General features: G+C 45.1%; 3 protein-coding genes across 4 annotated transcripts; 1 reads left to right on the forward strand and 2 right to left on the reverse strand.

The window, feature by feature from the left end:
- Window positions 1-72,010: 72,010 nt before the first annotated feature.
- On the reverse strand, window positions 72,011-73,737 carry FHIT (fragile histidine triad diadenosine triphosphatase). The gene has a single exon (XM_069231145.1). It carries the CDS (start codon window positions 73,322-73,324, stop codon window positions 72,872-72,874), a length of 453 nt encoding a protein of 150 aa, XP_069087246.1. The 5' UTR covers window positions 73,325-73,737; the 3' UTR covers window positions 72,011-72,871.
- A 162-nt stretch (window positions 73,738-73,899) lies between these two features.
- SLC25A17 (solute carrier family 25 member 17) lies at window positions 73,900-403,123 on the forward strand. Its single transcript, XM_069231144.1, has 10 exons — window positions 73,900-74,076; window positions 145,388-145,555; window positions 188,253-188,313; window positions 226,268-226,334; window positions 261,465-261,616; window positions 276,604-276,720; window positions 276,992-277,137; window positions 280,820-280,915; window positions 363,291-363,373; window positions 402,557-403,123. Exons 2-10 carry the CDS (start codon window positions 145,454-145,456, stop codon window positions 402,702-402,704), a joined length of 972 nt encoding a protein of 323 aa, XP_069087245.1. The 5' UTR covers window positions 73,900-74,076; window positions 145,388-145,453; the 3' UTR covers window positions 402,705-403,123.
- Window positions 403,124-520,769: 117,646 nt separating this feature from the next.
- MCHR1 (melanin concentrating hormone receptor 1) lies at window positions 520,770-555,621 on the reverse strand. Of its 2 annotated transcripts, XM_069231146.1 has the most exons (3): window positions 554,411-555,621; window positions 544,543-544,627; window positions 520,770-522,582 (listed from the first exon to the last, which is right to left on the reverse strand). In XM_069231146.1, the coding sequence occupies exons 1-3, from the start codon at window positions 554,615-554,617 to the stop codon at window positions 521,633-521,635; spliced, it is 1,242 nt and encodes a 413-aa protein (XP_069087247.1). In that variant the 5' UTR covers window positions 554,618-555,621; the 3' UTR covers window positions 520,770-521,632. The 2 variants fall into 2 exon arrangements, with proteins under 2 accessions (XP_069087247.1, XP_069087248.1); XM_069231147.1 differs by lacking the exon at window positions 544,543-544,627 and having other exon boundaries at window positions 554,411-554,623.
- Window positions 555,622-576,716: the final 21,095 nt, after the last annotated feature.

Raw genomic sequence — 576,716 nt, forward strand, 5'->3', positions numbered from 1 at the left:
GACCAAGTTACACCTTCGGCACCGAAAAAAGCCAAAATCGTACCAAAGTCTTCGGACTCGAGCCGAGAACCCGACATCAAAAAACCTCGACACTGAATTGTCGAGCCGAGGCCTTCCATAAGCATGGGCATTTCGGTGCTGAGAACCGGCTTTGGAGCCGAAAAAATCCTCGTACACAGAGGAGCATGGGCTCTCTAAGCAGCTCAAAGAGAGGCACAGATTTGAGGAGGAACTTCAACTGGAGGAGTTTGACCAAACGCAGACTAGGATACAGATCCATAAGGATACTGGGAAGATCCAAACTGCCCCTCCCCTCAAAGTTAAAAGAAAACTGGCCTTCCAAAAACAATCGGAGACTGAACAGCCAAGAGCTAAAGTGGCCAGGGAAAAATCGCCAACTTGCCATTTTTCACCAGAACTTTCTCCTCCACATTCACCACAAAGGACAGTGTCACCTACTGCCACGCCCACTGTACGGTCACCCACGCAGACTGTGCAGTCTCAAGACGATGCAGACCCTTGGGACCTCTACAATCCCCCTGTGTCGGACAATAGCCCTGAGTGCTACCCTTCAAAACCCTCTCCACCTGAGGATAGCACCTCATACACCCAAGTTTTGGCCAGGGCTGCTGCATTCCAAAATGTAAGCATGCACTCAGAGCCATTGGAGGACGATTTTCTCTTTAATACCTTGGCCTCCACCCATGCTTCCTACCAAAGCCTGCCAATGTCCCAGGCATGCTTAAACACGCCCAACACGTTTTTCAAGAACCTTTCAAAGGCAGAGCCATCACACCGTGGGTGGAAAAGAAGTACAAGCCACCACCGTCGGACCCAGTGTTCATCACACAAAAGTTGCCCCCAGACTCTGTAGTGTATGGAGCGGCAAGAAAAAGATCCAACTCAGTCATCGGGAGATGCACCACCTACAGATAAGGAGAGTCGTAAGTTTGACGCAGCAGGAAAGAGGGTATCGTCACAGGCTGCCAACCAGTGGCATATTGCAAATTCTCAAGCCCTCCTCGCACGTTATGACTGAGCTCATTGGGACGAGATGAGCGATATCATCCAATATCTCCCCAAGGAATACCAAAAACGGGCTCAGCAAGTGGTGGAGGAGGGACAGGCAATCTCGAACAATCAGATACGTTCGGCATTGGACTCGGCTGACACTGCCGCAAGAACAGTGTAAGGAAATGTCTTCTTGGCATGGTTACCCCCTGACTTTTTGCCTTTGCTGATGCTAAGTTTTGATTTGAAAGTGTGCTGAGGCCTGCTAACCAGGCCCCAGCACCAGTGTTCTTTCCCTAACCTTTACTTTTGTTTCCACATTTGGCACACCCTGGCATCCAGGTAAGTCCCTTGTAACTGGTACCCCTGGTACCAAGGGCCCTGATGCCAGGGAAGGTCTCTAAGGGCTGCAGCATATCTTATGCCACCCTGGGGACCCCTCACTCAGCACAGACACTGCTTGTCAGTCTTGTTATCCCCACCAGCACACACAAGCTAAGTCGACATGGCACTCCCCTCAGGGTGCCATGCCAACCTCACACTGCCTATGTAGTATAGATAAGTCACCCCTCTAGCAGGCCTTACAGCCCTAAGGCAGGGTGCACTATACCATAGGTGAGGGCATAAGTGCATGAGCACTATGCCCCTACAGTGTCTAAGCAAAGTTTGGTATCAAACTTCTCAGCACAATAAATGCACACTGATGCCAGTGTACATTTTATTGTAACATACACCCCAGAGGGCACCTTAGAGGTGCCCCCTGAAACCTTAACCCACTATCCGTGTAGGCTGACTAGTTTTAGCAGCCTGCCACACACCAGACCTGTTGCTGGCCACATGGGGACAGTGCCTTTGTCACTCTGGCTAGTAACAAAGCCTGTACTGGGTGGAAGTGCATCAAAAAATAAGGGGATTCGGAGGATTAGAGGTCCAGTGTATACCCTCCAGTAACAGTTACTAATAATGAAATACACTGTTCCTAAGGAGCAAGAAGAGAACAGGGTGAGTACTAGGGGGTCCTATTTAGTAGGAGCAAGAGTCCTCACACACCCGAGTGGGTGTCATGCTTCATCATCGGACAAGCTCCTCGTCAGACTGGCGCTGCAATGTCTGACGGGCACCACCCATTGGGGGGCTCTTTGCCGGGAGGGTGAAATCGAAGTAATGTTCGACCACTCTCTAACTGTATCACACATAACAGGGTGGTCAAGAAACTACAAGACCCACCTCAAGATCGGGTCGACATGTTTCGCGTCTGTGTGGTCCATAAGGATCCAATGACGCTTCTTCAGGACCTAGTGAAAAAACGCTTCGCCAACGGCTTGTGATCTATTTCCGCATGTGCGGGTATTTAACATGCTAATAATTTAATTGCATCCCCTGCTCATTTTGCTTCTACCCAACCCTGTCCCTCAATAGCACCTTTACGCCAGAATGACTGAACCGAGCTGTTAGGGATTCCGGTGAATTGCTGGAGCTGTGGAGATGTTTTGTATTCCGAGGCCAGGCATTTCTGTGAAGTAATCAGCCAGGGACCGACCTGTGAGCACAGAATTGTTATCTCTCGCAGCACTGGCATAAAAGGCACCAACTTCTGTTCCTTCTGGGACACTATCAGATCACAGGCCGGGCCAGGCTAGATACATTAGTGCTCATATTGATGCCAAAAACAGACTTGGACCGTGATATTGTGAGCGCGCTGTAGAATCAAGATGAATTTCTTTCAACCCACATTTAGAAGGGGACAGCGCGGAGCTATTTCATGCTTTATCTGACTAGTCAGCTTGAAGCCGAAGGGGACAGCAAAATAGCCAGTCCATGCTTAAGGGACTCTGCCTGGAAGCTGAAAGCGTTGAAGGAAGTGAAGGAGGGTTCAAGAATGTGATCAGCTTGATGAGTGGGGGCAGGGAACTCTCAATCTCAGTTTTGTTTTTAACAAATTGTATACTTAAAGGTGAAAAGCTACACCAACTTCACAGTGCATCAACATATTCGTGTAAATACTTGTTTTACTGATAAAGATAATTAAAGTACAGAAATACCTTTAAGCTCACAGAAAATGCACGAGAAGCTTGAATGTGGCTTTCACAAGCAGTTTAAGATTGCTTAAAACTCAATGGCCCCATTTCTGAGGAGGTTGAGAAAGGGCAAGATATATTTACCACTCTTCTCTCCGACCCAGCCTCTTACCTTTTCTCGTTGGTTCTACTCTCATAAACCCCCTTCCTTTTTCACTCTTACGTCAGGCTCTATGTTCTGTTGGTTTCATCCCTTATACAGCTACCACCCCTTCCCAACGCTGCCCCTGCTTCTTACCTTCTCTCGCTTGGTTTGCGCCTCTTAAGTCCACCTCCCAATTTTCCCTGGACCTCTTATCTTCACCTGGTGGTTCTCCCCTGGGGTGGCAAGCTTTCTCTCATCACTTTGCGCATGTGGATACACATAGTGTCGGGGTGAGCAGGGCTGCGAGTGGCATAACGCTTTGGGGCTTTGTGAGTTTCATTCTAAATCCTGTCTGCTAAATTAGGCTATCTTAAAAGATATAACTCGGCCAGAGCTCGAGTATTGTGTATTATTATTTTGTCATACATATTTGACTTCTGATACCTTTATCACCTCTTGAGGTAATCCTTGACTGTATGCTATAGCCTCTTATGAGAGACCAGTTTAGAAAATGAACAACCCTGGTATTCAAATGGAATGAAATAGTCTTAAACTTTGAAGCACCAAAGGTAAATATTGGAATCGACCAGATATACTGTCCACTAACCACCTCCTGCCACAGGGTCCAAGGAAATATGCTGAAAATAAACACTATAGTCTAAAGCTGAGCAGGGCCCATAACCCAGTGACATTTCCTCAGGAAGTGCACCCACTTGGCCTTGCCATCAGAATCATTCCACTTTTGGGCTAGTTTAGAAGTGTAATGAGTAGAGACACTCTCCTATTTGGTCAAATTATGTGCTCTTGGGCGTTACATTTTTGGAATATTCCTCTGCTCTTTTTTTTTTTTTAGCAGAGATTGGGAGCATTAGGCATCATTATAAAAAAGCTGCTAGTAAGCGTATGCTTACAAAACTAAACAGAAGTGGAGAAGCGCCCAGTTCTACATTATAGTCACCAAAATGCAATATGGTGGTAAATGGATAGCCCCTGCAGCAAGGAGCCCTGTGCTACAATCTCAGGACTCCTGCGTTAACAAACTGATCCAGGGCAGATCATACGCTCCCTGAGTCCCTGTTCAAAGATTAGAAAATAAGTCAGCACATTGATAATGGCTTAATGGAGGAAATAAACACCAAAGGCGTAGTCGCAGGACAGGCCCATAATGCTTTTCATTCACACATTCAGGACTTTTTATCGGTATTTGGCTGGATTTGCATCGGTATATCGAAACGTGCTCCTGAAATTGAATTGTGTGTGGCTGCTCCTGTGCTGCGGCTCCTCCGCCCTAAGGATCGAAAGGTACCAATTTTACAGCGTTTTAGGTCTGAAAGAGTGAGAGTCGCTTGTTCTCTCAGAGGGTTAAACGTTGTCTTCTCTACTCTCATGCTCTTACCTTCTGTGCTTTTACATCCACAACTCCCCTCTGTTCTCAACTTCCTGCCTCTAACCCTGTCTGGCTGGTTCTGCTCTTCTTACTCCCAGCTCTCGCTCACTCTCTCTCCAAGTCTCTTACATGTTCTCACTGGTGATGCCGCACTTGCCTCCTTCTCTCCGCCAAACTGGTGGACTCCTCCCTCACGATTGCCACCTGGCCAGTATTTTGTTATGCTGTGCTTTATTATTTGTACTGATAGAGCATACTTATGCCCTTAGTGACATAGCTGGTATTTTCAACTAAAGGCTTTTAATCAAACAAAACTCGGAAAGCATCAACTGTTTATTTTTGTAATAAAACGATAAAATGGAACCATAAATCACTTAATTACTTTGAAAGCTGTGATTATTAAAATTAACAAGAAGTACAGTGGATTTTGAGTTTACCCAAATTCGTGTTAGAATACAATTTCTAAGCCTATCCATGATCTCAGAACTGAAGAAATGTCTGTTTGTTTTTTTATCTGAAAAAGATGGCAATCCTACCTTCACCGAACACCTCTCTTCTTTATATTCATCTCTTCCTTGTGTCGTAGTTGGATTCTTGTTCTAGGCAAGACTGATGGTTTAGGGATGACAGCACTTTTTTTTTGTAGGTGACTAAGCCATTCCTACCACAAGTTGCAACTGTTGGCGCAACCCTCCCGGCTCACAAGTAGTACCTCCCAAAAGTCAATCAGTAAAAGGTGATTTCTGGCAGCCTTTACGCATGGACTCAAGAGTGCGACATCTCAGGGAAGTCGTGGTTAAATGGAGCAACAATTCTCGGTCACAAACAGGCAATGAAGGAGATGCAGTGAAGGTTTTATTAAAATGACTGCCATCTACTGTGAAATGTATGAGCTGCAATGATCAGGATAATGAACACTGCAAGAAGCAGAAATGTAAAAACGAGAGTCGTGAATACAAAGACCTACACTATCTTACAATAACATGAAATGTAAAACAAGCCCAAAAACCCTAGCATGGAGAACCTAATGTCTAACCTAAAGAGAGCTAGGTGTGGTAAATCTAATCTGCCGGCACTAGGTCCATGAGAAGAGCCCCCCAACCCTCGTTACCTTGGAATGAGGTCTCTAGATCAGACTCCGTAGGGACACGAAGGCTGGGTCTACATCAAGGAGACGTGTGGCATAGATAGCGTTGATGGCATCTGGTAGCAATCCCTCTGATAATCATGTCTGTGTGAGATGTATTTACACAGATCATATAAGACCCCACACAGGTATGTTCCCAAACAATAGATAAGGAGGCATGCTTTGGGTGGCAATTATATAAACAATTCGTTCCAGAAGTACATTATGTTCCTGTCATAAGTGGAAAAGGGACATGATGTGAATACCAACGTATCTTAATTAACCTTGACGCTGATAGTGATGACTTCAGAGTGGCACTGATAACGTGAAATCAAAACACCTTCCTAACTATAAACACCGCAGCCAGCTTGAAAGAAATAATTAAATAAATGCGCTAAAACAGAACAGGCTAAGTAGGTTAAAAGTCACTAGGTGTCGGAGCACAGGCCTGCAAGCCAGAAGACTAAGCTAAACTCCTGGTTCACATTAAAACTAAATAGGGTCCACTACACTTGTATGTTCTTCTCGTCTTTCCTCCAATCATAACCAATATCAATTGTGATGGGAGGTCATTCCACGAGTGCTGCAGTATTCCCTGCTATTTATTGCTCTATTGGCGGGAGTGATATCACACCTATGGACTCAGTACCCAGGTAAGTTACTGTTATCGTGCAAATGCAGTGATGAGGCATGGAAGGTCAGGGAGTGGGAAGCTGCTGTGCAACTTAGCTTGAAGTACAAACAAATGCACTATGATGCAGCCAGAATTGACTAGTACTTAGTACTTTTTATTTTTTACATCTAAGCCATGTTGCATAGTAGCCCGCACTTCTCTGCAACATGGACAGCATGGTGGGGGTAAGGTAAGACACCAAAGAAACAATGAAAAAAGTGAACGATCCAGCTGAATGCGGGAGCGTTAAATATGATAAAGGCAGCTTTGCGTTAAGTATACATTATTTGAAAGCCATGGTGCACTGATCTACAGTGGGCACAGACTGCGTCCTTGGCTCCTGAATGTACCAGGCCTAGCATCCTCAATGGCCTAACAGTGCACCTGCTTTGGGAAAGCTGCTAGTCCGATGGAAAATCATCAGCCAGCTCAGCAGAACCCAGGGGATCCAGCCGTCTGAGAAGGCCCATCCTGTAGATGACCATAAAGCCTTGTAAATCATCAAACCAAGCATGAAAAACAAGCATTGGCAAAGCCAATAGGTCTCGCCTATACAAGAGCTACTGGCTTTGGCAATGTGTTTTTGCCATGCTGTACACTAGTATGGCGGCTGTTCAGCATGGCTAAAAGTTAGTGGCGTGGAGTGTCAGAGTTGAGTGGAGATGTAGGGTATCATAGATTGGATTTGTTGGAGTGTTGTAGAGTGGACTGGAGGAGTAGAGTTTTGTAGAGGGGAGTAGAGTTCAGTTGTTCAGTGACAGAGAGTGTTGTGGAGGGGGGTGGAATATGGTGGAGTGCGTTGAGGTAAAGTGATGTGTATATGATTGGGATAGAGTGAGTGGATTGAGTGGAGTGGATTGGAGTGGGGTTAATTCAAATGGGGTGGATTGGATTGGGGTTAGTTGGAGTGAAGTGGATTAGGTTGGTGGATTACATTGAGTGACTGGACAGGGTTGGGGTGGATTGGGGTGGGGTGGATTGGAATGGGTGTATTTGATTGAACTGGAGTAGGGGGGAACGGACTGGAGCGGGGTGGATTGGATTCACTGGATTGGAGAGGATTGGATTGGAGTGGGATGGGCTGGATGGATTGGATTGGATTGAAGTAGGTGGAGTGAACTGGGATGGGTGTGGTGGATTGCAGTTGAGTGAGGTGGAGTGGATTGGAGTAGGGTGGTTAAAATGGGGTGGATTGGATTGGAGTGTGGTGGGCTGGAGTGGGATGGATTGGGGTGGATTGGAGTGGGTTGGATTGGGGCGGATTGGAGTGGGTTGGATTGGGGCCAGGTGGACAGTATTGAGGTAGTGTGGATTGCATTGAGGTCGGGTGGATTGTAGTGGGGTGGGCTGAATTGGATTGAGTGGGGTGGATTCAACTGAGATGTGGTGGATTGGATTAGAGTAGGGTGGCTTGCATTGAGGTGGGGTAGACTGGAAAGGCATAGGGTGGGTGGATTGTAGTGGGGTAGGCTGGATGGATTGGATTGGACTGTGGTGGACTGAACAGGGATGGGGTGGATGGGAGTCAGGTGGGGTGTACTGGAGTGGGGAGGATTGTTTTGGAGTGGGTCGGGTGGACTGTATTGGGGAGGGTTGGATTGGGGTAGATTTGAGTGTGGTGGATTGCATTGAGGTGAGGTGGGGTGGACTGGATTGGTATGGAGTGAATTGAATTAAGTGGGGTGGATCGGAGTGGAATGCATTGGGGTGGGTTAGGGTAGACCAGAGTGGATTGAAGTGAGGTGGATTGGATTGATGGCCCGGATTGGACTGGGTGGGGGTGAATTGGACTACAGTGGGGTGGGTTGGATTAGAGTGGGTGAATTGGATCGGTGTTGGATGGACTGGATTGGAGTGGGGTGGATTGGATTGGAGTAGTGTGGAATAAGGTGGAGTGAATTACACTGGAGTAAGGTGGATTGAATTGTGTGATGGATTGGAGTATGTTGGGTGGATTGGACTGGACTGAGATGGATTGGGTTGCAGTGGACTTGGTTGAGTGGGATGGAATTAATTTGAGTGGGTGGATTGGGTTGGAGGGGGTGGTTTGGATTGGAGTGGGGTGGATTGGACTACAGTGGGGTGGTTTGGGGTAGAGTGTATTGGATTGAGTTGGGGTGGACTGGGTTGGGGTGAGGTGTATTGGTTTAGGCTGGGGTAGATTGGAATGCAGCAGATTGAAGTGGATTGGAGTGGAGCAGATTGTTTTAGATTGGAGTGGGGAAGTTTGTTGTGGATTGGAGTGATGCTGGTTGGAGAAGAGCAGATTATTTGGATTGAGTATGACAGGTTGTTTTGGATTGAAGTAGGGCAGACTGCATTTGATTGGAGTGGGGCAGATTGTTTTGGATTGGAGTAGGACAAACTGTTTTGGATTGAGTGGGGCAGGTTGTTTTGGATTGAGTGGAGCAGATTGTTTTGGAGTGGGGTGGATTAGGGAGGGTGGGGTGGGTGGATTGGGGTGGGGTAGATTTAATTAAGATAGATTGGGGTGGATTGGAATGGGGTGAATTGAATTAGAGTGTTTTGGATTGGAGTTTGGATTGGAGTGGGGTGGGTGGATTGCAGTGATGTGGGGTTGATTGGAGTGGGGTGAATTGAGGTACAGTGGGTTGGATTGGTTTGGGGTGAGGTGGACTGGATTGAAGTAGGGTGGATTGTTTTGGATTGGAGTGGGGCATACTGTGATGGGGCAGATTGTTTTGGGGTCGGGCAGACTGGGATGAGGCAGATTGGAGTGGGGCAGATTGCTTTAGATTAGAGTGGGGCATATTGGAGAGGGGCATATTGTTTTGGATTGGAGTGGGGCAGTCTGGAGTGGGGCGGACTGTTTTGGATTGGAGTGGGTATATTGTTTTGGATTGGAGTGGGGCAGATTGGAGTGGGGCACTCTGTTTTCGATTGGAGTGGGGTATATTGTTTTGGATTAGAGTGGGGCAGATTGGAGTAGGGCACATTGTTTTGGATTGGATTGGAGTGGGACAGGTTGTTTTGGACTGGACTGGGGTGAATTGGAGTGGGCAAGATTAGATTAGGTTGGGGTGGTTGGGAGGGGTGGGTTGGAGTGGAGTGGGGTGGGGTGGATTGGATTAGAGTGTGGTGGAATGGAGTGGGGGTTGATTGGAGTGGGGTGAATGAGATACAGTGGGGTGGATTGGTTTGGGGTAAGGTGGACTGGATTAGAGTGGGGTGGATTGTTTTAGATTGGAGTGTGGTGGATTGGAATGGGGCAGATTGGTTTGGATTGGGGTGGGGCAGACTGGGATGAGGCAGGTTGGAGTGGGGCAGATTGCTTTAGATTAGAGTGGGGCCCTTTGAAGAGGGGCAGATTGTTTTGGATTGGAGTTGGCCAGACTGTTGTGGATTGCAGTGGGACAGATTGGTGTGGGGCAGATTGTTTTGTATAGAGTGGGGCAGAGTGGAATGAGGCAGGTCGGAGTGGGGTAAATTGCTTTAGACTACAATGGGGCAGACTGTTTTGGATTGGAGTGGGGCAGTTTGAGGTGGATTGTTTCGGATTGGAGTGGGGTATATTGTTTTGGATTAGAGTGGGGCACATTGTTTTGGACTGGACTGGGGTGAATTGGAGCCGGGCAGATTATATTGGCGTGGGTGGGAGTACCTGAGTGGGTTGAGTTGGAGTGCATTGGATTGGGGTGAGTGGATTGGATTGGGTGGGTTGGATTGGTGTGGGGTGAGGTGGGGTGGATTGACATAGATTGGACTGGAGCGGATTGGAGAGTGGTGGATTGGGGTGTACTGCACAATTATGTGTTAAAGCATCATTTCAGAAAGTATACATTAGAAAATAACAATGTTGCTTTGCAATATTTAGATCAAAATAATTGTCATCTTTTGAGAACAGCACCCACAAGCAAAAACAAAATAAAACACAAATGCAAAGTGAGAAAAGATGACTTGGCAAAATAAAAGAAAGTTAGCTATAGAAAATAAAACTTTGCAATGTTTTTGTCCTGCTGGGAAGGTATTTGCCAGTCACAATCCTTCCGTGTGCAGGGCACTAGAAGTAAAAAAAAAATATATATATAGTACCTCACTCATGTCGGGAGCAGCGGATGGGCACTGATTAAGTGAGTCAATCAGTGCTTGGTCCCGGCTCCACAGAGAGGAGCAGAAATTATGCTTGGCCTGCAGTGATGAATTGCGAGGCTGTAAAGAAAAGTGCTATGCAAGCCAACAAATGGTAAGTATTGGCAGGCTTCAAGCCCTTTACTGTAAACAACAGTCTCTTGCAAGCGAGACGCACAGGCTAGCACATGCTCTTGCAGGCCTAACCCTAAAAAAACAGATCTTGGGACAAGGACTCTGTTTATGGGCTCAGAAACCTCAAACTGTAACAGGAAACTTGAAACACCACTGAAGTAGCCACATGTTTGTGTTTTTACGGTCTGAATAATAATGGATTGTAAGTGTACAAACACCCCCCAAGCATTTTTAAAACAAAATACATAACATTTATGCTCTTAACAGTATTTATTTTCAATACCACAGTATTCCAGATGTACAATCATTTGAAAACAACAACGAGCAGGGAAATGGTGGAGTGGCAGGATTCAAAACAAATGCAAGCTAGGGTGTCAGAAAACAACGGTGGGCATGGGGAATACTGGAAAACAACGGCAAGCAGGAGAAAGATAGGGAGATTGACAAAATAAGCAGGCGGGAGGAGGGCAAGGGTGAAGGGCAGGGACTGCAGAGAGATGCACTCAATTGGAGTGCATGTCAAAAAGTAACAAAAGAGTACCTGCAGAAGGCATGGAAGGATACTGGCTACAAACAGGAATTTGTTTTTGGTTCATACTCTTCAGCAGGGATAAAGACTCAAAGCCCAAGAAGAAGCCAGAGCCAAGGAGGAAACGCTGACCACTAGGAAACAAGAGTGCCATGGAAGCCAACCATGGAAAGTAAAGGTAAGTAATGGGCGGGCTCTTAGCCTATTTTAATATATATTTTTTTTTTACAAGAGGTTTTGCAAGTGCAGGTGAAACCTAAAATAAAGAAAATAAAACAGGCTTTGGTGAACGTATAAGATTGTGTTATGCTGCCCCTGGCTTTAGTAGGGTCAGTGCAATACTCTAAATAGGAGTGGATTAAAGACCAGGAGCCCTATCCCATTATGCTGCAGAGGGTGGGGACCTAAAGCCCTTTCAGACTAACAGTTGTTGCATGCCTGGATATAGTCAACCATCAGATGCTTCTTCAGCTTTTTTTCTTTTATTTTGTTAATTTACTTCCCGGTTTGCTATGGTGTGAGGAAGGAATACACTACGGTCATGTGGCGAATACACAGATGCACTGAGACATGTGGCAACAGGGCATGGTGTGGAGTGTGTCTGAATGATGGGAAACACCCAACCGGAAGAATGGCAAATCGATTTTTATAAAAACTTATGGTCTTGGGGGAAAAGGAGTGAGACGCAGCCCGCATTAGGAAAAATTTAGAAACATATACCAATTACTATTGGGAAAAACAAGAAGGAGGAGTGAAGAGGTTTTATCACCTTCATTTAAATGTTGCACAAGAAAGGGAGGCTGACATTAGGGCCAAAAAATTATTGATTATAATAGAGGAAGATGATGTGGCTTACTTCCAAGGCCTAGTATAAACTCCAATGGATTAAGCAAAAGAAGTAAAAAAGTCTGAGCTGCTATCAGAGAGTGTAGAAATATCACCAAAGATAACAAGTGTTAAAAATACACCAGAGAGAGAGAGATGTAGAATACTTCTCAATGAGAGACTACTGATAATAATTTCCAGAGATGCATACACAAAGTGTACAGACCAATGCATTTGACAATCAGAACATGAACATCTCGAAAGTATGGAGGACAGTGGAGAGTGTTTAGTTGGGCAATACAGAACGACCCAATGAGCAAGGGGGCAGTCTAACTAGAAAAGTAAATAGTATGGGGCAACACATAAGAGCTCTATGGAGAAACGTTGCATATTCACCTGGCAGGAGAAACTGCGAATCTGTACATAAATCTTCAATTGTCCCGACCAGCACCCTGTAAAATTGTTGCACACGCCCTTGTCACTAGCAGGCTTGACTGAGGGAACACCCTCTATTCTGGGTTCAGCAAACCACCACCAGGCAACTTCAAACCATTCAGAATTTGGCATCCAGAATCATAATGAACCTACCATGCCGGACGCACATCACACTTCACCTTAAAGAGCTCTATTGGTTCCCAATACACAAAAAAGCACATTTCAAACTCCTGACACTTAAAAGCATTACATAACACAGGACCATCTCATTTCACAAACCATCCAGACACATCCTCTCTGCTGAATTCCAACTGGCACACAACCAAGGCATACACACAGCTACCAGCAGGCCTTCTCCTGGAACTACCTGATGCTACCTAACAGAGCCGCTTCTTCTATTTTGAGTTCCCTCAAAGCAAAAGTCTTGGCTCTACAACAAAAAAAAAACACCCACTTGCCTGCCATATGCCAGGCTAGAATTATACCTGTTTCAGTAACAGGATACCTTCCTAGTTACTAGTGAGCTTTACAGATAAACATAACATAACAACAATACCTAAAGAGGTGATAAAAAAATGTAAGTCTGTCAAAGCAAAGGACTCAGGCAAAGGGTTGGAGCTCATACGAAAACACCTGAAATAACCACTCAAAAAACAAACAAGGGAAAAGGAAGCAAACCAGATAATAATTTAGCTGAATGTGCCACTCAATTAAATAACAGTAAAGGAGTTGTTATATTGCTTCATTGGGATGTGGAAGAAATTGTAAAAAGAACAGGTAATAAAGGGCGATGGTTGAAAATTGTCCTGATTATGATGCAAAATCAATATTTTTTATATACAAACTATGGCCCAAATATTGACGATCCTTTGATTTACAATAAATTGGTAGTAGAACTTCCATCATGGTCAGGAATTTTAATAATCTGTAAAGGTTTTAATTGTATACTTTCATCAAAATAGATACTACTAAAAGATCATCCTGTAAACAGAATGATAACAGTACATAGTGAGATAGTTAGATTAATGAAAGTGTGGATTTAAATGATGTGTGGAGAAACAGACACATGGATAAAGTTAGTTTTACCTATTACGCTTAAATACATAAAACACGAGAAACTATTTGTTTAGGCTCAGTCACAAATCATACCTAAAACACTAATTGATATTATTCCCAAAGCACTGTTAGATCATAATCCCTTAAATTTAACAGTTGAACTAACACCAATGCAAAATCAAATACACAGATGACAAATTAAAAGGGGTTTATCTGAAGACATTTAGTATATCAAATTTATGCGAGTACAAATAATAGAATTTTTGAGTCTAACAAAAGGTCAACAAATATTAATATTGTATGGACACCTGTAATGCATTTATCAGGTGCCAAACCATTAGATATGCTATTTCGAAAACAAAAAAACAAACCGGAGAGAAAATTAACAATTGAATAATTATTATTGATTTAGAAAGCAAGCGTGCAGCTGTATGACAGTTTTATAATAATGAGAAGGAAATATATATGTAACTTATGAAAGTCAAGGCAAAAGTACTGAAATATATATGTATGTTAAAGCAGTTGTCATGTATGAAATAAAGAGGCATGGGTCATATGAATATAGTGAATATATCAGTAAAATGTGTGTATATAAGTCTCTGAAAATAAATTTAGGATCAAGATATTGGCTGTAATGGATGAGCAAAAATAAGAGGTTACTCAGCCTACCCAGATCTTTAAGCAATTGCAGATTCATTATGCTCAGTTATATACAGAATCATACAAAGGGTGTATTGAGGAAATTAATTCATATTGTATAACTGCACAAATGAAAAAGTCATCATCAGAAAAAATGAATGAACTTAAAAAACAATCCTTAAATGCTGCAACATTAGGACATGAGAAAGCAACAGGAGAAGGTACCTTACAGGTCGAATTTAAAAAAAACATTAAAAATATGTTCCAGCACCGAATTTGCTGGAATTATGTAGAAGGTTAATGGAAAGTGACCTAGCTCCCCTCCATCTTATAAAAAAAGGAAAATCTAAATTAAAGAGAGGAGCTTATTGCCTTATTTCATTAATACATGTAGATGTAAAGGTGTATTTAAAGATCTTACCCAATTGTCTTGCCAAAGTGACATGTAGTTTGTTTTCTAAACAGCAGTATTGGTTTACTTGTGGTAGATTTCATATTTTAACATGTCCATTACCCTGACTGATGCTGCTGAAGCACTTGAAAGGTATATAGGTGTGATATTAATAGACACTGAAAAATAATTTGACAGTTTACCCTGGTGATACCTGTAGGTGGTAATAATTCAAATATGATTTGATCCACAATTCATAATGTGGATTCAGGTCTGGTGTATTGATCCACAGGCAAGAATACCTATAGATGGTAGGAAATCTGAGATAATGAGGAAAACCATGGGACTCACCAGGGATGCCTTATCCTCCTCCTCATTTATTATTTGCACTCTACTTAACACCTAATTTAAGAAATAGAATAAGAAATCCATCCATTTAAAGTATCTGAATACGTGATGGCGTTGCAGTATATTTGTCAAAGAGGTCTTTGAATGAAATAGAGCAAGAAGCAATGTGATTTGACAGAATACCAGGATATGGAGTGAACAGAACCTAGACCCAGATACTTGTTAATCATAAATTAGAGTTGCATGATCACCAGTCTATTAAAGAAGCCAAAAAGTTAAACATTAAGATATAATGTGACATAAAACTGATAGTAGTTAAAAAGGTACTAGAAAGGTGTATTGAATGAGTAAGATTGATACTTGGCATTAGCTGCCAATCAGCCCGGTAGGGTTTTGTAATTAATCAAAATGACAATATCGCTATATTTTTATATCTGTTTCATTTTATTAACCCCTTCGCTGCTATGCCGTACCCCCCACCCGCCACACACTCCAAGGCTAAGCCTTTTCGTGGCAATTTGGGGTAGGTCATGTTTAGGCCTCTCTAACGTTTTGTCCACATAAGCTATCCACGCTAAATGTGTGTCCTTTTTTTCGAACATCCTGAGGATTCTAAAGGTACACAAGGCTGGTGGATTCCCTAGAGGGGGACTGAGAAATTAGTCAAAATATAGCTAAATTGTGTTTTAGGGGAAAATGGGAAAAAACTGCTGCAGAAGAAAGTGTCTGTTTTTTCCCTGCAAACGACATCAACAAAAGGCTTGCAGTGCTAAAATCACTAGCTTCTAGGAACAGGCAGATAGCCCACTTTTGAATTCAGCAAGGGGTCATTTGTATAGATCCTTCAAGGTTTTCCCAAAGAAGCCAAGTGTTGGAAAAAAAAATATACTGAAAATTAGTAGGAATAAATGGGCCTATTTGACGTTTTCATGTGTAACTTCTCATCACGATGGCCGATGTACAAAACTTATATACCATTACATCTGCTAGTCCCTTCTGGTTGGGGGGATATATATAGGGTTTGTGGGTTTTTCAAGAACTCGAGGTACCCAGAGCCAATAACTGAGCCCCACCTTGCAATGGTTTTTCATTGTGTACCGGGTATAGAGCAATTTATATGGTAAAATATAAATAGTGAAAAATAGGTATCAAAAACCTATGTATTTCCGAAACGGGCACAAGATATGGAGTTTAGAATTAGGGGTTATTTGCACATCTCTGAATTTGTGAGTAGCTAATACTAGCATGTGAATTATAGGGTATGCTCAAAATGAATTATTTCTTATACATTGTCTTACATTTGGAATGTGCAAATGCAGAGAAATACAACTGGTAATGAATGACACGTGTTCTACTATTCTGTGTCACCTAAGTCTCCCAATAAAGATGTTACCTCACTTGTGTGGGTAGGCCTAGTGCCCACGACAGGAAATTGCCCAAAATGCAACACGGGTACATCACATTTTTCCACAAAAACTGACCTGTTTTTTTGCAAAGTGGGTAGCTGGGCCATAGCTCAGCCAGCACGAGGGAAACCAAGCAAACCTGTACAGTTTTGAAAACTAGGCACCTAGAGTAATATTGGATGGGGTGACGTGGATTGTTCTCACCAGGTTGTGTTAACCCAAATCCCTTGCAAACCTCAAACTTTGACTAGAAAAAAACAAAAACATTTTCCTTACATTTCTGTGATGGAAAGTTCTAGAATTTGTGGGGAGCCACAAACTTCCTCCCACCCAGCATTCCCTAAGTCTACTGATAAAAATGGTACCTCACTTGTGTGGGTAGGCTTAGTGGCCATGACAGGAAACGGGCCAAAATGCAACACGGATACATACATTTTTTTCCACACAAAACTGAGCTGTTTTTCGCCAAGTCGGAAGCTGTGGTTTTTGGGCCCTAGCTCAACCGGCATCTAAGGAAATCTAGCAAACCGGAAGATTTAAAAAAACTAGACACCTACGGGAATCAAGGAAGGGATTATTTGCATGGCTCTCACCAGGTTGTTACCCAGAATCCCCTGCAAACCTCAAACTTTGACTAAAAACAACACATTTTCTCCACATTTTTGTGATGAAAGGTTCTGGGATCTGCAGGGAGCCACAAGCTTCCATCCACCCATTGATACTGGGAGTTAGCCAAACTCTTCTGGCCAATTTGTAAAAAACAACACAGAAAATAATCAAATGTCCTCTTGCATGCCACTGGGATGAGATGCTTTAGTCCGCAGGGGAGTAGAAAGACTGTTGTGATTTTAGGGGTGAGGGTGGGGCCTGATGTTAGACTGGGAACGATCCACACCATTAGTTTGTTAAAGATATGTACTGCTGCCATACAATTCGATTTGTGCCCCATGTGGGGCATATCGTGGGTAATTATCTCATCTGCCCCAAGGGGGAGGTGGGGCAGAAAGATTGTTTCCCCATTTTATGGTGGTGGGAGAATGACGATGCTCATGCTGGGCAGCCCCTACCCCTATAATTAAACAAAAGTAATTGCTGGTGTTTAGTACGCGGTGTAATTGCCCCATCTAGCCCCCAAGGAGAGGGGGAAGACTGTATCACTGTTTTTAAGGGGGTGTGGACATGCCCATGCTGAGCAGCCCTACAATTAAGGGGAAAAAAGTCATCCCTGATATCTAGTAGGCTTTCCCCCTCCAACCTCCCTTCCGGAAAGCAGATGGGTATAATTGCCCCCATCTTCCCTCTGGGGGGTGGGGACAGAAAGACTGTTTCCCTTCTTGTGAGGGTGGGGGCATGGCCATGCCCATGCTGGGAAGCCCCCACCAATACAATTTCTTTTTTTTAAAGTAATCCCTGGTGTCTAGTGGGCTTTCTGTCCCCTATACTTGGGGGGCTGATGGGGGTTAATGTCTCCATCTGCCAGGAGGGGGGGGAGGGGAGAGAAAAAGGAAGATGGGTGTGATTGCGCCCATCTCCCCCTGCAATCCCCAAGCAGGGATCCACTAGGAAAAGGACCTTTGGAAAGGGGAGATAATGATACCTCCCCCGTCTGAATCAGTGTTTATGGGGCTGAGATAGCCCACGGATCACCAATGCCGTGAAAGTGAAATGAGCTGATCGTCTCATTTCACTTAAATGTTCATTGAAATGACGTCAGCGCATTATGCATGTTGTTCGTCATTTCAATGAAAAAACTGAAATAGCCTCACGAACTGGGGAAGCTCTTCCCCAGCTCCCATAGCTATTTTCTGTTTGGATTTCCTGCCTCATGTGCCAAGACAGATCTCAGCCGTCCTGCTCACACAGGGGGTTAAAGTAACAGTCCCCAATATGTTTTTAGAAAATTAGAACTGCAAATAATAATTTCACTTGAGGATATGGAAAGGTTATAAAATTAGTGAGAATGCCATTTTCGGTGCAACGGGGGCATGGCGTTGGCTCTCCCAGGCTTACGGGCATATTATTGGACAGCCAGCAGGAAAAGATTATTAACACTTTGTACTAGGATTATAGATGAGGAAGAAACAACCATTTGCCAAGGTTGCTAAGGGACGGAAGTCAAAGGATGTCATCGGAACAATGTGATCTTAACTACTTAGATTTAGGATTGTCAAATCTGAATGTGAAAGGTGTCAGACATAAAAGAAATGTTTTCATATAACTAATAATGCACAATATACCACTTTATGAGGAGAAAAAATCCAGTTAGAAAGGCTTCGGAACAATTCTCACGAAAATAGGTAGAACATGGTATTGAGGCAGTTGAAGAATTGTTTAATTATTTAAACACAATGATATAAAACCATATTAAGAATTACAGGTTGGCTATAGAATATCAAAGATGTTTTTTTTAAATATTTAAAAATATTATATTTTTCAAGTAGCAAGGAACTGTATAATATAAGTGTAAGTCCAAATTGCAGAAACGGAAAAGATGTGAGAACTCTAACTGCCCAGAAGTCACTTAGAAGAAGCAGATGATATACTTGTTGGCTAATTGTCGGAATTTAAATATTTTGGTATGTGGGTACTACAGAGCCATAATTAACAGAAATAAAATTAAACTTCCTATGCAAGATATATTAGACCATATGAAAACATTTAAACTACAAGTAACGGAATATGTTGCACTGCAGTACAGGTTGCATGGATATGTATTGCCAAGCAATGGGTAAACCAGGAATCACCCTAGAATGATCAATGGCTGCCCTCATTTTGTTTGGAAAATATATGAATTTGAAAAGGATATGTACAAAACTAAGAGGGAAAAGGGAAACCTACAATTCAAGAATATTTTCAGGCAATCTATACCTAGAACTATTGGGACTGATGATACAAGCCATGTGAATAACATTTGTTCTCTCGTAGGGGATTTCCATGTATAGTCATAAGCACTGAATAGTTCCGCGCGCCTGCGGGGACCCCGGAGCACTGATGTGAAGTATATTCTTAAGTGCAAACACCAGCCGTTTGAAGAAAAGGTCTGTCAAAAAACACTTAAGAATAACATTGTGCAGCCTATGTGAACAGCTACACAGGCCAAATTGTTGAAAAGAAAATCAATAGTAGTGTAAATTCATGTTCAAACACCTATTTATTCTAGAAATGTAATAACAAATACATTCTCATACTTTATTTACACCTCTGATGAGAATAAACCAATGCAGGGCAGTGTAGCCCATAGGCTGCCATTATACAGAATGTAAATAGAGCTGTGCCTTTAAGAAAGCAAAGTCTTCCTGTATCCCATCATGCACAGCAACAGGCAGTTGCCTCAGTTCTTTTTTCCGGCTCCTGCTGACAGGACCCTGAAGCATTGAGCTCTACCTCACAAAGCTTTTTGTGACAGAAATTCATTGAAATATCTTTTGAATTTCATTTTCACTCGACGTTTTTACCTTTGAGTGATCATTTTCTACTGATTTCTGTTAAATTCTGACAGAATTTTGAGGTTTTTCAAGTTAGAAATGCCTTCACTTTTTGATAAATGTCCTTCTTGTGGCAGAAAGAAGGCTAAAACAGATCCACATAGGGTCTGTATAATTTGTCTTCCATCCAGCCACAAACCGGAGTCGTGTGACATTTGTAAAACCTTCTCTAGAAGAACCCTTCGTGATAGAGAGAAGATCCGACTTCAGGCGAGAGAGGACAGGAGAAAAAGTGGCCATTCCACTACAGAGCGAGGAGAAGGTCAGGCTTCTACCAGGGCTCAACCTGTTTCCTCCATGACTCCTTCCAGACCTGCTGAAAAACGACATAGATCTCCGACGACGTCGAGAGCGTCGACGTCGAAGCAGGGAACGGCGCCAACATGTTCGCCGTCGAGGAGTGGTTCGCCGGAGAGAAAAAGACATCGTTCGCCGTCGACAGCTATTTCACCGTCGAGGCGGCGAAGACACCTGACGTCGAGAGGATCTGGGTCGCCGTCGACACGGCGAACACAGTCCACGCCAAGGAGATCCGAGTCGGGCTCGCCGTCGACACGGCGAGGGAGATCGCCGTCGAGAGAGAGTGTTCGCCGTCGAGAGAGAGTGTTCGCCGTCGGAGGCGTTCACCGTCACTGCACCGACGTCGAGGGTCGTCGTCGAGAGGTTCTCAGTGGCGAGACGAGTCGACGTCTAGAGGCACTCGCCGTCACCGCAGTTCGACGTCGAGGAGTGCTTCGACGTCGAGAAGACCATCTAAGAGGCCTAGAAGGGTTTATACAACCTCGGAATCCTCGGCCTCGCTTATCCTACTTCCAGCATCGCCACAGCTCTCGCAAAGGCAGTCGCCGTTACCACAGACGCCAGTAACACCTATGGCTCCTCTTCCGGCGCCTCCTCCAGAGTCTGTTCCGAGGACTCCAACGCGATCTGCAGGGCGTTCTGGATATTCGTCGAGGCGTACATCTACCTTTAGGCACCGTCGTCAGGAATCACATCATGGACATTCTTCATCGTCCACACGGGACTACTCTCCAACCTTATCGGACTCACCGTCCCCAAGAGTGTCCCCCATAGATGATGTCAACACATTTCAGGAGGTCTTAGTGAGAGGGGCAACCAAGCTGAATATCCCGCTAGCAGCTCCGGCCCCATCGACATCAGTAATCTTTGAGACCTTGCATCAAAAGACATCTTCACGACCTTTACTTCCACTGGTTCCGGGTCTTATTGAGCCAGCAATGGACATTTTTCTCACGCCGGCTACAACAAAGTCTACTCCTTCCAGACTCATTAAAAAGTACCGTCCACCAGAGCAAGATCCTCTATTCTTGAGGTCGGACCCAGTACCAGACTCGGTAGTTATAGTGGCAGCGAAGAAATCGCATTCGACGTCACCGTCTTCCTCTGCTCCTCCAGACAAAGAGAGCAGAAAGATCGATGCTGCAGGAAGAAAAGTATGCTCGACGGCATCCATCACCATGAAAGCAGCCAGTGCCACTGCTTTATTAGGGAGATATGATCGATCCCTCTGGGACTCTATACTGCAGTTCGCGGAGCATCTCCCTAGGGACAAAAGGGAAGATTTCCTAGAGGTCGTGAGCGAGGGAGCTATGGTTTCTAACCAGATTATAAGTGCTGCGGCGGATTCTTCAACACTATCCGCACATAACTATGCTCATGGTATAGCGCTCAGGAGACATGCATGGCTGCGGCTTACATCGCTTAAACCCGAAGCACAGCAGAGGATACAGAACCTACCTGTAAAGAAATGGCTCCCTGTTGCAGTTACCCCCCACTTTTTGCCTGATACTGATGCTGACTTGACTGAGAAGAGTGCTGGGACCCTGCTAACCAGGCCCCAGCACCAGTGTTCCTTCACCTAAAATGTACCATTGTATCCACAATTGGCACACCCTGGCATTCAGATAAGTCCCTTGTAACTGGTACTTCTAGTACCAAGGGCTCTGATGCCAAGGAAGGTCTCTAAGGGCTGCAGCATGTCTTATGCCACCCTAGAGACCCCTCACTCAGCACAGACACACTGCTTACAAGCCTGTGTGTGCTAGTGAGAACAAAATGAGTAAGTCGACATGGCACTCCCCTCAGGGTGCCATGCCAGCCTCTCACTGCCTATGCAGTATAGGTAAGACACCCCTCTAGCAGGCCTTACAGCCCTAAGGCAGGGTGCACTATACCATAGGTGAGGGTACCAGTGCATGAGCATGGTACCCCTACAGTGTCTAAACAAAACCTTAGACATTGTAAGTGCAGGGTAGCCATAAGAGTATATGGTCTGGGAGTCTGTTTTACACGAACTCCACAGCACCATAATGGCTACACTGAAAACTGGGAAGTTTGGTATCAAACTTCTCAGCACAATAAATGCACACTGATGCCAGTGTACATTTTATTGCAAAACACACCCCAGAGGGCACCTTAGAGGTGCCCCCTGAAACTTAACCGACTGTCTGTGTAGGCTGACTAGTTCCAGCAGCCTGCCACACCAGAGACATGTTGCTGGCCCCCTGGGGAGAGTGCCTTTGTCACTCTGAGGCCAGTAACAAAGCCTGCACTGGGTGGAGATGCTAACACCTCCCCCAGGCAGGAGCTGTGACACCTGGCGGTGAGCCTCAAAGGCTCACCCCTTTGTCACAGCCCAGCAGGGCACTCCAGCTTAGTGGAGTGGCCCGCCCCCTCCGGCCACGGCCCCCACTTTTGGCGGCAAGGCTGGAGGGAACAAAGAAAGCAACAAGGAGGAGTCACTGGCCAGTCAGGACAGCCCCTAAGGTGTCCTGAGCTGAGGTGACTCTGACTTTTAGAAATCCTCCATCTTGCAGATGGAGGATTCCCCCAATAGGGTTAGGATTGTGACCCCCCTCCCCTTGGGAGGAGGCACAAAGAGGGTGTACCCACCCTCAGGGCTAGTAGCCATTGGCTACTAACCCCCCAGACCTAAACACGCCCTTAAATTTAGTATTTAAGGGCTACCCTGAACCCTAGAAAATTAGATTCCTGCAACTACAAGAAGAAGGACTGCCTAGCTGAAAACCCCTGCAGAGGAAGACCAGAAGACGACAACTGCCTTGGCTCCAGAAACTCACCGGCATGTCTCCTGCCTTCCAAAGATCCTGCTCCAGCGACGCCTTCCAAAGGGACCAGCGACCTCGACATCCTCTGAGGACTGCCCCTGCTTCGAAAAGACAAGAAACTCCCGAGGACAGCGGACCTGCTCCAAGAAAGGCTGCAACTTTGTTTCCAGCAGCCTTGAAAGAACCCTGCAAACTCCCCGCAAGAAGCGTGAGACTTGCAACCCTGCACCCGGCGACCCCGACTCGGCTGGTGGAGATCCGACACCTCAGGAGGGACCCCAGGACTACTCTGATACTGTGAGTACCAAAACCTGTCCCCCCTGAGCCCCCACAGCGCCGCCTGCAGAGGGAATCCCGAGGCTTCCCCTGACCGCGACTCTTTGAATCCAAAGTCCCGACGCCTGGGAGAGACCCTGCACCCGCAGCCCCCAGGACCTGAAGGACCGGACTTTCACTGGAGAAGTGACCCCCAGGAGTCCCTCTCCCTTGTCCAAGTGGAGGTTTCCCCGAGGAACCCCCCCCTTGCCTGCCTGCAGCGCTGAAGAGATCCCGAGATCTCTCCTAGACTAACATTGCGAACCCGACGCCTGTTTCTACACTGCACCCGGCCGCCCCCGCGCCGCTGAGGGTGAAATTTCTGTGTGGGCTTGTGTCCCCCCCGGTGCCCTACAAAACCCCTCTGGTCTGCCCTCCGAAGACGCGGGTACTTGCCTGCAAGCAGACCGGAACCGGGGCACCCCCTTCTCTCCATTCTAGCCTATGTGTTTTGGGCACCACTTTGAACTCTGCACCTGACCGGCCCTGAGCTGCTGGTGTGGTGACTTTGGGGTTGCTCTGAACCCCCAACGGTGGGCTACCTTGGACCCAGAACTGAACCCTGTAAGTGTGCTACTTACCTGGTAAAACTAACAAAACCTTACCTCCCCTAGGAACTGTGAAAATTGCACTAAGTGTCCACTTTTAAAACAGCTATTTGTGAATAACTTGAAAAGTATACATGCAATTTTGATGATTTGAAGTTCCTAAAGTACTTACCTGCAATACCTTTCGAATGAGATATTACATGTAGAATTTGAACCTGTGGTTCTTAAAATAAACTAAGAAAAGATATTTTTCTATATAAAAACCTATTGGCTGGATTTGTCTCTGAGTGTGTGTACCTCATTTATTGTCTATGTGTATGTACAACAAATGCTTAACACTACTCCTTGGATAAGCCTACTGCTCGACCACACTACCACAAAATAGAGCATTAGTATTATCTCTTTTACCACTATTTTACCTCTAAGGGGAACCCTTGGACTCTGTGCATGCTATTCCTTACTTTGAAATAGCACATACAGAGCCAACTTCCTACACTACCTTTCTCAGGCTCCACTTTGTTCGGCTCTCATGCCGATGACGAGATGGCCAGAATGAAGTCGGAGCTGGATACCCTGAAAGCGGTAGGCATGGAGCGACCTAAAGAACAGCGAAAAGGATTCCGCCCATATCAAAGAAGACTGTTCACCCACAGGTATCAGACTCCACATTGGACGTCTTCACGCCCTCAGCAACAGCAGCAGCATCAGAGGGGCTTCTCCAGAAGGTCGACAAGGGGTCGTTCAACACCTCAGACCCAGACACCTCGACAGGCGCCAGCGTCTAAGCCCTGAATCTTCGCTTCCCCCTCCTCCGTTATCCACTCCGGTAGGGGGAAGTATCTCAAATCATCTGGACGAGTGGCTACGCATCACATCAGACGCCTGGGTTTTGAATATTGTGAGACATGGTTACGTTCTCAGATTCACCAGTCCTCCACCATCTGTTCCACCCAAAACAACCAATCGACACCTCGAAGCTCTTCAGTTAGAAGTCACCATCCTATTGCAAAAAAGAGCCATAGAACCCGTCCCGATCAGCCAGCAAGGGAAGGGGATTTATTCGAGGTATTTCCTTGTGCCAAAAAAAGACAAGCAAGAGTTTCGTCCCATTTTAGACCTAAGGACAGCAAACAAGTGGATTCGCAAAGAGAAATTCAGGATGCTATCCTTGCACCAAATTTACCCACATCTTCGTGAGGGCGACTGGCTCTGTGCAGTAGACCTTTGCAACGCTTATTTTCATATTCCGGTGGCCAAGAAACATCGAAAATTCTTAAGGTTCACCGTCGGAAAACATCATTACCAATTTGCGGTTCTGCCCTTCGGCCTAAAATCAGCGCCGAGGACTTTTTCCAAATGCATGGCGGTGGTAGCCGCCCATTTGAGGAAGCATCGAATTTTTGTCTACCCCTATCTAGACGATTGGCTCATAAAGGCCTCCAGTTATCTAGAGACGCAACAACATTTCAAATGGACTCTACAGCTGTTACAGAAACTCGGTCTTCAAGTAAATCTCCTGAAATCCACAGCAACACCGGTTCAGAGGTTGCATTACTTAGGAGCCATTATAGATACAAATCTAGGAAAGGTGTTTCCTTCGGAGGAACGACGATTATCGATTCTCCAAAAGTGCAAACAACTGCAAGAGGCTCCACAGACCACTGCAAGAGTAATAGCTTCCCTACTGGGCTCGATGGCGTCTTGTATCCATCTCGTTCCCAATGCTCGCCTCCATATGAGACCATTACAGGAAAACCTGGAGGATCAATGGAGTCAACTAATGAACGAATGGGAGAACAAAGTCCTCCTTTCTCCCCACGCCTTACAGTCCCTCAAGTGGTGGTGTCTACCCGACAATCTCTTGGTGGGGATTCCGTTCCAACGACAGCCTCCAGCTCAAACCATAGTAACAGATGCGTCACTGCTCGGATGGGGAGCGCACATGGAACATCTTCGAGTCCAAGGCAAGTGGTCACAGAAAGAGAGTCTCTATCACATCAACCTGCTGGAACTTCGAGTGGTCCACCTTGCGCTCAAAGCTTTCCTTCCCTCTCTGAGAGCGGAAACTCTCCTTCTTCAGACGGACAACGTGGCAACCATGTACTATGTAAACAAACAAGGAGGCACCAGGTCCAGGATTTTATCCAGGGAGGCTCAGACAATCTGGCATTGGCTTCTAGCCAGGAACATGTCGCTAGTAGCAACTCACCTGCCGGGCATCCAGAATGTGCAAGCGGATGCTCTCAGCCGAGTAATGGACGAGAACCACGAGTGGGTTCTACACGACGACGTCGTTCATTCCATTTTCGCACTATGGGGTTCCCCCTCTATAGACCTGTTCGCAACTCCAGAAAACAAAAAATGCCAAAACTTCGCCTCCAGATATTACCATCCAGGGACACTGGGGAATGCCCTGTGGATAAGCTGGTCAGGAGCATTTCTTTACGCCTTTCCACCGCTTCCCCTGATTCCGGCGGTCCTCCAGAAGTTATCCAATGCTCAGTCCAAAATGATCCTGATTGCTCCGGAATGGCCACGACAATGGTGGTTCCCAGACCTTCTTCACCGGTCACTCAAACCACACATCAGGCTCCCTTATCGTCCGGACCTGCTCACGAAGTTCGGAGGGCAGATATCTCATCCCAACCTCTCATCACTGAGTTTGGCAGCATGGCTCCTGAGCTAGTGCAATATGGACACTTGAACTTACCTCAGGACTGTATGGAAATCCTGAGAGAAGCTAAGCGCCCTTCCACACGATCCACTTATGCAAGCAAGTGGAAGAGATTTTGTGTGTGGTGTTTAGACAACAACATTGACCCGATATCCTGTGGAGAAGAGTCTATTCTGCCATACCTCCTAACATTGGCAAAATCGGGCTTACAATTATCATCAAAAAAGGTTCATTTGGCGGCTCTAACAGCATACAGGAAGAGCCCATCACAACCTTCCTTTTTTCGAATCCCAATTATTAAAGACTTCCTGGAGGGTTTAAAAAAGGTTTTTCCCCCCATTAGAAGGCCGTCTCCTCCATGGGAATTGAATGTTGTCCTATCACGCCTGATGCTACCTCCATTCGAGCCAATACATAAGGCATCGCTTCAACATCTCACATGGAAAACTGCTTTTCTGGTGGCAATCACTTCAGCGCGTAGGGTCAGTGAAATCCAAGCCCTTTGCTCTCAGGAACCCTACACGGTTTTTCATTCTGCGAAAGTGGTAATTTTTACCGAAAGTCGTCTCCGATTTTCATGTGAATCAAACCATTTCACTTCCAACTTTCTTTCAAAATCCAGCTACTCCTGCTGAGAGAACGCTGCACTCTCTGGATGTAAAGAGGGTTTTGAAATTTTACTTGGACAGGACAAAATGCTTACGTAAATCACAACAGCTTTTTGTTAACTATGGCCCACTTAGAACAGGGTTGGGCACGTCTAAGCAATCACTATCCAGGTGGATTGTTTCATGTATAATGTTATGTTATCAGTTAGCGAACAAGTCCCTCGGTGGTAGGCCAAAAGCCCACTCTACTAGAGGGAAGGCAGCTACTACAGCCTTAATGAGAAATATACCTTTGGCAGAAATATGCAAGGCTGCCACTTGGAAGTCTGTCCATACCTTTACTCAGCATTACTGCCTTGATACAGACGCTAGGGCGGATGCACAGGTTGGACAGGCCTTGCTTAAGAACTTATTTGCATAACTTTAGTGTTTTGGCACTATTTTTTTTTTTCTGTCTGCTCCACCGCGGTTATGGGGATGGGCTTGCTACTCTATTCAGTGCTTATGACTATACATGGAAATCCCCTACGAGAGAAGGAATGGTTTCTTACCTGTAACTCCAGTTCTCTCGTAGGGGTATTTCCATGATAGTCATAAGCAACCCTCCCTCCTCCCCGGTGGAGTTCACATAGAAAAAGTTGCCATAAATATGGTTGATGTTGGTACTCCAACAAAGCTTGTTCCAGGTTAAAAGCCTTCAAAAAGAACTGAGGCAACTGCCTGTTGCTGTGCATGATGGGATACAGGAAGACTTTGCTTTCTTAAAGGCACAGCTCTATTTACATTCTATATAATGGCAGCCTATGGGCTACACTGCCCTGCATTGTTTTATTCTCATCAGAGGTGTAAATAAAGTATGAGAATGTATTTGTTATTACATTTCTAGAATAAATAGGTGTTTGAACATGAATTTACACTACTATTGATTTTCTTTTCAACAATTTGGCCTGTGTAGCTGTTCACATAGGCTGCACAATGTTATTCTTAAGTGTTTTTTGACAGACCTTTTCTTCAAACGGCTGGTGTTTGCACTTAAGAATATACTTCACATCAGTGCTCCGGGGTCCCCGCAGGCGCGCGGAACTATTCAGTGCTTATGACTATCATGGAAATACCCCTACGAGAGAACTGGAGTTACAGGTAAGAAACCATTCCTTATTAAAATTATAGTGGATAATGATATAACTTTGATGTTAATTCTTGAAAACGTGCCCTTTCTGCAGGTCAACCCAACGTTTTTCCCTCATTGTTGAATCCTATTTTGCTGGCTGTAAAATTCTGTTCACTGTAGCTAACCAGTGGTAAAGTGCTTGCACCCCTCCTTTCAACAAGGTAATATAGGTATATTTAACTTACCTATAAGTTCCTGGTACATGGCACCTAAAGTGTACCCGTGCCTGTAAGTTAAATGTCACTAGTGGGCTGGAGCACACATTGTGCCACAAAATACAGTGACAGGACATACTTGACTGCGGGCCTGCCATGCTTAACACAGTGGTGCAGGTTTTAACTGTAAGTTCAACCTGCAAATATAACCCGCTCTAACTGGCACAAATCCACTTATGAATAAGTGGGAAGCATGGAATTTAAGAGTAGGGCATGTAAACGTTTATTGTTAAACATGTCCTTACAGTAAAAAGGCTCAAAAGACAATTTACACTGTACCTTGGTTAGCTGCTCTCTAGGAAAGCATTGGGATACAATATTAAGTTTAATAAAGAGTACATCCACCTAGGGAACAGAAAAATATTTAAAGGACTCTTTTTAATAATTAAACAAAATCTAATTTAACTGTAAATTCGATGTATGTCTGTGTGTCTATTACAGAAGAGGTATTTTAGAAAATAAATTTTTTGCCTGCCTAAAGCCTCTGGAGGCCTTTCAATAAGTATTCAACTTATTATTGCCCGCTTGATGGCTCACCTGTAGTAAGGTGTGAACTTCTTCCAGGAACAAAAGTAGACTGACCACAATGGACAGCAATGACCTATCTGAAACGGATAGAATATGCAGGGGAGGCTGAGAGAATCCTGTAAGGAAATGCCTCCTTGGCATGGTTACCCCCTGACTTTTTGCCTTTGCTGATGCTATGTTTTGATTTGAAAGTGTGCTGAGGCCTGCTAACCAGGCCCCAGCACCAGTGTTCTTTCCCTAACCTGTACTTTTGTTTTCACAATTGGCACACCCTGGCATCCAGGTAAGTCCCTTGTAACTGGTACCCCTGGTACCAAGGGCCCTGATGCCAGGGAAGGTCTCTAAGGGCTGCAGCATATCTTATGCCACCCTGGGGACCCCTCACTCAGCACAGACACACTGCTTGCCAGCTTGTGTGTGCTGGTAAGGACAAAAACGAGTAAGTCGACATGGCACTCCCCTCAGGGTGCCATGCCAACCTCACACTGCCTATGCAGTATAGATAAGTCACCCCTCTAGCAGGCCTTACAGCCCTAAGGCTGGGTGCACTATACCATAGGTGAGGGCACCAGTGCATGAGCACTGTGCCCCTACAGTGTCTAAGCAAAACCTTAGACATTGTAAGTGCAGGGTAGCCATAAGAGTATATGGTCTGGGAGTCTGTCAAACACGAACTCCACAGCACCATAATGGCTACACTGAAAACTGGGAAGTTTGGTATCAAACTTCTCAGTACAATAAATGCACACTGATGCCAGTGTACATTTTATTGTAAAATACACCCCAGAGGGCACCTTAGAGGTGCCCCCTGAAACTTTAGCCAACTACCCGTGTAGGCTGACTGGTTTTAGCAGCCTGCCACACTCGAGATATGTTGCTGGCCACATGGGGAGAGTGCCTTTGTCACTCTGTGGCTAGTAACAAAGCCTGCCCTGAGTGGAGATGCTATCACCTCCCCCAGGCAGGAGCTGTAACACCTGGCGGTGAGCCTCAAAGGCTCACTCCCTTTGTTCCAGCACCACAGAGCACTCCAGCTAGTGGAGTTGCCCGCCCCCTCCGGCCACGGCCCCACTTTTGGCGGCAAGGCCGGAGGAAATAATGAGAATAACAAGGAGGAGTCACTGGCCAGTCAGGACAGCCCCTAAGGTGTCCTGAGCTGAGGTGACTCTAACTTTTCGAAATCCTCCATCTTGCAGATGGAGGATTCCCCCAATAGGGATAGGAATGTGACCCCCTCCCCTTGGGAGGAGGCACAAAGAGGGTGTACCCACCCTCAGGGCTAGTAGCCATTGGCTACTAACCCCCCAGACCTAAACACGCCCTTAAATTTAGTATTTAAGGGCTCCCCTGAACCTAGGAACAGAGATTCCTGCAACCTAAGAAGAAGAGGACTGCTGAGCTGAAAAACCCTGCAGAGAAGATGGAGACACCAACTGCCTTGGCCCCAGCTCTACCGGCCTGTCTCCCCCCTTCGGACGAAAACTGCTCCAGCGACGCTTTCCCCAGGACCAGCGACCTCTGAATCCTCAGAGGACTGCCCTGCTCTAAAAGGACCAAGAAACTCCCGAGAACAGCAGCCCTGTTCAACAAAGACTGCAACTTTGTTTCCAGAGGAGCAACTTTAAAGACCCCTGCAATTCCCGCCAGAAGCGTGAGACTTGCAACACTGCACCCGGTGACCCCGACTCGACTGGTGAAGAAACAATGCTACAGGGAGGACCCCAGGCGACTCCAAGACTGTGAGTAACCAAAGTTGTCCCCCCTGAGCCCCCACAGCGACGCCTGCAGAGGGAATCCCGAGGCTCCCCCTGACCGCGACTGCCTGACTCTAAGATCCCGACACCTGGAAAAGACCCTGCACCCGCAGCCCCCAAGACCTGAAGGATCGGAATTCCAGTGCAGGAGTGACCCCCAGGAGGCCCTCTCCCTTGCCCAGGTGGTGGCTACCCCGAGGAGCCCCCCCCTTGCCTGCCTGCACCGCTGAAGAGACCCCTTGGTCTCCCATTGGTTCCTATCACAAACCCGACGCTTGTTTGCACACTGCACCCGGCCGCCCCCGTGCTGCTGAGGGTGTACTTTCTGTGTGGACTTGTGTCCCCCCGGTGCCCTACAAAACCCCCCTGGTCTGCCCTCCGAAGACGCGGGTACTTACCTGCTGGCAGACTGGAACCGGGGCACCCCCTTCTCCATTGAAGCCTATGTGTTTTGGGCACCACTTTGAACTCTGCACCTGACCGGCCCTGAGCTGCTGGTGTGGTAACTTTGGGGTTGCTCTGAACCCCCAACGGTGGGCTACCTTGGACCCCAATTTGAACCCCGTAGGTGGTTTACTTACCTGCAAGAACTAACCTTAACTTACCTCCCCTAGGAACTGTGAAAATTGCACTGTGTCCACTTTTAAAATAGCTATATGTGTTTTATGTAAAAAGTATATATGCTATTGTGATTATTCAAAGTTCCTAAAGTACTTACCTGCAATACCTTTCAAATGAGATATTACATGTAGAATTTGAACCTGTGGTTCTTAAAATAAACTAAGAAAATATATTTTTCTATACAAAAACCTATTGGCCTGGAATTGTCTCTGAGTGTGTGTTCCTCATTTATTGCCTGTGTCTATGTACAACAAATGCTTAACACTACTCCTTTGATAAGCCTACTGCTCGACCACACTACCACAAAATAGAGCATTAGTATTATCTCTTTTTGCCACTATCTTACCTCTAAGGGGAACCCTTGGACTCTGTGCATACTATTCCTTACTTTGAAATAGTGCATACAGAGCCAACTTCCTACATTGGTGGATCAGCGGTGGGGTACAAGACTTTGCATTTGCTGGACTACTCAGCCAATACCTGATCACACGACAAATTCTTGTGTTAGACCCTGTTTAGCATTTCTTTTAGAGTTTAAAAGTTTTTTGAAAGTTTGAATTAGATTCTAGAACTAGTTTTAGATTCTCAAAAGTATTCCAACTTTTAGAAGCATAATGTCTAGTGCAGAGATGAATGTGGAGGAACTCGACCTCACACCTTACCTCCATCTTAAGATGAGGGAGCTAAGGTCACTCTGCAAAATAAAGAAAATCACAATTGGCTTAAGACCATCCAAACAACAGCTCCAGGAGCTTTTGGCAGAGTTTGAAAAAGCCAACCCCTCTGAGGATGACAACCCAGAGGATAATGTTAGTGACATGGAGGAGAATTCCCACCTTCCAGTCCTAACTAGGGAACCCAGGGACCCTCAATCCCTGATTCCAACTGTGATAGTCAGAGATGCTGCTTCCCTCACAGGAGGGGCCAGCACCTCTGAAATCACTGAGGATAGCCTCAGTGAAGAGGACATCCAGTTAGCCAGGATGGCCAAAAGATTGGCTTTGGAAAGACAGATCCTAGCCATAGAAAGGGAAAGACAAGAGATGGGCCTAGGTCCCATCAATGGTGGCAGCAACATAAATAGGGTCAGAGATTCTCCTGACATGTTGAAAATCCCTAAAGGGATTGTAACTGAATATGAAGATGGTGATGACATCACCAAATGGTTCACAGCTTTTGAGAGGGCTTGTGTAACCAGAAAAGTTAACAGATCTCACTGGGGTGCTCTCCTTTGGGAAATGTTCACTGGAAAGTGTAGGGATAGACTCCTCACACTCTCAGGAAAAGATGCAGAATCTTATGACCTCATGAAGGGAACCCTGATTGAGGGCTTTGGATTCTCCACTGAGGAGTATAGAATTAGATTCAGGGGGGCTCAAAAAACCTCGAGCCAGACCTGGGTTGATTTTGTGGACTACTCAGTGAAAACACTGGATGGTTGAATTCAAGGCAGTGGTGTAAATGATTATGATGGGCTGTACAATTTATTTGTGAAAGAACACCTATTAAGTAATTGTTCAAATGATAAACTGCATCAGCATCTGGTAGACCTAGGACCAATTTCTCCCCAAGAATTGGGAAAGAAGGCGGACCATTGGGTCAAGACTAGGGTGACCAAGACTTCCACAGGGGGTGACCAAAAGAAAGGGGTCACAAAGCCTCCCCAGGGGAAAGGTGTTGAGACATCCAAAAACAAAAATAGTAAAGAGTCTTCTTCAAGCCCCCAAAAACCTGCACAGGAGGGTGGGCCCAGAGCCTCTTCACAAAACAATTTTGGGTACAAGGGTAAAAACTTTGATCCCAAAAAGGCCTGGTGTCGTAGCTGTAATCAGCCTGGACACCAAACTGGAGACAAGGCCTGTCCCAAGAAAAGTACCACTTCTAACTCCACTCCAGCTAACACTGGAATGGCTAGTCTCCAAGTGGGATCAACAGTGTGCCCAGAGCAAATCAGGTGTCACACTGAAGCTACATTAGTCTCTGAGGGTGGGGTGGATTTAGCCACACTGGCTGCCTGGCCTGCTAATATGCAAAAATACAGGCAGCAGCTCTTAATTAATGGGACAAGTGTAGAAGGCCTGAGGGATACAGGTGCCAGTGTCACCATGGTGACAGAGAAACTGGTTTCCCCTGGCCAATACCTGGCTGGACAAACTTATCCAGTCACCAATGCTGACAATCAAACTAAAGTACATCCCATGGCTATGGTAACTTTAGAGTGGGGAGGGGTCAATGACCTGAAACAGGTGGTGGTCTCCTCAAATATCCCAGTAGACTGTTTGCTTGGAAATGACCTGGAGTCCTCCGCATGGGCTGAGGTAGAACTGAAAACCCATGCAGCCATGCTGGGTATCCCTGAACTGGTGTGTGTCAAGACAAGGGCACAGTGCAAGGCTCAGGGTGAAAAAGTAGAGCTGGAGCCTGGAAAAAGGGCCCAGCCTACCAAGAGGAAAGGAAAGACAACTGGGAAACCAGCTGCAACACAACAACAAAAAGAGAACCTCTCTTCTCAGGAAGAAGTTCTGCCCTCTGAGGGAACTGAGCCTATGGAGTTAGAACCTTATCAGGTTGAGCTCTTAGGCCCAGGGGGACCCTCAAGGGAGCAGTTGTGTAAGGGGCAAGAAACCTGTCCCTCTCTTGAAGGTCTTAGGCAGCAAGCTGCTGAAGAGTCCAATGGCAAGAAAACTGGAACACATAGGGTCTATTGGGAAGATGGACTCCTATACACTGAGGCAAGAGATCCTAAACCTGGTGCCACTAGGAGAGTGGTAGTGCCTCAGGAGTTCAGAGAGTTCATACTGACCTTAGCCCATGATATTCCCCTTGCTGGGCATTTGGGACAAACCAAGACGTGGGAGAGACTAGTCAACCACTTCTACTGGGCCAACATGTCCCAGAAAGTTAAGGAGTTTTGTGTCTCCTATACCACCTGTCAAGCCAGTGGTAAGACAGGTGGACATCCAAAGGCCCCCCTCATTCCACCTCCAGTGGTGGGGGTCCCCTTTGAAAGAGTGGGTGTGGACATAGTGGGTCCACTTGAACCTCCCACAGCCTCAGGAAATATGTACATACTAGTAGTAGTGGATCATTGTCATGACCACACAAACTTGCCAAGTCAAATCAAAGAAGTGCATGAGAAAAGCAAAGAGATATCCTCAGTAGAGACAGCAAAGCCCAAACTGGAAGAATGTTTGCAGAGTAATCTTGCGCTTATTTCAAAGGAAGAATCAAGAAGAGAAGATCCAAGATGGCCGCTGTGAGTCCTGAAGGTTAGTTACAGTTCTAGTCTTGCAATCGGTTGGTTGCTAGGTTACGAGTTCTCCAGCTGGAAGCCTTGCACTTCAACTGAGGTCTGACAGGAATCAGCTGTGTGGAGAGAGAGCGCGCTTCAGAACAGAAACTCCTGTGAGGTAAAATTACATTTGAAGATTATATTACAGAAAACGGATAAATATTGTCAAGGTTTATTCGAAGAGTTTGATAGTAGACCGTTCCCGTGGAAGTCGGCAAGGCTACAGAGTTAATGTATGAATTAACCTTATGTTTACAAGGTTCTTGTTTAAGATATTAAAGTCAAAGAAAAAACAAACTTTAAAAGAGCAAGTATCTACAAATGTCAAGGTTATAAACAAAGGCCAAGTTTAAAGGAGAAACGAACTGTTAACAAATAAGCATTTACAAATTCAATGGTAATAAACCAAAATAGAGTTTAAAAGAGAAACAAACTTAAATAAACAAGCATTTACAACTACAAGTTATCGACAGATGTCGAAGTAAGGAAGGAGAAACTAACTGTAATAAACAAGCATTTACAAATACAAGTATTGACAGAAGTCACAATAAGACAGGAGAAATTAAATAACATCAGCTGATTTGAAGAACGCATTATCACTAACTATATATATATATATATATAGCAACATAAAACCAATCTCTAACAAAGGTTGAGAAGTTCTTCCAGAATCAGTAATAAGCATATTTTTAAGAAGAGCTATCATTTATAGAGAGAAGCAAGGCTACAGAGAACTCAGGGTGAGTGACGAAATAATAGAATTAAAGAGAATTAAGTGTTGAGAGTAGAAAGTGAAAAACTGATGTTGTATGTCCCTAGTAATTGCGACTGTGACTCTTGCAGGTGCTGTATCCAATCTTAGATGTGAAGAGGCAGACTGAGTACTGGCGTTCATCATCTCTGTGGCAGTCTCTCTACCATCCCATTCCCCTTTCCCCCTCCGGGGTACTCAGCACGAAGGATTAATATTCGTTGTGAGTAGCTCGGGTCGGGACTGAGGAGTTATCTTCTGCTTCTGAGGAAATCGAATTGAAGTATCCTGACAGATTGAAGTGCCATCACCCTAATTTTAGGGAAAAAACAGATTTCCTCCTGAGCAGAATGGCAGAAGGAATTGATATAAAAGCATTAGCCACCGTTTTGGAAGGGTTACAGAAACAATTAAATAACACCATAGAAGAAACAGTCCAAATAAAACAGCGAATAAATGAGTTAGGGAACACCGCTAAATCAAATGAATCTGTGTTTTCACAAATCCTTAGCCCTTCACAGTCTGCAGGTATATCAACTCAAGTAATTCATGCGGTTTCCCCTATTATTCCTTTGGCTCAACCCGAGCGCTTCGGTGGGGATCCAAATAAGGCGCAGATTTTTCTGACCCAGTGCTCATTGCATTTTTTATGTAGACCAGTCATTTTTTCCGAAGACCAGTCCAAAGTGGCATTTATATTGTCTTATCTGACAGGAGATGCGGCCGCATGGTCCATGCCAATAATTTCCAGAAATGATCCTGTTTTATATAATTTCCCAAATTTCAAGGAAGAGTTCTTAAGAATATTTGATCGGCGAACTGCAGCTCAAGCCACTGACAATGAACTACTGGAAATCAGGCAAGGTAATAAAGATCTAGTAGCCTATCTGGCTCATTTCAATAAACTCATTGTAGAGACTGCCTGGCCGGAGTCAAAAAGAGCCGCCATATTTTATCGTGGACTGAGAGATGAATTGAAAGATGCCTTAGCACAAGTTCCAAATAGACCCACCGAAATTTCGGAGTTAATTGATCTTGTGTTACAGATTTACCACCGGTTAACTGAACGAAGAGCAGAAAAGAGAAGAGAGTATCGACCATTTCCCCTGAGAATTGATTGTGTAAGAAATGATCATACGAGAGCCGGAGAAGGGATAACGATAGAAGAACCAATGCAAATTGGTTCCATCCGAGGTCCTTTATCTAAGGAAGAAAAGGAGAAAAGAAGAGTGAATCAACTATGTTGATATTGCGGTGCATCTGGGCATTTTGTTAAAAACTGTCCCAAGAAACCCAAAGCTCTTCAGTCGGGAAAAGGCCAGCTTCATCAGTAGAGGGAGTTGCCCTGATGAAAGCAGAACCCAAGACAACTCCTTTAGATCAACGAGTGGCGAATACCTTACAAACTGCACCGCCACATTTGGTACAAACAGTATCAGTTAAGACCCTTGAGAAGGAAATTCAAGGGATCTCAGTTATGATAGACTCTGGAGCTACAGGCAACTTCTGTGATATGAAATACGCTCGTAAAATGGGTATTCGATTTATCAAGAAATCTACTTTGGAAGTAGTAAGAGCTGTGGATGGAACCAATCTTTCTTCAGGACCCATTTCCCATGAGACCGAACCAATTCAGATGCAAGGTTTTGGTGGACATCAGGAGCAGATAATCTTTAATTTGATAGATGCTCCACAATTTCAACTCATTTTGGGTCTGCCCTGGCTTACAGAACATAATCCACAAATTGATTGGAGCAAAAGAACGATCAAGATGAATTCCTCTTACTGCAAAGAGAATTGCTTTCATGATGGAGTGGAAGTGTCCACCAAGTCCCAAGCGGCCTGTTTATCATCACACTCTTCAATGATCTGTGCACTAAAGACAGCAGAAATCCCAAAAGAATATGAGGATTTAGTCGCCGTTTTTGATGAAAAGGAGGCTGAGAAATTGCCACCACATCGACCCTACGACTGCAAAATTGAACTGGAGCCAGGTGCGATATTGCCATGTAGCAGAATATACGCATTGACCGGATCAGAGAATCAACATTTAAAGGAGTATTTGGATCAATATCTTGCTAATGGTTTTATTCGTCCTTCTGATTCTCCAGTGTCATCCCCACCATTTTTCATACCAAAGAAGGATGGGAGTCTTCGAACTTGCATTGATTATCGAGCCCTCAATCAGGTTACCATCAAGAATCGATACCCACTGCCTTTAGTGTCAGTTTTATTAGATCAAGTAAAGAATGCTAGAATCTACACCAAATTGGACCTGCGAGGAGCATATCATTTGATTCGAGTGGCTTCAGGGGATGAATGGAAAACCGCTTTTCGGACTCAATACGGATTATTTGAATATCAAGTGATGCCTTATGGGTTATGCAATGCTCCCGCTGCCTTCCAGCATTTCGTTAATGATATATTACGAGAATTCCTCGACCGGATTGCCGTGGTTTATATAGATGACATTTTAATCTTTTCCGACAATCTACAGGAGCACATTTCCCATGTTCGATCCATCCTCACAAGGTTGCAAGAAAACCATCTCTATGTAAAATTGGAGAAGTGTGCATTTCATGTGGAACGAGTTGAGTTCTTAGGATTCATTTTGTCACCAGAAGGAGTTAGTATGGATCCTGCCAAGATAAAGACAGTGCAACATTGGCCTTCTCCTTGCAATGTCAAAGAGATCCAGAGTTTCTTGGGGTTCGCTAATTTTTATCAAAGATTCATATCCAATTTTTCTCAAACAGTTACACCCATTACTCGATTGTTGAAGAAAGGAGTGAAGTTTGAGTGGACAAAAGAAGCTGAAAATGGTTTTAATTTTTTGAAGAATTCCTTCGTCTCAGCTCCAGTCTTGCTCCACACCAATCCAGATGAGCCATATTATGTGGAGGCAGATGCTTCAGATGTTGCCATAGGAGGTATCCTTTCCCAGCGTCATAAAGATACAGGTCAATTACATCCAGTGGCCTATTTCTCTCGAAAATTAACACCACCAGAGATAAATTATTCAATTGCGGATAAGGAGCTATTGGCAGTCAAAGAAACTTTTCGTGAGTGGAGGCATTACATTTTGGGAGCTAAGCATAAAGTGACCGTTTACACGGACCACCGAAATTTACAGTTTTTAAAATCAGCTCGAACTCTAACAGCTAGACAACTGCGTTGGTCCCTATATTTTGCAGACTTTGATTTTGTTATCACTTTCAGACCAGGAAAAGTAAATGGGAAGGCAGATGCTCTATCTCAAATTGATACCGGTGCAGTTAACGATCCTCCAGAAAAATAATTGATTATTCCACAAGAGAAGTTCATATCTGCCATATTGTATGAAAATTTTACCAGAGAAATACAAGAAAACTTAACATTCGAAGGAATGCTGAAGTGGTCCAAAGAAGGCCAAGGAAGAGAAATCAAAAAAGGTTTGCCATACTTTAAAGGTGCACTGTATGTTTCGACTGTGGAGCTGCAAGAAAAAATTCTTCAGGCTTATCATGACGATCAATTGGTTGGACACAAAGGAATTCAAAAGACTCAAAATCTAATACAACGAGAATTTTGGTGGCCAAAAATGAAAACTCAGATAAGACAATATGTGTCAACTTGTGACAAATGTCAAAGAGGGAAATCAAATAGAACAGCTTCACAAGGTCTGTTAAGACATTTGCCCACTGCACCCCCCCCATGTCTGGCATACTGTTACTATGGATCTTATAGTGGACCTCCCTAGTAGCCAAGGTTTTAACACTATCCTAGTTTTTGTAGACACTTTCACTAAAATGGCGCATTTCATTCCTTTGAAAGAAATCCCTCAAGCCACACAGGTTGCACAGTTGTTTACACAACACATAGTACGCGCCCATGGTATCCCAAAAATTCTAGTTTCAGACAGGGGGTCCCAATTTGTTTCTCGCTTTTGGAAGGCCTTTAGTAAAAGATTAGGAATTGATTCTCGTTACTCTACCAGTTACCATCCTGAAACCGATGGGCAAACAGAGAGAGTGAATCAAGAGTTAGAACAGTATTTAAGACTCAATTTATTTGATAAAGAGAAGGAATGGCCCGAGTTGATGTGGGCAGCTGAATTTGCTTACAATAATGCTGTTCATTCCACCACTGGGTTCACCCCCTTTTATCTGAACCATGGTAGACATCCTAATGTAATGTTGGGTAAAGAAGATGATTCAGTGCCTGCAGTATAAGAGATAGTGAGGGATTTGCAGACCACGTTAGTTAGGGCTAGAAAAAACATCATTCAAGCAAAAGACTCATATAAGACTCAGGCTGGTAGAAAAAGAAGAGAGAGCCCCATTTATTCGAAAGGAGACAAAGGCGGTCATTCTGACCGCGGCGGGCGGCGACCATGCGGTTACCGCCGAATGGCCGCCCGCGGTCAAAAGACCGCGGCGGCCATTCCAACTTTCCCGCTGGGCTGGCGGGCGACCGCCAAAAGGCCGCCCGCCGACCCAGCGGGAAAGCCCCTGCAACGAGGAAGCCGGCTCCGAATGGAGCCGGCGGAGTTGCAGGGGTGCGACGGGTGCAGTGGCACCCGTCGCGATTTTCACTGTCTGCTAAGCAGACAGTGAAAATCTGTATGGGGCCCTGTGAGGGGGCCCCTGCACTGCCCATCCCACTGGCATGGGCAGTGCAGGGGCCCCCAGGGGCCCCACAACACCCGTTCCCGCCATCCTGGTTCTGGCGGTGACAACTGCCAGAAACAGGCTGGCTGGAAGGGGGTCGGAATCCCCGTGGCGGTGCTGCAAGCAGCGCCGCCATGGAGGATTCCCTGGGCGAGGGGAAAACCGCCGGGAAACCGCCGGTTCCCCATTTCTGACCGCGGCTTTACCGCCGCGGTCAGAATAACCCAGGAAGCACCGCCAGCCTGTTGGCGGCGCTTCCGCTGCCCTCCGTCCTGGCGGTCATGGACCGCCAGGGTCGGAATGACCCCCAAAGTTTGGTTATCCACTCGTCATTTACGTCTCAAAGGAAATCGCAAATTTCAGCCACGATTTATAGGCCCATTCAAAGTTGACAAGATGATCAATCCAGTGGCAGTTAAATTGCAGTTGCCAGCTCATCTAAAGATACATCCTGTTTTCCATGTCTCCTTGTTAAAGAACAGTCCTCCAAATTTACGTCAAAACTCCCCTCCAATTCCTATCCAGATTAGCTCTGCAGAAGAGTATGAGGTCAATCAAATCTTAGATTCCAAAATCCGTAATGGCCAGCTTTATTATCTAATTGATTGGTGTCAGGATACTTCAATTCGATTTCCTCAGAAGCAGAAGATAACTCCTCAGTCCCGACCCGAGCTACTCACAACGAATATTAATCCTTTGTGCTGAGTACCCCGGAGGGGAAAGGGGAATGGGATGGTAGAGAGACTGCCACAGAGATGATGAACGCCAGTACTCGGTCTGCCTCTTCACATCTAAGATTGGATACAGCACCTGCAAGAGTCACAGTCGCAATTACTAGGGACATACAACATCAGTTTTTCACTTTCTACTCTCAACACTTAATTCTCTTTCATTCTATTATTTCTTCACTCACCCTGAGTTCTCTGTAGCCTTGCTTCTCTCTATAAATGTTAGCTCTTCTTAAAAAAAAAATGCTTATTACTAATTCTGGAAGAACTTCTCAACCTTTGTTAGAGATTGGTTTTATGTTGCTATATATATATATAGTTGGTGATAATGCGTTCTTCAAATCAGCTGATGTTATTTAATTTCTCCTGTCTTATTGTGACTTCTGTCAATACTTGTATTTGTAAATGCTTGTTTATTAAAGTTCGTTTCTCCTTTCTTACTTCGACATTTGTTGATAACTTGTATTTGTAAATGCTTGTTTATTACACTTAGTTTCTCCTTCCTTACTTCGACATCTGTCGATAACTTGTAGTTGTAAATGCTTGTTTATTTAAGTTCGTGTCTCTTTTAAACTCTATTTTGGTTTATTACCATTGAATTTGTAAATGCTTATTTGTTAACAGTTCGTTTCTCCTATAAACTTGGCCTTTGTTTATAACCTTGACATTTGTAGATACTTGCTCTTTTAAAGTTCTTTTTTTCTTTGACTTTAATATCTTAAACAAGAACCTTGTAAACATAAGGTTAATTCATACATTAACTCTGTAGCCTTGCCGACTTCCACGGGAACGGCCTACTATCAAACTCTTCGAATAAACCTTGACAATATTTATCTGTTTTCTGTAATATAATCTTCAAATGTAATTTTACCTCACAGGAGTTTCTGTTCTGAAGCGCGCTCTCTCTCCACACAGCTGATTCCTGTCAGACCTCAGTTGAAGTGCAAGGCTTCCAGCTGGAGAGCTCGTAACCTAGCAACCAACCGATTGCAAGACTAGAACTGTAACTAACCTTCAGGACTCACAGTGGCCATCTTGGATCTTCTCTTCTTGATTCTTCCTTTGAAATAAGCGCAAGATTACTCTGCAAACCTTCTTCCAGTTTGGGCTTTGCTGTCTCCACTGAGGATATCTCTTTGCTTTTCTCATGCACTTCTTTGATTTGACTTGGCAAGTTTGTGTGGTCATGACAGTACTCCCCCTCAAGGAACAGTTCTCCAATTTAGGTTTGCTTGGGTAGGTTCTATGAAGGTTTCTCACTAATCTTGAAGCATGTACATACTCGTGCGGCTCCCAGGATCGTTCCTCTGGACCATAACCTTTCCAATCAATTAGATAATAAAGCTGGCCATTACGGATTTTGGAATCTAAGATTTGATTGACCTCATACTCTTCTGCAGAGCTAATCTGGATAAGAATTGGAGGGGAGTTTTGACGTAAATTTGGAGGACTGTTCTTTAACAAGGAGACATGGAAAACAGGATTTATCTTTAGATGAGCTGGCAACTGCAATTTAACTGCCACTGGATTGATCATCTTGTCAACTTTCAATGGGCCTATAAATCGTGGCTGAAATTTGCGATTTCCTTTGAGACGTAAATGACGAGTGGATAACCAAACTTTGTCTCCTTTCGAATAAATGGGGCTCTCTCTTCTTTTTCTACCAGCCTGAGTCTTATATGAGTCTTTTGCTTGAATGATGTTTTTTCTAGCCCTAACTAACGTGGTCTGCAAATCCCTCACCATCTCTTCTACTGCAGGCACTGAATCATCTTCTTTACCCAACATTACATTAGGATGTCTACCATGGTTCAGATAAAAGGGGGTGAACCCAGTGGTGGAATAAACAGCATTATTGTAAGCAAATTCAGCTGCCCACATCAACTCGGGCCATTCCTTCTCTTTATCAAATAAATTGAGTCTTAAATACTGTTCTAACTCTTGATTCACTCTCTCTGTTTGCCCATCGGTTTCAGGATGGTAACTGGTAGAGTAACGAGAATCAATTCCTAATCTTTTACTAAAGGCCTTCCAAAAGCGAGAAACAAATTGGGACCCCCTGTCTGAAACTAGAATTTTTGGGATACCATGGGTGCGTACTATGTGTTGTGTAAACAACTGTGCAACCTGTGAGGCTTGAGGGATTTCTTTCAAAGGAATGAAATGCGCCATTTTAGTGAAAGTGTCTACAAAAACTAGGATAGTGTTAAAACCTTGGCTACTAGGGAGGTCCACTATAAGATCCATAGTAACAGTATGCCAGGCATGGGGTGCAGTGGCCAAAGGTCTTAACAGACCTTGTGAAGCTGTTCTATTTGATTTCCCTCTTTGACATTTGTCACAAGTTGACACATATTGTCTTATCTGAGTTTTCATTTTTGGCCACCAAAATTCTCATTGTATTAGATTTTGAGTCTTTTGAATTCCTTTGTGTCCAGCCAATTGATCATCATGATAAGCCTGAAGAATTTTTTCTTGCAGCTCCACAGTCGGAACATACAGTGCACCTTTAAAGTATGGCAAACCTTTTTTGATTTCTCTTCCTTGGCCTTCTTTGGACCACTTCAGCATTCCTTCGAATGTTAAGTTTTCTTGAATTTATTTGGTTAAATTTTCATACAATATGGCAGATATGAACTTCTCTTGTGGAATAATCAATTCTTTTTCTGGAGACTCTTTAACTGCACCGGTATCAATTTGAGATAGAGCATCTGCCTTCCCATTTACTTTTCCTGGTCTGAAAGTCATAACAAAATCAAAGTCTGCAAAATATAGGGACCAACGCAGTTGTCTAGCTGTTAGAGTTCGAGCTGATTTTAAAAACTGTAAATTTCGGTGGTCCGTGTAAACGGTCACTTTATGCTTAGCTCCCAAAATGTAATGCCTCCACTCACGAAAAGTTTCTTTGACTGCCAATAGCTCCTTATCCGGAATTGAATAATTTATCTCTGGTGTTGTTAATTTTCGAGAGAAATAGGCCACTGGATGTAATTGACCTGTATCTTTATGACGCTGGGAAAGGATACCTCCTATGGCAACATCTGAAGCATCTGCCTCCACATAATATGGCTCATCTGGATTGGTGTGGAGCAAGACTGGAGCTGAGACGAAGGAATTCTTCAAAAAATTAAAACCATTTTCAGCTTCTTTTGTCCACTCAAACTTCACTCCTTTCTTCAACAATCGAGTAATGGGTGTAACTGTTTGAGAAAAATTGGATATGAATCTTCGATAAAAATTAGCAAACCCCAAGAAACTCTGAATCTCTTTGACATTGCAAGGAGAAGGCCAATGTTGCACTGTCTTTATCTTGGAAGGATCCATACTAACTCCTTCTGGTGACAAAATGAATCCTAAGAACTCAACTCGTTCCACATGAAATGCACACTTCTCCAATTTTACATAGAGATGGTTTTCTTGCAACCTTGTGAGGATGGATCGAACATGGGAAATGTGCTCCTGTAGATTGTCGGAAAAGATTAAAATGTCATCTATATAAACCACGGCAATCCGGTCGAGGAATTCTCGTAATATATCATTAACGAAATGCTGGAAGGCAGCGGGAGCATTGCATAACCCATAAGGCATCACTTGATATTCAAATAATCCGTATTGAGTCCGAAAAGCGGTTTTCCATTCATCCCCTGAAGCCACTCGAATCAAATGATATGCTCCTCGCAGGTCCAATTTGGTGTAGATTCTAGCATTCTTTACTTGATCTAATAAAACTGGCACTAAAGGCAGTGGGTATCGATTCTTGATGGTAACCTGATTGAGGGCTCGATAATCAATGCAAGTTCGAAGACTCCCATCCTTCTTTGGTATGAAAAATAGTGGGGATGACACTGGAGATTCAGAAGGACGAATAAAACCATTAGCAAGATATTGATCCAAATACTCCTTTAAATGTTGATTCTCTGCTTCGGTCAATGCGTATATTCTGCTACATGGCAATATCGCACCTGGCTCCAGTTCAATTTTGCAGTCGTAGGGTCGATGTGGTGTCAATTTCTCAGCCTCCTTTTCATCAAAAACAGTGACTAAATCCTCATATTCTTTTGGGATTTCTGCTGTCTTTAGTGCACAGATCATTGAAGAGTGTGATTATAAACAGGCCGCTTGGGACTTGGTGGACACTTCCACTCCATCATGAAAGCAATTCTCTTTGCAGTAAGAGGAATTCATCTTGATCGTTCTTTTGCTCCAATCAATTTGTGGATTATGTTCTGTAAGCCAGGGCAGACCCAAAATGAGTTGAAATTGTGGAGCATCTATCAAATTAAAGATTATCTGCTCCTGATGTCCACCAAAACCTTGCATCTGAATTGGTTCGGTCTCATGGGAAATGGGTCCTGAAGAAAGATTGGTTCCATCCACAGCTCTTACTGCTTCCAAAGTAGATTTCTTGATAAATCGAATACCCATTTTACGAGCGTATTTGATATCACAGAAGTTGCCCGTAGCTCCAGAGTCTATCATAACTGAGATCCCTTGAATTTCATTCTCAAGGGTCTTAACTGATACTGTTTGTACCAAACGTGGCGCTGCGGTTTGTAAGGTATTCGCCACTCGTTGATCTAAAGGAGTTGTCTTGGGTTCTGCTTTCATCAGGGCAACTCCCTCTACTGATGAAGCTGGCCTTTTCCCGACTGAAGAGCTTTGGGTTTCTTGGGACAGTTTTTAACAAAATGCCCAGATGCACCGCAATATAAACATAGTTGATTCACTCTTCTTTTCTCTTTTTCTTCCTTAGATAAAGGACCTTGGATGGAACCAATTTGCATTGGTTCTTCTATCGTTATCCCTTCTCCGGCTCTCGTATGATCATTTCTTACACGATCAATTCTCAGGGGAAATGGTCGATACTCTCTTCTCTTTTCTGCTCTTCGTTCAGTTAACCGGTGGTCAATCTGTAACACAAGATCAATCAACTCCGAAATTTCGGTGGGTCTAATTGGAACTTGTGCTAAGGCATCTTTCAATTCATCTCTCAGTCCACGATAAAATATGGCGGCTCTTTTTGGCTCCGGCAAGGCAGTCTCTACAATGAGTTTATTGAAATGAGCCAGATTGGCTACTAGATCTTTATTACCTTGCCTGATTTCCAGTAGTTCATTGTCAGTGGCTTGAGCTGCAGTTCGCCGATCAAATATTCTTAAGAACTCTTCCTTGAAATTTGGGAAATTATATAAAACAGGATCATTTCTGGAAATTATTGGCATGGACCATGCGGCCGCATCTCCTGTCAGATAAGACAATATAAATGCCACTTTGGACTGGTCTTCGGAAAAAAATGACTGGTCTACATAAAAAATGCAATGAGCATTAGGTCAGAAAAATCTGCGCCTTATTTGGATCCCCACCGAAGCGCTCGGGTTGAGCCAAAGGAATAATAGGGGAAACCGCATGAATTACTTGAGTGGATATACCTGCAGACTGTGAAGGGCTAGGGATTTGTGAAAACACAGATTCATTTGATTTAGCAGTGTTCCCTAACTCATTTATTCGCTGTTTCATTTGGACTGTTTCTTCTATGGTGTTATTTAATTGTTTCTGTAACCCTTCCAAAACGGTGGCTAATGCTTTTATATCAATTCCTTCTGCCATTCTGCTCAGGAGGAAATCTGTTTTTTCCCTAAAATTAGGGTGATGGGCACTTCAATCTGTCAGGATACTTCAATTCGATTTTCTCAGAAGCAGAAGATAACTCCTCAGTCCCGACCCGAGCTACTCACAACGAATATTAATCCTTTGTGCTGAGTACCCCGGAGGGGGAAAGGGGAATGGGATGGTAGAGAGACTGCCACAGAGATGATGAACGCCAGTACTCAGTCTGCCTCTTCACATCCAAGATTGGATACAGCACCTGCAAGAGTCACAGTCGCAATTACTAGGGACATACAACATCAGTTTTTCACTTTCTACTCTCAACACTTAATTCTCTTTAATTCTATTATTTCTTCACTCACTCTGAGTTCTCTGTAGCCTTGCTTCTCTCTATAAATGATAGCTCTTCTTAAAAAAAAAATGCTTATTACTGATTCTGGAAAAACTTCTCAACCTTTGTTAGAGATTGGTTTTATGTTGCTATATATATATATATATATATATATATATATATATATATATATATAGTTGGTGATGATGCGTTCTTCAAATCAGCTGATGTTATTTAATTTCTCCTGTCTTATTGTGACTTCTGTCAATACTTGTATTTGTAAATGCTTGTTTATTAAAGTTCGTTTCTCCTTTCTTACTTCGACATTTGTTGATAACTTGTATTTGTAAATGCTTGTTTATTACAGTTAGTTTCTCCTTCCTTACTTCGACATCTGTCGATAACTTGTAGTTGTAAATGCTTGTTTATTTAAGTTTGTTTCTCTTTTAAACTCTATTTTGGTTTATTACCATTGAATTTGTAAATGCTTATTTGTTATCAGTTCGTTTCTCCTTTAAACTTGGCCTTTGTTTATAACCTTGACATTTGTAGATACTTGCTCTTTTAAAGTTTGTTTTTTCTTTGACTTTAATATCTTAAACAAGAACCTTGTAAACATAAGGTTAATTCATACATTAACTCTGTAGCCTTGCCGACTTCCACGGGAACGGTCTACTATCAAACTCTTCGAATAAACCTTGACAATATTTATCAGTTTTCTGTAATACAATCTTCAAATGTAATTTTACCTCACAGGAGTTTCTGTTCTGAAGCGCGCTCTCTCTCCACACAGCTGATTCCTGTCAGACCTCAGTTGAAGTGCAAGGCTTCCAGCTGGAGAGCTCGTAACCTAGCAACCAACCGATTGCAAGACTAGAACTGTAACTAACCTTCAGGACTCACAGCGGCCATCTTGGATCTTCTCTTCTTGATTCTTCCTTTGAAATAAGCGCAAGATTACTCTGCAAACCTTCTTCCAGTTTGGGCTTTGCTGTCTCCACTGAGGATATCTCTTTGCTTTTCTCATGCACTTCTTTGATTTGACTTGGCAAGTTTGTGTGGAACAGAAACTCCTGTGAGGTAAAATTACATTTGAAGATTATATTACAGAAAACGGATAAATATTGTCAAGGTTTATTAGAAGAGTTTGATAGTAGACCGTTCCCGTGGAAGTCGGCAAGGCTATAGAGTTAATGTATGAATTAACCTTATGTTTACAAGGTTCTTGTTTAAGATATTAAAGTCAAAGAAAAAACGAACTTTAAAAGAGCAAGTATCTACAAATGTCAAGGTTATAAACAAAGGCCAAGTTTAAAGGAGAAACGAACTGTTAACAAATAAGCATTTACAAATTCAATGGTAATAAACCAAAATAGAGTTTAAAAGAGAAATGAACTTAAATAAACAAGCATTTACAACTACAAGTTATCGACAGATGTCGAAGTAAGGAAGGAGAAACTAACTGAAATAAACAAGCATTTACAAATACAAGTTATCAACAAATGTCGAAGTAAGAAAGGAGAAACAAACTTTAATAAACAAGCATTTACAAATACAAGTATTGACAGAAGTCACAATAAGACAGGAGAAATTAAATAACATCAGCTGATTTGAAGAACGCATTATCACCAACTATATATATATATATATATATATATATAGCAACATAAAACCAATCTCTAACAAAGGTTGAGAAGTTCTTCCAGAATCAGTAATAAGCATTTTTTTAAGAAGAGCTATCATTTATAGAGAGAAGCAAGGCTACAGAGAACTCAGGGTGAGTGAAGAAATAATAGAATTAAAGAGAATTAAGTGTTGAGAGTAGAAAGTGAAAAACTGATGTTGTATGTCCCTAGTAATTGCGACTGTGACGCTTGCAGGTGCTGTATCCAATCTTAGATGTGAAGAGGCAGACTGAGTACTGGCGTTCATCATCTCTGTGGCAGTCTCTCTACCATCCCATTCCCCTTTCCCCCTCCGGGGTACTCAGCACGAAGGATTAATATTTGTTGTGAGTAGCTCGGGTCGGGACTGAGGAGTTATCTTCTGCTTCTGAGGAAATCGAATTGAAGTATCCTGACAATCCTGCTACTAGGTATCCTGAAGCTATTCCCCTTAAGTCGACTACTGCCCCTGCAGTAGCCAAGGCCCTCATTGGTATCTTTACCAGAGTGGGCTTCCCTAAGGAGGTGGTGTGTGACAGAGGTACCAACTTCATGTCAGCATACCTGAAACAAATGTGGAATGAGTGTGGAGTGACTTATAAATTCACTACACCCTATCATCCACAAACTAATGGCCTTGTTGAGAGATTCAACAAGACATTAAAAGGCATGATCATGGGGCTCCCAGAAAAACTCAAAAGGAGATGGGATGTCCTCTTGCCATGCCTGCTTTTCGCTTACAGAGAGGTGCCTCAGAAGGGAGTAGGGTTCTCACCCTTTGAACTTCTGTTTGGCCACCCTGTAAGGGGACCACTAGCTCTTGTGAAAGAAGGCTGGGAGAGACCTCTTCATGAGCCTAAACAAGACATAGTGGACTATGTACTTGGCCTTCGTTCAAGGATGGCAGAGTACATGGAAAAGGCAAGTAAAAACCTTGAGGCCAGCCAACAGCTCCAGAAGTTTTGGTATGACCAAAAGGCTGCACTGGTTGAATTTCAACCAGGGCAGAAAGTCTGGGTTTTGGAGCCTGTGGCTCCCAGGGCACTTCAGGACAGATGGAGTGGCCCTTACCCAGTGCTAGAGAAGAAGAGTCAGGTCACCTACCTGGTGGACCTGGGCACTAGCAGGAGCCCCAAGAGGATGATCCATGTGAACCGCCTTAAGCTTTTCCATGACAGGGCTGATGTGAATCTGTTGATGGTAACAGATGAGGACCAGGAAGCTGAGAGTGTCCCTGATCTCCTCTCATCAAACCCTAAAGATGGTTCAGTAGATGGAGTGATCTATTCAGACACCCTCTCTGGCCAACAGCAATCTGACTGCAGGAAGGTCCTGCAACAGTTTGCTGAGCTCTTTTCCCTAACCCCTGGTCAGACACACCTGTGTACCCATGATGTGGACACAGGAGACAGCATGCCTGTCAAAAACAAAATTTTCAGACAGTGTGACCAAGTTAAGGAAAGCATCAAGGTGGAGGTCCACAAGATGCTGGAATTGGGAGTCATTGAGCACTGTGAGAGCCCCTGGGCTAGCCCAGTGGTCTTAGTCCCCAAACCTCACACCAAAGATGGAAAGAAAGAGATGAGATTTTGTGTGGACTACAGAGGACTTAATTCTGTCACCAAGACAGATGCCCATCCCATTCCTAGGGCTGATGAACTAATTGATAAATTAGGTGCTGCCAAATTCTTAAGTACCTTTGACTAAACAGCAGGGTACTGGCAAATAAAAATGGCACCTGGAGCAAAAGAAAAGACCGCATTCTCCACACCTGATGGGCATTATCAGTTTACTGTTATGCCCTTTGGTTTAAAGAATGCCCCTGCCACCTTCCAAAGGTTGGTGAATCAAGTCCTTGCTGGTTTGGAGTCCTTTAGTGCAGCTTATCTTGATGATATTGCTGTCTTTAGCTCCAGCTGGCAGGATCACCTGGTCCACCTGAAGAAGGTTTTGAAGGCTCTGCAATCAGCAGGCCTCTCTATCAAGGCATCCAAATGCCAGATAGGGCAGGGAACTGTGGTTTACTTGGGACACCTTGTAGGTGGAGGCCAAGTTCAGCCACTCCAGCCCAAGATCCAGACTATTCTGGACTGGGCAGCTCCAAAAACCCAGACTCAAGTCAGGGCATTCCTTGGCTTGACTGGGTATTACAGGAGGTTTGTGAAGGGATATGGATCCATAGTGACAGCCCTCACAGAACTCACCTCCAAGAAAATGCCCAAGAAGGTAAACTGGACTGTAGAATGCCAACAGGCCTTTGACACCCTGAAACAAGCAATGTGCACAGCACCAGTTCTAAAAGCTCCAGATTACTCCAAGCAGTTCATTGTGCAGACAGATGCCTCTGAACATGGGATAGGGGCAGTTTTGTCCCAAACAAATGATGATGGCCTTGACCAGCCTGTTGCTTTCATTAGCAGGAGGTTACTCCCCAGGGAGCAGCGTTGGAGTGCCATTGAGAGGGAGGCCTTTGCTGTGGTTTAGTCCCTGAAGAAGCTGAGACCATACCTCTTTGGTACTCACTTTGTAGTTCAAACTGACCACAGACCTCTCAGATGGCTGATGCAAATAAAAGGTGAAAAGCCAAAACTGTTGAGGTGGTCCATCTCCCTACAGGGAATGGACTTTATAGTGGAACACAGACCTGGGACTGCCCATGCCAATGCAGATGGCCTTTCCAGGTTCTTCCACTTAGAAAATGAAGACTCTCTTGCGAAAGGTTAGTCTCATCCTCTTTCGTTTGGGGGGGGGGTTGTGTAAGGAAATGCCTCCTTGGCATGGTTACCCCCTGACTTTTTGCCTTTGCTGATGCTATGTTTTGATTTGAAAGTGTGCTGAGGCCTGCTAACCAGGCCCCAGCACCAGTGTTCTTTCCCTAACCTGTACTTTTGTTTTCACAATTGGCACACCCTGGCATCCAGGTAAGTCCCTTGTAACTGGTACCCCTGGTACCAAGGGCCCTGATGCCAGGGAAGGTCTCTAAGGGCTGCAGCATATCTTATGCCACCCTGGGGACGCCTCATTCAGCACAGACACACTGCTTGCCAGCTTGTGTGTGCTGGTAAGGACAAAAACGAGTAAGTCGACATGGCACTCCCCTCAGGGTGCCATGCCAACTTCACACTGCCTATGCAGTATAGATAAGTCACCCCTCTGGCAGGCCTTACAGCCCTAAGGCAGGGTGCACTATACCATAGGTGAGGGCACCAGTGCATGAGCACTGTGCCCCTACAGTGTCTAAGCAAACCCTTAGACATTGTAAGTGCAGGGTAGCCATAAGAGTATATGGTCTGGGAGTCTGTCAAACACGAACTCCACAGCACCATAATGGCTACACTGAAAACTGGGAAGTTTGGTATCAAACTTCTCAGTACAATAAATGCACACTGATGCCAGTGTACATTTTATTGTAAAATACACCCCAGAGGGCACCTTAGAGGTGCCCCCTGAAACTTTAGCCAACTACCCGTGTAGGCTGACTGGTTTTAGCAGCCTGCCACACTCAAGACATGTTGCTGGCCACATGGGGAAGAGTGCCTTTGTCACTCTGTGGCTAGTAACAAAGCCTGCCCTGGGTGGAGATGCTATCACCTCCCCCAGGCAGGAGCTGTAACACCTGGCGGTGAGCCTCAAAGGCTCACCCCCTTTGTTCCAGCACCACAGGGCACTCCAGCTAGTGGAGTTGCCCGCCCCCTCCGGCCACGGCCCCACTTTTGGCGGCAAGGCCGTTGGAAATAATGAGAATAACAAGGAGGAGTCACTGGCCAGTCAGGACAGCCCCTAAGGTGTCCTGAGCTGAGGTGACTCTAACTTTTAGAAATCCTCCATCTTGCAGATGGAGGATTCCCCCAATAGGGATAGGGATAGGAATGTGACCCCCTCCCCTTGGGAGGAGGCACAAAGAGGGTGTACCCACCCTCAGGGCTAGTAGCCATTGGCTACTAACCCCCCAGACCTAAAAACGCCCTTAAATTTAGTATTTAAGGGCTCCCCTGAACCTAGGAACAGAGATTCCTGCAACCTACGAAGAAGAGGACTGCTGAGCTGAAAAACCCTGCAGAGAAGACGGAGACACCAACTGCCTTGGCCCCAGCTCTACCGGCCTGTCTCCCGCCTTTGGAAGAAAACTGCTCCAGCGACGCTTTCACCAGGACCAGCGACCTCTGAATCCTCAGAGGACTGCCCTGCTCTAAAAGGACCAAGAAACTCCCGAGAATAGCGGCCCTGTTCAACAAAGACTGCAACTTTGTTTCCAGAGGAGCAACTTTAAAGACCCCTGCAATTCCCGCCAGAAGCGTGAGACTTGCAACACTGCACCCGGCGACCCCGACTCGACTTGTGAAGAAACAACGCTACAGGGAGGACCCCCAGGCGACTCCAAGACTGTGAGTAACCAAAGTTGTCCCCCCTGAGCCCCCACAGCGACGCCTGCAGAGGGAATCCCGAGGCTCCCCCTGACCGCGACTGCCTGACTCTAAGATCCCGACGCCTGGAAAAGACCCTGCACCCGCAGCCCCCAGGACCTGAAGGATCGGAACTCCAGTGCAGGAGTGACCCCCAGGAGGCCCTCTCCCTTGCCCAGGTGGTGGCTACCCCGAGGAGCCCCCCCCTTGCCTGCCTGCACCACTGAAGAGACCCCTTGGTCTCCCATTGATTCCTATTACAAACCTGACGCTTGTTTGCACACTGCACTCGGCCGCCCCAGCGCTGCTGAGGGTGTACTTTCTGTGTGGACTTGTGTCCCCCCCGGTGCCCTACAAAACCCCCCTGGTCTGCCCTCCGAAGACACGGGTACTTACCTGCTGGCAGACTGGAACCGGGGCACCCCCTCCTCCATTGAAGCCTATGTGTTTTGGGCACCACTTTGAACTCTGCACCTGACCGGCCCTGAGCTGCTGGTGTGGTAACTTTGCGGTTGCTCTGAACCCCCAACGGTGGGCTACCTTGGACCCCAATTTGAACCCCGTAGGTGGTTTACTTACCTGCAAGAACTAACCTTAACTTACCTCCCCTAGGAACTGTGAAAATTGTGTCCACTTTTAAAATAGCTATATGTGTTTTATGTAAAAAGTATATATGCTATTGTGATTATTCAAAGTTCGTAAAGTACTTACCTGCAATACCTTTCAAATGAGATATTACATGTAGAATTTGAACCTGTGGTTCTTAAAATAAACTAAGAAAATATATTTTTCTATACAAAAACCTATTGGCCTGGAATTGTCTCTGAGTGTGTGTTCCTCATTTATTGCCTGTGTGTATGTACAACAAATGCTTAACTACTCCTTTGATAAGCCTACTGCTCGACCACACTACCACAAAATAGAGCATTAGTATTATCTCTTTTTGCCACTATCTTACCTCTAAGGGGAACCCTTGGACTCTGTTCATACTATTCCTTACTTTGAAATAGTCCATACAGAGCCAACTTACTACAAATCCTCTTTGACATTAATATGTCAAGCCCTGTTTGAATGTCATATCAAGCTTGACAGGTCTGCTGTGACTTTTCATGCGACACTTGGAGCACACTTCAAGGAGGCTTCCCCTGTCATAAGTAAGTGTTAACTGACACTTGTACAGAGACTTTCCAGCCAGTCAAGCACCAAACCCCTGGTTTGACTAGTTATACGGGTTCCTATCATATCTCATGTTGGGAAGCTCTTTACTCCCACGGATGAAAGAGTAGAATTAAATAATGTGCTATATTTTGCAGTGTGTGACTTCAGAGCCCGCCCTCCTTCTAAGATCTTATGGAGCCTTGATTACTAACTGGGCAGTGTAGATCTAGCTACTTATTTGATTTGCATGCAAGCAGGTTTACACCTTACAAAGCAAATTTGTGTGATGTGTCCCAGCACAGTATGTTATTTTCCACTAGAGTGTGTTTACGACAATGAGGGATGGAGTGCTGAAAAGTCATGACTGGAAACATATGGTTAGAGATGTGACTTTGCAAATTATGGAAGAAATACTTATTAACATTTTGCTTTTCTTCTCTCCAAAAATGTACTGTAAACATAGTGGGTAAACTTATTATTTCAAAGGGATTAAGCCAACAGTGGTCCTGAAGAAAGACCAATTACCTAGATGGGCAGAATAGGGCTGAAACATGTCAACCTGTGGCTTTTGGGTCATAATACACCCTAAAAAGCCACCAATCTATTTTGTATTTAACCCTGCCAAAGGTAATCATAACAAAGAAGGGCATAGAGGAACTAGCAGGCAATTGTTATCATTTAGTATAAATCCATTAGAACATAAATGCTCTGCTAACAAACTGCGCCAAGCATTCCCAATCACAATAGGTGTAGTGGGTGAGGATCTGATGATGAAGCATGCCACGGGTGGTACCTGTGGGTGAGGATCCTACAAAATAATCTAAGAGATTTCCAAGATCTTCTAATAATCACCTGGCAGGGTAAAGAGAAGGTAAGAGAAGGTAAGAGCACCCTCTCATTGTAGTAGGATTGCAGTACATAGAGAAGCTGAGAGTATGTTTGGGTAATTGCTTCTCATTCCTTCTCAATGTATATGATAAATGTGGCATCACCAGGCCCATATTACAGAAAGCTCCCGGACCTGTGGAAGATCAGAGGAGGATTGAGCTTGCTGCCTTCTAAGAGCCTAGAAGACTGGATCTGCACCCCCTCTTGTGCCCAGAACAAAGACATGGACTCCAAGGGTCATAAGACTGACCTGTTCAACCTAGGTCCTGGGGGATTTATAAGTGTACTCCTGTGGTGGCTTAAGATTCAATCAACCAAAGTTAGAAGGTAATTTTTTTTTTTTATATATACCAGAACATACCTGGTTAATGTACCCAACGCGGGCAGTGTCAAACTGCTCCTAGGTCCTGTTCCATCATGACCACTAATGATCATTGAGAGTTTGTGCTTCTTGTAGCTATTTCTACCAGACATTAAAAACTCAAATGTTTGGTTCCCCTTTTTGGATTTGTGTCATTTTTGCGTCATTTTGTTTGTTTAATTCTAAACTAATTTTCTTATTTGCTTTGGAATTTTTATTGTTTTGCATTTCGACTATATTACTGTTTTAGTACCGCATATTTACACATTGCCTCCAAGTTAAGCCTGCTTGCTCTGTCCACTGGTACCAGGAGGTTGAGGCTCAGGTTTGTTTAGTGACTCTAGTGGTTCACCCTGACGAGGTCTGTGATTATTACTAAAGGTGGGCATTTACCTCTTCAACAAAAATCCCAATTTCTTACATTAATGTAACACAATTTTTTTCTCTAACAAAAAATAAAAAGAGACACCTGGCATAAGGCTCAGGGGGAGCATGACGCCCTGGTTCAAATGCAAGAGATGCCTTGGGGGGAAATTAGAACCAGGCCCAAGGGGAAAGTGAAACTGAAAGACCATAAAGCCAAAAAATAATGATAATCCCGGGAGGTCAACATGAGAAAAGAAACACACAGGGGTAAAGTGAGGGTCCTGGGGGACAGTTAGGCTCAGTGGAGAGTGAGAGCGATTATGAGAATAAGGTCAAAGCATGCAAATGAGTGTGTTCTTTGAGCTCCTAAGCTTCCCGAACCAATGTGTGAAGAACTCATTGAGTCAAGATAAGTTATTGGTTTTCTGTTATTTGCAATTCTGACTTCACACTGGGATAAGCAGACTACAAGTACCAGAAAGGCAAGAAAACCACAAACTGCATGAGATATTTAGTCAGGAACCTGGGTAACTCAAGTGCTCTAAGGTTCAACAAAGAGGGTGTAACCCATTGGATAAGAGTAAGACCCATGATTAACGTTTTGTCCATGGGAGAGAGAGGCTTGGAGGGTTAGTGGAAGTCCTGGGAGGAAGGTGAGATTCAATGGGTGGGGGCACTGGTTGAGCCACAGGGATAGGTATCTAAGGGGGGCCCTGATCCAATAATAATAAATTGCTTTCATACGGTTCTTCATAATAAGCTTTGGCAATTTGTAAGCTGTTAGAAATGGGGTCTCTAGTAGGCAGGCAGTTTTACACCCTGTCCAAGTAAGGACCCTCACTCTAGCCAGGGTAAGGGAGATACCCAGCTAAGATAACCTCTGCTCACCCCCTTGGTAGCTTGGCACGAGCAGTCAGGCTTATTTCAGAAGCAGCATGTAAAGCATTTGCACATAACACACAGTGAAAACACTACAAAAGGACATCACACCAGGTTTAGAAAAATAGCCAATATTTATCTGTGTAAAACAAGACCAAAACAAGAAACATCCAACATTCAGTAATAAAGATATTAATTTTGCAAGAATTAACTTAAAAATACAGTTCTTTGAAGTCAGTAGCTCTGTCTGGGGATATCCCTGCGTCGTGAACAACAAATCCAACAGTTCAGGCTGGCCGCAGCATCGCAGGTAGGCTACTTGGTCAGGAAGACCTACAAACAGTACCTTGGAAATGCGGGGGTCGTGACCCTCACAATGATATCTGGAGTGCAGCGTTGCTGGCATTGGGTCCGGAGGTATTGCAGGGGTCGTCGGGCCCTTGAAGTCATACGTGTGCAAATCGAACTCCGGGCTGATGACGAGGTCAGGAGTACTGGCGTTGATGGCATCGGGGTGAAGAGGGACGATGCGACGTGCGGTGCCCACAGGTCACAGTGCAGGCACCAGCTAGGTGATGGCATCCTGCAGCATTGGTGAGACCAGGGCTCCAGTGAGACACTATGCGGTGTGATATGCGGTGTCTCCCGGCAAACGTGTTGTTGTTGCTGAAGCGCTGTTGTTGGTAGGCCCAAGGTGGTGCATGCTCCGTGTGGCACTCATGGGTCGTGGTGCAGACAGGGGCGTCTCTTGACGATGCTGGAGTCGATGGCGTCGGTGGACCGGGGCTATGTTGTGTTGTGTGCATCACGAGCAGTGTCCTCAGGCCACGGTGCAGGCAGCGACATCGTTTCAGCGTGGAGCAATGTTGTCAGGGATACCAAGGCTGCAGTGTCAGCAAGGCGATGCGGAGTGCAGGGCCCAAAAGTCACGGTGCAAGCAACAGGTCCCGGACTGTGTTGGTGAGACCAGGGTTGTGTTGTGACGTGGGGCACGGCTCCATGTAGCGTCATCAGGTCACGGGGCAGGCATCTGCATTGTTATCGGCACTGCTGTGGTTTTTCTTTTGTTGCAGTACAAAACACATAGCTCCCAGTGCTGTAGGCAGAGGAAGCTGAAGTCTTTGATATCCCTGAGACTTCTAACAGAAGGCAAGCTCTACTCCAAGCCCTTGGAGAAACTTCACAAGCAGGATACATAGCAAAGTCAAGTCTGCCCTCTTTAAGGCGGAAGCAGCAACTGCAGGCTAACCCAGCAAAGCATATACAGCAAAGGGGCAGTACTCCTCCTCTAGCTCTTCTCCATGGTGGAGGTTCCCCCTGATCCAGAAGTGTTCTAAAAGTTTGGGCTTTTGGGTCCACTACTTATACCCCTTTCTGACTTCGAAGTAGGAAAACTTCAAAGGAAAGTCTATATTGTCGACAAGATCCTACCTTGCCCAGGCCTGGCCCCAGACACACACCAGGGGGTTGGGGCCTGCACTGAAGACAGTCACAGCCCTTTCAGGTGTGTCAGCTCCTCCCTCCCTACTCTAGCCCAGGAGGCTCATCAGGATATGCAGGCTACACCCCAGTTCCCTTTGTGTCACTGTCTACAGGGAACTCACAACAGCCTGACTGTCAGTCTGACCCAGACGTGGAATACACAAACAGGCAGAGGCACAGAATGGTTAAGAAAAAAGTGGCATATTAAAACTGACCATCTAAAAACCAACTTTACCAAATTTTTTATTTTTAAATCTGCTCCCAATGGGGAACTGCACTAAAAGATATTTAAAGGCAGTCCCCATGTTAACCTATGCGAGAGATACGTCTTGCAATAGTGAAAAACGAATTTAGCAGTATTTCACTATCAGGACATGTAAAACACACCATTACATGTCCTACCTTTTACATACACTGCACCCTGCCCATTGGGCTACCTAGGACCTAACTTAGGGTTGCCTTACATGTAGCAAAAAGGAAGGCTTGGGTCTGGAAAGCGGTATACTTGCCAGGTTAAATTGTTAGTGCAAGACTGCAAACAAAGACACTGCAGTGGCAGGTCTGAGACATGTTTACAGGGCTACTTATGTGGGTGGCACGTGCTGAAGGCCACATAGTAGCATTTGATTTACAGGACCTGGGTACACATAGTGCACTTTACTAGGGACTTATTATTAAATCATATATGCCAATCAGGGATAAACCAATCACCAATACAATTTACACAGGGAGCACTTGCACTTTAGCACTGATCTGCAGTGGTAAAGTGCGCAGACACAATAAAAACCAGAAAAAAACAAATTCCATCATACCAGGAGGTACGAAGGCAAAAAGACAGGGGGAAACACGTCAAAATACGCGAGGTCTAACATAAGCACTAAAAATAACAAGTGTTACAATAACCCAGTTTAAAGGTTCTCCATTCATTTATTTTGTGACGACAAGAGGCTAAATGATCTTTGCCAGTATTCAAACACTTGGAGCACAAGTCACAAAGAAGTCAGTTGCCAGTGCTGAAATGTCTTGCTAGCTTGTTACCAGAACAAGGCTTTTGGCCTCATAGCCTCTACTCCCAGGGTGCATGCTTCTCTACTCTGCGGGTGCAAGGTGTATATACTCTCTACTTTCTCCATCTCCAAGGTGAATTAATTATAGTAATGGAAGAAGCATGGTGCGCTTTTCATTTTATGACAAGACCGGAGGCTCTATTATGCGTTCTTTTCTTACTTTAATTTCAATAGCAGCAGTCAAGAAACTACAACTCCCAAGAGGATTAGCTGTTGGCTAACCAATGGGAGTAAAACAGGAACTAGAAGTGAACCAATCGGAAGAGGACATAAACCATAGAGAGTACCCTTGACTGCAAGCAGCCCTCTTTTCTTGCTGCTCGCAGTCAAGATAAGTACTCTCCTTCGTCCTTCTACGCATTTACTGTTTCTTTAGATGTTATATTACATGTTTTTTATCTATTGGCATCGCTCTAACTGTTATTTAATTTACAGCTGTTATTATTACTGCCGTTGCCGCTCTGCGGCTTTTATTATTATTCTCACCCCCCCCCCACTTTTGCTAAGCCGCCGTATGCTGCTCGCGCTCTTCCGAGCGTTCTATTGCGCACTTCGTCTTTCCCCGTTCTTCAGCGCGCGCTGTATGGTATGCGCGTCTGACGGGGAATCGCTTACCGGCCTTTGGGACTGCCACATTTCTCTTTTTCTCTCAGCCTGACAGCTTTCCGCATCTACACGGAGGACAGCGCTTGCGTTGCTGCCTCCTCCTACGTCTCCTCGTCCCGAACTGTCTCCAGGACTCCGCCTCGGGGAGGAGCTCTTTTACTGTTTTGGGAGCGTGTTGCTCCAGTTAACCCTTCACTCTCCACAATTGAAATTTCTCATTACAGCACATTTCCAGTGCTTATTTCTTGTTTTTTCGTCTCTCCTTAATATATATTTTTTATTACTATGGAATTGGGGAGTTCTCCCTAAAGGTCTGCCTCTGAAGAGGAGGACGAATTTTTCAGACAAGATTTAAATACATTTATCCAGTCCTCAGTGAAACATGCTATGAAAGCATCAATGGACAAAATGTCGAAAAATATAGAAAATTCAGTTATGTCCATGGTGCCCAAGTCTATGGCCCATTCTGCGGGGGAAAGCAGAAAACGGAAATTACTTTCCTTTAAGACACGTAAAGGCGCTCAGGCAGAAAGTGAGCTTGCCTCACACCAGACTGAGGATTTGGTTCCTCCCAGGCCTCCTGCTAAGGAGGGGAATTTCACCAAAAATACGGCATCTCAATCAAAATGTAAATCAAAATCAAAACATATAAATGCGCCAAAAAAGATTGTAATTTCAAAAATATTGGACACGGATGACGAGGACATGGACGATTTATCTCAATCCGACACTCCTGACGATACGTTTTCCCCATCCTCTCCTTCTCCCAAACGTATCAAACTGGCGTCAGGTGGCCCCTCTACCAGCGTGGTCGATTCTGAGGGTGTTCCCATGTTCGACCCATTCCTAATCCATCATCCTAATTCTACAGAGTGGCTTCCCCTAGAGCACGTAGGCGATTATATTGCTTCCCGCTTACGCCTTCCTTTAGACAAACAGACGAGATCCAAATTAAAATCGGAATGTCCCAGGCCGTTGTTGGACTCCAATATTACAGTAACGCCAACTATTGATGACTCGCTAATCACTTTCTTTACCAAGTTTGGTAAGGATCCCCGCAAGGGAGTTGACAAAGCCTGGACCACATGTCAGGATAAACTCCTGGATGTGGTAGGTCCTCTGGCAAGGGTTTTTGATATAGCCGAATCAGCCAGACTAGATGAATCGCCTACTGACCCCTTAGATCTTTCCCTTTGGACCCAGAGAGCCTTTTGTCTATTGGGCAACGCGAACTCTGCTATTATCCACGAGAGACGCAAGGGCCTTCTTCTCAGAATGGACCCTAAGTTGGCTAACTTGGCCACTCGGGACCCCGCCATCCAGGCCGACGGCAAACTCTTTGGCGACAATTTTATCAAAGACCTTAGCCGATTTGTCTCAACATTTTCGTCTCTAGACAAGGCCCAGCAAAACCTGAAGAAAGTCTTCAACCAACGTGTTTTTTCCAGGGCCGGTAGAGGTAGGAGCCGCTTTACCGGCCGCACATACAGAAATCAAGGCTCAAGAGGTTACTCCAACTCCTTCAATGCCTATTCCCAAGAATTCAAACCCCACTTCTATCCACAAAGAGCAAGGGGTTTCCGCAACCGTGGCCAGCGTTTCCCCAGACCGCCCAATAATCAAGGTAAGCCAACTTTCTGGCCCTCCCGTGGGAGGTCGCCTTTGTTTCTTTCTACAAAAATGGAAGTCAATCTCAACAGACCCTTGGGTCCTCTCCACTGTTCAGGGATATCATATCGAACTTCTTTCTGCTCCCCACCAATACTGTCTTCCTCCTCTTCCAAAGTTTTCCCTCGAAATGTCCTCTCTAATTTCTTTAGAGGTTCAATCCCTCTTAGAAAAAAAATGCCATCCATCTTTGCACTCCAGACCCTTCCGGATTCATCAGCTCTATCTTCCTCGTCCACAAAAAGAACAAAAAGCTCAGACCGGTAATCAACCTGAAATCTTTCAACCAATTTGTCATCTATCGCCATTTCAAGATGGAAACCATCATCCATCTCAGGGATATTTTGTTCCAATTCGATTGGCTAGTCAGACTAGACTTACAGGACGCATACCTGACCGTTCCCATTCATCAGGCTCACAGAAAGTTTTTACAATTTTATTGGGACTCAAAAACGTATCACTTTTCTTCCCTTCCCTTCGGCTTATCCTCCGCACCCTAGTGCTTCACAAAACTGTTGAGACCAGTCGTCACCTACCTTCGATCATTAGGCATCAGACTAATTATCTACCTCGACGACATTCTGATCATGCACCAGAACAAAACCTCCTTGCTGTCTCACCTACACATAACATCCTCTCTCCTCTCAGATCTCGGTTTCCTGATAAATCACGAAAAGTCTGCTCTTTTGCCCTCTCAACAAATAGAATTTCTAGGTTTCCAAATAGATTCCGTTTCGGCCGCTTTATTTCTTCCCCGTTCCAAGGTTTCCGCAATCAAAAAGGAACTAATCCAAACCCTTCAAAAAGACACTATCTCCCTCAGAAGGCTCGCAAGGGGGGTCGGCCTTCTCTCCTCCTCTATTCAGGCCATCTTCCCAGGACCCCTTCACTACCGCGCCCTCCAACGACTCAAGATCCTTCATCTTCGTCGGGGGTTAGCTTTTACCGACCTCGTCTCCTTGGACCAGGAATCCCTAATGGAAATCCAATGGTGGATATCCCATTTAGAGGCCTGGAACGGCAGATCCATCTTCCCCTCTGTGCCCGATCTTGTGTTAGAATCAGATGCAAGTCTCACGGGCTGGGGCGCCCGCTGTGGTTCGATATCGACTGGCGGTACATGGTCCGCAGAGGAGTCCAGATTGCACATAAATTGTTTAGAGCTTCTTGCAGGCTCCTTTGCGATCAGAAGCTTCACAAAAAACAGAGCACGATGCTCCATTCTGCTTCGTATGGACAATATTTCAGCGGTGCGTTACATCAACCATTTAGGAGGCACCAGATCCAGACCTCTAGCCCTGCTGGACAAGAGTCTTGGGACTTTTGCCTATCCCACAAATTCTCCCTCATAGCCAAATATCTACCAGGATCATTGAACTCCAATGCAGACTGGTATTCACGCCACCTCTCGGACTCCAGCGATTGGAAATTACACCAGTCAGTCTTTTGTCAGATAGAAAGGAAGTGGGGTCCGTTTCAAATAGACCTTTTTGCGTCCAGGCTCAACACTCAGCTTCCCAATTTCTTCAGCTGGTGTCCGGATCCGCTAGCCCTAGCTACAGACGCTTTCCTACAAGATTGGTCCAAATCCCTCAATTATGCCTTCCCTCCCTTTATCCTAATCAACAGGGTTCTAAACCAAGTCAGACGTCAGAAGGCGTCTCTCGTCCTATTGACTCCCTTCTGGCAATCTCAAGTTTGGCTTCCACCCCTCCTCGAGCTAGCAGTGGATTTCCCTATCTTACTCCCGACCTTTCCATCGCTCATTCTGGATCCCCTGGGTCGCCCCCACAATCTGATTCTCGACCAATCTTTAACCCTCTCAGCCTGGCTCATTTCCGGTCTTCCCAACAGCCCTTCGCCATTTCGTCAGAAGCTTCAGAACTCATTAATAACGCTTGGGCACCCGGCACAAGGTGAGCCTACAAATCAGCTTGGGCTCTTTGGTCAAGCTGGTGTCTGGGAAAATGTTCCAATCCCTTTTCAGCAGATCTAAATTTAATTATTAATTTCCTAGCCGCCCAGGCGGGCTTGGGTAAGTCTTATCGCACAATAAATCTTTACAGATCCGCTATATCCATGAATCACTCAAACGTTGATGGCAATCCTATTGGGTCCCATCCCTTGATTTGCCGTCTCCTGAAAGGCGTCAAGCTTTCCAGACCCCCTGCCGCCAAATATTCACATATCTGGGACGTTTCTCTTGTTCTGAATCTATTCCTTTCCTGGCCAGATAATTCATGTCTTTCCTTCAAAATGCTTTCTGCCAAGCTCACTATGTTACTATGCTTAATTTCTATTAAAAGGACTTCGGACGTTAAGTCCTTAGATGTCTCTGCACGGCAGTTCTTACCTTCATGTGTTTTATTCCACATTTCCAAACGCACCAAAACTAACTTACATTCCGTTTTCTACCCTTTCTTTCCTGACAGGCCAAAGCTATGTGTGGGTCTTTGTTTAAAAGAATATGAAAAGAGAACTGTTAACCTGAGAACGTCCTCTTCCAATCAATTGTTGATCTCGTTTCGCAAACCCACAAGCCAGTGACTTCAGCAACTCTGGCCCGCTGGATTAAATGGATTATGTCCCTAGCGGGAATAGATACTTCTGTTTTTGGAGCACATTCTTCCAGGGGGGCCATGGCCTCTAAGGCTTTTGCCCTTGGGTCCAGTTTAGAGGACATTCTCAGGTCGGCAGATTGGTCAAACGACAATGTTTTTAAAACCTTTTATTGTAAACCTGTTAGAACTGCTTCTTCTTTAGTTATTGACAAGCTTTGAACGCGCATAATAGAGCCTCCGGTCTTGTCATAAAATGTAGATTTTCCTAGTAATTTATGACGGAAAGTCTTAATTTTATTAAAGACACGGAGGCGAATATTATCCCACCTCAGTACTTTTATTAATATGTACTTTCTCTTTCCCTCCCAGCGACTCCAGCACTGCCTCCAGCTTCCGGATAACGCCGTTGGCTCAATCAGTTCCTTCTTCAAGAAGAGTCCTTTGGAAGCGTCATCACAACCCGTTCCGGATCACCTTTCGCAGCCATCGCCATCTCGGCTCTTCGCTGTTGTTCAAGAATTGTGTGCCATTTCTTTGTCTTTGGCAATTGTTGGACTTATTTACCCTTTGTTTTATGACTCTATTTGACTGGCTCGTTCAAGAAAAGAGGGCTGCTTGCAGTCAAGGGTACTCTCTATGGTTTATGTCCTCTTCCGATTGGTTCACTTCTAGTTCCTGTTTTACTCCCATTGGTTAGCCAACAGCTAATCCTCTTGGGAGTTGTAGTTTCTTGACTGCTGCTATTGAAATTAAAGTAAGAAAAGAACGCATAATATTCGCCTCCGTGTCTTTAATAAAATTAAGACTTTCCGTCATAAATTACTAGGAAAATCTACATTATCAGCAACAACTGTGACAGTACGGTACAGCTTAGTATAGAAAGGACATAAAATGTGGTCATCAGTTTGCATTGCCCTGCACATTATTCAACTGTAGGAAGCTCAATGACCTGAAAATGAAAGGGGGAGAAGAGCCACTACAGGGCATCTTTTTTATAAGTGTGAAGAGTATTATTTGTGGCAGGCCTACAGAACTCTCACTCTGTGCCTCTGCTTCGATTGTCTGCTTCAGAAAAGAACAATGGAAATAAATATAGCCCTCACCTTCACAACATTCTCTTCCCATTTTTATTGATGCATTAAATGTATATGGGGAGGTTCTTAAGTGTTTACTGAGACTCAGCTGTGACTCGTGTGCCAGTGCTAGTTACAAATGGCAAACAGAGCACTGTAAAGTGGATACATTCATGGAAAAGGGGATGTGGACATGTTACTATTCTGCAACGTTTTCTGCATAGATATGGTATTGCCTCACTTGGCACATAATCCATCATTTGCTGCATTACCTGCAGATTTTAACAAAAAAATGTGTTTCTAGCTCAAACAGATCAAAAGTTAATTAAAATGGGTCAACATTCTTCTGCACGGTGGAAGGTCCTTCGCAAATGATGAGTGGTCATCTTTCAGTTGTTTGTTGCTGTACTTGGGTATTAAACTGGTACTAAGGGGAGTTTTCACAATAAACCAAAGCAATACCAAAGGAACCCACTAGTTTGTTGATATATTTGTCTCAAGCCATTAACCTCATCCCCAATCGTTACAGAAGGGAATCCTTTCTATTTGCTAAAAGGACTCTAACCCATAAAAGCATCTAGTGGCATGCTTCATCACCGAGTCCTCAACCAAGCACCTACTGTGTCTGGGCAGGCTCACCCTTTGGTGAAGTGAGCTATTATCTAAGGTAGTTGGTGGTGGCGGTATAACATCCTATTTTCTATTGTACGGAGTTTGGGCGAATTCACAAAACAACGTGGGCCGGTTACAACTGAGGCAGCCAGCCATAAAATGACATGGGGAAAGGGGCAGGATGATGCGTAAGGCTGCATGCAAAGGGGCTGGGCCACACGCACACCTCAATGGACCACATAGTTTACTACATCAGTATTCCATGCTCCAAACTAACATGATGGTGTTTGGAGGATCAAACCAGTTCATGGATGAGCGTGGACCCTTGATGAAATAAGTGGTACTGGAGGGGGGACTCCTGCTTCTATAATGGGCATGTAAACAAAGACTTTATGCTATATGTTGCAATTTGAATTGCACATAATCTAATGTGATTACAGGGTCAGTCTGCCTCTAAACACCCTAAGGCAGTGTTTCCCAACCTTTTGACTCCTGAGGACCCCCACTAAATCATTACTGGAAGCCGGGGACCACCAAGCAATTTGTATGGTTTAAATTTCAAACATTAATTTAATAAGAAAAATATACACAAACAAACAAGTACACACCAAACAAATACTCAAATTACTAAAGATATTATTATTTTATATTGAGAGAGAAAAAAAAAAAGTCAATCAATCAATTCAACATTTGTAAAGTGCGCTACTCACCCGAAAGGGTCTCCAGGCGCTGGAGGGGGGAGGGAAGGACTGCTACTTCTCGAATAACCAGGTCTTTAGGCGTTTCCTGAAGGTCAGGAGGTCCTGGGTCTAGCGTGGGTGGGCGGGGAGGGTGTTCCAGGTCTTGGCGGTGAGGTGGGAGAAGGATCTGCCTCCGGCTGTAGTGCGATGGATGCGAGGGACGGCGGCGAGGGCAAGGTTGGCGGAGCAGAGTTGGCAGGTGGGAGTGTGGAAGGTGAGTCGCTCGTTGAGGTAGGCCGGGCCCCTGTTGTGAAGAGCTTGAAGGTAATCCTTTTGGTGACGGGAAGCCAGTGAAGCTCTGAGGTGGGCTGAGATGTGGTTGTGGCGTGGAATGTTAAGGATGAGGTGTGCGGAGGCGTTCTGTAAGTTTCTTCTGGAGCTTGTCTGTGGTTCCTGCGTAGAGCACGTTGCCATAGTCCAGTCTGCTGCTGACAAGGGCGTGGGTGACCGTCCTTCTTGTTTCAGTGGGGATCCATCTGAATATCTTGTGAAGCATGGGGAAGGTGTTGAAGCAGGAAGATGAGACGCCGTTGACTTGCTGCTATTAAGGTCAGAGCTCACTCCACACGCTGCGCAGCTCCACAAGAATGTGCCCGTGCCATTCACCCCGCAGTCGCTGCTGCCGCAAGTTCGAAGCCCTCCACCACCCGGAGGCACCCGCCTGCGCCTCATCCCTGTCTAGTGGGTTGCCGTAAGTTTTGTGTGTTTGTTTTTTGTATCTGTCTTTGTTTTGTGCCATTTGCTCTTTCTTTTGTGCCATTTCTCTGCTTCTGTGCAAATTTCTGTGCCTTTTACTCGCTGCTTCCTTTTTCGCGCTTCCGCTAGTTTTTGGCTTTTCCTAGCCGTTTCTTCCCATTGCTGCGTCCCTGCATCCCCACCTCCATCCGCCCCCGGGTCCCAACTGCTCCTCCCTCCCACCTCCCCTTCTTAATGGCAGCTCCACCACTGGCACCCAGGAGGCGTGCCAGAGGCAAGCCCGACTGCGCCTGGATCTCACCCAGCGCCAGACCCCCTGGCCCACGCACTCCCCACGCCATCAGACGCTGTTACAGTGCCAACTAACTCCATTCCCTCAACTAAGGCCGCTCCACCGCCTGCGTCCAAGCCACCCCGAGACACACCCTTCTCCTGTCAGACCTGCAGATTCACCTGCCACCAAGCCGCCAATCACCACGCCAGAACCACACACAACCACCTCAGCTGCATCCTCCTCAACACCCGCTCCGTCCACAAGCACACCGTCTAACTCTGGGACCTACTCACCTCATTGTCGCCTACCTCACCGAAACCTGGATGAATCCCTCCTCGGAACCAGACATCGCCATAGCCATCCCGAAGCCTATAAGATCACCCACAGAGACCGCACCAACAGACCAGGAGGAGGAGGAGGAATCGCCATAGTCCACAAGAACACCATCAGAATCTCAACTAACACCAATGACACCCTCGATGCCGCCGAACACCTACACTTCCAGATTCACATCAACTTCAACACCACCCTCAGAGGAACCCTGGTCTACAGGCCCCCAGACCCCCGACCACAGTTCAGTGACTCCATAGCCGACATAATTAACACCCAGGCCCTTGCCTCTACAGACTACATTCTCCTCAGTGACTTGAATTTTCACCTTGAGAACGCCAACAACAGCAACTCCACCGCTCTGATCGACAACCTCGGTCTCAAACAACTGGTCACGTCGCCCACCCTCTCCGCCGGCCACACGCTCGACCCCGTTTTCTCCACCAGCAGCCACGTCACCATCAGCCATTCCACCGAACTCCACTGGACCGACCACCGCTGCGTCCACTTCACCTTCCAGAAACCCGCCACTCACCACCGCCCACAACAGATCCCCGCCGCAGCTGGAACAAGATCTCAGAAGACCAGCTGATCTCAACCCTCGTCCGGACCCTGCCACCCAGCACCACCGACCCCAACACAGCCGCCCTCAACCTCAGACATTGGCTAGACGACTGCGCCAACACCCTTGCTCCGCTCAGGAAATCCTCCAACAACCACACCAGCACCAAGGCCATTTGGTTCACCGTCGTCCTTCAGGCCTCCAAGCGGGAGTGCCAGAAAATCGAGAAGTGGCACCACGAACCAACAGAGAGCAACCACGCAGCCCTCAAGACAGCCATCCGCACGCACCACCAGCTCATTCGGACCACCAAAAGATCCTTCTACAAAGATCGCATTGACAACAATGCCCACAACAGCAAAGAGCTCTTCAGCATCGTCAAAGAACTCACCAACCGCAGGTCATGCTCCATTGACCCCCCTCCATCGCAAGACCTCTCTGGCTACCTCGCCACCTTTTTCCATCGCAAGATCACGGAAATCCACAAAAACTTCAACTCATTGCCCCCCACTACCACCACGGCCACCACCAACCCTGACGCACCCAGCCACACCAACCTCTTGTTCTCCTGGACCCACATCAACGACAAGGACACCATCAAAACCATGAGCACCATCCAGTCCGGATCTCCCCCCGACCCCTGCCCCCACCCTGTCTTCAATCAAGCGAGCACCATCATCGCCCCCCAACTCCGTATGATTATCAATATCTCCTCCAAGACTGCCACCTTCCCAGAGAGCTGGAAGCACGCCGAAGTCAACGTCCTGCTGAAGAAACCCAAAGCGGACCCCGAAGACCTCAAGAATTACTGACCCATCTCCCTCCTTCCCTTCCCTGCGAAGGTCATTGAGAAGATCGTCAACTGTCAACTGACCCGCTTCCTGGAGGACACCACCACACTGGACATCTCCCAATCCGGATTCTGTAGGAACCACAGCACCGTGACCACCCTCATCGCCGCAACCGACGACATCAAGACCATGCTCAATGAAGGCGAAACCGCAGCCCTCATCCTCCTGGACCTCTCGGCTGCCTTTGACACCGTCTGCCACCACACCCTCTCCACTTGCCTCTACGACGCCGGGATCCACCACAAGGCTCCGGACTGGATCACATCCTTCCTCTCCGGCAGAACTCAGAGTCCGCCTCCCTCCCTTCCTGTCGGGAGCCACCAAAACCATCTGCTGCATTCCCCAAGGCTCTTCTCTCAGCCCAACTCTTTTCAACATCTACATGGCACCGCTCGCCAACGTCGTCCGATCCCACAACCTCAACATAGTCTCCTACGCTGACGGCACCCAGCTGATCCTCTCACTCACAAAGGACCCCGCCACCGCCAAAACCAACCTCCACGACAGACTGCATGCCATCGCCAACTGGATGGAGAAGAGCCACCTCAAACTTAACTCGGACAAGACACAGATCCTCATCCTTGGCTCCAACTGCTCCACATGGGACGACACCTGCTGGCCAGCCACCCTAGGAACCGCACCAACACCCACCCACGCAACCTAGGTTTCATCCTAGACTCATCACCACCACTCATCACTCACAATGGGAAGGTTGGCACTGCATCTTGCTGACTAACTTTTCAATGTTTGGTTTTATTTACGAAAGTTGAATCCTCCGGTCAGATTCATTTCCCACGTGTTTTCTGTTTTCATTTTTTAGGTACATAAGATCTGAGAAAACTTTTTCACACAAACATGTGGTGGGAAAAGGAAGTTAAACTATAAGAGCCTCTCTCCATAACTTCTCTGTCACATGTAATTCATTTGTTTTATAGCACCTCTCATACCAGTGTAGAGTGTCAGAGCACTTTACAGGGACTACAAGGGGTAGGATTCACATGTCATTTACACTGGTAGGCATTTTCTAAGAGTGCTTGGGCTGGAGGAGCACAAACTTGGGATTCATAACGTAACACAGTGGTCAGCATTGTCTTTAATAATACAAAATGTATTTCTACAATAGCAAACCTTTTTTAGCAGCATATGGAAAATGAAAGACTGGGGAAAAAAAATACAATAACTTTCTAATAAGTACCATGCAGTTTGCATGCAGCTCTGTGATGGCAGTTTGTAGCTCACTGTGCTAGATTAAGATTGTAATTTATGAACTGCTCAGTAACAAAAGAATCTCTGTAACAAAAGCAGTAACCTACTGTGATTTGCACATAAAATATTTTTCTTTGCATTATACACATTCTTTGCGGCAGGCATATTGAACCTCTGTGCTAACTTAAGATGAGTCAAAACTGCCACTAAACAAAACTCCCATCTCTCCCTAGCAGGTACATTAATCATCAGAGTTATCTTGATATTTTTATTTTTTCCTGAACATGGCATTGCAGTGCTTTTAAAACTGCTGCACAAAGGAAGTCATAAATATAAAAACACACAGATTTTTTGTCAGGGGCCCCAGCTGGAGGAGGGCCTTCCTGCTGGCCCAGGCCTGTGGACCCCTTGGGAATGTGTCACAGACCCCTGGTGGACCGCAGACCCCAGGCTGGGAACCGCTGCTCTAAGGGGCAAATACGGCTAGGGATTAGGTTTGGCAATTGTTTTGAACACGGATACAAGCACCTTGCCATGTCTGAGCACATTGTATTTGATACTACATTAGCCCTCGCAGCCACTAACTGCACTTCAGACTAGACCACTAGTAGATGTAAGGGATACATGTTGTTTTATGTTAGGGAACAATTCACTAGCTCTCTTTTTTCATATAGCTTGGGGTGCTCACAAATGGTGAGATAACAAGAGTTGCTAATTATGAGTATGACTAATATTGTCCTTTTTTCTACCCAAAACCAGAGAAAATTAATGGACCAATGAACACTATTGGACTGTACGTTCGTCATGCATGCATGTATGTATATGTTGTTCAACTCACTGTAGTTACTAAGGAAGGAGAAATAACCCAAAAACCTAGGGGATCTGAAATTAAGGTCCTGAGGAAAGCCATGTGACCCACTGGTCTGAGTTTGTGGCTATGACGTGTAGACAAGACTTTTGATGCAAAGGAGCACCATGTTTCCCTACGAGCATCACCCGTGTTTTTTATTGTGCCTGGGAACCCAATAATATATTAAACTGGGGAAAGGGAGCACAAGGCAATTTTAATCAGAGTTCTTCAGATACCACCACCAACAACCATAGATAGGTGTGCCCTTGACTACAAGGGTGAGCCCAACCAGACACAGTTGGTGCTTGAGGGCGTAATGATAAAGCATGCCACTAAATACTTCTAGCGGGAGAGAGAGTCCTTTTAACAGAAAGGATTCTCCGCTGGAAGGTTTGGGGGCGAGGTTAATGACTTAAGATAAACACCTCAACCAAGCAGCGGATTCCCTTGGTATTGACTTTGTCTCAAAAAACACTCCTATCTGCCTTTATTTGCTGGATAATGAAATATTTTAAAGACACTGTTACCATGTGTAAAAATAATGAAGTAATGCCATCACAAAAACGTGCTGCATGATTTTCATTTTTTTGAAGCATAATTTAGTCGATCCTGCAGCATTATTTGGTCCTCCTCGGCTGCTTAATTCCAGTAGTCCTGCCTATAATCCCTCTGAATCCAAACCACAGCAACCATTGTCAAAGGATACAGAAACTAATGGGTTGAGGCTAAATTCTAACACTGTATTGCAGCATTTGTATTGTGCTTGCATACATACCGCTGACGAAACTGTGAAGTGTTCGATTTTCATCAGTATATGGGTGACCTTTCAGAGTGCATGAAAAATGTTGAAATGTACTGTCGTAGGTTAGCGCAGCCTGCAAAATATGCATGAACAAAGTAGAGAGACTGTATTCCATTTCTTCGTCACGCTAAAAACCCATTTACGATTAGAAGGTGATAGTGGATTTATTGGGTACAAACGTGTTCGTCAGTACCGCAACAAAGCCATCTTCAGGATGGCACGGTGCTCAGCTGCCTCCCACCCGCGGAGTACTAGTTCTCAGAGATAATTTGGGGAGGCGAAAGCACAACACTCTCTGAGCACCAATAAAAAAAAACGAGGAGACAATGATGTTGAAATAAATATATATTTATCAGCACTTCGAGTTATTTGCATGTAGTTAATTATGACCCCTTCATGTTAGCTACCGTAATTTGCTTATGAGACCAACCACCAGGGTAATGGCATATTCCGTTTGAATGGGTTTAGCCTTCACATCTTCAGGAAGTGTGTTTTTCGCTCGCCGTAGTTTTCTGCGATTGACACTTGTTCAGTCATTGTAATTGTGGACAACTCAAGCTGGTCCACTGAGTAGGAAAGTCAGCTTTCGACCTTGATTAAATCCCAAATGTTGCCAGCCACCCCTATCTCAATCAGCAACTACAAACCGAATTTATAGGCTGCCACTGCACAAGTAGCAAGAAGGGCGCCGGTCTCTAGGCTTACAAATGTCTTGCTTTAAGCATGGTTGAGCATCTCCACAGATCAAAGGTGGTTACCGGGGCCCACGTTCTGGCACTTTCTCACCTGAGGAAGTATTCAGGAGACTTCGCAACTTTGGCAGTACTGATTTCTACATGAGTAAATAGGCTGGCCATTGAGAGAGCCCTGCAGCGGTGCATTCTACGACGTGTAAAAACGAAAGCAGTGTTTAGGTGGAGGTGCCAATATAATTTCAGGTGAGTCCGCTCCAGGCAAAATTTCGGAATAATCACAAAAAAACACAGTTTAGGTAGCGAATCTAATCGGACTTTATTTGCATTGTGGTTAGCCTGAAAATCTGGCATATATGTCGCACTCAATAATGGAAAGCCCTGGTTTAGAAGTTACTGAAATAATTCCCAGCGCCTTTATAGATATGTCGATTCATATGAATAAAATAAAAACTCATTTTCTCCCTTGGTATCACAGAAGGAACCGAAGAACAGTAATCTTTAATTCTTGTCAAAGTAGTTTCGAAGTTCTGCAGCTTCAATGGCCATCTCCTCCTCTGACCGCCATTTGTTACAGGAGGCTCCCTCCCCCTTGTGATTCTGCAGCTCCTCGTAGATGAGGTCGTTGCGAGCAAAATCACCGGTTCTGCGGGGAAGCACGTGCACGTGGACGTGCGGTACTGTCTGTCCGGCCTCGGGCCCGTCCTGCACAGAGATGGTGAGGGAGGTGCCGTGAAAATGAGTCTCCACAATGCTGGCTACCCGTTGAGTCGTGTTGAAGAGGTCGCTGACTTCTTCAGGCCTCAGGTCACGGAAGCGTTCTGCCGGGCGCAGGGGGCACACCAGAACGTGGCCCGGCACCACCGGCTTCCGGTTCACAAGGGCAAAGGAGAGCTCAGTTCTCAGAAATACAACAGACGAACTGATGAGGTGCTGCCCGAAACGTAGCGTCATGGCGAGAACTACAGTGGAGTCGTTCTTTAAGCGTGCTGCCTTCTCCTCAGCATGCGGCCCTGTCCAGAGGGATTGCTCTTCAGGCACCACACTCGCTTCGGAATTTATTATTATGGTCTCTTTAAGGCTTTATAAGCATCTCGTCAAATTAAACTCGAAATGTTCCTACGATCTTTCTGTATCACGCTGGTTCTACTTTAAGTGTTTTCAGGGTTCCGGTGTCTCGTCAGTTCCTTACTTTCCAGGTGCGGTTCTCCTTGGGCTCTATAACATGGTTTTATTCAGGGCGTTCTCGAAGTGCTTCCTCATTACCCAGCCCTCCCCTGCGGGGAGAGCCTATCCTGAATTTCTCAGAACAATCCGTCTGTTTATACTGAACAGCAGGTTTTCTTTCAAAAGCCGCACACTTGAACACGGTTAAAATGGCACGGGGTGAGCCAATCCCGGAAGAGAAAAGATCCCACGCAGTGTTCGGAGAGGACTCGTATTGGTTTAAGAGTCTCAATGTGTGATTGGTCAACGAAGTTCTCGTTGGTCTTGAGAGACTGTATCGTGTTTAGGATTGGCTGGGGCTCAACATTGATTGGGTTTATGGTCTGACAGCATGACTATATCGTGAAATGCGATTCATTTTTGAAGAACGTACGCGCTGTCACATCTTTGGTGCGGCTTCCTGATTTTAATGGTGTCCGTCAGTGGTTGGTGGTGGCCGAAGCCAGCTGAGACCTCTGACTTTTTGTGTGTTTGAACTGGTGAGTGAAGTCATCGTGGTTACTTCCGACTAGCAGCTGCGCCTGTTTTAGTAGCGCTACTTTCTCATCAGTGAATTTTCTATTGTGCGCTTGTCTCTGCCCTCGGGCAACCTCACGCTACTCCTCGCTACCCCTGCAGCGTCCCTGACTATGGTTTGGTTGCCCCTGGCTCCAGAAGACTGGGCTGTAACCTAGCTCGTTTGACGGTGGAGAGTTTAAAGTACTCCTGTGCTTGGTAGATTTGGAAAGTGATCAATTAATTTAATCTTAAAATGGACCTGTTTTCGGTCCTAGCGCCAAGAGGCTAGTAGGCGTCATATTAAGTTATCATCCCATAAACTAGAATATCTAGATTGCAGAGGTTTGGTCATTCTGATACCCTACATTAATTTAAAAACCCAGTGTAAGGAAATGCCTCCTTGGCATGGTTGCCCCCTGACTTTTTGCCTTTGCTGATGCTATGTTTACAATTGAAAGTGTGCTGAGGCCTGCTAACCAGGCCCCAGCACCAGTGTTCTTTCCCTAACCTGTACTTTTGTATCCACAATTGGCAGACCCTGGCATCCAGATAAGTCCCTTGTAACTGGTACTTCTAGTACCAAGGGCCCTGATGCCAAGGAAGGTCTCTAAGGGCTGCAGCATGTCTTATGCCACCCTGGAGACCTCTCACTCAGCACAGACACACTGCTTGCCAGCTTGTGTGTGCTAGGGAGGACAAAACGAGTAAGTCGACATGGCACTCCCCTCAGGGTGCCATGCCAGCCTCTCACTGCCTATGCAGTATAGGTAAGACACCCCTCTAGCAGGCCTTACAGCCCTAAGGCAGGGTGCACTATACCATAGGTGAGGGTACCAGTGCATGAGCCTGGTACCCCTACAGTGTCTAAATAAAACCTTAGACATTGTAAGTGCAGGGTAGCCATAAGAGTATATGGTCTGGGAGTCTGTCAAACACGAACTCCACAGCACCATAATGGCTACACTGAAAACTGGGAAGTTTGGTATCAAACTTCTCAGCACAATAAATGCACACTGATGCCAGTGTACATTTTATTGTAAAATACACCACAGAGGGCACCTTAGAGGTGCCCCCTGAAACTTAACCGACTATCTGTGTAGGCTGACTAGTTTTAGCAGCCTGCCACAAACCGAGACATGTTGCTGGCCCCATGGGGAGAGTGCCTTTGTCACTCTGAGGCCAGTAACAAAGCCTGCACTGGGTGGAGATGCTAACACCTCTCCCAGGCAGGAATTGTCACACCTGGCGGTGAGCCTCAAAGGCTCGCCTCCTTTGTGCCAACCCAGCAGGACACTCCAGCTAGTGGAGTTGCCCGCCCCCTCCGGCCAGGCCCCACTTTTGGCGGCAAGGCCGGAGAAAATAATGAGAATAACAAGGAGGAGTCACTGGCCAGTCAGGACAGCCCCTAAGGTGTCCTGAGCTGAGGTGACTCTAACTTTTAGAAATCCTCCATCTTGCAGATGGAGGATTCCCCCAATAGGGTTAGGATTGTGACCCCCTCCCCTTGGGAGGAGGCACAAAGAGGGTGTACCCACCCTCAGGGCTAGTAGCCATTGGCTACTAACCCCCCAGACCTAAACCCGCCCTTAAATTTAGTATTTAAGGGCTACCCTGAACCCTAGAAAATTAGATTCCTGCAACTACAAGAAGAAGGACTGCCCAGCTGAAAACCCCTGCAGCGGAAGACCAGAAGACGACAACTGCCTTGGCTCCAGAAACTCACCGGCCTGTCTCCTGCCTTCCAAAGATCCTGCTCCAGCGACGCCTTCCAAAGGGACCAGCGACCTCGACATCCTCTGAGGACTGCCCCTGCTTCGAAAAGACAAGAAACTCCCGAGGACAGCGGACCTGCTCCAAGAAAAGCTGCAACTTTGTTTCCAGCAGCTTTAAAGAACCCTGCAAGCTCCCCGCAAGAAGCGTGAGACTTGCAACACTGCACCCGGCGACCCCGACTCGGCTGGTGGCGATCCAACACCTCAGGAGGGACCCCAGGACTACTCTGATACTGTGAGTACCAAAACCTGTCCCCCCTGAGCCCCCACAGCGCCGCCTGCAGAGGGAATCCCGAGGCTTCCCCTGACCGCGACTCTTTGAACCTAAAGTCCCGACGCCTGGGAGAGACCCTGCACCCGCAGCCCCCAGGACCCGAAGGACCGGACTTTCACTGGAGGAGTGACCCCCAGGAGTCCCTCTCCCTCGCCCAAGTGGAGGTTTCCCCGAGGAATCCCCCCCTTGCCTGCCTGCAGCGCTGAAGAGATCCCGAGATCTCTCATAGACTAACATTGCAAACCCGACGCCTGTTCCCACACTGCACCCGGCCGCCCCCGCGCTGCTGAGGGTGAAATTTCTGTGTGGACTTGTGTCCCCCCCGGTGCCCTACAAAACCCCCCCCTTGGTCTGCCCTCCGAAGACGCGGGTACTTACCTGCAAGCAGACCGGAACCGGGGCACCCCCTTCTCTCCATTCTAGCCTATGCGTTTTGGGCGCCACTTTGAACTCTGCACCTGACCGGCCCTGAGCTGCTGGTGTGGTGACTTTGGGGTTGCTCTGAACCCCCAACGGTGGGCTACCTTGGACCAAGAACTAAGCCCTGTAAGTGTCTTACTTACCTGGTTAACCTAACAAATACTTACCTCCCCTAGGAACTGTGAAAATTGCACTAAGTGTCCACTTTTAAAACAGCTATTTGTGAATAACTTGAAAAGTATACATGCAATTTTGATGATTTGAAGTTCCTAAAGTACTTACCTGCAATACCTTTCGAATGAGATGTTACATGTAGAATTTGAACCTGTGGTTCTTAAAATAAACTAAGAAAAGATATTTTTCTATATAAAAACCTATTGGCTGGATTTGTCTCTGAGTGTGTGTACCTCATTTATTGTCTATGTGTATGTACAACAAATGCTTAACACTACTCCTTGGATAAGCCTACTGCTCGACCACACTACCACAAAATAGAGCATTAGTATTATCTATTTTTACCACTATTTTACCTCTAAGGGGAACCCTTGGACTCTGTGCATGCTATTCCTTACTTTGAAATAGCACATACAGAGCCAACTTCCTACATTGGTGGATCAGCGGTGGGGTACAAGACTTTGCATTTGCTGGACTACTCAGCCAATACCTGATCACACGACAAATTCCAAAATTGTCATTAGAAATTGATTTTTGCAATTTGAAAAGTTTTCTAAATTCTTAAAAGACCTGCTAGGGCCTTGTGTTAGATCCTGTTTAGCATTTCTTTTAGAGTTTAAAAGTTTGTAAAAGTTTGAATTAGATTCTAGAACCAGTTGTAGATTCTTAAAAAGTATTCCAACTTTTAGAAGCAAAATGTCTAGCACAGATGTGACTGTGGTGGAACTCGACACCACACCTTACCTCCATCTTAAGATGAGGGAGCTAAGGTCACTCTGTAAAATAAAGAAAATAACAATGGGCCCCAAACCTACCAAAATACAGCTCCAGGAGCTTTTGGCAGAGTTTGAAAAGGCCAACCCCTCTGAGGGTGGCAACTCAGAGGAAGAGGATAGTGACTTGGAGGACAATTCCCCCCTACCAGTCCTATCTAGGGAGAACAGGGTCCCTCAAACCCTGACTCCAAAAATAATAGTCAGAGATGCTGGTTCCCTCACAGGAGAGACCAACACCTCTGAAATCACTGAGGATAGCCCCAGTGAAGAGGACATCCAGTTAGCCAGGATGGCCAAAAGATTGGCTTTGGAAAGACAGATCCTAGCCATAGAGAGGGAAAGACAAGAGATGGGCCTAGGACCCATCAATGGTGGCAGCAACATAAATAGGGTCAGAGATTCTCCTGACATGTTGAAAATCCCTAAAGGGATTGTAACTAAATATGAAGATGGTGATGACATCACCAAATGGTTCACAGCTTTTGAGAGGGCTTGTGTAACCAGAAAAGTGAACAGATCTCACTGGGGTGCTCTCCTTTGGGAAATGTTCACAGGAAAGTGTAGGGATAGACTCCTCACACTCTCTGGACAAGATGCAGAATCTTATGACCTCATGAAGGGTACCCTGATTGAGGGCTTTGGATTCTCCACTGAGGAGTACAGGATTAGGTTCAGGGGGGCTCAAAAATCCTCGAGCCAGACCTGGGTTGACTTTGTTGACTACTCAGTGAAAACACTAGATGGTTGGATTCAAGGCAGTGGTGTAAGTAATTATGATGGGCTGTACAATTTATTTGTGAAAGAACACCTGTTAAGTAATTGTTTCAATGATAAACTGCATCAGCATCTGGTAGACCTAGGACCAATTTCTCCCCAAGAATTGGGAAAGAAGGCGGACCATTGGGTCAAGACAAGGGTGTCCAAGACTTCAACAGGGGGTGACCAAAAGAAAGGGGTCACAAAGACTCCCCAGGGGAAGGGTGATGAGACAACCAAAACTAAAAATAGTCAAGAGTCTTCTACAGGCCCCCAAAAACCTGCACAGGAGGGTGGGCCCAGAGCCTCTTCACAAAACAATGGGTACAAGGGTAAAAACTTTGATCCTAAAAAGGCCTGGTGTCACAGCTGTAAACAGCATGGACACCAAACTGGAGACAAGGCCTGTCCCAAGAAAGGTTCCACTCCAAACTCCCATCCAGGTAACACTGGTATGGCTAGTCTCCAAGTGGGATCAACAGTGTGCCCAGAGCAAATCAGGGTCCACACTGAAGCTACTCTAGTTTCTGAGGGTGGGGTGGATTTAGCCACACTAGCTGTCTGGCCGCCTAACATGCAAAAATACAGACAGCAACTCTTAATTAATGGGACTAGAATAGAGGGCCTGAGGGATACAGGTGCCAGTGTCACCATGGTGACAGAGAAACTGGTTTCCCCTGGCCAATACCTGACTGGAAAAACTTACACAGTCACCAACGCTGACAATCAGAGAAAAGTACATCCCATGGCAATGGTTACTTTAGAATGGGGAGGGGTCAATGGCCTGAAACAGGTGGTGGTCTCCTCAAATATCCCAGTGGACTGTCTGCTTGGAAATGACCTGGAGTCCTCAGCATGGGCTGAGGTAGAACTAAAAACCCATGCAGCAATGCTGGGTATCCCTGAACTGGTGTGTGTGAAAACAAGAGCACAGTGCAAGGCACAGGGTGAAAAAGTAGAGCTGGAGTCTGGAAAAATGGCCCAGCCTACCAAGAGAACAGGAAAGTCAGTTGGGAAACCAACTGCAACACAGCAAAAGAAAGGGAACCTCTCTTCTCAGGAAGAAGTTCTGCCCTCTGAGGGAACTGAGCCTTTGGAGCTTGAACCTTACCAGGTTGAGCTCTTAGGCCCAGGGGGACCCTCCAGGGAGGAGCTGTGTAAGGGACAAGAAACCTGTCCCTCTCTTGAAGGCCTTAGGCAGCAAGCTGCTGAAGAGTCCAAAGGCAAGAAAAATGGAACGCATAGGGTCTATTGGGAAGATGGACTCCTGTACACTGAGGCCAGAGACCCCAAACCTGGTGCCACTAGGAGAGTGGTAGTGCCTCAGCTGTTCAGAGAGTTCATCCTAACATTGGCCCATGACATTCCCCTTGCTGGACATTTGGGACAAACCAAGACGTGGGAGAGGTTAGTCAACCACTTCTACTGGCCCAATATGTCCAACATGGTTAAGGAGTTTTGCCTCTCCTGCCCCACCTGTCAAGCCAGTGGTAAGACAGGTGGGCATCCAAAGGCCCCCCTCATTCCACTTCCAGTGGTGGGGGTTCCCTTTGAAAGAGTGGGTGTGGACATAGTTGGTCCACTAGAACCTCCCACAGCCTCAGGAAATATGTATATCCTGGTAGTAGTGGATCATGCTACCAGGTATCCTGAAGCTATTCCCCTTAGGTCGACTACTGCCCCTGCAGTAGCCAAGGCCCTCATTGGTATCTTTACCAGAGTGGGTTTCCCTAAGGAGGTGGTGTCTGACAGAGGTACCAACTTCATGTCAGCATACCTAAAGCACATGTGGAATGAGTGTGGAGTGACTTATAAATTCACTACACCATACCATCCACAAACTAATGGCTTGGTTGAGAGATTCAACAAGACATTAAAAGGCATGATCATGGGGCTCCCAGAAAAGCTCAAAAGGAGATGGGATGTCCTCTTGCCATGTCTGCTTTTCGCTTACAGAGAGGTGCCACAGAAGGGAGTAGGATTCTCACCCTTTGAACTTCTGTTTGGTCATCCTGTAAGGGGACCACTTGCCCTTGTTAAAGAAGGCTGGGAGAGACCTCTCCATGAGCCTAAACAGGACATAGTGGACTATGTACTTGGCCTTCGCTCTAGAATGGCAGAGTACATGGAAAAGGCAACCAAAAACCTTGAGGCCAGCCAACAGCTCCAGAAGTTTTGGTATGACCAAAAGGCTGCACTGGTTGAGTTCCAACCAGGGCAGAAAGTCTGGGTTCTGGAGCCTGTGGCTCCCAGGGCACTCCAGGACAAATGGAGTGGCCCTTACCCAGTACTAGAGAGGAAGAGTCAGGTCACCTACTTGGTGGACCTGGGCACAAGCAGGAGCCCCAAGAGGGTGATCCATGTAAACCGCCTTAAGCTCTTCCACGACAGGGCTGATGTCAATCTGTTGATGGTAACAGATGAGGATCAGGAGGCAGAGAGTGAACCTCTCCCTGATCTTCTGTCATCAGACCCAAAAGATGGTACAGTAGATGGAGTGATCTACTCAGACACCCTCTCTGGCCAACAGCAAGCTGATTGTAGGAGAGTCCTACAACAGTTTCCTGAACTCTTCTCCTTAACCCCTGGTCAGACACACCTGTGTACCCATGATGTGGACACAGGAGACAGCATGCCTGTCAAGAACAAAATCTTTAGACAGTCTGACCATGTTAAGGAAAGCATCAAGGTGGAAGTCCACAAGATGCTGGAATTGGGAGTAATTGAGCGCTCTGACAGCCCCTGGGCTAGCCCAGTGGTCTTAGTCCCCAAACCTCACACCAAAGATGGAAAGAAAGAGATGAGGTTTTGTGTGGACTACAGAGGGCTCAATTCTGTCACCAAGACAGATGCCCATCCAATTCCAAGAGCTGATGAGCTCATTGATAAGTTAGGTGCTGCCAAATTTCTAAGTACCTTTGACTTGACAGCAGGGTACTGGCAAATAAAAATGGCACCTGGAGCAAAAGAAAAGACAGCATTCTCCACACCTGATGGGCATTATCAGTTTACTGTTATGCCCTTTGGTTTAAAGAATGCCCCTGCCACCTTCCAAAGGTTGGTGAATCAAGTCCTTGCTGGCTTGGAGTCCTTTAGCACAGCTTATCTTGATGATATTGCTGTCTTTAGCTCCACCTGGCAGGATCACCTGGTCCACCTGAGGAAGGTTTTGAAGGCTCTGCAATCTGCAGGCCTCTCTATCAAGGCATCCAAATGCCAGATAGGGCAGGGAACTGTGGTTTACTTGGGACACCTTGTAGGTGGAGGCCAAGTTCAGCCACTCCAACCCAAGATCCAGACTATTCTGGACTGGGTAGCTCCAAAAACCCAGACTCAAGTCAGGGCATTCCTTGGCTTGACTGGGTATTACAGGAGGTTTGTGAAGGGATATGGATCCATTGTGACAGCCCTCACTGAACTCACCTCCAAGAAAATGCCCAAGAAAGTAAACTGGACTGTGGAATGCCAACAGGCCTTTGACACCCTGAAACAGGCAATGTGCTCAGCACCAGTTCTAAAAGCTCCAGATTATTCTAAGCAGTTCATTGTGCAGACTGATGCCTCTGAACATGGGATAGGGGCAGTTTTGTCCCAAACAAATGATGATGGCCTTGACCAGCCTGTTGCTTTCATTAGCAGGAGGTTACTCCCCAGGGAGCAGCGTTGGAGTGCCATTGAGAGGGAGGCCTTTGCTGTGGTTTGGTCCCTGAAGAAGCTGAGACCATACCTCTTTGGGACTCACTTCCTAGTTCAAACTGACCACAGACCTCTCAAATGGCTGATGCAAATGAAAGGTGAAAATCCTAAACTGTTGAGGTGGTCCATCTCCCTACAGGGAATGGACTTTATAGTGGAACACAGACCTGGGACTGCCCATGCCAATGCAGATGGCCTTTCCAGGTTCTTCCACTTAGAAAATGAAGACTCTCTTGGGAAAGGTTAGTCTCATCCTCTTTCGTTTGGGGGGGGGTTGTGTAAGGAAATGCCTCCTTGGCATGGTTGCCCCCTGACTTTTTGCCTTTGCTGATGCTATGTTTACAATTGAAAGTGTGCTGAGGCCTGCTAACCAGGCCCCAGCACCAGTGTTCTTTCCCTAACCTGTACTTTTGTATCCACAATTGGCAGACCCTGGCATCCAGATAAGTCCCTTGTAACTGGTACTTCTAGTACCAAGGGCCCTGATGCCAAGGAAGGTCTCTAAGGGCTGCAGCATGTCTTATGCCACCCTGGAGACCTCTCACTCAGCACAGACACACTGCTTGCCAGCTTGTGTGTGCTAGGGAGGACAAAACGAGTAAGTCGACATGGCACTCCCCTCAGGGTGCCATGCCAGCCTCTCACTGCCTATGCAGTATAGGTAAGACACCCCTCTAGCAGGCCTTACAGCCCTAAGGCAGGGTGCACTATACCATAGGTGAGGGTACCAGTGCATGAGCCTGGTACCCCTACAGTGTCTAAATAAAACCTTAGACATTGTAAGTGCAGGGTAGCCATAAGAGTATATGGTCTGGGAGTCTGTCAAACACGAACTCCACAGCACCATAATGGCTACACTGAAAACTGGGAAGTTTGGTATCAAACTTCTCAGCACAATAAATGCACACTGATGCCAGTGTACATTTTATTGTAAAATACACCACAGAGGGCACCTTAGAGGTGCCCCCTGAAACTTAACCGACTATCTGTGTAGGCTGACTAGTTTTAGCAGCCTGCCACAAACCGAGACATGTTGCTGGCCCCATGGGGAGAGTGCCTTTGTCACTCTGAGGCCAGTAACAAAGCCTGCACTGGGTGGAGATGCTAACACCTCTCCCAGGCAGGAATTGTCACACCTGGCGGTGAGCCTCAAAGGCTCGCCTCCTTTGTGCCAACCCAGCAGGACACTCCAGCTAGTGGAGTTGCCCGCCCCCTCCGGCCAGGCCCCACTTTTGGCGGCAAGGCCGGAGAAAATAATGAGAATAACAAGGAGGAGTCACTGGCCAGTCAGGACAGCCCCTAAGGTGTCCTGAGCTGAGGTGACTCTAACTTTTAGAAATCCTCCATCTTGCAGATGGAGGATTCCCCCAATAGGGTTAGGATTGTGACCCCCTCCCCTTGGGAGGAGGCACAAAGAGGGTGTACCCACCCTCAGGGCTAGTAGCCATTGGCTACTAACCCCCCAGACCTAAACCCGCCCTTAAATTTAGTATTTAAGGGCTACCCTGAACCCTAGAAAATTAGATTCCTGCAACTACAAGAAGAAGGACTGCCCAGCTGAAAACCCCTGCAGCGGAAGACCAGAAGACGACAACTGCCTTGGCTCCAGAAACTCACCGGCCTGTCTCCTGCCTTCCAAAGATCCTGCTCCAGCGACGCCTTCCAAAGGGACCAGCGACCTCGACATCCTCTGAGGACTGCCCCTGCTTCGAAAAGACAAGAAACTCCCGAGGACAGCGGACCTGCTCCAAGAAAAGCTGCAACTTTGTTTCCAGCAGCTTTAAAGAACCCTGCAAGCTCCCCGCAAGAAGCGTGAGACTTGCAACACTGCACCCGGCGACCCCGACTCGGCTGGTGGCGATCCAACACCTCAGGAGGGACCCCAGGACTACTCTGATACTGTGAGTACCAAAACCTGTCCCCCCTGAGCCCCCACAGCGCCGCCTGCAGAGGGAATCCCGAGGCTTCCCCTGACCGCGACTCTTTGAACCTAAAGTCCCGACGCCTGGGAGAGACTCTGCACCCGCAGCCCCCAGGACCCGAAGGACCGGACTTTCACTGGAGGAGTGACCCCCAGGAGTCCCTCTCCCTCGCCCAAGTGGAGGTTTCCCCGAGGAATCCCCCCCTTGCCTGCCTGCAGCGCTGAAGAGATCCCGAGATCTCTCATAGACTAACATTGCAAACCCGACGCCTGTTCCCACACTGCACCCGGCCGCCCCCGCGCTGCTGAGGGTGAAATTTCTGTGTGGACTTGTGTCCCCCCCCGGTGCCCTACAAAACCCCCCCCTGGTCTGCCCTCCGAAGACGCGGGTACTTACCTGCAAGCAGACCGGAACCGGGGCACCCCCTTCTCTCCATTCTAGCCTATGCGTTTTGGGCGCCACTTTGAACTCTGCACCTGACCGGCCCTGAGCTGCTGGTGTGGTGACTTTGGGGTTGCTCTGAACCCCCAACGGTGGGCTACCTTGGACCAAGAACTAAGCCCTGTAAGTGTCTTACTTACCTGGTTAACCTAACAAATACTTACCTCCCCTAGGAACTGTGAAAATTGCACTAAGTGTCCACTTTTAAAACAGCTATTTGTGAATAACTTGAAAAGTATACATGCAATTTTGATGATTTGAAGTTCCTAAAGTACTTACCTGCAATACCTTTCGAATGAGATGTTACATGTAGAATTTGAACCTGTGGTTCTTAAAATAAACTAAGAAAAGATATTTTTCTATATAAAAACCTATTGGCTGGATTTGTCTCTGAGTGTGTGTACCTCATTTATTGTCTATGTGTATGTACAACAAATGCTTAACACTACTCCTTGGATAAGCCTACTGCTCGACCACACTACCACAAAATAGAGCATTAGTATTATCTATTTTTACCACTATTTTACCTCTAAGGGGAACCCTTGGACTCTGTGCATGCTATTCCTTACTTTGAAATAGCACATACAGAGCCAACTTCCTACATTGGTGGATCAGCGGTGGGGTACAAGACTTTGCATTTGCTGGACTACTCAGCCAATACCTGATCACACGACAAATTCCAAAATTGTCATTAGAAATTGATTTTTGCAATTTGAAAAGTTTTCTAAATTCTTAAAAGACCTGCTAGGGCCTTGTGTTAGATCCTGTTTAGCATTTCTTTTAGAGTTTAAAAGTTTGTAAAAGTTTGAATTAGATTCTAGAACCAGTTGTAGATTCTTAAAAAGTATTCCAACTTTTAGAAGCAAAATGTCTAGCACAGATGTGACTGTGGTGGAACTCGACACCACACCTTACCTCCATCTTAAGATGAGGGAGCTAAGGTCACTCTGTAAAATAAAGAAAATAACAATGGGCCCCAAACCTACCAAAATACAGCTCCAGGAGCTTTTGGCAGAGTTTGAAAAGGCCAACCCCTCTGAGGGTGGCAACTCAGAGGAAGAGGATAGTGACTTGGAGGACAATTCCCCCCTACCAGTCCTATCTAGGGAGAACAGGGTCCCTCAAACCCTGACTCCAAAAATAATAGTCAGAGATGCTGGTTCCCTCACAGGAGAGACCAACACCTCTGAAATCACTGAGGATAGCCCCAGTGAAGAGGACATCCAGTTAGCCAGGATGGCCAAAAGATTGGCTTTGGAAAGACAGATCCTAGCCATAGAGAGGGAAAGACAAGAGATGGGCCTAGGACCCATCAATGGTGGCAGCAACATAAATAGGGTCAGAGATTCTCCTGACATGTTGAAAATCCCTAAAGGGATTGTAACTAAATATGAAGATGGTGATGACATCACCAAATGGTTCACAGCTTTTGAGAGGGCTTGTGTAACCAGAAAAGTGAACAGATCTCACTGGGGTGCTCTCCTTTGGGAAATGTTCACAGGAAAGTGTAGGGATAGACTCCTCACACTCTCTGGACAAGATGCAGAATCTTATGACCTCATGAAGGGTACCCTGATTGAGGGCTTTGGATTCTCCACTGAGGAGTACAGGATTAGGTTCAGGGGGGCTCAAAAATCCTCGAGCCAGACCTGGGTTGACTTTGTTGACTACTCAGTGAAAACACTAGATGGTTGGATTCAAGGCAGTGGTGTAAGTAATTATGATGGGCTGTACAATTTATTTGTGAAAGAACACCTGTTAAGTAATTGTTTCAATGATAAACTGCATCAGCATCTGGTAGACCTAGGACCAATTTCTCCCCAAGAATTGGGAAAGAAGGCGGACCATTGGGTCAAGACAAGGGTGTCCAAGACTTCAACAGGGGGTGACCAAAAGAAAGGGGTCACAAAGACTCCCCAGGGGAAGGGTGATGAGACAACCAAAACTAAAAATAGTCAAGAGTCTTCTACAGGCCCCCAAAAACCTGCACAGGAGGGTGGGCCCAGAGCCTCTTCACAAAACAATGGGTACAAGGGTAAAAACTTTGATCCTAAAAAGGCCTGGTGTCACAGCTGTAAACAGCATGGACACCAAACTGGAGACAAGGCCTGTCCCAAGAAAGGTTCCACTCCAAACTCCCATCCAGGTAACACTGGTATGGCTAGTCTCCAAGTGGGATCAACAGTGTGCCCAGAGCAAATCAGGGTCCACACTGAAGCTACTCTAGTTTCTGAGGGTGGGGTGGATTTAGCCACACTAGCTGTCTGGCCGCCTAACATGCAAAAATACAGACAGCAACTCTTAATTAATGGGACTAGAATAGAGGGCCTGAGGGATACAGGTGCCAGTGTCACCATGGTGACAGAGAAACTGGTTTCCCCTGGCCAATACCTGACTGGAAAAACTTACACAGTCACCAACGCTGACAATCAGAGAAAAGTACATCCCATGGCAATGGTTACTTTAGAATGGGGAGGGGTCAATGGCCTGAAACAGGTGGTGGTCTCCTCAAATATCCCAGTGGACTGTCTGCTTGGAAATGACCTGGAGTCCTCAGCATGGGCTGAGGTAGAACTAAAAACCCATGCAGCAATGCTGGGTATCCCTGAACTGGTGTGTGTGAAAACAAGAGCACAGTGCAAGGCACAGGGTGAAAAAGTAGAGCTGGAGTCTGGAAAAATGGCCCAGCCTACCAAGAGAACAGGAAAGTCAGTTGGGAAACCAACTGCAACACAGCAAAAGAAAGGGAACCTCTCTTCTCAGGAAGAAGTTCTGCCCTCTGAGGGAACTGAGCCTTTGGAGCTTGAACCTTACCAGGTTGAGCTCTTAGGCCCAGGGGGACCCTCCAGGGAGGAGCTGTGTAAGGGACAAGAAACCTGTCCCTCTCTTGAAGGCCTTAGGCAGCAAGCTGCTGAAGAGTCCAAAGGCAAGAAAAATGGAACGCATAGGGTCTATTGGGAAGATGGACTCCTGTACACTGAGGCCAGAGACCCCAAACCTGGTGCCACTAGGAGAGTGGTAGTGCCTCAGCTGTTCAGAGAGTTCATCCTAACATTGGCCCATGACATTCCCCTTGCTGGACATTTGGGACAAACCAAGACGTGGGAGAGGTTAGTCAACCACTTCTACTGGCCCAATATGTCCAACATGGTTAAGGAGTTTTGCCTCTCCTGCCCCACCTGTCAAGCCAGTGGTAAGACAGGTGGGCATCCAAAGGCCCCCCTCATTCCACTTCCAGTGGTGGGGGTTCCCTTTGAAAGAGTGGGTGTGGACATAGTTGGTCCACTAGAACCTCCCACAGCCTCAGGAAATATGTATATCCTGGTAGTAGTGGATCATGCTACCAGGTATCCTGAAGCTATTCCCCTTAGGTCGACTACTGCCCCTGCAGTAGCCAAGGCCCTCATTGGTATCTTTACCAGAGTGGGTTTCCCTAAGGAGGTGGTGTCTGACAGAGGTACCAACTTCATGTCAGCATACCTAAAGCACATGTGGAATGAGTGTGGAGTGACTTATAAATTCACTACACCATACCATCCACAAACTAATGGCTTGGTTGAGAGATTCAACAAGACATTAAAAGGCATGATCATGGGGCTCCCAGAAAAGCTCAAAAGGAGATGGGATGTCCTCTTGCCATGTCTGCTTTTCGCTTACAGAGAGGTGCCACAGAAGGGAGTAGGATTCTCACCCTTTGAACTTCTGTTTGGTCATCCTGTAAGGGGACCACTTGCCCTTGTTAAAGAAGGCTGGGAGAGACCTCTCCATGAGCCTAAACAGGACATAGTGGACTATGTACTTGGCCTTCGCTCTAGAATGGCAGAGTACATGGAAAAGGCAACCAAAAACCTTGAGGCCAGCCAACAGCTCCAGAAGTTTTGGTATGACCAAAAGGCTGCACTGGTTGAGTTCCAACCAGGGCAGAAAGTCTGGGTTCTGGAGCCTGTGGCTCCCAGGGCACTCCAGGACAAATGGAGTGGCCCTTACCCAGTACTAGAGAGGAAGAGTCAGGTCACCTACTTGGTGGACCTGGGCACAAGCAGGAGCCCCAAGAGGGTGATCCATGTAAACCGCCTTAAGCTCTTCCACGACAGGGCTGATGTCAATCTGTTGATGGTAACAGATGAGGATCAGGAGGCAGAGAGTGAACCTCTCCCTGATCTTCTGTCATCAGACCCAAAAGATGGTACAGTAGATGGAGTGATCTACTCAGACACCCTCTCTGGCCAACAGCAAGCTGATTGTAGGAGAGTCCTACAACAGTTTCCTGAACTCTTCTCCTTAACCCCTGGTCAGACACACCTGTGTACCCATGATGTGGACACAGGAGACAGCATGCCTGTCAAGAACAAAATCTTTAGACAGTCTGACCATGTTAAGGAAAGCATCAAGGTGGAAGTCCACAAGATGCTGGAATTGGGAGTAATTGAGCGCTCTGACAGCCCCTGGGCTAGCCCAGTGGTCTTAGTCCCCAAACCTCACACCAAAGATGGAAAGAAAGAGATGAGGTTTTGTGTGGACTACAGAGGGCTCAATTCTGTCACCAAGACAGATGCCCATCCAATTCCAAGAGCTGATGAGCTCATTGATAAGTTAGGTGCTGCCAAATTTCTAAGTACCTTTGACTTGACAGCAGGGTACTGGCAAATAAAAATGGCACCTGGAGCAAAAGAAAAGACAGCATTCTCCACACCTGATGGGCATTATCAGTTTACTGTTATGCCCTTTGGTTTAAAGAATGCCCCTGCCACCTTCCAAAGGTTGGTGAATCAAGTCCTTGCTGGCTTGGAGTCCTTTAGCACAGCTTATCTTGATGATATTGCTGTCTTTAGCTCCACCTGGCAGGATCACCTGGTCCACCTGAGGAAGGTTTTGAAGGCTCTGCAATCTGCAGGCCTCTCTATCAAGGCATCCAAATGCCAGATAGGGCAGGGAACTGTGGTTTACTTGGGACACCTTGTAGGTGGAGGCCAAGTTCAGCCACTCCAACCCAAGATCCAGACTATTCTGGACTGGGTAGCTCCAAAAACCCAGACTCAAGTCAGGGCATTCCTTGGCTTGACTGGGTATTACAGGAGGTTTGTGAAGGGATATGGATCCATTGTGACAGCCCTCACTGAACTCACCTCCAAGAAAATGCCCAAGAAAGTAAACTGGACTGTGGAATGCCAACAGGCCTTTGACACCCTGAAACAGGCAATGTGCTCAGCACCAGTTCTAAAAGCTCCAGATTATTCTAAGCAGTTCATTGTGCAGACTGATGCCTCTGAACATGGGATAGGGGCAGTTTTGTCCCAAACAAATGATGATGGCCTTGACCAGCCTGTTGCTTTCATTAGCAGGAGGTTACTCCCCAGGGAGCAGCGTTGGAGTGCCATTGAGAGGGAGGCCTTTGCTGTGGTTTGGTCCCTGAAGAAGCTGAGACCATACCTCTTTGGGACTCACTTCCTAGTTCAAACTGACCACAGACCTCTCAAATGGCTGATGCAAATGAAAGGTGAAAATCCTAAACTGTTGAGGTGGTCCATCTCCCTACAGGGAATGGACTTTATAGTGGAACACAGACCTGGGACTGCCCATGCCAATGCAGATGGCCTTTCCAGGTTCTTCCACTTAGAAAATGAAGACTCTCTTGGGAAAGGTTAGTCTCATCCTCTTTCGTTTGGGGGGGGGTTGTGTAAGGAAATGCCTCCTTGGCATGGTTGCCCCCTGACTTTTTGCCTTTGCTGATGCTATGTTTACAATTGAAAGTGTGCTGAGGCCTGCTAACCAGGCCCCAGCACCAGTGTTCTTTCCCTAACCTGTACTTTTGTATCCACAATTGGCAGACCCTGGCATCCAGATAAGTCCCTTGTAACTGGTACTTCTAGTACCAAGGGCCCTGATGCCAAGGAAGGTCTCTAAGGGCTGCAGCATGTCTTATGCCACCCTGGAGACCTCTCACTCAGCACAGACACACTGCTTGCCAGCTTGTGTGTGCTAGGGAGGACAAAACGAGTAAGTCGACATGGCACTCCCCTCAGGGTGCCATGCCAGCCTCTCACTGCCTATGCAGTATAGGTAAGACACCCCTCTAGCAGGCCTTACAGCCCTAAGGCAGGGTGCACTATACCATAGGTGAGGGTACCAGTGCATGAGCCTGGTACCCCTACAGTGTCTAAATAAAACCTTAGACATTGTAAGTGCAGGGTAGCCATAAGAGTATATGGTCTGGGAGTCTGTCAAACACGAACTCCACAGCACCATAATGGCTACACTGAAAACTGGGAAGTTTGGTATCAAACTTCTCAGCACAATAAATGCACACTGATGCCAGTGTACATTTTATTGTAAAATACACCACAGAGGGCACCTTAGAGGTGCCCCCTGAAACTTAACCGACTATCTGTGTAGGCTGACTAGTTTTAGCAGCCTGCCACAAACCGAGACATGTTGCTGGCCCCATGGGGAGAGTGCCTTTGTCACTCTGAGGCCAGTAACAAAGCCTGCACTGGGTGGAGATGCTAACACCTCTCCCAGGCAGGAATTGTCACACCTGGCGGTGAGCCTCAAAGGCTCGCCTCCTTTGTGCCAACCCAGCAGGACACTCCAGCTAGTGGAGTTGCCCGCCCCCTCCGGCCAGGCCCCACTTTTGGCGGCAAGGCCGGAGAAAATAATGAGAATAACAAGGAGGAGTCACTGGCCAGTCAGGACAGCCCCTAAGGTGTCCTGAGCTGAGGTGACTCTAACTTTTAGAAATCCTCCATCTTGCAGATGGAGGATTCCCCCAATAGGGTTAGGATTGTGACCCCCTCCCCTTGGGAGGAGGCACAAAGAGGGTGTACCCACCCTCAGGGCTAGTAGCCATTGGCTACTAACCCCCCAGACCTAAACCCGCCCTTAAATTTAGTATTTAAGGGCTACCCTGAACCCTAGAAAATTAGATTCCTGCAACTACAAGAAGAAGGACTGCCCAGCTGAAAACCCCTGCAGCGGAAGACCAGAAGACGACAACTGCCTTGGCTCCAGAAACTCACCGGCCTGTCTCCTGCCTTCCAAAGATCCTGCTCCAGCGACGCCTTCCAAAGGGACCAGCGACCTCGACATCCTCTGAGGACTGCCCCTGCTTCGAAAAGACAAGAAACTCCCGAGGACAGCGGACCTGCTCCAAGAAAAGCTGCAACTTTGTTTCCAGCAGCTTTAAAGAACCCTGCAAGCTCCCCGCAAGAAGCGTGAGACTTGCAACACTGCACCCGGCGACCCCGACTCGGCTGGTGGCGATCCAACACCTCAGGAGGGACCCCAGGACTACTCTGATACTGTGAGTACCAAAACCTGTCCCCCCTGAGCCCCCACAGCGCCGCCTGCAGAGGGAATCCCGAGGCTTCCCCTGACCGCGACTCTTTGAACCTAAAGTCCCGACGCCTGGGAGAGACCCTGCACCCGCAGCCCCCAGGACCCGAAGGACCGGACTTTCACTGGAGGAGTGACCCCCAGGAGTCCCTCTCCCTCGCCCAAGTGGAGGTTTCCCCGAGGAATCCCCCCCTTGCCTGCCTGCAGCGCTGAAGAGATCCCGAGATCTCTCATAGACTAACATTGCAAACCCGACGCCTGTTCCCACACTGCACCCGGCCGCCCCCGCGCTGCTGAGGGTGAAATTTCTGTGTGGACTTGTGTCCCCCCCGGTGCCCTACAAAACCCCCCCCTGGTCTGCCCTCCGAAGACGCGGGTACTTACCTGCAAGCAGACCGGAACCGGGGCACCCCCTTCTCTCCATTCTAGCCTATGCGTTTTGGGCGCCACTTTGAACTCTGCACCTGACCGGCCCTGAGCTGCTGGTGTGGTGACTTTGGGGTTGCTCTGAACCCCCAACGGTGGGCTACCTTGGACCAAGAACTAAGCCCTGTAAGTGTCTTACTTACCTGGTTAACCTAACAAATACTTACCTCCCCTAGGAACTGTGAAAATTGCACTAAGTGTCCACTTTTAAAACAGCTATTTGTGAATAACTTGAAAAGTATACATGCAATTTTGATGATTTGAAGTTCCTAAAGTACTTACCTGCAATACCTTTCGAATGAGATGTTACATGTAGAATTTGAACCTGTGGTTCTTAAAATAAACTAAGAAAAGATATTTTTCTATATAAAAACCTATTGGCTGGATTTGTCTCTGAGTGTGTGTACCTCATTTATTGTCTATGTGTATGTACAACAAATGCTTAACACTACTCCTTGGATAAGCCTACTGCTCGACCACACTACCACAAAATAGAGCATTAGTATTATCTATTTTTACCACTATTTTACCTCTAAGGGGAACCCTTGGACTCTGTGCATGCTATTCCTTACTTTGAAATAGCACATACAGAGCCAACTTCCTACACCCAGGGATCCTCTCTCAAAGGGCATTGTTGATCGTTGGATGCCCCGTTCAGGACATCTGTAATGTGGGCCCCCACAGGATCAAAATGTCTCGCCACACACCAACAAACCAATCTGCCCCCTGCCGATTTATATCGTCTGGTTGTTTCCTGGAGCCCATGCTTGATGAACGAGTTGTTCAGCCTCTGACAAAAGTTGGTTGTCTTTCCATCTTCGCCTGAAATCCTCCTCATCACCAGTTGGAGATGTCCTTGTAATACCAGTGAATGTGGATAGCCTAAGGGATCCTGCAAGATGAGATGGAACAAGGGCAGTCTGACCAGAGATTCCCCTGAAATTTCCAATAGTGTTGGAAACCACGCCTGAGATTTTCTGAACGCTGTTGTCAGGACTAACCAAGCCTTTTTGCATCGAAGAACATGGGCTGTCATCTTGGGAATCAGAAGGAATGGTGGGAACACATAGTCCTGAGGGAACGCATCCTCTGCTAAGGCCCTGGGGTCCGGCTGCCAGCTGAAATAATGCAGAAGTTGAGCATTCAGTCTGGAAGCAAACAGATCCACATTGCAAGGACCCCACCAGTCCCGGAGGGCTTGAACAGTTGAACAATCCAGTCACTGGAATCCCTTATGTATCTGGAAGTCCAATCCGCCACAATGTTCTTGGAGTCCTGTAGATACTCCGCTGTCACCCAGATTGGTCATTGAAGGCAATAATGCCATAAATCCTCCAATTCCGCTAGCGCTCTGGATCGTGTGCATCCCAGGCGATTGATGTAATGTAGCATTGACATATTGTCCATCCTCAATAGAGTGCAGCATGATACACTGTCTCGTGTCATCAGTCAGATTGCAAATGACCGCAAGAAGTTATAAACGGTTGAAGTAAAGGTTCCGTTCCTCCCCTGTTCATCTGCCTCCCATGGTGGTACCTCAGCATCGGCCTTCCCATCCTGGAAAGCTCGCAGCTAATTCTGTGATCAGATCGGAGAGGATCTGAAGATCGCTCTGCCGTTTCATGCCTCAATGTGGTCTGTCCACCACTCCGTCCTTGTTTCCAGATTCAGAGAAACCAGTTCCGAATAAGTGAGTCCTCTCCGAACAGGTGTGCCCATCAGGAGTTGCAGTGCTCTGTAGTGCAGAGGGCCTGGGAAGATGGCCTGGATAGAAGAAGATAGCAGCCCCACTATTCTGGCCAACTGGCGTAGAGACACCCTCCCTTCAAAGAACTTTGTTCAAGCTTTTTTTTTTTATCTTGGTAATCTTCCCCGGAAGGCTCATGGTGGCCACCCTGTAGTCTATCTGGAATCCAGAAAGGTCATAACCTAGGTTGGAATTAGTTCTGACTTCAGACTTTCGATGACAAAGCCCAGGTCTTGCAGCAACGCAATAGTCATGGTCAAGTGAGTCAAAAGTTGCGAGCGGGACTGGGGTCGTCTAAGTAGATGTTCAGTCTTACTCCCTTTGCCCTGAGTTATTCTACCACAGGCTTCATGAGTTTTGTGCAAGCACCACAGTGCTGACAACAGGCCAACGCAAGAGACTAGAACTCGAACATCTGATCCTTCCACTCGAATCAAAGGCAGCATATATGTGGAGGAAAAATAGGGACTGTAAGATACGAATCCTTTATGTCCAGCTCGACCATCCAGTTTCCCTGCAAGAGAAGATGTCCGTGTAGATGAATCACCTCCATTTTGAAGTGGCAGTAAATCAGCTTCTCGTTGAAGCTTCTCAGATGGATGATGGGGCGGAAGCCCTTGTGTGCCTTGTCCACTAAAGAAATTGCTTTTGCACCTCTGAATCTGTCAGGGCCAACTCCTGTTCTGAGAAAAACAACTGAGACGGTATTGCCCTTTGCCTTGGGGATCCGTAGAAACCATTTACTGTCTCCAGAGAGCCTGTTGTGATCTGCGCTCACTTGTCGGTGAAAAACATCAGTCTCGCACCGCCCTTTCTGGGCCAAGCCCACTACGATCTCAGAAGGTAAGGGAGTGCCTGATTGTTTTGACTGTTCTGCCTATGATCTTTGTTAGGTGACCCAAGACATCTAATAACTTGTCCTAACATGCCCTCCAAGAGCAGTCAATGCCTTTCTTGGGATCCCTCATGTACTTGGCAAAACATGTGCACATTTTAGGATCAGTGTCTGGAGTGGCCACATCTTTACATACTAAGGAGGCTCCCTTAGGTAGGTGGACACCTCCTTGTCCAGAGGTTGGCGTATTTCACTGGCCACGTACTCTGCAACCATGCTGCCTGGAAGCCATTCTGAATACCAATGGTGGTATATGCCCTCTGGCTCGAACATGTCAGTGGAAGCTAAATCCCCTTCTAAGGATTCTGAGGCGGCGAGTCCGGGCGCCATTGTCTCCCAGAATCTTGCCCCTCACCAGAGGATCCGTCCTCTTCCAAACCACCCACCCCTTGTTTGGGTGACCCATCCACCGGGTCAGTATCAAGGGCGACACTGTCACCAGTATCTCTGGTTGAGAATTTTTCTCAGTAGGGGGCGTTTTTAAGTGTGCATGCACTCTTACGGAAGGCTTCTCTCAAGCGATTGAAGCCCTCCAGGTGCCCGTGTCACTTTTCTGGGCCTTAGTGGATGAAGCGTTAGGAATATGGCTAGGCCCTGCCCCTATCCTCAAAAAAATCCCAGCTCCACAAGAGACTTTGGTCATGAGCTTGTCGACCTGTTTCTGCAGGGGTGCAAGCGTCCGGGAGGTAGCCTGTGACAGGAGCTTATCCACCCCTGCAGGGAAACATCGTTTGGGTGGTGGGGTGGGTTGGGGGCATTCCTCTTCCCAGGTCACATCAGGGGTGTATTGGGGGTCTCTAAAAGAATCAACTTTAAAGGTTGTGAGCATCTATCAGAAAACGTGCCCAGTGAATTTATATATATATATATATATATATATATATATATATATATATATATATATATATATGTGTGTTTTCACAGGTAGTCCCCACGCAAATGCTCCAATAGTGTGTCTGAGAGGCAAGGCGGCCTCTAAATGTAGGAGAAACCCCGCCTGTGAAGGTGCCTTAGTCTTACCGCTATTGCAGTGTCAGCGAGGGTTCGGAGGGCAGTCTGTGAGGGAGGAAGGCAACTGGGTTTCCTCACACAACACAGAGAAGCCCTGTGTGCACCCTGGATCTGATCCGGCGCACACATGCTGCCCCGACAGGCCGGGGTCACTGGAGCGTTCGGTTGCGCAAAAGAGGGCCACCAAGTGGGCAGACCTAGATTATGAAACTAGCTGAAGCCTCCTGCGTTTGCGATACACGTACAGGAAAAATCAAGTCAATGCACACACAGAATTACTAGAAGCAGAAACTTTCCCCAATAAATCAAATAAAGTCCACAGGCGATATCCCACAAAAGCGAGAAACTTAAATGACAGCAGTGAAGAAAGAGGAAAGAGTGCAGACGTCATGATTATATATAGACCTTTGGACTGTGTTGGGATTGGTTATTGGTTGTCATGGACACGTTCCCCTATGGTCCATGGGATATGTAGCTTTTAAGTTTTTTCTTTAACCTTTGAACCTGCTATGTAATAATGAATGAAGGAAGTAATGCATAATCCTCGGTTCCAGTGCTGACATAGAATCATGAAGTAGAAAATCAGTAGTCAGATAGTAAACCAGCCCATACTATTGAGTGTCTTTAACCATACCAGCTATCGATAATTCTTCCTATTAAGTTTTCCTGTCTCTTTATTAAGACAAAGGGGTATTATAGGGTCTCCAGTGTTGCACCCTTATTTTCCATGCTGGATACGGGCAGTTTGTGGTGCAGTTCAAGAAAGCAACATTAAGTCTCTGGGAGGTGAATGCATGGATCAGATATCTGGAGTAATGTAGAATGAACTTGCCTACCCCCCCTCCCTTAGAGGCATTTCTGTACAGATTATTATTTCAAACACCATTTTTTTGTCTTCTTTAAAGGTTACATTCATAGTATGTAATCTGCTGTGACTGTGAATCAAAGTCACATTCAGCCAACAGGTGTTTTGTAGCAAAACAGGCTGCTGCTTCTAGGCTGAAATAAAGAACAATTACTGCTCTCTCACTGTATTATCCACATCTTCTTGATGTTACAACTTATCATAATTGCTCACAACATTGTTTCTCCTGATTGTAGTTACAACTGGTTCTTAAATCATAAGAAACTTAATTGATTACAAAGTTTGTGGCAAACCCAATGCCAAATTGTTAACAGCAACCATATTCAGTTATACTGCATGTTTTATTTCCATTGAATAGAAATTAATCAACACTACAGGAGGAGTCCAGGAGAGAATTGTTTGACCTTCAAAAGTATAGCGTGCATTTTTTCAGCCTGCACCTAGTCCCTACAAAACAGCTGGTTTTGAGGTGCTAAATGCATGATAGTTATATAGTCACCTAGCTCCAGTCCAATTACTGTACATGTTATCTGTTACAAAGACGACACAAAGTGATGGAAAGTAAAGGTCTTTATTATGCGTCTCCTCTCTCCACTTCCATCCAGCTCTGTCATCTGCTTGTCAGATTAGAATTTCAAGAATCACAATGTTCTAAGGCAGACTGCATTCTTCAACAGAAGGAATATTCCAACATGTGACTACAGGAATAAACTATTTCGTACAAAAGTGAATAGTAATAGTAAATGATAAAACTGAATAATACATTCTCTCTCTATATATATATATGTATATATATATATATAATTAACAAAAAGACGGTGCAACTCGATTCGACACCAAAAGGCTGCACAATATCCAAACAAGCTCGTGGAATATAAAGAGTGAATACGAAAAATTCGAAATCACTCATATGTGCAAAATCTTCGGCTCGGTTTTATTAAATAAGTTCATATAAAGGCAAAAATGGTAATAAACAGAATAAACAGAATAAATGAATAAATAATGAGTACTTTCAAAAGTAGTTCCTCAATACAAAAATTTGTAAAGTGCCTAAAGCAAACAAACAAACACACGCTGTCCCAGCCAAATGTCGACGCGTTTCGGTAACAGCCTTCAACTGGACATTGAGAGACATTTTTACACCAGACTATTTAAATCCTATAGTCCTTCTTTGCTTTTAACATCATAGCTAAGAAGAAATGTGCAAAAGGGGCGGCCATTTTGTAACGTAATCTTAGATTTGAGATCTCAATTTATATGCCCACATGTTTGGATAGAATTAAAGAATCTGAGTAAAGCATAGGTTATATCTTATATAGTTCCCTAAAGCATCATATTATAACATTTTCACCTATAGATGGATAAATACATTTTCAATTATCAATTAAAAATTCTATAGAAGAAAATAACCCACATATAGATATTATTTTACTTAAATATACTATCAGTTTTGGTTTTGCTATTCCAAAAACATAATATATAGATAACTATGAAGTATTATGATATAAACATCTTCAATTAGTAGATATAATTAATACATTCAAACTATGAATAAATTAATTCGTAAATAGATTGACCAACCTGTAGATACAGGAGGAGATGATAAAAACGATGTTTTTAAAAGAGACAATTGCTGAATTAATATATATGAATAACCAAAAATCTTATCTTAATTGATAACAACATTTAAATGTCTCAATTCATCTTAATAGTGATGCTGAATTCATATACCGATAGATAATTAAATAATTCTATCACAGGGGTTAAGATCATATGAATACAAGTATTATATCAATTCTAAAAATCGTTATATTTATGATACAAGTAGGGGATCTTAGCCAATGCAAGGATTTTAGCAAGAAAATCAATCTGATCCAAGGACAGGGACATACATATAAAGGATGCTAAATATACCCCCCCAAAAAGTTGCTAGTTAGGTGCAAAACTGTAAATAAGGTGTAAAAATATAAAAAATACTATATATAGTATATATGTTTCACAAAGAAACGGTGTCCTAGCCCGGAAATCTTGCAGAATCCCATTAAACATTCTCATTACAGTTCAAATTGTTGCTTATATCTAAGGAATTTCATTGATTCTAATAAGAGACTACAGTAATATGAATATTTACAAATGTACATGAAGTTCTGCATCCAAGTTATGACCCCAAGGGTTTTCAGTGCCTAATAATAGGATCATTCTCGATTCAGTTTGTCTTAGATGGGCAGTTCGATTACCCCTCCCCCCGGGGATGAGCAGCAATGGTTTTTATGCCATAAAATGTTAAAGAGCTGCAATTGCCTTCATGTACATCCCAAAAATGGTTGGCTAAAGGGTAGGAAGGATCATGGTTTTTGATAGCTCTAAGATGTTGTAAAAACCTCACTTTTAGTTTATGAATGGTGCTGCCTACATATTTTTTATGGCAGCCGCATTCAATAACATATACAACATATTCAGTTTCACAGGTAATTCGGTCAGTTATCTCGCAAATTTTACCCTCAAATGTCGTATAAGAATGGGTATTTTGTGCATATAGACAAGATTTACAATGACCACATTTCCAAAAGCTAAGACTTTTCTTCGATAGCCAGGATGAGTTAGCTTTAGAGCTAAATAGGCTTCTGGTGAGATGATCACCCAATGACTGAGTTTTACGATATGTTATTTGAGGATGTAAACCTATGTTATCTCTAATAGATGAATCATGTCTGAGAACATGCCAATTTTTTTGTATGATGTTATTCAATTGGGAATGTTGAGAATTAAATTCAAGAAAAAGTCTAGTCTGAGATCTATCATCTTGACCATGATAATTGATGTCTCCAGATTTGAAAATACCTTTTTCTCTGGACATGTTAGACACCCTCAACTGTGCATCCTTTAAAATCTTTAAGGGATAACCTCTTTCAAGAAATCTTTGTGTCATGATGGCAATTTCAATTGTAGGAAGTTGGCTCTGTATGTGCTATTTCAAAGTAAGGAATAGCATGCACAGAGTCCAAGGGTTCCCCTTAGAGGTAAAATAGTGGTAAAAATAGATAATACTAATGCTCTATTTTGTGGTAGTGTGGTCGAGCAGTAGGCTTATCCAAGGAGTAGTGTTAAGCATTTGTTGTACATACACATAGACAATAAATGAGGTACACACTCAGAGACAAATCCAGCCAATAGGTTTTGTTATAGAAAAATATATTTTCTTAGTTTATTTTAAGAACCACAGGTTCAAATTTAACATGTAATATCTTGTTTGAAAGGTATTGCAGGTAAGTACATTAGGAACTTTGAATCATTTCAATTGCATGTATACTTTTCAAGTTATTGACAAATAGCTACTTTAAAAGTGGACACAGTGCAATTTTCACAGTTCCTGGGGGAGGTAAGTTTTTGTTAGTTTTACCAGGTAAGTAAGACACTTACAGGGTTCAGTTCTTGGTCCAAGGTAGCCCACCGTTGGGGGTTCAGAGCAACCCCAAAGTCACCACACCAGCAGCTCAGGGCCGGTCAGGTGCAGAGTTCAAAGTGGTGCCCAAAACGCATAGGCTAGAATGGAGAGAAGGGGGTGCCCCGGTTCCGGTCTGCTTGCAGGTAAGTACCCGCGTCTTCGGAGGGCAGACCAGGGGGGTTTTGTAGGGCACCGGGGGGGACACAAGCCCACACAGAAATTTCACCCTCAGCGGCGCGGGGGCGGCCGGGTGCAGTGTAGAGACAAGCGTCGGGTTCGCAATGTTAGTCTATGAGAGATCTCGGGATCTCTTCAGCGCTGCAGGCAGGCAAGGGGGGGGTTCCTCGGGGAAACCTCCACTTGGGCAAGGGAGAGGGACTCCTGGGGGTCACTTCTCCAGTGAAAGTTCGGTCCTTCAGGTCCTGGGGGCTGCGGGTGCAGGGTCTCTCCCAGGCGTCGGGACTTAGGATTCAAAGAGTCGCGGTCAGGGGAAGCCTCGGGATTCCCTCTGCAGGCGGCGCTGTGGGAGCTCAGGGGGGACAGGTTTTGGTACTCACAGTCTTAGAGTAGTCCTGGGGTCCCTCCTGAGGTGTTGGATCTTCACCAGCCGAGTCGGGGTCGCCGGGTGCAGTGTTGCAAGTCTCACGCTTCTTGCGGGGAGCTTGCAGGGTTCTTTCAAAGCTGCTGGAAACAAAGTTGCAGCCTTTCTTGGAGCAGGTCCGCTGTCCTCGGGAGTTTCTTGTCTTTTCGAAGCAGGGGCAGTCCTCAGAGGATGTCGAGGTCGCTGGTCCCTTTGGAAGGCGTCGCTGGAGCAGGATCTTTGGAAGGCAGGAGACAGGCCGGTGAGTTTCTGGGGCCAAGGCAGTTGTCGTCTTCTGGTCTTCCTCTGCAGGGGTTTTCAGCTAGGCAGTCCTTCTTCTTGTAGTTGCAGGAATCTAATTTTCTAGGGTTCAGGGTAGCCCTTAAATACTAAATTTAAGGGCGTGTTTTAGGTCTGGGGGGTTAGTAGCCAATGGCTACTAGCCCTGAGGGTGGGTACACCCTCTTTGTGCCTCCTCCCAAGGGGAGGGGGTCACAATCCTAACCCTATTGGGGGAATCCTCCATCTGCAAGATGGAGGATTTCTAAAAGTCAGAGTCACCTCAGCTCAGGACACCTTAGGGGCTGTCCTGACTGGCCAGTGACTCCTCCTTGTTGCTTTCTTTGTTCCCTCCAGCCTTGCCGCCAAAAGTGGGGGCCGTGGCCGGAGGGGGCGGGCAACTCCACTAAGCTGGAGTGCCCTGCTGGGCTGTGACAAAGGGGTGAGCCTTTGAGGCTCACCGCCAGGTGTTACAGCTCCTGCCTGGGGGAGGTGTTAGCATCTCCACCCAGTGCAGGCTTTGTTACTGGCCTCAGAGTGACAAAGGCACTCTCCCCATGGGGCCAGCAACATGTCTCTGGTGTGGCAGGCTGCTGGAACTAGTCAGCCTACACAGACAGTCGGTTAAGTTTCAGGGGGCACCTCTAAGGTGCCCTCTGTGGTGTGTATTTTACAATAAAATGTACACTGGCATCAGTGTGCATTTATTGTGCTGAGAAGTTTGATACCAAACTTCCCAGTTTTCAGTGTAGCCATTATGGTGCTGTGGAGTTCGTGTTTGACAGACTCCCAGACCATATACTCTTATGGCTACCCTGCACTTACAATGTCTAAGGTTTTGTTTAGACACTGTAGGGGTACCATGCTCATGCACTGGTACCCTCACCTATGGTATAGTGCACCCTGCCTTAGGGCTGTAAGGCCTGCTAGAGGGGTGTCTTACCTATACTGCATAGGCAGTGAGAGGCTGGCATGGCACCCTGAGGGGAGTGCCATGTCGACTTACTCGTTTTGTCCTCACTAGCACACACAAGCTGGCAAGCAGTGTGTCTGTGCTGAGTGAGAGGTCTCCAGGGTGGCATAAGACATGCTGCAGCCCTTAGAGACCTTCCTTGGCATCAGGGCCCTTGGTACTAGAAGTACCAGTTACAAGGGACTTATCTGGATGCCAGGGTCTGCCAATTGTGGATACAAAAGTACAGGTTAGGGAAAGAACACTGGTGCTGGGGCCTGGTTAGCAGGCCTCAGCACACTTTCAATTGTAAACATAGCATCAGCAAAGGCAAAAAGTCAGGGGGCAACCATGCCAAGGAGGCTCCCATTGCTGTCCCTTGTTTTTGTAAATAGTACTGGTTATCAAATAAAAAGGCATTGTGGGTAAGACAGAATCTAAGCATGCTCACAAACATATTGGTATGTTAAAAAAATTCAATTTTACGGGTACTTAAAAAATGACTACAGGCTTGAATACCATATTCATGCATGATAGAGGTGTATAGAGCGGTCACATCCATGGTCACCAATAAAAAATTGGATTGCCATTGAATGTTATGAATCTTGGCTAAAAAGTCATTGGTGTCTCGTAAATACGAAGGCAGTTCAGTTACATAAGGATACAAAAAGAGGTCCAATTAACGGGAAGTATTTTCCAGGACAGAGATGTTCATACTGACAATTGGTCGACAGGGGGGATGTTTTTTGTTTTTATGAATTTTTGGTAAAAAGTAAATGCAAGGAGTTTTTGGAGATGTGACTTTCAAATAAAGATACTCATTTTAATCTATAAGACCGTTCATGTGCCAAGTATCAAGCATCTCCCAATAGATAGTTTGGTATTCAATTGTGGGATTAGTGCTCAATTTTTTATAATGATGCTTATTGGATAGTTGATGATTGGCCTCCTTCATATAACTGTCTGTATCCATAATAACAATATTACCTCCTTTATCGGAGGGTTTGATGACAATAGTACTGTTTGATTTGAGTTTGTTTAGATCTTTCCAATCTACAGCTGAAAAATTGGTTCTCTTAGATTTTTTCACTTTAGTACTCTTCCGATTAGTGCGAAAAAGATCAATATCATCAACCACCAGTTCATAAAACATGTCAGTCAAGTTACCCGTAGGTAACTGTGGATTAAATCTGCTAGAAGGTTTTAATGCACTTGAAATGGTCTGATCAGTTACAAATCCCATATCTTTCAAGGCTTCATTGTCCGTGCCAGTATTATCGCTCGTGTTGACTGAACAGCTCAAGTTGCCAATTTCTACTAAGTTAGGGACATCATTGATATGAAACCCTGAGGGCATATCCACATTGGTGTTGGACTTTGGTATAATGGCCCGAGTTTTATTAGAAAAATGTTTCATTAGCCGCAACTTGCGTGTAAATTTATATAGTTCTATTCTAGTGTCAACATAATCCCAATAAATATCTGGACAAAAACTTAGCCCTAAATTGAGAATACGTTTTGAATTCGGAGTTAATTGGACTTTAGAGATATTTACAATAATATTGAAATTGTCAAATTGAGAATCCCCCTCTAACCTTGATGTTTGTAATTTCTTACTCTTCCCCTCCGCGTCTTGTGCCTCTTCGACTTCGTCCTCTGCTCCTGTTGGATTGTGGCGTAACTGATTGTAGTAATCTCATTTCCCTGTGAAAATCCAATTTATTTGCAGGGGCTTCATCCGCTGATGAACTTAAATCAGAACTATCATCCACCGAATTGGCTGTCAACTTGGAGCTATCTGTTGTTACAATTTTGTCTTGTGCTCTAAGTGTGTTATATTTACGAGCAAATGTGTAAATTCTTCCTACTTCATAGTCTTTTTTGTCTCTGTTGAATTTTAAAGCCTTACGAGTTTTGATTTCATCCTCTTTTCTAGTGATACGTTCTTCCATTTTCACTAGTAGTTGTTGTATTTCTTGTGAATTACCCATTTTTTCTAATTCTTTCGTTAGCTGTTCAATCTTATGAGTTTGTTCTTCCATACGACGTATTATAATAATTTGCACATTATAACATTATCATTTTATTTTATTACAGACTGGCAGGCTCCTGCTTGAGTATCTGTGTTATGATGTAAGCTCATCATGAGGAGGGAGTTCTAAATAGAATGTGTAAGGTGGAGAGAAACTCCAAGGAAGGCAGTTCTCCTGGCTCCTTGGAGTGGATTGACGCCAGGTTGTGTACTCCAATAAAAGTGGGAAACCAAGCTCCAACTGTGACCTGTATTATTCCGGGAAGCTCACAACAATTTGCTGACGATTTAGCACGAGCTGCAGGAGGCCGTACACGACCTAGGTGATCTCGGTGTGGCAGTGCTTATAAATGATCTACGTCAAAGGTGCATTTTAGTGCAGCTCTACACGGGGTGGACACATTGAGGTTCTGCTCTATTCTGGATCAACATACTGTATTTTGGAAATCTTACAGAGTGCTAGCACCTAGGTGAGGAGCTCGGGCACTGGATATAACGTGTTGGCCACCTTCGGTGCGAGCGCAGCCACCTTCTGTGAAGCTGTTTCTAGAGAAGCAATGGAGTCTGCCACAAACCAGTGAGGGCTTTGTATTTTTAACGATCAAGGTGGAGCGTCATAGACATGCGTCGTGCACGTCACACGTCATTGAAACACAGTGCACCGGAGGTATAGGTGATGCCATCTTTAAAGTAGCAGATCTAGTTTGGTGATCTGCACACCGCAGCAGAATGTATAGTGTCCCCGTGCACCCTTACAAGTGGAGCGCCTTACGTGCAAGCAGTATCATTCTATTAGTATTGTGCAGGTCGCCCTCGGTGACCTGCACACCGCATCCTGGTGAGCATTCTTTGTGGTGAAGCTCGGCTGACTCTTAAGTAACGTATGTTGTGGGTAATGCAGATTCTATTCGGTGATGTGCACACCTCTATTATTTATTGGATATTGAGCCATCATTACATCCACATCATATGTGCAACTGTCATTGTGGGCAAAGTATAGTGGTCACCGTCATCTATTAGTGAGGATATAGTTAATTTTGTTCTTTAATTACACATTGTGAAAGCACTATAAACATATAACCGTTTTGTTTAATCTTATATTAGAGACTGTATGAAGCATGGTTTTTCAGAGCAACATTATTCCTCCACCGTTGTTTTTATATCAACTGGGACCACCAACAATATGTTTGGAAGATTGGGTAGAGATGTTGGAAAATTACATTATAGTATTGGATCGTCAGAATTTTTCATCAGCATGTTTAAACACTGTGTTGTTGAGTGCATTGGGTTGTGAGGGTCAGCGTGTTTTTAAATATTTAGCTTTTGCCTTAAGACCTAATGGTCAGCAAATGGATGATGTTTATAAAGAAGCAATTAAAAGGTTGGAGAATAGGTTTGCAAATGAAGTGAATATGGTAATGGCAAGATACAATTTTACACATAACCTCAAAATGACAATGAAACAATTGATGGGTTTGTGGCAAGATTAAAATGTCCCTTTGGAGCCATGACAGATGTGTTGTTACATGATCAACTTATTGTGCAGTGCAGAAAAAAGAAGATTTAGGAGAGGTTGTGGACAGCAAAAGACCCCACATTGAAAGAAGCAATTGATATGGCAAAAATGATTGAAGAGTCACAGCATTGTATGAGAGAACTAAAAAGCAGAGACAAGACAAATGTGTCATCAACAGTTAGTTATAGTCGGTATATAGAACCAGAAGTCAACCGGGTGTCCAGAAAGGTGGGGGGCATGTCTACAATAGCAAAGAACAAAGTGAAGGGACGTAATCATTGTGGAAGCACGTACCAGATGTCAGAGTCAAAAAAATGTTTTGCTGTAAATAAAGATTGTAGGAAGTGTAGCCGCAAAGGTCACAAATGTGTTGGGAAAGTAGCAAAAGTGGGAAAGAAACTAAATCTAGAGTGAGTGTAGTGGAGGTAATGGATGACGCTAGTTACATTGATAGAATTTTAGTGATAGATCATGGGAAAAGCATAGCAAATAAAAGAAAAGAAAGGGAGGCAGGAGACCAGGGAAAGCTATTCAGACCTACAGCTAGCTTCAAGGAGGGTGGTTGTGAAATAGATCTTATGATTGATTCTGGATTGTTATATTCCATTATCCCTGAAAAGTTGTTCAGAGCTCATTGGAATGGTGTAGCTTTATTACCTAAGGATATTAATCTAGGTGGGTATCAGGGAGAAACTATTGATCTCTTGGGATAAATGGTGACAGACATACAAAATGGTACAAGGTGTGTTGAAGTGTATGTATCAGCGGAGGGGCCCACTATTTTAGGGTGGATGCACCAATTTGACCTCGATATTATAATCAATCCCAGGGCACAGAATACGATAATGGTAGTGGAAGAGGTTCAATTAGAGTATATACTGAATGGTGCCCAGAAAGGTTTTGGGAAAACTTTAGTATGCTTAAAGGGTTATGTGCACAAAATCATACTGAAAGATGATGCTGCATCAAGACAACACAAATTCCAAAGGGTACCTCTAGTTGTGAGACAGGAGGGTAAAAAGGTACTTAATGATATGTTGAGTGAAGGCATAATTGAAGTGGTTGAGACATATCCCTGGATATCTCCAGTAGTGCTCACTCAAATCTGATGGTCATGTAAGATTTTGTGTTGACGTAAGAACTCTGAGTCAAAACATTGTGATTGACACATATTCTCTTCCCAATATTAATGAATTGTCGGAATCTGTGAAAGTTAGGAAGTACTTTTCAAAACTTGATCTGAAAAGTGTATATCACCATATTAAGTTGCATGACGGCACTAAAGCACTGACTGTGTTTGTAACCTCTGAGGGAACATTGAAATTTACTTGTATGCCATTTGGACTTGCATCATCTACAAGTGTATTTCAACGCTTGATGACAAAGATGTTTGGAGAGGTAGAAAATGTTGTCTTTTTCCAAGATTACATTTTGGTCATGGGTGAAGCAATTGAAAGACAAAATGTCATTTTAAAAAAAGGATTGAAAAATTTGAGGGAGGCCTGTTTGTGTTTAAACCGTGAACAATGCACATTTCTTACCAAACAAATTAAATATTTGGGTTATACCATATAAAAATGGGGGTATAAAACCTAAGAGATGTTTATTGGAGGCTATAAGATGGGCACCCCCCGTCGACAAAGATCAATTAAGGGCATTCTTATGTTTAATAGAATACTATTCTAAATTTGTGGAGAGCTTTGCTGACAAAACAGAAACATTAAGGAAAATATTATGTAAAGGAAACAAGTTTGTGTGGGAGGAAGAACAACAGAAATGCTTTGTTGATATTAAAAATACAATTTGTGATGTAGAGATGCTCCCTGCTCCTGATATAAGATTGAAGTCAGTTCTAACTGTGGATTCCAGTGCTACTGGGTTAAGTGCAGTACTATCTCAAGTACATGGAAACAAGGAGAATACAGTGGCATTTGCTTCCTGTACCCTTACACAGGCTGAAATAAACTACCTTGTTCTAGAGCGCAGAGCTTTATCTACGGTTTGGGATGCTGAGTATTTCAGGGTATATTTGTGGGGGCTAATCCGTCTTACACAGTGATCACAAACCTTTGCTTGAAATGTTGTCCTCTGGTGATGCAGGCAAAGGGTCAGCGAGACTGGCTAGGCTGGCTGGAAGACTACAAGAATGTCAATATAAGGTAGAATTTGTTCAAGGATAGAAAATGTGCAAGCAGATTACTTATCTAGGTTATCCCTTGACTGGGAAATAATGGATGGGCCGTCTGTGAAGAGTTTTGATGCAGAAGGAGCTGTGGCTTCAGTCCAGGATGGTAGTTTGGTTGCTTTTGTGGAATGGGAGTGGGAATAAGAAATGGAATCAGATTACCTCCTCAATGAGTTTATCAAGATGATTTGTAAAGGGTCTAGGAAGGAGATTTTATCTGAATCTGTTGGATGAAGTGACAGTTTGGGGCAAGAATGTAGTGATGAGAGGAGATCAATATGTATCTCCTAGTGGCTTGAGGATTAGATTGTTCAATCTTGCGCATGAAGGGCATTTGGGCCAAGGACTGACCAATAGAAGATTCAAAGAGGAGTTTTGGTGGCCAGGTCTAGATGGTCAAATGAAGGTTTGGGTGGAGAAATTCAGCATATGCAAGGGAAGTGAAAAGCGGTTGAAAGTGGGTGACAAAAGGGAAGGTGGACACATTGAGGATCCAGGCAAACCGTGGCACACCATTTGTCTTGATTTTATAAGGCCTATTTCAGAATTGCCATGTAAGTTAAGATTTGCGGCAGTAGTTGTAGATGTGCATTTGAAATGGCTTATTCAGGCCTAGAAAAACTTGCTATGGAGAGTCATTTTTTTATCAGATCGAGCTATTTTTAGGATCTCCTTGCCCCTTCTTACGAGTTGACAATAAACAGGTGTTCTGTTCAGTCAGAAAGTAAAGGAGCAATAAAGACCCCTTTAAATTTGGTTATGTTGTCACATTTGCTCTGTGGTGAGAGACAGAGGTCAAAAGTAAGTACGTCTTCCAATTAATTTTCCTTCTCATTGCAGAGTTCCAGGATTTTGTAAGATGAACTTTTCTGACCTCCTGTAAAAAGGGTTATTTAAATGTTTATTAGGAAGAACCTGACACAATAGTCTTTAATTTCACAGTAAGTCAGCTGTACAAACATTTCAAAATACATTTCAGTAGTTGTGAAAGCCAGTTTTTTTGTATTTGTGTGATGAAAAAAATAATTTAAAAGGACGAAAACAAATCATAACTCCTTTACTTAGAGATGTGCAAAAGATAAAAAAAAATGTAACTAAATTTTCACAGATTATTGTTAATACTCTATATAGTTTTATCAGTAAAGCTGCAGGTTAGTGAGAAGGTTTTTAGACATTTCTTGGAAATATACTTTCTGTAAATGACAGTATGCTACCACATCATGCTTTAGTAATTTATTTTTCAAACGTGAGTGTTTAAACTTAAACTGAGAAACATTCCTGCCTTGATGGCACTCCTATTAGTAAACTAAGAGGCAAGTCATGGATCATTTGTCCCTTATTTGTGGGCTACATTCTTATACATGGACCAACCATTTTGTCTGTTTAATCAAACAAAAGATTTTTTGTGAAGGTGCACCCATGTGAGAATGTAGAAAAAAGGGGCCTCTATAAACTAATTGCCTCGGATCACACAATTAGAGACCAGTTTACGGGTCAAGTACATTACATTTGGATTGAGCAGACTAATCAAGCTACTCGATTTGCAGGTCTAGTAACATTTTTATAATTTTCCGAGGCCTCCTCTTTGTAAAGTTCATGAAAGATATTACCATGAAGGCAAAAATAGAAATTCTGGAGGGAATTTTTGAGGAGGAAGGAGTACCTTCTGTACTCCTTACAGATAACGGGACGCAGTTAACCTCTTATGAATGGTTAACTTTCTGGAATTGTGTGGTGTGAGACATTTTCGAACTTCTTTATACAATCCTAAAGGTAATGGTATGACAGAAAGGGCTAACAAAGTAGTCAAAAGTGCCATTCAGATGGCTGTAACCAATCAATGCATTGTAACAAAAAAAAGATGGCTGAGATGATGTGGGCACATTGCACCACTATCCACACTATCTGTCGTGTGTCCATTTCAACTGATGAGCGGGCGTTTATAAGGTACTTAACTGGTTCCTCTGGGGCTTACAGAGTGAGTTTTGTCAGGAGGAGAGAGTTCAGCAAGACTGGTGAAAGGTTAGGTGACTGGGTTAAAATCAAAATCAGGAAGGACACGAGGAGGACTTTCTAAATTCAAGGAGCTGGTTCGAGTAGTGAAGGTTGGGAGGTTTTTTGTAGTGGTAGAAGGAGGGGAAAGATGGAATTTCAGGAGTGTTGTATTGTATCAGGCGGGTGGAAAGTATAAAGGGAAGGAAGATGAAGGATACTCTGGTACAATGTTGTGTGAGAATGTAAGATATAAGGAGAGCCATGGAACCAAGAAAGAGGGAGGTTATTCAAGGAACTTCTAATGGACATTTGAGCATGTGTGATGAGGCCACTGAAGGAGGGATAGGAAGACCCAAGGTTGTCAGAGGAATGAGAGTTCGTAGACCACCATCCTACTTGGATGACTATGTGAGATCATATATGCTCAGTAATATCTTAGTTCTTAGTAACGTACTTAGGTGGTTGTTTTTATTTTAAGTGGCTTTAGTCAGTGAAGTATACTAATCATCTTTAGTTCTAGTTTAATTTGAGTTTCTTTATATTTTCAATTTATAACAACATGTGGAAGAGAGGGGAATGCGTTAGGATGTAAACTCATCACATGGGGGAGTTCTAAATATAATGTAAGGTGGAAAGAAACACCAGTGAAGGCAGTTGCTCCTGGCTGTTTGGAGTGGATTGACGCAAGGTTGTGTACTCCAATAAAACTTGGAAACCAAGCTCCAACTGTGACCTGTATTATTCCAGGACTCTCACAGTAATCTGTAAGACTAGACCTTCCCATCGGTCAGATATTTAATGGCTTGCCGTATTTCTTCCTTGGTTGGTCTGCTGCAGTTGATTGGCAAGTCTTTGGCAGCTGGCTGTATGTTTTGTGGAGACTGCGGCACAGGCTGGTTCAGCAGTTCTTCAAAGTGCGCGATTTATCATCTTTGTTGGCCTTCATTACCCATGATTGTCTTTGTATTTAACAGGTCTTTCGGGCTCGTTGTACCTTCTGGAGAATTTTCCTGTTCTGTCGCAGAGTTCTTTCAGGTTTCCATGGCTTGCCGCTTCCTGGGCTTCTGTGGCAAGACCATTGATGAATCTTTGCTTTTCTGCTCTTACGCTTCTCTTTGCTTCCTTGTTGGTTTCGGTTTAATTGCCTTGAGCTTTCACCTTTTTCTCCTTTTCTTTTCCCTTCTCTCTGGGATTTTGCTGAGAGTCTCAGTGGAGATCCATTCTTTATGCTGGTGTTTCTTGGGACCCAGTACCTCCTGGCAGGTTGATGTCACAGTTTCTTTAATCTTCTCCCATTGACTTTCTACTGGGTTTCTGTCATCCTCTAGTTCTTGCAGGACTTGAAACTTGTTACTTAGGGTGAATGGGTATTCACTCCATTTCTGTGCATTCTTGAGCATAATGACATTCAATTGCTGGATTTGGTTTGTCTGTTCCATCCATGCTTTCTTCAGCTATTGCTTTAGCCTGGCCTCGATAAGGTGATGGTCTGACAGCACGTTTGCTCCACTTATCACTTTCACATCCTGCAGGGACCTCTGGAACTTCTTGGCAATGCAGACATGGTCTGTCTGATTCTCTGGTGAATGATCTGGTGACACCCATGTTGCCTTGTGTATTCATTTGCGTGGGAATACACTACCACCTATCACTGACTGTTTAGGACACAAAGATCTGAAACCTCTAACCATTTTTTGTGTATGTAGCAAAGTTAATTGTTGCCCATTACTTCTTCGTACCCAGTGTTGACACTTCCAGTCTTGACACTGAGGTCCCCCATTGGTTTGGTGATGTCTCTCTCAAGGCATTTTTCCAGGATGGACTAGAATTTGTTGGAGAACTGTTCTTTTAATTCGTCTTTTCTATCATGTGTAGTTGCATAGCACTGGATAACATTCATGTTGATCCTCTTTTTCTTTGTGCCGAAGGTTGCTGTGATGATTCTGGGACCGTGGGCTTCCCTTTCAGTCAGAGCTCTGTTGGCTGCTGGCATTTGCATCAGTGCTATTCCATGAGTGTGTGGGGCGTTCTCTTCCTTGTGTCCGGATTACAGTAGTAATCCACCTAGAGCCAGTCTTTTCTGTCTGGACTGTGTCCATCTGGCCTTGCTTATGCCAAGGAGGGCTAGGTTGGATTTTACATCTCTGCTGCTACTTGGGCTGTCTTGTCTGTCTCATACATGGTCCTCATGTTCATGTCCTGATGGTGATGGTCTTGATCGAAAGCATGTGGATCTACTTTGTGGCTTCCAGGGATTTCTGGCTTTCACACAATGGTCATAGCTCTCTGAAAAGGAGATTTCCCTGTTCCCCCAAAGTGGGGATGTCTTTTGGTTGATATTTCTGTAGCTAGGATTTTTTTTTTACATGATGGGGTAGCTTGCCCATGCATAACCATCCTCCTTTCGCAGCTGGGCTTGAGTTTATATTTCCTGTACCTCTGAAGAAAAGCGTTGCCATTTGACAGTAGTTAATTCTTCTACTTTCCTTGTTCACATCACATCAAATATTTTTGAAATTTTCACCTCAAGAAAAAAACTGTAAATTGTTTTTACTATAAGATGAATAAAAATACTGCTAAATGTAAAACGATTCTCTGCATCACATAAGAGTAATCCGGGCCTTTCTTTATTCCTGGCCTGTTCTGTTTGAGATGGAAGAGGAGGGGGTGTGTATAGATGTTTGTCAAAGTTTCATAGAGGTGTGTGTCTCTCCTGTGAGGGCTGCTAATCATAATGGAAACCCAACCACAGACCTGCTATCCCGACTGGAAGCCCTGAACCCAATTACCCAAATCAGAATCTATTTATTAGGGGAGTGTCGCACCCCAAACAGCCCCACTTGGAGCTATGCCCCTGGCTGTTGGGGTTGGAAGAAAAAGTTAATGACAGCCGAATAAACCAATGGCTGACTGAAAGCCATATATACATATACATATATATATAGTTACAGGGACGTTCTAGTTAGGAAAGGATAAAAATGTAAAAAAAAAGCTTAAAGATTCACAAAAAACCCAACGGTTAGGATACATTATAGTTAGGTTCAAATTGTATATGCACACAACCATAGAAACGTAATAGTTATAGTTATCTCAAGAAACTAAAAACTCGTGCCCCGCCATTCAAATGTTGCAGGTCCATTATAAATTATGTCATATAACAAGTAATTACTGATGTAATATGTGGGGTAAGTAGCAGTGCATAGCAAGGGTGTGGGTTATGGTTACCTTAGGGCATGAGGTATAGTTTCTCGAGATAAGTTTAACTATAACTGTTGAATTTCTATGGTTTTGTGTGTGTAAAATCTGAACCCAGACCTTGAAAAAACATAAAAATGTTACTAGACCTGCATGTCAAGTAACTTGAATAATCTACTTGCCCTAACTGTAATGTACTTGACCCGTAAACAGGTCTCAAATTGTGTGATCCTAGGCAGAAACATATCTTTTGCACATCAACACGTAAAGTATTCTGATTTGCTTTCATCCTATTGAAATATTTTTTTCTTTCATCACACACATACAAAAAATGGGCTTTCACAGCTACTACAATACATTTTTAAATGCTTTTACAGTTGTCTTAGTCATTTAAATGTGTGTTAGGAAAAACCTGGCACCCTACCCCTTTTATTTCACACTCTGAACACCAGGTCAGACAGTTCACCTAACAAAATCCTGGAACTCTGCAGTCAGAAAGAAAATTAATTGTAATACAAGCTGACTTTTGACATCTATCTGAGAACAAAGAGCAAATGTGACATACAAGAACAAGATGTAAGGGCATCTTTTATTGCTCTTCCACTTTCTGACTGAACTGAACCCCTGTTCTTTGTTAACTTGCCAGAAGGGTAAGTTCTAAAAATAGCTCAACCTGATAAAAAAATTACTGTCCATGGCGAATGGTCGAGTAGATTTTTTGAACCCTGTTAACCTAACTATAATGTCTCTGTGACATTTGTGTTTGGCCAACACCTCATAGGCACCCATTGTAATGCACGCAGCCCCTCTCCCTGGGCCAAAATCGGCCCTGGGGACCCCATTCTCCGAGTCAGGTCCCGCCCATTACTAAAAGGGAATAGGGGTGCATACACCCCCACCCACCAATTTTTGCCCTGGGGACCACATTCTCTGGGCCCAGACAATTGGTAAAAGAGGAGGGGCCCACATGGTCCCTGGGCCGATGTTGGCTCTGAGGACTCCATCCCTTGGGGCCTGGCGAGTTATTGGAAGAGGAGGGGGATTGCGTAAGCCCCTCCCTGGGCAGATTGTGGCACTGAGGCGCTAATCCCTTGGGCCTGGCCACTTGTTCCTGGGTGCCCTGGAACCACCAATGGCACCCAGTATGCTCCTTTTGTGGACCACAGGGGGAACCTCCATTCCTCTACAGTCCCTGATGCCCCCCCTGCCTCCAGTGGGAGCCAGCATCAAGCCAGCATCGCTCCAGCACACAGGGAGCATGAAGAAATACTTATCTCTGCGTGTGGGAGCAATTGTTTCATCTGTTTTCCTGCCCACTTGACAGCGGGCAGGAAAAAAAAGAGGAAAAGTCCTTTCCAAGTGAGTGGGAGTAGTTTTATGCTGCCATCTGCTGGGAGTGGACTTACTGTTTGCTCTTGCTTGGCAGGAGCTGTCCAAGCTCCCGCCAAGCAACAGCAAACATCTATGTTCTGAGGGTTGGCACCTTGTGACATGGGGAGCTGGAGCCAGACCCAGGGAGGTTGTGGTCCCTGCGGCCCAGGAGTGGGGCTGAGTACCCCCCTCCTAGTTATGAATTTGGCCAAGCCCCAGGAAGGTGGTGGTCCCCGGGGCTGCATATGGATCGGGAATGGGGGCAGCGAGGCCCTTCCTCCTCCTTAGAAATATTTCAGTACCCCTAGAGAAGTAGTGGTTCCTGGGGCCCTATTGGGCCAATAAGGGGGGTGGGGGTCCACAAGGCCCTCCTTTTATTTTCAGGCATAGCCCTGGGGAGGTGGTAGTCCCTGGGTCCATAAATGGCCTTTGGAAGGGGGACTGCCCCCCCCCCCCCAACCACATATACATTTTGGCCTGCCCCAGGGAGGTAGCGGTACCCGGTCTGAGTTCGCCCCAACTTATTTATTTGAATTCAAAATTGCCCTTGGTTGAATAGTGGGCCTAGTTTAAACAAGTGCCGGAGACCATGCTTGTTTAAAAACAGAAAAAAAACAAAAACCTTTTTGCTGGGGTTCGAGAATCCTCAGTGAATTTCACAGTGAAAATTAAAAAATGCTCTTTAGCCCCAGTGGGGTCCCTTAGCTACCCCACCACCAGGCCTAGGGGGTAAGGGTATTACTACCCTGATCCATCCTTGTCTTTTTTTTTTTTACTTTTGTTTTGGGACTCAGCTAACTTTGAGTCCCAAAATGGCTGCCAACAATTCCTTGGTGAAGTATTGGCAGCCAATCAAATCTGTCAGATCCGCGGAGGATCCCAGTCCATGGATATCTATATATTTTATTTCTTTAATATCTCCAAAACTACTGAATGGACTTGCACCAAATTACAAAAAGCATGCTTTTTGGACCAAGCTCTATCTTTCTGTCAAATTTACTGTAATTACGTCCAGTAGTTCAGCTGCGGGGGATTTGTCTGAGGCCAGGCTACGTGACACAGCTTTTTCAGTAACTGATATATTGTGAAATAAAAATGATTTGGCTTATGATTTCTTTTTTCAAACTTATAAAATTTGTTTGTGCCCAATCTGCCAAATATATAATTCACATTATTTGTTGGTAACAGCGGTATGAAGGAATATCTAGGTTTAAGCCCACTCTCAAGAATAACATAATTTATCACATTCAGATCCTGCAATAGTTGTTGGCTGTCATCAGGTTCTACTTCCATGTTGCTGAGGGACAATAACATTTGAATATCCTGTATGTCTTTGATAGTATGCATGCTGAGAGGTAAGCAAGTCCCCTCCATGGGTCGTAAATCTTGTCTTTTAAAGTTTTAGTTGGTGCATAAATCTGAACAAATCAACATGTATCTGTGTCGTATCAGTTACTCAATGGACAGATACCTAAGTCCTCTGCTAAGTATATTTATTTCCTGTTTGGCAAGTACATGATTCAACAGGTTTACAAAAGTAATGGCTTGAGTTTTTTTCTACCATGTTTGTAGCTGCACTCCCTTAATAAATAGACACTGTCCCTAATTGTTCTGAGTCTTGGCTCAGGCCCTCGTTTGAAGACCTTTTCTTCCTCGGGGTTCTGTTCCTCCTCCTCCTGTCTCCTGCTGTTGTTTGGATTTTTGTTTGGTAAGTTTTCTCTGTTTCTCCAATATATATCTTTTTGCTTCCTGTAAAAAACATGATGAGGCAGATTCTTTGTCTCGTAGCTAGTACTAGTTGAGTCACTCATGTCCCTATTATCAACAGTTTCCCCAGAGGTAATGCATGCTACTGATTTATTTTCTGAAATTTGTTGATCAATCTCTATACTAGTAGGCTTTATGGAGATGGCATCATTTTTTCTGGAGAAAATGTAGATCCTCCCTTTTTTGTAATCACTGTTGTCCCTGTGTATTTTAGTTAGTTTCTTGTGTTTTATGTAGGTTTGGTGTTTCTCAAGTTACATTCTTAAGCACCTTGTAATTTTTCTCTTTGACCGCTGGAATGTTTTATGCCAATATTTCTTGCTCTAGGATCCTGATTTCTTTGAGAAGACTCTTCCCCCTTTTCCTCAGCAGGATCTATCAAAATAAGCATCATACATTTTGATGCTTGAAAGAGAACCTCTTCCCAATCTGACAAATGTTTTGGTGAGAGGTTGTCAAAAGAGTGAAAAATAACAACCCTTAGCCCTCTTGGTACTTTCCTGTCTGCTATGTATTTCTTGAGCTCAGTCGAATCCCAATTGCCGGATAGCTCTTGTTTTCTTAGTTTTTCCAATTGGATGTACTTATGTTTCATCCCTTCAGGTAATTATTAGTCTGTTCTGTACCGAATCCGAATCCCATGACCCCATGATCAGAAACGTTTCCTAAAACACTTTGTCCCCGCCATCCCAAACGGGTCCATTTTGAATATGTCAGTAATAGATGATTGAAACAGTGCATTCTTCGCTGTTGAAATGCAACTACCATTTTAATAATAACTTCACATAAACAGTGGCAACAGTGGTTATGAATGTCGTATGTCCCTTATGTGTAGCAGTAGTGTTGCTATCAACGAAATGTGCTCAATCACTACTACACACCCGTGGCCACAGTGTGTTTTAAGCCAGATACCTAAATCTAACATCCATAAGAACAAATAATTAGGTAACAAAGCAGCAAGCTATGTGAAATAACTTAAGATAAAAAAGATGTAAGATATATTGACAACATACTCTTCATCTGGACGGGGTCAGAAACCTTACTTTTTGAGTTTTAGAGATATCTTAACAACAACGATTACAATATACAGATGGCTTATGAATTTGACAAACACTATTTTTGTCTCTTGGATATTGAGTTACATACTAGGACTAGGGAAAGTAAAGTGCATATGAGAATCTACTGTAAACCAACTGCATTTTGCGTTGCCCACTCTAAATCTCAGTTGACAGCTGTTAGAAATGGGGTTTTTGGTTGGCAGTCAGGTTGGCCTCTGTCCAAGCAAGAACCCTCACTCTAGTCAGGGTAAGTCACACACAATCCAAAATCAGCCTGTGCTCATCCTCCGGTAGCTTGGCACGAGCAGTCAGGCTTAACTTAGAAGGCAATGTGTAAAGCATTTGTGCAATAAATCATACAACACCATAGCATAACACCACAAAAATACACCACACAGTGTTTTAGAAAAATATATAATATTTATCTGGGTATCTTCAGGTCAAAACGATCAAAGTTGCAATACGAATTTGTAAAGTTATCACTGAAAAGTGATAGAGAGTGTCTTAAGTCTTTAGAAAGTAAACAAAGTCTCTTTCAAACACAAAGTACCTGGTTTCTGGTGGAAAATCTCCTCAGAGGGCCACAGGAGAAGAGGTGCGTGGAAAACTGGTGTGTGCGTCAATTTCTCCTCAGCACACACAGACTTGCGTCGTTATTTTCCACGCGGGGAGTCGGGCGTCGTCTTCCGGCGCGCGGACAGTCTCTTACTGTGGTTTGCGGGGAGTACCAGAAGTCCCGGGTCTGTGCGTGGATTTTCCTGCTTGTTCTCCGGCTGCGCGTCGTTCTGCGGGGCTGCGTGTCGAAGTTTCGATCTCACGGCAGGCGTCGCGTCGATTTCTCCAGCGGAGTCAGGTGGCGTTGGCCGTGCGTCAAAGTTTTGATCTCACGGCAGGCGTCGCGTCGAATTCTCCTGGAAAGTCGGGCGGCGTTGTCCTTGCAAGGCCGTGCGTCAAAGTTTCGATCTCACGGCAGGCGTCGCGTCGATTTCTCCTGCGGAGTCGGGCGGCGTTGTCCTTGCGAGGCCGTGCGTCAAAGTTTTGATCTCACGGCAGGCGTCGCGTCGATTTCTCCCGGGAAGTCGGGCGGCGTTGTCCTTGCGAGGCCGTGCGTCAAAGTTTCAGTCGTCCCGAAGGCGTCGCGTTGATCAGCGTCGGTGTGCGGCGTTTTTCTTGCCGCGGAACAAGCTGTGCGTCGAAAAGTTCGGCGCACGGAGCGTCCAAGAGGAAGAGAGAAGTCTTTTTGGTCCTGAGACTTCAGGGAACAGGAGGCAAGCTCTATCCAAGCCCTTGGAGAGCACTTTTACAGCCAGACAAGAGTTCAGCAAGGCAGCAGGCCACCAGCAAGGCAGCAGTCCTTTGTAGAAAAGCAGACAGGTGAGTCCTTTGAGCAGCCAGGCAGTTCTTCTTGGCAGGATGTAGTTTCTGGTTCAGGTTTCTTCTCCAGCAAGTGTCTGATGAGGTAGGGCAGAGGCCCTGTTTTATACTAAGTTGTGCCTTTGAAGTGGGGGTGACTTCAAAGAGTCTCTAAGAAATGCACCAAGCCCCCTTTCAGTTCAATCCTGTCTGCCAGAGTCCCAGTAGGGGGTGTGGCAGTCCTTTGTGTGAGGGCAGGCCCTCTACCCTCCCAGCCCAGGAAGACCCATTCAAAATGCAGATGTATGCAAGTGAGGCTGAGTACCCTGTGTTTGGGGTGTGTCTGAGTGAATGCACAAGGAGCTGTCAACTAAACCTAGCCAGACGTGGATTGAAGGGCACAACAAGATTTTAGTGCAAAGAAATGCTCACTTTCTAAAAGTGGCATTTCTAGAATAGTAATATTAAATCCGACTTCACCAGTCAGCAGGATTTTGTATTACCATTCTGGCCATACTAAATATGACCTTCCTGCTCCTTTCAGATCAGCAGCTGCCACTTCAACAGTGTATGAGGGCAGCCCCAATGTTAGCCTATGAAAGGAGCAGGCCTCACAGTAGTGTAAAAACGAATTTAGGAGTTTTACACTACCAGGACATATAACTACACAGGTACATGTCCTGCCTTTTACCTACACAGCACCCTGCTCTAGGGGTTACCTAGGGCACACATTAGGGATGACTTATATGTAGAAAAAGGGGAGTTCTAGGCTTGGCAAGTATTTTTAAATGCCAAGTCGAAGTGGCAGTGAAACTGCACACACAGGCCTTGCAATGGCAGGCCTGAGACAGGGTTAAGGGGCTACTGAGGTGGGTGGCACAACCAGTGCTGCAGGCCCACTAGTAGCATTTAATCTACCTGCCTTAGGCACATGTAGTGCACTCTACCAGGGACTTACAAGTAAATTAAATAGTCAATCATGGATAAACCAATCAGTAGTACAATTTACCCAGAGAGCATATGCACTTCAGCACTGGTTAGCAGTGGTAAAGTGCCCAGAGGTCAAAAGCCAACAACAACAGGTCAGAAAAAATAGGAGGAAGGAGGCAAAAAGTTTGGGGATGTCCCTGTCAAAAAGCCAGGTCCAACAACAGCCATACCCTATGAGGAAATGTTCAAGGTTAAAAGAAATTATAGTGAACCTGAGGCCTGCAGTAGGGAATTGGACAATACAGTGGGTAGATTTTTACTGAGAAGCTACTCAAAAACTACAATACTCGAAGCAAGAAAAAAGATATCTACCACCACCAGGTAAACTTTATGAAGGTAAAACATCAATCGACACCTGGAGAGAGAGGGGACAATGATACTGTTTTGCATGTCATACAGTCATTATAGTGTTACAGTCTGGAGGATTCTATTGAAATATTGGCATATATTGGGGACGGACCAAACACTTCATACCTCCTAAACCTAGAATGATCCAGATGAGAGGAACTACCATTAGAAATATGATTTGCAGGAGTTTCTTGCCACCATTGATCTTGAATACCAGCACATGGCTGCCCTCCTCGCCCAAGTTTTTTTTCTTCCAGATGTAGTGCTTGTAATATGTAGTTTAGCGATACACAAAACACGCTTTCTCAGTTTAAATGACAGTCAAAAATTAAAATTAACACCTTCAATAACTGCAATATGAAAATGTGGTGTATTTACTAATAAGCACATGTAAGGCAGTTTATGTGGGCAGTGCAGCGCGAACCCATAAGGAACGTATATAAGAACAAATGTAGGCTTGGAGAACCCATGATATGACATCTCTATTCGTTAAACTCATACAAGAGGCACATAGAACCACTGAAATTCCAGTAGTTACATTTTTGGGAATCAACAACATAAAAGTTAACCTAAGGGGAGGCAATCAAGAAGTTGCACTAAGGAGGGAGGAGACACATTGGATTAGCAGATTTAAATCAATAACATTTGGAATGAATCAGGACAACAAATTATACCATTGTTTCATAATACTACTGGGGTCTACTTGAATTTTTTTTTGTTCTTGATTAACAAACAAAATAGATTTAATTTATTTGTGTGAAATTGCACAATAATCACAATATTGTAATACATACAAAGTACAATTATGTCTCTTGAAACAACGTAATAAGATAACTTGCTCATGTCCTGGATGACATCAATTATTGGGCTTTTCCACTGCAATCTGGGTTTTTGTTGATCTCTGTTTTAAATGTTGTATACATTACTTTACAGCCAACATATTGACATTTCTTTTCCGTTGCTCCTGTTTGAGTCTTATGATCGGAATGTTTACTGGCCTCTCATTCCTCTCATGGGAGATCTCCGCTTCTGGGGACATTGAAGGTTATACCGATAACTCTGGTGAAATACTGTAATGGCGCGATCTTCCTTCACCTCTTTTCTAACATTTTCTATACTCTTCATACTTACCACTAAAGTGCGTTAATAGCCTTTTGGACGTTAAAGTTTTCACAATGCTTCAGCTATATCGCAAGAAGTCTAGTATGTGGAGTGTTATGATGCTAGTAATGAGGATAGCAACATATAGACCATTAATAGACTTCTATAATTGTGGTGTTGGTAACAGTATTCAATCTGGTAATACTATATTTTGTTTGCTGTTTATATATTACTGTTGTCTCTAGGTTATACTTCTTTCATTTCTGTTACATGATCTTACACGGTGCCGCCATTTACATGAATGGGGTGGTAGTGCACGGTTTGAACAGACATGTTTTTGTTTGCAGTCCATTGGACCTGTTACCACACCAGCAAGTGAAATTTTGGGCAAGTTTATGATTAATGGCAATGTGATTAGTCGTGCCTTTTGGTTTAATTTAAGCAGGTAGCTGTGGCCTCCCCATTTTGATAACATTACCTCACATTGTTACTTTCCAGAAGTACATTAGGCTGCCATTATAATGGATCGGGCTAAAGAGTTTGTTGACAGGAGAACCATTACTTCATTCAGTTTATTTTGCACTTAAAAAATGTGCAATGTATTGTGAGGTTTTGGTTGTTGAGTTCTTTTTGTTCAATTACTGTTAATGTGTCTTCAAAGTTGAAGCTATAGGCAGGATTTATTGACCACCCAAATATCATACTCCTCATTAAAGTTTCCACGCAGACATGTTTCTTGAAGAACACTAGTTCTAACGGTATGCTATTGATATCTGTGTCAACAGACTTCACAGATGTATCATGATCCTCAGATAAGTGACTACTTTGACTCCTTATCAGCGCTGTATAGATACTGGGGATTTGTAACTTTTCGGTTATCTCTTCTATCAACGTATACAAATGATCCGGCTGTGTTATCAAGGTTGGCACTTTCTTGCCCTGTGCAGTTAGTTTGATGGTCTATATGGGGCCTGTTAGCTACTGATTAAGATAAGATTTCTTATGACAACTTTTATTTACACATCTTTGTGACATATGTCATTTGTTTGCTAATCTAGTGATGACTGCTGGAATCTGTGCGAATGTTCTTTCTGTGTATTGCAACAAGTTCAGTGCACAGTTAGACATAGGTAATCTATATATTCTCACATCCCAGGCGAGCATGTTCACTCGATTTAGCTTTGTTTTTTATGTAGTACATTAAGATTCCTTTGTGGCAAACACATTATTCTTTGGCACTTCTTCCTTTCTTTTTTAACTTAATATGAATTCTTCTTTTTTATGGTCTATTTTTTAGGTAATTGTAGGAGCCGGTGGCAATTATCAACATCTGGTCAAAGTACTTGATCTATCTTGGGTGCACATTACTTTGGTATCTTTTGTACCAACAGATTTTTCTGTCTTTTTAACTTTCACCTCTAGGTGGGTAGTTTCCACTTAGGGTATTTTTATTGAGTTTTCTAGGCATATTAAATCGTAACATTTTTTTCTTTCCTTTGTTCTCTTCATTTGACTTTATATCAGCCTTAAGAAAGTCTCATATCTGAATGAAACACGTGTCGGCTGAAAGATAGGGTTACAAACATCCTCTTGTCATATGGTTGGAATTCTGATGTGTACATTATATCTTTTTATGGGACTTATTTCTAAAATGACATAGGTCAAGGACACTTGTAAGGATGTCAGTTTTGTAACCTTTGGCTTCCATTAAACCGCAATTGGATTGAACAAGAAGTAAAAGACACTTGATTTTACTATAAGAAGACTCCAACGAACTTTGTGACGGAATTCTTACTTATTGAAATTGTTCCATCTTTACTGAATACATTCAAAATAGGAGGCATTTAGCCTACTTCAACTTTTCTTTTTTAAATTGTTTTTATTAGCACTTTCATGTTGTCGGAGGCACAAGTAGCTCTTCAGTACAGTAATACACAAGCAGTTTCTTTAATCACAAATACAGGTACGTAATCACTTTGTGTTACCAGTCACTATGGACAACAGGACAAATCACATATGCAGCTATAACACTTTGTCCATTCCGCCTATCTGAGAAAGTATCAGCTTCTTGGGATATAGTGATTCGTTTGGGCAAGTCTCTGCTTCACAGTTCACAAACATGAATTAGCCAAATTGTACAAATGTTTCTAGTGCAGTTTCTAATGAAGGTTAGCAACTAGGTAACTAAAACAACTCTAGCCATGGCTTGTCTGGGTATCACCCAAGCAGATCCTGTGCCAATTAATACGTCACGCAGCGGCATGTCTTATCGATGTGGGGGAGATATGCAGGACTTGTCTATTGGAATGAAAGGTCACCCACAGTATCAATGTTTGTTTTCATGCAGAGAGGGTGCACAACTACAGTGTGGGTTCAGTAGATAACCCTGTGTCCCTGCTTTCTCCAGATCCTCGTCTTCTCATCGCTGAGTTCAGCGGGTCCGTCCTGGGACTCTTCCAGGTCAGTGGTCACCGGGAACTTCCGGTCACGTAGGTCCTCGAGCTTGTTGCCCCAAAGTTCTATAGATTCCCCTCAGCCTGCTTGTCTGTGCAGACCATCTTTAGCCATCTGTCCTCAGCGATTTCCCATTCTCTACTGTCTGCCCTCCAGTGTTTTGGTGGTGGTGGGGGGTTTGGTCTGGGTCCAGTGTATTGCAATAAGGCGTTTAGCTAACTCTAGTCCCAAGAACGCAAATCGGTAGTGCATTTTCTTCCCTCTTTTGGGAGTGGGAGTATGTTTAAGAGGCAGTGTTTGTGTGGCAGTTCAATCTGTAGTGTTGTGATTTCTCTTGGGGTGTCTACGGCGGCAGTCCAGGACCCACATAATTGCATGTAGTCCCAGGTCATGTGTAGGAATGTAGCTGGTGTGTGCCTGCAATGTGGACGTCCGGGCGTATGTGTAGAATAAATTCTGTGTAGCCTTTGGGGTGTGAGTTATGTTCAGTGGAGGTAATGGAATTGAGTCAACTTAAAGCAAGCATTATTCGCCACTTCTCAAACCTGTGCAAAGGCTCTCCGCCACTCTGAGTTGCTAAGGGGTGTATCCAGGTCCAGCACCCATCTGTTCTATACTATCGCTGTGTCTACCCTGCGATCAGTCTTGAGGGCTTTATAAATCCGGCATGTCAGTCCTTTGTCGGTCTCGGGGTCCAAAAGCATATGCAGAGTTTGAGACTCTGCCGGTTCCTCTGAGAAGGAGGGCTACAGGCACATATTCATTTATGAAATCTTAGTGAACTGCAAATGCTGTCCAGGGGATAACTCAAAGATGTCCTATGCCTCGTTAAGTGTCAGGAATGTTCCCCGCTTGTACAGATCACCCTCAGTCCAGGAGCCTCCATTGTACCATTTTCTGAGGTCCACGATTTGTTTGTGCCTGTCTAAAGCTCAGTAACCATCATAGGGGGAGCAGTCTAGCATAAGGGGCATATTTTAGTACCACAGTGACAACCCATTCCCAGATCTCTGTGACCTGGTGGACCAGGAAGGGGGCCTCACCGGGACTCCGTTTCCCTTTATTAGGTATCCTGGGAGGTAATTGAATCCTGCCCAATCCCCCAGCAACTCCTTCTCGGTTGTCATTTCATCTGCACACAAATGTACAGCATATTGTAGGAGGCCGGAATAGTAATACAATTGCAGGTCTGGAACCCTTAGTCCGCCTACCTCAGGGTCTAGTTTTAATATGTCCAGTTTCACTCTACTCCGCTTTTCGTCCCCATATATGGGAAATCAGGAGTTGGTCAAGTTTTTTTTTTTAAATGTGGAGGAGAACCATTCTGTTCAGGTCGACTCCACCCATGATGCAGAGTGAAAGCTTGTTCTACAAACCAATGGTTCCCATGTTTAGGTCATAGCGGGCAGGTTTCTTGAGTATAATTTGGATGCCTAGGTATCTTTGGTGGTCACACTCCCAAACGAGTGGTGTCTGCGGGAGGTCTGCATTGGCCCAACCAGCAAGTCCCGCTAGCGGGAAGAGTGGTGACTTGCACTGGTTAAGGTGCAGTCCTGACATGGTGCCGAACTTTGCTAAAATATCTAATAATATTGGCACCAGTAGTTCATGGTTCGTCGGGTAAACCAAAGTATTGTCTGCATAGAGGGAAATGATGTGTGTTACGCCTCCTACTACCACTACCCATCTCCCTCCTTAATTTTTGTGCCAGAGGCTCCAGCGCGATCGCAAAGCATAGTGGCTATAGCGGCAGCCTTGCCTGGACCCTCTTCAGATCGAAAGGAATCGGAGACCTCCATGCCCATGCTTACATGTGCAAGTGGGTGAGTGTACAGGAGGCGAACCCAGGTGAGAAAATCGAGTCCAAACCCCGTCTCTTCCAGGACCGTCCACACATACTCCCACTCAACAGTATCCAATGCTTTTCCTATGTCAAGCATGGCCACGGTAGCCAGAGTGACGTCCTCTGTCATTGAGTGAAGCACATGTGACAGCTGCCTGAGGATGATACGGGTCCCCCTAGCCGGCATGAAACCACACTGGTCTTTGTGTACCAAGCCGTGAGACAAGGACCTTGGCTAGGATCTTAGTATCTACACAGAACATGGATAAGGGTCTATGGGCCAGATGTACAAAACTTTTTGCACGTCGCAAACAGCGAATTTTGCTGTTTGCGACGTGCAAAAAGCACATTGCAATGCCCAATCCCTGCTTTGCGATTCGGTAACCTGGTTACCGATTCGCAAAACGGGACTGCGAGTCGCAATTAGGAAGGGGTGTTCCCCTTCCTAATTGCCAGTCGCAGCGCGATGCTGTATTGTTTTGTGAACGCGATGGCAAAACAATCGCAGTTAGCACCCATTTCAAATGGATGCTAACCCATTCGCAAAAGGGAAGGAGTCCCCATGGGACCCCTTCCCCTTTGTGAATGGCATTAAAAAAAAAAATTCAGAGCAGGCAGTGTGCCTGTGGACCACTGCCTGCTCTGAAAAAATTAAACTAAAATGTTTCATTTTTTAGTTTTGTAATGCATATCGTTTTCCTGTGAGTGCCGCGAATCTCAAGGGGGTCGCAAATTGCAAACCACCTCATTAATATTAATGAGGTGGGCCTTTGCGACACCCTTGCGTGTCGCAGATGGTGTCAGGGACACCATCCTACATTCTGAATTGTGACTTGCAAATTGCGGGTCGCAATTCAGAATCTTACTACTTCTGATGGATACAACTACCTGTTCCTCACATATTGAATACTCCCATTGCGCCAGCATTCGACGGAAATCTTCTTCCCAGCTTCTGCACGTCGACGAGGACGTCACCATTGCCCACGCAACGCCATCTGACGTCATACAGGCAATAAGAGGTCTTCGCCGACGTGCCGACGTCCGTTCCCTTTTTTCCGTGCCATTCGAAACGGTTATGTTCGAGGGAGCTACTGTTACTGCTCAACGTAGTTACAGTGTTTTTTGGCTGTTTTTTGCTTTGAGACATTACAATGTCGCAAAGAAAATCAGGCTTCAAGCCCTGCCGAGAGTGCGGAGGCAAAATGTTGGTTACGGACCCACATTCTGACTGTTTGTGGTGTCTTAGTTCCGACCACGACGTTGACAAGTGCGATTCTTGTCAACGTATGAATCCAAAGGCCTTAAAAGAACGTGAGGCCAAACTTTTTCTTGCAAAATCAAAGAAGAAGGAGAAAAGACATCACCGAAAGTTGTCTTCACCGAAGTCGCATCGGCGTCATTGGGACTCCTGCCGTCATCGAGAATCTCGACGCCGGTCGAGTAAGGAGAGGTCTCGATCGAGGTCACCTTCGACTCGACGTCGAAAGACTTGGGAAGTTAGTCCCACTGTCTCTCCCCAGCCGCCGACGCCGTTAGCATCTCCGACTTCCCCGATGTCACCGGTTAATCCTCCTTCGATGTTCGAGGTTCCACAGCCTCAGGTGTTTTCTCCGTCCATGCAGACGTCGGGACCGGCGTCGATGTCGCCTTCGAACCAGGCACCTCAGTACCCGGCTTTCCCGGCCCCTGGAGCCGATATTACCGCATTCTTAAATGCGATGTTCTCCATCTTCCAACAGATGGCTCCAGGTGGTGGACCGGCTGGTCCGTCAGGCCCTTTGGCCTTCAACATGAGTGCTCCAGCTCCACTACGACCGGCACCCTTTATGCCCTTTCTTCCCTTGGGAAACGTGGGCTCGACGCCGGTGTCGGCGCCTGTGGCTTCGGCTCCTGTGGCGTCAGTGTCTCAGCCAGCGACGCCGACTAGACCTCCACCGGCCCCAGAACAGTCTTCAGTCCGTCCTGCTCCACGTTCGGCGCTGAAGAAATCCATGGCGCCGTTAGATCCGACATCTGACGGATCCGAGGATCGGCGTCAAGCTTCGACATCTGCGGACGCCATGTCGACGCCGAGGATAGAGGAGAGACTGCATTCGAGGAGGCTTGCTCTTCACCTCCTTGAAGAGCAAGAATACCAGAGACAGGCTTTGGAGGAAGGGGAGATTGAGGACTCTCGTGAAAGTCTCCATGGCTTGGACACTGCTTGTGGTCTGGACACCTCTCCAGAATGGGACTTGTCATCACCTGGGGAGTATACAGAGGAGGCAGCGACTTTTCATTCAGTCATTAGAAAGGCGGCTGACTTTTTGGACCTTCCTTTGCCGGTGTCTGAGACCAGGCCAAACATCTTGACAGAAGTGTTGCACCCTGCCTCAACAACTGCAGAGCCACTTCTGCCTTTTAATGAGGCACTATTGGACCTCATTATGGAAATCTGGAAGAAGCTGGTGTCATCTTCGGCGGTGAATAGATCTGTGGCTCGGAGATATCGGGTTGCACCGGCTGACCCAGGCTTTCTTTCCAGGCATCCAACACCTGAAAGCCTAGTGGTTCAGGCTTCTTGCTCAGCCCGATCTGCTCCTGGATCCTTTCCAGCTGTGCCCTCAGATAGAGACTCTAAAAAAATGGACATGTCATCAAGAAGGCTTTCTCGTCACGTAGCATGGCTTTGAAATCCACCAATGCTACGTGCATCTTAGGGAGATACATTTACGCCCTGATGGACGAGATTAAGTCAACGCACACTGAGGTTCCTCAAGAATTATTGAGCCTGGTTTCTGATGCTTAAGCAGCGGCAACCCAGGTTATTCAATCTGGGTTGGATACGACCGACTCTGTTGCTAGAGCTATGGGTACTGCTGTGGCTACGAGGCCCGGCTTCGTAGCTCTGGATTTTCCTCTGATGTACAGTCGACCCTCTTGGACCTTCCTTTTGATGGCGATAAGCTTTTCGGCGCCAAGGCGGATTCGGCTCTAGAAAGGTTCAAGGAGAGTAGGGCCACTGCCAAGTCGTTGGGCTTGCAAGCCTCTGCTTCTGCTTCCTCCAGGTTTTTTAGGAGGTTTCGAGGATTTGGTTGTGGTTCCTCCTCCTCCTTTCGAGGAAAATTCCAGCAACCCACCTCTGCTCTCTCCTATAGATCTTTCAGAGGGAGGGGTAGGGTCTGCACCAGGGGAGCCACTCAGCAGCACTCTGCCTCTTCCTCTTCCTCTGGAGGGGTGCAGCATGGGAAGCAGCCTTAGGCTTCCGCCAATTCCTTCTCACTCCACTCCTGTAGGGGGGAGGTTACTGAATTTTCTCCACAAGTGGGAGGTCATAACATCAGACTCCTGGGTTACCAGCATTGTGGGGAAAGGCTATGCCCTACCCTTTCGGGAGTTTCCGCCCCCCATCCCGCCCTGTCTTTCCCACTGTTCAGAAGAACACCTCCTGTTGCTAGAACAAGAGGTTCAAGTCCTCCTTTCAAAGGGTGCAGTGGAGTTGGTTCCAGAGCAGGAAAGGGGTCAGGGTTGTTACTCGAGATACTTCCTGATCCCCAAGAAGGATGGTCGATTGAGGCCAATCCTGGACCTGAGGATCTTGAATTGGTTCCTCAAACAGGAGAAGTTCAAGATGCTGACCCTAGCTCAGGTGCTTTTGGCGCTGAACGATGGAGATTGGATGGTGTCTGTCGACTTGCAGGATGCTTACTTTCATATCCCGATACTCAAGTCTCACAGGAGGTATCTCCGGTTTGTGGTGGGGTCGCAGCACTATCAGTTTGCGGTCCTCCCATTTGGTATTACTTCAGCACCCCGAGTCTTCACAAAGGTGATGTCGGTGGTTGCAGCAGAGCTCAGAAGAAAGGGGATAGCAGTATTTCCTTACCTGGACGACTGGTTGATCAAAGCCAAGTCTCCGGAGCTCGTGCTGCATCACCTTCAGTCGACAACCCAGTTGTTGTTCGACCTGGCTTTTTCAGTGAATGTACCCAAATCTCACCTAGAGCCCTCTCAGCGCCTCCTGTTCATAGGGGCAGTACTGGATACAACATTGAGTCGCGCCCTTCCTCCGCCTCAGCGGATTCGGGATATTCAGGCGTTGGTTCCAATGTTTCAAAGTGGGGCGGTCATTCCGGTCCTCAAGGTCCTACGCCTGCTTGGTCTGTTTGCTTCTTGCATTCTGTTGGTCACTCATGCTCGCTGGCACATGAGGGCTCTTCAGTGGTGCCTCCGGAAGCAGTGGTCTCAGCACAAAGGGGATCTCGAAGGATCAGTAAGGATCTCTGGGGACGCTGCGGCGGATTTGAAATGATGGATTGCGGACGGCAATCTTTCCCAAGGAAGGCTGTTCTCGCAACCTCCGCCGGTGACCACAGTAATAACGGATGCTTCCACTCTAGGGTGGGGAGCTCATCTGGGGGACCTGGAGATCAAAGGTCTTTGGTCTCCAGTAGAAAGGATGTTTCATATAAATCTGTTGGAGTTGCGGGCGATACGTCTTGCACTCAAGGCCTTCCTCCCTTCCCTTCGCGGTCAGTTGGTTCAGGTCCTGACGGACAATACTACCGCGATGTGGATATAAACAAGCAGGGAGGAGTAGGGTCTTACCTTCTCTGCAGAGAAGCTCTACGGCTTTGGTCCTGGGCAAAGGGCCATCAGATTTGTTTGGTAGCAAATCATCTGGCCGGAGTCTTGAACGTGCATACGGATTCTCTCAGTCGCCATTTCTCGACCGATCACGAGTGGCGACTCCATCCGGATCAAGTCCGTCTAATCTTCCAGATGTGGGGGTTTCCTCTGATAGATCTGTTTGCCACCCGGGAGAATTCGAACTGCCCGTTATTCTGCAGCCTCCAGTATCCGGTACAAGGAGCGTTGGGGGACGCGTTTCGGATGACCTGGTGCGACCAGTTGCTTTACGCGTTTCCCCCCATACCCTTAATTCCTCGAGTTCTGAGGAAAATTCGTCAAGACCAGGCCCAAGTCATCTTAATAGCTCCGGATTGGCCAAGGAGTGTGTGGTATTCGGACCTTCTCCAACTCTCACTGTGCCCTCCGCTCCATCTCCCTCTCAGGGCAGACCTCCTCTCGCAATCTCAGGGGCAGGTTTTACACCCCCACCTCCACAGCCTGCACCTTCATGCCTGGAGATTGAACGGGGCAACCTGAGTTCCTTTTCTCTCCCGCCTGATGTAGTGGATGTTATCTTATCGGCCAGGCGACACTCCACTAAATCTATCTACGCTAATAGGTGGGCTAAATTTGGGATTTGGTGTGGAGAGAGGCAAATTGATCCCTTACGTGCTCACTTATCAGATATCTTGTCTTTTGCATTGTCTCTGGCACAGAGGGGTTGTGCAGTGGCTACGGTTAAGGGATACTTATCTGCCCTGTCAGCCTTTCTATGTCTTCCAGACCAGCCTTCTCTATTCAAATCCCCTATAGTACTTAGATTTTTAAAAGGTCTTATTAACAAATTTCCTCCCTCTCCTTTCATTATGCCTCAGTGGGATTTAAACCTGGGTCTGACTTTTCCTATGGGTTCCCCGTTTGAGCCTATGCATTCTTGCCCCTTAAGGTTATTGGTCCTAAAGACAGGTTTCCTGGTTGCAATTACTTCCGCAAGGAGAGTGAGTGAGCTGGAGGCTCTATCTGTAAAAACCCCTTACACATCTTTTTATGGGGATAAGGTGGTGTTGAGGACCAAGGCTGCTTTCCTACCGAAGGTTGTTTCACCCTTTCATATGGCCCAAATGATTACTCTTTCCACGTTTCATCCTCCGCCTCATCCTTCAAAAGAAGAAGAGAGACTACACCGCTTAGACCCAAGGGGAGCGCTAAGCTTTTATGTGGACAGAACGAAGGATTTCAGGCTGGAGGATCAGCTCTTCATCGGGTACGTGGGAAAGAGGAGCGGAAAGGCAGTCCACAAGAGAACACTCTCCAGGTGGGTCATTCTTGGCATTAAAATGTGTTACTCTTTAGCAAAGAAAGAACCCCCTGATGGTATAAGAGCTCATTCCACAAGAGCTAAGTCGGCCTCTTCGGCCTTGGCTAAGGGTGTTCCTGTGGTGGACATCTGCAAGGCCGCAACTTGGTCATCCCTCCACACTTTTGCGAAGCATTACTGCTTGGACTCTGAGGTTAGGAGGGATGGCCATTTTGCACGGTCCGTGCTGCAGGATTTCTTGGTTTGACCATTCAGGCACCCACCACCGAGTGCGGTACTGCTTTGGGACTCTATTCAATATGTGAAGAATCCACAGGTAGTTGTATCCATCAGAAGAACGAGTTACTTACCTTCGGTAACGACTTTTCTGGTGGATACATTAGCTACCTGTGGATTCCTCACGGTCCCACCCGCCTCCCCGTTGCTTGTCTGGTCTAACCAAGTTTTTCTTGGGTGTGCTCCTCTTGGTTTTTGAGGACTTGTACATGTACTGTATATATGTATATATATATATAATTATTTGTGTATTCATTTATTTATTTTTTGAAAATAAAATAATTAAGTTCTTGAAATGATGTATTTATCTTGAATGTCATTAAATATTGCTATTTGCTCATTTATCTCAATGGCCTATTATTCTCAGGCACGTAAAAAATGTTGGTACTGACGTCGGCACGTCGGCGAGGACCTCTTATTGCCTGTATGACGTCAGACGGCGTAGCGTGGGCAATTGTGACGTCCTCGTCGACGTGCAGAAGCTGGGAAGAAGATTTCCGTTGAATGCTGGCGCAGTATTCAATATGTGAGGAATCCACAGGTAGCTAATGTATCCACCAGAAAAGTCGTTACCGAAGGTAAGTAACTCGTTCATCTAGCCCTATTTGAGCTCGGATTCTCTGGTTCCCTGCCAGGCTTATGGAGCATTATGATCTTGGGCTCTTGCATAGATTATGGTAAGGAGTCCAGTTCTTTACATTCCCAGAGGGTATCAAGTAGTTTGAGCAACATTAGGTTTCCGCAGGTCTGGTAATATTCTGTGGGCCACATGTCCGGGCCCGGGGCCCTTTGGCAAGCCATGGCCCCAAGTACCCCTTTAAGCTCTTCCAGTGGGAGTTCCTCATCTAATCCTTCACGTTGTGCCTCTTTGAGGCGAGGGAGAGTTACATTTGCCCGATAGGTATGTCCGTTATTTGGGGGCTCCTCCCCCTAGTGCAAGCAGATGTCAGGTGATCTGTCTGAAGTATGTTAATGTCATTTTGAGCGGTCACTCGCACCATCTGGTATTTTCACGGACAATCTGAGGGATGGACAACCTCTCCTGGTGCAACAGCATAGCCAACAGTCAATCCAACTTGTCTTCCTCTCTATGTAGTAGTTGTTGCTAATCATACGTGATCATCTTGTCAAGTCTGTCCCATAAGTCTGCAGTGCAGAGACTGGCATGTAATTTGGTTTCCCCGAATTTCACCAGTAGTTGAGTGCTCCTGCTGTATGGTAGACAGGGTGTTCTCAGCCTCCTTGAGGTTTACTTCTAATTGGCAGAGTGTGCTCCAAATCCGGAACAGACACTCCCCTCTTGTGGCAACGTTTAGGGCAACCCACTCCAGACCCCTGGATGCAGCGGATAACCAGATTGTGGTAAAATGTCCCTCTATTACTTTGCTAAGTTCCTCTCGTAACATGGAGTCCTTTAGGGTCTCTGGCCTTAGGCTCCACCCCAGGGTGCCGGGCCTCCGCCCCCTCCAAGCTGCAACTCCATCGACCCTGGAGCATTATCGGACAGGAACCTGATCATGATCTGAGCATTAGTAATTGGTGGAGCAATGTTGCGTGACACAAGGAGTCTGTCAAGGCGGCTATATGTAGAGTGGATGGCAGTATAAGGTGTATTCTCGTGTGTCCAGGTGCGAGGCCCGCCATATGTCAGTGTATTGTAGCCTGTCTGGAGAGAACAGGTCATGCTTGGTTTGATTGAGTCTTCAGGGGGAGGAGGTGAGGGGGGTACCTTTCCATATCTCCATTAGGAACACAATTAAAATCCACGCCCACACCAGGGGTGTCCCCAAATAGGGGGTCAATTTGTTTTTTATTGCAGGAAAAAAAAATCACCATCATCTGCGTTCAGGACGTATAGGTTTAACAGGCACATGTCTAATCCGTTTAGTTTGCCATGTATCAGTAGGTATCGGCCATTGACATATGCCTGGTGTCCCCAGAGTAGGAAAGGCACCTGTGAGGTGATCCATACTAGTACTCCGCAAGCATAATTAGAATAAGCAACGTTGTTTATTTGCTACTTCCATTTCTGGTGTAATTTGTTGACCTCTGTGTCTGTTAAGTGTATCTCCTGATGCACTGCAATGTGTATTCCGTGACGGCGTAAATAAGTTATTACCCTTTTGACATATGAATTCAATCCCCTAACATTCCACGTCAAGAGTCTATATTGAGTACCCATCGTGGTGCATGTAGTCATATAGTACCCAGCAGTTCTGTTGTGGGTGTTGTTGTCCTAATCAATACATGTTTGGCTGGACTAGCCATGTCTACCCTACTATCCCTGGGTAGACACATAGACACAAACTGTGCATCCCCATATCTAGATTCACCCCCCCCACTTCATGAACCAAACAGTTTAAGGTTGTACTGTCATAGAACAAAAAATGAACTGTAGCGTTAGAATACACAGTACACATTCCAGATTCTATCTGCATCCCATTCACACTTAACATTCCACTAACATACCCCCAACCAAAACAGCCAAAATTCTGTGCAAAAGTGGGTCAGCCTGCAGGTCCCCTCAATCTGTGGGGTCCGCACTCCTTTCCCACCGAGAGTGCCAACGCATTCACTCCATTCCAGCCGCACTATTAACATTCAATTCATTCGTCATTTCATGTCACACACTGCTTAGCATGTGCACTCAGTCAGTAATCACATCAGTGTTATTACTGTAAATGATATGGGGTGAGCAGCCAGTTATCATGTGGTTTGCATCCTTAGTCTACGCCCTCGGAGCAGTGATTTTGTCGTATCATGGAGTGCACCCCTTCAGTGACCTGTTGTGGAGTGGGTCAGTTCGTTGAATTTGTGAGAGGAGTGGTATCTTTGCAGGCTGTCCTGACCACCTATAATTTCCCAGTCTCATCCAGGAGTGTAAATGAAGGTCCTCCGTCATCAGCACTCAAGGTTGTAACTTCTTCAACCAGAGACTTGTCCCTTTCTCTAGCCTAAATTCTTCAGGTCCAGGCTGGGCCTCTGCTGCTCCCATGTTTGAGTGCCAGAGGCCTCGAAGGCTAGTATTCTTTCATGGCATACTATTAACCTCTGTAAAGGCCAAGGGACCCCGATTCTCTTTTGTTTTTCGCTCCTGGAGTCTGGGCAAATCCCTGGTCCTTGTCCCATTAATTGCGTGAGTGCAGTGTAGGGATGTGGCCATCACCGTGTACTTCAAGCCAATCCCAAGCTGCCTCCGGAGTGGCGAAGAAATGAGCTTGGTCCGCTTGTGTTACCTTTAATTTTGCAGGGAATACCAACATGTAATGCAACCCCATCGCTCTGAGCTTATGTTTTACGCCCCCAAAGGAGGCACATAGTTGTTGAACTTGCTGTGTGTACTCTGGGAGTGTCCGTAAGGCATGATTGTCAAACTTGGGGTCTCCTGTTTGCTGAACAGCTTGTAGAATGGCGTTGCGGTCCTTATAGTCAAGGATTTTTGCAATGAGGGTGCAGGATGTGCCACCTACCGGCAGCTTGGGGGCCAAGGCCCTGTGTGCTCTTTCCACAATGAAGACTGGGAATAGTTATGCTTTAGGACATATCTCATCTATCTATCTTTCAAGGAACCGTTCCAGGTTCCTGCCCTCTGTGTCCTCCGGGAACCCCATGAAGAGGAGGTTTCATCTCCACATCCTCCACCCTCCGGTCCAAGTTGTCTGTTTTTGAGGTGAGTGCTGCAAGTGCAGTCTTGAGAGCTGTCACCTCACTTTGCAATGCGGTTACATGTTGTTCTGTGGCAAGGGACTGTTCCTAGGCTGCATAAAGGTCAGCCCTAAGTAGTCAAACATCAAGGGATACAGCATCTATTTCGGCCTCGACCTTGGCACTGGAGTGTTTAATAGCTGGTAGTATCTGCACTCCCAATGGGTTTTCTTGTGGGTGCGAGCCCAGCTCACAGGTGTTAGGGGTATCCGCTCTCCCTCGGATGGTCCCCAGCCAGGCCCGCGTGATCCCCAAGACCAGAAAGGAGAGTGCGACCTACCCCATGCAATCCCGGTAAACCACTCTCCTAGCGGGGCTTTGCCGGGCCTATAGTTGTGCCCGAACAGGACTTCCACTGTGTTTAGGCCTCACACAGATCTACCCTGGGTGAAGCATCCGGCAGGCCCCGAGGACCCACTGGGCATTCGCTGTACCGCCCCGTCTTGGGGTTCCGTCCCCTGCGCCTCCTCACCTCAAATATGACAGTGAGTTCTTGCCAGGACACACTTGCTGTCCTGTCGGCACATGGTTTGGGGCTGCGTTTCTTCCTTGACAGTCTCAGGGCTGCAATCGCTTGACCTGTCAGTCCCATTGAAGGGCTGTCTTGGGTGGTTCTTCTGGCCCAGTAGTGCCACTGCTGGTAATCTCGCCATGGGTTTCTCCGTGATCCTTAACTATCTATATTTCTTTTTCCTTTAAAAATTCCAAAACTACTCAACAGATTTGACCAAATTACAAAAAGCAAACTTTCTTGACCAAGATCTAGCTTTCTGACAAATTTGGAGTATTTCCGTTCAGCGGTTCGGGCTGTAGTTGTCTAAACTCCCTTTGGGAAATTTCATGGGGAAAACTTGTTTGCCCCCCCCCCCTTTTCTCAACCCCTGCTTGACTAATCACCCCGAAACATTCAAGTCGGCAGCTGAACTGACTGTCGTTTAAGTTTTCGTAAAGATTCTTCTAGCGGTGCCAAAGATATTGGCAAAACAAAAAATGCTTCTCCTATGGAAACTGGGTCCTAACTTATAACTACCTACTGGCGACCGCCAATAGGAGATATATATTCTCATATTCTCTTTCCCTTTCCTTAATATGAATTAATCACAATGATCATCAACATTATACACCTCCTGTTAGAAATGGCGTCTCTAGTTGTCAGTGGTTTGCACCCTGTCCAAGTAGGGACTCTCACTCTGGGCAAAGTAAGGCCGTGACACAGCCAAGGTAACCCCTGCCCACCCCCTAAGTAGCTTGGAACAAGCAGTCAGGCTTATCTCAGAGGCAATGTGTAAATGATTTGTGCGTGTGTGTGTATATATGTGTGTATGTGTATGTGTATATGTGTGTGTATATATATATATATATATATATATATATATATACACACACACCACTGCAAAAGGACTCCACACCACTTTAGAAAAAAAAATTGCCAATATTTATTTGAATACAACAAGACCAAAACAACAAAAATTCAACATACACAACTAAAGATATAACTTTTTAAAGGTTTCAATGAGTCTTAATCTATAGGAATCAATGATTGTATCTTTTTAGCACAAAGTACCTGGTATGCATCTAAAACAAAGACGATGTGGGCCACAAGGGAGGTGAAGCACCAAAAACAAAGCAATTCATTGGTTCCCTACTGTGCAGGGAAGGTGATGCAACGATTCTTTTCTTGCAGGAGAGGTGATGGGTCAGTTCCTTACTGGCAAGGGAGGTGATGCGTTAATTCTTTCCTTGCAGGGAAGGTGATGTGTTGATTTCCGGTCATGCAGCCTCAGTTCCTTACTGCGGTGCACGGTTGATGAGAAATTGATGCCCGAGGAACAATGCGTGGAAAATCCAGACACGCTGTGTTAATGGAGCTGTGGGGTAACGGGCAGTACGTTGATTCTCTAGCTGCGGGACGGGCACTGCGTTGTTTTTTCTGCTGCGGTGCATGGATCTTCTCATTCAGGTCACCAGCTTACACTTCGAAGATCACAGTGACTGGAGTTTGCACCACTTGGCAAATCAGGGCTCTCAGCAGAAGAGCCCAGGCACTGGCACATGAAGTCTTTGATGTCCCCGAGAATTCTTAACAGGAGGCAAGCTCAGTTCAAGCACCTTGGGGACCCTTGGAAAGCCAGATGTAGAAAATAAAGTCCAGTCTTTTCACTCCCAGGACAGAAGCAGCAAGCCAGCTCAACAAAGCAACAGGCAGAGTGACAGTCCCTCCTACGGCATCCAGATTTTCTGCCTGGCAGAAAGTCCTCAGACCAGAAGTGTTCTCATTTTGTGGTGTCAGAAGTCTAGTAATTATACCTATTTCTATCTTTTGAAGTAAGCAAACTTCAAAGAGCACTCTTTGTTGTGCACAGGACCCTCCCTCTCCCTGCCCTGCCTCCAAACACACACTCCAGGGGGTTGGAGACTGCGTTGTTTGAGGACAGGCACAGCCCTATTCAGGTGCAATTGTCATCTCCTCCCACCACTCTAGCTCAGGAAGACCCATCAGCCTAGTGTTTGGCCATCAGGACATGCACGACACACCTTAGCTCCCTTTGTGTGACTGTCTAGAGTGAATACACTAACAGCCCAACTGTCATCCTGACCCAGATGTGTATTCAGCAGTCAGGCAGAGGCGCAAAATGGATAAGCAGGAAAATGCCCACTTTCTAAAAGTGGCATTTTCAAACTTACAATTAAAAAAACAACTTCACCAAAAGATGTATTTTTTAATTGTGAGTTCTATCTGCTCCCAATGGGAAATTACAGTTAAAATATAATTCAAGGCAATCCCCATGTTACCCTATGGGAGAGATAGGCCTTGCAATAGTGAAAACAAATTTAGCAGTATTTCACTATCGGAACATGTAAAGCACACCTGTACATTGCCTACCTTTCAAATACACTGCACCCTTCCCATGGGGCTGACTTGGGCCTGCTTTAGGGGTGACTTACATGTAGTAAAAGGGAAGATTTGGGCCTGGCAAGTTGGTGCACCTGCCAGGTCGACATGGCAGAGTAAAAGTGCACACACAGGTACTTCAATGGCAGGCCTGAGGCATGTTTTCAGGGCTACTCATGTGGGTGGCGCAATCAATGCTGTATACCCACTAGTAGTATTTGATTTACAGGCCCTGGGTACATCCTGGCGCACTATGCTAGGGACTTACTAGCAACTCATAGATGCCAATCATGGAGAAACCAATCACCAATACATTTTCGACAGAGAGCATATGAATAAAAACTGGTCAGAAAAAATAGAAGGAAGAAGGCAAAACGTTTGGGGATAACCCTGCAAAAATGGTCAGGTACAACACTTCATTAATAATGCTATTGCACCTAATCAACAGCCATCTATTACTTGTGCACATTCTTCTTCTTCACCTAGATAAGGTTATTACTATAAACCAATAAGAGTCCAAACAGGCTAAAAATTTTTTTTTTTAAATTGCGCTCTAATTACTGTCCTTTCCACCATCTTAAAATGTGCATGTTGTGATAACTAAGATCAGATAATCAAAATGCGCATTAATCAAATCATCATAATAAATGCAACACCTTAAATGAAAATAAATGTTTTCCTTAATAAATATGGTCATGCATTACCATTTACTATAGTGTCCATTTTGGTCTAAGACTCAATGGCTCTACTGCTATAAATCAATAAAGCACAAAAACACATCCAATATGTTCACTGCATTCCAAAACCACTGTGTAACGAATCAGTCCATCCTGTCTAATATTCTCAAGCACCACTCCCAGGTGGAGGCTCTATAAAAACATTATTAAAAGAAAATTAATACAAAAGCAACTGCAAATTAAACAATACAAACAGCAAAAACATGACATTCAAATATGTTGCAGATACAGATTACAGAAATCACAAATGAATATACATTTCTTCATTGATACTCGAACTAAAAAGTTCCTTGCAATCCACCTCCAGGAAATACATAGTTTCAAACTTCCTAAACTCTTTTTTCCTGTTCTCCCTCCACCCCCGAAAGGTTCTGCAGTACATTGTCTTTAACATTATAATTCAAATGGTACTGGTCCCCCTCAAAATGGCAGGCTATGGATAATTAGCATCATTGTGTTTTTATGACCCTCACGTGTTGGGAGAACACACTTCTGCTCAGGAAGTATTGTGCTAACCACATACGTCTTTGGATATGGGCAAAACAAAACATACACTGCAAATGCAGTCTTACAGTTTAATTACCTTCTTGGTCTTCTTTTTAAAGGGTGTGACTGTTTCTGTACTGTTCATTCCATTCACACATGCCTTTCATTTCCTTTCTTAAAAAACATTGGTCGGTTGTAACCAATGTTCCCTTCTTGTGTGAACCTCGCTTTTCTCTAATAGATCTTTCATGGATGGGGCTTTTCTGAAAGTAATCTGTGGCCACCTTTTCATATATGCACCAGTACCTGTGTAAAAACTAATAAGACACCAGTATTTATTCAAAGCCCTCCTCAGTTTACATGCTGGCCATTGTAGGTAGTAATAAACCTTACTTATTGATCAGAATGCTTGTCCCTCTTCTGGGTCCTGTAAAGTACATTTTCCCTTCTACAGTTTGCTGTTCTATCCTTTGCTGAAGACTTTCTTTGAATACGTTCTAGCTGCCAATCTCTTAAGCATATCCTGCTGTGTGTCTTCAAACTTATGTCGACTGCAGATTCTCCTTGCTGTCATTAACTCACCATACAGAATTCTACAGTGCCAAAGGATGAAAACTCCTAGCATGCAGTATTCTGTTACTCACTGAGTTTCCTGTAGACTGTAGTTATTAGTTTAGAATCTTTCACTGTAATTCTCACATCGAGAAAATATTGGGATAAGTTATTATTTTTTGTTTTTGCCCACTTGTGCTTCATTGATTATTTCAGTAGATACATTGAGTCTTAGAGTGAAATGGACATTGTAGTACATAGTAATGCATGGCTATATTTATTATGGAAACATTTTATTTTACCTTAAGGTGTTGAAATAATTTTGTTATGATCATTTGATTAATGCACATTATGATTATCTAGTCTTGAGTTATCACGAAATGCACATTTCAAGATGGTGGAAATTATTGTAATTCTAGCGAACTGCGTGTTGTTAGCCCATTTGGGCTCTATTGGTTTATAGTAATAATCTTCTCTAGGTGAGGAATAATAATGTGCACAAGTAGTGAATGACTGTTGATTACATGCAATAGCATTGTTAACCTCTTAGCTGAGCTAATGCTCGCGACAGGAAACGCAACATGGACACATCACATTTTTACATTGAAATCTGACGTGTTTTTTGCAAAGTGCCTAGCTGTAGATTTTGCCCTCTAGCTCAGCCGGCACCTAGAGAAACCTAGCAAACCTTGGCATTTTTGAAAACTAGACACCTAGGGGAATCCAAGATGAGGTGACTTGTGGTGATCTGACCAGGTTCTGTTACCCAGAATCATTTGCAAACCTCAATATTTGGCAAAAAAAACACATTTTCCTCACATTTCGGTGACAGAAAGTTCTGGAATCTGAGAGGAGGCACCAATTTCCTTCCACGCAGCGGTCCCCCAAGTCTCCCGATAAAAATGGTACCTCACTTGCGTGGGTAGGCCTAGCGCCCACGAATGGAAATGGCCCAACACACAACGTGGACACATCACATTTTTTCACAGAAAACAGAGGTGTTTTTTGCAAAGTGCCTACCTGTAGATTTTGGGCTCTAGCTCAGCCGGCACCTAGGGAAACCTACCAAACCTGTGCATTTTTGAAAACTAGAGACCTAGGGGAATCCAAGATGGGGTGACTTGTGGGGCTCTGACCAGGTTCTGTTACCCAGAATCCTTTGCAAACCTCTAAATTTGGCTAAAACAACACATTTTCCTCACATTTTGGTGACAGAAAGTTCTGGAATCTGAGAGGAGACACAAATTTCCACCCAGCGTTCCCCCAAGTCTCCCGATAAAAATGGTACCTCACTTGTGTCGGTAGGCCTGGTGCCCGCGACAGGAATAGATCACACAACGGTCAATGTTGGTCCTTACATGAGGCAGCTGCTAACCCTGGTGTGATCCATTCCTGATGCAGGCACTAGGTGTAGGTACTCAAGTGGGGTAGTGTTTTTATCAGGACAGGTGAGGAATCACTGGGTGGTAGGAATTTTGTGGATCCCAGCATATTCCTGTAGTTTGTGTGACAGAAATGCGAAAATATAAATAGAGTTTTTATTCAACATTTTAGCTTTGCAGGGTATTCTGGGTAAGAAAACTTTGGGGAATCCACACAAGTCACACCTCTGTGGACTCCCCTGAATGTCTACTTTCCAGAAATGTGTGGGTTTAGTGTGCTTCTCTATATGGCCGCCGAACCCAGGACCAAAAACACAGGTGCCTCCCTTACAAAACCAGTTTGTTTTGCAATAGATCATTTTGATGTCTCCACAATACGATTTGGGTGGTGGAATTTGGGGCTGAACTAAATTGGGGTGCTCCCAAGAGAGCACTCTCTCTCTCTCTGCTTGCCGCCGCATTCACCTGCTCTCTGGGTTGGGCTAACCCACTATTACCCAGTTGCACAGACTGCTTGCGAAGGGACAGCAGGACTGTCCTCATCACCTCCCTCATAATTTACTGGAAGAGGAGTTATCGAATGGGACTCCTCCGACTGAAAAATCACTCCCAGAGTCTGCGCCATTGTCCTATCTCCCTCAGATGCTGTCTCAGTATCTGATGTCTCAGTCTCTGATCCTATGTCAGAGCTGTCCTCTATAACCCGAGTGACGGCAGCAGTCATCCATCAAGATGCCATCTCTGCTATTGGCTAAACTGTTGCTCTAAAACACTAGCCTACGTAGACAGTCACAAAATCGATGGGGTGTGTGAGATACGTGCAACAGTAGAGGCCACCTTACCTGCGCTTCTTCCCTCAATTAGCACGTTCTTTCAAGACACTCAAAAAACACCTTGTCACATACCATTCGTCACAGTCTTTAGCACCTCCTGCGCCCAGTCCAACAATCATTATTGGTGCTCCCACTCCCTCCTCCTCGGATTCCCTCATTACCAACCAGCAAAAGTGCCCCTCATCTCCATAGCTGCCCTCCACTCCGCACATACATTTCATTTGTATTATAGCGCAGGTAATGGCTGACTTTACTAATGTACTCAGCTATTTACATAAAATACAGATTTGCTCTTTACAGTAGGCATTTAAACCTTCTGCGCTTCTTTATGGCACTAAAACGACCCCCCCACCAAGTGAAATCCCTGGTGTCTAGTGGTGTTTCCTGGCCAGGAAACACTTTCAGGAAGGCCTCGTAAGAAAGGGGAGACTCTCCCCTTTCTTACGAGGCCTTCCCGAACGTGGGGAAGGCCGTTTGTGGCCGTTTTCCCCATTGGAGAAGGAAGCGGCCGCTAGGCCGACGCCCGCATTTAAAGGGTTAATAAGGAGGTGTATAATGTTGATTATTATTGTGATTGATTAATTTCATGGATACTTTATTCACAGTTCTGTAATTGTGAAATGCGCATAAGAAGGTCAAAACGAAAAGTCTGTATCTGATGTTTTTTTGGGAGCATACAAAGCATAAATAAGTGCATTTAGAGGCCGACGTTGTGACCAAGGTGTTGTACGCCGAAACGTATTGACATGCCATACCTCTACTGTGCAAACAAACAATTGAAGATGTAATAGCTATTCTGGAGTGTTGTTCTCTTTTTTCTGTCTTTCAAAAGAGAGGACTTTGGTTATTTAGTTCTGTGGCATGGAAACCACGAGGCTGGCAAGACAGCTAAAGTTTTCTCTAGACCATAAACAAGTCATATGCTTTCTTTTTAAGAGTAGGTCAAAGCAGCAAAGGTGACTTGTAGGTAAAAAGCTAGTCACAATCACCTCCAGCACCAAGGTTTCAAGCTAACCAAAATAATGGCCACCAACTCATCAATTTCAATGAAGACATAAAGTATCACCAAAAATGTGCTTGCATCTCCATCAGTCAATCAGGTATATGACCATGTTTAACAAGGATATCTAGATCTTGATAGAAATGCCTTTGTCAATGAAGATGTTGAGTAAAATAATGACACTTGCTGTTGGTGAGACATGCCTGTTTCAACTTTGGTGCGAAGTGTATTTCAGTTGTTTTTATGACTGAGACTGCTTTTGCAATGGCAGAACAGATTAATATAGTAGAACTTGTTTTCTTTCACACTTCTATTATTTTCTTTATAACAGTCCGTACAATCCATTTCAGATCTGAACACATTGGATAGGTACATACACCACAGCATGTAACCCCTACCTACATGCTTGTCATCTATTGTTTCCTAGTCCGTAAAATGCTCATAACTTGCCCTAGATCTTAGTGTGCTTTAGTGGACACCCCCAGTTTGATTAATACACTGTTCCATTTTAGTGCAACAGTCTACCCTCTTGCGCCATTCCACTTGGGTAAGAGGGGGGTCTCCATCTGTGTAGACTATCTCGCTTGGAAACTGCCATTGCCACCCCACCTGTGTCCATTCACAGCAAGGGCCACCCAGCTCTTCTAGGTCACCCAGGTCTTCTAGGATCTCTAGCAGCACCACTCTTGGAGCCAGGATCACCAATCTATCTAGGATTCAAGACAGTATTTTCAATTTCCTTCCAGAAGTTCATTATTCAGGAGCAAGACCATACCATGAGGAAAAAGTCTGCTTGTACCTGAATAAAGCGGAAGCAGGTAGGTTGAGGAAGTTTCCCGGAATGTCATAAGTATCTCGCTGTAAAGTTGGGGTATGTAGATTTTGTATTTGGATTAGTCACAATTTGGAAGAAATGGCAATTGTTCGGGGAGCCCTCTGAATATCCCGCAAGTCAGTTTCTTCAAGAGTGACTCTCCGTTCCTCTCCTTTCTGCTTAAGGTTGTAAACCCTTCTGATGCATTGAGTATTAGTGTGCAGAAAATGCAGGATATTGGTTCTCTTCCCAAGTGGCCCATGAGAAGCTTGGCCTCGAGCGCTGTGCTCATGCAGTGTAGTGGAATCTCACAGATGACACAGTATGTCAGAGTTGCAGTTATTTGTGAAATTGCATATATGATAGGGAGAACTGGTATTGTAGGTCCTGGAATGTTTCCTTGCCAGATATCTCCTAGCGCTGCGATTCCAGTTCTATCCCATTTGTTAAAGCCCTCCAATCCAGCTTTGTGAGAGCTATTGTTCCCCCGATGAGATATTCGGGATGAGTGCCTTGTCCCTTCTCGAGAACTTCGCTTTAAGGATGAGAGAAATATGTATGAAATACGTATTTCATTGCACATGTGAATTATGGGCAATAAATGTTGGTTCCCTAGGTGTGAAGAGGTTGGTGAGTGTTACCTAGCATTCATAACTTTTCCATAAGCCGTTGATGGGCTTGCTTTTTATGTGCAGTGAGACAAGCCTTGAAATATAAATATTTATCATTTGTAAATTTGGTATTCTGATGCTGGGTCCCAGTCCCTGACTCATGTTATTCCAGACATCGACACAATCATATAGTAAAATGTATTCAGACATGAACTTCAAAACTGGATTTTTTTAAACCTTGGAAGTTGGGAGGACAATGGGTAGAGTGAAGCAGAACAAAAGTCGATATGTTTTTTGTTGTGCAAATGTTTAATGATTCTATCATCCATCTTCAAAATGATGAGTTTTTTGTTTCTGGGTTTTACAGCGGTTATAAAGTCTCAGTAAAAATCGAGTGCACAGATTACGAAATGGGTCAAAATGATTTTTTTGGAGGTTATGTGGGTGGAAATATGCAAGGGTATGGGTAGTGTTAAAGCTGACACATAGAACAGTTGCACAACCATGTGAACTCCCGTGGTGGGTGCTGGATCTCCCTCTACTGGTGTGCCATAACACAACAAAAGAGATTTCGATATTGTTGTGTGTTAGAAATGCTCTCAGTAGAGCCCCTTCCCCTCTCCACTTGTGAACTGAGCACTTTCGCTCGTGGCTCCTGGTATGTGAACGTTTTTCACATTAATTGCATTATCACTTTCTGTGGATTTTTGCTCATCATACGAAAGAACTACAGGACACTGACCATGATCACTCACCCACCAATATTAACCATTAGCATCATAAAAACTGACTGCATGATGTTGGACCAATGAGCTGCACACCTACCCAGTTCCCCAGCATAACACGAACATCTTAGATCCAGACATCCTTTATGTCCCAGGTAACCATGGGTTTGGGGGCGGGAGGAGGGCCGAGGCTAGGGTACATCATTGGAGGTGAGCTCACACTGCATGGCAGGGTCTAAGAATTTAAACAGAGATATGAACTTGTGAGTGAGTGTTTGCTGTTGGTTCAGTGGCGGGCCGTTTCTATACATTGTCAGATAATTTGTTTATTTGACAAATGTCCATATTATCGTTACAAACCGCCCCTTTCTTTTACAGATCTGCACCTCCGTGGCCGTTCCACCACTTGCATAAGTAGCCACCTCCTGGTGCCTCGGTGCCACCATGGAAGAGACAATGGTGCTGGAGCCAGAGTCCCGGTTATCTGCTGTGTCCCAAGCAATGTTTTCCTATGAAAGTCTTGTACATGCTGTGTCTGGCGCAGTGGTGAGTAGGGTGGTGGGCATTGGTATTTGTTATTATCACACAGACAGTTAAAGGTTGCAGCTGTAAACATATTTTTTCTATTTTATATGTAGAATATTTACAATTGATTTCTTAGTTTTATTTGTCCGGTTCCCTTTATTTTTGTGTTTGTATGCCGCTGCAGTGCCCTTTAGCTCTTGTGGTGCCTTAGGAATCTCTTAAAGGAAAAAAAAGTACCATTTGCTGTATCAAAAGGTTGATCAGATAAGTACTGACTTGTCCCAGAGCCTAGTAGTACAGGCAAATGTTGCTAAAGGGGCTAAACTAAGGGACCCTCTTCTCTGACTTCTAAACTACCCAGTCAAGCTTGGGTGAAAGTTGAAAGATGGTTAACCCTAGTTTAACAACACCTATAGAGGTCCTTGGATTCACACTGTCTTCTGCTCAAGTAAACCTGCACACGGACTAAGAAAATATATTTAATCATTAATTATATAATAGATACAAATATGGCAGCTGGGTTTTGCTGCCCTGCATTGCTATTTGCATGGCTGCAGGAAGCTTAAAATATTTTAAGAGGTAAGGAAATATCCTGCCTTTTAATTGTGGCCGTAAGTACGGTGTTTGGCGATCTTTTGCCCTTGATACATGAAACCTGTGTACCAAATTAGAGGGACCACCGAATGACTAAGGTTCAGTTGCTCCTCTTAAGTTTTGTTTTTAATCTTTGCATGAATCCTCACAGAATAAAGCATGTGCATGTGGCATTTCTGCATCAATTTTAATGGACAACCAATATGTTTTGTATCTCACAAAACCACCCACCAAATGACAGACGCACACAATACAAATATGGGCAGTGAAAAGATCTCCCATCACAAGCGCCCACCCCCTTTTATCGGGCTGAAGTAGCCTGCTAGGCTTTGAGCGACAGCCTAATGGAAGCTGAATCCGATGATGAAGCATGCCACCTTAGGTGTGCGAGTGTTCAAAGTCCTCAATTAGGGATGTCCATAACCACACTTAAGGACACCTCTTATAGGGCACCTCCTATTTGACCCCCTGCCAACAGTTGGAATGAGGGCACTACTTGTGGAAAGGGCAATTTTTTTCTTTTTGAGTATTGATAGGGAGGGTATGTGACATACAAATTCAATTCTCCCAACAACCTCCGACCCCCCCCACTTGTTTGTTGGTATGCTATACTGTAGATTGCAGTGCTGTTGGTGTTATGTTGGTTATAAAACAATACACAGAATATCTTGTGTAAAAGCAGTGAAACTATTGGCCCTTGAAAAAAACACTATTGAGGGGTGATTTGATCTTGAATGTGAAGTAACAAAGTTTAGCAAGTCAAAAAAGAGCTTATTTTTGATGGAGACTTCGTGGAAGTATATGAAATTAATAGGGGGGAGCTTTCCTGGAGGTCACATATGTCCAGGATCATTGAGCAGGTGGTTTCCAAATCCTTTTTGGAAACTAGATGACAAAAGTTGTGAAGCAAGTAGATGTGGAGTTTTTTAAATTATTTTTTTATAAAAAAAGGATTTTTTAAATATTAAAACCGTGTTTATTCACCCAGATACCCTATAGTAAGGTAGAAAGGCTGTCCTATGCAAACAAGGGTGAGTCCCTGCACTCCGACAACCTATTCAGACCATCATAAGTTTGGTAAGTGTCATGGCAGAGCATTCAACAATCTAAGGAGCTCTCAACATTAGGTCCTGAAACACATTCTCTCCCAGAAATCACAGAACTCATGAAGATCAAGAGGAGTATACTATTAAGTCCAGCTCTACCTTCCATCATTTTCCTTTTTTTCTTATAGTCCCTACCTGTAAATATATAAATCGGGAGGAGGGGGGCAGCTGATAGTGGACTGTTGCTGGCACTACTAAAGTGAGTGGCATATGAATGAATGAAACTTTATTTGCATGATTATTTGAAACCTTTGGAAAGATCACAGTAGTAGAAAGTATAAATAAAACAGCGACCCAACTAAAATTACATAGTGAAACGCTGTATCCTTCACGACATCTATCGATATGCTGTTAACTGAAGTTCTCTTGGACTAGAGTGGACTTAAATCACCGAACTTGGTTGTAATTATAGAATACTAAATGGCATGAAGATAATCTATTAAAAATATAACATAGCACATCTTGCGATACATGTTAGTTACTTATTACACATGAATGATTCCCTGCACCGATTAAAATTGTAATATCTGGGTACGCTGATGCAAGCTTTTTAGAGGAAATTATGTAGAAGTCGCCACAATGGGTATCGAGTGTGTAAGCCTACACAATATCAATACAACAAAATTATTATAAGCATACAAATAAAATTATAGCCTGAAAAAAGTGTCATGAAAATATCAAAAAAGTGAAATAAAGCAAATCTATAACAGTGTGTATAACATTCACTAGAAGACTGCTGAAACGGAAATACAGATCTCCTACAATGCATAATCCACGTCCGTACGGGTCCTACCCCCTGTGCTGGAGTACTAAAGTTCAGGGTCTGTTGTGGGTCTCATATGTAAGTGCCGATGGTGTGCACAAGTGCCCTTTTTAAGGCTACCCATAGTCAACATTTGGGGGGGTGCGTCAGCCACTTGGTTAGCAACGTGGCTTTTGGTGCTGCCTCCCGCTTTTTAGGGTCGAGCCTGCGTCGCATGCGCTCGCGCATGCGTATCGCTAGCGAGACGCTTTAGGTATTAGAAAAGGGCTCGGAGCCCCCTCGACATCACGTTAGTGTCTTTCATTGGCAAGTTGGCTTGCCTGTTAGAATCCGCTTCTTTTGATTAGTGGAAGGCACGCATATGTCGTAAACATGCGAAGCTTGCTGGGTTTATGGACTACTTTTTCTCTATTTTCGCAGCACGATCTCGCTGGGCAGAAGTCGAGCGCTTCGCATACTATTGACCTTGTTACACAGTTAATTGCACTTTTGCCAGTTACGTTCATAATTGCACTTTTGCCGATAGGTATTATTACGTGTGAACTGTAGCAGTGCGATCATGCTATTTTTTTTTTTTAATGCAAGAAAAATCCGGTTGGGAGTTTACAACTGTGAACAGCTGTAACTCTGACAAATGCGAGACCTTAGTGCCTTGCAAATGCTTGTTAATTTCTGTAATTTGATGGGCATGTGCTTGCAATAGGTTTTTCCTCATGATGATGAAGAATTTCCCGAAGCAGGCCAGCTCCATTGGAGTCTCTGCAGTAAATACATATTTAACGGCTTCTTTACATGTCCTTAGACCACATTTCAGAAAAAGAGGTTTTAAAAGTCGATGTCTCTCTGAGGTCAAACCTGGGCAACAGCATATTAAATGACAAATGGATTCAGTGTGATAATTACATAGAATACATTCCTGAGAATGCCCCCACATTGTTTTCCAACTGTGTCTAAGTTCCTAAGCCGGTAATGTTAGGAGTCGCATATGTAGAATACTTTGGAAAGTTTGAGCTCCCAGGTCTGCTGTGATATACGGCTGAGGGTTAGTGACACTATACCATTCGGCTAAACCCTCTGCCCCCCTGATTTCCCTGATTATGGCACTATACTTTTTTCTGGAGATTAGCTGTGATCTTTCAGTATCTTTTTCAAGCAGGCCTTCGAAATTAGGGGATCCGATGAATACTGGGGGACTAGATTAAAAAAAAAAAAAAACTCGATCTGCCTGAGATAGGTGGCCCAGCTGCTGGAATTGTCTTCAAAGATTACTTTCAGCGAGCCCCTCAAACTGTCAGTATTGGCCCTGCAGACAGCTTGAAATAGCTAAATTATGTGCATTTTGCAATTTGTACCCTTGCTTGTATGTTAAATTTTAAGCGTTTCCCCGCATGTCTAGTGGATTTAGGGATTTGAAAGATTCTTTTGTATGCTCTCTTTTGACATTTCTCCAGGGTTTTTGTTATCCTGCCTGGGTATGCTAAATGGCCATAAGTAATAGTGGGTAGACGTTTTGCTTTTATAACTCTCCTAGTTGATTCAGGCGTAGGTACTTAGAGCCGACGGTAGTGCTGTTGCCTGGTGTACTATTTTACCGGCACTAGATAGAAATACTCTGAGGTACTGGTATTTAAATTCCATATCTATTCGTAGAGCACCAAGCTTCCATTTTCTTGGATGTTTCCGGGACTGGCGTCCGAACACCAGTACCTTGGTTTTCTCTGCAGTAACCTTCAGGATGTTTTTTTGTTTTTTTTTGTCATCGTGCAGAATAGCAAGCCCCTTTTCAAGCCGAGTTGAGTCTGGGCAAGCAGGACTAGATCATCAGCATATTGGATTATAGGTAGCACTATATTTCCCAATTTCCGGTGAAATGTGTTTCCACTGAGTAAATCCTTACCAAGGTCGGCCGTTTGGAGATTGAAAAGGGTGGTAGCAATGACACAACCTTGCTTTAGACCTTTGTTAGTATATATCCTTTTGGTCACATGCGTGTTCGAAATCTTTACTCTCACCCATGTGTCAGAGTAGAGTGCCATTATTGCCGCCAGTAAATTCCCTGGTATCCCTCAGGAGGCCAACTTCTTCCAGAGTATATGGCGTACTATGCCATCGAAAGCCGCACTGTAATCGATGAAGCACGCAAAGAGAGGTTGAGCAGCTGGTTACAAGGTTTTCTGTCCTAAATATGCGAGAGCCAGCACATTGTCTAGGGTGGATGCGCATAGCCTAAATCCTGTTTGGTACATTGGTATAATGTTGTTTTCTGTAATCCAATGTTCCAGTTCCCGGAGCAGGACCCTTGCATAGGCCTTGCTGTCCACATCCAATAGGGCTATTAACCTATAGTTACCCGGGAGGGTAGAGTCACCCTTTTTGAAAATAGGATGCAATAATGAGCTTTTCCAGGCACCAGGAACGTCTGATTGATTGACATAGGCAGTTGTTGAAGAGGGTGGTCAAGGGGGCTGCCCAGAATTCTTGGTCATCCTTAAATATGCTCCCGGTTAGACCATTTGGGCCTGGAGCTCCATCCCGCCTAATACTATTTAGGATCGTTTAAGTCGATTTGGCTGTAACCGTTAATATAGTGTTTTCTCAGCCTTCAAAATCGAGTTGCCTCCCCATGGGTTTCAATGCGTCCTGGGTCCACATAAAGGGAGCCCACATGTTTTTCCCAGACACTGGCTGCTATTGCATTGGCCTTACTTGATGGCCCCTGTTCTAGGGCATTGATTTAATTCCAGAACTCTCTACTTTTGTTAGGGGGCAGCAATGCTTGTAAGATCTTTCCTCTCCTGTCTCCTGAGAGTTTTTACTGCTGAGGATTTGTTCCATCTGTACTTTTTTTTTCTAGCTGCCTGCAATTTTGTTTACTCCGAACATATTCCCTTGTTGAGTTGGACAGCCATACCTTTAGTCTATTGGTATCTGTGCGCCCATGTTGGGCTGGGACACTTAATGAGGAATGTAAGGTTTTTATCATATGTGCCCACTGTTTACCAATATTACTAATCTCTCCTTCTAAGGTTGCAGGTCCTTACGCCTTCTTCCAAAGTTCGTATTTTACCTTATCCTTCTTACTCCATTTAATTCTCTTTATTGATGGACATAGGTTAGTTACAAGTTGGTGGCCGCTAGCTACGTAGGACGGTAGACTTGTTGCTGCCATGGTGATTTCTATTGTAATGGGGTTTTGATCACTCTCAGATCTTTGGATTACCTCATAATTTAGGCATCTATGCCATAAGGCTGGACACGGGAAGATATAATCTAATATAGAGATATTTTTAAATGTTGGAATAGGTGGGCCCTGCCTCTTTGTCTTAACATATGAAGATCTCAGTTGGTGTTCTGCAAAAAAGGTCTCTAGTGCAGATCTCAGAGAATCTCCAGGGAGACTCGCGCCCTGCCCGAGTTGTCGAGTGTTGAATCACCCGCGATTAAAAGTTCATGTTCCGGGTACTCATATGCATTTTCCTTTAGTGTGGACAGGATTGACTTGAGCTTTGTCTGTTTAGTTTCTCGGTTAGGATTTAAGTATAAATTTATGATTGTAATTGGTGTTGCTTTTTTTGTCAGGGCAAAGCCGCATATGGTTATTACATAAACCTCATTGGTTGATTTCTCCTAAGGAATTTTTTTCACTGCTCGTTCTAAATTAACATATGTTGCGAGGCTGCCCATGTGTCTTCCAAACAAATGTTTCTCTTTTGCAGGGGTATGAGTGGTTGCGAAGCCAGCAATGGTTTGTGGTTCCTTTGTCCCGGTTTCCTGGAAGCAGAGTACATCTGCGTTTTTTAAGAAGTCCTCAATGGTGGGGCTAACAATGAGAGGCTAGCCCAGCCACATTCCAACTGTTGACCTTAATCGTATTATCTATATTACTTTGTGGTGGACCAAGATAGTTAAAGGCACCTTTTCTCGTTGATGTTAAAAGCTGTAGGGATTATTTAGGTGTACAGAGATCTTCTTGTCAATTCTCAATGGTTCTACCACCGGGGTCCCTCTCAAGGCGCTGAATGTTTTTTTAATCTGGCATGTGGCTTGAATTTCCCTGGTCGGCACTCGCAGATAGTGCTCCTTTCTTGGTTTGCTAATTTTTATGCCCCAGTCTTCCAGGAGTCCCTCAAATTCAAAGATTTTATCAACCAGGGCCTGGTTAACCCTAGATGTTAATGTAGATTCTCCTGGGTAGATCCATGGGTATTTGTTAAAATTTACTGTTAGTATGTCCCTTGATGTGAGAGTCAATAGTGATGGTATGTGGTGCAATAATCTCAAGATGTTTGACCTGTTTAGTATATCCTAGGAGCCCTGTGATGCATATAGGGGGGGGAATATTATTGACGGCTGTTCGACAATTTCCTTCCAATTTATGCTATTTGTATTTGAAGATCCCTGGTAAACATGATCTTTCTCTGGCTTATTTATGTTGGAATGTTCTGATTGGACAGTGTGTGCAAATGTTTGCTGTCTATGGTCTCTACTCCAGGCTTCCCCCTGAGCGAACTCCATTTCATCTGTGCATGCAGGAAATTCTTCAATGAACTTTCAATTGTCTCTTTTTTCGCTCAGGTTAAATTCCCGGAGATAATCCTCCAGTATCCCTTCCTGTTCCATTCCATTCGGTTGGTTACTATGGCCTTGTGTAAGTAGTTCCTGGTATTGATGTCGAGTTACGGGACTAGTCATGACCTTTCTATTGTATGTTTCATGCCATTTGGGAGCGTCATTGTTGGTATATGAGGGAATTTCTGTTTCCTTATCCCATGCAAAATTCCTTCTATCAACTGGGACCAGCAGACCGGTTGAATGGGCTGCTTCTTGTTGACAGCCCCATCTATGATGGCCTTGCCTCCCACTACCATGGGCAGTTGTTCTGGGGCCGTCAAAACCTCAGTCTCATCAGTCAATATGGCTGCTTGCTCTCTTATTGGAGTTGAATTATCCTTTACTATTTCGTACTCATTGTCATTGGAGGGTGTAGGATCCGTGGCTGCTTTGTGTACAGTCGGCCCTATGGTAGAGCATGCTTCCATTTTTATGGCCTTGTAAGACTTTACCTTCCCTGTTCCAGCCTGGTTGATTGCTCTACGAGTATGTTCCTGGACACAGGTTTCATGTGTTACATTTGATTGTGATCTCTGCTGGAAAATTGGATAGGACTCGATCTGTCCTGATGGCTGCTGGGGGTCCCCAAATCCTCTATATCTGTGATTTTCATTTTTTTGCTTTGCTACGTTAAGGTTTTTTTTCAGCTTCTTTTTCTTCCGTTTTGTTAATTGTGGTTGCTGCTCGGCCCTAAGATCATGTTCACACAATGGCTTGTAGTTTATGTCAGAAACTTGCTCTTCTCTACTGTTTAATAACATATTGGATGCTACTGAAAGCTGCAGTTCTAGGAATTCGGCTTTTTGTTGCATATTGTCTCATTCTGGCTCCCCACTTCTGTCTACCCCTTTTATGGGCACTGTTGAGCCTTCTTTGGAGGGTAACTCAAAGGACACAGTCTCTTGCTGGATGTCCACTGCTCCCATACCAGGATTTTGTTTGCAATTTCCTACAGCTATTTTGCAGTGATGGCTAATACTGGTTAGTAGATGTGGGAGGGTCATCGGTTTATCTATCATTTCATCATTTCGTGCCCCCATATCCTTCTTGTCCTCTCTCCCACTATGGTCCGAGTTGTCAAGTTTCCCACACAGTGAGTTCAGTTTACTGTCAATAGTTAGTATGCTTAGAGCTAGCATGTGGGTTAGTTCTAGGTGGATCTCCATTTTGTGTGACGGCCAAGTCAAGGCTTTTACAGTGGCTAAAAGGGAGGCATTGATGGTCTCTATGATGTACTCTGGTTTAACCACATCTCCCCTGTCCTTATGGGGGTCGTTTTGGAGTGGCTTTTTATCTGGGGGACTCTTGGTCCCTTCCCCCGTACTTGGTGCTCCCATTTTTATTTCTCGCAGTGGCCAATCATCTTGCTCTAGAATGGTTGGCCATTCCTGTGAGGCTTTCATTAGCCATATAACGGGGTGGAGCAAGCTCGTCCCTTGTCTGTAGATTTATTTGCTTGCACCACCTTGGTTTGTGGTTGAGACTGCTGGTGGATCTCGACCACTGTTGCCCGGTTGTTCCCACCTGGAGATTCCGTCTTCATTTTCCCTGGTTCCAAATTGGCTATCCCTCCAGTGGGTGCTGGACCTGATGCCTCCAGCTCATACTCTGGACTCACCGGGTACAAATTACTTCTTTTGGCTCCCCCACAAGGCACGTTTTTATCGTTATCTTTGTCATTCTTTTTACTGATGGGGCTCCGCCAGTACTCATCCAAGGCAGTGTCTGCCAGTACCACCAGTTCTTCAATTATTGAAGAGCTCATTCCAAAGCTTGTCACTCGTCTTATGGAGTCCGACTCTTGCTCCTGTCTGTATTCACATTTGTGCTGGGCTCGTGTTGGCCTTGGCGCTGTGACGTACTCCAGTATCGGAGACAGAAGGGTAGCTGGGGCCTGTGGAGCCTTTGGAGCAGGATTATCCGGGGGAATGATGGAGTCACCCTCCTCGTCTCCTTCGCCTGCCCCACATCTTGGTCTTGTGAAGTAGTTGTGAATGTAAAAAAAATTAGAGCTAGAGGCCTTCCGCTTGAGGAAGGTCTTGTAGTCCGTTGAAGTTTTGCTCTCGTCTACTAATTGCTGGCCTGCCATAGCGCTTGTTTCAGGGACCTCCCCTTCTTGGTGCTTCATTCTGATTGATATTGCAGTACTCGCAGTGCGCCTGGTAGACACAGGACCAGGAAGAAGCCACTTGATCAAATTGTGGTACCCAAAATTAAGCTATTTTGGGCATTTAAAGTCAGCCAAACTGTGTGGGCTGTGCCGGACGCGTGCTGGAGCGGATTGAGCGCAGCCACATCCGCCCTTGGAGGAAGTGGAAGGGGGCACGAGCATGCTACACACTGCTACTCGTTGCTACTGTGGCTTGCAGTTCTTCTCAATTTTGTGCCCTGTTGCCTAGTGTCGAGGCCAGGCCACGATTTCAGCCAGTCTCGGCAACTAGGTCGGCAAGATCATTGATGTTGGACGTTGGGCACGGGTGCTGGACTTACAGCTGTCCCAAGTAGTGGTGGTGGTGGTGCTGATGGTGCTCGCCTGCGCCAGCGCCTGCAGGACCTTGGGGTGCCAAGTTGGAAAATGCAGGGAGCAGGGGTTGGGGGCTTGTACAGGAACCCTTCCCCTGGACTGTGGGTCCGAACAGACAAGTTCAGCCCTCGTAGGATTGTACTCACCGACAGACGAGCTGGTGACAGTCTATAGGGAATCCAACGTTTTTTTTTCTGGGACTGTCTTGTGAGAGGCACTGGCAACTAAAGTAGAATATTGGTTGGGAAAAAGATCTCTCCTACACCAGCTTCTAGGGTTGCCTTCTGACAACAACAGATTTCAGCAGATTACATCAGCCGCCTCGCACTCTGTGAAAATATGAAAATGATCCTCCAACAGATATGAGTTCCAGATACGAGTTCCAGAAACTTACAATGCCGCCTACGTGACCCCCAAGCTGTCTCCCCAAAGGCTGGGAGTCACAGTGCTGCGGGCCGCAGGAATGGGCAGGGTCACGTGGCTGGAAGCTGGAGGCCGCGGACCACACCGCACGGAGCCGCAGGGCCGTGGCAAGCTGTGGCCGCGTCTACGAGCTGCCGTCAGAGGAACCAGCAGTCTGCACCGGCTGCGACGATGATGCAGTGAGGCAGGAGCAGAGACACAGGAAGGCAGGTCGGCTGCACACTGAAGCAGTGAGGCAGCGGCGATAGCAGCAGTACCGGCGGCACAAGCAGGCCGGCTTGCAGCGTGAGTACAAGCGTGGAGCATAGAGGCATAGAAGCGAGGCATGGCTTCAGATCCTCTGTTCAATCTCAGCTGATGACTGGCTATATGGGGAGAGGGCATTGCACATTACCACACTAGATTTTCCTGGACTTCGGATCCTCCTAATCAACTATTGTTGCAATCTCACCTACAAATGATCATACTCAAACAACACATACTCAACAGAGCTCTTACCCATCAGGTGCACAGCATGGCACCGTAGCACTGTCATACTCCTCCTTCATGCACACTAGAGACACACATACTACGTTAGAATGAAATTTAAAACAAAAACCATCACACACATAGCTGACCAGAACTGTTAGGCATGTATAAATAACACTGCCCTTGTCGGACAAGGGACACTTTATTCCCCCAACCCAATCAAAAAAGATGAAAAGTCCTTTGGCAGACCCCCCCATGCTCCTAAACACCACCAAGATCTTCCTAGATTTAACTCCTTTTACTTTCACACTAGCTCAAACCAACCATGTCTAATCACAACACTACAAACCTTTTATTAATCAGACTAAAGTATGAAACAGAGGTTTCTCCAGGCTGATTTATTGTCCTTCCTGGATGTGCACAAAAGCGCCTCTACATAGAGAGTGCCCTAAAATGTTATAACATTGATGTTTGGCGCTATCAAAATAGATGTAACAGAAAAATAATTGAACTATGCCATGGGTTGAAAGAGGAAAGTGCCTTTACTTTGTTTACATTATCACTGCAGAAGAAGAAGAATGAAATACTGACAGGATGTGCTTTTTTGGAGTGGTACTCTGCCCAAGAGAAAGCAATGTAATTCTCACCTAAATAGAAATCCATCTATTTGCCAAGGACTACAAGCAAACAAAAGTCCATACCTGGCTTAATGACATGAACCTTGAATGATTATAACATATTGTCATACGAAGGGCAACAAAGGTAACAAGTAATGCACATCCCGTTTGTCTAGACAGAATCTTTATCATCTTATTGTATTTATTGGTGCTCTCACGCTACAACACACCTGTTGCCCTGATGTGAGACATTTAACCGGAAAATCTGTTTAGGCTCCTAATATCAACATGAAGTAACAGAGCACTCCATGAACCATATCACATAGTTAAACAGGAATATTTTAAAGTGCTTTAATTAAATGTTAGTATTGAATCAGAAAGAACACAATCATGTAATTCAGAAAGAGAGCATCATATTGCTTGGAACCCAATTATACATTTGATATGATTAGTGAAGTGAACAATGATTTGTTATCATGCTATAAACAAAGATTGTAGTTTCTTAAACCACGTTCTTGGTTGAATTTGAAGCATCAGCCGACACATGTTTCGTCCCCAAAAATGAGACTTCTTCAGGGCTGATCACAGAAAAACAGACAGTGTGTCTTCAAACACTAATGTTCATAAGTTAACAGAATTATTTTGTCATAAGCTATGTTTGTTTACATATAATGTTATCATCTGATCACCATACCAAAATTTACAGAATTTGGACTTATAATCCAAAAAGTGTAAACCTTTTGATTGCAAGAATCACCCTTGGTGGATTCCAAGGAGTTTAGGAATCATAGACCCCTAAGTGAAAATACATACAGCACCGAAATAAAGTGTGGTAATGTGTGCCAATAGTAACCTTTACAAATCTTCACAAAATGCAGAAATAAAGAAGGCCAAGTGGCCGGAGGCACTTAACTCAGCTGCTGAGCAGCGAAGAAAGAAGAGGCAGCAACGTTGTCGCAGGACTATGGAGGGGTCTTGGCGTAATCAGATTGGATGTTGACTTTTGTTGAACTGTGACTTTTTCCCCTGGGTTTATGGGAATTAAGTCTGTTAATGTTTTAAGTATGGCTGCCGTTAATAAAACACCAAAAGATAAAGCTTAAGCCTCTCCTCCGGTCCTGCCATTGAATGGTACATCTCAGAATGCTAAACAGTGTTCTGTGTATTAAAGAAAACATTACATTTCCAATTTCTCATTCATGCCTTTTGATTGTAAAATATCTGCTTGATGCAAACGATCTCTTTTTGTCTTTTGTGATTATCTATATCTGATTGTTTGACAGTTTCCAGAATTTGAAACTGAACTTGGCTAATATTGTGAACTTGTTTCATCCAATGTTCGGCCTTACTAGAATTCTTGTTCTGATTGCTGATGTTACTTTTTTCCTCTGTAATTCTGGTTTTTATTTTTCTTTCTGTTTTCCCAACACATAAAATGCTACACAGGCACTCCAGACTATAAATTACACTTTTTTATTGTTGCAATCTCCAGAATTTCGAAGTGGAATCTTGCATCCTTTCCAGGGATGTGTAACAGTATTGTAGGGTGTGGCATTGTTTCAACGAATACAGTTGTGTCATTTCCTTGCAACAGAACATTTCCTAAGAAAAAAGTTCTTGATGGCAGTGAGAATCTCTTTGGTGATGTTTGAACGATTTTATGCAAATAAGGGGTTCCCATAGAAATCCGGTTCAGTTTGTAACAGTTACCAACGTTTATTAATAATTTGTTTTAATGGCAAAGGATTTGGTAGAATGTTTTGAGACAAAAATCATTGTGGAAGTTTTACCTAATGCACCTTTTGCAGCAAAGTTTTCCTTTCAATTGTGTTTATCTTGCTGAATGCAATTCTCCAAAATCGGTTCAGGATATCCTCTTTTCTGAAATCTCCCCCTTGTATACATCTAGGATAGTTGTGAGATCTTCTGGGTCTGATGTAATACGTTTTAACCGCATGAACTGGGGGGGAAGGCAAATGTTGTTTGAGAAATTCAGGGTGGAAAGTCTGACAATGTTAATTATTTCTGTCTGTTAGTTTTCTGTATACCTTGGTTTCAACACATTAGCTGCTGGCCCCGCACCCTCCCCTCCTCCTCCAAGTGCTGATCCCTTTTTTGGCTATTTGGGGTAGTTTGAACTTAGGACTCCATAACTTTTTTTTCCAGTTAAGGCATTCGCACCAAATTGGCATTCTTTTACCCTAACATCCTGGGGATTCTAAAGGTACTCCGGTTTTGCAGGTTCCCCTGGAACAGACTGAGGAAATAGGCAAAATATAGCAACATTTTTAGTTTTAAAAAGAAAAATAGGGAAAAGGTGCTTCAGATAAAAATTTCTTTTTTTTTTTTTTTCCCCTCCCTATAAATGGTGTCTACAAACGGTGTTCTGTATTAAAGTCACCATCGTCCCAGCTTTCAGGAATATGCAGAGTTGAATCATAAAACCTAATATTGTATCACAGTTTTGCCATTTCGTAGGGGTACCCTATGTTCGCTATTTTTTTGTGCTCTCAACCTGCTTCCAGTTTGTGGTGAAAACCAGTGTAAAATCCATGGATGATCCAGAAAAGCTACAGATTTCTGAAAAGTAGAAAAAATTCCGAATTCAGCAAGGTTCCTATGTATAGATCCCTCAAGGTTTCCCCAAGGAAAATAACTGTTGAAATAAAGAAATATTCAAAATGAGTAGGAAAAAACGGGCATGTGTGAGAACATTTTAATCTGTAAATTTTTGTCACTCTGGCTGTTTTACTAAAGCAATATACCATTACATTGACTAGACTCTTATGGTTGTGAGAGTATATAGGGTTTGTAGGCTGTCTTAAGAACCCAAATTACCCAGAACCAACAACTGAGCTCAACTGTACAATGTTTTTTCATTGAGTACTGCGTATAGACTAGTTCATAAATCGAAATAGGCAGAGTGAAAAAGGGGTATCAAGGAAACCTATGTATTTCTGTGACAGGCACAAGATATGGAGTTTAGGAGCAGTGGTTATTTGTACATCTACGAATTTGTGGTACACGTACTAGCATATGATTTAAGGGTATTTTTCAAAATGTCACCTTTCTTATGCAATGGCTTAAATTTGAAAGTCAAAAATGCACCAACATCTATTTGGTAATTCCGATAAAAATGGCACCTCACTTGTGTGAGCAGGCCTAGTGGCAGCAATAGGAAACGGCCCAATACACAATATTGGTGCATCACATTTTTCCATGGAAAACTTTTTTATTTTTTTATTAGCTTTTTTTTTAACACTGGGTAGCTCTAGATTTTGGACTCTAGCTCAGCCTGCACCTAGGGGAACCTAGCCAACCTGTACATTTTTTTTAGAACTAGTCACCTAGCGGTATCTAGGGTGGGCTGATTTACCTGGTACTCACCCCGTTGTTTTACCCTGAATCCCTTGCTAACCTTAAAATTTGACTAAACAAAACATAGTTTCCTCCCATTCCTGTGATGGAAAGTTCTGGAAACTTCAGGGAACAACAGACTTGTGTCCATCCGGCATTCCTCCAAGTCTCCCTTTGAAAATGGTCCCTCACTTGTTTGAGTAGGCCTAGTGCCAGTGACAGAAACGGATCAAACCAAGGTCAGTGGGAGTCCCCTTGTGAAGACTCCAGTTGATCTTGGCTTGAGCCATTCCTGTAGCGGGCCCAGCCTCACAAGTGGGGCAGCATTTTTATTGGTACAAGTGGGGTAATGCAGAGTGGCAAGAATTTTGTGTTTTCCAGCCGATTTCAGCACTTTCCATCACAGAAATGGAAGATAAATGAGTGATTTTAGTCAGAGTTTGAGGTTTGTAGAGCATTGTGGGTAAGACAACTTTCTGGGATCCACACAAGGCACACCACCCTCGACTCCCTTGTTTGTCTAATTTTCCAAAATGTCTGTGGTTCGTAAATTTGCATAGGTGGCGCCACAGCACGACCCCGAAATACTGCACCTACCCCCATTGCTTATCTCTCAACATAGCGATTAAGGGCCTTTTGTGTCCTTTTCTCTTTGGCCATCCACACAAGTGGGGTACCATTCCTATCCGGAGATGTGTGGGAACTCAGGGTGGTAGGAAGCCTGTGGCTCCACGCAGATTCCATGTCTTTTCGTCACAGAAATGTGATACAAATGCATGTTTCTTACCAAAGTTTGACATTTTTAAGGGATTCTAATAATAAAACCTGGTGAGAGACATGCAAGTCATGCTCCCATGGACCGCTCTGTTTTTCTAGTTTTCCAAAATGTGCAGCTTTGCCAGGTGCCAGCTGAGCTAGGGCCCAAAATCCACAGCTACCCATAATGAGAAAAAAGAATTCTCAGTAAGAGCCATATTACTGCCACAGATATAAATCTGGTACTTTTTTTTTTTTTTTTTTAAGTAAATCCATCAATTACAGTGGTTGATTTTTGCACCTTCCAAAATGATGTCTTAAAAGAATAAATACAAGTATTAAAATATTGAAACCAAGTTTTCTGAAGGTGAGCCACATCAAGGCAGCAACCAATTTATGGTCCATTCACATGCAATTCAACCACCACATTACAGAACGTGTGCCTAGTGAACATTTACTAATGGCTTCCATGATAGCAACATGAGGCTTGGGAAGACATGTCTTACAAGCGCCTTTAGCGCACTCACTGTGGAAAAACCAGCTCCTTCCAGTTTGTGGATGCAAGTTGGGGGTGTCAGAGTATACCTCTGAGGCATCATTCCTCAAACTGAGTGATCATATATACCTTTGCATTTAAGGTAATCATGCTGGGTAATACTGCTGAAGTTCCCTAAACAGAATGTCATAAACTATGATGAACTGTAGTTTTTGCTAAACAAAGGGGGAGAAGGAGGGTTAAAGGGAAGGGTCTATCCTCCTTGAAGCTTCAGTAAACATATTTAGAGACCCAACCCAGAAGGGGAAAACTTCCACAGAAAAAACGTTTTTTTTATTAGAAAAACCCTCACCCATCAAGGTTACCCCTTGGTGGTATGCTTCATCATTGGGTTTCTTCCTGTTCTGCTGCAGAACGAGGTGTGCTGCGACCGACGGAATACGTGGGAGCACTGTTGGTATCAGTGATGTGGATACTAGAAAAGGATAGGAGTGGTGGGGTCTTGGTAAGTTAAAAATACCCCCTCTGGATGATATTACTAGTTTAATATGTCTCACAGGGATGGTATGATTATAAAGGGGTGTCAGGAAGGTGGGTATATTATGTACCTGTCCTCCTTAGTAGTCTACATGTTTCAGAGTTTACCCCTAAACTCCTCTTCGGAACCAAAGTGATCTCCCTAGTATCACTCCTTGTGCACCTTCCACTAGTGGAAGTACTCCTACTATTTACTGTGGTAAGGTGATGTATCTCAATTAACTTAAATTAAATATTACCCATCAGTACTTCACTTTTGTATGATACAACATAAAGCATGCAGAAAATCTATGGGCTGGCTGAGACACTGGGGACAGTAAACACCACTCTCCTGCCTCTTTCCTTATTTAGAGCAGACTTTACAACAATGATATGGTGGAGCCTTCTTAAATGTTTCAGGAATGCAATCAGCAAACTTTCGCTCCTGCAGCCATATCACGTCCTCCAGAACATATGAAGTGGAGGCTGCTTACATACACATTGTATGTTACCATCTGACTCAAGTGGGTAAACAGTTTCTTGTACCAAGTGCAAGTTTTACTACTTGCATTATATGGCTGAAGAACCTTGTCGTTCTTACCCACTTTGCCCATGTACTTGTTGTAATCAACTAAACAGGTCTTGTGACCTTCGGCCATCTGACCCCTAATTGTGTCTGGGGACGTGCTTTCCTCATGAATTGTAGTGAGCACGTACACATCACGCCTATGTGAGAACTTGACTGCGAGACGTTTGTTGGAATGAATGCAGTGCTCAGGAATTTCTGGAGCTTCTTACAAATATACTCCTGCAGGAATCCTTTGCAGCTGCAAACTGTTCCACAGACAACAGGGCCAGCTTTGTACTGCTCACTGAACAGCTCTACTCCTGTATAGAAATTGTCCACCTAAAGGTTCTAACCTTTGTGAAGGAATGGCGGGACATGCTCCTATACAGTCTTTCCTGTGGCTCCTAGCATGTGAGGGCAACCTACAGGGTTTAAAGCAGAGTCCTTCCCTGTATACATGCTCAAGCTGTACACATAGCCAGTAGAGCTCTCACACAGCATGTACAGCTTGATGCTAGAGCAAGTTGTTTTGCTCACAATGTACTGCCTGAGCAGCTGCGCTGTTTGTACAGGATCAAGACCTTATATTCTTTCCAGGAGTATAAATCTCTGGACACCTAGCAGACAAATGTTCCACGACAGGCTGAATTTTGAACAGCCTTTCATGGTCTGGATGGTCCCGGGGCAATGCAGCAGAACTGTCATTGAAATGCAGCATGCGCTGCAATTGCAAAACGGTTTTCTCATACACAGTGCAAATATAGGGATTACCCAAACCTTGCAAGGAGACCAGTAGGACAGCAAGGTTGGTTTCTGCACCAACCCCAATTTGAGCGTAAGGCCCAAAAATATCTTCAACTCCTCAAGCAAAGTGGGAGTTCACTGGAGTGCCCTAGAACGAGGTCCTTTCTAGAGTGCCTCCATGCTTCGTCAGAAATTGTTCAATGCACAAATTTGTTTGCTGCACAATTTGCGGAAGGAGGTCAACATCCAAAAAGAAACAGATGTAGTCAGTTGGCAAAAGTTGGGCGTTTTGACTATATACCCAGTGTTACTAGTGAATGGCGGAATTTGGGGCTGAACTAAATTTGGGGGCTGCCAAGGGAGCACTCCATCTGTGCTTACTGCTGCACATGCCTGCTCTCTAGGTTGGTCTAACCTGCTATCGGTGCTTAATTTGTAAAAAAAAAAAAAAAAAAAAAAAAAAAATAAGTGGCGAGGCTCAAAGTTTTTCTCAGAGGATTGGTATGTGTGCTGCCGAATGAAGGGTTAGCCTTTGATTCAGCTACCATCAGTCACTCCCTGTCCTTTTATTCTATTTTTGCAGATTCTTGTACATCCCACCTGTCTCCCTTTGGCCTTGTTTCCCAGTATTTCTCTTCCTTGACTCCTGCCTTTTGCTCTCGTCCTGTCCCCAGTCCCAAAAATGAGTTATAGGGACCACCACCTTCAACCACCGGCAAAAATTAAGCTCTGGAAATATGAATCCTGATGTGTGGGGCTTGACTTTGGCTCTCAGTGAATAGCTTCCCCTTCGTTTTCAAGAGTAAGCAGCCCTCGATCAGCAATTATGAGATGAAAACAGGCAAACATTGTAAACGTGGCTGTTGAGCATTGGGTGAGTGGGGGCACATGCTGCACTGGACCATGCCCATCTGCCAGGGCTTCCCCTTCTATAACAGAAGCACTCACTGACATTCACCCTCTCATTTCCCTACCTTGATTAATTACCTCTCGGCAGCGAATGGCGATTCCAGCATCCAGTTTATCACTCTACCTTCAGCCTCCAGGGCAGCTTCAGAGGAGAGAGGGGTACTGTAGGGTCTTGGTGCTGGCCTAGGTGGGTCGAAACGCTGCTAAACCTAAGTGTACTGCTACCTGTCCAAAGGGCATGACGGAGGTGATAGGATGTGAGCACACAGGTGAGGCGAGCATAAAGTACACACTTCCATTTGGTGGCCACGTGCCTTCATTTGCAAGTTCGTCCTGCCCTTTCCAAGCCTCCCTCGCTCCAGCTCAGCCGAGGCAGCCTCTACCTGTTATCATCCAACAGGAGGTCGAGGCAAGGTGTAGGCATAATGAGGAAAGGATGCGAATGAGAGAAGCTCTGCAGACGACGTTTGGAAAGTTACAGCTGCCCAACAACGCGTATTTAATTTTTAACAAATATCTTCACCTCTGCTGCCCACTTGAAGTCTATATCAATTCTATAGTTCCGGCCCTGTAAAATAAGTGCAGATGCTGAGGTTCGGCTCTCTAAAATAAGTGCAGATGCTGAGCACCTGAAACCACCGGCACAAATTAACTGCTGCCTGCTGTGGTCACCCTGCTGCATGGACTGCTTGCGAAGGGACAGCAGGGCGGCCATCACAGTTTCCCTCAGAATCGCTGGTAGATTATTCGTCGGATGGGACTCTGCCAGCTAAAAAAAATCACTTCCATATTCTTCTCAATTTTCCTGTCTCTCAAATGCTGTCTCAGTATCTGCTGTCTCAGTCTGCGATCCGGCTTCAGGTGTGCCTTCCATAACCCGAGTTAGGACTTGGGCAGCAGTCATCCACCGAGATGCCATCTCTGCTACTGGCTAAAACCGTCCTTCTAAAACACTAAACACTGTCCTACTTAGAAGGCAGATTTATTGTTCTAAAACAGTTGGTGGGTATGGGCGTGAAAGACGTGCAACAGTAAACAAAGATGAAGTCACTTTACCTCATCTTCTTAGCTAAATCTGCAGGCTCTCCAAAGACACTAAAAAAGACAAAAAATGACCTAGTTGCCACATACCCATTATCACAACCTTTAGCGCTGGTTGTGCCCAGTGCAACAGTCATTATTCCACCTCCAGGTGAAGAAGCCTAAAGCTATCCATCCAGCATTCATCATCGGGCTGACGACCATATAACACCGAGGTGACAGAGAAAAGTGGAGTAGGAGGCACCTGCAATCCTTAAAGCCAAAGTCTGTCATAGTGAAGCAGAATTGTACTCAGACCCATGCTGGGGAGAATGAGGACTAGTAGCACGTTGCTTCTTCCGGCACAAATACCACAATTACATAAGTTAATAAGAAAGCAGAAATATAAAAGGACCTTCGTTAGTATGTGGAGGAGCATACATGCACAGAAAATGCCTGGTGACTACCCTGGTACCTTTCAAAGCCCCTCCTTAAAAGCGGAGTTTAGTCTGGCCAAGGGAGATTCTCATGGAAGAAGTGCTACAATCCTTGTTAATATGAAGAATGACATTTGGTGGTATTTCCCACCACATTCAAAAGTCAGTAAGAGCACACCAATGCGTATTGATTTAAACAATTGCAGCTTAAGAGAAGGCTTCGGCAATACTCGTGCCTTGAGTGAAGACGATATATAATGAGTGCAGTCATATGAACACGAACCATGAGGAGCTACCGGTGGAAGATAACTCAATAATTGGGCAGAAGAACTTAAAAGAAATCTACCAACAAGCCATAATAACCCTGAGCTGTAGATTGAAATAATAAAACCAGAAACCATCCCAAAATTATGAATTAATGAGGGAATGGTGCAAACCAAGGAAACTATGGATCTGTATCACTTTCTGGAGGTGAAGCAGTGCCGTGGGCAAAGAATGCATTAAGGATTAAATCATACATTTGGCTGGGCTCTAGGCAGACAAAGATGGCAACGTTCTTATTCCAATTTGAGAAAGTGAGCCCTTGGTGGAGTGGGGCGATAGAGGCCCAACTTTTAACAAAGCAAATTCCTGTCCAGTCGTCAACTAAAAAATTTAAATTGCAAACAAAATCTAATACAAGGTGGTAATGGGTCCCATCTTTAACTAGGAAGGGTAAAAGGCCCACAAACAAGGGAATCGTTAAGTTGGCATAAGGAGAAACAGGTCCAGGCATTGGGTTTGGGGAAAATCAATAAGACACATGATGCAATGACATAAGCAGCATTTTTAAATGCATTTAGTTGGAGGTGCAAGTGAACATTTTACAGACCGTTGCAATGCTAATTACAAGAATAGATGAGAAATTAGATCACCTGAAAAGCTTAATTGCAAGAGCACAGTATGGATGAAGAGCACATGCCGTGCCCATGTAGCCCCCAGTAGAGAAGCTTGATGACCACCATCTTGATTGATAACTTGGAAAAAAAAGTCTGCAACTACAAGATTGGCAGGGGCCCACCGGTCACTTACAGAAAAGAAATGAGTCATCGCAAACCCCACAAATACAGGGAGTTCCAGAAATATTTACTCTTATTCATCTAAACCCCATGGAGGCTGAATGGGGAGAAGTTGAAAATTTGCCCTCCAAAGATCAGCCAGCACGGCGGGCTGATTTAGAAAATCAAAGAAACACAGAAACAGAGCTCAGGACCTCTAGATTGGATAACCCTACTCCCAAAATGAGCCAAGTCATGGGTATAGTAGGGCAAACGAGGATTTGGGGGCACCCCTCTCCAGGAAAAACAGGAAAAGATTGAAAAGGTTGAATAAGAGTAGAAGGGGAAGTCTCCTGGTATGGCAGCATCAAGAAATACAGAGGTCTTAAAGGCCCAAGGCAACCAGGAAGCCAAAAAGCTAAAACAAAGATGCATCCAAGTCAATTCAGTACAGCCCCCCAAAACCCACTGATACAGACCATTGATACAAACGGCAGTGGGGCACTTGCCCTTCCTATTGAAGGCAGAAGCCTAAAAGCCAATGGAGATCTCATTAAAGTCATAGAGGACATATTCACATCCTGTATTAAGGACCAGTTGGCATTGACTGAATGCACCAAAGGAAATATAACACAAAACTGAAATCGGATATGGAAAAATGTCTCAAATAGGGCCCAAGCCAACTGGAAATTATACGGGAGTGCAACAGACCAGGCACCTTCCGCCCCTAGCAATCCTGCCATCACCGATTGTGATTTCAATGTGGATTAAAAAAATTCACCAAGCAGCCCCAAAACAGGATATAGGAATAAGAAAACTGATGTACACAGAAGACAGCAAAGTATGGGTGGAATCAACCTTGGGCACAGGTGAAATTGAACAACCTAGCTAAATGAGGGAGCGCAATCAAGTGATGAATTTATTAATGCCAAAGAGTAGTATGAGCCCAACAGTTAGCATGAACAAGAGCCTAGCCAACAAGAGTGGTAGCAATACGAGAAACAGCAATAGGATTGAGCTTTATCCAGGGTACACTTCAAGAGGTGTATGAGATGCCTTAAATAGAGTGAATATCATAAACCTCTGTGCCACTTTGCCTGGCATGGAGATGTAAGTTCTCAGGACATTTTTAATTGCCTCTTTGCCACCCGTAAGGAGGGCGGTAAATGAACTTATGGAAATCACCTTCACCAACCCGGTGAAGGCATTAAAGGAGAATGAAGCCTAACTTATATAATGGGGAATACAAATAAGAAAACTAGATGTCACAAAATATCTGATAATGTTCATGCCTAAGAAGTTTCTTACCGGCGAAAAACAAGAACGCCAGACGGATCGCAGAGAACAGCGAATATATAAGAAACGGTGCTAAAAGGTGTAATATTTGCAGTCGGGCCCCCTGTCATTTCAAAAGGTGAACTGGTAATAAGTACCACCCGCTCAGTAAAAGGCAGCTCCTGTGTATTCCTGCAAACAAAATTTACGGATTGGGGATGGTTGCCAGGAGTAATAAATGCTTGATCCTAGAACTCAGATGAAACCTTTACAGGAAACCGTGGGAATATGCTTGCGGAATGTAAGAGGTATTACTGACTTGGATTCAAAGAAGGAGGCAATTGAGCAACTGAGAGCAGCCAACTTCATTGCACTTCAAGAAACATGAGGCCCTGACAGGATTTTACAGTCTGTTACACCCGCAATTAAATCACAAACAGGAGCCCATGCATCAGGGAAAGTTTCTATCTATGTGAAAATAAATAATCTTGTTGCAGCATCAGTAATCGTAAAGGGAAAGGGCAACTTTATCATCATTGTGGCAACCCAAGATAAAAAGAAAACAATCAGTAACATTATTCCATCATTCATCATTGGAAGCATCTGCCTTCATCTTGCAATGGAAATAAGGGAACAAATGGTAGCATCACTTTTTCCAGCATTAAAGTAAAAGTATTATACTCTGAGTCAATGTGGTTAGTGATGGGTGATTTTAACACCAACTTAATGTGCAAATTGGCAATTGATCTGTTTCAGTATCTTGATAATGAAATTTGGACCATTAAGGAGATAGGTCAACAGTTCCAAAGGCCTGATAAACAGGGAAAGGCACTTTGTACCATTTTAAGCAATTTGGGACTATGCATATAAAACAACCTGTTCAAAACAAACTCACCAGCCACCTACTCCCCTTTTTTCGAGTTTTGGGATAGTTGCCCTTGATTATATCTGGGTTTTTGAAAGACCGGGAAATTAAAACCCAACAGAAGAATAAAACTGAGCGTAGAAGATCAACCAGGGCTTACAGCCTGAACAGATGAGTTCCTAGATGAATTCCCCAAAATTATGGTAAATCAAACATTGACCTATTTTGGGTTGGGGGGGGGGTCCGTAGCTGCATTTTTACAAGAGGTGGAGGGATATAGAACGAAACTGACCTTAAGCTCTGATCCAGTGCAGTTCAAGAACGGAATTCGCAAGAGTGAATTGAGAGGGCAATATCCAGATTAAAACTAGAATTAAGTAAAGCCCTTAGAGCCCAATGTCGGGATAAGGATGACAACGTATGACTGGGGAACAAGATCGCTCTGCTAAGATCAAGATGTAAGAAAACTGTACCTGCCAGAAAAAGGGAAGAGGAAGCAAATTAGTGTGCTCAATACCTTGAGCCAATAGTCAAAAGACAAAAAAGAAATTCTGGCTATAGATAAATAGCATTCAGTCGGTAAAGCGCCAGCAGGAAGCTGCCAATATTTTCCCAGCGGTTTGAGAAATTTACATCAAAAGACTATATACTGCTTCATCAGCAGCAGACTCCTTGTTTGTAGCACTAAGCATTGGCAAATGGAAACTACAAAGGTACAAGTAGAAAAGGCAATCAATGCAAGGGTTCTAATGGTTCCCCCGTTTAGTATGGGATTCCCACAGCAGTATTTGAAAGGGGCTCTCAGGAAATGGGCAGCAGGTGTGTCTAAATTTTTTTTCAATCTTATATTTTAGGCTGTACCATACCGGACATGTGGAGAGGCTCACTTCTGGTACCTTTATATATAAAAAAGGGACACACTCCAGACCAGGTAATTATCGGTTGATCGCACTTCTTGATCGAGAGGGGCAGTACTATGCAAGTATCCTGAACACGGAGCTTCAGAGATGGACAGTAGACCCGATACTGATTCCCACCCAGCCAAACAGGATTTCAAAAGGGCCATCTGATCGAGGAGACAATAGGGTTTTTAGACCTTAAGACAACTTTTGACTGTGTCTCTAGAGAAACTCTGGTCGGAGCTAAACATCCCATTCTCCTTATTAAAGGTTATCATATTGTTATGTTCTACCCCTTGAGCAAAGATAAAAGTGAGCTCTGGGTGGTCAACAACCTCAAAAACTAATAAAGGTTTAAAACAAGGCCATGCGTTGTCCTGCAATTATTATTAACTTTTATCTTGCGGACTCGCAAGAATACCTTGAAAAGGCAAAAGCGCCCCCCACCCCGAAACAAAAATCATACACTCCTGTATGCTGATGATACAGTGCTTCTTGATCAGACACAGAAATGCCTACAGAGACCCTTTTTTTTTGTTGGCCACTTATTGCGAAGCTAACAACTAAAACATCAACGCCCCAAAGACTAAGGTGATGATCATCCTAATCCCTCCTAAACTTATAAAAAGAGGAGCATGGTACATTCAGGGGAGTAAAAAAAATCGAGGGAGTAGACACAAGTATTTTTATGTGTGGCTGTGTAGTAGTGGTCACATTTCTTCACTTGTTCTTAAAGAACAGGCACCAGCAAATTCATTGACCGGGCAATTCTGCAAACTTCAAACGCCATTAGCGAATCCCAACCTCTGCCCCTCCTAAGGATGATAGCCAGCAAGCTACTATCCACAATCACATTTGGGACAGTACCATTTAGAGAAAAGCTAACAAGATGGATGGAAAGGGCTTACGTTACTTGTTTCATAAGTATTTTTTCTCTACCGGATTGAACAGCACATGCACAGATTCGTATAGCATTTTGTGTGATCTTGCAACATCTGTCACTGCATGCAAAATTATTAGCCTACTGTTTAATAGCCGAGCAAGCACAGACTGACACCGTAAAACATACTATTTGAATGGTAATAATCTCCCCTTTGTCCAGATGGCATTGTCATTTGAAATCTTCATTGACTGTCTTGGAGGCACAAAAAATGTGGGCAAGTAACCTCCCAGCCACTCAGTTGTCTAAATTGCTTTACAGCATACAAAACTCATATATACGTAACGGGATATGCATTCATTGAAACGTTAGGCGCACGGTTGCTGGACACTCAAACTCTGTGAACCTTGTGTTCTACCATCCTACCTCTTTCAGCTGCTTAGCAAGGAAATGAAAAAACAACGGATGAAATTTAGATTTGGATTAAGTCCCGTAAAAGCTTGCTGGTACGACAGGAAGCAACACGATGACAACAGGCAATGCAGACTTTGAGCTAGTGATGTAGAATCCTTGAATCATATTATCTGCTTTTGTGAACCATTAATTCAGTATGGAAGATTCTGGCTGCATCCAATATTTCGAGCATTAAATATTCAGACTTGCCATGACGCTGCACAATCCTACTTGAAAGGCAAATCCACACAGTTATCTGCTCTTTAAAAAAAAAAAAAAAAAGTTTTTTAAAGGCACAATCTTACTTCTGCATGATTGGGCAGCAAAAGCATTAGTGACCCGTCAGATGACAGCCAGCGTGCCCCCCACAGGCACGCCTTCCTTTAACTGAAGAAAAGGACTTTTTATTAAACCTTGTGAATATGAGCACTTGGCAGTTTAATGTTTTCTTTTTTTTAGTTGGGCGTGCCAAACGTGGCTAAGAAGCTATGCAATCCATTTCAGTCATGTTGTAAAATATATATTTTTTTATATATTCAGTTTCGTGCATGTGTCACTTCACTCGATTTTATTGAAGGTTTTTAAGAAAACCTCCAGGGCACCTAGGCCCTTATTACAACCCTGCTGGTAAATGGCGCCGACCGCCGTGCTGACGGCCGCCAACATACTGTGACCGCGGCAGTATACCGTTACGGGTATTATGACCCACACAGAGAAATCCGCCACTATGTAGATACCCACACAAGTCCGCCAGCCCACAGGTCAGTGATCAATTGGCGGTACCAAAACCCACACCGTTATGCCAACAGAAATACGCCCACAGCATCAGGACCCACGAATCACTGCGGCGGTCGTTCAACCGCGGCAAACCATTGGCGGTACACACCACCCCGCTCAAAATACACACACACACACATACAAAACTACACCACATTGAACAATTCAAACTATACACACCTGACACACATACACACACCACACTCACACCCAATCCAATATAAAACACACACCCACATTACCCACAACCCTTTACGACAAAAAAAATATATTGCCAATTGAGAGAAAGACAAGCCAGGAGCACCCACTCAATCTGAGCCACATAACACCATCACCCATACACCGTCCACGCACCTCACACCACACACCCCAACCCATCACCCCACACGCCCTCACACATACCACCCACACTACATCCATGGCACTACAAAGACACCCAGGTTCTCAGAGGAGGAGCTAAGGGACATGGTGGAGGAAATCATCCGGGTAGAGCCACAGCTATTTGGATCACAGGTGCAGCAGACGTCCATTGCAAGGAAAATGGAGCTATGGCAGAGAGTCGTGGACAGGGTCAACGCCTTGGACAGCACCCCAGAATAAGGGATGACATCAAGAAGAGGTAGAACGACCTACGGGGGAAGGTGTGTTCTGTGGTAGCAAGACACCAGGTAGCCGTACAGAGGACTGGTGGTGGACCCCCACCTCCTCCCCAACATGGGAGGAGCAAGTCTTGGCGATCATGCATCCTGAGGGCCTCGCAGGAGTAGCAGGAGGACTGGATTCTGGTAAGTCAACTCTACTACTATATCCCCCACCCTATCTGCATGCCATCACAAACTCCTACCCCTACCCTCACGCCATCACTCCATCACCTCACATATACCCCACTATCACAACCTACCCATCCCAATACTAAGCCCTGCATACAACAACAATGCATGGACACCCATCACAGACCTGCATGGACACCCATCACCACAGCATGCACACTAGTGACAATCACTTAGCCAAACCAATAACCTCTCACACAACCCAAACGTGCCTTGCTAATAACAACCATAGAGGGAAACATATCCATGCACACGCAGATACAATAAAACTGCATTTACATCCCCATAGGACTCCCACTCAGAGTCACCGGAGAGGAGGTGCCAGCCACATCCAGTCCCCCCCAGAAGAGCTCTGCACGCCTGGCTCACGATGACCAACCTGGCCCATCAGGGGCCTCTGGACAGTCGGTTACCCGGCCACAGTCCCAACCCTCTACAGAGCCTCCCCCCTCAGGAAACACCAGCACATCACCCACCCAGTGGGCCCATACCTCTGTCCCCAGGGCACGTCAATCAGCAATGTGTCCACCACTACAGGGACCCCAGGCAACCCCACAAACCCAAGACAATCGGAGACCTGGGGTCAGTGGCAGTGGGCACACGGTTCAGGGGACAGAGGCACAGGACAAAAGGGAAGCTGGGAGGACTGCTGCGCGACAGGGGGAGGACAGGCCCAGGGAACCCACTCTCCACGAGGCACTTGCAGGCATCCTGGGAGCATACCACCATTCCCAGGAGACCATGGGCAAGATAATGTACACGTTGCTGGAGACCCAGCAGCTGCATCAGAGACAGTATCTGGGGATCAGGGAGGACCTCGGAGACAACCACACCACCCTGGTCACCATTGCAGGGGTGCTGGCAGACATGGCCAACACCATGTGGGAGGCAGTGGCATACGAATGGGCCCCTGACACTAGCCAAACCGAAGAACAGCCCTCCGCCGGCGCTAGTGGACAGGAGGCCCCGCCACAGGACCAACAGGCCACCAGCACCCCACCCCCTGTAGAAGGAGAATCACCACGCAAACGGTCTCTGCGATCCAGGCAGAAGCCAGAGAACATTGGCAAGACCCTGCCAGGAAATAGGACTCTCCTGATTGCCACCCTTCTGTCCCACTCTGTCACCCTGTCCACCTTCAACTGACATTGCTCCACTTTCTATGCCCCCTTGGACAATGCACCTGTGATACAAATAGACTGAACTCTACCCTGGACTTTCCTCCATCAGCAATCCAGCCCATTGCAATACCCCCTCCACTTATTAGCACAAAAATAAACACCCTTGGAACAAATACAAGTATGGAGTCTGTCAATTGATTAAAATATGTATTCATTTAACAAGCTGTAAACATTGGAATTCAACTGTACAGTTATGTATACATAGGTATGACCGATAGTTGCCAGCAGTAAACACACCAGGAGCCAGAGTGGGGCACAGATATCTGGAAATAGAGATGCCAAAGGGTACAGTAAGTGGCCATAGAATTTTGAAAATTAGGCTGCCGTGTACAATGTCCAACATAAAACTGCAATGGAAATTGAAGTTACAGTGTCTTACCTGTGTGTCATTGGAAGTACTGTTGAATGAGTGAACTTCAGTTGTCCACATCTTCTTCCTCTGCCTCCTCTTCCTCACTGTCCACAGGCTCCACCGCTGCCACAAGACCATCTCCAGGCTCATCTTCCTACAGAAAATGCAACTGGCGTCTCAAGGCCAGGTTGTGCAACATGCAACGATGATCTGGCACACCTTCTTGGGTGAGTAGTACAGGGATCCACCTGTCAGATGGAGGCACCGGAATCTGGCCTTCGGGAGGCCGCAGGTTCTTTCAATTATCTTCCTTGTTCGTCCATGTGCCTCATTGTAATGTTCCTCTGCCCTTGTCCTGGAATTCCTCACTGGGGTCAGTAGCCATGAGAGGTTGGGGTAACCAGAGTCACTTGCAACTATTGAGGGATACCTGTTAGACAGACACTCACCCTTAGGGACAACCCCACACCCATATACCTACATCAACTGGGTGGGGACCATGGGCACACCCAGTGCCTCTGGAGTTGAGACATCACATATGGAATGCTGCTATTCCTCAAGAAAAAAGGCATCATGCACAGAGCCAGGATACTTGGCATTGACATGGGAAATGTACTGGTCCGCCAAACACACCATCTGCACATTCAGAGAGTGAAAGCTTTTTCTATTTCTGAACGCTTGTTCATTTCTCCAGGGGGGGGTACAGATGCTATATGTGTACCATCAATGGCACCAATGATGTTGGGGATATGTCCAGGGCATAAAAGTCAGCCTTCACTGTGGCCTAATCCTCCACCTGGGACAATACGATGTAGCTGCGCATGTGTTTCAGCAGGGCAGACAACACTCTGGTCAACACGTTGGAGAACATTGGCTGAGACATCCCTGATGCCATGGCACTGTTGCTTGGAATGAACCACTTGCCAGGAAATGGAGCACTGACAGGACCTGCACAAGAGGGGGGATACTTGTGGGCTGGCGGATAGCTGAAATCAGGTCTTGCTCCAATTGGGCACACAGTTCTTGGATTGTGGCCCTATCAAATCTGTAAGTCAGGATAACGTGTCTGTCCTCTATTGTCGCCAGGTCCACCAGAGGTCTGTACACGGGGAATGTCTCCATCTCCTATTCATCCTCACTGGTTGAACTCTAGGGTGGAAAACGGTGAGCAGAGGGTCATATTCACACATATGTGAAAAAAAATGCATTTCTTCCTTTACAGAAACAGTATGTGAATTTGAGAGTCAGTTGATGTGCCAGTGTCTGCTGTGACGCAGTTAGGTGCCATGGCCGGTGCCCCCCTGAAATGGTGGCTGCCTGACCTGTGAGGAGAGACAAGTGGAATTGAGGTAATTCCACTGGCGCTGTGCGCCGTTACGGTCGACGACCGCCGTGCAACTTGGCATTGGTTATCATTGGGGCCTATGGGTCACAGGAGCCAATGGTGATGTACACCGCGAACGTGACCTGCATTTTCCATCTGTTCACTCACTTGCTACCTGAACTTCAACAGGAGAAGACCTACACTGCATGCGCTGCTGTGACCTGTGTCTGGAAGCGACAATGGCTCGAGTGTCTGGGGAAAGGGCCCCCGCCTTCAGTTCGGAGGAGTTGGAGAGACTGGTGGATGGGGTCCTACCCAGTACACTTTACTCTATGTTCCTCCAGACAAACAGGTGAGTACACTGTGAGCATGATGCGTGGGCCATGAATGTATGGAGTGCTGTGTGTGTGTAAGCCTTGTGTAGGGGGGGCTGAGGGGTCCTGGGCAGAGTGCTGCATGTATGGTGGTCAATGTCTGTGTGTAAGGGGATGGGAGGGATATGGTGGGCTATGAGTATGAGAGTCCGGATGGTATGACTAATCCCTTTTCTGCTGTTTTTTTCCTGCAGGTCAGCGCCCATCAGAAAAAGGGTATTTGGCGTGCCATCACCAAGGAGGTGCGGACCCTGGGGGTCTTTGACAGACGGAGCACCCACTGCCGCAATCGGTGGGAGGACCTACGCCGCTGGGACTGGCCTCCCAACGAGAAAGGGGTGTCCGTCGTACCCTGACCCGCCTGATGTTCTGCATCCTGGCGGTGGCCTATCCAGAGTTAGATGGGCACTTGAAGGCATCACAGCAGCCACAAGGGGGTGAGTACAGATTCTGAAGCATGACTTTGCGCGCGTGAAGGTTGTACCTGGGTGGGGGATGTGGGCTGTGGGTGCCCGTAGGCCGGGGCGAAATGGCAGGGTAGGTCCCTTGATGGTCAAGCTCTGAAGCGCTCCAACCCCAATAGTGTTAGTGGGCATCTACTACTGGGCAGGGCCCTGTTGGTTTCAGGTGTCCAGCTAATGGCGTTAGGCATTGTACCCCATGGGCTGGTGACTAGCTTTGTAACTGGTAGTGCATGGCCTAGTTCATAGGGCTGATCCCTGTGTGTTGTGCACGCCAACAGTAGTGTTGTTGCTGGCATTGACCAAGTGTATCCTCTGTCTCTCCCCCTCCTTCTTGTTTTGTCACCCTGCCCTTGTGTGCATTAGCATAATATGGCGGAGGAGCAGAGGCACGGTGACGGAGGGAGCTGCATCCCACATGGGCCTGGAGGCTGAATCCACTGACGGTGAGGGCACCAGTGGGACAGAGGGCGAGGGGTGCACAACGACAGAGACAGGAGGGGACACTACAGACATCGACGAATCCTCCGATGGAAGCTCCCTGGCGATGGTGGACACCTCTGTGCCCACCCCAACGACAGGTACAGCCGCCACCCCCATACCAACACCACCCTCCCAGCAGCCCCTCAGCGTGTTTCCCGTGACCGCTCACCCAGGAGGGTAGGGCATCTCCTTCACCCCAGGCACCTCAGGCCCTGCCGCAGTCAGCCCTGCTGCCCTCAGTGAGGAAGCTATTGACCTCCTGAGATCCCTCACTGTTGGGCAGTCAAGCATACTAAATGCCATCCAGGGTGTCGAAAGGCATTTGCAACAAACAAATGCATACCTGGAGGGCATTCACTCTGGCGTGGCAGCCCAACAGAGAGCATTTCAGGCTCTGGCCTCCGCACTGATGGCAGCCATTGTCCCTGTCCCAAGCCTCCCCCCTCCAACTTCCTCTACCCAGTCCCAATCCCCTCAACCCCAACCTATCCCAAGCACATCTCAGACCAGCAATCACCCAAATCAACACACAGAAGTGGCTCAGGCAAACACAAGTACCATCCTCATGCAGACACACTAACATCCACTGCCTCCACTGTGTCCCCCTCCTCCTCCACCTTCCTCTCAGTAGCGTCTCCACTCACACCTGCATGCACTACATCCTCATCCACTACCTCCATCACCAGCACGCCTATCACTACACGCCCCTCACTGGCAGTCACCATCCCCACATCCATGCACACCTACCCTGTGTCCTCTCCCACTGTGTTTGTGACCACTCCACCCAAAGTACACAAACGCAAGCACACACCCACCCAACAGCCATTCACCTCACAACAGCATCCAGCTCATGCACCTGCACCCAAACACAGCACGGACACCTCCTACAAGCACTCCCTCTCCCTCCACTCCCAAACCTTCACCCTCTTCCAGCCCCAATGTCCCTAAGAAGCTTTTCCTAGCCAACATTGAGCTATTCCCTACCCCCACCTCGGTCCATGGTGGCCAGAACCCAGTCCAGCACCTCAGCCACCAAGTCCACGTCCGCAGTGGTTTCTGCATCTTTGAGAGGCTCCAAGGAGGCACCCGTCAGCCCAGCTGGTGTGCCTCCAACACCTGCCTAGGCCAAGAAGGTTCTGCCACCTGGCAAGGGCAAGAAGGGGACAGCATCCAGCAAGGAGAAGGAGCCACAACCAGCCAGCAAGGCCAAGTCAACGACTCCAGCTGGCAGAAGCAAGGAGGCACCACCATCTGCCAAGGGCAGGAAGGGGCACAGAACACTAGCCTGGGCACTTCAGCTGTCTGAGGCTGCAAGTGAAGGCCTGGAGGCTACCACCACAACCGCCAGCACCCCCACCTGCACCACAGCCAGCACCACCACCTGCACCGCCACCTGCCCCGCCACAAGAAGCACCACTGCCAGTGACAGCAACCCCAGTGGGCAGCTGTCCGAGGCTGCAGGGGAAGAGTTGGAGCTTCCCCCCACCACTGGCAGCACCGCCACCTACACAGCGGCCAGCACCGCCACCTGCACCACCGCAAGCACTGCCACCTGCACCGCCGCCAGTAACACCACTGCCAGCAGCAGCAGCCCCAGTGGGCAGCCGTCCGAGGCTGCAGGGGAAGGGCTGGAGCCTCCCCACCACCACTGGCAGCACCGGCACTGCCACCAGTGTACAGCTGTCCCCACCGGCGGATGGACTGTAGTCCTACCTCCATGGAGTGTCATGCATCCTGTCGACAGAAAATCGTGAGGGTCTGACACCCAGGTGAGTGACTGTGACCTTGCACTCCCAAGATCTGCATCACAGGGCACAAAGCCTCCTCCAGAATCAGTGGAAGACGGCATCCACTCACACTATCCTTGGCAGGATGAAGCACGCTGTGCACAAAGCCCCCTCCAGAACCAGTGGAAGAAGGCATCCACTCACCCTATCCTTGGCAGGATGAAGCACGCTGTGCACAAAGCCCCCTCCAGAACCAGTGGGAGAAGGAATCCACTCACCCTGTCCTTGGCAGGTTGAAGCTCACTGGGCACAAGGCCCCCTCCAGAACCAGTGGAAGAAGGCATCCACTAGAGAGACTTTGGCCTTGCAGTCCCCAGGACCAAGCAGTGGGAAAAGCACCCACTAGAGAGTCTGTGGCCTTGCACTCTCCAAGACCAAGCAGTGGGCAAACCACCCACTTGAGAGACTGTGGCTTTGCACTCCCCAGGACCAAGCGAACCACCCACTTGAGAGACTGTGGCTTTGCACTTCCCAGGACCAAGCAGTGGGCAAACCACCCACTTGAGAGACTGTGGCTTTGCACTCCACAGGACCAAGCAATGGTCATGGAGCCCCCTCCAGGAGCAGTGGCGTTGTACCATCTTCCGGCTGAGGGGCCCCCGTCTCTTTCCCCCTGAGGTGCCAGTGTGTTTTCGACCTGGTGCCCCTGCAGTGTTGTCTCCATATTGAGGCAGGAGTCAAGTGTGGGCTTGGCCTATATGTTTTGGCCCAGTGGGCCACGGACATTTTGAGTGGGCACTGTCCTGCCTTTTGTATGTACAGGGGAATGCCCTGTTGATAGACTGATCAGAGATATTTGTCTACGCTTTTCCACCCATTCTCTTGATTCCCAGAGTGATCAACCAATTCTACAGGGCCAAGACCAAAATTATACTAATAGCCCCAAAATGGCCCCATCATTGGTGGTACACAGATCTCCTACATCTATCAGCAAAGCCTCAAAGGCGGCTTCTTTGCAGACTGGATCTTCTCCACAAGCTAGAGAGGAAGGCATTCCATCCCAACCTTCCCTCGCTGAGCTTGACAGCATGGCCCCTGAATCCCTGCAATATAGTCATCTAGATCATTCGCAGGAATGCATGAACATCTTCAAGGAGTCTAAAAGTCCTTCAACACAGCATTGTTATTCATTCAAGCCCGAATGACTCCAATCCAATGCTAAGACAGGAGGATGTCATACTACCCTCCCTCCTTCACCTAGCAAACTCAGGTTTACAGTTTTCATCGATTAAGGTACATCTTGCAGCCATTACTGCTTATCAAAAATCACCCTCTCAAGCATCATTCTTTACAATGCCTGTAGTTAAAGATTTTCTAGAGGGCTTAAGGAAAGTTTTTCCACCAGTTCGTACACCTTCCCCTCTGTGGGAATTGATTGTGATCTTGTCTAAGCTCATGGGTCCCCCAGTTGAGCGTATACACAAAGCTTCTTTACAACATTTTAAATGGAAGACAGCATTTATTGTTGTCATCACTTAGGCATGCAAAGTCAGCGAAATTCAGGCTCTCTGTTCTAAAGAACCCTACACATATTTTATGATAACAGGGTGGTAATCAGGATGGGTCCTCATTTCTTATCTAAAGTGGTGTCTGATTTCCATATTAACCAGACCATCTCTCTTCCAACGTTCTTTCCTAAACCATCTACAGCAGCAGATATAACTTTTCATTTCTTGGATCTAAAAAGAGTACTAACATGTTATCTTGATAAGACTAAAGATATCAGACAGTCTGATCATTTGTTTGTGATCTATGACCCCATGAGAACAGACATAGATGCCTCAAAGCAAACCATTTCTAGGTGGATAGTCTCATGTATTGTATTTACTTACCAGTTGGCTAACAAATAATTGACTGCCAGACCCAAAGCCCATTCTACAAGGGACAAGGCGGCAACAAAAGCCCTTCTGAAGAATGTTCCCATCTCCGAAATCTGCAAAGCCACAACGTGGAGATAGGTACGTACTTTTACAAGGCATTACTGTCAAGATTCAGATCCTATGGCAGACACTCAAGTGGGTCAGGCTTTTTAAAGAAATATATTTAAATAGAACGAGTAAACTGCTTGTGCTCACGCTTCTTTGTCCGCAGGGGTGTGGGATGGAATTGCTAATCTTTTCAGTGCTTATGACTATTTTTGAGGATCCCCTGAAAGAGAAGGATAAGTTACTTACCTGTAAATCCTGGTTCTCTTCCAGGGTAATCTTCATCAAAGTCACAAGCAACCCGGCTGCCTCCCCGTCCCCGCCGCATTGAAAAATGTATGATGTGCTCTATAGTATATATTGTCCCATTCCTCGTCGGAGAACTCCCTTTCCAGCTCCCCCTCCCATCTAAGTTGCCCCTTAGACTTAGCCAGGCGTTCCCCTCATTGTAAGAGTCTATATAATTCTGAAAGGACTCGCCTGTCATCCTTCTTTGTCAACAGCCATTTTTCGAACGGCGTGAGCGGCCTATCCATCAGTGCTCTGTGTTTGCCGGCAGAAGAGCCCAATGCCTCACCTGGTAGTACATCAACCTGTCTGCCTCTGTCAGACCATAAGTTTCCCTCATCTGATCAAAAGAAACTACTCCCTGTGCATCAAACAGACTCCCCACCCTTTTACAGCCTCCATCATACCGTCGGCGCAGGCCCTCCAGACACAGCCCAGGCTCAAAGTCAGGGTTCGCCTCTATCGGGGTCATAGGGGACGGGAACGACGTAAGCCCCGCTCGACATGCCACTGCGTCCCAAACACCTAACATCGCTCCCGTAATCGGGGAGGAGTATAGGCCCCGCGCCCTATGTCGACGTCGAAGCCAAGGTTCCTTCCAAATGTGCGATCCCACTACCGCCTGGTCCATGAAACACCAGTGTTTCTCTGTAAGTGGACGGCTCCACTCCAAGAGAAAGCGCAGCAATGTGGTCATCTTCACCGCCGCTACCCTGCCCAGCCATGAAAGTTTGTTTCGCTCAGCTCTCCAGATCGCGCTGCACCTCCCGGACTAATGTCGCATAATTCAAGCTCACCGTCTTCGTAACTGAAGACGCCAAACCAATACCCAAGTAATGGAGTCGTGATGAGGACCAAAGAAACGGATATCAAGTCTTTAACTCTTGCTCATGTTCTGGATTCACAGACAATCTAAGGTCTTGGGATTTCTGCATATTTACCCGGAACCCCGAGATCTGGCTAAACTCCATTATCGCCATTAGTTCAGGCAGTGAGGTCGTGGGTTCAGCCAGGGTCAGAATCACATCATCTGCATACAGCGTGATAAGGTGATGATCCCCTCCAAACTTAACCCCTGAGACCAAGGGGCTGTTGCGTAGGCGCTGTGCATAGGGCTCCATGTAAAGCGAGAACAAAAGGGGGGAGAGAGGGCACCCCTGCCGAGTCCCCCGTCCAATCAGGAACGGTAAAGAGACTGTACCATTAACCCAGACCACAGCCCTAGGCGAGCGATAAATGCACTGAACCCACCTCCTGAAGCCACGGCCCAATCCATAACACTCCAAGACTCAGAATAAGTAGGGCCAATGGACGCTATCAAATGCCTTCTCCGCGTCAATAGAGAGGAGTAGCGTCTCCCTACGAGATCTGTTAGTTTTATCTATCAAATGTAGCAGTCGCTTCGTATTATCACTACACTGACAATGGGGTATAAAGCCCGCCTGGTCCGGATCTATAAGACCTGGCATATAGGGATTAAGGCGGTGGGCCAGTATTCCAGTAAAGAGCTTAGCATCTATGTTCAAAAGCGAGATTGGTCTGTACGAGGAACACTCCTCGGGATCTTTCCCTTGCTTGTGTATCACCGCAATGGTAGCTTCGGACATGCTGGGCACAAGAGCCTCCGACTCCTGAAAGGAGTTGAAAAGACGTGCCAAGAGCGGTGCAAGCTCCACGCAGAAAGTCTTATAAAAGAGCGCCGTAAAGCCATCAGGGCCGGGAGACTTCCCCACCTTTAGCCTTGATATTGCCGAGATAACCTCCTCTACTCTGATAGGCTGATCCAAGGAAGACGCTTCCCTCTCACCAAGCGGAGTAATTTCTAACCCCTCAAGGAATGCGGCTGGATTTGCATCGCTCTGAGGATCAGCCGTATATAACACTCAATAATATTTGGCGAACGCTTCTGCAATATGATCATCTGTGTGGGCCTCCCTCCCTGAAGGTGAGCGAACCATTTTTATCGGTGCTGCCGCGCGCTATGCTATCAAGTGATGCGCCAGGAGCTTGCCACACTTATTACTCCCAATGTAATATTTATGCTTAAGCCTTGCTATCGCATACTCTGCCCTGTCCCAGTCCAACCGCCTCAACTGCTGCCTCATTTTCTCCAGTTCCCGCCAAATTCTCGGTGCACCCGTGGACTTATGGGATTGCTCCAATGCGGTCACCTTTTGTTTTAGCGCCGCCCTCTGCTCCCTCCGTGCCCTATTATCTCTTTCTGATAGCGACATTACCTCCCCCGCACCACTGCCTTCAGAGCCTCCCACAGAGTCTCCAAACTGGTTGTCCCATCATCATTGTGGCTAAGATAATCCGAAATCACGCGTCGTATCGACTCCTCCCTTTCTCTATTCTGCAAGATCTTGTCCCTAAAACGCTAGCTCGAATTGCCCACCCGACCTGCATCCACCCCAACCTCCACCGTGTTAGGCGCATGATCTGTAAGGGCCCTGGGCTCTATTGTGGACTCTTGAACTCGAGAAGCAAATTCTTGTGAGGCCAAAAAAAAGTCAATCCGTGCGTACGTCTTGGTAGCCACCAAATAAAAGGAATAGTCCCTAAGCGAAGGATGTGCTCTCCTCCAAACATCCTCCAGTCTGCACTCGGCCAACCACTGTCGCCCTGCCGTCGTCAACGCACCAGTCTACCCAAAGCGGTGCCCATATCTGTCAACCTCATTGTCCATTACCAAATTAAAATCACCTCCCACTAAAACGGCACTATCTGGTGTCGCAAGCGCCGGGGCAATCGCCTGTTTCAGGAAGGATTCTTGCTGTGTATTGGGGGCATACACAGAAGCAATGGTAAAGCAGAAAGCCCCCACCCGTAGTCTAAGGGCCAGGAGTCTGCCCTGTAACTCGTATCTTTGCTATTACTTCCCCAGAGAAGGTCTTTGAGAGCAATATCGCCACCCCAGCATGTTTCGTGGAGGACGAGGACCAGAACTGTCTAGGAAACCACTTTGAGCGCATACAATATGTGTCCCTAGCCAGTAGAATGGTTTTCCTGTAAGAGGCAAATGTGACTAACAGAGCGCTCAAGCGTCAACAGGATCGCTAATCTCTTAGCCGGACTGTTAAGACCACGGACATTCAAGCTTAGACGCTTAAGAGACATATGACCCAGTATCAAAATCTCTCATGGGGAGGTTCCACCGGGGGAGCCTGCGCCCAAACCAGTCCCAAGGCCGCTCCGAACCAGGGGGGCCGGCAGCCAAGACAACTTGTATACAAGATCCAGGGGAAGCACACCAACTTACAACCATAACGCACAACAGGTGCTCATAACCATAAAGTCCTCTATCACTCATCTCCTAAGAGGCAGTCTCAACAGGGGCAGCACAATCACTCAAGTTCGTCGTATAGCGTCCAACGGCTCCGCCGCCCAGGTCCCGTCGCTACAGTCACATGACCTGAATTGTTGCGGCCCACCTCCGAGCCACCATCCCAGCCCTCCAGCCATTAAGCATGTGTTCCAGCGGCCACGCTACTAAGTACAGATTGCCGCTCCTAGGCCTGCTCCGATGTTGTAGGTCGCTGCTGTTTCCTCTTCCTCTCCTTACGCCGCCATCGCGGTCGATCCCTGTCAGCCATGACCATAGTTGTGCCCTCTTCCTGGGTGTCTCCCTCCAAACGAAGAATCTTTCTCGCTTCCTGCACTGATTTCACCTGGTAGAGCTGTTCTTCCCAACGAAAGATGAGGCGGAAAGGGTGCCCCCAAGAGTAAGATACCGAGTGTGCCCGCAGGTGCTCCGTGATGGGCTTAAATTTGCATCGCCTCTACAGAGTCCGCATCAAGAGGTCTTGAAATAAGTGTAGCGTGTGCCCTCGAAATTGAATCTGTGGAAGATTACGGGCCTTCTGCAAGATGCTTTCTTTAAGCCCATAATTATGAACACATGCCAGGATATCATGCAGACGCTCTCCGGGTCCGCCACTGTGGCCCGCACGATGGACCCTATCTAGTGTAATCTCCCGGGCACCCTCAAGGCCAAGCACAGAGTCAAACAGCGCCACCACAAATTCACTAATGTCCTCCTTCTCTGCTCCGAGTGGCACACCCCTGATGCGAATGTTATGCCGTCGTGACCTATTTTCCAAGTCTTCAACCGCAGACTGCAGGAGTTCCTGCTGGTCACGTAGGCGTATGACCTCTTGTTGCATGCCCGCTAACTCCTCGCCACGAGAGATCTCGCCATCTTCAACCTGGGCCACCCACTCGCCCAGAGACGTGACCTCCACTCGTAGCTCTTTCACCTCTTGGAGAATGTCTCTACAAAGTTCCTGCAGGTCACTCCGCATCGAGTGAAACAATGAGGTAATGAAACCCTTCGTGACCGGGGCTTCCCCGTCCTCCTCTGTCTCCCCACGTACGTCAGGAGACCGTCCCACCGCCAGGCCCTCAGTCGACTTGCCTTGTACCGGGTGAGATCTGGTCAACATTTCTCTCACCGACTGATCTCGTTTTGGCTTGGAGGACGTCATAGCCCCGAGTGCCTCTCTGAGGCCCGTGCCCGTCACGTCTAGAGCCTCTTCGCCAATGGGTGGCCTGACCCTGTAGCGCCTGTCCAAGCTCCACCAACCTGGAGCAGGGGCGCAAATATGCAGTGTTGCGCTGTGTTGCGCTCGGGACCTCCAGCCCAAAAAAAATGGCCGCCGCGGGCCACGGAGACCCGCCGCACCCCCGCTCCGCTTCAGGCCCTCCGTTGCGAGGTTCAGCACTCTCCGCTGCTCCGACGCGGGCCCCGGCCGTCCCGCACCCAGCCACCCCACTCGGCTCAACCACCCCTCGCCGCGGCCGCTGACCGCAAGCACGGTCCAGACCGCAAGGCCCAACACCGCCGCCGCTCTCCTCGGAGGGCGGCCCGCCTCTCCGTCGAGGCGTCCACAGTCTCCCGGTCCCCCTCAGCCAGCTAGGAGAGCCTGGGGCTCCAAAAGACGGGGCCACAAAGCTTTTACTGGGACCCGGGCGGTGGAGCTCAGACGAACGTGTCTGCTCACGCCGCCATCTTGGCCATGCCCCCTGAACACAATTTTAATGCTACATATACATTTAATAATGTATATACATGTGTGTTTATATGTGCTCCGGGGTCCCCGAACATGGGTGGGAATATTCAGTGCTTATGACTTTGATGAGGATTCCCTGGAAGAGAACTAGGATTTACAGATAAGTAACTTATCCTTTTCTATTTCAAAAGTTGACACCGAGTACAATTATTCAAAGGAGTCAATAGTCCTAGGGGGGAAAGTGTTAGCACATTTAACAGTTAAGAGCACAACTTACAATTCCAGTCTTCGGGGATTAGGATGTCCACAGGTCAAAGTTTAGGCTGAACCCTAAAGTGCACCACCAGCAACACGGGTCGGCTGGTCCAGAGGTCGAAGTTGACATCAGGTTTACAATGTAATCCTATGAGAAGTGGGCATGTGCGATAGAAAGGAGATTGCCGGTAAATACCTGCTGTGCCAGGACACAGGCCTGGGGGGTTTAGGTCCGCACCCAAGGGGGGGCCACAGGTTCACATCAAACGCACATCTTCAGCGGATCAGGGGCAGCCGAGTGCAGGGTTCAAACCGAGCTGGACACCCAATGCTTTTCAATAGGGGGACCCCAAGGGTCACAAAAGATGCTGCAGGCTGGGTCCAGCGGTTCATTTCCGGGAAACCAAAGTATGGACAGGTAGGGGAGGCACCTGCCGGATGTTACTGGACCATCAGTTAGATTCCCCAAGGCCAGGGGGCTGCGAGTGCAGGGGTCTCCTTAGGCGTTGGGTATCATTGTCGGATCCAGTTGTGGTTAGAGGGGTCCTCTGCATTCAGGCTTCATGTGTTGTTGTGTTGGCAAGGAGGGGTCAACTCAGGGTGGAGTCTTCACTCCTGGGGTCAGGTTGGCAGTCCTTCTTCTTTCTATTTTCTTCTTGAGATTGCCAGGAATCAGGTGAGTAAGGCCCAGGGGTGCCCCTAAATACTAGATTTAGGGGTGTTACAGAGGTCAGAAGGCAATAGACAATGGGTACTGTCCCTGAGGGTGGCTACACCATTTGTGTGCCCACTCCCTTTGGGGAGGGGGGTCACATTCCTTTCCCTATTGATCCCTCTCCCCCAAACTAAGATGGAGGATTCTGCAAGGAGGTTGGGGCACTTCAGCTCTGGACACCTCAGGGGTGGTCCTAGCTGCAGTAGTCACTCCTCCTTGTTTTACCTAATTTTCCCACCGGACCTGCCGCTAAAAGTGGGGCCTGGTCCAAAGGGATGGCATCTCCACTAGCTGGAGTGCCCTGGGGCACTGTAAGAGGAGGTCTGAGCCTTTGAGGCTCACCGCCAAGTGTTGCTGTTCCTGCAAGTGGGAGGTGTGAAGCACCTTCACCCAGAGCATGCTTTGTTTCTGACCCCAGAGACCACACAGGCTCTCACTCTATGGGGTCAGTAACTTGTCTGCTAGTGGCAGGCTGGCACAGACTGGTGAGCCCTGCACTAAAGGGTTGGGTAAAATACAGGCGGCATCTCTAAGATGCCCGCTGTGTGCATTTTACAATGAATCCAACACTGGCATCAGTGTGGGTTTATTGTGCTGAGAAGCTTGATACTAAACTTCCCAGACTTCAGTAAAGCTATCATGGAGTTGTGGAGTTCGTAATGACAATCTTCCAGCCCATGTACTTAAAATGGCCACACTGCACTTACAATGTCTAAGAATTGACTTAGACACTGTAGGGGCATATTGCTCATGCTGCTATGCCCTCACCTAATGTGTAGTGCACCCTGGCATAGGGCTGTAAGGCTGGCTAGAGGGGTGGCTTAACTATGCCACAGGCAGTAGTTTGTGGGCATGGTGTCCCGAGAGGGATGTCATGTCGACTCTACCTTTTTCTCCCAACCAACACACACAATCTGCTGCAGCTGGTAAGGACCCTACCTGGCCACAGGACCCTTGGTACCACTGGTACCTTCTACAAGGGATTTACCTATGCGCCAGGGTTGTGCCAATTGTGGAAGCAATGGTACAGTTTAGGGCAAGAACACTGGTGCTGTGGCCTGGTTAGCAGGATGCTAGCACACAATCAAGTTAGCATCAGATATCAGGCAAAAAGTGTGTTGGGGGGGGGGGACTGCAAACAAGAGGCCAGTTTTCTACAAATACCACTTTTAGAAAGATGTATATGATAGTTTTTTGGCTGTTGATGTGTGCACCTGGGAAACAAACTGTACTTAATGGAGACACAGAGGCTACTGTATTCTTGCTTTCTTGCTTTCTTCATCTGAGTTCTAGGCAGAGGTTGCATGATTGACTTAAAGTAGTGTCTTGTAGACTGGAGCGTGAGCACAACTTGGAGAGAGTCTGTCGTAAAAACCTAATTCTCATCAGATGAAGTGGGTCTCATATGCCCACCTTGACAAATCTGCTGCAGTTCTGGAGAATGGGTATTTTTAGAAGTATGCTCACTTAAGCCCAGCTAAGCCTTTGAGACCTTTTGGTTTTTGCATTCCACTCGAGAAGACAACATATATCTTTAACTCTGTGTCTCTAGTCGTATATCTCTTTGTGTGTGATAGTGCCTACATGATCAGTGGATGTACTAACAAGGACTTCTTTCTCCTCTTTCAACCTGCAGGGCAGTGTGACGGCCATGACTGTGTTTTTCCCACTAGATACCGCCAGACTTCGGCTCCAAGGTATCTCCTACTTTAATGTGACGGTGATTACAGGGGCAAAATAAAACTTTCTCAATTATAATGTTTTGCACCTGGTTTATTGATTCATTTGATTTGTAATGTGCCAACAACCAAGGTCTCTTCATAGTGTATTGAAAAGGGGAGTGGGCATCCTTTTGTGCAAGGGCAGCGGAAGGCCCACCACCATAGGGCAGGTGGCCAGTACTAGGGTTCAAAGGCTTCCTTGAAAGTTGTTTTTTCAGTGCTGTCTTAAAGGAAATTTGGAATTCAATGATCCACAACTTTCCAGAGTTAAATTCCGTGACCTCTTGTTTTTCGCGTGTGATTCTTTTTTTTTTTTCTTTTCATGAACTTCTGTGTCAATCCGATTTGTGGTGTTTGATCTCAGCCGGCAACCAGTAATTTAGGAATAATTTTCTAAAGCTAAATAGGGCTTGCTCCACAGTGCAATCTGTATATTGTTCAAAGCCATTTGAAGTAGGCAAGGAATGGAGTACTGGTGTGCTCTGTATTTTTATGTTCAGGCTCATTCATGCTGCTTAGCGTTTTAACCTTGAGGAATTTTGGACCTCGGTCCTTGCAGCACCCTAGTGTATTGTAGTCAGTAATAATTGTGGTTCTGTAGAAGCAATTGGGGGGTGGGGGGGTTCTTTCAAAGACCACAGGAAAAGATTGCTGTTCTTCACCACAGTGGGTATTTGGAGATGGAAAGGGGTATTTTAAGTTGAAGGTAAAATCCTGAGTGGCTCCCCTTGATCGTGATTTCAGTTTTGGATCCGTTGAGACATAAAATTTGCCCTTCATCCGGTCCTTAGGGGATCTTGTTTGGAATTCAGTTGTTTTCTCAACATGAATTTGTATTTCCTCTGCACACGTCTGGAATTTTTTTTTTTTTTGTACAGATCAAACAACATATACTCCTTCACTGTAGCAGTAGATGAAATTATTGAACCGTGTGCTTCCCCCCCAAACCCTTGGTCCCCCAAATACAAGTGAAAGAATGACTTCAGTAAAAGGACTGGATAGAGCTGAAAATTTCAGTCTCCTGTATCTCTCCCTACGAGAGTGTGGCAAGTATACTATGAAGTATCTTCTGTTTGTCGGGGCTCTCGTCCTAGCCCCAGCGGGGGACCACATAGTTCTCCTCTGCTTGCGTTCCACTTTCCCAGATCTCCTTCCATTTGTGAGGGCATCCCTGACTTTCATATACTGATCTATCTGCTAGCATGGCCAGTCTGTATTGTTTTCCCAGTCTCACAGGTGGGGTGCCTTCTCTGCCTTTCACATCCACACAGTATTGCCCTTGGCAGTGGTTAACCCCAGAGTCACCCACAGTCGATCCATCTTGGGTAAGTCTGACACATCCCATATGTTCAAAAGACACAGTTTAGCAGAAATTGTTAAACTGGCACACATATGGCACTCAATCGTGTGAGCACTGCCTGCCAATACTCCTCAATAACTGGACATGACCATAATGTATGAAACAAAGAACCCTCCAGCCCACATTTCCTTCAGCACTTAGAGAATGCAGAATGCATTTTAACCATGATTGTGTTGGCATAGTGGCTTCATTGTAGAATTTTTAACTGGATTAAACGGAAGCAGGAACAGCCACCTCCTTGGGGGACACCAGGGCTTCTTACCATTCCTCATGGTCCAGTCCTTCCAAGTCCATGTCCCATTGTGGCCTTAGGTAGAGAAGAGTGTCTGGAGAATTATTTATACTTTTTTTGTAGGTGAGGGAGATCGCCTTCTTGGGCATGTGCTCATCTAGTAACCTATCTTTCAGGGGTGGGGCTTCCGGTAAGTCTACCCCTTTTTAAATGGCCATTTGTAACTCATGTCTAGTTTGCAGGTAACGAAGGACTTCTGAGGGGGCCAATTGATATTCTTTCTGCATGTCAGCAAATGGGATTATCCCTCCATATCTCAACCTTGGAGAGTCCTATGAGGTCCCACTTATCGAACCCTGGAGGTGTCCCTAGTGTGCCTAATTTGGTGGTGTCCCAGAGGGGCATAGCCTATGTGATTTTTCCCAAAGCCCTGAGCGCTGTGTGCCAGGTGGTAAGGATCACCACAGTCAGAAAAGGGTCACCACTTCAGATTCCTGGTAAGCGCCCTGAGATGGCCACCCGGTTGCATGACCATCCTATCCATACGGTAGGCTGGCTCGTCCTCTGGAAGAAACACCCACTGGTTCACTATGGTGAGTTGTGCTGCCCAATAGTATTTTTGTACGTCTGGAAGATTCAAGGTTTCGAAAAAAGGCTATTGGGGACTGGGTACAGAGTGTTATGCAATACATATATAGGAAGCTGGGTAGCGCAATCATTTTCAACAGGGTAGACTTATCCAGGAGAGAGAGAGAGTTAGAGTTAGAGTTAGCTTGCCAGAAGCGATCTAATGGTGGTTCAAGATTGCACACATAGAAGTCTTTTGGAGCCACTGTTTTGTATATCCCCAAGTAGCAGAGCGCCACCCCTGCCAATTGTGCCTTGGCAACCCCTAGGCAGACGGGGCACCTGTCCATGGAGGGAATTAATAAGGGATTTTTCCCAGTTAATAGTGTATCCTGAATGGAGCCGGTATATGTTGAAGATGTGCATTGCCCTCGGAAGGGTAGTTGAGGGGTCAGAGAAATACAACATGATGTTGTGTGTGTAAAGAGAAATTCTGTCTTCCCAGTCCTCAGTCCAACATAGGCCTCTGTATAACGGGTCAACCCTGATCCAAGCCACCAATGGTTCGAGGACTAGGGCGAATATCAATGGGGAAAGTGGACACCCATGTCTTGTACCCTGTCGCAGTGGGAAGGAGGTAGACGTGGCACCATTTACCCTGACCTAGGCTATTGGTGTAGTCTAGATGAGCCTCACCCAAGACCGAATCATGGGCCAAAGCCCACCATGGCCAGGACTTCAAACTGGAAGGGCCACTCTATGGTGTCAAAGGCAATCCAGGTGTCCATTGATAGTACCAAAGCTGTCTCTCGAAGGGTGGGTGCCTGGTCCAGCACTCCATGCAGGCGTCTGAGGTTGAGAGGTGTTTCTACCCAGCATGAAGCTGGATTGGTCTGGATGAACTAAAATGTCAATTACCTGGAGCAGCCTCTTGGATAGCAAACTGGGCATGACTTTCGCTTCTACATTTAGGAGTGTTATCGGCCAATAGGAGGCACACGATTGTGGTCGTTTACCCTCTTCAGGCATTTCTATTATCGTGGCTTGTCTTTGGTCCCTGGGCAGGGAGCCTTTCTCCTGTCTTTCATTAATGTAGGAGGTGGGGTGCTATGTTAGTGACCACGAGCTTCTCTAATTCCACTAGGAGGCCATTGGGGCCTACTGCCCTACCAGAAGCCTGGGCCTGGATCGTCTGTAATACTTCTGCTTCTATGAGTTCCTGGTCTGTGTCATCAGTATCTGACTGTGTAAGCGTCGGGAGCTGTATGTCAGCTGAGAAGTCTCGGCATTTCGCAGCGGTAGTACTGTGCAGTGATGAGTATAGAGTTTGTAGCATGTTGTAAACTCTTGGGCAATATCGGTCACTCATTCTTCAGTGTCTTTCACAATCTCTGGGATCCAAAGGCTGGCTACATTTCTCTCATCCAGTCATGCTTAGAGTTTCCCCACTTTGACCCCAACTTCTTATAAGTAATGCTGGATCGCACAATGTTGGGCCTTAGGGCGTCAGTGGCTACATCCCTGTATTCAGCCTGTTTGAATGTCAGGAGGTGGGTAGTCACTTCATCCGCCCAGACCCATGAGTGATCTGAAATTCCCTGGCCATGAGGTGGGCTGCTCAGAAGCCTGGGATTTGTGTGGATAGGGTTAGTGTAGGAAAGGGACCCTTTTGCCTGATATTGATGCTGACTTCACTGAGAGTATGCAGGCATCCTGCTAATAGGCCCCAGCACCAGTGTTTATTCCCAAAACCATTGTTTCCACAATTGGCACACCCCAGACACATAGTAAAGTCCCTTGTAAAAGGTACCTATGGTACAAAATGCCCTGGGGCCAGGTAAGGTCCCCAAGGGCTGCAGCATGTATTATGCCACCTGGGGGACCCCTCATCAAGCACATACACACTGCCATTGCAACTTGTGTGTGCTGGTGGGGAGAAAAAAGACAAAGTCGACATAGCACCCCTCTCAGGGTGCCATGCCTGCAAACCACTGCCTCTGGCATAGGTAAGTCACCCCTCCTTGCAGGCTTTACAGCCCTAAGGCAGGGTGCACTATACCACAGGGGAGGGCATAGCTGCTTGAGCACTATGTCCCTACAGTGTCTAAGTCCATTCTTAGACATTGTATGTGCAGTGTGGCCATATAAAGTAAATGGGCTGAGAGTTTGTCATTACAAACTCCACAGCTTCATGATGGCTTCACTGAAGTCTGGGAACTTTGGTCTCAAACGTCCCAGCACAATAAACCCATACTGATGCCAGTGTTTGATTCATTGTAAAATGCACACAGCGGGCATCTTAGAGATGCCTCCTGTATTTTAGCCAAACTTCTGTGCCAGCCTGCTACTTCCAGACATGTTTCTGACCAAATGGAGTGAGAGCCTTTGTGCTCTCTGTCGCCATAAACAAAGCTTACACTGGGTGGAGGTGCTTCACACCTCCCCCCCCTGCAGGAACTGTAACACCTGGCGGTGAGCCTCAATGGCTCAACCATCTTATTACAGTGCCCCAGGGTACTTCAGCTAGTGGAGATGCTCGCCCCCCAAACGAAGCCCCACTTTTAACGGCAAGTCCGGCGGGAAAGTTAGGGAAACGAGGAGTGACCACTTCAGCTGGGACCACCCCGAAGGTGTCCAGAGCTGAAGTGACCCACCTCCTTGCAAAATCCTCCATCTTTGTTTAGAGGACTGGGATCAATAAGGTTAGGTCTGTGTCCCCCTCCCCAAAGGGAGTGGACACTGGAAGGCTGTAGTCACCCTCAGGGACCGTAACTATTGGCTACTGCCTCCTGACCCCTGTAACGCCCCTAAATCCAGGATTTAAGGGCTCCCCTAGCTCATCAGATTCTGGCAACCTCAGGAAGAAGAAAGAAGAAAAGAAGGACTGCTAAGCCGACCCCTCAACAGAGAAGACTGAAGACACCAACTGACTTGGCCCCAGCCCTACAGGCCTGTCCAGCTTCTGAAGATCTACAACCAAAAGGTAACGCATCCTTAAGGACCAGCGACCTCTGAAAAGCCTAAAGAGGACTGACTGCCAGAGGACCAAGATCTCCCATGGACAGCATACCTGTCTAGAAAGAAACACCGGCAAAGGACTCCAGAACTGCCACGGACGTGCGAGTCCTGCCTACTCTGCATCCGGCGCCCACAGCCCATGTCCAGGTGGCCCAACCGACTTAAGCTGTTCCTCTGGCGATTGTGTCCTAGTGTCCACCCTAGATTGACCCCTCCTGTCCAACACGATGACGCCTGCAGCCTAAATCTGGATGACCCTCCTGACCGCGACAGATCCGGACAAAGACTCTGGACGCCAAAAGGTACCCCTGCACCCGCAGCCCCGTGGCCTTGGGGAATCCAACCTTCAGTGCTGCAGCATCCAGCAGGCGGCCCTCCTCCTTGTCCAGCCTTTGGTTCCCCAAAACCGACCCCCTGTACCTAGCCTGCAGCATCTTCTGTGACCCCCGGGGTCCCCTTGTAGAAAAGCATTGGGCGGCCGAACCTGTGTTTGCACCCTGCCTGCCCTTGCGCCACTGAGGGTGTGTGTTTGGATGCCAGGGGGTTGCTCCTTTGTGGGTCGTGCTATGGTGGAAAGTCACCCCTTTTTAGGTTGCCCACTGTGCTTGCGCACCTTGCCACCATGGGGCCCTGGGACTAAGTGCAGGAGCTTCTCACTCAGGTGCCTGCCATGCTTTAGGCCTGGGTGGAGGTGCATAAACCGCCAAGCCTTGGCTGTCCTCTTATACCAAGCTTGTATGGCTTCGCCGCTTCCTCCAATATCGCTGCCTTGATGGCCCATAGAAATGGCTGTCTTTGTTGGGACGAGCTCCCCCTGGCCTCCTGTGATGCATATTCGGCGGCCGTCCGTCTCTGCCACCAGGCTGCACCACGTTGTTTCTTTCTGTTCTTTTAAGGCTGCGGTGTTTCTCGCTGCCGCTTGGGTGTATGCGGCATAGGGAGAACGGACTAAAAGGGCGTCACTGGCGACCTGGGGACAAGAACAACTCCCTTCCGTCGTCTTTCCTTCATGGGGCCGGATATATTTCAAATGGTAGGGAATTATTGCCGGCGACTGACACACGTTGTCCTAGAATGCCGGCTGTTTCCCCGGCAGCTGGCCTCACCTGGGATGTTAAGCCATGTTGGCGAGATCACTTCTGTTAGATGATGCAAAATCAACGTGGAGAAGGAAGATCCCCTGGGGATGGCACATTTTACTGTTTCACTGGAGGAATGTGTATTTTATATTTTAATATGTTGACTGCAGCTGTTTAGAAGGTTGTGATCTAAAGTAAGGCAGAGTCAGTGATGCAGTAGCATTACTTTGATTATTCATTTATTGTATTATATGCTTCAGACGGATGTATGAGGATGACCACTTCAGATTTGCAAGTATTCATTAAAGCTAGGAGAACTTCTTTCATTATATTAGTTCCTCTCATTGGTCTGAACACAGACTGACAGTCATGGAATAAGTTGTGGGATCCCTCATATTGACATAGTGGTGTGATTTCAGTATTCAAGATTTTGCTGAATGTCAATTAGTTGACAATATGGGGTTTGTCCTGTGACTGCCACAATGTTTCAAGCCCAGAACATTCATCACAAATTAAGGGAAAAAAAACGTGTTTCCAACAACGTTCTATTGGCTAAGGCTGGTGATTTTTCTGAATGTGGGTAAGCATTGGTTGAAAGAAGTTGGGAGGTAAAGATAGTCTTTAACCCTACTTTGAACCTGTTCGCAAGGAGAGTAAATATGCACAAGATGGAAGAATGCGTCAGAGAGGTGGCAGAAATGTATATATGAAGTAGTCCGGAAGATAGTCAAAAAAGTAAAGGCAAAATACAACGTGAAAACAAAGTTCTCCAGGATTGGGTTATCTTTCATAGATTCACATGCTTGAACCATTCCCAATCGTCGAAGTGAGAGTCCCACAGTACATACAAAGCAGTAAATTTAAATTTTTAACATTGAAGTTAATGGAAAAATACATTCACTTTCATAGCTTATTAGTGTTATTAGAAATGACCCAAAGTCCAGCCAATCAGGCGAGAGCACCCTTCAGAAACCTCAACACAGAGGCTCCAGTCTCTCAGATTTTCTACCGCACATCGTGTGAAGGGAGTCTCCCTGAGCTCTGCTCTGTTTACCTTTTCCTGACAGGAAATCTTTTGAATACTGTTTTGTACTTGGACAGCTGTGACTTCTACAACATGTGTACAGCCAAGAAAGGTCTATTTCGACCCTGCAACACCTGTGGTAAGCTAAGGCTTCACTATGAGGATCCTCACAAGGATTGCATTTACTGTCTTCGCCCAGAGCACAAAGTGAAAGATTGTAAAATTTGTAGAACCTTTGCTCACAAAACTTTGACAGTCAGAGAGGCCAGGCTTCTGCTTTGGCTCCAAAAACGTAAATCCATAGAGAATCTCTCTGATGGCGATGATGACAGCGACACACACCACTGTGGCATCAAGAAAGAGGAAAAGATCTGTGGGGAGTTTTTCTCCAAAAAGACTAGCCAAAAAAGTGCACTGTCTGAAGGAAAAAATGCAGGAAGTTCCTTCTACTTCAAAGAAACATGGTGAGAAAGTTCATTCCGAACCTTCCACTCCAGCTGTCACTTCAATAAAAATTAAGAACCCATAGCTCTTTGCCACAATTGACATCAAAAATGTCAGTCTCGTCACAACCATTGGATAGCTATCCTACGTTTGGCCAATGTGAGCCCCAGCAATAGGAACTTCCTATTCAACGTATTTTTCTTTTTAATCTGGACCCGTCCAAAGAGGCACTGCCCTATATCTTTGGGGATGGTCCACCCAGTGGCCTCACCCAGGAAGACCAGAATCTCATCCTGATATCCGATTAAGCATGAGCAGCCCCATATCATATGAATAAAGTCCACATCTGCATGGTTGCACCTGGGACAGGAGGAGGGTCTAATGGGGTAAATGTTATCTAAGATAATGGGGGATAGGTACACCTGATGTATTACATTGAATTGTGTCAGTTTAAAACTGGCATTAGAAGAAAAGGACTTGACCTCCTTGTGGATGGCAACCCAGTCCTTCAGCAGTAAAGGTGTCCCCAGTAGATTATGCCATCTGTTGTGCACAGGGAGCTCAGCAGCTGGTAAGTCCTCCCTCAGGGCCCTGTAGAGGTGGAAAATCAGCCTACGTCCACCCCCACAAGATCAGCAAGGCCACCAGGATCCGAGATTCCGGGGTGCCTCTGGAAAAGACAGCCAGATCAGAGATTGCACGGGCTGTCGCCGATATTTTAGCATATTGAAGAAATTGTCCCGTTCCCAAGCCAGAAGAGGCCATGGTGCCAGGTAATGAAACAAACCGGTCGTCTGGGTACAAGTCTCTCAGGGTCTCACAGCCCCTCTCATGCCACCTAACCACATACATCGATTTGGCAATCAAGGTGAAAGGTTGGTGGAACCGTATCGGCAAATCAAAAGCGAACAGCACTCGGCGCAGTGCCCACTTAACCCTTTGCTCCCAGGTTACACACACACACACCTGTTTGACTATGGCTGGCACCTCAGACAGGACCCCAGGACCCATCATTAAGAGCTTGGGCAGGGAAAAGTCTTCACAGGTGCCCCTAAGCAAACGAGTTTCCCAGTTTTCATTGTCGTTGAACGAATGAGCTGCATGTGGCAGTTGGCCTGCAAAATAATATTCCATTTAAGGCGTTTCCACGCCTTCCCCACCCCACGTACGTTTAAGTGTAGAAAGGCTCACCCGCTTCCTCCCTGACACCCATAATAGCTCAACAATAAGTTTATCTAGTTCTATGAACATCTTTCTGGAGATCTCATATAGGACCCCCTGGAAAATATATAGACGGGGGGCAATACAATCATCTTAATGGGCGCCACCTTTCCCATTATGGATAAATGCAGAATGTTCCAGAACCTCATGGGGTGTTTTTAACTTCTGAAATACTCTGTCCATGTTGATATCACCAAATCCCGACGCTGGTAAGCCATCGCCATCGGGGGCCTAAGCAGTCTTCAACGCCTGTATAGCAGTCACTATCTCCTCTTTGGACAGGGGGACATCAATCTGATTCCCAGGTACCTAATATTTTCAGTTTCCCAGAGTAAGTCCGTTCAGGGGAGAATCACCAGAGGCCTGCCAGCTAGCCCACCCATGGGGAACAGCCTAGATTTGGTGCGGTTGACTGTGAGGCTGGATAATTCGCTGAACTCAGCTAGGAGTGCCAACATGATAGGGACTGAATATTCAGGTTCTATTAAATAGATCAGTGTGTCATCTGCCCAAAAGAAGATAACATGTATGTGCTGTCCAACCCACACATCCCATCCCCGTAATGCATCATGCAGTCGACATGCCACTGGCTCCATCGCTAACTTGAACTGCAGGGATAACAATGGGCACTCTGCTTAGTACAGCAATGGAAAGAGAACCAGTGAGACACCATCCCACTCACCTTCACCCTCGCCGTCGGCTGCATAGAAAGCAGTTGAACCCATCTCAGAAAGGTGTACCTGTTAGAAATGGGGTTTCTGGTTGGTAAGGGTATGCATGTCAACCAGGCACAACCCACCTCTCTAGCCATTGCGAGTATATCGCACACCAAGGATACCTTGCGCTCACCCCTGGTAGCTTGGCACAGAGCAGTCAGGCTTATCCTCCGAGGTCATGTGTAAAGCATTTGTGCAACCCGCTCACACCAGCGAGACAATAAATACACCACAAAAAGATACTCAACACAGGATTATATAAAAATATAGGTTTTTTGCAAATATATCATTTGAACAGAATTGGAATTGGAGTCAGTACCATATGTGCTCTAGGAATACCACTGTACTGGCATAACAACCATAGGTCAGAGTGACCTCATTCACAACTACTGTGCAAACTCTTAAAGGGGAGACATGCAATCCTGGATACCATCATAACTCCTACTGATATACAATACATTATCCGTGGTTCTCCTCAGGGCATGGGATCCAACCATCCTTCTACAAAATACACATGTGGGCAGGATAACATTATGTGCTAGCCTACATACATGAGGCATGATGACCGTACTCCTTATATAGTACTCTGGACCTGCTGTGTTAGCTGCCATATGATTTTTATAATGGCTTTTGGGTATGTAGGCATAAGGGTCCCCACATACATCATTCAATAACATTATGACACACAGGCAAAACTTAATGCGTGCCTATTTCTTACAGTACGGTCGTTCCTCTCCTCAGGGGTGAGCCTGGAGGCTGTGCGACAAGCAGGGACTCTGAGGCATTGGTCCCCTCCGGGGCAGGTCTCTAATACAGACTCCCTGGTAGTACCCAGCATGACCACCTGCGAGAGTAGCGCAGGACAGCTACCCCATCCTCCAATGCTCACTCACCTAGTGGGGCAGTAGAGTGATCAGGCCAGTCTTCAGTGGCCCGGCATTTCCTGAAGGGGCAGCTCCCTCGCTGGTTCGAGGCCGGCGTCGAGCCTTTACAGTCTAGCCTGCCCCAGGGGTAACAGTACCTCCAGAAGTCAGGGGTCTGTGTAATTCCAAACTAGAGGAGCAGACACCGGGGCATTGGGCTCTGATCCAAGAGCTGGTGCAGGAGAGTGGGGAGAGTGGACCCCCCTTAACAGGGGATTCCGACGGCATCACAAAAAAAAAGAGGCACCAAGCTCATCATGAAGAGAGCCGGTGCAGCCGAGTGGCAGGGTTGGTGGACCAGGAACGGGCTGTTTGACCCAGTTGTTGGGTGAGTACTTACTTCTCCCTCCTTGCAGCCTGGGGCTTCACCTGGGGCAATCCTCAGCTGCTGGTGGCGATGCAGGGAAGAGAGGTCTCAACCCGGCACTCCAGTGTCACACGTCAAGATTCCCCTTGCAGGGGGCCTACGCTGGGGCAAGCCTCTTGCCGCCCAGCAAGAAGCTCTCACCAGGTGCTGTAGGAAATCTCTAGAAGTGGTGGCAGTACTCCCCTCAAGCTATAAAAGCATCAGCAGAGAGTGGAGAGGTGATCTCCCTGCACTGGGTGACACATTAATAAAAATGGAATGCTGACCAGGTGCTATCCTTGTACCACCAAGTGGAAGTGCTCACCAGACAGATGTGCAAAAATGATGAAAGCGCTTTTCACAATCTGGGCAGACAAAACAAACCAAGGAGCAGAAGACAGCGCTCCCCCCTACTCTGGACTCCTTGGGGGGCACTTGGAGGGGGCACAATAGGTGTGGGCAGGCCAGCTCAGATAAACAGGGATTGTAGTGGTGGTTCCTCCTGGCAGGAGTGCTTAATGTTGCCAAAGTCAGTAGGTCAGCTGGCAGCAGGGCAACATACAGAAAAGCAATCCAGATGAGTCCTTTGGGCCACCCAGCAGGCAGCAGGGCACAAGAAGAAGAGCAGTCCAGATGAGTCCCTTGTGCAGTCCAACCGTCCCTCTGGCAGATGTTCGGTCCTAGTTCCACGAGTCCTCTCAAATTGGGGGGTTTCGACCCCTCTATTTATACTCAGAAATGCCTTTGTTCAAGGGGTCACATCAAAAGAGACCTTTCAATTGAAGCACAACACTTTGAACCCAGCCCTGTCTCCAGACATCAGTAGGGCGAAATCAGTCCATTGTGTGAGGGCAGGACACAGCCTATTCACATGTAAGGTAAGGAGCAACCTTCCCTCTCCCCAGCCCAGGAAGGCCATGAGTATGCAGATGCCCCTTCTGTCACACCAAGCACCTCTTGTGTGATGGCTTTCTGGAAAGTATGCACCAAGTACAGCTGTAACTCTGCCCCAGACTTGGTTTGGAGTCAGGCTGGAATGCACTAGAGTTATAAGCCCAGAGAACCATCTGCTTTCTAAAAGTGGCATTTCTAAAATAGTAATAAAAAATCCACCTACACCAGTAAACAGGATTTCTCACTACCATTCCAAACGTACTAATCATGCCCAGGCGATTGCTCATAGATCAGAAGATACCTCTTAGACACGTGTCAGGGCATTTCCAATGCAATCCTATGAGAGGAGTAGCACTCATAGCAGTAAGAAACTAAATAGGCTGTTTGTCTCCACTAGGACATGTAGTACATAAAGATATATGTCCTACCTTTTACATACTCATCACCCTGACCTACCTTAGGGGTGACAGGTGTATTAAAAAGGGAATTTAGACCGTGGAAAATAGTTTGACTTGCCAAGTTAGTGTGGCAGTAAACTGCACATGCAGGCCCTGCAGGGACAAGCCTGAGACAAGTTTGAAAGGCTACTTCTGTGGGTGGCGCAATCTGCGCTACAGGCCCACTAGTAGCATTTAATTTATAGGCCCTGGGTTTAAGTTATACCACTTTACAAGTAACTTACAGGTACATTAAATGAGGCAAACAGATGTTAGCCAATTATACCAAGTTGTAGGGAAGAGAGCACATGCACATTAGCACTGATTAGCATTAGTAAAGTGCAGAGAGTCCTAAAGCCAACAAAAAGAGGGTCAGAAAAAGACAAAAGGTTTGGGTATAACCCTGCAGAAAGGGCCATTTCCAAAAGTCCCCAATGCCTGCTGTACGTAAGACGTCCCACGGATAGTTCCATAATAAAGACTCAAAGGCCTGTTCAATATCTAGGAGGGACAGCACATGCGGGTCCTCTTCAGTGGCCAGGGCATGCCACATCAATGCAAGTCTCCTCAGATTACAAATGGTATTTCTCCTCAGAACTGCATTGATCCTCGTAAATTAATTTAGGCATGGAAGGTAGGAGTTGCATTGCTAGAACCTTATTCAGGATTTTTATACTGACTTTGAGCACGGAAAGGGGGTGGTACCAAGTGACCTACTCCCCGTCCTTATCTGGTTTTGCTAGTATAACTACAATGGCTTAACTCATGGCAGCCGGGAGTATTCCTTTTCTGAATGTTTCAGTGTAGTCTTCTAAGAGCCTCTCAGCCATCACCACACCTTGCGCTGATAAAAATCTACTAGCAAGCCAAAGCCACCAGGGACCTTAGCAGTCTTTAATGCCTATATAGCTGTCACTATCTCCTCTTTGTACAGGGGGGCATCCAACCTGTCTCTCTCTTCCCCGGGTAAAGATGGTAACTCCAAGCCCTCCAAATAATGGAGTCTCAACTGCGTTGAGCAAGATGGCAGGCTTGCGTAAAGTGCCTCCAGATGTAAGGCAAACACCCATTTATGTCCTGCTGTGTGCAAACCCTGCCACCCACTTGTCACGAATCCCGGGTTATGGTGGAACTTGCGTCTCACTACGGAGGAGAGTGGCATACAATCTACTAGCCCTGCTCCCTCCATATGGAGCCACTGTAGATAGCTGGTGCAGACAAATTTGGCTAGAATGTATCATGTTTCAATTAACTCTCTCTTGCACTCCTTCCATCCTTCCACTCAACCAGTGCCTTAGGTTGTTCTGTCAATATGTTCTCCAGGGTGCCCAGTCTTTGTTCCAGAGTATCTAGGGACCTGGATAGATGTTGTTTCACCCCACAAGTTACTTTTAGGCACTCCCCACGCAGTAACAATTTCATAGCGACCCATTCAACCCCTCTCCTTGACGCATTACTCCAATTTTCTGTAAAGTAATGGTCAGCCGTTTCGCACAGCCTCATTGAACACCAAATCTGTGTGGGCTTTGGCCCTCATCTGCCACAGGGGGTACACTTGGGGCCTCTCTGGACAACCAGAGCATTGCCACAAAGGGGGAGGGATCAGAAATATAATGAGCGAGGTAGGCCAAGATGTCTGCACAGTGTAGTAATGCACCAGTCAACAAGCAATAATCTAAGCTTCTATAGGTCTCTCCATTGATTCCATTGCGCCGCGAGTTTCCAGGTCCATCGATGATGCAGCAGCAGATTGAAGCCTCCAAGGAGGCTATGCTGTGCAGTTTTGGTGCGCTTCCTTTTCCCTCTGGCATACCTTTAGGCCCCAAGGAACCACAAGGCCCACCAATCAGGTTACAGCCAGTGGATCCATTCCGTGCCATCTGGTCCTTTGGGGCCCACTTCGGGGCCCTTACCAACATGGTACAGGCTTCCAGTCCAGCTCTAAGACCTGTGCCAGTACTTTCCACATTGGTACCAATTCCGCCAGTGCTGGAAGATGATCCAGTTCTGACACTGAGGCTGGATACTGAAACATCTAATTTTGACTGATGTTGCGCTAGGGAGTAGAAATGTGCAGCTGGTTCTCATGCACCCTGACTGTGATCCGGTGCCTCTACTAGGGTGTACATGCTAGCAGAAGTCCCATTATCTTTTTGGCTCTGATTCAAAGCAGAAGTCTTTTAAGATCCAGGTGATGATGATGGATTTATCCTCCCTCACTATACAGATGAAGTCTTGTAAATGGATTTGCAAGAGCCGGTGGGTTTGACATTTCTTCTAATCAGGGTTTGATTCACCACCTGGGCCACCATTGGCCTAAAGGGTCTTCTTTGCCATGGTGGTCCAGAGAGCATCTGAGGTTCTAGAATTACAGCTGCCTTTAATTGAGACCAAAACTATCGCCCTGACAGAAATTTTGCATTTGCAGCCCGTGCCATCTACTTTTAAGCCCATGCTACGTCTTAATGAGGTCCTCGCTGATTCTTGGTTGCCGTTTACTAAAAGCTGTATTCCTGCCTGATTAAATAGGCTGGTGGTCAGACATCAGACTGGCTCCTGGTGATCCTGATTTTTCTATTCCAGAGAGCCTTGTCGTTCAGGCCTCAACCAGTGAAGTGAATCATGATTAATTTCCCACAGCAACTCCTTTTAGGAAATCCAAGAGCATTTTGGCAAGTGCATGTTTTCCTCCACCAGTCTGGCATTGCGATTGGTTACCATTGTTTGCTTATTGGGTCACTATATACATGCCCTACTGGAAGTAATTGTTTTATTTAATCAGTGCTGTGCGAATAATATCTCAGTACATGAACTGTCCAGTGACATAGTGGAGAAAAGCTTTGAATATTTCACTGATATTCTTTAAGAACTTTGAATGTCCGCGTTGGTTTGATGATGTAATTAAGTTTAAACTTAAGCCCTTTCTCACTGTATGTATGTTTTAAAAGCATTCAAGCAACACATATGTGTACATATCATGTGATCAAGACTGTTACTAGTTTGAAACGCATCTGTAGGATACCTGTTGGAACTAATTTCGGAAGCCTGCTGTAATTAAATATTCAAAGCCAGTTTTAGATGGTGTTCATGCTCTTGGAAGAAAAGACTGGGTTTTTTGTTGTATATATGTGTGGTGACGTCCCCAAACAGCGAGCCCCAGCCCACGATGAAGGGTGTTCTTTTCGGCATGAGATGTTCTCTGATGTATAACACATTTTAACTAGAAATTTTAGAAACATTTATATACATGTATTTACATATATCTATGCAAAAGGCTAAAAATGCCTAATTTGCATTGAGTTTTTCTTTATTAAACTCTCACCTGATTTGAGTATTTATGTAAATCAAAAAAGAGAGAGCTTAGAGTCCAAACTCATACTTTATTGAAGAGAAAACTGCAAGGAAATGCACAGGCATTGTTAGCCAATAGGCTGCATTAAAGCATAACAAAAGAATACTAGTACTGTGCCTTTAAGACCTCCAGGGCCTCCTGTATCCCATCATACCCCAAAGGTAACAGTTAGGTGACAGGTGAGTTTTATTTTTCTGGCTCTTTCAATGAGGACTCTGGAGCATTGAGCTCTCTCTTTTTGACTTGGTCAAAAAATTACTTCACTAAACTATGTTTTTTCTGCTTCACTCTCATCTTTTCACTTACAGAGAGAAAGAGAAGATTGTTTTCTGACAGGGATTATCATTTTTTCCTGTCAAAAATGCCTTCCCTATTTGTAAAGTGACCAGCCTGTGGTAAGAAGAAGGCACAGACTGACCCCCATTCAGTCTACATTTTATGTCTCCCTGTCACCCATCAACCTGAGTCATACTACCACTGCCAAAAACTCTCAAAAAGGACCTTTAAAGGGCAGCAAGAAGAAATGTCTCTGTCCCCTTCAGGAGAGACAGAAAACTCGGCCCCTTCCATCCACCTCTAAGAGACCTGGTTCTCTCCACAAGCCTCGTAGAGGCAAATCTCCTTAAAGGCGAAAGAAGAGGGGAACAAAATACACTTCTAAAGGTAGGAAGATACCTGTTTGTTCTCCATCAACATCGCTATTGTTGTAGAGAGTATTGCTGTTGATGTTGAAGTGACGACCGACGTAGCGGGACTCCATGTCGACGGCGGCAAAACACCACAAGCTGTCAAACCAACGTCCGTTCAATTAGCCTTGAGTCAAGTTCCCATTCGCAGTTCAGCGTTGAAGCACATGACAGCGACCACTCACGTCCACGGTATCCATACGCCATTCGATGTTGGGGCAATGATCTCCGTCGATGGCAACCAGGGGCTGTTCGACGACGAGACAAGGCTCTCTGTCAGCAGCAACCAGACGCCGTTGACGTTGAGGCAAGTACTGCTGTCAGCAGTAACCAGCCGCTGTTCGATGGCAAGGCAGTGGTCTCAATCAGCGACAACCAGGACACTGTTCAACATTGAGACATTTGTCTCCATCAATGACAACCAGACACTGTTCGACGCCAAGGCAAAGATCTCCACTGGTGGCAACTAGATGCCGTTTGCCATCGAGAAGGCCTTCTCAAAAGCGGTTGACACCAATCAACATTGAAAGCTTTTTCATTAACCAGGCATAGGGAAATGGCCACTGGACCACCGTTGTGGACACCATCTCATTGTTCCGCAAAAAGACCTCCTGAACCAGAGACTGGTCACGTTTTCAAGAGGGCTGCTCCAGCTTGTCTATCAGCAGCTTGTTCTCACTCCTCTACATGAGAACAAACATTGGGTAGTCTACACACCTGGTGTGTTTCAGGGAGTCCTGGCTCATAGTACTCAAGTACAGTGTCGCCCACAAGGTCTCCCCCCCCAGAAGGCGCCATCTCCAAAAGCGACCCCGCACCCCAGGACGCCTCTGGCCCATTTGTTAGAAGCCCGCTCTCTGGCACAGCCAACTGAAGGCCCAAAGAGAACTCTTGCAGACGCAGACCCAGAACACAGTCAAGAAGTAGATCTTGAGGCAGATGCAGCCAAAGATCTACCACACCTTCCTGGGCATTTCTTAGACCTCGAGCTCACCACCATGAACTTAGATCGCCTGTGTGGTCAACATCTCCTGAATCATCAAAGAAGGATTACTCCTCAACCCTTACAGACACTCCACCTATGAGACTATCCCTAAGAGATGATCTGAACACATTCAATGAGGTTCTAGTATGCAAAGCTAATAAGTTAAGCATTGAGATTCTAACTCTCACAACAACCTCATCAGTCATCTTTGAGACCCTGCATCATGGGGCCTCTGCATGTCCGTTACTTTCTCTGGTCCCAGGGCTTATTCAGCCAGCAATGGACACTTTCCTAACACAAGCCTCTATTTGAAAGGCCCCAGCCAGAATATTAAAGAAATAGAAGACTCCCAAGTAAGACCCTTTATTTCTATGAGCCGATCCTCCACCAGATTCTGTGATTATCACAGCAGCAAAGAAGACGCATGCTATTGCCACTTCAGCGTCGGTTCCATCAGACAAAGAAAGCATACCAATGGATTTCTTGGGCAGGAAGATGTGTGACACATCAGCCTTATTCATGAAAGTCTGTTGTGCTACAGCGTTACTAGGGTGCTATGATAGATCTCTCTGGTACTCATGATTTGTTGACAAACTCCCAAGGGAAGATAGGATTATGAGGAAATCTTGCAAGAAGGAGCCGGGGTTGGGAATCAAATAATAAGTGTGGCAGCGGATGGTTCTAGCCTAGCGGCACATGGCTACACTCATGGCATTTGTACCAGAAGTACAGCATAGCCTAGACTCACAGGCCTTAAACTAAAGCCCCAACAGCGCATCTTGAATCTTCCCTTTACCGGGAACTTATTTGGATCCCACACACATGATGAAATGTCAAAAATGAAGACTGAATTGGATATCCTTAAAGCAGTGAGATTAGAAAAGAAAAAGGAATTCCGTCGCTGGTACAGGCAGTATGACAGGTGTCCCTACCATCAGAGGGTTCAAACCCCTCACTGGGTCCCTTGCCACCATCAGTCCACCAAGGCTCAATACCAGGCCTGCAGACCAGCGCATGGACGAGGAACCATTCAACAGCCCCCAGGTTCCCTCAAAGACTCCAATTAAACAATGAGATCTCACTTCCTCCATCACCGTTACCCACTCAGGTAAAGGGAAGCATCATCAACCATCTTGGCGAGTGGCGCACCATCACCGGCGACAAATGGGTCTTAAATATTGTAGAGAATGGATACTCACTTCAATTCAAGTCCCCTCCTCAGAGGGTTCCAGCTCCAAAACAATCTGGTAACCAGCTTAAGCTCCTGCGATCCAATGAAGGAGATATTTCGAATGCTGGCTCTCCATCAGATATACTCGAGCTCCATCAGGGGGATTGAATGAGTTCCATTGACCTCAAAGATGCCTACTTCCACTTTCCAGTCGCCAAGAAGCACAGGAAGTTCCTAAAGTTCAAGATATCATTCAAACATTACCAATACAGGGTGCTTTCGTTTGAACTGAAGTCGGCACTTGAAAGTTTTCGAAGTGCATGGCGGATGTGGTGGCAGAGTTAAGAAAGAAGGGCATCTTCGTCTACCCGTACTTAGACAACTGGCTGGTAAAAAGCTCCTCTGCAGATCTGACGACCAACCGCTATCAGATCTCCATTGACATCCTTTAGTCGTTAGGTCTGCAGATCAATCTTAAAAAATTCATCCGAGTCCCAACTCAATGGATATACTACCTAGGTGCGACATTGGACACAAAGGTTGCAAAGGTGTGTCCTACAGAGGAGAGACTATCATCAGTAGCAAGGAAGTGTGCCAACATCCTTCACACGCCACATCCATCAGCCATGCAAGTGATGTCCTTTCTGGGATCCATGGTGTTTTATATCTTCATTGTCCCTAATGCCAGGCTCCACATGAGACCTTTACAGCAGTTCTCTCTTCTGTTTTGCATAATTTATGCGTCACTCTAACCCTAAAAGGGAGTTGTTTTGATTATTTATTTATATATATATGTGTGCGTATATATATATATATATATATATATATATATATATATATATATGTTCGATGGCATCTGTCGCTGTAGATACGCATGTTCTGCAATAGCTCGCCATCTGGTGTTGGGCCGGAGTGTTACAAGTTGTTTTTCTTCGAAGAAGTCTTTCGAGTCACGGGACCGAGTGACTCCTCCTTTTGTCTCCATTGCGCATGGGCGTCGACTCCATCCTCGATTGTTTTTTTTCCGCCATCGGGTTCGGACGTGTTCCTGTCGCTCCGAGTTTCGGAACGGAAAATTAGCTAATTTCGGAAGATTTTCGTCGGTATTGTTGCGTTCGGGATCGGCGTACTTAGATTCCACACCGCATCGAAGATCGAAGAGCTCCGGTGCCCTTCGGGGTAGTTTTTCGATCCCCCGTCGGGGCCTGGTCGGCCCGACCGCGTGCTGAAGAACGCCGATGGAACGGACCCCGTTCCGTTTCTGCCCCAAAGGCCACAATAAGTACCCTTACACAGACCAACACTTGGTCTGCAACCTGTGCCTGTCACCTGAGCACAGCGAAGACACCTGCGAGGCCTGTCGTGCGTTCCGGTCCCGAAAAACACTCCGAGACCGTCGAGCCAGAAGACTTCAAATGGCGTCCGCACCGACAGCCCAACGGGAGTTCGAGGAACAGGAAGAGGAAGGTACCTTCTCGATCCAAGACTCAGACTCCGAAGGATTCGACGACACACAAACCGTGAGTAAGACGTCGAAAACCACACAAAGAAACATTTACAAGGCCCAGGGGACGCCACTGCCACCAGGCCATGGCTCCACCCATAAATTCGGTGACCGACCGTCGGCACCGAAAAAGGCCCAAACAGTGCCGAGATCGTCCGACTCCGGTCGAGACACCGGCACGCAGCCTTCTCGGGACCGAGAAAGTGCTGGAGACAAGCCTCGACACCGAGATGCCGGTGTGGACACGGCTCGACGCCGAGACAGCGGCACCGAAACAGATCGACGCCGAGAGGTTTCGGCCCCGAAAAGGAAAAAAGTCACCTCGGAGCCGAAAAAACACGCAGACAAAGTTTCGACGCCGAAACAAACTGCAAGCGACCCAGCTTCAGGCTCTTATACAGAAGAGCACTCGCTAACCTCCCAAATGCAAAAGCATAGGTTTGAGGAAGAGCTACAAGCAACTGATGTGGACCATACGCAAAAGCGTATCTTCATTCAGCAGGGGACAGGAAAAATAAGCACCCTTCCCCCCATTAGGAGAAAGAGAAGGTTGGAGTTCCAGACGGAACAAGCACCACAACCAAAAGTGGTTAAAAGAGTTACACCACCACCCTCTCCTCCGCCCGTGATTAACGTTTCACCAGCACAAACTCCATCTCACTCCCCAGCTCACACCACCATGAGCCAGGGTGACCAAGATCAGGACGCATGGGACCTATACGACGCCCCAGTGTCAGATAACAGCCCGGAGGCCTACCCTACAAAGCCATCTCCACCAGAAGACAGCACCGCGTACTCTCAGGTGGTGGCTAGAGCAGCACAATTTCATAACGTAAGCCTCCACTCAGAACAAGTCGAGGATGATTTCTTGTTCAACACACTCTCCTTCACCCACAGCTCCTACCAAAGCCTGCCTATGCTCCCTGGTATGCTCCGGCACGCAAAAGACATATTTAAGGAGCCGGTCAAAAGTAGGGCAATCACACCAAGGGTGGAAAAGAAGTATAAGCCGCCTCCTACGGACCCGGTTTTCATCACTACACAGCTGCCACCAGACTCTGTTGTTGTAGGAGCAGCTAGGAAAAGGGCCAACTCTCACACATCTGGAGATGCACCACCCCCAGATAAAGAAAGCCGCAAGTTCGATGCAGCTGGTAAGAGAGTCGCAGCACAAGCTGCAAACCAGTGGCGCATCGCGAACTCCCAGGCACTACTTGCGCGCTATGACAGAGCCCACTGGGACGAGATGCAACATCTCATTGAACATCTGCCCAAGGACTTCCAAAATAGGGCGAAACAAGTGGTTGAGGAGGGACAGACCATCTCCAACAACCAGATACGTTCCTCCATGGACGCTGCAGATACAGCTGCACGGACAATTAATACATCTGTAACTATCAGACGGCATGCATGGCTCCGAACGTCTGGATTTAAACCAGAGATTCAACAAGCAGTTCTCAATATGCCTTTTAATGAAAAAGAACTGTTCGGTCCACAAGTGGACACAGCGATTGAGAAACTCAAAAAAGATACGGACACTGCCAAAGCCATGGGCGCACTCTACTCCCCGCAGAGCAGAGGGAATTACAGCACATTCCGTAAAACGCCCTTTCGAGGGGGGTTTCGGGGTCAAAGCACACAAGCCAGCACCTCACAAGCAACACCGTCCACTTACCAGGGACAGTATAGAGGAGGTTTTCGGGGACAATATAGAGGAGGGCAATTCCCTAGAAATAGAGGCAGATTTCAAAGCCCCAAAACCCCTACTACTAAACAATGACTCACATGTCACTCACCCCCTCCACACAACACCAGTGGGGGGAAGAATAGGTCATTATTACAAAGCATGGGAGGAAATCACTACAGACACTTGGGTTCTAGCAATTATCCAACATGGTTATTGCATAGAATTTCTACAATTCCCTCCAAACATACCACCAAAAGCACAAAATTTAACAACACACCATTCCAATCTCCTGGAGATAGAAGTGCAGGCACTATTGCAAAAGAATGCAATCGAATTAGTGCCAAACACACAAATAAACACAGGAGTTTACTCACTGTACTTTCTGATACCAAAAAAGGACAAAACGCTGAGACCAATCCTAGACCTCAGAGTAGTGAACACTTTCATCAAATCAGACCACTTCCACATGGTCACACTACAAGAAGTATTGCCATTGCTAAAACTACACGACTACATGGCAACTTTAGACCTCAAGGATGCTTATTTCCATATACCAATACACCCATCGCACAGGAAATACCTAAGGTTTGTATTCAAAGGAATACATTACCAATTCAAGGTACTGCCTTTCGGATTAACAACCGCACCAAGAGTCTTTACCAAATGTCTAGCGGTAGTCGCTGCACACATAAGAAGGCAGCAAATACATGTGTTCCCATATTTGGACGACTGGCTAATCAAGGCCCATTCGTTCATACAGTGCTCAAATCACACAAATCAGATCATACAAACCCTCTTCAAACTCGGGTTCACCGTCAATTTCACAAAATCCAAAATTCTGCCACGCAAGGTACAACAATACCTGGGAGCCATAATAGACACATCAAAGGGAGTAGCCACTCCAAGTCCACAAAGAATTCAAAATTTCAACACCATCATACAACGCATGTATCCAACACAAAAGATACAGGCAAAGATGGTATTACAACTCCTAGGCATGATGTCATCATGCATAGCCATTGTCCCAAACGCAAGACTGCACATGAGGCCCTTACAACAATGCCTAGCATCACAGTGGTCTCAAGCACAGGGTCACCTTCTAGATCTGGTGTTAATAGACCGCCAAACTTACCTCTCGCTTCTGTGGTGGAACAACATAAATTTAAACAAGGGGCGGCCTTTCCAAGACCCAGTGCCACAATACGTAATAACAACAGATGCTTCCATGACAGGGTGGGGAGCACACCTCGATCAACACAGCATACAAGGACAATGGAACGTACATCAAACAAAACTGCATATCAATCACCTAAAACTTCTAGCAGTTTTTCAAGCACTAAAAGCTTTCCAACCAATAATAGTTCACAAATACATTCTCGTCAAAACAGACAACATGACAACAATGTATTATCTAAACAAGCAGGGAGGGACGCACTCCACGCAGTTAAGCCTGCTAGCACAAAAAATTTGGCATTGGGCAATTCACAACCAAATTCGCCTAATTGCACAGTTTATACCAGGGATACAAAATCAACTCGCAGACAATCTCTCTCGAGATCACCAACAGGTCCACGAATGGGAAATTCACCCCCAAATTCTGAACACTTATTTCAAACTCTGGGGAACACCTCAGATAGACTTGTTTGCGACAAGGGAGAACGCAAAATGCCAAAACTTCGCATCCAGGTACCCACACAAACAATCCCAAGGCAATGCCCTATGGATGAACTGGTCAGGGATATTTGCTTACGCTTTTCCTCCTCTCCCTCTCCTTCCTTACCTGGTAAACAAACTCAGTCAAAGCAAACTCAAACTCATATTGATAGCACCAACTTGGGCAAGGCAACCCTGGTACACAACGCTGCTAGACCTCTCAGTGGTACCCTGCATCAAATTGCCCAACAGGCCAGATCTGTTGACACAGCACAACCAAAAGATCAGACACCCAGATCCAGCATCGCTGAATCTAGCAATCTGGCTCCTGAAATCCTAGAATTCGGGCACTTACAACTTACCCAAGAATGTATGGAAGTCATAAAACAAGCAAGAAGGCCATCCACCAGGCACTGCTATGCAAGTAAATGGAAGAGGTTTGTTTGCTACTGCCATATTAATCAAATACAACCATTACACACAACTCCAGAACATGTAGTGGGTTACTTGCTTCACTTACAAAAATCTAACCTAGCTTTCTCTTCCATTAAGATTCACCTTGCAGCAATATCTGCATACCTGCAGACTACCTATTCAACTTCCCTATATAGAATACCAGTCATTAAAGCATTCATGGAGGGCCTTAGGAGAATTATACCACCAAGAACACTACCTGTTCCTTCATGGAACCTAAATGTTGTCCTAACTAGACTTATGGGTCCACCTTTTGAACCCATGCACTCCTGCGACATACAGTTCCTAACCTGGAAGGTGGCATTTCTCATCGCCATTACTTCCCTGAGAAGAGTAAGCGAGATTCAGGCGTTTACTATACAGGAACCTTTTATACAACTACACAAAAATAAAGTCGTCCTAAGGACCAATCCTAAATTTTTGCCAAAGGTTATTTCACCGTTCCATCTAAATCAAACAGTGGAACTTCCAGTGTTCTTTCCACAGCCAGATACCGTAGCTGAAAGGGCACTACATACATTAGATGTCAAAAGAGCATTGATGTATTACATTGACAGAACAAAGAACATCAGAAAGACTAAACAACTCTTTATTGCATTTCAAAAACCTCATGCAGGAAACCCAATTTCAAAACAAGGTATAGCCAGATGGATAGTTAAATGCATCCAAATCTGCTACCTTAAAGCTAAACGACAGCTGCCCATTACACCAAGGGCACACTCAACCAGAAAGAAAGGTGCTACCATGGCCTTTCTAGGAAACATCCCAATGCAAGAAATATGTAAGGCAGCCACATGGTCTACGCCTCACACATTCACCAAGCACTACTGTGTAGACGTGTTATCCGCACAACAAGCCACAGTAGGTCAAGCCGTATTAAGGACATTATTTCAAACTACTTCCACTCCTACAGGCTGATCCACCGCTTTTGGGGAAATAACTGCTTACTAGTCTATGCAGAACATGCGTATCTACAGCGACAGATGCCATCGAACTGAAAATGTCACTTACCCAGTGTACATCTGTTCGTGGCATCAGTCGCAGTAGATTCGCATGTGCCCACCCGCCTCCCCGGGAGCCTGTAGCAGTTTGGAAGTTACCTTCAATTATTTATATATGTATCATCTCAACCTTAAATAGGTGCATACTTAGTCACTCCATTGCATGGGCACTATTACTACAATTCAACTCCTACCTCACCCTCTGCGGGGAAAAACAATCGAGGATGGAGTCGACGCCCATGCGCAATGGAGACAAAAGGAGGAGTCACTCGGTCCCGTGACTCGAAAGACTTCTTCGAAGAAAAACAACTTGTAACACTCCGGCCCAACACCAGATGGCGAGCTATTGCAGAACATGCGAATCTACTGCGACTGATGCCACGAACAGATGTACACTGGGTAAGTGACATTTTCAATATATTTATAAATATACACACGCACACACACAATCTCCTCCCCTCCCCCCCCCCCCCGCAGACAGCTGGCTGTTGAAGGCATGCTCTCCACAGTCAGTTGTAAACCACCTCCAGACGATGGCGAACCTCCTGACATCGGTGGAGAGGTCACTTCCACCAAGTTGAAGTCACACCAGACTCCTTTGTGGAGATATCCATTCATTGGAGCTATCCGAGGACCCAGTGCAGTTCAGGGACTTTCCTGTGCTACAATGGTCCACAATAATTTGGGTATGATCCCAATGTTACCAGCTACACATTGGCCAATAAGCAGGTCCCAGAAGGTCTAAGAACCCCTTTCACAGCCACTAGTTTGCTACCACTACCATGTTGGTCACAGAGGGCCTGATTTAGATTTCAGTGGACGGATAACTCCATCTCAACGGTGACGGCTATCCCGTTTGCAGAAATATAAATCCCATTATTTCCTATTGCACTTATATTTTGATAGATGGGATACTTGTCACCGTTGTGATGGAGTAACCTGTCCACCGAAATATAAATCGAGCCCAGAGTGTCTATCCTTGACATCTGCCAGGCTGCACCCTGGGCATCTGTACATTTGTTCATTAAGTGCTACTTAAAAGACATGTATGATGGTAGTGGCATTTTGCACGCTCAGTCCTGCAGGACCTTTTGGTCTGAGTCCTTGCCCCAGACCCTCCACCTTGAAGGAAGGGAGTACTTGGTTGGTATCTGTTATAAAGTGAGAAATCTGGAGTTAGAAGTATCTATCAGAAGAACAAGTTTCTTACCTTCGGTAGTGCTATTTCTGCCATATATTCTATATAACCGCACATTCCACAATGCCCACTCATCTCCCCTTTCTGTGGAATGGCCTCTTATAATCTAAAAGGATTGCAAGTTAGTATTCAGCACACTTGTAAACAATTGTTCATGCTCTGTCTGGGGCCTCTGAAAGGGAAAAGCAAGAAACTGACCTCATCATGGAGGGGTGGTGCTTCTCTGCGGCTCTGCTCTGTGCTTATATGGCGCTGGCTCTGTACTGACCCGTCAATTCCAGGGTGATACAGAGCCAAAACAAAGCCACATAACACTACCTAGCAGAGGAGCACTGCGAAAAAAAGTTTACAAATCCAGTCTGGCACCTGGGGAGTATTGTACAGTGGGGAATGTGCAGCTTGGTAGAGTATACGACAGAAAGAAAGTCATGGAAGGTACGTAACTTGTTGAATTAGTTTGAAATTGCATTACTTTAACTTTCCTGAGGCAGGTTTCTTGAAAAATGAAGGGCAAACTGGTTCGTACTGGAAGTTATTAGTTTCATTCGTCTGTGCTGTCCCGGCTTATTGCAGTTGTGTAGCAAGGCCTCCTTTTATGTACTTGAAACATGCCTGGATTTGTCTTTGAAGCAGTATGAGTATGTTAAAAAAGAGTAGCTACACATAAATGGTAGCTTGGGTGACCATTTCACGATCACATGCGAAGATAGTGTAAGTATTGGTGTTCTGTATTTGAACACAGTAGTCTTGGTAAAGGATAAGTTCTTCTGGACACGTTAGAGCTTGGCAGCTTCTCTGTAGTTTGAGTCTGTGGGTGCCATAGAATTAACTGACCGTTAACTGTAGGTTGGGGATCTGTGGACGCAGTTCAACTATGTAAGAAGTTGGCCTGGTGTGTGGTGAGCACCTATGGTATTATCACCTTATACCAAGTTCAGGTATCCCATATTAGTCAAGTGTAGACAGTGTCTAGGAAGCACAGGCTCTCTAGAGGTAGCTGTGGATGCGCAGCCAGGACTTATTTAGGAGACAGGCAAAGCTTGTGCAACACCACTATAGTCACACAGCAGCTTGTCACGCATGAAAGAACCACACGGTGTTACCAAAATAAAGGTACTTTATTATAGTAACACAACACTAGAATACTTATAGGCAGTTCCCCCCTCCCCCCCAACTGGAGGTAAGAGCACTATGTACATATATATATATGTCATAGCAGTCAGTAAACAGCATAGAAACATCAAGCATTGACAATACTAAGTGAAAATAGTGAGGGCCAAACCATATACTGAGAAAGTGGAATGCAAGATACAGTCCGCCACCCAAGGATGTGGAGTTGTTAGAAAGGAGCTGGAGGAACTAGGTCCACCAAGAGGTGTGTACCAGAGTGACCCCCAGCAACCAAGAAAGCAGAGGTAAGTCCCTGGTTTTCCCAAGGACTAAGAGGAGGTCTTAGAGAAAGGATGGTACAGGACCAGACAAGAAGAAACTAAAGGTGGATTTCAGTAGAAGAGGACCTGCAAAAGAAGGGGGAAACGAGTCCAGTCCACGATTAAGTGTCCAGTGGGGGCAGGAGCCACAACCCACCCTTCCATGGATGCAGTACCAGGTCGATGAGGGGAAAAAGAAGACCAACTGTGGAGCTGAGAAGTCCTTAGAGCAGTGAAGATGGTGTTCCACATTGGTTGTTGGCTCGCAGATGGTCAGTGGTGCAGAAGAACCACCAACAAGGCAAATGTAACAGGCGCAAAAGAAGAGTTGCAAGGCTGAGGAGGACCAGCAAGGCCCAGGGACTCAGCCCAAGGAGGGAAGTCAGAGGTGACCCTCAGCAATCGGGAGAGTCAACAAAAGCAGTCCCAACCCCCACAAACAACCCACTAGCAGCAGTCACAGTAAGTTGCAGTGAGGCCCAGTCAGCACATCTGAAGAAAAGTCCCACGTCGCTGGAGCAGCAGGGAGGAGACTGTGCTTTGAAGGAAGAAGTGCAGGGGTTTGGGGGCCGGGGCTGCTCAGAACCTGAAGATCCCTAGGAGCAGGGGCAAGCAAACCTTGGTAGCCTCAAGAGTCTTGTTGTACAGGGGTACTGTCCTGCAAGAAGAGGCAAGGGCTTACCGACTCCCAAGTTGGATAGCTGGCAGAGAGGTCCCAAGGGGACCACTCCAGACTACCACCTGTGATGCAGGATGCTCGTGGTTCCAGGGGAGAGCAGATTCACGCAGGTCGTTGCAATTGGTGCCTGCAGGTGCAGGGGAGTGACTCCATCACTCCAAGGGAGCTTCCTTCTTGCTTCTTGGTGCTGGCTGAAGTCTAGCTGATCTCAGAGGATGCACAGCTGGGTAAATGTTGCAGTTGCTGGAAAGATGCGGAGAATCAATGTTGCAAACCGGAGTCATCACTGAAATTGCAGATTGTCGGTTCCTGAAGAGTCCAGTTGCGGATCCAGTGTCCAGAAGATGAAGCAAACAATGCAGAGGAGTCCTGGTGGAGTCTTGCACGTCAAATCCGGAGACCCACCCTCAAGGGAGTCCCTAAATAGCCCTAAAAGAGGGTTTAGGTGCCTAGTAAGGTGACCAACAATCAGGAGGGAGCTGTGACGTCACCTGCATGACCTGGCCACTCAGATGCTCCCAGGTGCCTATGCACATCTTGGTTTCAAGATGGCAGAATCAAGTGGCCACCTGGAAGAGCCTTCGGCACCACCCTGGGGTGGTGGCAAACAGGAGAGTGGTAACTCCCCTTTCCTTTGTCCAGTTTGGCACCAGAGCAGGGACCGGGGTGTGCACTCCAAATGTGCACTTCAGAGCATACCGGTGGCTTAGGAAGCCTACCCCTCCAAGCCATGTGACATCTATTTCCAAGGGAGAGGGAGGTTCCAAGGGAGAGGGTGTTACCTCCCTCTCCCACAAGAAACCCTTTGTTCTGCCTGAGCTGGTTAAGCTGTAGGAGGGCAGAAGCCTGTCTGAGAGGTGGCAGTAGTGTGGGCTGCCTGGAAAACCCCAGAATACTGGTAGGTGCAATACAGTGGGTCCTCTAAGGAGCCCCCAGGATGCATGGAATCATACAACCAATACTGGCAACAGTGTTGGGGTATGATTCCAACATGTTTGATACCAAACATGCCCAGGTTCTGAGTTACCATTATGTAGCTGGTTACAAGTAGTCTACCAATGTAACTGGCTTCCCCACACTTAAGTCCAGTGCAATGGAACTGGAGTTTGTAGGGGCACCTCTGCTCATGCAGGGGTGCCCTCATACACAGGAGTCTGCACCCAGCCCTCTGGGCTAGGAGGACCTACCATAGGGGTGACTTGCAGTGACTTGTGTTGAAACGGTGCGTACACCTTTTCACGCAGGCTGCAATGGCAAGCCTGCAGACACAATACATGATGCAGCCCATGGGCTGGGTACCTAAATACGATATACTAGGGACTTACAAGGGGCACCATTATGCCAATTGTGGGGTGTGCAAAGTCCTAGGCAACCAAATTTAAATGGAGAGAGCACAATCACTAGGTTCATGGTTAGCAGAATCCCGGCGAAACTGTCCAGGCATACTGATAGACATAAAGTAAGGGTAACCATGCCACAAAGAGGGTACTTTCCTACACAACTCCCCCCCCCCACCCCACCCCCCCCGCCCACACCAAACAAAACGAAGGACATTAAGACTAACCTTTCCCAGGTGAGTCTTCATTGTCCAAGTGAAAATATCTGGAGGGTCCATCTGCATTGGAGTGGTTACTCCCAGGTCTATGTTCCACTTTATAGTGTATTCCCTGTAGGGATATGGAGCACCTGAACGATTTGGGTTTTTATCCTTTTCTTGAGCCATGAGAGGGGCTTGTGATTGGTCTGAACAAGGAAGTAAGTGCAAAAACAAGTATGGCCTCAGCTTCTTTAAGGCCCAGACCACAGCAAAGGCCTCCCTCTCTATCGGTGACCAACACTTTGCCCTGGGAGGTCAACCTTCTGCTAATGAAAGCTACAGATTGGTCCTGGCCCTCATCATTTAGTTGAGATAGTACTGCCCCTATCCCTACCTCAGAAGCATCTGTCGGTACAGTTAATTGCTCGGAGAAATCAAGGCTTCTTAGTATAGGAGCAGAGCACATGGCCTGTTTGAGGTCATCAAAAGCTTTTTGTCAGCTAGCTGTGAATAAAACTTTATTGGGCATCCTTTTGGATGTGAGGTCATTTGAGGGCGCTACAATGGAGCCATAATTCTTATTGAAGCTCCCTATAGTACCCTGTCCGATCTAGGAAAGTTCTCACTTGGGTTTGAGTTGTACGGGCAGTCCAATCCAGATTTACCTGGATTTTGCCATGGAGTAGCTGGATCTGCCCCCCACCTACCAGGTGCCCAGATAAACCACCTTTCCCTGCCCTATATTTTTGCAGAAGCTCCACTACATTTGCAAGGTGGACCAGGTGATCCTCCCAGGTGTATTGTCTACATAAGCTGCACGGAAGCTTTCCAGGCCTTGGAGAACTTTGTTCACCATCGTCTGGAATGTTGCAGGGGCATTCTTTAGTCCATAGGGCATCACTGTAAAGTGATAGTGCCCACTAGCAGTAGAGAATGCAGTTTTTGGTTTAGCATCCTCTGATAACTTGATCTGCCAGCAGTCAGATCAAAGGTTCTAAGATACTTGGCAGAAGCCAGTGTATCTATTAGCTCAGCCGCCCTAGGGATAGGATGAGCATCTATTTTTGTTACAGTATTGAGGCCTCTATAGTCTACACAGCACCTCATCTCTCTTTTTATCGTTTTGCCAGTGGGATTTTGGTACAAAGACTACAGGACTAGCCCAAGGGCTGTCTGAAGGCTCAATACATCCTAGGTCTAGCATGTTTTGCAACTCAGCCTTGATCCACTCCCTGACATGATCTGGCTGCCTGGATAATTTTTCTTTTGACAGGCAAACTATCACCTGTGTCAATGGTGTATTCACACCATGTGGTTTGACCAGGAGTCAAAGAGAATAGTTCAGCGTTCTGGCCTAGGAGATTTCTGCAATCTTCCTTTTGTTGCTCAGAGAGTCAGTCTGCATGTATACCCCATCTACTGAGCCATCCACAGTATTGTGAGAGAAGAGGTCAGGAAGAGGGTCACTTTCTTCTTCCTGAACTTTATCAGTTGCCATGAGCAAAATCATGTCAGCTCTGTCATAATAAGGTTTCAGGTGGTTCGCATGAAGCACCCTGTGGGGACTCCTAGGAGTACCTAGGTCAACCAGGTAGGTGACCTCACCCTTTCTCTCTACAATAGTGTGTGGGCCACTCCACAGGCTCCAGGACCAACACCTTCTGTCCTGGTTGATAAACAGTCAGCAGAGCCTTCTGGTCCTCCACTGCTTTTGGAGTTCTTGGCTGTCCTGAAGACGTTTGGATGAGCTCTTCATGTATTCGGCCATTCTAGATCTGAGGCCCAGTGCATAGTCCACAATGTCCTGTTTTGGAGGCTTGAGAAGTTGCTCCCACCCTTCTTTCACAAGGGCAAGGGGGGCAGTGAATCCAAATAAAAGTTAAAAGGGGCTATAGCTTACTCCCTTTTGAGGAACCTCCCTCTCGTCAAAGAGGTGGCAAGGTAACAGGACATCCCACCTCCTTCTAAGTTTCTCTGAGAGTCCTAATAGCTTTGAGGGTTGTGTTGAATCTTTTAACTAACCCATTTGTTTGAAGATGGTAAGGAGTTGTGAATTTCTAAGTGACACCACACTCCTTCCACATAGCTTTAATGTAAGCAGACATGAAGTTTATACCTCTGTCTGATACCACTTCTTTAGGAAAGCCCACCCTGGAGAAGAGTCCATGGAGGGCCTTGGCAACTGCAGGGGTTGTAGTGGTCCTAAAAGGTATGGCTTCTGGATACCTGGTGGCATGGTCCACCACCACTAGTATGAATCGGTTTCCAGGGGCTGTTGAAGGGTCCAGGGGGCAAACAATATCCACCCCAGCCCTGTCAAAGGGTACCCCAACCACTGGTAAAGGGGTTAAGGGGGCCTTTGGGGTGCCACCTGTCTTGCCACGGGCTTGACAGGTGACTCAGGAGCGATAAAACTCCTTGGTGCCTTCAGATATTTTGGGCAAGTGAGTGAGGGACAAGCCTATCTCAAGTCTTGCTTTGCCTCAAGTGGAGGGGTATGTTGTGCAAGGGTTATCATGAAATCCCTAAATGTCAGAGGGATGACCTGTGTCCTGGTGGCACCAGGTTTAGGGTCCCTTGCTACTGAATAAAGGAGGCTGTTATCCCGGTTTACCTTATGGGTACCACTGACATCCCCTGCCTCTTGTGCTGCAGCTTGCTGCCTTTAGCTTTCCAGTTTGGGGCAGGTTTGCTGCTCTAAACTGAGTTTCTCCCTGGCGAGCCTCCCTCCACCTAAGAGCTTTGCTGTGTCAGCTTTGAGCTCCTGCGGTGTAGGTTCCACCCAAGGAGTAGATTCCTCTCCCTCAGGAGTAGACTTTTCACTGGAAGCTTGAGCAGGAGGTAACTTTTTACCCTGCTTCCTTTTTTTCAGGAGCCTCCTTCGCCATTGTTCCAGGCTCCAGGACTCCCTGTCCCCTTTTTTTTTTGGCCTGTGCTCAGGTAAGGGCAAAGATATCCCAAGGAATGCCTAGCATTGCTGCATGGGCTTTCAACTCCACTTCCGCCCAAGCTCAAATCTGAAAGTCATTACCTAGCAGACACTCTACAGGTAGATCAGAGGACACTACATCCTTTTTAGGACCAGTAAACCCACCCCTGCTAAAGTCAATAACTGCCCTGTGGGTGGCACACAGTGTTATTGTGAGCATCAGTCACTTGTTATGTGTGACCAAGTAGTGTTCAGGTGACACCAGTTTTTCAGTCACCATTGTGACACTGGCACCTGTGTTCCTGTAAGCCTCAGCCTCAACACCATTTATTAAGGGATGCTGCCTGTACTTACCCATACTAAGGGGCCAGGCAGCTAGGGTGGCAAGGTCAATTCCACCCTCGGAGACCAACACAGCCTCAGTGGTGTCTTTGACTAGCCCAGAGCCCACTGCAGTCCCCAAGGTGAGCCCAGCTACACTTTTGGACTGACTACTATTATTACCACTATTATTGCTACTGCTGGGGCACTAGGGGTAGTAGTGGTAGTAGTAGTTGTAGGAGGCTTGGTGCTTTTCTTAGGACAGGTGCTTCCACCTGCCCTATGGCCTTGTATTCTACAGATATAGCACCAAGGCTTTTTTGTAAGAAGAGGAAGAGGGCTTGGACCCACCTCCAGAAGAGTATTGTTTGCCTGATGAAGGCTTTTTTTCTTTTGGTTTGTCCCTACCCTTGTCCTGGTTCTTACCTGAATCCTTTTTCTTGTCAACCCCCAGCGTGAGCTTTTCTGCCTACTCTGGTGCAGACCCATTTGTCTGCCTTCTTTCTTAATTCTTGGGGAGAGGTCAGATCAGAGTCCCCCAGGTATTGATGCATCTGATCAGAAATGCAGGTATTAAGAATGTGCTGTCTCAGAATTAGATTAAACAAGCCCTGGTGGTCACCAACTTTGCTCCCATGCAACCAGCCTTCCAGAGTTTCAACAGAGCAGTCCACAAAGTATCTAATCGTGGGAGGACTCCTCTGTGGTCTCCCTGAACTTGATCCTCCCATGCTCGGTGGTTAGCCCAAACTCATCCAAGAGTGCATTTTCAAGTGCTGTGTAATCATCTGCATCCTCCTCTCTGACAGAGTAGTTTGTCTCTGCCTTTTGTCAGACAAGAAGAGCCACAAGATTTCTGCGCACTGTCTCTGAGGGACCCTTTGTACTTTACAGGCTCTCTAAGGCAGTGAACCACTTGTGGATTTCATGTCCCATCTTGTAAGGTGGGACTTTGTTGCTCAGGTTCCTAGAGTCATGGGAGTATAGGAGTCCTCCCTGACCTTGGAGTCCCTGAAGTTGATACTGCTGCCACCATTGGGAGCTAGCACCAATTCCTGCCTCTCCCTTTCCACTGCTAAAGCCCCCCTACCTAGGGCTAACTGCTGCAGTCTCAGCCTGGCCTCCTTTAAACTCATCTTCCTAAGTTCCCTCTCTAGGGAATCTTCCTCTCAGTTGGAGTAGCGGGTCCCATCAGATACTGATGAGACATGGGTGTTGACAGAGGAGGACCTAGCCCTCCTTCTGGGGACTCTCTGAGCCAACCCTCTAAGAGTAAAATTGGGCCTATTTGAGTGACCCCGCCTCCCCATTCTCACTAACTGCAGTGCTTCTAACAGTGCTGTGTTGTACCCCAGATTCCTCCTGACCCTCCCCAGTATAGCCTAAATCTACTGTGTCTAAGATTGGACAGTCAATTTCTATTTTTATCTCCTCCCCCTAACTGCCTGAATTTTCCTGATCAGCTTGGAGAAGTAACCCCAGAATTAGACTCTTGTTGGGATTTCTCCCTATCTTCAACTTCCTGGAAGCACACAACTCCCTCAACTCCTGAAACGTATAGCTCTCATATTAACAGTCTGGGACTTGAGTTGTGTTCTCCACTGAAGACATCTTGCTAGGGTGGTGTTGTGCACCCGACTACTCTAAGAAACTAGACTCCCTAAAGAGTTTGAAGAAATGGCTGTACTAGACCCCCAACTTACCCAAACTAAGAGACTAGTGATCCGGATCACTAATGGCCAGATGTGCGAAGCATTTTTCAAGTCGCAACGTTTGCGACTTGAAAAATGCTTTTGGGATGTTTTGTGATTCGGTATTAGGAAGGGGCGCGTAAGGGGCATCCCTTCCTAATACCGAATCCAATGGTATGTACGTTTGTTTTCTGACCGCGAATGCGGTCGCAAAACAATCTCAGTTAGCAACACATTCGCAAACGGGAAGGACCCCTTCCCCTTTGTGAATGGCAGCAAAAATATTTTTTCAGAGCAGGCAGTGGTCCCAAAAAAAAGTGCTTTATTTAAAAGCAGTCACAGACATGGTGGTCTGCAGTCACAGACATGGTGGTCTTCTGTCTCCAGCAAGCCACCCTCCCTGTGAGGGTGGCTATTCCCAATGGGGTCGCAAATTGCGACCTACCTCATGAATATTCATGAGGTAGGTCATTTACGACCCCATTGGGAATCGCAAACAGTGTGGAATTGCGAGTTGCAAAAACCAATCTTCGTACATGTGGCCCCAAGTGCAGTGTGTTCCTAAAAACTAGTAGTGGACTTTCCTGTGGAAGGTTACTAGTGACAAAGTGGTAAGGCAGTTGCAATTGCTGCCCCATCAATGTAGGAAGCTGGCGTGGTGGTTGGTGAGCATCTGTGGTGCTATCACCTTATACCAGGTCCAGGGATCCCCTGTTAGTGAAGTGTAGGCAGTGTCTCGGAAGCCAGGGTTATATAGAGCTAGCTGCAAATGATCAGGCAACACTTACCTAGGAGACATGCAAAGCTTATGCAGTAGCACTATAGTCACACAGCAGCTTGTCACACCTGAAAGAACCACACAGAGTTAAAAAAATAAAGGTACTTTATTATGGTAACACAACACTAGAGTACCAATAGGCAGTTCCCCCCCAGCTGGAGGTAATTACACATTATATAAATATATATACTTAATAGTGAGGGCCCTAGGCGGAGACCAAACCATGTACTAAGAAAGTGGAATGCGAGATACAGTCCCCCTCCCAAGGATATGGAGTAGTTAGAGGGGAGCAGGAGGAACTAGGAACCCCAAGATGTGAGTATCAGAGTGACCCCCAGCGACCAGAAGAGCAAAGGCAAGTATCTGGTTTTTCCAAGGACCCACAGGAGGACTTAGAGAAAGGATTGTTCGAGAACAGTACCAGAAAAGAAGAAACCAAAGGTGGATTCCAGTAGAAGAGGACCTGCAAAAGAAGGGGGGGGGGGGGGAGTCCAGTCCACGATGGAGTGTGCTGTGGGGGCAGGAGCCACTATCCATCTTTCTGTGGATGCAGAACTAGGTCAATGAGGGGAAAAAGATGACAAACTGTGGAGCTGAAGAGGAGTCCTTGGAGCGGTGGAGGTGGTGTCCTACATCCGTAATCGGGTCACAGATGGTCAGTGGTGCAGAGGAACCACCAACAAGCCTTGGCAAAGGGAACAGGAGCAAAAGAGGAGTTGCAAGGCTGAAGTGGACCAGCAAGGCCTAGAAGACTCAACCCAAAGAGGGGAGTCCGAGGTGACCCTCAGCAGTTGGGATAGCCAACAGAAGCAGTCGCAGCCCCCACAAGCAACCCACTGGCAGCAGGCAGAGTAAGTCGCAGTTAGGCCCAGTCAGCACAGAAGAGAGGAGTCACACTTTGCTGGAGCAGCCGGGAGGAGACTGCGCTTTGCAGAAAGAGGTGGTGGGACCCGGGGCTACTCTGAGCCTGAAGATCCCTTGAAGCAGGGACAAATAAGCCTTGGTAGCTGCAAGAGTTGTGGTGCACAGGGGTACTGTCCTGCAAGGAGGCAAGGGCTGACCGTCTCCCAAGTTGTATTGCTGGCAGAGGACCAAGGGGGACCACTCCAGACCACCACCTGTGGTGCAGGATCCATGCTCTTCTGGGGGAGAGGAGATTCACGCAGCCGGTCGTCGTCGCTGGTGCCTGCAGATGAAGGGGAGTTACTCCTTCACTCCAAGGGAGATTCCTTCCTGCTTCTTGGTGCAGGCTGAACTTTTGCCGACCTCCGAAGATATACAGCCGGGGAAAATGCAGTTTCTGAAAGGAGCCGGAGAAACCATGTTGTGAAGTGGAGTCATCACTGAAGTTGCAGATTGTCGATTACTGAAGAGTCTAGTTGCGGTTCCAGTGGCCAGAAGATGAAGTAAACAATGCAGAGGAGTCCTGGTGGAATCTTGCACATCAAATCGGGAGACTCACCCTCTAGGGAATCCCTAAATAGCCCTTAAAAGGGGGTTTGGTCAATTAGTAAGGTAACCACCTATCAGGAGGGGGTTGTGACGTCACCTGCCTGACTTAACCACTTAGATGCTCCCAAGGGCCTCTCCATCTCTTGGTTTCAAGATGGCAGAATCAAGTGGAGGCCTGGAGGAGCCTTGAGCACCACCCCTGAGGTGGTGATGGGCAGGGGAGTGGTAACTCCCCTTTCCTTTGTTCAGTTTCACGCCAGACCAGGGACCGAGGGTCCCTGGACTGGTTCAAACTGGTTTATGCAAGAAGCACTCCAAATGTGCCCTTCAAAGAATACTGGTAGTTTGGGGAGGCCATCCCTCCCAAGCCATGTAATACCTATTTCAAAGTGAGAGGGTGTTACCTCCTTCTCACACAGGAAATCCTTTGTTCTGCCTGCCTCTGCCTGAGCTGGTCAAGCAGCAGGAGGGACGAAACCTGTCTGAGGGGTGGCAGCAGCACTGTGGGGGCCCTCTAAGAAGCCCCTACGGTGCATGGGCTCATACAACCAATACTGGCAACGGTATTGGGGTATGATTCTGACATGTTTGATACCAAACATGCCCAGGTTCAGAGTTACCACGGGTAAAATAGCTTCCCCACACCTACAAATTCCTTTGCAAAGGAACTGGAGTTCATAGGGGCACCTCTGCTCATGCACAGATGCCTCGCATACAGGAGCAAGTGCACCTGGCCCCCTTGGCTAGGAGGGCCTACCTTAGGGGTGACTTACAGTGACCTGGTGCAGTGCCCTGTGGTAAAAGGTTGCATGCATCTTTTCACGCAGGCTGCAATGGCAGGCCTGCAGACACATTTTGCATGGGCTCCCATGGGTGGCACAAAATATGCTGCAGGCCATGGGGAGCCCCTTGTGCCCCAATGTTTTGGGTACTTAAGTACCATATACTAAGGACTTACAAGATGAACCAGTATTCCAATTGTGGGGTGTGCAAAGTCTTAGGCAACCAAATTTAGAGGGAGAGAGCACAAGTCAAAACAGTCCAAGCATACTGATAGCAGGCAAAAAGTGGGGGTAACCCTGCCTAAAAGAGGGTACTTTCCTACAAACTCATATTGTTTTTTACTGTCTTTCAATTGCAGTGGATGAGAATCGGAGTTCTAAGTCCACACCAGCCGTGCTGATGGAGATCATGAAGGAAGAAGGCATGTAAGTTCAAGCACTAGGGGGCCTGCAAATTTGTTATTGAGCGTGCATTTATTGGGACCTTATAAGCGCAGGTGTTATTAGGCCTGTGTGAGAGCATGCATGGCTTGTACTTCATCATTGCAATACAGTAGGACAAGGTTATAATGGTTCTTAGTGGAACCACTCTGCTAACAATTAAAGTGCATGCACAGTGGGACAACAGCGTAACAATGTGGAAATGCTTCCACCACGGCACCCAAATCTTTTTGTGTTCACAGGGACAGCTTTGTGTGCAATATATTGGTTCTTCCTCATGGGAATGTCTCTCCATGCCTCCTAGGCATTACTTTCTTAGTGGGCCCATCGCTGATCGCTAGTATTTAGTGATGCCACCCTTAGCAAAAAGAACCCCCTTTCCCACCAGTTTCTTCTCACCCTACACCCCCACCAAGTCATCCATGATTGTTGGGAGTAACACCTTAAGCAAAAAAGTCAGGCGCATGTTTTAACACTGGTTAGGGTCTGTGCAACGTTACATCAGTAAATAAGTATTCAGGAACTATTAGACATCCCATACCTAGTGAAAGAAGACACTAGTCTCCATACATCATCTTTCTGGGAGTGAAACTTTTCACAACTTCCAAAGCTGTTGAGGTGTGTAAGGGATTCTGTGGAGGTAGTGAAATTGGATTTGCTGCTTTCTTGACGAGACGGCTGCCATTCTTGGGGGTTTGGGAACATCAGCGAGTCTCTCCAGCCGTCCAATAGACCCATGTCACCCTTCTTCTGTAATTTAATCGCATTGAGGCTATCTTTGCGGTGGATGTTAGAGTTCACTATATGTGAGATTCATACCCAGTCGCACAGTCCCTATTTTGACTGCTAATGGGCTGAACCCAGGAATGGCCCTTGCTTCTAGTTGGTAGACTTCCAGGACATGTATTAGCTATAGTTGTATATAGAATTATGGCTTATCAAACTTAAATTCTTCTTGATTTCAAGTCCTGTTGAAAGTAGATGAATGATCTGTTGTTACCCACTAAAACTTGCATCAGCTTTTTCGTTTGTCCATAGTAGCTTGGCTTAATGACAAGTGAAATTGTGGCTGACTGTCTTGGTTTGAAGACCAACATTCTGCCACTAGGACTGTGCTTTTTGTTTTCTGGGATTATCTTATTGATTCTTTTCAGGTTCTTCTTTTCTTATGGGGCTTCTTTGTATTTACTTCTCTAGTATATGTGTTTAAAATAAATAATATTGTAGCCTTTATACATTGTATTTATGATTGATTAACTATGAATTAAAGTGAGATTTCATCTACATCTTCTGAGTTGTCTAAAATAATTTATATATTGATGAGGGTTGATATTCATAGAGGGCTGTCCTGGACATGTAATGTTGAAGGTGTTTCCACCCACACAGCAAATCTAGGACATTAAGGCAATGCCAGGCAACCTGACATTTGGCATGGCTATTATTCCTTCACCACAAGGATGTCACAGTTGTAATGGTTATGTTGTTACTGGGTTGAGAAGACAAATTGTGGGAGGTGTAGCTCATGGGCCTCTGGTCTCCCTTGGAGAGCCACCTCCATGTAAAACTTTAGGAACTTCAGGCCATCTGCCTTGTGCTGAAAGTTTTCCTAATTACCTTCAAGAAAAGGCTGGTGTAGGCCCTAACACATCACATGATTGCCAAGTGGCACTTCAACAAGTATGGTGGTTTTTTGTGCTGTTTTCTGTGCCAGGAGACTATGCTTCTCTGGAGGTGGCTGGGCCAGCAGAAAATCTTTTTGGTAGGCAACCACCTAGCTGGATCCCTGAACACTAAAGCAGCCAAGCTGAGCAGACGTTGGCTGGTGGACCACAAGTGGCACCTCCATCCCATGGTGGCACAGGACATCTTCAGTGAGAGGGACCTGCCCTGGTTAAATCTGTCTAGCACTGTCGAACACACAGTGTCACAGTTTCTATGCACTGGAGTTTCCTCCAAAAGCGGTCACTGGTCTCCTGTACATGTTCCTGCCACTGCCCCTCGTCACTGAGACCCTCTACCGGCCAAAATCTCAGATACATTGTTGTTTGTTTTTGTACTTTACCCATCATGGCCTTATAGCGTTGGGCCTTGATAAAATCAGAAAAATGTTACCAGACAAGCAGGTCTAGTGACTTGAACAATCTACTCGAGCTAACTGTAATGCATGTGACCCATAAAACTGTCTCAACTTGTGTGTTTATAGGCAAATATTTTATTTCCTCGACGATATTTCTTTATTATCACATGCAAGAGCACTTTCAAATATGTGAGTTCAGCTTGTCTGCTGTGGAAAAAACGTTTTTGTTTGATAAAATAGAATTCACCCTTTGCTCCATGTATAATAAAAAGATAATCCTCTTATAGGGTACACATAACACCTGACTTGCATCTTAGTTCACTAATAGCATTGTCATCATGGTGGACGCAGGAATGTTTCTCAGTTCATATTTAAAGACTCACTTTTAATAACTATATTACTAAAGGTTTATGCGATAGTGTACAGTAATTTACAGATAAACATTTTCCTTTGAAATTACCACAAACCTTGCTATTCACATGCAGTGTACAGATAAAACAATACAGTGTACAAAATGTGATGTGTGGGAATCTGGTTTCAGCAAATATTTATTATTTGCACATCCTATTAAACTCTTTGATTCCAACTCACTTCAGAAATACTAAAAAAAAATGCTTCCTAGCTACTGAAATATATATTGAATTATTTGTACAGGTAATTTACAAGTTATTTAAATGTGTGCCCAGTACAATTGTCAGACAGTTCACTTTACAAAATCCTCTTACTTTGCAGTTGGAAAAAGAAAAGTAAACACCAATATCCAGGATAAATATTGAGTGGGCGAGTAGATTTCTCGAGGCCTTGGTGTGCAAGGTTGAGTGATGGCTTGTTGATCTGTTCAGTCTTTTTTTTAGGTTTGCCTGATCAACCCTTTTCCTTTAAATCACAAGTTGGGATGCATTTTATGAAGGGACTGAAGAATATGTTCCCTCCAAAAGCATTTGTCGTGCCTTGGTGAGATCTAAATGTTGTCTTATATTTCTTATGAGCACACCGTTTGGAGCCATGCACAGTTGCCCCTATGGCTTCTATCAAAACAGTTATTCTTATCTCCACTACTTCTGAACGCCATGTGAGTCAACTACTGGAGCTCTGAGAGTAGCCTCCCTATACCACTTCCTTCCCAGAAAAATTCATGCTGTATACTCAGGCTGTCCTGCCTCCAGAGGTGGTATCACCCTCCTATGTCAGTCATTTGATTATCCTGCTGACACTTTTCTCTCTACCACACCACTCAAAAGAGAAGAAGAGACTCCACTGGCTTGAACCTTAGAGAGTGTTGAGTTTCTACATTGGACATAAGACAGACAATGATATGGTTGATCTGCTCTTTATGCAGTTCATTGGGAAGGATAGGCAAGACAGTGTAATAGATAACTCTGAGCAGGTCGATAGATCTTTACATCAAAATCTTCTATGTGCTGGCTAGGGAGCCACCACACACAAGGCCTGCGGGCTCATTCTTCCATAGCTCAGGCTACAGCAATGGCATTGGAAAAAGGGGTACAGGTTCTGAATATCTGCGAGGCTGCCATGTGGGTATCGGTGCACATTTTAACTAAACACTGCTACCTTGACAGCTAGGTGTTACGGGAGGGCCCTTTTGTCTGCACTATCCTGAAAGACTTCCTAATCTGAGTCCACTGCCCAGACCTCCACCTTTGTGTGGTACGTATTCACAAAGTGAGGAACCTGCAGTTGGAATTTTCTATCAGAAGAACAAGTTATATACCATCAATAATAGTCTTTCTGGTGGATGCTCTATCTAACTGCAAACTCCTTACTGCCCTCCTAGCTCTGCGTTCTATGGAATGGACCCCTGAATATCGCAGTAGGTTTGCAAGTTGGATTTTGGCACTGTCACTTGAACTTTGTTTGAAGTGCTCTGCTTCTGAGAGCAGATGGAGAAAATTAGGAAACTGACTTCGCACAGGTATGGCGCTTATTCGTAGCTGCATATTCTGAAATGATTTGACATCATTTACCTCTGTGAGGTAGGCATTGCTGAAAAATTCAGTGAGGTTAGTCTGGTGCCTGGAAATATTCTAAGGTTGAGGAATTTCAGTTATAGAGTATCTACTGAAGGTAGGTAACTTATTCTTCAAGGAGATATGGCTGGAGAGGGAAGGCAGGATCATCTGTCTCAAAAGAGGCACTTGTTTCCAAAGACCAGTTAGGACACCCAGTAATAAAGGTGCATGTCCACCAGCCCTTCCTTTTACACAGACTGCATTCATTTGTCAAGTGAGATTTGTGGTGGTTTACCTGACCATAAGAAGCTACAAGCGAACAACCACATTCTTACGACTTTCATATTAATACTGTTGAAGACCATGTGGGGTTCCAGTGAGTAAGTTAATTTTATATATTGTATTGCATTGCAAATATATGTAACACTTACTACCACTATGTGAGGTGCTGATGTGCTTGCCTAGATAGGTAGCACGCTACACCTAGGATGTGTGGTTGGAAGGATGTTATTTTTGGTTTGATCCACTGTGGGAAGTGTTTCCATGTTGTGCGTAATGACCACTGAGGTGTGGTTATCGTTTTATAGTGTGATGGATGAACAAGTGTGAAGGATAGGTGCACAGTTGGGTTTTTAGTAAGCTGGTAGCTTTGGGCAGCTCTGCTGGTCAATTTTAATTATTTATGTTCATAGACTGCTTCAGCTGGTTACTGCACTGGATTGTTTTTCTCAGAAATCTGGTTTAAAGTTTATGGTCCTGGGCAGGCATAGGTTAGAGGAAGAGCTGTTGGAGCGATCTACTTGGATGTTATTTGTTAACATCATCCAAAATCTGATTGCCATTGTGTAATGACAATCAGATTTGGGATTGTGTAATGCCAAGAAGTGATTGTATTATGTAGCTTGTCGGGTCCTGCAGTGGTGGGCTAAATTAGAGTTCTCCATTGGCCAGCGGTGTGTGGCAAATCTCTTCAGTTACTCCATTCCTATTCAGGTGGTAATGGGTTCTTTAGACTAGAACACTACTGTGTGATGGATGTGACCTTTAGCAGTTTTGTTTGATGTGAGCATCACACAATAAAGGGTATTATTAGGCAGTCTGTATGAACTACAATCAACAGTCTGACTGTTGAGTGTCATGATATTAGTTTTAATGTGGGTTATATATTTTATTGTGATTGCATTACATAGTACTTAATGCCTTTGATGAGGCACTGTTGTGTTTTACGTTGGGCAGCACGATGCTCCAGTTCCCAGTGTTTGTGTTTTTGTATGTTATTGTTGGTTATTGAGATTATTCTTGTGCTTTACGAGAGCCATTCCATACCGTTACTCTACTTTCTATGTGGTAGATTACATTATAGGAAATAAAATTAGGTGTGATGTTTAGTAGGAGATGGGGGACTACGAATTTGATTTATTAGTTGGTGGTATTAATAGACGAGTTGCAGGAGATTAGGGATTGTTAGGGTGCAGGGGTATGTATGGCTTTTAAAGGTGAGATTGTGATCCTTTCAATACGTTGTGGGCAATTTGCAGCAGTACAATAATAGGGAGTAAGGTAAACATGCATGTGACTTAGAGCAGGTGGTGTTCAGAGAGAGAAGGCATGCTGAGGATGGAGAAGGGGAGGGTTCATTTGAAGGGAAAAGGGCAGTAGAAAGGTTTAGGTCAAGGTTGTCTTTTCATGCATGGTTTTTAGGAATACAGTGGAGGCTTTCTGAGATAGCATTCAAAAACTGTGTAAGGAAAGAACATTATTTGCATCTATTACAATTCCACTGTATGCCGTGAGGACCCCAGTGTTCTCGCTTGCGCTCTATCTCTCTCTCTCTCTCGCACATGCACACACACACCCATCCCACTGGATAAATACAGTTAATTAAATATGGTTTCATTTTCTCATAAAACCGATGGAAGGAAACCACAAAACAGGATTGTTGTACTTCTTCAAATGTTTGTGCTTGAGGTGCTCTTCCCCCTCCATCTGGTAGGGATCAGGATGAAGGATAATTCTGTTCTAATGAATTTGTGTAAAAGGAATGCTTCTCACTGGCCTGTCTCCAGTCTGAAGCACCCACAACATAGGCACAATGAAGTGTGAAATCCTGCATCTGGCTGTCCTTCAGACACCCTGTAGCAGTAATCAAACAAACAAAAGGAAAGGCCATGCCTAGAAGCTGTCTTCACCTGAGCAATAAAAAATGCAAATCTGCCCTTCATGCTTCCCATTTTCCAAACCTGCAGTGCTCAGGAAAAACATGTAATCAGCAATCTCACCCCAACAAGACCCTCTTAAATTTCAAAGGGGAACTCTGTGTCCGTTCCAACCCAAGCCAAAGGAATGTAGACAAATGCCTCCTTTACACTTCCACCAGAAGAGGGATCCGACAGGACATAAGTCCCCACCTCATACAAAACCATAAACATACACTAGTGTGTTTTTTGGGGAGGTGGAGTGAAAAGTAGCGGTCAAAGCCCTTGCAGCCTCTAGGCTACTAATAAGAAAGACTAACTAAGCTAAAGTGCTGATTTTGTTAAAATGCATAGTTACCTTTGAAATGGTACGTCTGTCCTCACTATTGTGAACCAGTTTATTTTACAACTTTATGAATGTGTGTATATATCACTTTGGTCCGCTGGCTTTATCTGCGCCCAATCCAACCCCGCCCACCCGATAAAATTCAATTATACAGATGCCACTGTGCCACTGAAAGCACTGCCCCTGACCCCGATATAATGTTCATATGAAAAGCAGCACGTATGCAACCAATCCATAGATTTTTATCGCAAATACCAGATTTTTTTGGTGAGATCCACCTTACAGTGCATGAGTGACTCAAGCTTGTTATTATAGTGTATACTGGTGCATTAATAGTCATTCAAGAGGGAACAGCTCATTCATACTCACACATAGGCTATCGGTGTTCTACATGTGCACCCTGTGATGTGTACCTCCCCTTGCCGTCCTTTCCCTGATACTCACCAGTAGCTCCCTGAGGGTGCCTAGACTACTCTTCAGCCGCTGCTGCCCCTTGACTGGACTCTGACTCCAGCAGCCATGTCTGTTGCCAGTGCCCTGGCCACCAGTACCTGTTCCTGGCTCCGAAGCAGTTGCAGCTCCCACAGCCTGGCAAGGGTGGCCTGCAGAAACTCCTCTACGTGCTCCCGGTCCAAGCCTCCATGACCTGTAGGTAGGACTCTGTGTACACTGAGGAGGCACAATAGGGGCAGGGTCTTTAAAAAAAAAGGACTTTTGTGGCAAAGATATTCACTGCATACACCATCTGTACTTTGCATGATGTCAGAAAGGCCCCTTCCTCCTGACTTCCCCATTGCCAGATACTACAGCAATCTTGTACTCAGCAGCCACGCACTTTTAGCTAGTGGAGTGAAGGGCACATATTGTAGAGGGCTTCACTTCATCCATGCATGGGTCAGCCCTTATCCTTGATGACTGAGCAGTGTAGTGAATCATATCTTGTTTTAATGGGAATCAGGAGTTAGCTTAGCCTCCTGGCATGCTGACCTGTGTCCCTGTCACCCAGTGACTTTTACTCTACTTAGTTTGCCCTGTTTTAGCACAATTATTTAATTATATGTTTCCAAGATGGCTGCATTGTTTCTAGTTAGGACAATGTTTTAGTTTCTAGCTATCAGTGCCACTCTGCTAAGGCGGCACTATTAGTGCCAGTAGATACATAAGATGAAGGTATTCACACTAGGTACTTACCCACTTTGGGTTTCGAGGAATTGTCTATGTAATTGCTGCCCCAAGCATGTCTTGTTATCTCTTGTTTGGGAACAGACCTACATCAGGGGCCTGAGCAGATCTGTATAAATGCACCTCACATAGACAGATAGCTAGAGGGATTCCAACCAGATGCCATCACTGCTATCGATGCTGCATGTCATCTTCGGTTAATTCAGACTTTATTCAAATCAGCTCAGAATTAGTTCATTAATGACCACCACTAACATAATCTAATCAGAACTTGAGAAAACACATACTGTAATTCATCAGCATAAGCTAACAAAGATGAATATGTCAACATTAATAGCGGAGTTAAGCAATCAGTTTGTCAACCATTTGTCACTTGTCAGAGTCACCCAAAGAATCCTTACCTAACCCAGATTGGCATTTAGCCTGTGGGACTTCATGCAAAAATAATTTAGAACATGAATTTGAAAAAACATCTAGCTAGTAGATAACCTATAAAAACAGCGCAGTTGGTACCTAGAAAGAAAAGGCACAAAAGTTAATCAGTCACATTGTCATAGCTACCTATCCACGAAATGGATCAGCAACAGAGTCAGACTTCGTCCTCAGGTCATTAGTCGATCAGCAAAGCATCAGGCTCTCAAGAGCATAAGCCCAATGACATAATCTCGAATCTGGTCTTCTGGCATCAGCATTTCACCCCTCTCATCACCCTCAATTCTGAAGTTTTAGCCCCTTGTCATGACTTTTTATTAAAGTTTTTCTGTCCATCCCCCAAATTCGTAAATGGTCGGTCAATCGGCAGTTATGACTCTAACCTATAATATTAATTTTACAAATCTATTAATTCTAATATTTCCCTATCCCCAATTCGTTGATTGGTTCGCTGTAGGATGTCCTCATCATTCGGCTCATCAGGTATAGAAAATGTTGCATCTTCTTCTCCAGTCGGTGCTTCTATTGTTCAAGTCCTGGGAAAGTACATTGAGTCGGTCTTACACCAAACTTGTTACATATCCTAGTCCCTCATCTCCTGTTCGTCGGCACATTCGGGAAAATTCTAGCTAAGCAGATTTTATTAACGTATGCAGTTCAGGGTCAGTTCATCGCACCAGCTTCTCTGCAGTGCGCTAGAAATTCAGCATCTGTATGAGGCCTGGAAAACTAGGCCACATCTTCGGCTAGGTTAACTGTACAATATAACATAGGCTATACATCTTAATATGACATACTACTACATTATTATTATGCATTTTCATTATTTCACACATTTTTAGTCCTTTTAGTACAAGCTCGTATAAGTGGCTGCCATTCCCTGTGGGCACATTTTCAAACGTGCACGTTAATTTTCCTCTACAATTAATTTATCTCTGAACTTTTATAAACCACAACATATAAACATGCATTAGTAATTTCTAAGTAGCATATCTGCTTCAACACTTTCTTAAGGTTAGGGGTTAGGTTCATCATGTTAGGGTATTAGGACACATTTAATATCTTATGTCATTGTATGTTATTGAGAGATGTTGGGGTCTTTATACTAATGACATTTTTTTCACAATTCTGTTTCTTGCACTGTTCATTATCCTAATCATTGCAACCCATGCAACTTATCGTAGATTGCAGTTTTGTTACTAAAACCTATTGAAAATGTTACTGCATTTCCTTTATTGCCTGTGTTTGATTGAGACATGTTATTCATATGAGAAAGGGGTAGTCTCTGTTTAAGCACAACACTCTCTGAGATGTCACACTTTTGAGTCCATGCGTAAAGGCTGTCACAAATCACCTTTTACTGGTTGGGTTTTTGGACAGTTGCAACTTGTTTTAGGACTGGCATAGTCGCCTACAAACATAAGTGCTGTCCTCCTTAAACCAGCAGTCTTGCCTATAGTAAAATTCAAACTACGACAGCAGAAGCTGACAGAACCTGAGACTCCTGCAGTTCCTAATGCCACCCTACTAAGAATGGCTATTGTTATCTCTCCCCACCTCTGTAAAGCTCAGTTGATTGCCTCCCCAAGAGCTATGATTCTGAGGTCCCAACAGTATTCTGGTGATAGAGCACTGTGAGCTGCAAGAAATTTGAAGATATCAGTTTGTACAAATAACTTGTCAGCCAACTGGTTACTGCTTCACCCTCACAAATTATAATTTTGATGGATTTGGTCCAGTTTAACTCTAGTCTGCATGCCTCCTAGCAGGTCTTGATTTCCATCAATCGCTGACCATGCAATCTTTGATACCTGAGAAGAAAAAGCATGTCATCCGAACATAAGAATACAAGGGCCTTGATGCTTCCCTCTCATTGGAAACCCTGCAACAGTACATGACTCTGGATCCAGATTGGAAGTGGCTCCTTTGCCAGAACGAAGAGTAGAGGAGAGAAAAGACAGTCCTCACTAGTGCCTCTCTCCATGGAGAGGAGGCCAGTTAGGGCATTGTTAATATGGACCTCGACGTGTGGACTGTGGTATAGCATGTCGATAAAGGAGGGAGACAAAATTATTTTTGTGTAGTACGTGGTGGAGGAAGATCCAATTGATGGAGATGAGCACATTCTTGAAATTCACCAACATCAATGTGCAAGGGCCAGGAAATTGAATACATGCGCCAGTGCCACTGCACCAGTCTAATAGAATGCCTTGTGCCCCAATGTTGCATGAGACAGTTTTGCCTTTGTAGATCAGCAAGTTTATAGCCATAATTAGTTGGTTTGTAAGTACTTATTGCCCAATCAACCTCATTAATGTGGAGACCGAAATACTGGCCTATGATGTATGTTGTGCAACAGGGCATTTTAGTTTTGTGATGACTGAAATCATGGCCATCTCCAAGACCAAAGTAAGTCACCTGCCTGCCTGGACTCCTCAAACATGGCCTGTAGGTGCGATATCTGAATATAAATGAATCGTCTAAAGAATTGAAACAGGAATCCATTTGGGTGGATGTCCTCCCAGCCTGCGTTCCAGTCATGGCCTATAAGATCTTCTCAGAGTTCAGTGGGCGAGCCTAGGCAGTGTGATATCATCTCTCCAAATCTGCATCGGTAAGTCCCTAACAAAGATGATTTGGTATCCCTTTTCGAAAAAATGTGAACTTTATACACTGAGCTGTAAGAGACTGTCCATGAGCTAGTGACAGCCGAGGCACTGAACAAACAGTTTTCTCTGTCTGCATGTCTGCAGTTGGCACGTCGCTGTCTTCTCAGACAGCTGGGATATCTTCTCACTTTCCACACCACACCCGGGGGAAAATAGGGGACACCATCTTGTGACGACACACGATTGCCTTGCTTGCATCTGTTTTAGGCACTGAGAGTACCAGTCACCGCTTCTCTTTACTTTCAGGCATGGGTCTTTTTCCAGGGGACTGCCGCGGGACATGCCTCTTCACTATATTGAATATGGCCTTTTCTGAGCCTTTACACAGGCCACTACATGTATGGGTGGGGAACCAAAGCATTTGTAGAGCACCAACCAGCGAGGGAGCTGTAACACAAACCCCCAGAGGAAAGTCCCAAAGGTTGTAAAGGATTTTGTGCGCTGGGTCAGAGCCTCGGATGAACTTAGCTGCCATTTTAGACTGGTCATTCCCTTTTCACTGCAGCATTGGGCCTGTGTGAGTACAACAATATTGGGCATATGTGAGTGAGGGCATAACTGGGGCTGTGTAAGTGCATCATTGAGCCTGTGTTAGTGTAAACATGAAGGTGCCTGAAGGAGTGCAGCCGTTTTTCTGCCTTTGTGAGGGCATCATTGGGCATCTGCGAGCATTTCATTGGGCTTGTGCAAATGCACCGTTATTGGGCTAGCAGGAATGCAGGCATAGTTGAGTGTGGGCATTATGAATACTGAGAGTGGAGGCAATATTGATATAGTGTGGATGTTATTGAAGAGCAAGCATTATTGAGTTTGCTTGAGTGTGGGCGTTACTAGGCCTATGAGTAAGTCATTGGGCGTATGTGAGTGCGGGTAGTGTTGAGCTTTGAGAGTGGACTGTTGGTACTGTGTGAGTGAGCATTATTGAGCATCTGTCAATGTGGGTTTTATTGGGACTGTGTGAGTGCTGAAGTTACTGAGCATATGTGAGCCCGGGAATTATTGAACCTGTGTGAGTGCTTGTATTATTTATCTGACTACTGCCTTTATTTGGTCTGTGTGAGTGTGGGCATTTTTGAAAATCTGTGAGTGCAGGCATTATTAAGCTGGTGTAAGTGCTGCCATTTTTGGGCTAATGTGAATGCTTCCAGTTTTGGACCTGTGTAAGTGTTTTTTGGGGCTTATTAAACCTGATGAAGTCGAGGGTTTAAATCCAGTTTGGCATGTTAGTGTCCTGCGGCAGGATAACCAGCGAAGACCGGATCATGAGCAACGGGCTACATCTGATCCGGTCTGCGCTGGTTATCATGCTGCATAACACCAAACTGCAAAATTGGGTTTCAAACCTCGAAATTGAACTAAAATAGAAATGTCCCTTTAAAAATATGGAAGAATACGTTTCATTTCATCAAGTCCTGTAAATTAGCTCTTGCATATATTTTATGGGGTGTTTTTTCTTAATCCGTCTGTCTCTCATTTAATGTATATACAAACATCAAGTTATTCTCAGTGGGGCAATGCAGTCTGGTGCATGTATTTCAGTGCAGGTTGTCTGATCAGTCATGCATATTTGGAAGGCTCTTCCACTCAGTCTGGTACCTGTCAATATATAATAGAGAAAGGAAGAAGAAACAAAGCAAAAACAACATTGCTTTTTAGGTCTGTACTGTAGCTATCTTTTACGCAAGTTAGTTCCATGGTGGGACTGTCCGCTTCCCCTTCTGCGTGCACAATATTAGATATATTCTAGCAGGCAACTATTCTCTCCTGTATCTGTGTGCGTGCATTTCTTTGACTAACTATCAGGTCCTACCTCATTGGTGAGATGTCCTACATCAGCTTTGTTCGTTCAGTGAGATTGGTAAATTATATCACCACATTTGTTCATAAGTCCGCTATTGTGGGGGGTGTGTGGGAAAGATGGCAGAGAGAGCACGATGGGGGTGAGTGCCTGCGCCTGGGGCGGGTCATGAGCCCACGGTGTGTACCCTCCTCCTATACATCCCACCCCTCCCCCGGTGGACTGCCTGTGTGGGCCTGGCAGGGGTGGTTGGGGCTGCGGGCTTGGAAGGTCCCAAGAAGGGGCAATCACAGGGTCGCTGGGACTTCTCTGTGTATGGGTGACCTGCATGACCTGCTGGGACGGTGTCTTTGAGAACCCCATTAGGGTGACAGTGGGTTGGAGCGCAGTATGTACACGGAGAAGAGGCACCCATCCCATAGACCTTTGGCAAACAATATTGTTGACCGGTTGAAGTGAGCTTCGGGACCCCCGACTGGCCTGGATACTTGCCACCAAGGTGAAACCAAACAAGAAGAGAGACACTGGGGTGGATTGCGCTGGACCACCACTGGGGCTTGCGCATTGTTGATTGTTGATGACCTCCCATCTGATTCGGAGGGTCCGACGCTTCGAACCATCCTGCAGGTGATAACAGCAACCCATGAAGTGTTAGAAACAAAGATCGACACGCTGGGAGTGGAGATTAGGGTACTAAAAGATGACCATTGTCTATTAGCCTAGAGGGTCACAGCACTGGAGAGGGAATTTGCAAAGGTCCTGTCCAATATAACCGTGGTACAGAGGAGACTATCTTGAATAGAGGACAAAGTAAAATTGCTTGAACAACGAGCCGAGGATGCGGAAAATTGCTCCGCAAAGATCAATATACGTATATTGGGAATCCCTGAAAACTCAGAGGGCCGTGATAAAGTTGCTTTCTTGTAGTCCTGGATAAAGGAAGAACTTGCACCTACAGGCCTGTCCCTGTTTTTTGCCCTGGACCAAGCCCACAGGGTCCCTCCTCACCCTCCCAGACCTGGGGCCCGCCGCAAGTGATTATTGTGAGGCTCCTACATTATAAAGACAGGGATTTCATCCTGGCTCAAGCTCGGAAGAAAGGGGAAATAACGATGGGCAATAGTAAAATTATGGTTTTCCCAGATTACGCCAAAAGTAGGCCCGTCTTAGAGTTGTGTCGCAGGGCACCGCCCTTAGCTTTAATATGCCTCAAGAGGCATGGACATGGATAGAGGCGCAACCCGCACAGGCCACCAGCGGAACTCAAGACTCTCGAATAGCACACACGAAAAGCTCCAAACACAAGAAGAGGAGGCTCCCAGGGGGCCACCCCTCGGCTGAAGAAGCCAAGCAGGCCTGTCATCAGGCTCTTGAGGATGTTGCGGTCTTTCGGCCAGAGGTGCTTGCCAGCCCTGTCTCCCTGGAGGAGTTAGGAGAGGACAATGGATCTGTTTCAAGTAATGCCATGGCCCGATCAGATCATTTAGACTTATCATATTCTCAACAGGAACTCCCTGTTGTCACTCCCCTCACAGCAGATGACTTCAATTGAGGGTACCTCTCATGGGGACTGGGAGGTCGCAGCTGCCGGAAGCCACTGAAAGTGAGGAGGCTCGGGTAATTGTATCTGAAACTCCAATCGCGCTATTAAGATGGACAGTGGGTTCCTTGCAGAGAGCAGACCGCCTTTGATCACCAGGATATCATGATCAGGGGCCTGGCACTCCCACTTGCCAGCTATGCAGCTCCTTGCTTGACACAGCAGGCTGCACTGGCCTATGGTCCTTATCCACCGCTCAACTGTGGAGGTGGAGGATACCGTTCATCTGGTGTCTGTTACTTTGGTTTGGACAGGGGAGGTTTCCCAACCAGTCCTGGGGAAGGGGAGTTGGGTTGTTCTATTGGTGTTCTAGTTACTTGGGGAATATTCAGTGTACAGTGTGATGGATGCTTTCTTTCTAATGGCCTCATTTGTCGGGTTCCAACCTTACCTAACTCAGCGACAACCCTGCTGGGCTTCTTTCCTCTGTCTTACATTGGAATCTGCCCACTCCCAGATGCTATAATGTAATCTCCTGGAATGTGAGATGGATTCATTCCCTAACAAAACGGTCTAAGGTATTTTCCTATTTGTCTCACCGATGTGTCCATCTGGTCCTACTACAAGAAACACACACCCTTCAGAAAGAGGAATTAGCCCTACAGCGCTGCTGGAGAGGACAGTTGTATTATACGACTTATTCCGCATATTCCTGGAAGGGGGTGGGGGGATGTACTGATTTGGGTAAAGCATGCTGTACATAGGGTGGACCCCATGGTTTTAAGGGGTCGCCTAGATGGGAAGGACATAGCGCTCATTAATATTTATGCCCCAAATGTCAATCAAACTAATTTCTTTGCTGACCTTTCCCGACAGCTATCTCTCTGTTTGACATGAGAGATACTCATTGGGGGTGATTTTAACTGTGTGGGAGTTCCAGACCTAGATAGATCGCACCCCTCGCTAGTTGATTCCCCAGTGTATAAAGTAGCCGAGATGTTCACATCCTGGGGGGAGAATTGGAATTTAATAGATTCCTTGCGCACCTTACACCCGCGGGTCAGAGACTACTCATACTATTCTCCCATATACAATTTAAATGTGTGGTTGGATAAGTTAAGTTTCTGTGCACTCCACCACTGCACCAGAAAAGTCCTAATATAGAGTATCTTTCCAGGACTGCTTAGGATCATAACCTAGTACTCCTCCTCCTGAGCTGGGGTGATGATCCGCCCCAAATTCCTACCTGGAATTTTAGACCAGAAGCTTTGACTGATCCTCCGTTTAGGGTGCGAATTGGGACATGTATCACCTAATACTTCTGGAGAACAATGAGTCCACTGACTCTAGAGGTGCGAGTGGGCTGCATTTAAGACAGTCCTACGGACTACTGTATAGCTGAATTGACTGGAGTCCGGAAGACCCTGTTTTGAGAGGTTCAGGCTGCTGAAACTGCATTGAAACATATCAAGCTAGATACTGGGATATTTTGGGTTCTGGCTGACCGAGAGACCCTACTGGTGGCCAAAGAAAAGGTAGTGGAGCAGGTAGAATGACTCCGATGTCATGACAGTCGAAACTATATGATAACGGCCCATGCATCTACGGACAAGGCAGGGCAGCTCCTGGCCTGGTTAGCGAATCCCAATACCAGGGGAACTCCAGTATTGGAGATTTGAACAGATTCTGGCGTTTCCCTAAAAAACAAGCAAACATCAATAGAGAATTCTATGACTACTATACGATGTTGTACAAAAGCAAGTCCCAAATATCTCCAGATGAAATTAAGGCCTTTCTTACACCACTCCAGTTTCCTAGATTGTCACTGGAAGAGGCCAAGCTATTGGGTGGGGACATTACACTACTGTAGTGAAAGCAGCCATTAAGCATATGGCGTGAGGGAAAACCCCGTGTTCTGACGGCTTCCCGATTGAGTTCTATGCTTCTTTCGTAGAACAATTGGCGCCTAAATTAGTGGAAATGTACAATGACGCCAAGCTGTTGAAGTCGTTCCGCCCACCACCATAGAGGCCCTAATGGTACCTTTGCTAAAACCTGGGAAGCAACCTCATGACATGAAGGCCTATCGCCTTCTGTCAATCCTAAATGCAGACTACCAGAGTTCTTAGTAGAATGCTGGCCACCAGTTTACTACACTATATGCCCCAGCTGATACATGGGGATCAGTCGGGCTTCATCACGGGCTGCAGCACAGTTCCGAACATTCGTCGACTGCTGTTGTTGCTGGAAAAAGCACTGACCACAGCACCACATGCTAGGATATTATCAGCAGATATTGAAAAGGCTTTTGACAGCCTGGAATGGAATTATTTGGTCGATGTGATCTTGTATTTTCACCTCGGCACTGGGTTCTTGAATTGGGTCCAGCTACTTTACGCGGCCTCCGGCACTAGAGTTAGAACTTGCAAACATATCTCCAAATTATGAGAGAGAACGTGGCACCCGAGAGGGGTGCCCCCTCTCACCGTTACTGTTTGCCCTAGTGATGGGACCCATTGCGCTCCGAGTCAGCCTAGGCGAAGATTACCGGGGCCCCAAGCTGATGTCTGTATGTCAACATATTGCGCTGTATACAGATGACATTCTGTTGTTCCTTCAGGACAGTAGGAAAGACCTACAGGGGACCCAGTGGTTATTGCAAACCTTTGGGGACATATCGGGCCTTAAGGTTAACTGGACAAAAAACAGCCTGTTCCCGGTTCACCTGGGTGTGCCCCCTCCTGTAGGGTTGAACTATTTGCACTGGGAACCAAATTGCATTACATATTTGGAGGTAAGGATGTCGTAGAAGGCAACATCGGATGGGTGATTGGTTCCCTGAAGCGAACCAGGGACTTTTTGAGCACGCTCCTTTATCAGTGATGGGCAGGGTGGCGCTGTTGAAAATGTTTATGCTACTTCAACTTCTTGATTATTTCACCGCATTGACCAGAGAAATAGACCCCCCTGACACTATCCTTTATCTGGGGTAGAAGCCACAAGCGGGTGGTGCTCTCCACTTTGCAATGACCTACTGCGTTGGGTGGGTTAGCAGCACGGAATTTCAAAGCCCACTACATAGTAGCACAGTTGCAATACTTTTTATGCATTGGATGAGGAACCTACAGAACCCACCTACTGACAGGCTGGGCCTCTGCTCATTCAGATCCTTTTGGGGATGAGGGATCTGACGCAATGCGGTAACGATGGAGCATGAGGTGGTGGCATATTGCTGGTGTAGATGCCTGTTAAGAACCAGAACCAAACGCCCATATTCTTCTGAGCTCCCACTTGACTATTTAATGACCCTCGTACACAGTAATAATTGTCAAGGCCTATAGCAATTCAAAGAGGCAGGAGAGCACACGGTGGCAGATTTGTTCAGGGATGGGGTGTTAGTCCCCTACAACGAATTACAGACCAAATTGAACTTACGCTCTCAACATTTCCTGACACACGGGGCCATTGTGGCCACTATAAGACAGCATGGGGGGGCCGGGCAGAAACACCCACTCACTCTAGCTGCTCGTACATACCCACAGCAGCGGGCATGTTGAAGGCAGTCACGTGCCTGTTCCGTAGGATAACGAATGACTCCATATATCCCTAGCAAACATACGCCAGAAATGGGAAGCGGATATTGGCAAGTCCTTTACAGATGACAGATAGGACCTAGTCCTAGAGAGAGTGCCCAAAATGCCAGATTCAAATTAATAAACTTTTACATTATACATAGAGCTTAGTTAACCCCTCATAGGTTGAACAGAATGCTTACGGTGACTGAGATTAAATGTCCAAAATGTGACCTAGTGGGGGCAGATTTCCTTCATATGCTTTGGAGTTGCCCTCAACTTCTTCTCTACTGGCAGGAAATAGCGGACTTCCTTTCAACATTGGTTGACAGAGAGGTGCCTAGAGACCCAGCTTACAGTCTCTTAAGTGACTTCCCGCACACCCCTCAGACTAAAATATCCAACAAATTAATGGATCTGGGGTTCATAAAGGCCAAGCGGGCGATTACCCGTCATTGGTAATCCCCTTTGGCCCCAGGTGCTAGCATGGCGCAAGGAACTCCTGAGATGGGCGGATTATGAAGGTGAAACGTTGACCTTGGAGGACCTGCGAAGTGGTTGCCCCTCAGATGGGGCCAGGGCATGGGCTACCCTAATTGAGGAATCTAAACAAATGGTCCCCCACCCTACAAACTCTTCGACTAGATCCACGTGGGGGGGGGGAACGGGAAGGATAATTATGGGAGATCGCTCAAATCGGGGTTTGCCATCCAATGGGCGAGTTAGCTGGTCTGAGGAGGGGGCTAGGTAATAGGAAGTATGGTATTTATCTGCACTGCACCAGGCGGGGAGGGATTCTGGGGTAAATTGGGCAGGGTTTAGGGGGATTGGAGTTATCTTGGATGGGCTATTGGCTTGTATTCTGTGATTGATAGCGGAAATTGTACTACTGTGCATTGAATGCCCTATGAGCTCTCCCAGGGTTCTCTTTCAATAAACCAATAAAATATGTTTAAAAACAAAAATACGTCCGCTCTTGGGCACTTGTGTAATCTCCTCCTTTCCTCCACCTGCAGAGGTGTGCCCTCAGCTGTCTTTCATTGTCTGACTTCCGTCTGCACTAGGGCAGTCCTTCAGTGGGTTTCCAATGCACCGCAATAGCATGTTGGGCCAACTCCAAGGCCAGATACAGAAATCTGGTTCTCACCCTCCATGCCTCAGGGCGTGTATGCAAGCCCAACAGGCACATCTCTACTGTCTATAGTCCATTCCACTGTACCGTCTAATCCATGTCAGCTATAATCTGCTACCGGATTCTTTCCATTGTAGGGGAGGCTCACGTCACATGTATTAGGTCCTTGTCTTGCAGTGCGCATCAAGGGCACTACTTGCTGTTAGTCCCAGCTGCCATGACATTTAGGGGGTCATTCCGACCCCGGCGGTCAAGGACCGCCGGGGCCGGGGATGCGGGAGCACCGCCAACAGGCTGGCGGTTCCCCGCAGGGCATTCTGACCGCGGCGGTTTGGCCGCGGTCAGACAAGGAAATCCGGCGGTCTCCCGCCGGTTTCCCGCTGCCCTGGGAATCCAGCTGCGCCGCCATGGGGGATTCCGACCCCCTCACCGCCATCCTGTTCCTGGCGGCTCCGACCGCCAGGAACAGGATGGCGGTGAGGGGTGTCGTGGGGCCCCTGGGGGCCCCTGCAGTGCCCATGCCAATGGCATGTGCACTGCAGGGGCCCCCGTAAGAGGGCCCCACTTTGTATTTCAGTGTCTGCTTTGCAGACACTGAAATACGCGACGGGTGCCACTGCACCCGTCGCACATACCCACTCCACCGGCTCCATTCGGAGCCGGCTTCCTCGTGGGGAGGGGTTTCCCGCTGGGCTGTCGGGCGGCCCTCTGGCGGTCGCCCGCCAGCCCAGCGGGAAAGCCAGAATGGCCTCCGCGGTCTTTCGACCGCGGAGCGGCCATTTGGCGGCTCCCTCCAGGCGGGCGGCTCCCGCCGCCCGCCGGGCTCAGAATGAGCCCCTTAGTCTGTGTGGCGTGAGGTAGGTAGTGTGCAGGAAATTAAATTGTGTGTATTTAAATCTGTTATTGCGGGACACCCTTTTGTGGATGCTTCAGGACAGTGACCCATTCCTTTTCCTTGAGTATACTACTTATTTCACCTTTCACATAGGTTCCCAGTTTTGGGAATATGTCTTAGGGATTGTGGGGATTTGTAGAGCCATGATATCAGTGTGCAGCCACCACTAATTGTAAATAAAGTCTGGAGTGTCTCGTGTATTGGTGGCTTAACTTTGGGTTCTCCCAATATAGCCCCCATGGATTGCTGCAAAGTGGTGTAAACTAGAAACTGGGACCACGGACAGCTCATCAGCTTAGATTCTCAAATTCTCCAAGTTTCCCATCATCATAGCAAACCCCCACCATATGTATGCCCGCCTCGGTCCACACCCACAGCCTTCTTCTAGTTGTGAAATACCCGCCTCTGGCCGTATGAATGCCCATGAAAGGGAGCAGTGATGCATACAGTGCAGTACCAACTGCCCTTTTGGACCGTCAACCTCCAGCCTCACAGGGCTATCCTAAGACATTTGTGGTGTTTTGGGGTACTCATTTTAATGCCCAGCAATGGAGCTATCACGTCGCCTTCTTGTCTCCATTCACCCAGGTCACCTAGTCCCGCTTTTCTGTGACCGTCAAGCCATCCAGTTAGCCAGTGTAACAGAGCAGCACGATCATACATCTCGAAGTCTGGTGCTTCTAGTCCGCCCTTCCCTATTGGGTGTTTCAGATGGTCAGGGACACACTTTGTCTGGTCCTATTCCAAATCAGCTTTGTCAATATTGTGCCTAGCGCCTAACCCAAGATGGGGGTGGCCACATCCATAGCTTTGCAAGGTGATACAATAGGCACAGGAGCATTACCATCTTTTGACAGCGCACCTCGGGCCATAAAGAGCAGTTTAAGGGAACCCCAGTAGTTTACACACCCTTTCAATGCACGCATAGTTATTCCCAGGTTCCAATCCCACGACTCATCATCTCAGTAAAACACATTTGTTTGTGTGGGGTTCTCAAGTGATACCTGCTACTAATTCTGGCGGGGTATGTCGTTGGTCCCGGAATATCTGGAATGCACAGGCTTTGGACCGGTTGGTGCAAAGGCCAGAGGTTCAGCCCAGCTCCTCGTGGAGCCGTGCACTCAGCTCAGTGCCTTCTGCAGTGTTTTACAGGAACAAAAGTATGTCATCCGCATAAAGCAAAATAATGTGCTATTAATCCTGCAAAGGGGTGCCGCTTCCGATCGCACTATACAAGCACACAGTTCTTTCTCCACTGCAAGGAGCACTGGTGACGGGGCATTCGTGTTGCATCTGTCTGAAGACCTCAAAGGGGTTGTAAATACAACGGCCCGTTCAGACACTTGTGCAGCGTAACAGAGTGACCTATCATATCCCCCTCTTGCTTAAGGCCATATGTTCCATCTCTACGTACAGATAGTCCCACTGAACCGTATTAAGCGCCTTTTGTAAGCCCTCCGAGAGAACAGTTGGGTCAAGATATCTGTCTGGAAATGTTTCCTAAAGCACCCTGAAAAGCCTCCGAATGTTGAGAAAGGTATTGCGTCCTGTGAGACAAAACCATTCTGGTCACTGTAGAGTCGTGAGATAAGGGTACAGTCTCTAGGCCAATATATTATTGATAATTGTATAACCCAAGTTGAGCATGGACAAGGCCCTATAAGAAGATACATAAACAGGTTCTCTTCCCGCTTAAGGTTGGACACTACAAGGGCATCTCTAGTGGTGACCGGTAACGTGTCCCTATCCAGCGCCTCCCGGTACAACTCCACTAGGTACGGAGCTAGCACTGCTGCTTATTTCCGACAAAACTCCGCTGGCAGCCAGTCAGACACTGGAATAGTATTTGTTGCTAGGTGAATAGCTCCCATAACCCTCTGCCTCAGTGATCAGCTCACTGAGTGGCTCTGTGGCCTTAGCTAGTGAGCACAGGAGGGTCGCTCTCTCTAGGAATGTTTCGATTTCCTGTTGAATGTACTGGATTTGCTGCCCATAGAAGGTCTCATACAATTGAGAGGATTTCTCTTGCTCTTCGAACTGAGTCACCAACCCCTCTTGCACTCTAATTCCAGTGATGGGAGTGCCTCTATCTTCAGGATGTTAAAGCCATGCAATTAGCCGGCCTGCCCTGCCCTCTTCAGCTTCGTTCAAAGCTATATATTCAGGGTGGGTGAAGGAGCATAGCCACTCTACTGCACTCGCATATTTTTCCCTTTCTGCAGCCAGAGGTAGCCTGTTTTCCGGGGAGGTAAGCAAGCTGTCCTCGAGGGTCCAAATTGTACCCTCTAGCTGGGCAAGCTCTTTTTCTAATGCCCTTTGGCCTTGGTAGGCTGACCAATACAGTGGCATTTCACAACCACCTTGAAAGCCTTCCATTCAGTGTTAAGGTTCTCAGTGGAATGCCTGTTGATCTCAAAATACTCCTGTATGGCATCCCCCAAAACGGTTTCACAATTGGTGGGCCCTGCTAAAATTGGATTGCGAGCTTCCGTGTGCTTATAGGGCTAACATCCTGCCCATCTGCTGTGTCATCAACAGAGGGTTGTGGTCATATATGTGTGGCTTAGATATCCAGCAGCTGTGATGGTGTCGAGCAGCCTGAGAGAACACACCAGGGTGTCCAGCCAGACATGTAAATCGTATACCGGTTAACAGAAGGAGGTCTTCATACGGGGGCCATGCCTAGCTCGCCATGCATCTTTAAACCCCCAACATTCTGCCCAGGTCTTAAAGTCTTGCTCCAGCTTGACTACGGGTAGGTTTGGCAGTGGTAGTGTGGGTCAGTCCAGAGTCACATCTGCTATACAGTTGTAATCCCCACCAAGGATCCAGAGCTTGTGTGCTCCCCCGAGTAGGCATAGGTGCAAGATGGGGCAGAAATTGCATCCGACCTGCACTGGTGTGCACAGCAGCACCCGATTTCCGTCCAGGTTTCCTAACAGAAGGACATGCCTGCTCTCCCCGCCTGTACGAGCATTATTCGGATCAAAGGAAATCACTGGTCTCACCAATATTAGAGCTACATGCATACGATGTGTAGTCTGTGGCATACGCCTGGCTTGGTCTTCTCCTATGCGGTGCCACCTCTCTAGTCACCAAGTGCGTCTCCTGGAGCAGCGTTCTGTCCATCCCCATTCTTTTGAGAAAAGCCAGGACCTTGTATCTCTTTGCCGTCATCCATATCCCTTGCACATTCAAGGTAAGTACTGTGTACTTGTTCATAATCGGTGCCATACCATACACATGTTGCTAGTTACCCATGGAGTCGAATTAGACATCACTGCATACCCCACCCCTACAGTCAGTATGCTAAGGTGACACTTATTACAAAATGTATGCCATAAAAGCATTCCCAAACTTCCTCACCCCGGTCAGGTTGGCAGTAGCCACCTGTCCAAAAAACAAACCAGTTAAGCATCACAATTCCTGCTCCCATAAACGCTCTAGATATCGGAGTATTGGAAGGGGTGACTCTCTCTACCGACGATCTCTTTGATAGCCCCTCTAAATGAGAATCATTGCAGTTACTCAGTTTGAGTCCTGCGGTGTTTGTGTAGCACATGGAACAGGCCTCTATGGGTAGTCGATTACAGGCCTCTGGTGACTTCTATGTTCACAGAGTGTCAAGGTCTGACCTGGTCAACCCAGGCCATCTGCTGTGCTGAGGTGTCACATTGGAACCACTCAGACTCCCCCAGCAAGGTGCCCGAGTCAGTACCATCCTGAGATGCTTCTGTTAAAGTTCCGTTCTGGGGCGACTGCGTCAGTTTACAGAATATATTCACGGTCCTAGCACTCTATTGCTGCTGATTCCTGTTCAGCATAGTGCTTGGGTGGCCCCCGGGTCCCAGATCTGTTACATTTCATGTGCCTCCTGTGTTGAAACAGCAGTGAGCGGCTGCACGGCATATTGTCTGCGCCCACCTTGTATTGTTCCAGCGAGACTTGGGACCGCAAAAAGTGGCCATCAATTAATACTTTGAGATTTCCAGAGAATGTTAACATATACTTAAATCCAGCTTCATGGAGCCCCTTCTTCATCCCATAAATCTTGTACATATTGAGCATTTTTACTTGACCTAATGAAGCAACAACCTAATTATCAGGTCGTAAAACACCTGCTGGCTCGAGTTCCTTTGTGTCGAACGTTATCAGTCTCTATTAAACAGTAAAATATCAAGAGCTGCTAGCACTTTGCCCTTTCACTGTAAACTTCGGAAACCTGTCTATTCTAATATTTAGGTTACTCAGGACTTGGAAGAAGGTTTGCATTTTCCAGAGTAGCACAGTTGGTCCATTAAGGATTCCCTGTCTTTTTTGTTGCGAATTGAAATGGTTCCATGGTTTGTTCTAAGATAGCCTGATATTTCCAGGTTCTAGTTATTATTCTTAATAGCAACAGGATCTGCTATCATTATTTTTTCAGTTATTGTTTCTAAACAGTAAACAACGTTTCACGGAAAATAATTAGGTGAAATGCTAGGCGTCCGTACTGGAAGACGCCGCTTTTCTCGATAGATATCTGCCGTCCCAGCAAACTGGGGATTTTGAACATAGATTGGATATCAGTCACGCTGGAAGTTCATATTGGATTGGTATTAGTTGATAAATACTTGCCTTTAAATTGTGGTTGATGTATAAGCCCTGAAGGAGTCGTAAGGGATTTAAACATTTCCCAAGACGAAACACGTGTTGGCTGGATGTACAATCTACTTTTGATGTTCTGAACTTGTCAATAAATCTTTGGATTCATCAATGGACTCTGGAATTTGCTCTATGAGACATGGACCTTTGTGATATTGTCTATTTATCATATTAATTTATACATGGTTCTATAAGAGGGGACCCTCACTGTGTATTGTGAAATGCTAGAGGGGCTTCTAAGTGGATTGTTTTAAAAACGTCCAACAATGTTCAAACAGAGTATATAAGGTAAATTGCAGCATTATTAGAAAGCAACTTCAGTCTAAGACTTGCACACTGTGGATCGTGTAGATGAGAGCTTTAGCTGTAAACACCTTTCATTGCTGAAGGTTACAGAGAAAGCACATCGAGTCTTCCATCAGGCTTATCTGCCTGCCTAAAGACAATACCGTCGCTGTGGCACAGAGGCACAAACAGCTGTCTACCTCCTGAGCATTGCTTCTGCTGTTAGGTGTGAGCAAGGCCATTTAAAACACTCACAGTAGGCCCCTTTTGGTTCTAACATCAGCTTAATTAGCTAAGAGAAGGGTGAGGACGGGCATATAAATGCGTAGAGAAATCCTAAATTACCATCATAATGTAAAATTATTTTCTGTTCTGTCTGTCGACCAATATCGTTGACACGATATTTTTTGTCTTCATAGTAACTCTTCATATTCTGTGCATTAAGATAGGCTTTTCATTTTAATACATTCTAAAAATATATTCATAGTGCAAATTCGTGAGTATTTCTGTTCATGATGAAAGCGGGTTTGGGATCCACTAACTATTTCTGTGAGTCTCACAGGACTGATTTTTACCTAATACACACCTTACTCGTGTAGTGCTCGATGGGTTGTGGGAGGTTGCAGTTCACTGGGCTCTCTGTCGTTGGTACATTGACTAAGTTTTGGTGCATGAAGTCTAGAGAACCCTCATTCAGGGTGTGTTCTGGAAAGAATACTAGAATACGTCAATGCGAGTGTTATTGAAGCAACCTAAGATGGGAGCTTTTGGATTTCATTATTGGACATATTTGTGAGTGTATTTTTGGGTCTCCGTGATTGCAGTTCTAACACTGTGAGTAAGGGCATTATTGAACCTGTGTTAGTGTGGAGGTTATTGGGCCTAACTGAGTCTGAATATTACTAGGCAGTATGAGTGTGGATGCTAAACGTTTTTTAATGATGTTTGGAAACAACCACCACAGCATCTATGCCCTTTGCTCAACATAGAGCACTGGGGATGATATCAGTTAGACATTTACATTAACAAGACATTCAAATAATCTAATCAGATAATCTGAAAGTCTTACAATAGAGAGCGCATTTCTAATAGTGATAGAATAGTAAGCGCTCGCCTTAAACTCACAATTATCAGAGTCATCCAGTTATTGTGAGTAGGCAATGCTCTTTCCCTTACCAATCAAACCTGTTAACATATCTTGCCAGTTTCTCAAGTCGCGCATCATTTTTGTCATTGGTACACACACATTTCATTCATACCTCAACATCCAACATCCATTCCCAAGCATCTTTCTTAAATAATGAAAGGGAGGGACCCATCTGTTGCATTCAATATATCATAACACCTATTTTTGCCAATAACATAGAAAAGACCGCAAATCTAAATTAGTTAGTACCCCATTTAGGTATGGGGTGAAGACCCAGTAAGCCGTCTTTAATACTGCTTGGAATCATGCAGCCCACAGCTTTTCCCAGTTTATCAACAATATGTTAAGAGTGCGGTACAACTATTAGCCACGTTCATAACTTATGGCACAGATCAGCTCATGACATCTAGGACTCTCCTGATCTGGAGGGATACATTCTTGGTGGGAAAGGGTTAATGCAGTAGTTCCCAACCTGTGGTCCGGGGACTCCTGGGGGTCCGTGGAGCCTTCTCAGGGGGTCCGCTAATGCATAGAATATTAAATAATATTAAGAGATTAGGTCCACAGCTTTTAGTAATGACTCAGTGAGGGGGGGGGGGGGGGGGGTTCCAACAGTGATTTAGTGCGGGGTCCTTCCGGTTCCAGTAATGATAAAGTGGGGGTCCACAGAAGTCAAAAGGTTGGGAACCACTGGTGTAAGGTTGTTTTGTGTAGTAGTTTAGATTGTGTCAAGTGTACTCTTGGATTACTGTCTATCTTTTTTGCATATCAAAGCAGAGTAAGCCACTCTGCATTCATCAGCTGCATACCAATGTCCCCCTCTAATTGTTTCGTAACATGTAAGATGCTCATATTTTTTCATTTATTAACCAAGACTGAGATTGGCCTACCACATTTTATCAACATATCCAATACATTAACTGCCTGTAAATTAGATGGCCTGGAAGGGAAACCCTCCTATGTAATTTGGATAGCTTTCACAGTTTTCGTGTGAAACAGAAACTTGCCTGTAGTGTACAGCATCCTCCCAGAGTAAGTCTCATCTACTCATCCTCCTGCCTTACCTTGTGAACCTTTGTGCACCCCAAATGTCCAGTCTTCCCAGTAGCCAAACACATCACAAGACCCTCTGTACCACCTAGTTTCAGATCTCAGTCATCAAGAATGTCAGAATTGAAACCCTTGGTCCCACTTTTCATAGAACATGAACAAGAGGTTAAGCATAGCACTCTTATGGCAGATGGTCAGCAGCAGTGGCTCCCCAAGTGTTGAATGAAGTTGCAAAGCCAGATAATATTCAAAACTCAGAATACCCCAGCCCCCTCTACCACAAGGAAGCTTAACTGTAGTCAGTCTTAGCGTTAGAAATGGGGTCTCTAGTTGGCAGTCAGTTTACACCCTATCCAAGTAGGGACCCTCACTCTAGTCAGGGCAAGGGAGATACACAGCTCAGATAACCCCTGCTCACCCTCTAGATAGCTTGATACAAGCAGTCAGGCTTATCTCTGGGGCAATGTGTAAAGTATTTGCACCAACACACACAGTAACACAGTGAAAGCTCCACAAAATGGACACCACACCAGTTTAGAAAAATAGCCAATATGTATCTAAATCAAACAAGACCTACACAACAAAAATCCAATATACATAAGCAAAGATGTGAATTTTTAAAGTAATAGTCCTGATCCATAGAAATGAATGGATGCATTGTTTTAGCACAAAGTTCCTGGTGTGTGTAAAAAATAAGGCTGCACAGGTGAGCGTGTGCCAGAAAAGCAAGCGATGCATCTATTCCTTACTCACAAGTGGTCTGCCGGGTAAGCGATGCATCGGTTTCTGGACCAGCAGTCACAGGTCAATGCGGTGATGTTGAAGATTTTGACGCCCAGGGACGATGCGTGAAAAGTCCAGACGCACGTGAGCGATGAACCCACGCTGAGCTGGCGATGTATCGATTTTACCAGCGCTGAGTCAACTTTTCATCCACGGTCCAGGTGCTGCATCGATCTTTCTACAGCTCGGCTCCGCTGTGTGGATTTTCTCTCTGGTTCTGCGAGCTTCTCCTTCTAGGGGCCCAGGGACTGGATGTTGCACCACTTGGCAAGTCAGGGGGGGTCTCAGCAAGGGAGCCCAGGTGCTGGCAGATGAAGTCTTTGATGTCCATGGGACTTCTTAACAGGAGGCAAGCTCAGTCCAAGTGCTTGGGCAATACTCACAAGCAGGATACACAGCAAAGTCCAGTCTTTGTCCTCTCTAAGGAAGACGCAGCAGCTGCAGGCCAACCCAGCAAAGCACACACAGCAAAGGGGTAGTACTCCTCCTCACAGCTCTTCAGCCCTTCTCCTTGGCAGAGGTTCCTCTGGATACAGAAGTGTTCTAAAAGTCTGGGGTTTTGGGTCCATTACTTGTGATAAGTTTTGCCATTGAAGTAGGCAAACTTCAAAGGAAAGTCTCTGTTGTTCACAACGTGCTGCCTTGCCCAAGCCTGGCTTCAGACACACTCCAGGGGGCCGAAGAATGCATTGTGTGTGGACAGGCACAGCCCTTTCAGGTGCAGGTGTCAACTCCTTCCTCCCCACTCTAGCCCAGGAAGACTCATCGGGATATGCAGGACACACCTCAGCTCCCTTTGTGTCATTGTCCAGAGGGAATTCACAAGCAGCCCAACTGTCTGTCTGACCCAAGCGTGGATTCCACGGGCAGCAAAAGGCACAGAATGGTTAAGCAAGAAAATGCCCGCTTGCTAAAAGTGGCATTTTCAAACAGACAATCTAAAAAATAATTCTACCAAAAGATGTATTTTTAAATTGTGAGTCCAGAGACCTCAAACTCCATTTCTCTATCTGCTCCCAATGTGAAACTTCACTTAAAAGCTATTTAAAGACAATCCCCATGTTAACATATGGGAGGGATAAGCCTTGCAGTAGTGAAAACCTAATTTTGCAGTATTTCACTATCAGGACATGTATAACACACCAGTACATGTCCTACCTTTTAAATACACTGTACTCTGCCCACCGGGCTACCTAGGGCCTACCTGAGGGGTGACTTACATGTAGTAAAAGGGAAGGTTTGGGCCTGGCAAGAGGATACACTTGCCATGTCGAATTGGCAGTGCAGAACTGCACACATAGACACTGCAGTGGCAGTTCTGGGACATGTTTACAGGGCTACTCATGTGGGTGGCACCATCGGTGCTGCAGGCCCACCAGTAGCATTTGATTTACAGGCCTTGTGCAGCTCTAGTGCACTTTACTAGGGACATACTTGTAAATCAAATATGCCAATCAGGGATAACCAATCATAATCACAATTTCTACAGGGAGCACTTGCACTTTAGCATTGGCCAGCAGTGGTAAAGTGCCCAGAGTACCAAAAACCAGCAAAACCGAAGTCCAGCACACAGTCAAAAATAAAGGAAGCTGAGACAAAAAGACAGGGAAAACCATGCCAAGGATGCCAGGTCTAACACTGAGCTAGGTCCCTTCCCATAACAAATCTTTCAGCATTGCATCTGGTCTTTGAAATGTTGATGCATTAAGCACCTTGGACAACTCCATGGAAAACATAAATGTGCCCAAAAGTGTAGTATCAGCATTTTGGGGAACAGTACAAAATACCTTTACAAAAGAGGTAGCTCCTTTCAAAATAGAAGTGATCGACCCATATCGCACAACACTTTACCCACATTCATGGCCATATTATCCTCTTTTATAGGTAAACCTAATTCCTAAGCATTTAAACATTTTGGTTGCCATTCCAATCCAAGTAGAGGGGCAGGTTTTCTTCACAGTGTTCCAAGCAGAAACATTTGTGTCTCCTATCTCTTTACCCCATATAGGTTCATGTTTTTCTGATAGTGGTTGTGAGTGGTTACATAATCAGGCAAAAGAGTGGTGACAAAAGTACCCCTTTCTCTTTCCCCAGCCCAGAATCCACATTTCGGAGACTATCTCCTTGCCCTTCTATTTGAACTTTTGCTATAGGGTAGGAATACAGTAGCTTTGTCCTATTCAAAATGTGTGCATAAAAGTTGAATCTGTCCAACACCCAGAACATACAGTGTAATATAACCCTATCAACGCTTTCTCTATATTAAGGAAAGCCACAGAATAGCCCCCCTCACTCTTTAAAGCATATTGAACCGGATCAAGACGGCACATCCTTGCCACTATGTTTCTACAGTGCACCTACAATAAAAGCTTCCTTTCCATACACATCTCTTTTGCTTTACTAATAATTTCAGTGCTACTAATGAACAAGGATGTACGAGATTTGGAAATTCATACTGTCCTAATTCAGTTTAGGTACCACTTCAATCAGTTGTTGTAGGGTATCTAAAAAAATTGTGCAGTGTGTTTGTTGTGGGCCCAGCTCACATGGGCAATTATTCCTCCTGCCCGACATCACACAGTTAAGGTTGCCCACCGAGATCATTGATATAGTCTACTGGGGAACCACCAAATCTACCAGTCTGTGGAAGAACGACATGTCAACTTTATTTAGTGTATACACATTAAATAAGCAAATTTCCTATCCACCACCATTGTGTGGCTTCCTTGTGGATCAACCTGTTTCTGTTGAGCTGCAAAGAGGATGTTGATGTTCAGCTGAACAGCTACCACTCTCAAAAACATTGAATTGGAGGAACAGAACAATTGCCCCTTCATCTCTTGGTCATGCATTTGTGTTCTGTGACAGGTGCACTTCCTCTAAGTAATCTGTTCTTGCATGCTTTTGTCTTATAAATGAATTTCTTTGTGACATATAGCCTTGAACATTTAAAGACATAATGTTTAAGAACCTCCCATTCGTAGAGAATCTAAGCTTACCAGGATTACTAACTGGGACAGTCATAACACCAACACACTTGCAACAAACCCCTATCTCCAACACACCAGTCAGACTTCAATCCACTCATCTTGTATACCATCAATAATCACAATTAGCCTTAATTGTGAAGCTGCAACAAACACATCAGCTCCCACCACATTGAAGCATATCTATTGGTATTGACCCCAAAAGGCAGCCTGCCAGACGTTATTCAGAAGACCATAGGGTCGTTAGCAGCTACTAGGTCATAGCTATGGTGGTTGTGGCTGTTTGCCCCTGGTGATGTGGGGTTCATCCCACTATGGCTCTGCAAACTGGATGAAGCACACCGTTTCATTACTCTCCAACTAGCAAACAGCTTCTAAGGGCAGTAGTGTGGGGCCAAAGACAGAGAAATAACTACCACAGTGATTCACTGTCCAGGCCAGTTCTTGTCTTTATAAAAAGTTAAGAAATGTAATGTCAGAACAAAAAGTAATACTACACATACTAATGGGGGTTCAGCAAAAGGTTTGATAATCCCATCGCCAGGTTCTAGCTAAGTGTCCAGCACCTCTTATGTCCTGTGGAGCCCACAATATCTGTTGTATCTAGCAGCAATAACTAATCATAGCCAACAAGAGGGACAGGTGTGAGTTCACTGAGCGACCACCATGTTAGGCCTCCAGTCACTCAGCTAGTTTGATCTTGAGGGAAACTAGCAAGGTTACTTCCCTACTGGTGGACTTATTTTTACAGTTCCAATGCAGTGTTTTGTCTCCAGAACTGTTACCTGTTTGCATTGGGCTCAGCTTAGTGCTGCACGGGATATTGTGCTTGTAAGGATCGCACTAGGGTAGGTTTCAGGAGCAGTGTGGGACTGCAGACAGCAGCTTCATGTTTTGCCTGAATTGCTTGGACAACTCATTGTAGCAGGCCCAGTTGATTAATGCTGGTCTTAGGTGGTTGTGACCTCCAGGCTGTGGGTCTTGTTCTCCTCTACTGCAGCAACAATAGTTTTCAGAGGATATGGCGCACACGAGCTGCATCAGCATAGGTATCTTCAGATCCGATCCAGTGGTGCTGTACAGTACAATGTTGTTCATGTTTACAGTTTTCATCACAGATTTCGCCACATAAACTGTGCAGGGTGACCTCTTGTGTCTGTGCTGGTTTTGCTCCCAACGTCAGACCACTTCTTCTGAGTGCTCCATTCACCAGAAACACATCTGGATTTCTCCTGCAGAGCTAAATGCACTCTTCCCCTCCAAGGAGCCAGAAAGGCTTCCATCCAGACCCATGGTTTATCCAGCAAGTTGCACAGACTTCAGATGATGGAGACTGGCTGTTATGATGAAACCAGCGCTGGTCTCAGCAGCTCTGCAAGTGTTCTGAGGAGCACCCCTTCCTTTGTCAATGAAGTAGCTTGGAATTGGCACAAAATGGGTTAATTGGGCTCATTTTCCAGATGAGCGATGTGGGTCAACTGACTAAGGTCTCGGAAACCAGTTGGGGGTGTTTAGTTTGGAAATGTTATTTTCTGACTGTAGGGCAGACACAGCCTTTGTGCATATTGATGGCTCTCACAGCAGGTAGTGGTGATGCTGGCTCCATACAAGCACATGGAAAACATGGGCACAACAACCTCTGAAATAGCAATTAGGCACAGAGAAAAGGCACCTAAAAGCTTCCTCACCCTTAACAACAGACTCTAGTGATACACAGCCCCCAACCTACCATCCTCCAAAAAGCAGTTCTCAGGAAAACCTAGTCAACAATCCCCAGCTAAAAGGTCCTCATACAATTTCTAAGGACAGCCCTCTCCATCCTCCCACAATTGAGTGCCTTTCTTCATCCTCTAGCATCAGTAATGCAGGCAATAAACTTCAACTGCCTGCGTGAGCTGTGTATCTTCCTTCATCTTGTGCTATGTGAAATCTTTGGATATCCTGAATGGATCCCACTGATCCCAGGACTCAGACTCTCACTACATGCAGAGTCCTGCAAACATAGATGTGCTGCATATCCATCAGGCACACATGTATTTAACACACTCACAGAATATCAACACAAGTGTTGGGGTGTTACATTTTAAAGGAACTGTACTTGAGTGGGCCTGGTAGACTGCTTTCTCCCTAGATTAGAAAACGGTCTGTTCGGGACTATTAGACTACAGCAGTTGGTATGGTCACCACCATATTGTCAACAGAACCCTAAACATGGGCCATAGTCCCATGTTATTAAAAAGGGCAACAAGGTGCATCCGTCTAGGTTAAAAAAAATAAAAAAATAAAAATTCAGGACCTTGGCTTTACAATGGACAGACCTATGCCTCAGTGCACACACTACATTACGTCCTAGCTAGGGCAACAAAAAATCAGGATATCAATTTAACATACAGTTGGGTCACTCAGGGCAGGGATATACACCCATGTACCAGGCAGGGAACATTCCCATCCTAAAAAGCCAAAACATGTACATAACACCATACCCATATTTGGATGCTTTAACGGAGGTCGAGGTAGATGCCTAACATACATACACCTTCTTTATCACAGCCTTGTTCCACCTATCCAAAACCTACAAGAAACAACAGCCTGCTTAATAAAAACCAAACGACAAGTCCGTGGGACCTATTTCCATGAAACTTGCCAGATCTGGAGTAGACATCATTAAAGAGGACCACCTCAGTGCTCATCAAAGCCTCAAACCAACTAGAACAGTGGTTCTCAACCTCTGGTCCAGGGACACCTGGGGGCCCGCGAAGCCTTCTCAGGGGTCCGCAACTGCTTAGAAAATTAAATAATATTAAGAGATTAGGTCCACAGCTTTTAGTAATGACTCAGTGGGGGGTCCCCGGATTCCAATAATGATTCAATGGGTGTCCTAGTAATGTTAATGTGGGGGTCCACCGAAGTCAAAAGGTTGGGAACTACTGAACTAGGAGATACCCTCTTTCATACCAGTTATTCTTTAATCACGTAATATTGACATATGTAACACAGACATAAATTTCCAGGTTCAAGGAACACATCCATTATAGAATCTGTTTAGCTGCAAAGTCAAGACCCCTGCCAGGATCACTCATTGGTGAGCTTTCTATCCGGATTCGCCAGGCTTCTATGTGGAGATGCCAAAACAGCCCTTTCCTGCAGGTGACTGTATTGGGACCGGAAGCAGGGTGCTATCATCTTTTTGGGCTTCCCTACTAGTTCTTGTTTATTGCATCTGCCAGCCCTTCAGCCAATCCAAAGTAATTTCTGGAAAATTAAAGAAGTGTGATTTGGTTTTCTTGATTACCTTCCACTTTGCAGGGAAGAGCAGCATGTATGTTAGAATCTCTTCACATAGTCTGCATTTAGCTGCAGAATAGGACTTTGTTGTTGGACACTTTGAGTATAGTCAGGGAAGCCTTCATGTTGGGACCTAGAGTCCACTAAAGTCCATTGGATGATTGCTTCTTCTTGTTACAGTAGTTTAGAAAAGGGCTGTAAAAGCTTGTGAGGGCACCACAGACCTTGAAGGGGTCACAAGAATTTACGACCTTTCAGTGTGTCCATCATTCACCTTTTCAAGAACAGTTCTACAGATTGACCCTAAACCTACTCTGGAAATCCAAGAAGTAAAAAAAAAGAGATGGATGAATGGAATGCTTGAGTTAATCTCAGCCACTGGTAATTACTTGAGATGCATCCCAGTCCATCGTTGTTTTGTACACCATACCTACTCAGTTTTGGAGCCAGCCATATGTAAATCTGTCTTGACCCTGCTCCAGTGGTAACAGTCCAGCCCAAACCTCCAGGCCACGTCTTTCCTGAATTGGAGCACAAGGAATCCAAGACCTGTTTCACCCTTATTAGATTTACCATTTTGCTGCATCCCAGGGAGATGTAGTTGTTTACTTCCATATGCCTGGAGCATTGGTCACTGTTGTGTTAAGGAATTCTCCCACTTGCGAACAGTTCAGCAGCCTCATGTATGGGTGATGCGATTTAATGAAGGATAATTGATGGTTTTTGCTAGAGGCTTAGAAGCCACAAGATTTCACGGCCTGTCGAGCATCTTCTCGGCCATGTGCCCAGCTTGAATGTGGGTATTATTGAAACTGTGTCAGTACATAATTTGGCCTCTGTGAGTGTAGTGACTTTAGAGCCTGTGTGAGCATTACTGGGCCTCTGTGAATAAAAATCGGATCTGCATGAGTTCATTAGCTGATTTGTGTTTGCAGCCCTAATAATTCCCATGCACAAGAGTAAGTAGCTGCCCTGTTTAATTTTGAATTCTGTACCCGCAGTTGCGATAGCACCTTGTAGGAATGATCTCCTTGTTCTTCAATATTAGTGACTCATCTATCTTATTAGCCAATGCAAATAGGCATTTTTTTTAACGGACTGTTGTTCTTTACATTCATGTTTATAGTATGGCACCCTACCGTGGCTGGTTTTCGGTCATCTCGAGCCTCTGCTGCTCTAATTTCGTCTACTTCTACACATTCAACAGCCTGAAGGTGGCCTGGATGAAAGGGAAGCCCTCCAGCACCGGGAAGGATCTTATCCTGGGCATTGTGGCTGGTAAGGAGACCTGGAAGTGTTGGTATGAGAGCCACCTCCATAAGGAAAGTTGCTTCTTCCTGACATACTCATTGCTATTGCTCGGCTTCTTGGTGATGTGCCCTACCAATATAATTTTGCTGCTTCATGAATACAAGCGTGCGTGCAGATCCCATTTATGTAACATATTGGTCTTGTAATGTATGTCATCTTATTTAAAAAAATATATATTTGTGTTTAGTTTTTTAAAGTGAAGCTGACTGGAGAAATCATATTAATTTCTTATATTGTGTTATTATATTCATAAATCGCATTGCACCCTGTTAAAACATCTACATTTGTGATTGCTAGCCAGCAATAAAAGGGCAAAAGCGTAAAAGACAAGGAGTTAGGAAAACAAAGAAAGGGAAAAAAAGAGTAGGGAAACATGCAGACATTATACAACAGTGGGTGAAGTAAACCTTATTACACATTCATATATGCAAAATTCAAATAAGAGGAATTGCCATTTACCCAGTTAAGGGGTCTAACACGCTTCTATTTGTTGATTCAGGAAGACGAGCGGAGAGATAAATGAGAACTAAGATTTCAAATTGCACCTTACATTGAGAGATAAGCTGGGAAAATGTGGACATACAAGGGATGGTGATTTATGGTATTTATTGGCCTGGGGGAAAGACTTAAAGTTTACTTTTGTATTAGTGTCCCAGAAAGTTGATGTTCCCTGAGTGGCATAACTGGTGACCTCAAAGGAGGTTACTGCCATTCCACATGATAGTGCCCCAGTAATTTATTTGTAGACTATTGTTTTTTTTTGTTGCTGTTCAGTGATAGTATGTCGTTCTTCTTCTACACACTCATGTTCCACTGCACCCATGTTGGAGGGGTTATCTGAGATCCATTTCTGTGCCAATATCATTTTGGTCGGTATAACTGCCAGGTCTATGACCTTAATTTAGAATTTGTTTCCTGGAATGAGGGAATAATCCTAAAATGTAGGGCAGAGACCCCATCCAAAAAGATAAATATATATATATATAGATTGTATTTCAGATCATTATCAAAACATACCATGGAGGATAGCATTGTCAGATTGGACATTGGTCAGGGATAGTATTGAAGATTTTATGTAGCTGATGTGGTATTGGAGACGTACATTCATTGGATTATGTTATACTGAACTAACATGATCCTCATGTTCTTGTAAAGTATTTTGGTTCATCCAGGTATTTTTCCATGTTGTTTCTGATATTTCACTGTTCATCCCCATTTCCCATGGCAGTTTCCATGCTTGAAAGTTAGGTTTGGTATTTTGTGTTAAGGCATTGTATAAACTTATAATCGCCCTCCTGGCACATCCTAACTCCTGTACTGTGTTTGTTGGTGGAGCGTCCAGCACTGAACATCAGGAATTGCTCTGTTTTGATGAGGAGCATCTGTAGTAATATTCGAAATGTGTGTAGCACGGGATCATTAATTAGATCTCCTGAATTAGAAATTCCAGCGTCTGACCAGTCCTGCATGTTTAAATGGGTGTGCCTTTCCGCCCATGCCACTTCTTCCCAGAGTTCTCAAGAAGATCAAGAACTACCGGGCCCAAGTCATCCTTGTGGCTCCGGACTGGGCACGGAGAGTCTGGTATCCCGAGATTCTGAAAATGAGCATCGATCCTCCGATCAGGCTGCCACTTCGGGAGGATCTTCTGTCGCAGAAGCAGGGGAGGGTCATCCACCTGAACATGTCAACTCTCCGCCTCCTTGCATGGAGATTGAGCGGCAACAGTGGATAGTTGATCTTCCTTCTGAAGTCTGTAAAGTTAGCTTGGCGGCCAGACAGCCCTCCACCAAAATGGTATATGCTTGCTGTTGGCAAAAATTAGTAAAATGTTGTACAGAAAAGTCTATTGATCATCCTTCTGCCACTCTACCCTACACCATACTAGTCTGCGTCACTTCACCCCATTCTAAGCCAATCCACTCTACTCCGCTGTACTCTACCCAGCTCTACTCTACCCCATTCTGCCACTCTACTCAAACTTATTCTACGCTACTACACTCTACAGCACCCCACACTACTCCCAGCCACTCCACACAATGCCAATCTATCACTCTCTATGCTATGCCACTCTGCTCCACACTACTTTGTGCCACTCTACTCTAAGCCACTCCTTTGCGCTCTACACCACTCCATCCCACTCCCCTGTGCGCCACACCACTCTTGAGCCATGCTGCTCCAGCCTGGGCCACGTTATTGCACGCTGCTCCACTCTGTGTCACTTCACTCTGCATGGTTTCAATCTGTGTTGCTTCACTCCACTCCGCGTCACTCTACTCTATGCTGCTCCACTCTGCACCGCTCCACTCCACTCTGCACCGCTCCACTCCACTCTGGCCACTCCACGCCACTTCACTCTGGCCACTGCACTCCACTCCACTCCATGCCACTGCACCCCACCGAACTTCGCTCCTCTCCACGCCCCTCCGCTCCCCTCCACTCTTCACCCCTCTACTTCACTCTATGCAACTCCACGCCACTCCACTCTCCTCAACGTCTTCTCCTCTACACCACTCCTCTAACTTTAAGCCGTGCTGAACAGCTTAAATTGTTTAAATTTGCCACCTACAAATTTTACCTACTAATGTCCCAAATAACAGTTTTACAGACAGGTTTCTCCATCGCAGATGTGACAAAGTACACTTTCTGCCAAACTCTCGCTCCACCCGCCTCATTTAGAGACAGGAGAACCTTAAGATTTCCATCAACGGATCCCCCATTGGCTCCTTCGATGCAAAATTTGTTGCTGGCCGATGGATTAGGGGCTGTCGGAGGAAGGACATTACACCGCACACCCTATTTTGCAAGGGCGATGTTATGTCTTTTTTTTTTTTTTTCTCTCCTTTCAGGTACCACCAAAAAAACTGGCATGAGAGTTTGACGCCAAATGCTAAATGACCCCCAGTCCCTGGGAGAAAAATCTCAAGGTATGGTGGTCATTAGTTTTTTTTATTTTTTAAAACAGACTCCTGCTTTCAAAAACAGATGTTAAAAAACACTAGATTAGGTCCTCACGTCTGGCCTTTATTGGCCTTTTATTGCAAACCTAGTTGCTTCATCAGATGTGTGCTTCCTGTGCTCAGTAAATAGGGATTTTAAAAACTTCCTGTGTTTATTAATTAAACGTAATGCAGTATTGTCTTATACATATCTTTAAAAAAATTGTCAGTTCCATTACAATACATCATATGCAGCCCAGCCTGGTTTTAATTCCTTAATAGGTAATAACACAAATTGTAGTCAGGCGAACATACGCCATAATTGTCTTGGAGAGCTGACTTGTTAAATATACCAGCACTTGCTCCGATGCATTACTGGCCTTAGGGGCCAGATGTAGCAAAGCTTTAGCGAGTTGCAAACGGCGAAAATCGCCGTTTGCGAGTCGCTAAAGCCACTTTGATATGTAGAAATGCATTTTGCGAGTCGGAACCGACTTGCAAAATGCACTTCCGAGTCGCAAATAGGAAGGGGTGTTCCCTTCCTATTTGCGAGTCGCAATGGTATGCATTTTCATTCGCGGACGCAAATGAAAGCGCAGTTACCATCCACTTGAAGTGGATGGTAACCCAGGCGCAAACGGGAAGGGGTCCCCATGGGACCCCTTCCCCTTTGTGTCTGGCACAAAAAAAAAACATTCAGGGCAGGCAGTGGTCCAATGGACCACTACCTGCCCTGAAAAATACCGAAACTAAAGGTTTCGGGTTTTTTTTCAAAGTGCAGCTCGTTTTCCTTTAAGGAAAACGGGTTGCACTTTGAAAAAAAAAAACTGCTTTATTTAAAAGCAGTCACGGACATGGTGGTCTGCTGTTCCCAGCAGGCCACCATCCCCGTGAGTGCCCTGAATCGCTATGGGGTCGCAAATTGCGACCCACCTCATTAATATTAATGAGGTGGGTCTTTGCGACCCCGTAGCGACTCGCAGAAGGTGTCTGAGACACCTTTCTGCATTCCAAATTGCGAGTCGCTGGGACTCGCAAATTGCAAGTCGCAATTTGGAAGATTGCTACATCTGGCCCTTAGTGTACTGTGCAGCCTTGCTATCGTAATTTGCTCCTTCTTTACTTCAGTAGACTGACTTGACTTGCACCTTAATGATTTTTTTTTAATAAAAAAAAAGAAGTCTCAGCGCTTAACTGAAACTCAGAAACCTTGCACATCGACTACTTCTGGAAACTGTGGGGGTTATTCTAACTTTGGAGGAGTGTTAATCCGTCCCAAAAGTGACGGTAAAGTGACGGATATACCACCAGCCGTATTACGAGTTCCATAGGATATAATGGACTCGTAATATGGCTGGTGGTAAATCCGTCACTTTTCCGTCACTTTTGGGACGGATTAACACCTCCTCCAAAGTTAGAATAACCCCCTGTGTCTTATAATTTGTCCATGGGTTATCCTGATCTTTCTTGCGGTGGAATTTTGTCCATATTACATTTTTGATTGTATTAAAGTTCTTGGTGCAAAAATCACATAGAGAAATAATGTCATTAAATTAAACTCCTGCTTCACTAGATTGAAATTCAGTCATATTTGAAATTAAGCTCATGATTTGGGCAAAAGAGACAGTCTTTTAAAAAGTTGTAATTTTTTTTTAATTCATTCACCTTCACAAGTTCTCTGGAAAAAATGAATGAATATTTAAGAGTGAACACATTAATTTAGCTGTGATCACCTTAAGGATTGACGTGAGCATCGGAGTGCCTACTGAATTATCAACAGAGCAAAAACCATAAATAAGGAGCTACACGTTTCCTTCAAGGAAGCTATGCCCTCATCTTTCCTCTATCTCAGTACAAAATAATTGTCGTTTATATGAATAAGAACTAATGACCACTTATCGTATCTCTTACTTCACTTTTGGGCCTATACGATGTAACCTTAAAAAGTGTGCCGTTAAATGGTGGCTATAATAGAGTGCCTTCTACTTTCTCTTAGATCTAATTCCCTTTTTATTCCTTTTAAGTAATCCCTACCTTTTTGACATCACGTTCAGTAACTAAACCTCCTAGTTAAGAAACTTGAGCTGCATGACGCTCATCCTTTTGCTCTGTAGAATCGGCTAATTTAATAAAAGGATATTGAAACGACTCAAGAGTCTGTGATTTTTCGGGGATGTCACACAGAACCCGTCCACTAAGATCTTCCAAATTGAAAGAATGAAGACGCGTTAGCAAGTTGGCACCAGTTGAATCCTCTCTTGTATTGGCATCCAAATATTGTGAATTCTGCAGCGTTCTTTACTACTGACCACAAATGAATCCTTCTCTTGTGAGTGCTCAAGATTAGAAGACACCCTTCAAGTATAAATAGGTATTGTTGCTGTATACAACCTGTTGGGAATTAATTCCTGTAGGAAGGTGGCTTTCTTCTAGCATGGTTACCCCAATTTTTGTCCTGTTTGTCAGTGTGTTTTTACCATCTCACTGGGATCCTGCTAGTCAGGACCCTAGTGCTCATAGTTGAGGGCCTACATGACAATATGATTCACTGTTTTGTCAGTATGCCTGACTGTGTCACTGGAGTCCTGCTAACCAGAACTTCAGTGCTTATGTTCTCTCTGATTGCAAATTTGTACTTAAATACTGGTAACCCAGTATTCCATTCCAGATTGGCATACTGGACCCCCCGTTATAAGTCCCTAGTATATAGTACCTAGGTACCCAGGGCATTGGGGTTCCAGGAGATCCTTATGGGCTGCAGCATTTGTTTTGCCACCCATAAGGAGCTCAGACAAACACTTCTTCAGGACTGCCATTGCAGCCTGAGTGAAATAGTGTAAGCACTATTTCACAGCCATTTTCACTGCACCAGGTAACTTATAAGTCACCTATATGTCTAACCTTCAGACCCTGAAGGCTGGGTGCGAAGTCACTGTGTGTGAGGGCACCCCTGCCACTAGCAGAGGTGCCCCCACATCGTACGGGCCCATTTTCCCTGACTTCGTGAGTGCGGGGACGCCATTATAAGTGTGCACTACATATAGGTCAATAGATATATAGCTTCACAATGTTAACTCCGAATATGGCCATGTAAGGTATCTAATAACTAGAAATTGTACCCCAATACCGATTTCAGTATTGGTTGCACAATCACATGCATACTGGGGGCTCCACCATGCCCCCTCAGTACTGCCATACCAGGCTTCTGAGGTTTTCACTGCAGTCCCAGCTGCTGCCACCTCACAGAGAGGCTTCTGCCCTCCTGGGGCTTGAGCAGCTCAATCCCAGGAAGGCAGAACAATGCATTTCCTTTTAAGAGAGGGGTGTTACTCTCTCTCCCTTTGGAAATTGGTATTAAAGGCATGGAAGGGATATCCTCCCAGAGCCTCTGGAAGCGCTTTGAAGGGCACAGATGGTGCCCTCCTTGCATAATCCAGTCTACACCGTTCCAGGGACCCCCATTCCCTGCTCTGGCGTGAAACCGGACAAAGGAAAGGGCAGTAACCACTCCCCTTTCCATCACCACCCCAGGGGTGGTGCCCAGAGCTCCTCCAGAGCCTGGCCATCTTGGATTCCAAGGTAGTGGGGCACTCTGGGAGCATCTGAGTGGCCTGTGACAGCAGGTGACGTCAGAGACCCCTCCTGATAGGTCCATACCTGGTTAGGTGACCAATCCCCCTCTGAGGGCTATTTAGGGTCTCTCCTAAGGGTGTTTCCTCAGATTCGGATTGCAAGACTCCAGCAGGTCTCCTCTGCATCTCTGCTTCACCTTCTACTATGGGTACAACCGCACAACTGCTCCAGGAACTCTGTAACTTGCAACAAAGTATCCATAGTGACTACTGCAACTCTGTAACTCCAGCCCCTGCCAGCAACTGCAACAGTTTCTAGTTTGTGCATCCTCAGAAGGTTCCCTATCGTCAGCCTGAACTGGAAGAATTGAAGGAATCTCCTGTGGAGTGACACAGTCACTTCCCTGCTTCAGCAGGCACCTTTATGCAGCGACAACCGGTACTCTGGGCCCCCTCTTCCTGACGACGAGCATGGTCCCTGGAGCACAGGTGGTGGACCAAAGTGACCCTGACTGTCCAAAGGTCCATCTGTTCAAATTTGGTGGAGGTAAGAGCTTGCCTCCCCGTGCCAGACAGTACCCCTGTGCACCTTGTGTTTTGCCGCTCCTAGGGTTTCTGTGCGCTTCTCCTAGAAATCCTTCATGCACAGCCTAGCCGAGGTCCCCAGCACTCCATCCAGCGATTCTCAGCTCCCTGAGTTGTTCTCCGGCGGCATGGGATCCCTCTGTGTAGTGCTGCGACAACCGCTATTTGCAACTCCTTTGTCCTCGTGTTCCTGGGACTCCTGTGGGTGCTGCGTGGCCTTCTGAGGGCTCTCTGAAGTGCCGTGAACCCCCTCTGTCTCCTCATCCCGAGTTGAGACTCCAAGGTCCTTCCTGGGTCCGGGCAGTGCCTTTTCCCGCCAAACGTGTTTCTTGCGTGAGCCAAGGCTTGTTGGCGGAATCCAGCCATGAAAACCAGCCTGCATTCATGTACTCGACATGGGACATCTCCTGCACCAAGCAGGACACTGCAGATGTCTTCTTTCTGACATTTCTGACTTTTTCTTCTAACCAGAGAGTTCACCTTTGCACTATCATCCGGGTTAGCAGGGGCTCCTGTTATTCCTGGACTCTTCAGCGACTCTTGGACTTGGGCCCTCATTCTGACCTTGGCGGGCGGCGGAGGCCGCCCGCCAAAGTCCCGCCGTCAGGTTACCGTTCCGCGGTCGAAAGACCGCGGCGGTAATTCTGACTTTCCCGCTGGGCTGGCGGGCGGTCGCCTTCAGACCGCCCGCCAGCCCAGCGGGAAAGAGGCTTCCACGATGAAGCCGGCTCAGAATCGAGCCGGCGGAGTGGAAGCTGTGCGACGGGTGCAGTTGCACCCGTCGCGTATTTCACTGTCTGCGCAGCAGACAGTGAAATACATGTAGGGGCCCTCTTACGGGGGCCCCTGCAATGCCCATGCCAGTGGCATGGGCACTGCAGGGGCCCCCAGGGGCCCCGCGACCCCCCCTACCGCCATCCGGATCCCGGCGGTCGGACCGCCGGGATCTGGATGGCGGTAGGGGGGGTCGGAATCCCCGCGGCGGTGCAGCAAACTGCGCCGCCGTGGAGGATTCAATGGGGCGGCGGTACACTGGCGGGAGCCCGCCAGTGGTGCCGGTCCGACCGCGGCTTTACCGCCGCGGTCGGAATCCCCATTGGAGCACCGCCGGCCTGTCGGCGGTGCTCCCGCGGTCCTCCGCCCTGGCGGTCTTTGACCGCCAGGGTCAGAATGAGGGCCTTGGTCTCCTCTCTCCACAAGTCTTCAGGTCCAGGAATTGATGGTTGGTTTCTTGCAGTCTTGCTTTGTTTTTTGCATTACTCTTTATCATGCCTTCTTAGTGTGTTTTTAGGAAACTTGCTGGACTTTACTCTTGCCCACCTTGGCTCTGGGGGTGCGGTATTTTACTTACCTTTGTTGTTTTCTTACACTCCTAACGCTCCTCTACACACTACTCTTGCCTAGGTGGGAAACCGACATTCGCATTCCACTATTTTAGTATATGGTTCGTGTTCCCCCTAGGCCCATTGCAACCTATTGTGATTTTCACTGTTTGCACTATTTTATGACTGTTTACTTACCTGATTTTGGTTACTAGCGTATATTTTGTGAATAATACTTAACTTTTAAGGGATATTAGCCTCCAAGATATATTTGGCCTTATGTCACTAAAATAAAGTACCTTTATTTTTGGTAACACTGAGTATTGTCTTTCATGTGTATGAGTACTGTGTGACTACAGTGGTATTGCAAGAGCTTTGCATTTCTCCTAGTTCAGCCTTGGCTGTTGTGTCTACAGCTACCTCTAGAAAGCTCGGCTTTTAGACACTGCCCATATTTCACTAATAAGGGATAACTGGACCTGGTATAAGGTGTAAGTACCTTTGGTACACACTACAAACCAAGCCAGCCTCCTACAATTACTGTTAAGATGACATTGTGAAGCACTGTAAAGATAACAAAATCTAGTCTCTTGCAAATGATTCTGTTAATGTTAAGCCAGCAAGCACTTCCCTTCAAACTCACAAATGTGTCCCTTGAGAGCGAAAACAGCAGTTTCAGCTCTTTTGGCCTCTGTGGTATTGGCTTATATCTGCAAAGCAACAACACAGCTCTCTACGTAGTACTGTGTCAAGTGATGCTGTTGATGTTGACGACTTGCCAAGATGCCTAGGTAGGGCTAATAATTTTATGCAATATACTCTGGTAGGGAAATGTACCTCTTTTCTATGCCCTTTGTGTTAATCTACTATATACTATATATATATATATATATATATATATATATGTTCAATGGCATATTAAGAAGAGCTACTGTGGCCCTTCGGGATTTTTTTCCATCCCCGTCGGGGCCTGGTTGGCCCGGCCACGTGTCTCTTCAAGGCTGATGGAACAGACCCCATTCCGCTTCTGTCCAAAATGCCATAGCAAGTATCCTATACAGATCAACATCTGGTCTGTAACTTGTGTTTGTCACCAGAACACAAGGAGGATACTTGTGAGGCCTGTCGAGCGTTTCGGTCCAGGAAGACACTCAGGGACCGAAGAGCAGGAAGACTGCAAATGGCGTCAGCGCCGACAGGACAAGAGCGTTTCGAGGAGGAGGAAGAAACATTCTCCACCCAGGAGTCGGACTCTGAGGAGATCGATCCCGAGGAAACGCCTAAAACCGTGAGTTAAGACGTCGAAACCAAGAACTCACGAGAAAAGCGCTAAAGCCCAGGGGATGCCACCGCCAACAGGTTTTTAACCCGAAAAGTAGGTGACCGTTCATCGGCACCGAAAAAGGGTGAGCTGGTGTCGAAGTCATCCAACTCCGGTCGAGATACCGGCACACAGCAATCTCGGGCCCGAGATAGTGGCTCAGAGAAGATTCGGCACCGAGACAGCGGCACCGAAACGGGTCGGCACCGAGAGAGCACGACGCCGAAAGTAAAACAGGTTTCGTCGGAGCCGAAAAAAGCAGCCGAAAAGGTTTTGGTACCGAAATATCCGGCCTCGGAACCGAAAACAAGTTCCTACACTGAGGAACAAGGACTGTCCACACAAATGAAGACACATAGATTTGGACAGGAATTACAGGCAATAGAGCCAGATCACACACAAAGACGGCTCTTTATTCAAAAAGATACAGGGAAGATCAGCACTCTTCCTCCAGTCAAAATGAAACGCAAGCTTGCCTTCCAAGACAAGGACAAACAGCCACAAGCAAAGGTGGCTAAACAAGTAACACCACCACCATCCCCACATCACTCTCCGCAACCATCACCGGTAGCCACTCCACCAATGATGCAATCCCCAACTCATACAGGAATGAGTCAAGATGACCCTGACGCATGGGACCTTTATGACGCACCAGTGTCAGATAATAGTCCAGAATGCTATCCAGCTAAACCATCGCCACCAGAGAATAGTACAGGCTACGCACAGGTGGTGTCAAGAGCAGCAGCATTTCATAATGTCAGCCTTCATTCAGAGCCCATTGAAGACGGCTTTCTTTTTAATACACTGTCGTCCACACACAGCCAATATCAGAGTCTTCCTATGCTACCCGGAATGCTAAAACACTCCAAACAAGTATTTGAGGAGCCTGTTAAAGGGAGAGCCATTACGCCAAGAGTAGATAAAAAATATAAACTGCCACCAACAGACCCATTGTACATTACACAACAGCTAACACCAGACTCTGTTGTAGTGGGAGCAGCGCGCAAAAGAGCCAACTCTCATACTTCAGGAGATGCACCACCTCCAGATAAAGAAAGTCAAAAATTCAATGCTGCAGGCAAAAGGGTGGCGGCCCAGGCAGCAAACCAGTGGCGTATTGCAAATTCGCAAGCTTTGCTAGCCAGATATGATAGGGCCCATTGGGATGAGATGCAACACCTTATTGAACATTTACCCAAGGAGTTCCAAAAAAGAGTGCAGCAAGTAGTAGAAGAAGGACAGGGTATCTCCAATAATCAGATACGGTCAGCAATGGATGCTGCAGACACAGCTGCTAGAACTGTCAACACAGCAGTAACAATAAGGAGACATGCATGGCTGCGTACATCAGGATTTAAACCAGAGATATAGCAAGCTGTGCTGAATATGCCATTCAACGGACAGCAGTTGTTTGGGCCGGAGGTGGACACTGCGATCGAAAAACTTAAGAAAGACACTGACACGGCCAAAGCCATGGGCGCACTCTACTCCCCACAGAGCAGAGGCACATTTCGAAAGACACAATTTCGAGGGGGGTTTCGAGGGCAAACCACAGAAGCCACAACCTCACAAACAAAGCCCACTTACCAGAGCCAGTATCAGCGGGGAGGTTTTCGGGGACAATATAGAGGGAGACAATTTCAAAGGAATAGAGGAAAGTTCCAAACTCCCAAAACTCCTCCAAACAAGCAGTGACTTCAAGGTCACAAATCCCCAACACATAACACCTGTGGGGGGGATACTAACCAAGTTTTACAAACATTGGGAGGAAATAACAACAGACACTTGGGTCTTAGCAATTATCCAGCATGGTTATTGCATAGAATTTCTCAAATTCCCTCCAAACATCCCACCGAAAACACACAATATGTCAAAACAACATATAGATCTTCTAGGACTAGAAGTTCAGGCATTGCTACAAAAAGAAGCAATAGAGTTAGTACCAAAACAACAAATAAACACAGGAGTTTAGTCCCTGTACTTTCTGATACCCAAAAAAGACAAGAGTCTGAGACCTATACTAGATCTCAGAACATTAAATACCTACATCAAATCAGATCACTTTCACATGGTTACATTACAAGACGTAATCCCACTGATCAAACAACAAGACTACATGATAACACTAGACCTAAAGGATGCATATTTCCATATACCAATACATCCTTCACACAGAAAGTACCTAAGGTTTGTATTCCAAGGGATACATTACCAATTCAAAGTGTTGCCATTCGGAATAACAACTGCACCAAGAGTTTTTACAAAATGCCTAGCAGTAGTAGCTGCACATATCAGAAGGCAGCAAATACATGTGTTCCCGTACCTAGACGATTGGTTAATCAAAACCAACACGCTAAGACGGTGTTCACAACACACAAAATATGTCATAGAAATCCTCCACAAACTAGGTTTCTCAATCAACTACACAAAGTCACACCTTCTGCCGTGTCAAACACAGCAATACTTAGGAGCAACAATCAACACAGTAAAAGGGATTGCCACTCCAAGTCCACAAAGAGTTCACACATTTCACAATGTGATACAGACCATGTATCCAAATCAAAAGATACAAGTCAAACTGGTGATGAAACTACTAGGCATGATGTCTTCATGCATAGCCATTGTCCCAAACGCAAGGTTGCACATGTGGCCCTTACAACAGGGCCTAGCATCACAATGGTCACAAGCACAGGGTCAGCTTCTAGATCTGGTGTTGATAGACCGCCAAACATACATCTCGCTTCAATGGTGGAACAGTATAAATTTAAACCAAGGGCGGCCTTTCCAAGACCCAGTGCCACAATACGTAATAACAACAGATGCTTCCATGATAGGGTGGGGAGCACACCTCAATCAACACAGCATCCAAGGACAATGGGACATACAGCAAAAACAGTTTCACATAAATCACTTAGAACTGTTAGCGGTATTTCAAGCGCTCAAAGCATTTCAACCCATGATAAGCCACAAACACATTCTTGTCAAAACAGACAACATGACAACAATGTATTACATAAACAAACAGGGAGGCACACACTCAACACAGTTGTGTCTCCTAACACAGAAAATATGGCATTGGGCGATTCACAACCACATTCGCCTAATAGCACAATTTATTCCAGGAATTCAGAACCAGTTAGCAGACAATCTCTCTCGGGATCACCAACAGATCCACGAATGGGAGATTCACCCCCAAATACTAAACACTTACTTCCAAATGTGGGGAACACCACAAATAGATCTATTTGCAACAAAGGAAAACTCAAAATGCCAAAACTTCGCATCCAGGTACCCACAAGATCAGTCTCAGGGCAATGCGTTATGGATGAGCTGGTCAGGGATATTTGCTTACGCTTTTCCCCCTCTCCCACTCCTTCCATATCTAGTAAACAAATTGAGTAAAAACAAACTCAAACTCATACTAATAGCACCGACATGGGCAAGACAACCTTGGTACACAACACTACTAGACCTCTCAGTAGTACCTCATGTCAAACTACCAAACAGACCAGATCTGTTAACACAACACAAACAACAGATCAGACATCCAAATCCAGCATAGCTGAATCTAGCAATTTGGCTCCTGAAATCCTAGAATTTGGACACTTAGACCTCACACAAGAATGTATGGAGGTCATAAGACAAGCTAGGAAACCTACCACTAGACACTGCTATGCAAATAAGTGGAAAAGATTTGTTTATTACTGCCATAATAATCAAATTCAACCCTTACACGCATCTGCCAAAGATATAGTAGGATACTTACTACAATTGCAAAAGTCAAAGCTAGCTTTCTCTTCAATAAAGATACATCTGACCGCAATTTCAGCCTACCTGCAAATTACGCACTCAACTTCATTATTTAGGATACCAGTCATAAAAGCATTTATGGAAGGCCTAAAGAGAATTATACCACCACGAACACCACCAGTTCCTTCATGGAACCTCAACATTGTCTTAACACGACTCATGGGTACACCTTTTGAGCCCATGCACTCTTGTGAAATGCAATAATTAACATGGAAAGTTGCATTTTTGATTGCCATCACATCTCTAAGAAGAGTGAGTGAAATTCAAGCATTTACCATACAAGAACCATTTATTCAAATACACAAGCATAACGTAGTTCTACGGACAAATCCAAAAATTTTACCAAAAGTGATCTCACCGTTCCACTTGAATCAAACAGTAGAATTACCAGTGTTCTTCCCACAGCCAGATTCTGTAGCTGAAAGAGCACTGCATACATTAGACATCAAAAGAGCACTAATGTACTACATTGACAGAACAAAACTAATTCGAAAAACAAAACAACTATTTATTGCTTTCCAAAAACCTCATACAGGGAATCCAATTTCTAAACAAGGCATTGCTAGATGGATAGTTAAGTGTATTCAAACCTGCTATCTTAAAGCAAAGAGAGAGCTGCCTATTACACCAAAGGCACACTCAACCAGAAAAAAAGGTGCTACCATGGCCTTTCTAGGAAATATTCCAATGAACGAAATATGTAAGGCAGCAACATGGTCTACGCCTCATACATTTACCAAACACTACTGTGTAGATGTGTTAACGGCACAACAAGCCACAGCAGGTCAAGCTGTACTACGAACATTATTTCAAACAACTTCAACTCCTACAGGCTGAACCACCGCTTTTGGGGAGATAACTGCTTACTAGTCTATGCACAGCATGTGAATCTGCAGCGACTAATACCACGAACATATGTACACTGGGTAAGTGACATTTTCCATATATATATATATATATATATATATATATATATATATATACACCTTGCAAATCTGGAATTATCCCTGCTTCAATAGACTGTTTTTTCACTTTCATGCTTTTTTGAAACTTGGTGTGTTACGTTTCAATACAAGCTTCCTCATGAGTAAAAGGTGTTGGATAAAAAGTGAACTTGTCTTTAGCAACTGGGAAGGGTTCTAGAGTAACTATAGACGGCTTTAGTATCGATGCTCAAAGATGGTCCCAGGGCTGTTTTTCAAATTTCTTTAAACTATTGTAGGTTGCACCCCCTTATTCCAGGAGTGCACACGTGTATCTATATCAGACATAAAGTACTGTTATGGGAAATTAGCTTCTGGATTTGTAGAGGTAGTTACATAGATCACCCATATGCATTGCTGTGAAAAAAAACAATTGCCCTTTTGTATAACTTTATTTTTGATCCGTCCTCTCTCTCTTGCAGGAGTGGTAAACGTGCTGCTCACCACACCTCTCTGGGTTGTGAACACACGCCTAAAATTGCAGGGGGCCAAGTTCTGGAAGGATGACATCTTGACGACCAACTACAAGGGCATCATGGGTACGATGGGAATTTGAAGCAGTTATTAAGGCATGTGTTAAACTCCTTTGTATTCCATTACAAGGATTCTCAAACAGTTCTGATTTGACCTAGTGCACCCTTACTGTTCCATTGTTGGAACCAACATGCAGCCCGGCCAGTTTACTTTCATTCTGTTCTAAAGTCTCTTGGTTTCCCAGTACAGGGACTCTGATATGGCTCTGTTGATGTATCTTCATCCAGCCTTCTTTGTTTGGTGATACCTTTAATCCATGTGTCTCCTCTCTCCCAGATGCCTTCCATCAGATTGTGCGTGATGAAGGTTTTGCAGCACTCTGGAATGGCACCATCCCATCTCTGCTGCTGGTCTTTAACCCTGCCATCCAATTCATGTTCTACGAGGGGTTGAAGCGCCAGCTGCTGACTGGACAGGCCCAGGTGAGACTGGTCAAGAATATGTGTGCAACCTGCAGTAGATAAAGGTATTGCCATTGAGAAAAGCGAGTCTGGGCAGACCTAGAGGAGGGGAAGCAGGTACAGGTGAAAATATGTCATACAAAGGTAAGAATGGGCTGAGACAGTTAGGTCGGGCGCAGGTAGGTGAGACCGGGCAGGCACAGTTGGAGGCAGACACACAGGTTACAAAGGGTAGACCCAGGTGAGGACGTACGAATGCAGGTGAGGAACAGCAGATATAGGTGATTACTGGTTAACCCAAGTCAGACCAGTGAGAGGCAGGCTAGCCAGGCACAGTTAGGGGCTGGTCTTGTACTGTAGCATTTCAATAGCGTTTTCCTACAACTTGACAAGCCTTAAGTAGCTTTCCAGTTTGAGTATATAACTACTACAATAGTAGTGCTTAGTTGAAGAATGGTGTTCATTGAAGTGGCATCTATTAGTACTTTGCTATGATGTGCGTGAGTGCCAGAGACTTTGCTGCAAACTTGGTGCAGCCACATCTAGAAGCATTTATGCATAGAGTGGCAAGTGAAGGGTATGTGGATGATACCTTTGCAGGCTTCTTTCACAAACCATTCTGGCGGATAGTCTGAGAGACACTTGCCATGAGTTTGGGAACATCAAAGTCTTTAACGCCTTTTCTCTGGCAGACACGAATAACAACAGCATCTGCATTTGATGGCCAAGCAGACATTAGTAAGGCTGTAGAAGGATTGGTGAGGCCTGGCACACACAGGTGAAGAGAGATGGGTGTAAGTTAGGGCAGATGTGCACAGTTATAAATGGGGACATGTACGTGATGTACTGTTATTGATAGATTGGTGCTGTAGCTTGGTTTCATCAACCTATGACCTACGTTTGTGTTTGTCCTCATACTAATAAATTGTATATGTTTACAAAAAGCAGGTTTTGCCGACGTTCGAAGAAGGCTGGATTAAGACCAATGAGGTGCAACTGGTGGACAGATCTTCACCAGGACTTATTTTTTTCTGTCTATGCCTATGCTCTTTGCTTACCTGTCTTGGGGGATACTTTATACTGAAATAAAGATATCCAGCAGGGATGAATATGCAACCAAATATCTAAGTGAAAACCTCAATTTTTCACTGAAACATAATTTCTTTATTACAATTGAATCAATGCAATCATAGTGTCACCAAAACACACCTACTCACCTAGAAGACTAATACACAAAATATACTACATAAACACAAATTATCTGGTTGTATACAATTACTGCACAGAAACAAAACAAATCAGCCAACAATTCCTTAGGGCACCATAATACATAAGGCATAGGCTGCTTAGCCATCCAGTGGCAGGCAGTCACACTGAGAGGTAATGACAGTTGTACAGGGAAAGTATCTTCCATCAGTGAGAGAAGTCAATCACTGGTACAAGTGTCCGATACAGTCCAAAAGTTCTTAAATCCAGTAGTTCAGAAATTCCAACAGTCACTCCTCTGAGATTACAGTCGACGTGTTTCGGCCTTAATAAATCCAGCCTCCTCAGGACAATAGAAACAGTGCCTGTATGTACAACATAGCAGGTTACCTACAAAGTTATGACGCATTTAATCAATATGCACCGCCAGGTGTGGAAAACACACACCTGTTCACCATAAAAAACACCAATGTGCAAATAGAAAAATTAATTAATTATAAAAAGTTAGAAAATTAGACTGAACCATCTTGAGAACCCATTATAATAATTTTGAGAAATGTTTTTGAAATGGACAATCCAAAAAGTATACAAACGATAAATAGGATAGCCAGAGAGCCAATATTACCACTATTATTGCAGAGGACTTTTAAAAGTTGCTACTTATGCTTCGGTGTATAAATAATTAAATAAGTAGTGTGCGTAGATCAAATAGACTAACCTTAGGGAAAATGGATAAATAAACTGCAGTGCCGCTGAATCAGTAGAAGCATCCGGCAGCTAGACATAATACTGTGTAAAACAGAAACATCAAGATGCTTATATAAAGTAAAAATCTAGGCAGGTAAGGAACTTGCAGGAAATCTCAGAGCTCAGGCTTATGTAAGCGCCTACCTCAAATGGAGCAAATCCGACCGTCTACATTCCCGGCATAGAACTTTTCAAAAAGCAGCGCTAACGAAGAGCACATTTAAATAAACAAAAAACACCATCTGGAAGCCGCTTTCGCTACGCGCACTCGTTATAAACACTGAAAAGGTGACTTAACGTATTTCACCGAAACAGGCAATAATATGGGGGCCATTTTGAAATGTCACAAAGACATTTAACAACAATTACAAAAACAGACTATAACAATGAAAAAATGTCAAATTTAAAAAACAGCTAACAAAACTCAATGCACATTCATTCCATATAGACACATGGAGAACTTTATAAAGGAACAGCCTCTTAGCATATTATTAACATTATCTGACCCATTAGTGGGCCTACTTGAGTCACATATGGGCAATTTTGGAAAGGCTCCTGATCACTACATATAAAGTGCACAGAAACAACAAATAAACAGAAAAAAAACAGAAAAAATAATTAATCAAGACATAATAAATAAATACCTCTCTGGGGACAAATTCCAGCAAGCAAAAGCAATGGGGAAGGAGCAATATAAATAAAGAAGGTATTAGACCTTAATTAAGACTTAATTAGGGCCCACATTTCAGACAGATCATTTAGCCCCTTCTTGGCCGTCCCAAATTTTTCTATCAGACGAGCTTCCATTCTATCCAAAGTGGAGGCTGTCACTCTGCCTGTTTTTGTTTTGTCAACTACATACAGAATAGACCATCTGATATCTTGTGGTCGTTGATCTTTTTCAATGTAATGATCAACCAATGGGAACCCACGGACAGCACATCTAATCCTAGACTTGTGTTATAGGATGGATGTTTTCACAGGTTGTATCGTCTGACCAATATATGTAAGCGAGCAAGGACATGTGATGCAATATATAACATGACGTGTGTTGCAATTTGAGAAACAACGTTGGTAATGTATTTTGCCGTTCAACTCTGTCTACTCTTCTCTGTATACTGACAAGCCAAGCAATTGTTGCATTGGAAGTGACCAATGATTGGAGGAAGATCTACATACTTCTCAGATCTAAACTTTTCTTAGTATTAGAACTAAACGGAGCATGTACTAAAGAGTCATAGATGTTGCGACCTCTTTTAAATGCAAACAAGGGTTTGTCTAACCCTACAGGGAGAAGTAACTTCCAGTTTCTTTCGACAATTGGGGGATACCTTAAGCAGACTTTACACTGGCATCTGTGAACGGTTCCTCCTGTGGTGCTGTTAGGTAGCCTTGCCAGCCATCTGGGTCTGGTCACAACCAGTTTTACATTCCACATGTTACTGAGAGACCCAGTAAAAGAACTGTGCCACACAGCTGCTGAACCATTTTTACATCTCAAAATACATAGAGCCTGTGTCACAAAGAGTGACACCGAACAGCGACATTGGCATAGAGCAGGAAGAAGAGACCATCTGTGATATCTTGTTTTTCTTGAGCTTTTGTGCTGATTGATGAATTTTTTTGGAACTCCTGTCTCTTTTACCCCTGTGATTGTTCCCAGGTCATGTCACCCCCCTCGTAGCATCTCTGATATGTCCTGGAATCTGTATGTCTCGGTCTTCAGCCTCTCTCTCTCTTTTTCCTGCAGCTGTCATCTATGGAAGTGTTTATAATTGGTGCAATAGCAAAGGCCATTGCTACAACATCTACATACCCCCTGCAGACTGTACAGTCCGTACTGAGGGTGAGTGTGTTTGTAAGCGATCATTAGTGTTGTGCTGTAGGGGAGCCAATGTGAGAGTAACCTAGTATTGATTTGTATAGAATATGCCTGAAAAGGACACATGGGCACACACTAGTGCGAATTACTGTATGGAGCATGCCTGGGAGGTACAGCGTTGGGTGCCTGCTATGGTGTGGTGCATGTTTAAAAGGAGAAATGTGGGTCCCTTTTCATTGTAGTTCACTTAATGGTGCACCTTTTGAGGTGAAAGGAAGGCCCATAATAAATCGTTATTCGAGATATGCATGAGTGGGACAGTCTGGGAACACACCTGTGTGGGTGTCTGCATGAAGCATGCTTTGGCCGTACAGATCGCTGTAGGTTAGATCATTTTAACATAGAGCATGGATGAAGGGGACATTTTGCACACACACTAGTGCAAATCATTTTACACAGCTTGCTTGGATTAGACACGCTGGTCTTGCATGTACATGTCTTTAATAGCATCAAGTGACAACATATATTTGTAAATGAGTCTATGTTGGTGGGCAAATGCATGGATCATTATGTGACCCTATGGTCGGAGGTTTAAAACCCAGTGAATCGCCTGTGGTCGATAAAGTAAGTACCATTTAGCTGAGTAACTATAAAATATTGTTATATTGCAAAAATAAATCCTTTGTAAATGTTCACTTTACATATACAACAAAATAGTGTCAGCAATCTTATTCTAATCTACAACTGCAAAAATTCAATATAAGGTTTGCTTAACTTGGTAATTCAAACTCAGCAAAAAGTAAGAGACATGGAGTCAGGACAACTGGCAGTAAGAATTGGGCACACAACAAAACAGGAATGGAAATCCCAAACAAACTGTGGGAAGGGGTTTGCCCTATATAGAAACTGCGAGACCCAGAATGCACATTGAGGAACCACTACGGATGATGGGAGTGTTCGAATGAAGTGAACTCACAATTGCAAAACATATTCAGCACTTTTAATTTGCCTCCGCATGAACTTTAATGTTTGTGCTTAGAAAACACGTGATATGTCAAATAATTGGTTTCTTTTTTATACAGGAAATTACACTGGGGAAACAGTTAAAAATTAATGATGAGAAGCACACAGACCAGAAATATTGTTTTGTAGTAAAATGGAAAAAGGACAACTTGTAAATGTATAAAATGGTGAGCACTGCACAAACAGTATTCCTGTGATCAAGGTTGCAAGACCTAAACGCGTAAGGGTTGTTTTTCTGTTTTTGACATATTAAAATCACTTGTAACACCACCAAGAGCGTGTTCCAACAATTGCTGTGAAGGGAAAGAACTGTGGTTTATATATATACATACACACACATATATATTTTTTTTTAAAAACCTAGTGATGGTTGAAACTAGGGAGTTATAGTTAGGTCCTAGTTTCTGTAGAATAAGTATTTTGTTTTGCTAATAACTTGGTGCTGTTTGATGAATCTTCACACAATTGAAAAAAAAAGAGTGGTCACTTTAGCTGCTATCTGGAAAGTTTCGGGGTGATCCGCTAAGCGGGGGATCAGACAAAAGGGGGTCCCAAAACCTGCCCGGGGGAGAAAAAGAATTGTGTGCGGGAGGACACCCGGCCCCTCTGCATCCCCTGGGATCGCCACCTCCCTGGGACTTAAATCAATTTTCATGCAGGGGGGGCCACATGGCCCCCCTCAGCCCCGGGGACCACCACCTCATTGGGGCTTAAATCCAGTTCAATCCGGGGGGCCACATGGCCGCCACTGCAGCCCTGGGGAACGCCACGGGGTTATTATCTAGTTGAATACAGGAGGGTGCTGTCTGCGTGGCCCCCCTTACTGCCCCGGGGCCACCACCCCCCGGGGGCTATCATCAAATTCAATGCGTGGGGCTGTATGGCCTCCCACAGCTCCTGGGACCGCCACCCGCCAGGGCTACAGTAAAAAAGTGAAGGGGGTCCGGGGACCACTAGCTCTCCGAGGCAAAGGTTGTTGGAGGAGGGCTGCGCGTCCCCATCGAGGAGTCACAGACGGCCTTGGGGACCGCCACCCTCCAGGGCCATATCCTGCTATGTCCTGGGGTGCCCACCCCTGGGTCATAGCTGTTTGCTTTTGCTTGGTGGGAGCTGACAACTCCCCCCAAGCAAAACCAAACAAAGTCTGCTTTCTGCAAGAGAGAGCTGTCAAACAGCTCTCCCTCGCATAAAGCAGAGTTCATCTATCTTCCCTGCGCGCAACTAAGCGTGCGGGGAAGACAAATGAAAACATTGCTTCTGCAAGCAGGGAGCTCATATTAAAAGCAGCTCCCTGCTTGGGGGAGCAGTACCGGTTCCCACAGGATGTGGGGAGCTGGCATGAATGCAGGGGCTTTCAGGCTTCCCGCGCAGTCCTGTCTCACACACACACACACACACACACACACACACACACACTCACACTCACACTCACACTCACACTCTCTCTCTCTCTCTCTCTCCCCCTCTCTCTCTCTCTCTGTCTCTCTCTCTCTGTCTCTCTCTCTCTCTCTCTCTGTCTCCCTCGCTCTCTCTATCCCCCCTTCTCTCTCTCTCTCTCTCTCTCTCTCTCTCTCCCCCCCCTTTCTCCCAGCCCCCCATCCCATCGTGGGATGGAAGTGAGAGATGGTCAGTGCAATGGTCTCTCCTTGCAAATACTGAAAGCATACTAAGCAGTCACCTGTCGCATAATGTTTAAGGGCTCAGACACTCAAACTGAAAGTTGAGGGTTCTAGTCCAGGTGTATCTGGGGTAATTTCCCTATTTTCGTTTCTTTTAAACTTTAAAAGTTTATGGTTCATACTAAAAAGTGATCTTACTCTTTTTAACTGACAAATACATTTTTCTTTTCAGTTTATGCAGAAATATCTCATTCTAAGGATATCCTTCATCAAAGCCTAAAAATCTGTCTATCTCTCTCCTTCGCTCTTTCTCTCTTTCAATCTCCTTCTCCTACTCACTCACCCACTCAGAGACACTCATGCACCCACTCACAGACCCACTTAGAACCTTGTGCACTCACCCTCTCACGCACCCACTCACAGACCTACTCAGACACACACATCTACTCACCCTGTCACACCCACTGAAACCCTCATGCAGCCACTCACGGTCCCACAGAGACACTGACACACCCACTAAGACACTGATTCAACCTCTCTCACACCCGACAGACATGCATCTACTCACAGACCCTCTCACACTCTGACTCACAGACCCATTGAAACTCTCACGCACCTACTCACAGGCCCACACTGACACACCCACTAACACACTGATGCACCCACTCTCACATCAAGGCACATAATCTCACCCCCAAATACACCTTCTCACTCCTATTCTCGCACCCAGAGAGACAGGCCGGGGCCAAATCCCTCCATGGGGTTGGGTGGTTAGAGGGATTGGCTGCAGGGTCTGCCAGCAGAAGACCAAAGGTTACAGGGATGTTATAGTTTGGCTCACATTTTAAACTTACCAAACCATAGAAACTCATGCCCTAAGGTAACTATTACTCATGCCCTCGCCTTAAATTATGGCACTCATGGCTTCTTTGATAATATCACTAATAAGATCAATGTAATATTTGCAGTAAAATGTTTGAGGTAAAATTTGTTCATGGCAGGGGCACGAGTTATAGTTACTTAAGATAACGCTTAACAGGTGAATTTCTATGGTTTGGTTCATTTAAAATGTGTGCCTAACTATTGCGTCCCGGTTACCGTTGTTTTTTAAGTGAATTTCTCTGTTTTTTAAAATTCTATTTAATAGCTATAACGTCCCTACTGGCAGTAAGGAGTTATAATTAGGACCTAGTTTCCATTGGAAAATGCTTTTTTTGACTTGGCAAATCTTCATGAAATTTTCCCAAAAAAGTATCTTGTTGGGTCTTGTTGGGCATGGAAAGCATCAGGATGATTCGTTGAGCAGGGGCAGAGAAAAAGGGGAGTAAACAAAAAGTACTTTTCCGTGTTAATTCCCGTAGTGATTTGAACCTAACTACAGCCCAAACCGCTGGACGGAATTACACAACATTGGGCTGGAAGGTAGCTATTGGTCTAGAAAGCCCATTATTTTTTATTTGGTGTAAATCCGTTAAGTAGTTTGTAAGATAATACATGAAAAAGAAATGTGTTTATCTGGGTGGAGCCTAAGCACAGATCTCATGGTGAGATCTGATTGGCTGTCAGCACTTCAAACAGGAAGTGCTGGCAGCCATCTTTGGACCAATATACATGATAGCACCCCATTGAATCGAATTGTAGTGAATGGCAGTTACAGTATTGGAACTTTCATAGATTCACATGTTTGAATACTTCCCTGTCGTCGAGATAGGAGTCCCTGGTCTTCTCTGCAGTGCTGCGGATTTTTGAAGAGCCCTCGGATAACTTCTGTGAAATCTTTTGAAGTGGTGCCTCAATATCTGAGCCCTCATGCTTCCTTTTGTCAGGCGTTTTTGAAACAGAGATAGAGGAAGAGGCACTGTCCTCGGCGGAGGCTGAATGGCCAGCCTTACCTTTCTGAAGTCACAAAAGCAGACAACCCTCTGTCTTATAAAGTCTTTGTAGAAAACATTCTACATATTTTGCAGTCCTTGGTCTTATGACTTGGTTATAAGCAGTAAATGCAATCCTCCTGTGGATCATCCACATATAATCTTTTCTTCAGACAGGAGGTACAGGTTCTAAAAATGCCCTTTCTTGGTGTCTCTGATACGGGAGCCAGTTTGAAGCATCAAAGAAGTAAAGAAACTTCAAATTCTAGGGAATAAGCTTCTGAGAGAAAACTTTTTGAGCAGAGTTAGACTCCTCAGCATGACGTGCGGTGGGAAATCTGAGGGAAGGCAGTTCCTCACAGGAGGTTCTATGGAGTGGGACAATGTGATTGGTTCAGTTTTGAGTTTGGGTGGGTCTATTTTATAAAATGACTGTGTTAGGTTGCTCAACTTAGGCCTAATACATGTAATGTAGGCATACATTTAGGCATATGTTATACATTCCACCGGGGACTCCCATCTCGACGATGGGGAAGTATTCAAGCATGTGAATCTATGAAAGCTTCCAATACAGGAGGACTACAGTTACAGGTAAGTAACTTATTTATTTTTGAGGGTCACAAAAATGTTAACGTATAAAGGTTGATAAAATGTAGCTACAATATAAATCATTTGTTCATTTTACCATGCTAATCTTATGAATTGTGGTGGGTTCTAAGGTGATTTTGCCCTGCGGGGATTTCATAAATCATGATTGAGAGAAAACGTTTTCTCACACTTTTCCAATAGAGGTTTTTGAAGGTGCTCCAAAAGCTAAAATGAGAGCATATTTTCTGTTAATTCACACTATCTTTCTCAGCCATATGAGGAAAAACTTCCAACAGGAGCAGCCTCTCAGTTGATACTCTTGTCTTCTACTGCAGCCTCCCAGAGTGTTATAAAGAACAATTAGAGTGCTATAAGTCTTACTTATGACAAGTGTTTTACACCTGAAGCCATCTTGACTGAACCAAACTGGTAAATCTTAAAGCATTTAATTTAGGAAGGAGCAAAGTGGGGGGCTCATTTTGTCATAGAAATTATGGTAAGTGCTGTAGAAAGAAAAATCAGGACACTTTTTAAGTGAGTTCCCCAATACCTTCCCTTTCTATTTTCTTAAAGCATTCTGACATGCAGGCTGAAACATGCACTTTCAACACCAGCAGCAGACTGCCACTTAACTTCCTGGTGATCAGTGGCTTTGCTACCATGTTCTAATGAGCAAATAGAGTGCTAACATTCTGAATTTGTGCCAAACGTGTGACACATCTGAACGCCATCTTAATGGAATCGAAGTTGAAAACTGAAAGCATTTTCTACTGAGGATATTGCAGTAAATGTAGAAATAAAGGAAATTCATACCAAGTCTCCCAAGATGGCCACCGGAAAAAAAAAGAGCCTGAATGACTAATATCACCCAAATGTAACCCAAGTATAGCCCGATGACAGAAGTGTGCAAAACACCTCAATTTTCTCTTTTTTGCAGTTTTATATAGCGCAGACTTGATCCAAAGGTATTGGAGTGCTTTACATGAGGATCAGTTAACATTTCACAAGGACACATTCATTTTAGTTTTTAGGCATGGTGAGATTAAGTGATTTGCCCAGAACCACAGGATTTTGAGCTGACGTCGAAACTCAAGCCTGGTTCACCGGTTGCAAAGTCTGCAGTTCTGAAGGTGGCGCCACATTCTCTCCCCTAAGTGAAACATATAATCAAGTGATCAACTCGATTAAAAAAAACATAAAGATAGCAAATAATTTGAAAGTGCTTTGTCAATATTTGAGAACTCAGACAATATGTCCTCATAGAGCACTAACCTTAATTTCTACGGAAATAAGACCCTCTCATTCTCATAATTTCTTAAGGAAATTCTTTAGGCATTAATTTTGATTACATCAAGATGACGTCAGACGTGCCACACTTTTTAAATAAATATAGAATGTGAGCAATCTGGTTGTTCATTAGAATACTGTGAGGAGACAGCAGTCAGCGGCATGAACTTGGATAATTGAGGGTCCGGAGGAGGTTGAAGAGGCAACAAGTTGATCACGCTGAGCAGGAGGGAGGGTTAGTGGCAGCACAATGAACCATGGAGGTCAGGAGGAAGGGGGAGCAGGGGCAACAAACCAACCATGCAGGACAGACAAAAATGGCTGTGGCATTATAGCAGACTATGAGGGCAGAAAAAAGAGGCAGTGGCAGTACAGCCATACATGCTAACAGACTGGATTCAGGCAGGAGACTTCAGATGTTGTAAACCCAAATGGGATTTATTTTATCTGAATCCTGTGTACAATTTCCTCTTTTGCAATGTAAGTCTGTGGAAAAAATCAGTTCCTCAGGTTTAAAATAAATTAAAATCTCCCTCTTACCCAGTTCAAAATGTTTGCAAGTATAGTACATTGGATCATGGAAGGCTGGAGGAATGGGGTTAGGAAATGGACTCGGCTAACAGAGGATAGGAGAGAGATAGGCAGGGGCACCAGACTGACCCTACAGGGCAGGTTTCAGGGATTGCAGCAACACAATACACCACACAGGGCAAGCAGGAAGGCAGTGCAGCACAACAAACCATGTAAAGCAATACGGAGGGGACAGGGCCATGCACATGGACATCAGAGAGCAGCGGGTAAAGAAGCAGGGGCATCAAGCTGACCATTCGGACAAACAGGAGGGACAGTTGCAGCATAACGGACCATGAAGGTCAGGAGGGAGGGGGCAGGGGCAGGACAGCAGACCAGACATGTTAGGAGGGAGGGGATAGGGGCCTGCAAATGGAAAACGGAGGGCAGTGGGCAAAGGGACAGGGCAGGAGCAGCAAGGTGACCATGGAGGGCAGGTGGGAGGGGCACTGGAATCATAACACACCAATTGGGCAACAGAGGGCAGGGATATCAAGCTAAATGAAGGGCAGTGGCAGTATGTCGGACCATGCAGGGCAGGAGGGAAGGGAGCTGCTGCATGGACCCGGACAACAGAAGGTGGATGAGGCAGCAAGCTAACTGTTCAGGGCAGGCGGGACGGTCAGTGCCAGAACAACGGCCACACAGGGCTGTAATGAGGGAGAGTGGGCATCGACGTGGACAATATATGGCATAGAGGAGGGGGGCCGGAGCAGCAAGCTGGGGTTTGGGTGGGGACTGTTGCAGGTTAAAGAAGAACTTAAAAATGGGGAAAAAATGACATTCTTCTGTCGCAATGAAAAGACAGCCCTTTTCTGCTGACAGGGAGAGCAACCCTGCTCACACAGACAGGCAGCTGGTCTCAAATCGCTTTGGTACAGACACCATTTTTTATACAATATTATACAATGCTTTCTTACAAGACAGTAACTGCTTGACTGTCCAGTCATGGATTGAAACAGAAAAACATTTGAACACCTGCGACCCATAACCCCTTAACTCTAAGCTAATCTTTTACACATTCTTCACTTGTGACTTTAACAATTATCGACCAAATAAACCATTCTTCACTCTTGAATACATACATTTCTACAGCATATACAATCTTAATACATTGTGTGCCTTATCATGGTAACTCTAAGACCCCCTTGTAGTCTGAACTGATTAGATGTCCTGTACTCATTGTCTAATAGGGTTTACAGTCTATTTGGAAACACAAAGTATGTGCCAGTGACCCTGTATGCCTAAAATTGTAAATACGTACATGTTTGCTAAATACAAGTTAGCTTTTAACTGCAGTATTTTCAGGTTTTTTATTTCAGTGTCCTCAAATGAACTTTTCACCTTATTCCAGTCAGTATTGGATTTGGGCCTGCAGTGTTTTTATGTCATACATATGCGAAGCACTTTAAGGCAATGTCCGTTGCATTATATTTTCATGTGCGTTTTCTACGTTTCCTGTAACATTCCCCCCTCTAGTTGATACTTCAACTATTGAATCCAAGCCTTGATCTTCATTTGGCACTACGTGATACACAGTAACCTGAGAATCTACCATACTTTTTTTTTGTCCTAATTCGAAACTTCACTCCCACCTTAGCACCTACTCTTTTACAACATGCTAGAATCAACTGTATAACACAATATATTAATAATAATTGTACAATAGATGGAATCAAAGCTCCGAGCAGTCCCGACATCCAAGATGGCAGTAATGTCAACCACCCACTAAACCAATTATTTGGGGCACCTCCTTCATCTACCATTTTTTTGGGGGGTAGATTGTGCAATGTCTGTATCACTTCTGATAAAGTTCCATGCAAGCGGTCCTGTCGAGAGGTCGGTCTAGGCGCAGAGCGAGCGCCCGCCTTTGATGCAAGTCTGACTATAAGGGGACGCTCCCTCTCCAGGACACCAGAGGCTAGTAGCCTCTAGTGATAGGGTCCCCCCAGGTATTCCCTTGGCAAGGTAGGCCCCCCGCCCGTTCGGGTGATATTTATTATTATATTTCTTGATTACTAATAATTACTTAGCATGTATAGCAGGGATCCTTCGCCCTGATGAATGCCCTGAGACCCTCCAGCTCCTCGTTGTGGGCAGAAATATGTCGGCTTTTTCCATTTAGATAGGAGACCCAGTGAGTCATTGCTCTCACTTGGTGTCCCAGTCTTCTTTTTAATCACACCAGACAGAACCTTCTATTAAAATACACACACTGGTATCTGTTTAGGTGTTTTTATTTCCTAGTCTAACTGGATCCCCTTTTCCAGAACCAGAATTGATTTACGCACTCCCTCCTGTTCCTTTAACAGGGAGGTTGAGTCCGCCCAGGTGGCACTGCCCTACCTGGGTGGGGCTAGGTGGTCATATGATGAAGCATGACACCATTGAGTGTGTGAGACCACCTAGTCCGTAAAGGAAATTCCCCTTTTTTCATCCCACACACCAGAATCCACTGTTGTCCCACCTCCAGTTGAGGTTTACGAGGGGCATAGTGCTACAAATGTTACACTACTGACCTGCCCCCGGTACAAGAACCCCGTACTCTCATTTGTGTTTTTGTGTAGACTTCTGGGAGTTGAGTACGGTTGTGTTCTCCATCTATCCCCCCACTCCCAATTTCTCTCTCTGTGTGTTTCGAAAGTTCCATTATCTGCATTGTGTGCTGGAATAAAGGTACGACACACTGTTCCTCTTAATTTAAATATTCTTCCTTGCATGGCCGTCATAAGGTCACGAACGTAGCGGTGCTGTATCACCCTTATCCTCATCACACGCTGCTCTTTCCTAACAGTGTTGAACCTATCCTTGTTAGTCTTAAGAAGTTTCCATCAGGCTATCTTCAACCATTGATCTGTTGCTTTGGCCTGAACATACTGCAGAATACTTCCAAAAAATATCTGTGATTGAACATGATACTCCTGAGGAATGTCACTCCAAGTACTTGTACCCTAATACTCTGCAGTTCTTTTCCTTCGATTATGGTGCAGCAAGGCCGTTGGATGGCTCATGGGGTGTTCAAGCAAATTTGTCAGATGAATTCCAGGAATAATCAAAACCGGAGAGTGCAAAGTCACAATGGAGTAGAGGCCAGCACGTGGGAATACAGTAGTCCTCCACACTGCCAGTAATAGTCAGTGAGGTTGGAGTTGCCCCCCCTGCATGTCGCTGTTATTTGTTGTAATCTTACAACTAATTATTTGGGCCACATCAACAGTGCTGTTTCTTCTGAAGCATGAAGAAACAGAAGTTAGTCTAATGACAGTCTGAGGATTCACTGTTCTGTTGATTGATGCGTAATATCTTCATCCCAGATACGTGTACACTTCCCTATCGCATCCTGACTAACACCAATACCTTACCAAAATGATATATCTCTACAAGGAAATTTGATATCAGGAATGATATTGACCGTGGGCAATCACTGAGGCGATAACTCTAAATCCTGGCCTACAGACATAGGGGGTTATTCTAACTTTGGAGGAGTGTTAATCCGTCCCAAAAGTGACGGTAAAGTGACGGATATACCACCAGCCGTATTACGAGGTCCATAGGATATAATGGACTCGTAATACGGCTGGTGGTAAATCCGTCACTTTTCCGTCACTTTTGGGACGGATTAACACCTCCTCCAAAGTTAGAATAACCCCCATAATCTGGGGGGAAAAGGATGTACTAAATAAGTGTTACACTCAGTGGGCGGGCGAGTTACTCATGCAAAACCTAGATCTAGGACCATTTAAATCCATCTGCAGTAGTAGGACAACGTGACTCCTTCATGCGTAATATCTCTTCTTTGATGTCCTGTCTGTCTGTGAGAATGTGCGACACTTCTGCTAAAGAATCATATGTTTTGGCTTTAACTAAGAAGCGTGCTACTTTAACATGTGTCAACTGCATATGAGCCTTAATCCTACATAAATAAAGATGTAATAAATGTAAGGCTGTACCTAGGGACCCTTCTCTTGTTAAATATAGCCTATCTCATCCAGTAGCATGAGGAATTAGGGATCCCACAAAACAAGACTCATTAGTATTTTCCGAACCTATGTCTAACATATGCCGATACCACATATTTTCTAACAAGTGAGTATCGGCAATACCGGTCACATTAGTAAAATAAGAAAGTCCCCTCCGAACATATAAAATATTATGACTAAAGAACTAATTGTTGTAGAAAAATAGAACGGATAGCATTGAGAGACTAAAGAGAAACAAATAAATCAAAAATACATATCTTTTGTGATATTCTTTCAAAAAAGAATTGTCCAAATGCAGAGGTGGTGGAGAGCATTTTTACAATGACAATCTCTCCCCCCCCGTTGTCCCATTTACATTGTTCATAAGTCTTAATGAGATGCAGGACTTAGATGTATGTGAGTGTGGCAAATCCAGGATTTTCTGCCATCCACCTTGAGGTTGATAGGGGTCCATGGAAGCTTGGCTCTCTCCATTTATGAATGAAATTTGTCACAAAAACTTTGACTCCTATGTGTACAACTGGGAGGTGGACTTCAACATTAGCGCACTTCTCCTTTTCCTTAGTTACCTGTTTAGAAATGAACTTTGCGATTTTCAGAAAGATACACATGCATTTCATCATTTAGAATTTCTGCAGAGCTTTCTCCCTGTACATTACTTCTGGTGGCAGGGACTTACGCATTTATAAATCTCCCTGTCACTATCTGATTGGGCGTCAAGTAATGAACAGAACTAGGTGTATTCCTAAGGGAAAATCGTGTCAATGGTAGGCAATATAGCCATTTCTTATGCAGTGTAGCACATACCTTACTGATCTTACTCTTCAAAAGCCTGTTTAGGCACTCAACAATGCCATTACTTTGAGGGTGGTACACAGAGGACAACTTATGCTTTATCACTAACTGTGTTGTAATATACATTAATATTATGTTGACAAAATGGGTGCCATTGTCAGATCTTATCCCATCTGTAATTCCCCATTGTGGAATTACTTCCTGAATTAGAAAGGTAGCTGCTGATTTAGCATCACAGTGAATGTGTTCTCCTGCTTCAGTCCATCAGGAAAAAGTGCAGACCATAGCTATATAAACCTACCTGTCCACAAAGTCCATGTGAAGAGCTTTAAAGGGTTCTTGTGGTCGTGAAATGGTGGAATTTATTACTTTCAGTGTGGGATTAGAAGGATACTGCTGGCATACAATGCACTTATAAAGGTACATAGTAAGTATGTCGTGCAGATTAGGAACAAACCAGTCATGTTGTCTTTGCATAGACAAATGATATCTTGAAGTATGAGCTGGTAAATGCAACTGATCAAGAGCATTTATAAGTAAGACCTGTGGCATCACTGGGCTTACCTGTAGGTAGTTGTCTATGTATTAGGTAGTTCCCTGACTGGGTACATCCTCTGTCCTCTGATAACTGTTTTTTAAGTTGATGAGCAGCTTCCTGCAGTTCGCTGTGAATGCGCTGTCTCAACAAAATGTGGCATATCATTGACTGTGATAGAATTAGATTCAGACTCTGGCGGTGAGGCAGTCTGACCTACCAAGACAGGGACATGTTGTGATGCCACTGGCACAAGTGGGAGGTGCGCCTAGGTGCATCTTTAGCTGCCCAATCTGCTAGTGCATTATCCCAAGGCACAAAATCCTGTCCACTGGTATGTGCTGCGCACTTCACAACTGCCACCACCTGCGATAGTACAAGTGCCTTTATTAGGGCTTCTAAGAGTTTTCTGTGCATAACAGGGCTTCCATCTGACTTAAGAAAAGCTCTCCTCCTCCATCTCATGATGCTGGAATGTACGATTTTCGGGCAGTGATCTGTGTGACGGGTGCAGCTGCACCCGCCGCACAGAGGCATTGGTGGCGGCTTCATGTGGAGCCGCCATCAATGTCCCAGCCAGGCCTTCCGTGTTCCGCCCGCCGGCCCACAGGAATGTTCCTAATACGGCCGGCAGGGATCCGGGGACGCTGGTGGTCAGTGTTTTGACCGTCAGCATGAACACAGCGGTTTTTACCGCCGTGTTCATAATGAGGACCATAGTGTCCTTGCTACACTGGTGCTTGGTAGTACTACAAATCAGTATGTCATGACATATTGCAACAAGGTACTGTCGCACTGAAAATTTGACCAGTCGTTTTTTACCACTCTGTTAAAAATACTCAAGGACTCATAGGCCCTCATTCTGACCTTGGCGGGCGGCGGAGGCCGCCCGCCAAAGTCCCGCCGTCAGGTTACCGTTCCGCGGTCGAAAGACCGCGGCGGTAATTCTGACTTTCCCGCTGGGCTGGCGGGCGGTCGCCTTCAGACCGCCAGCCAGCCCAGCGGGAAAGAGGCTTCCACGATGAACCCGGCTTGGAATCGAGCCGGCGGAGTGGAAGCTGTGCGACGGGTGCAGTTGCACCCGTCGCGTATTTCACTGTCTGCGCAGCAGACAGTGAAATACATGTAGGGGCCCTCTTACGGGGGCCCCTGCAATGCCCATGCCAGTGGCATGGGCACTGCAGGGGCCCCCAGGGGCCCCGCGACCCCCCCCTACCGCCATCCGGATCTCGGCGGTCCGACCGCCGGGATCTGGATGGCGGTAGGGGGGGTCGGAATCCCCGCGGCGGTGCAGCAAGCTGCGCCGCCGCGGAGGATTCAATGGGGCGGCGGTACACTGGCGGGACCCCGCCAGTGGTGCCGGTCCGACCGCGGCTTTACCGCCGCGGTCGGAATCCCCATTGGAGCACCGCCGGCCTGTCGGCGGTGCTCCCGCGGTCCTCCGCCCTGGCGGTCAAAGACCGCCAGGGTCAGAATGACCACCATAATGCTTTGGGGACAAATGAGAATACAGATACTGAGTCCCTCGATAAGGGAATGCTGCCAAATAGTGACTCTCTGGTTGGAGAGGGATGTTAAAGAAGCAGTCTTCAGATCAATAATGGAAACGTACTTAGCATCCTGAGAAATATTTGTCAGGATGATAAATGGATCAGGAACTACTGGAAATTGCTTTTCTCAGGTATAGAAGAAGGGGCGGAGCTTATTAATATCAGGATATTTATGATCAGTCTTCTACGCAATGCTTTTCCAGAGCTCACAAAATGGGATTGGGAGGCAGAAATTCAAATGGTCCATAAATTCCCACTGATTAGACGAGCGAGAGAACACAATCCTGAATTTAAACATCCAAGTGCCATATTCGTTTTCTTTGGTAACTATCTGTTAAGACAAGCTGCCTTTGAAAAGGCCCGCCTGGATGTCCCACGTTGTACTGACAACCTTACCTTTTTTACCCAACCAGATTACTGCCATGTTACTGTAGAGCGCAGATGGAGGCTGCAACAACTGATTAAGCCTTATCAGGACATAGGGGGAGGCCTTTTTGTTGGCCTCAGCACAGTTGAAGATAATAATCAAGGGGAAAATTAGAGTATTTACGTCCGAGATTCAAGCAAAGGAGTATCTGAATGAACTGAATTTACAGAATCCATTGAAACCTGAGCAGAGACAAAGAACCCTAATTTGCAATGAGGAAGGGTGTTAACACATTTGGTGGGAGCACAGCCCGATCGGGGGGAGGGGGGCTGTGGACAGCAGTTAGGGAGACCATCATTCAGGCCGGTGGGGGTCTGATTGCTCCAATGGTTGGGGGGGTTGGGGAGGGGAGGGTTGCAGTGGAAGGGTGGGGGAGACAAGGGGGTAGGGTTGGGACAGATGGCAGTCATTAAAAAAGAAAAAGGATGAACGGGAATTTACTATTGCAGGGGATGAAGAGGGATGAGGAAATTGCAAAGGAGAAAAGGTAAAGAACAAAAGACAAAGAATGCGGAAGTGCCATGTATGGTATAAGAAGGTGGTAGCCAGAAATGGTAAAATGTTTACGACTATTTAAAACTATATGTGCCTAAGGGTAATAGATGAGAGGCGATGGGTAAATGGCTAAGATGTGAATTGCATTTATAAATTTATGTGTGGTAAATAACCCCCAGAAAAGGCGAAAAATTGCTGAAGATTTGAAAACACTAAGGGCAGATATATATACTTCCTGCAGGAGACACATGTGGAGTATTGCAGTAGATCTATCTTAGATTCCTTAGGGATGAAGGTAGTGATATGCACCGAACAGAATGTTAAGACCAAAGGGGTTGCTATACTAGCTGGCAGTAGGAAATATAAGTTCACAAAATGGATTGCAGATAAATACGGAAGATGGGTTTTGGCAGAGTGTCATCATAGTAAAGGATGTATTACCTTATTCTCCCTTTATGGCACAGTGATGGATGATCCATCGGTGTTAGATTTTATATTAGTAGAGTTAGTGGAGTGGCCAGCCCCCTATATAGTATGTGGAGATTTGAATTTTGATGGCCCTTGGGATAGTCTAAAAGATCTAATGGGTACCAGTCCCAATAGATATTATGGACGTAAACCTAGAGTATATAAAGCTCTCTGTAGTTTGCAAAAAGTAATAGAATTGGTGGATGTTTGGCCAAAACTTTGTGCACCAGACCCTAGGTACACGTACTATTCAGTTCCACATGTAAAATTGGCCCGATTAGACTACTTTTTTATTTACCCCGAATTGTTAACAGGGGCATGTATGGAAATATATCCACAGTTTATGTCAGACCATAATCCGCTAATATTAGAAATAAATATGGAGAGCTTTAAATGTAATAGGAGGGGGTGTACCTTCAAGAGAGGGTTTCTTAATGATACAGAATACCAACACCATGTGAACATATGGCTGAAGGAATTTCTTGAAATTAATAGGGGGACTGCTCCAGTGGAGATTGTATGGGACACTTTAAAGGCAGGGATACGAGGAAAAACTTTGAGTTTCAGTCTTAGAAGGCAGAGGCATACCCAAAGTCAGATTAAGGAAGCATATTTAAAGCTCAAAGAGGCAGAAAGTCAACTTACCTTAGTTATTGAGGGGGGCATGGAGGTGAATACTGTCTTACAGAAGATTGGTATTGCAAATGCAGCAATTAATGAGACCTAAGCAAAAAAAAGTGGTGGAAAGATACCTCTCAAGGTGCTCTGAATGTTGCGAATATAGTGAGAAGGCAGGCTGCCTATTGGCGGTACGGGATGCCATAAGGCAGCTGCTAGTACTATCCGAGAAATTAAAAGACCCACAGGGATGGATTGTTTCTGATCCTGAAGGTATTGGGGAGGTTTTTCGCATGTATTATGCAGAACTTTATAAGGCTTCCCCTCCCATAGATGTGCAAGCAATGTATAGGTTTTTAAGCAGTATAGAGGTCGGCAATCTCACGAAGGGGGAACAGGAGGCATTAGGGGATAGAATCAGCATGGATGAACTCGAGGAGGCAATTCAGGGACTTCCCACTGGAAAAGCCGTAGGAACGGATGCAACCCCCCTAGAACTTTATAAATATTTTAAGACTCTATTGCTGCCTGTAATGCTAGAACTGTTTATTCAGGTGCAAAAAAGGTAGCAAAGCTCCCCCCTGCTGTTCTTCTGCCAATATAGTAGACTTTTTTAAAAAGGGGATAACACTGCAAAATTCTAGCTCATATAGGCCCATCACATTAACAAATAGTGACATTACGATCTTCTCTAAAATGTTTGCATCACTGTTATCTACTGTTATTAAGAAATTAGTCATACCAAACCAACACTGGTTTGTTCCCTGGGAGGGATACTACTGAACATACTAGAAGAGTCATCACGCTGTTTGATGCAACTGGTGTGGCAGAAGAATCTATGGCAGTGGCATTATTAGATGCTGAAAAGGCTTTTGACAGGGTTAATTGGGATTATTTGTGGAGAATCCTGGAGGTGTATGGTCTGGGAGATAAATTCTTGTTGGCAATAAAAGGTATTTATGTGCATCTGAATGCTCGGATACAACTCATGGGAGGGCAATCCAATAGTATACCAATAGGGACGGGCACCAGACCGGGGTTTCTATGTTCCCCATTGTTGTTTGCATTGTACATTGATCCCTTGCTCAGGCAGCTGGAAAACAACCTAGCAATTTTACCAGTTCATAGGTATGGATGGAATACCAAGATACTAGCATATGTGGACGATATTGCTGTATTAACAGCTAACCTGGATGAAGCTCTAAGAGAAATAGAGAAGGAGACAAGTAAGTTTGGAGGGTTTTCCGGGCATTTATTGAATAGAGAAAAAACCCAGCTGTTGGGTAATAAGTATACGACTTCTCACGACACTCGTAAAGTGGACCACGCAGTATATTTAGGTATAGACATTACCCCCACTGTGGAAAAGATAGTTAATCTAAACTTAACACGATTTTAGGGAAAGCTAAACAAGATTTTAGCAGATGTAACAACTTGCACATGTCTATAATGGGGCAATGCAATATGATTAACATTATATTTATACCTAAGGTGCTGTATCTCTTTCAGACAATCCCACTGGTCTTTGAAAAATCATGGTTTATAGCAATAGATCAGCTAGTTACAAGATTTATCTGGGCGTATGGCAAGAGTAGAAGAGCTAGTAAATGTATGTCCTTACCTAGAGAGAAGGGGGGATGGTCTTTACCAAATTAAAAATTATATTAACTGCCAGCTGCTTTCCAATATATGCGCCCGCTGATGGTAGGCAAAGGAGGCGTGCTAGGGGTAGGATATCGGCCAAATATTTACGAGCTTCTAATTGGACCAATATCTAATGGCGGATTGTTGACTTTGGTGGAACCCAGTTATTATAAGAAAGTTGGTTTCAAGGTTTTAGTGGCCGCTTTTAAATGTTGGAGCCCTTGGTGGAAAAAAGCAGGACTTGGTAGGTTTAAGCGGTATACGCCAATACACAATAACCCGTCTCTTCCAGAGATATTCAAAGATCACTGCTTTGCCAATTGGAGCTCGCAAGGGGCTCAGAGCTTAGATTTTTATGAGGGAACTGGGATGAGAACATTTGAGGACCACCAAGAAAGGTATGGATTGGAGCAAAGGGAATTTTTTAAATATTTGCAAATAAGAGATTTTTTAGGTAAGAAAAACGGCAGGCCACAGGGGTTTGCAAAAAGCCCACTCATGGAGATGATAACAGGTGGGGCCCGACTGTCAGTAAACTCTTTATATTCAGTACTCATATCGGAGCAACCTAATGATCTTCGAGAAATATAGCAAGAAGTGGGAAGGTAGCTTAAATAGTGGAGGCACTAAATTTTATGAATTCCTTGAACTTGGGTGTACTATTTTAATTTCATCAGGACTGCAGTCACAGTACTATAAGACAATATATGACCTATATTTTACCCCATCTAAAATAGCTAAATGGGTAAGGTTGAAAGGGCTCATTGTCTGAGATGCCAGGTATTTGGGACAGATATCACTCAAATGTTTGCTACCTGCACAAGATTGGAACCACTGAAAGGGGAGATCAAACAGGTTTTAAGTGAGGTGGTAAGGTATGATGTGGAGATTACACCAGATATTATGGCTATAGGCGTATCAGAGGAAGAAAGAATGACTGGGCCACAAAAAAACGTTATTTGTATGTCAGTGCTGTTTATCGATTGTGTGTCGCATCTGCATGGTTAGACCCACAACTCCCATCATTTCAGCAGGGATTGGGACGACTTCTATCTATATATCATTTGGAGACTGCACTTAATCAATGGAAGGGGAGGAAGGCTAGACGCAAGAGGGAGGTAATATGGAGGCTCTTCGGGGACTGGGTCAGGTCTAGGTAGTGTTTCCTTTCCCTGCCTCATTCAATATGTGTACGGACTACTTTCGCTCACTGGTGAAATAGTGTGCATTTGGAAAGGAAAAAAAAAAAGAAGGAAAGAACAATAAGGTACAAAGCACTTTATTCTGAATATATTGTATTGGTGTTATACTGTAAGGTTTTTTTCCTGCTTTCTCTTCTTCCCAGTGTTTGTAATGAACTGCTTCTTATTCATGCAATAAATGTTTTTTTTTTTTTTTTTTTTTTTTAAAGGAAATTCCGGTACCACTACATTGTTCCGGGGGCATGGGTCTTGAACCATGCGCCAAGTATTTGCCTTAGCCGCCTTAACCGGGAAAATTGGAGTGTTGCAAGGAGACACTCCATGGTAAATTACTCCTTATTTTAACGAGGCTGCATAGTAGGGGAAATGCATTTGGCTGCTTCGTTAGAAACAGGGTACTGTCTCACTCTGGGTAAGATAGCACTTTCCTTTAATGTAATTTGGAATGGTGAAGCAGTACTAATAAGGCCTACATTCTCAGGACCCTTAGTCCATAAAATGTCTGGTAATTGGAAAAGATCAGCTTCCCTAACAGAACCGAAAGTTCTTCTTGGTGTGTGTCTCCGCACTTCCAACACTGTCCTCAATGGTATGTCACTTTGAAAAAACACAACTCTTTTCTTAGAATTGTCATCACAGAACAGTTGGTCATCCAATATGTCCCTAACCATTTTTCCTGGTTCTATTAAAATAATTAATGCCCATGTGACATGATTTTAATCGCTGGGTAACAGAGCACCATTGATTGGTGTTATTTCTAAGGTCTCTATTTACAATATTAGTTCAGTGTCAGGCGTCCAGTAGTCTTGCCCTTACTGCCGAAAAAGACATTTGTTAGGTAACTGAACCTCTTTCCCAATAACTCTGGTGTCTCTGCTGATTGTATACACCGCTGTTGTAAATGTCTCCATATCAACAGGTTGTGCTCTGCTTTGGTCACCAGTGGCGGAATTTACTGTTACTGCCATCACCCAGGAAGGTGAAACTTCAGGGTCTGAACAAATCATGATACCATCAGATTCAAAATGAATAGTTATTTTTAATTTGGCCATAAGATCTCTTACTAATAAGGTAGCTGGGGCAACGGGAGAACATAATAAACAGCCATCAATGTACCTCCCTTCTACTTCATCTCCACTGGTTTAGTGAAAGGAACCCTTATTACTTCCCCAGAGAATCCATGAGTGTCCATTGATCTGTTAGAAATCAGTAGCCCCCCTTCTTTAATAAAGGATGTAGTTGCTCCTTTTATCTATGAAAAACGCATACCTTTTGTCATTGGTAAGTACCGTCACAGTGAGTTGCCTGTGTTTCACTGACAATACTGGACACATAGAAATGCTCTGCGGGCACCTCCATTGTGCATAATCTCATACAAAATTAATCTGTAAAGTATTCCTTCCTCTCACAACTACACTTCCCTGTCTCTCTGAGGTGGAATCACCATTGGGGGTGTTAGATAATTTTGCTGAAGCAGCACCTGTTGTGCTTGTGGCATTACTGGTGGCTGCATATTTTGTGATGGTGCCCAAGTTTTTTTTTGTTTTTTTTTTTAATTCTTTATTTCTGCTTTTTAACACAATCCTAATAGAAAGCGCAATTGGTTCGTCTCACAGTACTATTTCTACATATCTCGCACAGTTGAATACTCTGTTATATACATCTTCTCTTACTATGGCAATAAATGCGAACCATGACAGTGATATTCGAGTTGGACCCTTCCCCATCTCCACCCCTACCCCCCCCAACATTAGCCAGCATTATGCCTCAGCTGTCCGTAGGCCCCCAGGAACTATAAGACCGTTACAGCAAGCACCTAGGGGTTATCATTCTCCGCATCTCCAGACCCACCTCCCTCCTGTTTACCCGTTTCTTTGCCAATCAGGTATTTCTAATAAGCTTCCCAATATTGTGCAGGTCGGCTGGTTGGAGGAGCCAGTTCGTTGTATGCATCTGTTTGTGTATTGCAATATACCATGTCCTTGTGCCATTCCTCAGTCGTCGGCAGCGACCCCCGATCCCAGTGCATTGCTATACGACGCTTAGAGAGCAACAGTCCCATAGATACCAAACGCCGTACCGTCTTCCGCACCTCCCTGTCTCAGCCGAGCAGCACCAAGAGTGGCGCACATTCTAGCTTGTGCCTGCCTATACTGTCTAGTTCTGCAAATACTTGACCCCAGAAACGCAAAATGCGTGGACAGGACCATGCCATATGGAAAAAAAACACCTGGTCTTCCCCACATCTAGGACAAGTGGCCTCCATACGCAGTCCGTATTTATAAAGTTTGAGGGGTGTATAATATACCCTATTTATGTATTTAAAGTGTATCAGACTGCGCCTGCCATTCAAGGAGATTCCGCAGGACATTGAACAGCAGTATTGCACTGTTCGTTCGTTAGCTGTATAACAAAGTCTCTCTGCCATTCGATAGAGTTATACACCAAGCGACGTGGTTGCGTGTCCGTAATAATCATAGAGAAGGGCTGTATGTCTGGCGGTTCCCGCAATTCCTCTCCCAGAATGGCGCCTATTGCATGCCTAGATCTATGAAAATGATATTGCAGAAGCGGGGTCGGTGCACATACCCGCTCCGCCATCATTGCCCATGTGCACATGCCATTCTCTTGAAAAAAGACACCCATTGTCTTAATATTTAACTTATGCATGGCCTCCACCACATTTGTATCACGCCACACTGCATACCATGCACACCACTCCAGAGGCACGTGCGGGGAATACAGGAGGGTGAGCCCCTGCAGACTCATCAGTCTATGCCAGGCCTGCGTGGTAGTATTCAGAGAAGCAAATTCCCCATATCGGCGAGAAGGGGGGTGAAATATCCTGCTAGGCAAGGGATTTTTTTAAACATGGCAGGTCCTGAGAGACGTGTATCCAGGTGTGGGCAAACATAGCCTGAACAACCATATAATACGTGTCTAAATCCGGTGCATTAAGCCCACCTATCTTGTACGGCAGGGTCAGAGTCTGCCATTTGACTCTTAGTTGCTTTCCCTCCCAGGCTAGCTTAATAAGTAGGGCCCTCAAGGTCGCAAAAATCACCCTCGGCAGCAACATAGGAATATTCTGGAAGAGGAATAAAAATCTCAGAAGTACCACCATTTTCATGAGGGCTATTCGACCCACCAACAAGAGCTGCAACCTGATCCATCTCTCCACATCTCTCGCCAGCGGTTTAATTACAACCTCATAATTAGCCGATAATACTATCTTGGGGTCTGTGTGGACTCGGATTCCTAGATACCGAACTGATCCCGTTTCCCACTTAAGGGGGAAGTCCACAACCACTGGAATAGTGGCTGGCATCAGGGGGAACACAATGGACTTGTCCCAATTGATCCGTAGACCAGAAAGGGCGCCATATTTTATAATCTCTCGTAATATCGGTGCTACATTACGATGTGGGTCTTGGATGTATAGTAAGGTGTCGTCCGCATATGTCAAGATCGCCAGATTATATTTCTGGAACCTAAGGCCCTGATGACCATGATATTCCTGCAACGCCCATACCAGCGGCTCCACAACTATCCCATACAGCAGGTGCGACAACGGGCATCCTTGCCTAGTACCCCTAGAAATGTGGAATGCGCCGGATACCAAGCCATTAACTTAGAGCCTGGCCAATGGCTTCTGATATAACATTATCACTAATTGTAGAAAAACGTCCCCAACTCCCAACCGCCGCAGGACCGCCGTCATAAAGTGCTACTCCACGGAATCAAAGATCTTTCTCCTCATCTAGAAAGACCACCACAGCCTTCGTCTCCGGGTTCAAATTCTGTATAGCCCCAAACATTGTACGGAGGTTAGCCGTAAGATTGCGGCCCAGGATAAACCCTGATTGCTCCGGTATAATCAGTTTAGGTAAAAGTATGGCCAATCGATCTGCCAGGATCTGCTTTTGGTGTCTATATTTATTAATGATAGCGGACAGTAGGATGAGCATTGCGCTGGAGGCTTGCCAGGCTTCAACAACGCAATGAACATCGCCTCTCGCATCAAGGAAGGCATCACCCCAGTTTCCGCCATCTCTGCATAGATTTCCCTCAGATGCGGGAACAGTATGTCCTGAAAAGCTTTGTGAAACCTCACTGTCAGCCCGTCCGGCCCCTGGGTCATTCCCCTCTGCCATACCCCCCAGGGCTCTGCTCATCTCTGCAAAGGTCAAAGGCGCCTTAAGAGACTCTCTCTCTGCATCAGACAGCCATGGCAATTCTATGTGCATCAGGTAGTCTGACATAGCATCCAGATTTGGGGCAATCTTAGACGTATAGAGAGCCACATAATACTCGCGAAACTATTTTCTATTTGCTCTGGATATGTGATCTCGCTACGATCCTCAGCCTGTATTGCCATAATCGTGTCTTTCTCTCTGTTGGTATGTGCTATGTTCGCCAGTACCGCCCCTGGTCTCTCACCCTCCCCATAGATACGGGCTGTTGCATATTTCCCCATATGTTGAACCTCAGTGAGTGCCGTGTCCTGAAACCAACTTGGTGTGTATGCGACCTACAATCTGTCTGTCTGTCGTGAGCAGGTGTTCCCGCTCTAACTGAGCAAGCTCTTTCTCCAAATAGGCAAGACGCCCCTGGATCGATCTCAGAACCCCTGCATGTTTTCCTATGGTAATCTTGTGGATGTACACTTTAAATGTTTCCCATACAGTGCACATACTATCTACGTAGTCAATTTGAACCTGAAAGAAGTCTTTAATGGCTGTAGCCAACCCGTCATAAAATGCCAAGTCCCAAAGCGAGTATGGGGGAAATCTCTATGTAAATGGGGGAGTCGGTCTGGAACCCAAGGTCACCTCCAACGGGACCGGTGAATGATCTGAGTATGTTCTGGGCCAAGGATGCACCACCTGCATGCTACACGCCATGCTCTTGGAAACCATCCAGAGGTCAATTTGTGTATGTAAATCACTGCCGAGTAGTGAGTGAACACCCCCCCCGTAGGATGTCTGCATCACCATATATCGACCAATCCCAAGTCCGCCACCACCTTGGTCACCGCTTTGGCTGCCGAGCGCAGTTTACTATATGCGTCCCCTGACCTGTCAAGTAGAGGGTCCAAGGTACAATCAAAATCACCTCCCCATATCTGCGGGAGCCCCCCCCCCCCCCAGGTGCCCGCCCTGGCAGCCAAATCATAGTAAATTTGGGGGTCATCAAAATTAGGCCCATAAATCCCAATCAGGAGAAACATGAAGGCACCTTTACTGCAGCGCGCCACTATGTACCTGCCGTTAGGGTCCGTTTAAATCTCCTGGAGGCAGAAACCGGAGTGCGTTGATGCCCATATCAATACACCCCTAGAATGGGACGTGAACCCTGCAGCCAAAGTTTGCCCCTGCGTCCTCCTAGTGGTAAGCATGGTGCTACCCGGCGCCAGGTGAGTGTCCTGCAAAAGAGCTAGGCCCACTTTGTGCCACTGTAGATAAGCCACTACCTTTCACACCTTTCTGGCATAATTTAAGCCTCTAACATTCCATGTGACCCTTCTCACTATACTCGAACCCTTACTAGTGTCTGATGCTGGAGTGTGAGTTGCCATGAGCTACAGGATGCACAGAACCCGATGCCTGCCATATTGTGAGTGTGAGTCTGCAATCGCTTTACTAGGACAACCTTTGTAACGAAAAACTCCCTGTGAATCCCCCCCACCCACAACAGGCATTGCCCCAAACCGCCTGTCCGTCATTACACATACCACCCCCCACCCAACTGTGAACCAAAGTAACATTCTCTTGATATAACAAGTGTTCCACATGCTTGGGTGGATGTTGCCTGGCTAAGCTTAGCATCCCCCGCTTGTCATCCACCTACCTTATTGTGGTGGTCAGATATCTAGGTACTTTGGGCCAGATGTAGGAGGCACTTTGCGAGTCGCAAACGGCAAAATTTGCCGTTTGCGACTCGCAAATGCGTGTTTCCTATGCAGAAATGCATTTTGCGAGTCGTTACCGACTCGCAAAATGCATTTCCGAATCGCAAATAGGAAGGGGTGTTCCCTTCCTATTTGCGATTCGCAATGGTATGCAATTCCATTTGTGACCGCTTATGCGGTCGCAAATGGAGTCGCAGTTACCATCCACTTGAAGTAACCCATGGGACCCCTTCCCCTTTGTGAATGGACCCCAAAATATTTTTTCAGGGCAGGGAGTGGTCCAAGGGACCACTCCCTGCCCTGAAAAAACCGAAACAAAAGGTTTCGGATTTTTTTAAATGCAGCTCGTTTTCCCTTAGGGAAAACGGGCTACATTTCAAAAAAAAAAAAACTGCTTTATTGAAAAGCAGGTCGCTAACATGGAGGCCTGCTGACTACAGCAGGCCTCCATGTTAGCGAGTGCCTATACTCGCTATGGGGCCGCAATTTGCGACCCACCTCATGAATATTCATGAGGTGGGTCATTGCGACCCCATAGCGAGTTGCAGTCGGTGTCTGAGACACCGTACTGCATAGCAATTTGCGAGTTGCAAATTGCGAGTCGGAAGGACTCGCAATTTGCAACTCGCAAATTGCTTCCTTCCTACATCTGGCCCTAAGTATCTTACACCATAAGATCCCCTTCCGTCTCTTTTGCAGCATATTATACTTTACCACTGCCAAAAGTTAATACACTGTTAAATCATTCCATGGCCCACCATCATTCGTCCCGGGTGCCTCGTTACCGGCCCCATGCCCACCTTGTCCAGCGTATGCAGGCCTCCTCTTCCCCTTTCCATCTGTAGTTACAAATATTCTAGTAATAGCCACCTTGTAGGAGGATGACCACCATTTTGCGTCTCCCCCGCCAACCTCAGCTTCAAGAATCGCGCAAGACGTTTATGGCCCGTGAAGAGGAGCGGCTTGCCATCCACCATCACCCGAAAGCTGGCAGGGTATAGCATACGGTATTCCAGTCGTAAATCCCCGTAGCCGCCACTTCCCTGGAATGAATTGTTGTGTAAAGTCTGGATAAAGCAAAATCGTCATCCCCTCATGTTACAGGGTTTTGAGTTCTCTAGCTCGTCGCAGTGCAGCATCATGGTCTCTATAATTCAGTAATTTGGCTATTGTAGGTCTCGGCCGGGTGGCCAATGAGAGATGCGCTCGTTCAACCACAAATAGGCTGGAAAACGTGTTGCGACCCAGCAGGTGGACGAGCAGGCGTTTTATGTAGCCCTCTGTACTGTCTATAGCAGTTGATTCCACTATACCCACTATGCGTAGGTTATTCCTGCGGGAAATGGCCTCTAAGTCATCTACTTTCACTTGCAGGGCCATCAGTTCTTTGTTCATCTTAGCCTGACTAGAGTACATAGTTGACTGGCCGTCCTCCACATCAGAAATACGCCTCTCCGACTCGTCTAGCCGTTCTGCATGCTTATCCAGCCTCTCCGTCATTCTGTCCATTCAGAAGGATAGGGAGTCAATCTTACTGTCTGTTTGGGTCAGGCTTTGCTGCATTGCGGCTAATATTTGCCTCCGCTCCAGTTCATCCCCCAGGGGCATATCTGCTCTTCTAGGTGTATCCACCACCGCACGGTCCCCTGCAGAGCTTTGTGACTTTCGCTGGTCAAAGTGTAACTTAGGTTGATTTTTATCGTTTTTGCCTATGATTTGCACTTTAGTTGATGCGCAGGATACTTTCTCCCAATACACGCTACTTTAAGAGGCCCCCTCCATGCCAATGTTTACTGGGATGAGCACCCGGGCCTCCGTGTCACCCGTATTCTCCGGACAGCAGCATTTATAGCTTCCTCAACTCCCACAGGGACTGCCACAACTACTCACCACCTAGGGTAGGCCTCAGACTGCACAGCCCACCATCCTGCCGGCGCAGCCTACAGTCCTTGTCTTGTCATTTCTGACACCTGCTGGGCCACCACGAGTCGCTCCTCCAACCTACCAAGCTACAGCGTCGATCTCTCCCGGTTCGCACCGCCGCCGAGCCCATTGCAGCCAGCACCAGTCCACAGCGGCCCACCAGTAAGGAGCGTGCAGCATCGAGCCCATCAGGGCTTCCGTTCGTCAGCTGGGGGCCGCCTCGTCACCTCTGCCTAGCCCCCAAGCCGTGCAGGCCGCCACCAGCACTCACTGGCCCAGCCACCTCATTTCTCCTTCGTATCTGGCCCCCGCCGCCGGTCTACCGCACCACTTCTCCCTTTAGGCTATGCCACAGCGGGAGAGCCACCGCACTTGTCCGTCTCTCCCCCTGCACTACATTGCTTCTTGGCCCGCCTCGGGCTCGCCGCAGACCATAGTGGCTGCCTCCAGGCTCGCCACCTCGGATCTCTCCGGCCACTGTTACCCAGCCCCTGCCTCCACTCGTGCCAGACAAGGCGTAGCCCGACAGCTCGTAATGAGCTCTCTGCAGCCTCTAGACCGGGAGCTCCACTAGCCTGTGCATCCTCTAGCAACGTGTCAGCGTCCGAACCGCCCCAGACGCGTACCAGGCCCCCGTATCCCGGGAGCGTATCGGCAACACCGGCAGGGCGGTATCACAAGCCCCTGCACACACTGACCGGCAGCAGCATGTACAACAGGGGTTATAAATCGTTAGAACCACAGGATTGTAGAACGGATTGAAGGTTGCCGGCGGAGCTCCACTAACTTGCGGCCATCTTGCAGCTGGGGAAGCACCACCTCCTGAAGGTGCCTAAGTTACATATGTTTCGCGGATTTGGTTGTGACTGTACTGCTGTATTCCCTGGCTGATTATAAACTCTTGTGCTTCCGTTTTGCTCATCGCATCTTAGCTTTACAATCTCTAATAAAATGTCCATACCTCTGTTAATAATGACATACATGATCCAATCTATGAGGTCCCTTCCTACCTTTTCCTATTCCTCCTTGTCCTCCTCTACTACTTCCCTGTATCCCTACATTGTCCTGTTGCTGTAGGTATTGTTGTTGAGTGATCCGTGGGACCTATCTCAAAGATACTGCAGTCATCTGAATGGCAGTTGACGCTACAGTTAAATCCACTGCTCCTTTCTTTGTCAATTTCTGCTGTATTAATTTGGCTGCTGCTTTGTCTATCACTTCCTGTTTGTTCCTCTCTTTTTCCTGTTTCTTTTTACAAAAATTAATTATATGCACTTATATCTCTGTCCAAGGCTTGGCTTCTAATGCCACTATATTATCTAGGCTATTAAGTACATCTGAGGGTAACCCTTTTTTCCACTACGTTATCAAATAATACAGCGTTTCCTCCTGTTACCTCCCAACCCTGGCCTACTTGGTGGATCCATTCTTCTTTCATCCTATTAAAGAACTGAGTAGGATCCTCATTTGGCGACATTGACTGAGTCATAAGAGATCCAATAGCTTTCCTATCAGTATACATCTTCCTCAACTGATCCCGTATCGCTGTTCTTATTAAATTAAAAGTAGATCCATCATATCTAGTTTCAGTGAGGGTAACTTTTCTCATTGCAGCCTTTTGACAAATAATGTCTGTTTCATCTTCTATAAGAGAACTAAACAGAGCAGACATTGTATGTCCCCTACTGCTAACACAATACCTTCAGTTTGTTTTTCAGAGGCTGTAATCCAGTTCACTGCCTCTTCTTTAAGCAGCGGCAACAATTTTGTTCATTTGTGGCTCTGGAACATAAAGAGGTGCCCCATGTCCCTTACATACCAGGGGGCATCTGATGTAAGGGAGTGGTATAACACTTGGGATTTTGCTGTCTAGCATATTTCTGCCATACACGTAAATACTTCCGCATTTAGGGATAATCCCAGTCTGGATCTCCCTCCCCATAAAGACTGCAGTCTTCTATATTTGCGATATCGTGTGGATCAAAAGATCCTTCTTGTGGCCATGGACTCATCTGTGATGCTAGTCATTCAGTCCAATCCAGTAAATTCTCTACATGCAGCACAACACTGTGCCAGCTATTCTCTCTTTTTGCAACTATCTCACTTGGGGTGAGATCTGTACTACGCCAAGCTGATTGAATACTCATTTGCTGCATTAAACTATCCTGTAGTGTCAGTCCTCCCATAGCTTCACAAGTTCCCATCCCTGTGGCTGGTTAGCCATGCGTTCCCTGAAATTGCAATCTCTCAGGCTCTGTTGCTTGAATTTTCCTAACTCTGGAAAACTTCTCCTGTACTCCCTCTATAATACTAACTCGATCAGGTAATCCCCATGCACTTTTTGTGTGATCCTGATCAACAAGGGTTTTTTCTTGAATATCAGTATCATAGATGGAGTACCTCACTCTTGAAGGTTTAAGCAGCTCATCCATACTATCCACACGCTTATGTGTAGGCTCTATCTTATTTGTTACTTTCCCAGAATCTCCTTCACTCTCACTTTGTGATAACCACTCTTGAATACTTTCTGGAGAAACTAATATATTCTCCTTCTGCCAAGGTGGTAAACTACCTTTAGTCCTGTATTTTTCTTGGGATGCTGGCCATTGGGACATACCAGCAGTTCTGTCCATGTAGTCACTCCATCTAACATCATCTGCATTTCTTTGCTGTGAGGTAGACATTTGTTGTCTAGGGACCTTCTTGTAGTGTCTCTCCTCTGCAACAAATACGATGTTGCTGATGAATCATGTGACTGGTCATCACTATCCCCTGAACTTTGTTCTTCACGTCTGCCTGAGTCTGGGTCTAAACATTGGGTGAACTGTGTTTCTAATTTTCCTGAAAACTGAGATTCATTTATCTTTCCTTGCTGCCTAGGTGTGCTCACATATTTTGGCTTTGTCATTTGTGAACCAACATTAGGTGTAGCTTTTGAGGATTGTGAAGGGTTATGTAACAATATGCTCAATTATTTTTTATCATCGAATGTCCTTTCTTTTGGCCAGGGATACGTACGTTTTTGGGTGCCTTTAAACTATTTCTCTGATTATGGGAAAAGACCTTCTGCATATGTGCTAAGGGATTTTCCATAATTACTCGTCTTCCCAATATGTTTAACCTTTTTAATCTAGCCAAATATCACTCCTCTTTTAAAACTTACACCAATATTTTTAAAAGCAGGAAAATGTAACAATTTTTCTCTTTGTCAATTATACAATACATATCAAAAGAACATTATGCAACATTACATAACATCACACAGTGCCCACTTCATTCATACACATCTGGATTCACCATCAGCATTAAAAAATATGAACACTTTTCCTAAGTATGAATCACCATTTTTTTCTTAACCTAAATGGTAAATAAAACCGGCAACTCATAGTCACTTCTCTCTGTGCCTAGAGAGCATAACCTTTTCAAACTAGGCATCTCTTAGACCATACAGCGACTTCTGGATATTAGATCCAGAGTACTAATTTGAGTGTCCAGATTGTACTTAGAGGTAAATTTTAACATCAGCCTTCCCACAGTCCCTCTGTGTCAGATCATTAGACATGCATTTGCAACCCCCAATTTCGAATTAATCAAATTGACTACGTCTAACGCGTTGTTAGTGTAGGAAGCTGGCCTGTGTGTGGTGGACACCTATGGTGTTTGCACCTTATACCAGATCCAGGCAACCCCTATTAGTGAGTGAGACAGTGTCTAGGAAGCCAGGGCTCTCTAGTGGTAGCTGTGGTGTGCAGCCAAGGCTTATCTAGGAGGAGTGTAAAAACACTTGAAATACCACAGCAGTCACACAGTAACTTATCATACCTGAAAGGAACCACAGGGTGTTCCAGAAATAAAGGTACTTTATTACAATAGCAGTGAGCTAGATTACTTATAGGCAGTCCCACAGCTGGAGGGATGTACACACTATACATACAGAGTAAGTATTAGGAATTAACATATAGAAACAACAAGCATTGGCAAGAAATAGCAGAAAATAGCTAGGGCCTTATTTAAGGGGGGGGCATATTCTAAGATAGTGGAATGCAAAGTTAGGTCCCCCACCCAAGGATGTGGAATAGTGAGTAGCTAGGTGACTCCCAGCGACCAGGAGAGCAGAGGTAAGTTACCTGGTCTTCCCAAGGACTGACAAGGGAACATGGAAAAGGAAGATTGCATGATCAGGACCGGTCCAGTGGAACCCAACAGTGGATTCTGGCAGAAGAGGACCTGCAAGAGAAGGGGACAGATTCCAGTCCATGCAGGAGTGTCCAGGTGGGGCAGGAATCGCTATCCACCCTTCTGTGGATGAAGATCAGGGTTGATGAGGGAAGAGGAAGATCAGCTGTGGAGTCCAGGAGCTGCAGGGAGGTCCTTGGAGTCATGCAGATGATGTCCGTCGCAGATGGTCAGTGGTCAGGAGGACCACCAACAAGCCTTGGCAAATGCAAATTTGGGCCGAAGAGGAGGACCAGCAAGATCTAGGGGACTCGACCCCAGGAGAGGGGTCTGCGCTGAACCTCAGCAGTCGGAAGAGCCAGCAGAAGTAGTGCCAGCTCCCACAGGCAACCCACTGGCACCAGGCACAGTAACGTGCAGTGAGGCCCAGTCAGCACACCTGGAGAGGAGTCTGATGTCACTGGAACAGCAGAGAAGAGACTGTCCTTGCAGGATGAAGTGCTAGAGGCCAGGGCTACTTGGAGCCTGAAGAACCCTTGGAGCAGAGGTCAACAAGCCTTGGTTGTTGCCAGAGTCGCTGTGCACAGGGGTACTGTCCTGCAAGGAGAGGCAAAGGTTCACCATCTCCCAAGTTGGACAGCAGGTAGAGAGGACCAAGGGAACAGTCAGACCCACCACCTTTGTTTGAGATTCTTCCTGGAGCAGGATGCCAGAAGATCCAAGCAGCTGGTCGTCGTTGCCTTAGGTGCCTGCAGATGCAGGGGAGTGACTCCTTCACTCCAAGGGAGATTCCTTCTTGCTTCTTTGGTCTTGCCGACCCCAGAGGATGCACAGCCGTGAATATGTTGCAATTACTGGAAGTAGCCCAAGAAACAATGTTGAATGTTGAGGTTGTCTCAGGAGTTGCAGGCTTGTTTGGTTCCTGTGAATTCCATCAGCGGTTCCGGTGGCCAGGACCAGAAGAGGTCATTGCAGAGGAGTCCTGGTTGAGTCTTGCACGCTGAATATGGGGATCCACCCGCAAAGGAGTCCCTAAATAGCCTTAACGAGGGGATTGGCCACTATGCAGGGTGACCACCTATCAGAGGGGGTCACTGACGTAGGTCACCATTCCTGGCCAACCAGATGCTACCAGGAGCATCTGTACATCTTGTTTTCAAGATGGCAGAATCAAGTGGTCACCGGGTGGAGCTCTGGGCACGACCTCTGGGGTGATTATAGACAGGGGTGTAGTCACTCCCCTTTTCTTTGTGTGCTTTCATGCCAGAGCAGGGACTGGGGGTCCCCAGAGTGGTGCAAACAGCATTATGCAAAGAGGCACCAAATGTGCTACCCCTCCCTAGCCTTGTAACACCGATTTTCTAGGGAGAGGGTGTTGCCTCCCTCTCTCACAGGAAATCCTTTGTTCTGCATTCCTCTGCTTGAGCTGGTCAAGTATCAGGAGTGCAGAAGCCTGTCTGAAGGGCTGCAGCAGAGTGGACTGTCCGCAAACCCTGGAAGACTGGTAGAAGCAATACTGAGGGGCCCTCTTATGAGCCCACAGAGTACATGGAATCATGCCACCAGTACTGGCATTAGTATTGGGTTATAATTCCGACATGTTTGATACCAAACATGCCTAGGTTTGGAGTTACCATTATGTAGCTGGACCACAGGTAAGTGACCTGTGGCCAGTACCTGGGTAAAATGGCTTTTCCGCACTTATGAAGTCCAGTGCATTGGAACTAGAGTTCATAGGGGCTCCTCTGCTCATGCATGGGGTGCCCTCACACACAGGAACGTGCACCCTACCCTCTGGGCTAGGAGGGCCTACCATAGGGATGACTTACAGTGACCTGGTGCAGTGATCAGCAGTGAAAGGGGGCATGCACCTTTTCACGCAGGCTGCAATGGCAGACCTGCAGATATAGTTTGCATGGGCGGCATAATACATGCTGCAGCCAATGGGGACCCTTGGTGTACCAATGCCATGGGTACCTGAGTGCCAAATACTAGGGACTTACAGGGATACACCAGTTTGCCAATTGTGGGGTGTAAAGGGTACCAGCACAACCAAATTTAGAGGAGAGAGTACAATCATGGGGGTCCTGGTTAGCAGGATCATAGTGAAAACAGTCTAAACACACTGATATACAGGCAAAAAGTGAGAGTAACCATGCCAAAAAGAGTGACTTTCCTACAGTTAGGAATAACAAGTTAGGTTATGAAGCACCTAATTAATCAGCAATATTCTATTCTAAAATAGTAAACGCAACTGGTCACCTCTGGTCACTTTTCTCCGTGCTCAGAGACGACAACCTTTTCAAACCGTGAGTCTGTCAGACCACAGAATGCCTTCCAGACAATTAGGTCCTGGACAGTAATTTAAGTGTTTAGGTCTTATCTGGAGGTAAAGTTTAGCGACATCAGCTTTTCACCTGTCCCGATATGTAAAAAAGAAACACGTTTTCGACTCGCTCCAAATTTTAAATTACTCAAATTGGCGACTTCTAGCATGTTGCTTGGAACAAGAGGTGAACCAGGTATGTAGCGCCTTTCCTGATAATGTGCAACCTCTACACACTATCTTGCATGCATTACTCTTATAGCTCTTATAACCTTAATTGTCTATATTTGTGTTTACCATTGCCAAGGAAAACAAGTCCTATAGTAAATGAAGAGCGTGGAACGTTAGTTCGCATTTGCCCTCACCTTTGAAAGACGGCATCCCCCCTGCACAAGCAAAACTTCAGAAACCACGGTGTCCGCTTACCCAGTCAAAGATGCACAATAATCTATGCAGCGGGGGTTAGGTGGTCCACCGTTGTCAGCAGTCTGGCTCGCCAACTGTTGCAGGATAAATAAAAATAGAGAAAAAAAACCTGTTCTTTGACAATGAAAAAACAGCCCTTTACTGGCACGACAGGGAGATCGACTCTCCCCACACAGACAGGCAGCCGGGTCTCAAATTGATGTGGCACAGGCAGCCTTTTATATACAGTATCTTACAGTGCTTTATTACAAGACAGTAAATAATGAATGACTGGCCAGCCATAGATTGAAACAGAAAAGCATTTGAACACCTGTAACCCCGTAACCCTTACCCTTCAACTCTAAACCGATCTCCTACACATTCTTAACTTGTGGCTTTAACAATGATTGACAAACTCACCATTCTTCACTCTTGAATGCATATATTTCTGCAGCAGATACAATTTTAATGCCATGTGTGCATTATCATTGTAACCCTAAGACCTTTGTGTAGTGTGAGTTGATTAGATTTTCTGCACTCATTGCCTAATCACATTTGGTATCTATTTGGAAGCATAAGGTATGTGTCAGTGAGCCTGTAAGCCTAAAGTTGTGAATACCTACATGTTTACTAAACTCGTTAGCCTTTAACTGCAGTTTTTTTTATGGTTACTTATTTCAGTGTCCTCAAGTGAACTTTTCACCTTATTTCGGTCAGCATCGGATTTGGGCCTATAGTGGTCTTTTATTTCATACATCCGCGTAGCGCTTTCTACCAGTGTCTGTTGTTGCGTTATATTTTATTGTGCATTTTCTACATTACTTTTAACAGGACATTACAATGCCAGGCCCTAAGCTAACTATAACCCACGCCCTTGCCATGCACAGCTTTCTCATCAATAATTTTACTGCAAATATTACAGTGATATTATCATTGATGTCATACAAGATGTCAAGAGTAGTGTAGTATCTGGGGTAATTAGCTGTGCATGACGAAGGTTCCAGTTACCTTAGGGCCAAGTTATAGTTACTTGAAATAACTCTAACTATAGCTGCTGAATTTCTATGGTTCTTATGCATGTAAATTCTGAACCTAACTATAACGTTCCTCTAACCTTTTTTCCCCAGTGAATTTCAAGTTTTTTTTTTTTTAATGTTAAGTAAAATGCCTATCGCAATGCATGGTTGGGGAGGTGGGGCGGGAGAGAAGGGTTTGATGCAGGCCCTGGCCTGGCATTCTGCTGCCCCAACCAAGCTTGCTGCTCCTGCCCCCTCTCCTTCTTGCCATCCATTATCCACTTCTGTGTCCTTGCTCCCTCATTACAGTCCTGTGTGGCCGTTGTTCCGTCCTTCCCGCCTGTCCTGACAGCTTGATGCCCCATCCACCTCCACCCTACCCTCTGTTGTCTGAGTCCATACACCAGCCCCCTCCCTCCAGCCCTCTGTCTATGGCCTGATATGCTGCCACTGCCCTTCATTTAGTTTTATGTCCCTGCCCACTCCTCCGGCCCTCCGTTGCCAAATTCTCTGCACCAACATTGCCCTCCTGCTTAGCATCTGTGCTTAACTTGCTGCCCATACCCTCCTTCCTCCTGCCCTTCGATGTCTGTGTGCTTGCCCCTGCCCACTCCTTTTAGCCCACCATGTTCCGTGGGCCTGCCACTGTCCCTCCTATCTACTCTGATTGTTCTGTTGAGCTGCCACTGCCCCTCCCACCTGCCTAGCATGGTCAAACAACTGTGGCCTGTCCCTGCCAGCTCCATTTTGCCTGCCCGCGTTCCATGCCATTATCACCCCCCTCCTGTCCTCCATGGTCCATTTAGCTGACACTCCCTTCTGCTTTCCATGCTCTGTTGTGCTCCAACTGCTCTTCCTGTCTGCCCTGTGTGGTCTGTTGTAAAGCCCTTCCCCTGCCCTCTCTCATCTGTATCTAGCCCCTACCTATCCCTTCTGTCCTTCATGGTCTTTTGTGCATGGCCCTGCTCCCTCTTGCCAACCCTGGCCATTGTAGTGCCACTAACCCTCCTGCTTGCCATACATGGCCTTCTGTGCTGCCACAGCCCCTCCTACTTGCCTTGTGTGGTCAGCTTGCTGCACCTGACCCTCTCCCACCTTCCCTCTGTTGTCTGTGTGTATGCCATTATAGTCGCGCTGTTGCCCTCCATGGTGTGTTGTTCTTCTAGGGCACTTCATGCCTGCCCTCAATGTTTAGCTTGGTGCTCCAGCCCTGCCCCTTTCCCCCTTGCCCTCTGTTATCCATGTGCAGGCCTCTATCCCCTCCCTCCTGCCTTTTCTGACTGTTTATTCTGCCCCTTCCCCTCCCTCCTGACATTCCTGGTCTATTAGGCTGCAACTGACCCTCCTGTCTGGTATGGTCAGCTTGCTGCCCTTGTCTCTTTCCTCTCTGCTCTCTGTTGTCCATGTGCGTGGCCCTGTCCCCTCCCTATTGCTTTCCATGCTCCGTCGTGTCCAGTGATTCAGGCTGTAGTCGTGTTCAGAGCTCCTATGGGAATTAGCATTGGACATGCACTTTTAAATACACTTCACTGGGTCTTGGCCCTTGCTTGACGGATCATCCCAAAATGTTTTTTTTTGCGGAAAATGTTGTAAAGATTTGTCAAACAGTGGAAAAGATATAGGCAGATATAAGCAAGTCAAATAAAAAATTTTCAATAGAAACAGGATCCTATCTATAGCTACCGACAGGCGACCACCAATAGATTATTCTACACGCCCAAACACTTATACCTACTGTTAGAAATGGGGTCACAAGTTGGCAGTCGGTTTGCACCCTGTCCAAGTAGGGACCCTCACTCTAGTCAGGATAAGGGAGATACCCGCTCATATAACCCCTGCTCACCCCCTTGGTAGCAGGCACAAGCAGTCAAGCTTATCTCAGAAGCAATGTGTAAAGCATTTGCACATAACACACAGTAATTAGTGAAAACACTACAAAAGGACACCACACCAGTTTTAGAAAAATAGCCAATATTTATCTATATAAAACAAGACCAAATACGAAAAAATCCAACATACAGTAATAAAAATATGAATGCTGCAAGATGTACTTAACAGTACATTTCCTTGAAGTCGATAACTCCACCTGGGGCTATCACGGCGTCGTGGACAACAAAACCAAAAGTTCAGGCTGGCCTCGGCGTCGCTGTCCAGCTGCGGTGTCAGGAATACCTACAAACAGTACCTTGGATTCGTAGGGCGTTGTGATCCGCGCAGTAAGCTCCAGAGACCGGTGTCTCTGGCGTCGGTTCCGGAGTAGGTGCAGGAGTCGTCGGGCCCTTGAAGTCACGCATCTCGGGGTGATGAAATCAGGTGCGCTGTCGGGGATGGCTTCGGGCTGCGGTGCGAAGCGGGACGATGCGACGTGCGGTGCCCACAGGTCACGGTGCAGGCAACGGCTCGGTGACGGCATCCATCGGCATCGGTGAGACAAGGGCTGCGGTGCAATGTGCGGTGTCCACAGGTCACGGTGCAGGCAGCGGCGTTGTCGTTGCAGAAGCACTGTCGTATGTAGGCCCAAGCCAGCGGTGCGGGACGGTGCTTCGTGACCCTCACGAGCGGTGTCCACAGGCCACAGTGCAGGCAAGGATGCCTGGTGACGACACTGGAGCCAATGGTGCTGGTGTCGGTGGACCAGGGCTGCGGCGCGGGACGGGACGGTGCTTCGTGCTCCTCACGAGCGGTGTCCACGGGCCACGGTGCAGGCAGTGGCGCCGGTGTCAGCAGGAGCGACGTCGTCGGTGATGCCCAGGCTGCGGTGTGAGCAGGTGACGCCAGAGTGCAGGGCCCCCAGGTCGCGATGCGAGCAGCGGCTCAGTGAAGTCGTCCGATGACGGCGTCAGTGAGACCAGGGTCGCAGTGCGAAGCGGGGCAATGCGACTCCGTGCGGCGTCGGCAGGTCACGGTACAGGCCAGCGGCGTCGTTGGCAGCGTCGCAGTGGTTTCTCCTCTTGGACAGCACAAAACACACAGTTCCCAGTGCTGCAAGTCGAGGAAACTGAAGTCTTTGGTGTCCCTGAGACTTCCAACAGGAGGCAAGCTCTACTCCAAACCCTTGGAGAATTTTCTCAAGCAGGACACACAGCAAAGTTCACCCTTTGTACTCTTTTCTGGCAGAAGCAGCAACTGCAGGCAAGTCCAGCAAAGGGACAGTACTCCTTCTTCAGCACTTCTCCTGGGCAGAGGTCCCTCTTGATTCCCGAAAGATTCTAAAAGTCTGGGGTTTTGAGTCTGCTTCTTCTACCCAGTCCTGCCTTTGAAGTTTGCAAACTTCAAAGCAAAGTCTCAAGTGCTTGCAAGATCCTTCCTTGTCCAGGCCAGGCCCCAGACACTCACCAGGGGGTCGGAGACGGCATTGTGTGAGGGCAGGCACAGTCCTTTCAGGTGTGAGTGACCACTCCTCCCCTCCAGCACAGATGGCTAATCAAGATATGCTTTGTGTCACTGTCTAGAGGAGAGGTGTGAACAGCCCAACTGTCAAACTGACCCAGACAGGGAATCCACAAACAGGCAGAGTCACAGAATGGATCAAGCAAGAAAATGCCTACTTTCTAAAAGTGGCATTTTCAAATTCACAATCTTAAAATCAACTTTACTAAAAGATGTATTTTTAAATTGTGAGCTCAGAGACCCTAAACTCCACATGTCCATCAGCTCCCAAAGGGAATCTACATTTTAATCAGATTTAAAGGTAGCCCCCATTTTAACCTATGAGAGGGACAGGCCTTGCAACAGTGAAAAACGAATTTAGCAATATTTCACTGTCACGACATATAAAACACATTACTATGGCGGTCACCGCCATTTGGCCGCTCCGCGGTCAAAAGACCGCGGAGGCCATTCTGGCTTTCCCGCTGGGCCGGCGGGCGTCCGCCAAAGGAGCGCCCGCCGGCCCAGCGGGAAAGGCCCTGCAACACAGAGGCCGGCTCCGAATGGAGCCGGCGGTGTTGCAGGGGTGCGACGGGTGCAGTTGCACCCGTCGCGATTTTACAGACAGTGAAAATCATGCTGGGGCCCTGTTAGGGGGCCCCTGCACTGCCCATGCCAGTGGCATGGGCAGTGCAGTGGCCCCCAGGGGCCCCACGACACCCGTTCCCGCCATCCTGTTCCTGGCGGTAAAAACCGCCAGAAACAGGATGGCGGGAAGGGGGTCGGAATCCCAGAGGCGGCGCTGCTTCCAGCGCCGCCGTGGAGGTTCAGCCCTGCCAGGGGTATTCCGGCGGGAAACCGCCGGATCCCCTTTTCTGACCGCGGCTTTACCGCCGCGGTCAGAATGGGCACTGAAGCACCGCCAGCCTGTTGGCGGTGCTTCCGTTGCCCGCGGCCCTGGCGGTTTAGGACCGCCAGAGTCAGAATGAGGCCCTATATGTCCTACCTTAACCATACACTGCACCCTGCCCTTGGGGCTACTTAGGGCCTACCTTAGGGGTGCCTTACATGTAAGAAAAGGGAAGGAAGTCGAAGTTACAGTCAAAACTGCACACACAGACACTGCAGTGGCAGGTCTGAGACATGATTACAGAGCTACTTATGTGGGTGGCACAATCAGTCCTGCAGGCCCACTAGTAGCATTTGATTTACAGGCCCTGGGCACCTCTAGTGCACTTTACTACGGACTTACCAGTAAATCAAATATGCCAATCATGGATAAATCAATCATCAGTACAATTTCTATAGGGAGCAGTTGCACTTTAGCACTGAATAGCAGTGGTAAAGTGCGCAGAGACAATAAACCAGCAAAAACAGACCTGAAAAATTAGGAGGAAGAAGGCAAAATGTTTATGGATAGCCCTGCAAAAAGGTCCATTTCCAACACCTGCCTTATGTGAGTGGTGAAAGCCATATGTGTTGTAAAAAAGTTTTTGATATAAAAATGCATGGTAATGATGCTGCGCTGTAAAAAAAAAAGTTGTAAAGGCTGTTTCCCAAAACTCGTTGTAGCTGAGGACATAATTTTTTTTTTATTTCAACTCCAGTCACTAGATAATGTAATATATGCACTGCATGTGAACCAGAATTAGATTCACACTGCAAAATGCAGACAATTATATGGTGCCTTTCTGGCAGAAAGCACTAACATTGCACCCTGGCTCCAAAAGGAGCGATGCATTCTTCCACCCCTCACCATTACCACTACTGACAGCAGAAAATATAATATGTCATGCATTCAAGTCAAAGCAGAGAAAGGAGAATGACATGAGAGAGAAAACTCCATTCCTATGTGCAAGATAACTACCTTTAACTTCACACTAATACACCTTGTGATATTGATTAAATTATTTCTGTTCCTTCAGAAAAGAATTCAAGGTAAAACAAAAAGACTGAAAATAATCCTCAGTCTTTGGCTGTACAAACTTAATTCAAGAAAGAAATTTAGTTCAATGTTAGTTCTCTGGGATTTCAGAATACTTCTCTGTAATACTGATGTATTTTCAACAAACTCTTTTGGAAGATATTGTATCTCCAATACAAATTATAAATCCATGAAGCTCAGCTCTGGCTGCAGCAACATAATATCTTGATTGCCTACCCAGGTCACAGGGAAACATGAGGAAAGGAATACTAGCCAATCACAATCTAAGATGGCAGCCACTATCTTCAAACCTCATAAGAGTCCAGGGATCATTTATTCTTGTTCTCAGCCTCTCCCGATCCTGGGAGAGCATTCAGCACAGATGGGCTTGCATCACGGCATCCACAAGTTCTCCAAAGGCCCAACGATACGTCCTGCCTCCTGATGTTTTGAATTATTCTATAGGAACTGTTAGAAATGGGGTCTCTAGTTGGCAGTCAGTTTACACCCTGTCCAAGTAGGGACCCTCACTCTAGTCAGGGTAAGGGAGAAACACAGCTAGGACACAGCTCACCCCTTGGTAGCTTGGCACAAGCAGTCAGGCTTATCTCCGAGGCAATGTGTAAAGTATTTGCACCAACAAACACAGTAACACAGTGAAAACACCACAAAAGTACTCAACATCAGTTTAGAGAAATAGACAATATTTATCTAAATCACACAAGACGGAAACAACAAAAAACCAACATACACAAGCAAAGATATGATTTTTTCTAAAGTAAAAAGTATTTATCCATAGAAATCAATGGATGAGTTGTTTTTGCACAAAGTACCTGGTATGCATCAAAAATAAAGCCACACGGGCAAGTGTGCGCCTAAAAAGCAAGTGATGCGTTGATTCCTTACTTGCAAGTGAGGCCGTGCGTCGATTCTTTCTCTGCAAGTTAAGCGATGCGTCAATTCTTTCCATGCAGGGAAGAGGTGTGTTGATTTCCGGACAAGCAGCCTCAGGTCTGTGTGGTGATGTTGAAGATTTTGACGCCCAGGGTTGATGCATGGAAAATTCCGACACGCTGTGCAAAGGGTCCGTGTTGACAACAGGCGCTGTGTCAATTTTCCAACTGTGAGGTAGGCGCTGCGTTGAATTTTCAGCCACAGGACAGGCGCTGCATTGATTTTTCTGATGCACACACAGCAGTGTGTGGACTTCTCTTGCAGGTTACCAGCTTCCACTTCTAAGGGCCCAGGGACTGGATTTGGTAACACTTAGCAAGTCAGTTCCCTCAGCAGAAGAGCCCAGGAACTGGCAGATGAAGTCTTTGATGTCCTTGAGACTTCTTAAAAGGAGGCAAGCTCAGTTCAAGACCTTGGAGAATCTTCACAAGCAGGAAACATAGTGAAGTCCAGTTTTTGTCCTCTTTAAGGCAGAAGCAGCAACTGCAGGCCAACCCAGCAAAGCACACACATCAAAGGGGCAGTTCTCCTCCAGCTCTTCAGCTCTTCTCCTTGGGAGAGACTCCTTTTGATCCAGAAGTGTTATAAAAAATCTGGGGTTTTGGGTCCACTACTTATACTCATTTCTGCCTTTGAAGTAGGCAAACTTCAAAGGAACATCTCTGTTGTTTACAAGATCCTGGCTTGCCCATGCCTGGCCTCTGACGCACTCTAGGGGGTTGGAGACTGCATTTTGTGAGGCCAGGCATAGCCCTTTTAGGTGTAGATGTCACCTCCTCCCGCCCCACTCTAGCCCAGGAAGACTCATCAGGATATGTAGGACACACCTCAGCTCCCTTTGTGTTACTGTCTAGAGGGAATTCACAAACAGCCCAACTGTCAGTCTGAACCAGATGTGGATTCCACGGGTAGGCAGATGCACAGAATGGTAATCAAGAAAATGCCCACTTTGTAAAAGTGACATTTTCAAACAGACATTCTAAAAACCAACTTTACCAACAGATGTATTTTTAAATTGTGAGTTCAGAGACCCCAAACTCCAAGTCTTTATCTGTTCCTAATGGGAAACTGCACTTAGTTATTTAAAGGCAGTCCCCATGTTAACCTATGGGAAAGGTAGGCCTTTCAATAGTGAAAAACAAATTTGCCAGTATTTCACTATCAAGACATGTAAAACACACCAGTACATGTCCTACCTTTTAAATACACTGCACCCTGCCCATGGTGGCTTACATGTAGTAAAAGGGAAGGTTTTGGTGTACCCACTTGCCAGGTCGAATTAGCATTGCAAGACTGCATACACAGATACTGCAGTGGCAGGTCTGAGCCACGTTTAGAGGGCTACTCATGTGGGTGGCACAATCAGTGCTGCAGGCATACTGGTAGCATTTTATTTGCAGGTCCTGGGCACCTCTCAGTCACAGATAGTCAATCATAATCACAATTTATACAGAGAGAACTTGCACTTTTAGCTCTGGTCAGCAGTGGTAAAGTGCCCAGAGAAACAAAAACCAGAAAAATCTAAGTCCAGCACAGTAAAAAATTAAGGAAGCAGAGGCACAAAGGCAGGGGGACCCACGCTAAGAATGCCAGGTCTACCATGTGTCTCCACCAGCTGAATGTGGGGAGAACTACCCAACCTCATGGGAGTTTTCATCGTTAAGGCTGAAGACTCTGGACAGACCGTCTGCATTGGCGTGTTCTGTACCAGGGCAGTGTTCCACTGTAGAATCTATTCCCTATAGGGAGATGGACCACCTAAACAGTTTTGGGTTCTGACCCCTCATCTGCTTTAACCAGTCTGAGGGGCCTGTGGTTTGTCTGAACGCGGAAGCAAGTCACAAACTAGTAGAGTATTGGCTTCTTCAGTGCCCCGACCACAGCAAAAGCTTCTCTCTCAATTGAGCTCCACTTCTGGTCCCTGGGGAGTAACCTCTAATAATGAAGGCTACAGGCTGGTCTAGGCCCTCTTCGTTTAGCTGTGCTAGAACTGCCCACACACCATGCTCTGAAGTGTCAGTCTGCACAACGAATTCCTTGGAGAAGTCAAGTGCCTTCAGCACAGTTGCCATGCACATGGCTGTCTTCAGGGCATCAAAAACGGTCTGACAAGTCTCAGTCCAGATCTATTTCTTTGGCTGCTTCCTGGAAGTCAGCTCTGTCAAGTGGGCAACAATGGTGCCTTACCGCTTGACAAACCTCCTGTAGTAACCAGTGATACCTCAGAAGACTCTTACCTCTGTCTGGGTCTTGGGGGGTTCCCAAGTCAGAATGGCATCGATTGTGGGTTTTAGGGGGGCACCTGGTCACTTCCCTCCTGGTGTCCCATGTACACCACAGATCTCTGCCCTATTTGGCACTTACTAGCCTTAGTAGTGATGCCTGTCTTCTGCAGGGCATCTAACACTTTGCAGAGGTGATGCAGGTGATCCTCCCAGCTGGAGCTAAACACTGTAATGTTATCTATGTAGGTGGCGCTGAAATCCTCCAGCCCAGCCAAAACCTGGTTGACCAACCTCTGAAAGGTAGCAGGGGCATTTTTCAACCCAAAGGTCATGACCCTGACCTGGTAGTGTTCCTCTGGCGTTGAAAATGATGGCCTCTCTTTGACCCCATCATTCAAGGCAATCTGCCAGTACCCTGACATTAAGTCAAACCTGCAGCTCCTAGACGATCTCATCAGCTCGGGGGATGGGGTGCGCATCAGTCTTAGTTACGGCTTTGAGTCCACGGTAGTCTACACAGAACCTAAGTTCAGGACTGGCACCTGAGGCAGTAGCCTTCGGAACCAAGGCCACTGGGCTGGTCTAAGGACTGCTGGATTACTCGATCACCTCTAATGCTAGCATCTTAGAAACCTCATCCTTAATGCTGCCTCTATCCTTAATGCTGGCTCTATCCTTGTCAGTCACCCTGTATCTCTTGTGCTTCACAGGTTGACTGTCCCCAGTGTCCACATCATGTACACAAATGAGTGACCCCTGGGGTCAAGGAAAACAGAGAGGCAATCTTTCCCAGCAACTGGTGACTGTCCATCTGTTGTTCCAGGGTCAGTGTTGGGGAAGAGGTTGACACCCTCCACAGTCCCATCTTTGTCTTGGGCAGACAGGAGGTCAGGAAGAGGTTCACTCTCTTCCTCCATCCCATCATCTGTTGCCAAGAGCATGGTCAGCTCAGACTTCTCAAAATGTGGTTTGAGGGGGGGTGACGTGTAGGACCCTCAAAGGATTCTGGAGAGTCTGCAAATCCACCAAATAGGTGACATTACTCTTACACTCTACTACCTCAAAAGGCCTAGTCCACTTGACCTTGAGGGCACGAGGCTCTACTGGGGCCATAACCCACACTTTTTGGCCAGGCTGAAACTCAACCGGAGTGGCATTCTGGTCGTACCACTGTTTCATGCCCTCCTGGCTGGCTTCTAGGTTCACCTGAGCGAGTTTCCTGAAGTGTGCAGTCTGGTTCCTAAAGGCCAGCACGTAGCTAAATACGTCCTGGGGGAGGGGATGGTACTGGGAGTTTTCTCCCAGCTCTCCTTCACAAGACTCTGAGGTCCTCTCAGAGGGAGGCCATACAGCAGCTAGGGGATAAAACCAAGTCCCTTCTGCAGTACTTCCCTGTATGCATAGAGAAGGCATGGTAAGAGGGTGTCCCACTTTCGCCTCATGGGTTCTGACAGACCCATAAACATGCCTTTCAGGTTGCGGTTGAACCTTTCAACCAACCCATTTCCTTGGGTGTGGTAAGGTGTGGTGAACTTGTAGGCTACCCCTCACTCCTTCCACAGAGACTTCATCTAGGTAGATATGACGTTGGTACCCCGGTGAGATACCACCTCCATGGGGAACCACATACAGTTAAAAATCCCCATCAGTGCCCAGACCACGGGGCAGTCACTGACCTCAGAGGGATGGCCTCGGGTACCTGGTGTCCCGGTCCACCAAGGCCAGGATAACCCTGTTGCCCATGATTGTGGCTGTTTTGAGGTCTAGAGGCCCCACAATGTCAATTCCATCTGCACAGAGGGAGTGCTGACAACCGGAAATGGTTGAAGGGGAGCCTTACATCTCCCCCCCCCCCCCCACTTTTGCCACTTGCCTGGCAAGTCTGGCAAGAACTACAATAGGAGTCAGAGTGCCTGCGCATTTGGGGCCAGTAAAAGTGAGTGAAAATACCCTCAATAGTTTGTCCTGTCCCAAATGTCCTGCCAAAAGCACATCATGAGCCAGCCCCAGTAGGAAGGTTCTGAAGTGCTCGGGTACCACCAACACACGGGCTGCCCCAGGCTCAGCAATCTTAGGCTCACTACACAGGAAGCCATCCTCCCAGTAAATCCAGTGTGATACAGACTCCTTGCCAGATGCCTAGTTTGCAGCGTGTTGCCGCAGACCCTCAAGAGAAGGCCATGACTTCTGTGACTCGCAGAACTCCTCCAAGGTGAAACCCCCCCTCCCTCCTGCTGCCAATGGGTCAACTCAGGCACATCCTTCAGTTCTGCCACTTGTTCCCCTGTAGGCTCTGGGGAATCTCCCTCCGGTTCAACCTCCGTGCGGACCGTGGGAACTGCTGGAGTGGGTTTCCCATGCCCCTTGCCCTTCTTTTTCCTGGCAGGCACCTGGGCCACTCTTTCAGGCTCCAGGGCCTCCTGATCACCCTGAATGGCTACCATCGACCGGGTGATCACGCATGCCCACCGAGCAGACCCAACATCTCCAAGTGTGACTGGCATTCCACTTCACTCCAAGGGGAATCCTCCAGGTCATAACCTGGCAGACAATCAACAGGCATCATTGGACTCACAGCTACCCTCAAGGAACCTGAGCCTCCCCACCCCTCATTCCAAGGAAACCTGCGCCACCTGACCAAGGCGCTCTTGAGAGGTCTACAGCAACTACTTAGTGAAGCACATTGGGAACTACTTGCTCTTCAAGTCACACTGGCTCCTGTGATTCTCAGATCCTCCACCCTCTGTCCATTGATGGTCACCCACTGCCTGTACCTTTTAGTGTTCTCAGGCGCAAGGATCCTCTGGTCATCACCATGCATGCCCTGCACCTCCCCACCCACAGCCATATTTTCCTCTGATGTGTGCTCCTCAGCCTCCTTTGCTGTCAACCAGACTCTTGGCGCATTTTGCAGCTCTTCCTTCTTGTTGGAACTTTTGATTGGGCGTTAGAACTCCTTTCATAATTGCATGAGCTGGGCCACTGTGTAATCCTCCAATTTCTCCAGCTCAAACACCACCTTTGCAACAACTGCTGATGGCTCCCCAGACTGACATGTTTGTGGACAAGGTTCAATAAAGGTGCAAAGTCTCAAAAGGCAGAGAGATTCCAAAAAGGACATAAAGAGAAAAGCAAAATAAATCCAAGAGCAAAAAAACTGTATGTGGTTGTGTAATGTTCTGAAATAAAAAAGTAGTGTACATCAATTACTGTATGTAAAGTGCAAATACAAGTCCTATCCTCACCACTGATTACCAATGTTAGAAATGGGGTCTCTAGTTGGCACTCAGTTGACACCCTGTCCAAGTAGGGACCCTCACTCTAGTCAGGGTAAGGGAGGTACATAGGTCGGATAACCCCTGCTCACCCCCTTGGTAGCTTGGCATAAGCAGTCAGGCTGATCTCAGAGGCATTGTGTAAAATATTTGCACCAACCCACTCAATGACACAGTGAAAACACCATAAATGGACTCCACACCATTTTAGGAAAATAGCCAATATTTATCTAAATCAAACAAGACCAAAACTACACAAATCCAGCATACACAAGCAAAGATATTAACCTAATCCATAGAAATCAATGGATGTGTTGCTTTAGCACAAAGTACCTGGTATGCATCAAAAATAAAGCCTTTATTTTTGACTGTGAGCTAGACTTTGTTTTTGCTGGTTTCTGGTACTTTGGGCACTTTACCATTGCTGACCAATGCTAAATTGCAAGTACTCCCTGTATAAATTGTGATTATGATTGGTTATCCCTGATTGGCATATTTTATTTACTAGTACGTCCCTAGTAAAGTGCAGTGGAGATGTCCGGAGCATGCAAACCACAACCTACTAGTAGGAATGCAGCACTGATTTTGCCACCCACATGAGTAGCCCTATAAACATGTCTGAGACCTTCCACTGCAGTGTCTGTGTGTGCAGTCTTGCACTGCCAATTCAACATGGCAAGTTTAACCACTTGCCAGGCCCAAACCTTCCCTTTTACTACATGTACGCCACCCCTTAGATAGGCCCTAGATAGCCCCAGGTGCAGGGTGCAGTGTCTTTAAAAGGTAGGACATGTACTGGTGTGTTTTACATGTCCTGATAGTGAAATACTCCCAAATTTGTTTTTCACCACTATTGCAAGGCCTATCTCTCCGACCGCTGGTGAGGTTCTTCTGCCGGATGTGTGTCTGTGCTTTGTGCCGGAAACAGATGAAGAATCTTTTTATTAGATGTATCTTTAGTTGGAACAAGACCTGCCTCCTTTGCACCATTCCACTAATTTTGCATTGTGTGCCTTAAGTTCTACTGGCTCCACTATGTTGAAAGCTTATTTGGTCACTGTGAGTGGTCCTTGACAAGATGTAAAGTTTGGAGGCCTGAGGAGCACAATCGTAGACCATCTCTGAACATGACATCAACCCTTTGTCTGCCCACTGGTGAAGTGGATCTGCACTTGAGCATGAAGTACTGATAAGGCCAGCAATGGCACAAAGGTCGAAAAGGTACCTGAACCTGGTTATATTGGCATTTGTATGGTCCTGGTGATACTGGAGTAGATAAACTGTAGCACCCAGAATGAGAACCTGAATAAGAAGACACAAAAGACTGCTTAGATGTCAATTACCTTGACGGCTTGTACTTGGACGACGATCTGGAATGTCTCAACCATGATGTTCTATGCTTCAAAAGGACTTCCTTGTTACAAATTCTCCAGTGTCGGAGACTGTCACTGGAGATGTTTTTGAGGTTGGTAATTCTGCTGTTGCCTGATGTCTCTGAAGTCGTGCTACCTGTCAAGCTTGCCTTTAGCGCTGACCATTTCGGGCCGAGGCTTGTTTCACCATTGACTAGCACTCCTTAGACCAGCGAGAATGTCTGATGATGACAGTGTCTGATTCTCCTTCTCTCCCTGGATGTTTCTTGTCAGGAGTCCCTCTTGGAAGAGTACAAGGTTCCAGTATAGACTGTACCTCTCTTTCCCTCTGGCTTGCATCCTCCTATCTTCTTCATCCCTATAGTCTTCAAGTTTTCTCCTCAGATGGATTACTTCTAATGCTCTCCCTTTTGTGTCAGAATTCACAATTTGTGAGAGAGTCAAAGAGGGTAAATATACCACACACCTAAAGTGTTAGGTCAGTGATAGCCTTCTATCTCCAAGAGAAAAGATAAGCCACAAAACAGGAAGGTATTACAATGTAAAACACCTCACAAAATACAGGAAGAGTGATTGATTGCGATGTATGCTTTTAAACCCAGATTCCTCACCTTAGAATATCCCCCAGGCACTAGACTGTATCCAGAAAATTGTGTAGCAGCTGACCTTCCTTCCGATAAGGAGGTGGTGTGTGTCCCTTTTCTGACTCCATACACCAATGTGACAGAGCAGAGTTGCATATAAACACATACAAGCCACCAGCGGCAGAAAGTGTCTCATTTACAGTGATGCCAAAGTATTGGAAGTACAGCTGGCATCCATTGAGTCTTAAACTAATGTTTTGACAGAAATTCTGCTGCCTGGGCCAGTGGCATCTGAGAACTTTCTCCATTTATCGGTGCCTACATAGTTTCACTGATGTCTACCTTGCCAAAACCATGCTCTTGCTTGCCTGTTACCCAGCAGGTGGCCAAGTGACACACACCGGTGCCAGATGACAAGGTTTTTTCACCAAAGCACCCTACTCTGGAAAATCACATTGTACAGCCCTCAACCAGTAAGGTCAATCCTAATTCATTTCTGACCAACCCCATTGCCAATAAACTCTTTCACCCACCCTTACACCCCCAAACCCCTTGACGTCCCCGGGAGAGTATCCTAAACGACTTATGCCTTTTGTAAACATATGTTTTCTTCTGCCATCCTGGTACTGGGTTCTGTAAACACATCCTGTCTGTTGGGCCACCACTGAGATCTTATTGGCCGTCCTGGAGGACCTTAGGGCCTCTTTTGCTAATACGATTTATGATGGACAGGATGCAACTGAGTACCTAATGTGCATAGGCCTGGACACCATGGACTACATTAGCAGTGCAGTCAATACCAGTGTTGTTCGCCACAGGCATGCTTGGATGAGATCAGCTGGATCCTACAGCGATGTCCATGTATCCTTAAAGGATATACCCTTTTGTGAGTCTCGCCTCTGTGGAGAGAAGGCATACTCCTTTTTAAAATGCTTTAAAGATAGCAGAGCCATGGTACATTCCTTTGTGCTGATCACCCTTGAAAGGCAATTCCCTCACTAGGTATGAAAGGTCTACTCCGGGGGTTTCCATATAGGCAGAGACTGTCTTCCTAGCCAGTGATGCAGCAAACACCCGAGTCCAGCAGGCAGCGTGCATGCCAACACGGGCACCAGTCCTCCAACCCCACTTTCCTTGCCACAACAGTTCAGAAAGCATTTTAGCTTGCCTTCAGTGGTGCATGCCTAGTCAGTGTGGGTAAAGGATTCAGCACTTCCTACTAGTTGGCAGTCTGTTACAACTGATAGATGGGTCATGCAAATTGTTCAGAAAGCCTTCACCCTTCTTTTTCTCTCATCCCTATCCAATATCCCTCCCACACGAGAACTGAATTTCGAAAGAGCATTTGTGCACCTTTTTACTAGAGATTTGCCTGTTGCTGTCCAAGAGTGCTACAGAGAGGGAACGGGAATCAGAGAAAGGTGGAGTCGTTATTCCATCTTTTTTTCTTGTCCCTAAATAAGACAGAGGCCTTATGTTTATCTTGAACCTCTGACCACTAAATGCATTCCTACAGAAGGATAAATTTAAAATGTGCATACATTGACACTGGATAGCATCCTTGGACTTGTAGCACCCATCTTTTCCTGAAGTCTCACAGGCGGTACCTGCGATTTAGGGTGAGCCAGGAGTATTTTCAGTTTACTGTGCTCTCCTTTGGCCCCACCAGTGCCCCTCAGGTGTTCCCAAAAGTCAAGGCAGTGGTCACTGTCCATCTTCAGAGGTCGAGAATTCCTCTGTTCCTATACCTCGAAGACTGGCTGGTGAAGGCGGGCTCATGCAGTCAGCCATGGACCAGCTCCAGATGACAGCGGAGCTCCTAACATGGCCAAATTGTATCATAAACCAGCTGAAGTCCCACCTGATTACTTCATAAAGTCTTCCATTCATTTGGGCGATCCTGGTGCAATTCAATACTTTTCCTCTGCTGCATTTAGTCTGTGATGTTCCTGCTTCGATCTTGATGCTACATGAACGTTCCTGGATCCAGATAAGGGTGGTTCTGAGATTTCTTGGCCTTGCTCAGCCTCCTGCAATAGAAAAGCCACAGGCACATGCAAGCTCTCCAGTAAGGCGTAAAGTCCTAGTGTGCCTATCATCAAGGTTGATTTGCTAACACTGTCTAGTTTCTATAGGAGATGGCCCATGATCTGCAGTGTTGGCAGACCAATGACAATCTGCCCAGAGCAGGCCACCATCCCTCTCCAGTGGAGGGATGGAACCCCATGAGCATGTTTTGGAGCTACGAGCCATTAGTCTGGACCTAAAGACTTTCCTTCTGTCTGTCAGGGCAGTAAATACAGGTTCTCATGGACAAGACCATCGCCATGTGGGGCTGCACCAGCAGGGCAATGTGGACTCCTGTGTCCTGTGCCAAGAGGCTTTGCATCTCTAAAGGTGGCTGGATTGCCTGGACATCTTCCTAGTCTCCAATCACCTGGCTGCACTTCTGAATGCCAGAGCACACAAAAAGAGGAGATGTTGTGTGGCAGATCACCAGTGACACCTACATTCTGAGGTGGTGTAGGGCTTCTTTGACCAGTGGGCAGAGCCCTGGCTAGTCCTTTTGCCACCTTTAAGAATGCACATTGGTATTCCCTCAGAAACATGTTAGGAGACACGTTCTCATTCTCCCCTGACCTGTAAGCATCCAAGCGCACCTGCAGACTTACGAGAGAGTGGAGAAGCAGCAAGAACACAGCAGACCACAAAACCTTTAAAGCCATTGTAACCGCGCACCACCACCTTAGTAGAACAGCAAGAAAATCAGTCATTCAGGAGCTCATCAACACTAACAATAACAAGAAACTCTTCACTGTGGGCAAAGAATTCACCAAACCCAGCACAGACACCGCCGACATTCCACCCTCCCAAGACCTCAGCAGCAACCTCACCACTTTCTTCCACCGCAAGATCCAGGACATCTGTGATGGATTCACCACCCAAGACTCACCCACACCGCCCACTGCCACCGCACCCAAGGACCCCACCCCCCCTGCCAACCCTTCACCATTGCACCCCCCCACCTCTGAAGACACCCTCAAGATCATGAAATCAATCCACTCTGGGGCACCCTCAGACCGTGCCCCCACCACATCCCCAATTGAGGCATCACCACCATCGCCCCTGAACTGTGCTGCACCATCAACTGCTTCATCAAGGCAGCTACCTTCCCAGTAGACTGGAAACACGTGGAGATCAACCCTCTATTGAAGAAGTCTTCCGCTGATCCGACAGACCTGAAAAACTACAGACCTATCTCACTGCTCGCTTACTCAGCCAAAGTCATCAAGAATGCCATCAATGCCCAGATCACTGAATTCATCGAGACCAACCACATCCCAGACTACATGACGCCGGCATCTGCAGCAAACCCCTCGAATGGATCTGCTCCTTCCTCATCGGCCGAACCCAGAGAGTCAGGCTCCCACCATTCACCTCATAACCGATGGAGACCAACTGCGGCGTCCCCCAGAGCTCCTCCCTGAGCCCCACCCTCTTCAATATCTACATAACCCCCCTCGCTGACATCGTCAGGCACCATGATCTCAACACCGGCTCCTATGCCGACGATACCCAGCTTATTCTCTCCCTAACCGACTAACCATCAAGAGCCAACTTCCACAACAGAATGAAGGTCGCATGGATGAAAGACAACTGTCTCAAGCTCAACCCCGACAAAACTGAGGTCCACGTCCTGGGCTCCAACCCCTTTCCTTGGGAAGACTACTGGCGGTCTGCAGCTCTCTGGCCCCCACCCCTCACCCATTGACCACGCACACAACCTTGGCATCATCCTCGACTCCTCACTCTCAATGGCCAACCAAGTCACCGCTGTCTCATCATCGTGCTTCCACACGCTTCACCTTCTCTGAAAGATCTTCAGATGGAGCCGCATTGAGGCAAGAAGAACAGTCACCCAGGCACTCGTCAGCAGTAAACTCGACTTCGGCAACGCACTCTATGGCAGCATCACCAAGAAATTCCAAACAAGACTCCAGAGGATCTAGAATGCCGTGGTAGGACTCATCCTGGACATCCCCCACCCCTGTACGCCTTCCTACCACTAGCTCTCCTTCCCTAGACTCTGAAGAAGATCAAGAACGATGAGGCCCAAGTTATTCTTCTGACCCGAAATTTGGCCAGGAGAGTATGGTAACCTGTAATCAGCCGTCCGATCAGGTTACCACTTTTATTTTTATTTTTTTTAACAGTTTTATTAGGTTGAGATTAAACAGATCAAATACAGCAAGCAATTAGGGGGAAGAAACCCCAATCATAGATAGGTAAAGATAGATCAGGAAAAACATACATACCAAAAGAAAAGAAAACATCAATATACCAATATCATTCCATCTGGGATAATATGAAAGCAATAAAGCAATGAGAGAGGAGAAGGGGGCTCTACATTTCCCAGTTAAACATCCCCCAGGTTTTTTTAAAAACTTCCTAAGAGAAATAATTCCCCTACTTCAAGCCAAGGCCAATTCCCAGCCATAGACTTGCCAAATTGTAGCCCACCAGCCAACAGCTTGTAGAGAGATAGCTAAACCCTTGTCCGTGCAATACACAGTCTAGCAGAAGTTATAAGAATGGCCAAGAGTCTCCTAATTCCATCATCCAACACCATTTTATATCCCAGCATTAAGTTGGTAGGGGTGAGAGATCTAGTATAACCCAAGCCCAGCACCCATCAGTTGAGTCACTCCAACCAGAACTCCTGAAGAGTGGGGCAGGCATAGAGCATGTGAAGGACATCTGCAGCATAACATCCACACTTAGAACACTTAACTGTAGCCGCATTAGAGATCACCCCCATCAAACAAATTTGTCCAGCGTGTGGTAAAATATGCATACAGTTTTAAGCTGATGCACTTTTCAATTGACAGAGTGAACATCGCTATCAATTGTCTCTAAAGCACTATAGATTTCTGCAGGGGTCACATCTACCATGACTAATTCACTCCTTTTAGCTGCCACTCGTATGCTATCATCACACCTATACTGGGCGAGACCCTGATAGACCATTCTAATTTGCGACAGCTTGCTGGATTTCACAGTATTTAGCAGAATGTCAGACCCAACAAGATCTATACTGTCCTTGACTCAAGACAAAAAGTAATCCCTCAGCTGTAGGTACTTAAAAAAAATGTTGAGGGGACAAATTGAAAGCAACCTGCAAATCCACAAAAGAGCGAAAGCCGCTCATGTCGAAGAGATGTCCAAAAGTCTCTAGTCCTAAACAAGCCCAGATCCTACACAGGTGATCGTTGAACACTCCATGGAATGCTGGGTTATTCCAAAATGTAGTTGCCTATGGATTAGTTTAATCAAGTACTTAGCAGATATCTCTCGCCTGATAGCTACTGTGTCCCTAACAATCTTGAATCTTACTCTCTTGTAATAATTAGGATATATGGTTCTTTAAAGAAAAAGCGAGTAATCCGGGCCTAGAGCATGCACAAGATCTCCGGGGTCAGATGGAGTTAATACCCACGCAGCCGACCAGCAAAAGCTGCCCAAAAGTAAGACAAATAGGATGTTTTGACTGCTTGTAGCCCCAAATAAAGATGCTTATAGCTCCCTCTAACTTTTTAAAGGAAGAATTTTGAACTCTCAGAGGATTTGTCCGAAACAGATATAAGAATTTAGTAAGGACATTAATTTTAATTATGTTACACCTACCGATAATACTGATCGGGAGCTTATGCCAAGACCGTAGTTTTGAGTTAATGGACTGGAGAAGCGGCTTGTAGTTGAACTTAAAAATCTGTTTAACCTGAGCAGTTAGTTGAATGCTTAAGAAAACAGCATTAGGCACAGCCCCCAAGACCTGAGTTTTAGCAATATTAATTTATACCCAGAGATTACACCGAACTTCCCAGCTTCCTGTATTACCTCCTCTACGGCTGACAATAGATTTGAAGAATAAATGGCAACATCATCCGCGTATGCGTATTCACTAATTTTCAAAGATCGGTCTCCGACAGTGAAAGACTGTATCCCAGTATTCTGTAGCAATGAAAGCAAGTATGGCTCCAAATACAGAGCGAACAAAAGAGGAGAGAGGGGACACCCCTGCCGAGTTCCACACTGAATCTGAAAAGATGGCCTTGCCACCCCATATATTTGGATATATATATATATATATATATATATATATATATATATATATATATATATGGACTGTACCCATCTACAGTATCGATCACCATTCCCGATTTCCCCCATCGTTAACCATAGATAGTCCCAGGTCACCTGATCAAAATGCTTTTCGACATCCTGCATTATCATAGCAAGCTTCAATACTGTTTTCTCAGCGAAATCAAAAGCAGCTATTACCGTGTTGGTATGCGCCATAGTGACTCTACCTGAGGAAAAAAGCCATGTTGCTGTTCAGAGACTAAGCATGACAGGACAGGAGCCATCCGGGTAACTAACATCTTTGCGAAGATTTTGCCATCCACATTAATAAGTGAAATATGTATTAATGGGAACCCATTTCCTCAGGGGGCTTGCCCTTCTTAACATATATCACAATCTTTGTCCTATTCCATGTATCTGGAACCATGCCAACCTTGTCAATATATTGCAGCACCTGAAAAAATGGGAGTACTATAATGTCTTTAAATGTTTTATAAATCTCAAGGAGCATAGCCGCCCCCCCAGCCGATTTACCCAAGGGTAAAGCAGCGAGGGTAGCTTCAAGTTCCCCAACAGAAAAGTCAGCCTGACATTGAGCTAGAAGTGTGTCTTCAATTTTTGGCAGCTGACTACGTGGGAGATAGGCCAAAGATTCAGAGACAAGTGTGGTAAAGGATTGACAATTCTGTTCATGATAGTATCTTGTAAATTGTTTGGCTATATCCTGGGGAAGAGTGTACACTAGCACGCCACCTTCTCTGATACGTTCAGTAAAGCCAGCAGCCTTTTTATCCGAAATCTGATGAGCTAGAACCCTCCCAGCCTGCTCTCTGTACTCATACTGAAGGGCCCTGTTCCTGGCATAGGTAAAAGCCACCCTTTCCCTAAATGTTTGACCAGGCTGTAACCTAATATTAACTGAGCATGAAGGGGAGGCTCCTCAGACCTCATATTCTTAACAGCCATTACATGTAGAATTTTGAGGTGCAAGAGTGCCTGACCTAGTTGTCCGTCAGTTTGAAGTGATTTTCTATTCTGTGCATAAATAAATTGCAAAGTGATACCCCTAACATACACTTTCATCGTATCCCATACCATAACGGAGGAGGCTGTGCCTATATTTACCCTTAGAAATACGGACAGAGCATTGGCAATAAACGTATGGCAAAATTAAAAAAATGTAATGGAAATGAAAACTGACGCTGCTACCTAATAACTCTAGATAATTTCCTCTGCAACAGCAACGGATTATGGTCCGACGTGACCTTGGAACATACCTCAATGTCAGCACCCCCAATGGAGTCCCTTCGAAGGGATGTCACATCAATTTGGGAATATGCTTATGTTAGTTGGAGAAAAAGGTTTATCCCGGAAGAGTAGGATACAGTGTCCTCCAAACATCCATGAGCCCATACAGCCGAGCCAACTCTTGGATGGAGGCCCTAATCCTAATCATTCGAGTACAGGCAGAGTGATTTGTTGAGTCAAATAGCGTAATTGATAACGCTATTAAAATCTCCCATCAGATACACATCCTCAGTCCAATCTAATAACTCACAACTCAATAAATCCAACATCTCATGATCGTTGAAGTTGGTACCTAACTTCTGACGAATCACAATAACCTGAGCCATTACCTATCTATCACTGACATCAGAAGCGATCCTCTGAACCTCATATATGAGGTTCTTAGTCACCAAACCCTCATGGAGCCCCTCTTATAGGGGCTATATGAGAGGTGCAAACGATCAACTCATATTACAACTATTTAAACAAGTGATGATCCTAATAATCTAGGTGTGTTTCGGTTAGAGGTATTAAATGTAGGGTATCAATTTTGAGCTCCTCCTGAACGAATTGCTGTTTTTTAAAGGAATTCAGCCCTGATACAAACACACATTTTAGAATGAAGGTATCCATCTAAGTGAGAGAACATCCCCCCTACAAAAACGCGAGACAAAAAGCCATTCACATTGCTGTGCCTAGCTACACCTCCTCCGAAACAAGAAAAGATCTAGCGCTGATTGTCTGACCTGTTTAGCTCGACCACTTTTACCTCCAGAGACCCATAGTTGTGAAAGTAGTATGCACTTAAAAGCCTTCCTCTGCCCATCCCCCCAACTCGGCTGGCCCCCACCATTGTCTCCAACCCACCCATATCGCTCAAAGAGGGGGTCCTCCCCATCCTTGGCTGTAGAAACTGCACAGCCCTAGTAGTCTGCCCCAATACCCCCACCGACCATCAGTGACAAACCTAGAGAAATACGAGTTCTAAGCATAAGCTTCCTGCTAAGAGAGTCCCCCACTGACATTCATAGTTATGTAACTTAAGAAGGTTACCCCCCGCAGCCCAGGTCTAAAAGAAGACATCCCACCTCCAGAAAACATCCCTAAGCAGCTGCCATCCCTATGAGTTGCACCCTATATCTTATGTAAAGCCCTTAATGTTGCTTAGGGCAGCCCTAGCATTCTCTTCCGAGAGACACAACTGGGTCCACCCATTGTAAGTAATTTTTAGTTTAGCAGGTTCTTGAAGGGAGACTTGAGCGCCAGCAGCTTCTAAAAGGATCAATAATTTGACGCATTCTCCATCTCCTATCCATTGTGACCTTGCTCAAATCTGAGCGGACAATAAACGATAAAGAATCCACGGCAATGGGAGTTGCTGGTCTACCTTTAACAAAAATTGTCTGCCTCAACAAATAGTTACCCACTTAGATCAAAATAGGGCGTAAATGGCTCAGGCGAGAATTATGAGCCTTAGATTTGTCTTGACGGATAGGCAACCAGTGTGCCCTCTTCATCTGTGAGTATGTCCCAATCCTTCATTCCGGGAAAGCCTGCCCAAACATCTGAACAATGTACTGATGAGAGGCACCCCCTTCTTCCCTTCAGGTATTCCAAAAACCTGCAGTTTGTTCCTCCGCTGACGATTTTCCAGGTCCTCAATTTTAGCTGGGACCAATGTCAGTTGGTGTTCATGCAGTGTGATGGACTTGGCAGTAGCCATGCCCACCTCCTCAGATTCAGCCACCCGTTGTTATAGATTCGTCATCTCCGTTGAAAGGGCCCCCACCTAGCTAGTGACCTCAGACGCTGACTGCTGTATATCTGCATTATCAACCCGAACCTGCTCTTAATGCCTCTTGGCCTCTGTCTGTTGAGCCAGCAACAGCAAGATTACCTTATGCAAGGTAGGCTCGTGGGATCCTTGAGCAGGTGCCTATCTTCCGGTCCCCCAAAGGGAGGATTATATAAGAGATGGCCACTGCATGAGGAGGAGTTGACTTTCAAATTAGCATTAAATAATGGGCCTCAAGGAACCACTGCAGAAGATGACTTAGATGCCAGCTAGGTCATTGCCTTTTCAGATAATCACCCCTCCTTAACAGTTTCCTTATTATCAGTCACAGGGTGTATTGTGTCACTCAAAATTTTATTTTTACACCTGGATCCCCCTTTTAACCAAAGCTCAACCCTGCAAATGGGCCACTCTTATTGATATTGCCCTTTCCCTGCATCGTCCTCTGTTTGGTTGAGCAACCGTCAAATAGCACCCCCTTCGATACCATGTTCTGCTTGTAGGGAGTGGAGCTGACTAGGCCATTAGACAACCTAGTCCGCTTTGACGATGCCTTGCAAGTTTTGACAGTCTTAGTAATTGCAATTCCAGGCACCCTTAAATTACGTATTTGTATTGGAGGGTAAGCAGGATTGGAGGTCAGACCAGGGCAGAAACCAGCTGCCTCAACATCATCGGGGTTAGAGAAGGTCGTAGAGGTCAAGACGGAGGTCACAGTCAGTAGGGGAAGGGGCATCATTTAATACCACAGACTTTAAATGCACTTGCCCAAATTGCCAAGCTTGAACGGTTTGTCCCAATTGTGCCGTTTGTACAACCGGCCCAAAGACAGGTGAGTCGACTTCGGCGTACCTTCCCATAGACATTTTGTTTGGCATACTCACAGGGGGCTGCGATGTGCTCACCATCGGTGTGCTCAGGATGATGAAATCAGGAAGGCAAGGCGGAGTCTTAATCAGTGTTTTGTACATATCGGTTTTTAACACCGCCTCAGCAGCCTTGGCGGCAGCCAATTGGGCAGGAACAAAACAGGGCCCGAGAGTTGTGGAGACCTTGTTGCGGTCACCACATTGTTGCACTGGATCTGTGCTGCTTCCATCTAAAGCTACATTGTAGCTCTCTCGCGAGCTGCTGGTGGCCTTCAATAAATCAGGTGAGACAGTTACTGGGGGGGGCAACCGCCACAGCCCTCATCAGAGCATCCACCATCGATTCCTCACCGGCAGAGTGAGTCTCTTTCTTACAGGCATGCAACAAAGAAGGAGCAGGGCCTGAGCCCAGTAGCCTCAGTTTGAGGCACCCGACCTTCAACTCCCCTGGCACCAGCGTCTGTTGTTTCTTCTGTGATTTCTGCTTCTAACCGTGCTGTTGACAGGGTCCGAAGAGGCAGAGTTTAGCAGATTCCAATAGGCCAGACACCTGCCAAGCCCACGCTGAACAACCAGCTCCTCGCTCGCCTTGTAAGACACCAGAACGCGGCGGCGCCATGCTGGAACCAAACGCCTCCTGCCACAACCGACTTGCTAGCCAATAAAATCGATGAGGCCACAGCAATCAAACATGCAGACCATGGGTAGTCTGTCTCCAAATGGGGGTTCGAGGGTACCTCTCTTTATTCTGTAAAGGCTCTTTAACTCCTGCTGTAAGCAAAGGTAGTATGATCTGCTCAGGATCGAGAGGACGCCAGAGAGTCTGGTCTCCGTACTCCATTTTTCCCTCCCCCTTTCAAATTAACCATAAGCTAACAAGGTTACCACTTTGCGAGCACCTCGTTATCCTCAGTATGGCCAAGGCTGCTACCCTTGCATTGATGATGGAATGCCTGTCATTGATATCTGCAAGCTGAGACATGAGCTTCTGTGCGTACATTCACAAAGCACTACTGGCTTCACAGATATTTTGCCCTTTTGATCCTGCAAGAATCTTTTCCTGAGCCCACGCCAAAGGCCCTCCACCTTTGGAAGGTACTGATTCAGAGTTTCTTCTAAGGTGATACGTTTTTGGTTAGAAGTATCTATCAGAAAAAAAGTTACTGACCTTTGGTATTGCTGTTTCAGCTGATACTCTATCTAATCACAGACTCCTCACTGCCTTCCCCGTTCTGTGGAGTAGTCTCTTTTTAACATCTGAAAAGATACTGCGTTAGTGACCAGCACACTTTTACCAACAATTGTTTATGCTATGTGTTTGATTGTGTGGAAAGGGCAAAAGACAATAAACTGTCGTCTGCGTGCAAGGGCGGCACTTAAATGCAACTCTGTTTCCTCACTCCTAGGGTGGTAAGGAGTCATTGTGGTGCCACATGATGCCATCTGTTAGCACACAGGAGCACTGCTAAAATATTCTCCAGATGCTGTCTAGCACCTGAGGAATAGTTCAAGGTGAGGAATCTGTGGTTAGGTACAGTATCCAATAGTGTTAATGATGGTAAGTAAATATATGTATGAAACGTCAAATGAAGTCACAAAGAATAAAACCTGCAAAATAGGGGGGAAACCTCATGAAGTGTTAAAGGATCCAGTCAGCATGAGCCAGAAATAGATTTAAGGAGATGAGGCAAATTGCGGAACAGTGAATGGCTGGAAATTGATGCTGCTGGCTCCATAAAAGAGAGCATTGCAAAATGATCCTTGTGGCTCTGGAATGACTGAAATAACATTGGTTGCAAAGTTGTGGAACACAGTGGTCCAAACATTAGTTCAAGCTGTATCCACGCCTACTGTCCAGGTACAGTAATCGGATACTTCATCGCAAGCCTCAATCACTGCAAGTGACAGCTCTTCAAGACCTAGAGTTAGTCATCTAAATATTTTGAAACACTACAACTGGATACTTTTGGCTGTTGGGGCCGCAGCACGAACCAACTCTTTGACATCAATCACAAACATTACATACTTTATTGATGGCCGTTCGGTTTTTACCATATCTGCGCCAGTAGGCAAAGCTAGGTCTGAGGTACGTGCTTTCATGTAAACCAAAATATTTAATTACCAACTTTATTCCTGCAACCTACTGCTGCAGTGGGAAGAGCACTCCCCTTTATGTTGCCATCGTCTTTTTTTCCTTGTGTTGGCTCGACATTTCCGGAGGTGCTTTTTTCCTCCCTCCCTTCAAGATTGGGTAGTAAGTCTCTCTTGCCAGAGTTTTATTAATGACTATATTTTCATCCATGCAGTGCTTTTGTTGCCAAAATGCCATTTTCTTTCCATTCTTTAACTTTTTTTCTCCTCTGTGGACGTTCACCTTGTGTTATCCCTTATACGTGGTGGGCAATAATCAGGGTCAGATTGGAATCATAATTAAGCCCGGGCACTTTGCAAAAATGTGGCACACATAGCTGAATCGCTATTTTTTTGGGGGGTAGTTTTATATAGTGTGACCTTGGCCCATTGGAGCAATTTACGTGAGCACCAGTTTCATTGCACAAGATCAGCTTAATTTTTATTTTCATTTTAAGTAGGGAGATTAAGTGATTTGCCCAGAATCACAGGATGTTGATCTGATGCCTGGACTCGAACCTGGTTTCTCAATTTCAAAGTCAGTTAAGGGCACATACTCTCCCAGTTAACTGCAATAATAATCTGATGGGCAATGGAAAAAACATTTATCCCTTCCCTGTTCCATGGAGGGGTGGTAGACGCAACCTGAATCACTTGCTGGCCCTCACCACCCACCCACCACCCTAATTCTCCAGTCTTCCTACACTAGTCCTCTGCAAAGTGAGTGCTAAGGGATTCTCATCAGAAACTCCTTGAAGCCTCTGTCGCACCTGGAGGTAGCCATGGGGCAGGCACACTCTCTGCTGTGACAGAAGGAGCAGTCCATTATCACTCTGTCTCTGACAATTAGCCGGTCTGACCTGGGTCAGGCTTGGTATATGCATGAAAAGGCTGTAATAACAGCCTTTCACGTTGTGCACTTAAAGTGGAGAAGGGTATGGCCCTCGCTGATTGGACAGCTTAGTCCCCCAAAAATGGCCCATCAACTGCCCTCGGCCACAGGCCCATCGGCTCAAGGCCGATTGCCTGCATTGCCAATCCAAGCCTGGCAAAAGTTTGTCGTTCTCAAAGTCACCAGTGAATCTGTTGAGACACTATTCTGATTGTTAATAACTGAGGTGGATTTCAGTCCAGTATCTATGATCTTGTCAGCTTGGTGCATTTCAGGTATCGATTTTGTGTTGATGGCTGGGTCACCCTCATCTGTAGAATTATGGTCTATCAATGTAATGTCAGGTTTTGTTGTACTTAACTTTTTTAAGTTGGCAACCAGTAAGAATAACCAGTCTGGTAGTTTGCACAGTTTATCACCTATTGGAACACACCCAAAGCTTGTAATTGGCGTACATATTATTAAGTTTTGTAAGTTTGGTTTCCAGGCTAATCTTGCTAATATTCATTAATTCACGACAAATAACTCAACCTGGGTTCTACTATAAAGATTTTATTTTAAAAATGAACAAAGCTAAAAGATACGTGTCCCAAAAAATATACATGTCTAAAATACTTGGTTCCTTTCCTCCTCTTTGGGCTTATGTTATGTGCTGAAGTTATATTTTACTACAACTGTGTTCGGATAATTTCTTTTTTATGAAATCCTACTGCTAGGAGTTGTATTGAATTGATGTTTACTAACATAAGATTCATAAATTACATCAACCACTTATGTGGGTTATAAAAACATATGTGATCTCTGTACATTTTTCTGTTAGCACAGATATGTTTTTTGACCAGCGCAATATGATAATGAACTTTTAAAATGGATTTACCCATAAGAACATTTGAATAGGTAGTTATAATTCTGCTGAAATCTGCATGGGTAAAAGGCTCACTTTAGGAGACTTCTTGGATTAATGTTTGATTACTTTTCACTTTTATTATTACTTTGGTCACTCCTTTTCGAATATTATTTTTGGTCACTTCTCTTTGATTTCATTCTTGAAAAAATGTAAAAATAATACTAACACGGGACGGATTTTACCTGTCTTAACTTCTGGACTCCAATCCAACACTTGTGTTTGATTTCAGTTGCATTCAGCTCTCCTTTTTCTCTCCTTGAAACTAATATACATCCTTCTTCTAGTCACTTGCTAGCACTCACCTACAAATTAAGTTTGTTACACTTCTACTATGAGTCTCCTCTGAGCCAAATATATATTTCCTGGAGAAGATTGCTTCTTTGAAAAATTCGACCTCTTTTTACACTCTGGGTGATATTCCTAAGTATTTTGTCTTCCAAAAAGAAGAGTACCGTTTTTCTAATTCCTTTTTGTGCTTTTACAGCCTTGAGAAAGCCCCAGGTTTACATTCTGCCGGGGGTGAAACACGTCGGCTGTTGTTCTTCTCTATGTATCTCATAATAAATATCTTCTGGATTCATTGACTTGGCTGAACGTGCTTCTTAAAATCCGATTATGATGTGACGATTTCGACTATTAATTTGAAATATGGGTTTACCAATACTATTTTGGAAGTAATAGTTAATGGTGTTCAGCAAGGGTTTACCACTACCCTTATGCAACTGTGACCCTATTAGTATTGGTAGTTGTTCTGTTTTCCCAGGAAGGGTGCAGTGGTCGTAGGGAGTTGCATGCGGTATAGGCTTCAGACTGTTTTTGCTGTTGATGTGGGTCTCTCATTTCATTAACCTGTCTTGTCTGTCTTGCTTGGCCTGTCTTTCCCTTTTCTTAGCAATCTCAGTTTTGTGCCTCATGTTATTGATGTGAGATTTTCCAGCTTGTAGTGAAAGCTGTGTGATGATTCATGCTTTTTAGTACCCTCTTTTCCTTTTGTTTGAGTATGCAGCTTTTGCCATCACAGAGACCCCTGTGACTTAGCTTGCCTCGGTTCTGTTCTTCAACTATCCTTCCGCTGTATAGGTTTCTGCAACTCTAGGCACTATGCCACCTCTCTGCCACGAAGCTTGGGCACGAAAAATGGATAACTAAGGTTTTGAATGTTGGATAATCTCTATTTGTTTTCTGTTTGTACTGGCCCATTACAATTTCATTATGTTGGGTAGTCTTTCGTGAATTGTATAGAGTTCCACCAATGCTGTCCCAAAGCCAGCCCTTGTGGTGGTGTCAGGGCGTTGTCACTAAAAACATCCAGTGCTCCAATACTTGGTGCGCCTTAGGTGTAGGGGAGTCAGGCCTGACGCTCCACCAATGCAGGGTCTGCGCTACTTCAGGTGCTCCCAGAAAGTGAAAGTGGAGAGCAGGCCAGTGAGCACCGGTCCTGTCCCCAGCTCAGACGCCTCCCACTGGCCACATAGGCTGTACAGCCCGGTAGCCTGATGGCCTCCGGCCAAGAAAGTGCATTGACTGAACAAAACTGAAAGGACAGCGCCCACAGCCTCTCTCAATGTGCGCCCGCAATTTTAGCTGGCTGGGGAAGCCTGGCGGTTGGTGCTCAGGCAGGAGTCAGAAGCCATGGAGGTACCTGGTGCGAGGCAAAGCTCTATGAGCGGGCACGAGCGCAATGTAAAGCATCATAGCAACAATTCAGGAGGTGACGCCGGGGAGTGTTTAAGGGGCTCGCTATAAATATTAATGAAATCAGCAAAAGAATCAAGGAATACACATTATTTGTTATAACTACATTACCCAAAACATCGGACCCTATATGTGGCATACATGGGATATGCTAGAGTTTCGTATTTGTATGCATAAGGTCTAAATGCCCAGTTCGCATTGCAGTAAATAGTAAGGTAAAACAGACTTCTGTGGGTGCAACATGGAGATCAAGCATTGGCAAAGCCAATAGGTATCGACATTACACAAGCTGTTGACATTGTGAATGTCTTTAGATTGTTTCCTATAGTAGTCTGTATGGTTTGCGAGGCAAGCTTCAATGTGGCAGGCACCTGACAAAAGTGCGCAAAGCTATTGCAGAATTTAGCGGCCATCTCTGACTGTCCCAAAGTGCAGCACTTTTCAGTTCCCACCTTTGTTTAGTCTATCAGTCATAATGAAAGGAGTAAAAGCAGAGGTGCAACTATACCCAAACTTCGGGGGAGGGAGCTAACACTTCCAGCAGTTGGGCAGGACGAACATTTACAGAAGTGTGGTCAGAACTATCCTTTTAGCCAATGTGAGAAAAATAAGTGACAAACTTTTATAATATCAGGTTTGCACAATATGTTTAAATTGCACAAACATTTTTTTGTTGTAGATCTGTAGTACAAGGACTTTATTCGACTTTCAACAAGTCATAAAAGTAACAATAATTTACATTTTGATAAACAATAAATAAAATACAATAAGATAAGCTAAAATCTTAGAGATTAAAAAATAATAAATAATCTAAAATAGTTCAAGTTATGTTGGTAGCCCCCATGCACTTTCTTGTGCTTAATACAGAGCATAAAAAATTGGCCAAGGTTCTGCACATCTCGATAGATGATAATACCTGAAGGCAAGTGTACGCGGTGCGGCACTGAGGGAGATTGATTAGCCTTAGGAGAGGGGCTACTAGACGCTTTCTTTGCTTAGCGTAGAATTTGCAAAATAAAACCACATGGAATGTGGTTTGTTGTGCCTTTGCGTCGCATGGGCAGGCCTTCAGGGTGGTGCTCCAATCATTCATGGTTGGGAAGGTCACCAAACGATGGAATATATCCAGCCTCATTCTAGTGAGCACAAAACGATGGCGAGGATTTATCACGTTCATCAGATAAGGCTGAATAGTCTCCGATGACAAGATTACTTGATTGTGACTGACGGTGGACTTTTTTGATTCAACCTCCCATCGTAGATCTTCTAGATATTTTAGTGCCATAGCACTCAGGTCTTTCCTAGAGATTGTTTCCAGGAGAGCTGGATTTGTGTAATAAGCTTTGTTGCCCATGTTTTCAAAGAAAGTCATGATGAATTTTAGCCATGGCACCCTTGTTGCGTATGTAGACTCCATGCAGTCGGTCAAAATGGCCTTATTTAGTTCAGTGTGTTCCGAGGTCCAAATTTTGTGCCATAGCAGTAATGGTTGGATCTTTATCAGGTCGGTGATAAAGGGGGATCCTAGTTCTGAATGAATTATGTATGATGATGTGCCTTTTGGTACCATCAATATATATCTTAAAAAGTCGTTTTCAGCCGTCTGTAGCAGATTACAGTCTGTGTATCCCCAGATACCGGACCCATACGTGACTGCTGGGATGCACTTAGCTTTGTAAATTTTTATCATGTTTGGCGGGGTAATCCCCCCTATTCTTTTAGAGAAAAACCTTAAGGCCATCGTTGTTTTAATATGCTGGGATTTTTTTATCTTCTTACAGTTAACCCAGGAGCCCTGATTGTCGAACATTATGCCCAGGTAGGAAAAGGTGCTTGCGGTTTCTACTCTCCCTTCCGCGGTTGTAATATTGTAGGGTTTGCCGCGTTTCCCACCACAATTCATGATGAATGTTTTTGAATAATTGACAGTAAGACCCAATTGTGACATAAATGTAATACAAGTATTTAGTAGTTTTTGTAAGGCTAACGGTGTCCTGGCCATTAAAACTGCGTCATCTGCATAAAGTAAGACCGGGACAGGACGGTTGCCTATTTGGGGTAGATCTTTACAATTACTAACCAGCACATTTTCTAAGTTGTTTATATACAACGAGAACAGGAACGGGGCGAGGACGCAGCCCTAGCGCACGCCTCTAAATATGCCAAAAGGGCGGGTGCTCTCCCCCTTTAGGCCGTACCTCACTCTTGCTCTGCACCCTGAATACATGTCTCGTATAAACTGGATTATTGCTGGATCTACCCCCATGCTGGTTAAGATGTCCCATAACTTGTCATGTAGTACGCAGTCAAATGCTGAGGATAAGTCAATGAATGCCAGGTGCAAGTTGCCTTCTCTGATCTTAGTATACTTTCCTATAATGATACTTAGGTTCAGGCTTTGTTCCACTGTCCCAATGCCTTTCCTGAATCCGTATTGGACAGGAGACAAGACTCTCTTGTCTTCTGCCCAAATTTGCAATCTGTTCAGGATTGTAGATCTGTTACTTGGCTACTCCCCGTGATCTTTAAAAAGCAGAGTGCAATAACAACTAAAAAACATCTTCAAATTTTCATTCACAGTACATTAGACAAGTGTTCACAAAGTTATTTCAAGACAACTCCCTCTTTGCGAATTAACTGATCCCTTCCACGGCAGGGCAGTTTGCTTGTGAAATATGTATAATTACAAGTACAGAAAATGCTTCTGTCCCATTAATGACTGCATCTTCCAATTGAGCAAACTAAATTGTATCTTCAAACAATCAATGGGTGAAGCTGACCTTATGTACAGGTCTCAAAATGTGCGGCTTAGTGGCAGTTCCTACATTGAGCCAGTGGTTGCAGATGGAGCCCACTTGCACTAAGTTTTGGTGCTCCACACTTATTTTTCCGTATCAGATTTGCTCCAGAACAGAAGAAAGAAAAACACAAAAGAGGGAAAGGAGAAAGAAAAAGATGGATAAGTCTAACAAAGGAGAAAGCAAAGATGAAAAGAACCCGCAAGAGTGAGATAAAGCAGCAGGGAGTGCTTTATGGTGGATGAAAATTGGACACCATAGAATCACCTTTTGGCAGTCTTGGTATTCAGCTCTCCTTACACTTGAAATTGCGGGGCACGGGCTGCTGAGCAAAACTTTGCACCACGACATTTATTATTTTGCAAATTAGGGACTGCTTAGTGGGTGATTACACATGTAGTTTGGGTCTGTGACTGGTAAGTCACAGGTTTAATTCCCAAAATACCATTCCTTCTTCCTGAGTTCATTGTGTTTCAATTAGTTTATAATGTTGTTGCCTGTAAATGCAGTGCCACACACTTGTGCTACACTAAAACAATCCAATAGGTATTGTTAGCACGCCACATTGAGCAGTTCCCAAATATGTAGCATATCAAGCCACATCCATGACTGGTGAGTGCATGGTGAAAGGAGTTAGTGCACAGTGAGTGATGTGTCCCAGTGAGTTCTGGCAGACTATTGTGCCTGTTTGCAAGAAGGGTGAGCCGCGAGAGTGATGGTTGAATACACTGCCTGTGTGAGTATGGGCTGAGCAGTGTGCCTATGTGAGTGATGTGAGTGGTATGCCCATGTGAGTGAAGTGTGAGCTGCGTGAGTGACCTGAGTGCCTATATTAGTGCAGAGTGAGTGATGTACCCGTGTGAGTAGGGTGAGGGAAGTGAGTGCAGGGTAAGTGATTTACCCATTCGTGTTTGGGTGCGGGTGAATATGCAAACTGTGAAGGATGAAAGCATGGTGAATGATGTGCTTGTTTGAGATTTAGCGCATGGTGAGTGGTGAGACTGCAGGGTGAGCAGTGAGAGGACGTGAGCAGAATGTCATGTGCATGCAAGGTGATTGGTGTGCTTGTGTGAGTGCAAGCAAAGGGGAGGGTGAATGTTATGCGTGCATGGGGAGCTGCGTGAGTACACTGAAAGAGGTGTAAGGATATTGTGATTGCTGTGAATGCAGGGCAAGTGGTGAGACTGCAGAGTGAGCGGTGAGAGTGACAGATGTGTGGAGGTGAGTGGAATGTCTTGTGAGTCCAGGGTGAATGGTGTGATTGTGTGAGTGCAGAGGAGGGTGAACAGTCTGAGTGCATGTTTAGCAGTGTAAGTGCTGTCTGATTGCTGTATGTGCAGGGTGAGCTTGAAAGCGAAGAGTGAGTGGTAAGCATGATCGGTGAGTTGTCTGAATGCAGGATGTAGTCTCAAACACTTAGGGGGTTATTCCAACTTTGGAGGAGTGTTAATCCGTCCCAAAAGTGACGGTAAAGTGACAGATATACCACCAGCCGTATTACGAGTTCCATAGGATATAATGGACTCGTAATACGGCTGGTGGTAAATCCGTCACTTTTGGGACGGATTAACACCTCCTCCAAAGTTAGAATAACCCCCTAAGTATGTTATCTACAGTTGGGAAGTGGGATTTCAGATATAATTTAAACTATTGCTATTATGGCATCAATCAGGGATGGAGGGTGGTGGAAATAAATGATTTGCGAATCCTATAACAAACTTCCAGCCTCTTGATATGCCCAAGGGGTTTTCACCTTTCCAAGAGAAAAATACCAGCCACTTGTTGTTTTAAGAGTCTACAAAGTCCAGACGTGATTGTATGTATTCATTTGTAAGAAGACTTTTCTGCCTTTGTTTAAATATTACTCAGGGTTCGTTAACACGGCTCTAGAACACGTTTAGAGGTGCTTTATGTTTATATTTTCTTAATGAAGTATGTACAAACATTGGGTAAAAATACCAGTGTTAAGTGACTTTCCTTCTTTGTATACTGGGTGGGGCATTAAAATACTTGTTTGCCAGTAGATACCTGGGGCTGTGGCAACCATATATGCCTAAAAGCACTTTTTTCTGAAACACATTCTCCTACTGCCAGCAGATGTAATTTTACAAATGTAAGGAATAGGCCGGGTGGGGACGTAGGGGGGTTTGGAAACCGGTGTAATACATCCAAGAAAGCCTTGTTAAAAAGTCAATGGCCTTTTAAAGATCCGTGAAGTTCTCAGATGAGGCTGAGATAAGGCTCCAGCCACTGCCCACAGCAGCTCAAGCTCTGTGTGTATGTCTGGGAAGCTGCATCAGTCTGGACTCAGTCACACAGTGGGGGAGGAGGTTAAAATGCCTTGCAGCCCTATGGTCATTGTGCACCGAAGTTAAAGTCTAGACTGAATGAATAGCCATCAACAGACTGGAGGTAGGATGTGGCTTGACGGCCAGAGGTGCCAACTCTGGAGCTGGGGAACCGGGTTTGAGTCTTGCACTGGCTCAACATCATTTGATTGTGGACAAATCACTTAATCTTCCATGCCTCCCAGGAAATTAATGTATACTTGTGGAATGTAACTGGTGTTAATGTAAAGCGCTCCAATCTCTTCTGTCGAATTTGGTATATAAAACTGCAACAAAATAAATGGGAAAAAAATTGACTCGCTCTTGTGCTGCAGTAAAAATGCAAGTAGCTATAGACCTGAAGCTGAACACACACCCACAGTGTAAACGAGCAGGAAAGAAATAAAAAAAATAGTCCCACAATGTAACAGATAAATAGCCAAAGCATAAAGATACAGGACTTGGTCCTTGCTCCGTGGGAGGAAACGAAAGAAAAAAAGGAGGAACAAAGAGGAAGGATTGACCACTAGCAAGACTGCTAAATCTGCTATGTGGTTTTAAACTGTGCTTGGAAAGTATATACAGCACTTGTTTTTGGCTTGAAAAAGTGATCAGTTTAAGTATGTGAAAAAAAGTATTTCAATGGATTCAAAATTGTCCCTTACCTGAAAAGTAGCCTGTCTATATCCAAGGAGATTCTGAATAGAAGAGCACCTCCCTGCCCCCTGCCACATCAGTCTGGGCTTGGTGATTGCCTCTTTGACTCCGAGGCAAACTGAGCCCTCCTCTCACACCTGCACTGGCCCTTTAAGTTTGTGGCAATAATCCCAAGACAGACACCTCAATCTTGTGAGCCTAGCTCTGTGCCCTAAAAAGCCCAGTGAGTTAGAGTCAAAGAAGGTAGTAAGATCGCAGACTTTCTGTGTATTCTTTTAATTTTTTTTAAAAGTGCTTTTTCCTTATTCGTGTCTGTTTACATTTGGCTCTTTGTTTTCCTGCAAACTTGGCATTTTTAAACAGCTGTTTTGTTCTACCCATGTTTGTATGAATTTACATCTTGGTTTTCTGCACACCAGCCACCTTTAAACTGCTGTTTTGTTATGCGTCTCTGTTTTTATTTTATCTATCACAATAGGTAAATACGTTAACTATTTATCTACAAGCATTTCAATATTAAAATATTGAAGATAGATAAAATAATGTTTTAAAAGTACACAAATAATTTGCTTAAAATACTGCAACACTTGAAAGCCAGTGTTTATATAATGCAACTTTAAATCTCAATATATTCTATTCCTTACACATATATTCCCATACTATGTAATCATGTATCTATATATTTATCACTTTAGTACTACTGTACAAGAGATAAAAAATAAATAAAAATTACTCTCTCAAAAGCTTTACTCTGTCCCACCATCACCTTAAACTTCTATTAATATGTCCTCTATCTCCAATTTCTGACTCATCCCAAACCCATTCTACTACCATGATCTCCAAAATAACCCTTCCTAGACTCTTCCCTCCTTTACCCCTCCTGGTTCCCCCCCCAAACCTCAGTTTACTACTATGATCTCCCAAACACCCCTACTAAATTCTCCCTCATTTATCTCTCCTTTGATTCATCCCAAACCCCATTTTAGTACTATGATCTCCGTAGTCGCTTTCTATAGCCTCTTCCCTCCTCCATCTCTCCTTTACACATCCCAAACCTTATCTTACTACTGTGATCTCCCAAATAACACTTCTGGATTTTTCCCTCCTCTAGGCCTCCATTATTCTATCCAATCCAACTGACACACATATCCTCAGCTCATATGAAGTCATACCTATCTATACTAACACTGTACTCATATTTCCATTTACTAATCCACCACCAATCCTTTTGGGTTCCAGTGTAGCATGTTACTTGCCGAAAAGTGCTTTGATGCCTCGTCAGGGGTAGTAAGCGCTATATAAATACAACTGCAATTACAAGCAAGGATTTTTGAAGGACACTGAAGCAAACAAATGAAAAGCAGTGGGCAGCTGTAAGCCCACAAAGAAGTATATATAAAGTTTATACAAAAGGTCTGGAAAACTTGACCTAAAAATAGCCCCAATAGTGGAAGGTTTTCAGTATATCATCAATTTTGAAACGTCTTCCGCTAAGTGTTGGAAAAGTTGTCAGTTCCCACCTTTAGGGATGAAAAGTAAAGTTATATCGGCGAGATAATTTGCCATAAATAAGTAGCTACCAAGCAGAGCTTCAGTGTCCGTACTGATGGAATAACCCTAAAATATTATATGCAGAGCCTTGGTTAATTTGAGAAGTGGGCCCACGTCAAACACTGGCCCAACCCTCGTCCCTTCTTTCGTTTGACGGCGAATTACCTAGGACTGAAATCCTATTTTCACCCGCTGCCTAATCCTGAAATATAAACACACCCGACGGGGTCTCTCTAAATGGCAGTAGTCAGCGAGAGGCATGGAGAGCAAGGTCCGTGCACTACAGTGGCTAGTAGAATTCAAATAATTTAACAAGCAGTGCATGTTTACAGCCTGCTAGAGAAGTGCGGATAGACAGACAGACTGACATACAGAGAGATATGTAGATAGACGGCCGGACGATAGATAGATAGATAGACAGATAGATAAATAGATAGCTAGACATGCAGTGTGTAACTAAAGATGCGTACACAGGTTGCTAACTTCAAACTCAGCGTGTTCTGCACACAGTGTCACATAATTGTAATATCTGTGCTAAGACAATGACACCGAAGGGTATATTCCAAACATTTCATATTGTGCATAAAGAAAAGGGTTGCATTTAGTCACATTATAGTGGCCCATAAATAACATAGACCTTCTACGTTTTACAGAGGAGTGCCTTGCTTCGGTCGTGCACCAAATCTGGCACCATGGCTGCCTTTCTTGGGTTCCTGCCTGCAAAGAGGACCACAAAGATCAGGCTTCCCCTCACAATCCACAGTGACAGAGGTCCTTGAGTGAATGAATGCAGCCAAGCGGGTCCTGGTCAAATACACGAGAAACAGTGGGGCGGGGTGGGGGTGAGAAGCAAAAGACACATAAAGATATTACTGTGGACTACAGAGTGCGAATAAGGCGAAATCTCTTTAAACTGCGGACTTTGAAACTGCCAGGCAGGGTCCTGGCTGCCCCACTTGGCTATACTGTGTGATTTTGATACACACTCATTAAGGTCCCGCGGCTCCGTTCTTTTGTGCGTGAAAAGTGGGAAAATAAAAAGAGATATGCTATGATATCCAGCGCCTTATTAAACTGTGCAGAAGTGCCCCCTACACTGCTCTCTTCAAGACAAAGAGCAAATCACAAGTACGTGAGATTTTGACCTCCGGCTACTCGCTTAATTTCAGCCTGGGCCTGCCCTGCTTTATCTGAGGCCAGCCTGGAAACCCTCACAAGACCTCTTTCTGCTCGCATCTATGTCTAGCTAAATCATAAGTTTGTCACTGGGCCTTTCGTACATGCTTCCCCTGGTTTAGATGTGATTTGTGCAAAAAGAACAAAATGCCAGTGGACCAGCCACAAACCTGCCACTGGGACACTGAGAAGAGGTTGAAGGGTGACGTGCGGGTTAGAGGTCATGGGGGGCGAAGAGCAATCGCCACAAAAAAAGCAGAGTGGGAAATCGGGCCATAAATCTATCTCTGTAAACGTGTCTGTCAGCAGCTGGTTTATTTGAGTTTTCTGCTGCGTGTTTGTCTCTCACGGGGCCTCTGCAACTAAACAAGCCGGTATTTATTTTCTTTACCTCTTCTTAGAAAAATAAAATAGCGGATTCTTCAAGTTTCAAACATATTTATTTGTGGGAGAAAAATAATATGCAAATATATGTACAAAACAATCATAAAAGATATTGAATGCATTTAGACCAGGATCTATTTGCATTTTTTTTTACACACGAGTCATCAATAAATAAATAAATACAATTATTTCACTTTATCTATTTTACTCAAGAGGGTTAATAAGAAAAATAAAAAAGTGTATCATCAGACAATGTTTCTAAAAGGCACGATACGAAATGGTTTGTCTTTTGAGGGCGGGTGTGAGGGGAGTGAGAGAAAACATAACCATTTGTGTGGATTGCTTGAAGACAATTTAAAACAAGCATTTGCAATACAATGGGTCTCTCATTTGCTCGAGTTAGATCTAGCTAGCGTTGTAAACTCCAAAACGAACTTTTCTTGCCACATAAATTGAAAATGAAAAGTAAAACAGTTTCACATAAGCAAGCCGATTCACAGCGCCACATCCACCATGGGCGTCAGCGTGAAGAGACACAAAAGGAAAAAGAAGTTCGCTCGCAGTCAAACCTATTGGCAAAAGTGCAATTAGCGATGTAACAAGGGCGATGGCCAAGGCGGTAACAAAACCTCCCCAAGGAGGGACAAACGTAAACCATTTACCAGTGTCATCAAAGGATTTTTTGAAGGGCAAGCCCACGAACGAGTTGTAGTGATGGGTGTGAGGTGGGTGTGGTTAAATACCCAGATACATAACAACATGTCACAAAAGCAGCGCTTGCGCATTGCAGTGCTCAATCAAAAATAGCACCGAAAACCTGGAGCAGTGGAAGGTGATGTGTACTTGGTCCCTGCTCTAAAGGAGGGGATAAGCACAAGAAGAGGGCATGATGCCCACATGCCGTGAGGAATGGCATCAAAGCAAATGAGTGACGCTGAACCTTACAAATGGTAGGCAATGGGAGGGCTTTAAGCTCACAGATAGAAAACAACATGTCTCTTCGAGACAGCGCATGCGCTGTCTAGCCAAGACCTAAAAACAGAATCATTGCTAGTATTTTGTATGTAAAATTCTGTTAATGGGAAATTGTGGCAAGCAAGATACTAGCCCATTAGCTCAACTTGAAGGCGTCCACTCCGATCCTTAACCTAGCTATTGTTTGGTTTGGTGCACTCAGTGTTATCTTGCCGGGAGGGATTGTCTGGCCACTCTCCTGCATGCTTCCGTCTGGTGCACAGTGGGAAAGACCACTTGTGTTACTTCCCATGTGAAGAAGTAGATGCGCTGGAGCAAGCATGGATAAAATAATCAATTCTATGGTGCATTCCTTAAATGCCCCCAGGAAGGAGCTGAACGTGTTTCCTTTTCTTAAAAACTTGACCAGTTCTCTCTTCATTTCTCTGGGTTTCTAAATCCTTCCTTGATTCCATCCTGATGTTCTTTCTCTGCCTGGCTCGCTTAGGGTGATGTCATTCTTCCTAATCCAAGATAGCTTCTTCCATTGAGGCTTTCTAAAACTTTACAGTCCATCATGGCTTTGTTTCTTCCTCTTTGGTCACTTTGGCCCCCTATCCTAATTTCTTGTGTGTTCACTATGTAAGGGACCTAGAACTGCCCCGCGTTGCATCGTAAAAGCTCCAGTAACTCTGGTTGTGGTTTCTCGCTTCTGGTTACTTGCTCCTGAGTTCTTGCTTCATTTCCTGAAATCCTGTTCCTGAAACTTTGATCAGTCTCCTGGATCCCTGCTGCATGTGTAACCATCCTTATCTAGTCCAGTCTGGGATTTCTGGGAGCCAGGTTCCTCATTTGTTGTGTTCGTGGATTCTCTTGCGAGGTGGATGGTTTTTTTATGCCATTGGCTTTTTCCTCCAAACTGTGATCAGTATTGGAGGTACACGTCGCCCTTGAATGAAACCATCTGGATTGTATTACAGTGGCTACATCCGGCAACATAGAAGTGTAAAGAAGACAAAAGAATTCCGTCCACTTTTTGACAACAACCCACTGTCAACTAGGTTAATATAGTATACATTTTGAGAACCAAACTTTTGCAGATGAAAGAATAAAAAGTGAAGATAGGTAGAGTATCAAAACCTCTGTTTTATTACTTTTTCTTTTTAAATGTCATTTATAAAGACAACACCGAATGAACAATACCAGCACCTTGTTACTAAGGGCAGTACGCCTATAATGTGTTAACTCTGAAATTCAAAATATCTTATAAAGTTAATTGCTCACAATTTAATTTCAGCAAACACTTAGATAAAATAACCACCTCTCATTTTTAACAGTTCTAGCCAGAAACGCCTAGGGAAGGTAATGGATACATCATGCTAATGCAGTTTTAAAAATAAAATATATAGTTATAAAGCTTATTCACGATCCACCAAATGGTGCGAAGTCTAGCTCCCTGTTTCATTTAAGTATCTACCATCACCAGGAAAAGGTTTCTTGGATATTAAACTGATATGTTCTGAATAACTTGAGGAACCACACACTGCATGAAGAGGTTGCATTTGAAATATATACAAGCATAAGAGTTCTGCTTATACCAATCAGTTTGCCTTTTTAAAAATACTCTATAAAAGATACTGTAAGGAAATGCCTCCTTGGCATGGTTGCCCCCTGACTTTTTGCCTTTGCTGATGCTATGTTTACAATTGAAAGTGTGCTGAGGCCTGCTAACCAGGCCCCAGCACCAGTGTTCTTTCCCTAACCTGTACCTTTGTATCCACAATTGGCAGACCCTGGCATCCAGATAAGTCCCTTGTAACTGGTACTTCTAGTACCAAGGGCCCTGATGCCAAGGAAGGTCTCTAAGGGCTGCAGCATGTCTTATGCCACCCTGGAGACCTCTCACTCAGCACAGACACACTGCTTGCCAGCTTGTGTGTGCTAGTGAGGACAAAACGAGTAAGTCGACATGGCACTCCCCTCAGGGTGCCATGCCAGCCTCTCACTGCCTATGCAGTATAGGTAAGACACCCCTCTAGCAGGCCTTACAGCCCTAAGGCAGGGTGCACTATACCATAGGTGAGGGTACCAGTGCATGAGCATGGTACCCCTACAGTGTCTAAACAAAACCTTAAACATTGTAAGTGCAGGGTAGCCATAAGAGTATATGGTCTGGGAGTCTGTTTTACACGAACTCCACAGCACCATAATGGCTACACTGAAAACTGGGAAGTTTGGTATCAAACTTCTCAGCACAATAAATGCACACTGATGCCAGTGTACATTTTATTGTAAAATACACCACAGAGGGCACCTTAGAGGTGCCCCCTGAAACTTAACCGACTGTCTGTGTAGGCTGACTAGTTCCAGCAGCCTGCCACACTAGAGACATGTTGCTGGCCCCATGGGGAGAGTGCCTTTGTCACTCTGAGGCCAGTAACAAAGCCTGCACTGGGTGGAGATGCTAACACCTCCCCCAGGCAGGAGCTGTAACACCTGGCGGTGAGCCTCAAAGGCTCACCCCTTTGTCACAGCCCAGCAGGGCACTCCAGCTTAGTGGAGTTGCCCGCCCCCTCCGGCCACGGCCCCCACTTTTGGCGGCAAGGCTGGAGGGAACAAAGAAAGCAACAAGGAGGAGTCACTGGCCAGTCAGGACAGCCCCTAAGGTGTCCTGAGCTGAGGTGACTCCAACTTTTAGAAATCCTCCATCTTGCAGATGGAGGATTCCCCCAATAGGGTTAGGATTGTGACCCCCTCCCCTTGGGAGGAGGCACAAAGAGGGTGTACCCACCCTCAGGGCTAGTAGCCATTGGCTACTAACCCCCCAGACCTAAACACGCCCTTAAATTTAGTATTTAAGGGCTACCCTGAACCCTAGAAAATTAGATTCCTGCAAACTACAAGAAGAAGGACTGCCTAGCTGAAAACCCCTGCAGAGGAAGACCAGAAGACGACAACTGCCTTGGCTCCAGAAACTCACCGGCCTGTCTCCTGCCTTCCAAAGAACTCTGCTCCAGCGACGCCTTCCAAGGGACCAGCGACCTCTGAATCCTCTGAGGACTGCCCTGCTTCGAAAAAGACAAGAAACTCCCGAGGACAGCGGACCTGCTCCAAAAAGACTGCAACTTTGTTTCCAGAAGCAGCTTTAAAGAACCCTGCAACTCCCCGCAAGAAGCGTGAGACTTGCAACACTGCACCCGGCGACCCCGACTCGGCTGGTGGAGAACCAACACCTCAGGGAGGACCCCCGGACTACTCTCCGACTGTGAGTACCAAAACCTGTCCCCCCTGAGCCCCCACAGCGCCGCCTGCAGGGGGAATCCCGAGGCTTCCCCTGACCGCGACTCTCTGAAACCTAAGTCCCGACGCCTGGAACAGACCCTGCACCCGCAGCCCCCAGGACCTGAAGGACCGGACTTTCACTGGAGAAGTGACCCCCAGGAGTCCCTCTCCCTTGCCCAAGTGGAGGTTTCCCCGAGGAAGCCCCCCCTTGCCTGCCTGCAGCGCTGAAGAGATCAGTTGATCTCTCATAGACTAACATTGCAAACCCGACGCTTGTTTCTACACTGCACCCGGCCGCCCCCGCGCTGCTGAGGGTGAAATTTCTGTGTGGGCTTGTGTCCCCCCCGGTGCCCTACAAAACCCCCCTGGTCTGCCCTCCGAAGACGCGGGTACTTACCTGCAAGCAGACCGGAACCGGGGCACCCCCTTCTCTCCATTCTAGCCTATGCGTTTTGGGCACCACTTTGAACTCTGCACCTGACCGGCCCTGAGCTGCTGGTGTGGTAACCTTGGGGTTGCTCTGAACCCCCAACGGTGGGCTACCTTGGACCAAGAACTGAACCCTGTAAGTGTCTTACTTACCTGGTAAAACTAACAAAAACTTACCTCCCCCAGGAACTGTGAAAATTGCACTGTGTCCACTTTTAAAGTAGCTATTTGTCAATAACTTGAAAAGTATACCTGCAATTGAAATGATTCAAAGTCCCTAATGTACTTACCTGTAATACCTTTCAAACAAGATATTACATGTTAAATTTGAACCTGTGGTTCTTAAAATAAACTAAGAAAAGATATTTTTCTATAACAAAACCTATTGGCTGGATTTGTCTCTGAGTGTGTGTACCTCATTTATTGTCTATGTGTATGTACAACAAATGCTTAACACTACTCCTTGGGTAAGCCTACTGCTCGACCACACTACCACAAAATAGAGCATTAGTATTATCTCTTTTTACCACTATTTTACCTCTAAGGGGAACCCTTGGACTCTGTGCATGCTATTCCTTACTTTGAAATAGCACATACAGAGCCAACTTCCTACAGATACTAATGCTGGAGGCCTGTAGTTACAGGTAAGTCGTGTTTTTTTCATATTCCTTTTCTGAGATTGACAGGACTCTTCTTTGGCGCGCAAAAGTTCTGCATGTCTTTTCATCTCTTGGCTTCACTCCCTGAATGTTTCATAGCCCAAGAACTCAGAAAAGGTGTTCTTCTTATAGAAGCATTATGCGCCAGACATGTGTGAAGCTCTGATTGACTGTGACCGAGACCTATAGTAAGTTTACTTTCACCACTGCTCCTCCCTTCCCTTTGAGTCGGTGAATGCTATTACAACATAGCCTCCGTGAGGGTAGCGGTGCGGCTCCCGTGGTGCCAGCACTCAGTGATGTTGGTTTATAATGACTTCTAGGGGTGTCTTACTAGATGCTAGAATAGACTTCACAAGAACAAATCTGCTCTCTCCAAAGGTTTATTCTTCCTAAACACTGATGCCTATTCTTATCAAAGTAGTCAAGACTTTGCCACCCTCAGTTGCCTGCCGTCTCCCTTTGATGAAGAAACCCTGTTTATTATTTGCTCCTAAAAGTTTACTTAATTTTCCTCCTTTTCAGAAACCACTGCCCTCTTGGGAGATTAATTGTAGTTCTTTCTAAATTAATGGGACAGTACTTCACTATGCAACTGCAACTTCTTCTTTTACACCGTAGCATTTTATTGGTTTTTTAACCTTTGCAGAGATGACAAATGAGACAAAAATGCAGGCTTGGCAATGCTCATGTGGCAAAAATGGGTCTAAATTAATTGATCCTACAGCAGACCTTAAAACGTGTAAGTTATCTGTGGTTTATGGCTCTACACTACAGAGAAGCCTCTTTGTAAACAATGTGTATCCAGGTAAATAATTGCACGTATCAGTCGTGATAAAAGAAAGCTTAATTCTTGTCTTCCAGTGTGTCTAAGTCCTTGCCTTGTACATGCAGAAAACCCATCACTGCAGCATTTTCAATTAACGCCCTCAAGCAGACGGGTACAGTGTCGCTGCCTGGAATCAAACCTATTTAGTGCAATCACTACTGTCGTGAATGTGAAGTAATCCCTTGGGTAGGCCAAGCCACTTCAAAACTCTTCGGTTGAGTGCATGTCCCACTTGCATACTCTGTCCTGAAAAACATGTGAAACAGTAGCTTCCACTTACGTAGCAGACTAGGTTGGGCCTAGACTCAAATATGACAAACGAAACAGAACCACCACCACACACATTCATGAGGTTAAAGTTACATTGATGGAGTATGAGAGGTACCTTGAAATGAAGAAATGGTTTACAGACCAAGGAATGTGGTTCTCGAAATTTAAAACTATGTGCTATAGGAAGGTTTTTTAAGGTGTAATGAACAATATCAATAAAATGGCAGAAAAACTGTTTAACAATGTTGGGCGCTGAAAACAAAGAAGCATACTCTGACTCGGCCACCACAAGAAAATTGAATTTCAAACGTAACGGAGCTCAAACAAGTTTACAGAAGTTGTTTCCTCGACTAACAAAAGTAAGAGCAGCTTATGGTTAGATTTTAGGGATACAAGTGGTAAACTATTTGTAATGTGACGTTAGTAGCCCAATTACTGTGGCGCAAGCACATTGTGGGTTACACAGTAACAGATGGCTGCATATGTCCTCTCTAGTCCTTGGAGGTTTCCTTTGAATATTCTGAAAAAACAACCGAGATATAGATTTGTGATCCTAATACATTCAGAATGGCTCTCAAGTGAGCAGTGGTCATGCTAGAGCTTGTCATGAACTGAGTAGGGATGCTTCCATATACAGTATGGATAAAGAGGAGGCTGGGAAGTAAGGCTGGTGGATCTTGGAATCTTAGTTGGTGAATTTATGTGTGATGGGGGTGAGAGCTCAAAGAGAGAGAAAGAATATCAAAGGCATGCATTCAAGGGGACAAATAATGGAATTCCAAACTGAAGATGAAAATAGATTATAAACGGAGAGGAAGGTAAGAAATAAGACCCCTGGCCATTGTGGATATAGAAAAGGGATACAAGAGGAACATGGAAAACTAACAAAGATGACAAGAATCAGCGGAAGAACAATTGGGCTTCAAGAGAGAATGAGACATTAGTAAGGGAACCATTGAAGCAGACTCTGAACTCTAGTGGTGGGATGGGTAGGGAAAAAGCAGGCACAGAAGAAACTAGCTTTTGTTTTAGAGAGAAGAAACAAGGCTTTTCTCAAAGACGTGCTCCAGTGCATAATGAAACAGTCTCAAAGGAAAGCTGTTCAATTATGCCATTCCAAATGTCAAAAGAATATAGGGAGGAGGTTGAAAAAGACAGACCTAGTTTGTTGACAAAAATGATAGAAAGCAATGTTGGAGCACAATAAATATAACCATCGATCTCTGAAGCCTCTGTTGAGGCTATAGACATGATTTAAAGATCTTTGTGTCCTGATTTCCTGTTCAGAAGATGCTGCTTTCCGCAATGACCCATATATATGTGTCTGGTCCAAAGCATTTGTAGAGACACTTATATAGAAATATTAAGATACACCAACTTTTTCTTGTCCTTTGGTATTTAAAAGCCAAAAGCTTAGCATGGTTAATCAAGTTAACATCTATTGTGAATTGAGCACATCTTCCTGGTAGGAGTAGCGGTGCTCAATAATATATATATATATAAATTGACCTTCAGTTCCTAGAAGGGAACATAGTAATTCTGTTACTCTCCTGCCTCTGTTGTCCACATGCCTGAGCGAGTCCCCAGCCGTGAATGGGAGACACCAGTAGGGTAAGGTCCTCTTATCTTCCTTGTGCTCAAGGAGAGGCCGCAGGTGATATATTTTTTTATAGTTTTCTGCACACTTTGTTCCCGGTTTTTTCACAATTCTTGAGTGGCCCTCTGACTATCTATTGAGTGCTGCTGATAAGGCCTAAACACAGGTGGTCTTCGAGGAGATCTTGGCATTTGGGAAATGGCCCATCTTCAGCCTTCCTTGATTCAAAAAGAGGTCACACTCCAGCCTAAGCTCTACTGGCAGCTGGCTTTTTTAGCAGAGAGTATATTCAATGCCCTTGTGTCAGTGCCCTTGTGATTTGCGGTCATTGTGGAAATACCGGATTTCCAGGAGACATTCACGAAGGCGTATGGATATATTTTCTGGTGCAAACAGGTTGGCCCTAAGCTATATACTGAAGCCCCTTGAACACACTATGGGAGTTGATGATCATAGTGAGTTGAAGGTCTCAAAGATTGAGTATTTGGAGCAGTGAAAACTGATTAGCATATTTGATGACATCATAAGAAGTGATGTCACATAAACTTTGGAATCTATTGATAACATGAAAAATGACTGCTGAAAATAAACTATGTAAAATAATTAAAACCGTTGAAAAACTTCACTAAAGTACACTCTGGGCCTCAAATGTTATGGGCTAGCCCAATCATTTGTCCAATCTAATTCCTCTCAGCTACTGAAGGGGTTGGTAGGAGGGCTCAATTGTGATGGAATTGGGTTGTAAAATATTTATAGCTTCCATTATTTGCTGTGTGCACAGTCGACCTTGAAAGTTGCATTTATTCTTCAGATTCCGGACCCTCTTGCATGTGTGGCATTTAGCATGCAGTGAGAGCTCACCCCGATCTCCTAATGTGCGGGTCTCGCTCCTCCAGCCTTGAGGTCTCTGTTGCAATGTACAGCATAGAGCGGGTTCAGATGGAGAGATGTAATGCTCTGTTCAAGGCTCGGTCCAGCTCACTGTGTTGCCTAACTAACCTTTTCCTGATAACTTAAATCCCAAAATAGGATTAATTTTTTGCACTTTCATGTAAGCTACGTTTTGACCAATGTTCCTGGAAATTCCGAGTGGGTGAACAGTAAGCAGTGACTGCCTAGTAACATAACATATCCGCGGCTCAAATTAACTCATAATAATACTAAAACTGTACTCATATATTCCTATACTAATCCACCACTAATCCCTTTTGGGTTCCAGAGTAGCGTGCTACTCGCCGAAAAGCACTTAGACGCTTCGTCAGGGGTAGTAAGCGCTATATAAATACTATTACAATACAATACAATTACAATTGAGATGGCATTTTAGCCAAGGCACAAAGGTTTTATCAACTGTTGCATGTGCAGCCTTCGTGCACGTTAGCTATCAAAAGCAATTGAATATTTCCTGTGTGGTGTGTAGGAACATGTGTATTTATTCTGTCCTAATTGGTCCTCACATTTTATATCATGTGCTTTACAATAAAGCCTCCTAGTTTCCACACCGAGTTAAAAGGTTAGAATCCATTCATGCATAATTAGTAAGGGAAATTCCTATTGCTGTGTAGGATTGGTACAGGTAAACAACTTCTCATCGGGCAGTGGGTGACCTAAGTTTATACTCTCCTTTTTTACAGTTTGGACACCACAGATTGAACCCTGAACGTCGTAGGTTTGGGAGCCTCCGGAATATTCTCTACCTCCTACATCAACGTATAAGGTAAGCTTTGTGCTGCTTTATTTCTTCTTTGTATCATCCTTGCCTCTTTTGCCGCGTTTCTTAAAACTTGATCTTGGCGTTCGAACACATACATGGGGTATGAAATGCCCACCAACCTCAGGCCCATCCTACCCTGTGTCCAGGTGTGAGTGGCACACTTTATCTCCATTAACAATGCCTTGTTTCAAGTGACACCACTAAATAAAAAAAATTTTGACAGTTTTTGCTGCAGTTATACAGGCTTAAAGGTTGACTTGGACAGTGAGAGTTTCAGCAGCCTGCAACGTTCCTCGTAGCTGAGGTGCAATTCCACACGCATAGCTGAGTGGTATATTTTGGTGTAATTACCAATATAACAATGCAGTGTATTCGAGATTTATAGCATTTTTTGTTTACCTGCTAATAACTTTGGACATATTGGCTTTCATATTTATCACTCTCTTGTCTTGTATTTTCCACCAAAGGGTGGGAGAGTTCAGTAGAGGGTGTAGTTTCAAACAGACTTTTTTCCCTTCCTTTGTACATTTTCTTGAAATGTTTTCCAGGATTAGGGGAGATGAAGAGAGGAGGACTGGGAGTCGTGGACCAAGTGTTTGTTGTTTTAAAAGATAGAATCTGTCTGTTGCTTGTTACTTGAACATCAGCAGCATCTGCCGTAAGTCTGAAGGGGAGGGGAGAGGGGACAGAGACAGAGGGGCGAAAATACAAAATAAAATAAACTTAACTTACCGCCGTCTCCTGCCGCCTTGCGCTCCTCTTCCCTTCAGGTGGACACCAGCACAGGCTCCCCTGCAATCCTGGCGCTGCTTTCATGCCAAACCTAGCATGAAAGCAGCATCAGGATTGGTTTGAGCTGCAGTGACTGCCGCTCAGACACAATCCTGGAGTCTGTGCAGTTTCTCCAGGTCGGCTGTTAAACACAGCTGGGCTGGAGAAACCTAAGTGTGCATGTGTGTTTGGCTGGCCTCTCTCCTCTTCCCCACTACCACTTCCCGTTGCCCTGCCCCGCCCCCCTGCACTTGTGGCTGAGCCAGCAGATGAAAATTAAAATGATGGTGCAACTATCGTTTTATTTTTCATCTCCTGGCTCTTGGCCAGGGGTGCGACGATCCTTGGCCATAGTGAAGGAACTGCCCCTGTTGAACATGAAGTGAAGGTTTAAACAAAATCGAGTCATTACTGTAATAGTGTAAGATACTACCAAAAAGTGGGAGGGATAGTAAAAGAAAGCACACAATTGTAAAATTAACACAAAGCACTAACAATCATTGGGGCTCCCGCAAGTGGTCCTCTGCCATTCAAGATATTGGGGGTCATTACGACCTCAGCAGTCTTTTTGCAAGACCGTTGAGGGACCGCCGTGCGGAAGACCGCCTGTGCAGGCGGTTTGCCACTCGGCGTATTACGACTGTTGGCTGCTCTCCGTCGTTATTCCGACGGAGAGTCGCCAACAGCCATAGTGGCGGGCGGCGGGGAAGTGGAGGTTGCTCCACCGCCACACCAACAGAACACCGCCCAGCGAATCACGTCCTGTGATTCGGTGCAGCGGTGTACTGTTGGCGGTGTGGTGTCGGCGGAGCTGCCCCCATGGCTCCCGTCCCCTCCCGGAGGATCGACGGACCAGGTAAGTCGCTCGTCCGTTAGGGGAGGGGGTGTTGGATGTTGTGTGCATGCATGGGGGTGTGCGTGTGTGTATGTAGAGGGAGGGTGTGGGGGGGGTGTGAGTGCGTGTATGCTTGCGGGGGTGTTGTGTGTATGGGAATGAGTGCGTGTATGGCTGTGGGTATGTCTGTATGGATGTGTGCATGTATGTTTAAATGTGGGGGTGCGTGTCTGACTGTGTGTGTGGATGTAGGCATGTATGTCGGGGTGTGTGTGTGTGTGTGTTGGTGGTGCCTGCATGCGTGTCGGGTGTGTGTGTGAGTAATGTTATGTTGGGGGTCGGGGTGGGGAGGGGGGGCCCTGCCACCTATGGGGGGTGGTGGGGGGGTGTAGGGGAGGGAGTCGGGGTGGGGGGGTGGGGGAGACCCCTATCAGTGCCAGGGAAGGAATTCCCTGGCACTGATAGTGCTTACCGCCATGGATTTCATGGCGGTTGAAACCGCTGGAAATCCACGGCGGTAAGCTGGGTCCAAATACCGCCTTGGTATACTGACAGCCGCCGGACTGGAGACCCAGGTCTCCAGCCCGGCGGTCGTCTCCGCCCTGGCGGGCGGGACGGAGAACCGGCAGATGACCATGGCGGTAACCGCCATGGTCATAATACACCAAGGTAAGACCGCCAGCCTGTTGGCGGTCTTACCGCCGGTTCTCCGCCATCCGCCAGGGTTGTAATGACCCCCATAGTCTACTATCTGAAGTTTAGAGCTCTAACACCAATTGAACGGAGCCCTGATGGATACGTTTCAGTTGGAGCAAACCTCTCCCCTCCAAAATGCATTTTCCCCATGCCCTTGATTCCTTGGGTTCTGAAGAAGATTTTCCATGACAGGGCTCAAGCTATTCTTACTTCACTGGACTAGCCACAAAGGATGTGTTAAACAGACCTTAAGCACCTATTGATTGCAGCCTTTTTTCATCTTCCGGTCAAAGTTGACCGGTTGTCCCAATCAGGGAGACAGGTCCTGCACCCCCAATCTCCGCAGCCTATACCTTCATAGTGAGACTGAGACTGAGTGGGAAATCGGTGTGCCTTTCAGCTAACACAGGAAGTGATGGACATTGTGTGGAAGAGCGACACACGGAAAGAACAGTCGGTTTATGCAGGGGGATCGAACAAGTTTATTTCCTGTTGTGCTAAGAAGAGGATTGATCCTTTAAAAGTGACTCTTTCCAACATACTACACTTCGTACTGTTTTTGACACAACAAGGCTGTGCTGTGGCTACAGCCAAGGGATACCTCTCAGTGCCATCTGCTTTTCTCTGTTTACCAGCTCATCTATCCCTATTTAAGTCTTCATAAGTGCTAAGAATTCTGAAAGGTTTTTCAAACATTAATCCACTAACACCTGCTACAATGCCTCATTTGGAGTGTAATTTGATTCTGACTTTTTTTGAGGAGGTCTCCATTTTAGCCTGTGCACATTAGCCAGTTGAGGCTTTTTGACATTAAAAACTGTTTTTCTTGTTGCTATTGGCTTGGCTCGCAGAGGCAGCGAGTTGCAAGCCTAATCTGTGTGACCCCCATTTACGTTTTTCCTCCTAGACAAGTTGGTGTTGCAAGTTGAAGCTGTTTTATCCCAAAGATAGTGTCTCTATTCCATGTAAGACAATCCTTCACCCTGTTATTCCTTTTCTTACTCCTCCACCAGAGACGAGGAGAGTCTTCATAGGCTCGACCTAAAGAATGCATTTACCATCTGCATCAGCAGCACAAAAGAATTTCGCTCAGACAACCAGCTCATTGTTGGCTACACTAGTCTCGTTAGACCATTTTATGCATCAAGATCTGCTTTGCCCTAGTGGTGAAAGACCCATCTGAAGAAATGAGGGCTTCAAGTCAAGTCAAGCTTTATTCGGTCAATTAACCATGAAAGCATCACATACATTAAAAGAAAAATTTCATCTTATTTTATAATCTGTACAATGATTTAATAATTTTATAAAAAAAAAAAAAAACACATAAATAAATACATACATGTGATATCAGAGTATTCATCTAAAATCCTGCCTGGGCACGCTTCGTGGGTCCTTGATTGAAATGGTGATCACGTATATGCCATGCTGCCACTAAAAACTTGCTGACTGCTAAGATTAATTAATTTGATCTATGGCTTTTTTAAAACCCTTATTGCTATACTGCAATTTTCCAGCCCCATTTCCCTACAGGTTTTTCGAATCCATATTGACTGTGGAAAAAAAAATATGTTGGGCAAAAAAACATAAAATGTTCAACTGTTTCCGGGGCACCGCCAGAAGCCGGACATATATCTGAAGTAGTGATTGGCCCCCAGTTGCAAGTTAAAGACAACATTGGTAAGGACCCAAAACGGAATCTAGCACATAAACCTTTGCCCTGTAGAGAAATGAGGGCTTATTCCACAATGACAAAATATTCCACTTAAGGCCTAGCTAGAAGGGTTCTAGTGGCTAATATTTGCAAGGCTGCAAGGTTCTTCTTTTCATACTTTCGCCAAACACTGTTGCTTGGTTGCAAAAGTGAGAAGAGGTGGCCGTTTTGCCCAGTCCGTCCTTCACGAATTTCTGATTTAGTTCTTCAGTCCCACCACTCAATGGGATTACTGCTTTAGAGACTATTTAAAAGTGAGGAATCTGCAGGTAGAAGTATCCATCAGAAGAAAAAGATACTTCCCTTCGGTTGTATTATTTCTGGTAGACACTCCATCTACATGCAGATTCCTCACGGACCTCTCCTCCTCCACCCCATTCTGGAGAAACCTAAGGACTATCCTCCTGTTAACCCTCTAACCCCCCCCCCCCCCCCCCCACACACACACATTTCTACTCATTTTTTTTCCGTGCATTTTTCAGATGCCGCCTCCGCTGCCTCCCCCCACAGCCCTAGCTGCACTGCACAGACAAGTTGTTTGATGTCAGAAAGAAGAGGTTTCATACTAGGATCTGCTCTCTTTGGCATCAGACACCTTCCTGTTCGAAGTGGTGTACTGCTGGACACTCTGTAAGGTTGCACATCGTGTCATAGCGCTGTACCAGCAGTGTCAGCGCACAGACCTTGCAGTATTTTTTGGGCAGGAACAATTTTTGCCCACTGCAAAAGTACTGCAAATTTTGAGGTTTTGGGCCAAAAAGTCTGCTTTTTTTTTTTGGCCCCAAAATGTGCCACTCAAAGTTGCAAAATCCTGGGGGGGGGGGGGTTGAATAAGATGCCAAGCTACTGCACCACTGCTTGATGTCAGTTCTTGATAATGCCTCGGAAGACACAGCAAAAACAGAGATCAGCTGAAATACTTGTGTCGGTCCTGAGGGTATATGGACCTGATGACTTCATCACAACCCAGTGCCCGGCATGGTAACAGAGGTGCCAGAGAGCCATTGCAAAAGTTTCTGCACCTGCCTGGCACATGGTGATATTCAAGGATGAGAAACCTTTCCGGAAGATAAAAATATCCACCACAAAGATTGTTACTGAAGTAAGTAACTTTTTCATTTAGTCTGGACAGTTAAACAGACTCTCATTTTGAATGTGTAAAATTAAACTGTTACGGAGTTGCAAAGGGCAACCTTAATCATGGGTAAGACAGGCATGGATGTTCATTTCAGTTGCAGCATAACACAAAGTGAGCAAGATACCACCTGTGTGCTGCTGAGGCCACATAAAGTTTCCTGACTGAATGTGGAGCTTGCACTTGTCAACATATTTCATGAAGTGTCTGCCTTGGACAGTCTGTTTTAAGTTTAAATCGGTTACAAACTAGTAAACAGGTCATAAATATTAATTCACCCACCAAAAATACACCTTTCAGACCTTTTGACCTCAGAAATATATACCATTCTGGGCGAACCATTCCCATAAAATATTGCATCTCAAAACCTAGCAGTGTTTTAGCATGACCTCAGAGGAGATCAAAGAAAGGCAGAGCGATAGATAAAAAAACAATAAAAATGTTACATGCTGGAACTTTTGTCTACAGTGGATCCCCATTCCCTGGAGGAAGACTCCTTGGCCTGCTCTGCTTGGGTCCCTAAGACCCACTCCCTCCCCAAAAGACCATTGTGCCCAAGCACTTACTCTGAAAAGTTCAACTGAATCCACGTTCAAACTTTCTTAGAAAGGTTATGCCCAGCCAACTTGCAAAAAAGTGTTGCATTCTAAGGTGTTGCACGTTGAGCTCATGCTAGCATCGTTTTTTTATTTTTATCAGCAGCTTTTTTCGGTCCAGGATGTTGGGCATATAGTCTGGTAAGAGCACAAGACTGTTCTCACCATCTTCTGAATTGCCACTCTCAGTTCTCTAGTATAGATTCACTTGCTTTAATTATTCCCGTAGTCAGAGTTGCAATGCCTGGTAATAACTCAGTCCAAAACAATACAAATTGGATAGGTCTTTTGTAAGCCATCTTCCTCATTATATACTACCGTTAATAAGAGACCATCATCCCAAGTATTACCTTATAGGGAGCTTCCAGCTGTCATATTTCTTCTTACCATGTGTTTCATTGAGGAACCCTCAGAAGAAGCTTTTTCTCAAAGGAGACTTTTTTTTAGTATTTTCCCTAGAAAACATCTTTTCAACAGCATGTCTGAGCTAGGCCAGAATAATTCTCTCTTTGGAGTATGTGTAAAAAAGATAATCTATGTGAATGATCCACATTCTAAATGTCTGTGCTGCTTCCATCCCAGCCACAACCCAAAGAAATACGATATCTGCATGGCTTTTTTCACAAAGACTTTAAAAGATAGAGAAAGGAAGTTAGCCTTGGTTATTTTGGAAGAGAAGGTTAGAAAAGCCTTACCCTCACTCATAAGGCTAGGTTGACTCGTTCAGAGAAGTCTGACAAAAACATTTTCAAGCTGGCATTATGACCCCCTGACTGTTCTGCTAAGGGTCAAATGTCAGTTCAGCCGCTAACCAATGTCTCCTCGAAGAAAAGTGAGATTCCTAGTACAGTGGTTCCCAACCTTTTGTCTCCTGTGGACCCCCACTTTATCATTACAGGATCCCAGGGACCCCCCCTGAATCATTATTGGAATCCGGGGACCCCTCCCCCCCCCCCCCCCCCCCCCCCCCCACTGAGTCAATACTGAAAGCTGGGGACCTAATCAGTTAATATTATTTAATTTTCTAAGCAGTCGCGGACCCCCTGAGGAGGCTTCTGGGACCCCCAGAAGTCTCAGGACCCCAGGTTGGGGTGGTCACTGTCCTAGAAAACGTTCTCAGGAAAGAGAAGAGTGGAGTCAGCTGAGAAACTGGTTGCTCAGAAGCCAAATTTGACAGAGAAAACCCCATCACCTGTGAATAAATCAGGGGAATCTTCAAAAAAACAGGTAAGTTTGTCTTCTCTGAAAAAAATCCTGTGGTGGACACCTACATTGTTGAAGGTTCATTTAGCTAAGATGATATCTGGTTTGATGGCTAAGACGTTTTCGACAGCTCAACGGTAGTGCTGTTGACAGGATTCTGAACACAAGGATTCAACGTGGTGAAGATTCAACCACACACTCTCATCCACGGACCCGCCGCTGTTGGTGACGACGAACACCAGCAAACTTGTCATCAGCAAAGCAGTTCTCATCAACATCCTCACAGACACAATCATCGACGAAAATAAACTCTTGGCAACAACAGCTGCTTTATAGTCGATGATACTAATAAGATTCTTGCCAACGACGAATACTTCTTCATCAAAGAAGCCGTTAGCAGAATCCACAGAGCCAATGCCAGTGGAGCTAGCTAGTAATGTCACCTTTGCAAATGATGTCTTAAATTTCTTTTCTCTCTCCAAAGAAGCTGTTTTAAGATGCCTCTTAAGCCTGGAAGGAAAAGCAAGTCAAGAGGAGTTCAATTGAATTGGCATAGTGGCATTCTTAATTGAGAATGACGAGCAGGCAATTGTTTACAGCTCTTAACCCTTATGAACTCAACATCCCATATGTGGCCTTGGCGGAAAAGTACCAACAATAGCCCACAGCTTTGAAAGCTGCAAAAACTATGCTCGCCAAAAACTTTAGGTGAACAAACAGAGCTATAGGTGGTGTCCATTTATTTACACTATAAAGGGTTCTAATACCGCTGGCAATTTTGAATACTTTGCAGGACATAGTTACAGTTGTTTACTGTAGACATTCCGTGTCTTCTAAGCCAGAATCTAGTTCAGGGGGTATAGCAACAACTTAAAACACCAAATTCCGTCTCAGTGAGCTCAGTTCCAAAAAACAGATTCCTGAGAAAACAAAAGCAAGGGTGCTACTTCTCCTATAAGAGTGTCTAGTGATACGGATAATGATGTGCCATCTTTAGATGAAGAGCAAAAAGGAGCAACAGGGCCTCTTGATGATGCAGGCAGTTCCAGTGGTGGTAAATCCCACATTTTCACAAGGATGACACTACTGCATCTTCTCAAGGCAACCCAACAACTCCTACTAAACATTCAGATTGGGATAATTTTGTTATTCCTGAGGGTGACAGTCCTTAGCCTAAACTAAGGAATTAACCACCAAATGATATAGGAAAGTCCTATGTCCGTGTCAAGAAGGTATTGCATCATTTTAGTCTCCTAATGCCTGCAGTGAAGAGGACACTTTGACCTTAAAAAAAAACAAGGCTGAAAAAGTGTAGATCCATTCCAATATTGGTACTCCTCTGGGAAGATGGTCTGGCAGTGATGGAGAAAACAACCTCAGCAACAGTCAACCTTTTGAGAACTGAAAAGAAGTACAAAGTCATAAGCACAGCACTGTCTTGTATTTTAAGTCGACAGATTAAGTTATATCTGCTACTTTACAATGGAGATCTAGAAACCCTTCAACCCCGTGAAGTGGGCCTACTGACAAAGAAGAGCTTAAGTGGGAATGTATGGGTAAAAGGGTTAATGTCTTGCCTGTAGACACAGTAACGTTTGCCAATGCATCAGTCATTGTTGCAAGATTACACAGACAAAAGTGGAGTGACCTGAAGAAAAGATCAAAGTAAAGGCAATTATCAAGGGTGGAGAACAGGCATGCTCTTCCTTGATTGATGTTCTATGGATGTCTCAACATTTGTTTTCAGGCAAATGGGAAATACATCTGTACTGTGGAGATACTGATATCTAAAGAGCATATCATTCAGTCCTTATGTCCAGTCCAGAGTCAAGTACATACCTTTTGATGGTTCGAACATCTATGGTAAAAAAAAAAAAAAAAGTTGATTATACGTTGCAAGGGATAAAGATGGATACAGTATTCTCCCTTCTTTATTAAAAGCAGAAGCTCTTGTAGAGTTTTGAAAACCTGAGTCTTCAAGAATTTGCTGAGATTCCTTAGGTCTAGGATTGGTCACTTATCCCCTGATAAATATGAGAAAGAATCTTGAGTATAAGCCTCAACACCTTTCTTTTGTTGGTACTTCTTCTTCAGCTAGTTCCTTAAGTGCGCTGCAGTATAAGCAGCATTTCAAGGTTTACAGCCGTTACAGACAAAGATTCAGTAATCAAGGGTCATTTTATTTCAACCTTTCAGATGACACGGATCAGACAAGCAGCAGCCAAGATAACAGAGACAGCAAAGATCCCAATTCAACTACAAGGGACAGAGACGATGAGTAACTCAATTCTCAAAATACAGCTTGAAGGAACAAAGGCCATGACTTACCAGCACAACTTGCTCCATGTCAGACATGCCAGTCTTGCCCAGAATTGTGATTTTTCGGAGAAACTGCAACATTTTACAATGGACAGATGGGTGTTAGACATTGTCCATCAAGGTCACACCGTTCAATTCATGGGAAAACTACCACCTAGTCTTAAAAAAAAAAAGGGAGAAACCCATACTCCGTCAACATCTATTACTGGAGATATCAAAACGAATTGACAAAAAAGCCATAAAAGAAGTACCAGCAAAAAAAGGTGTTAATACGTTTACTCAAGTTTCTTGATCGCCACCTCTCCCAGGTGGCCACCCAAACCCAGGAGGGAGACATCGGTCACCACTGTCTGCTCCTGGTGGGGTAGGGAGAGGGTTCTGCCACTGACCCAATCATGGTCGAGCACCCACCACTGCAGATCTTTTGCTGTCTTCTCTGAGATCTGGACATGGTTGGAAAGATCACCTTGATGTTGGGCCCACTAAGTCTTCACATCCCACTGAAGAGCCTGCATATACCACGTGATGTGCTTGACCACCAGAATTTAGGAGACCATCAGTTTCAGCAGCCTCAGAGTTGACCTCACGGAAATCTAGGAAAGAGGATGAAAGATTGGAATCATAGTCTGAATGTCATGGACTCTCCTGTCCAGAGGAAAGGCACAAAATCGGACCGTGCCTATCATGGCTCCAATGAAAGGGAGAACCTGATAAGGAGTCAGGTGTGTGTGGCTATCCAAGGGAAAGATGGCGGGGTGGATCTGATTGGACTCACCTACGCCAGAGGAGCTCTGCTGTCCTTGTGCCGAGGGAAGGAAGAGATTGTGCGCTAGCTAATTTGGGACTGGAGTGAGAAAGGAGGCATGCTGGTTCTTTCTTTTGTTGTTGCTTTGTTTCAGAATTACCCTGTGATTACTCTGTTGGCTCCACGCATTCAGGCATTATTGGCACGGCTGGAGTGAGGCAAAGAACTTAATGCTGCAATATGCTGGATCAATGTGCTGCAAGATAAGGGGCTGCTCGATCATGCCATGTACGGGGAAGGATTTCTGCGGCGCCACACGGCGGGGCCCACCATCTAGGGATTGGGGCCTGTGGTTTTGTTGGTACAGGCCAGCGCCAGCTGGCCAGAAGCGGTGTTGAATCCCAGAATCTCCAGGCACCCTTACTGGAAGGGGTCTGTGTGGTGCAGCTTTGTCTGGAGTCCAAAGTCGTGAAGGAGCCCAAATAGCTAAGCCTGAAGCCAGAGGATTCCAAAGATCACCTAACAGCTGAGGGAACTACAGTGGGGCAAGCAGATGGAGATGTGACTGTGCAGGATGAGGCAAACTGTCATGCAGTTACAGTAGAAACAAATCTGCCTGAGAAACCATCCGTGCAAGTATTGTCTTCTTTAACTACATTTTTGCCAGACAGTGGTATTTCTACTAATCCAGCACAGTCTTTCCAGCACTCACATGGCTCCTCTTACCCTAGTTCTCCTGGTGGGGCAGCCCCAGACCCTGGCCTTGATCCCGTGCAGAAAACTATGACTAATTATTTTATGTGGGCAGTTTTATTTTTTGTCAGCTGTTAAACCAGCTCACTCTCCCTGGCATCTTGTGACATTTTATGGGGTAGAGTTTTTTATGTTAGGCCAGGTTTTTGACGTGACACTGTGATGCGCAGATGGCAGTTGTGGGAACATATTCCAGTCTTTGTTAAGCTTGAGGTTACTGCCTATCTCCTCGAGCCGGCCAACTTCAGAATCCTCTATCTGGGCCGAACATTTTTTTTGCAAGGGACGTCTGAATTCTTGGAAGCATGATTAATTGTTGATACAGTTTCATTTGGTTGTTCTTTGCAGATCTTACCTGTATCCCAATTTGAAAAATATTTTGTGATTACTTTAAGGCTTTTCTCTTATTGTAATCTGTTTATTGCCGATTTGGTGGGTCGGGCCGTGGGCTCCTCTGGGTATGGGTACTGATCAAACGACTATCTAAAGTCTGAAAATGGTGCTGGGGTTGTTGGGCACAGAAGATCCTTGTTTCCTTTGGGAAACCAGGATAGGTGAGGGCATCGGTGTGGGATTTGGGGAGGAGGTCACACTGCTGGTAAGGAGCCGCCTTCTGGTGGTCTCAATAGTATTCTATATGGGGCTGTCATCTTGGCAGTTAAAAAGAGTAAACTATCAAATGGTTTGTTTAAATGCATTGTGATACAGAATGTAGTGTGTTTGATACTTTCTTATGGCCAGTAACATTGGCGATGGTAGCTGGGATTTACATTTACTTTGTTGGATTGTCAGTGGCCTGAGAGTGGCTGCAAAGTACTTATTTGTAAAGGAGCAACTTGTTATACCTAAGCCTCTCCTTGTTTGTATTCAAGAGACCCACTTATCTTTGTCAGAGATTAAAAATCTTAGCTGTAACATTCTTCTGCATCTTGCTTGCAAGGGTTCTCAGCAGGGGGTGGCCCTGTTAGCAAGGGATCACAGGTGGAATGTACATGAGGTCAAAACTGACCAGTCAATTGAGTGGGTTATTGCAGATGTAGGGAAGGCTAATGTACAATTGACGGTTTGTGTGCTATATGCATCAAACAAGAATGATTCATCGCTCTTTAAATTTCTGTTATCAGAAGTCGAGTCCAGTGGCTTGCCCTTCTTTTTGTCTGTGGGAACCTTAACTTGCCACTAGTATCGCAATTCAACACTACTTTGTTCCCTGACTGCTAAACCTCATATTAAGTCTTGTGCTGCATTGAAACAGGTTATTAAATCTCACGCTCTTATTGACGTATGATGCACGTGTCAGGGGTTTGAGCCAGGCCATATATTCCACTGTACTTTACATAAGTAAGATTGATATGGTTCTAGTAAGCAGCGCTGTTGTACCTGCTCTCATAATTAGATTGAATCCACAGGTTATCTCGGATCATATTGCTCTCTCAGTATATATTAAACTGAGTTCTAGTGCCCGTATCATTTCTCCCACGAGGTGGTCTTTAGATCGCAAATTATTATTGGAGGAATGGTATTTAAATTATATGACGGACTATCTGAAAGAATAGTTTCTGCCTAACCAAAATTCGGCCTCTCCTATAATATTGTGGGTTGCAATGACAGCCGTGGTACTTGGTCAGACTCTCGGGTATACTATTCAGTGTGATAAAAGGGGAAAAAAATATTAGTAGAACAGTCCCGCGCTGACCACCTTTTTTTGGAGTTAGAGTAGGCCTGGTCAATTCTCTCCCAAGCGGTCAAGTATGGGAGAGACGCAGCAATTTTCACTATTCTCTGTGGTTAAGACACGACTGAGTGGCTGAACAGAGCGGTTTATAGGACAGTGGCGCTCAGACATCATTCCTGGCTGTGAATGTCTCTCTTTCCAGGGGATGTCCAGGCTTCCCTCCTGGACATGCCCTTTGATGGCAACTGTCTCTTCAGAGACAAGGCATACTGTGCTGGAACAATTTAAGGACTTGTGGGCTATGGCCTAATTCTTGGACCTCTCAGCTGGCCCGCATCAACCCCAGTCCGCCTTTCGCTCCGTTTGTGGCTACGGAGGGGGAGTGCAACCGTGCCAATGCTATCCCAGCCCCCCCCCACGCAACCTACTCAGCAAATGCATGGGTGAAGGTGCAGTTCTTACCAACCCTGTGTGTCAGGTAGCCAGCAGTCTGCTACACCCACCACCCCCTGCAGCCTCTTAGGCCTCCTAATCTTGCCCTTCAAGATCATGGGCGTCTAGTTGGTGGCAGAATCTGCCATCGTTTCCACCACTGGCAGTCCATAACATCGGACAGGTGGGTCTTGCAGATCATTTGGAGGGGCTACTCCCTCTCCTTTGAATCTACTGCTCCCTCATTCCTTACATCTTATGACCGGCTGATGGAGGATCATTTGTCCTTGTTCCTTGAGGAAGTAAAGGCTTTCTTGGCCAAGGGAGCCATAGAGAGGGTTCAGATACCAAAAGTAGGCTGAGGTTGTTATTTCTACTGTTTCCTGATTCCCCAAAAAGGACATGGGTCTACGTACTATCCTAGATCTTCAAACCCTCAATCTCTTTCTCAAAAAGGATAAGTTCAAGATGCTCACATTGGCTCAGGTCTCATCTGCCCTGGACTCAGGGGACTGCATGGTAGCGTTGGACTTTCAGATTGACTACTTTCACATTCCCGCCCTGCCTGCCCTTCAACGTTATCTGCAGTTTACAGTAGGCCACAAGCACTTTCAGTTCACCGTGCTCCCCTTTGGCTTTACCATTTCCCCTCCGGCGTTCACCAAGGTGATGGCAGTGGTCACAAAACATCAGCCAAGATAAAGGGTGCCAGTCTTCCACTATCTCAACAACTAGCTGTTGAAGGATGGCTCACCCCAGGCTGTCATCTCCAGACTATGCCAAACTTCCTGCACTCGCTATCAGTGTGCCAAAGTCACACCAGACTCCCTCTCAGTTTCTGGCTAATCCCCCCCTGGACGGCAAGTCCAGGATATTTAGGCTATGATACCGATGTTTCAACTTCCATTCTAGAATTCTGTGAGAGTGACTCTGAGGCTGCTAGGCCTCATTCATACTTCTAGTATCTCATGTCAGTTGGCATTTGCGGTTCTTGGATGCATCGGCCATTTGGGAGAGGTGAAGATCAGAGGTCTCTGGTCGCTGGTGGAATCCAGACTCCATATCAACTTGCTGGAGCTCTGAGCAATCCGAATGGCATTGAAAGCCTTTCTACCCCCCCACCAAGAAAGGTCTAGTGGAGGTGTTCACGGACACCACCACCATGTGGTACTGCAACAAACAAGGCGGTGTGAAGTCGTGGACCCTTTGCACTTACGAAAATAAAAACCGTTTTTGTTGACTACAAGTATTGGTTCCTTTGCTACTTATGAATTCATGTCTCACAGAATTAATACTGTCTTGATGTAAATAATTTTTGATTGAATCTGTGCACGATTTTCTGCTTCAGTGTATGTATAAAAAATATATATATATATAAAGTGTTTTTTTGCTGTAAGGTGTATACCCATGTTTGCATGAACATTTGGTTTGTTCTTGTTCTCTAGAAAGATCGATTGAGCAGTGAGACACAGCAACAGCATAGATAGATAGATGGATAGATAGCTTTACCTTCATCTAGGGTTGTTTTCTGTGTTTCCTTTTGGTTGCTTATTTTTTTGTTTTCTTGCATCATTCTTTTAGACTTACACAACTGATAGATTGGCCATCCCTTGGGTTCCCTATTCTTTAGCAAACCCCATTGACAAAATGTTTCTATAATGTCAGATTGGGAGGAGTCACTCTACACAGGGGAATACATAGCGAAGGTTTTTAGTGGGCAGTACATTTTCTCTTCCAGTACATCCTCACTAATACCTAGCCCTAGGCAGGTATTGTTAGACAAACTGGAGAAAGCAAAGAAGCATGTACGAACAAACTACATGCTCGCATGTTCACAGAATACTTGGAAGCTGGCATTATCCCACTGGGACTGTAAGTTTGCTGCGTTCCAGCCATTTTTCGGGAACATAAAAAGTTTAAAGGAGGATTTAGTCACATCACTACCACATGCTCCAGACACTAGATGGTGTTAGGCATAGAGACTGCACCAGAACACAGCAAAGAAGAGATGAAGAAATAGCTGAGTTAGAGAAAGAAGTGTTGGGCTGTGACAGCGTAGAGAAAGCTAAATTAGCCGTAGAGAAGCTTAACAAGACCATTCTGGAATGTAACACTATTGAACTTAAACAGAAATCACACAAGGTCCAAAGGAATATAAACAATTTCAGCAAAATAAAGGCATATCCTTATTTGTTAGACAACTACTACACTCAGGCACAGTTCCCCATAGGGATGTAAATTGGGTAGATACAAGGAACAAATGTTCAACACTTTCTCTGAGGGCTCTGCAGGCTCTGACAGTTCTGAAGATCCAGGAAATGGCACTAGCTGCAACTCCAGCAATCAAACACCCAACCTTTTTTTTAATGAAACCTCAAAGGGGAGGGGGAAACAGAGGGCACCGAGGGAGACCAAGGAACTAGTTTCTCAGGGATCGCCAAACTCGTAAACGCTATTGCAAGTGGGGGCCGGAGGGACAATAAATCCATTCCCCATAGAGGCACTGACTCCAGTGATAGTGGTTGGCTATTAAACTTTCCCAACTCAGTTGTTCCCTAATGATACAACCCATCCCGATATTTCATTTATTGGATTACAGGCTTAACCCCTTCACTGCAGGCTGTCCCCCTTCCCCACCTGTGCTAAGCTTTTTTTTGGTTGTTTGGGGGAGTTTGCTTTTGGCCCCCATAAGGTTTTGTCTACATAAGGTATCTACGCCAAAGTTGCATCCTGTTTTTTTCAACCTCCTGGGGATTCTAAAGGTGCCAAAGGTTTGTGGATTCCTCTGGAGGGGACTGAGAAATTAGCCAAAATACAGCTACATTTTGGGTGTTTTGGGAAAAATGGGAACAAAGTGCTGCAGAAGAAAGCATTTGTTTTTTTCCCCTGCAAGTGGCATCGACAAAGGGTTTTCGGTGCTAAAATAATTATCTTCCCAACTTTCAGGAACAGGCAGACTAGAATCAGAAAACTTAATTTTTCAACATAATTTTGGCATTTTACTGGGACATAGCCCATTTTTTCTATTTTTGTGCTTTCAACCCCCTTCCAATTAGTTACAGAAATGGGTGTGAAACCAATGGTGGATCCCAAAAAGCTATACATTTCTGCAAACTAGACATAATTCTGAATTCAGCAAGAGGTAATTTGTGCAGATCCTTCAAGGTTTTCTTAAGAAAGCAACAGTTGAAATAAAGAAAATTGAAATTGAGTTGAAAAAACAGTCATTTTGGTCTACGTTTTCATCTGTAATTTTTTCGAGCTATAGCAGATTTTCAGAAGTAAAATACTGTTACATCCGCTGGACCCTTCTGGTTGCGGTGGTGTATAGGACTGTAGGTTCACCAAGAACCTGAGGTACTCAGAGCCAATAAAAGAGCTGCACCTTGCAATGGGTTTTCATTGTGTACTGGTTATACAGCAACTCATTTGATAAAATATAACGAATGAAAAATAGGTATCAAGGAAACCTATGTATTTCCGAAATGAGCACAATAAATGGAGTATAGAAGTAGTGGTTATAAGCACATCTCTGAAGTTGGGAGACCCATACTAGCATGCGAATTAGAGGGCATTTCTCAAAATGACTTCTTTCTTATACACTGTCTTACGTTTGGAAGGTGCAAATGCAGAAAAAGACAATTGGTAGTAACATTTGTTCTGCTATTCTGTATTTCCCACAATGCTCCCAATAAAAATGGTACCTCACTTGTGTGGGTAGGCTTAATGCCCGCAGTAGCGAACGCCCCCAGAACACAACGTGGACAAATCACATTTTCCCACTGACAACTGTGTTTTTTGCAATGTGCCTAGCTGTGGATTTTGGGCCCTAGCTCATCCAGAACGTAGGGAATCCCAGCAAACCTCTACATTTTTTTAAACTAGATACCTAGGAGAATCCAGGATGGGGTGACTTGTGTGACTCTTGGCACATTTTTTCTACCCAGAATCCCTTGCAAACTTCAAAACTGACCCAAAACACATTTTCCTCACATTTTTGTTATGCACAGTTCTACAGTCTGAGGGGAGCCACAAACTTCCGTCCACCCAGCATTCCCCTAAGTCTCCCGATAAAGATGGTACCTCACTCATAGTCCCAGCAACAGGAAACGCCCAAAAACGCAACATGGACACATCACTGTTTTTCTTTTTTTTTTTGCATGTGCCTAGAAGTGGATTTTGGGACCTGGCTGTTCCGGCACCTAGGGAAACCTAGCAAACCTGTACATTTTTTTTAAACTAGACACTTAGGGGAATCCATTATGGAGTGACTTGTGTGGTTCGTACCCAATTCTCCTACCCATAATCCCTTGCAAACATCAAAATGTGTCTAAAAACACACATGTTCCTCACATTTCTGTGATGCAGAGTTCTGCAGTCTGAGGGGAGCTACAAACTTCCTTCCACCCAGCATTCCCCCAAGTCTCCAAAGAAAAATGGTACCTCACTTCGGTGGGTAGGCCTAGTGCCCGCGACAGGAAACGCTCCAAAACGCAACGTGGACACATCATATTTTTCCACTGAAAACTGACCGGTTGTTTGCAATGTACATAGCTGTGGATTTTGGGCCCTAGCTCAGCCGGCACCTAGGAAAACCTAGCAAACCTGTACAATTTTTAAAACTAGATAACCTAGCTGAATCCAGGATGGGGTGACTTGTGTGGCTCTTACCACATTTTTCTACCCAGAATCCGTTGCACACCTCAAAGTTTGTTTAAAATGCATTTTCCTCAGATTTCTTTGATGCAAAGTTCTGCTATTTGCAGGGATCCACAAACTTCCTACCACTCAGTGTTTCCCTCAGTCTCCAGATAAAAATTGTACTTCACTTGTGTGGGTGGGCCAAGTGCCTGCAACAGGGAAAGGCCAAAACATTTTAGAGATTGAGGGGGCACCACAGCATGTTGATAAGCTAAGTGTTTTTTTTTAAATATGATTTCAGGCTGACTGTGCTTTTGGCACCCACACAAGTGAGGTATCATTTTTATCTGAAGACGAGAGGTTCACTGGGTGGTAGGAAATCTGTTGTTTATTTCTGTTTCTGGAAGAAAATGGCACAGAAATGCAAGAAAAAATTGTGATTTTAGTCACATTTTGAGATTTTCAGGGCATTGTGGGTAAGAAAACTTGTTGGGATCCACGAGAGGCATACCACCCTGAACTCCTCTGGGTTTCTACTTTTCAAACATATCTAGAGTTGGTAGATATTCCCTACATAAGAAACGGGCACGCTACCAAGTCTGTTACTTCTGTGATGTCCCAAACACTCAAATTGTGAAAAAAACACCCTTCGGTTTTGTTAAAAAGACCCCTAACCCACCAACCTAGTTGGTGGCATTCTTCATTATTGAGGTCCCACCTGAGACACCTAGCATGTCAGGGGTGTGCTTCAATGCCTGATTACAGCAGAGAGGGTTTTTTCGTGAGTTGAATTCCCAATTGATAGGAGAAGTGCAATAAATATGTGTTGTGGCTACCCACCTTTATTTTTACACACATACTGGTTGGATTTGGCATGAGGGTGACTGATGATTTAATATAAAACAAACGATTTCACAAAAATGAAATGCACTGTTAATAATTAAAAGGTCTGAAAACTGAAGCAATGACTCACAGCTCGTGAGCTGTAAAGCTGCAACAAGGCACCAACTGCTATAGGTCATTCATTCCTCTTTCGTACATGACACACACAAGACTATTCATACCACCAGGCGCGGGCCCAGCACAATCCAACATTCACAATAAGAGATAATGTAGAGACAATGTACACCCAGGCAGAGAAAGACAGAAAAGACAATTATTTTTGCACAACCATATATTCATCAAGTACAAACACATACTGGTTGGATTTGGCATGAGGGTGAGTGATGGCTTGATATATAAAATTTTATTAACAAGAGATTTCACAAAAAAATAAAATTCACTGTTAATAATTGAAAGGTCAAAAAACTGAACCAGTGACTCGCAGCTCGTGAGTTGTAAAGCCTTGTCAAGGCACTAACCGCTTTACAGTCCATTCACACACCTTTCATACGCGACACACACAAGACCATTCCCGCCGCTAGCCGCAGACCCAGCACATAACAACATTCACATCAGCAGACGGCGCTATTCAAGGGCCCATCACTTTCATATGCCCACATGCCTGACACAGCAATCACACTGGCTGATGGAGTATGTGGACGGACGTTTGGCTAGCAGTGTGTGTAGTGACCAGCAGCAAGTCACTACTCACACACTGACAGCCAAGTGCCAGCTCACACACATTGTCAAACAAGTGCCAGTCCATGCACACTGACAGCCAAGCGTCAGTCCAACCATACCGCCAGCTATGCGCCATTTCACACACACCACCAGCCAAACGCCAGTCCGCACGCACACATCCCTTTTTTTGTGCAGAAAAAAAACACAAACTAATTGTAAGTAAATGCAAAATTACAAACACAAAAGCTCGAGCTGAATACATGACAGTAATGCCAACCGTGAAACTGAACAAAAAATATAAAACAATATAGAACAGGCAGTTGGGACAGTACATACGACTTCTTCTGTGCACTTTTGCATACAGACTCTACATCTCCTACTGGGAAAGTCTTTTTAGGTGTGGGAGGAATGTGATCAGCAAAGTGGCAATCTTTCAATCTAGCCACATCCTCCACCACTCCAACTCTAGAAACACTTGCCTGTTCTGCTACAACAAGGACACTTATAACAGACTGCTGAAACTGAAAAAATGTCATCTTTGACTCTGGAGAACAATCTTTGAATCCCACAAAAGCTTTAAAGGTTGCTAAGTGGAATAAATGGATAGTCAGCTTCTTATACCAAATGTAAACCTTATGAACAGCAGTGTAAGGTTCCAACCTCTGATCTGCTTTATCAACACCACCCATGTGCCTATTATAGTCTAAAATGCACACTGGTTTGTGCACTTCAGCACCCTGACCCCAAACAGTCACAGGTGAAGTACTTTCATAACGGATGGTAGTCAGCATGTACACATCTCTCCTGTCTGGAAATTTCACAGCTAGAAGTTCATCACTACGCAAAGCACTGCACTGTCCCCTATCAAGTTTTTTTTTTATTTTTTACAAACAAGCGGATTGTGCCACAAGCAACAGTGTCCACTTTGACCAATTCCCTGCACAATTGCACACCAGTGTAGTAATCATCTACATATAGATGGTGACCTTTGTTAAAAAGTCCTCTACTGAGTTCCCACACAGTCGTCTCGCTAACTCCAAAAGTGGACAGACAACCACGGGGGTCAATACTGGAATCCCTACCAGTGTACACCCTGAAATTATAGACACATCCATCCCTACTCTCAAACAGCATACACATCTTAATTCCATAAAGTGCCCTCTTGCTAGGAATGTACTACCTAAAAACCGAACAGCCCTTGAACAAGACCAAAGACTCGTCTACAGATATTTCTTTCCTTGGAACGTAGATCTCTGAAAACCTATCTACAAAGTGATCAAGGACAGGCCTAATCTTAAAAAGACGGTCACAAGCAGGGTGATCTTGTTGCAATGTGGAAGTATTATCAATAAAATGCATCATCTGAAGTAGAAGCAGATACCGATCATGACTAATGGTTGCAGGAAATATAGCTGTTGCCATCAAGGGCCTAGTAGTTCAATATGAAGACAGCGACGGCTTCCTTATCAAGCCCATCAAAATAGTAAAACCCAAAAACTTCTCCATCTCATCCAGATTTGTGGGAGTCCATCGGGTTGCTCTATAGCGGGCCTAAGTCTGCCACTGTAGTTCCCTCATCCAAAGGGTGTAACATTGTTATACAGGACAGGCAAACATACAAGGCAGAGATAATGGGCCAGTTCAGCAATCAGAAGCATTCCAAAAAACTGACCTCTAATCCCCTGCCAGAGATTAAGGGTCACATGTGCGAACATTTGGAATTGTGATTTCCTAATTGCGATTCCACACAAATTGCAATTAGGAAATCACAATTCTAAATCTAAGAAACTCCATTGAGTTTCTTCTGCGATTCCTGGTGGGTCGCAAATAGATGTACCTCATTAATATTAATGAGGTAGGTCGCATTTTGCGACCCACTGGGAATAGCAAAAATCACAGGGATGGTTGCCTGCTGGGGTCAGCAGACCTCCATGTCTGTAATTGCTTTTAAATAAAGCAATTCTTTTTTTATAACACCACCCGTTTTCCTTAAAGGAAAACGTGATGTGTTTAAAAAGAAAACATGAAATGTTTCAGTTACATTTTTTAAGAGTAGGCAGTGGTGAATGGGACCACTGCCTGCTCCTAAAAAATCGTTTTCACATGCATTCACAAAGCCTTTGCAAATGGGTTAACACCAATTTGAAATTGGTGCTAACTGCGATTGTTTCGCAACCGCGTTCAGGGTCTTACAACAATCATACATATCATTCAGATTCGGTATTAGGAAGGGACCCCATTCCTAATACCGAATCACAAAACCCAAATTGTGATTCGGCAACAAGTTACGGGATCACAGTTTGGGCTTTGTCCATCCCAAAAAGCATTTTTCTAGTCATTAACGGGCCGATTCTGAGAATCAGCCCATTTGCAACTACAAAAATGCTTTGTACATATGGCCCTAGGTGCATTATTCTGGAAACAAATTCCAGTGGTCTTGAACAAGGGTTTCTCACTCAATAAGAATTTGAATTTTTGAATAAGAAATCTCCCAGAACCCCAGTACTATACATGTTGCCAAACATTCATAAAAATGCGATCCACTCACTGGGTGGACCGATATTGTCCATATGTGATTCTATCCTTGAGCCCCTGGGTCAATACCTCAACTTCTTCATTAAAGATTAAGCCCCTCTACTAGATACGTATGTACGGGGCAGTACGCATATGATCAGTCTGATTGAAGGCATACATTTTGATCCAGTGCAAGAACCTTTAGTGACCGTTGACATTAAGTTGTTCTATACTAAGAACTCCCAGAAGGAGGGCATTGATGCCATCAGAAACATCTTGGATACTCAACCTGCTCCCTGGCATGTTCCAAACTGTTTCATATAAAGAACTCTTAGAAATTTTGTTTGGCAGGATCACTACCAACAATCCCCAGGGACACCAACAGTGCTCAGGGACTTCTATGGGAGCCTTTTTTTCTCCAAACCTGGCAAACATTTATATTGGCCAGTTTGAGCAAGACTTCATCCACTTGGACTTCATCCGGTTTCGTAGCAACATTTGTTGCTGGAAATGTTACATTGTTGATATTTTACTGATTTGGCGAGGCTCAGAGGACACACAATACCTTAACAACTGTCAGCCCCACCTACAATTTACACACAACACTGATAGCTACAACATGCTTTTTTTGGACCTCAAGATCATGAACAATGACAATCAGCTTATTTCCACCCTGTACCGTATGCCCACTGAACGTAGCACATTGTCACAGTATAACAGCTTTCACCCTCGGGCCCTCAGGGATGGCCTACCATTCGGTCAGTTTCTCAGGCTTTGGAGAAATTGCACTCTGAAAGAAGCCTACTTTAAAGAAGGTGCTATATTAATTGCTAAATTGCAAGAAAGGGGCTATCCGAAAGGCCTCATGAGGAGCATATTGTCCAGAAATCAATAAAATAGTCAAGATCTTCAAGTAACATTGGTCTATTCTCAAGACCTCAAACCCTTTTCTGGAACAACCCCTTTTTTCATATAAGAAAGGGGAGAATATTGGAGATTATTTGGTGCACGCCAACACAAATATTTTCAAAAAGAGGCCAGACAGAAATGTCAATGATGGGTCTCAGTTCCATTGGGGGCCACTATGAATGTGGCAACTGTGTCTTGTGTCAATACACTTAACATTCAAAGACTTTCACACATGGCAATATCCACATTATCTTGCAACATCATACTAAGTGCGCCTTAGATAATGTAATTTACTTTGTGGCGTCTGTGTAATCTGATGTATATCGACCAAACAATCAGTAAGGCAGAGCCAGGATCAGCCAACATAGAAGATGCATCAGATTCCATTTAAAAACTTCCCCAGTGGTTCAAATTTTTTTTGGAGCAACAGCAGAGAGCAGAGGACTTGAGATGGCAGGTAATATAGACAGCTCTGCCATCACAAAGAGGAGGCAATATTTCAAATACACTTCAAAGATTGGAATTAAAATGGATAGACTAGTGTGACTCTGTAAGAAATAGACTTAATACCATGGAGGAATGGCGCAAATTAATTGCTCCTATGAACTAATTCCAGTGTGATGCCTTGATTTTATGTCTCGGTCCAGTGTCAGTTGTGGAACATTCGGCCGATTGGACTTATGAGAGACTCTTACTTTCTTTTGGTTTTTATTATATGAACATTATGTGTTGTCCATGGTGGGTTCTTGGTTAACATTTTCATGTGATTCTGATGTGTCTTTGTTTTATGTCTTCTCAGGTTGTCTTTGGGTATATTGGTGTTTTCGCTAATTGTGGTAGCAGTTAACCATGTACACCAAAGCCCCAATTGCTCTCTCCTCACTGATAAAGTTGCAATAACCTTCCAGATGCCAGCACTATTTGCCTGCATTCAAATTTAGTCATGTTCATTTGCCTGATTGATGCCCTGTCAGATTTATTGTGCATCACACGTGGCCTCTAGTTCTTTATTTGTACAGCATTCTATTCATGTCAAACGTTCATTGGATTTTCCTTCATTTCCCTATGACTTGAATCGGCCCTGCATCCTTTTCTTGTTCCAATTACTTGTGTTTGATTTCGCTTTTGTGATCCCCTCTCTTTTTTTGTGTTTCGGTATCTCAGCCCTCCAGTTACACGCCCATTTGCCACAGGTCTCATTTTCTCTCTCCTGGTTAAAGATGCACTCATCCTTCCCGATTGGTTCCACTCAATGCTCGAAAATTGTGTTATGCCCCTCCATCGGGTGTTCACATCCCGTTATTTCTCTGATTAAAAATTATATTTTTTTTGCTCTTAGGAATTATTATTGAAATTGTTTCTCATTTTCCTTGAATCAGCCCTTAAAATATTATTATTTTCTGATACATATCCATATAGGTGTCCAGCCCAGCTTTTGCTCCACTCAATGCCCGCAGGTCTTACCTACCACCTCCTGGTTAAGGATGCACTCACCCTTCCTGTTTAGCTCCACTCTCTGCCCGAGAACTTTGTTGTGCCCATTCATCGAGTGTTCATATCCCGTTCTCTTTCTGATAATATATATATATATATGTATCTATATATATATATATATATATTTGCTCTTATGAATTAATATTAATTTTTTATGCACTTTTCTTTGAGTCAGCCCTTACAATATAATTATTTTTCTGTCACATATCCAAGTAGGTGTCCATCCCAAGTGTTACCGGGGTCCCCAATTAGACAACAGCATGTCTGGCGCCTTCCAAGCTTAGGGTTCAAGCCACGAACCGTCCCCAGGTTGCAGCACCACCCCGGTGCTGCCGATTTCCTAATTTAAGAGTTGAGCACGTGAGCTCATCTTGCTTTGTCTTGGCGTCTCTGGTAGCGAGTCCGCCATTAATCATGCTGCAAAGTTCAGCAAGCATCCCCATTGGGGGAATACTGTTGCCTTATTGTTACTTACAGGTAAGTTTCAGCGCTTCCACTCTGTATCACACCTCTTTTTTCCCTGAGTATGGCTTGGCATTATTTCTTTTTTGACTGACTCATTATTATTCTTTTATATAACCTTGAACCTGGCATTGGTTTAGTGTCTCCTTGTGTATCCTCTTGTTTATCAAACACACTGGTGTTTTTTCTACACACAGGTAAGCAGCTACTCTACCCTAATTTTACCCGCTATCCAGACATAGCACCACTGCCTGCTCATCTCAGTGCTGCCCTTCTCCCCACAGGTATCTTCTGGTTTCTTTATTGCAGCAGGCCTTACCAAATTGAGACCTCATTTTTTGTATCCCTATCGAATTGGCAACTAGTATGTATTCTCCTTTTTTATTTAATCACATTTAGATCCACCTTTGGGAGTTACCAATGGTAATCCTTTTTTTACATCAGTTCCCCGGGTTAATTTCTGTCTTGATGAGACCCTGGCATCCATGAATGGGTTGAAATGCTTTCAACATTTGTAACAACAGACCTCTGTGTTGTTCATCTCACATAGGAACTATCCTGTGTGGACATATGCATTTTAAAACATTGCGGTTGTCTGAAAACTGTGTACCAATACACCTATCATTTCACAGTCTTGGATACTTCTACTTGCTTTTGGTTTTGGTTTATTTCACTTGGGGTACACTTACCACTATCTCCCTGCCTTACCACTTTAAAAAGTTATTTTGCACTTATGAATAAAAACTTGTTTTATGTTGGCTACAAAAACTGGTTGCTTTGCTAATTATGGATTTATGCCTGACAAAATGAATACTGTCTTGAAAATAATTTTTGATTGTTTGAATCTAAGTAGGACTTTCTGCTTCATTCATATATATAAATATTATGAGAAATTAGTTTCATGTGAACAGTGTTCTTTGCTGTAGTGTGTATACCCATACTTGGGTGCACATTTGGGTTGCTCTTTTTCTCTAGAAGAGGGAGTTCCCAAGGTGGTATCGCTCAGAGAATCGAGTGGAGCTCAGGTCCTCTGTATTCCTTTCCGCCCATGCCACTCCTGCCCAGAGTTCTCAAGAACATCAGGAATGACCAGGCCCAAGTCATCCTTGTAGCTCTGGACTGGGCATGGAGACTCTGGTATCCCGAGCTTCTGAACATGAGCATTGATCCTCCAATCAGGCTGCCCCTTTGGGAGGATCTTCTGTCACAGCAGGGAAGGGTTCCTCCACCTGAACCTGTCAACTTTATTCCTTCTTGCGTAGAGATTGAGCCACGACAGTTGTCAGCTTTCGATCTTCCTCTCGAAATCTACAATGTTATTCTGGCAGCCAGGCGTCCCACTAAGATGATATACGCCTGCTGATGGAAAAAAAATGGTATTACATTGTACAGAAAACCCTATTGACCTACTTTCGGCTTCTCTCTGCTTCTCTCTCTGATGTCCTTCTTTTTATTTTTACCCTTGCCCAGGAGGGCTCTGCTTTGGGTACTCTGAAGGGTTATCTTTCTGATTTGTCTGCCTTCTTTTAACTGCCTGACCAGCCCTCTTTATTTAAGTCCCCCATTTTAAATAGATTTCTGAAAGATATTGTACCTACGTTTCTCCCTTCTTCTTATATTATGCCTCAATGGGACCTTAATTTGTTTCTCATATTCTTGATGTTTGCTTGTTTCGAGTCTCTTCATAAGTGTCCTCTCTGGCTACTCACAATCAAAACAGCATTTCTCATGGCAATTACATCTGCCTGAAGGGTGAGTGAGCTGCAGGCTTTCATCCAGGCCTCCATTGTTGTCTGTTTTTCCATGGAAACTGGTGCTTTGCACTAGAGTCTCTTTCCTGCTGAAAGTGGTGGCAACATTTTATGTGAGGGACTTCACCATCTGGACCCATAAAGAGCATTGTCGTTTTACCCTGACCGCCCACAGGAGTTCTGGATGGACAACCACCTCTTTGTGGAGTATGTTGGTGCGAAGAAAGGTCGGACGGTGCAGAAATGGATCATCTCTCGATGGGTCGTTCTCTGCATCAAATTCTGCTATGCATTGGCCAAGAAGCAACCCCCTGAGGGCATGCGCGCTCTTCCACCAGAGCCAAAGCTGCAACCACAGCATTAGCACGTGGAGTTCCAGTCCTGGACATCTGCCAGGCAGTAATGTGGGCTTCCCTGCACACGTTTACCAAACACTACTGCCTGGGCAGTCAGGTCCGCAGGGACAGGCATTTCCCCCGTTTGGTCCTGCAGGACTTCCTGGTTCAAATTTGTCCGCAGTCCCACCACTGGGGACAGTGTTGCTTGGGTATCTATTCAAAGGTAAGGAATCTGCATCTAGATGTCTTGATCATATGAAAAGGTTACTTACCTTTGTTTATACCTTATCTAGTAGAGACAATATCTAGCCATGATTCCTTACCGACCTACCCATCCTGCCTGCACTGCGGACAGATTTCAAGCGTTAGGGATCATCCATTTCAAGCCCTAGTTTGAACATATCAGTGTCAGTGCACTTCATGACTCTGCGCTGCTGATATGGAAAGTCATGAAAAGTAACTGACGTCAGTGCACTGAGATGATGCCTATATAGGTGATGGGGACATCACTTCCGGCACGAACGATCAATGCCACCTACCAGTGCATAGGGGTACTGCTCATGACACATCTTACGGATCCAGTCTGATGCCTGGGGAAATTTAGTGGTAAGGAATCTGGGGCTAGATATTGTCTCCACCAGATAAGGCGTTACAGAAGGAAAGTAACTAGTTCAATTTCAATTCTTGCAAATCGCTTATCTTTGGTTATTTCTACCCCAGTCAATACTATACAGCATGGCTTTATCCCGGATTGGGATACAACTGTTAATATTAATGTGGCCATTCCTGTCTAGACGTGGAAGAAACCCAGCAAGAGTCAGCGGAAATGATTCTGCTGGACGAAATGAAAGCATTCAATAGTGTCCCATGGGGCTTTCTGTGGTTGCTTCTGGCAAAAATGGGGTTAGGTAAAAAGTGTATCACCGTTTTTTAAATCACGTTATACCTCATTATCAGCTCAAATAGTTAGCGTGGGGAGAATATTGGATAGTGTTATGCTGCAGTGGCACACCTTACAGGGTTGTCCATTGTCCCCTCTATATGTGCATTATATTATACAGAAGCCTAAGCTTGTGAATACCACTCTCCCCCCTCCCCCCCCCACACTGCAGCTTAACCGGTTCAAGACTATGTACATATGCAGATGATATCGCCATTCTGTCATCTTCTTCGGCGCTCACTGGTATTGGTGGCTGCGGACTACTTTGGCACAGTGGATATAATTTGAATATTAATAAAACTCAGGTCATGACTAGTTTACTACTTGGCTTTCCAAACTCCTGGCATGTCAAAGAAGCCATTTACTTAGGTCTTCCTCCCCCTATATGAGGGATATTTTCTACCATAATTATGAGGGGCAGTGTTATGAACCAATGACTTTTTTGCAAATGGAATAAGCTCCATTTTGAGCTGATCGGAAGGTGCAAATTGATTAAAATGGTTATTTTGCCAAGGTTTATGTACTTGTTTAGGTCAATACCCTTAGCTCTTTTGCGTCTTGGGTGGGTCTGACTGACAGTTGTCCTGTCTTTTTATAGACTAACAGATTTTTAGCCATGCCCAGTCACCTATGCAGGACCTGATTGATGCAGACTATTTTAAAAGCACTAGGTTTAAGACTCTTTTTGTATATCACAAAATCTGGCTTTCTATTAAAATGTATTGTAATATCTCGACTTTTAATTGGTACACCTGCCGTGGCCTAAACCCTAATATGCCCACTGCATCTGCAAAAGGGCTATGTACAGTTTTGCCATCAGACTGGTATTGAACGGCTCAGTCAGTTGTTTTGTGATGGGACATTTCTTTCATTGTGGTTATTTCAACATCTTTGTGGTACTCATCGGCAGAGGTTCTTAAGATACTCGCATCTTAGAGGCTTTGTTACCCATCTTCCACCTAATGATATCTCTGTCATAATCAGTTCTTGGATCGGTTTGTCTGCATGCCTAAATTTTGCTCTATCAGCACCCTGTACCAAACTTTCTTTAGCTATCGGTGTAATTGACATTTCCATCAAATTGACCAAGAATTTAGGCTTGATGTGGACTATGGAGGATATTAGGTTCAGTTTCCAGCTGGCCTAAACATGCTTAATGTGTCACACTTTAAAGCTCATTCTTTTAGATTTTATATGACACGTATTATACACCTCACTGATTTATGCAGACACTACTCATATCTCTGCAATCAGTCCAGCCCTTTCACTATTTTGGGCTTCACTATTTAATAAATAATCTGCTACTGTGTGAATCCAATTATGATTCAAAGTTCATCATGTTGGGCCATTCTAGTTCAATACTGCGTATCCTGGTTTTGCTTTATGCTGTTACAGTAGCAAGATAGGGCATTGCTAGGGTTTGGTTACAAAGCGAGTCCCCCATTTACAAGGGTATGCTGGCACAAATGTATTCTTGCCTTTGGCTTGCAATTTACAATCATCCACCATAATCCTAATAGATGAAGATTGAAAAAGCTGTGGGATTCTGTTAGGGAGGGGTTTGCTTCTTGTATGCCTGGCTACTTTCGGGGGATGTGGGGATTTTATGTAATTCTGATTTTTATATTTAGTTTTTTTTGCATAGACTTCATTATAGATATCATAGTGGTACTATCCATGCACTTTTTTCACTATTGTCAAATCCAAAGTACCTGTGATTGGTTTTGAGATGAAATGTAACTTTTGCTTTGTTTGCTGTATTTTATCCTTTGTTACTTTCTCAACAAAAAAGTCAGGTGTGACTTCAGCACGTTGATAGTAAATCCTCAGGACGTCAGGAGCTTCGCAGTAGTCTGGACACAACTGCCTGGGTGAACCCACCTTCAGCAACCAGGGACCCCTGACCTCCGAAGATGTGCTACGACCACATCCACCTCTTTCATGAACACCTGAGGGGTGCTGGTGCGACCAAAGGGGAGCACAGAAAACTGAAATTGCTCCTGTCCCACTGTGACCCACAAATATCTCCAGTGGCCCTGCTGATCAGGGATGTGAAAATAAGTGTCTTGGAGGTCCAGCGCTACGATCCAGTCTCCACAGCCTACGGTAGACAAGACCTGGGACAGGGTGAGCATTTTGAACTTGCCCTTCTGAAGAGAGGCGTTGAAAGGTCGCAGGTCTAAAATAGGACAGAGGCCTCAATCTTCCTTTGGGACGAGGAATTAGCTGGAGTGACAGCCACAACCCACATCCAATACAGGTACCCTGTTGCAAGCTCCTTCAGCCAAAACAGATTGCATGTCCTGTCGTAAGGCAGACAGATGGTCCTCCATCAGTCGTTACATGATGAAAGGTGGAACAGAATGTACCACTGCTAAACAATTTGCTGGACCTGCGTGGGGCAGTTGGGGGTGGAGGAGGGTGCTGTACTGACTGGTGCGTTGTTCCTGACTGGGTCAGTGGGTGCTACACCCTCAGCCACGAAATGGCTTGGAACCCGGCTGAGGCTGAAGTGCTGTCTGTATGGGGCCTCACAGCCAGCCAGAGCCGTGGAGAGATTGAAGTAGCTGAGGCATATAAGCCCAATGAGTATACTGTGGCCCTGCTTTCTACAATGTGCTCCAGAGCGGAGTATACTTCATCCCCAAAAAGGTGAGTCCCATCAGAGGGCATGTGGATTAGGTATGACTGGACATCGCTCAAAAAACCTGGCAGTCTCAAACAGACATGGCTGCAGATAGCGACACTATTCAGTGGAATGCGTGATATCCAGACAACAACGGATGGTAAATTTAGGGGTGTCACAGTCATCTTGTATGGCCTGGTTCAGTACAAATCACAGATTTTCAGGGACACCTGCAAGGATTTCAGTGATATAATCACAGCGACTGTGGGAATAGTGGCTCAAACAGCAACTGTTATCAACCGCCCGGAGAGCAAAACTTGTGGATGAAGATACTCTCTTCCCAAAGGTCTCTACTCTTAGTCTTCCTGTCAATTGGAGTAGTCGGGATAGCATTCAATTTTGTCTGACTTGTGGAAGCTTGCACCACTAGGCTCTCATTAGAGAAAGTGTGCTGAGTCAAAAAAAAAAAATTGTGCGCTGGGGGCAGGGCAATTGCATTGCGCAATCTGGCGATTCACAGGGGGACCAGAACAAGGTTTGGCCCAGGCCTCTAGGGGAGTGAAAGTTAAGGCCTCTTTAAAGGGCAACAGGGGCTCGGTATTGGTCTGCCCCGGCTCTAGGACTCAGAACATAGGTCTTGACCTCCAAAGTAGGGACCTGGAGATAGAAAGCTTTGACCGCCCCCTGCGTGACCATCACAAAGGAGTCACGTTCCTCAGTTGCAGGGCCAGCGGATGAGACTAGGCCAGTGACAAAAGACTTGTCAAGGCCACTGGCATCCTGGGGACCTTCAAATCATTTGTTTTCATATCCCATGCCAAATTCATCTCCCACATCATACTCTTTGTCAGTGTCTTTTCCCATCAAGGAATGCAGTGAATAAGACCTGCCTTGCAGAACCAGGTTGTTATGCAACTCAGATAAAGCAGGCTAACGCTATGGTTCGATGGACAGCGAGCGTGGCTTCAGTTGAATTTGGGACAGGCTGACTTGGAGTCATAGAGAACGTTAGGATGCGCCTCAACCTTCAGTATCGGTAGAGTCTGCCGGGTACCAGTGTGGGATGTAGGGCCAGCGGTGGAGCTAGCAAAGGTGCAGATATGGATCCAATGGTGGTATCAGAAGGTCCAACTTTTCACTGCAGGGGCGAACCTGCTGGCGGTATCCGAGATGGAGGATCTCTCAGCTCCATGGGGCCTGCAGGTGTGCTAGCGGAAGTCATAAGGGGTCTGAAAAGTCGCAACATGCCCTTGCTGAACTCGTAGATCTGCCTTCAAATTACAGATGCCCCCCGAAACTTGGGTTGTTCTGGGACAGGATGCAGGATTTTCTCTGACTTTGAACAACTTCAAGAGCGAAATCAAGAGGCATGGCGACGCCCTCGCTCCTTCTTAGGTGTACAAGAGTGAGGCAAAGAGGCCGAATACCCCCTAGTTTTTCATGTTTTTTCCTGGACTTACCCGAGGATCTTTAACATGACAATGATCAACCTCAGGATTGGTCCCAACGTGGGATCTTTCTATGCTTTGCGATGTATAGCTTCACCTTGAAGTCCATAACGGCCTTCATTGATGCACAGTCACTGCGAGCTTTGGAGACTTGGCCAAACCCCAAGTACCACAGGCAAACCTGACAAACAGATATTTGCTTGTGACCGACCCTGCAAGATTTAAAACTTGTCATCTTGGGAGGTGACATTTCTCTTTAACACTGTAAAATTGCGGTGAAATGGATCTCAGAAGAGACGAGCAGTAGCTCTGGATCCTCATCAGGGGATGTGGAAACAAAGAAACTGACTTCAGTGCTAGATTGGCGCCTATATTGACTCCAAACATCATTTCTGGAGTGGAAAGCAGTTAGTGCAGTGCCACTTGGTGCCACCTGACTGCATGCAGAGGTACTGCTGAAAAGTTTCGAGAACCATTCTGACGCTTGCAGAAGTATTCAAAAGGTGAGGAATCTGGAGTTAGAAGTCTCTATCAAAGGTAACTTACACCTTTTCTCCCACTCATATGATAACAAGAGTGATATGCAAAGTTCCTGACATATCTGTTAAACTTAGTTAAAGCCGGTCTATCACTTGTGTCAATTAAAGTACATCTAGTAACAATTTCACAATTTTTAACAAAACCTAAGATATTGTCTTAATATTCTTAAAGAATAATTGAAGAATTTACAAAAGGACTTTTCAGGATGTTTGCTCCAAATTATACTGGCTCCAGAATGGTAAGTAAATATAATGTTGACATCCTTAATGTGCCTACCTTTGGAACCGATCCATAAGGCAACTATCCTACATATCTTGGAAAACAGCTTTCCATCTATCCATCACCTCTGTTTGAGTCTAAATGAATTAAACCACTCCCACAAGGAGCCACTTTTAAATTTTTTAAGGGAGTAAGAGCCATATGTATGAACACATTTTCCCATAGACACAGAATGGGTAAAACCCTTTGATACATCTGGCCCTAAGTGATTTTGCCGGTCGATCCAAAATGTATTTGTAAGGTTCCATCTTCATTTTGTATGCAATAGAGCATAGTTTACATTTGTTGATGTAATTAGAAGTCTTAAGTTTTACTTAAGTGTGACAAAAGATTTCTGAAAATTAAACCAATTATGTGTTGCTTTTGGATAGTAAAGTTTTGGTAATCCAGTAACCAAGAAGACCCTAGCAAGATGGATTGCTGAATGTATTGCAAGGTCACATGATCTAATGAACAGACTTTTAATAAGAATAGTTAAAGCACCTTCCACAAAGGTGATGCCAATGACAACAGCCCTCCGTGCTAGACTTTCTTTTCAGGATATTTGCACAGACAACACATGTTCTCGTCAAGGATTACTACAATGTTGTGGACCCCGACACAGATGCAACTGTGGAAAGGGCAGTGCTCAGGAAACTTTTCACTTAAGGTAAACCTCATGTCCACCAGGCACTTTATTGCAAAATGCTTTGATGATTTTAATTTGAATATATTACTCTATGAAAGATGCAGAGCTGGAGAAGGAATGTTACCTGTAACTACAGTTCTCCAGCAGTGTCATCTTCATAGGTACACATTCCATCCTCCTTTATCATGACGTTCCAAAAAAGGCATACACAAATTTTTTACGAGCTAAAAAATACGACCAGTGAAAGCATCTTAAGTCAGACTCTTTGGGGGTGCTGGTCTCTGGCTGTAGTTTGGATCATCTATATTGAGGTGGATGGGTTAAAAAGACCCATAACATTTTCAATGTTATTGAGTATAGTGTTTACACTTCTGTATTAACATTGTTACTGAGGGTCCCCAGACTGGTGAAGGGGAATAATTCAAGCATGTAAATCTATGAAAGACCCCAATGTTGGAGAACAAGAGCTACAGTTAAATAACTTTTTCGCTTCTGAACTTTTCTGTCCACAGATTGTAACATCTCTGTAATTTGCCCCCTACTCAGTTGCCATCTCTGGGGGTTTGTTCGACAGAGTTGAAAGGTCTTCATCACTACTCCTCATACCAACCCAGTTTGTAAAGCTAGCCCTTCCAGCATACATTTTTCACCCTCCATTGAAAGTGAGTCAGACTGGACCCTGGATAGAAGCATCAGCACTCAGAGATACATACCTTCTCCGGCTGTATAGGAGATCAACTTTCATGTTCAACTGCACCATAGACTCAGTGGCTATCTTATTCATTACATGTGTAGCCACTGTAGCTCGGCCCTCCGAGTAAGCAGGCTATTTTAAAAGGTACCTGAAGTGAGCCCTGCTACATGGAATTGTTAGTTTCATTATTATCATTCTGGGTGTCCAAAGAAACATTGTGCTTGCTTAGATAAGCTGCACACCTATTTTTCCAAAAAGGCTCTCTGCCTGATATTTTGTTCTTTCCTGTAACCTTTTTTTTTTTGGGCAATTGGTACAGTAGAAGCGTCCAGATATTCTGTCCGGAGAGGCTTTCCACTGTAAAGGCAGGAAATTGCTGCAGTCAGTTAATTTAGGTAGAAGCACGTACACAACACTTCTTTGGCTTAGGCATAGTACACAGAAAGTACCAATGATAAGAATCTGTGTGTTTGCATGTTTCTGATTACACTGAGGGTAGCCTATACCTTGACCTCCAAAATGAAAGTGGCCTTGACACAGTGCCCAAAACTGTGTTAAATGTATGCAAAGGGAACCCAAATGAAGAAAGCTCCTCTTTTGCTGTAGTAGTGTGAAGAGCCGAGGGTGCTACTGGATGTCCCCTGGCATAGTCCAGACCTTGGTCAGCCTAGCCAGTAACTCATGCAGTGTTCAGCAACATAGGCCTATATCTGGTGATTTACCATTTTTCATACAACATCTGACTTCTGAGAGCCTTATTGTTCAAGTAGTGTCACCCAAGATCATAGTTTCCTTACTCATTATTCATTTTTTAAAGCTTTGTTCAAGTAGTGACAGTTGACATTCATTCCCAACTGTGCTACTAGACTGGGAGTCCAAGCAAATTGACTCTATGGGCAAAAAAGTATTTTCTTCAGCTAGCCTAGTACTCTGGTGGTTGAACTTATGTCTGTTACCGCACCCATTTCCTCTGGGGGTATGCAAGTGGGATTTTGCCTACCCTAACTTTGTCCAGACTGTTTGTTTAGAAGGTAAATTTCACTCTACGGTGCGTCAGGAATAGCAGACTGGGGATGCTTTCCTTAGATCACCAGTTCTTCCACCAGTAATAGAAAATAAGTGGAGGACGTGCCAAGCAGCAGAGGCAACCTCAGAGCTTGTCCTAGTAGCCAGCCCAGTCTTTTCATAGCTCCAAGTGCTGCCGTAGTTGTGCTAGGGGGCTGAGGCACCAAAATGTTCACCAGTTCTTCTCCTCCTCTTCATTTCCATCTCAGGGGTGCCTCTGAGACCAGTAGCAAGCAGAATTCAATGTTGCCTCTCCGGCTAACCTGTAATGACTTTGCATCAGTGGATCCCTCACATTGTTTAGTTAGATTACCTCCGTCCCTTTCTTAGTTATTCCACACAACATCTCCCTTTTTTTGCTCAAACACTGGTGGATAATGCCACTGTCTCCGTGTATGTTCAAGTGTGGCTGTGGCCGGTGGTGTGATTGAGGTGATCTCTGACGCAGAGAGGGTTATCAGATGTTAGTCCCGATATTTCCTGATCTTCAAGAAGGAGAGGGACTGAGGTCAAGCTTTAGATCTCAGATTCTTGAACATCTTCAGGTAGAAGGCATTTAAAATGTTGACACTGGCTAGGTCCTGTTGGCCTTGGACTCAGAGGATTTGAGGGTGTCTTTCATTTTGCAGAATGAATACTTCCATGTGGCAATCCTGTAGTCCTTCAGACAGTATCCTTTTGTAGTGTTGTCAGAACATTTGAAATTCAAAGTCCTGCCCTTCGGCCTTTCCTTGGCCCTTCATGTGTCCTCAAAGATCATGGTGGCGAATGCAGCCCTTTTCAAAGGTCGGCAATGCCTGTATTTCGGAACCTCAACTGTCACCGAATGTGAACTTGCCTCACCTAGACTTACAGGTGACTGTTTTGTTGCTGTCAACCCTGGGCGTCTTGATCAAAAAACTGAAATCAAACCTTTAACCTCTGCAGAGGATTTCTTTTATGGTGACCTTCATGAACACTGAGGTGTTCAACTCCTTTCTGTCCCCCCACGTGTGCAGGGACAACTGGACAATTTGGCTATCCCAGGTCTCTGGTCACTGATGGAGCAGTGCCATCATATCAATCTTTCAGAGCTGCGTGCCCTCAAAACCTTTCTGCCTTCTTACCCTAGGAATATCACCTTTACCCTGATAAGCTGGTGTTTTTGACACATTCTTCCTTTTTTTCAAAGTGGTGTCACCTTTTCATGTGGGGCAGTTCATCACACCCACTACTTTCTTCTCCCGTCTTGTCCCTTTATGGAGCAAGGGAGGCAACACCAGTTGGCTCCTGTGTAGGCCCTTAGTTTCTACGTTGATAGGACTAAGCAGTTCTGAGTGGTTGATCGTCTGTTTGTTGGATTCCCTGGTGTGAGGAAGGGTAAAGAGACCTCGAGCAATGCACCATCCTTTGCTTTAAACTGTTGCATTTTGGCCAAGATGGATCCTTGCAGGTGCATTCAGGCTCATTCCACGAAGACAAAGGCCACTACTATAAGGGGTGTTCCTGTTTTCAAAATCTCCTAAGCTTCAATCTGGGCATTTATCCATACAGTTTCAAACACTACTACATTAGCTCTCACATTCACAGAGAGGGTCATTTTACCCACTTGTTTCTGCTGGAATTCCTGGTGTAAAGTCCACATCTCTTGCCCACCTTCTTGAGGGCACATTTGCTTTGGTGTCAATCCAAAATGTAAGAAATCCACAGTTAAAAGTCGAAGAACAAGTACCTTACCTTATGTATCGCACCTTCCTGTTAGACACTCTGGGGGTCATTTTGACCTCTGCGGTCTTTTGCCAAGACCGCCGAGGGACCGCCGTGCTGAAGACTGCCAGTGGTGGCGGTTTTCCACTCGGGAATTATGACTGTTGGCAGCCCTCCGTCCTTTTTCGGACGGAGAGCTGCCAACAGCCATACTGGCGGTCGGCGAGGAAGGGGAGGTTGCTCCTCCTCCACCGCCACGTCACCAGAACACCGCCCACCGAATCACGTCCTGTGATTCGGCGTGACGGTGTTCTGTTGACAGTGTGGTGTCGGCGGAGCAGCCCTCATGGATCCCGTCCCCTCCCAGAGGATCAACAGACCAGGTAAGTTGATCGTCCGTCAGGGGAGGGGGGAGGGGGGGAGTTGTGTGGGTGCATGGGGGTGTGCGTGTGTGTATGTAGAGGGGGGGTGTGAGTGCGTGTATGCTTGCAGGGGTGTTGTATGTTTGGGAATGAGTGCGTGTATGTCTGTATGGATGTGTGCGTGTATGTTTGAATGTGGGTGTGCGTGTCTGACTGTGTGTGTGGCTGTTGGCATGTATGTCGGTGTGTGTGCGTGTATGTGTGTTGGTGGTGCCTGCGTGCGTGTCGGGTGTATATGTGTGGTTTGATGTTGGGGGTAGGGGTGGAGAGGGGAGTCCTGCCACCTTTGGGGGGTGGCAGGGGTGGTGGGGGGGTGTAGGGGAAGGAGTCGGGGTGGGGGTGGGGGAGACCCCTATCAGTGCCAGGGAAGGAATTCCCTGGCACTGATAGTGCTCGCCGCCATGGATTTCATGGCGGTTCCAAACCGCATGAAATCCATGGCGGTCAGCTGGGTCCAAATACCGCCGGCGGTATAGTGACGACCGCCAGGCTGGAGGCCCAGGTCTCCAGCCCAGCGGTCGGAACGGAGAAGTGGCGGATGACCATGGCGGTATCCGCCATGGTCATAATTGCAAAAAGTTTACCGCCAGCCTGTTGGCGGTCTTACCGCCGCTTCTCTGCCGTCCGCCAGGGTCGTAATGACCCCCATTGTCTAACTTCAGATGCCACATTGCTGCCCTTTCCCTGTTTTATGACGAGAAAATAATAAGGTTCCAAGTTACTGCAAGCACACTTTAAATATCCGTAATTCTTTGCAGTCTTGCTCCATGTCTAGGAGCTGCGAAATGATCATGGTATAAACTAATGTAAGCGAGAAAGCGTGGCTCCCTTATTTGGCTCCATTTGTGTTATGTCTGGATGTTGGAGGGAGTCACAAAGGAGGCCATTTACACTACCGATCAGCACTTTGGAATGGTGGCAATAAGTGTTCTAGTTCCAATCTGGTCCCTGGGGAGATTCCCTAAGGAAGGCATCTGGGTTTAGATAAGTGGATCCACCTGAAAGATTGTTACTTAAGGTAGGAAACTTGTTTATTCTGTAAAATGAACCTGCCTGGAAAGCATTAGAGCAGCGACTCCAAGCACTCAGATATTATTTTGTGATCATTTGTATAGATAAAATAGTATAAAGGGTGGTAGGGTTACTATTGTGTAGGATGGTAATGGTCTTTGAAGTGGTGTTTTTTTTTTAGTTCTTTTTTATGTACTTGTTCCTGATCCTGTGAGTGTAAATGGAGAACGCCTGCTTTCTTTTATTTTGTTTTCCTTTTCTTATTTGCTTTTCTTTGTTTCCATTCTTGCTGTACCCTCACTTTTGGTATGACAGTGCCTGTCCAGCATGGTTAATTTCTCTACCAAATATGGAGGGTTGCCTTTTTTGGTGGCCTTGTAGGTGATGTAGCTGTCCTTCATTATAGTGATGTATTTGAGAGGAGAGCCAGTGCAGTTCTTCTAGTGTTGGGGTAATGTGGTCATACTTCCTCTGACCTTTAATGGCACTTGCTGCAGCTTATAGGATATCTTCAAGGAGAGAGAGGTCATTGTATTGTTGGGGTGGCCTTTAAACAAATCATTGCCTCCATCTTGGTGAGAGAGGACGATAGATTCAACTGTTTTGAAGTTTTTTGGGGTCGGAATTATCCAACTATTTTCAGGAGGTAAAACAGGTACCATGTTTTGTTCTTCGTGACAATGTGTTTGAAGTAGTGAATAATATTTTTACTTTTACTGTCAGTTGGGAAGTAGTAGTGGCGAAGGGGTGAAGCATCTAGGTTCATATCAGATAGCCAGGTTTGAATCAGTGGTTGTCTGCTGCTGGAGGCATACAAGAGGAGTTCAGTACTATGGGGTCGAACTCTGGGTATGTGCTCAACATTGAATTCTAGATTAGATTGTTATTAGGTTTTGAATCACTGAATATATCAATGAGTTTTAAGCTTGCGTCGGTGAATAGGTTCCAAGAGGTTAGATGTAGAGATTGAAAATGGTGGCTGTGCAAAAGAGTCTTATCGAGTTTGTGGAGGGAGGTGAACCAGTGATGGGGATCATGGTGGCAGTACAGCACCTCCAAGAAAGAGGCAGGGAGAAAGGAAAGGCATGGGGCGAACAAATAAACGTGAGCTGGATGAACACAAAGAATAGGGCCCCCCATTTAGATAACCTCTGGCATCCTGTATCTTCAAATATATACTTGTATGAAAAAAACACATGCAGATGAAATTCTTCACTCTGGTTTCTTTGTGATAAGAGCTGTAATATTGATTGCCCCGATCTGACATTGAAGATACCAGTAATCCTTTCTCTCTTTTTTGACAGGCGCCTGGGACTGTTGGGGCTTTACAAGGGCCTGGAAGCCAAGTTGCTGCAGACAGTGCTCACTGCTGCCCTTATGTTCATGATTTATGAGAAGCTGTCTGTGGCCACATTCACCCTGATGGGCCTGCGGCCAAGGACTGCTCGTTGAGCCAAGGGGCTGGAGCTGCACCCACCAACAAACAGAAAACACGGCAAAGAAATCCAGAATCAGGCACTTGGGGAGGAGCTATGTCATGCGGTACTACCTCACAAGTATTAGACTAGACATGCCAAGAGACACAGCTTCTTCTCCGGAACAAACAAGGCAAGATCATGGCAGTGGGACCAACAAAAAACTGATTATCCTCATCATTATTTCAAGTGTGGCACAGATCATGTAGTATAGACATAGGGCGCTTGGGGCTTTATTTTGATAATGTACAGGTATTTGCGGATCGCATTGTCACTCAGTAGACATTGTATACCTGAGCCAAGAGTGATAAGCTCACAGCGGTGCCCCAGTGTGGGACAGCCATCCCAGCTTCTGTCTTTTAATGATCCAAATATATTTTCTTTCCTTCTTTGTCATTTTTGGCTTCTTATTTATCTCTAACTGTGTAAATTTTCGTGGTTAGTGTATTTTTGTGTGTGTTTTAGTAGAGTATACCTATGTTCTTTGTTCACACTGTCATTAAGATGAAGTTCCCTGCGATCAACCGATTACCCCTCAGATCTGACTGATAGCTTCAGCTTTAGTATGAGAGTGATGTCTATGCCAGAGAGTGATTGTTACCAGTGAATAATATTCTAATTTCCCCTTTTCCTTAACATGCCTCCTCACCCTGGGTACATGAGGGATTGCGTGTGCCCTACTGCTACTCTAACAGACCTGCTTCGCCAAGAGAGTTCCTTTTTCCAGTGGGGAAGAATCAACAGGGCTGTTTTTGGTGACTTTAAGAGGTGTTTTTATCCTTTAGGTGGTCTTCACCTCTCGCTTTAAAGTGCACCTATTAAGCCAAGAAAGGTGGTCTTCCAAAAATGTCTCCCTGTTGAGCTCCATTCTCTCTAGTTGGTCTGCACTAGCACTGTCCCCTGTGCATTGCATGAGTCTCTTAAACCCCACCTTTAGGTGCAGCATTTTGGGCCTTATTCACCCTCCCCCACTCTTGCAGGCCAGTAGTTACTCCCATTCCACTACTATGCTCTCTACCGCAGCGCATCAGCTGGAGGCTTCCTCAGCCAGCATGGCGGCCCACACACTGAAATCATCCTCCACTTTTTCGTCCTTTCTGATGTGTTTCATGCCTACCTCCATTGCCACTGTCCACTCAGACATATCCCTGAGCCGTCCCCATACCACTTGATAGCATTGTGGTGTTTTGCCACCAGTAGGCTGAGTGACACAAATTTCTTGCTAACTTATCTGGATTTAGGGGAGGGAAGCGGCCCGGTAGGACCTGTTTTCAGCATATGCTGTACCACCCAGCCAAGGGCCCTGTTAAGTTGCTCTATTGCCTCCCACCAATAGGGTGCCAGCGAAAGGCAATACCAGACTACGTGTAGGAGTTTCGCCTCAGGTTCTTTACATTGGGTGCAGCCGGCCGCAAGGCCGCCATATCTAGTGTGCAACATTTTTCGGGGATAAGTGTAGGTCTGATGTACATGGTTGTATTAGTTTAATCCATGCTTTAGTGCTAACTGTCCTCACTTCTGTGTGTACTCGTACCCAGTCTCTAGCAGTTATGGGCTTTTCAAGTGCTTCCTCACATTTCGCGTGTATGCAGAGTGGTATCACTGAAAGATCATCACCCAGTGCTCGGTAGACATTAGATATCAGTCGTCTGCTCAAAGTAGGTCAATGATAACTCTATTTTGGCAAAATAACACCGGGGAATCTCATAAAAGGTGTCCTGCAAGATGTACAAGCACCGGTGGAGCATGATCATCTTTACTAGAGCAGTTCTACCTACCAAGGACAGGGGCAGGTCCTTCCAAAAGCAGACTGAGGCCCACAACCCCTCTACCACACATTGTCTGCTCTGCATGGGCCACATTGATCCAAAATATCTTACATTATCGGTTTTCCAAGGGAGCTCTACTTCTGGCAGACCTCCAGCAAGAGATCCTGACTAATGTCCCCAGCGGGAATAGGTTACATTTGTGTTGGTTGACACAGAGTCCTGGCACATCTTCGAATGGACCGAGTACTTAGGTTGCCTCAAATAAACTAGAGCATAATCTGCATATAAGGAGACCAGATGGACAATCTCCTCCACTGCGACCCCCCCAGAGTCCTAGCGCCCGCAACAGCGCAGCTGCTACTGGTTCCATTGTCAGAGCACACAACAGCGGCAACAATGGCCACTCCTGCTGAGTGCCTCTGTAGAACTGGAAACTTCCTGAGACTATGCTGCCCGTACACACTCTAATGGTCTGAGTTTGACTTTCTCAAGCACCAACCTTAGTTAACCCCAGTCTACTGAGTTGAATGCTTGTTTGATATCAAGGAATGTCAGGGCATAGGCATCCACCTGCAATTGTGGTGCATGATAAACATGTGATAGGTGTCGTAGGCTATAGAGAGGGTATTCTGCTTCGGTATAAACCCATTCTGATCAGCGTTTATTAAGGCCAGGAGGTGGTTCAGCAGGTGAGCAGCCAGTACACTGCTAAGGATTTTAATGTCTACATTTAACATAGGGGCCTATACGAGGAGGCCCAGAATTGGTCTTTGCATAGCTTTGGTATCATCACAACCCGGTAGCCTCCCTCTCTGGAGGGCCTCATGGTACACCTCCAGCAGCCTGTCCGCAACAGTATCTGCATTATGGTGGTAAAATTCAGCGGGAAGGCCATCTCTTCCTGGAGTTTTTGTTGTCTTCAGTCTCCTTATCGCAAAGGACCTCCTCTCAGGAGATAGGCATGTCCATAGATTTGCGATCAACCTCTGTAAGTCGCGGTAGCATGACCCCGGCCAGGTACTCTGCTCAGGATATTGTAGAGTTGCTTGTGCATTTGGCAGCACAGCAACGAAGGACTTGCACTCCCATGGAAGTCAGTGCTTAGTGGTGAAGAAGCAGAAAGTAACTACTTTGTCTGCAGATCCCGGGGATCTGTTTTTCCTGACAGATTGACCATTGGGAAAAGAGCTTTCCCTATCAAATAGCTGGTGACTTAATACTCACTGCACCAAGGTAAATGCCAATGGGGGTCTGCGGCCTTACACCAGAAACTCTACTGAGGTTCCTAAAAGGTGAAAACCAGGATGCATGTGAGGTGTTGCATGATCAACAAAAGTCTTAATCTTGAGTTGTATGAACAAATAAAGAACAAAGAGTTGGGTTTAAGAAATCAGTAGAGCTCTTTTTTGCAGGAAAGGAAGTGATTCTGAAACTATGAAGCTATGTGTTTGCGGCATATGATTTGAGCATCTGCAATGGGTTTCTGAAGTTCAGATTTATACATAGTGTTGTTCAAAGAGAGGAGCATGGATGGGCCCACCACATAACGTAAGGGATGCTATATATCGATTATAATTATTCAGCATACTTGACACATTCTTTTAATCCTCTTTCAGTTTTTTTCTAGGAGCAAAAACAATCATTAATAATTGTTTTTGCCAGCCTGCTTTTACTTTTACCAAGACAAATTCAAATATTATGCCTGAATAAATTTGTCTGTATAGCAGTAATAAATTCTAGTAGGTGGTTTAAACTTGATCAGAATAAGCCAAAAGTAATTAATCAGACGTCTATGGGAAGAAGGGATAATTTCTCTATATGCACAGGGAAATGTAACTGCTGTTGCTGGGATGGTGACTAAAGCCAGTTATATTATGTCTGGTTTGTGCAGCAGATGTTAGGACCAACACAGCCAAGGAGCTATGGAGGAGCAAAACTCCTGTATGTGTCCCTCTTGCTTTTACTCTTATACTTAAATAGGCTTCACAGAGGCTTTGTGCTTCTGTACATGGCCCACAATGTCGAAGAGCCTCCACATCATTGAAGCCTCTTGATACATTGTTTGGATTTATCTGGAATCCTGCCTAAGCTTGGGGCCCTCTACACCTTTTGTTAGCATGGACTTAGTTAATGTCAAAATCCAGAGAACCCGGTGGACTGTACCGCACAAAACCCCTGCACACTAGTTGGAGATGATGCGTTCTGGCTTACAATCAGTCATGTGATACCCACAGGGTTGCCTGTTGTTAGTAGGTTCCAAACCATCTTTGACTATGGATAGACACACTCAAGAATACACACAAAGGATCAATCTTTAATTTTTTTATTTAAAATGGTAGGATCCATGTCCTATCCTAGTGCATTAAATATGCATAGCAGTAACTCCAAGAACAAACAACATTGTAGCAATAACAGTGGCTATCAGGCTAAATAAAAGGAAAACATCAAACATTACAGTAATTCAGTATGTTGCTGTATTTGTCCACCAACCCCTCCCTTGCTGTCTTTACCTAAACTGTTTTAGCACTAAAGAAAACAATTAGGAACTATCAGTATGTCTGTCTTTTCACCCGCATAATGGAATAAAAGTTGCTGTTTTGCACTAAGGCAGTTATTAACTCTCAGCCAGCTCCCATCAGATATGATGTTCTAGCAAAGCTGAGAGGCTGTCTTGCTTTCTCAGTGTGACATGCAGTGCCCTCATATTTGATGAAGATGCTCGATCTCTCAGCCCCTCAAAGTTCCTCTCTCCCTATCTTTCATTTGCATCAGACTGAGATACCCATCTCTGTTGTTTTAGCAAGGAATTTGGGCTCTTCTGCTGAATTCAGGGGTGTGGAATTTAATAAAATATCTACTTGTCGATGGGACAGGTTGCTTCATAAATCTACTTGTCCTGTAAAAAAATGTTCTTGTCCTTTTGGTGCCATGTAGTGCGGTGTCAAATTATGGTAGCAATCATTATTTAAGAGCTGTGATAATAGCCTCTCTGATTATGCCAGGCTAATACTATAGTAGAGCTTTTTACTAGTTATTTATTTATTTTGCCATCATTCTGCAGATCTACATATGGGGGCTGGAGGTAGCAGTAAACAATAGTTCCAGAGTTGGAATGCCCTTTTGAGTCTGTGCAAATATATAAACTTTCATGGTTTTCAACAGCTCTTATCTAATCTTTTCCCTTACTGAGAAAGGTTTGAAATGTACTCAAAACGTCTTCCAGTGTTGAGGAAAAAAGTTGTTGAAGAGTAAGTGAACTTGTATACGCTTAACAGATTTTCGCATGGGCAAATTTGCATATGCATATTTGCTTGTGCTAAAATACAATTCACAAATATTTTCTAGGTGTACGAATTTCTGGCCTACTTCTATAAGTTCTTGTGAAGTCACGAAATATGTAAATCTGCACTAATGCAAAGACATATACCAAGTGTGCACTTTTGTGAGTTCCTTTAAGAATTGGGCCCCTAATTAGGTCATTTATCAAACAAGACATTTTGGTTTTATTAAAATGCTATCTCTCTCTAGCCATCTGTTGGCTGGCTTCACAGTGAATGATCGCAATCTGCTCTGTCACAAGAAGCATATCGGCACACAAAATAGTTTTGTTCAGTGCCCGGAACTACTATGGCAATGTGTGCTTTTGGAGACCAAAACATATTTCCTTTTTCCAATGTTTGTTACAATAGAGAGGGCCCAGCAGTTCCCACAACAATAAAGTTTTACAATAGCCATGTCAAAACAAGCCATGCATTGACAAAACCAAAAGGCTGACCAAGACCTTTTGTCTTTGCCAATGCTTGTTTTTTTATGTTTCCCATAATTAAGGCTCCCGCCTTTCCAATTTTACTGATTTTACAGATAACTCCACATAGAAAACAATGGGTTTCCAGTTGGTGTTTATTTGTAAAAGTGGAAAAATTCAGAAAATTGTGCTTCTTGTGAGTAACCTTCCATTCTTTCCTTCATGAATTCCATGAGCAGATAGACAGCATAGGGAGTTAAAAATCTGGATGATATTTCCCTAAATACTAATATATGTAAACATATATTTGTATATTATGCCGATATATACCTATGGGTGTAGTGTTTTGTTATATTTAGCTGCTTAATTTTCTAAAAAGTGACTGGCATCTTAGTATAAGTGCATGTTTATCAATTAAATGTAGAAATATACTATTTTACAACTCCATTTATTCCCACAACACAAAATAAATACAAATAAATGCCAATAGGAGGGACGAAAAATAAATATGGATAAATACAGACAGAAACTTAAATAAATACCATAAAACTGGGCGCCCTACTCATAATCTTGTTGAAACTGGTTACACTGACTTTTCATTATGTCTGTTTTTTGGAAATACTAGCATACTTCAACACATTTTACTAAACGATGCTTCAAAGAACTGGTACCTAAAATTTCACAGTAGTTTAGCAAAACTTGCATTGTTAAAAGACATTTTATTAGGAAAGCAAATAATCATGAATCTTGCTTTCAAGCTTTTGCAAATGTTTGCATCTAATTAGAGAGCATTCTGGGAGCATTATACGTAGCCTCACATTGTTACACTTTGCAAACATGTTCACTTTTTTTTTTTTTTACTAGAACTACTGTCATTAGTGTAGTCCATGCTTACAACATTTATTTAGAGAACTCACACTAACAATAAATGCTTTGCATCAAGGAACCATAAAAACAAGTTTGAACAGCATTAACATATGGAAACAAATATTACCTCAACTTCAGACCATTACCTTTCCTGCTCCATAATGTGGTACTGTAAATTGACAGCCAAAGGGTTTGTGCTGCAGGGTATTGGGCCTACTTGTCCCAAGGACAAAATAAACCTGACAACTTGTCCTTGACCCCAAACAATATCATCTGAGCATCGGGCTGTAAGAATTCCACACCTCTGTGAATGCCATTAAAGACAACAATCAACAGGTTTTCTCTTATTGGATGTTACTGAGAACAACAATCAGAATGGCCTTTCACCTACTTACAGGCTCTGCAACACATTTTTGCTTGTTGGATTGCAGATTTGATCAGTGGCAAAAATCACCATTAAGCGATATGGCGCAATGGTGAACACTTCAGATGTGCATAGCAAGTAATTCCTGAACTATCAAATTATACTAAAGCAAACACAAGACAACATATTTGTGCAAACCAAATGAAGTGAAATGCATCATACATTTAGAAATGTAAAATATACCCTCAAATAAAATGAATATACAGAATGCAATAGGGATTTTAGAGCAGAAAAAAGTAACTTTGAAAGTAAGGTCTGGTTTAAAGAAAAAAAAGCTTCCTCAGGCTATGCGTCAATTTGGTCCTGTGGCCGCAGCTTCATGGCAAAAGGTGACAATAAGATGAACTCCTCGGTTGCTGGCCCCCCATGCTGAGCCCTTTTTTGGCTACTTGGGGTAGTTCTCCTTTTCCGCACACTGTATCCTTTCCAAATCGTCCCTTTTTTCCAAAATCCTGATGGTTGTAAAGGTACCCAGGGTTTGTGGATTCCCCCTTGAGGGGACTGTGAAAATAGGCAAAATATAGCAACATTCTGGGTTTTTTGGACCAAACAAAAGGGAAAAAGTGCTCCTGATAAGTGTTTGATTTTTCCCTAAGATTGGCATCCATGAATGCTTTGTTGTACTAAAGTCACCATCTTCCCAGCTTTTAGGAACATGCAAGGTTGATTTCAAAAGCCTAATTTTGTACCATAGTTTTGGCATTTTTCAAGAAGGTAGCCTATTTTCCCTATTTTTGTGCTCTCAACCTACTTGCAGTTTGTGGTGAAAACCAGGGTGGAATCCATTGGTTATCCAGAAAAGCCATAGTATTTGGAAAAGTAGATAACATTCTGATTTCAGCAAAGGGTCATATGTTTAGACCCTTCAAGGTTTTGCCAAGGAAAAGAACTATTGAAATAAAGAAATATTGAAAATGAGTAGGGAAAACAGGCAGTTGCCACAACAGTTTCATCTGTAACTTTGTCACAATTGCCGATTGACAAAAGCAATATATCACTACGTCCGCTAGACCCTTGTTTTTGCAGGGATATATAGGGCTTGTAGGTTCTCCTAGCAGGAACCCAAGCTACCCTGAGCCAACAACTGAGCTGCACCGTACAATGTTTTTTCATTGAGTACTGGGTATAGACCAAATCTTATAGCGAAATAGGCAGAGAGAAAAATGGGTATCAAGAAAACTTAAGTATTTCTGAAATGGGCAAAGATATAGAGTTTAGGAGCAGTGGTCATTCCTACATCTCTGAATTTGTAGATACCCGCACTAGTGTATGATATGGAGCGTATTTTTCAAAATGTCTTCTTTCTTATACACTGGCTTACACTGAAAGGCACAAATGCAGCAAAATCCGATAGGTAATAACAATTGTTGTGCTATTCAATGCTCCCACAAGTCTCCCAACAAAAATAGTACCTCACTTGTGTGGGTAGGCCTAGCGCCTGCAACAGGAAACGGCCCAAAACGCATCATAGATGCAGCACATTCTTCCACCAAAAATGAACTCTTTTTTTTTTTCAATGTGTAGGTCGAGATTTTGAACCCTAGTTCAGCTGGCACCAAGGGACAGCTAGCCAACCTGTACCTCTAAAAAAAAAAATTAGACACCTAGGGGTATCCTGGGTGAGCTGACTTGAGTGGATCTCATCTTGTGTTTTTTTTTATCCAGAATCCCTTGCAAACCTCAAACTTTGACTTAAAAAACACATTTTCCTCACATTTCTGTGTTGGAAAGTTCTGGAATCTGCTGGCAGTCACAAATTTCCTACCACCCAGCATTTCCACAAGTCTCCCCAGAAAAACGGTGTCTCACTTGTGTGGGTGGGCCAAGTGCCCACAACAGGGAAGGGCCCAAAATGTATTGTGGCAATAATGATAACAATGGTGGGTGTACTAATTAGTCCTGAGATTGGCAACCATGTAGGGAAACCTATCAAACCCGTACATTTCGCAAATGTAGACCTCAAGGGGAGTCCAGGGAGGTATCACTTGTGTGGATCCCCCAAAGTTTTCTTACCCAGAATACCTCGCAAAAATGAAAAGTTGAATAAAACACTATTACTACTTGCTTTCTGTTACATAAACTAAAGGAATATGCAGGGATTGGATGGGCTAGGCTACTCCTTACTGCCACATGCTGGCTTTGCATCCAGCTCTGGGACAGTGGGCATCCTACTTAAAACATCTGTACCCTATACACCAAGCCGCACATGGACTGACCCACTCAGTTGATTTGAGGTACAGACTGGCACCTGGGATTTCCTTGCGCTCAATCTCTGTTTGGTTTATGAGCTGCTGAAGCTGCACTTAAACACTCTCCCAGCACTCGGGGCGCTGCTGTTGTAGCTGCCACCTGACACCTTGGTACTTGGGGGGACATGAACTACACCATTGACCCAGCAATGGACTGGATGTCTGATGTCATGGGGGCACTGACACTAGCCTAGTACGGCCTTTTGTGGACTCAAAGGGACTCGTGGATCTATGGCGTGAGCACAACCCAACTGCAAGACAGTTCACATATCTGTCAGCATCTCATGGAGTTCTTTTCATCTGGATTACGTAATCACTCATTACGCGCGTGACGGACAATTTTGCGGCCTGGCACACCAGGCACAAGGTTTATCTAACCACTCCCCAGTAGAGGTAACTTTTTCCAGTTTCACTAGGGACTCGGCATTGCCCCCAAGGATAGATAAGATAGAGACTTCCAAAACAAAATAAGAGAACGTGCAAATTGATATTTTAAAGAAAAACTTTGGACTGTCGTCTCAGCCCGTACCTTTTGGAAAGCCTTCAAGGCGGTACTGCGTGGTCCGAGTCAGGCCTTGATCGGAAGTTAAAGAAGGAATGACTTCTCAATTATGAGATGCTAGAGAGAGAGGTTGCAACATCGAACTTGGAGGTGCTGGGAGGGCTCACTCACCTGTTATAGTTAGTTATCTAGGGTAAATATAACTCACGCCCCTGCCATGCAGTTTTTTTGTCAAAAACTTTACTGGAAATAGTACATTGATATTATCAATGATGTTATCAAAAATGTCATGAGTGCCGTAATTAGTGCATGGTGAGGGTGCACATTACAGTTATTTGCAATAACTATAACAGGTGAAGTTCTATGGTTTTGTATGTTTAAAATGTGAGCCTAACTATAACATCCCTGTAACCTTTTTTTTTTTTAAGTACATTTCTATGTTTTTTTTTTTTAACTCTATTTCCTAACTATAACATCCATTTAACCATTGGTTTTCTCAGTGAATTTCTATGTTTTTTTTTCTTTTTTTAAGGTAAAGTAATCCTCATTACTATACATTAATCCAATCATAGCCGCGCTCAGCCAAAGGCCATGTGCGGCGGCGGATGGCTGCAGGACCTGCAACCTACCCCTATAACAACCCAACCGAATGCCACGCACGGCCAAATGCCATTTGCAGTAAGGGTTGTCATGGCCCTCTGCATCACAGAACTAGGGTCAAGGTAACTCCACCCTGACCCATAATACCATTTATTAAATGTATTGTCTTCGCCGGGGACCGTGTCCCATAACATAAAATGGTGGCTGCAATCTTCTGGTCAGTTTGTGGCCAGCCAGTTACAGCATTCCTGGTGGCGTGTGCATTCGTTAATATGCCGCGATCGTCGCAGATTGCTGCGGCCAGAGATCTACAAATTTGGATTTCTTTTAAATTCTACTAAACAGATTTACACCAAATAACTAATAGCACTATCTGTGTTCCAAAAGCTAGATTTCGGCCACGTTTGGTGTAATTCCATCTTGTGGTTCGGGCTGTAGGAGTGTTCAAACTCTTATGTGAATTATAATGGGAAGATCATGTTTTTTAATCCCCTCTTTTTCTCTTTCCCCACTTGACAGATCACCCCAAAACATTCCATGGACAACAAAAATAACACAGCGCCCTTTTGTTTTTGTTTGGGGGGGGGCGGAATTGTAAGATTCGTCAAGCAGTGCCAAAAATACGGGCAAATCAAAAAACTCTAAACACCCACTGGCGACTGCCAGTATGTAACATATATATATATATATATATATATATATATATTAACTTAAAAAAACAAAGGTTACAGGGATGTTATAGTTAGTTTCTGAATTTACTCGCCCCAAACCAAAGAAATTCAGCAGTTATAGTTAGTTATTTCAAGTAACTATAACTCGCGGCCCAAGGTAACTATAACTCGCGCCCCAGACATGCACAGTTTTTTCTTCAATAATTTGGCGTCTAGTGTTTAATTTTCATTGATTAAATGGTCATGAGTGCTGTAATATCTGAGGTAATTAGCAGTGCATGGCGAGGGCCCAAGTTATAGTTACCTTAGGCTACGAGTTTCTCTGAATTTCTCTGGTTTTGTGTGAATAAGTTCAGAACCTAACTATAATGTCTCTGTAACCTTTAGTTTATTAGGTGAATTTTGAAGGTTTTTAAAATTCTATTTCCTAACTGTAACGTCCTTGTAACCTTTGTTTTTTTAGTGAAATTCTCTCTCTTTTTTTTTTTTTAAAGTAACTTTAATTTCGATATATTAACCCAACCACTGCTCGCACAGCCTTTGGGCCCTGCAGCTAACCCTCTGTAGCCACCCAACCCTGCTCTGCGCTCAGCCTTCGGCCATGTGCGGCGGGAGTTGGCCACAGGGCCTGGACTGCGGCTAGCCCTGCAGCTAGCCCTGCAGCCAACCCCCTAAGCCACCCAACCCCACACTGCACACAGCCTTGGGGCCTTTGGGCGTGCACAGCTGTAGTTGGCCAAAGAGACTGGGTGTGAGAATAGACGTGAGAGGGTGTCTCTCTTAGTGTGAGTGGGTCTATGTGAGTGTGAGAAGGTCTGATTGCACTCCAATAGATGAAAGATGCATTCACCTCCACAAAGGATTTCAGAATGTTTTTCAATATGGAATCACAGAGTAAACACACTTGCTTTCCCTTCTTGAAGCTCAGGGGTTAGGATCATTTGTCCCTTCAGAAGTGGAGTTTCAAATGGGGCACCTGGTATCTTTATATTTGTAAGTGCTTCCTGTTTAATTTTTGTGAAATGAGCATCATGGCCAGAATGGAAGCTCACCTGCTTGTTTGTCCAAGTCTACAGTTTTGCACAAAATTTCAACCCCATTTTAGCACAGAGGACCACATCCCCTGCCTTCATTAAATGGAGGGGTGGCGAGCACGACCCCCCCTCCCTGAGACGATCTGGGCCTCAAGGTCCCCATCCCCTGTGGCCCAGCCATGTCATCTGGGTGCCTCAGGGCACCCAGTCACCATCATTGGGCATCGCGGGGGTAGCTTCAAGGCCCCTGTGGCCCAGCCGTCTCCCCGCCTTGTGCAGGAGCCGGTATTGCTGTCAAAGACAGGGTGCTGCTAAGCATGCAGTTCCCTGTCTGTGAAAGCAATTGTTTCCTCTGTTTCCCTGCCCGCAGATCTGCAAGCAGGAAAAAAGAGGAAACCTCCGCTTCTAGAAAGCAAGAGCTGTTTGAGAACCCTTGCTTGCTGGAACAGGAATATTAGCTCTGACTTGCAGGGATCTGTCAAAGCTCCCACCAAGTCACAGCAAACAAACCCTGGGACATAGCAGGAGCCGGCTCGGGAGGGTGGTGGTTCCCAGAACCATTTTTGGTTCTACGAGAGGGCCGTTTGAATTTACCCCCGGGCAGGTGGTTGACCCTGGAGCCAACGGTCCGTGACAGTCCCTCTTCATTAATTCAATTCAGCCCTGGGGAGGTGGCAGTCCCTGGGGCTGCGGGAGCCACAAGGGCCCCCCTGCATAGATTTAATATTCGGCCTCTAAGACGTGGCAGTCCCTGGGTTGCAGGAGAGGACCGTGCAGCCCCTTCTTACTTGTAATTAATTGCCCCAGATAGGTGGTGGTCCCCAGGGGGCCGGGTGTCCACAACGGACCCCCTTAATCATTTGCTTTCTGCCCCAGGGAGGTGGTGGTCCCCGGAGCGTGGGGCCGCACAGCCCCCCACATACTATTGAATCAAAGCCCTGGGTAGGGGGTGGTCCCCAGGGCATAAATAAGCCCAGGAGGGGGGCCACGTGCGGCCACCGTCCTTTATTTTTTAAATGCCCCTGGGACCTTGACTACCCAAGGACTTTATTAAAACAAGCGGAGAAGACCACACTTTTTTGTGCAGGGAATTGGCGACAAATGTTTTGTTTTGTTTTTTAAAACAAAAAAGTCTTTTTATCCCTGGCGGGGTCCCTCTGGTACCCCAGGACCAGAACTAAGGTTTCAGGGTGTCCCTACCATGTCCCCTTATTTTCACTTTTTTTTTTTTTTTTTAACCAGCAGAGTCCCAAAATGACTTCCAACTCTTCCTGGTTGAAGTGATGGCAGCCAGTCGGAGCTTTGTGGATCTCTGCTTGAGCTCTTATTATTCGCGAAGTCATCAGGGAGGAGCAGTAGCCCTAGATATACACATTTGGATTTCCTTTAATTCTCTTAGTCTCCTGAATGGATTTACACTAAATAACAAAAAGCATAATCTGTAGACCAAAAACTACCTTTCTGCCTAATTTGATGTAATTCCATCCGGGGTTGGGGCTGTAGTTGTGTTCAAAACTCCTATGGGAAATGAAAAAATTTTTACTGTCCCTTTTTCTCGGCCCGTGTATGACGGATTACCCCAGAACTTTCTGGGTGCAACAAGAATCACCGGCACAATTTTTGTTGGAAAATTTCATGAAGATATGTCAAATGGTAACAAAGATATAGGCAAGTCAAAAAATGCCTACTGGCGACCACCAGTGGGTAATATATGTCACTTTATTTTTTTGCACATTAATGGTTCCACTTACAAGAGCCGACACCCTGCAAACAATATCCCTGGTGCCCAGAACCATTTCCGTGCCAGGAAGGCATCACTAGAAAGAGGAGATTCTCCCCTTTCCATCAATGCCCCCTGTCACCTGGGGAGGTCGATTTGGCCTTTTTTCCCCACCGGAGGGGGAGAGGTCGCTCACCATGCACCTCAGATCCTCCAGTGGGGAAAATTGTGATGTCAGCGATTCCGCATCTCCCCCTGAGGGGTGGGTGGGGGCTCAGAATTCTACGGTGTTTTGCACTGCAGAATTCTTTTAAGCCCTCCCTGGTGAAAGCCAATGGCCATCAGAGGCACTAGGGAGGGTGTGCATATTAAATATCAAAAATATGATCTCATTGTTAGAGAGGGTCCTATAAATTGTGTATATATCAGACACAGAAAGGGTGATGGGAGGAATGTTTGCAAATAGTCTAAGCCACTGGGAATTGCTCTGGGTAGCATTCCAAACCATTGTTTATCCCCACTGTAGACAAAGGCCTGGTTTATGCAAATCACTACTGACCCAGCTGCTCATGGGAACGGTCCATCCTGAACAGCTATGCAAGACTGCCTTCAGAAGGGAACACAAGCAACCCCATACGGGCTTTAGCCTTGTTAGTAAGGTGTAGCTTGGATCCTGTGACACAGCAAGCAAGGGGCTCATGTGTGGGCATACCCTTGTCCACTAAGGTTGTTAAAATAAAACATTTAAAAGATGATGGGAGAAATGCTTGCAAATAATCCAGACCACTATCATGTGCTCTGACTAGAATTTCAACCCATCATTTGTGCCCACCGTCCCACTGTAGGTAAAGTCCCACCTTAGGCAAATCAGTACCTAACATGCTCCTAATAGGAACAGTCCATCACGAACTGCCAGGTGATGGATTGGTCTGCTACTCAGAGTGATTGCCTGTGGTTTATTACTTGCAACCATACCCCTTCACCTTTTATCTTAATGTGGGTCATCATGAAGATCTTCTGCTTTTAGATAACTGCCACTTTTAACAGATAACTGCTTCGGACAACTCTTAAACTGCCAAACATTTTGAAGGTTCTGAAATGTTACACTTTATCAAGTCACAAGGATGTAAAGTACCATAAGTTGAGTAAGCTCAGTTTGTTGCCTCACAAACAGGCTTTCCACAAGTTGCCTGAAGACCAGGTAGACCAGAAGTTAGAATGACAAACATTTAATGACCTACAGCAAGTAGAATTATTTGATTGTTAGAACTGAACCCATGATTTGAAAAGTATATGGGATAAAGCCCCCCCTGCAATACATTATAAGGATATTTCAAGTCACCAACGATTTCTGTAACGATATAGAGGAACAAGGCCATGGACTGAATCCCTTTATAAGGTCATGAAACTCCAAGGTGACTTTCAGTACCCTTGTGTACAAAAGGGGATACTTTATTCCTTGTAAAACATAACCACGCTTTAACCCTTCACACCAAATGCTTGAATCATTGGTGTATTGCTCTTTCATGTGAAAGTTAGATTGTTTGTAAAAGTAGAATAAAATTAAAATCTCTTGTGCAAAAGTAAACTCTCCAAAAAGCAGATACAGATTTGTTGCAAAAAGACTTTTAAAGCAATTTAATACAGTCAGACTCACAAAAGCGGCTGTAACTTAGAATGTGTATAAGTCTGTAGAGAGATTCTATCTTTTCTATAATTACCTAAAGTGTATAAAGCTAAAGATGTTGCCATAAATATCTCATTTCTGCTTATCGCAGCAGAAGTAGTAAAAGGCACTTTTTTTGTTTGAAACTTTTTGCTCTGACCTGCCTTCCCTTCCGCTGTTGGCTCCAGCAGCTGGCATTGTGGCATCAGAACCCTTTGTAATAAGTTATTACAGTTGAGTGGATACCTCACTACTTTATTACAGGCGACTATGTGCATCACAAATTACCTGTAATAAAGAGATTAGACACTGGCTTTTATACAGAGTTTGCAGGCTTACTATATTGTGTTTCAATAATAGAATATGGAAGACTAAAGGTTTACATATCTGTCACTCTTATGTTAGTATTTTCATAAAGAATGGCTCCAAAATCTCAACTGATATTTGGGTGTTTTTAGTGCCGAGACCGTGATATTTTTTTTGTATTTCTCATTTTAATCTAGTTTTCCAGTGTGTCTAGTAAATTTAATATGGAAGCTAGCAAAGCTCTTAACACAAGTCCTTCCTGAGTTTGTCCGTTCTCAATCAAAGCGTTATATATATATATATATATATGTGTGTGTGTCTATGTATATATGTGTGTGTGTGTGTGTGTGTGTGTGTGTGCATGGCAATATATACATATTATATACATCCCTACAGGCATACCTATATTAGTCCATTCATCTCACAAAGTAATGTTTTCAATTTTTTTTATGTAGTTTTGGTTCACACACCTTAAAGGTTCTTGCTTCCAATTTAATGGCCACCTGTTCTTCAGTCCCCCAAAAAAGGCATCTTTGCTCCAGCAATCTGAAAAGTGTCATCAGTGGATTACTTCCTATCGGAGCGGTATTGTCTGCAGATTTGTGCTAAACATTTCTAGAAACTTGTTCTCCACCTTCCTTTTTAGGCTTCAGTCAATATTCTTTTCATCCAAATCTATTTCTACATACAGGTAATTACAGGGAGTTGTGTTGTGCGTATTTCAGCCTTAGAGTGCCGAATAAATTATCCAAAATTGTAAGGAAGGAACTCTGGGTAGTTCCTAAGTGTAGATGCTTAAAAACTTTGCTGTAAAAATGGCAAAAGACTTTATCCCATTCTAGCCCCGCGTGGGTGGCACTGTGCTAATTCCATGCTTAAACCTCAGTGTGTTGCTGGTGTTATAGGGTGCTCCATTTTAAAGGGCTGCTCTCCATCTAAACCTGGGAACTGTTTTGCATAACTTATTCAGTACTCTATGACTGAAACAGTAAGGGCCATATTTATACTCCGTTTGCGCCGGATTTGCGTCGTTTTTTTTTACGCAAATTCGACACAAAACGCACTCCATATTTATACTCTGCCGTTAGGCGCGTCTAGCGCCAAAGTCCATGGAGTTTGCGTCATTTTTTAGCGTGGACACCTACTTTGCGTTAATGATATGCAAGGTAGGCGTTCCCGTCTAAAAAATTGACTCCGAGGCATGTGCGCCGTATTTACACTCCCGGGCAAAAATGACGCCCAGGAGTGGGCGGGTCAAAAAAAATGACGTCCAGCCGCTTTTGCGTCGTCCCATGGCCCCAGGGACCCCCCCTGTCACCCTTGCCCACCCCAGGAGGACGCCTAAGGATGGAGGGACCCATCCCAGGGAACTTAAGGTAAGTTCAGGTAAGTATTTTTTTTTTTTTTTTTGTGGCATAGGGGGGCCTGATTTGTGCCCCCCTACATGCCACTATGCCCAATGACCATGCCCAGGGGACATAAGTCCCCTGGGCATGGCCATTGGGCAAGGGGGCATGACTCCTGTCTTTTCTAAGACAGGAGTCATTTCAATGGGGGTTGGGAGTAAAAATAAATGGCGCAAATCGTGTTGAGGCGAAAATTTTGCCTCAGCCTGACTTGCCCCATTTTTTGGCGCCCAAGCTCCATATTCCCCTACGCCGGCGCTGCCTGGTGTACGTCATTTTTTTTTACGCACACCAGGCAACTCCGCCGGCGTTAGATTTTTTGACGCACAACTGCGTTGGCGCAGTTGTGCGTCGAAAAGTATAAATATGGCCCTAAATATTTAATATATAGTCTCTCCTGGTCCAGTACAAGAAAGAGCTGGTTGTGTACGGTGACTGTATATGGTACAAACTGCTTTTTTAAACAGCAGAATCAATGTGTTTCGGCCTCTCATGAAACCTTGGTCACGTTAAGTGACTCCGTTTCACAATCCAGTGAAATACACCAATATTGTGAAAAAAGGTAGAGCATAGACAAAATACTATTTCCAGAAAACACCTGTGTAGAAAAAAGACCTAAACAGTAAATGTTTTTTTTTAATTTGACATCAACACAAAACATGATAGATAACTTCCTTATTAAATGAATATATAACCTTAAATTAATTTAGTAACTGATACACACCGTCCAATCTTAAGCAATAAGTTATAGATTTCTGACAACATTCATACCCAAGTGGGCTGCAATTCTTGATACTTGCTGCAGTTATATACTTGATACATGTTACCCCTACAGATACATTTAATCTAGAGTGTCATATCCTGTTAATTACAAAATAACTTGATTTTGTGTCAGCGCAAGCTACTTAACTATGCATTTACAACAAATTCATATGTATCTACAAGAGAAGGGGAGGAATGAAAAAAACCAAACAATAAAAACACAGATAATTTCATTCTAAGATTACTAATGAAAAAAACATCCTACCAAATCAAGGTAACACATCATCATCAAGGGAATTTACAAAGAAACATACTTCTCTTCATCTATATTTAACCCCCAAGGTTCCTTGCTGTTATGATATAAAATATATTTTGACTCCAACCTGTGCAATGGCATTTCTCCATCTCTCAAGTCTCTTAACATGACCAATCACACTACATATCATTTTATTAAGATAACCCCCATGCTCAAGAGGAAATTGCCTGACAACTAGATAGGTAGAATCATTGTTCTTAATGGCCATTATATGTTGTAAAATGTGCTTGTATACTTGCAAGACGGTAATGCCATCATACAACTTAGGGCAAGGGAACTTCAAGATGTAAACTGCATACTCAGACAATTTAAGTGACTCCTAATTTTGAGCTGTCAACCAGTAAAATAATTATTGATGGTAGTGGCACCGTCACCATGCCTACAGGTCTTAAATAGAGAGCATTTAGCAAAACTATCCAAAGGCTTAAGCCAAGATTCTTTCTTAGTGCTTACAGTACTCCTCACCAATGAATCTCAATGATTTCTCTCTTCTAAAAGTAATCGGTATTCTCCTCTTTGTCTTTTTACCTATAACACGACCATTCAATATCAAGTGGCAATTCTTATTCAAAATAGCTCTGCCTGCATTGTGTGCCGAATAATAGTTGGTGATGAATCCACTAACCCCTTCACCTTGTTTATCTTTTTTACAAGCTTTAAATAGGGCATCCTCAGTTGATTTTTTGGATACTGGATTGCTGGCAACCCCCAGCACATGTTTTCATAGCCTCTTTCTTCAAACCTTTGACCTGTCTCTTCTTCCACCTCTAAATATTTCTCTTAAGAACTGCATAGCCTCTTACTCCTAAGCAATTCTCCACAAAGTATGCTGATTTTAGAGGCTCCAGGTGAAAGCTATTTTCCTGAATGATACTGTTACCTGCTTCAGTTTCCTGTAGAGCACGGTAGTCAATCCACCATCCTCTATAAGGAGCTTCACATCCAGAAACTGTAGCTCTGTATCACTGAATTTACCAACATGGTTCAGGTTAAGATTATTCACATTTATTTCTGCCACCAATTCTTCTTCCAACCTGGTACTCCCTCCCTCACTGCAAAAAAATATTGCCCATGAAGCATACCCATAGAATAATGTGTTCACTCCATTTGTCAGAACTACTCAGTACCTGCTCCTCCCAGCAATGCATATGCAACTTTGCATTGCTGGGGGCGAAGCATGCACCCATCCCGGTCCCTCTCTGTTGCTCATAAAGCTCATCATTGATCATCTGGTAAGGCACTAATACAGCAATTGTAAAAGCATCCTCGTGTGCTCATAGTACTTGATGGGACGTCACCTGAGTAAATGTTTCACAGCCTCACCAATGACCATATTAATCGGCCATGCAACTGCATTCCGCTCTCTGCCTGAGTTTGTGATGATCCAGTCCTTTTTGTTCCTCAGTTTTTCAATGATATGCCTGCACTTCAGTAACTGGGGTTTCAACTGAGGCTGCTAGGTACCCTTTATTTGCAGACAGTGAACAACCATTTCTAAAAACTGATCTATGTTGTTTTTGGGCATCATTGTGATAAACTTAGACTTAAATTTAAAGTGCGTACCTCCTTCCTCTGACACAAGTATTGCGCGGGCTTTAAAATTAAACTGATCTCTCCTCGCATAGCCAGTGGACCCTTTAAGTTCCAAAAGGTCTTTCATTACATCTACATCCTAAATTAACAGGGTATCACTATTGCTGTCCCCATCTTGAGAACACACAGTTCTCACATAATGTGTTCTTAATGCATGCAACTTAAACAAATTTGAATACATTTATTCTCATTTGGACATAATCAAACTCAGATTCATGGCAAAAAGAAAGTCTTAATGGCAATACTCCCATGTCAGATTGTGTTAATGTTTTGGTGGGGAGGTTAATTACTGTTTTGTTATTGGTAATGTTTTCACACTTTTCGTTGTCGCCCCTATGCTTTCTCTGTGCCTCCCTGAGGTCTTTACTGCCTCTCCTTTTGTTCCCTTGCCCCTGCAACCTGATTTTTCCCTGCAGGGTGTGTGATTTGTCTGTCTAAGAATAAAAAATCGTATTAATCTGCATTAGAAGTATGGCTCATTCCTTTGGTGAAAGAGGATGTGGGCAGATCCTCCTGATCTATATCCAATCCCATCTTTGTTTCCTGATAGTATCAAAGCTTCTCCTGAAAGTGTAAGTGTAAATATTAATTTCATAATAGTTAGTCTCTTGTGAATTGTCTTGCTTTTTTAAACTTTATAATCTCTTCTACTTCTCAGCCTTTTGCTCATGCCCTGCATAGTTATTACAGTACCCTTGTCACTGTCCTTTTAAATATCTTTATAAAGGTTCTTTAATATATTTCAGTAATATCTCTGTCCAGTTAGGCATATTTAAATAGAATATTTATCATTGCAACTAAGCTTTCTGCATTATCATGTGCCCATTCCTTCAGTAGACATGAATGGGAATTTTCAAAACTGGTTGTAATGAGGATTCTAAGGCATCCAGGTATTCTCCCCACTTCTAGATATTTACGCAGAAATGCCAACTTCCAAGATTTCATAATTCCTCTTGGCACAATTTTTCCAGTTTGTGCATCTTTGTCTGAATATTAATCCAAGCCCCTGTTTAGACAGGTCATCTTGCAGGTTAGATTCAGCTAGTCGGCAATCATTCACAAAAGGTTCATTCACCGCAGATTGTCTCGCTTGGCAGCACATCTCTGCCATTTTCTAACACTGTATATCAACACAACAGTGTAGAAAATGGTAAAAACACCCCTGACCCTGGGGCAGCTCCTTCGCAATGGCAAAGGAGCGTCGCCACCTGGCTAAGCCTGGAGCTGAAAAATAAAACAATATACAATTATTGTTTTATTTTCCAGCTCCTGGCTCAGCCAGCAGCATGTGAATGGTGGGGCTGGGCCACAGGACAGGGGAGGGGGAGCTGAGTCTGTGCACTTTTAAGTGTGCGTGTGTGTTCGGCCGGCCACCTCAGGCTTAGGTTTCTCAAACCTGGCTATGGGGATCATCACCAGGATTCCTGTAGAGCCTGTGCTGGTGTCCCAGTGAATGCTAGGACACGAGAAGAAGGCAGCAGGTGATAGGAACAGGTAAGTTTTTTTTTTTTTTTTTTTTTTTTTTTTCTTATGTTTTTATTTTCCGACACACCCATCAACCCCTCCCCTTGAGATTTATGGCAGTCGCGGCTGCCCTAATGTCTACAATCCTTCATACCACTACAATGTGACACCACTCTCATCCTCTGTGACAGAAAGAAACCAGCACTTAAAAAGGTTTTGGTTGTGACCAAGCCATGGTGATAGCGGAAACATGTGGCCTTGATTGGAATGCTAAATGGCACTGGTACGCTTTTGCAAGTGCCAGTTTCTTCCTGTCATAGAGGACTAGATTAGTGTGGATATAGACGTTGATGCTGGTCACAGCCAAAAAACTGAGCATATGTGTATATGTATATATATATACTGTGATCAAGACCGAGAGGTTGAAACACGTTGGTGGTGTCTTTATACTTCCTTGGATATAAGCAATAAAACTCTCCTGGAGTGCAACGAATCAATTGTCTGACAATTGTTGATTTTGGAGATTGTAGAGGAATGGTCCTTTCCTCGCGTTTGCACCCGTAAAATGTGCGCGCCACAAGGTGGACCTGGGATAGTTTAAATATATATATATGTTCGATGGCATGTGTAGCTGCAGATACACATGCTGTGCACATCCCGCCATCTGGTGTTGGGCTCGGAGTGTTACAAGTTGTTTTTCTTCTAAGAAGTCTTTCGAGTCTTGAGATCGAGGGACTCCTCCCATTTCGGCTCCATTGCACATGGGCGTCGACTCCATCTTAGATTGTTTTTTTTCCGCCATCGGGTTCGGACGTGTTCCTTTTCGCTCCGTGTTTCGGGTCGGAAAGTTAGTTCGAATCTCGGAAAAATCGTCGGTATTGTTTGCGTTCGGTATCAGGTTAGTTACAACAGATCGACACCGACTTTTGAAGAGCTCCGGTGGCCCTTCGGGTTTTTTTCGATCCTCCCGTCGGGGCCTGGTCGGCCTTGCCACGTGTCTCTTCAAGGCTGATGGAACGGACCCCATTCCGCTTCTGCCCAAAATGTCATAACAAGTATCCATATACAGATCAGCATCTGGTCTGTAACTTGTGTCTGTCTCCAGAGCACAAGAAGGATACCTGTGAAGCCTGTCGAGCGTTTCGGTCGAGGAAGACATTAAGAGACCGAAGAGTGAGAAGACTGCAGATGGCGTCGGCGCTGACAGGACAAGGGCGTTTCGAGGAGGAAGAAGAAACCTTCTCCATCCACGAATCGGACTCGGATGAGCTCGATCCCGAAGAAACGCCAAAAACCGTGAGTAAGACGTTGAAACATAAAACTCACGAGAAGACAACAAAAGCCCAGGGGACGCCACCGCCAACAGGCCATGGCTCAACCCGAAAAATAGGTGACCGATCATCGGCACCGAAAAAGGGCATGCATGTGGCGAAGTCATCTGACTCCGGTCGAGATACCGCCACACAACAATCTCGGGCCCGAGACAGCGGCTCCGAGCAGACTCGGCACCGAGACAGTGGCACCGAAACGGTTCGGCACCGAGACACCACGACGCCGAAAATAAAGAAGGTTTCCTCGGAGCCAAAAAAGGCAACCGAAAAGATTTCGATTCCGAAACATCCAGCCTCGGAACCGAAAACAGGTTCCTACACAGAGGAACAGGGATTGTCCTCCCAGATGCAAGGACATAAGTCCGGAGAGGAACTTGAATCTGGTGAGCCAGACTACACTCAAAGAAGGGTCCACATTCAAAAAGACACAGGGAAGATAAGCACTCTTCCCCCAATTAAAATGAAAAGAAGACTTGCCTTTCAAGAAAAGGACAAGCAGCCACAGGCAAAGGTGGCAAGACAAACAACTCCACCACCATCAATGCACACATCACCGGTAGCCACTCCACCACTGATGCAATCCCTGACTCATACTGCAATGAGTCAAGATGATCCTGATGCATGGGACCTTTATGATGCTCCTGTATCAGATAACAGCCCAGACTGTTACCCTGCGAGGCCGTCGCCACCTGAAGACAGTACATCCTACACGCAGGTGGTCTCGAGGGCAGCTGCGTTTCATAACGTCACCTTGCATTCAGAACCAATTGAGGATGACTTTTTGTTTAATACACTCTCTTCCACTCATAGCCAATACCAAAGCTTACCTATGCTCCCGGGAATGCTAAAACATTCCAAACAAATATTTCAGGATCCTGTAAAAGGCAGAGCCATAACTCCAAGGATGGAGAAGAAGTACAAGCCACCACCAACAGACCCTGTTTATATTACGCAGCAATTAACACCAGATTCTGTGGTTGTTGGGGCAGCTCGCAAGAGAGCAAACTCTCATACCTCGGGAGATGCACCACCTCCAGACAAGGAGAGTCGCAAATTCGATGCTGCGGGTAAAAGAGTTGCAGCACAAGCAGCAAACCAATGGCGTATTGCCAATTCACAAGCACTTTTGGCAAGATACGATAGAGCTCATTGGGACGAAATGCAGCATTTCATAGAACACTTACCCAAAGAGTTCCAGAAAAGGGCACAACAAGTGGTAGAAGAAGGACAAAGTATCTCCAATAATCAGATACGGTCATCAATGGACGCAGCAGATACGGCTGCAAGGACAGTAAATACTGCAATAACGATAAGGAGACACGCATGGTTGCGTACGTCAGGATTCAAGCCGGAAATACAACAAGCCGTGCTGAATATGCCCTTTAATGAACATCAGTTGTTTGGGCCGGAAGTCAACACTGCTATTGAAAAACTCAAAAAAGATACTGATACCGCAAAAGCCATGGGCGCACTCTGCTCCCCACAAAGCAGAGGCACATTTCGCAAAACACCATTTAGGGGAGGGTTTCGAGGTCAACCTACAGAGGCCACAACCTCACAAGCAAGGCTCACTTATCAAAGCCAATATCAGCGGGGAAGTTTTCGGGGGCAATATAGAGGGGCACAATTCCCAAAAAATAGAGGGAAGTTCCAAAGCCCCAAAACCCCTCCAAACAAGCAGTGACTTCCAAGTCACACATCCCCAACACATAACACCTGTCGGGGGAGACTAAGCCAATTTTACAAACATTGGGAGGAAATAACAACAGACACTTGGGTACTGGCAATTATCCAGAATGGTTATTGCATAGAATTTCTCAAATTCCCTCCAAACGTCCCACCGAAAACACACAATATGTCAAAACAACATATAGATCTTCTAGGACTAGAAGTTCAGGCATTGCTACTAAAAGAAGCAATAGAATTAGTACCAAAACACCAGAAAGGAACAGGAGTTTACTCTCTGTACTTTCTCATGGCCAAAAAAGACAAGAGTCTGAGACCTATATTAGATCTCCGAACATTAAATACCTACATCAAATCAGATCACTTTCACATGGTGACATTACAAGACGTAATCCCACTACTCAAACAACAAGACTACATGACAACACTAGACCTAAAGGATGCATATTTCCATATACCGATACATCCTTCACACAGAAAGTACTTAAGGTTTGTATTCCAAGGGATACATTACCAATTCAAGGTGTTGCCATTCGGAATAACAACTGCGCCAAGAGTTTTTACAAAGTGCCTCGCAGTCGTAGCTGCACATATCAGAAGGCAGTAAATACATGTGTTCCCGTACCTAGACGATTGGTTAATCAAAACCAACACGCTAGAAAGGTGTTCACAACACACAAAGTATGTCATAGAAACCCTCCACAAACTAGGTTTCTCAATCAACTACACAAAGTCACACCTTCTGCCGTGTCAAACACAGCAATACTTAGGGGCGACAATCAACACAGCAAAAGGGATTGCCACTCCAAGTCCACAAAGGGTTCAGGCATTTCACAATGTAATACAGGCCATGTATCCAAAACAAAAAATACAAGTCAAAATGGTGATGAAACTCCTAGGCATGATGTCCTCATGCATAGCCATTGTCCCAAACGCAAGGTTGCACATGTGGCCCTTACAACAGTGCCTAGCATCACAGTGGTCACAGGCACAGGGTCAACTTCTAGATCTGGTGTTGGTAGACCGCCAAACATACACCTCGCTTCAATGGTGGAACAGTATAAATTTAAACCAAGGGTGGCCTTTCCAAGACCCAGTGCCACAATATGTAATAACAACAGATGCCTCCATGATAGGGTGGGGAGCACACCTCAATCAATACAGCATCCAAGGACAATGGAACACTCACCAAAAACAGTTTCACATAAATCACTTAGAACTATTGGCAGTATTTCTAGCGCTAAAAGCATTTCAACCCATAATAAGCCACAAACACATTCTTGTCAAAACAGACAACATGACAACGATGTATTACCTAAACAAACAGGGAGGGACACACTCAACACAGTTGTGTCTCCTGGCACAGAAAATATGGCATTGGGCGATTCACAACCACATTCGCCTAATAACACAATTTATTCCAGGAATTCAGAATCAGTTAGCAGACAATCTCTCTCTGGATCACCAACAGATCGACGAATGGGAGATTCACCCCCAAATACTAAATACTTACTTCCAGAGTTGGGGAACACCACAAATAGATCTATTTGCAACAAAGGAAGATGCAAAATGCCAAAACTTCGCATCCAGGTACCCACAAGATCAGTCTCAGGGCAATGCGTTATGGATGAGTTGGTCAGGGATATTTGCTTACGCTTTTCCCCCTCTCCCACTCCTTCCATATCTAGTAGACCTCTCAGTAGTGCTTCATGTCAAACTACCAAACATACCAGATCTGTTAACGCAACACAAACAACAGATCAGACACCCAAATCCAGCATCGCTGAATCTAGCAATCTGGCTCCTGAAGTCCTAGAGTTCGGACACTTAGACCTTACACATGAATGTATGGAGGTCATAAAACAAGCTAGGAAACCTACCACTAGACATTGCTATGCAAATAAGTGGAAAAGATTTGTTTATTACTGCCATAATAATAATCAAAATCAACCCTTACACGCATCTGCCAAACACATCGTAGGATACTTACTACATCTGCAAAAGTCAAAGCTAGCTTTTTCTTCCATTAAGATACATCTTACAGCAATTTCAGCTTACCTGCAAATTACGCACTCAACTTCTCTATTTAGAATACCAGTCATAAAAGCATTTATGGAAGGTCTAAAGAGAATTATACCACCAAGAACACCACTAGTTCCTTCATGGAACCTCAACATTGTCTTAACACGACTCATGGGTCCACCTTTTGAGCCCATGCACTCTTGTGAAATGCAATACTTAACATGGAAAGTTGCATTTTTAATTGCCATCACATCTTTAAGAAGAGTAAGTGAGATTCAAGCATTTACCATACAAGAACCATTTATTCAAATACACAAGCATAAAGTAGTTCTACGGACAAATCCTAAATTTCTACCAAAAGTCATATCACCGTTCCACTTAAATCAAACAGTAGAATTACCAGTGTTCTTCCCACAGCCAGACTCTGTAGCTGAAAGAGCACTACATACATTAGATATCAAAAGAGCGTTAATGTACTACATTGACAGAACAAAACTAATTTGAAAAACAAAACAATTATTTATTGCTTTCCAAAAACCTCATACAGGAAATCCAATTTCTAAACAAGGCATTGCTAGATGGATAGTTAAGTGCATTCAAACCTGTTATCTTAAAGCAAACAGAGAACTGCCTATTACACCAAAAGCACACTCAACTAGAAAGAAAGGTGCTACCATGGCCTTTCTAGGAAATATTCCAATGACCGAAATATGTAAGGCAGCTACATGGTCTACGCCTCATACATTTACCAAACACTACTGTGTAGATGTGCTAACGGCACAACAAGCCACAGTAGGCCAAGCAGTACTACGAACATTGTTTCAAACAACTTCAACTCCTACAGGCTGAACCACCGCTTTTGGGAAGATAACTGCTTACTAGTCTATGCACAGCATGTGTATCTGCAGCTACACATGCCATCGAACGGAAAATGTCACTTACCCACTGTACATCTGTTCGTGGCATTAGTCGCTGCAGATTCACATGCGCCCACCCGCCTCCCCGGGAGCCTGTAGCCGTTTAGAAGTTGATCTTGAACATCTGTATATTTGTAAATATATTATTTTAAACTACATTATGTACATACGTGTTCACTCCATTGCATGGGCACTATTACTAGCATATACAACTCCTACCTCACCCTCTGCGGGGAAAACAATCTAAGATGGAGTCGACGCCCATGCGCAATGGAGCCGAAATGGGAGGAGTCCCTCGATCTCGTGACTCGAAAGACTTCTTCGAAGAAAAACAACTTGTAACACTCCGAGCCCAACACCAGATGGCGGGATGTGCACAGCATGTGAATCTGCAGCGACTAATGCCACGAACAGATGTACACTGGGTAAGTGACATTTTCCATATATATATATATATATATATATATATATATATATATATATATATATATATATATACACATACAAGGTTAAGGAAATCGTATAGTTAGGTCAAAAGGTGACTATTTTAGTGAGAAACACTGAAATTATCCACTTATAATTATCTCCAGTAACCTTTGGTTTGTTTAGTCATCTCATTTTCTAATGGTTTTTATGTAAAGTAAAATACAATTACAATTCCTAACTATAATGTCACATTAAACTTTGTTTTTTTATCATTGAATTTCTGTTTTTTTTATTTATTTGAAGCAATATTTTATTCCCAGATATAAAGCCCAGCCAGAAGGCCATGCCCATCTAACTCTCTGCCATGTGCGGTGTGGGGTTGGCCTGCATCCAACCTCGCGCAGGCAAGCAAACCCATGCCGCATACGCCGGAGTGAATTTGTCAAAGATTCACAACACCAAAATATAAAAAGTGAGCTTATTGGCTTTCTCAAGGAGTGAGCATGTATAAAGCAGATCTATAATCCTTCTCTAAGGGACCAATATTTTTAATTAAATGTATATTTCAGTAGTTTCCACAATCCAGTTTTAATAAGTGATTATTATAAACATGTTTAATAAAGTTTTAATAAAAGATACATTTCTGTGAGTCTGTTTTTTTGCATAGTTTTTAATATTGCATTTTGCGGGCTGAAAAATGGGGAAAGGGAATCCGATTTCTTTTTTTTTTAAACAGTAAAAATATAAAACCAACATCTCTTAGTCTTTCTGTTAACATTTTTCAACCCACACAATACAATCATAAAAACAGCCACTAGAGAGGGCACTGCACCCCGCCTGAAGAACATAGAGCTCCATCTGTGAACGCTTTAAAAAAATATAGTAAGTTTTCTTTGGGCATGGACTTAAACAAAAAAAACGAAGTCTTCTGGGTCATTATGTTGCATGGGGACTGCTAAGCTGGTCACAGCCTCCATAACGTCAAACAAATGCTTGGTGGTGCACCTGCCCATTGTAGGGACACTACCAAGCTAAAACAATAATTGGCAAAGCCAATAGGTCTCACCTATATAAGAGCTATTGGCTTTGGCAATGTGTTTTGCATGTGGTACGCCAGTGTGGCTGCTGTTCAGCATGGCTAAAAGTTAGTGGTGTGGAGTGTCAGAGTGGAGTGGGGGGTAGAGTGGATTTGTTGGAATGTCATAGAGTGGAGTAGGAGAAGTAGAGTTCAGTGGCAGAGAGTGAAATAGAGTTGGTTAGGTTGGAGTGGATTGAGGTAGTTGGTTGGAGTGGATTAAGATAGTGGGGTGGATTGGATTGGATTGCACTAGAGTGGGGTGGATTGGGGTAGAGTGGAGTGGTTTGGGGTGGGGTAGATTGAAATGGGGTAAGGATTGGATGGGAGAAGGTTGTTTGGATTGGAGTGATTAGGATGTGATGGATTGGACTGTAGTGAGGTGGGATTAGATTGGAGTGGAGTAGATTGGGATGGGATGGATTGGAGTTGGGGTGGATTGGATTGTGGTGGGGGATTGGATTGGGGTGGGCTGGATGGATTGGCGTGGGGCAGGCTGGATAGATTGGAGTGGCGTGGATTGTAATGGTGTGGGCTGGATTGGATTGGGATTGAGTGAGTGGATTGGAGTAGAGTGTGGTGGATTGGATTGGGGTGGATTGAAATGTGGCGGGCGGATTGGATTGGGGTGGGGTGTGGTGAGCTTCAGTGGGATGGATTGAGGGGGGTGGATTGCACTGAGGTGGGGTAGATTGTATTGTGGGCGGGATGCATTGGAGTGGGGTAGACTGAACTGGGGTGGGATGGATTGGTTGGGTTGGACTGTAGTGTGGTGGATTGGAGTGGGGTAGGCTGGATTGAAATCTGGTGGGGTGGATTGGGGTGAGGTGTGGCCCATTGGATTTGGTTGGATTGGAGTGAGATGGAGTTGAGTGGACTGGAGTGAGGCGGATTGGATTGAGTGGGGTGGATTTAGGTGGGATGGACTTGATTGAGTGGGGTGGAGTGGAAAGGGGTGGATGGACTGGATTGGGGTAGGATGGATTGGGTTGGGGTAGGGTGGGTAGGAGTTGAGTGGATTGGAGTGAGTGGGGAGGGTTGGATGAGTGTGGTGGATTAGGGTGGGATGGACACGATGGAGTGTTGTAGATTGGATAGGGGTTGGTGGACAGGATTTGGGTAGATTTTTTGGAATTGAATGGATTGTGGTGGATTGGATTGAAGTGGGGTGGATTAGTTTGGATTGCAGTGGATTGGTGTGGGGTGGATTAATGTGGACTTTATTGGATCCGGGCGAATTTAAGTGGATTGTATTGGAGTGGGGTGGATTGGACTGGAGTGAGGTGGATTGGGTAGCAGTGGACTTGATTGGAGAGGGGTAGATTGGTTGGAGTAGGGTGGGTGTGATTGGGGCGGGGATAGATTGGATTGGACTGGGATGGGTTGAATTTGAGTTGGATGGATTGGACTGGGGTAGATTGGGGTGGATTGGATTGGAGTAGGGTGGATTGGACTGGAGTGGGTGGATTGGTCTGGGATGGATTGGTGTGGAGTGGACTGGATTGTAGTGGGCTGGATTCAGGTGGATTGGAGTGGTGAAGTGGTATGGAGTGGGGGGATTGGATTCTGGTGGGGCAGATTGTTTTGGAATGGAGTGGGTTGTTTGGGATTGAAGTGGGGCAGATTGGAGTAGGACAGATTGGATTGGAGTGGGGCAGATTGTTGTGGATTGGAGTGGGGCAGATTGGAGTAGGACAGATTGGATTGGAGTGGGGCAGATTGTTGTGGATTGGAGTGGGGCAGATTGTTTTGGATTGGAATTGGGCAGATGGTTTTGGATTGGAGTGGGGCAGATTGTATTGGAGTGGTGGGATTCTATTAGTGGGGTGGATTGGAGTGGGGTGATTTGGGTTAGAGTGGGGTGGGTTCAATGGGAGAGGGGTGGATTGCAGTGGGTAGAATTGGGGTGGATTGTATTGGGGTGAGGTGAGATGTATTGTTTTTAATTGGAATGTGGCAAAGTGGAGTGGGGCAGATTGTTTTGGAATGTACTGGAGCAGACTGCAGTGAAGTGGATTGGAGTGGAGAAGATTGGTTTGGAGTGGGCAGATTGGAGTGGGACGGACTGGAGTAAGACAGATTGTGGATTGGAGTGGGGCGGATTGGTGTGGGGCAGATTGTTTTGTATTAAAGTGGGACAGAATGGAGTGAGGTGGACTGGAGTGAGGCAGATTGTTTTGCATTAGAGTGGGGCAGATTGTTTTGGATCGGAGTGGGACAGATTGTTTTGGGTTTGAGTGCAGCAAATTTCTTTGGATTGGGGAAGATTGTAGTGGGGAAGATTATTTTGGATTGGAGTGGGGCAGATTGTTGTGGATTGGAGTGGGGTATATGGAAGTGGGGCAGATTGTTTTGGATTGGAGTGGGGCAGATTGTTTTGGATTGGAGTGGAGCAGATTGTTTTGGATTGGAGTGGGGCAAGTTGTTTTGGAGTGGTGAAGATTGTTTTGATTAGAGTAGGACGAATTGGAGTGGGGCAGATTAGATTTGGTTGGATTGGAGTGGAGTGGATTGGATTAGGGTGAGTGTTTTGGATTGGAGTTGGGTGGATTGGTGTGGGTGGATTGGGGTGTACTGCACAATAATGTGTTAAATCATGCTTTCAGAAATTAAATTACACAAAATAAAGAAACAATGTTACTTTGCAATATTTTTAACAAGTCGAGCAAAAACGAAAGAAAATTGAAGTGGAAAGTGAAAAAAGATGACTTGGCAAAATAAAAGAGTTAACTTTAAAAAATAAAACTCTGCAATTTTGTTTGTCCTGCTGGGCAAGTTTTTGCCAGTCAGAAGCCTTCTGTTTGCAGGGCATTAGAAGTTAAAAAGAACAAAATAGTACTTCGATCATTTTGGAAGCAGCGGGTAGACACTAATTAAGTTGAATCAATCAGTGCTTGGTCCCTGCTCCACACAGAGGAAGGGAAATGAGTCCAGACCTGTCTTGACCAATTACGAGGCTGTAAAGAAGAATGCCACGCAAACCATCGGATGGTGCGTGACAGGCGGGCTCCAAGCTCTTAACTGTACACAACAGAGTCACGCAAGGGAGACATTTGCGCATGTGCTTGCACCCTAAAAAATTATCTAAATAGTCTTTGCAGGGGATTATCAGGCACTTCTTCATGGAGCAATAAGTAATAAATGAGGAGCTCCTTTCTTCCTTTTTTTAAATATTTTTGTGGGTATCTCAGTACCCACAAGCCCCAGTCAGCTCCCCCAGTCAGCACCATTGTGGGTGTTAGCGGGAGCCGGCCATTTACCGTGCGCCTCCTCCGATTTTTTTTTTTTTATTTTATTTTTTAGAAACTGGCACCAAGGGCTGGGAGCCCCAGGTCTCAGTAGTGGCCCCCATGCTCCTCTCCCCTTTATTTAATTTCCAGCCTCTGGCGAAAGGGTCCCTTGAGCCCAATAATGACTTGGGTATGGTGGCCACATGTCCCCATCCCTTTAATTTGTATTCGGCCATTGGGGAAGGGTTCCCCAGGGCTCAATATTGGCTTTGAGAGGGAGGCTACATGCCCCCCTCCCATTTATTTAATATTCGGCCTCGGTATGGCATCCCTGGGGCCCAAGAGTGGTTCAGGGAAGGGGGCCACACTTATGCACCCCTCCCCAAACATTTTACAATTGTGACCTCCGGGCCCTGAGGGTAAAAAAGAAAAAAATTTGTTTTAATTTTTTTTTTGCCCCGATTTTGGGGTGGGAGGGCATGTTTTTTTAAACATTTTGACTCAGGAGGGAAGGGAGGCAGGAGGGTGGACACAACACAAGGGCTAAGGTGGCAGGGTATCTCTACCCAGCCTTCTTATATCTTTGGACAGGGGACTAAGTCTCATTTTCTTTCATGTTGCGGCAGCCAGTTGGACCTCTCGCTCCTGAGGGAGTTCCAAGGGAAAAATATGCCAATCAACATGCCTTTTTTATTTTTTTTTATTTTTTAAGTTGAGTCTGCAGGACTCTTGTGAGAGTCCCTTGAACCCAACTGTCCAAACATACAAATATTTTTGTAACTTTAAAACTACTGGATGGATTTACACCAAGTCTTAAAAAGCATGCTTTATGGACCAAGATCTAGGTTTCTGTCTATCTCACAGATATCAGCATCACAAAACAAAATAAAATGATAGACGGAGTGTTGGAACTTTTCAAACACTCACCCCCAGTCACAGGTCTGGGTTTAATCCATCGTTATTTTGCCCGCCACGTCACCCCAGTTTGGACCCAGCCATGTGCAAATCAGTCTTTACCCTGTTCCCCATGGGAACAGTCCTGCCCAAACTGCTAGGCCAGGTCCTCAATGGACTGGAAACAAGCAGTCTGGGACTGGTTTCAGGGTATCACCCTTCATCAGCCATGCTAGCTTGAATCCAGTGGTGCAGCGAGCAAGGGACCCACATCTGGACATACCCCTGCCACTGAGGTCACACAAAGCAACATCACAAAACAAATTAAAATGATGGACAGAGTGTTGAAACTTTTCAAACACTCACCCCCAGTCACATCTGGGTTTAATCCATGGTTATTTTGCTTGCCACGTCACCCCAGTTTGGACCCAGCCATATGCAAATCAGTCTTGACCCTGTTCCCCATGGGAACAGGCCAGCCCGAACTGCTAGGCCAGGTCCTACCTGGACAGGAAACAAGCATCCTGTGACCGGTTTCAGGGTATCACCCTTCATCAGCCAGGCTAGCTTGAATCCAGTACCGCAGCGAGCAAGGGACCCACATCTGGGCATACCCCTGACACTTAGGGCACACATATATCATGATTTTATTATTTAATTTTTGGAAGAATAAGGTAGTTCGACAAAACACCCACATCTGTCTCCAGGCAAGTCATAAAAATTAAACCAGTCCATCCATTTTCTGGGAGAGGAAATGGACAGTCAATCAGCATCAGTTAGTAAAACCCCTGCTTCATTCCACATAACTTCCACATGGTTTGCCACCCTGTTGTGAATTAGTCTCAGTATCTGACAACCTAGGACATCATCACAGCAGACATGGGTGTGTGAAACAAATTTACATCATTGTTTGTATGCCAACGTTCCATCTTCATCCTTCCTGGGTGCAACATATAGGAAAGTAGGAAAAAGTTGGAAAAACATCCCATAGCCAGCATTGGACCATGGATGAAGCTTTGCATGGGTCAAAATATAGTTCAGAAAAATATAAGCGAGCGGCACTTGCTGATCAGTGAAACGCACAGTCTGATAGAGACATTTTTCATCAGCAGTACTCCAGCGTGCCAGTAAATGGCATTGTTCGGTTCTGCACTGGACGTTACATGTGCAGTGCCTATATAGGTGCCACTCCAGCATGCTGACGTCCGTTCTTTTTTTTCCGAACCAGTTTGCTCTGATTCAGAAAGAGGTACTCCAGTCACTTTTTGACTGGCCTTTTATCAACCCGTTTATCGAACATTTTGAGACATTGTCTCATGGTGTGGCAGGGATGTCCACGAGGAAAGCTGGCTTCAAGTCCTGCAGCGCCTGTCACAGACAGCTGTCAGTGACAGACCTGCATCTTGTTCGCCTCTGGTGGTTCAAGCGCAACCACGATGCGAAGAATTGCGTTGACTGCTGCACCATATACCCCAAGGCCTTGAGGGAGCGATCGGGTTGGTCCCACAAAAAAAAAACAAGACATCGAAGAGGTCTTCGCCTTCACCCTGTCCATCAAAGTCATCCGACGAGACTAGGAAGTGTTGTCCTTTGAGGCCTGGCTCCACGGTTGAGGCTGCGCCTGAACCAGCTCTGTACCACCCTCAATTTCTGCATCCCAGAGCGACCCTCTCCCAACTCTGTGAATTTTATGAGGCGATGCACCTCATATTTGAGTAGCCTATCCCCGGATGTGCACATTTGGGCCCCACATAGGTAGGAGGGCCCCCTATAGGTTCCCTGCCGGCAGGTCTACTTCTGGAACCATCTGGCCCCTTTAATCCACGAATGGATCCGAACCTTTCCCGACACCAGTCCGATTGTTGACGCTCCCGGCACAGCCTGTCCCATTCTCATTCTAATTCTGACCTGGAGCCGAATGGGAATTGTCTGACACAGACTGGAGCCGTTCCTTGAGACTGGAGCCTAAGCCTTATTCCTACGGTCTAGAACTTGAGGAAAATTGGTAGGGGCCACTAGACCCTCATAAATACTAGCCCCTAGACCCCATCATAGACTGGTGTGAGGACTTGGGGGATGCCAGTGGAGTGAATACTTCCCCAGATACTGGCATGTTCTCTCTCTTACTACCGTGGTTGCAGAACAGGGAGATTCTATTGTCATGGTGTGAGAAGGGTGGCTGAGGTCCTGGACTTTAGCTTGCCCTCAGTGGCAGTCAAAACTAACGTCATGACAGAGGTACTTCAACCAGGAGTGACCTCTTGGAACCGCTACGCCCATTTAATGAAGCCCTTACAGACGTCCTGTTTGGGACTTGGTCCTAACCCCGCACTGGGGCTCCTGTGAACAGGTCAATTGCCCACTGCCATTGACCCACCCCAGATGAACCCAATTTCCTGAGAGCTTGGTAGTCCAAGCGTCCATTTCGCATTTATACTCTTGTGCATTCCTCACCACCTTACTGGATAAACAATCCAGGAGGATGAATACCTTAGGCAAAAAAATGTTTTCTTCCATCAGCCTGGTACTGCAGTCCATGAACAGTGCATGCCTTTGAGCGGTTACTCCCATGCACATACTGCCTCTGGTCCCAGAGGAGGCCTGGTCCATACTCTCCCAAACGATGGCAGGAGGAAGGGATGCAGCTAAGTTAACGATCAGATGTGACTGGACACGACCAACTCGTTAGGTAGAGCGGTTTCTTCGTTGGTGTCCGTACGGCACCATGCATTGCTGAGAACGACAGGCTTTTCAGGGTATGGCCAAGCTATGCTTATGGACATGCCCTTTGATAGCTCCTATCTCTTCAGAGACCAGGCTGACTCAGTGTTGGAGCGCTTCAAGGATAGATGAGCTATGACCAGGTCCTTGGGCCTTTCCATGGCCCCCTCCAACCCCAGTCCCCCTTTTGCAGATGTGGAAGGGGCTTTAAGCAGCGCCCTTACCTGCCCAGTCTCCATGGCAAGCAAGCTCCCCAGCCTCTGAATGGCAGAGGACAAAGTACCCCCAGACACTTTGTGATGGGGCAGCCAGATGTTGGGCCAGTCCAACAACTCCCTGGCAGCCTCCAAACCTCTTTAGTTTGCTGTTCAGCCATCACAGGCAACCAGTCTGCCCTGAATCTTGGAGACTGGATGGTAGCATTGGACTTGCAGAACGTGTATTTCCATGTTCCTGTCCTGCCTGCCCATAGACACTACCTGTAGTTCACGGTGGGTCACGAGTACTTCCAGTTCGTTGTGCTCCCTTTTGGACTTACCAGTGCCCCTTGGCTGTTCAACAAGGTGTTGGCGGTGGTTGCATTTCATCTGTGGAGATCAGGGATACCAGTCCCTATCTCAATGACTGGCTGTTGAAGGCTGGCTCGCCCCAGGCAGTCATCTCCCACCTCCAGACTATGGTGGACTTCCTGCACTCAAAAGGTTCACTATCTATGTGCCAAAGTCACACCTGACTCCCTCTCAGATTCTTCCTTGAATCAGAGCTGTTCTGGAAACTGCCGTTTCAGGCTTATCCTCCCGAACTTCGAGTCTAGGACATTCAGGTTATGATACTGATGTTTCAGCCTCTTTCCTGGGTTTTAATGAGACTGACTCTGAGGCTGCTGGGCCCAGTGGCGTAGCGTGGGGGGTGCGGGGGGGGGGGGGGGCGGCCGCACCGGGCGCAACATCTTGGAAGAGACTAAATCCACGGGTTAGGGGGCGCAAATTACTTGCCTTGCCCCGGGTTAGGGGGCGCAAATTACTTGCCTTGCCCCGGGTGCTGACAACCCACGCTACGCCACTGGCTGGGCCTCATAGCTTCCTGAATCCTGCTTGTGGCACATGCCCGCTGGTGTATGTGGGCTCTGCAGTGGGACCTGAAGTTCCAGTGAGTGGAGCATCAGGGGAATCTCTCAGACATAGTCCAGACCTTGAAGGGCACTACAAAAGATCTGCAGTGATAGTTAATGAACTGCATTTGGGTCAGCAACGGACCCCCTCTCCCATCCCCAACCAGATCTGACTGTGAGAAGAGGCCTCTGGTCTCCAGTTGAATCTTGACTCCACATCAACCTGCTGTAGGTCTGTGTGATCTGGTTGGCATTGAAAGACTTTATAACCTCCATCAAGGGAAGGCTAGTGCAGGTGTTCACCAACAACACCGCTATGTGGTAAGGCAACAAACAGGGCAGGGTGGGATTGTGGGCCTTTTTATCTAGAGGCCCTGCACCTCTGGACATGGCTGGAACATCGGGCATATCTCTGGTGGTTCAACACCTGGCTGGCTTTCTGAAAGCGAGGGTGGATGAACTCAGTCGACGATGGCTAGTGGATCACGAATGGCATCTCCATCCAGAGGTGGTTGTAGGTCTCTTTAAGCAGGGGGAAGAGCCTTGGTTAGATCTGTTTGCCACCACCGAGAATGCACAGTTTGCAGATCTGCACACTTGAGTTTCCAAGGTAGCTCTCGCTCAGGACTCCTGTACTTTTTTCCACCCATACCACTCCTAGCCAGAGTTCCAAAGAAGACCAGGAATGACGGGACCAAGTCATCATTGAGCATGGCCATCGGTCTTCGATCTGGCCCCCCCTCGGGATGACCTTCTGTCACAGCAGCATGGGAGGGTGCTCAACCTGAACATATCAACGCTTTGCTTTCATGTGTGGATATTAGGCGCTAACAGTTGACAGCTTTCAATTTTCTGCCTGAAGTCTGTAATGTGATCTTGGCAGCTCGGCGTCCCTCCACAAGACGGTATACGCTGTCCATTGGAGCAAGCTTGTGACATGGTGTATAGCCAAACTGGTTAACCCCTCAACTGCATCCCTTTCCCAAGTTCTTTTGTTTATCCTTACCCTGGCCCAGCAGGGCTCTGCATTGGACACCTTAAACAGTTATTTGTCCGCCATTTAATTTTTGCTGCGGCTGTGAGATCAGCCTTCCCTCTTCAAGTCCCCTATTGCAAATAGGTTCCTTAAAGATTTGCCACACTTTTTTCCCTCAGCTACTTTCTTTATGCCTCAATGGGACCTTAACTTGGGTTCATACTTTTCTAATATGTGATCTCTTTGAGCCACTTCATACCTGTCCTCTTATGCTTCTTACTATTAAGACGACCTTTCTGGTGGCAATTACATTTGCCCGGAGGGTCAGTGTGCTGCAGTCTCTATCTTCTTCTCCTTCTCCCCAGACAAACTGATCCTTCAGACTCAAGCATCCTTCTTGCCGAAGCTAATCATCCCATTCCACGTTGGCCAGTCAATCACTTTGCCTACGTTTTATGCTTTCCTCATCCCTCTAAGGAAGAGGAGAGACTGCACTGCCTAGCCCCAAAAACAGCGTTGTCATTCTATCTTGACTGCACAAAACTGTTCTGTGTGGAAGACCAACTGTTCATATGATATGTCTGAGCCAAAAAGGGGAAGGTGGCAGAGAAAGAACCATCTCCCGATGGATCATGCTCTGCATTAAGATCTGCTGTGCATTTGCCAAGATACAACCACTAGAGGGTTTGCATGCTCATTCCACAAGAGCAAAGGCTGTGACCACTGCGTTAGTATATGGAGTTCCAGTCCTGGATATCTGCCAGGCAGCAACGTGGTAAGGCTTGGTGAGCCCGGGACCCACGTCTGGGCAAACCCAGCGCACTATGGCAACAAAAGCAAAACAAACCCACAAATGATGGACGGAATACTGAACCAATCAAACGTTCACCCCCGGTCACACATCTGGGTAATAGTCCCATGCTTGCTATGCCACCACATTCAAGGAAGCCTGGCTGATGAAGGGTGATACCCTGAAACCCATCCCAGGATGCTTGTTTCTGGTTCTGGGGAGGACCTGGCCTGGCAGTTCGGGCTGGACTGTTACCATGGGGAACAGGGTCAAGACTGATTTGCATATGGCTGGGACCAAACTGGAATGGCATGGCAGGCAAAAACACCGATGGATTAAACCCAGATCTGTGACTCTGTGCTCTGCTCTGCATTCCGTCCATCATCTGTTGTGTTTGCTTTTGAAAGGTTTACAGCATGTTTCCTCCATCTACCTTTGTCATGCTACATTGGGATCTTAACTTGGTCCTCCCTTTTCTGATATGCACTCCGTTTGAGCTGCTTTACAGCTGCTCCTTGCTGTTTCCCACTTAAACAACTTTGTTCTTCATCACCATGTCATCAGTGCGGCATGTAAGTGAGCTTCAAACTCAGTATTAACCTTTTGTACACCACTTTCTTTCCAGACAAACCAGTTTTGCAGACAATGGCATTGTTCCTGCCTAAAGTTGTGACACCCTTCCGCGATGGTAAACACAATATCTTGTCTGTGTTTTATGCTCCTCCACACCCCTCTAAGGAGGAGGAAAGACTCCAAGACCACAAGAGAGCACTGAGCTTCTACGCAGCTCTTTGTGGAGTTCACTGGAGCGAAAAAAGGCAGGGCTGTGAAGAGAACCACCTTTCACTGGATCGTGCCCTGAATTAAGATCTACTATTCACTGGCTAAAAAGCAGCCTCCAGAGGGCTAAGCGCTCATTCTTCCAGGGTCAAAGTTTCTACCACTGCGTTAGAACACAGAAGAGAACACCACTCTGAACCATTCCTTCATCCTCCTACTACTTGTTAAATGCTGACCTGGCTGAGTCAGACGTTGAGGACTAGTTTGTATAAACGCTTGGGAGAGCTGCTTCTTCGGGTTCAGAGGTTTGCCTAGTTTAAGGATCTTTTTTTCAGTTCATAATCTGATGCACACTGTGGTACCTAACAAAGAGGGCAATGGAATGAGGGGGGCAACCTTCAAACTCCACAGAATACCGATGATAGCCTTTATTGTGATCTTCAAAACACTAGTGGACTGGACACTTGGCCTACGCTCGAGGTGGACTAGACTGCGGCAGTCCATACAGAGGTGGCGCCTTCTTGCACAGCAGTGATATGCAAGACCTCCCATTTCCTGGAATTAATGTTACCAATGGAGAAAACCAGAGCCAGTTTGCTCACTGGGATACTGTAGCGCACAGCATTGGAGGCTGAACCTCTCCTTTTGATTGAGGCAGTTCTAGACCTGGTTGCAACCTTGGTACTAGGGACACCGTAAGCCTGCTCCAAGCAGCTCAAAGTTCCTTTCCACTCATTGTTCATCCTTCAGTTGAGCCCAAATACTTTTCCTCCACCCCTTCAGTTCAAGATTCCTTGTGCATCCACACTATGGGTGAGAGTTTTCTCTTTGAGATTACCCCTCTTCATCTCTAAAGTGATCTTCCATGATGTTTGGGAGATAGTGATACTGACTGAGTAGTCTGATAAGAAACATATGCATGCCCCCTTCTCAAAAATAGTCATGGATTGGCAGTGTGCACTGGTTTGGACATTGCTGATTCCGAGGCAAAATCCATGAACACGTTTTGTTGTCCATCGCCACACCCAGTTCCATTCTGCCAAGCAGCTTTGTGGTGTTAAAGCTGATTCTGCACTGACCCGTTTTAAGCAAGGCAGGATTAATTCAAAACTTTCTGGGCCTTGCTTCAGGCCTTGCTTCACCAGCACGTCAATTCCACCAGCAATAAGAGATTTTCTGGAGGTTCTCAAGCGTATAACATTGTGGCCCCTCTGAAACCTGTCCTAAAGCCGCAGAACTTTTTGTAGCTTCAGAGGCAGCAGCAGATTGAAAATTCATGGCCAGCAGCGGCAACAGTTTCCCTTGCCCCGGTTTAAAACCTGTTTAATCCTCAATTGTGAATGCATTAACAGCAGCGTGGATTTTGCATTTGGTGGAAAATTGCCATTACCTAAGGGCTGGTGTGTCCTCTAATTCAAAGGGGATAGCAATGTCCTCTTATTTCAGGAAGTTTCTTCACTTTATTTACTGTCATTTTTGTGTGCTCTCTCAACCGTGATCATATTTCGACGATGGTTTTTACTCTTCTAAGCATAGGGATCTTTGAATTGGTTCCAGAACAGGTAGCCAAGAGTGCAGATAAGAATGTTATTCCAGCTACTTTAGAGTTTCTAACACAGATCCTAGACTCCTCTCTACACAAGAAGTTCATAATGCTTTCAATGGCTCAAGTTCTGCTTACCTTGGAGTCTTGGAAATGGATGGTGTCCATAAATTTACAATACATGCACTTCCACATCTAGATCAATCAATCCTGCGCTTTGTATCCTCTTTTACTCACTAACAGTTTGCTGTCCTGCTTTTTAGGCTCCCGTCAACCCCATGTGTATTCATGAAAGTCGTCTCATTGGTTAAGGAGCATCTTTGTAGTCCGGGGATATGTGTATTCATGTATCACAAGGGTTTGGGTGATGAAGGGGTGGGGGGGCATGTCCCAGCTGATGTCAAACTATCTTTAAAGTACTGTTTTGCTCTTTCTCATCCTTAGGTGTTTGCTCAATGTCCTGGAATCCCAGCTGCTTCCCTCTTCAGAAGCAGTTCACTGGGTGATTTGGATACTATTCAGTTGAAAGAGTTCCTGCCTCTGCAGCTAGGCCAGACCAGGACATTCAGGCTATTGTCCTACCATTTTTTCTCAGCGTGTGCCTTCACGCACAAAGAGTCCTTTGAGTTCTTGGCCTTCTGGCCTCCTACATTTTACTTTTACCATACCAGGTGACATGAGCTCACTCAAGTAGTGGCTTCATTTTCAGTGGGCACAGCACTGTGGGCACCTTATAGACCAGGTTTAGATCAGATGGCTTCTTGTGATCTGAAATGGTGGATGAGTCCAGACAACCTTTTTTGTGGCAGACTGTTTTGTCCTTCACTCGGCACTTTAACTCTTGGTTGGGGAGCCATCTTCAAGATATGAACATATAGCGCATATAGTGAAGCGGTCACTGCCAGAGCAAAAGTTCTGTATCAACCAGCTGGAGTTGTGAGTGATTGACCTGGCTCTCAAAGCATTTCTTCCTTTGGTGCACAACATGTTTGTGCAGGTCCTTTCCGACAACACTACTGTGATCTGGTATTCCAACAATCAAGGTGGTATGGGATTGCATCGCCTTTGGAAGGACTGCAGTGGTGGACTGGGTCTTGGCCAATGAGATTTCTCTCTGTGAGCCATCTACCAGGCTCTCTCAATATGAAAACAGATGAGTGGATCTCCATCCAGAAGTGGTTTAGTTTAGCTTTGCCCTATAGGGCACACCTCAGGTGGACGTATTTGCCACTTGAGAACTCCACAACCTATTTTCCTGATCACGTTGGTTCTGAGGAAAGTGTCACAGGACTGGGAGCAGATGATCTTGAGTACTCAGGATCGGGTGATGAGGGTTTGCTAAATTGAGTTACTGACATTTAGCATTTGCCTCCTCTTCCATTTTAAGAGGACTACCCATTGCAGCAAGGGAGCAGAGAGCTGTAACTGAAACGTCTGAATGTGGAGATTGAGCTGAGCAAACTGAGGGCCTGATTTATAAGAAAGTTAGCGTCGCCTTTGTGTCATTTTTTGACACAAAGGTGGCACAGACTTACAAAATATTTTATTATATTTTGTAAGTTTGAGCCACTTTTGCGTAAAAGAAATGATGCAAAGGTGGAGCTAACTTTTCATAAATCAGGCCCTGAGTATCTTCGATTTGCTGGCCAAGGTATTAGATGTGATTTTGGCTGGTCAACACCCTTCTACTAAGTCTGCTTATTCCTCTTTGGGCCCTGATGTCTGAGGAAGAGATTCAGTAGGGTAGCAACGGTGCATACAAAGCCCCTTACCAACAGTTTTGTAGCCTAAGTGGGTTCTAGAGGGTGCATGAGATCCGGTGGTCTTTTTGCAATTGGACCTACTGCCCTGTTGAAAGCTATGCCCATGCACAGGTTGGCCCTGTTTGTACAAGCTGTCCTGATATGAGGTATGCATTGTCTTTGGTTCGGCAAGGCAAGATTTTGCTCGGCCACTTCTAAAGGTTACTTGTTGATCCTTTTGGCATCCCTCTGCTTATCAGATCATCTCTCCTCATTTTGATGCATTCTCTGAAGGATTAGACATGCAGGATTCCACCCTCTCCATTCATTTTTCACAGTTGTTTTTTTCCAGAGTACTTAACATGAAGACACTCTTCCTTGTTATTGTCACCTCTGCATGCTGGTTGAGTGAGCTGGAGGGATGATAGATCAATCAGCTGTTTTCTTCCTTCTCTCTGGAAAAGTTTGTAATTCACAGCCAAGCCTCCTTTCTTCTGGAGATGGTATCCCTTTTGCGTTCGATTTGAGTAACAGAATGATCTGACCTTCTACATTGATAAAGCCAGGGAACATTAAGTGGATGACCTGCGTTTCTTGGCGTTGCTGGGCACAAGAAAGGCAGGGTGGTCTAGAAATGAAGCTCTTTGTAAAGTTTACTGCATCGAGCTGCGTTATATGTTGACAGAAGGAACGGCCTAATGGCATTAGGGCTCATTCCACTACGATGAAGGCAGCCTCTGTTCTGCTGCCCAGGCAGATCCTCGTTTTGGATATTGCCAAGGTTCATCATGAACTTAGATCCACATCTTCATCTGGTATTACTGCCCGGACACAAACGGAGACAGGCATTTAGCCCGATCCCTGCTGCAAGTTTTTTTTTTTCTGTAAACCTGTGCTCAGACCAGTCTCCTTGTGGGATTAGTGAGGACTATGTAGGAAGAAGTACCCATCAAAAAGTAAGTTACTTTCCTTCTTTAATTATCATCCTGCTGTTTGCTTTATATTACCAGAGGTTGAATAATGCTTGCCATCTTCTCCATTCAAAAAAGTGGGTTTGTGAATAGCCTTAAAAGATGCCAAGTTCGCATTTTCATATGGTCTACTGCCTCTTTTGCTTCCCATTGGTCTCATCCTTCTGCCTCTCAGGGAGTGGAAAAAGAAGGATGAGAACAGGTGACATTGTGCAGTCGGGCCCCCTATATGGCTCTTTGTCATCATGTTCAGGGGAGATCCCTGGGCCATAGCTGTAGCCACTCAATACAATCAGCGGGGAGCTATTGCAATCAATCAACCAGTCTTTGTAGAGTGTGGCTTATCACACCGGGGGTATCCAGGTACTGGGGGCTGACCCTGAGTACTGATGGCCTCTCGTCAAAGAACCAGGTCTTGAGCTTCTTCCTGAAATCGGTGAAGGTGTGAGCGGTTTGCAGGTGGAGGTCATTCCAGGCCTTGGCAGCGAGGTAGGAGAAGGGGCAACCTCTGCAGCAGCTTCGGTGGATCTGTGGGTCATGTGCAAAGGTAAGGAAGGTTGATCAGAGTTCTCTGGCAGGTTGGTAGAAAGTTACACAGTAGTTAATGTGCTTTGGTCCAATGTTGTGGAGGGCTTTGTAAGTGAGGATCAGAACCCTGAACTTGCATCTCGTATGCACGGGCAGCCAGTGGTGGCTTCTGAGGTGATGCTGGTGCACTTGGGGGAAGTCCAGGATGAGTCTGGCTGCAGAGTTCTGTATAGTTTGGAGGCAGTTGAGAAGTTGGGTGGTGACTCCAGCTTAGAGTGTGTTTCTGTAGTCTAGTCTGCTGGCAGTGAGGGCTTGGGTTACTGTTTTTCTGGTGTTTCGACAGGGATCCATCAGAAAATATTTTGTAGCATGTAGAGGAGGAGGAAGCAGGAAGATGCCACTCTGTTTGTGTCACTTGAAGGTGAATTTGCTGTCAGTGAGTATGCCGAGGTTGCAGGCTTGGTCTGTCAGGGTAGGGGTTTGCCAGAGTGCAGTGGCCACTGGGTGTCGTCCCAGGGGGAGGTTTTGTTTCCAAAAAGGATCACTTCTGTCTTGTCCATATTTAGTTTCAAGCAGCTGGATCTCATCCACTTGGCAACGTTGGTCATGGTATTGCTGAAGTTGGCTCTGGGGTTGGCGTGGTCCTTAGAGAGTGAGAGGATAAGTTGTGTGTCGTCAACATGTGAGATGATGTTGAGTCTGCGAGTGTGGACTATGTCGGCCAGTGGCATCACGTAGGTGTTGAAGATGGTGGGGCTGAGTTAGGATACCTGGGGAATGCCCCAGATGATGTTATTGGGGCATTCTGAGGTAAAAAGAGGTAGGCGGATTCTCTGGAAGCATCCTGTAAGGAAGGCATGGATCCACTTGAGGGCATTGCACCGGATTCAAATGTGGTGGAGTCTAGTGATGTGGGTGTGATGAGAGACAGTGTCAAAAGCCGCTGAGAGGATGAGGAGGATTAGGGCTGCTTTCTCTCCATGGCTGAGGAGGGCTCTCATGTCGTCCGTTGCGGCATTCAGGGTGGTCTTGGTTCTATGGTTGGCACAGAAACTGGTTTGGGAGGCATCCAGTAGATTGTGTTTTGGAGTTGTTCGGAGAGCTGTCGGTTGATAGCTCTTGCAGGAGCTTTGTCGGGGAAGGGTAGCAGTGAGATTGGGCGGTAGTTCTAAAGTTTGCTGGGGTCGACGGATGGTTTCTTCAGGAGCAGTTTTACCCAGCTGGTCGACTTGCTGAATCTTCTGGTGTTTAACTTTTTTGTGGGGGCTATCTCGTCAGCACAGTTGAGGATCCAGTCAGAGAAGTTGCAGGCGACTTGCTCAAGGTTGCCAGAGGGGTTGGGTCTGTTGGTGATGAGGGCAGTGGTCCATTGGGTCTCTGATTTGTTTCCCCCCACCTGCATGATGGGAGAATGAGCGTTGCAGAGGAGGGTTCAGGTGAGCTTGTTATGGTGAAGTTTATGATGTGGTGGTCGGTCCATGTTAGTTCCGTCATTTGGGAGAATGTGATCCTGTTGTTGGAAGTGAAAATGGAATCCTGGGTAAGTACTGCGTTGTGCTTGTGACTAGTTGTTTAAGTCCGATGTTGCATAGGTTGTCCTGGAGTTTGGCGGTGTTGCAGTCGTTGAGGTCATTGAGATCTAAATTGAGGTCCCCAAACAGGACGTAGTGTCTGGAGTCTATGGGCAGGGGGGAGATGAACTGTGCAATAGTCTTGTAGAAGACGGGGTGGGGGCCGGGTCTGTACGCAAGGGTTCCTCTGATGGTGGTTCTGGTGTTGGTTTAGATTTGGAAGTTAAGGTGTTCCATGATGGGGAACATCGTCCACAACGGTGGTTCATAGGAGGTTGTCCTTGTGGATGATGGCGATGCCTCCTCCATGCTTGTTGTGGCAGTCTCTGTGGATCAGTTTGTAGCCTTGAGGGGTTGTGCTAGTGATGTCGGTAGCTGATGTGGGGATGAGCCTGGTCTCTGTGATGAACATCAGATCCGGGTTGAGAGGGATTATGGTGTCCCATATTTCTGTGGCATGTTTGCAGAGGGATCTGATGTTGAATAGTAGGCAGTGGAGTTGTTTCTCGCGATGAGTGGTCGGCAGTGTGGGCCCGGTGGTAGCTTTGGTGTTGAAGGTGAAGCAGCATCAGTGTCAGGTAAAAGGTCCTACCGTAGTCCAGGGAGATGCACTGCAGCAGTTGTTGTCTTGGTTCCTGGGGCCAGGTCCAGGTCCAACAGTTTGGAGGCTGAGTATCATCGGATGGTAGGACCGCCAGGGACGGACGCAGACTGGCTTGCCTTTGGCGCACTGGTGATGCGGCCGCGCTGTGGTCTCCATTAAGTAGGTCCTGGGAAGGGAGGGGTGCTAGATGGCAGTGGGTGGGCTAGCGGTGGAAAAAAAACATCTGGAAACAGCGGGGCAGCGCAGGGGCTGAAACAGATGACAAAGAGGGCAGAAGCTTACAAAAAGGCTACAAGGAATACAGAAAAAGGCTGAAAGAGAATACAGAAAATAAGACTGCATAGGAATAAAAGCTAGAAAGGCTGGCAGTAGCGCTCTCTGTAAGAATGCTGAGGCGCTCTATCTGGCTCAGGATGCTAGTAGGAGGCAGTCAGGCAGCATGGGGGTGTTGGTACGGGGACCTGCTCAATGGGGCCGTGCTGTGGCCTCCATTAAGTAGGTCCTGGGAAGGGAAGGCCACTAGGTGGCGGTGGGCAGGCTGGCAGTAGAGCTGGAAAAAGAAACAGCAGGAAACAGCGGGTGCAGCACAGGGGCTGAAACAGACAAGACGAAAGAAGCAGAATCTTGCAAAAAGGCTACAAGGAATACAGAAAAATGCTGAAAACGAATACAGAAAATAAAGCTGCACAGGAATAAAAGCTACAAAGATAGCAGTAGCGCTCTCTGTGAAAATGCTGAAGTGCTCTACCAGTGCTCAGGATGCTGGTAGGGGGCAGCGAGGCTGGCTACAGAATAGATTCTGCCTACAGCGTGCTAGAGATTCTTAGGGTTAGAAATATGCCGGAAGATAGAAAATCCACTACAGAGATCATTACCTAAGGTAAGTAACTTATAATAATTTAATACAGAATATATGGGGGTAAATCCATAAAGTAAGATCGAACCACAATAATTAAGCAGTGTGTATATGGCTACAGTTTTTTCCCTGTTGATTGATTATAGAATATATGTATAGGTCAGATTTAAGAGAAAATGACGGTGCGCGTCGCTGTGCCAAATTTGGCAACATCGCACACTGTCATTTTCAAAATGCAGGGATGTGCGGTATTTACTAGAATACAGCGCACCCGTGTTTCCCCCTGCACGGTGCTAAATATGCTGCCGTGCGCCAACGCAGCAACTCCTGCACCATAGTGCAAGGATGGCTGAGTTGAGGGAGACATTGTTTTTGTGCAAAAAGGAACACCTTCCTGCACAAAAACAACCTCTAATGGCCATTTGGTCTTTCTATGTGTGCTGCAGAATGCAGCACACATAAAAAGATAAAGAAACAAGGAGAAATTAAAGCATTTCTCACTGTTGCACCATGCTAATGCTACCCCCTAGGGTGGCGTTAGATTTTGGCCCTGCCTCAGAATTACGAAAACTCGTAAATGTGGGGCAGCATCAAAATATAGTGGGTGTCGCTATGGCAAACCCACAGCAACACTTATTGCATGCCCCTTCCACGCAAAGTGCTGCGTGTGAAGGGGCCATATTTGCAAGGTGGCATTAAGCCACCTTGTAAATACAGTGCAGTGCATAGCTACACCGTGGTGTCACTAAAAGTGTCCCTAAGTCCGAGAAGCAGGAATCATTGTCTGAAGACAATTTCACTTTACTGTGGTGATCACATTAATTTGCATTTTGCACCGTAGTAATAAATGGCAAAGTGTGTTAATTACTAAATTTGTATAAATAATGTGGTATTTAGCCACATTTATTGCCACTGCCGTTGCTAAACATTATGGTGGTCATTACAACCCTGGCGGACAGTGTTAAAGCGGCGGTAAGACCGCCAACAGGCTGGTGGACAAAAAAAGAGAATTATGACCCTGGCAGGAGCTGCCAACAAAGACAGCCACTTTAACACACCGCCCGCCACGGCGGTACAGACAAGCAGCGCGGCGGTCACCGCCAACAGACAGGCGGAACACAATGTACCGCCCATAGTATCACAACCTGCCAATCCGCCACCTTTTCCGGGGCGGATTCACCGTGCATAAAAACACGGCGGAAACAGCTTTGGCAATGGGAAAATGCTCACCTGAACACATCCCACGAGGAACGAGGACTCCATGGACCCGGAACTCCAAACACTCCCTGCCCTTGTGTTTCTGCTCCTCTACGACCATCATCTACGTAGGCGCTAAAGACAACGGTGAATACTGCACCTACGACATGGGGGAGGGGGGAGGCAAAAGTTAGGGGGACACCCACCAGACACCCCCACCCTTGCATTATACAACATACACACCAATGCATTCACAAAAATCACAGTAACAACCTACAATCCCCCTGAAAGAATGAAAAGACAACGCGAAATTCGGTCAAACATTTTAATGTGGCAATATACATGTCATACAAAAATATACAGATATATATGAAAATCAGTCATAATTATATACTGTACAGTACGAGAAGTAGTGCAGATATGTACACAACAATGTCCGTGCACCAACAGTCCAAAAATGCATGGGCGAGGCCCACAAAGGATACCTGACCACAATCGGAGAGAACACTGCCGGGGCATCAGATAGAAATACTACAGGCACCTCAGGGGGAAGGGAAGGGGGGGGCACCTCAGCCGGATGACTGCAAAGCCAGATCCACGACGGGGCTCCATGCCCATTTATGTATCCTGGGGAGTGCAAAGCCACAGTCTTTCAAGTCTCTACAGTGGGTGGGGTGCCCACTGTGCCATCCTGGGGAGTGCAAAGCCACAGTCTCTCAAGTATCTACAGTGGGTGGCTTGCCCACTGTGCCATCCTGGGGAGTGCAAAGCCACAGTCTCTCAAGTCTCTACAGTGGGTGGGGTGCCCACTGTGTCATCCTGGGAAGTGCAAAGCCACAGTCTCAAGTCTCTACAGTGGGTGGCTTGCCCACTGTGCCATCCTGGGGAGTGCAAAGCCACAGTCTCTCAAGTCTCTACAGTGGGTGGGGTGCCCACTGTGCCATCCTGGGGAGTGCAAAGCCACAGTCTCTCGAGTCTCTACAGTGGGTGGCTTGCCCACTGTGCCATCCTGGGGAGTGCAAAGCCACAGTCTCTCAAGTCTCTACAGTGGGTGGCTTGCCCACTGTGCCATCCTGGGGAGTGCAAAGCCACAGTCTCTCAAGTAGATGCAGGTCTCCACTGGTACTGGGGGGGACTGGTGCCCAGAGTGCTTCATCCTGTGCAGGACAGACAAAGTGGATGCAGGTCTCCACTGGTTCTGGAGGGGGACTGGTGCCCAGACTGGATGAGTCTCCCCGTGAAAGTTCCTGTCCTGTCACTGTCCCAGCTGCACATGGGATAAGGATGCCTGATGTGGTGGTCTATTCATTCCTACCCGGTGCTTGCCCTGTTCAGCGGTGCTTCGACATGGCGGTTCAGGACTGTTCAGCGGTGCTTTGCCATGGCGGTCTTTGCCCTGTTCAGCGGTGCTTTGCCATGGCGGTCTTTGCCCTGTTCAGCGGTGCTTCGACATGGCGGTTCAGGACTGTTCAACGGTGCTTTGCCATGGCGGTTCTGGTACGGACATTGGTGTGTGGCATGACGTTCCCTACACTGGGCATTGGTGTGTGGCATGACGTTCCATCATAGCCCACCTGGGCTGTGGCAGCCGGGGCCCTCCTGGGCTGTGACTCCGGCAGTGGTCTCTTGACCAGTGACAATACTTGTGCCCTCCTGGGTTGTGACTCCGGCGGTGGTCTCTGGACCAGTGACAATACTTGTGCCCTCCTGGGCAATGACTCTGACGGTGGTCTCCTGACCAGTGACGATACTTGTGCCCTCCTGGGCTGTGACTCCGGCGGTGGTCTCTGGACCAGTGACGATACTTGTGCCCTCCTGGGCAATGACTCTGGCGGTGGTCTCCTGACCAGTGACGATACTTATGCCCTCCTGGGCTGTGACTCCGGCGGTGGTCTCTGGACCAGTGACGATACTTGTGCCCTCCTGGGCTGTGACTCCGGCGGTGGTCTCTGGACCAGTGACGATACTTGTGCCCTCCTGGGCTGTGACTCCGGCGGTGGTCTCTGGACCAGTGACTATACTTGTGCCCTCCTGGGCTGTGACTCCGGCGGTGGTCTCCTGACCACTGACGATACTTGTGTCCTCCTGGGCTGTGACTCCGGCGGTGGTCTCTGGACCAGTGACGACGGTGCTGGCGGTTGTGTCTCGACCACCGGAAATGATGGCGCACTTCTCCGCCGTGACACTCACAACAGGCTAGGCAGACTTCCTCTGGCCCTTCCCCACCTTTGGCGGAGTCACAGCTGACTCTCCAATCCCCTTGGAACCCATGTGAGTTGTTTTCCCACCAGGAGTCTTCACACGGTCCTGTCGTCCACTCTCCAATTTTAGAGCCTTTACAGGGGGTGGGCTGCCAGTGCCTTGGCTCCGGGTCATACTGCCTGCCCTGGTGGCCGGTGCACTCCACAAACCTTGAACAGGCACCACTGGTATTGGAGGCTTTTTGGCTGAGGCGCTACGACGGGACTGATGAATTGGAGGGGGGGGGCAAAAAGGTCAACTTTACAGAGGGACAGTTTCTGACGAACACTGGGATGGGTAGTTGGAGGGGGCCTGGGAGTGGAGGAAGAGGAGGTGGTTGTCGGAGGTGTCACTTTAGGTGTTTTGGGTGCAGGTGCAGGTACTGGAGGCTGTCATGAGGTGGATGGATGTTGGGTGAGTGATTGCCGGCATTTGTGTACTTTGGGAGGGGGCGTCACAGACACACTGGGAGAGGACACAGGGGACGTGTAAATGGGAGTGGAGGTGGTGAGTGCAGGTGAGCGGCTTGTGGTGCTGGGTCTCCTTGTGCGATTCATGGTGCCTGTAGATGTGGTGCATGCAGGTGTGTGTGTAGACGAGACTGGAAGGGAGGAGGGAGAAGAGGAGGAGGGGGACACAGTGGAGGCAGTGGATGTTGCTGTGTCTGTACGTGGGTGAGGCTTGCGTGAGTGCCTGTGGGTTGTGTGGTGCCTATGTTTGCTTGAGCTACCTGTGTGTGCTGACTTGTGTGCATGCTGGTCTGTAGGTGTGCTTGGGAGGGGCTGGGGTACAGGAGATTGGGTCTGGGTGGAGGAGGTTGGAGGGGGGAGGCTAGACACAGGGACAATGGCTGCCATCAGTGCTGAGGCCAGAGATTGCAGGGTTCGCTGAAGGACAGCCTGACCAGAATGAATGCCCTCCAGGAATGCATTACCGTGTCGCAACTCTCGTTCTACACCCTGGATGGCATTCACAATGGTAGACTGTCCAACAGTGAGTGACCTGAGGAGGTCAATGGCCTCCTCACTGAGGGCAGCAGGGGTGACTGGGGCAGGGCCTGAGGTGCCTGGGGCGAAGGTGATGCCCACCCTCCTTGGTGAGCGGGCACGGGGCGAACGCTGAGGGGGTGCTGGGAGGGCGGTGCTGGTAGGGGAGGTGGCGGCTGTACCTGTAGAAGTGGGGCGCACAGATGGTGCCACCACCACAAGGGAGCCCCCATCGGCGGACGAGTCCGTGTCGCTGCTTGGTGATCTGGTGGCCGACGTGAAGCTCCCCTCACCCTCCGTCCCACTGGTGCATTCAGAGTCCGTGGTGGGGCCCTCCATGGCCATGTGTGATGCAGCTCCCTCGTGCTCCGGTGCCACTGTACCTCCGCCGGATGATGCTGATGTACAAAAGGACAGGGAGAGCAGAAAAAGGGGCGGGAGACAGAAGAAAGAGTTTTAGTGCATGGCATACCGCTGCCGTTGGCGGACAAGACAGACACAGCAGCCCCCTGCATTACGCCGTGCTCCTGCCCTCTGCACATGCAATTCCTGGGATGTGGCCTACATGGCAATGGTGGACATCTGCACACATGGATGCCACAGGGGCAACTATACCTCGACTTGGCACTCTGCTGAGGTGGGATAGAGTGCCACATGGCCTACATTACGGAGGGGCCTTGCCTACCGAACTCGCCCTGGCCTAGGGACACCCACAGCCCACCTCCACTGTGCGCAAAGTCCGCAGAATGAGAGTGTACTCACCCCTTTGTGTCTGCTGTGATGCCCTCAAGCGCCCATCCAACTCCGGGTAGGCCAACGCCAGAATCCGGAACATCAGGGGGGTCATGGTGGGACGGGCACCCCTCCCACGTTGGGAGGCCATCCCCAGCTGAGCCTCCGCCATCTTCTTGCTGCAGCGGCGAATGTCCTCCCATCTCTTAAGGCAGTGGGTTCCCAGTCTCTGGTGGGCCCCCAGGGTCCGGACCTCCTTGGTGATGGCACGCCAAATGTCCCTCTTCTGGTGGGTGCTGACCTACATGACATGCACAAGGAAAGAGGAACAGTCATTAACAACTGCACCGTCGTTGTGAGTGGCCCCCTCCCTACTCTGGCCATGTGGCCCATTCATTCCCATGCATTAATGTACTATGAACTCTGCCCCCTTCCGTCTTCCAACCAGCCCTCTCCACCCAGGCCTAGCCCATACCACGTGCTCCCTGTGTACTAACCTGTTGGTCTGGAGGACCGTAGAGTAGCGTGTACTGGGGGAGGACCCCATCTACCAGTTTCTCCAACTCCTGTGCAGTGAAGGCAGGGGCCCTTTCCCCAGACGCAGCAGCCATCGTCGCTTCCAGACCGAGGTCACAGCAGCACTTGCAGTGTAGGTCCTCTCCTGTCGAAGGTCAGGTATCTAGTGATTGAACAGATAGAAAATGGCAGTGACGTCCGCGGCGGTGCGCATCATCACCGCCGGCGCACCTGTTCATTGGCTCCTGGGACCCATAGGGTCCAAAGTTAACCAATGCAGCATTGCGCCGCGGTCTACGACCGCCTACCGCGACAGTGTGCAACGCCAGCGCAGTTACCCCACAATCCCATTGTCCCAGTTTAGAGGTCAGGCAGCCGCCATTTCAGGGGCCCACATGGCTTAATTTACCTCTGCGTCACACATAGCTAGGCCTACACTCAACACACATACAGGAAGGGTTTTGTGAGTGGTGTAGTCTTGTGTGTAACTTTGGGTACATACCTGGAGGAATAATGACTGATTCTTCGCTGTTGTCCTCCATAGGCACCGTCAGCTGGGACAGTTGAGAAGATGACGGAATCCTCCGGTGTACAGACCGCTGGTGGACCTGTTGACAATGGAAGAGCGACATGTCATCGTCACCTACCGGTTTGACCGTGCCACAATCCAGGAACTATGTACCCAGTTGGAGCCAGACCTGATGTCACCAATCTGCCATCCGACTGGAATCCCCCCTGACGTGCAGGTGCTGTCAGTGCTCCATTTCCTTGCAAGTGGGTCTTTTTAAGACAACAGTGGCCATGGCATCAGGGATGTCCCAGCCTATGTTTTCCAACGTGTTGTCCAGAGTGCTGTCTGCCCTGCTGAAACACGTACGGAGATACATCATTTTCCCTGAGGTGGCAGATTTGCCTACAGTGAAAGGTGACTTCTATGCCCTTGGACATATCCCCAACGTCATAGGTGCCATTGATGGGACGCATGTAGCTCTGGTCCCCCCCCCCACAGGAGTGAACAGTTGTATAGGAACAGGAAGAGTTATCATTCAATGAATGTCCAGATGGTATGTTTGGCAGACCAGTACATCTCGCAGGTAAATGCTATGTTCCCTGGCTCAGTGCATGACGCCTACATCCTGCGAAATAGCAGCATCCCTGATATGATGGGTCAACTCCAGAGGCACCGTATATGGCTATTGGGGGACTCTGGTTACCCCAACCTTTCCTGGCTATTGACCCCAGTGAGGAATCCCAGGAACAGGGCAGAGGAACACTACAATGAGGCCCATGGGCGGACTAGGAGGGTTATCGAACGCACCTTTGGCCTCCTGAAGGCCAGGTTCAGGTGCCTCCATATGACAGGTGGATCCCTATTCTACTCACCGAAGAAGGTGTGCAAGATCATCATCGCCTGCTCCATGCTCCATAATTTGGCTTTGCGACGCCAGGTGCCTTTTCTGCAGGAGGATGATCCAGATGACGGTGTTGTTGCAGCTCTGGAGCCTGTGGACAGTGATGAGGAGGAAGCTGAGGAAGAAGACAACGACAACAGGGAGTCAATCATACAGCAATATTTCCAGTGACACACAGGTGAGAACATTTTCATGTTTAACATTACATTAACTTTCACACGTTTACCTCTATCCGGTTTGTCGATTTCAAACACTATTTGGTAACTGAGTTGTACCTTTCCATTACGGTTTCACAGGTGTGGTTACCAACGTGTCATCTGCTTGCATCCTTCAAGGACTTGTGATGTGTGACATAGGTATGTTAGCCTTACAATGGGAAACGCATAATGACACTGTCATTGATAATACATAATTAGTAAATCACAGACTGACTCCAGATTGTGGTGTGTTTCAAGGGTGTTTATTGAAGTGCTCAGAAATGTGAGGGGGTTGTAAAAAGAGGATGGGTGATGGCGTAGGAATGTCCATGGCAGAGTCCAGTCTATTAGTCTCACAGATGCACTGCCCATCTGGGCATAGGAAGTGGAGCTGTGGCAGTTTAAGTATGGACAGGGTAACAAGGTGGTACAGTGGGAGGACAAACAGGGTGGTCTCATTTCCTGGCGGGGGTCTTTCCATCTTGCTCCGTCCTGTTCCTGGATCTCAGGGACCGCTTGTGTGGTGGTTGTCCGTCTGCAGGGGGTGGGGTGCTGGTGTGTTGGTCCTGTGGCGGGGCGTCCTGTCCACTAGCGCCGGCGGAGGTGGTGGGCAGTTCATCGCCCTGGCTAGTGTCAGGGGCCCCTTGGAGTGCCACGTGTCCCTCATGGTGTTCTGTATGTCCTTCAGCACCCCTGCGATGGTGCCCAAGGCGGAGCTGATGGTCCTGAGCTCCTCCCTGCACCCCAAATACTGTTCCTCCTGCAGGGTCTCCTGAAACTTGGCCAGGACCGTCGCCATCGTCTCCTGGGAGTGGTGGTAGGCTCCCATGATGGAGGAGAGGGCCTCGTGGAGAGTGGGTTCCCTTGGCCTGTCCGCCCCCTGTCGCACAGCAGCCCTCCCAGTTCCCCTGTGTTCCTGTGCCTCTGTCCCCTGGACCGTGTGCCCACTACCACTGCCCCCAGGTCCCTGTTGTTGTTGGGGTGGTGGGTTATCCTGGATTCCCTGTAGTGGTGGACACACCGCTGATTGACCTGTCCTGGGTAGGGAGTTTTGGGCCCGCTGGGTGGGTGCTGTTCTGGTGTTACCAGAGGGTGGAAGGTCAGTGTTGGGCTGTGCCTGTGCAAGGGGAACCGACTGTCCCAAGGCCCACGATGGTCCGGGCTGGTCATCAGGATCCAGTAGGGCAGAGCTGCTATCGTCACTGTGGGCCTCTTCTGGGGGTGGAGTGGTGTTGTCTGGACCCTCTGGTGTGGTGACGGTCCTTTGGGTTCCTGCAGGGGCATAAGAGTATGATTATTGCATGTGTGTGTGATGGTGTGCAATGGGTGGGTGTCTGTGTACCCCAGTGCAAGCATTCCTGTGTGGGTGCTTGTGTGATGATGGTTAGGGGGTTGTTCTGGGTATGTGCAGTGAGCATGCTTTAGTGAGGGGTGACCATGCTTAGTTGTGTCACGCAGGGCTTGGTGTTGGGATGTGTGGTTTGTGTTATTAGTACATTAGTGAGGAGTTGGAGTGATAGGGGACGGGGTGAGGGTGGGGGTGTGTGAGAGCATGCAGGTAGGGTGGGGGATATGATAGTTAAGATTTGACTTACCAGTGTCCCATCCTCCACCGACTCCTCCGAGGCCCTCTGGATGCATGATGGTCAAGACTTGCTCCTCCCATGTAGTTAGTTGTGGGGGAGGAGGTGGGGGTCCGCCGCCAGTCCGCTGCACTGCGATGTTGTGCCTGGCGACCGTTGAACGCACCTTCCCCCGTAGGTCGTTCCACCTCTTCCTGATGTCCTCCCTATTTCTTTGGTGCTGTCCCACGGCGTTGACCCTGTCCTCTATTCTGCGCCATAGCTCCATCTTCCTGGCTATTGATGTGTGCTGTACCTGTGAGCCAAATAGCTGTGGCTCTACCCGGATGATTTCCTCCACCATGACCCTGAGCTCCTCCTCGGAGAAGCGGGGGTGTCTTTGGCGTGACATGGGGTGGTGTGTGTGATGTGTGGGGTGGTGTATGTGGTGATGAGTGTGGTGATGTGTAGTGGTGTGTGGTGTTTGGTGCGTGGATGTTGTGTGGGTGATGGTGTTGTGAACCTGTGTGATGGGGTTGTCTATTCTGTGGTCTCTCTCTGGCCTTCGTTCGTGATTTTTTGGTCGTAGGGGTTTGCGGGTGATGTGGGTGTGTGTTTTATATAGTATTGGGTGTGTGGGAGTTGTGTGTGCATGTGTATCAGGTGTGTGTATTTTGAATTGTCCAATGTGGCTGTGTTTTGGAGATGTGTGTGTATTTTGAGCGTGGCAGTGTGTACCGCCAATGGAATACCGCAGATGAAAGACCGCCACGTGGATTTGTGGGTTAAATAGCATGGGGGTGTTTCTGTTGGCGTGGAGGTGGAGGTTTTGTTTTCGCCAGTTTATCACTGACCTTTGGTGTGGCGGAGTTGTGTGGGTGTCTGGATTTCGGCGGTTTCCGAGCTGTGTGTCATAATAGCTGTGTCGGAATTCCGCTGCCGTGGTGGTGTATTGGCGGTCTCCTGCACGGCGGTAAGCGCCTTTTACCGCCAATGTTGTAATGACCCCCTATGTATGCAGGTGTGCTATTTATTACAATTGTAGAGTGTGGCAAGGGGCTATGACTTACAAGAGGTGTAACCTCAAGTGGGTCAGTCATGATATCCTTCCACTCCGTCAATAATAGTAATAAATAGCACTCTACACTGTGCTTCTGCATATACGAGTTATGCCATGGCATTTTTGCATGTGTGCTAAAAAAAGAATTAAACCAAAATCAGAATAGAAGGCAGCAAGGTGAAACCAAATTGAGGTGGCCACAGGAGTATTAGGAGAGTGGTTTCCCGGGGTAAAGTCATGGCAAATGTACGCCAGGTAGTAAGCAATGTTTTAGTCACAACATTTTTGCTGCACTTTTGTAGGGTAATAACATGGCATTCAACCTTTGCACTGTAGTAAGAAATGTGTTACTGTATTAGTTACAGTGTTCAAAATAGGGAAATAACGAGTTATTGGTCCACATATATATATATATATATATATATATATATATATATATATATATATATACACACACACACACACAGATTTATGTGGGTTGAAGAAGACAATGTGTGCCAAAACGCATAACCTATATATTTATATATATATATATATGTGTATATATATATATATTTATATATATATATATACACATATAAACATATAGGCACTCAGTACAAGTCTTGCGGTCTTAAGACTGCCAGATTTGCGGTGGCAGTCAGACCGCCACAGTTGTGGCGGTCCGACCGCCATATTACGACCGTGGCAGAGCTGCCACGGTCTGCCTGCCAACACTGCCAGATTGCTGCCAGTCGACAGCCTGGGGGTCTCAGCGGTTGTAATCCGCCAGGGTGGCGCTGCATGCAGCACCGCCCTGGGGATTACGTCTCCCCAATCCGGCAGCCTTTTCATGATGGTTAAACCGCTATGGAAAGGCTGGCGGAATGGGGGTGTTGGAGGCCCCCTGCACTGCCCTTGGCATGGGCAGTGCAGGGACCCCCATGGACAGCCCCGTTACGCTTTCCACTGGCCGAATTACGGTCAGTGGAAAGCACAGCAGGTGCTGCTGCACCTGCCGCACAGCCACATTGCCGCCATCGATGTTAAGGCTGCCGTGAATATTAAGGCCCAATTTCTTGCTGGGCTGGCAGGCGGACCAGCGCTGCCGGCCCAGCGGAAAACTTGCAATAGGGCCGGCATTGTTTATTGGGCAGCCTCTGCCATCTGCTGAACTCATAATGAAGGCTATTATCTGAGGAGAACAGTTCTTGTTTTGTGATTATTCGAATGTTCTCCTCCACCACTTTTCCTTCACAGATGACTGCACAACCCCACCTTACGATAGTGGTAAGTCAGTGCAACCAGTGTGGATGGTGTGCACACAGCACTTTTCTCACACCAGCAGTTACTTGACAATGCAAATTATTTCTGAGCAAGAAACAAGTGTGCATGAAATGCAGTCTAATGCCAAAATAAAGAAAACTTGCTGAAAATAAAGAATACGTTGTGACTTCTTATGCTGTCTGACGGTTATTGGAATAAAGGATTGATATGAAATTAACAGGTGTACTTTAATTGATTTGAAATGAGTTAGAACGCTGCTTGACCATGTTTTCCACAGAGGCACATCCTCCAAGGGCATGCCTAGCACAGACTTCCCAAAAAAGGGAAACAATAACTAACCACTTATGCCCACAATTACAAAATATTTGTATGTGAGTTGCATCACAAAAAACTAAGGGCCATGTTTAAAAGAAATTACGCATTGCTGCATTGTTGCAGCGATGTATCAAAATCATTTACGATGCGCAGGAATCCGTTACAATGCAATGAATGTGCCATATTTACATTATGGGGCACCATGGCCCAAAGACCCGAGGTGTGTCAGAAATTCTGATGCATCTGCAGGAACTCTGAAGTAACGATTTCGCCCAAAATGTGGCACATCACTGAAGTGGGTCTCAGAACTGACGCAACTTCAGCGATGCGTCAAAATTAAGAGGTGGTGCATCAGTTTGAAATGACACAAGTACCCTAATGTTTTAAGACCAATGTAAAAGACTGTAAAATGGAATATCATCTACACTTTTACATTGGTCCTGGATGTGAGAGGGTATGCATGCAGTATGTCTATGCCTCACATTACAGTGGGCATAGTGTACTCGTGTATGTAGTGACCTGCATATATTTGACATAGCGACTGATAGTGTACTGTAAGTGAATACAAGTATATGTTGGAATGTGAAGTGAAAATACATATATTACCCACCCTATGTGTGTACTTACCTTTTGTCCTTATGGAGTACACAGTTATGGAGTTCGGGACCTCTTCCTCCATGAAGAAGTGACAATATTGGCCTGTCCCTTGCAAACAATATACAGCATCACATAGCCTTGCTGCAGTGGATGATGCAATCATAGCTGCCATGGTCCCATCTTGGTCAAGGGGGTCCTATGCCATGATTGGCACATGTGTGGACCCACTAATAGTAGAGAGGAAGTGACATATTCCAGAGTGTAAAGTGACTTCAGCTGGTCAGATCACTATTGAAAAGCCACTGCGTAATTTGTACGTCTGGGTTAAGTAGGCAGAGGAATTTTTATGCATTTTGGACATTTGCCAACAATATGTCACTTTCCTAAAAACTTGTAGATATGGATGAGTCAGTTCTGCATGGGATTTTAAGATGGCACACCTGCCTTGCATATGATTTACTTCACCTGACACAACCGTTTGTAGTGCAGGTTAAAAATGGCGCACAGGAGATGTGATGCATTTTGCGTAATGCGTCACTTTGTAAATATGGAGCCCTGAATGCACTGCCACGACATAAAAAATAATGATGCAGTGGCGGCATTCCTCATAAATATGGGCCTGTATGTCTTTCTTGGCCTGTAAAATGGTAAGTAATTAAACGTCATCCTTTATGTGGTGCAAATGCAAAGCTTTAGTAAATTTGGGTCTTCGTAAGTCCCATGGTTGCATTTAGGCCAATGTGCTTGTGTCCGGTTTATTACAAAGGTGAAGGTCCCATGCACATTAATAAACTCACACCTATATATTTTCTGAATTTATGCCTGCACAATGCATTCTACAGATGGTTTGGGGGGCGGGGATTCCCAGACTCATCTGTTGCCATTTCTGTAACGCCAAACAAATACAGGAGCCCATCAAATAGCTGTTAACTATTGCTGTGCACCACCCCCTTTGTTAACACAGTCCCAAGCCTCACATTCTGCCTTCAGGAATCATGTCCCAAATTAGGCCATCGAACATTAAGTACTTGGAACTTATTTCCTGCAATCAAGGCCCATGCACTAAATTAAATTAGGACATCCACAAGTGAATTCAATTCAGGTTTTGTCTCTGAAATCAAGGCTCAAGTGCTGGTTTAATGTTTGCAAAATAAAGCTGTAAAGCAGTAACGTGATTTGAATTCAGGACTCATTTCCGAAATCATGACTCATCTGATTTCAGTGAACGACAAATAAAGTTATAAATCAGCATGATAATTTAGATTCAGGACTCATTTTTTAACACAAGGCTCATCTGCCGATTTCAATATCCTGAAAATAAAGCTGTTAATCAGTACCACAATCTGAATTCAGAACCCCTCCCCGGAAATCAGGACCCATCTGCTGATTTCAATGTTCGCAAAATAAAGCTGTAGATTGGCACGATGATTTGAATTCAGGCTTCATCTTCAAAATCAAGACTCATATGCTGATTTAATTGTTTGCAAAATAAAACTGTAAAAAATGATTTCAATTCAAGCCTCATCCCTGAAATCAGGACCTTTCTGCTGATTTCAAAGGTTGCAAAATGAAGCTGTAAATCAGAACCTTGATTTGAATTCAGGATGTATATCTGAAATCAGAACTTATTTGCTAGTTTCAATTATTGCAAAATATGAACTGTAAATTGGCACAATGATTTGAATTTAGGACTCATCTCCGAAATCAGGCTAATCTGCTGATTTCAAAGTTTGCAAAATAAAGCCATTAATCAGTACCAATATTTGAATGCGGGGCTCCTCTCTGAAAGCTGGGCTCATCTGCTGATTTCAATGTTTGCAATGTGGCTGTAAATTCTACAATGATTTTAATTCAGGGCCCATTTCTGACACCGGGACTCATCTGCTAATTTCAGTGTTTGCCAAATACAGTTAAAAATCAGCATTATGATTTGAAATCAGAACTTATTTCCAAAATTAGGGCTCATCTACTATTTTCAGTGCTTACCAAATAAAGTTGTAAATCAGCAAAATGAGTTGTACTCAGGTTTCATATCTGGACTCATCTTCAGATTTCAATGTTTGTAAAATAAAGCTGTAAATTGGTACAATAATTTACATTCATGGTATCTCCAAATCAGGACTCATTTTCTGATTTCAATGTTTGTCACATAAAGATGTGATGTGGCATGATGATCTGCATTAAGGACTCACTCCTACCTCTCCAAAATCAGGATTCATCTGCCGATTTCACTGTTTGCAAAATAAAGCTGTAAGTTCATTTGCTGATTTGAATCCAGGACTTATTGGCTGATTCCAATGTTTGTAAAATGAAGTGGTAAATCAATAAGCTGAATTAAATTCAGGACTCCTTAGCTGGATTGGTGCTCATGCTTTGCAATCAAGACCTTCAGTAATTAAATTAAAACTCAGCTGCTGATTTCTAGGTCTATAAAATAAAGGGGCATACTTAAGAGCCCCTAGCGCCTTCTTGCACCACATTTGTGTCATTTTGTTTTTTACACTAATGTGCCCCAACAAGGCCAACATCGATGTGGCAGATTTACAAAGTGGTGCAATGTATGCATTGTGCCACTTTGTAGCCCCTTGTGCCACACTATGCCTGTGCCAGGCGTAATGTATGCAAGAGGTGGGGGTTTCCCCCGTTAGAGTGGCCAAAAAATGGAACAAAGAAATCAAAAAGATTTCTTTGCACCTTTTTTTGCAGCATTTGCAATGCCTGCTCAGAGCAGGAATTAAAAGGGGGCATACCATTGTTTTCAATAGGCTCCTTTGGCGCTAACCCTGAACAGTACATCAATAACGTCAGAAATTCAGACGCTATTGCCCCCTACCCTGTGCCATGGTGCGCCGTATTTTAAATACGAAATACGGTGCACACATGGTGGTGGTAGGGGGGCACAAGGGGCCGCAAGAAAAGTGGTGCTACATGTATTGTAGCGCCACTTTTCTTAAATCTGGCTTATAGTTGTAAATTAGCAGGATGAATTGAATTCAATTAATCCGGTCTTCCCTTCTGGTTTATTCAGTGTTAAAAAAATAAGTAGTCAATCAAATCAGGGGTGCAGGAAAGTTGATAGAATTCCAAGGCACCTTCTTCCTAAGTTTGCTGATTCTTTTAATGAAATGGGGTCTTCCTTTGACAGTGCCATTTTTCAATGGTCAAATTGAAAGAGTGCAAGACAGCAAACATGTTTTTGCTATAAGAATAAAAAGCTAAGCCACTAATTAGAACCATGTTATTCATAACCATATACATTATTTATTCTAGTCAACTTCTGAACACCATGAAGAAGCATAATGCAGTTCTTGTGGATGGTCTGGGCATTCTCTGTGCTGACCCTTTTTCCGTTTCCAGATCCTCATGTGGTCAGTTCACCTCATGTGGCTCACTTCAGCTCCTGAGAGAGAGAAAAATGAGAGAGATTATTTCAGTGCTGGGAATGTCTCCTCAAAGATGGAGACAGTCTGCCTTAGTTAAAGGGAAGCATTGATTCCAAACTTGCAGTGAATCTGGCCCTAGTAGTGCCATTAGAGTACATCACAACAATACTGCAAAAATGTTTCCATATACATAGTTAGGTGACAATGTCAGTTAAAAGAACTCCTTTAAACAAACAAAACCACTGAAATTCATCAGTTATAGTTATCTCAAGTAACTATAACTTGTGCCCTAAAGTAACTGAAACTCCCCCCTTGCCATGCACACTTTTGTTATCAGTGATGTAATTTCAAATGTTGCAGTGATGTTATCAATGATGTCTTAGGACATGTCATGAGTGATGTAATATGTTGGCATGTGCAACAGTGCACGCTAAGGGCATGCGTTGTAGTTTTGTGAAGATTTGTCAAACAGCACCAAAGTTATTAGCAAATCAAAAAATGTTTTTTTGTATGGAAACCCATTCCTAAGTGTAACAGTGGGAATTAATTGCTGTAATATAGTTATATAAGGCACTTAGCTAATAGAATCAGAAAATTGCAATATCATCATGGGGTATTATATAAAGGAAATAGCAATGCTACTTAAGTCAGGAGTATATGTATTTTGCATTATAGGTAAATGAAATTTGACATGTTTGAATATATGATAATAGTTGACTAAGAATATACTACAGGTGTTAGTTCTATCGTTAATAGTAATTGCCACAAAGGGGTTTTGTTATTTTGAATGTTTATTTTTTAATATTTAAATACAATAACTACAAGATCCAGAATGCCACATAAAGGACACTTTGGGCCGATACTATTTAAGGGAAAAGGGAAAAAGGACTCACTAGCCATGAGCAAGACTTGTTAGAAGTCGAAACGCGTTGGTAGTTGCTGGAAACAATAAAATGGAGTTTTCATAAACCTCCTGGAGTGCAGTGAATATTTTCGATTTTCACATAAACCAAGGATGGTCTCCGTCGCCCCTGGAACCGGCAGTTGAGTGCGCGCTACAAACAATATTTTCGGACCGCTTTGGAGTAAATATATATATATCCAAAAAACAATATCCTGTGCAATTTCCATTGGGATTTGTGAAAAGAGCTACAGAAAAAATGGCTGACCGGAGTAATACCAAAATTGGCAGGAAGCTAGATCTTGGTCCAGAAAGCACGCTTTTTGTGATTTGGTGTAAATCTGTTCAGTAGTTTAGAAGAATTTAAGGTACAAAATATTTATATTACTGGATGGTTGGGTTCGAGGGACTCTGGCGAAGAGTCCCCCAAACTTAACTTAAAAAATAGAATGTTCTGATTGGCCGAGATTGCAGAAGCCCCCACAGCAATATTTAAAAAAAAAAAAAAAAGTGTAAGGTTCCTGAGTCTTAAATCCATGACCCTAGGAGAGCTTCCTCTATTTTTTTTCAAGCACTCCTAGCTGTAGCGTTATGCTTTTTGGCTGGAGTGCAGAGCCCCCTACTGGTAGATTCTGTGACTGTATTTTGTAGCCTGAAAATGTAGATCTTTTTTTTTTTTTAAATAAAACTTTAATGCCATTTTTTATGACAATCACTTGTTTTAAATACTGGAGTTTGTGAATTAATTAAATATATATTTAATTATAATTTTCTGTCAAAGACTATACATATTCTTTTTATATGTTGAAATTATAACCCCTTCATAAAGCCAGTAGGACCACTCTTTATACTTTGGTGTTCTGACCCTTTGACAAAGTCAGTAGCTTTGCCTTACTTAAAATAACATCCCTTATGTTCAGCCTTGTGCGTCCACAGGAGTTTGGGTACCAGGCCCTGTGCCCAAACCCCCGCTGCACACAAGCCATGCACAGTGGGTGGTTGGGCGCAGGGCCAGGTCCACAGCGTCCCGGTTGGCGGCCGGCGGGGGATGGGATGCAGGACTGGCCCTGAAGTCAACTCCACGCCACACATGACAAAAAGGCTTGCGCAGCAGGCCCTGGCTGCCCCTGGGGGTTGGGTGTAGGGCCTGGCCACAGGCCAGGTTCTGCAGCAAACCCCATGCTGAAGGCCATGCACATCATGAGGTTGGCTTTACGTTTGATAACAAATTAATACTTTACATTTTTAAAAAAAACTAGAAATTCCCTGAAAAAAACAGAAGTTAAAGTGAAGTTATAGTTAGGAATTGGACTTTTATCTTACTTTACATTAACACCAACTGAAATTAACCAGTTATTGTTATTACAAGTAACTATAAGTCGTGCTCTAAAGTAACTATAACTTGCACCCTTGCCCTGCAATGCTTACAACCTCACATACTACAACACTCATGACACTTTCAGTGATATCACTGATAGCGTTACTGATGACAATTGAACTCACATCGCTGATGCAAACACTGTGAATGGCGGGGTGTGAATTATAATAGCCTTGATCTCCCTACACATGTATAGAATGTCTTCCTAGTGCTTTTATCCACCAATACATCTCCTGTGAACTCACCTACACATACAAAATATCTTCTTTGCCCCTCTACACAGATATAAGACACCTAAGTGACATTGTACATACATGCAAAATCTCTATTCTGTACCCTTTAAACATCTACATATTGGACATATCCAAGAGTTTTTATTCCAATGCTTCTATACACATATACATGGCCTTGATCCTCTTATACACATATTTCAAAAGCCACCATATATATTGTGCGACTTTTCCATCATAGTCAAGACGTTGGCTATATTCACTAAAATGTGATACAGCTGACTGAACCTACATGATGCCAGACCTATATATTCCATAGTGCAGTCATATCTCCATTGTGGTTGCTCATTTGACTCCTGGGTGTATTGCGTATAGTACTATCTGGTGGCTTTGCAGAGCCCCCGATAGGTTGGGGAAACATCACTGCTCTATAGACTCCATATAGCCCCTTGCACTGGTGTTTTTACTAACGGTCCCTCCAGGTAGTTAGTTGTTCTGTCTTCTTTACTGGGTGGAGTACACACAGCTGAAGGGATTTTGTTTGCCACAGGGCTGGTCTTCATATAATATATACAATGTGGACCCCACTGATACTCATCAACAATGGTTTCTATGTGGGTCACAGTCAACATTAAAGGTGGTAAGAGCCTGTTTGGGCAGATGAATATATTTTTTGCATTCTTTGCAATATTCAATGGTTATGCCCAGCACAGGGTAATGCATGATGCACATACTATGGCTTCAAGCCTAGCGCACATTAGCTAACTATTCCCATGTAGGTCAACTTACAATTAATACCCTTTCAACTATGTAGCACAGAACCAAAGCGAATCCATGCATCTACGCAAATCAGAATGCCTCACAACATTGTTGTGGCTATGGCGTATTATATAAATGCAAATGGTGGCTGGGGAACTTCAAAGTTGGTGGAGTGTAAAATCAACTCTTAAATTTCCCTGAACAATTGAGTACAGCTGCCCCAGGGGGAATCGGAGGGGGTGAAAGATGTTGCAGGAGCTAGTGAGTGCATCTCATGTAGAACCAGCAGGCTGTCTCCCTTTCCAATGCAAACCAAGGAAAGCATGACAGTTAACCAGACAGTGAGAACCCCCAGGGATGACTGTACCTGAGAAAACCAGGACAGTTTTCAAGTATCCCTGGTAATCATGCCTGAGACAACTCCAAGGTCTCACATAGAGATTCACCCAGAACAAGTGCTAGTGAGGCACCCAGAGGCCTGTGCCTGAGGCTGAACGTATGACTCCTAAGGACTTTGCCTGGGATGAAGACACCGAGAAGACAAATGTGCCTTAGACTCCAAAGACTACTTCCAAGATATGCTGGTGCCTGGATCTGATACACCATGAAGACTCAAGAGTCGGACAAGTACAGCAACTGTACCCGAGACACCGTGGTAATTGTGTCTGAGATGCTCCAGGGATTCAGACGAGGACACCAGTAGACTGTGATTGAAAATTATTTATCTGCTGGTATGTGCCTTGGAGTGACACATCTGGAGGATAACCACACCTGAGAAATCCAAAACTGGTTCTAAGTTACTCTGGTGATTGTGTCTGAGGCATTTTGATTACTCAGACTTAGACACTCATCAAGACTGTCTCGGAGTTCTAGACACCCTAAGTGCTGGTTCTGAGAGAGCCATCCAGAGAACTTTGACTGGGAGCAAGACATCCAGTGTATGACTGACCTGAGACACCAAATACTGTTTTGAAGACAACCTGGGGACTGTGTCTGACAAACCAGAGTACTCTGAAGGGGACAAAAACTGTCACAAAACAGAAACAGTGCCTAAGAGTTAAACATACTGCAAGTGAGTGCCCAGCTGGGAGTGAATCATCCTCAGGTTGTCCCAGTTCCCAGAAGAGACCTCCAGATGACTGTGCGTGGAATACTCAGGACTGTTTCCGGGATGCCATGGTGATTGTGTCTCCGCCACCAAGAGACACACACAATCTGTGCTGACGATGCTCATGGAGTGAACACATTGGTAAAATGCAAAAAAACATATCTTCTTCCACAAAGTCAAATTAGGATAGGTCAGTGCAAAACCCAAAAAATTACCTAACCAGTCCAGATTTATGTGACTTTTCAGACTTTGAAAGAACACGTGTTAGGATAAAACTGTTCTAGCAAGGGTTTGACTCACGTGCTTTGCTTGCTTAGTGTAGTGGCATCAGTGCTTTAGCTCAAAGTGAGAGCTGTTTTAATATTCTGCCAACTCCCCTATTTGCACCGTATTCTGAGTAAGAAAAGGTATTGGGATACACACAATACATACCACCGCAGACTACACCTAGGTGCCCTGTTTCAGAACTGTCTGGGCTTGACGGATTTCTTTGTGTGTGGACAAAGCCCTGGCATTAATACTGCAGCTATCCACATTGCCAGAATGAGTCAACTTGCAAGGCAAAATCTTGATGTTTCCTTGTTGCCTTGTGGGGTCTTTCTTTTAATGGAAGAGAGCCCAGCAACACAAGTCGGGTACCACTGTTATCAGGAGGAGAGTTGGAACGCTGTGTGGTAGGACATTTGTGGATCCCCATATTCAATGAATGGAGTCTGCTTTAACTTTTGTTTTGCTGCGCCATCAGCACACAGAATGCTGGGCAATGGAGCAAAACAAAAAAGAAAATCTAACTGAGGACTCGAGGGAAGCTTTTCCCTCGTGACCCAACATTGACTGGATGGAAAAGGGTAAAGAGGGAAAAGGGTGAGGGAGGCCATGGGGACAGATGTTTAGAGAAGAGCAGGAAAGTAAACTAGAGTCTCAAGGAGCAAAATGAGAGCTATAAATACATGGCGAAAAGAAGGTTTGAGATTAAATTTATAGTTTATCATGTTTTGTTCAATACATTTGGCCCAATGTGACTTCAGTGCACAATTTTGCCCTTATTTTCTAAAAAAAGGACTTTAGGATAATAATATCCAAATATAACCTTGGACATTGGTTTTTAAAGTCCTATTAAGGTCTAACCATTGTAACTTGATCCACACTGCTTTTTACAGATTGCTTAACAATGGCACCTCATAATTAATTGTTACTGTGTGCTTTTGATGAGAAGTGCTGATACCTTCCTTCTTAAAGCATATCAGACATGTCTACATTTGCTGGTATAGTCCCTAGAAAGTACAGCCTACTTGCTAAGAAGTCCACATTCTATTATGGAGGTGATTTGGCTCTCTAGTGTACATTTAAATATGACAGCCCTTAACTGTTCCATAATGTGAAGTTTGCCTTTTATCTACACCTATAATAGTGCCAAACAATCCCTCTTCAAGTAAATATGTTCTGTTCCTAGTACACATGACATGCTTCCTACATTTACCACTCTGAAAACTGTAAGCTCGTCCAAGCAATGTTAGGTGCATAGACAGTATCACCTTGAGGATTCTATGCAAGGAGTCTCCTGCATGTGAAAGAGAGGAGAATGTCCATATTTCTGAAAATGGAGAATGAGGTAGCACACAAATGGAAGGTACCATGCAAGCAGTAATCAAAGAGGTTATGATAGTGAAGGATCCGGGATGCAAACTGTGAAACCCCCACTTACTGCCTTTGAGGCCACGCTGCTGCCTGCCCATCTATGGTTACTCTATCTGGAGATGGAAATAGTGTCTTCAACCAGGCCTCAAATTGACCCGTTCCATAATCACGCCATCACCTATCCCTTACCATGCCTACGTGTCTTGGCCATCAGTTTCTTAGGAAGGTCTGCTTTTGCACAGCACCTTTCGCACAACCTACTAATAATTATGAGGGGTGTATGCCAATGTCGCAAGTCGATGCAGTTTGGAGTGGTGCTTTTAAACAAATGTCATTGAACTTCCAATCTTTTGTCACAAAGTTATAGTGAAATTCATTGTTGGATCTCCCAACTTTCTCCTCAAAATAACACTCACATTCTATTTAGTTTTCATCATTTTTGCAAATCTCAAATGTTTGAAGCACATTGTTCTGCGTTAATTTCCAAATGCCCTTGATGGATATGCTGCTACCTCTCTAAATTAGTGGCCAGTTGAATTAAAACTTCACATATATAGTTGGGTGGAATTAGGAAACTCCACACTTTATGAAACAGATAAAGTTTTCCATCCTTACTTGAGAAAAGGTTTATCTCTTCGGGCCTTCCAGGTGTGATGATTTCCTGAGGCACAACGTCCCAGATGGGACATCCTCCAGCAAAAAAAATAAAAAATAAGATGAATGCAGAAGATGGACATCCACCACCTCGGGTAAGAGGTGTGGGGGGAAGGGCTCTGAGCTGATGGCAAGTTATTTTCTTTAAAAAACAAACTCTATAAGCTTTGCATTTCACAAAGCTTGATCAGTTTGGAAAATACACAAATTCGCAGGTCAACTGACTTTACACCCATTACTTTAAATCCCATCCAACTGACAGAATTCAAAGTTAGATTGTGAAATGTTGATTGAGTGTTCCTTCACAGAGAATCACCCTGATTTTTTTTACAATTATTTTTTTTTCAGTTTTAAATTGTACATCGGCATAGCCATTGAAATCATATTACAAACATCATACACAGCGGGAGAGAAGGTGTATGGGCCAATACAAGGATTACTTGTTGTCTCAGTGTGTATCCCTTTAACATTCTCTGCTTTTATGTGTCTGTGGGGGCTATCGCAGTGATATCTGCTCATGAAGCTTTACAGGAGGGGGAGAAATGAAGGATAAACTCCAGAACTGGGATCGAAGGATGGTGTGCACCCCAATATCAAAACCAGAATATTAATGGCACAGAATATCAAGGACAGATAATTAATAGTCGTGTAGTATAATTAAAAGGTGGGTTTTAAGTTTCTTGCAATCAATCGATTTGAGTATAGGTGGTAAAAAGGTACACATTTTAGCATTTAGAAAAGATAATGCCAGCCACCTAGACGAGAGCAAAAACAATGGATCACACTGCGATTTATGGTGTAAAAACGAAGGCCCATATTTATACTTTTTTAGCGCCGCATTTGTGCCGCTTTTTGACGCAAAAACAGCGCAAACTTACAAAATACAATTGTATTTTGTAAATTTGCGCCGTTTTTGCGTCAAAAAGCGGCACAAATGCGGCGCTAAAAAAGTATGAATATGGGCCTAAGAGACCACGTATGTCTATACTTAATAAACTGTTGCCTGCCTTCTATCCTGAGTAGCTTCATAATAGAAACAATGGTACTTTATAGTAGCATGTTTGACTATCAAAAGACTATGAACGTAGCCAAGCCCAAGAAGCCACAAGTTCGCTCGAGAAGCCCTAGGATGAGTCGAGTTGTTGCATATTGCACCACTCGGAGCTTACAAAGAAGCAACTTTCAAATGCTCTGTTAGAGAGTTGAAATAGTGCATGCCAGGGAAGATCACAGCCTGAGTGACTGTATGTGATAAGACGAGGGGAGAATAGGGCACATTTTCTAAGGAAGGAAGAAGCAGGATGAGGCAACCTTGTCCAATTGAGTTTCTACTGACAAGCGTGCCCACAGGTGAAGCTCCATTTGCAGACACAAGTAAGCTGACTGTAGTGGTGCACCAAAGGTATGGGTGGCACCAGTCCACTGCCCAGAGAGTGGGGGAGCCTCCAACAGTCAGTTCATGTAATTCAGGAATAACTCAGAGAGCATTTAGGTAGCTACGTCTATAAATAGGCTTTTAAATGCTTCTGGTTGCTAGGTGTCTTGCCATTCATGCTGACGGATCAGCTAGGTGTCTTCCGCAAATGATAAAAAGGCAAGGCAACACAACTTAATCAAGGAACCAAGAGAACCAACATGAATGTTAAAGAGTGTAGTGATGAGAGTCAAGCCCTGGGGACACCACAAGTGGGTACTAGAAGTAAAGTTATGCTAGTGGGTGATAGTCTGGGCACGATTCTCAAGAAAGGAGAAAGCCGACTGAATACACGATCTCTCTATCCTTTTTCGTGTAGCTTTTTTAAGAGAAGGCTCTAAAAGGCATATCAAATTCTATGGAGTGGTCCAAAAGAATGACAACGGAAGCCGCACCCTCTTCCGAGAGACGGAGATCATCAAGGACTGAGTAACTATTGACTCAGTGCAATCAAAGACTCTAAAACTGGCTTGTAAAGCATCCATTGTACAAGTGCTTTCAAAGAATTGATGGAGATTATCGGTGACCTGAGCGTCAGTGGTTTCCAAAAGAAAATTCAAAGAAATGGAGCAATAGAAAATATTGATGGATTAGCCGTGGCCTTCTTCAAAAAAGGGACAAACAGATCTTTTAATAGTTAGGAAGAACAATGCCTACTGTCAAAGACTGGTTTCAAAGGGTTTGAATAACTGGAGTCAGCCGCGTACTTCACAAGTTTCATAATTCAAATAGGTTAGGGGTGCAATGGGGAAGCAGAACTGAGAGCTGATCTTAGCTCAATTTACCTTTTTCCTCAGCAGAAAGAAAGGAAAATAACGAGAGAGAGGGGATAATGATAGGTAGAGATGAAACAGTTGAGTAAAGGGATGTGGCTATACATGAACTGCTAGATCAAAAGTTCATTCTTAAGCACTTCTTAATTGGGTCTATTATAATGTAATTAATTAGTGATATTAGAGCTATGAGTCTTGGAGGAGGTGGGAAGCCGTGCAGTGGACTGAAGGGTTCAACAATTTGCAATATTAAAAACGTCCATCGTATAAATGGGCAATGGAGCAATACTATTGAGATTAGGGGGCATATTTATACTCTGTTTGCGCCGGAATTGCGTCGTTTTTTTTTACGCAATTCCGGCGCAAAACTAACTCCATATTTATACTTTGGCGTTAGACGCGTCTAGCGCCAAAGTCCATGGAGTTTGCGCCATTTTTTAGCGTGGACACCTACTTTGCATTAATGATATGCAAGGTAGGCGTTCCCGTCTAAAAAAATTGACTCCGAGGCATGTGTGCCGTATTTACACTCCCGGGCAAAATTCACGCCCGGGAGTGGGCGGGTCAAAAAAAATGACGTACGGCCGCTTTTGTGCCGTTTTTTAGCGCCTGGACAAGGCAGGCGTTAAGGGACCTGTGGGCTCGGAAGGAGCCCAGAGGTGCCCTCCCATGCCCCCAGGGACCCCCCCTGTCACCCTTGCCCACCCCAGGAGGAAACCCAAGGCTGGAGGGACCCATCCCAGGGACATTAAGATAAGTTCCGGTAAGTATATATATATATTTTTTTTTTGTGGCATAGGGGGGCCTGATTTGTGCCCCCCTACGTGCCACTATGCCCAATGACCATGCCCAGGGGACAGAAGTCCCCTGGGCATGGCCATTGGGCAAGGGGGCATGACTCCTGTCTTTGCTAAGACAGGAGTCATTTCTATGGGGGTTGGGAGTCGAAAAAAATGGCGTAAATCGGGTTGAGGCGAAATATTTGCCTCAGCCTGACTTGCCCCATTTTTTGGCGCCCAAGCTCCATATCCCCCTACGTCGGCGCTGCCTGGTGTATGTCGTTTTTTTCTACGCACACCCGGCAGCGCCGGCGGCTAACGCTGGCTAACGTCATTGATTAAATACGGCGCCCGCATGGCGCTTCAGAATGGCAGTTAGCCGGCGCTAATTTTTTTGACGCAAAACTGCGTTAGCGCAGTTTTGCATCAAAAAGTATAAATATGGCCCTAGGTATGGGTATCTTGCATGATATTTGTATGTGGTAGTTTTATAGCGCAAACCTAGCCAAAATGCAGTGGAGCGCTGTACAGTGCCAAAGACCAACATAAAGGGCCTCATAATGAACATGGCGGGTCAGACCGCCATGCCGGCGGCGGCGGAGGAAAATACTGCCACCGGCATGGCGGTCTGAACCGCCATATAATGTACAAGAGAGGGACCCCACAGGCGGCCCTCTGCCACTGCCAGGCTACCGCCGACAGGCATGAAGTCCGATTGGGAGCACACTGCCTAACAATCCAGTCGAGTTCGCCCCTTGCATCCTGGTACATGCAGTTTGAACTATTAACGCTTGCTTGAAAAAATCTGTAGTATTTCACTAAAGTTAGTGCAGACAGTTCTGTTCATCTCTAGATACGTGTTTCTGGGTTAGTGCCCTTCATCAGTAGAGACCAGAGAACAACAAAAATATCTGGGGTTGCTGGAAATGCCACTGATATCGTCTCAGGTTTAGTACCACTCCCCGGCTCACAGGTGCGTCTCCTGACGATGGTGGATATCATTATCCGACAGGGCAGCGCTGCCCTCCGGATAATGAACCCTAGTTCCCCCACCAGGGAAAGGCTGGCGGAAGGGGTGCTCCAGGGCCCCCTGCACTTGGCATGGGCATCGCAGGGGTCCCCGTGCATTGCCCGGGCGATTTACGGGCTGTGATCTGCACGAAGGGTGCTGCTGCACCCGACGCACAACAGCATTGACGGTGGCTCCATATGGAGCCGTCCGCAATGTCCCGGCCCTGCCTTATACTGGGCCGGCAGGTGGAAACACTGTCTCCTAAAAGATTCTTATTTGTTTTCTACACATTAGAGCACTGGTTTATAACCTGAGGTCTGTGGACCTTTGGGGTCCAAGAAGCCTACTCAGGGGGTCCACAACTACTTAATTCAATGATATTAAAAGATTAATAAAGTGCAAACAAATAAAGAAGCAAAATGTAAGATTGAAAACTGTAAAACGTTGCAGAAATATTAAGGAAAATTAATAGAGAGGCCACAAATTAAGTTGGCGCACTCAGATGGATACGTGGGAGCAGTGCAAATGCATCAAACAGACTATATTATGAACGATGGCTGGCCTCACTTGAATTAAGAAAAGCCTCAACCTTCCCATTAAAATGAAAATTTTGATTTTTAATTACTTGTTTGTGAATTAAAGTATTTCCTCATTTGTGTATTTGTTTGACAAATGTGTGTTTCTGTATTTCGGGGTTTTGTTTTGAGTTTCAATGAATCAAACTTGTTTTTAACCGGGATCCCTGGCTTTCAGTAATGAGTCAGTGTGGGTCTCTGGATTCCAGTAATGTCTTAATGGAGGTTCTCGGATTTCGGTAATGATTAAGTGGGGGGCCCCAGGTTTTAAAAGACTAAGAACCAACTTATTAGATAACGAGCCCTCACCTGCACTTACATTGTTGTGTCCAAAATTATGACATTAATTTTCAATGTAATCATTAAATGTTGTTCTTTAGGGTGAACATTTAAAGACCAAGGGGGAAATTTAAAAGCCCCTAGTGCCATTCCAATGCCACATTAGCATCATGTTTTTGACGCTAATGTGGAGTTAGAAGGCTTAACACGCCGCACCGTATTTACTAAGTGGCTTAATGCATGCATTGCGGCTCCTTGTAACCCTTTGCGCTACATTATGCCTGCACGAGGCATAATGTATGCAAAGGGGGCATTCCCCCGTCAGGGGGGCCAAAGAAATGGCGCAAGGAAATCTAAGAGATTTCCTTGCGGCATTATTTTGGGCACTTTTAATGCCTGCTATGAACAGGTGTTAAAGGGAGGCTCCCATTGTTTTCAATGTGCCTCAGGTTGCTTTGCAGGATTAACGTCAACATTTATTACGCTAATCCTGCAAACAGTCAGACTAGCGTCAAAAATGCAAGAAAAGTGGTGCTGTACTAGGTGCAGCGCCACTTTTCATACACCTTCCCCTAAATGAGTCATCAGAATCAGTCTTATGCTGCATTTGTGCATCTATAGTTGTTGGAGAAGGTTGGGCCACAGATACCCTTCATGTGCTAACAGGGGACTCGTAGAACTGTAGTTGTTAGGTCAACTTAGCCTTTTCCACTTGCGACCAGTCCCAAAGGCAGCTTCTTCTCCCGCATTGAGAGGCATTCTTGGAGTAGGCAGAGGGCACAGAAATGTTCCACGAGCTAATGGTGGACTCACAAGACCAGAGTCCCTCAAATCAAATAAGCCCCATCCATGAAGGAAGAGCCCAAAAGGCAGCTGCTTCCCCAGCAGTGTAAGACATTCTTGGCGAATGCAGTGGGCGGTTTAACATCACCAGTGATAAAAGACTTGTAGGACTAGAGTTCCTAGCTCAGCTAAACTGATCCCATAAGCAACTTTCTTGGAAAAGGCTGGGGGAGCAAAAATGCTGTAGGTGCCAATTGGGGTCACAGGATCAGAGTACCCTGCATCAACTAAGCCCCACCCACTACTGATGAGCCCAAAAGACAGGTGCTCATCTGCACCTGTTAGCGCTAAGGAGGCAAGAGACGCTGCTCTGCTTCCCACTTTTTTTTAACTGTCACCTCCATTGGTTTTTAATTTGACTGCTGCTCTTCAAGTGAAAATAATTTGGTTGGCTTAGGGGTAGGGAACTCAGACTAGGTGTGTCCCTATAGCTATTAGGCATTCCCTTGCGCAGCCTCTCCTACAATCATGATCTTCTGCAGGGTCTATATTTTAATATAGGTAACCTCTAAGGAAGGCACTATGGTTCAAAGGAAAGTCATGTTGCCATCCAGGGAAAAATCTAAATACAGTGTTTCTGGAAAGCCATCTATTAAAGCTTTTGTTAAAAACACTGCAGAGGTCCGTGTTGAAAATGTGCCTTATGTGAATCTTCACTGCAAATGTCCCCAGGGAACTGCGCTCCTAACTGTCTGGATACCGAACTGATTGAACGGACCCCAATGGCCATATTATTTAAACCGGTGTGCACTATTACAATGATGATTGTGCTGCCCCCCAAGGAAACTGAAGTCACACTGGGTTTAGCGCACACACTGAAATAAGGAGCAGCTGCTTCAAAGCCGCTATGTGTTTCACAGTGTAGGCAGCATGCTGTCTGCACTTTAGGGAGGGGACAGAAATTACCCTGCCAGCGGGTGCAGTGAATGTCTGCACCCGCCTGCAGGGGAATGACTGGGGGAGTGGGGTCCATGGGAACACCATTTCCCTATCCAAAGGGCCGTCTTCAGAAGGTGCGCTGACCATGAACCACCTTTCTGAGGCGCACTGTGAGAGCGCTACCTAAGGGCCTGTTTGCTTTTGCGCCCACGTCTATAATGCAGCACAGGGACGCAAGGGATTCCCTTATTTGCATGGGGCCATGCCCCCATACAAAGTAGTGAATACCCTCTCATTATAGCCCCTACATGTGCACTTGCCGTATCAGTATTACAGTAGAGGACGCACAAGTGTTTGAGGCCCCTTTTGTAATACCATAGTGTCCCTGTGGCACAAAAAGTGGGTGCACACACCTGTTCCAACCACAGGGCTCTATCTGTAATATGACTCCATTAAGGATATGGGTGTGTATCACCTTAGACATATATGATAGGAGACATCAAGAAGGGACATATAGTCAGATTATGCACAATGGCCTGGAGAGTAAGGATTTTGGTAGAGTCTGAACATGACTAGCGAGTTGAGTGTTCCGCAAGAGAAATTTTATCTAGGATTCATGAATTAGAATCAAGGAGAGTTCCCCTCACCCACACATCTGCTATATGCGAGATATCTACCCAGACTCAAGTAACTAGCTATGCAGGCTGTGAAGAGGGTGTGACGTTTAACACAATCTCCCAATTCATACATAATTGTAAAAGTTTTGTTTTGAAAACCTAGTGCTTAACCTCTTCCAACTAACTTCTCTTCAAAGGTAAACCTTTTATATGTGGGGAGGTGGCTCTGGGTGAGTGGTTACTATTTTTTTAAGTCTGTTCACGGAATTATGTTGTACCCCTTCTCCAGCATGTTACAGCCTAGTTTATATTGACAGATGTTCAATGACTATTGAGCTTACGAGAAGATACTCCACCATTAATGAACAAGGTTTCAAAGTGGCTCTAATCTAGCACCCTGGCCAATAAACTCCTACTTCATTATAACGCTATGGAAAGGCTTAGCATGCTGCATGGGTTAGCCCTAGGGTGAGCAGTATGATGAGTAGTTAAAATTAGTTATTCCCTCTCCGAAAAGTTTCAGAGAAGACAGATTTGCCCCCAAAAACTACACTATGGCATTCTTATATGTTTCTTTTTTGTATTTTGGAGGTTGGGCACAAATTGTAGGCAAAGTAACCTGTGGAACTATTTTGTCTGCTGTCGAAACAACTTTCATCACCTCTCCACAATGAGTGTCAATGAGTGACTCCTTGGATCGGACAAATTAACCTAAATGGGTCGAGTCTACCAAACAGATAAAGGGTGGTTTTAGAATCGGAAGGCTAGATGCGTCAGGATTTCCCCCTCCCCTTGATACAATGCATGAGAACGACAGGAGAAATGTTAAAGTCTAATTTGATCATAGTTCATTTCTCAGAAAACCTAAGAATACTAAACATCTCCTTTGAGCCAACCAGGGTACGGTTAATACTACTGCAAATGTAGTAGGTCTCAGTAAAAAAATGCAGAGTGTATATTTGGTCTCTCCTATTAATGAATTTGATATTCTTAATCTGCAAGATGTCCAGGTCCTTGAGCCATATTATCTACATGGGATTCGTTCTTTTTTTGTACTTACAACTTCCTCAGGAAGGGGGCATCAGTCTGGGGGCATTTTAACTTTACTCTCACTTGAGCTCTTATGTGTTTGTCATCCTTTGCAGATGAACATTAACAATATGTTAGCAGTTAATGTGACATTTTCTAAAGGAATAATACTTAGTATTATAAATGACTATAGTAATTGTTTTGTTTTGGGGGCACCACCCCCACCTCCTATTTAACAAAACTCACGGAACTTGTTGATTTTATATAGGAGACTACATTCTTAGAAACTCTGAATAGGGGTGATATTGTAGATGTCGGGATTTTCAACACCAACTAGAGACTCACCAAGCTCAGGCAGCAAAAGAAAATCCTGATTTTATTAAAAGCATCAAGAGAAATAGTATGCTTCTCTTACCTTGCTACTTGTATTTCAGCAGCTATGAAAACAAAGAATGACATCTCCCTGATAACCCTGATATTTGAACTACTGAAAGAGGTGAAAACAGAGCATTAATCATTTACTATAACATGTAAGTTGGAGTCAGCCACAAGCAATGTGCTACTGTCTTGATGTAGAGAGACAAATTACAGTCCATGAAGAAGACAGAAAAATCCTAACAGAAAGCCAAATCCAAAAAGAAACAATAGGAGATCCTTCTCCTCGCTCCTCATCAACTCTTTAAGGAGACCCTCAGGACTGAATAGTCAAGGTTCCATTGACTTACCGCAAGCAGAATCCTTATGATACACCAGAAGCCATAACAGCTGGAGCTAAAAAGAAATAAACAAGATTTGTGACTGTTAAAAATAGTATCTAACCAGAGAGATAAAGGAGGGATAATATTTGCTTTTGTGTCTTTAATAAAATCAGGACTCCTTAACTCCTCGAGCTAGGCAACTCTGCATTTTGAGGCAAGAATGGAGGCACTTATTAGACTTGTGTAAAGCATTTTCACTAGCCCAAAGAGGTATAAGCCACCTGAATGCAGTGAAACTGCCTAAATGTAGGTATTCTGCAAAAGCAAAGAGTGGACTGGTTGACCAATCCAGTTGAACTGAATTTCTGGATTTTGTAAAGGGATATAGGGCCAGATGTAGGAAAATTGCAAATTGAGACTTGCAATTTGCAAGTCCTTCCGACTCGCAAATTGCAAGTCGCAATTTGCAATGCAGAACGGTGTCTCAGAGACCGTCTGCGAGTCGGTATGGGGTCGCAGAGACCCACCTCATTAATATTAATGAGGTGGGTCGCAAATTGCGGCCCCATACCGACTATAGGCACTTGCAAACATGGAGGCCTGCTGTAGTCGGCAGACCTCCATGTTCGTGACTGCTTTTAAATAAAGCAGTATTTTTTTTTTTTAAGTGTAGCCCGTTTTCCTTAAAGGAAAACGAGCTGCACTTAAAAAAAAGAACGAAACCTTTAGTTTCGGTATTTTTTCAGGGCAGGTAGTGGTCCCTTGGACCACTACCTGCCCTGAAAAAATAGTTTTGGGTCCCTCTTACAAAGGGGAAGGGGTCCCATGGGGACCCCTTCCAATTTGCGAGTGGGTTACCATCCACTTCAAGTGGATGGTAACTGCGAGACCATTTGCGACCGCATATGCGGTCGCATATGGTATTTCATACCAGTACGAATCGCAAATAGGAAGGGAACACCCCTTCCTATTTGCGATTCTGAAATGCATTTTGCGAGTCGGTCCCGACTCGCAAAATGCATTTCTGCATTGGAAACACGCATTTGCGAGTCGCAAACGGCAGATTTTGCCGTTTGCGACTCGCAAAGTGTTTCCTGCATCGGGCCCTTAATCTCCAAATTAAAAATTGGTGTAACAGTGCATTTAGCTGAGAATCAAATAGCTCAATGGACAGAGGTACCCGGCGGAGCTCCACAGCTTAAAAACTAGAGGATACAACTTTCAGTCGCTGCCACCCTTTAGATTTCTGGAGTGCCAGTCTACTACCATATTGTGTATCTCAGGAAGATTTTCTTTCAAGATGAAGATCTTGTCATGGGAGAAAATCTCAGAAAAAAACACCTTTACCAGTTTTGCCAAAGGGTTGGACTTGGTGTCTCCTACATTGTTTATGTGCCTCACTGCTGAGCCATTGTTCATCATTAGAAGGAAGGGTACAACTGGCCTTACCATGAAACTGCAAATTTCAAAACAACCTGCAAGACGTTTTAAACAATTGATGTGTTGTTCGCTTTCTCACAGACCATACCCTGCCAGTCAAAAAATCAGCCACGTTGAGCTCCCTACCAACTGACATCTGACTCTAAGGTAAGATTGGAAGACAGCAAAATCAGGAAAATGATTCCAGTGATAATTGCAGTATATGATCATTATTGCTTCTCACCTCATTATGTAATTAAAGAACCCCGGGTTGTCTTAGACGTGCAGTTCAAGAAATAAGGTTATCTTGGACATGCAGTTATTTATTTTCATGGCTGCTGCAACCAAGTGGCAAACTAAGAGTAGCATAATATAAGCCTCAGGTCTGTCATGAAATTATATCCAGTTTGCAGTAACATGATGTCTATGAATGATGATGCTTTAGTTTGGGGCTGTGCAACTATACTTGGGGTCAAATGTGAGAAATGACTTCCAAGCAAGATTTTTTCAAGAATTCCTGGATGAGATTGAGGTCTTTTCATCGTGTGGTTGTTTCCTTCTGGATCAGCCTTGTGAACCTATAAATGGATGTCCAAGTATTACTGACCAGGGCATGTTTGTAATTATGTCTACAGGTATGAGTTGTTTGAATGCTTGGTTAGGGACCATAACCTGGCTGCAAAGGACTTTTGTGTTTTAGTTGCTATAAAAAGAACACACATGATGCGCGTTGCCTCACAGCATATAGTCTAACAAATGAGGAGAGGAGATTGTGATGGGCTAAGCTCGAGCAGGGACCTCACACTAGTATGGTAGTAGAGAAATCCTTAACAGCACAGCACCAATGATTTGTCTAGATGAGCATAAGGAGGCTCTAATTGATACATTTCAGAATATCAGGTGATTGCTATTTCTTTTTGTGCTAAGGATAAAGTGGATGAAATGTTGACAATTGATGGATGGCTGTAACACTAACTAGGGCAAAGCAAGGTAAAATGTATGGTTTATGGAATAGCATCAGATCTCTGCACCCCACATATCACTGCAGCTAAACAAAATCTTAGATGTAGTTATAGCAAAGGAGATATGGCTTGACAATTTCCAAAAGTTGTATAGCTGTTTTGAGGAGGTGGACAAAACTGAATTATTAGCCAGTGAGGGAACTGATTCCCAAGCCAATTGATGACAGTTCTGCAAACTAATGAGGTCCCTGCTGATCTTTATAAGCACTAAACACAATTTAAAACTTTGGATCCACTTTTTAGGTTTCGCCTACCACATAGTGCAAGATATTTGGTTGCAAAACACCTATAGAGGCCTTACCAAGAGCTTAAAGTGGGCTGACAGGCCCTTATTGCTTACCATTGGCTGGATTTGTCACTCTAGTTTGCTGTATTTTTATTTCTTGGCATTTTCCTCAGCTTGTGTTTTTCCTTCCCTGGAGCATATCCTTTTTACCATGCTTTTGAACGGCTAACTGTATACTTCCACTACTCACTTTTACGGAACTACTTTTTTATTTTTGATTGAGCACTCCATGAGAGTGAATTGTGTTTTCCAGCTCTCTCCCACGTATGTTTCTCCCCTACATTCTGTGTTGCTCGGTCATCGGTTTGCTGCCCATAGCCCTTTATGTGCTCCTCCACGGTCAAAGCCCTGCATCCTCCTGTGCTCCGTGTTGCACTTTACCTCGTGTGCTTCTCTCTCATACCCCCCATTGTTGCCCTCTCTCTGGTGTGCGGACTCTTTCCTCTTCCTTCACACAACTTTTTTTTTTAAATGTATATATACCGCTACTCTTTAAAAAAAAAATTACTTATCCATCTCAGATCGGTAAATAAATAAGAATGGCACCCAGATCATTTGACAGGCAGCCTTGTGTGATAACTCATGAGTGAACATGTGCCTCTGAAATTACGTTGTTATTTTCCATTTGGCGGACTCTGCACAGCACTGGATTAAAAGTATTTTTGCTGCTGCTGGACAGCATTTCCAGAGACATTGGCAAGGCTGAAAGGTCCCAAAAGCAAAACCTGTTGGCTTTGCCAGTGCTTGTTAACTAAGGTGCTGAATGTCATTTACACCACTTCTAAACCCCAACGTATCATGACTGCCTGTGATTATCTCAGTATTAAAAAAAGAGAGCTAGACAAGCCTAATTCCCTATAGACTAGCTTCCCATACTGATACCTCAAATAAGATATTGGGAAGAGTTTTTTGGGCAGGTTAGATAATTAGCCCCATGAAAAGAGAGGTCACCAAAAACCAGTTGAGATTTTGGGGAGGGACTGGGGAAAAAAGGAACATTAATCAATTTGTACTTACTAATTGGAAAACGTGAAAGGGTCAAAGTATGAGTAGTATACAGGTCCTTCCAACTTCATTCGCTTTTGTCAATAAGACCATATTGAGTCAGGTCTTGACAGATATGCGATTTAAGGTGGATTTGGTGGCTTTGTTGTAGAAGGGGAACTTTTCTCTGCTAGCAAAAATATGATATACAGCAACACCTGAATGTACAGCGCTATTTTAGCTGAGTAAAGCGAGTTCGCTAGGGCTGAGTTGTGGCTCTCTTTCTTTTCTCTCTGTTTATATAATAAATAAGAACTTGAGGTTGATATTGTATCAGCAACCTCAAGAATTAACAAAGCAAGAGCCCCAGTGATGCTGTCCTGATTTACAGGATGACGACAGGGCTCAAAAGCTGTTGATTTTGCATGCAAACCTGGCCTAAAAACAGCTGTCACAAAGTCTCAGACTACTGGCCCGAAAAAACATTAAGGCAATTAAGATTGGTGACCTGGCTTTCAATAGAATTAGTTCTTTTTAGGTTAAGCGCGCAACCGCTTTGACCTGTTGTAAGTATTGTGGGTTTTTAACCACACCCACTGCACGCCCATCACTTTCACTCGCTCGTGGGCTTGCCTTTCAAAAATCCCTTGATGTCATTGGTAATTGCTTATGTTTTTCCAGCCTTGGCGTGGTTTTCTTACCACCTTGCAGACTGACCCTGTTACATGGATTATTGCACAATAGCAGGTATACTTCAGAATGGGTTAACATTTTTTTTTCCTTTGTCTCACCCCTTTGGGCTCCATGGCAGTCATGGCCCTCAAAGCACAAACTCCATCTGCGGTATAGGAGCGCATGTCACATTGTTCACACTGTAACATAATCAGAGTCATATTTTTTGGCTGTCCCCTTCACGCTCCATGACTTTCCCAAAAACACTTATAATTGATAAATGCTTTACTAAAAAAAACACAGAAATCCACAAGGCGGCTCTCCCGGCACAGGGGGAGAGCCAGTACTACAATATTCACTGCACTAGGGAAAAGTCACTCCGTAATACTTTGCAAGCATTCTTTTTCAAAACATGCCTATAACTCCAAGGACACTGGGACCACCACCAAAATATTCAGTGTGATACACTCTTTCTGTCTTTCTGTTTAGGTCATCTCTGGGTCCATACACTAGGTTAGTGGGGACCCCAAAATAATAACCCCTCCCAACATTCAGTCCAACTTTAAGTTCTCTTATGGCTGGGACGTTTGTTTTACAGCTTGGAGTAGTTTGTATTCTAAGGGCTTTAGTACTGCAGTAGGCCTGAAAATGTGTGAGGCACTACACCCTCTAGGGCCTAAATATATGTTTGCACTACATTACTTTCTGTCGTTCTATTTTCATGTGGTTACGTCCTCTAGGGGCTAAATATATGGTTAAATGACCATGTTTCTTACAAATTATATTTTTATTATGGTATCCTCTAGGGGCTGTTCCGAGCATTACAGTCAACATACTACTATATTTGCTACACTTGCTCATCCCATAATGCTCTGCAGGGTATTCTTTTACAAAACATTTTTGCTCATAACTCAGCCTGTGGTGGTCCTAGGACAATGGGCCTGCCTTCAAAACATTCACCACAAACTGCTCTTTCTCTCTAGATCATCTCTGGGTCCCCACACTAGGTTAGTGGGGACACCGAAATAATAACCCCTCCCTCCATTCAGTGTCTTTTTAATCCCTCCCATGGCAGAAACTTTTGTTTTACAGATAAGAATAGCTTATTTTAAGGGTCATGGTTGTGATATCATTGCAGTAGACCTGCTAGCCCTGAGAATGTGTAATGCATTATGCCCTCTAGGGACTAAATATATGATTACACTGCAATGCTTCCAGTTGTTGTTTACTTTTCAGGTGGTTGTGTCCTATGGGGGCTATCTATATGGTAACATGAACATTTTTCTTACAAATTCTATTTTTATTTTGGTCTTCTCTAGGGGCTGTTCTGAGCATTACACTCTAATACCAATAACTTTTATTTCATTTATTATTGGGTTTATATGATAATTGTATATGTTTTATTAATCTCTCCTTCCTGCAATTATAACCATGATTCAAGCCAATTTAACATTCTTATTACACTATGACAGTGTGAATACTCTTGATATGTTTGGGTGACCCTTCAAGTTTATTTCTCTCAATACTCCTCCGTGGCTGTCTTGTTTTGGGAATTGCATTAGTCAGCGCGCAATTCTGATGGTGGGGTGGTGAAAGTGGTATACCACTGGAATTAGCATGGCTGATTTAAATTAGGATGCTAAATGGCAAAATTTTGATTTTTGGCTGCAGATAGAGGAAAAATGTAAATGGAAGTGGTTTAGTTATATGCAGGGCCACTGGAATTATGTGGCAGGAAAAGACTAAATTATGAGACAGTGTTGACCAATTTATGTGGCAAGAAAAGTCCAGTTATGGATTTACAACGCCAATAGCTCTACCTCAAGCAAATGCGAGACCCATTGCATTGCAAATGCTTTGTTTGTTATTTAGGTATAACTTCTGACATAAACGTGAATTGGGGGCTCCATCTGACTATCATATCCACAAATGTTGTGAAAATGAATGGTGGATGCTTACATTCCCTCACAAACGATTGATGCTGTGTGTGTATATACAGCAAACAGCATTGCAATGGAAATATATAGGGTGATATTATGAGTTATGCAGATTAACATTCGCTTCAACATACAGGGGATGGGGGAATACATTTTTGTGACATGCTTTGAGCTTACTGCAGCCTAATCTGAACTTTGATGTCTACCAGGAGATAAGCTTGGAAATTTTAGAGGACAAAAGTTGTGCCCCTTTTATTGTACTGCTTTCTGTGTTTGACTAATCCACATGCAGAATGTAGCAGAAGGATCATAGGGCCAGATGTTCGACCATCAGTTTGTGACTCCCAATTTGCAGTTGCAAACTCTGATGTACAACAGTGTCTGAGTCACTGTTTGCAGTTCCCAAATGGGTCACAAGGGACTTGTCTCATTAATATCCATGAGGCAGGTCGAAATTTGCGACCCACTGGGAATTGCCGGCACTCACAAGGAAGGTATGCTGCTGCAGTCAGCAGACCACCATGTCTGTGACTTCTTTTTAAATAAAGCAATTTTGTTTTTTTTAAATACAGTCCATTTTCCCCAAAGGAAAAATGGGATGCATTTCAAACAAAAAACACATGAAACTTGTGCTTTCATTTTTTTAGAGTAGGCAGTGGTCCTTGGGACCACTGCCTGGTCTGAAAAAATGTTGACGCTGCCATTTACAAAGGGGAGGGGGTCCCCTGGGTATCCCTTCCCATTTGTGAATAACTTACCACCAGTTTGAAATTGGTGAGAATCTGCGACTGTTGTGTAACCACATTCTGGTTGCAAATCATTCATACATGGCCCTGCGTGTTGCTATTAGGAAGGGATGCCCTTTACACACCCCTTCATAATACCCAATCACAAATCTATTTTGCGAGTCAGTAACATGTTACTGACTCACAAAATAGGGATAGTACATGTCAAAAAGCCCGATGGGCCGTTTATGACCAGTAAAATGCTTTGTACATCTTGCCCAAAGTAAATCTGTAGCCTGGAAAAAAAATTAAGAACTCAATATCTATCTTCAGCCACCCTAATAGTAGTGAGCTCTCTCATAAAAAAAGAACTGATGCATTACTTCTCTTGGGAGCTAACCTTAATCGGGAGACTGAGGAGCTACAAAACAAAAGAATCTGTAAGATCTCCTGCTGTTATTAATACGTTTTGGTGGGTTGGAGCCATGTCAATAAGGATACGCATGCATTTTATATCTTCTGCAATATCCATGATCACACTGGTAACAGATGCTGAAGACTAGCACTGTTGTGAATCGGCCACTTAACCCGTAGACTACCTTCTTTTAAATCATTTTTGCTTTTTGGTGTCACTAGATGCTTTGAAGTAGCTCTTAAAGGAAGTATAGTGCTTGGCAAGTAGAGTTAGTGGTTGGTCGGAACAACTGGGGGTGGATGACTATTTTAATTTATTGCATTGATGTTTTCTTTGTTGTTATTCTGTAACGACATACAGTTTTATATTGTAATAGAAATTCTAGTTTTTCACTGTGTCTTTTATGCTGACTGAACAATACTACAGTGTGTGACTGATTTATGCTATGGCACTATAAACTACATAACTGGAATGTGTGCCTGAAGGTAAAATTACATTGAAGAGGCCTTGTGACTGTAAGTAGAGTTGCTTCTCTATGTGAAGGCATTGTAACATGCAATCTGTAATGTAGTAGTCTTCTTTCTAATGTCAACATCACTGTACTGTGGTAACAACATGGAGTTTGATCTTTGTACATTAGTAGTAAATGCGCATTTATTAGTACCCATCATAAACAAACCCTCATTTGCCAATGGCTTTGTAGAACAAGGTACTTACCTTTATCAGGGCTCCTTCTGGTGGATAATCTATCTACCACAGATTCCTCCACTTGTGAATATTTCCCCAGGCATCAGACTGGATCAAAAAATTTAAAATATGAGTAATCCTGTGCAAAGGTAGATGTGTTGTATGGCTCAACACGGACATTGTTCCCTATGGAAGTGATAAGTGGGTCGCGTATAGGTTCCACCCCGGCATGCTGATGTCAGTTGCTTTTGAATGCTGGTCCACACCATCAAATGCAGAGCCAATCAAAAAATGGCTTGACAAGTGTGCAGATCTCTAGTTTGTGGCATATTTAGAGGGAACGAGACTTTTTAACAGAACTGAAAGATGGGAGGTTTGGTGATGAATCTGCGGTTAGAGTATCCACCTGAAGGAGGGTTTCCAAAGGTAAGTAACTTGATATTCTGATAGGCACTTCTTACTGCAGATTCCTGAGCTTGTGAATAGATACCAAAGCAGTACCTCCCCAGTTGGTGGTCTGTGGAATGGCTCAGACCAAAAGTCCAGCAAATTGCACATCCACCGGACAGGACAGTCAAGGTGAACTTGTGCACTGATGTCCACGTAGAAGCCTGACAGATAGCTGGGGCGGCCACTTCACATGCAAACAGAGTAGTAGCATCCTTGGCTTGAGGAAAGGACCCCTTATTATTTAGCCGAGTCCCACAAAAAAAGATTGAGGGAAAAAAAAGAAAAGGGGCAGGGTTGGGACACCCTGACCCCTTACCTCTGGTGCTGAGGTCCCAGAGAGACCCCCTCCACCCCAGGGAAAAAAAGCATTTTTCAGAAAAATGTTGCCATAAATTTGCAGTAGATCTGCGATTTTGCAGAAAATTTTAAGAAAAACAAACAAGGGTGGGCTTGTTTTTAAGAAGCCCCTGCGTAGGCATGTGAAAATGAAAGGGGGAGACACACTTTTGCTAAAATAACATGAGAATAAAAATGCATGTCTCAAAGTTAAATGACACAAGCTGCAGGCCTAAGCTAAAATAACGTGTCTGTGTAATAACTAAAATAACCTCACAAAACCCTCCACTTTGTCAGTTCAAAGTGTAGAGGTCCAGAATAAAACCTATAGCAAAAAACTGCCAGTTCTACATCTATAACCTTAAAATCAAGCCTGAAATGTATACAATGAAATGTCTATGTTGACAAGCAAATAGACCAAAATGTGGGCCAAATTAAAACTGGTAAATTCAGAATTGAAAACATATCAATCAAAATAGGACCAAATGTCAATATGTCAGCAATAATCATGATCCTTTAGAAAATTGCCAATTTCATAAATTTTAATAGAATCCAGGAAAGATCCCACTTCAGCAGATGTTAATGGAACCAATTTATTGGCAAGGAAGGTGAGAGAGCACTCATGCTCAATTGCCTCAGCTCCAGCTGAGACGGCAGCATCCCATGCAGTGCCAGGTGTTATAGCACCAAGAGCCACTTGGTCAAAGGGTGACTCAGAGGAAGCTTCCTGCAACAAACGCAATCTCAATGTGCATGTCTGGTAATGAGCCCTCAGCGAGAACATCAACAGATCAGAGTTCAAAGAAGGTATGCACTGCATAGCAAGACATACTTTCAGTGCATGATCGAAAGGGCACCACAAGCAGTGAAAGACAGGCTGCACACAGGTCAACACCGGTCTGGAATGACGGAGACCAGTTCCACTCCAGCTCTTCCAGTACTTGTGCTCCAAAGTACTGCATCACGCATAACACAATTGGGCTAGTGGAAGTGCCATTAGTCCTCCTTGTTGAGAAGGGGCAGCCATTGTGAAGAAAGAATAGCACCAGCAAAATGCCACCAATCAATGCCAAAGTAATAAGAAACCCTTGAAAACACTAAAAAAATAGTGTATGGCTGAAGGTATAATGCCAAAATAGAGAAAAAGGTGCTGACAAAACCAGAACCAACAGCCTTAAAGAGCCATACAATCCCAGTGCTGTTCGAGGCGTTATAAATACACCCAATTAAGTCACCGAAAAGTCTTGGAAAGTTAGTATTTAAGAGGGACTGTTTCTCTGAAGTTGACCTCGCCACTTGGAGAGCATAGGTCTCATAAGCAGATATAAGCACCATATGTTTTTGAAACAAGTGCTTTCAGTGTGCTCAGCTTGTCAAAATTTACATTTGAAGTAGCAACATGAGGCCATATCTCTGCTACTTTCGTCCGCTGCTTTTAAGGAAAAAACACAATACCGCACAGGTGACAATCTGGGAGACCGAAGCAACGTAAGCAGTTCCGGCTTACATTCCACAACAGTTTTCTTTGTTCAAAACCACATAGCTCCCATTTGAGAGCACCTAGAATGCTGGACGAATCAAAGGGACAGGAACTTCCTTCAGATAACAGGTTAAATGTGCTATTGAAGTATTACATGCTTCGTGCAAGACATCAAATGGCTTACAAAAATCTCACAGTCGCTCCCACTAAGAAAGACCTCTTTCATGCCATTGAAGCATTTGTACGAGAAGGGCAGAACCCACACCTCATGACTGTAACTATCCCCTAGCCATTCATATCTGCCTACAGGAATGTGCTTCAGCACGGGATGAATTAAAGTGTGGCAATTAGCAGATTAATAACCCCATGATCCAACCAAACATCATACAGTATTTCTGACACAGTAAAAGGCAACTTTTCCAACTTTTCAATGTTAAGCATGACACAAGTTGCTTCTTTCTTAGCCATTATCTGCTGTCGCGTTAAATTAAATGCAGCAAAGAGGTCTTTCAGGCTAACATATTGCCATGGCATGCAGCCACTTTTTAGGACTTGTAACGTCCAACCTAAGTGCATAATGAACCTTACTTGGCTTTGTCCATCCTGTAAAGAAGACATGACGACATGCTATTTTGTATAATGATCACAGGAAAAAAAATTATGTTATTGAGAGTGTATATTCGGTCGGACAAGGTGTTCATTCTATTATATACAACAGCTAATGATTTATGTAGTTTCTCCTGATCTATTTGCCTTAACCGGGCTGCGGCTTCAATTTGGTAAAGCTTCCAAACTGCATTATAAATTGCATATAGGACGCGCTTTTTGTTGTTGTTTTCTGGGGCCCAACAGGAAATGATGTAGATCTGTGTCTTCTGATAGGAGACTGAAGTGTTCTTTTACGGCTACTAGGGAGGAAAATTTAAGGCACTCTGGGCATAATTTTCATACGCTATATGTGGTGACGATATCAAAGTGTTGTGATGATATGTAACAAAGGTCAGGTCGGCTCACTCTAAAACCCCCTGTAGAGTTTACAAAACCTGCATGAAAAAAATTTGTGTCCGTTGGCCACAATAACCACCCGTCAAGACCTGACAGCATTGTGTTAAATGTTCCTTTCTGGACCCACCCGCCAAACTGTTCTTCAGTGACATTAATTATTTTTTGCCAATTATTTAATTTGGCTGTTGAGAGAATACTGGGCACATTCATTTCCTTAATTTTCAACAAGCCTAGACAACTAGATTGCTGTATGGTGTAATTTAGAAAAATAATTTGCAACTGAATAAGGCACGTTCTAAACAAAGCTTCCTTTCCTTGTATTTGCCAAAATGTAGTTCCTCAAGCACTTTTTTACTCAATAGACTTTAAACAATATTTATAGCCTTCTGTTGCCAACTGGGAAACAAAGGAATCAGAATAAATCAATCTGGTATATGTTAACAAAACATTTTGCAGTTTTAGGAGGTAATTTTAAATAATAAGACAAAGCATTTGCTACATCAGGCCCAGTAAAGTATGCAAATGTTTCCATATATGTTTTAGAGCTCCCAACTGTTGTGGTCGGACAATATTCCCATTGTGTGTAATTATAAACATCTATCAGGGTGCTAGCTTTATGTATGAAATGATGTCTGTAATAATTGTAGTAGAACATATTGCCATAATTAGCAGTTATGTGATAAACATCTTCCCTTTCAAATAGTATAATATTAAAACTCAGAAAGCATAGAATCAACTGTGCTTACATCCCAATCATCAGAAACTACTCCCGGTGTTATAATATCATTAATTGAAACATTAAGTACACCGTATTTGAAGGATCTCCGTTAGCTCAAAGACATCAAAGGATACTTTATCCCAAGCAATCCCATCAGGAATCAGTATAGCTTAAATGCTCATTAGGGACAAGTCTCTCCGGACCTTATGTGATGACAAGTGTTGTTTCAGGACTTCATCCACCCATTCAACAGCGGAACATTCAGGAAGATAATGGCCCTGTATCAGCAAAAAGAAAATGATGACAAAACCAATCCAGAGAAGAAAGGCAAGCACAGCTAACAGGACCCATAGATAGTTCCATGGACGAACCAGATAGTTAGTTTTAAGGTAAGGGAACAGCTTACGTGATCTTGATACAGGTACTACAGAAGACGTGGAACAATCAGTAAAAGAATCCTTGATGACGGCAAAATATCCAAAAGCAGTTCATGCAAATACTGGAGCCAAAATTGGAACTGACAGATGGGTCCCTTGGTGGATCATAGTAAACTACTCCATCCGTTTGTGTTGAATTCGACTAACAATGGTCAGAAGTGAATGCTTGTCGCAGGACAAGTTACTGGTACTATTGAAATATCATTTTCCACCCTCCCCAAGCACAGGGAAGTGTCATCTTTATATATACTTGTAGAGGTACATCCTGGTTGGTAGTGAGAGGTGTTTGGGAACTACCCAGGAGTCCTCTAAGTCTGTTGTGTAGGATCAGCCACATGGTGCAACTTGACATTATCGATTGAGACAAAGCAGTTTCCATTAGAACCAGGCAGCGGTGGTAGGATGACAGTTCTTTCTGCTACTGTGTTTTCCCAGGCCTGGAACCGGTGCTTGATATGAAGGGCCAAATTATTTTTTCACAGCAACTTTTTCTCTCACCAGATCACCAACTTTTGGAACCAAGCCGGTCGGTGTTATTGGTGCATCCTTTATTCCCAAGGTGGTGGCACATCAGATGAGTTTTCATCACAGAACTGCTGTAATTCCTGCAAGACAGTGATACATTAATTTATGGCAAAAGGTGTGTCTGCCGCCACCAAGTAAGAGCCATAGCCCTCAAGATCTGGGACATATATAGCTTTGCCGAACAGAACCCCTTATGGGGTGTGCCCTCCGAGGGACCTTCTAGGCAGATTATTAAGTGCTTTCTGGACTCAATATAGATGGTTAAGCCAACTATGACCCATACCTAATACTCTTGCTGTTAATAATTGCATTAAGTCTCAGTTCTTTCGCTCCACTATATTGTTACCCTCGGGATGAAAGGGAGACAAATAATGCAATAGAACCCCGAACGTCACCATCATGTTCCTGAATGCCTTGAGGCAAAAGCAGGTCTGAATGAAATGCCACAACTGCATGTGTCCCGATAAAGGCGTGCAAATCATTAATAAGAGTTCGGGTATCAGCTGATCGTTGAGGCCATAGGAATCTGGAGCAAGAGTCAACAGCGACTAAGATGTATTTGTATGAACCATCAGGTGTCAAAGAACCACAATGGTCCAGGCACACACATTGTAGTGGTTTCTTGGAAATTAAGAGGTTTGTCTGCTGTGGGCACTTGAAGGTGGATTCATTATTTAATGACAGATAATGAATCCACCTTCAAAGGCTATACTGTTTGATCTGTTTATATAGACCTGGCCACCATTAACATTTTTGCAATAAGGAAATAGTAACATCCACACCTGCATGCGCAGAAGCAACTCCCTCATGCGCTGCTTTTGTCAACTCTGGTCTCTGATCCTGGTTGGGGATCACATGATTACCCACCACTGGTATTGTTACAAGGGCAATGTTCAGTGCACTTACGTGGTAGGAATATTTGGCAGGATACGCCTTTGGCAAGGGCTTGCTGTCTGCTGGGGCTTTCACAGCAGCCAGTATTTCATCATCCAACCACGTTCTGTAACGCGTAATCAAGGCAGTAGAAGCCATGGCTACTGCTGATTTGGCTGCTTCATCAGCCAAGGTATTGCCTGCAACAGGTATTCCTACTCATTGATGACCCAATGTATGAACTACATGGGCATTGGGTGGCATTTCTTTCAGATCTGCTTCTTTCCCCCATAGTAATCTGTGTTTAATGGTGTTCCCTTTGAATCTCTGAACCCATTTGGCGCCAGTAATGCAGATATTCATTGAAGGACTGGACACAATAATACGATTCACACACTATTAGTGTTAGCTGTTCCGGATCCATATGTTCTGGTGCCAATACCATAGACTTAAGCTCTGCCAATTGTACAGTGCAGTCCCCTAGGGTCTGCGTGTAAGTGTTCTGAAGAAGGAATTTGCCATCCTTCATAACACCACTCAATTCAATTTATTTTATTTCATGATTTGGAACTCCAAAGAGGTCCACATGTACACTCATTATTTAATCAAAAAGTAAAAAATAGAAAAGTCCCTAGCAAATATATATTAGCTTATCTTAAATACTATATATGAAAGCAAGAAAATGTAAAACAAAATTATCTTTTCGGGCCTATATAGTCAAGACACAACCCATCACTTATCGGTTAAAATAACATAGAATATTTACATAAAAGGACGATACTCGGTAAAAAAACCTATTGTTTGGTAAATTTTGTTTTCTTCCTCCTCTAACCAATCACACATATAAAAATCAGTGCATAACATTATGGAATAAGACTCAACAATAAAAGGAGAATTAAAATACCTATCAACAGAAGCTTTAGTGCCTACACCAAAACAGATAAAGTCCTACAACACTTCCCAAATAGTGGCAACCTCATTGTAACCACCAAAAGGGTAATAGGACCAATAAATAGTTAAAAAGGCCTTAAAAAATATAAACATCCTAAAACAAAATATGTAGTTGGAGGGTTATACATTGCTTTCAATACCTCATCAGATGAACATATATTAAAATTCGCACATAGCGGTTTCAACCATTTTTTCCTTAACTCAACTAAGGACGGACAGATGAATAGCACATGCATAAACTTTTGTATCCCTAACTGCCATAAATCACAAATATTCAAGGATCCATCTCAATTAGCAGTTACATCTCTAAGAGGTAATCTATCAAATATCAGCAAGATGATAAAACGTCTTACTCAATGTGGCAAATTCCACTGTAAATATGGTTGTGGGTAATTAAAGGTCGCCAAATTAGTTAATGGCCTTAGCCTCCACTTTTTAAGCCAAAAATCCATGTCCATAAAGAAGCTTTTTCCCCTTATAGCTTGTTTTAGGCTCTTTTTAAATGACAAGGGGTTTTGAGATAAAAACGAATAAACATCTAACTGAAGCAATTACATAGCAAGGTTAATATTTCTATAAAACTGAGACTTATCTCATAATGAACCAAATATTTATTTGTATGCTAAGAATCTTAAGGACAACTCTGCACTCTGAGCTAAACAGAAGGCTCTCCGGATTACAGCAGCTAGGCCCTGTATATAAATTCTCTTGATTCCAAATTCTAGCCTTAAGGCTGACACAGAAACCAAATTATTACAGGCGACCAAGCTTCTTAAAATCTGGCCTCCAATCTTATTCAAAAACTCCCATTTTGAGATTTCTATTCCTTCTATGGCATACAGGATGGTGGACGGGATTTTTGCTTGATAAACAGATAGTAAATAAGAAAAGTGTCACCGACCAACCGCTTTACAGAAGGCTACTATCCTGTGAGACTGAGACAGAGCCTTGCTGATGTTATTACATATATGTGGTCTCGATCACTAAGGGAACAGGACAGAATTTTACCCACAAAACAATAGGAATTCACCCGTTCCAGACCCTGCTGACCCACTGACCAGGTAAACTTAATTTTTTTACGGGATTTATTCCCCAGGAATCATACCACTTGAGATTTTAACTAATGTATTTTTAGGAGATGCTGCTTTGAGAAATCATGTAAGGCCGCCAGTAGCCTATTAAGACTTTTCTGGGTGAGGTCGCGCACCACTATGTCATCAGCATAGAGAAGGCAAGAAACTGGAGCGCCTCCAATTTTGGGTGCAAACCTTTGAGTGTTCCCTAATACAGACGGAAGGTCATGAATGTATAAAGAAAAGAGAAGGGGTGCCAACAGGCAACCCTGTTTTAAACCATTTTTTGTCATGAATTCTGAAAAAGACCCTGCTCTCTGCCTAGCAGTACTTTACACCACGTTGAAGAGTGCAGGGCTATAATTAAATGTAACAAATTTGTAGGAACACCCAATTTTGAAAATTTCTTCCACAATATCTTACGGTCTACCCTGTCAAAAGCTGTGGAGAAGTCAATAAAAGCGACGTATACTACGCCACCTCTAAGCTGAACGTACTTTTCATTTATAATTTGCATGAAAAGAATATTATCTAAGTTATTATGATCCTTCCTAAAGCCTGCCTGTTCAATAGGGAGGATACATTTTTCTTCAACCCAGGAAGTTAAATGCATGAGTATGCTTTTAGCAAAGATCTTACCAACAGCATCCAACAGGGCTATTTGCTGATAGTTTGTAGTTAAAGATTTATCACCCTTTTTTATGATATTCCCTGTCCAGGACAACAGGATTGTACCATTCGAATAACAGAAGAGGAATACCGGATTAAGAATCTTTGCCCAAAGCAAGGGCTCTTTTTTAATTACTGCCATAGGGACCTGGACTGGGCCCATTGCTCCCGAGGCTCTCATCGACCTTATAAATCCCTCTATCTCTGGGATTGCAGGAGCACTGAAGGCATCGGGATCCATCCCACAACCCATCTTAAGATCCAATTCATCTAATTTAACTTCCTCATTTTCCGCATACAGAGAGAGAATATAGTCCCTCCGTTCTGACTCAGCTATTGGAGAGGCTGAGGGGAATTTACGTGACCCACAGCCTTCAGAAATAAGTGACCAAAATGTATGACTATTTTTAACCCTGGCTGCATCCCTCAAGGCTATCCAACGCTGATCTGCTTCCTCCTTCTTTATTCCCTCCTTCATCCGTACTCTTCTCCTCTTGAGAAGGGAAATTCTTCTATTCCTCTCCTCAGATTCCCACCCACGCCCATCCTTCATGACACCACTCACAAATGCCCAGGCTACGGAGCATTGTTGTTTTGTGCCTACCGCCGGTCATGCTGAACCATCAGTATAAATTAATGTTTGATATAGATCAAGAGACAAGATGTTTGTTGGTATTGGGTATTCAAGCACATATTGAAGAAATTCTTGAGTCTGAAGTTTTGGGTCAAAAACATAATGTACGTCAGTGGCAGAGACATTGCCCATTGGATCCAACATGGATGCAGTGCTTTAGTGTTTGGAACACTGACTTTTGTAACAGCTGCGAGGGCTTGTATGGGGGTTATGACAATAATGAGTTTCTCCTGAGCCAGAGGTCTCTCTTATGACAGCCATCTGAACAGCAGTAAGAATCTTTTCTGTGGGAGCAAAGCGTTGTTCAGGTGTAAGTTGTATGCTATAGGTACGGTGTCACCTTCATTTTGGATAGCAAATGTGTGTGTATGACTGTGTTTGTAATCTAAGACTATTCTATAAAAATGGTCCAGTTTAGCTACAGGAAACAAGGGGTTGTTCATCAGTGAGATACAGGGCTCAATTACACACTGGCACTCAAGTTGTGTGAGTATTTTTCTCACTGGTGCTTTAGCCTCATGTTTAATGGGATATTGAGGCTGCGGCTCTGGTTGTGATCTAATATGTATTATGTGGTATGGAGAGTCTCTGTCCCACCCCACATGATTTTGATACAGTGCAGGGGCTTGTGCCAATGCCCAATCTACTGCATAAGCTTTCCTTAATTCCCTAGGCACTAGATGGTGGGAAAGAAGGCATGATGACTTCTTCCCTAAACGGAAGATTGCAGGAAAATTCTGGTGGCCAATCCTTTTCTGCCAATAGGATATCATAACACAGTGTAAATATTTCCCAGAATATTACTTAATTGTGCGCTCAATGTCTCTTTTAAGTTGCCATTTCAATTTGTAAACTCTGTCGGGGGAGATGCGCATGTCTGAATTTTTGATTTCTAAATAGTCGTTCGTTGCTGCCCCATCGAGAAGGCCTTGAAAATTCTGGTGAGCTATTGTGATCTCTGCGCGCTGTCTAGCAGAGTCAGTGCCCACTTTCTGTTCTTCATTAAAGCTCTCAACACGCATGGCATTTCGGGCAGAAATAACTGCCACCTTTTTCTTTTTAAACTGTGCTTTCTGTTGGGTAGGCTTCTCTTCCATTTTTAATGGAAGTTTCAGCCGAGCGTTGTGAATTTTTTCTTGGTTTCACGTACTTGTTTCATTGTTCAGAATGCCCACCTCTCTCACTTCATTTATCCGGTGAGTCCTGAAAGGAACAAGATTGGCGTGAATCAGTATATTGATATCTATCGGGAGTTTTCAAACTATCTCTATTTCTTAAATTGTATTGTTTCTCAGAGGTCTCCGGACAAGACGATTCTCCTCTCTGTTTTACATTATCTTCATTTTGATTTTGTTTGTCCCAGCCTTTTTTAGAACCCTCCATTGCTTGTTTGGTAGAATCCTTATTGGATTTACCTTGTAGTTGTGGTTTACTTGGTCTGGCTTCCAAATTATCCCGACCTATACTAGAATAGGTCTTGGCAATAATTTTTGCCAGCTTATGCCCCTGATCCTATACAGGAATATCCCAGACCCGCACGCGGACTGCAAGAGCTACTGCTCCCCCTCTAAGGTTACTTACTATTACTGAGGATTCGGTGGCAAAGTTGCCCATTAACTGCATCGCAAATCTAGGGCCAGGGTAGCCACGTATTCTTCTTGAATTTGCTTTAACACTTCCGGAAGATTCGCAAGTGTCAGTGTACCGTGTGCAGTAGTGTAGTGTGCAGTAAATACCACACCCCATGTGGCGCAGTTGTCCACCAAGGGAACCATGACGAATCTCGCGCACATTGTGAGAATTCTATGTTTATCTTGGGGTCCCATATGGGGAAACACTGTTTCCAAAGCACTTATTTTTTGTGCTAACCAAAACAGAATTTCTTCACGTTTGGTAGGTATTTTACCCATGATCAACTGTACTGTTGCAGGATTAATGCCTGCCATAACCAAATGTGGTTGCATCAGAGCAGCCCTTGCTGGGGCAGTATTTAATTGTTTTCATCACAAATTGTATTAAGTGTCCATATACTTGAACTAAATCATTATATAGGTGGCGCACTTCTGCTAACACTATGGTGTTAGCATTAGGGTGTGGTGTATATGTGGCCAGCTGTGGCCATGCAGGACCTTCAGAAGCCCCCTAACTTTTTGTCCCCATTTTTTCACTTTTTGCAAAAAGATGTTTTATAAGCCCTGGGGTGGAAAAATAGCCACATTTGTTTTTCCCTCATTTCAGTGAATGGGCTCCATAGGCTAAATGGCGAGACTTTATTTGAACTAATAAAGTCCCAAAATGAGCTAAATATTTCAAGGTTGGTATCAAACAGATTGTTATAATAAATCCAACAACTTACCATTGTTGAATTTAATATAACTAGTTCAGGGAAAGAGTTTTAGAATTCTACCTGAAGGTTGCCAACTTCAGCTCTGCAGTGTCCTTCTCTGATTGGCCAGCCTCTGGCAGCCTGTCCAGGCTGCCTTGGTGAGGTGTGAAGTGGTCTGGGCTGAGGACAAAGGAAGTGCCTGAGGGAGGAGATCTGCCTCAGCGGATGGTGAAACAGAATGGGGTAGAGCAGCCAAACTGGTCTTCAAAGACATTTGGAGCAACTCGGAACCTCCTCCATTTCCTGTAAAGCTAGACAACCAGGTACCCCCCTTAATTAGATTAGGAGAGGACAAGAAAGGGGTGTGTTAAGAACTTTTAGCTACACCAGTGGGTGGACTCAGCCAGACCTTACCTCCAAAATTCAGATTCTGCCATTTTGGATTTTTAAAGCATGTTGCTCCCAGGGATTTATTTTGGCCACACTTTCCAGGTGGTGGTCAGCCAAGAGGGTGGTGGTCTGCCTTTGATTGGACAGTTGCCCCCCCCCTTCTTTTCATCCCGGAGCAAGGAAAATCTGTCAGAGCTGCACCCACACCTCAGATCCCTACAAGGAACAACAACAGAAGGATGACTACCCTGCTGGACCCTGGACACTGCACTCTGAAAGACTGCACCAGCTTCACACTTGAGCTTCACCGCTAAAAGGACTTTGCCTGGTTTCAACTGGTTCAAGAAGGGTCTCCCTGCTTGCTATAGGTGAAAAATAGCTAATCAGAGTCCCCTGCATCAAATCCTGAAAACACATGTAGGAAAATGGCTCCCTGTTGCAGTTACCCCACACATTTTGACTGATACTGATGCTGACTTGACTGAGAAGTGTGCTGGGACCCTGATAACCAGGCCCCAGCACCAGTGTTCTTTCACTTAAAAATGTACCATTGTTCCACAACTGGCACATCCCTGGCACACAGATAAGTCCCTTGTAAAATGTACCAATGGTACCAAGGGCCCTGTGACCAAGGAAGGTCCCTAAGGACTGCAGCACATATTGTGCCACCCTAAGGGACCCCTCACCTAACACATGCACAATGCCATTGTAGATTGTGTGTGTTGGTGGGGAGAAAAAAGAAAAGTCAACATGGCATCCCCCTCAGGATGCCGTGTTCACGAAATGCTGCCTGTGGCATAGGTAAGTCACCCCTCTAGCAGGCCTTACAGCCCTAAGGCAGGGTGCACTATACCACAGGTGAGGGCATAGCTATGTGAGCAATATGCCCCTACAGTGTCTAAGTCTATTCTTAGACATTGTAAGTACAGTGTGGCCATATTAAGTATATGGTGTGGGAGTTTGTCAAAACGAACTCCACAGCTCCATAATGGCTACACTGAATACTGGGAAGTTTGGTATCAAACTTCTCAGAATAATAAACCCACAATGATGCCAGTGTTGGATTTATTACAAAATGCACACAGAGGGCATCTTAGAAGATGCCCCCTGTAATTTACCCAATCCTTCAGTGCAGGACTGACTGGTCAGTGCCAGCCTGCCACTGAGATGAGTTTCTGCCCTCCTGCGGTGAGAGCCCTTGTGCTCTCTGAGGACAGAAACAAAGCCTGCACTGGGTGGAGGTGCTTCTCACCTCCCCCTGCAGGAACTGTAACACCTGGCGGTGAGCTTTAAAGGCTCATGCCTTTTGTTACAGCATCCCAGCTAGTGGAGATGCCCGCCCCTCCGGCCACTGCCCCCACTTTTGGTGGCAAGGCTGGAAGAGATAATGAGGAAAACAAGGAGGAGTCACCTACCAGTCAGGACAGCCCCTAAGGTGCCCTGAGCCGAGGTGATCCCTGCCTTTAGAAATCCTCCATTTTGAGATTGGAGGATTCCCCCAATAAGATTAGGGATGTACCCCCCTCCCCTCAGTAAGGAGGCACAAAAAGGGGATAGGCACCCTCCAGGACAGTAGCCATTGGCTAATGCCCTCCTGACCTAAACACACCCCTGAATCTAGTATTTAGGGGCACCCCAGAACCCAGGAAATCAGATTCCTGCAACCTGAAAGAAGAAGAAGGACTACTGACCTGAACTCCCTGCAGAGACGACAACTGCTTAGTGCCAGCCGTACCGGCCTGTCTCCAGACTCAAAGAAAACTGCACAGCGATGCATCCGACAGGGACCAGTGACCTCTGAAGCCTAACAACTTTCAAAGAACTCACTCTTCCAGCCGGAAGTGTGAGACTTCACACTCTGCACCCAACGCCTCCAGCTCGAGCTCCAGAAAACCAACACTACAGTGAGGACTCCCAGATGACTGCAACCTCATGAGTAACCCGAGACAACCCCCCCTTGATGCCCACAGCTACGCATGCAGAGAGAATCCAGAGGCTCCCCCTGACCGTGACTGCCTGTACCAAGGAACCCGACGCCTGGACCAAGCACTGCACCCGCAGCCCCCAGGACCAGAAGGAACCGAACTCCAGTGCAGGAGCGACCCTCAGATGACCCTCTGCCTAGCCCAGTCGGTGGCTGGCCCCAGAAGCCCCCTGTGCCCTGCCTGCACAGCTAGAGTGACCCCCGGGTCCCTCCATTGATTTCTATACAAAACACAAAGCCTGCTTTGCACACTGCACCTGGCCGCCCCTGTGCCGCTGAGGGTGTATTTCGTGTGCCTACTTGTGTCCCCCCCAGTGCTCTACAAAACCCCCTGGTCTGCCCTCCGAAGACGCAGGTACTTACGCTGTTGGCAGACTGGAACCGGAGCACCCCTATTCTCCATTGGCACCTATGTGTTTTGGGCCCCCCTTTGACCTTTGCACCTGACCGCCCCCATGTTGCTGGTACGGTGACTTTGGGGTTGCCTTGAACCCCCAACGGTAGGCTGCCTATGCCCAGGAACTTGAAATTGTAAGTGTCTTACTTACCTGAAAAACTAACCAATACTTACCTCCCCCAGGAACTGTTGATGTTTGCACTGTGTCCTCTTTTAAAATAGCTTATTGCCATTTTAACTAAAACTGTGTATGTTACTGCTCTAATTCAAAGTTCCTTGCTTACCTATGTGGAGTACCTTGCATTTTATGTATTTACTTCCAATCTTGAATCTTGTGGTTCTAAAATAAATTAAGAAAATATATTTTTCTACATAAAAAACTATTGGCCTGGAGTTAAATCTTTGAGTGTGTGTTCCTCATTTATTGCCTGTGTGTACAACAAATGCTTAACACTACCCTCTGATAAGCCTACTGCCCGACCACACTACCACAAAATAGAGCATTAGAATTATCTAATTTTGTCACTATCTTACCTCTAAGGGGAACCCTTGGGCTCTGTGCACACTATCTCTTACTTTTAGATAGTATATACAGAGCCAACTTCCTACAACACTGACCAGCTAATCACTGTCCAGTGGTCATTTTGGAGTTTGAGCCAGGTGCATTCTGGGAGTTGGAGTCCTAATCCTCAAGGAGCAACTCAGAGCTTCAGGAACCTTGGGGTGAGATGTGGACTCCTAACGGGCCTTCAAAGACCTTCTGGAAGAAGATCCAGAGGTTTGGAGAAGAGGTCGTCCTGTAGAAAAGCTCCAGAGCCCCAGACTTCCAGGATTTCACCGGAGGCTTCTGAAAAGGCAATCCGATGGCATCGACTCAAAACCATCTTGCTGTGGAGGGTCATTCGATATCGAAGAGAAAAAGCTCCAAAAAAGTGACAAATTCCGAATGTAAAAAGTTAAACTTCTGCCGGGACGAAGATTTCCGTACTGACAAATCATCTAAGTCCAAAGGTAGAATTCTTCACTAAGGTCTCATGTGACGCAGATCCGAAGAGGGCTCCAGGGCGGTCAGATCGAATTGGTGACTTCGTCCCACTGAAAAAAATCTTCAAGAAAAAGACTAAGGTGCACATTCTCAGTTGGCGGTGATATCCAAAGACTGCCGTGCAAAGGCAGCTGATACACCGCCAGCGATGGTGGAGTGAAGCCCCCCGCATTCCGAGTGACCAACAGAACACTGCCAAATGTTGATTGTAAAAACAACACCGTCGGCCCAAACCACGGAATGAAGGAGGCGGTTGCACCACCACCACTGCCACGCCGAGAAAATGCCACCCGCCAAATTCCGATACACAAATCAGCAACATGGAAACCAACACAGCAGTAATCCATTGGCGGTACAAACCGCTGCAGGAAAATAAGTAACCACCACCGCAGCAAAGCTGCACCAGATAGGATAACACCAATAGCAACACATGAAACACATACACACACACCTGTCCACAGCACAAAACACACCCCCACGCATACCCAGAACCGAGAGTGAGAGAAGGACACACTGAAAGCAGGCACTACACCTAGATCCCACAGGCACCATCATACTAAGCACACACCACACCACTGCACATAAAACACCACAGAGCACACGCACATACCATTACACATATTCACAACTATTCACAACTACAAACAGCGCACCCACAATCCCTGCACACCATACACTCCCACCCACAACACAACCACTGTGGCATCACAAAAAAAAAAACAGATTCACAGAACAGGAGCTCAGGGTAATGGTCGAAGAAATAGTCAAAGTGGAGGCGAGACTGTTTGGAGCACTGGTAAAGCAGACATCCATAGCGCGGAAGAACAACTTATGGCAGAGGATAGTCAACAGGGTGAATGCAGTGGGGAATCATCCCACGCACAAGGGAGGACATTAGGAAGAGGTGGAACGACCTTAGGGGGAAGGTACGGTCCATGGCTTCCAGGCACCAAGTGGCCGTCATGAGGACTGGTCCACCACCACCTCCCCCAGAAATGGCACCATGGGAGGAGATAGTCCTGGCCATACTACATCCGGAAGGGCTGACGGGAATTGCTACTGGACTGGACACTGGTAAGTCTATTGTACTCACTGGCCACCATATCCCTGTGCACAGCACATACCCCCACCACCGTCTGACCCCCTCAAACCATCCGAACGAGCACAATCCCATCATTGGCCCTATACCCACACTTGCATGCCACATCTTCCCACTGACGCCATTCCCTCACAGCACAACCTAGTGCATGTATACCTCACACAGCAGAAATTACCACAACTACCAAAATGCAACACTCCCTACCCTTGCCTGACTGCTACGTCCATATCACATCTCTGCAATTGCACATTAAACCATGTCACTCCCCATCACCAATATGGGGTAGGAATGCATATCAGTGCATGGCAATGACAGTAGCAAGACAAATGTAAACTGTACTGCAAATTAGGACCATTGCAACCTTTCACTGATGGTAACACAAGCAGTGGACTGGAAACTGTCAATGCCATTACTGCCCTGCAAATACAGTAAATGACGGCATACAACCATGTGTGTCACCACAAAAATAACATCATCTGACACAATACCTCTCATCTCACATCTCACAGGTCTCCCAAGTACTAACACACAACAGAGGAGCTCAGTGACAGGAAGCCCAGGCCTGGATGCAGTACCAATAGGGGAGGATCCACATGCAAGTCTGGATTCAGACAATGAACTTGGTCCATCAGGCATGAATGGTCAGTCCACCCCTATCATCCTCACCCTGCCCACAACTCAAACCACCTCTCCTGTGGCAGCCAGTGCACAGCAGAGCCCATCTTCCCATACCTGTGTCCCAAGGTCAAATCATTCATCAGTGTGCCCCACGGACAGTGACAGGAGTCAACGGTGCCAACCCAAGACAATGACAGTCCTGGTGTCAGTCGGAGGAGGCACACTGCACCAGAGGCACAGACACAGGGAGCACAGGGGGCAAGGGCCAGTGGGCAGACAATCGTGGGACAAGGGACGAGGCAGGTCCAGGACAGGACTGGCCAGGAGGCTGTCTCCAGGGTCCTGAGAGCCTACCAGCAAACACAGGACCAGTTGGGCCAGATACTCACCACCTTGCAAGACACACAAAGGCTGCAGGAGGAATACCACCATGATGCCAGGCAGCAGAGGCAGGCACACAATGCCACCATGGCCTCTATCCAGTAGTCCGTCAACACCACTGCCCTCAACATCAGCACCTGCTACTGGAATGGAGGCACAGCAGGAGGACCAACAGGACAACAGCAACCCTACCCCTGCAGCTGAGGAACCCCCCGTAAAAGAGGACACCCATCCAGACATCCTGCAGGACCCCAGGCCAAGACCAATCTCCCCACCAGGAAGTGATCCCCCTTCTGAAATGTCAACTTTGTGTGCCACTGTAACAACCTGTTGGCTGTCCAACACCAAGCTCACATAATTCCGAGGCTAATGGTCACAGGACCTATGAACCTAACAGCTGGATCACCCACTCTGTTCATCACGTAGACCACTACCCCTCTCCTCTGGACTGTGAAATTCTACACTAAGTAAACACCTATAATCACAAGTCATTGTGCATGTCTCTTTATTGTTAGTATTGCAAAATATGTTGAAGAACAACAAAATAATACACAAGTCTACAAAACACACAGATGTCCAAGTTACATATGTATTGTGATACTCCAGCAGGTGTGTAAGTACATCCATTTTGTTTTAACATCCACTGTCAACAACACCAACAGGGAAATCAGCAAGCAGACTGCAAACAGAGATGTCACCTGGAGCGGGATAAGTAAATGGAATGAGGTAGAAGGTGGTAAGGAATGTAATCTACAGTCATACATCAATAGCAGTTGACCACAAACACAGGATGAGTGTCCCAGTGGCTATGTTTCACCATACGTAAGGGACTGCATTGGCATTCACACATGTGTGGTACAGGAAAGATGATACAAAGTTAAGATCTTTAATTGCGCAACTCCCTGAGTAGTCATGAACAGGTACCTGACAAACAGCAGATGGCAAAGCATGATATGCCTTCGCAGCAGGACAAGAGTGAGAAGCCCCCCTAACATAACCTCAAAGAGGCAGTCTGAAGACCCTAAACCTTCACAACAACTTGAAGGCTGTACCGCAATAGCACCAGCATACCACAAATGAACTTAGCAGCTTTGCGTTTCCACTACCTCTCATGGTGAGTCACCTACCCTTCAAGGTCGTTAACCAATATGTAAGGCTCCAGTCCCCAGAAATACATTGATGCATGCAAATACTGCCTATAGATTGCCTTCAACAATACATCTCCCATGCACACATGATATGTAATGCAGACACACCTGTACATCAAAGAAAGTAGTGACAAATCATTTCTGTCCTGTTGTCATATGCCTCATCCTTGTCTGCCTCCCCTTCAGCTTCAGAGTCACCGGCCACAAACACAGCTCCAGCATTAACGTCCTACCCATCCAACAGTGGGATGTGTCTTCTGAGTGCCAGATTATGGAGCATGCAGCATGCAACAATGATCTTGCAGACTTTCCCTGGATTGTACTGTAGTGCACCACCAGACACATGGAGACAATTAAATCTGGCTTTCAAGTGACCAAAAGTTTGTTTAATCACACGCTTCGTCCGGCCATGTGCATCATTGTATCTGTTCTCTGCTAATGTAGTTGGATGTCTCACAGGTGTCAGGAGCCAGGGCAGGTTGGGGTATCCGGAGTCACCTCTGTTGGAAAGGAAACATGGCCATGGGTAACATTGCTAGGCAGAGTGCTGACTGGGTCATGAGGGGTATAGATAACTGACATGGAGAGCAGTACTCATACCTATGAGCCAGGCCCTTTCTCCTGTAGCTGTGACATCATTGCAGGGACACTGCTGTTCCTCGGGATGTAGGAATCATGTACTGATCCAGGGAATTTAGCATTCACATGTGTAATGTATTGGTCTGCAAGACACACCACTTGTACATTGAATTAATATGTACCCTTCCTGTTCCTATAAATCTGTTCATTGATCCTCAGAGGTACCAGGTCAATGTGAGTCCCATCAATGGCCACAGTTACATGTGGGACATTTTAGATGTTGTAGAAGGCTGCTTTCACAGTGGGAAATCTGGAGGTAGGTGGAACCTACTGTACCTGTGCACATGCTTGCGTAGGACATCCAGCACATCCTGCAACACCTTACAGAACTGGGGCTGCGAAAAGCCTGCAGCCAGGCCCACTGTGTTCTGAAATGAGCCACTTGCCAGGAAAGGCAGGACTGACAACAACTGGACTGGTGGAGGGATAGCATGGGGACTCCTCAAACCCGGCAGGTGGTCTGCCTTCAACTGGGTGACCAGTTCCCTGATGCACAAATGGTTCAGTCGATAGGTCAGGATGATGTGGCGTTCTTCCATGGTTTCCAGATCAACGAGTGGCCGGAAAATTGGTGCATTCCTCCTCATTCCATTCTGACCCAATCTGTACGGGCATACAAATACCAATTAGGATATCTGTCACAATGTTCAGTATGACACACGACAGTCATTATGTAATAGTCATGCAAGTTGCCTGTAATGTGTCAGTACACATTACTCTATCCTCCATACCTAACCAGACGATGGCACACGATTACTGTGTGGATGGACGTATACAGGACATGTACACCTACATCTTTCCTGTGTTTTACCTTACTGGTCAAATATGCTGACAATTTTTGTGCCAAGTCAGTACATATCATTAGACAAGCACTACATGTGTCCATATTCACCATGTCAGAGATGAAGTATGTATTTGTGTGGACAGGCAGGTAGTTACGCTGTGTAAAATCAGGACAGTAATGTCACAAACTAAAATGGCATCCGCGTGTCCGGCATGCATTGGACTGCTGGAAGTGACCATGTTCTGCCAGCGGAAGTCATCATGGCAGAGTGCGGTCAGAACTGCTGTGCAACTACTCATTGGTTAACATTGATGTCAATGGAAGACTGGAACGAATGACGATCACCGCTGGCGGTGACGGTCTTGACCGCTGCGGTTGTAACCATCATTTTGTTTGAGACAGCTCACTTGAATCCTGGCATTGGGCTAGACAGACCTTCACTTTGTGTGCTGCTGTGTCCTGTCTCTTGGAGCAACAATGGCAAGCACTGCAGGGGAAAGGGCCCCAGCCTTCTCAACAGAGGAGCTGGAAAAACAGGTGGAAGGGGTCCTACCCCTTTCTTGGCGGTTGTATGGCGCTCCAGGAAAACAGGTCAGTACAACGTCCATGGTCCCACAAGTTGTGTGTTGTATGACGATGTCTGTGTGTGCACATTCACGTCATGACTGACCAGGTGTGTAGTATGCACATGATATGTGTGGGACATTGCCAGTATGCATGAGCAGTGTTTGTTGTGTGTCGCCTACGCTCACTGCTGGATTGTTATCATTTACATCATGTCCCCCCTTTTCACATTGTTTCCCAATCAGGTCAGTGCCCACCATAAGAAAGGGTTGTGGCGAGCCATCGCCAAGGAAGTGAGGACCCTGGGGGTCCAATGCCGGTGTAGCACCCACTGCAGGAAGTGGTGAGAGGACCTGCGTCGATGGGCCCGGAAGACCGCAGAGGCCCAGCTGGGGTCGGCCTACCAACGTGGGAGGGGTGCACGTCGGACCCTGAACCCCCTAATGGCCCGCATACTGGCAGTGGTGTACCCTGATTTGGATGGGCGCTTGAAGGCATCACAGCAGCCACAAGGGGGTAAGTGTTGATTGTCAGGTTACTACTGCATGGATGTGCACTGTCACCCTCCTTGGACTTGGAATTAATGTAGTCAGATGTGATATAGGGAATGTACAGTCCTGGTTGCCATACCCACAGGTAGGAGTGTGTGATGGATGCTATGTTGAGCCATGTAGGATGAGTAGTGGTGGTACAGTGACACATGTTCAGCTGTATGTATGGTTCTCTCAAGTCTGCTGTCATGTCAATGGCTGCATCCTCCATCTCTTTGTGTACACTGTAGTACTTTGAAGTGGTAATGGTGGCACTGTATATGGGTAATGACAGGCAAGTTATGTGAAGGTTGCAGTTGCATAACTTCCTACATCAATGGATCCTCTATACCATATGTACTCCTCACATTCCTATCAGTTAGTTAGTGTCCTGAGTCCCTAGATTAATATCATCCTGAAGTGGATGACATGTGATTGGTTATAGTCCAGGGCTTGATTTTAGGAGTAGTCATTTTGACATTGATAGGCATGTAGGTGTCTTCATGCAGGAGTTTGGTCTGCAGGGTTGTTATGGGTTTGGACATAACTTGCATGACTCTTGTTTGGTAAAGACTGCTAAATTGTCCAATGTTTGGCAGGCAGGGACTGTTATCTACATTGTTTGTATGTGAATTGGATGTGTGGGTTCTAATATTTTTCTCCCTTTCTGTTTCTGCCACCCTCCTTTTCTCTCTCCTTCTCTGTCTATGTGTGCATTAGCATTATCTGGCGAGGGAGGAAGGGCACCGGCGAGTGGGGATGCTGCAGCCCACGGGACCCAGGAGGTGGCCAGCAGTGAAGCTGAGGGGACCAGTGGGACGGGGGGTGAGGGGAGCACCATGGCGGAGACTGGAGCTACCACAACATTTGACTCAGAATACTCCTCCGATGGTGGCTCCCTGGCAGTGGCGGACCCTTCTGGTACCACACCAACACCATCGTTGTCCGCCACTCCCCTTTCCAGCACCACCCTCCCTGTAGCACCCCACCCAGTTGACCGTGCCCGCTCACCCAGGAGGGTGGGCATCTCCTTCGCCGCAGGCACCTCTGCACCTGCCCCAGTCAGCCCTGCTACCCTCAGTGAGGAGGCTATTGACCTCCTGAGGTCCATCTCTGTGGGGCAGACAACGATCGTGAATGCCATCTAGGGACTGGCATCCCAGATGCAGCAGACCAATGTGTTCCTGGGGGGCATTCACGGTGCCTTGTCTGGCCTCCAGAGATCGTTTCAGGCTCTGGTCTTCTCATTGATGGCAGCCAGTGTCCCTTCATCTTCTGTCCCCCCTCCAGCTACCTGTTCCCAATCAACAAGCCCTTTCCCTACACCCGTCCATGGCACACCAACACACACGCATACACCCAGTACAACAGCCAAGGTGCGCAAAGACAGACATGACCATCACAAACGTTCGCACAGGCATGCACACACACAACACACATCTGCAGACACAACAACAGACACTTCTCCCACCACCTCCTCCCGTACAGTCACATCTCCACTCATACCTGCCAGCACATCATCATCACACACTTGTTCTGCTGTCATACCTGTCATCCCCACAATCACCATAACAGAAGACTCAGTCACACACCATCTTAACATTCACTCACACATCACTCATTCCCTCTCCCTGCATCTCTGCCCCTCCAAAGAAATGCATATGTACCCACTCACCCACCATTCAGCCACCACACAAATCCAGACACTGCACACACCAACATCCACGTACAGCACACAGACACGTCAGATGAGCACTCCCTCTACCTCCACTCCTCTCCCTCAATCATGTGACCGCTCCTGTGTACTTAAGAGAGTTTTCCTTGCCACCCTTGACCTCTTCCCTACTCCTCTCCCACCCTGTCTTCCCCGTAAACAGCATTTCCCCCTGCTCCTCCGAGGCCCTTCCAACTCCCATTCCTTGGGTACCCCACTGGTGTTTCCCTCTGCTCCTCCACCCAGCAAAAAATCCACCCCTCCCAGTGCCAAGGACACCCTTCCCAAGCCCAAGCCAAAACGTGCCCCTTCCACTTCCAAGCCTCCCCCACCACCCCTTCACCCCTGAGGTGCCTGCCTGTCCCATTGCTGCCCCTATGAAGTGGAGGCCTAGCTTCAGTCAGGAGTCAGGTTGGGCCATTCTTGATGGACAATGTGTCCTGCAAAATTGGACATTTGAACTTGCCATTGACACTTTTGTTTATAGTTTATTGTTTCAACTGCCCACATAGCTGTGGTTGGCAGGATGATATGCTTGTCCTGGTTTCCTTCTACATTGTTGTATGACATCTGTATTCAAAGGTGTGTGGAGTTTGTGTGTGAATTGTGTCTGTGTTGTTGCATGCGCTTGGTAGATGGTTTGGGCCATGGGGATGTTGCGATGTGTGTCTGCTTGCTTGTGTGTTTGTATAGGGTGTTGTGTGCATCTGTCGGTCTAGAGCTGGATGTGTGTATTTCCTTGATTATTGGTTGAACGTGTTGTGTCACCTGTATGATTGTCTGAATGTGTGCTCACAGGCTATTGATTGTGTGTCATTGTTACAAGGAGTTGATGGTGTGTGTGGATGTGTGGTGTCGCACAATGTGCCCATATTTGCTATCGTTGAGGTGTTTGTGGGGTAGTTGTGTGGTTATGGGGAATGTTGGTGGTGTTGTTGTGCTGTATGTTTGGCACGTATCTGTATGGCTTTGTGTGTATTTGGCATTGACATATGTTGTGTGTGGCCTTCACTGTGTGTGGGGGGTATGTGTGTTTTGTGTGGGAGTGCATCACTGCCATTTCCCTCCCCTCTGTGCTAGGTATACTTGTGGTTGTCATCTTTGTCATTGTCGGTGGTCCTGAAGGTGTATGGCGCGATACAACGTTGGGAAGACTAGCAGTTCATTTGCCATTTCGGCCGCGGCTGCATCTCTGTGCCTGGATGTGGGTGTTTCCATTTATACTTTCTGTGTCTGCCAGGTTTTTCATGACGGTATGGCCCCACCGGATATCCTGGCAGAGTGGTTACTAGGAACATGGAGGGCAGGACGTTGCCTGCCTCCTGCCTGAAGTTGTCTTCCGCCGGCGGATGCTGCTCGTCGGCGGGGCTGATGGTGAGTTGTCTGTATTGCGTTGGATTCACCACCTTACTCGTTATTTGGCGGTCTACACCGCCACTCTGCCGGCAGTCACAAGACCGCCATCAGCATGGCGGTTCGGTTACCGCCAAACTCGGATGAGCACCTAAGTCTGAAGGTAAACTTTTGACCGAGGCCTCCTGCTTGCTGTAGCTAGGCAGGGCTCCATCACAGTTGGCCTGAAACTCTCACTTTGCCCCAGTCTAGTGCGACCAGATTGGTGCTTTTAGTTTCTATGCACTTAAAAAAACTTTAATTATCTAAAAAGAATCATATCTCAGGTTCCCCTTATGTGATTTTACTAGTTTTGATGTCATTTTAAAGATAAAAATGTGATCTAGTTTTATAAATTGGTATTTGATTTTTATTGTGTTTTACTTATTTACTGTTTTGTGATTTTTAAATGCTTTACACACCTGTCTCCTAAGTGAAGCCTTGACGATCATTGCCAAGCTACCAAGGGTTGAGCTGGGATTAATTTATTGAGGCATAACTGGACCTAGTGGGGGTTAGTGGCCTATTGCTAAGAGTAGGTACTTACCTGCCTTTACCAATAATCCACTTTCCAACAGACCTAGTCTAACATTTTGTGCAATGTGTGATAGGATGCCATCAAGTCAATTTTGGTAATCTTGATATGATAGAGGTATTTAAAAAAATGCATATACTCTGTATTGTGCATTTGTGTTAGCAGAACAGTAATGATGAAAGGTGTGCCTGTTCCCATAAATTGCTGGAAAAGTGACCCAAGAGTAAACAATGTCAGGTCTGTAAGTTGGGATTGCCTCAACTCCTGCATGAGGCCATTATTTATCAAATGATTTGTGAGGGGTAGTCTCATCTTTGCTGCAATTACAACCCGTTGGGGTTCCGCCATATTTCAATATTGTGCAGTTCAGCGATAGGGACACCAACTGGGGATTTAATCCTTTTAAAAGTTGAAGCTTGAACAACCTACATTGAGAAACAGGTTCTACCTATCTTAACTGAGGAGGTATCCTTAATACCACCGATGTCTCCATATAAGGTAATTAGGGTGTCTTTAGCATGTAGTGAGACAGAAATACTTGGGAGATCTGTAATTCAGTACCTAACCGATGTTGGAGGCGCCATGTCGTAGAGACTCTTGTAGTAACAAGACTGCTGGATTATTGCGGCAGCACGACAGACCGCGGGGGACTGAGTCTGATCCTGTGCCGTGTGATATTTGTTGGCCTAACCCTTTCGGCCAGCTAACAGCACCTCACCAGCATCCAAGAGTAAAAGGTGAATTGTGTCAGCCCTTCGCATGACATCTGGATTTCTCAGGGAAATCGTGGTGGAACAGATCTACCCCTTTCTCTCAGTCACGTATGTCTCACACATACAAAGGCAAAACAGAAGTAGGACTAGGTTCAAAACGTTTTATGTAATCATCTGCCTTCTAAGTAAAAAGGCATGTATTGTGATTATAAGGATGCTAAAAAATAAAAAGAGCAAAGCAGTGAAAAGGAAAGTGAAACGTAGGAAAAGTCCCACTATACTCTCACAAAAAGGGTTCTAGAATCCCTACCTGCACTTTTAAGATTCTATACAAGCCCATGGCAGTGTAAGCCCTAATCTGCCCATCAGACCCCCGGGAGAACTCCATTCCCGATACCTGTGATTGTAGGTAAAGAAAATGTCTGTTTGTCTACTGCAAGTCCTCCCACATGGAGGGAGAGACTGCGTCAGGTCTCAGCAGATACTGCAAAGGTGAAGTGCAGTGTACGATGGCAACTGGTTGCAATTCCCCTTTGCCATGTAAGGGGCAGTGAGGCGTTATTTAATAAAACATCTGGTATTCTGAGAAAACTTCCCTGAGGTGACAAAACGTATATTTCTGTGTATGAGAGTTGGGGACATGATGAACACTTTAGGCCATCCCTAACTTGTACCTTATCACGTTCAGCCTTGAATGAAACACAGAATGAAAATGTCATGCAGAGAACAGAATAACAGGATTCTCTGCAAAAGGACAAGCTGATAAGATAATAAAAACATATCTACTAAAACAAGACATTTGCTAAAATAAAGTGAAGAATCTGTGGTTAGAGGTATTCGTCAGACAAAAAGGTAGTCAAGCAGGGCAGGGGACGTAAATGATGCTGTGCCTTGTGTATTTCAGTGTATTTGTACGTTTGAGCCAGAACAATAACTGTGTTTTTTCATTGAGTTTCTAGGTTTCCTTTTACTAGTACAACTTTATTGCCAAACCCCGCTGGCCACACGCATCAGTGGTATGTCAAAGGGACTGACTACAAGCCAGGCTCAGAGCTCAATACTTTGTGGGTGGACACTACTATTCTGTGCAGGTCCTGCTGCTATCCCCAGTAGGGTCTGGCAGGAGGACCAGGCCTGCAACCAGACTGTGAACCCAGCCAACCACAGGGGCACAACACCTGCTGTTCATGGCCTTCTGCTTCCCTTTCTCTGTCTTTTGCCATCTATCTCAGTCTCTCTTTGCTTTACCACTCAGTCATTTTTCATCTGCCTCTGTCTTTCACTCAAACCCCTGTTTTGTTCACGCTTTATTTTACCCTTCATGAAAGTTGTGAATAAATAAATAAATAAATTCTAATTGTTCTTTTTACAAAATGGCAGACAAATCCACTACTTCAAATATAGGATCTCACAAGTCTGTTCCGAGTCACAAATTATGTGCAGCTTCTACATTTTCCCTTGTCTGTTTTTCAAGTTTTTCATGTCTTCGGGTACCACCTAACCCTGCCATAGATTCAGACGTGCTGAAATGCTTCACAGTTTCCTGTGGATTTCTTTTTACCACAATCTGACAGTTGTGATCCAAAACCTAATCACAGTTTCTACCAGAAGAGATATACAAAAGTCTTACCCTCAAAAGCTACTGAATGGATTTTCACCAAAGCAACAAAAGCATACTTTCTGAGTAATGTTCTACTTTTATGCAAAATTTAGTGTATATTTGTTCTGCTGTTTTTGCTGCAGGTGTGAGCAAAACTTCCTATGGAAGCTAAAACGGGAAAGCATTCTTTTTTTACCTCTCTTCACGTTTTCCCACCACAAAACTGCGGAAAAATTGGCCTTAGCTGATTACGCCAAGTGACTGACAAATATGGTGCAAATCCATCCATGGAGTCAAAAAATGTTCTTAAAAAACTGTCCTGAACCATAACAACGCAGTCAGTAGCAACCGTCACTGGAGATATATTGTACCTACTGGAGGTTGCCGATAGGGAGTTATAGTTAAGACCATGTTTCCATTGAAAATTAGTTTTTTGAACTTGCCTATATCTTTCGTGCCGTTTGACAAATCTTTATGAAATTTTCCACAAAAAGTGCTCCAGTGACTCTTATTGTACATGGAAAATTTCAGGGTGATGCGTCTAGCGGGGCCGAGAAAAAGTGGGGAGAGAGGTAAAAAAAATGTGCGATTCCCATTATAATTCCCCTAGGGATTTTAGACACTACTACAGCCCGAACAACTGGATGGAATTACACCAAATGTGGCAGAAGGGTAGCTGTTGGTCCAGAAAGAGTGCTTTTTAGGTTGAGCATAAGCATTCGACCTGGTGTATACTTAAGTATACTTATACTGTGGGTTAAAGCAGTGGTGTTGGTTGCAGTGTCCTTTAAAAGTTCTTGCTTGCTATAGGTCAGTTCTACCTTTTTCTCCCTTCTTTTTCTGTTTCAGAGCAGTAACCAACTACTACATTGTTCCACTTTGGTTTCTTTATCTGTTGCTGTGACAGACTATTTTTTTACATTTCTTTCGTGGTCCCCTTCCACTGTGCATGTTTTAGGCTCGTAGCTGCTTGCGTTTTATTGTAGCATTCCATTCCTCCCATCTCCTTCCATGTTATCGCTGACATTTGTTTGGGCTTAATTCCAGGGCTCTCCTCGTTTACCCAGCTCCTAAAATAAGCTTATTTTACTAAACAAACACCATATGCCCTCGCATCGCAGAGTCTCTCTCTCTCCAGGGCACCTCCCTGCCAGCACTCATGACATCGCACACAGGGCATTGCTTATCTCCTTTATTTGGGCCATAAATCTTCTCAGGCTGCCTTGCTACCTTCATTAGAGCTTTGTTGAAATGCAAGGCAAAAATGCCTGCAAGACCTTTCATTCTGTTAACATACAAACACTGTCCTTGTTTAGCTTGCCTGTGCTCTGTGGTTTGAAATGTGTAACTACATGGTCTCTTGATTTTAGGGGAGCCACAATGAAAATGCTGAAATACAACACAACACACATAACATAACACAATACACATAGCATAACACAACACACAACACAAAATAGCACAAAACATAACACAATATAGCATAACATAACACAACACAACACACCACACAATATAGCATAGCATAACACAACAAGGCATAACACAACATAACACAACATAGCCTAGCAGAAAACAACATAACACAACTTATAGCATAACACAACATAAGACAGCATTGCATAACACAACATAGCATAGCATACCATAAGGCAGCATAGCCTATCATTGCATAACACAACATAAGACAACATAGCATAATAGATCACAGCATACAACATAGCTACTTACAAACTTAACACAACATCACATAACATAACACAAAATAGCATAGCATAACGCAACATATGACAACATAGCATAACACCACAACATAACCCACATTATTCCATACCACAAAATATACATCCACTCCATTCCAAACCAAAACTCATAGGTAAAAAACATTGTCATTTACACTGCCAATAGCTCAAACTGTAGCAAATGCAAGACTGATTGCATGGCAAATGCTTGTTATTTGGTGTCAATTCAGTACTTTATGTAATATTAAAGGAAAACTAAATATAGATACCTAGAGGCGCAAAGGGTTTGCGAATAATAACAAGCTTGTGCAGGGAAATGCAGAGTTCTGATTGACTGCCAACACTTCAACAAGGAAGTGCTGGCAGCCATCTTGGGACTCACAAAAAAAAGAAGAGGCCAGGGCTGATCCCTTAGCACCGGTGCTGGGGTCCCAGAGGAATGCCCCCCTCCCCCCAGGCAAAAATGCATTTTTTAAAATAAATTGCCACAAATTTGTGGTGGATCCACAAGCTCGCTGCAAGTTTGTTTTTTGAGCGTTTTAAAAGTGCTGGCTTGTTTTTAAGAAGCCCCCGTGTGGGCCGGATCTCACTAACTGAAAGTTACATTTTCATCTGTTTCCCTGCATGCAAATATGTGTGCAGGGAAAAAGATGAAAGCATTGCTCCCAAAAGAAGAAAGCTGCTATTTAAAGCAGCTCCCTCCTTGAGGGAGCAATGCTGGCTATAAGGTGGTCTGACTCTCTAATTGACAAAAAAAAATGTCTTTTCAATTTGTCTGGAAATATCTCATTTTAAGTATATCATTTATCAAAGCCTAAATCTCTCTCTCTCTCTCGCTCTCTTTCTCACTCTTTCTCTCTCGGGGGCTGCGAAGTTAGGGGTGTTTGCCTCAGGGACTCGCCACAGGCCAGGCCCTGTCGCCAGCCGCTGCCCTGCATGACCAAAGGCCGTGCTCGGCAGTGGTTGGATTAATGTACAGTAATGAAAACTATTATATATTAATTAAAAACTTAGAAATTCACTGAAAAAAACAAAGGTTACAGGGATGTTATAGTTAGGCTCACATTTTAAACTATAACTTGCACCCTCACCATGCACTGCTAATTACCCCACAAATTACGGCACTCATGACTTTGATAACATCATTAATAATATCAATGTTTGCAGTAAAATTTGTGACAAAAAATCTGTGCATGACGGGGAAGCGAGTCATAGTTACCTTAGGGCACAAGTTATAGTTACCTGAGATAACACTAACTTATTAGCCAGCTGTTTTTAACGTGCTGCTAACAAAGAATAAAGATTGGAATTAGAATGGTTAGAGTTTGTTTACTTTACATGAACAAAAGTGCTGGCCAGTGAATTTATGGGACGCCATCTACTACATAAAGTAGTTTGGGGGCTGTCATTATGATACAATTTAAATGTCATTGGGAACCATAAGTTAGTTGCCATATTTCATGGTTCCCTGTGAAATGTGGGTTTTTATACTACAACATTTTATGGAGAAAAAAAAAAACCATTAAAACCAAAAATGCAGATCCAGTGCTTATGAGCTCACCTTAGAGGTGACAAATTCAATTACAAATGTTACAACCAATCTGTTAAGTCTCATTACATATCATATTACCATTAAAGTGACGACCATCAATGTTTTTAAGTGAATTTCAGGTTTTGTAAACATAAGTTAAATTATTATAACTGAACCTAAAATAACTTCACTTTAACTGTGTTCTTCCATTTTGTTTAGTTGGTAAACTGCATCCAACTTATATGAAAGCATTCTCATCCTGCTGCCATGGTCATAGGTGGTAAAATGTACTTAATAAAACTATGCATGTGGTTGGTCCGTTTAAAGCCTACCCATGTGGGGTCTGGGGGAATCAGGGTTGTCTTTAAACTGATCTCTTATGTGGCAATTTGCTTTTTTACAGGACAAAGTCCTGTGTCCTGTAATGGTGGATACAGAAATGTTTTATTTGCTACCAGCCAAATCAAAGCGTTCAGATCCATAGGCCGGACTATGGGTCCAAAAATCCAAAACGGACAAATAAAAACTCCCTTATCCAATCACATTTGTTTATTTTTTTAACTCTGTGTCTGCATATAGTTTGCAACTCAGGTTTTGGGGACTGTCCACAAACTAACATCCTAGATATTGTATAATTTAACCTTTTGAAGCCCAGTCAACATATGTTTCTATTGCTAATCACTCAAAAGCTCATGAATGGCCAAACCAAGCCAAAGGTACTATTTTGAGTAAAGTTATAGGGGCATATATAGGAGCCCCTAGCGCCATTCTAATGCCACATTAGCGTCATTTTGTTTTTTTACACTAATGTGGTGTTAGAAGGCCAAAAAAGATGTGCCATATTTACAAAGTGGCGCAATGCATGCATTGCGCCACTTTGTAACCTTTTGCGCTACATTATGCCTGTGCCAGGCATAATGTATGCAAAGGGGTCGTTCCCCCATTAGGGCACAAAGACATCTAATATATTTGCGTTAAAAGGAGGCTTACATTGGTTACAATGGGCCTCTGGGTGCTTTACAGGATTAGCATCAAACTTTTTTCCGCTAATCCTGCAAAGCATCGGACTAGCGTAAAAAAAATCTGAAACTAGTCTCCTAATTAATGCCATGGTGTGCAATATTTTAAATACGGTGCACACATGGTGGCCTTAGGGGGACGCTAAGGGGCACAAGAAAAGTGGTGCTCTCTGTGTGCAGCGCCACTTTTCTTAAATATGCCCCAAAGTTTCATGTCATGTTTGGTGTAATTTCGTTCCAGCTTTTTGCTCTGTACCAGACTTCATATTTTCCTAAGGGAGGTAAAATGTACAACACAGTTATTTTGACCCTTTTCCCCTCTTTATTCGCCACAGCCGCACCGATCTCCATGTTCCTTGGCATGCTGAACCTAAACCAGTTTTACTTATTTTTGGGGAAATTTTGTGCAAATTTGTCTAACGGCTCCAAATTTAGAAGCAAATCAAACATTATGTTTTCAAAGGAAAATCTGATCTAACCATAATTGTATATGTATCTTTGCAAATACACACATATAAGTAATATCTGTAGTTCTCCTGTAAACCTATATATCTCCTCTGCTTTTATACACACCAGTACTCATAGATGGGTGGACTCTTCACATAAAGTCTTTTATCGTAAAAATATCTGCTTTATTACCTTATAAATTGGCCGAACACTTCACCATTTGCAGACAGGTAAGCAACCAGTTTAGTTTCCCAGAATTCACAGTGAGGCTGGAGTTCTGCTGTGTCCTTCAAATTCTGTCCCGACAAATATAAGTCACAGACTTCCTTCTGTGGACCAGATAGTCCAGGTAACATTGGCACTGCAAGTACCCAGAGCAACAGAGAAACATGCAATATTATCTTTCTGAAGCAATGAGTCAATTTGAGCATTAAGAGAAACAGGAAAAGAAGAAAGAACCCAAACAGCGTCACCTTTTTCTTTCTCTATGGAGGAATCCCTTAGTTACCTCAGTAATCAGAGCAATCCGCTTCATCCGGGAAACATCAGACCCGATGTCCATGGTTTTTGTCTACAAATGCCTGGATTGCAGAGCGTTATTCCTCGGGGCCTCCTCAACGTCAGTCGCTGAACTCTCAAAGACCATAGTCACGGCATCTGCACATTTTTGAATGTCTCAAGAAAAAAAAACACAAAGTGCCACAATCCACTGCCTTCAGAGGACTATTACACGTTAGTCTTTCAGAGGCTGCACATCCAAACAATGCGCCGTCGGGATCTGTATTCCTTGCAGCTTTCCAAGATGAAACTATGATTCCCTCAGAATATGCTGTGCCACAAAAATAAAATTAACAAAATATGTCTTTCCATGCTCACATCAACATGCTCTATGATCATACACAAACTCCAGTCTGCTAAAGCCATGCACATGTCGTATTTTTAACTTGGCGAGAAGAGTTTGCCTGCGCCCAACCTTTAAGTTCACTTACAGATTCGTAGGCTGGCATGAGATAGTAACCATCCAACTGCTATTACGTGTGGCAGTTGTGTGTTATGGCTGCCCTTCATCTTCATCATCAGGTGTCTGAGGGTGGGTGCCCTGGTGTGCTGGCTTGATCGACAGTGACAGGTGCTTCCGAAAGGTCTCGCAGAGCACTATGTAGACAAATGGGTTAAGGCAGCTGTGTGCGTAGCCCAGGCTGATAGCAACATTGTAGGCATAGTGAAAGAGCCTGCTGGGCCGGCTGATGGACAACTGGCTTAGCTGAAGTACATAGTAGGGTGCCCAGCAGATGAAGAAGACCAGGCAGATTGCCACAGCAGTGCGTGTCACCTTTCGGTTGCGCAACTGAATACTGCGTTTCGCAGCTGGGGCAACGACTGAGGTTATTCGATGCAAGATGCGCAGGTATGCCACTGTGATCACCAGGAAGGGCAAGGCAAAGGCCAGGAAGAACTGATATAGGGTGTACCAGTAGATGTCACGCTCAGGGTTTGGTAACCGTATCCCACAGCCTTTGGCACCACCAGGGAAGGGGATGAGGCCAGCGTAAAGCCAAACAGGGGTGATGCTAATGAAAGAGAGTACCCAAAGAAGACCTATGGTTAGAGCGGCAGTAGAGGGCTTCCTGAACCGTGCAGATGAGATAGGGTGGACAGTGGCCAGGTAGCGGTCGATGGACATGGCGGTCAAAATGTACGTGCTGGTAAACTGGCTGTTGGCATCAAGGGCCGTGATAACTGTGCACATGGACTCGCCGAAGTGCCAGACGCCGTTGCCTACAAGCTGGTGAATGAGGAAAGGCATACCCAGGAGGAAAAGGAGGTCCACCAGGGACAAGTTAATGACAAAGATCTCTGGCACACTCATCCACCGTAGCTTGGATTTCTGCACCACAGCGATGATGAGCACGGAGTTCCCAACAGTGCCCAGGAGGCAGATGGTCCCAAAGACTGAGGGCATGAGGATGCTCGGGGAGTAAGTAGAGCCATGAGGCACACCTGCCAGGATAAGAAAGGAGAGGTTAATTTAAAAAGTGCAAAGGAAAGAATAAGTCCAATGAACGTATGGAGGGGAATAAAAGTGTAATCCTCGGGTGTGTGAGGGTACCAGAGTAATTCTTGAGTGTGTGAACTGTAAATGGCTTATGTTGGAGAGTGTGCATGGAGTTAGAATACAAGTGTTTACCCTATCTGTAACCCAGAGAATATTTACACTGAAAAAAGATTATATATTTATTCACCCCAAAAAAAGTTAGAGTTACGTTTTACACACACAAAACCGTATGTTAAGAAACTATAACTCGTGCTCTAAAATTACTTTACGGCACGAGTTATAGTTGCTTCAGATAAGAATAACTATAACTGCTGAATTTGGGGGTCCCAAAACACGCTTTAAGAGCCTCCCATTTTCTTGGCTTCTGCTTGACTAATTACCCTGAAACTTTCTAAACAGCAGCTGAAGTGAGTGGCAAACTTGTTTAAAATTTTTTGTGAAGATTCGTCAAACTGCGCCCAAGTTATCAGCTAAACACTAAAAACTCTTAGGGCCATATTTATACTTTTTGACACAAAACTGCGTTAACGCAGTTTTGCGTCAAAAAAATTAGCGCCGGCTAACGGCATTCTGAAGCGCCATGCGGGCGCCGTATTTAATCAATGAGGTTAGCCGGCGTTAGCCGCCGGCGCTGCCTGGTGTGCGTGGAAAAAAACGACATACACCAGGCAGCGCCGGCGTAGGGGGATATGGAGCTTGGGCGTCAAAAAATGGGGCAAGTCAGGCTGAGGCAAATTTTTCGCCTCAACCCGATTTGCGCCATTTTTTTCGACTCCCAACCCCCATAGAAATGACTCCTGTCTTAGCAAAGACAGGAGTCATGCCCCCTTGCCCAATGGCCATGCCCAGGGGACTTCTGTCCCCTGGGCATGGTCATTGGGCATAGTGGCATGTAGGGGGGCACAAATCAGGCCCCCCTATGCCACCCAAAAAAAAAACAAAAAAAATACTTACCTGAACTTACCTTAATGTCCCTGGGATGGGTCCCTCCAGCCTTGGGTGTCCTCCTGGGGTGGGCAAGGGTGACAGGGGGTGTCCCTGGGGGCATGGGAGGGCACCTCTGGGCTCCTTCCGAGCCCACAGGTCCCTTAACGCCTGCCTTGTCCAGGCGCTACAAAACGGCGCAAAAGCGGCCGTACGTCATTTTTTTGACCCGCCCACTCCCGGGCGTGAATTTTGCCCGGGAGTGTAAATACGGCGCACATGCCTCGGAGTCAATTTTTTAGACGGGAACGCCTACCTTGCATCTCATTAACGCAAAGTAGGTGTCCAAGCTAAAAAATGACGCAAACTCCATGGACTTTGGCGCTAGACGCGTCTAACACCAAAGTATAAATATGGAGTTAGTTTTGCGTCGGAATTGCGTAAAAAAAAACTACGCAATTCCGGCGCAAACAGAGTATAAATATGCCCCTTAGTCTCTGGGAATTAGGTCCGAACCATAAATACCTGTCAACAGTTTATATGTTTCTTTATATATTTTTTCTACTTATTTCATCAAATGGAAATGGTGCAGCGAGCAACACTTGAGAATCGAGTTGCTTCCAAATTTTATTATCAAGCAAAAAAAGGACATGTTTTGACCCATCTGGTTCTTGATCACATACATTATCCTGAAACTAGTGCAGACTATATAAATTGAACAGTGATGACAAACTGCACAAATGAATAAATGCCGAAAATGAAACAAAGCGTCCAACATCGAGCTGTCAGGCCATCCATCTGTGCCAAGTGAAAAAGCCCATCTAGATTAGTTCATTCACGTTTAAATAAAAATATTGAACCTAACATATTCTTCAAGGCAAACACCATCTCCTTATTGCAAGTAGATAATCTCTTCTCCAGTGTCAGAAGCCCAAATAATTTTAAAAAATCCTATATAAAATTTAAAAACAAATGAAATAATATTTCTTCTCCCAGGAGACCTATTTCTGTCTCATACAATCCGGTGTATACTGTGACAGAGAACACTGTAAAATGCCCCAATTTATAAAAATCACCAAACTAAAATCACCAATCTTACCATTATCGTAATCAGATTTGCTGCTTGAAGGAACAGTAACATAAGACCGTCATGCTCTCAGTACATAATATACACTCGGTATATGGCAAATGTATCATGTTATTTGCAATCAAAAATATCTAAAGTTCAATATGTTAGTTTAAACTAGCATGAACTATTCTAAGAGTATTCCATAATGGAGGGCTTTTTCACGTGGCACAGAGATGTTTTGATGTGTGCACTACAATTGTGTTCTGATTTGTAAAATGATTATGAAATATTTAAGTGGGATTTGAGAAATCTTTGCATTATATGATTACATGGGTGGGTATTTATTCTATGTATGATTTTACATTTTATTGGTATTGTATAGTGCTTATGTTTCCCACACACTCAAGGGCATGGTGAAGGTACCGAATTTAGGAGATATGGGTGCTCATTATGACATCGGTGGTGAAAACCGCCTACCACCGCGGTGACGGCCACCAAAATACTGCCACCATGGCTACCATCCATCCGCAATATTATGAGCACTGCATGACTTCCGCCACAAGAAGGGCGGAAATACAGCAGTGTTCATGGTGGGAAGCTGGCGCTGCTGCCACCAGCACCACCACGCCGGTAGAACGCCGCCAGACATATTATGACAATTCGTATGGCCTGGCGGTGTTCTGCTGGTGGCTGCACCATCCCTTCCCATTCCCTGCCGGAAAACCTCCGCGCTCAAGGTAAGTCGGGCTTCCTACAGGGGAGGGGGGATGTTGTGTGTGTGCATGAGTGTGTGCATGAATGTGTAATAAGTGTGTGAATGCGTCTGTGTGTGTTGTGTTGTTTGCGTGGTTGTATGCGTGTGAATGAATGCGTGTAAGAATGGTGAAGTGAGTGCATGTCTGCATGTCGGTGTGATCGTTGTAAGAATGTGTGTGAGCATGTCTAGATGTAGGCATGTATGAATGCGTGTATGCCAGTGTGAGTGATTGGGTTTATGCCTGATGCATGTCTGCGGGTGTGTGTGTTTATGGGGGGCGTGTGTCTCAGGATCGGAGGGGGTGGGGGTGTGCGTGTGAGGATCGGAGGGGGTGGGGGTGTGTATGTGAGGATCGGAGGTGGTGGGGGTGTTCAGATGGAGGGGGGTGTCAGGTGAGTGTTGGGGTTGGGGGAGCCGCCTACCAGTGACAGGGAAGGAATTCCCTGTCACCGCAAGGGTCTACCACCATGGCTTTCGTGATGATAGCCATGGTGGTAGGCAGGCTCATAATGCTGCCGACAGTACTATGCCAGCCGCCGGGCTGGAGATACACATTTCTGGCCCGGCGGCTCATATCGCCATGGCGGTATGAGTGGAAAAGTGGCAAGTTGGCTGCAGTCTCATAATGGGGCGGTATGTACCGCCAGCCTGTTGGCAGTCATACCGCCACATTAACACTCACCATTGGGGTCATAAAGAACCCATAGTCAGCAACTGACTTTTTATACATTTGTTTACAGCCCTGAGAAAGTCGGAGGCTCATACGCCCTTACGATGAAACACGTGTTGGCTGTTAAGGGAAGAATGTACCTTTCATGACTTTTGTGTAAAATGTTTTTATTGTGATTGATTGGATTTAAGATTTACGGACAAAAGGAAACACATATGGAACAAATAAAAGAACACAGAACACTGACTTGGTCTTTTTAAATGATTTTATGAGTGCTCAAGACTATTGTTCCAAACTCTAAGGTATACATACATAGGTATTCATTCAACCTTAAGCCAGATTATAACAATCATACTGGAGAAATAAAGAGGAAAACACTCAAAATTTAGATTGTTGATACATCACTGCTCAAATACCGTTTTACTCATATGGAAATTTGTTCCCCTAGGCTGCTACCTTTTACTGTCCTGATAAAGACCACATGTGACTCGGTTAAATGGGTCAAAACGTCGACTGATCGGTTTATCTCGTATCATTGATTATTGGACTGTTTAAACCCAAATCCCTATATTTGAATTTCAAGAAATTACTTCTGTCCTATGGGTGGGACATTTTGTACAAGTTGTATATATTGTTAATGTAATATTTGTTTCATCTATCTGAACTTACACTGCACAGTCACTTGGTGCACCTGCATTGGTTTGACTATATTTGACTATCCATTCAACCTATGTTATGGTACCTGAGTATTAAAATATCAATCATCATTTTTGCTGATTGAAAATTTATCATGTATGATCATTTTGGTCAATTGTATCATGTTTCAGATGTGGACTGAATGATTCCTAATGGAATACTGTTCCGTATAATTGTATTACCCTTGTTCCTTGGAATAATGGGTGTTCCGTATTTTTGACAAATAACATTTTAGTCAGTCCTGATTGCTCAGATTATAAATAAATGTAAATGGATTGAAATACATTTTTATTTTTATTGTCATTTTCCATTTTAGTTGTTTATCTTGTTGAGTCCCTCCTGGGTTCAACGACTTATACTTTTGATATTACTTCATGTTAGTCATTCAATTATATAGTGAGCCTAACAATAAACATAAAACCAAATATAAAATGGTTAACAACTGGACTTCAACTTAAAGCCATGTGTAATACATAAAATGAGCCCTCCCATTAAAATACTTAAAATATGTCGCACTTAATTCATCAAGGAACATTAAGGGTTGTATGTTTCTTGATCCTATTATAGCTGCACATTTAACTTTTCATCAATGTTCATACTTTTTAGTAAGGATCATCCAGCCTTAATATATCCGGCCTCCTGTTTACGTAGGTGTCTTTTCTGGTGAGTATGCATGATGGAACCTTTTGGATCCTGAAGGACTTCGTAGCATGATGACCTAGGTATTAAAACGTGGTGCAGTGAATGCAAGTTTAGAATGTTGAGTTCGCAGTTACGCTTTGAAGATTAAAGATGTGTAATACATTGCTCCATGTGTGGCATGTTCATTGGAGGGTACCCAAGCTGGGGAGGATGCTACAATTGGCGACAAGATAGGGGATAAGTAACCTGAAGATCGACAGTGCTCTCCCAGAGAGTTTGCCTTGGTTTAAGCAAACTGCTTGTACATGCCGCATGTGCCTTCATTGAAGTACTGAACCGACTGTTAGTGCATCTGGAGTCATAGCGCAAATCTAGCCAGAGTGAACCATTTGATGATAAAGAATGCTTTGTTGGAAAGTCCATGCATAATTGGTCAAGAAACAATGAACAAGGCCATACAGAAAGGTATTGCGCTATTACGCAATATAGAGCTATACAGCATATGGCGCGCCACTGCTGAAGGTGGCTGCAACCAGGTTTTGAAAGTGCAGCAATTAATAACGTCAGAATGCCCAATAATGCAGTGATCAGAAGCACTGCGAGGCAGAAATCAACCGGGTGTTTAAAGACCAAAAAGAGAGACTGAAAACATGACCACTTAAGTAAATTAAAGGGTCATCTGCTTACCTGAACTATTTAAAGAGTTATCATACTGCTTCTTAGAGTGATTCCTAAAGACGTGCCTGGGGATGTGCTTACAGAGCCGTCCATCCCTGCTGTGATTAGAGGTCTAGAAGAAAGATGTTCTGCTACCCACGCCCATAAAAAATGGCCAGAGGCTGGCAAATCGCAGGGCCCGGGTAGAGGCATTAATAGAACAGATCCTGATTTCTAGCAAGGGGAGCGAGAGAGAGCTCCAGTCACAATATCAGCCAATCCTATGAACAGTTACAATGCTGCTGCTTTCTTGAAACCAACACCACCTTTGACTATCGCCCAAAGGCAAAATATTGGTGATAGATGGACTGCTTGGATAGACACATTTGATGGTTTCACGGATGCACTAAAAGAAACAGATAACAAAAGATTATAAAGTATCTCAAAAATCTTGCTGGTGATAGTGTAAAAGAAGTCTCAAAGAAAATGCCACAAGCTGATGAAGTTACGTACTGTCAAATCAAAGAAGCTTTGAACCTCAAGTTCAATCCAGTGTTGAATGTGGATTACGAAAGGTATGTTTTCAGTCAAGAACAATCAAGAGTTGATGAAACCATAGATACATTTGTTGAGACACTGGACATGCTCATAAAACACAGCAGATGTATTTAATGTAATGACAAAGAAGCAATATGTATCAGAGTTTTTGACGGATGCTTGTCAGATTCATTCAAACAATGAATGCTGGATGAAACTCTTGGTCTGGAGTGAATTCTCATGTTCGCCAGAGCTGATAAGCATGCTAATCGACAAGCTGTTGACATGAGGGCGAGGGTGCCGAAAGCGAATTAGTCATGAACATGAAAAGTAAGCAGAAACAAAAAGTTGAAGGACACAAGGTTATGTCGCCTCGGAAAAAGAAGTTGTCTTCAGATGTGAATTGTCATTTTCACACAAAGGTAAATGTCCTGCCATTGGACAGATATGCAAAGACTGTGGTAAACAGAACCATTTTGTAACAGTCTGCAAGGGGAAGGAAAAAGTGTGTGTGTCCCGGTGAGAAGACAAAATGGCCAACCGAATGTAGCAAGAGCGACGTTCAACATGCGCCCACAAGGCCACGTGAGCACATCAGTTGACACAAATTGACACAAATGAAGCCGATTGTCATCTAAATCGTCATTGAAAAGTTTGTCAGTATCAGTATTGAGTGAAAGTGAAGATGACGATTGCGGGATGACAACGTTTACCTCAGCAAAATGTGCACATGTTGAACTGGCTGCATGTGAAAAGAAATATCAGTGAAAGAAAAGTCAACATGAGAAAGCACCCAAGTCACTTAAACATGGTCCAAAGATTACACTGAAAATAAAAAGTTGGGCAATACATTTTATCGTCAACATTGGTGCATCACTAAATATTAGGTCTCAGGGAAAATACAAGGAACTGTGTCCTCTACTGTGACTGGCGCTATTGAAAACAAAAGTGTACACATGGGCTGCAGCGACGCCTCTGACAAAAAGGCTCTTGAATAGCAACGATAGACCACAGGAAGACAAAGGTGCAAGCGCCCATTCATGTACTTCAGGGTACAGCATCAAGTGCCTGTTTACTCAGTTTCTGCACAGCTGGTGATATGTGACTGATATCAGTAAACTACAATATTATTGCTCATCACCAAATAGTAAGTCAGTTTCCGTCATTATTTTATGGTTTAGAAAACACTAAGGCTATAACATCACAGTTACATATCAATGAAGATGTGTAACCTGTTCCTCAGAGACACAAAAGAATTGCATTTCATTTACAAGGAGCTGTTGAAAAGGTCATTGAATCATTACTTAAGCATAATATCATTGAACATTCTACTGGTCCGATGCCATGGCTTATGCAAGTAAATGTTTATCTCAGACTCAACATGCTTATTCACAGCCAGAAAAAGAAACTTTAGCAGTAGTGTGGAAAACCGTTCACACTTGTGATAGATCACCAAGCATTACTGACTATATTTGACAACCCAAAAGCCAAGATGCCTCCACAAATTGAACAATGGGGTCTATGATTGCAAGAAGACAACTACACAATTATGCATCGGCCAGGGAAAGATCAAAACCCTGCAAACTACTTCTCAAGAGTGCTATACAATGTCATGGAACCCCATTTAAGACTGCTGAAGCCTACAAAAATGTCATTGTGAAGTCGAACATACCAGCTGCCATTTCATTTGAACAAATTGTCACTGCCATGGCTCAAGATAGTGACAGGTTGAAGTTGAAAGACATTATACATCAGTCATGGAATTGACATTCTCAACCTCTTACTAGTGACAGCGAGTATCATAAATACAAAAGACACAAGAAGGAATTATCCTGAGGGGTTCATGGATTGTCATTCTGGAAAGTCTACTTCAGCAAGTGAATGAAATGGCTCATGAAGGACTTTGTGCAATCATTGCTACTAACCAAGCTCCTGTGATCGATTCCAGTTTCCTCCTCTTGATGAATGACTTGAAAAAGAATTACAAACCTGTAATTCTGTGTAATTGCCTATCATCAAACTACTTCACACCTGTTGAAGATGTCAGAGATGCCCATGCATGCCTGAGAAAGGATTGCTGTTAACTTTTTCAGTCCACTTGATAATGGACATCACCTGATGGTGATTGTGAATGAATACTCTTGCTTCCTATTAGTTGAAGATCTCTTGTCTATCACTCAGGATAGAGCTATTGAGAGATTTTGAAAACTGACAATGGCCTACCTTTTAATAGCAGAGAATTCAAACTTCCTCAATCTGCCTAATGTGAAGCATCAGAAAAGCACACCTCTTTGGCCATAGGCCAATGAACTCATTGAACGTTTCATGAGTATGTTAAAGAAAGCTGTTCAGCGTGCTACATTAGAGAAGCTCAACCCCAAGACTGTCTTGAATTCTACTTTATGAGCTTACCATTCAACTCCTCACTCAACCACAGGTGAAAGCCTGGCAAAACCTATGTTCAGGAGAGTCATAACGTCCACGTTGCCACAATAGACAAACATCAGATCTAAAACTGATGCCGAGACACGTGCAACTGACTTGAGTCTTAAACAGAAAATAAAGGCCTATGCTGACAAAAGGGGACATGCAAAGAGCATTTTTTTTAAGCAAGGAGATCAAGTGCTTGTTCGTCAGCCATGTCAGTGCAAATTTGATTCCTGTTTTTGATGCTGAGCCATTTCAAGTTGTAACTGGCAAAGGGCACATGGTGACTGCCCAATGTCCAGGAAAATCTATCACGTGAGATTCCTTGCACCTCAAACAGATGACTCCAAGTTTGTCGGACGATAATGTCAATGCAGAGACTGGATCAGAGAAAACCAGTGGTGAATCCCAGACCGTTTCCTACTACGTCACCAAAGCAGATTATGGACACTGATTATTGATTTCCAATTTCCCAAGACATGATCCGGATGAGTTGTAAAAGCACCAAGAAGACTCATTGAAGAGCTTTAACATGTAGATGTTGTAACAGTTATACATTTATTTATTTAACAGAGGAACAGATGTCATGCCTTGTGAGTATGAATGAAGGTGCAGTGAATGCAAGTTGAGAATGTTGAGTTTGCAGTTACATGTTGAAGAATAAAGACATGTAATACATAGTTCTGTGTGTGGCGTATTCATTGTTGAGTACCCAGACTGCGGAGGGTGCTACAGTAGGGATTTCACCCTGTCTGCTCTTCCAAGATTTTTTGTGTCTATTCAGAAATATTTCACAGCTTTCTAATCACCCGCATGTGATTCATGGAAATGTTTTTCCCTACTATGTGCCCCATCTTCATTGGTTATTGCCCTCATAGGTTTGATGATTAGTTTCTTAATTGGAAATATTTTGCTTTTAATGTAGCAACTCTCACAAGGGGCAAATGATGACATACAGAATAATAAGTTTTATAGGTGATATATTTATTTATTGTGAATTTGTGTCATTGCTGGAATGTAACGAGTTAAGGACATCTGCAACGCGAAGCCCCTGGCGTTGGAGCAGGGAGCCTCTATTACCTCAAACTTTCATTTGAGATAAATATATATCTATATATATCCTACTGACAAGCGACAGTACATAGTTATAGTTAGGACCATGTTTCCATAGAAAAAGCGTTTTTGACTTGCCTATGTCTTTGCCGCTGTTTGACGAATCTTCACTAAATATTCCAAAAAAAGCAGCCCGGTGATTCTTGTTGCGTACGGGAAGTTTCAGGGTGATCTGTCAAGCAGGGGCAGAGAAAAAGGGGCTAAAAACACGTTGTGTTTCCCATGTTAATTCCCATAGGACCTGTCAACACATCTACAGCCCGAACCACTGGACGGAATGACACCAAATTTGGCAGAAAACTAGCTGCTGGTACGCAGATTGGGCTTTTGGTTATTTGATGTAAATCCATTCAGTAGTTTAGGAGATCTTTAAGGGCAAATAAATGTGTATATCTCTGGCCATGAATAATTCATAAAATTGGTGAATTTTCACAAATACACGTGCCAAAAGAAGTGTTGCAACTGGCTGACCGCAACCTGACTAGAAAGTTGCGACATCCATTTTATTTCACGAGACACGGTCCCTGGGGGTGAAAATTCAAATCAAATTGAAAGTGCCGTAAGGGGTGGGGGTGACAGTATCCTTGTCCCAAGGGTGTGATACAGGTGTGTTTTAGGGGCAAATTATATGTTTAATAATATAATTTTGCGCCATGAGATGCAATATTTGTGAAAATCCACAAATGTTCACGAATTTCCTCAAATTATTTGCGATTATGAAAAATTGTGAAAGAAAAAAAAAACACAGATCATTCATAAGCTAATTAATTCACTCATACATGCATTCAGAGGCTCAGGCGCCCTCTCACACACCCACTCAGACACTCATGCATCCACTCAGATCCACTCAAACTCACACACCCACTTTCAGACCCACTCAGACATTCACACATGCACTGACAGAGACAGGCCCTGTGGCTAACCTGTGCTGAGCACAGCCAAAGGCCATGCGTGGCATGGAGTTGGGTGGTTATAAGGGCTTGGCTGCAATATATATTTACTGAAAAAAACAAAGGTTACAATGACATTATAATTCAGCTCACATTTTAAACGTACAAAACCACCCATGAAAAATTCACCAGTTATAGTTAGAGTTACCTCAAGTAACTATAACTCGTGCCCTAAGGTAACTATAACTCGCCACCCCTGCGATGCACAGTTTTTCGTCAAAAATGTTACTGCAAATATTACATTGATATTATCAATGATGTTATGGAAGATGCAATGAGTGCCGTAATTTGTGGGGCAAATAGAAGTGCATGGCGAGGGCCTGAGTTACAGTTACCTTAGGGCACAAGTTATAGTTACTTGAAGTAACTCTAACCGATGAATTTCTATGGTTTCGTACGTTTAAAATGTGAGCCTAACTATAACGTCCCTGTAACCTTTGTTTTTTTAAGTGAAAAAAAAATAATATAATATAATAAATATATATATATATATATATATATATATATATATATATATATATATATATATATATATATATATATATCCACACGCAAACTGGTCCCTTCACAGCGCGCTCATCAGCTGGTGCCCGCGCAAGGGAAGGACCAAATCCCTGTACTTAATTTCCAACAATTCGACAAAAAGTCAAACGCGGCACTCCCAGGATCTCAATTAGTCTCCTTTAATACAATGTGAACCAATGCACCAGACACCCAATGCGTTTCGATCAACAAGGACAAGAGCATCTGAAATTTGAACCAAGATCAAAATTTTGTCCGACCCTTACGCCAGGAAATAAGATTGATGTGTTCCACGATTTTACTGTAACTGATCTAGAGAAAGTAAAATTTGTGATCAATAAGACTGGAAAGGCAAACTTGAGCATCAGGGAACGAGATGCACTCAAGAGATTGATGGATAATCAAGTTATAGAATTCAAACCTGCAGATAAGGGAAGTAATATTGTCATCTTGGAAAAGAAAGAATATCTTGCAGCGGCTTCTAGACAATTGGGGGTGGAACTGAATTATTGTAAGTTGAATAAGAATCCTATGAATGACCTGGTACTGGACTTACAGAATAGACTGAAAAACTGGCACTCAAATGGTTTAATTAACACTGATGAATTAAAATTTCTAATGAATGAGAACCCAATCATGCCCCCTTATACGTTTTACCAAAGATTCATAAAACTTTGAATAAACCTCCAGGAAGACCAATTATCTCTAGTTGAGGGTCGCTAAATGAGAACGTATCTCAATATGTGGATTATTTCCTGTCACCCATGGTGAAAGGGCTAAATTCATACATCATATTGGAGATTTCCTAAGACTACTAGAAGACGTAGCATGGCATACTGATTATATACTGATAACCATAGATGTGATTTCCTTGTATACATCAGTTTCACATCAAGTAGGCATAAAGCAGTAAAGTATTATCTACAACAGAGTAGTATTAATCAAAGAGATGATAGAGCTATGCCTTAGGAACAATGTCTTTATATTTAATCATGAGATTTACACACAAATCTGTGGTACTGCCATGGGAGTTTCATTTTCTCCAAGCTATACCAATCTGACCGTGGGTTGGTGGGAAAAACATATAGCTTAGGGAGATGAGAATGATAAGTATATGGAGAAAGTAGTGATATGGCTCTGACACAGATAATCTATTTATAATTTGGAACAGTATGAAAGGGCTTTTCAGTGAGTTTTTTACAAAACTGAATATCAATGATGTGGGATTACAATTTACATACAAAATGAGTAGGACATGTATTGATTTTTTGGATGTAATGGTTTACATAGAAAATGGGAAATTACAAACGACTTTGCATCGAAAATCTACGGCAACTAATAATATTCTACATGGATCTAGTTTCCATCCAAAATCACTCATAAGCAGTATCCCCTATGGTGAATTTATCAGAGTGAAAAGAAACTGTTCCAATAGTAGGGACATGGATAACAAATTTAAGGACATCGAACAAAGATGCCTGAAAAGAGGATATAAGGCTTGTGATGTCAAACAAGGAGAAAAGAAAGCCAGATTGGTAACGCAAGTGCAGACCCTTATGAATAAGACTAGGCATATGGAGAAAGAAGGAGAAGAAATTATTAGACTTGTCTGACATACACTAAAGAAAATCAACAAATATTGAATATTTTAAACAAACATTGACATCTGATAAAGAAAGACTTTGATATTAGACTGCGAGTTGGGGCACGACCAAGTGTGACCCATAGGAAGGTACCATCTTTAAAGAACCAACTGGTGAAAAGCCATTTTGAATTGCTGATAGCATCCAATTGGTTAACAGACTATAATAAAGGTTTATCTGCTGCAAAAAAAAGCAAGGCATGTAGAATTGGATGCAATAGGAATAAAACTGTGGATTTCCAGGGCAGAGAAATCCCTATCTTGGACAGAATAACTTGTGATACAACATTTGTAGTATGTGTAATAGAGTGCCTCTGCGGGTTGAAATATGTGGGGAGCACCATCTGTTCATTGAGAAAGCGGATACTAGAACATATTAGGGCAGTACAGATTGGTGATATAAATTATGCCATGGCAAAACATTTGAAAAACCATAATGGGACCGATTGGTTACACATGAGATACTTTGGTATAGCTACTATAAAAAAATATGAGAGAGGGGGAGATAGGGTCCAACAATTGAGATGATTTGAATCAAGATTTATTATTAGATTAAAAGGAACCGATATGGGATCAATGGTGATGAAGAATTATATTGTCAACTATAGGAGTGGTATAGGTATATATGAGTGTAGTAAAAAAAGATATGTTCTGAAAACAAATTCTAAAAAAAGGTGGGTTATACTGGTATATGTGCAAGTTGTCTGTTAGAGCAGGGTACTATATCTCAAAATGAATGGAGGGCCCACACAGGATATGTGGACTTGGATTTTGCTAATAACAGTAGGTCAAAATCATGGAATAAATGTATGAGTACTTGGGACAGTTTGAAATGATTGCCCTATATCTGTATTTTTGATAACATCGAAATTTGGAGGTATATATGATTAATGATCTATGTAAAAGTCGCTGTATTATGTTGTCTGTGATCAGTGCAAGCATTTTAATTTTGTCACATTTTTGGAGTTGATTAGGGAATTGGGTTTTGCTTTATTATTGCTTAAGTATTGTTTTATTACTGTTTTTGTGCAACTACATATCCCACAATGCCAAATAATGACATGGGGTGGGAAAGAGTATAAAAGTGAAATTAATGGAGCCCTCACGAACCGTGATCAAGATCTTATTGGTCAAAACGCGTCAGGTGTATTGGTTCACATTGTATTAAAGGAGAATAATTGAGATCCTGGGAGTGCAGAGTTTGACTTTTTGTCGAATTGTCGGAAAATATATATATCCACAATGCGGTCATTAAGGAAGACACGTTCAACAGCTGGTGCTCGTGCCAAGATGGGAGACCGAACCCCTCACAAATGTAATGTTTCAAAAGAATTTGCACTGCACTCTGTTAGAAGTTCTTTTATTTGCTCCAAAACATGCAACTCTTCTGACGTGTTTCGACCACAACGGTCTTTGTCACGGTTAGTATGGATGTGTGTCCGACTTGTTCTCAGTTATGCAGCTAGAGTTTTACCAAATAAAAGGTTACAATTTGATATCTCAGTAGTGTCATGTCCCCAGACGACGTTTGAGTTCACTTCCCGTGTTAGTAACGTGAATCTTTTCTGGTTGCTCTGCATCCCTGCTCTCATTTTGCTTCCCTATCTGTCTCAGGTACGTAGGAATGGGCTGCCATTTCTAGAACAATAGTTCCTCTATTGGTTCCGGGGTCTCTCCCCCTGCACTTTTACAGTTCTAGTAAAACTATCCTTTTAAGATATTACTGTGAACTCAATCTCCCTGAGTCCCACAACACCCTCAACCAAGGTAAAACAAACTTTTTCAATGCAGTGAGTCTCGCGTTCACTCAAGTTAAAGCTATTAGTGTTGTAAACTCCTAACAAGACTTTTCTTGCCTCATAAATTGAAAAGTAAAACAGTTTCACATAAGTGTGCAGACGGCCGCCACGAGCGCAAAGCAAACACACAAAAGGAAACAGAAGTTCGCTCGCAGTGAAACGTATCGTCAAAAGTGCAATTATCCATGTAACCGGCAAAAGTGCAATTATCCATGTAACCGGCAAACGTGCAAATATCCATGTAACAGGGTCAATGTCATGCAAAGTGCTTGATTACTGCGCAGCGAGATCGCGCTGCCTACGAAATAAAGAGAAAAAATAGTGCAGAAACCATATGAAAAAAATGGAGCCTCGTATGTTTTTTAGTAGTTGGCCGGTGCGCTCGAGGGGGGGGGTTCAACACCGGAAAAGGCAGGACGTTTGCATGCCTTTCATTAATTAAATCAAGCTAATTTTAAAAGGCAAGCACACAAACCAACCAAACTAATGGGCCTGCAGTGGGCATGGTTACAAAGCCCACAAAGATTACAGCAGGGGCCAGGGCGCTTTGCGCTGAACGCTAAACAGAGAAAGTATAAGAAGGGTCTAAAGAATTGCGTAAAGTATCACAATTTGTTTAGCACTCAAGCTAATTACTCAACACTAGATTTATTCAGCCATAACACTTTTGGCCATTTATGTTTTTGCTAGTTTATCAATTATCGCGTGGTATAGGCCTCACGCCGACTACACTGTACCAAGGGATTTTGTCCTAATATATTGATCTGTGAAAATGGTACATTTATGCCTGTTTCTGATGATTGTTATATAGAGCGCATGGCAGCCCCAACTAGGGCTTCCCAGCGCCAAGTGAGCTTGTTAAAGTTCATTGCTAACCCGGCATAATTATTTTTAAAAAAAAACACTAAAAAAAACCACAAAAAACGGTTTTGAGATGTTTCTTGAAAGCTGGCTCATTCAAGTATAAGAGAAGGCTATGAGGCAGGGAATTCCATAGCTTAGCTGGTAAGAGTCGAAACGAGCGCCCTCCCACTCGAGCTCTTCTGATCATGACCAGACATGCAAGGCTGAGGTTGGCTGATCTAAGAGTCATTGAAGGAATGTAAGGCTGGATCACCTTCTTGAGAAAAGCACGACCTATGTTGGAATACGGAGGAACACAAACCAAAGTTCTAAATTTGATTTGTCGTTCCACTGCCAACCAGTGTAGCTCCCTTAATAGAGAAGAGATTGGTTGATGTCTGGGAACATGCAGTAACAAATGGGCAGCCGCATTCTGGATGGTCTGTCATCGATTCTGCAGGTTCTTTGATATGCCCAAGTATAATGCATTTCCATAGTACAGGCAAAAGGGCAAGCTTGCCTAGACCATGATTTTTGGGTGTCAAGAGGCAGGTCATAGATAACCTTCTTAAACTTCTAAGAAGGCCCAAGCAACATGCTGACAATTTCCTGACTTGATGCTCTTTTGTCAGGCTCTCATCAAGCCTTACTTCTAAGTTATTGCTTGTCGGTTTGGGGACAGGAAGCGTGTCTAGGGTAGCAGGCACCAATCGGGTGTCAGTGGATGGGGCTGGTTCCCCACGATCATCCCTTCTGTCTTCCTGCCACGTAACATTAGGCATTTGAGTCCCATCCAGTCTCAAGTCTTCCGAAACCACTAGCAATGCTGACACTGTATTGTGGTGGAGACAAAGGAACGACTGGAACAGGTGAAATCTGTGGGTATCCAGGTAAGACGAAAGTTGAATGCTGGACTTGTGCCAAGGAGATTGATAGATTGAGATCTGTGTAGACCTGTCGCATTTTATTGTGTCAATACACTTTGCATTGAGGACATTGACGTGGTCAGCAGTCTTGGATTTATTTTGTTTGCCTGAGCAATGCTACAAAGTATTGATATTTTCCTTTGAGCAAACCGATGTAGTAGATCCACGAGATGCACCAATAAATATTCTAAGTTGTACAGAAAAAAATCCGGAGCTAAGGGTATTTAAAATTCATAGTGAAATCTGAATAATCATTTGCCACAAGTTAATGCAAATACACTGCCATATAAGTGGTTAAAATGCATAGATTGGGTATAGTTGTGAAAGGGTAGCATTGTTTAGACATCACTTAGTACCACATTTGGTTTTGGTCTTCTGTTTCCATGTCTGAACTGCTTGTCTTTGGGCTACTTTTAGAAAAATAGAGAACATGGCTGCCATAATATCTTGAATAAGAAAGAACATTTATTTTGGCATTGAAGGTTGACCCTGCACATTAGCATTCAGGGGCATACTTACAAGCCCCTAGTGCCACTTTGTGCCACCATAGCGCCATTTCTTTTTACGCTAAGGTGGCTTTTCCCCTGAGCCGTATTTACAAAGTGGCGCAATGCTTGCATTGTGCCACTTTGCAACTCCTTGCGCCACATTATGCCTGTGTCAGGCATAATGTATGCAAGAGGGGCGTTCGGACATAGGGAGGCCCGAAAAAATGGCGCAGTGAAATTTACAACATTTCAGTGCGCCATTTTTCCCATCATTTTTTACACCTACTCACAGCAGGCATTAAAATGCTGTGCCCATTTTAATCAATGGGCCTCCCTGTGCTTTGCTGCACTAGTGTCAAACGTTTTGACACTAGTGCAGCATAGCACCACAATTGCATAATTTTTTTTGATGCTATTGTCCTAATGATCGCCATGGTGTGCCGTATTGTAAATATGTCGCAACCATGTTGTTGTTAGGAAGGGCAAGGGCGAAGCAAGAAAAGGGGCAACACTTTATTGTAAATAAGCCCCTAAATGTTTCTGCCCCTGGAAGACTAACAAGTTCACCTGCTGATAGACACTTTAGTGGTGGTGCTTGTGTGCTTAGCCTCAGTAAATACTGAGCTATGATTTACGTGCTGTTCCAATGCCTAGTGCTGTACCGTTGCATTCTTTTTTTTTTTTTTTTTTAAAGATGTTTTTTATTGAGTCAAATACAAGAACATTAACTTAACATTGCCAGGACAGAGATATGCAGTTGTGAATATATGTGCATAAGGAATATTGTACTTATAAATGCATATTAAACATGTAAATGAATTAGGCATATACAGCAATATAGTATCAAATACTCCAAGTTTGAATAAAGAAAGAAGAAAGAGTGAGGGAGAGGAAGAAGAGCTATAGGGATAGAAAGGGGAATCAAGTGATAGCCATGTGGAGAGAGAGGTAATAGACATTAGTTACAGCGAATGTAAGATGAAATAAGTAGAAAAACAGGAAATATATTGACATTTTTTAATAAGGAGGAGAAAAATCAATTTCCTTCGCAGTGCGTGAGAGATAGTTACTTAATGGCAACCATAGCTGATGACGTTTGAAGAAAGTTCCTGTTGAATCAAGCTTGTAGCTGTCAAATCTATGATGATAACATACAGAATTCCACCACTGTCTGAGAGTAATGTTCTCCGAAGATTTCCAGTTAAAAGTAATAATAGAGATTGCAATAGAAAGCAAAAGGTCCACCAATTTTCCAAGAGGCCTGAATGAACTCCAGATACCATGTATGCCACCCAAAAACAGTAATTCATATGACATTGGTAAGGAGATCTGAGCTATTGCTGAAATCGAGACCATATTGAGGACCAAAAAGTAGATAGGGATGGACAAGAAAAAAACATGTGAAAGTCAGTACCCTGCTGAGTGTGGCAGCGCCAGCAATTGACATTTTGTGCAAGTTTGAGTTTGGAAAGGCGTACAGGAGTGTAGAAAAGTCTATTATAAAAAAAAATAGGGTCTGTGTGAGGCTTGCAGTGCGTGCAGTGGAAGGTATCTTATACCATATTCTATCCCATAAAAAAGTTGGCCAAACAACACCAAGATCAGATTCCCACAATGTCTCAATAGGTGATTTGAGTATAGGTGAAACAGACGTTCTTAAAAGTTTATAAATTCCAGCTGCCCTAGGATAATTAGAAGTTACGATCGGGTGTGGAGATGATGCAAGAGAAGAATGATTATGATGCATAAGTTTATTGAGGGCCTCTTGGACTAGAGTAGAAAGAATGATATATTGGGATTTCATGCGAATAGGGAGATTATAAATTGCTGAGAGAGTAGTAAAAGGGATGAGAGATTCTTTATGATATAATTGGGAAATGAGAAGAATACCTTTAGTCATCCAAGCCTTCCAACACAAGGTTTTACCTTGTTTCCTAAGCGAACTATTGTGCCAAATAGGACTGTTAAAGAATCGATTAATGGGGGTAAGATGCGAAATAAAAAAGGGTTTCAGTAAGTTGACTGAATGGGAGATAGTGCTGGGCAACCAGAATTTTGGGGGGTTAGACATAAGTATAATGTGTTTATGGGAAAAGGGAGAAATAAATGTTTCTTCCAAAGAAAACCATAGCTTTTGAGGGGCATCATTGAGTGTAGATAAATAGGGATGTATTTGCTTAATGCCAAAAGATTTGTGATAAGTTAAAAAGTCAGGAAAATTAACTCAACCTTGTACTTTAGGAAGTTTTAATTTCGAGAGAGAGATTCGGGATTGTTTACCGTTCCACAGGAACTTGGATAGAATTTTATCAACTGAACTAAAAAATAGTTTAGGTATCTTAATAGGAAGCATCATAAGGAAGAATTTAATGATAGGGAGAAGCATCATCTTAATGGTGTCCAAGCGGCCCCACCATGTGAGATATAACGGAGACCATTTCTGTGTGAGATCTACAAGCTTTGCAGATAATATTTCTAAATTAGTCTTTAATGTATCCTTGAGAGAAGTGCAGTACCATACCCCCAGGCATTTAATCTTAGAAGAATTCAAAGATAATCCTGCATCAAGGAATACAGAGCCAGTGCAATGAGCATTAAGTGGTAAGACCACTGTTTTGTCTATGTTACGTTTATAGCCAGATACATCAGAATATAAGTTGAGCTCATGCAGGAATGCAGGAAGAGAAGTGTCAGGGTGAGACATGAACAAAAGAATATCACCAGCATATGCCATAAATTAGATGTGTGCATTATTAATTTGAAACCTCGTAAATTGTTCAGGTGTTTTAAATTGGTATAGAAAAGGTTAGAGAGCCAAAATAAATAGTAAAGGAGATAATGGGCGTCCCTGACGAGTACCCCTTTTAAGAGGGGAAAAAAGGAGATCGTATACCATTTGTTATAATGGAGGAACATGGTAAGGAATAAAGAATGGATATAAAATGTCGGCATTTAGTACCTAGTCCATGCCATTCCAATGCTTTCGACAAGAAACCCCAGTAGACCCTATCAAAGGCCTTTTCCGCATCCAATGATAAAGCTGCCAGAGGAATCTTAAGTTTACATGCCTTGTTCATAATATTTAAAAAAGTATGGGTATTATCTGCTACATTTCTATTAGGGATAAAACCAGATTGGTGATAATCAACAAGGTCAGGTATATATGGGAGTAAACGGAGAGCTAAAACTTTGGCATAGAGTTTACAATCAGTATTAATTAAAGATATGGGTCTATAATTTTTACAGTCAGTCGCATCCCGATCTTTTTTGGGAATAAGACAAATCATGGCCTCCGTAAATGAGCCAGATGCAGAACCTGACATTATAAAGTGATTAAGTAATTGAAAGAGTTTGGGGAAGAGAGACTTAGCAAACTGAATAAAGAATTCTACTTTGAAGCCATCTGGGCCTGGAGCCTTACCCCTGGGGATAGATTGTAAAGCTGTATATAGTTCGGTAAGTTGTAGGGGTTGGTCTAAAGTTGAGAGGTCAATCTGCAATGGGTCTCTTGGTTTGAGATTAGAGAAATATTGGTTGAGAGATTCAACTGTTGGTATGTGTTCTGGAGTGTACAGGTCCTTATAGTAAGAAGCGAAACACAATGCTATATCTTTATTTCTAAAGTGTTTAACACCATTGTTATCTGTGATAGATTTAATAGTTGTTTTTTCTTTTCTTTGTTACAAATATCTAGCTAGAAGAGAACCAGCTTTATTGTTACCACCATAATATGTGGCATTTATTTTCAGGAGGGTGCTGCATGCTTGTTCAGTGGTATATTGGTTAAACTCCATTTTAGCTGAGACTAGTGCTTCAAGATGTGATTTACTAGTTTTGTGAGTATAGTATTCATGTTCTAGGGACTTTATATTTTCAAGGATGGAAGTAGATTTTTATTGAGCAGACTTTTTTTTGAGTGAGCGTAACTTATGATGAAACCCCTATAGGCTGTTTTGAATGCATCCCACACAAAATTAAATGATATTTGATCACTATCGTTGATGTGGAAGTATTCTTCTATCAACTTGCTGTAGGAAGCGATAAAAGTAGAATCTGAAAGTAGAGAGTTATTAAACCTCCATGAAGATGTTTTAGAACCATTAAGAAAAAAATCAAGGTCAGTAATCACAGATGCGTGATCTGAGGTCAAAATAGCACCGATTTCAGAGTTGACCATATGTTGCAATAAACCTTTACTCAGAAAGATATAATCAAGCCTAGAATGGGAATGGTGGGTAGGAGAATAAAAAGAGTATTCCAAGAGGTCGGGATTGCATACTCTCCAGGAATCAGAGAGAGAATGCTGTAAAATAAAGTTTTTAAAAGCTTTGTGGGAGGCATGTGGAATGAAACGTGACGTGGAACGTCTGTCCAAAAATGGATTGAGAATTTGGTTACAGTCACCACCTATTAGTAAATTGTTTGAGGAATGTTCAGAGACAATATGTGAAAGAGTCTTCCAAAAATGTAGATCCGGATGTGAGGGGCCGTATATATTTAGGATAGTAAGAGAAATATTGTCAATTGTAAATGTAACAAGTACCCAGCGACCTTCTGTATCTTGATGCTGTGAAATTATGGTAGGTTTGAGAGATTTATGACAGAGTATAACTACCCCATTTCTGTTTGTGGTGGAAGGGGAGTAGAAAATGTCCCCCACCCATTGTTTTTTAAGCTTAATTGCCTCAGAATCGTTGAGGTGAGTCTCTTGCAACAAAGCAATGTGACATTTCAAACGAGCTAGGTGAGATAAGACACGCTGATGTTTAATGGGGTGTTTAAGCCCCTTAACATTCCAAGTAACAGTTCTAAGTTGCATAACAAGAAGTATTAATGAACAACTGCTGTAACAAGGGAAAAAAAATAGGCATATAAATTTTGCAAAAGCAAAGAAATGGGAAAGAAACAAGATAGTAAAGAAAAAGAAAAGGAGGAAGATGACCTCCAGAAGTTGTATATACATGGATGTGGCAATACAGGGACTAAAGTCCATGAAAGCTAAAGAAGACAAGATAGAAAGTGAATACCCCGAAAGGTAGAGTGACAGCGGAGAACCTGAAAAGACAGGCAAGAGTGGCTTCAGCACAAGAAAAGTGATATTAGATATTAAAACATATGAAGGCGAGTTTCATGGAAGAAAAAAAAAACCATACAAACGAAAAATGTACCATTCAGGAGACCAAATAACATAATAACTACAGTAAAGGAGTGTGACATGAAGAACAATAAAAATCAAAGCTTACCAGTGGAACCTGTAGGCAAACAATTTGGATGGTGAGAAAGGGATACGTTGGGAAAGGAACATGAGGATTGCACAAAGAACACTATCTAAAAAAAAAGAAGAAAATAAGAAGATGCAGAGAAGGAAAACCATGGATATAAATACTAAACATAACCATTACTATTAAACTGTCCAGAAAAAGAAAAAAAAAAGAAAGGACATTAAAGACAAATTAAATTATATCTTCAAGTAATTGCAGATGCTCCTAGTTCCATTGCTTCTGTTTTGTGTTAGTCAATAAAAGTTTGTAGTGCTGAAGGTTCCTCAAACGAGTAAGATTTGTCCTCGAATGTAATTTTGAAAAGACATGGGTGAAGAAGACCATATCGAATATTCAAGGATTTGAGTTGTGGACGTAAGTCCAAAAACTGTTTGCGACGTGCAGCTGTAGCAGGAGAGAAGTCTTGTGTGAAAAACACTTTATGACCTGACCATAGCAAATAGCCCATCTTTTTGGCTTCTGAGAGTATTTGCATCAAGTCAGTAAATTGGAGAAAGAGAATAATAATGCCTCTAGGATGTGCACGAGGGCCAGTTGAAGTTTGTGGACCTAAACGATGGTGCCCGTTGGATAGAGAGGGGAGAGGTAGGAGGCAAGCGAAGAATTGAAGGTATTGCTGTTTGAAGGAATGCGTTCATGTTAGAGCCTTCCGAACCTTCTGGAATCCCAAAAAGGTGAAGATTATTTCTCCTATTTCTATTTTCTAAGTTTTTAGTAAGCCTTTTAAGTTGAGCTATGTCCTTGGAGATCTAAGGATTGACAGTGTTACAATCTTCAAGGTTACTGACTCTCTGTTCCAGAGTACAAATTTGTTGTTCGTGTTGGGACCATTTCTCCTCAATACGTTGCAAAGAGGCATTAGTGTCCATCATAAACGGCTTTAATGCATGCAATTCCTCCATGACATCATCTAGAGTAAGATGTGTAGGTGATTTTGAGGGAGAATCAAGGTCTTTTTTGGGGCGCTTGATGGAGGAGGTGTTAGATGTTTTTTTTTGTAATTGCGCCAGCAGCATGAGATGAAGAGGTGCTATCCTTTAAAAAGACTGCAGCACTATCCATTGTTAAAGCTGATGGTAGAGAAGATTTAGGTATATTTGTGCGCACCACTCGAAGAGGATTATTAGACTTGGAGGAAGATGATGACTGGCTACTCTGAGAATTATGTGGTCTCCCCATAAAAGCCAGCAGCAATTTGGTAATAGGAAGCCAGCAATGTGAGGTGTTGATGAAATTATATGACAATGAGAAGCTGCTGCAAGACGTTTCTAACAACAGAGCAAAATATAATAAAAAATATATAAATAGAAAATCCTAAATTATTCTCTCATAACAGGCATGACAGAATACCACAAGAGCAAAGCACTTTACTGCATGTAGTCAAACAATTGGTGACTAGTTATAAGGGAACCTTCTGAAAAGGAAAAATCCCCTCTGTCAAAGGAAAGCATTTACCATGTTATGAAGAGCAATTTGAAAGAGCTCCTTGACAACAAGAGCTGCCAGTGAATACTGAAAGTTGAAAACCTCAGCTAAATGTGTTTGAAGAGAGAGGTCAAAAGTTCAACTGGCTGTCAGAAGGTAATAAATATTCCATTGCAGAGGACATTAGATTTGTAGAATCACATCCAGGCAAGCAGTTAAAAGTCAAATAGAAACATCTCTGTGAAAGTTTAGGTTTGTTCAGAGGCTTATGGAGTGAAACGCAAATGACACAGATAAATAATTACCTCAGGCCCTCACATGAAGTCTCTGAAATTACTTCAAAACTCGATGTCTCTGTAAGATAAAGGCATATTTATGCAGCGGCAGAGCTCCAGTGCTCAAAAATGCTGAAGAAATTAATCATTTTGATGTGAGAACATCTCCTTCTTTCCAGGAAGTGCTGAAGCCTCACAGGGCTCTAAAGAGCAGCGGCCATCTTGCGTGACCTCCAGCCACAGCCCTGTACCTTTGCATTCTGAAAGTAAGTTGTTCTATTCTTGCGGGACTGTTAATAAAAAAAATGCAAAGAAAAACAGTACAGGATGAGTTACTCACATCTGACATAGGACAGTTTAAGAGTTAGACTCTGCACTGCACTCAATTCTGTTTAAGCAATTGGTAGTCTGCAGTAGGTATGTTTGATGGTGCATTATTAGACCACTCGTATTCTTTAATCTTATGTGAAGTCTTGTCAAGTGGCATGCTCTCAACACTGAGTGATGCCACAAGGGATTGCCCTGAAGGTTTTAGAACTTGCAATATAGTGTGTGTTCCCAAAATTAGGTGTATTTTCAGGTAGTAGATTTGGCTTAGACTCTACCCACATGCTGGGTGCCAGGAGTACACGTTTTGATTGGGCAGAAGTTGTCTGCTTCCGCAAAAAAAGTGTTTGCCCTCCACACAGCTGTGATTATTCCAAACACATGACCTTGTAGTGCTATTAAAAGGTGGATATCACTGGATACGCAGAAGAAGGATGCCCTCCGACTCTGCTGCAGCTGGATGTCTGCCCTACTTGCTGAGAGTGAAGACTGGCCCTGCACTCTTCATCCCAGGATGAAGTGGCTCCAAGGGTCAACTGACTGACATCTTGTTGTGAGCTGCAGGGACATAACAAGCTCCAGAAGCCTCCCTGCCTCTGACAAGCTGACCTGCAATTGGAACTGTAACTGCCTGTGTCATACTGGCCTCTGCTGGAGTGAGTCCCTAATCTCCAAGCGGTGCCCCTCAGGCCGTGGACCCTTTGTGCAGCATCAGTGGAGCTCCTCCATGAAGGAAAGGAAAAATCCAGAAGTTCTGGATTTTTGCCACAGATAACAGACCTTCACACACCGAGATCTCGCCGCCTGCACTGACCACCAATGTAATGCTCTGGTGAACTCGACTGTCTGTGATGCCAGACAGGATCTTCGTTCTACAGCAACAACCATTCATGACTCCCAGCCTGCTCTTTATGTTACAGCGATGTCCATCTATGATGCTTACTTTGCTTCTTGCAGCTTACTCCACTGCAAACAGAACTCTTCAAGCTGGACTTTAGAAGGTAACTTTGTCAAAGGGACTAACCTAGTCCCTGTATCTGGCCCACAATCCATCACAGTCAACCTGAACTTTTGACTTTCCCCCGGTCTTTCGCGACCAGATACCAGCGAGTGACGTTTTGTGCTTTTAGGTTCTATACTTACTGTAAATATTTAAAATTGCATATCTCTGGTACTACTTATTGGAGTGCTTTTGTTGTCAAATAATTTATTACATTTGACTCTATTTTTCTAAATTGGTGTTGGAATTTTCTTGTGTTGTGTTTTACCTTTATACTGTTTGAGAGCTGCATAAAATGTTTACGCATTGTCTTTAAATTAAGCCTGACTGCTTTTGTGGTAAGCAACTAGAGGTTTAAGCACAGATTAGATACTTTTGGTGTTCACCCTGACAAGGATTGTGGCTGTTACTTGAGAAGGGCTAACACCCCCCCAAAACCAACAACCCAGTTCCTCACAATAGGGTATTATAATCATTGGTAGTAGAGAGTGACTATATGTTCCCACTTACAGAAGCATGTAAATAGATATAACTGCCTATTAGGGCCATTGAACACATTTTGGAACCATTTAGGACCTGGATAACTCTAGTTTACATACCTTGCATGGGTCACTACATTGGTGTATTTTTTTGGCTACTATCTTTATATGCGGGTCAATTATCCTTTCTGTATGAAACTCCTGCATATTCATCACATTCATTTATACATTGTAATTTGGCCATCACATAACGTCTCTGGAAAAACACTGATTTATGGTTGTTACACGATAATTGTCCTTATTTATTAATTTTTTTTGTCCTCATACACCTCACTGATAAGTCACACCTTATTTCCAGCAAGGTCTCACTTGTGTTCGGAACCACCTGCTCAGCCCACCTGGGGGTACCCCCAGTGACTGGCCCAGATGTAAGAGAGGGGGAGGATTTAAATCATCGGACAGAGTGTCCCTACAGAAGGGAGGGAGGAAGGGGCCCATTCCAGAAGCAGAGCCCATAGTTTACTTTTTTTCCCCTCTGATCAGGACTGCCCACCTTAAGATCTAATTTAGCTGATTTCACACACATGTCCAACCAGCTCCTATACAGTGGAGGGGCAGCCATCATCCATTTTAAACATATCTTCCTTCTAGCTAACAAAATAGCGAAGAACACAAAGTTCCTATTATTTCTAGACCACCCTACCAAATCGTCGATTTTACCAAAAATAATTAGGGGGAGACTTACGGTTAGTTCCTTCCCTATCATCTGTGACAGCGCACCCACCACTTCCGACCAAAAGGAAGTCACTCCCGGGCACTCCATGAACATATGGACATCTGCGGCCTCCGAAGCTCCACATTTCAGACACTTCACCACTTCGCCTTTCTTTATATTCGTGAGTTTCGCTGGGGTGATATAAGCTCTATGTATTATGTAAAGATGATTCTTCCTCAACGGGGCGGCCTTAACTACCTCAAAACACATTTTCATTGATTCTTGCCATCCCGACTGCGCCGTTTCTTTTGTCATGGTGCCTTGCCACAACTGCTCTGGCAACTTAAAATCTCCGTCCATCTGCTCCAGAATCTCCCAATACCACCTTGCAGTCTTACAGCCTTATTTGTTTTGTCACATACAGTTGGAATATCATGTATGTACTGGATCCCACTTTTTTCAGGCCTGTATACAAAACTATGGCTTCATTCATAACACTAAGGCATTATGAGACATTGAGTGCCTTCTGGAATTCTCCAGAGGATCACATGTATTATTCCCCACTGGTCATAAATTACATCATGTACTACATTAGATGTTATATTCACCTTCTCTTTGCTCACATCGGCCAGTGATTGATTGATTGATTGATTAGGGCAATTGCCCTTTATTGATTGGCCACGTAGAGCTGGTACATGATGTTTCCCATGGGCTCCTACATAGTACCATTGTTTCACTCATTGAAGTAGAGCACTGTGGAAGATGTAGTGCCCTCGGGATCGCCCAAATGGATAACACATATTTCACGCCACCAGGCATATATTGTAGTTATGTATTTACTGACTACTCTAATTTACCTGCTCAGTGTGACACTATTTGGTATAGTCTCAATGCCTTCCACTGCACCATTTACTCGCTTTTTCCTGGGTGTCAGCCGTCTTTTATTTGGAATTATTTCACCAATCTAATTGTCATTTATACACCTCTGGTAGTACTATACAGAAATGCACATACGGCTTTTTACAATATTCCTCTTTGTAACTCACCCCATGAACTAAGTACTATGGGAAATGCTGTTCCCACGGGCCGTTTCTATAATTATTTTATTCTGTTTGTAACCAACACATGCTTCTATAATTGACACCCTCTTTCGTGTTTATAAAGCTGCTTCTAGGAAGTAGTTCTTTTTAGGTTGAGCATAGCAGCGCACAAGCGCTGCTTTTCATAGCTGTTGGTAGGAATCTGTGCTTTTAATCACACCCACCCACACCCATCGCTATCACTCATGTGTGGGTTTGCCTTTCAAAAAGCCTTTGTTATCACTGGTAAATACTTTACGTTTGTCCCTCCTCGGGCGCTTTTGTTACCCTTGAACACCGACCCAGTTACATGGATAATTGCACATTTGCAGATATGTTTGACTGCGAGCGAACTTATTTTTCCTTTTGTTTCCTTTAAAACAGATCGCTTATGGCAACTGTTTTACTTTTTATCTTCAGTTTATGTGGCAAGAGAAGTCCAGTTAGGAATTTACAACGCTAATAGCTCTAGCTCTAGCAAACGCGAGAGCCATTGCATTGCAAATGCTTGTTGTTTACTATCGTTGTGTATATGTTTCAATGGGAATTGGATTTGTTCACTTGACAAAGGCTTCTTTGTAAGCCAAAACGCGTCGTGCACCTTAATAAACCAAGTGATATACTGCAGACTAGTGTCATATTTCTAACACAACTGGATGTTTGGATCATTTTGAACGTTACTGACGGGCCTCTGGCCGCAGCATCTCGATGGCTGGATCGTGCTTTGTGAGGATTTAGTTTGGCAAAAAATATGTCTTTATATTTATAGGGACCTTGTGCCAGCCTTCTTCACCCATTGGTCTGTTGTGTAACGTTTTCTTCTGCCCACTATAGCATGCAGAATAGGGCAGTGGGTCAACACACTTCCGCCACTGGCTAGCTTCGCGGCGAGTTATGGCATTCCAGTCTTTGACAATGAGCGCATTCACACACAAAGTAGTTTCCTTTAGTTTCAAGGACTACTGTTGTGACAATGCATGCTTTTTAAGACCCCAAAATATGTTTGGTTTTTGCCACTTTTTTTTACTTTGACAAGGGCCATCTCACTCCTAAATACTTTTTTTTATTATTATTATTTTTTACACAAACTATGATAAAACAAGCACTGACAATGTTAAACGTTTGCCAGCCAGTGCCAGACCTGTTGGCTTTGCCAGTGCTGTACCTTATGGGCAGGTGGTTGTGGGGATTCGTGGGGTGGGGGAGAAAGGTCATTTGTATTATGAACACTGAGGCACTCTGACATCCTATGCAGTAACTGGGGCGGGCTCTGGGGACTTGCCTAACTTTGTTAGGTACTAGTCTATTTAGTCAGTTTGCTTGCTGACTATATATCCCACCGGGGCGTAGTTCCCCTCCTTCTAGTTTGAAAGGCTGTGCATACCAACATTTTCAGTATAAAACAAGCAAGGACAGGCTTCACTCTTCCCCCACTATACTGATTGCAGTGTGTAATGCAATTCCAATAAACTTCTTAATTGTACCAGCCCCTGTGTCTTTCCTGCTTTCCACACTTCAGGGGAATTCGTTTGTATCCATTGCACTACGGGCAGGCCTAGAAACGACTCATGTTTCCTCTCTCGGCCCCTTCTCCCTATCACCAGTGTGGTAGGGTTACGGAGGATGGCCGCAGAGCTATTTTATTTTTAAAGTTCACAGTTGTCCATTTTTACTGATTTTTCAAGAAAAATACATGCAGGAAACAATGGTTTTCTCGCCCATATTCATTTTTAAAAACCGAAAAATACAGGAAATTAGTATTTTTTCCGTGACACCTTCCTGTCACTAAAGACTTCCTGGCCAATACCTGGGCAGACTGACAACATAGAGAGAGGGTTTAAAAAACGAGTTCTGGCTAAGCTAATTGGACTCGTCTTGGAATAAATAGCTTATTGTGTAGGCTCGCACGCAGCAGGCATGCAGGCCCATGAAATGACACAGCAGCCTTGCTCTTGTTTTTCTAACTGATTGGTAAACACAAATTGGAGCGGGTGGGGAGAAGCAACATGGAAGCGGGGTTGGAATCATGGAGGACTGGGGCAGAAACACTCGAGGCCCAGGCTGAGGGAAACAGAGGACGTAGGGACCGAAGCAAACAGCGAGAGTGGAACGTGGAGCCAGGGAAGTAAATGGACGAGACAGGGTAATGTAGGGTTGCGGCAGAGAAGCACACAAAGCGAGAAAGAACCGCAGGGGACAGAAGTACACAAGCCTGGCCGAGCTGAGAAATTAAGGAGATAGCCGGTAAACACATGCGCTCTCATGGAGTGCTTAAACTAAAGAAAACAAGCATTGGCAAAACTAATAGGTTTGATCCATGCAAGTGTTATTCGCTATGCCAATGTGTTTTAGCCATATCGTACACCAGTGTGACTGCTGTTCAGCAAGGCTAAAGGTTAGTGGGTGGAGTGGATTGTCGTTCAGTAGAATAGAGTGTTGTATAGTGCAGTCTCAGAGTGGAGTGGCATAGATTTTAGTAGAGTAAAGTGGAGCAGTGTTAGAGTGGAGTAGAGTGTTGTGCAGTGGCATGGAGTGTCGAGTGGTGTGGCGTAGAGTGGCATAGTGGAGTAGAGTAGTGTGGAAGAGTGGAGTTGATTGGCAGAGTGGAGTAGAGTGTTGTAGAATGACGTGGAGTAGAGTGCAGTAGTGTAGAGTGGAGTACAATAGAGTAGCTTAGAGTGGAACAGAATGGTGCAGAGTGGAGCAAAGTATTCAAGTGGAGGGGTGTACAGTGTCATAGAGCATTGTGTCGTAGAGTGTTGTATCAAAGTGTGTTGAAGTGTCATGTCATAAAGTGTAGTGGTGTAAATGTTGAGTGGAGGGGCGTATCAGAGTGGAGTGGTGTGTCTCAGAGTCGAGTTGGGTTGCATGTCAGAGTAGAGTGGAGTGGCATGTCACAGAGTGGAGTGGCATGGAAGAGAGTGGTGTACAGTGGCATAGAGTGGAGTGGCGTAGAGTGGAATTGAGTGCCTTACAATGGAGTGTTGTAGAGAGCCATAGAGTGGTGTGGAGTGCGGTAGTGCACGGCCCTTAAAGACAACACATTTTCAGTTGAAATTACCATTACATTTGCATGACTTACAAAAAAAGAAAAGCGTGTCATTTGTGCTTTTCTAATTCTGATATATTTTTTAATATCTGCACAGTTCATTTACGGAAATTCACATTTTGTTGTGTGCTAGAAAAAAGCCTTTCCTTTTACAAGATTGTCACATAAATCCCCTCACTTTGAAGTCAAAGAAAGCTCCACTAAGCTCCCTCCACAGATGGAGCAAGGCATTTCATCTCTGCCATTGAATGCCCAGCAAATATGACAAGACAATAACAACATTTAAGGCCTGTTAGCAGAAAGCGAGCACTCATGGAAGATACATCAAACAGACTATGCTCCACAAGAGAGACGAACTCAAGCTATACAGCTTAAAGCAAATAAAGCTACCAAATAGAAAGCAAGCAAACATGAGTTACAAACCACAAAAGCCAATGGTAAGCAAAGGGTGGAATGCATTTCCCAGGGGTGCTTTCATAATGTCCCCAAGAAGTCTTTAGCAAACCAAACAGCCTAAAAAGTAGTGCCTGAAAAGTGAACGGTGAAAGGACAGTGGAAGGGGTAAAAACGTGAAGAGGAACTAAAGGTCACACTGGCTAATGAATAAGAAGGAAGCAAACAAGAGTGACAATAAAGCCAACCAATGGTAAGGAAAGGGTGGGCTCTAAGCCGATAATAAGTCTTGCAACCAGCAGCACATGTGTTGTCTAGTAGGCAAGACCTTAAAAGTGTTGAAATGTTCTTAAATAACTTTATATGTGCACTTGCTTATAGTATAAAGCTAATATTTTCATGAATGTATTTTGATAACGTATTTAGCTGCTTATAATGCTAAAACTTGATAGGCATCAAAGTAGGAATACACATTTACAGACCTGTCATTTTTTGCATTTTTTTCCACTGTATGAGAAAGGGGTGGAGCTTTGGAGTTGGCAGGGTTGTGTGCTGAGCACAGCCTGAGGTACTTTAAGTCAACGCCTCCCTCTTCCCACACCAAAAAACCCAATGCTTTTGAGGCAGCTACCAATGTCCTAGGGAGGTTCCACGCCCTGGAATGGACATCAGCTGTGGAGAGCCTCCAAACACTTAGCTGAATCCTGCTGTCTGCCAGGGTTTCCAGATAACTTTGTGCACACCATATGATAGGGGCTGCTCACCGGTGACTGTGAGAAGGGACCAGTGTCGTGACACACTGTGGTACAGTGTGAGCTGAACGGTCTGTAAATGTGGAAATACACTAGGTATGCTATTATTTATGAACTACAAAATAAATATGAATAATATGGGCAAAAATAAATATAGATATAAATACTCCAAAAACATACCATAAAACTAGGAGCCCCCATTTTTTACTACTCAGAGCGAGTGCATGTGGGAGGGAATAAAAGGTGGTAAGGTATCACAGACCCCAATTACTCCAGTGTTCGACAGTGGCCGGGGGTGGGTGCAAGGCTGTCACCTTCCGGCGGTGCATACTCACGAGCCGAGCTGAGGTTGGCTCCTGGCGAGGAGTTGAAGCGGTCCACCTCCATCGACAGGTCCATGCCCTGCTCCCAGCCCTGGGGCGACCGGCAGTTTGGGGGAAAGGGTGGAGAGGAGAGCTTGGGTGTCTGTGGAGGTCTACGGGGGGTGGGCTTGCTAGTGTGTTAGGCTGGCATCTGAGGAGATTGGGAGTGCAAGAGGGCATGAGCTCAAGGACGTCTGAACGGTCCAAAGTGGAGTTCTACGTTGAAAGGGACTTGGGCTCTGTGGGGTGAGGGGGTGCTAAAGATGGAGAGGATCGGGGGCGGGGTCGTGTGGAGTGGATTGGATCTGATATGGTTTGAAAGAGTCAGAGGGGCTGCAATCTGAAATTAAAATAATCCGAGAGCTTTTAGGGGTCTGTGACGGTTTGAAGGGATACCTCGGGTCTGTGGATTCAGGGGACTTCAGCGATCTGTGATGCGTGGCGTCCGAGTGAGACTGGAGTTGGCTTGAAGGAGCCTTAGAGGCTTTGTAGGTAGATTGAACCTGAGGAGTCCGCAAGAGAGGGCTGAGGAGGTCTGAAACGATTCGAGGGGTTCAGAGAAGATATGCTGTTAATTATTTGAGCGGCGTCTAAGCGCGCCAAGCGCTGAGGACGATAACGTTTGGATGTAAGAGGTAGGTAGTGAAGGGGGTTTGGATTGTGCAGACGAAGTCCAGAGTGGAGGTTAATTCTGTTTGAGCGGATCTCGGAGCATTGGCGGGGGGTGGATTTCATGCGCGGAGGGTTATTTTAAGACAGTGGAGGAGTCTGAAGGGAATTGACATGAGCTGGAGGTCTGAGGAATGTGAACGGGGCTGAGTCTGGGGGTTATGACTGAGTCTGGGGTACTTTGAAGAGGTTCGAGGAGACGAGGATGTGGGTAGTTTTATGTGGCTATAGGGAGATTGGGTCTGAGGTGCTTTGAGCGGAGTATGAAGACCAGATGGAAGGTCTGTGACGGTTCCGGTGAGATGTGGTGGAGAGTGAGGGGTGAGAAAGATATGAAGGGGTCTGCAAAGACCGAAGGTGAGGGCGGGCAGCCTGTGTGACGAGAGGGCTGGAAGTGGGACGCGAGGATGTGGACGGCGAACAGGGGTTGGTGAGGGGTCTGAGATGATACGGTATTCAGCAGCGGGGGAGGGGACCCAGGGGGCTATGATGTGAGAAATAGGTAGTGGGAGGGGGCGCTCTGGTCCAGGGCTCTGCTGCAATCCAGTTAGTGCCCCGCCCACTCCCGTATACTGGTGAGGGTTTAACCCCCTCAATGCCGGCGGCCGAGGGCGGAGAGGCAGCAAATCCCCGCCCCTCACTCCCTTACAGATCCTGGTCCATCTCTTCCCTCTGCAGAGCCTCACCTCCCCTGCAGATTCTGGCCTCTCTTTCTCTCGGGGCTTCTTTCCTCACTGCGGGGCCAGGCAGCACTTCTCTCTGAAGAGCCTAGTCTAGCTGAACCCCCTCCTTCCACTGTAGAGCCTGCTAATGTCTCAATGCACAGACCAGCTCTATCAATGTGGAGAGTCTGCTCTCTCTCTGCACTGGAGAGACGGGCCTCTCTTGCCCCTCCGGAGCGTGGCCTCGCTGGGCCTTTGGCTCGCACTGCGGACTCTGGTATCCCCGGCTCCCCCTGCTGAGCTTCAGACACGCGTCCGGGACCCACCTCTGGTCCAGGTGTGAATCCTGCATTACTTGTTGCGAAGCACGGCGGGATCATAGCCAAATAGAGAGAAACCAAAACCCACGCCACGGCCCAAAAACATGCATTATTAGATCAAGGGCTTGAAGAGGGCCGGGTCCCTCCGAGTCTCAGACCCGGCTGTACTTTCAAACGGGGGCCTTTCAGGCACTGTATTCATGTCCCTGACTTTTCATGCAAAAACACTGATCGAGTTCTGATCAATGGGTGTAAACATATTATGTAGTACCTGTTTACATTTGACAAGCTTTACTTAATCTCGCATTCCCCGTGAGTGCTTTTCCAGGATGTTGAGTTGTGTTTTTTCAGGAAGCATATTACTCTTGTCTAGTGCATAATTTGGATTGAGTAATGTGCAGGTGGTTATAATGGGACACAATCGAGTTTTGGCTGAAGGCAGTGCGAGTTTGTTTCAGTGCCTGTCACCATCAAAAAGGTGTTAACAATACGTGATCATCCAATACTTGGCCTCTCTGCAACGCACATAGTGCAATGGTCACTGCCAGCTGCAGTTGTGATTTTATTGAAATGTGTGGGTAGGGTGGCACTCTCATGATTTTCATGATTTATAAACTATATGCTTAAGCCACGCCCTTAATTATGTAGCTCACGCCCCTTTCTGCCCCCCCCCCCACACACTTTTTCATCCCACTTAAAGCCCCGACTCGATACCCTATCTGTGCTGCCCCCCCCACGCTAACTGTGCTATCACTAGGCTAGGGTGACCAGAGATCCCGGATTTCCCCGGACAGTCCCGGTTTTCAGAGGACTGTCACGTGTCCCGACGCTTCTCTTAATTTAAAATAAAATGAAATGTCCTGGTTTTTAGGACAAGATCAGATCATTAAATAAACGTCTTGGTTTTTGAGGCAAAGGTCAGATCATCTAGGGAAGCATAAGGTAAAGGTCTGATCTCCTTTAACAGACGCCTACAAAGTATGAAATAATTAAAGTAATGTATCTATTACTGTCAAGCAACACAGGGCCATATTTATACTCCGTTTGCGCCGAAATTGCGTCGTTTTTTTTGACGCAATTTCGACGCAAAACTAACGCCAACTAACGCCATATTTATACTATGGCGTTAGAGGCGAATAGCGCCAAAGTTCCCGGAATGTGCGTCATTTTTTAGCGTGAACCCCTTCCTTGCGTTAATGATATGCAAGGGAGGCGTTCCCGTCTAAAAAATGACTCCCAGGCCTTTACGTGGTATTTATACTCCCGGGCAAAAGAGACGCCCGGGAGTTGGCGTGGCTAAAAACGGCGCATTTGCGCCACTTTTTAACGCCTGCTCAGGGCAGGCGTTAAGGGGCCTGTGGGCTCAAAATGAGCCCACAGGTGCCCTCCCATGCCCCCAGGGACCCCCCCCCTGCCATCCTTGCCCACCCCAGGAGGACCCCCAAGGATGGAGGGACCCACCCCAGGGACATTCAGGTAAGTTCAGGTAAGTATAATTTTTTATTTTTTATATTTTATTTTGGTGGCATAGGGGGGCCTTATTTGTGCCCCCCTACATGCCACTATGCCCAATGACCATGCCCAGGGGACAGAAGTCCCCTGGGCATGGCCATTGGGCAAGGGGGCATGACTCCTATCTTTACAATGATAGGAGTCATGTTGATGGGGGATGGGCGTCGTTAGAAAATGGCGCAAGTCGGGTTAAGACGATTTTTTCGACGTAACCTGACTTGCCCCATTTTAAGACGCCCATGCGCCATTTTCCCCCTACGCCGGCGCTGTCTGGTCTACGTGGTTTTTTCCCACGCAAACCAGGCAGCGCCGGTCTGATTGCGCCGTCTAACGCCATTCCATAAATACGGTGCCCGCTTGGCGCTTCAGAATGGCGTTAGACGGCGCAAAACTTTTTGACGCTAAACTGCGTTAGCGCAGTTTAGCGTCAAAAAGTATAAATATGGGCCACAGTCTCCTGTCTGCTCCCAGCAGAGAGACGGAGTGAAGAGCAGAGAGAGGTAGGAGTGGGGGTGCAGGGTGGGAGGTCAAGCCATAGCTAATTTTATATATGTAGTCTTGTAAATGTGTGTGTATGTATATATGTGGGTGTGTGTGTATGTATGTATGTATGTATATATATATATATATATATATATATATATATACTTATACTCACACACACACACACACACACAAGTATAGGCACACAATAACAAAGCTAGTAAAAAATACGGGACAGGCCAGATACAAAAGCGAGAGTAAAGTCTTTAGTCCTTCTTTTAAGTCGGACCTGTCCCGGTTTTTGCTCCTCAAAATCTGGTCAGGCCCTACAGTGCTCCTGGGAGCATCCACGGTGACGTCCTACAGTAGGCACCAGTCCACGTCCCCCGGGCACCTTTTTCATTGGACAACACCGAGCATTCTAGGAGTGGTAGTCTTTGTTACAGGGGCACGTATTCAGCTACCGGAAAGCAAGGCGAGCCCAGTACCGGGAGCACAAATATCTAATTGGGTAAGGGATGTGGTTCCGGGCGAGAGCCGCTGTTTTCCGAGTGGCAGAATAATTCACAACATTGCGTAATCTCTGTCCTTCCTTCACCGTGTACATATCTTCTCTAGCGGGAAACAGCTCAAAAGCGGCTAAAGAATTATAAACAACCATCTCTCGGGCAGGGTCACAAACGAAACACATCTCTCAAAGACGTTTAACAATCACGGAGACCTCTTCTAAGGAAACAACACCAATGTGAAAAGGCATTTCTCAATAATATACAACAGTTACCAACAGACAATTCTTATAGTTTACACAGTCACGAGCAGATATTTCGCATGGAGTCTAAAAAGACACTGAAATCCCTCAAAGAAGCTAAATTATCACGGTTATCTCTCAAAGACCAAACGGCCACAAACATACATCTCTTAAAAATAAACCATCATAGACAAGCATTTTTTAGACAGGTTCAGCCATGGCACAAGTCCAAGGAATGAAGGGTGGTTGGGGAGCAGCTGACATATGCAGTTCACAATGTCATCACATGCAGTGACGTCACATAAGTGATGTCGCTTTGTTATATTATCCCTCATGTAGAAGGCAACACGTCTATATTACGGTTAAAGCACAGGTTGTCTTTGTTGCATCAATATTTATTCAAATTTAAATATACGTACACAATGTATTTATGTCTAAACCATACTTTCATATACATCAGGTTACCTGTGAATGAGTAGAGGTTAATGTTTTAGGCCATAAAGAGGATCTACATTTAAAGCATAATCCACACATTTTCAAACATTTAGTCGTTTAATTGTGTGAAATAACGGACACATATAAATGCACCGATTTGTAAATAAATATGAATTTGATGAACATGCTCTTAAAGCTGTAATTTATATTTTGAGCTAATGAATACAGTATCAGGGTTTATATATGAAGATCAAATAACTTATTTGTAATACATTGAACAAATTACATGAAGCAGGTTTGTGATCAAGTGTAAGGAAATGCCTTTTTTATAAGATCACCTCCGAGTTTTTTTCCTCCGATGCTTCTGTTTTTTTTTTTTATCTCAGAGTGCACTGAGAACTGCTAACCCAACCACAGTGACAGTGCCCTGACCCTAAAACATGTATGCTGAATTCACATATACTCAGGGCCACTGGAATTGTGTGGTAGGAGAGGGCCAAATTATGTGGCAGCTTTGAGTAAATTATGCAGTAAGAAACGTCAAATTATGGGTCATAATGTAGCACATTTTGTAATAGTATTACTTCATTTTTTTTATCATTTTCAAATTTAGTAACACTGTCTGGGCATTGGCTTGCACCTCAGTAGTGCCAGTTTAATACCCAAATATAGCAATAAGGAACAGAGAGGTGACTATCCCAGCTTTTTAAATGGCCTTCTACTGGGTGGCATAGCATGTTGCTGCAAATTTAGTAATTTTTTAACCGTTAGAGCCAGACACAATTTTTTTGTTAAAATCTGTTCATTATGGAGCAGATGATGGATTATGTGGCAAATGTCGCAAATCTATAATTATGCAAAAATCGACCCAGTCGCATAATTCCAGTGACCTTGCATATACCCAATTAGAATAACTAATTTACCTATAAGTCCCTAGTATATGGTGCCTATGGCATGTAAATTAGAGGGTCACCCCAGGGATTGCACCACTGGCTGTGCCACCTTGGGTGTGACACAGGTAAAATGAGCCTCCCAGTCCACCACTGAAAAATGGAAGAGCAGTTTTAAATTTATAGCTCGGCATGGTGTAGCATATTTAACAGACAGAACATTTATTTTACATGGTCTGACAGTAAAAATGCGAAACTGTAGTTTTTATTGTGAAAAGACTTGGCTGAGTTACACATTGACCCCTCAGCTGTGCTAACTCAGGAAAATGCAACCCAAATTGGTACTTCAAGGTATCAAACAAATCGTTACACTAAGGCCGAATTGATACTCAAGTCAAAACAGATGTAACTTGTTGCAGCCTGCAACTTTCGGAAAATTGCCACTTTGTTACCTTTAGTCCCCTGTGCCCTTAAAAGTTGCATATGAGGGTTTGTCTCTGAGACAGCTTTCTGCCCTCCAGGGGAGGTGTGCTAATGACTCCCAGGAAAGGTTACAATAGAAGCCTACACAGGAGAGAGGTGTTGCCTCTATCTTGCAGGAAGCCACAGGGTGTTAGCCCTAAAGACGAGCTTCAAAGGAGAAACAGCCTTTTAAGGGCAAATAGGAAAACCTGGGAGAGGGGCTGCTCTATTGTTTAGGGAGGCAGGCTAGCATTAAGGACAGAGAAAGGGAAGATCTAGACACCAAGAGAGGGGCTCTGCAATGTTTGGAGTCGGCAGAATGGTTCATCCCGGGATAGCCAGATGCCACACTTCCTAGGAAGTGGTCATCAAGATGGAGGGAACAAAGCAGCCCATTGGCTACTGACTGCATCAATGCTCAGGTCACTCTTCAGAGCATAGAAAGGGCAGCCCTGGCACTAGAACTCAAATCTTGAATGGACTGAGAGAAGGACTGCCTTGCTGCACCAAGGACCTGGCAAAGAGTGGCTGCGCAAGCATGGACTGCACCTCCTGAAACTGGTGCTAGCAAAGGAGAAGGAACTGTGCCTGCTTTGTCCTGGTTGGGTAGAAGTAGTCTCTGGAGCTCACCCGAAGCAACAGATTCTGAGGGTCTATTCATACCACAGAAACAACAGCTGAAGAAGCCTGCTTGGCCAAGGTAGTAGCCCAGAATCTTCACATTGCTGCCAACTGCTGATATGCAGCACCAGAGACCGGGACCCAATGCTTAAAGTTGCACCAAGTCTGCTGGACCCAGGACGGTTGTCAGAATGCAGCTTGATCATCCAGAGGGCAAGCTTTAGCCCAGGGAAGGACTTTGCAGTGATTGTGATACTGGGCAAAAAGTAGCCAAGTGGTGACTGGATTACTACCAGGAATGAGTGGGCATTGAGGCACTTCGACCCCATAGTCAGGACCGCCTCACTCCCTCTGTGAGCCGAGGAGTAGCCACAGGAAGACCCTAGACCACTGCATCACATCCACAGCCTCCCATATCCCTTGCATCAAGGCCAATTCCATAGCAACCTACAGCAAAGGGTAAAAGTGCCTGGAAATGAGAGAGGACTGCTTGTCCTGATGAGGTAACAGTTTCTGAGGATCTTACTGGTCCTCCTGACAGGCTCGCTGCTAGAGTTGGTCACCCAAAGTCACTCCAATTGACTCTAATACAACTAGCCAAAGTTTTTGTTCTATATGTTTCTAAGTATCAAATGTGTGGAATTTACCAATGCTTGTTTGTGGATGATGTAAAAAAAGTGCATATTTACTATACACTGTAAGCCTTGTATCTCTGGAATCCTCCAGTGGCTCGTTTTTCATTTTGGTGTCCAAAAATATATAAAAATCTGCGCTTGTTTGTGTGCTGTTTAAATGCTTTACTATTGTTCCTTTGAGAAAGCTTTGCTGCCCAGAGCCACAGCTACCCAATTTTGAGCTAGAGGGTTTAACAGACAAAACCTACTGCTCCTATAGGAATTGGTAAGTATATTACACAGTGAGATTGTACAACAACACCATATAATACACCCCATTTCCTCAGATCATGTATATGTTTTATCAGTGCTGTGAAGTGGTCTCCTGGCTACATGTGAGGTTTACAAAAACAATAAATTAATAAGGGCACCCAAATGAGAAAAGAACAATTTTTGGTATCAGTTTTACATTTTATAAGTCACGCGAATGTGCTCTAGATGTCCATGTGCAACTGGCCTTAGAAACAGCCGCATACAGACTGCAGGTAATTACATAATTAAGCTACTTTTTCAAGATAAACAATGCATTAGATGTATTTTTAGGTCTGGCATAGAGATAGCTTTAGTTTTTTCATCTGCAACATATAACAAATAGAATTACATACATTAGGGCCAGCCCTCCCCAGCCACTGGTGTGTTCAACTGCAGTTAATATTTTGCATTCACGTTCCACAACATACAGCATGGTGCCGTGGGTTCGCACTTTCTGACACTGGCTTTCTTGCATTGTGAGTGCTTCATCACATAAGAACTTCTACCTCAAAAGAAGTGCACTTCTGTGCCAGGACCGGTGACCCAATGCTTTACATTGCCTGTGATTTTTAAACAATGTTGTCGAAATGACACAGAGACATTTCACCACTTATTAATGATTGTGAACAGTGAAAGCCAAACTTTGGTGTTTTTAAACATCACCATTTGACTGCATTGTGGTTGTTTCAACCAGGAGTCCTTTAGGAATAGAAAGTGCAGGGTGTTTGTAGGGTGAGGAAAGATTTGTAACATCTATATAAGTTAATGTGACAATTGAGGCCATTACAAATAAGTGAGTATAGAATAACCAACAGAACCCCTGTTTGTTGACTGTTTTATGACTGTCTTTTTTTATGTTGCCTGCTGCTAGATTAGGCATCTGATACATGGAAAGTTTCCCATTCTGATAATGCTCCATGTAATTGAACTTTTTTTATGGAAAGCTGATTAATAGAGGAAGGTTTAGGCAAAGGCCATGATCAGTATGAAAACATAAATGATGTTCACATCTGCTTGCCTTTATAGTGATGTAAAACATCAAGAGATGTGACTGCCAAAAACAGAAGGAGTAGGTGATGATTCTCTTAATAAAGTAGGTGAAATGGGAGATAATTGTGTGTGTGCTGAATAAATAAAGGAGGTCATCTTTGAATTCGGGGGGCTGCCATACAAAAATACAAAGGAATTTTCTTCTTTTTATCTTTGTTTTTATTTTTATTTTTATTTTTATGTTCATTTTCTTTTGGACTATGTAAATACATTTTGAATTTGTGGTATATGTTAGTTGATCTAGGGTAGTGCATAAAGTAAGGTATGAGGTAACACCTCCAGATTAGAAAAAGGTGTGAAAGTTGTTATATCAAAGAAATTACATTAATTAACAATATGACCTCTATATATATATGTCTTCACCATAGGAGCAGTTGGGCACCACAAGTATGGAGCTTGCGAAATCATCGCACTAGATTGAGACGCCCAGGAAGGTTAAACCCATATCTGGGCACTTAGGATCCATTGATTCTTTGGTCCTGAAGAAAGCCAATGACCCTTTTGGGCAAGAGTGGGATGAAACATGTCAACCTGACCTGATATGTATGAAGGACACATCATTCGTTCCTATCACATTATATTTGTTTTTAAACATATCCTACCCCAGCCATAGTAAATTTGGATTTGTAGAGGAGTGATAGAGGCATTTTAGATCACTCTCTCACTTTCACTGCACTTTTTACTATTTTTGTTCACAGATCCCTAATAGTTTCCTGGACTTACGTGGAAACTACCCCTTTGGTTAGGAGAAGATGAGACCCCATGATAGTGCTATTAGCTGTGAGTACACCAGAGTAATAATACACCTGTGGTAGAAAATAGCTGGTGAGGGTGTCCCAAAATAAGCTAGAGGGACTCCTTGGTGAATACTGAGACAGGTGGTTACACTCCTATTGATATTAAAGCAGATCATAGAACGCTAGCGGGACAACAGTTAGGCAGATGCAGGGCAGCATCGCAGCTTTTGCCAAAAAAGATGCTGGTGTCCGCAGAACCAGCTTGTCTGGGAAGAAAGGGTTGTATGGCGGGCTAACACAAAGAACTTGAAGCTCATTCACTTGTCACGCCAAAGTGTTGCTGATAAAGAAAACACTCTGACGGTGAGGAGTCACAGAGGACAGCTGTGAAGCAGCTCAAAGGGAGTGTACATAAAATATGTGTGGACCAAGTTAAGGTCCCATTGTGGCATGTGAAAAGGAGAGGGAGGATATTAGTGTTGCAGGCCTCATAGCAATATGCATCATAACCGGTGGTTTAAACAATAGGGCTGGACTGGCAACCATAAAAAAAACAAAAGGACAGAAAGAGACCTCTCAACTGTGCCTAAAGCAAAGTCTCGCCAGGCAAGAGATGAAACAAACAGAATGTTGGGTAACTTGCCGGAAGGAGGTAAATCTGACATGTTCCGCACCAAGCCACAAATTTGTTTCAACAATAGGTGTATGCAGATTTTGTCAAGGGATGCTTGGCTGACAGGATGATATCAACCACCTCCAGAGGAATCTGAAAGATGTTTAGCTGTCACACTTAATCTCCATGCATAAAAGTAGAGATTACGAAGACCCAAGTGCAGAACCCCGCCCTTGTGCTGCGACAGCAGGTCCTCCAGGATGGGCAGCCTGTTTGGAGAACAGATGCTCAAGCCCAAGAGCTCTGGATACCATACATTCCATGCCAATCCAGGTCCATGAGGATGACTTAGGCCCGGTCTATCCTGATATTCTTAAGAATTTGAGTCAGAAGAGGTATTGACAGAAAGGCATACAGAAGTCTAGAGTTCTACTTTTGGCAGGTTGTGTCTCCTAGGGAGAGACGCCTTTGAAACTCCAGTGTGCAGAAGTGCTGACATTGCACATTCTTGGTGGTGGCAAATAGATCAAGCCAAGGGTCTCCCCGTTCACGGAAGAGCCCTTTCACCACCTCCAGGTGTAACTGCTTCCCATGATCTGCTAGGTGTCGCAAGCTGAGTTTATCCACCTTTGCATTCAAATATCTTGCCACCAGAAAAACCCCAAATGGTCTAGTCATTTCCAAGAGGTGTAGAGACTCCTGGCACATGAACTCAGGACACCCCTCTGCCCTATTTGCTGCAAAACCAAATGGTTGTGGTTTGTCCGTGAGCACCCGCATCAGCCTCATGTTGATGGATGGAAGGCAGGCTTTCAATGCCAAGCAAATGGCCTGGAGATTCAAGAGACTGACACAAAGCTGGGCCTCCACTGGAGAATAGCGACTTCGGATCGCCACCTATCCTAAGTGCCTGTCCCATCCCAGAAGAGATGCATCAAGCACCACTGTCAGCTCTGGGTTGCATAGGGATAGGGGTCTGCCGCTGACCCAGTTGTGGCCCAATAACCACCACTGCAGATCTTTTGCAGTTTCCTCCAAAATCTGGACATGGTCAGAGAGGTCCCCTTGATGTTGGGCCTACTGAGACTTCAGATGCCACTGCAGAGCCTGCGTATGCCACCTGGTATGATTGACCAGCAGGATGCAGGAGGCTATAAGTCCCAGGAGCCCCAGTGTCCACCTTACTAAGATTCAGGACAGAGGCTGAAAGATCTGGATCATGGCCTGAAAGCCCTGGACGTACCTTTCTGGGGAAAAAACACAAAACAGAACCATATTCAGAATGGCTCTGATGGAGGGGAGTATCTGAGAAGGAGTAAGGTGTGACTTTGGCACGTTGATAATGAACCCCAGATGACAGGAGGTTTGCTGTAGTCTGTGGGTGGATGACTACAGCCTGGGCGAGGTCATTTTCAACAATCAGTCATTAAGGTACAGGAAGACTGGGACCCCGACCTCTGAATGTGTGCTGCAACCACCACCATCACTTTTGTGAACACCACAGGTGTGCTGGTGTAGTCAATGGGAAGCACAAGGAAAGGAAAATACTCCTGCCCACCATGAACCACATGTAGCACTGATAGGACTGCAGGAGAGGTATATGGAAATAGGTGTCCTGCAGGTCTGACGCCACTGTAAGAATGTGCCTCTTTCTGACATGGTCACCCCCCCCCCCCACGTTTTGTCTTGTAATTGATGCAATTTTGATTGAAAGTGCACTGGACCCCCGCAAGTCACTAGTAAATGGTACCCTCGGTACTCAGGGCCTGGGCACCAAAGGGTGTCCCAAAGGGCCGCAACCTGTATTGTGCCACCCTTACAGACCCCTCACCTAGCACACGCAGACTGCCATTGCAAGCTGCGTGCCTAGGTGCAGTTAAAGTTGAAAACATGACATGTCACACAGCCTGTGTGCCATGTCTCATTACACTGCGTGCAATATATGTAAGTCACCCCTACAGCAGGCCTTACAGACCTAAGGCAGGATGCATTATATTACATGAGGACATATCTGCACAAGCAGATATGCCCCTACTATGTCTTCAAAGAACCCCACCACCCTTTGTACGCAGATCTGGCTTCACTCAAAGGAGAAATTCCAACCCCCACTCCAGGGCCCATTTAGCACCTGAATAGGCGGGAAACTTAGAATTTAGAGAGGTGTGTCCACCCCTCAGGTCAGTCCCACCCCAAAGGTTCACTGCCTGGTGTAAACACAACATTTAGAAATCTGCCATCTTGGTGTTGGCAGATTTAGGAATTCTGGGACAGGGCTATGCCCACTTCCCACAGAAAGTGGTCATATAGGTGGTATGGTGACCCCAGGGGTAAGTAGCCCAGTGGCTACTTCCCTACACTCTCCAAAACACCAAAAACAATTTCAGTATTTAGGGGAGCCCCGGCACCAGGAAAGCAGATTCTTGCTGACCTACGAAGGAGGATGCTCAAGAGCTGCAAAAGCAAAGCCCGAGGAAGAAGCACCTGACTTGGCCCCAGCCCTGCCGACCTGTCTTCTGTTTCTGCCAATTTGCACCAAAGGTAATTCGTACTGCAAGCTGCTGTGCCTCCAAAAGCCTGGGAGGACTGCCTGCCTTCAACAAAGACCCAGGAACTTCTGTGGAGCAGCAGAGCTGCTTCCCTGCATTTTGTAGACACCCCAAGAGACATGAGAGGACTCCAGATCACAAAAACCGAACACTGGAAAGCACCACTGTATCTGTGCTGCCTAGCCTGAGCTGAAGTGGCTAATGGTGCCAACATGGGCCCCCAGCCCTCCTGAGGCAAAGCCCACTTGGACTTGCCCACTGTGGACTCACCAGTGCTGCCTGCAGTCTCTGCCTGCAGGCCCCCTCAACCTTGAGTGCTCCTAGTGGAGAAAACCCGATGCTTCCAGATACCTCTGCATCTGTCGCCCTTGGAGTAGAGGACTGAAGGTGTCTCTCCATCCCTGAGCATCTCAAGTCTTGAACCCACCGTTGGTTCTCCTCGACTGGACTCCCTTTCCAAACCTGCAGCCTCTTTTCAACTGGACAGACCGCATTGACCAACATTGGGCACCCAAGGCCGTTCTACACCACTGCACCCGGCTGCACCAGTGCCACCCTGTGTGACCTGTTGGTGTGGTCCAGACCCTTGCCAATATTTATTCTAAGTCAGGAGATTGGTCCCATAAGTCACTGTGCTATACCTGAATGCAGTACTTGTTTTTATCTCCATAGGATAACATTGACACTTCTGAAAAATGCACTGCGTCCACTTTTGAAATCTACAAATATTTGTCTTGCAAAACGTACTTACCTGATCGTATTGATTCTGGTGCCTAAATATTTACAAAGATACTTGTTATATTTGTAAATTGGTGTGGATCTCTTTCTCGAGTTGTGTGTCTCATTTATTGACTGTGTGTATATTGGTAGATGCCTCACACTCTTCTAGGATAAGCCTAAGGCTGCTTGACCACACTATACCCTAAACAAGCACCTTGGGTTTGCTAGAGCAAGCCCCTGTCAACTGGTAAGGGATTTCCTGGACTCTTTGCACAATATATCTCATTTTGATATATCATATAACAAGACAGCTCCCTACATTGGTGTTACAGTGATGGGCCCAAGACTTCTGCTGTACCACTCAGTTAATAATTGTACCACTCAGTTAATAAGTGATTGCACAAAGGAATCCAAAATTGTCTAAAGTTAGTAAACTTTTCTTTTTCCAATTTTCAATTTTTCTAAATAGTTAAAACAAATAGCTGTGGGGCCTTGTGTGAAGTTGCCCCAGACAAAACTGCTTAGAATTTAAAGTACATTAGTTAAGTTAGAACTTTTAGTAGTTCACTTAGATTTCTTTCAGTTTCTAATAATTTTCTAACTTAAAAAACTTTAAAACCATGACTGAGGCACTAGGTACATCCAAGGAGCACAACATTTGTCCCTATGAAAACCTTAAGTTGGCCCAGCTTAAGGCCCTCTGCCAAGCATGTAAACTTACCATGGGGTCTAAACCCACAAATGCCCATCCACTGCAGCTGCTTGCAGAAAATTATAGAGCCATGACAAGTAAAGAAACACATGATGAGAATGGGGAAAAGGATGCTGAGGAAGATGATGATTCTACCAGCAATCCTACAGAGAGTAACACCACTGGGAGCACTTCCTATAGTACCGCAGGAAATGGAGACAGTGAAGATGCTGATCTCCAGAAGCTAGCTAGTGAGGCTTTGTTGCGGTTTGGGCTTTGAAAAAGCTGAGGCCTTACTTTATTGGCACTCACTTCCTTGTTCAAACAGACCACAAGCCCCTCCTATGTCTAAACCAAATGAAAGGTGAAATTCCCAAACTTTTGAGGTGGTCCATATCCCTACAGGGAATGGACTATACAGTGGAACATAGAACTGGGAGTAACCACTCCAATGCAGATGGACTCTCCAGATATTTCCACTTAGACAATGAAGAACTGGGCACCGTTAGTCTTATTGCCCTTCACTTGGGGCAGGGCGGTTATGGAGGAAAGTACTCTCTTTTTGGCATGGTTACTCCCACTTCTTGCCTGCTGTGTATATGCTTTGAATGTTTTCACTGGGATCCTGCTAAGCAGGACCGCAGTGATTGTGCACTCTCCCCCTAAATTTGGTTGCCTGGGACTTTGCACACCCCGCAATTGGCATACTGGTTCCCCTTGTAAGTCCCTAGTATATGGTACTCTGGTACCCAGGGCATTGGGGCACCAGGGATTCCCCATGGGCTGCAGCATGTATTGTGCCACCTATGGGAGCCCATGCAAAATGTGTCCGCAGGCCTGCCATTGTAGCCTGCGTCAAAAGGTGCATGCACCCTTTCAGTACTGGTCACTGCACCATGTCACTGTAAGTCACTCCTATGGTATGCCCTGTAGGAGGCTGGCCTGGCTTGTAGTAGGTACCAAATATACTTACACCTTGTGCCAGGTCCAGTTATCCCTTATTAGTGTAGAAGAGGCGTTTTTTTAGCAGCTAAGGCTGATATAAGGTAGCTATGGCAAAGCAGCTTAGGCTGAACTAGGAGACATGTAAAGCTCCTACTATACCACTGGTGTCATATGCACAATATCATAAGAAAACACAATACACAGAAGTACTAAAAATAAAGGTACTTTATTTTTATGACAATATGCCAAAAGTATCTCAGTGAGTACCCTCAGTATGAGAATAAGATATATACACAAGATATATGTACACAAATCAAAATTATGCAGGTAATAGGAAGAAAAGTAATGCAAGCAGTGTAAAATTACAGTAGATTGCAATAGGAGCACATAGGTATAGGGGCAACACAAACCATATACTCCAAAAGTGGAATGCGAACCACGAATGGACCCCAAACCTATGTGAGCTTGTAGAGGGTCGCTGGGACTGTAAGAAAACAGTGGGGGTTAGAAAAATAGCCCACCGCAAGACCCTGTAAGGTAGGTGTAAAGTGCACCTACTACCCCCAGAGAGCACAGAAGTCGTGATAGGGGGATTCTGCAGGAAGAACAAACACCAGCAATGCAACAACAGTGGATTTCCAGACCTGAGTACCTGTAAGACAAGGGGACCAAGTCCAATAGTCGCGACAGTGTCGAGAGTGGGCAGGAGCCCAGGAAATGCCAGCTGAGGGTGCAAGGAAGCTGCCACCTGTTGGAAGAAGCTTGGAGTTCTGCAAGAAAGAAGAGGACTAGGAACTTCCCCTTTGGAGGATGGATGTCCCACGTCGCGATGAAGCTTGCAGAGGTGTTCCCACGCAGAAAAACCACAAACAAGCCTTGCTAGCTGCAAGGGTCGCTTTGGAGGTTTTTGGGTGCTGCTGTGGCACAGGAGGGACAAGGATGTCATCGCCACTTGGAGGAGGAGACAGAGGGGGCGCCCAGCAAGTCAGGGAGTCCTCACAGAAGCAGTCAGCACTTGCAGAAGTACCTGAATAGGCACTTGGAAGAAGAGTGAACCGGAGTCCACCCGAAGTCACAAAAGGGAGTCCCACGACGCCGGAGGACAACTCAGCAGGTTGTGCACTGCAGGAAAGAGTGTAGGGGACCCAGGCTTGGCTGTGCACGAAGGAAATCCTGGAAGAGTGCAAAGGAGCCGGAGCAGCTGCAAATCACGCGGTACCCAGCAATGCAGTCTAGCGTGGGGAGGCAAGGACTTACCTCAACCAAACTTGGACTGAAGAGTCACTGGACTGTGGGAGTCACTTGGACAGAGTTGCTGAGCTCCAGGGACCACGCTCGTCATGCTGAGAGGGGACCCAGAGGAACAGTGATGCAGTCTTTTGGTGCCTGCGGTTGCAGGGGGAAGATTCCGTCGACCCACTGGAGATTTCTTTAGAGCTCCTGGTGCAGAGAGGAGGCAGGCTACCCCCAGAGCATGCACCACCTGGAAACAGTTGAGAAAGCCGGCAGGATGAAGCGATACAAGGTTGCTAGTAGTCGTCTTGCTACTTTGTTGCGGTTTTGCAGGCATCCTGAGCAGTCAGCGGTCGATCCTTTGGCAGAAGGTGAAGAGGGAGATGCAGAGGAACTCTGATGAGCTCTTGCATTTGTTATCTGAAGAATTCCCCAAAGCAGAGACCCTAAATAGCCAGAAAAGGAGGTTTGGCTACCAAGGAAGGAGGATTGGCTACCAAGAGAGGTAAGAGCCTATCAGAAGGAGCCTCTGACGTCACCTGCTGGCACTGGCCACTCAGAGCAGTCCAGTGTGCCACAAACACCTCTGTTTCCAAGATTGAAGAAGTCTAGGACACACTGGAGGAGCTCTGGGCACCTCCCCTGGGAGGTGCAGGTCAGGTGAGTGGTCACTCCCCTTTCCTTTGTCCAGTTTCGCACCAGAGCAGGGCTGGGGGATCCCTGAACTGGTGTAGACTGGCTTATGCAGAGATGGGCACCATCTGTGCCCATCAAAGCATTTCCAGAGGCTGGGGGAAACTACTCCTCCCCAGTCTTCACACCCTCTCTCAGAGGAAGTTCTTTGTTCTGACTTCCTGGGCCAGGGCTGCCTGGACCCCAGAAGGGCAGAAACCTGTCTGAGGGGTTGGCAGCAGCTGCAGTGGAGACCCCGGAAAGGCAGTTTGGCAGTACCCGGGTTCTGTGCTAGAGACCCGGGGGATCATGGAATTGCCCCCCCCAAACAATTTCATGATCTTAGACATGTTACATGGCCATGTTCGGAGTTACCATTGTGACGCTGTACATAGGTAGTGACCTATGTACAGTGCACGCGTGTAATGGTGTCCCCGCACTCACAAAGTCTAAGGAAGTTGCCCTGAACGATGTGGGGGCACCTTGGCTAGTGCCAGGGTGCCCACACACTAAGTAACTTTGCACCCAACCATCACCAGGTGAAGGTTAGACATATAGGTGACTTATAAGTTACTTAAGTGCAGTGGTAATTGGCTGTGAAATAATGGGACGTTATTTCACGCAGGCTGCACTGGCAGGCCTGTGTAAGAATTGTCAGAGCTCCCTATGGGTGGCAAAAGAAATGCTGCAGCCCATAGGGATCTCCTGGAACCCCAATACCCTGGGTACCTCAGTACCATATACTAGGGAATTATATGGGTGTACCAGTATGCCAATGTGAATTGGTAAATTTAGTCACTAGCCTGTTAATGACAAATTTGGAAAGCAGAGAGAGCATAACAACTGAGGTTCTGGTTAGCAGAGCCTCAGTGAGACAGTTAGGCATCACACAGGGAACACATACAGGGCACATACTTATAAGCACTGGGGCCCAGCCTGGCAGGGTCCCAGTGACACATAGACTAAAACAAACATATATACAGTGAAATATGGGGGTAACATGCCAGGCAAGATGGTACTTTCCTACACAACCCCCCCACCAAACGAAGGACAATAAGACTAGCCATGACCTGATGAGTCTTCATTGTCAAAGTGGAAATATCTGGAGAGTCCATCTGCATTGGAGTGGGTACTCCCAGGTCTATGTTCCACTGTATAGTCCATTCCCTGTAGGGATATGGACCACCTCAACAGTTTAGGGGTTTCACCTTTCATTTGTTTTAGCCAAAGTAGGGGTTTGTGGTCTATCTGAACAATAAAGTGAGTGCCAAACAGGTATGGCCTCAACTTTTTCAGTGCCCAGACCACAGCAAAGGCCTCCCTCTCTATGGCAGACCAACACTTTTCTCTAGGGGTCACCCTTCTGCTGATAAAAACAACTGGTTGATCCTGGCCCTCAGAATTCAGTTGTGATAAGACTGCCCCTACCCCTAATTCAGATGCATCAGTTTGAACAATTAATTTCTTGGAGTAACATGGGCTTTTTAGGACAGGTGCGGAGCACATGGCCTGTTTGAGCTCCTCAAAAGCTTTCTGACAGTTAGCTGTCCACAATAACTTTTTAGGCATCTTCTTACTAGTGAGATCATTAAGAGGGGCTGCTATGGAGCCATAGTTTTTAATGAATCTCCTGTAATACCCAGTGAGGCCTAGGAAGGTTCTCACCTGGGTCTGTGTTGTAGGGGGAACCCAATCCATGATTGTCTGGATTTTCCCCTGCAGTGGTGCAATCTATTCTCCACCTACCAGGTGTCCCAGATAAACCACCTTTCCCTGCCCTATCTAGCACTTTGAGGCCTTGATAGTGAGGCCTGCCTTTTGCAGGGCCTCCAAAACTTTCCAAAGGTGGACCAGGTGTTCATCCCAGGTGGAGCTAAAGACAGCTATATCATCAAGATATGCCGCACTAAAAGCCTCCAACCCTTGCAGGACTGTGTTCACCAACCTCTGAAAAGTGGCAGGTGCATTCTTCAAACCAAAGGGCATCACAGTAAATTGGTAGTGCCCTCCTATAGTTGAAAATGCAGTTTTAGGTTTAGCATTCTCAGCCAATTTGATCTGACAATACCCTGCAGTCAAATCAAAGGTGCGTAGATACTTGGCAGATGCCAGTGTATCTAGGAGCTCACCTGCCCTGGGTATAGGGTGAGCATCAGTTTTTGTTACCTGATTGAGACCTCTGTAGTCTACACAAAACCTCATCTCCCCTTTTCCATCTTTTGAGTGAAGCTTTGGTACAAGCACCACAGGATTCGCCCATGGGCTTTCAGAAGGTTCAACCACTCCTAGATCAAGCATTTTCTGAACCTCTTGTTTTATGCAGTCCCTGACATGGTCAGGCTGCCTATAGATTTTACTTTTGACAGGCAAGCTGTCTCCAGTATCAATTGTGTGTTCACACCAAGATGTGGTACCTCGCACAGTTGAAAAGAGTTCAGAAAATTGTCCAAGGAGATTTATGCAGTTGTCTTTCTGTTCTGCAGTCAGACATTCTGCTAAAACTACTCCCTCCACTAAAGCATCCTCTTCAGCGGAGAAGAAGAGATCAGGGAGAGGGTCACTCTCTTCTTCCTGTCCCTCATCTGTTGCCATGAGCAGGGTGAGATCAGCCATGTCATAGTAGGGTTTTAGGCGGTTGACATGAATCACCCTAACGGGGACTCCTGGCAGTGCCCAGGTCTACCAAATAGGTGACCTCGCCCTTTTTCTCAACAATTAGATGGGGTCCACTCCATTTGTCGTGGAGTGCTCTTGGGGCCACAGGCTCCAATACCCACACCTTCTGTCCTGTTGGTACTGGATCAGAACAGCCTTCTGGTCATGCCATTGCTTCTGGAGCTCTTGGCTGGCCTGAAGGTTTTTACTGGCCTTTTTTCATGTACTCAGCCATTCTGGATCTTAGGCCAAGTACATAGTCCACTATGTCCTGTTTGGGAGCTTTTAAAGGTTGTTCCCAACCCTCCTTCACAAGTGTTAGTGGACCTCTTACAGGATGTCCAAAGAGGGGTTCAAAGGGGCTGAAGCCCACTCCTTTCTGGGGTATCTCCCTGTAGGCAAAAAGGAGGCAAGGTAACAGGACATCCCATCGCCTCCTGAGTTTTTAAGGGAGTCCCATGATCATACCTTTGAGAGTTTTATTAAACCTCTCTACCAGTCCATTAGTCTGTGGATGATAAGGAGTGGTGAATTTGTAGGTTACACCACATTCCTTCCACATAGCTTTCAAGTATGCAGACATAAAGTTGCTACCCCTGTCTGATACAACCTCTTTTGGGAAACCCACCCTGGAAAAGATTCCAGGAGGGCCTTTGCCACTGCAGGAGCTGTAGTGGTCCTTAGAGGAATTGCTTCAGGATATCTTGTGGCATGGTCCACAACCACCAAGATAAACCTATTGCCTGAAGCAGTAGGAGGGTCAAGGGGGCCAACTATGTCAACCCCTACCCTTTGAAAGGGAACCCCAACCACAGGTAGTGGAATAAGGGGAGCCTTTGGAGTGCAACCAGTCTTGCCACTGGCTTGGCAGGTCACACAAGAGTTGCAAAAATCTTTAGTGTCCTCTGACATCCTAGGCCAGTGAAACAGGGGGACAAGCTTTCCCCATGTTTTGATCTGGCCCAAATGCCCAGCCAAAGGATTGTCATGTGCCAGAGTAAGGAGGAACTCTCTGTACTACAGGGGAATGACCACTCTCCTGGCTGCTCCAGGTTTTGGGTCCCTTGCCTCTGTGTACAAGAGGTTGTCCTCCCAGTAAACTCTATGTGAGTCACTGACATCCCCATTTTGCTGTTTGACAGCTTGCTGTCTGAGACCCTCTAATGTGGAACAGGTTTGCTGTGCCACACTCAACTCTTCCCTGGCAGGACCCCCTCCACCCAAACGCTCAGCAGTGTCTGCTGCCAGCTCATCTGGTGAAGGTTCTGCACAGAGAGGAAATTCTTCTTCCTCAGAAGGAGAATCATCGGTAGAGGGAGGGATAGTGGGTAGGGATGTACCCTTGCTACCCCTAGCTTTAGGGAGCACTTGGTCCATTGTTTCAGGATCCAAGTTACCCTGTCCTTTTTGCTTTTTGGCCGAGCCCTTGTCAAAGCAAAAATATGCCCAGGAATGCCCATCATTGCCACATGGGCCTCCAACTCCACTTCTGCCCAAGCTGATGTCTCTAAATCGTTCCCTAGTAGACAGTCTACAGGTAAATCTGAGGCAGCCACAACTTTCTTTGGACCAGTAACCCCCCCCATTTAAGATTCACAACAGCCATGGGGTGGCTAAGAGTGTTGTTATGAGCGTCTGTCACTTGGTACTGCTGACCAAGTAGGTGTTGTTCAGGGTGCACCAGTTTCTCTATTACCATGGTAACACTGTCACCTGTGTCCCTGTAGGCCTGAACCTCAACACCATTTATTAGGGGAAGTTGCTTGTACTTATCCATATTAAGGGGACAAGCAACCAAAGTGGCCAAATCAATGGCACCTTCAGAGACTAACACAGCCTCTGTGGTCTCCCTAACAAGACCAACCCCAACTAAATTACCAAAAGTGAGCCCAGCTACTCCCTTGGTTTGGCTATTAGTAGGTTTGCTCCCACCACCACTGCTATTACTAGGGGCACTAGAATTTGCAGTAGGGGTTGTGGTAGTGGGAGGTTTGGTGTTTTTCTTTGGACAACTAGCATCAGTTGTCCAATGGCCTTTGAATTTACACAAATAACGCCAAGGCTTTTTAACTTGATTATTGGAAGAGGATTTGGACCCACCACCCCCACCAGAGGATTTTTGTGGGCCTGATGAAGACTCAGTTTTACTTTTGCCCCCACCCTTGTCAGAAGACTTACCATCCTTCTTCTTGCCATCCTTGTCACCCCCTGTATGAACCTTTCTGTTCACTTTTGTTCTGACCCATTTGTCTGCCTTCTTTCCCAATTCTTGGGGAGAGGTCAGATCTGAGACCACTAGATATTGGTGTAATAAGTCAGACAGACAGTTATTCAGAATATGCTCTCTCAGAATAAGATTATACAGGGTTTCATAGTCAGAAACTTTACTGCCATGTAACCACCCTTCCAAGGCCTTCACTGAACAGTCAACAAAGTCTATCCAGTCTTGTGAGGACTCTTTTCTGGTGTCTCTGAACTTAATCCTGTATTGTTCAGTGGTTAAGCCAAATCCATATAAGAATGCATCCTTCAAGACTGCAAAATTGTTAGCATCACTTTCTCTAACAGTAAGGAGCCTATCCCTACCCTTTCCAGTGAAAGATAGCCACAATATAGCAGCCCACTGCCTTTGAGGGACGCCCTGTACCATACAGGCCCTCTCAAGTGCAGCAAACCACTTGTTGATGTC

The sequence above is a fragment of the Pleurodeles waltl genome, chromosome 4_2 (genome assembly GCF_031143425.1).
Source record: "Pleurodeles waltl isolate 20211129_DDA chromosome 4_2, aPleWal1.hap1.20221129, whole genome shotgun sequence".
NCBI lineage: Eukaryota > Metazoa > Chordata > Amphibia > Caudata > Salamandridae > Pleurodeles > Pleurodeles waltl.

Coding starts and splice junctions, on each gene's coding strand:
- FHIT (XM_069231145.1), bottom strand. CDS start 73,324: ATGACGCTACGTTTCGGGCAGCACCTCATCAGTTCGTCTGTTGTATTT.
- MCHR1 (XM_069231146.1), bottom strand. CDS start 554,617: ATGCCCTCTTGCACTCCCAATCTCCTCAGATGCCAGCCTAACACACTA. Junction 544,628..554,410: donor AGCCAACCTCAGCTCGGCTC/GTGAGTATGCAC, acceptor CTTTTTTTTTAG/ATAGTGTTCTTTGTGCAATC. Junction 522,583..544,542: donor TTTGCCTACAGGTTCCACTG/GTAAGCTTTGAT, acceptor TTATCCTGGCAG/GTGTGCCTCATGGCTCTACT.
- SLC25A17 (XM_069231144.1), top strand. CDS start 145,454: ATGGAAGAGACAATGGTGCTGGAGCCAGAGTCCCGGTTATCTGCTGTG. Junction 261,617..276,603: donor TATCCTGGGCATTGTGGCTG/GTAAGGAGACCT, acceptor TCTCTCTTGCAG/GAGTGGTAAACGTGCTGCTC. Junction 277,138..280,819: donor TGCTGACTGGACAGGCCCAG/GTGAGACTGGTC, acceptor TTTTTCCTGCAG/CTGTCATCTATGGAAGTGTT.